The following is a 456,134-nucleotide window of genomic DNA, read 5'->3' on the forward strand; positions in this document are numbered from 1 at the left end:
CCCTGTAGCAGGAAAAGTTACTTCCTGGATAATGTTACCATCACTTTCTCTCTGTCTCACAGGCAAGCCCTGCTCTGCGTGTAAATTCTTGAGCAGCAATCATTTGCTTCGGCATTTGTGGTCCAAAGATAAATCTCACACCTGTCTATTTATTCAGCTCCGCATGGTGGTGATGAAAGGTGCTGGACTGAAAGCCTTGGAGAAGGCCAGCCATCTTGTCACAAAACAAAAATAGCCCAAGGGGAGCAGGTTTTCTCCACTGTGCAGTTTGATTTAGGGATAGTGGAGACTTTGGCCTAAAACAGAGCAATAGACGTATTCTTCCAATAGATCACCATTACATTCAGGGCAGGCCCCACCGTTAGGCAGAGTGAGGCAGCTACCTCAGGTGAAATGTACTTAGGCATGAGGAGCAGACAGAGATGTGTGTGCTATGTAATCTGCCCTGCACCCCCTAAGCTAGCCTGCTGCCCTCATGTGCAGTAAAGAACATTATATCTTTACTACTGTTGAAATAAGGTTCAGCTGCCAATCTGAAATGTTTTTGTACATGGAACGGGGCAGGGGGAGGCACCATCTTGTTTTCTTCAGGCAGGAAATGTCTTGGATCAGCCCTGACTACATTATCTTAAAACTAAAGATTCCAAACAAGAGTATTGTGAAAACCATAACAGTATAATACAGCAAGAATTCTACTATGCTCATAACAGGGCAACAATAATATAGCATTAATAATATAGTCCCATGTAGAAATCCAATTCCATGATCCTCAGAGGAAAAAAAAAAGTAATCCTCCTTCAAGTGGTTTGATTTTTACTAGTCAGAGATGAGGTTTTACAATACTTGAACAATGTTTATTTGATGGCTCACTTTTGAACTCTGTTGTTGTTCAGTCATTAAGTCATGTCCGACTCTTCATGACTCCATGGACCATAGCACGCCAGGCCTTCCTGTCCTCCACTCTCTCAAAAGTGAGCAGTCAAATACACACACACACATACAAAGGTGACTTGCCTATCAGGAGAAACATGCTTTATAGCTGTTGGAGAGTCTGGTGTGACTTACAGCAGAGTTGCCTTATACAAATAAAGCATGGTAACACAACATTTATTATTTGAGGGAATAAATGCAGGCTAGAGCCAGACTAGAAGTTGTTCAAATCATCTTACTATATTAGTGCTTTTATACACATCATTGATGAAGGCTATCTAACACCGTTCAGCTACAAGCTCCCACTAAAGCTTGTTGTGTGAGTGTAAGCAAAGGCATGAGATATAGTTATTTGCTTCCCTCAGGGAGAGAGCACATGTTGCCTGTTGCACAGGCAAAAAGAAAGAGGAAGGGGAGACAGTAGGAGAAAGGAACCGATCAAGTTAGAGGACAACAAGGTGGATGAACAAGACAAGCGGTTCTTCATACAACACGTTGTCTATCACCCCCTAGAGTCTGGAATCATGCAGTTATTCATATTGTCCAACAATTGCCACAAATGGCACAAAGAACAGTCAGAGAAGGATTCCCACCCCCCACTCCACCCCACCCCACATAAGGATAACAAATTTACTTATTAGTTTCAATGCAGCGGTAATCTTTGATGATACTAGATTTATTTTAATCAAAATATCCCACTTTACTTTGATTTTGCAATGTTCTTCCAGTCCTTGATGCAACTCTAAATGCCAGTGTGAGGCACTGAGGGTGTTCAGAGACACTTGTACCTGTACATTAATACATACAACCAAGAGTGTTAGTGTCATGCGTTGTTCATTCTGTGCCCAGTCCAGACACCATCAGTTTGCTGCAGAAATACAGATTTTAGTTCATGAAGAACAATGCTCAGTCTTTGCTACCAGACCCTATTGATCAAAGAAGTGGGTACAGGTCACATTAACTATGTAAGATGCAAGAGGTACGTTCAATTAATTGTGTTATGCAAACAAGGCTGCTGCTGAAAGAAAAGTCAGCGTGACACATGCTTGGAGTCAATCAGAAGAATGCTAATTGCCTTGATAAGCAGAAAGGTACGAATCATTACAATTATTATAGTAAATGCATTTTCCTATACCTAATTTGAAGCCAGGATACTACAAAATATGTAATATTTGAGGCTTTAAGCTTTTTCTCCCATAATTGCCTACTGTATTATTTACCTAGCCAACTATCTGTACAAGTTCTTCTTCTGTATCAACATAATTTCCCCCCTTGCAATACGTTTAGTGCACCTTGATACGTTTACTAAAAGATTCTTCAGCTACAATACTTGGCATTTTAAGTAGTTCACCTTTGCACAAGGTAAGAAAATAATGCCTGAGCACAAGGTCTCATATCGCCTGATTGGCTCATTTTTCCTATAGAGCATTTTGGGAATCTCATTCACAGCCATTATCTTGTTGCCAGGAATATCAATTCCTCAAATTGGTAACAGAAAACAACATGCATTTGAAAGCACACATGTAGGCTACAAAAATAGATATTTGTCCCCTTGAAAGAAGCCTGATAATCCAATCAGAGTACTGTAATGGTTGGATGTAGGAAAGACATGTTCAAATCAGCAATCATTCATAAAGCTCACAGGGTGACATTTGGCAAATTGCCACCTCTCTCATCTTAACCTACCTTGCATGGTTGTTGCAAGGAGAAATGAGATAACTTGGTGTATAGACAATCTGCATATTGTCAATGCTAAAAAAAAACACATGAGACGAAGGAGCTGAATGATGTACACATACAACAGGAGGAGGCAAACAAGGGAAAACGGGGTCAGAGCAAGTTGAGGCAGAAGTCTAAGGTAAACAGCAACAGATAGTAGGTCACAAGTAGAAGAAATAGATTAAGCTTGAATTCAAAAGAAGAGATACTGCAGACACGGGCATCTGCTCATAGCAGGAACAGGATGCAACTCCCCCCTCCCCCATATTCCAGGCATGACACCATTCTGAGAGCAGCAACAGAAGCTGCTTATTATGCTGCATTTGCCCCATCTATCTCTACTTTCAGTTTCCAGCCACAGGGGCAAGCTGAGGACAGGACAGGAGATCAGTGAACTAAACATGAGGTGGGGGGTGGGGGATGCCCTCATGTTTAAGCAGCCCTGCAGAGGAGCACCTCCTCATAAGGCAAAGAGGTAGCAGCAGGCAGCAGCACAGCAAGGCGCCTCCACGCCAAAGTAGTTCCATTCTGAGAGCGGTAACAGCACCTCGTGCTGCACATGCCTGACCCATGGGCTATCAGTAGTCTCCAGTTCCCCGAAATATGGGTAGGTGAGGCCCAGCCAGGAGAGGTCAGTAAATTAAACCTGGGGGTGGGGGTGGGGATTCCATCATGTTCAGTTGAGAGTGGCTGCAATGCAAATGGTGAAATGTGGACCAGGGAGGGACAGTGAGGCTGGCTTTCTGGCAGGCTCACCCAGGCAGCACTGCGACCTGTTAGGCCTTCAGTTTGGGAGCCTGCGGGAGCACCTGCCTCGTAAAGCATCCTTTGCTTACTGTGACTATGAAAATCACTGACATCCCATCCTGTTCCACCTGGCATGGGCCCCTGGCTGAACCAATGAGTTGTTTTCCAGCCCAGAAGTGAGGTGAAGTGTGGAGAGAACAACAGAACATACCTGAGAAGTTGTGGGGGAGGGCCTTGAAAGGACAATCCCTGCCAGTCCCAGAATCACAAGGGAAGATGCACTCCGTATGTACACTGGCTTTTTGTGGTTTAAGCCCCCACTCCAAAGTAAATATGCATAGGATTGGTCTGTTAATGTTGGTATGTAAAAGCACCGTAAAACCTTATACTTTCACCCAAAAAGGCTGGGAAAGTGCTGAAAGCGAACATAAGAGAATGGGAGAGATGTCTAACTGTCCTATTATGAGGATAGCCATTCCAAATTTCATCCATATATCCACAGGAAGGGGGAAGGAAGGGCAATTGACTCCCTGGGGATGAGCATCTCCAGATTCCCAGATTCCCTTTAAAAAAGAAGAAGCAAGTCTTAGCTTTTATAGAACTCAAGATATGAGGCAAAATGTGCAGCTACTATTCTGCCTATTCATTTTATGAGAAACTAGCATGTTCCCACCTTTTAGTGTTTTTAGACAATGAATGAAGTCACAGCAATGGTTAACACACCCAGATAATGGGTGTGTTAAGCTGGGGGGGGGGGTGTCTTCCCTGTTAGGAAGTAATTGCAGCCTCATTAAAAAAGAAAAAGAATTCAAGGAGGTTCCTGTAACTGGATTTGGATAGTAGTGTGTCTACTAAAAAACAAAAGGTAGCAGCAAATACAGGATTTCATGATCTTGCTAACTCACTTCTTGTTAATATTTTTTTCTGAGTTTATAAACATTTAAACATTTACCTTGACAATGGGAGCAAATAACGTTCATCATTATTATATTGCAGGAGGCAGGGCTGTGGCTGAGAAAGTGTGGGTTGCACAAGTCCTACAAAGTAGCCCAATGTCGTTATTCCTATTTTGCAGAGGGTGTGTGTGTTAGAGTAGTGTATGACAACTCTGCAGTGTAGTCCAGTGTCGTTGGTGTTTTAGGGAAATGTAGATGGGACTGTGAAGTTGGTTGTAGCAGCTGTGGAATTTATTAAGGGTTAGAATGGGTTGTTGTAATCTCTCTCTCTCTCTGTCCCATTTTTAGCTCATGCAGGAGTCCAGGAGACCCAAGTGGAATGTCTCCTCTTCTCTCTCGTAGTGTTGGCCTTAGAGCTGAGACAGTGTGCCACACGGCTCCACAGTGTTTTCTCATGTATTGCAGAAATAAACCTCTTGTGAAGACACCTGAATCTATTGTGTGTTGCCTGTAGAGCAGAGGCTAGCAGTGGGCTGCAAGCTGAGCAGGTCACCCGGCCCCCTGCCCCAATATTAACAATGCCCTTCAACCTTGTAATGGCCTTTGGCTCAAAGGGCCATTACAGGGGTGAAAGGAGCTATGGAAATAACTGAGGGTTTCAGCTGTGAGTGGACATTGTCTGGACACCAGGTCTACCCATTGAGAAACAACAGAGGGGCAGACCAGGTATACAAATTTCTCAGAGGCTAGATCAACCTATCTTGATATTGCTGCTCAGTCATCTGCCAGAAATGGTAGACCTGTTCTCTGATGCTATCAGGGCTTTTGTAAAACGTGCAATCATATACAAAATGTACAGTTCAAGGAACATATGCAATTCCAAAAGAACATTGCTATAGTTCAAAATTCAAGCCATGCAAAAGTTGTATTGTTAGCCGATGTAAAAAGTGGCCGACAACAATGTGAAAAGTAAGATGAGTAGTCCAGGCTCCTCTAGAATCCTGATACCTAATCAAGCATACTAATTTCTCCTCCCCCTCCTAAAGACACTCTCCACGGACTCAACTGCTACTCTCTAGAGCTGCCTTCCCCAAGTTGGTGCCCTTCAGATATCTTGGACTTCAACTCTAGTCAGCTGCTGCCAGCATGGCCAATGGTCCAGAATGCTGGGAATCCCCTGGGATGCAGTCCAAAATATCTGGAGGGCACCAGGTTGGGGAAGACTGTTCTAGACAGTGTTCACCAATGTTTCCAAGATGAAGGAAATCATTCTAGGGTAAGTCATGTGAAGTTATCAATGTTATGATAAGGGCAGTGATGTCATAAAATATACAATATGATATTCTTAAGACAGCTCTACTGTGTCTTGGGGGAGGGGGTCTCTTGTTCCTAAGTGTTGTTTTTTTTATCCCTCACTCCAAATAAACTTTTGTTGGAGTTCATTATGATTCTTGAATATAACACTCTTTTGCATTAGTTTTGTTCAATTCCTAGGACCTTCTGCTACTCTATGTAGGCTTCTAAATGTCATAGAATGTGATGCTAAGCAACAAAGAGCACACACAAGGAAAGTGCACAGGTGTGTTGTAGTGGTGCATGCAATGCACGCTAATTAAAAGCACAAACTGCTATGCAGCTTTGTCCCCAGTCTCCCGGGAAAAATTCCAGCTGACACTCATGTCTGCAGAAGAGAAGGAAGAAAACAGGAACAGGCCAGCAAAGAATATGCCACCCCAGAAGGACAATAGTGGAAACCTGAGTACAATTGGTTCCAGAGCAGGTGTGTTCCCATCCATTTGGGCAACTGAATCAAGCATCACCATCATGCTTTTTCCCTCCTCCCTCCCAATCCCTTTCCTTATGTCTGGTGTCTTTTTACACTGTAAGCCTGAGGCAGCGAATGATTAATTATTGATTCTTGGAAGCCGCTGTGGGAGCCTTTTGATGGAAGAGTGGGATAAAAATGCATTGAGTAAATATAAATAAAAGGTTCCAGACTGAAGGGACCTTCATAAACAAGATGTTTTTAATGCCACCATCCAGTCAGGAAGAACAGCCAGTCAGTCATGCCTGAAGGGATGGGAAATGATGGAGAAAGATGTCTGAGGGATCAGCTTGCCCCTAGACCTGGGTCCAATGTACACTACCACTAGGGCTTTTGCTTTGCGGTCTTCCATAATTCGCTGTTCGGAAGAAGAGACATGGTGCCCTTCAGTGGAATACCATTGAAGCTCTAGTGGAAACCTCTAGAGACTATAGTGGTAGTTTTTCCACTTTTTCTTTTTGGACAGTAGCATACTGTGGCTGTGGGCCGCGGTGGCTTAGTGGTTAAGACGCTGAACTGCAGACTGGAAGGTCGGTAGGACACCAGTTTGAGACCCGAGTGCTGCGTGACGGAGTGAGCTCCTGTCTTCAGTCCCAGCTTTGAAAGCAAGAAATTGCAAGTAGATAAATAGGTACCGCCTCAGCGGGAAAGGTAACAGCGTTCCGTGCACCTCAGTGTTCAGTCATGCCGGCCACATGACCATGGAAGCATCTTCGGACAGCGCTGGCTCTTCGGCTTAGAAACGGGGATGAGCGCCGCACCCTAGAGTCAGACACGACTGGTTGGGGACACCTTTACCTTTTTTTTTTTAGACTGTGGCTGAAGCTCAGTGGGTCTCATGGCTGTCACCTGGCTAGATGAGAAGGCAAGGCAAGAGTACCAGGGCCTATGCCCAGTGAGGAGTGAAGTAGCAGAGAGGAGATAGCTGTGCGACATGTAAGATGCTGGAGACATTGTACAGGTCTGGCTGCAGAAAAAGAACAGTGCCACAGAAGGGTGTGGGTATGAGAATGAGATATAAGAGGGGCACATCTGGTAGGTCAGGGAGGGTCAGAGATGGGGGGGGGAAGAGTGTGGAGAGGAAGATAATATAGAGGTTGAGAGGACCAGATCATGGACCCAGGCCGTGGACACATGGAGATAGAGCACAGAGGCTAGTAGGTTCAAGCTAAAGATAGATGCTGGAGAGAGGAGAACCAAGGGTACAGAGAATCCACTTGGATGCAGTTGAGGGAAGGAAAGAGAAGGCAAAACAGTTGTGAGAAACAAGAAGTCACCTTGCACAGAGCCTGAGGGGAAGGAGAAACACAGAAGTGTAAAGTTTAAGGCTCCAGGGGGATAGATAGGATGACACTGACTAACAATGGCATGTTTTGAGTGGTCTAAATAAATAGAAGGAATAATTTATTGTTGGGGTCACCAGCATGGTGCCCATGGGCACCAATGTGCCCACAGACACCTCTCTTGGTGCCCTGCAGGTTCCCTACCCATTCTGATTATTATTTTATTTGTTAAGATTTTTTTAAAAAACTGTTTGTAGCTGGGAGGGTGGCATGCTGCAAAGCAAAGTGCTGTCCCCTCCAGTATCATCTTTGGGTTGAAAACGGTGGTTTTGTATTTTGGAGCTCAGAACCCACCTCTGCCTTGTACTTAGTTTGTAGGGCAAGTTACTTTCAGTCTCACCAGTTTGCCTTCTGAGAAATAAGTGTTTGTCACTGACCCTACCTGCCATTATGGCCATTTTATGAATGGGCAACTGCCCCCCTCCAATTGCAGCCATTTTGTGAGAGCATTCATAGCACTATCAACATTCCAAATGTATCCACCAACCCATAAAGACTGGGGACCCCTGCAACAGCTTGCTTAAGAGCCTGTTCTTTCCATAATTAGAGATGGGAGATACATTACGAAGACTTTTGATTAGAAGCCACTCCTGGCTAGTCCAGAGTTCACAGGTATGTGTTTGATATCTGAAGGGGCTTTCTTGGAAGGTTTGATATCCACAGTACCTCAGGTTCCAGGAACACTCTGTGAGAGCTCTTTTCACAACCTTTCCCCCAGCCACCCTTAGAAAAGCAATCCTGAGGCAGGTATCCTCCTCTTTGGAAAACCACCCCCCAAATTTGCATTTGAATTAAGTTTATAACAAACAGCCTGATTAGGTTTTCATTGGAACACTTCTTGAACTTAAAATATTTCAAGCTTGACGTCACAGCCCAGCCTGCAGCTGTCAGAATTATTGAGGAAACCAGGCCATGGTAAACACAGTAGGGAAGGGAAATAAGGCAGATTAGATAACAAGGAAGTGTTTTATTGTTGCACTTGGAGACACATCACATCTGCATGTTTTCCGGGGACTGCAGGAAAGCTGCTGAGGTACTTTTGAGCTAGATCTTCCATTTTGGATAGAGCCATGGATGCCTAATGTACCTACTTTCTTCCAACTTGTTGTTGTTGTTTAGTCGTTCAGTCGTGTATGACTCTTCGTGACCCCATGGACCATAGCACGCCAGGCCTTCCTGTCCTCCGCTCTCTCCCGGAGTGTGCTCCAGTTCATATTCATTGCATCGGTGATGCTATCTAGCCATCTCATCCTCTGCCGTCCCCTTCTCCTTTTGCCTTCAGTCTTTCCCAGCATCAGGGTCTTTTCCAGAGAGTTTTCTCTTCGCATTAGGTGGCCAAAATATTGGAGCTTCAGCTTCAGTATCTGTCCTTCCAATGAGCACTCAGGGTTGATTTCCTTTAGGATTGACTGATTTGACCTCCTTGCAGTCCAGGGGACTCGTAAGAGTCTTCTCCAGCACCACAGTTCGAAAGCATCAATTCTTCGGCGCTCAGCCTTCCTTATAGTCCAGCTCTCACAGCCATACATTACTACTGGGAAAACCATAGCTTTGATTAGATGGTCCTTTGTCGGCAAGGTGATGTCTCTGCTTCTTACTATGCTGTCTAGGTTTGCCATAGCTTTCCTCCCAAGGAGCAAGCGCCTTTTAATTTCATGGCTACAGTCACTGTCTGCGGTGATCTTGGAGCCCAAGAAAGTAAAATCTGTCACTGCTTCCATTTCTTCCCCTTCTATATGCCAGGAAGTGATAGGGCCAGATGCCATGATCTTAGTTTTTTTAATGTTGAGTTTCAAACCAGCTTTTGCACTCTTCTCTTTCACCCTCAACAAGAGGCTCTTTAGATCCTCTTCGCTTTCTGCCATTAGGGTGGTATCGTCTGCATATCGGAGGTTATTGATAATTCTCCCAGCAATCTTAATTCCGACCTCTGATTCATCCAACCCGGCATTTCTCATGATGTACTCTGCATATAAGTTAAATAAGCAGGGTGACAATATGCAGCCTTGTCGTACTCCTTTCCCAATTTTGAACCACTCGGTTGTTCCATGTCTGGTTCTTACTGTTGCTTCTTGACCCTCGTACAGGTTTCTCAGGAGACAGGTAAGGTGGTCTGGTACGCCCATCACTTTAAGAATTTGCCACAGTTTGTTGTGATCCACACAATCAAAGGTTTTAGCGTAGTCAATGAAGCAGAAATAGACGTTTTTCTGGAATTCTCTTGCTTTCCCCAAGATGCAGCGAATGTTGGCGATTTGATCTCTAGTTCCTCTTCCTCTTCGAAACCCAGCTTGTACTTCCGGTAGTTCTCGGTTCGCATACTGCTGAAGCCTAGCTTGTAGGATTTTGAGCATCACCTTGCTGGCATGCGAAATGAGCGCAATTGTGCGGTAGTTTGAACACTCTTTGGTGTTGCCCTTCTTTGGAATTGGAATGTAAACTGACCTTTTCCAGTCTTGCAGCCATTGTTGAGCGTTCCAAATTTGTTGGCATATTGAATGCAGCACTTTAACAGCATCATCTTTTAGGATTTTAAATAGCTCAGCTGGAATACTGTCATCTCCGCTAGCTTTGTTGTTAGTAATGCTTCCTAAGGCCCACTTGACTTCACTCTCGAGGAAGTCCGGCTCAAGTTCAGTGACCGCACTATCATGGCTATCAGGGACATTCAGATCTTTCCTGTATAGTTCTTCTGTGTATTCTTGCCACCTCTTCTTAATCTCATCTGCATCTGTTAGGTCCCTGCCTTCTTTGTCCTTTATCATGCCCGTCTTTGCACAAAACGTTCCCTTGAGTTCTCCGATTTTCATGAAGAGATCTCTAGTCTTTCCCATTCTGTTGTTTTCCTCGATTTCTTTGCATTGTTCATTTAAGAAGGCCTTCTTGTCTCTCCTTGCTATTCTCTGGAACTCTGCATTCAGTTGGATATATCTTCCCCTTTCTCCCTTGCTTTTCGCTTCCCTTCTTTCGTGAGCTACTTGTAAAGCCTCATCAGACAGCCACTTGGCTTTCTTGCATTTCTTTTTCTTTGGGATGGATTTCGTTGCTGCCTCCTGAACAATGTTACGGACCTCCGTCCATAGTTCCTCAGGCACTCTGTCTATCAGGTCTAATCCCTGAAATCTATTCCTCACCTCCACTGTATATTCATAAGGGATATGATTTAGGTCATACCTGAATGGTTTAGTGGTTTTCCCTACGTTCTTCAATTTCAGCCGAAATTTTGCAACAAGAAGCTCATGATCTGAGCCACAGTCAGCTCCAGGTCTTGTTTTGACTGACGGTATAGAGCTTCTCCATCTTTGGCTACAAAGGACATAATCAATCTGATTTCGATATTGACCATCTGATGATGTCCATGTGTAGAGTCGTCTCTTGTGCTGTTGGAAAAGAGTGTTTGCTATGATCAGCGTGTTCTCTCGGCAAAACTCGATTAGCTTTGGTCCTGCTTCATTTTGTACACCAAGGCCATGCCTGCCTGTTATCCCAGTGATTTCTTGACTTCCTACTTTAGCATTCCAATCCCCTATGATGAAGAGGACATCTTTTTTTGGTGTTAGTTCTAGAAGGTGTTGTAGGTCTTCATAGAACCGATCAACCTCAGCTTCTTCGGCATCAGTGGTTGGGGCATAGACCTGAATTACTGTGATGTTGAATGGTTTGCCTTGGATTCGTACTGAGATCATTCTATCATTTTTAAGATTGTACCCCAGTACTGCTTTTCCCACCCTTTTGTTGACTATGAGTGCTACTCCATTTCTTCTAAGGGATTCTTGCCCACAGTAGTAGATATGATGGTCACCTGAATTAAATTCGCCCATGCCTGTCCATTTTAGTTCACTGATTCCCAAGATGTCGATGTTCAATCTTGCCATCTCATGTTTGACCACCTCCAGCTTACCTTGATTCATTGATCTGACATTCCAGGTTCCTAAACAATATTGTTCTTTACAGCATCGGATTTTCTTTTCACCACCAGACACATCCACAGCTGAGTGTCCTTTCGGCTTTGGCCCAGCTGCTTCACTCTTTCTGGCGCTACTTGGAAATACCCTCTGCTCTTCCCCAGTAGTATCTTGGACACCTTCCGACCTGAGGGGCTCATCTTCCGGCGTCATATCTTTTAGCCTTGTGATACGTTCCATGGGGTTTTCTTGGCAAGAATACTGGAGTGGGTTGCCATTTCCTTCTCCAGTGGACCACATTTTGTCAGAACTCTCCGCCATGACCTGTCCGTCTTGGGTGGCCCTGCAAGGCATAGCTTATGGCTTCACTGAGTTATGCAAGCCCCTTCGCCACAACAAGGCAGTGATCCATGAAGGGGTTTCTTCCAACTAGCAAATACTTTTTGTGAGCTTTTCTCCTCTCTCCTCACCTACAAATAAAAAGCAAGGGTTACAGGCCATTTACAAGAGAATAAGAATAGATATACCACACCTACATTGATCCTTAACCTTTATTTTTTTGCCAATATTATCCCCCTTAAAAAGAAACAGAATTACTGAACTGAGGTATCCATTCAGAAGAAGACATCAATTAGGTTCTCAAATACATTTTTGGTATAGCAAAAAGCGCCACCTTCACCCAGCCACGGGGGATTGGCTGGATGGACCAGGGGAGTGGTGAATTCATCACTGTGTGATGGAGTGGTACGTGCAGCCTTGAAAGAGGTGGTGTTGTGGACACTCCTCAAACAAACCTCCCTGGATCCAGACATTTATACTAAGAAATACCTTGTTTTTGAGCAAGGTACCCAAAAGGGTGGTGGTGATCCAGCTGCAGGTGTTCTTGGATGAAACTGATTACCCTGATTTGTTCCATTCTGGGTTCAGGGTGGAATCAGCCTTGGTCACCCTAATGGATGACCTTCTTAGAGAGTGCGGCAAGAGGAGTGCAACCCTACTACTACTTCTCAATCTTTCAATGGCTTTTGGAACCATTGACCATGGTATCCTCCTGTACAATCTCTGTGAGCTGGGAGTGCCATTTTACGGTGCTTTGGCTTTTACTTATGGTGTCAGTTCCAGAGAATAACATTGAGTGACTGTGCCTCAGCCCCCTGGCAGCTGGACTGTGGGGTGCCACAGGTAACCATTTTGTTCCCAGTGTTGTTCAACATCTATATCAAGCCATTGGGTGCTGTCATTAGGAGATTTGGCTCTATTTCTCTGTAACATCTGAGTCAAGAGAGGCCATGCACGTCTTGAACTGGTGCCTCGATACAGACATGGGCTGAATGTGGGCCAATTAATTGAAACAATCCTGATAAGACAGAGATGCTATGGGTGGGTAGGTCCGGGAATTGGGTTGTTTACCTGTTCTGGAAGGAGCTGCACTTCTTCTGAAAGAATAGTTCCATAGTTTGGGAGTACTCTTGGATCCATCTTTGGCACTGGAGACCCAGTTGATCTCAGTGGTTCAGAACACCCATTACCAACTTTCGCTGGTGTGACAACTATGCCCATTCCTGGATAGGGATAGCTTAGTCACTATGGTTCATGGACTGGTAACCTCACAACTAGATTACTGTAATGCATTCTATGTGGGGCTACCCTTGCAGCTAGGTTGCTCAGTGGGGCACCTAGCAATGTTCACATTATACCTGTGCTAAAAGAACTGCACTGGCTGCCTATTAGCTACCAAACCATGTTCAAAGTTATGCTGTTGACATGCAAAACCCTAAATAACTCAGGACCAGGACACCTAGCAGACCACCTGCCCCTGTATATATACAGCTGACTTTTCAGGTCTTCAGAGAAGGCCTTATTAGTCATTCTGCAACTAACAGAATGTTTCCACGTTACATCCCAGAAGCAGGCCTTCTCAGTAGTAGCGCCCACCCTTGGGAACCCCTTCCCTGAAGAAGTTTGGGAGGCAGAGAATATGGTATGTTTTCAATGCCTCCAGAAAACACACTTGTTTAATTGTAAATAATCCTGATGCTGCTCTGTTTTATCATGGGCTATGTGTGTACATAGCTTTTGTAGTTATTGTAGTTGAAATTATTTTAATAGTGTATTTTAAGTTGTAACTTTAATATTTTATATGTAAAACATAATAGAGATTTTATTATATTAAGTACCGTGTAAGTATTATTTATAAATTAATACATACATACATACCTGCCTGGGTGGAGAGGCTCTTTTTTATGTGAGGTATGTGTGTTTGGGAGGTGGGGGGGACACATGAGAGAAGGCTTTGGAACCACGTACCTGTCCCGCAGCATGTGAAAACCTTCCTGTTTAGACAGGCTTTTGGTTCATTAAGATAATTCACTGGGGTTTTCGTTGGATGCTACACCTAACATATTCTGGTAGATTTATCTGCCTTTGATTTTTTTTAATGATAGTTGTTAGTGATGGTTTTTGTTTTTATTTTTCATAAGTCAATTTTTATTGCGCAGTTTCATATTTTTTGTTAAGTCTTAGGTGCTTAAAAGTAGCAAGATAGGGTACACATTTTGTAAATAGCTTGTTTTCCTTGGGCATCTCTACACCAGCCTAAAATCCTGCATTTAAAACGAGGCTTTCTACTTTCATTTTAAATACAGGATCACAACAACTCCCTTTTTCACATGCTTCCTTTCCCCCCTTTCCCCCTCCGTCTCCCCATGTCTGAGTCTTCCATGATCTTTCATTGATCTTGCTCCTCTTCTTGCCACTTTTCCTCTTTTCATGGAGAAAACTCAAGGGGAACACAACTGGGTAATCTGATAGCTCATTATCTGCAATCTGTTTAAAAACAGAACAAAGGGCGTTTAGTGCTGCCATGTTGCTCATAGCATACAAAGCAATCCTCTTTCTGTACAGACATACAGCTAGGATCCTCCCCAACTTTTCTAGTTTGTAGATAGATCTCCTCTTTCTCTGTCTATGTGGTTCCCTATTTGTCATGCTGACAAGCAAAATGTGCTGCATCTGCCCCAAATTTATTGGGACAGGCTAATGTCTTTTGCTTTAGCTCCTTTTAGCAACTTATGCAGGAGAGCCCTGCTTTGTTTAAACAGTCAAGTGGGCCCAGGCAGCTTTTTGTGCCGTTGCCCATAGTAGATAACATGCATGGGAAATGGAATTGCTGGCAACTGCTACTAACTGGCAATTAAGAAACAAGTGTTGGTTGCTTAACTGGCTGAGCAGTAGAAAGCCTCATCTGGCAAATTGATGGCAAGCACAGTATGATGTGGGAGTCACTGTTTCTAGTAAGCTGTCCTCTGTTAACACCTTAGTGAGATATGCATACCTTGCAGAAGAAAAAAAGGAAGGACCTAAGCCCATGGCAAGCTGGTGATAAAACCTTCCTAGTGCACTAGGTACTGTAGAGCAATGTTCTGGCCAGTGACATGGCATTCGATTCTGCTAATCTCTGAGGCCAGAGAGACCACAATTGGGTTCATGCTTTGCTGCCAATGGATTGATAGAAGTCCCGCAGTTGTCTGCAATTCTCAGGAAGGGAGGAGGCTCCCCAGTGCCAGTGCCAGGCTTTTGAGGGCCCTCTCCCTCAGTGAGTCTCTCTTTTCACAACCATTGCCACTAGCTGCTATTGCTGCTCCTCCTCTTTCTCATTATTGCTTTCTTGACAGAGAGCAACTAGGCAGTGGCATCTACTGCTTCTCACCACCACCACCATTGTTCAAGCCAGAGGAAGAGGCAGGTGAACAAGCAGGTTGCAATGATGAAGAGAAGGAGCAACTACGGTGGGATCTTGTCAATGGGCCCCTCCTGGGGGGTGAGCCCTTGACAGGTGCCTGAGCATGCTGACTCTTGATACCCACCCCGGGGCTCCCTTCTGCCAACATTCAGTCTCCTGAGGTAGCAGATGCTTTCAGAACCAACGTACCGTTGTGTCACCTGTGCTATGGGAAAGCAAAAAGCAACAGGAACTGCTGCTGTTCCACACCTAATTGGAGCTGCTACAGAGGTCTGATACCATTTGAAAGCATGCATTTACTGTCCCTAGCAGCAGCTGATCTCCCCTGATTTGGCAAAAGACCACTGCTGGAGCAAACAAAGAATTGCTGCTTTCAAAATCTGCTGAAGATGATCTGAGTTGGTTTGGGGCAACAGGAGCAACTTTGACTTTTTTGTTCCTCTTCAACAACATAGGCAAGACAATAGTAAACCAGGTCCAAAAGCCTCTCTTGCCCCAGGGAACTGTACTGAATGTTGACAGGAGCTCCCAACTCTGTCTTCTTCAGAATCCCCAACAGCCAGAGGATGGCCCCCATCCACACTTTCAAGGGAAAGTGTGAATCTAACCCTAGAGTTGCCAGTATCCAACCATCTGTTTTCCACCACATTTTAGACCTTTTTTTATTGTTCATGCTTCTAAGTAGGATGATAGGCTATGTCCTTTCTAAAGTCATTGGGGCAGGCAAGTGCTTTGGTTTATCAAATATTAAGGAAGATACCCAGAGCTGAAGTGTGTATGTGCTGACACAACTGCTACATTGAAGACAACTTGAACATAAACATCCTCGTGCTAGGACCAGGCACACATGATCTGGTCCTGTAGATAACCTCTGATGAAATCACAAGGCTCACATATGTGCTTTCCACATCTATTTCACAAACTTATTTTCCCAGAGAAGGTTTATACCGACAGACTACTCCTACAGAATTGGATAGAATGGTGCAGGGACTGTTCATAGACTTTCTTTCCCATTTCATGGGGTGACATTCTTGAGAAGTCAAAAGACATTGAGCACAAATTACTGGAAAAAGTAGTTGCACACCACTTGTGCAATATATAATTGTTTGATACCTTTTGGCAACTATCCAATGCTACAATGGCTGGCTACTTCTTCCCATCCTTCTTTGAGTAGGAAATACCCACTAGGCCTTTCTGTTAATATGAAATATACCACCTTAAGACAAATGTTCCATTTCAGTGTTTATCCAAACATATATCCTACTACATACCCCAGAAAGTTTCTTTCATATTGAAAATATCCAGGCTGTGATGATGATAAACCAATCTGCAAAATGCATCCAACTCCCTCTGGTGGTTTTTTTAAAGATCTGTTGATAGATGAATGCTTGAGTAAGCTCTTAAGCAAAACTGTCTGTAGCTTTGTAAGCTGGCATTTCCACCAGCCACATGCAAAAGTGCAACTCAAGTTACTACCAGATGTCAGCTACATATATTGGTGTGCGCGGGCGCGTGTGTGTGCATGCAACCAGAATGAACATAGACACCGGAAGAGGTGTACTTTCCCCATATTACACAACGTTTAAAAGACATCTGATTAGAGACACACACTGAAATAAATGGGACTTAAATTAGTCATGACTAATTGATTTCAATTGGTCTACTCTAAGCATGACCAAGTCTGGACCCAACCCAATGTTATTTTAGCCAATACAGCTTGAACCTGTCTGCTTTCATTTGTCATGGAGTCAAGTCTTCACAATCTATTGCTGGAGACTAAAACATATCTCACATTTCTCTGTGCACAATTTGCCCCCAAAGGATGACAAACACACACAGTGTTTCAAGACAAGGATAATACATTTCTTGTGGTCAAGTAAAAATAATGCTGGGTTCTGCAGTGATATGAAAATACAATTTTAGAACATAAGAGCCGTGCTTGATCAGACCAATGGCCTATCTAGTCCAGCATCTGGTTGACACAGTGGTCAACCAGATGTTCATGAGAAGCCCACAACCACGACAGTAGTGCAACAGCACCCTCTCACTAGTGTTCCTCACCAGCTGGTTTACGGAAGCTTACAGATACTGGAGGCAATATAAAGTGATCATGACCTAATAGCCATCATGAATTTGTGTAACCCCCTTTTAAAGCTGTCCATGTTGGTGGCCACCACTGCATCCTATGGTAGTGAATTGCATAGTTTTAACTATCTACTGTGTGAAGTACTGCCTTTTATCTGTCCTGAGTCCCCACCATTCAGCCTCATTGGATAATCTTGGGTTCTAGTATTATGGTAGTGGGAGTAAAGCTTCTCCACACTATGCATAATTTTATACACCTCTCTCATGTCTCCCCTTACTCACCTTTTTTCTAAGGTAAACAGCCCCAAACATTGTAACCTTCCCTCACAGAGGACTTGCTCCAGCCTCTGGATCATTCTGGTGGCCCCTTTCTGCACCTTTTCCAGCTCTACAATATCTTTTTTAAGTTGCAGTAACCAGACCTCTACATAGTATTCCAAGTGTGGACACACCACAGATTTATAAGGGCATTGTGATATTGGCAGTTCTATTTTTAATTCTTTTTCTAATTACACCCAACATGAAATGTGCCGTTTTTACTAGGTCGACATTTCAGCCACCACAACCTCAAGATCTTTCTTGGTCAGTCACCGCCAGCTCAGATCTCATTAGCATGTATGCAAAGTTAGGATGTTTTCCCCAACTGTGCATCACTTTACACTTACACTGAACATTTGCCATTTTAATGCCCAATATAAAGCCTCAAACTGTGACTAATTCTTTTCCAGCACAAGGCTGTTTGTATTCTGTGCAAACAATTTGTTTCTCCTCACAGAGGCTTTTTTATCTCACAATTTTACCAGGGCTTCTCCTTCCAGATTCTTTGCGGGATTAAGAGTGGCCCTTTACATGTGCTTCCCTTCCCCCCATTATCTGCGAGTTCTATGATTAATTATACAGCCACTAGATTGCAATGTGGTATAGCTCTTGTTATTGCACAACTTCCTCTTTTCACGGAGAAATTCAATTTGCTGTATTTTAATAGCTCATTACCCTTGACCTTAAAAAAAAACAGGATAAAGGTCAGAAGACATGGGAGAGGCCCTGGAGGCTGGCGACACCATGTAAAGGACCTGCAAACTTCCATGAGTAACTAATTTCAATCACAGGATAAAAGCCTATGGCTCTGTAACTGAGCTGTGTTACAAATGTGCTACTTCATAAACAACCCACTATCATTTCAAGATCTGCAAGGACACTATCCCAAAGTTATTATGAGCCTTTCTGTTTGGTGCAGCAAGACTGATGGGGGTAGACAATGACCTTTGGATAGAACTCCACCACCACATCAGGCACCCTATCATTTACATACCCATGACATTGTGACCCCTTTCTTTCATGCTCATCTGCTTTCACCATCACTCTCCCTTCCCCATCACACACATTTTGCCATGGTGGTGGTCGTAGGATATTTGCTTGATCAGAGATATGGCTGATGTAGAGGCTTGCAAGAAAGCTGGAGAAACAAAACAGTCTTGCTTCCCTCCCTGGCTGTGCCTATGAAAGCACGCAGCAATAGGGGTTCTGTTGGCGAGAAAAACTGGCAATGCTCATGGCTGCAGAGCTCATGCACTCAGGCATTCATAAAGAAAGCAGGAGGGCAATTGGAAGCTGAGCAATTGAGGGGACTTCCACATAGCAGCCTCAAGTGGTTTTCAGTGGCACCAAGATGGTTTGCTCAGGCTGACCTAGCAAATAAACTCTCCGTGGTAAGGTTAACATTAAAAATAAACCGAAAAGGGTGTGGAGCAGACAGGAAGGACATTGCAGAGAGCAACACGATTCAAACTCATTGAGACTGACGACAGAGAGGCACAGAAATGGCTATTTTGAGGTTGCTTGAGTGCAAGACTTTGAACCAGAAGCAAGAATTCTATGACACCAGCACCAGCCTTCCCCAAGTGGCTCCAAATATGTTGGACTACAACTCCCATCATCCCCAGTCACCATGGAAGTGGCAGTTGTGGACTAACACATCTGAAGGGCACCATGTTGGGGAAGACTTGGATAACGAGTACCTGAAGGGCAGATGCATGCTATTGGAATGGTGGGTATCTCTGGGGTGGGTAGATTTCAGATACAAAATACACCATTAGGAAGCATAGGAACTAAAGGTGCTGTAGTGTCCATAAATGAGAAGGACAACATGACATAACATTTCCTGCTGTGTCTCAACCGCTGGGGTGGCTTGACTCTATATAAAATAAAGGGAGACTCGCATTCAGACGATTGTAAATATTTATTGCTGCACGGCCCACAGTACTGACCTAGATGTTATACGTTTGTGTGTGGTGGTGGTGAGGCAAATTATGATAACTTCCAGAGTCAAAAGTGAGTGCTGTAAATAGATATTTATGAATAAGGCAATTGTCTTTCTTTTGGTCACAGTTCACTTGCTCTCTTGGAACGCTCCGTCTTCTGTTGGACTTCATTATAGCATTAATTGTCATAAACTTATGAATGTGATACATTTAGAGCAGCCTTCCCAACCAGGTGCTCTCCAGATGTGTTGGACTACAACTCCCATCATCCCGGACCATTGGCCATGCTGACTGGGGCTGTTGGAAGCTGCAGTTCTAAACATCTGGAGGGTACAAGATTGGGGAAGGATGATTTAGTTTCATACATAACCTTGTTTAACTGGATTTCTTTCAGCAATTGTTTTGTGTTTATTTAATTTCTATACTGTCCAATAGCCGAAGCTCCATTCACTCTTCATTCTTTCAGCTCTTACACGTCATTCATGAAGTGTACATGGATCACGCATGGGCAAAATAAAGCATACATAATTCATAACTCATCATACTTCAGTGTATGATCTCAAATTGGTCACATCCCTTGAAGTTATCATTGGTTTGGATCTGTTTGGTGCCTTCCCTACCAGAAGATCATAGTAGAATAGTAGGGTTGGAAGGGGCCTATAAGACTGCCGAGTCCAACCCCCTGCTCAATGCAGGAATGCAGATAACAAGTACCTCTTTATAGCACTTTGCATACTTAAAGGAAGATTCCCAAACTTCATTTTTCCAGGGGTAATATTAACTTGCAGAAGAATTTTCACCAGGGTCTTGGGTCTCATCAACTGCAAATCTATGTAATTAGGCTTTTGTTGTTTAGGTCTATAGAACTGCTGCATTTGGGAGAAGCAGCCATTTTGCTCATGCTTGTAAACTTACCACAAGGGATATATGCAACCACATCGGGAGCAGATCATCTGTCACATCAGGCCATGTGGTGAGATTTTTTTACACTATGTCCACACCATTCTACATATATATATATACACACACACACACACACACACACACAGTTTATTAGCCTTCCAATATACAGTTACTATAATTTCTTAGTACTTAAAAATTAACAAAATATTTAACATTTAAACAAAGAACCAAAATGAGATAATCTTTCGGTTGCATCCAATCCTTCCAGTTCCATCAGATTTATAAAATGCTAAATCACTTGGTTTCAGTTGATTCCAGAATTGAATAAATAACCATCAATTTCTCTGAAAAGTCTCTATTGAATTATTTCTTCTCAGAGCTTCTTATACGCAGTGATCTTGTTCATCAACATGATATTCCAAATTTTCCTCCTTCATCGACCAATATGGGAATAAGAGGCATTTTCCAAACTTTTGCCATCATTATGTGTGCCACTATTAATATACATGCAACTAATACTGGGTGATCTTTCCTAACATGTCCATCTATACCTGCCAACATTACTTTGGGATTTATTAGTATCTCTTGTCCAATACGTCTCTCATTCCCTGGGTCATGTCCTCCAACCAATATTTTTTTACCTGAGCACATTCCCACCAAATGTGGGTAGGTGTGCATCTTACCCTTCCACATCTCCAGTGCAAGTCTGATGTGTTTGCAAACATTTTGGCTAGTTTTACAGGTGCGTAATACCATTTGTATAATATGTTATAAAAGTTTTCCCTTGCCATAACATCCCCCAAATGATACCTTGGATTGTTACAGATATATTTCCATTCTGCTTCTGTTACTCTTCATTCTGTTACCCAATTTTGCTTTACTGTGTTGTTCACATCAGTTGCCTCTAATATTATTTTATACATTGCTGACAGTAGGTCCTTTATCTTTTGCCATCAATTCTTTCAAAAGCTGTTAATGGTCTATTTATAGTCATTCCTCTCGTGGCACTTTGAATATAGCTTCTAATTTGCAGAAACTGAAAAAACAGACGCTGCATATTTAAATTTCTGAGCAATCTGATCATAAGACAAAATTATACCTTGGGATATAAACATCTTCAAGCATGCAAAACCAGTTCTTATCCAATTACTGCAAACTCCTGCCTCTCCTGCCCTTTAAAATCCCACTCCTTATTACTGGTGCTAGGTGTGAAGTATCGGGGGCTAATATTGATCTATACTTGTCCCAGGCCTTTGTGATTGTCTCTCTGATCTTGTAAAATTGAGCTCCGTTTCATTCCTGAGGACTACCCCATATCCAATCTCTCAAGGGAATGTCTACAGCCAGGGCAGCATATCTTTAAAAGTACAAAACCACTGAACTAATGCCACCAGTATTGTTGCATGATAATAATACGTAATAATCTATACTAGTATGGCACCTCAATATTTGCTGCTGTTTACCACTTGCTTTTGATGAATCCAAGGCTGGAGTTAAAATCACTGGAAGAAACATTAACAAACTCAGATATGTAGACGATACCACTTTGATGGCTGAAAGCGAGGAGGAGCTGAGGAACCTTCTGACAAAGGTGAAAGAAGAAAGTGCAAAAGCTGGGTTGCAGTTAAACCTCATAGAAACCAAGATTATGGCAACCAGCTTGGTTGATAACTGGCAAATAGAGGAAGAAAACGTAGAGGCAGTGACAGACTTTGTATTTCTACGCACAAAGATTACTGCAGACGCTGACTGCAGCCAGGAAATCAGAAGAAGTTTACTTCTTGGGAGGAAAGCAATGACAAATCTTGATAAAACAGTTAAGAGCAGAGACATCACACTGACAACAAAGGTCCGCATAGTGAAAGCAATGGTATTCCCCATAGTAACCTATGGCTGCGAGAGCTGGACCATAAGGAAGGCTGAGCGAAGGAAGATAGATGCGTTTGAATCGTGGTGCTGGAGGAAAATTCTGGGAGTGCCTTGGACTGCAAGAAGATCAAACCAGTCCATACTCCAGGAAATAAAGCCAGACTGCTCACTTGAGGGAATGATATTAAAGGCAAAACTGAAGTACTTTGGCCACATCATGAGAAGACAGGATACCCTGGAGAAGATGCTGATGCTAGGGAAAGTGGAAGGCAAAAGGAAGAGGGGCCAACCAAGGGCAAGATGGATGGATGATATTCTGGAGGTGATGGACTCGACCCTGGGGGAGGCGATGGCCGACAGGAAGCTCTGGCGTGGGCTTGAAGTCACAGAGTCGGAAGCGACTGAACGAATAAACAACAATAAAACCACTTGCTTTAATTCTAGGCATTTTATAATTCCAAATGTATAATGCCTTCTGTGGGATCTTAATTGGAAGAGACAAAAAACATATGGGAAGAGCACTTTCATTTTCACTATAGCCATTCCCCCCAGCCATAAAACTGGTAATTTAATCAATTTGTGCATATCCTTTCTCTAATACGGGCTGAAACTTATCTTCAAATAAATTTGCAATATTATTGAACCTTACTATTCTACATTTGTTAACAATTGCAGATGCATAGTAAAAATCATGTCACTACATGGCCAGATACTGTAGACTGCTCCCCATATAGTTGCCTGCACCCCACAGCTACCAAATGGTAAACAATAATCTGCAGCTACCAATAATTACTCTGCAACATACTCTAGTAGATTATTGTGTGTGCAATTTTTCAGTCTTGCTCTACTAAGTCTTAGCATGAGATAATTCTTTAGTTGTTATAATATCATTTATGGATCTTAGAAACTTCAGTAGACATCAGTGAAATGTATATCCTACTTAAATGTAAAAGCAGTTGTCAAGTTCATTCAGTCTGTCAAATCTCATGTTAATCTTGAGGTATCTAATGTTCATTGGGGGTGTGGGGTGTGGGGGGTAGAGATCCTGATGCAGACACTCTAGAATGGAAATAGCATCCTATCCACAGAATTAGACGTTTTGATTAACTTCTGACAAAATGGATAGAACTAGCTCTCACTTTACTTAGGTTGCAGAAAAAAAAAATTCAGCTGTGTCTGGCTTGTTAGTCTAGGTCAGGAATGGACAGAAGGTAGATCAGAAGTTTTGGTCTTTAACTCCCAGAAGCCCTTGCCAGCATGGCCAATGGTCAGGAATGCTGGGAGTTGAAGTGCAAAACACCTGGAGATGTACTTTCTGCCCACTCCTGGTCTAGGCTAGTGAGCTAGAGAGATCAACAGTCTGACTTAATATAAGGCAGCTATGTTCCTAAATTCTGATTAGCAAGTACTTTGGGAAACGTCTCTCCTGTAGGAGCCATTTGGATGAGCTGACTCATGGATGACCAAGCAAAACTCCTACCTTACACTATTGGGAAAGACTAGTGCCAAAGAATACAGATCCGAAGATGAGCTGAAAAAGGATGAGTAAGTCGGCTGGGCGCACTGGCATCATTATCCTTCCTGTTCCAGAAGTGATATTTAGGTAATCACTACACTACAACACAACATTTGTAGAGAACGGCAGGGGAATTAGGAAAGTGCTGAACACCAACAAAACTGCTAGTGCAGGGTATAAAGCTGGCAAATGTACCTTATTCCATGGAAGAATTAGTGTTGTTTTTTAGATACAGGAGGTCCAGGCTCAAATCCTTGCTTGGCCATGGTTTAGTGAGCAGCTTTGGGCAAGGCACTAAATCTCAGGCTAGCCTATTTCACAGGGCAGAAAAGGCACACATAATAGCAAACTCATTTGCATACTGAAAAGCGCCTTAGAATCATTGCGATGTACTTCTTGTGTGTCAGCCAAAGCGAGGATTGAAATCAGCCATGGAGTGCTGTACTTTTTTGTGGGGGAGGTCTGTCTCGTTTGAGCATTTCAGGCAACATTTTGGACTTATAACTTGCTAATCTTTGCTCTGCTCAGTAGTGTTCCTGACTCTTGTAGAACCCAGAGGGCTTTGGAATCTAGAAAAACATCCTTTAACTACATTAGGGTAGCACTGATGTAGCATCACTTCAAACAGTCCGAAAAAATATACTCCACCCTATTCAATGTCATTTCAAAGGGTGGAGGGTGAGAGAAGAGGATCACATTTGAATGTTCTCTTATATAAAAAGTTCCTTACACATGGAAAGCTAGGGTATCAGGTGGCAAGGTATTAGCCTAGTTTTCTCCCTGACCTGACAAGTTTCCATAGTATTCTTCCATGCGTATAATCATGACGTAGAGGAATAAGTAAATATATATCCCTTGCACCTGTCTTAAGTGGTACAACCCTGAGAACAATGCATTACATGCTCTCTGAACCAGCTCTTATGAATAAGCAACCAAATACTGAGAATGCTAGATTAATTTTTTTAAATTGCTTAAAGTTTTCCTTCCATATGGACCTACAGAAATAGGGAACCTGAACATTAGTAACTGGGAGAGAATTTGGTACTTAGTTCTTAGAGCAGAAAACTCCACTGTTGGCTGGAAAGAGAAACGTAGCTTTAGAAATGCACTTCTTACTGTAACTAACATGTACTGCAAGCCTAGTTTTTGCAGATAAATGCTTTTTTTTTTTTAAAGTCTGATTAAAAGTTGTGACATCCATAATGTCTGCTATGATGGAGCAATGTTCTGGGCTTTGGCACAGGTGCTCCAGGAAGAGAAATACAGCCAAGCTACAAGACATTTCTTCCTGTCCATGGCTGGCATCAATCATTACATTGCTTGAAGCGGAAAACTGAATGGACTGTATTTTAATATTTAAATTCAGTTCTTTGCAAAAGCTCATACATTGTTCTACTCTATAGCTATTTGATTTGGCCTTTGTGTATTGCACCACACCCATGGCACATACCACGTAAAAGTCATGGCACATTGCTCCATTTAAAATGAGTGCATCATAATGATAGCACAATTTATTTGCTTGCTCCAAAGATAGCATTATAATGAAGGTGTGATCTGATTGCCTGGCCTTGATGAGCTCCTGACAGGTTGCAGCCCTAAAGACAAACAACCTTAAAAGCAAACAGCAAGAAAATATGAAGGGAGGAAGAGAAAACAGAAATTGCAAATAATCCAACCATCACCACCACCAATTTAAAGTACAGTTGGGAGCATCATGACTTCTACAGGTGCATTCATTCCTTGACAAGATATGCAGCCAAGAGAAGCTACTGTAGGGTGTCCAGAGACCAGGCTGAATTTCAGGGTCAAACAGTTGTTTTTCACTTATTCCAACATACAAAACCTACCAGCTATTTTTGTATAATTTGAAATTGAATAAGAATAGACAGTTAAGAAACTGGACAGGACTTCCCCTTCACCTCAAGCTAGCCTGCCCCAAATTGTTATGGTTGTTATTAGTTTTGGTCAGGGTCATTTCACATGCTGCTTGTAAAATGTACATACTAAAAATGAATTAAGGGCATTTCAAAATGTTACTTTTTAGAAGCCCTCAGACAGGAATGTACAGGATATACTATTCAAGCCAAAGGATATGAAAATCCACTGCTTTTCTAAAATGTAATTTCTAATCCAGATGTTTGGGGTGAAAGTTTTAATCATAAAATGGCACACTTCATTTACAAGAAGAAAAACAAAAGGCACATTGAAAAACATTAAGGGCCCTAATCTGGAGAAATTAGAGTGCCTTTAAGAGTCTTGGGACAGGAGGATGGTGTAAGTTGGGGCAGGGCACAAGATGCTCTTCTCTCTGGGCAACAGGAATGTTTCAAGATGTTGGAGGACTTTCCTCTGCAAGTTTAAAAGATGTTTCACACATTTCTTTTTGTAAGGACGCGTGCAAGATGTTGTACCCATAAAAGTGTAATGCATGCTGTGCGGCAAACATGTTTCCTTGTGCATATATCTTACAGGTACACATGCCAGGAACCTGGGATTGACTGTAACCCCCTGGATTGTGCATGTGGTGGTAAATACCCATTGCTCTGCAGCCCTCACACTCAACAGTACAGGGACTATCCACTGCCCTGCACCGTGGTTGCCTTGTTAGTAAATAGTCCTTGAGGTTACTATTATTATTAGAAGCAAAAGATGGAGAGGTGGGGCTAATGAGAGAGGATAAAGAACCTACTGGAGTCATGATAAGTAGCAGAAGCTACAGCAGCGGAGAAGGAACTGTACCATGGGGAGGATAGGTGGCACTTGGTCTGTTCGTCTGTATCCATCTCAAAATAAATAACGATGCCTTCTGATTTGTTGCTGCTGCTGTTCAACATGGTGTGATTTATCCTATATCAACTACCCATCTAATGAAAGCTATTGATCTCAAGTGCATTATTGAGACTTGGCTACCTGAACCATTTGGGCGAGTGTGTGGTCCAGGTTGTTCCAACCAGTCAGAGTTGCAAATGACAGCAACTGTACATAACTGAGAGGCTATCAGAAACATCCAGTATATAAACAATCCAATACAGTTTGTACATTCCTGGCAACAGGAATATATTGGGGATTTTACTGGTGTACTGGGCTGTTTTAACAGGTAAATGCTGAAATCAACTCTTCAGGTCAAGCGCAACAAGATTAACATTTTCGATCCAATGTTCTGCACTGTGTTGGAAATAGTAATTCCAATTAGAGGAATATTAAGACAGCACCACTGACCTTATCAACTCACTCCCTTCTAAGAGCTCATATCCCCACTCTTGCAGTGCTTTTTTGAGAGTGATGAAAAAATTATAGTTGTCTCCCCTCACAGATTCATGAAGGCAATAGGATTCCAGAACTATCTCAGGTACAGAACTCCTAACCTTAAAGGCTAATCTGTCAGTGCCCTGGTTGAAGTCTGCAATAGGATGTTGGCTTCTGCCACTGACAAAATGAATTGCTGCTCTATCTGCTTCTGTGGATTCACACGTCTGCCTCAGTAACAAGAACTCAAGGCTGCTAAAATGATTGGGCTATTGAGCATCTGTAGCATGCAACTTATGTTGAAATCAGTTGCAGCATAGACCTTTTTAATACAACTGGTTGATGTTATGCATGTGGAATACTGCGAGACTGAAAAATGCAAGTACTTCACTCTCATTTGGCTTAGGAAACAAGGGAGCATCCAGACAACCAATACAGTTCACTCACCAGCAATGGGCGTAATTATGGGGCACTCAACCAGTCCAAATTCTTCCTTAGTCTAGGAATTTCTGGCTGTGAAGAACAGAGGTGGGGTGGGCAGAGGGAGGGGAAAGGCACATTCCTTCTGGGCAAATGGTTAGGGATTTATCCGTCAATTCCATTTTTTAACCTACAGCTAGGGTTGTAGACACAAACACAAACAAACTAGGCTCCAGGCAATGCATCGGACACATGCAGATACTGAGAAAACCAACTGCTTTGTGATTCAATATCCTTATATCAAGCCCCTAACATTTGATATATTGTTTACACATGTCAAAGATACATAGTCCAAGCTCAATCATCCATTTGCAGCATCTGCAGCTAGAACTGCACACCACGTAAACAAGAAAGCAGGATCATGCAGTCATGCGCCGCATGCCATTTAAAATTACTCCCCCCCCCTACCAATCACTCTCTAAAAAAAAAGTGCATGAGTTCTAGGGCTGCTCTAATAGAATTTATGATGTTCCATAAGGAGTCCTCCTTTTTTCTCAGCCCCATCCCTATTGATCTATGCAAGGAAGGATCTGGGAAAAATCCAGCACAGCAAAGTTGATGGCTAATGTTAGTCCCACTGCAGATGCATATGTGTAGCTCCTACTAGTGCTATAGAGCAGCCTTCCCCAACCTGGTGCCCTCCAGATGAGTTGGACTACCATCCTCCCCAACCAGCGTGGTCAAATATATCTTCTATAATAATTTAGTGAAGTGGAATATTATATGAATGCATTCCAGTTTTAGAGGTAATTTTCTTTGGATCTCTCATATTAAAATACATGGACAAAGAACTTTATGAGGAGGAAGGAATTAAACCAGTTTTTAAAAACAAAACAAAACACTGGCCCGGTTTGGATGATTGGGATTCGTTAACCTTGGGCTGTTCGTGAGCAGTTTGGAGTAAGAGTGCTGGCTCCCAACTGGTCATCCACTTCCACTTTGCTGAACAACACAGGAATGCCCCATTCTTTGGTTGTTCACTGTAACATCCACACCTGGAAATCTGGGCTGCTGAAGGAGAAACAACCGAATGTTTTAACCCAAGAACAAACCATGGGTTAAAAGTCTGGGCTGTTTCTCCCTTAACAACCCAGAGTTCTGGGTTCAGATGTTATGGCAAAGAACCCAGGAATGGGGTGTTCCTGGGTTGTTTAGCAAAGCAGAAGAGGGCAGGAGCTAACATGCTTGCTCACTCCCACACACTCAAACTACCCATGGTTTGTTAATTGTACGAGCTGGGTCAGTGAATTTTCAGCTCTGTTCTGGCTTACATAATACCCTCAACAAATGGGAAAGAAAGTGAAGTGGAAACCATTTAAATTATGAGAACATACTGCAGGATCAACCTTTGCTTATTCAATAAAAACTCAACAAGTATAGGATTGTTTTGTGTTAATTTAATCATACAAATATTCATTTATACATTAAGGAAAAAGCGTCTTTGTTTTCCCCCACAATGTGCTATTACAGGATTCTTCCCAGACTCAATGAAGCAACACACCATCCTGCTCTACACATGCACTCCCCCCAGAGAGAATAAAGACAGGCTGCAGAATCAACCACTCACTCACACAAGAGAAAAAACAATGGAAACCCAGACATGGGACAGCGTGCATTTCTTAGCCTCAGAGAACTTCAGCTACACTTGTACCTAGAGAGATTCAGGATGTGCTCATCTGCAGCTGGGGGAGGGATGAGTACACATTCCCAAATCACTGAGGCTTCAAGGTTACACCCTTTACCTTTCCCTGCTTCAAATAAGCGCAACAACATAGGCTCAACCTGCTAGTGCAGGCTTGAGATCCATCTGCAAACAGAGATAGAGCTTATTTTCAGCCAGAGGGACTCAAAGCCAGCCCAGTTTCATAGTGAGAAGTCTGGGAGCTCTTCCATCCCAGGCTGGAGTCATATTTTCAGATGCAGAAGTTACCAGCATATTGTCAAACCCAACAGCTTGGGCTATGGTTAAGTTAGCATTAAAAAAAGAACCTAGCAAAGAAAGTACTATCAATGAGAAATTAAAACTTCCCTTTGTTAAATTATTTCTTCCCCTCAGGAATCCATCATAATTTTTTCCAGAATGAATCACTAGAGGAACAAGGAGGCAGAGCCAACCACACTTGCTACATAAAGCAGGATGAGTTTTGGGGAGTGAGGATCAGCCACTAAATTTCTAAGATCAGGAACATTTAACTTCCTCCATGACCAAGCAATATTACATTGGTAAAAGGCGCTGAGGGCTATTTTAACAACAGTATTGTTCTACAGATTATGTAGCAGGAGCGTGGTCACTAATGTTTGAAGATGGTGTGAGTGTTTGTTTTGCTGTAATTACAACAGCCTGAGAGCCACCCAGAGCTTTCAAATGCACACAGTAGTGACAATCTAAACACTCATGCCAATTCCAAACTTGACAGCATACACCATTTCTCCCAGCCTATAAAGTGTTTTAATCCCAGGTGCTACTTAATATTGCCACCTTTTCTGACAAAGGCCCTGTGCCTTTAACTATATGAGATGCAGCAATTCTATAGGTTCACTCATCCCCCATTACTGTACATCTATGCTCTGTAAAGCTACATCCATGGAGTTTCTGCTCGCCATGCAGTCTTTAAAGCCATAGGCCATCTGTCTGGGAGGAACAAAGGTAGCACCAGCTTTCCCTGGTGATTACAAGACAGGTATTACGTGCTTCTAAAAACCAAGCCTTTGTGCCTGGGCATAAAGATGTTCTTAACTGTTCAAGTCTGGAAGTGTTGCCCCTATGTAATCAACATGATTTTGTGATCAGCCATTTCTAGGGCTCCAAAATCATCATTAAATGCCTTAAAAACTAATAAGCCTAAATCTGAGTCTTAAGAGGTTCAGTAAATAATAACATAGATCTTATCATCATGGGAAGAATATTTGACAAAAGAAATCAGAGTAGTGAGCAATTTCAACATCCTCCCATTGTCATTACTGCAAGAATCATCACCTTCCTCAGAATACCCACAAACAGGTATGAGCCCTTTATAACTATTTATACAGAGATCATCCCCAAAGAGAAAAGTAATGTTTATCTCCTGAAAGATCTCAGGAACTAGTGACAATTAGAGGACAACTGTTTACTGCAACCCAACTGAGCACTGGCTCTGGCTTTTGCCTTCTTCAGTGGAGTGACTGTTTCATTGAAAAGAGTCACTTGCACTCAAAGAGGAGACAGCTTTTGAGATGACCTGCAATGGGCACCCCTACATGCTGTAAGAGAACAGTAGTTGGCAGTAAATATCAACGTTCTCCCTGCACAGTGGAAAAAAACAATACCTTCACCACAATATCAGCTGAAAGATTAGATAAGTCTGTCAATAACTGATCTAAAGAGAAAACTGAAGCTATTTTGAATTAATTAGGTAGGACTTAGTTTGGTAGTTGCCAGTTGTCACCACTGTAAGACTTCCAATGTTGCTACCAGAGCACATGCACGTGCGCGCACACACACATGCGTCACCCATCTTATCTTTTACTTGCATATCAATAAAGTTGCTTTACCAGAGCGGGGGGGGGGGGGATAAAACAAATTAAAACCAATCATCATGACTAATGCTATACATAATCTGTTTGAATACCCTATTTTGCATTTAGAGAATACATTGGTTAAGGTGATTGATACATTATTTGGAGGTCCATGCTGGGGAAAGGGTCAAGGAGTAAAGGAAGATATATCCTAATGCTTACACTCCCATGATTTACCCTCTCAAGATTATCTCCTTGCAATGTCTCCCAGTGTTCACAGCTACGTTGATATGTGCTTCAATTAGATAGGTGGCAACAAAAATAAGTTATACATGTTCTCCAAAAGAACAAATACCAAATTCAACTGGCTCTAGAAGACTGAATACCTAAGTTCCTGCCTCCTAGGATCCCAGCCAGAACTGTTTAGACTCTGCAGGTGCTATCCATATGTTCTGGTGGGAAGCAAGATTGTGGTCAGCTATAAAGAGCATTTAAAAGGCCCTTTGCGCCAACCAATGAAACAAGGTAGCTTAGAGTATGTTACTTTGGGCCCAACAGTACCTATCAGTACATGTTCACACACCCATTACTCTTTCAAATAGAGTAGGCAGCTTGGTCTTTTGAGTGAGATGAAAGGAAGAGGGCATTGCATATTATTCTATCTTTGGCGGATGGCTGCTTGGCCTAGTTCAAGTTTCTGAAATAGACAGAGCCCCCCCCCCCTTCTTTCAAAGTTCTACACTGATGCAAAACCCAAGAATTTCAAGAGACCATGCTCTGATACTTCTCCCTATGGAATTGGACAGCTTGGCCTCAGTTATATATGGCTATCATTCTTCATGGGCTGCACACAGTTAGACCTGAAACAGCCACACACACACACACACACACACACACACACACACACTTCTAGAAAACTAAAAGTTCAGATAAAACAGAAGAAATTACTGTGAGTGGCACAGTATATGTTCAAAGCAATTTAGACTCTGCCAACAAAGCATATATTTTTATCCCTGAAGAATCAAACTGGTTACCCTAATATAAAAAGGAAGATGTGAAGTTTACACCTAGAAGTGACATGAAAATTTAATAACTGGTGCTCTACCATTCTAGAAATCAAATTTTATCTTGGCACAAAACTGACACATACATGCATAGCTGACTCAAATACAGTTACTGTAAATTAATGAACATGGGAATATTTCAATTCAGGGCAAACTTTGGAAATCTAGTAAGAACATATGCATGTTTCAAAGCACAAGACAAACCTCCTCCATCATTTCAGTCCTCGTCCTTTCCACCTTCTCGCCCCATCCATGAATGGCAAACTGGATATGAGCAACTTTATCAAATAGAAAAGAACTAGCAGATGACTAATGCACATCATACCCAGAAGAATGATGCCAACAGCAGATTAAAAGGCAAATAACTAAAAAAAGATGTTAAAATTCATGGATCTGGATACTGATAAAGCTAGAAATTAATGCCAACTGACATACAAATAGCAGTTGTACTAATCAAGAAAATGCTAAGCAAGCTTCCATTTCATAGCAAGCACATCTCCATAAAAATGCACGCTGTCCCTTTTAAAAAAGTTATGAACAAGAAACAAAAAAATAACATTTGCTCAGACTACAACCGCTCCGTAGGCAAAATAATTTTTCTTTTTAAAAAGAGATGGCTTTTCCATTTTAATCTTTTTAAAAATTTCTTTTAGGCTACCTAATTAACTGTGACAATGACTTCTAAACAAAACATTGGTGTATTTTTCTCTCTCATAGCACTGAACAGCACTCCTGAAATTCAGCATTCATACATGCATACTTTAGGGTTTTTTTTTCTTTCTGGAAACAACTAGTCTTAAGTTATTGTTTGTTTTCTTCTTATCCCAGGATATGGAGACCAAGAAGGGGGTTCATGCTGAATCTTCTATAAGCCACAAGAACTCCCCCTCCCTCCCAAGTGCGTTCTTTGTCAAATTCTCTTCTTGACGATACCCGTTTTTGTTTTTAAGACTGTCCAAAGGGATAAGGACCATGAAAACCCTGGAAGAGAATTAGAGACAAAACATTAATTTCAGCAGGGAGTATAAGCTAAGCAATGTCTGCTCCAATACATTCCCAATTCAAAACCCCAAGTGCTTGAAATCACCTACAGCCTAGGTTCCAAAGTCATTTTGTGTTCTTTGCATAGGTGCGTACATTGTAGTCTACCTCTTTCCCTTCCCCATTTCAATGCTATACTTTAACATTTATAGGCCAAAATAAATACCGTCAGTGCTACAGCCTTACCACCTACAATATTTAGTCAGGTATACTGATCCACAGAGATATCCACAACATAATGACAAAAGCATTTGAACCGTAGTTCCAGTTTGGGATGTTTTGTACATTCAAGGGCTTTGATATACTTGGAATGCTTTAACAATGAAAATACCAAGTCCCTTCCACACCTCTGAAAAGCCTGACAGCCCATGTTCATAAACTCGTAACAGTCCCAGTCCCAAAAGTTTACACACATACACACACACACACACACACACACACACACACACACACACAGCTGCTCATTAGGCTTGAAGAATGGTTCTGTGTCCCACAATCAGGGATCCCACATTGAGCTGCAGACCTCATGCATGTTTTGTGGCAAGCAGGCATTGATACTATTAGCACAGCCAACCTTGTTCAAATTTCAATAGATGCATGCAGTAAACTTCCATAAGCTTTATTTGCAATGAGTCAGCTTCCCCTGACTTAAGTCAAGGTAAGCAGCATAAACACTTTTGCTAGTTTTCTGTTATGGCTACCTGCTAGTTTGCCGCTATGGATAAAACAGCCACAAATGAATATGTTCAGATGCAGTCTAAATATGCCACCATTTCCTGCCCAGGATGTTTCATCAGTCACACTTTACTCTGTTAAATCATCCTCCTAAAACTGTATATTTATCAAATAAATCTCCTCTATGACATAACAGAAACATGTTTGCTTTCTACTCTGACCCACCTAGCATGCTCTGGCACAAAATGAAAATAGAAAACTATTTTTAATTCCTGGGTTCCAGCATCAATTTGGGGGGTGGCTGGCTGGCGGATGGGTACAGTACTAAACAAAGTATTTCAAATCCTAGAACTACCACATTTTAGGCACCCAAATAACCAGGCCCTTCGGAGATGTTCCCCCAGTTGTATAGTAGCAATAGCAACTAATGATTTTTTTACCCCCAAATCCCACATTAATATGAAGGACAGGCTACAGGAACCTTTTAAAAATGAAGGTGGGGGGTCGGGGGTCCAAGACTGATGTATTCTGGCTAAACTTACAACCCTTTCAGAGCCAATATACATAGTTAGCTGTCAGTTATATTATACAGAGTTTTATAATCTGGGAAGCAGTTGTCTTACACTCCGTAAATCATGCATCTTTAACAGACCCAAGAAATTACATTAATAGAGAAAATGGCAATAGAAATATGTTACATTGTATACTATGCAACATCTTTGGTTCTTGTAATTATCATAAACAGCTTCATTTGCTATAGGATGCAACCTTTAGAACACCTGTGTTTTGATAGTAGCAATATCTGAAGTAAACAGTACTCTTGAAAACATTACTCCACATTTTTTACTAGGGTGTGTTTGCCCTGGTAGTGCCAGAGTACTTTCATGCTATTCAAAAAATGCTTTGATTTATAAGAATTCTTCCAGTAGTTTTCTTACCGACTGATGCGCCTCTCCTTTTTGTCTATAATCCAGAGTACAGCAGTGCTGCTTTCTCACACAGGACAGCAGAGCAACTATCCTGCACTTTATGCAATGTACCAAAGGTTTACATTATGTTTGATTTCTGAGCACAGTCATCATTGATTCTGATACAAATATTATTCAAAGCAAATTAATCTACAGTAATACAATAAACATGTTTCATTTAACAAAAAAAGTGATTTAAGAGGTAGGATTTTATCCTTCTAAGCACTAGGCCTTGTGCACATAGATTCAGTAAAGAAGTTAAGGATTTCATAATTCAGACTTTGTTACTGCAACTGTATGTACACTTACATGAGCGTAAGCCCCACTTAACACAATGGGACTCGCTTCTGGGTGAACAAAACAGGATTGGGCTGTGTTGGTCTCCAATCCCAATCAGTAAAAAGGATAAAATGTCCGGTTTAGGCCCTTGGGTAAGGACTGGTTCTTAACGCTACACCTATCACTGTTGTACACTGTTGTACACTGTTGTATCACTGAGAAACACTTTGCGGGAAGCACATATTTGCTCTCCTACCCCACCCTGACACCAATTTCCCTCCCAGTGTACATGTCACCCGAAAACATAGAAAAGTTTTGAGGGGAAAATGAGCATTTCATTTCTGTTTGTCATCTAGTTTGAATATTTTTTTTAAAACGACACTAGCTTTTGATGCACTGCTGCAAAACAAAACAGAAGTCTCCCAGCTTACACAGATGCCAGCCTCAGATAATGCTACTCAATCACTCTCTCTTCTCATCACTTCCTGGGCCGTTCCTGGTCAGTGCTTGTCTAAACTACCTTAAGCTCTTTTGAATCACTTATGTAAACTGAATCCAAACAGAATAGAGCGTTTTGTACTATATTTTGTTCAAATAATGCAGAACCTCAAAGCTCTTTCCCACAATTCATCTGTTCATTCTTCTTAACTGAGACTTGATCTACATGTTCAGAAAAAGAATGTGATACTGCCTTCCCCTGGTATGTACCACTTCAGAATGCGAGGATAGATGGCTGGGTGGGTAAGGAGTCACATTTTTAAATGTCCCCTTCCACAAAAATCTAAACTGTATGTAGACAAACTACCAATGTTGAAACCTTTATTCTCAACATACAGTAACCCAAAGAAGTCTACCAGCTGCCTTCAATAATAATTCTTCAGAAATACAATGTTATGTTAACTTTTAGTTTTCATGCAAATCATATTAACATGAGGACACAGAACAAATATAATACCTGCTCTATTTCCTGTTCTATGGATCAGATTTCAGCTTTTCTATAGAGTTATGCTAAACTTTCTGTAAAATGAAACTTCACTATCTAAGAGTTCTTGCCAAGACATTTGGCACCTGCAGGCACAAAGCCAGCAGGTTAAGCAGCATCATAAATAGTTAAGCCATTCCAGCTTATGCTTCTTGAAAAAAGGGAGAATGCGTGGCAAATGTTTATCATATAAAGGAAATGTTTGGGAGCTGATCAATATTGCACTTATATATACATTTACCTTTTATCTTATACTTATTTTGTGTATGCTTGTTTTGTTTAATAGAGAAAATGATGGTTTTAAAAAAATCACCATATGTAAAATCTTCTTTTACATGAGGCTTCTTTCTAGTGGTTTCCCATCTAGATTGCTGATCAGGTCTATGCCTGATTAGCTTCAGCAATGCTTTATCATCTGCAGGTCTCATTCACCTAGTTCCAGCAGAGAAAATGTTAAACAGTACAGAATAAGAGAGTTCAGATGAATGGACCGTTCTCTCATGCAATCCTCTACCTGAAATAAAAACTCATAGTTTTTAGAATTCAGGAACATGTTTCTGCACTGAAAAGCACAATTTCATTAAGAGAGATTTTTGTTGCTCCTTTTAGTCTCTAAGGAATTCAATATACCAAAATTCCTGGTCCATTTTTCTGCACTGAACAGACTTCATAATGCCTTAAAGTCACTGTGTTCAACATACCTGATCCAACTGAAGACATTTCAAGGCATTTTCAAAGTTATTTAGCATCAGTGTAGCAGGAAGAATACAAGGAGTCTGGAATTTCCCCAGCATACATAGTAAACTAATGGTAATCTATTATTCTCCATGTGAACAAAGGCCTGCCAATTCATTCTGGTGTAGATTATGAGATACTTCATAGGTGTGGCAACCTATCAGTCCCATGTAATAAACAGGGGAGCTAATTTAAGTGTTTTATAACATATTCAAACAAAGCCCTACCAGGAATGTTTTAACTGTCTGGGTCTATTTACTGTGTCCATCCACCTATCCACCCTGCAGCAGTGGCTGGGTGGCATGGCAAGGTATCATTATTGCTGATGCTAACCGAATTCTATGCCTCTGGTTTTCTGACCCTTAATCCAGGTATTTCAATTTGCTGAAACTGTAATTGTACTATTGCTCCATCCAAAAGAGCACTAAAAGAAACAGGCAGGTCAAACTGGGGAAGAAGGGCATTCATGTGTCTTGCTGGTAAGTGGCAAACAATGTAATCCTACGCACATCTACTCAGAAGTAAATCCCACAGAATTCAGTGGCACTTCCTTCCAAGTAAATGTGTACAAGGTTACAGCCTAAATCATTCTGGACATCCCTTAAATAAAAGAGAATGGAATACGAATTATTTCTCTCTAGAATGGGGAACAGACAGACCCTGCAGGCCTTTATCCAATTTCATGCAGGAAGCAAGGAGGGGACAAATGGGGGGAAGGAGTGGCAGAAAAATAGAAAGAACGGGGTTGGTAGAAAGGGGGAAAGTGAGAGACAGAGAGAAAGGGGTGTCTCTGCCTACATTTAGTTTTAACTTCAACCACAAGCTCTGGCACTTGCCAGATTGCCCTTGAGGAAATGTGGCTCTCAAGAGAAATTTTTTTTACCCTGTTCTAGAGAAATGTTCTTTGCCAAGGTTTGCCTGCTGGAATTGGTTGTTACAGAGAATGGTGTGCTGTTGACCCCACTAAGAAATTCCAAACCACACCTATCAAACTCCTTGCCTTATGCAGTTGTGTTGAAGACAGGCATTACTAATACACATATTTAAAAAGAATATAGGGTGAGAAGCACACATGATTTCTACAAATGTAAAACAGGCTCCAAATCTCTCTTCCGGGAGGACATAGTCCTAAAAATGGCTTATAAATCCCTTAAATAAAGGAACACACAAGATTTCCCTCTGCCCAAAAGCAAACTATTTCATTTGGTAGCCAGAAGCACTAGGTAGTCTACAAAGCAACCATTAAAGAAAAATCTGTTAGTAATGAAATAATCCAAGAATAAAGTTAGCTCAAAAGGCCAGAATGGATGAGTCCACCTTAAGCTGTCCAAGGCCAGGGATAGTCAAGAAACTGCTGGCAGTTTGCATGGCATAGTTAGACAAAATTTCAAAGATTTGTTTTGAACTTTAAAAGCTCTCGTGATTGCTGAAACACAATTCATTAAACAATAAAGCATCTGTATTTTGTTTCTGAACTGTGTGATTTCCATCAGCATTTTGTATTAAAGGGCTTGTTTAAACTTTCAAACATCTGAGATTAAATCATATGGTTGCTGCACAGGATTCAGTTGGTGAGAAGGGAGTTCATAATGTTCATGCACATCATGTTAATGTGTAAATGTTTACTTATTTAGACCAGAATATGAAAGCTACTTTTGCGTCTTTTACCTATTATAAGCTTCTACTTAGGCTTGTGCTGATTAAGCTGCCAACTCTTTCAGAGGCCGTAACTAACCTACCTCACAGGGTTGTTGTGAGGATAAAATGGAGAGGAGGATTATATGTATGCCACCTTGGGCTCCTTGGAGGAAAGGTGGGATATAAATGTAACAAATAAATAAATAAAGCACTCTAATCTTAAAGGGATAGACTACATCCTCTGACATAGTTGGGTCCTATGTGATACAATCCAATTATACAATCTATCCTGCATGAATTTGTACCATCACTTTACAAAGCCATCTAAGCTAGTGGTTGTCACATCCTGTGTTAATGAATTTTCAAAAGCTAAGTATCTGCTAAATGAAGTAGTAATTCCTTTTGTCTCCCTTGCTCCTACTGCAGATTGATTTCACTAGATGTACACGTGATGTTTTAGTATTGTAATATACTATTGCCTTAATCTTCCTTCTCCATACCATACAAAATTTTATAAACTACTTTCACGTCCCTTACTCTAAATTCAAAAGGCCCAAATCCTTTAGTTATTTCTCATATGGAATGTGTTCCAATCTCTTGATCATTTGGATTGCCTTTTCTGTAGCTTTTCCTTTCACACAGCTTTTTTGAAATGGTTGACCAGAACTATACACAATAGCTTGGATCCAGACGTTGCCTCCTGTGAATGGAAGAATTTCTTCCATCCATGGAAGGACTTTTGATCCAGCAGAACATTCAGTGGCAGAATGGGGGAGGTGACAATTTTCACCAATTCCTTGCTCTACCCCCCATGCCCCCTGAAAATCTGCTCTGAAGGGTTGGGGTTCTCCCTAGAACAGCATGGGAGGTGGTGCTGGCAAAGATGCGATTGGTGAAAATCACCTCCCCCTTCCTGCTGGTCAGAGTGTTCTGAGCAGATCTCTGCTCAGGGAGCGCTCCTACTAGTAGGAGAAACTCTAGACCCAGCCCAGTATTTAAGTGTGGGTGTGCTGTACGTTTATGCATGATGCAAGTTGCTATTTTATTTTCATCACCTTTCCAAATAATTACTAATGCTGATTTTGCCTTGTTCACAGCTGCAGCACACTAATCCAATGTTTTCAGTGAGCTATAACTCTCTTTCCTGATAACCACAGACAATTTAGATTCTACCAGCTCATATATGATTCAGAATCCTAACTTAATGTTAATCTCTGCGCTCACAACAAATCTCAGCTGCCATTATGTTGGAGAGATCCTTTTGGAGCTCTTCACAGGGTTTGAGATTTCATCTTCTTGAATAATCTACTTCTATTATCACCCACTTCACTGTTCATTTATGAAAAGTTTAAACATCATGTGTCTCAATACAGATGCTTGGGAGATTCCACTGTTTGCTTCTCTCTGTTATGAAAACTGTTGGGTTTAATCTTACCCTTGGCCTCCCATGTTTTGATTTGTTTTCAATCCATGTTAGCCTCTTTCCCCATGTCATGACTTTCAAGCTTCTTTAGGGTTCTTTGCTGAGGAACTTTGTCAAAAGCTTTTTGCAAGTCCACCAGATCACCCTTATTTGTTATATACAAGTTACTGATACTTTCCAAGAATTCTATAGGTAAGGGAGACAAGACCTCCTTTGCCAAAGCTGTACCACTTCTCTCACAGCAGACTTTGTTCTTCTATGTGTTTAATTATTCTAGTTTTAATCTACCCTGGATCCTTTTTTAAAAACTGGTGTTACTTTAATAACCTTCAAATCCTTAAGTAAAAAGGCTGATTTTTTTCGTGAAGAGATGTATATTTCATATAAATAATGTAACTTTTGAGTTCTTCAAGGATTCCTGGATGAATACCTTCTAGCCCCTGTGACCTGTTATTTTTTAAATTTGTCTATTAGTTCAAGATAAACATTCTGTCATCACAGAGTTTTCTAATATATGGTACACATATATGATAGTGGTTTTAACTAATCCCCCAAGCTTTATGAAGAGATTTGATCCTCCTATACCATTCAACGTCCTTTTAATCAATTAAGCAATTTCTCCTTGTGTACTTAAATGCAGCCATAAGGGAGTTTCTGAGCAATTGTCCTTTGAGTGTGATATGCTGTGGTCATCATTTCTAAGCATTTCAACAATAATTACATTTTACACCAAACCCTAGGCATGGTTTCGGATTAAATTATTTCCTCTTGCTGGTTCTATGACCAACTGCTCCAAGGCACAATTATCAGTTGTATCGAGAAATGTTGTCTCTGTCATGAATTGAATTTATAATTACCCAGTCAATTTGAGGGTAGTTGCAGTTACACATCGGCCAGGTTCAGGTGTTCAACAGGGAAAAGAAGCCAACGTGGCTTCTTTTCCCTGCCCGTGCCACTTGCACACCCACCATTTCCCTAATTACCCTCGCTGTGGTGCAAGTTGCTGTGTTGTCCGAACCTGGCCAGGTATGTGGGGGGTGGGGGTGGCTTCCAAATCACCCTACAACCCATGGCTTGTTGTAGGGGTTGTGGGGTAGCTTGGAAGCCACCCCTGCCACGCACCTTGCTGGGACAGGATGACATGGCAATCTGCACCGCCGCAGGGGTAATTAGAGAAATGGCAGGTGCGTAAGCAGCACATGTGCAGTGGGGAGAAGAAACCAAAGTGGCTTCTTTTCCTCCGCTGATCGTCTGAAACCAGTCATGGACTATTACACTATGGGCCCGTTTGCATTATCAAACAGCCTACCATGGCTTATTTAATCCATGGTGGGCTGGAGCATATGCCGGCGACCATTTTGAATATTCAAGCCACAACTGTGGCTTGTTGTGGGATCTGAACCCAACGGGGGTGGGTTGTGTGAGCGTTAAACAACCCTCACAGAACCCACAGCCTGTTTTAGGGATATGCAAGAGTTCGTTAACCCTCACTAGGTTTGGATGACACAACAAGCTGCAGTCACCGCTTGACTTTTCAGGATGGTATTAAATAAGCCACAACGAGCTGTTGCTATCATGCAAACCTGGTCTATCTGTTTCAGTTGCCTTCCTTCTACTTCAGCTGCCTAACACATTTTACTCATCCTGTTTTCAAGCTTACACCAACTGCAATTACTCCACTGCGCAGAATAACATAAAGTAAAGCATGCTGAATGGGTTTAGACTTGGTCTGTCTTTATGGACAACACAAAACAAACTATCTATATCACACTGGATTGTGAAGAGTATGATTGCACAAGTTAGTATATATTTTTATGCATAAGGCAGCAAAATGTTTCACTAAAATCTGGACGCAACAACCAAGAGGAACCAAACAATTTAAAGTAATGATTTAAAATCTAGTAAAAACAAAAGGGAAAGCTAAAGAAGTTAACACATTCTGCTGAACACCTTCTATTCATACATTTTAGCTGCTTAAATCTGAAGCCAAACCCGGCTGACTAAATATATTTCAACAGTTAGCACATCATATGCTTCCAATTTTAAGTGTACTCTTAAAAAAGAGCTTTGTACACTGTTGCCTTCTCAAACGAACATGCAACATCCGAAGAATGAGAGGTTAACAGAATGTTTAAACCATTTGAACATGGTCATGTTTTAGCTTGCTTTTAATTCAGTGAGAGTACCTGGCAAGTTGAACAGTCAAATGCAGGCACTTGTAAATGGATCAGACAGAGGCACGAGGGAGAGCTACACATCTGTACAGATGGACTATTACAATACAGGCCATGGACTCATGACCTCCCCATTCTCCTGTATCCCCAGGGCACCTACCTTACTGTAAGTCACTACTGATAAGTTGTTCGAGTGACTGCTGGGGGAGAGATTTACAGAGTTTTGTGACAGTTCAGTCTGATCTTGTTCAATTTGGTCAGGAGCAGGCCCCCACGTGTTTTTGCTGATTGTGTCTAGCTCGGAACCCCCAGGGTCTTTTAAGTTGTTTTCATCTGGTTGCCTGTTCTTCTGCGGAGAGGCGAACGGGTTAAAGTTTCCTTCTACCTTGCGATGTGGTTGTGTGTTGAACTCTGTTTCAAATGATGACAGCTGCTGCGTTACTCCTAAAAGTCCTCCAACTTCCACACTGAGGATCACCCAGATGATGTCTGCAAAAGAGAAACTTGGGTTAGCACAAGATATAATTTATACTTAAGCCCCATCACCTCTCAGAAGTTGGCATGCTGTTTTTGAGCAAGTGTGTGTAACAAAAGATCAAGTACAGTTCCTTGCAAGAGGCCAAGTACAGCTCCCATATATGGGAGGCATTACAACAGGGTTAATTGCCTGCCAAAAGCCATGCTGAATGATTGGCATTCTGAAACTTTGAAGGTAGCAAAATACTGCCACCTGCTGTTAATCATAGTATTTAAGTCCCTCCCTAGCACAATATATAGATACCAAGAGCCTCCAACTAAGAAAAGTCAATGCTACTCACATATTTCATTTGCTTCATCTTCCTGTTGAAAGGAACAGCCAGGTCTGGGTGTAAAAGTTGCTGACCATGGCAGTCAACAGAAGATAAAAACAGGAAAATGGGCAATCAAATCTCACAAGTGGGACCTGCAACAAAATGTTGCAATATGGAATGTTCTTATCCTGTAATCTTTAAGGATACTTCATCATGCCCTCATCCATGTTTTCTGATTTTTCCCCTTCAACAATCAGCCAATATGCTCCCCCTTAGGGTGTTTTTCCCTCATTTTTGCACACCTTGGGGTTCCCCTAAACCTGCTGATACCTCACTGTGTGTAGATGCTGCCATTTTGGCTACTTATGGATTGGCACTTGGAGAACTGAGCTTGCTATTAGTGTGTGTGTGTGTGTGTGTGTGTGTGTGTGTGTGTGATGATGGGGTGAATCCACTAACTACCAAGAATCAGGAAAAATTCCAGTATGCATCATATAATACTCAACAGTGCAATGGACAGGCACCCTTGGAAGCACAACATAAGCCTGTATTTCTAATGAGGAAATGCTAATATCATGAGCACGATCAATCTGCCAAAAGAAGGCAACGCAGTATTCATTTCTAATTATATTTTAAAGTGAAATTACAAGAGGCAATATTCTCAACCTATATGTACTTTTGCAGAAAAATTATTCCATTCTATCTGAAAAAGCTGGATTAAATACTGACCCAGATATTCTATGCACATTTTCCAGAAACAGCATTAGGAACGCCCACATTTCCAAGGACTGAGTGAACACTCATCTAAGCCACAAATTACCCCATGGTAGGTTATGGAGAGTGTCGGCAGACATTTTGAATATTCAAGCTCTGGCAACCAATTGTCACAGCTTATCGTGACGTGCAAACCCGGGGCTGTTGCAGTGGCTAACAAACCACCCATGGTGGGCTCTGGCAATCAGGCGAACTGGCCCAGAAGCAAGAAACAGTATTATCAAATGCTAAAACAACTGTTCTATAGATTCACCTGTCTTTTAAGAAATGCCTGATATTGAAAAGTATTGATATTTTTCAAGCATCTGAAATGGCTGTGTCTAGGAGTATAATGGTGTATTTTCCAGTTGAAGTCACACAGAAATTTTGTTGGATTCATTTTTTGCAATTCCCTTCCTGACTTAGCAGGGAGTGCAAAGTTTTCTCCAAAAAAAGCAAAAATCCTGTAGAAAAGATATTGCTTTTCACTGCAAATCACAATCTGTTCCCCTAGCTTGGAAAAGCACTTGCCAAGAAAAGGGAATGAATCACCCTGTGAATTACCTCGGTTAAAGTGGCTATAGCAGCTTCTTTAAAGGAAGCAACCTTCAGCAATATGCTGAATTGATCCTTTGTCTCACACTTGCCAAGAGAATGGAAGGACCATGGAACTCACTTTGCTGCAAACAGCCTAGTTTAAAGTGCCAGCTGCCACCCTAAAATGAACATTTTCATCCATTTGTGGGCCTCCCTGAAAGGCAGCCACAATGGGGGCCCTTTTAGTGTGGTATAAAACATTATACACACAAAAAGAGTACTTGTATCAACGCAGTCTTATAATTCTTTTACCAAGCAGATCAGTAATTGTTAGCATTATTATTTTGACACGAACTGATACAGTACACTAGCAGCACTGAAGGCCACTCAAACATTACAAGTAAATGAAAAGGCAGCACTTACCTCCATAATAGAGCCCTGTGGCAGTGCACATGCGCCACTGTCCTTGATACATTCCCGCAGTACTGGGGCTGCACATCTGAACGCTGACATCCGCAATCTCCTGGGGCTCCAACGATCGAACCATCACCATGTTCACATGGCCAAACTGGTCTCCCCCGACATACTTAAGACAAACACCCGGAGGCCATGCTTCTGTCCCTGAGATTTGGCAAAGATGGCATTAAGGTATTTATCAGTGGAGAGGCTACATTCACGCAGGATATAGCAAACACATTCATTAATGGATAATACATTTGTCGTTAAGATGTATGCTGTCTCATTAAGCAGCCAATAAATGTTAGTAAACGCCTGGTAAAAGACCATTTGTCTTGCCCATTTATAGTGATTAGGGTGATTATTGGTTCAGATGCAATTCTTTGGTGGGTACATGCATGCATGAGTGACTCTCAGCCATACCATGAATTGACATGCATATCCATGAAGTTAACACGAGTGATAAATCAGATTGGGCTCCTTTTTGGCAGTGTGTTGTCGGAAGTATGTTCCTGTTATTGACATCATATATTGGCATGTACATTTCAATATGTGGTAGGCCCAGGAATTGTGCACTCATGCATACATAAAAAGCTGCTTTGGTGTAAAAAGTGCATGTTTGAGTTCACCCTTAATTTCAGGAGCACAAGGAGAATTCCATACAAAACCTAACGTAAAATGTCACCCCCTGCCCCCAGGACTCTGTGAAATACTTAAACCAGCATACCCAGAGCAATAATTTAAAAGCATACAAAACCATGGCCCTATTCAGGCATTTGCCTGAATGCACAAGGTCTTAAAATGGGTAGAGGGTTGGGGCTGTGTATGCTGGCTCCACCCTCATGTCTCCAAGTGCACAGGCCCCACCCACCTCAGTTCAGACCTTGCCATACTGAATCGGCAAGGTCTGAAAGGAAGCTCTACTTGCGTTGGCTTGAACATGAGTAGAACTTTTTGCATGATTGGGACTCACGTTCAAGCTCATGTGAGTGGAACTCCCTTTCAAACCTTGCTGATTCAACATGGCAAGGTCTAAACTGAGGACAGCGGCGCCAGTGTGCACGGTCTCAACACTCTACCCACTTTAAGTCTTCATGCATTCAGGCAAATACCGGAACAAGGCTCATGTGGTGCATGTATGCTTCACTCAGGACTCGTTCAACCATAAGGATTACCTCAGATAGACAAAGCTTTATTTTTATTGTTGCCAAAGTCTCCAGGTTGAGATTTTAAAAATAGCGATGGAACAATGGAAAATACCTGCTCTGAAAAGTTAGCAGTATAGCTCAGTTCAGATGTCACATTCTGATCCTGCATACCATGGTTTAGAGGACTGGGAATGTGGCAATGGCTTAATTTGGTGATTAGTATTAACAATAGCATGATTTGAAACCATGGCTTGAAGTGGATTTACAAAATCATGATTTGGAAGCAATTCTGATCAGCGCTAACTGAAGATGTGAAGGCCTGGAAATCCCCCCAGAAAAAACACTTCGGGGGGGGGGGGGGAGGGGTCCAAGGACTGTTTTTTTCTGAAAAATCGAACAGCTTTGGATTAAGAAATAATTTCTTTTAGAATTTAAGACAAACTATTTCCATATTGTTACCCAACCCTTACTCCCCCCCCCAAAATGATTTCTAAAAACTATGTAATAAGAACACTTTTATAGAAAGACTAGAGATGTAAGATGTCTGGAAATAATGAAGGCATGAAGAAAAATATTTTTTAATCCTCTCTGTAAGAGTCCCAGCATAGTTAGTTCTTTCATTCCTTATTAAAATTATTGATCTAAGGAATATTTTACTGATAGACATTTATGCCAACATGTGACCAGATTTACCACTATGCATTCTTGCCAACTTGGGTTTTGTTCTATCGAGTCCTGTGTTTCTGATGCTGTAGCAGTCATTTAATGTAGCTCTAATCTATTCAGACAATAATTACAAATTTACTGAGTTTACTTTTAAACATTTTAAAATCAATGATAATTTTATGAGCAAACAAAGTCATACATAAAATAAATTTAGGAACAGAAAGGCTGCTTTATGTTCTTAAAGCAGCCCACCTCAATCTGGTGCCCTCCGGATGCTTTGGACTATAGTGCTCAGCATTCCTGCCCTTTTGCCATGCTGCCTGAGGCTGATGGGTGCTGGAGTCCAAAATATTCGAAGGGCATCAGGTTGGGGAAAGCTGTCTTAAAGCAACAAAGTGACTTCAGATCTGTAAAGAGCGCTTTAAAAAAATCAGTATTCTTTATTTTTCAGTTTTTTCAAAATTTCCAATTTTTCCAATAACCCCCCTCCCCCCCGCAAGAAAACCCCCGCTTTTTTCCATAGTGTCAAAATTTCTGGACATTTTACATCTCTAGCACTAACAATAAATCTGTTTAGCATTAACAATAATTTGGTAATTTGGATGCCATAGCAAGCTACGGATGGAGGAACCCAGGAAAGGAGGGAACTGAAATGTGCAAGGGAGCTAAAGCATGTTCATCTGAATTAAGCCTATCAAGTAATAGCTCTGCAGCTCTAAAGAAAGTCTTAATTCTGAAGACTCTGTATTGCTCAACTTAGCAATACAGTACTTGGTTTGCCCTTTACTGTTATGTTCTTCAACTTCAACTTTAAAGGACAACTCTACAAGAAAGTAGTGTAGCAACAGAGCAGGAGCTACAAGCTAAATTCACAGTGGCATCCATCGTACACCACCCACCACAATGGAACTGAAAACTAATACTTTAGCTAATCTTGAGAATGATTTTGATAAAGCTATAAAAGGGACCTTAACAACAGATGGAAGGACAGCAGCAGCAAGATATTCCAAAGCCAGCAGTCTTCACCTCACTAATGGTAGTGTGCTATAATTTCAAGTAAATTATGAATTATTTTGATTTTATACCCACCATATTCTCAGGGCATGAATCAAAACAATGCATTTAAAATTCAGTGTGTTTATTCCATAACACAGGGTGGGCTTTTAATGTATTAGTGGCTTTAAAGTGACTGGAAGGATGTGGGTAAGGAAATTACAGCATAATCCTATGCATGTTTACTGAGAAGTAAGTCCTACTAGGTTCAAAGGGGCTTACTCCTGAGTGTGATTAGAACTGCAGCCAAAGAAAATAATTCTGTGTCAGTACACCCATCTTTCCAGGAAGATAACAAACATTTTTCAAACAAAAGAGTGAGAACAGTAGAATGAGCTGGGTATGTTGAGCCTGGAGAAGATTAAGATCAATGGCTACTAGTCCTCATGGCTATGTGCTACCTCCAGTATCAGAGGCAATATGCCTATGCACACCAGTTGCCGGGGAATATGGGTGGGAGCGTGCTGTTGCACTCGTGTCCTGCTTGTGGCTTCTCAGTCAAGAGCTGGCTGGCCACTGTGCGAATAGAATGCGAGACTAGGTGGACCCTTGGTCTGATCCAGTATAGCTCTTCTTATATTCTTAAGCGGAAACATGATAGTGGTCCCCAAATAGAAAGGCTGTCATGCAGAAGATGGAGTGGAGTTGTTCTCTGTTGCTTCAGAGGGCAGGACCAGAACCAGTGGTTGGGAGTTGCAGGCAAACAGATTACAGATAAATATTAGGAGAATCTTCCTAATAGTGAGTGCTGTTCGGCAGTGAAACAGACTGCCTCAGGGGGTGGTGGGTTCTCCTTCGCTGAAGGTATTTAAGCAGAGTTTGGACAGTCATCTGTCAGGGATGCTGTAGCTGCATTCTACCTTGCAGAGCCTGTATTTAGCAGGTGTTGGAACAGATGATCTCCAAAGTCCCTCCCAACTCTATAATTCTAAGAATGGATATTTTCTTCCCCATCTGTTGGCTTTTAGAAAAGAATACTACTATATATATTAGCCGCACTGTAAGATATTCAATTTATGAACAAAAGGAATCTGACCAACTATCTTATTCTGAAATATTTGTTTCCAACATTATGAATGAACTGGCAAGTACACTCTTTAAGCCATCAAGAACCCTCAAAACACCACTTGAATTAATTCATTCAAAACCAGGAATAACTCACTTAATCAAGGATTGCTCAAGTGCCATTAAAATTTATTGCTTCATTTCAGCATTTACCTGGCAGGAAGATATTATCTTGAACACCACTTGAGTCCTCTGATATGCTTAATTAATCCTTACAATGAATTAAGGGTAAGGCTATGACATCAACTGCGGAGACCAAAGACTCCAGACTGAATTATTTTTAGAAGGAAAATTTTCAGATAAAATTGACAGAGGCATTAATGGACATCCGTTCTGCATCATAATCCTTGAACCTCTGGGTTCCTAAGACTGAACAGAAGTACCTGAAAAGGTGTGTGTGTGTGCGCGCGTGCGTGTGTGTGTGTGAGAGAGAGAGAGAGAGAGAGAGAGACAGAGACAGACAGACAGAGATCTGCTATACCAAGTTTAAGCACCACAGTAGCTACCTTAAGGGTAACGCTGCACTTGAAGACAGCATTTTTTTCTAATGTAATTATTTTGCACAGAAGTCATGTGTATAATCAAAACACGGATACATGGATCAGCTATCCAAATTATATCCTGTCACTGCAATCTCTGTTAAGAGTTATTTCCCTTGCATCAGATTTTGTTTCCCTTATAATTACATCCCAGTAGATTAGTGCCAAGCGTTGTTCATCTCATCTCACCTCATTTCATCTCTTCTCAAAGTTTCATCATAGCTTCATCTCCAGAGTTATAAAAAATATTTTAGTATAATGTCTACTCCAATTTAATTTTTTTAAGAACCCTCTTCCCACCACTTTATATGGAAAAAATCTTCAAAGTGTTTTCAAATGGACCAGACAAATAAAAGCCAAGAGTAACTCTATGACCAAGGAGATCTGTCTAACTATAGGCCAGTCTCAAATGTACCATTCTTCACGAAAGTGATTGAGAAGATGGTGGCGTTGCAACTCCAAATGCATCCAGATGACACTGATTATCTATCCCCATTTCAATTGGGCTTTTGGTCAGGATATGTGATTAAAACTGCTTTGGTTACCTTGGTGGATGACCTATACTGGGAACTGGATGGAGGTATGTGTAGGGATGGCGGAGAATTTCTCCCCGAAACTTCGGGGGGCCGAGCGCCAACGTGTTGGGCCCCCCGAAGAAGTTTCGGGGAGAAATTCTCCGCCCCCCCGCCCCCTCCGGGACGGGACTTACCTTTCCCGAATGTCCCTCCCGGCGGCGGGTCCGGCCGGCGGTTCGTCGGGTCTTCGTCAGGGGCGGGAGCGGCAGCCGGTCTTTCAACCGGCTGCCGCCGCCGCCATTCCAATAAAAGAAAAAAAAAAACGCCCCCGTGATAGGCTACGTGACGATTAACGTAGCCTATCACGGCTAGATTTGCAAAGGCAGCCATGATAGGCTACGTAAATCGTCACGTAGCCTATCACGGGTGACTTTAAAAAAAATAAAATAAAGCGCGTACGGCTAATGGCGGCCCCCATAGGGAGCCGCCATTCACGTTCCTTATTTGGTCGCTGTAGTCTACGTAAAGATTACGTAGTCTTTACGTACTACGTAGTCTGACTTTGCAGATCTAGCTGTGATAGGCTACGTTAATCGTCACGTAGCCTATCACGGGGGCGTTTATTTGTTTTGTTTTTTAAACTTTTTATTTCGCGGCCGGGCGAGGCGAGGCACCTCCTCCCCGGCCTGAATTTCGGCCGGGCGAGGCAGGAAGCCTCCCCCCCGGCCTGAATTTCGGCCGGGCGAGGCGGGAAGCCTCCCCCCCCGGCCTGAACTTTGCGGGGAGAGCAGCGAAGCGCCTCCCCCCCACCGCGAAAAGCTGCGAGACCAGGTAAGTGACTTTCGTGCATGCCTAGGTGTGTGACCCTATTAGTTCTCCTGGACTTCTTGGCAGGTTTTGATACCATTGACCATGGTATCCTTCTTGACAGCCTGATGGGGATGGGCCTTGTAGTTGCTGTTTTGCAGTGGTTCTGGTCCTGTCACTCCGTGCCCAGAAAATGGTGCTGGGGGATTACTGTTAAGACTCCATGGCCATTGGCCTATGTTGTCCCACAGGGTTCTATCTTGTCCCCCGTTATTGAATCTTAATATAAAACCGTTGGGAGAGGTCATTTGAGCTTTGTAATAAAGTGCTACCAATATGCTGATGACACCCAGCTCTATTGCTCTTTGTTACCTAACACCAAGGAAGCAGTCAAAACCCTTGAACATTGCCTTGGTTTGACAACGGCCTGGATAACGGTGAACAAGCTGAATCCAGCCCATTAAATCCAGGCAAAATGGAGGTGTTGTTGGTCAACAGAAAGCCTGACTTGGTGACTGGGATTCAACCTATTCTGAAAGGGTTGCATGCCCCCCTAAAGAAATAGATCCATAGCTTAGGAGTGCTCCTTGATCCTATTTCGATACCATCGACCATGGTATCCTTCTGGATAGGTTGTCTGGGTTGGGAGTTGGAGGCACTGCACTACAGTGGTTCCACTCCTCCTTGGATGGCCGATTTCAGAAGGTGGTGCTGGGGGATTATTGCTCTGTGCCATGGCAATTGTGCCATGGGGTTCCACGGGGCTCTATTTTATCCCCTATGCTGTTTAACATCTACATGAAACCTCTGGGGGAGGTTATCCAGAGGTGTGGGCTGAGATGCCATCAATATGCGGATGACACCCAGCTCTACCTCTCTTTCTCATCAAAACCAGGTGAGGCAGTGGCTGTTCTGAATCAGTGCCTGGGCACGGTAATGGACTGGATGAGGGCCAATAAACTGAAACTCAATCAATACAAGACGGAGGTACTATTAGTGGGTGGTTCATCTGCCCGGCTAGTTGATGTTCAACCTGTTCTGGAGGGGGTTGCACTCCCCCTAAAGGATCAGGTTCATAGTTTGGGGGTGCTCTTGGATCCAGAACTGTCACTTGAGGCACAGGTGAACTCAGTGGCACGGAGCACTTTTTATCAGCTTAGGCTGGTATACCAACTACACCCTTATCTGGACAAAGATAGCCTAGCTACAATTATCCATGCTCTGATAACTTCTCATGTGGATTACTGCAGTGCGTTATACGTGGGGCTGCCTTTGAAAACGGTCTGGAAACTTCAGCTGGTCCAAAATAGGGCAGCAAGATTGTTAACAGGGACTGGCCTGCGAGCTCATATTACGCCAGTACTTTTTCAGCTGCACTGGCTGCCAGTCCATTTCCGGGCCCAATTCAAAGTGCTGGTATTAACATTTAAAGCCCTTAACAGCTTGGGGCCAGGTTATCTGAAGGATCGCCTCCTCCCATATGTGCATGCCCAGACCTTAAGATCATCGTCAGCGGCCCTTCTCCATGAGCCCCTGCCAAAGGAAGTGAGGCGGGTGGCTACTAGGAGGAGGGCTTTTTCTGCTGTGGCACCCCGGCTGTGGAATGAACTCCCTAGTGAGGTTCTCCTGGCACCTACATTGTATTCCTTTCGGTGCCAGGTGAAGACCTTTTTATTTTCCCAGGCATTTTAGCTTTCTAAACTTTTAGCTTTGCTGTTTTAAATCTGTATTTTAAACTCCTGCACTGCTGCTAGATTTTATTGTGGTTGTATTGTTATATTGTGGTTTTAATATTCTATATATTTTAAATTGTTTTATTGTGTGCTGTTTAGTTTTAATTTTTGTGAACCGCCCAGAGAGCTTCGGCTATTGGGCGGTATAGAAATGAAATGAATAAATAAATAAATATGCGGTCCTTGGATCTTCAGGTGGTGATAGTGGCAAGGAATGCATTTGCACAATTATGATTGGTGAGCCAGCTGCAACGCTTCCTGAGTCAGTCTGACTTGGCAATGGCTATACATGCCTTGGCTACATCACATTTGGACTACTGCAATGTTCTCTACTTGGGGCTACCCCTGAAAAGTGTCTGGAAGCTCCCGCTGGTGCAAACTGTGGCAAATAGGCTATTAATTGGTACATGATATTGGGACCATATTACACCTGCCTTGAAAGATCTGCACTGGTTGCCAGTTGCTTTCCCGGCTCAATATAAGGTGTTGGTTTTAACACTTAAAGTCCTAAACAGCTTAGGACATGGCTATCTAAGGGGCTGCCTGTCCGTTTATTCATGTGTTTATTCAAAATTCTTATACCCCACTCCTCTTCCAAAAGGAGTACAGAGCAGCTTACAGTATTAATAAAACACATGCCAATAAAACAGCCTGAAAATCATACTTTCAAACAAAAACAATTAAAATAAAACAATATTAATCTGACCTAAAACACCAAAACTAACAAATCAGGAGTATAATCTCTATGTAAATAAAACCGGCCTGGTTTTATGAACCTGCCTGGTTATAAGGTCTGCAGGAGAGGCTCTCTTGAGGGCACCATAACCTGCAGAGGTCAGTTTGTCAGGCATGAGTGAAAAGGCTTTCTCCTGTGTTGCCAAACTATGGGATGTGCTCCTTCAAGAACTACAATTGGCCCCAATTCTCTCGGCTTTTAGAAAGAGTGTGAAGAAACATCTTTTTAATTTAGTCCTTTACATTATGTAACTTTAATCTAGTTTTAATGTTTTTTTAATTGTGTTAAGATTTTTTTTTTTTAATGTTGTACACCACCATGATGGCTTTTTAGAAAATAAGGTGGTATATATACTATATGTTAAAAATAAATTAATAAATAAAATAACCAAATATACTTTTTATTTTCCCCTTTTGATCCTGAAAAATAGGAGAATTAGTTTAAAATTTAAACAAAGCCAAGAACATTCCCTGTGCATTTGCACAGCAGTTCCTGAAATCTGCTTTTATTCCAGGTAAAGATACTGCCAACCATATCAGCTTTTAGTATGCACCTATACTTTAGAACAGTAGTCAAAGGGCCAGCACGCACATCACAGTGGCAAATTGTGGGTTAATTGCCCGGATGTGTACAGCACACAAGCCGCTTCTGCATACAGTAAAAAAAAACTCTGATCACCCCAATGAGAGGTTGTCAGCCTTGTAGGCCCCTTCCAACCCTACTATTCTATGATACTATTCTATTCTATGACATGCAAACCCAGACCAAATGGGTTGTTTAGGGGCTAAACACCCCAGCAGTTAACCCAACAGCAAACTATGAGTTAACCACTGGGGTGTTTAGCCCCTAAACTAGAGATGTGAAGGCCTGGAAAAAAACTGGAAAAATTTGGGGGAAAATGTGTTTTTTCCAAAAATAATTGAGAAAATAGAACAGCTTTGGATTATGAAATATTTTCTTTTATAATTTAAGACAAACTATTTCCATATTGTTACCCAGCCTTTACTCCCCGCAAAATGATTTCTAAAAACTATGTGATAAGAACACTTTTATAGAAAGACTAGAGATGTAAAATGTCTGGAAATAATGAAGCCATGGGGGAAATATTTTTAATCCCCTCTGAAAGATTCCCAGCATAGTTAGTTCTTTCATTCCTTATTAAAATTATTTATCTAAGGTATATTTTACTGATAGACATTTATGCTCAGTTTCCCAACATGTGAGCAGAGTTACCATTGTGCATTCTTGACAGTAAATGTGCATTCTTGCCAGCTTGGGTTTTGTTCTATCGAGTCTTGTGTTTCTGATGCTGTAGCAGTCATTTAATGTAGCTCTAATCTATTCAGACAATAATTACAAATTTACTAACTGAGTTTACTTTTAAACGTTTTAAAATATAATGATAATTTTATGAGCAAACGAAGTCATACATAAAATAAATTTAGGAACAGAAAGGCTGCTTTATGTTCTTAAAGCAGCCATCCTCAACCTGGTGCCCTCTGGATGCTTTGGACTATAGTGCCCAGCATTCCTGCCCTTTTGCTATGCTGCCTGAGGCTGATGGGAGCTGAAGTCCAAAATATTTGAAGGGAATCAGGTTGGGGAAAGCTGTCTTAAAGCAACAAAGTGACTTTAGATCTGTAAAGAGTGCTAAAAAAATCAGTATGCTTATTTTTCAGTTTTTCCAAAATTTCCATTTTTTCCGAAACTCCCAAGGACCCTTTTTTCCCCATGGCCTCAACATTTCCAGAAATTTTACACTATTTTACTCTACCCTAAGCAACGCACCAGTCTGGGTTTGGGCATCATGCTAGTAACATCCAACCACACTGATTGCTTACAGTATGCAAAAATGGCTGCTGGCAGGGGGCATCCCTGCGAATCATAGGTTAAATAACCTACAATTTGCTGCCATTATGTGCAAACGTGGTCAATATCTCTTATGGTGTTTACTTGGTAGAAGTTTAAATAAAATATTTTTATCAGGGTTAGAGCAATCCTAGCCAGATTCACTAGTAGTGGTGGTGGGGACATTAGGATGGGGATGAGGTGCCCCCCTACTGGCACAGAGGAACTCTGTCTGCAGAAATCTACCACTGGCAGTAGAAAATATAAGCTCTAAAACGGGGAATTCAGAGGACGGGGTAGAATCAGCTTTGGATCTGCTGAATTCAAAGCTGCTCCTTTGTCCAAAGAGGAGTCTGGATCAGGCCCCTAAGCTATGCCAAACTGGCATAGCTAATTCTCCTCCACTGTTGACATCAAGCTGAGTTGTCAAGCTGAAAAGCCTGGCAACCCGTGCACATACATACCTTCCACTCTGACCAATGAGAGGAGACAGGGCTTGGGATGTGGTGATAGATCCACAGCTTTACTCCTTCCCAACTCCACTTAAGATCGCATTGTTACAAATTTATAGCTAAATTTACATTAAAGTAAGAGAGATTTCTGAAAGCTTATCACTCTAAAGTTCTATGTTAGTTTTATTACTTTCCCAAATCTGAAGTCTCATTTCAAATGTGCAATAAAAATACTCAGTTTTCAGCATTTGGTACATCAAAAATAAAGGCTTGGGGAAATCATCATACATCTAGGCATATGCTAGAACTGTCAAACTACTTGGATTATCAGAGTAAAAACTATATGTACCCAGGCAATCAAAACACACACAAAAAAACATTAGCATAACTGTATTTAATAATGATGTGCAAGGTTGGGAAAGTGCCCAGACAACAAAAATTTGACTTCAGCCCAGTTCAGATGTACCAACAAAACCATGTTTTGATGTTATACTGGAAGTAGGTCTCATGTGTTTTGCTGTCCTGTTACCTACCAAACAGACTACCTTGGGTAGGACAAAAGAAGGAGAGAAACTGAACTTCTGAAAATCAAGAAGGCAGTGAGGAGGAAGAGGCCAATATGCTGTCTTGAAAAGCCTTCAGAAGAGAGCGCCAGGTTGGGGAAGGACAGTATATTTGATACTAAGTACTCAGGACTGGCAAAGACACTAGGTACAGGAATCCACTAATTTTGGCTGGCCTTGGTAGCCAGCCAAAGTTTGTGTTCATCCTGACCCTGCACCTCCTCTGATTTGTGGGATGGTGAGGCCTGATGTCATGCTGAGCTTTGGAGGAACTTTGAGCACCTCCAAGGTACAGCATGATACCGGGGATGACCTCCAACCCTCCCCAAGCTCCAAGCTTGGAGTATGTCTGAAGTGCAGCACAACTACAAGTATGATTTCCTGCCTCCTCCAAGAAGGGAGCAAGGAGGGGATCATTGTTCTCCTCAGAATGGCAGGACGCTTGCCATGACAAGTTGGTTTGTGGACCCCGTATCAGCATCCATATCAAAGAAGGTATTTTCAACTATGAACAATGAATCCTCTTCCCATCTCAATATTGTCTATTATAAGATATGAAAAATACAATTCTGAAAAATAAAAGTACTTCCCTGTGCCTTTGAAAAAAAAATTCCCTGAATAATCTAAAAGAAAACAATATTCCTGCTAAAAACAAAATAATGTATACTTTTAAGGAAATATTACAAACCAGTACCAAGTCAGAAGCCAAACTATTCACCTGTATTTTGTATCCTCCATGTTTTTGTAAACTGGGTATCAGGAGGGATGGATTCTCCTTCTCCTATGGTCACATCTTCTACAAAGGACATGGAGGGCACATTGATGTTTGGACTCTCAAAATCATAGTAGGCTCCAATGGCTGCCTGCAAGTTCCTAGAAAGAGAATAAAAGGTTTATTCAACCATACATCTGTAAAGAGATAACCCCTTGAGGAGTGATAATTGCTCAGATTTGTAGGAAGTTAAAGACTTTTTCACAGTTTGACTAACACACAGAGAAAAAGGGAGGCAATGCCTACCGGCCCCACCCCTACTGTTGCACACTCTGCCCAACATCCACCTTTGAGCAGGACAAATGCAAAGGGGTATGCATGTGTAGGCACCCCTTAGAAAATATCCTGCTCAATACATGAATGCCAAAGGCTGAGTCAGCCAACACATTGCTGCTCTCCTTCGATATGTATAGTCTACATATGGAGGGCAACCTATGAAAAAGGCTTGTTATTCTTGCTGATCATCGTAGCAGAGTGTACTGGCACAAAATTGATAAAGGGACATTAATGAGCGTCCTGGGCTAAGAACTTGAAGAATTACAAACTAAATCTGAAATATTAAACACAACTTGAACAGGGGAAGTTTTGCTTTTACATTTAGACTCAGGCAGAAAGAAATAAACATTATTATGACCCAATTATTGACTGCAAAGATTATGCTAAAAGGACAATGGACACTGCATATTGACCTGGTTTGGATGATACGGTGTGAAGTCTACAACAGACCGTGGGTTATGCGAGGGTCACTTAACTCTCAAATAACCCCTACACAACACAACCATCCCCAGCTGGGGATTGCATACTCATAACGACAGCTGGCACACCCCACAGCTCTTCATGGGTAAATTACCTCACAGTGGGCTGTCATGTCATGTGAACTGGTCCACTGCCATAACTTGTGGAATGAATGGAGAATATATAACATATTAAAGACAAAAATGGATTAACAGTCATATTAGAAATGGACTTTCTCTGAGACAGGACTGTGCAAGCAGGAGATGCTTAAGTCAGAAATGAAAACTGAAATGGTTGCAAACCATAGGCTTAATCCTGTCTACCAGCAGCAATAGCAAAGCCCTGTTTACCACTCTTTTACAGTGTGGGAATACATGCAGATGCTGCACCAGGGTATTAAAGGGAATGGACAGCCTGTGTGGTCTCCCAGCTTTTGATCAAGGAACCTGAGATAAGCACTTTTGTTACTTGGCCAAGTGGAGGGTTGGCTGAGGATATGGGAAGCACACCCTGGGATTTTTCCACATGGGTGCTACACCCATGGTGGAGCCCAATGTATTTTCTATTTTCTGAGAATTGTTTTAGGAAAGGAAGGATAAAAGGCAAGAGGGACATACTAGTACTATCCTCACAGCCAAAGTGGTGTGATTTGCTTAATTATCATTATGGATCCTGCTTCTTTCAGAAGATACAGTTCCCTAGAATACAAAGTGTTATATCAATTACATCAGTCTTCCCCAACCTGGTGCCCTCCAGAAGTTTTGGACTTCAACTCCCATCAGCCCCAACCAGAATGGAATTCTTGGTGATGTTGTCCAAAACAACTGGAGTGCATTGGGTTGGGGAAGACTGATGTAATTGATATAACACTTTGTATTCTAGGGAACTGTATCTTCTGAAAGAAGCAGGATCCATAATGATAATTAAGCAAATCACACCACTTTGGCTGTGAGGATAGTACTAGTATGTCCCTCTTGCCTTTTATCCTTCCTTTCCTAAAACAATTCTCAGAAAATAGAAAATACATTGGGCTCCTTCCTAGGGGAAGGTATGAAGAAAGCACATATGCATCTCCCTGAATATTATACAATTTTCTAACACACTATATATCAAACCTATATGCAGTTACTGACTTAGTTAATAACTTGCAGCATAAATTTCAACCTAAAAGAAGTTATTCCATCTTTATGTCCTACTTTAACTCTCTACAAGAGAACATGCTGCATCTCATGAAAGCCAAACTGTCTGATTCTAGAACAAAAAAAGAACGCTAATAGTGAGACTGAAAAATATATTTATAAGGGTTGAGATACAAAGAGATAACCAGAGATAAATATGTTGCTAGTGATCCAGGAGAGTTGGACCCAACAATCAGGGTGGTCCTCCTGAAAGTATATAGGATATAGCAATACAAACTGCTATTCAGCACAGAATAGTCTCAGAAAGCAACTGAACTCAATGGAAGTGTGTATCTGAGTCTCTAGTCCCGCCCGCCCCCTTGGTTCTGCTCTGGGCTGGAATTCCATGTGATGTGGCAGTGTGGTTGCCTTGCTATCCACCATACCCATCTGCAAATAGGGGGCTAGTGAACAATTGATCTGCACTGGTGTACATGTGCTGCAGACTGTCCCATTGGGAGGCTGGTCTAACAGCTCATCTGTACAGATCCTTTCAACTCTGAGATAGCATGTCCGTAATGCCTTTATACACATTCCTAGAAAAATTCCAACTTCTAAGCCGCTACATCACACTTTTACGTGCTTGGGCAAGCAGACATCAAGGCTTTGAGCTGCGCGCTACAACTTTTGTGAAGCACCAACTATTTTCTTAACAAGGAAGAGAGGGCTATATTTAAAACTGCCAGCTCAGTCAAACACTATGGGATAGGTACATGTCACGTTAGCCACTAAGTGGAGACAAATGCTTTATGTCACCAGATGCTTGTTGCTTTGTCAGAGAACTCTGGTTACTGGGTGGTCTAAAAGTGTACAGAAATAAACAACAACAAAGAGATCTACATAACTCATGAAGGGATTTGTCAAGAAACTCCTGTTCAAATAAGCCAGTTAATATAATAATCTGTTTGACTGGAATAGATTCTCTTTAATTCTGACCAAAGATTAACTTAACAAGAGGTAGAAAACATCATAGCCATGCAATTACTGCTCAATACCCCCCTCCAGCCAACCCCCTGCCACCTTGCTACAGCCTATTAAAAATGCAGAAGTCTTCAGACATATTATACATGTAAAGCGCATAAATATTATCAAAACTCCATCATCATATAGAGAAGACAGCACACAATACATACTGGGGAATATTTCTCAAAACAATTATCCAAACAAAAAAGAGAAAACCCCACAGCTTGCAATGTTTTTATTTTCCATCCTGCAAATATGCTTCAAAGGGGAAAGGGTATTTGTGCATCAGGGCTCACTGCCAATTTTCTTCCCCTCCATGTGTCATATTTCATCACCCAGCTTTGCCACTTGGAATGATTTCAGTGTCTGTTCCAGTTAAAATCTAACTGAAGGCAACACAAGCTGAAAAGCAGATTTGCTACTTCAGGCTCCTAATGTATTTTAAGCCTGTTTCTATACACTATTGTGCTAGAGACAAAATGAGTACACTAAATTTCAATAATGGACTTTTCAGTAAGAAGTTGATGACAAATTCTACAGAGTTAACAATAACAACAAAAAATGAAGTATAAGACTAGAGCAAGGGGGTGGGGAAGAACACCAGCAGAGTCAGGATGACAAAGCAAATGTCTGACTGAAGTTCAACTGAACAAGTGCTCTTTGCCATAGAGCTGTTCAAGGAGACGCCCACAGAGTCTGTACGGTAGAAACCTGCAGTAATAGTGGATACATCTGAAGACACAGATGATGAAAGAAACAACATATCAGACAGCTGTTTTTCCTTTATCTTTGCTTAAAAGCCAAATGAAGTATGAGTGTAAACACTCATTTCAGAACTGCACCCAGTTTCAGCAGACTGCCTAGATACACATTTGAACCTTTGTCTGTGAAACCCTATGGAGTGGCAAGAGTTTCTCTCACCTCCTACCAGCAGGTTGAGAGACATGTTTACTGTCAAATATGAACTAAGAACAAAAATTCCATAAGAGTGGCTATGACAGTCGACAGTAGAGAAAGTACAATACACACACCCATGTATGCACACACATGCACACACACATAAGTTCTGACACCTTGGAAATGGATTTAGTAAAGAATGAGTTTTTATACCTCGGGGCTCTTCACAGTATCTGAGGATTTTGTTACCTCCCCTCCAATTTAAATTCATGCATGACAGCTTACTGAAAATCTCTGTACACATTCTACTTTACTAAACACATTTGCTTCAAATAAACCCTTTTACTGCATAGCATGCCCAATTACCTAAAGCTCATAATTGTTCCTACTGGCAGTAGCACTGCGACAGAAGAAAATAAAAACAAAACAAACAAGAACAAAAACAAAAACAAAATAAAAACACTGTATGGGATCTAAAGAGGCCCATATGGAGTGCATTAAGTGTTTCTGCAAGAGCATGGGATGGGGGGGAGTGGATGGAGTGCTGATTTTTCCATCTAGCTGTAGCCCCTCACACACATTCCATCAAATACCACTCCAGAGACCCCTTGATAAGCAGATTTTATATGCCTCATCCTCATATAATTTACTTAAATTACAGAATTCAGGTGGTTTTTACAATGATTATTACTGTTCACCACAGGTTTGTAGACCATGTCCCGCTCTACACATATTCCTTTTAGATGATGCCAGGCCTATTTCCTCAGAATGGTGTCAAAGGCCTAATACAATGGCCTGATTCGCATGTAATGACAAACTGTGGGTTGTGGGTTGCTGTTATATGCAAATCAGAACTATGGGTTAACTATGGGTTGTTAACCACAAACAACCCACAAAGAGAACCCATGGTTTGCTGCTGGGCTGTAAACTGTGGGTTGTTTAAATCATGGGTTGTCATTACATGCGAACCCAGAATTGTGGGTTGTTCTTGGGCTGTTTCACCAGGCTACAGAGGTGGCAAGCAAGAGTGGTAAAAAAAAAACCAGTTGTTCTATATGCCAGTACTACAACACCACAAAGGCATTTACAATACAGACAGGGAGCAGGCAAAGGAGGAGGGAAACAAACAACCCAGGGATTGAGAAAACAAATCATGGTTTGTTCTACTGTCTGCCATATAAACCTCAGGTACAGTAACAAACCATTGTTTAACCTTGGGTTAAATAAACCATGGGCTAGCATTTCATGTGAACCAAGTCACTAACTTCACACACATCACAAGTATCTCATTTTTCTAAACAGGAACTCCATTATATAGCCTATAATAAAGTATCAACATTGCTCACTTTCTCTGTGTTACCACCGCTGTAAAGTTCCATCTTCCATGTCTGTCCAATCCTGGTATCAGGGGCCAAATATGTTGAACTTGCTGCAGCCCTTTGTTTCCACCAACTGCAAAAAGCAGTAAGGCGCTAAGTGCACTGCCTCAGAGTCTCTGCGCTTGGAAGGGCTGGAGGCTGCCATGGGGGGATTGCCCATTCACAACATGGCTGTCATGTGGGGTGGGGTGAGTCACAAAACACCCAAGGGCAAATTGGTGAGGCTACAAGTATAAGGTAGAGGTGTAGGCTGAGCTCCAGAACACAAAACCACTCTTCTGAACCCACAGATTTCTACTCCAACATCCAGTTTACAGGAGGCAGCCTCGTGATGCTCAGAGAAGATAACTTAGCCAAGAAACTGAGTACAAGGCACAGGTGGAGTCTGAGTCTCATATGCCAAATAAGTTTCATATGCCAAATCACTTTTGCCACTGCAAAGCACAATGAAATACCAATTTCATAGAAGGCGAACTTTGTGCACGCACACACATACACACAAAGCCAGGCAAAACACACACACCACACCAAAGCAAGTAAAAAAAAACTTGTAAGCAGTAGCATACTTTTTGCCTTGTACCACAGATTTGGGGTCCAGAGATACTGGACAGAGAATTGTTTTCTTCCAGAGAGAAAGTGCATCAGTGTTCTATGCACAGACGTGAGCTCTTACAATGCACTAGCAGCCCCATACCTATGCCTCTGAGATACACATGCATGTAAGAACCACTGTCAGAGAGGCAAACTGATCCCTTCCCACTAATAGGGTAGTTGTAGTAGCAATACATTCACATCCCATACCAACCAGCACCTTCTGCAGCAATTTCCACAATCAATAACACCACCAACTGGGTAGGCGCCTGCAGGGCTACATTTTATGCACCCCATAGTAGATCGACTTTCACTGCAACATTTCCTTCCACCTGTGGCAAAGCAGCTTCCACTGCAAAACTACTCCCCACCCCAGTGCTGCCGCACCAGCAGAGCAGGAGCATCACTTGTCTTGAGACCAGACTCAGGTTGTTGAAGAGATGGCAGGGGGGAATGGTAGAAACGTGACTGGAATACTCTGAAGTACTCTTGTTCGTATAGTTAAAATGTTTTCAAGTAAATATGTTGTTTTAGGTAGTAACAATAAGAAAGCCCATGTAATTTCTCAAGTAGTTACATGAGAGAGCACAGTCCTTGCTCTGGGAAAGCAATCAACGGAATTGTTATTTGTTAAGTCTTGCAGTTCTTGCACCTATAAATGTTTACAAGAAAAATAACTAGTACTTGAATTTAAATGAGCATTGAAAACACTTCTGTACTTGTTTCTCTTTTGTACTACTGATTACAAATAAAGTATTTCATCAAGAACTGAGTAGTCTCGCTGTGAAGTCTGTCATCATGATCCTTCAAGGAAGGAACAACAGAAGCCTGGTGTACCATCCCAAGGTCTCTCTTGGGCTAGCTACAGACACCTGCATTTTGGGAAGGGTTATACTCCCTCTAGTTAAGTCCTGCAGTGCCATTGGCAAGTGGTCAGTGTGGCACCTTCTCAGGCCAACAGGACCAGAGTCTCAGTTTCCCTTGATGGTCACTAACGGAGAATCATTAAACCCACATGAGGAGCAGGATGCATTTGATGGCATGCAGGACGCGAAGGCTCAAAAGAAAACATGCGTGGCTGTGGAGAAATGGGGTGTGTGGGAGGGGTTTGGGTCACATTAGTGGTGCTAGAGGAGTGGTACAGAGTGAAAGTGAGAGATCTCAGTTTTAAATTGGAAGTGCGTGGCAACAGTTTCATGGGGCCGATATATCTTATGCCCTCCGTGGGACCTGTCAATGCAAAGGAGGCAATCTTATTCCAAAACAGAGTTTGTGCTGTGGCACTAGCAAGGGCAAAAATGCAAGTTGGGTGATGTTTTAGGAAATAAAATAAAATCCCTTTTCTAGTTTTTGCCTTCCCTTTGTTCCCTCCTGCTTAAATTCCACAACCAACCTACTCCACAAAGCAGCAAGAATACTATGGAGATGGTGCTATCTGCTAGACTGCCCTTTAAATACTTGCTAGGTGCAGCACGGGGATGGAAGAATAACTATCAAGCTAGAAACAATAGGTTAACAGTTTAGAGAAGAGGTTTAAGGAGGAGAAGGGGGAGAAGGTCCAGTGATCAAAGAAGGAGTCAGATGGACAGTGAAGGAGTAGACAAGGAAGGATGGGGTGCTGGAGCAGAGGTACTGTATTCCTGGGAACAGTGTGCGCTGTTAGAAGGACCCCTCCCAAGAGCAGCATAGTGTAACCTAATCTTGTTTCTACAGTAGACTAATGACAAGCAAACTACTGATGCAGTGAAACCATTCCAGTCCTACAGTGCTGTAAAGGCATTTGGGATACCAGGAGGGAGCAGGCAGAAAAGTTGGTAGAAAAACCAGGAATGGACAAGAAAAAACACAATTTCATTGGTGGCCTGCCAGGCAATTCATGGCTACATCAACAAACTATGGTTAACAGAAATCCTGGAATAGTGATATGTGTGAATGCAGCCAATCTATATGGAATTTCCAAGCGGGAGGGCAACACTTTACCTTTGCTGCTAGACATATGAAGGGCCAGGAAAAAAAAAGCTGGGGTAAAAGCATTTTTCCCCTGGGGACCTTTTTTCCCATTTTTTCCCAGTGGAAAATTGGAACATTTTGAGGGAACTTTGGGGGGAAAAAAACCCTCCTAGGAAATACTATCTCTTGGAATGATGAAATGTTTTTAAGACAAGAGTTTACTGCCTCAAAATGTGTAGTATGAAGATTCTCATGTAATAAAACCTACAGCATGGGTGGGCAACATGCGGCCCATGCCACCTCCTGATGTGACCCCTGCTGAAATTCATGGTGGTTGCAGATAACCTCTACAGAGTGGTAAAGGGTCAAATTTAGCTTGAGGACAATTTGGTGCTGTGATGGTGGCAGGAGCATAGCCCTCAATGGGAAGGGGGTCAAAAATGGCCCCCAGAACCCCAAAATTTCCCATCTCTAATTCCTATGTAGACATATACACAACACAAATCCAAGGTGTATCCCTGCACCTAGAGGGAGCTACCACCCCCATGAGAGGAGCATATAGGGCTATCACTTTCCTGTGAATTACTGCTTGCCTTCTTCTGGTGACCTTTAATCTGGTTTGGAGATATTAGAATCAAGTATCTTGCCTCTGTTATCATTTTCCCTTGGTCCATTCCTTGTGGTCAACCTTTTCACCTCTCCCCTCAAATGACTGTAACTCTTAGGGAGTTTCCAGACAGCACCAATCAAAAGGCATTGTGCAGCTATTGCATCTTTCCCTCCTTAATGCTTTTTTGTGGTAAGAAAAAAAGATTGAAGAAGTAGTGGGAAAATATGGGATATTTTCAAGTGGAAGACAACCCACACCTGAACCACCATCCCACCTCCACCTGTAACATTCTGTGAATGATACAGGGTGATAGCACAATAAAAGCCTTCCCTGAAAGTGCCAAGACACTCTGCTACAGACTAGGAAACTAGCAGCTTATTGCCCTGCCTTGCTGAAGAATAACAAAGTCAGAAGGAGGTGGGATATAAACTGAAAAAAGACTGTTGTGGGTACCAAAGCCCCAGAGAGAAAAACCTGAACGTTTGTGTGAGAACCTAGCTCTAACCAAAACCCATAGAAGGAAATGGGCTACATTTGGCTGGAAGTTCTGAGCAAACATTTCACAAATATGCCAAATTGTACAATTAGGAATTAGACATTCTTTGTTAGAGCAGTAAACTAAATTTAGGTATTGCATATATTTCAATTTTTCAAAAATTTCCACCCCCACCCCAGTTCCCCAGAAAGTAGATCTCTAACTGCTAGAGCAGATCTCTAACTGCTGCTGAAACTCCCAAATCTAGCAAAACCTCAAAGATATTTAGTAAAGCAAATTTGGCACATTGTCAAAAGTTAAATCCCCTTCATGGATCACTGCCTTGTTGTGGCGAAGGGGCTTGCGTAACTCAGTGAAGCCATAAGCTATGCCGTGCAGGGCCACCCAAGACGGACAGGTCATGGCAGAGAGTTCTGACAAAATGTGGTCCACTGGAGAAGGAAATGGCAACCCACTCCAGTATTCTTGCCAAGAAAACCCCATGGAACGTATCACAAGGCTAAAAGATATGACGCCGGAAGATGAGCCCCTCAGGTCGGAAGGTGTCCAATATGCTACTGGGGAAGAGCAGAGGGTATTTCCAAGTAGCGCCAGAAAGAGTGAAGCGGCTGGGCCAAACCCGAAAGGACACTCAGCTGTGGATGTGTCTGGTGGTGAAAAGAAAATCCGATGCTGTAAAGAACAATATTGTTTAGGAACCTGGAATGTCAGATCAATGAATCAAGGTAAGCTGGAGGTGGTCAAACATGAGATGGCAAGATTGAACATCGACATCTTGGGAATCAGTGAACTAAAATGGACAGGCATGGGCGAATTTAATTCAGGTGACCATCATATCTACTATTGTGGGCAAGAATCCCTTAGAAGAAATGGAGTAGCACTCATAGTCAACAAAAGGGTGGGAAAAGCAGTACTGGGGTACAATCTTAAAAATGATAGAATGATCTCAGTACGAATCCAAGGCAAACCATTCAACATCACAGTAATTCAAGTCTATGCCCCAACCACTGAGGCCGAAGAAGCTGAGGTTGATCGGTTCTATGAAGACCTACAACACCTTCTAGAACTAACACCAAAAAAAGATGTCCTCTTCATCATAGGGGATTGGAATGCTAAAGTAGGAAGTCAAGAAATCACCGGGATAACAGGCAGGCATGGCCTTGGTGTACAAATGAAGCAGGACAAAAGCTAATAAGAGTTTTGCCAAGAGAACATGCTGATCATAGCAAACACTCTTTTCCAACAGCACAAGAGGCGACTCTACACATGGACGTCACCAGATGGTCAATATCGAAATCAGATTGATTATGTCCTTTGCAGCCAAAGATGGAGAAGCTCCATCAGTCAGTCAGTAAAAACAAGACCTGGAGCTGACTGTGGCTCAGATCATGAGCTGCTTCTTGCAAAATTTCGTCTTAAATTGAAGAACGTTGGGAAAACCACTAAACCGTTCAGGTATGACCTAAATCATATCCCTTATGAATATACAGTGGAGGTGAGGAATAGATTTCATGGATTAGACCTGATAGACAGAGTGCCTGAGGAACTATGGACGGAGGTCCGTAACATTGCTCAGGAGGCAGCAACGAAATCCATCCCAAAGAAAAAGAAATGCAAGAAAGCCAAGTGGCTGTCTGATGAGGCTTTACAAGTAGCTCACGAAAGAAGGGAAGCGAAAAGCAAGGGAGAAAGGGGAAGATATACCCAACTGAACGCAGAGTTCCAGAGAATAGCAAGGAGAGACAAGAAGGCCTTCTTAAATGAACAATGCAAAGAAATCGAGGAAAACAACAGAATGGGAAAGACTAGAGATATCTTCAAGAAAATTGGAAATCTCAAGGGAACGTTTTGTGCAAAGACGGGCATGATAAAGGACAAAGAAGGCAGGGACCTAACAGAAGCAGATGAGATTAAGAAGAGGTGGCAAGAATACACAGAAGAACTATACAGGAAAGATCTGAATGTCCCTGATAGCCATGATAGTGCGGTCACTGAACTTGAGCCGGACATCCTAGAGAGTGAAGTCAAGTGGGCCTTAGGAAGCATTAGTAACAACAAAGCTAGCGGAGATGACAGTATTCCAGCCGAGCTATTTAAAATCCTAAAAGATGATGCTGTTAAAGTGCTGCATTCAATATGTCAACAAATCTGGAACACTCAACAGTGGCCACAAGACTGGAAAAGGTCAGTTTACATTCCAATCCCAAAGAAGGGCAACGCCAAAGAGTGTTCAAACTACTGTACAATTGCACTCATTTCACATGCCAGCAAGGTGATGCTCAAAATCCTACAAGCTAGGCTTCAGCAGTATGCGAACCGAGAACTACCAGAAGTACAAGCTGGGTTTAGAAGAGGCAGAGGAACTAGAGATCAAATCGCCAACATTCGCTGCATCATGGAGAAAGCAAGAGAATTCCAGAAAAGCGTCTATTTCTGCTTCATTGACTACGCTAAAGCCTTTGATTGTGTGGATCACAACAAACTGTGGCAAATTCTTAAAGTGATGGGAGTACCAGACCACCTTACCTGTCTCCTGAGAAACCTGTACGAGGGTCAAGAAGCAACAGTAAGAACCAGACATGGAACAACTGAGTGGTTCAAAATTGGGAAAGGAGTACGACAAGGCTGCATATTGTCACCCTGCTTATTTAACTTATATGCAGAGTACATCATGAGAAATGCCGGGTTGGATGAATCAGAGGTCGGAATTAAGATTGCTGGGAGAATTATCAACAACCTCCGATATGCAGACGATACCACCCTAATGGCAGAAAGCAAAGAGGATCTAAACAGCCTCTTGTTGAGGGTGAAAGAGGAGAGTGCAAAAGCTGGTTTGAAACTCAACATTAAAAAAACTAAGATCATGGCATCTGGCCCCATCACTTCCTGGCATATAGAAGGGGAAGAAATGGAAGCAGTGACAGATTTTACTTTCTTGGGCTCCAAGATCACCGCAGACCGTGACTGTAGCCATGAAATTAAAAGACGCTTGCTCCTGGGGAGGAAAGCTATGGCCAACCTAGACAGCATAGTAAGAAGCAGAGACATCACCTTGCCGACAAAGGTCCGTCTAATCAAAGCTATGGTTTTCCCAGTAGTAATGTATGGCTGTGAGAGCTGGACTATAAGGAAGGCTGAGCGCCGAAGAATTGATGCTTTCGAACTGTGGTGCTGGAGAAGACTCTTACGAGTCCCCTGGACTGCAAGGAGGTCAAATCAGTCCATCCTAAAGGAAATCAACCCTGAGTGCTCATTGGAAGGACAGATACTGAAGCTGAAGCTCAAATATTTTGGCCACCTAATGCGAAGAGAAAACTCCCTGGAAAAGACCCTGATGCTGGGAAAGACTGAAGGCAAAAGGAGAAGGGGACGGCAGAGGATGAGATGGCTAGATAGCATCACAGATGCAATGAATATGAACTTGAGCACGCTCCGGGAGAGAGCGCAGGACAGGAAGGCCTGGCGTGCTATGGTCCATGGGGTCACAAAGAGTCGGACACGACTGAACAACAACAACAAAAGTTAAATAATGTTTTAATCCGAGTATGTGAATTTTCCCCAAACTGAACATCTGAAGGATAGTCAGTTACTTAACTATTTGAATGAATTATGAATATACCGACTATGAATACTTATGTATATCTTTAGTGTATCTCCCATCTAGCATGCACTTCAACTTCCCAGACCCAACCAGGTTCATATTGACTAGCTGATTCAGTTCAATATTACTTAACAAACACACCTAACAGCCCTGATCTGATTCAGCACAATATATAGTTTAAATAGAAACCATCCTTAGTCTCCATTGTGTGTTTCCATGTTTCACCCTAAATCTAGAGCAAAGGGGAAATGAAGGCACAGCCAACAGCAAGCCTAGCCATTCAGCCTATTATATAGAATAGATGTTGTAAAATAAAGAATTTTTCCCTGCGTTGGTGGCTCTACTTACAATGTTTTCTCTCAAACACAAGCAACAAGATTTTAACTTAAATTTTCATGATTTACATGTCCTGAACATTAGTACAGCCTTGGTCACCCAACACAAAATAAGCTCAATCTTGTACTTTTTGTAAAAAGCAGATACTGGGCAGTATCCAATGGTGTCATTCTGCAAATTCAAATAGTGCTAGTGGACCTCTGCCAAATCTTTCCATTGCACAAGCGGTTGTACAACTATAACTTTAGTTGGATTGTCTTCTTGCACATAGTTCAGAACCTAGTTTCCACTAGTGCAACTTCATTTGCACTAGTGGAATGACACTGTTAGATACTGCTGACTATGTGCTAGACAACTGTTACCATGTTAGCACAACAAATGTATTAAATCTAAGATTTAATAGAGAATTCTTTTCCTCCAGAGAACTTTGTCAAAATTTCCAACCATATGCTCAACAGTAGAAGTAAGATAAAGGACAAAGACAGCCAGAGACAACACAGTAAGATTGTACACAGTCTATTAGAGCACTAAAATACTTATGTTCCATTCTGTTAAAATGCTAACTGATCTGAATTATGTTTTCTTAATGATTGTGAGCATATGTGAACATGCTGAACAGACAACACAAGTGGAATACTGGTTCTAACTCCAAGCGAGTAGCCGTGGCTACTAGAAGAAAGGACTGCAGAGCATGCAAAACTGAAATGAGGAGGATGCATACACAGAGATTAAATGATACCATACCACAGCTCTCCATATACATACACACCCAGGAATCCCTCCAATAGGACAGATCTCAGTAACTGCATCCAGCATAAAAGGGAGAGATTTGGGGCAGAGACTGTTAGAGAACACTGCAGAAAACAATGATTTCCACACAAAAGTTGCTGGGTATTTCTGTAGCGCCTAATATAACATGCGTAAGCTTTGTTAGATAATATTTTGTATTTTGGCTGATGTACATTAAATTATTTTTGTGTGAACGAGATTGAACTTGCTTACCAAAATATAGAAACACGCCACAGGTGGTTTAAATGCTTCCTTTATATTCCATTTTAAAAGATGTGGCTATAACTATTGCAATAGCTATGGCTATGTTCTTGAGGTTGCAATTGCCAATACAAAAATGTGTTTCTTCCTGCATCAATATACATGAATAGCTAATGTTTCATGGGTGTCAAACTTAAGGTAATATTCATTTGAAACTGTCGACATTTTTTGTTAATGACTTGTAATTAATGTAATGTGAATAACATAATATGTGAATATCCAGTGTAGGACACACAAATATATGTCTACAAAGCAAGACCTTCTGCATAAGATAATTTTCTGCACGTGCACATACTGCAGTTCAATATCAAGTTCATGTGGGAATGTGTAACGCCCATGGGAATTCACACTTGGCTGTGGCAATACCCTAATGATTTGTTTCTTTTCAAACCAACATTTATTGCCATTTGCAAGGAAGACAAATGTCTGGGTGGTTCATTCTGTCACAAAGAATATTTTGTTTACATGAATACTGTGTTGTATTACTTGACCAAGAACGTTGTTTCTAGTTTCCTGTTTCCATCTTATGCTCAACAAAAATGAAGTTGTCAAGTGACACCAGAAGTTTGGTGGTTGTTCCTGCTTTTTTCTTTTAGGACAATTACATTCCCCATAGCAGCTTCATCCCCTGTGTTTTGATAACAGCATACCCTAATTGTCCCATATTGACATCATGCAGATTGTATGCCTTTCACTGAATTTAAGTTTCCAAAACACTTGTCAAGATCTTTTTTCTTTTCTTCCAAGTTGTTCTCAGTGACGACCAAACAAATCATTGCCAGAGCTGAAGTTTTTCCAAGTTCAGAAGAAATGTATTTATACTTTGTGTTGTAAAGACTGGCTTCAACCTTTTTCAGGGTCTTTCAGAATGTTCCCTGAGGCAAGAGAAGGGGATGTGGTACAGATTGCAATTGGCTGTCTAGCCAAAAAAGCAGGGCAGGAGAAGCGCGGAGGGGAACGATACCCTCGGTGCTTTTCCTGCCCTGGTTTGGATAGTACGGAGAACGGAGGCGGCCGCCTATCTAGTTAGGATTGCACCCTTACTGTACTAAAGCTAGAAGAAAAGCTTCAGGGAATGCAAATAAACTGGATGCTCCTTCATCAAATATATAATTTTATTACAAATCCTTTAGTAAAGCAAACCATGACTAGAAGCATGACAAAATTTGAAGGTATATTATTGGAACATATGGTTAATACAAAAGGATTGGTTTCAATAATTTATTCACAAATCATTGAAATAGATATGAATATGTCAGATGGACTGAAAATAATATAAGATATTGGGATACCAATAGAGCAAAAGGTGTGGGATAAAGTATTACACGATCAAGGAAAACTGTTTCAATAACTCTCAGGGAGAATATGTAGTAATTGTTACACAGATGGTGTATCGTGCCAGTACGTCTGGCAAGAATAGCCAACATAAAATGTTGGAGAAACTGCAATCAGCAAGGTTTATACATTCATATCTGCTAGACATGTCCTATTGTGTCAGTTTGGGAACATATTTTTAGAAATGGCAAATATTACACATCAGACCATACACATGACACCAGTGTTGGCCGTATTAACAACATGGGAAGAACAAAATGCAAAAGTGACATCTAAGGATTTAATTGAGTTCATGGTGATAGCAGCCCGAAGAGTCATAGCTAAAAGTTGGAAAACTGTAGAACTTTTAATACTGAAATCATAGTACATGGGATTATGGCAAATAGCCATGGCAGAAAAATTGACATATAAACTGAAATTAGCTAAAGGCAAAATATCTGACTTCTATAAAATATGGAAGCATTTTATTCTATATACTGACCAGGGACATACACAGCAGTATTTGTCAAAGCCTTTCCTCAGATTATGGAAAAGAGACTATAAACATGATATATTGAAGAATTATAATGAAAAATTTTATGCAGCCTATGGATTCCACTTATATCTTGATCTGTAAACTAAACAGAAAAATATGAATAGATGTTAAATGTACCACCCTCTGTCAATAATTACATTTAAACTTAATATTTCTTTTTATCTACTTGCTTCCTTTTTTCTTTTCTTTTTTTGATTTGGTTGATTTTGTTTTAGAAAACTAATTAAAATCTTAAAAAAAAATAAAATTTAAAGAAATTATGTGTCATCTTGTATGCCACATTTATGGTTGTTTTACTCACATGTAAGATGTAAGTTTTTTGGAAAAAAACTGTTGCCAGATTATGAATATTAAGATGACATTGAACATGCCAACTATATAAGAAAATGAAAAAATGGGTCTGTCAAAAATAGAAGTGAAGCCATGCTGCAGTTAAGGACAATCCAGACCAAACAAAACATTAACTATTGTAAACAGTCGAGATATAGGTACATATGATGGCATAATAATCTGTCTAATAAAAAGAACAGGAGGAACAGAAAGGGAGGTGGGGTTGCACTGTATGTAAAAAATACATCTCTCTGCACAGAAATACAGGAAGATGAGCTTGGTAGCCCCATCGAGAGCATATGGATCAAAATAAATGGAGCAAAGAATAAAAGGAACCTGGTGGTTGGAGTCCACTACCGGCCACCCAATCAAGGAAAAGACGAGGATGAAACTTTTGAAAAGCAAACTGCCAATGTTTCAGGGAAGCATGATGTAGTAGTAATGGGGGACTTCAATTTCCCTGATATTTGTTGGGAGACAAATTCTGCAAAACATGGCCCCTCCAGGAAATTCCTGACTTGTGTGGCGGATAACTTCCTCCTACAGAAAGTAGAGGAAGGAACTAGAGGATCGGCTATCCTTGACTTGATCCTAACCAACAGAAATGACTTAGTGGATAAAGTAGCAGTTACAGGAACTCTGGGGGAAAGCGACCATATTATACTTGAGTTCTTGGCTTTAGGGGAAGCAAAAGCCGAGTGTAGTCAAATGCGCACCCTGGATTTTAGGAAAGCTGATTTTAATAAACTCAGAACAATGATCAGTAAGGTCCCATAGCAAGCGACTCTAACAAGAAAAGGAGTCCAAGATGGGTGGGAGCTTTTAAAAAAGGAAATTCTCAAGGCACAATCACAAACAATTCCAACAAGAAGAAAAGGTAAAAGACAACAGAAGAAGCCAATGTGGCTTCACAAAAAGCTTAGGGATGACCTGAAAACAAAAAAGGACACATATAGGAAGTGGAAAGAAGGCCAAGCTACAAAGGAAGAGTACAGGCAGGGAGCACAGAATTGCAGGGATGGCTAAAGCGGAGAATGAGCTGAGGTTAGCGAGGGATGCTAAAAACAACAAAAAGGCTTTCTTCAGCTACGTGCATTGTAAAAGACAGCGGAAAGAAATGATTGTTCAGCTGTGAAATAAGGATGGCAAAATGATAACAGATGACAAAGAGAAGGCAGAGGTGCTCAATTCCTACTTTGGCTCAGTCTTCTCCCAAAAGAGGGTCTATGACCCCCCCCCCCCCCGGCAAAGGAGAAGTACAGGCTGAAGGGGGAGGATTGCAGCTTGAGACTGATAGGCATATGGTCAAGGAACACCTAATTACTTTGAATGAGTTCAAATCTCCAGGGCCAGATGAACTGCACCCTAGAGTAATAAAGGAACTGGCAGAAGAACTCTGAACCACTGTCTATTCTCTTTGAGAAATCATGGAGGACGGGGGAAGTGCCAGATGACTGGAGGAGGGCTAATGTTCAAAAAGGGTAAAGAGGAGGAACCTGGGAACTACAGACCAGTCAGTCTGACATCAATCCCTGGGAAAATTCTGGAGCAGATGATAAAGCAATCCACTGCAGTGATTACTCGAAGCCAACATGGTTTTGTCAAGAACAAATCCTGCCAGACGAATCTGATATCACTTTTTGATCAAGTAACCTTTCTTGACTATGGGAATGCTGTAGACATCATATACCTTGACTTCAGCAAAGCTTTCGACAAAGTGCCCCATGATATCCTGATGAGCAAACTAGCTCAAAGTGGGCTAGATGAAACAACGATCAGGTGGATCCACAGTTGGCTACAGAATCGGACTCAAAGAGTGCTTATCAATGGGACCTTCTCAAACTGGGGAGAGGTAACGAGTGGGGTACCGCAGGGCTCAGTCCTGGGCCCAGTGCTCTTCAACATTTTTATTAATGACTTGGAGGAGAAGGTGCAGGGAATGCTGATCAGATTTGCAGATGACACAAAATTGGGAGGGATAGCTAATACCTTGGAAGACAGAAACAAAATTCAAAGTGATCTGGATAGACTGGAGCGCTGGGCAGAAAACAACAGAATGACATTTAATAGGGATAAATGCCAAGTTCTGCACCTAGGAAGAAGAAACCAAAGGCAGAGTTACAAGATGGGGGATACGTGGCTCAACAACACTACAAGCGAGAAGGATCTTGGAATTGTTGTATATCACAAGCTGAATCTGAGCCAACAATGGGATGTGGCTGCAAAAAAAGGCAAATGCTATTTTGGGGGTGAATTAATGGAAGCACAGCTTCCAAATCCTGGGAAGTACTAGTTCCCCTCTACTCAGCACTGGTTAGGCCTCATCTGGAGTACTGTGTCCAGTTCTGGGCACCACACTTTAAGAAGGATGCAATGCAGACAAACTGGAGAGGGTTCAGAGGAGGGCAACAAAGATGATCAGGGGACTGGAAACAAAGCCCTATTGAAGAGAGACTGAAAGAACTGGGCATATTTAGCCTTGAGAAGAGAAGACTGAGGGGAGGTATGATAGCTTTCTTCAAGTACTTGAAATGTTGTCACAGAGTGGAAGGCCACGATCTCTTCTTGATCATCCCAGAATGCAGGACACAGAAGAATGGGCTCAAGTTACAGGAAGCCAGATTCCGGCTGAACATCAGGAAAAACTTCCTGACTGTTAGGGCAATACAACAATGGACCCAATTACCTAGGGAGGTGGTGGGCTCTCCCACACTGGAGGCATTCAAGACGAGGTTGGACAGCCATCTCTCAGGGATGCTCTGACTTGGATTCCTGCACTGAGCAGGGGGTTGGGCTCGATGGTGTTGTAGGCCCCTTCCAACCCTACTATTCTATGATAATATTCAAGCCCAAACAGGACAAACTAAGGCTGTCTTGCTATATTCTAGAGGCATGCAGAATAAAGTCCATGTATGTGCAAAAAGGCTGCAGACATCTAACAGTGCCTACCCAAACTGGAGTACTTTTATATTAACAAAAGGTTTAACTACTTTCCTACATGGCCTATAAGGAAAGGCTGAAACTACTTGAAACAGATATTGTTATACTGATCCCAAAACAAAACAGGCAAGGCAGTATTATTTACAAAACTTTTTTTTAGTTACACAGAGCTTTTCATTAGGCAGAATGAGAAAGTACATCTTGTGTATGTATTAAAGCAAGGTTAATTACATACAAAATTTAAATTATTTTAACTTTTAGTCCCGCTTGTGATGACGCCTTGAATTTTTCCAGCTCTGGTTACAAATGCAAATATTTTTAGTCATTTCAGACTGGGCTTACCTGCTGTGTCAAAAGCTTTGTGAACAGGCATATTATCTGTTATTATTTAATGCTGGCTGTTACATTTAAGTTGTTACATTTAAGTTGGATCTCACTTTGGGGGGACTCCACATACTATTTCCCCCAATGATTTCTTCTTATCTCTCAGCAGAAATCTATATGGAGGCAGACATACTGGAGGAGACTCCAACACGAGCTGGCAACCCTTTTTGGAGTTAAGCAGCGTAGCATTACCCCTTCCCAAAAGTCAATTCCACCCAAGTAGAAAAAAGCAATGATAAAAACCCATCTTCAGAATCATTTATATGAAGTAACACTGGAACCAAAGGAATAGGACAAACAAATTTGTTTCGCTCTTGACTACTCAGTGGCTTAATCGCTCTTGACTAAACCACTAACAGTGACTTTTTAACTTCTTCGATTAGGAAGACTTAATCCAGAGTTACAGAACACCTGTGTACAGAACTTGGCACATTACTGCTGCTGCCCAAGTGTTCAGAAGTACTAACAGTGGAACCACCACTGATAAAGCTCTTTTGGCTATGGTAATTCTTACCAGTAGTATTATCAGCTAAATTATTTCTTCCATAATCATGACTAATATCAAGGATGCGTGTATATAGTAAATCTGCACGAGAGGGGAAAAAACTAAGAATTTGGTACTGAGTGCAGAATGCACCTGAGAATGTACCTGAGAGTCTCAGATTTCATTTTAAGACTACAACAAAGACAAGCTATTTGGTAAAATGTTCAAAGCAAGAAGGGAACTCAGCTGGATTTCCAGAGGTGAGGCTTCAGTGACCTACATAGATTCCTGTCCTTTCCATGGCTAACATAAAAATAAATATAGTATGCAAAGTAAGCAGACGTACACAAAATTTTTTATAGGGGTTGCAAAAATCAAATTACCTCAGTAAAGAATCAGGTTTTTTCACAGTGCAAAGTATACAACTATATCGCTGCTGTTTTACATGGTAGCGCAAAGATTCTTGCCCCACATTAATACCACCATGATATATATAATTACCACTTTAAAAGAATTTGCCATCTGGATCCAAGAGATAATAAATGCCTTGCTACAAGAGGACATGTGCTCCTATCTGCCTTGAAGTAGGCAGTTGTGAGGCCACCCCTAAAGAAACTCTCCTTGGACCCAGAAGATGACTATTACAGGTCACAAGGTACTCAAGCAGGTGATTGCTCTGCAACTCTGAGTGCCCTTGGATGAACCAGATTGTTTAGATCCAATTCAGTCTGGCTTCAGGATTGGTGCTGGCCCACAAACTGTCTTGATTACCCCAAAGGATGATCTATATCAGGAGAGCAACAGAAGTACAACTCTTGCCAATTCTACTAGACCTCTCAGTGGCTTTCAATACCATTGACCGTAGTATCCTTCTGGATAGGCTCTCTGAGTTGGGCAGTCCAGTACTTTGGTGATTCTGCTCCTACTTGGTGGTGGGTGTCATCAATATGAGGATGACACTCCACCATGTATGACATCAGATTCAGGTAAGGCAGAAGTGGAAGTACTGAATAGTAATGTCAGGGCCAGCTTCAGCACTGCAGTTGGCACCTTAGTTTATAGCTAAGATTTGCTTAGAAGTAGTCTGGAAGAGCTTGGGCCTATTCAGCCTCTGGAATGTCAGAATTTATGTGAGCTTATCTCTCTCTATGTTCTCAGAGCAGAGCCATGGGGAGTCACCCGACTCCCTGTCCACCTGTTGGTTTGGCCTTGGCAGGCAGGGAGGCTGGAAGCTGTCCGTGAGAACCAGACAGAGGCGGGGTAGGGTTTGCAGAAGGGTCACCCAGCTTGAAGCATTAATGCTGGAGAGCAGAGCAGCGATGCCCTATTTAAGACAGGGGCTGTACTGAAAGGCCAAAAGCCCTTGTCTGTCAAGGGATCCAGAGAAGGTGTCTTACAGTTATGCTTTCCCCCTTTAAGCAGATGCAAAGACAAAGAGCCTTTGCTAGAAACATCTTGTCTTCATAGCCTGAAACCCTCTCTGTTTGGATCTACCATCATCTGAGCTTCCAGAGGCACTCTGCACATAGACTCTCCCTTAACTGGAACATCACATAGCTAAAGACTTGCCATGAAAAGTACTGTGAGGCTTTTCATAGACTGGACTCATGCAGCGTGGAGTTACTAATTTGAAAGCAGTGGCACGGAACTCTTTGCGTGTGTGGATTTACCCTTCTCTTGGTCTTCATAGGCCTAGACCATGTAGCCTGGCGTTATCAATGAAAGATTCAAAGTTGGACTAACTCGCTGTGGGTGGGGTTTTGTTTTGGCCTTTCAAGAATTCACCCCTTTGATTGCCTGAGGGATCATTCCAGGAATCATTCCCATTCCTTGTCCGGAGTTTGGAACCCCATGTATGGATTGCCTGGGTTGGATTATACCAGGAATTCTGTTCCTTCCCTTGTGTTCACAGCTGTGGAGATGGCAACGGAGAAACCACGTTGATGAGGGTCTCAGTCACAGTTGTAATGTCTGGCATTACTTTGTTCTGATCTTACTTAGAGCCTGTAGTTACTGACCATCCACTACAAGATTTCTACCGAGTGTAACAATTAAGCTTTTGTCGTGGGATTTCTTGCAATAAAGGAGTCTCACTGATTTGGGTGCCCCATGTCAGTCCCACGCCAGAGGGTTTGTGTCCGAGGGACCTGGGTTTCCTGACATGTTGCCTGGAGGCTGTGATGGACTGGATGAGGGGCCCCCCAAAACTGAAGTTCAATCCCAACACAGATATTATGGGTGGCAATTCATCTATCCAGGGAGGTAATATTCTTGTTCTGGAAGGGGCTATACTCCCACTAAGGGATGAGGTTCACTGTCTGGGGGTGTTCATTGATCCAGCTCTGTAACTGACGCCGCCTCACTAGCAAAAAGCACCTTTTACCAGCTAATTTATTTATTTATTTATTTATATTTATTTATTTATTTCATTCCTATACTGCCCAATAGCCAAAGCTCTCTGGGCGGTTCACAAAAATTGGCTGATATACCAGCTGCCTGCAGCCACGTCTGGACAGAGAGAGCTGGGTTATTCCATTATCCAGCTCTGGTAACCTTCAAATTACACTACTGTAATGTGTTGTACCTGGAGCCGCCTTTGAAGACTGTGTGGAAATTGCACTTCATACCTAGTGGCTATGTTTTCAACTAATTGGGACTAGGCATTGGGAACACATCCCATCACTTCCTAAAGAGCTCCACTAGCCTCCAGTCCTTTTCCGAGCACAATTCATAGTATTAAGACATACTTGTAAAGCCCTAAATGGCTTGGGACCTGGATAGCGTGTCGTGCCCCGAAAACGGCAGAGTGGTATAGAAATGTTTTAAATAAAACAAACTGAACAAATTGTGCTAAAATATCCATGAGGAATCATATTATGATAGTTTTTTTAATAGTAAATTCATCTATTTCTCTAGAATAATATTATTTGGCCGAGCTATATGGGGATACTCATTCTCTGTTAGTTCCATCAGTTGTTCCTGGATGTTCCTTCACACAATTCGATTAAGTAAACTTTTCTGTTCTCATGCAAAATACTTTATTTGCTTCATTGAATCTTGCTTTCAATTACTTTCTAATTTTTGTCATCATTTTTGGACAAATATTTCAGATTCCTATCATGCTAGCACCAAATTTGTACACACCTGGAAGGAATTCCACCCCCAAACATCTTCATTCATTCAGTCCTTTGAAATTCAGGAGGTAACAACATTTCTGGGCTTCACTAAGGTGCCTCAAAGAATGAACTAGTTGAATTAAGGAGTAACTTAAGAAGAACACACACATTTAAGCATGCATTTTATGGATAACATAATACTTACTCTGAAATCTTGGTTGCATTAAGAATGGATATTAGGATGGTAGATCAGCCAGTTCTAATTTATAACTGTGGCTAAGGCAGTTTTCCCACCTCTCAAACCTTCCCGTTAGCACGGCAATAAGCAGGTTCTTCCTGGTGTCTTCCTGTACACACCCTCTGGACGAGAGATGGGGAATGTCTTGTCCCACAGATATCGTTAGATTGTTAGATGGGTATGATCCCTCACCATTGGCCATAGAGTTGAAGCCCAACAACATCTGGAAGACCACACATTCCCCACCCCTACTCTGGACACAGAGCTTACCTTGACAAGCTAAACTATGGTTTCATACCAGGTTGGATCCAAAGGTTGCAGAGCAGAAAAACATTCATTCAAGTATCTTTCCCATCCCCTCTCCCCCGCACAGCTCTGCGGCTGTCTGAGGCCACCAAGCCCCTCCCAAGGGTGAGGAGACCCTCTGGAAAATGATGTACTGTGAGAGAGGGGAATTGTGAGAGAGGGGAATTGTGGGAGAGGGGAATTGCTCAAAGTCAGGGTTCATAGAAGGTGCCTTTCCTCTATTTGGGGGGATTCTCTCCTCCCATTACAACTCCTTAGCCCACAGCATATGTTCAGGAGTTTCCCTGACCCCTTGGAAAGGCATCGTGCGGGGGAGGCAAGGAAGAGGGGCCAGAAGGATCCTTATGTAAGCAGCCCTCTGCTCATGCAGCATGTTTGGAAACTTTACAATGTGTAAGGCTAGTAACCTTGGCTAGCACTTACCACAGTTAAGCATGATATCTACATTTGCTAGGTGCAAGTAAGGTTAATGCAGGCCATAGCTTGAGATCCAACTTCAAAGATTCACAACCTGGTTTGTGACCAATTTGTAGCCATGGTTCAGGTATGCCGAGGTCTTAACAAAAACCAAGCAAAACCCGCTAGAATCATAGAATAGTAGGGTTGGGCCTATAAGACAATTGAGTCCAACCCCCTGCTCAATGCAGGAATCCAAGTCAGAGCATCCCTGAGAGATGGCTGTCCAGCCTCATCTTGAATGCCTCCAGTGTGGGAGAGCCCACCACCTCCCTAGGTAATTGGGTCCATTGTTGTATTGCCCTAACAGTCAGGAAGTTTTTCCTGATGTTCAACCTGCTCAATTTTGTGTCATCTGCAAATTTGATCATCATTCCCTGCACCTCCTCCTCCAAGTCATTAATAAAAATGTTGAAGAGCACTGGGCCCAGGACTGAGCCCTGCGGTGCCCTGCTTGTTACCTCTCCCCAGTTTGAGAAGATCCCATTGATAACCACTTTTTGAGTCTTATTCTGTAGCCAAACACTCACGGTGGTTAAGGCTGCAGTCCTATATGCACTTACCCAGGAGTAAGCCCCAGTGAAGTCAATGGGCCTTTACTTTTGAAGTGGCACATTGGATTGTGCTGTAAGTGATTTATCTGCACAGGCCCATGGACAGGTGAGAGATACCTAACCTTAATAATTATGGAATTATTGCACTTTAAAAGCCCCACACAAAATGCAAGCCTTTCCAAAGGGAAACAGGGGAAGTGATTCAACACAAAACGTATATTCATGATGAGTTACACTGAAAAATACTAAATAAAACTGGATTTAAGGAAGCCCTTCTAAATTAAAAGTGTCTCTTTAGAAGCCTGTATGCAGTAACCTAGTGGAAACAGAGACAGCTCCATGCTCCTGTATGTAGGAAAGAAATAAAGTTTTATATACTGAAATGAGGAAGGCTATTCAAATGTACAGAACCCTCTCTTGATACAGAATGAGTTTTCTGATAATGCAACACACACGCATACACATACACGTGCGCACACTTTCAACTACATCTCGCAAATGAAGCAATATGCATGGGACAGGAAAAGTTAGCCTATGCTATTTTTCCATAACTACTGCAGTCCAGTGTCTTTAACCCCCCACCCCACCCCCAAATAAGCTTTACTGTAGGATTGCTCTGTCTCCATAAGATAAAAAATTCATTCACGTACATATATAAATTTAATCTACTTAAATAAATGCAAATCTCAAATTGCCCACTCACTAGCTCCTGAAAATGCACTAAAAACAAAACAGACAAACATTATCCACAAGAAGGCAAACCCCCCAGTTAGGCCAGTTTAAAACCTGACAGGTGGCAATTCCACACTAGTAAAGAACTAGGAACACGCCCAGACATTTTCAAACGTAACATTTAAGGGTCTAAAAAATGCTAAGCAATAAATTGGCCCAAGACAGCTCACTAATCCCACTACATATGTTTAAGGTGCTAGATATATTTTCAAAGTCAGCAGGCTTTCTACATTGCTTAACATCTGGTTGAGAAGAGAATGGAACAGATGCTCAGCACTAGTTAAGCATACTATTTAGTGAATGGCATAACTTTTCAAATAAACTGGCAGTAACATGTCTTTTAACCATACCATCCAAATATCTAAACTCAAGCTAGAATCTTTTTTTTTTTTTTAACTCCCACCTTCATTTAAAAAACCAGATCATTTCCAATGGGCCTGTTTGCATGTAACGGCAGCAAATGAGAGCAAATTGCCGTGTTGCATGCGAGCCGCCACAGCTTGATCAATTGGGACAATCAACATCTTGTAGGAGGATATTGCATGATGTGCAAATCCAGACACTATGGGTTATTTGTGGGTTAAACAACCCAAAGTTAACCAAAGAACTAATTGTAGATTAACTTTGGGTTGTTTAACCACAAATAACCCATAATGTCTGGATTTGCACGTCATGCAACCTCCTGTGATTGGGTCGAGAAGAGGTTGATTATGGAAAGCGGCGGTAGTTCACGTGCGGCACGAAGCAAATTATGGGTTAAGTAATTAACCTACAATTTGCCACCATTACATGCAAACTGAGTCAATATAATCAAGAATAACATTTTTGTCTGGTGGTAACAGATACAGAGCTCCTATGTACAGATATTCTTGACCACAAACTTCCTTACTACAAGGTGCAATTTCATGTGTTTTGAAAACAAGTGGAACAATGTAATTCAAAAAGACAAAGCGCACCATGGTAGTTTTCCAATAAAAATATTATCTGAGCAAAACCCTATTATATTATGGAGGCTGTGAACAGTATAGGATTGCAATGAAGGAAGGCCCTTTGTAGGTACATAATGGCTGAGTTCACACAACATGACAACCCATACTCAAAGTTGCATATGGGTTGGTGTGGGTTGTTGTTGAAATATGGGTTGTTGGGTGTGTGAACCCAGTCAGTCACTATATTGTCCTACTGCAGCAAATGGCAAAGCTAGGTCAGCACAAGAGTGGATCTTTTTCACTATTACCATTCATTGTTGTGTGTATAAGGAGTTCCCATCATGGTTCCTTATCATACTAGACCTCCACTCTGGGAAATGTAGTACCAATGGTGTGAAAAGCAGCTACAGCATGATTCCTCCTAGAGGTGTGAAAGCTCAGAAAAAAACAGAAAAAACTCAGAAAAAAACAGCTTTTCCCATTTTTCCCAAAGGACCGTTTTTGTTTTTTCCAAAAAAACCCCCTGGAAACATTGAAAGGCTTTGGATTATGAAGTATTTTTTACTGATAGACATTTATGCTCAGTTTCCCAGCGTGTGAGTAGAGTCAACATTGTGCATTCTTTACAGTAAATGTGCATTCCTAACAGCTTGGGTTTTGTTCTATTGAGTCCTGTGTTTCTGATGCTGTAGCAGTCATTTAATGTAGTTCTAATCTATTCAGACAATAATTACAAATTTACCAAGTTTACTTTTAAAAGTTTTAAAAGATAATGAAAATTTTATGAGCAAACTAAGTTATACAGAAAATAATTTTAGGAACAGAAAGGCTGCTTTATGTTCCGGTGCCCTTCAGATGTTTTGGACTACAGTGCTCAGCATTCCTGCCCATTGGCCATGCTGCCTGAGGCTAATGGGAGCTGAAGACCAAAATATCTGGAAGGCACCAGGTTGGGCAAGGCTGTCTTAAAGCAACTAAGTAACTTTAGATCTGTAAAGAGCGCTAAAAAATAAGTATTCTTTATTTTTCCATTTCCCCCCAAATTTCAAATTTTTCCAGGAAAAAAGTTTTTTTCCATGCCCTCAAAATTTTTTATCTCTAATTCCTCCCCATGGAACAAATCGACACTGCAGCATCTTCCTATCCAAGGAATGTTTCAGTCCTTTGGAGGAGGGATATTGGTGAGGCAAGGATCTATGGCATGAACTTCTCAAATTACTGAACAGTTGAGGTGGGGTGGCAGGAAGCTGCAGCAACTCCCATGCCACTAAATAAACTGACCCAGTTCACATGTAACAACAACCCACTGGAAAAAGTGTAGAGGCTTAACTGAGATCCCTCAAATGAAGAACTCCAGGAGCAGATCAAGGTGAGAACACAAACTAAAAAGAAGATCCGGCACTTGAGGAATGGAGAAAATAGCATTTGTTCGTTCGTTCGTTCGTTCATTCATTCTCTCTCTCTCTCTCTCTCTCTCTCTCTCACACACACACACACACACACACACCCACCGTTCGTTCGTTCATTCATTCTCTCTCTCTCTCACACACACACACACACACACACACCCTTTGAACACTCATTCAAACGGTACTGCCCATTCCAGCTGCAAACCATTAGGAATAATGCACCTTTCTCTCTCTGTGGAGAGCCAGAGATAGATGTTTTTGTGTGATACTATCACAACATACACTAATATGGCTCAATAAAGGTCCTAAACGATTCATCAGCATCTTTTGCCATATAAATAGTTCTGAATGTAAGACCCCTCTTAAATTCCATCCTTAGAACATTATCTTATATGTGGTTACAGTGAGGAATGTCCCCCTCAACACTGGGTACTTCACTGGTCACTAGGTCCAGAATTCAACATTTCCCCAACCAACCATTCCAGGTAGTCTACTCTGCAGTTGTTGGCATATGTCATGGGGGTGGGGGAAATACTGCCTGTGTACTGCTAAGTAGCCAAAAAGCCAAAGGGGAGAAAAATGGGAACATGGCCAGGGGAGGGGAAAATGGGAAAGTTGTGACAAGGTGGGTGCTGTAAAGGCGCAACTATATAGACACAATCCTAAATCACAGTTTAGCATTATGTACATGAGCTGTGGCAATCCTCAGGCTTATATGCTCCCTACTCCTTATACTCCTTTTTTGCGTGCCAAAGGAGGAGACTGAACGGTTGCACTCTCAACTTTAAACTTATCAAAGTTCCGCCATACATCCAAACTCAGGGAACACTTGTTACTTTAAACTCTGGTTAGTACAAACCAGGCAGGATCAAACCATAGTTTATCATCTTAGTTTGTTCTCTAACCACAGTTTAAACTAACCAGAGTTCCCTGAGTTTGGACATAATGGGGAACTCATTAGTTTAAAATCAGAACTGGAAGGTGAGATCTTTCTTCTCTCTCTTCTCACACAGAAGAGATCAAAAGCTGGGCAACCTTAAAGTGTCTAATATTTCCTGTGTGTCTTGAATAAGAAAACTGGTCAGTTTAACCCACTATCAGCTACACAGAATGGATGTAGCTCTCCAATATCAAAAGCAGGGGCTCTTCCCAAAGACTGCTACCGAGATCCTTTAACTAGAAGTGTAAAGGATTAAAGCCATGAGTTTTGGCATTCCTGTGGTCTACAGCTGAGCCTATCCCGAACTAGGCAATTCTATTAGCAGTCTAAGGACTTGTGCATAGTTTTGAGAAGGCAGAGGTTAAGGAAGGTAACAGTAGGAGGACCTACTGAATACTACTATGGATCCTCCTCCTGCTTGTGACTGGTTATACTGTTGTTCTCTGAAACACTAGGATTGAGTTTTTCAAAACGTTATATTGCAAATGCTTATTTCTTTTACATAGCTGTTCAAACAAGTCGGGGGGGGAGGGATGCAGAAAAGAAGGGTGAACTGGAATTGAAGGATAAAATGGTGGTGGGAAGATCCATCTGTGCTATCCTGGACATCTAAATAAATAAATTACTGTCCAAGGAGCCCAATTCCACCGTCCTGCATACATTACCCCTTCACTTACTTGAAATATTAATGCAGTCAGAATTATTACTAAGAGTTTATATATATTACATTATCCCTATCTAGAGATGTAAAACTTCAGGAGATTTTGAAGCCATGGGAAAAAACTGCTTTTCCTTGAGGCATTTGGAAAAATTGAAAAATAACCAATACTCCTTTTTTAGTGCACTTTACAGATCTAAAGTCACTTTGTTGCTTTAGGGCAACCTGTTGCTTTAGGGCAAGCTTTCCTCAACCTGGTGCCCTCCAGATGTTTTGGACTTCAGCTCACATCAGCCCCAGGCAGCATGACCAAGGGTCAGGAATGCTGGGTGCTGTAATCCAAACCATCTGGAGGGCATCAGATTGGGGAAAGCTGCTTTAGGAACATAAATTTTGTATAACTTGGTTGGCTCATAAAATTATCATTAAAATTCAAAACTCATAAAAGTAATAATATATAAACAACTAAATTTTATTCATCATTCTAAAAGGAAATATTTCATAATCCAAACCTGTTCAATTTTGGGGGGAAAAAACAAAAAAAGGACCTTGGAAAAAACATTTCCCCCCAAATTCTGTCTTTTTTCCTGGGCCTTCACATCTTCATCCTTATCAACTTGAACACCCTGCTAGATATCCTCAGCCATTTCAACCAAAAAGTAGCAGCCATAAGTTAAAAGTGGACATACTACAGGATCCTTGGTCCACAATGGATATACACTGAAACACAGGAACAGTTTCCCATAGAACATTATTTCTCAAAGGCATCATACTGCATAACAAAAAATGTACATTTGCCACCACACGTAGGTACAACAGGGATCCATGGACAATCCCAGATTCATATAATTTATGAATTATATAAGTTTTCAGCCATGTGCAATTCTAAACAGAGCCAATGTTGTATGGCTCTAGGATATCCAGATTCAACTCCCCATTTGGCCCTGAAGTGCACTAGGTGGCTTTGGGCAAATCACCACGGCAGCAGTTATCACAAAAGCAGATTTTGAGATGGTAAACCTCTCCCTGAACTGCACAACTTCTGACTGCAAGTGGGGACTCATGTGACAATACTGCTCTGTGCCAAAATAAATCCCTCCACATAGTGAACTAGGTGTCAGGGTAAAGGTTTCTTGCCTAGGTTTCTCCCTGACATGTTTGCTTTATATGTGCAGGATTATTTTTTGCAATTATGTGAGTCCTCATCTACAGTCAGGTGGTAGATTCCAGACACAATTTTACCTCATTTGTTGTTTGTGAGAATTAGGCTCAAACCATACATTCTTTGTATTGCTGTTGAGGGTAAAGTGGGAGTTTGATTTAAGCCAACCTAAGATCCTTAGGAAAAGGGTGGAAATTTGACCAAAACGAAACCTAAACACAGATTATACACCACTGCATAGCAGAAAATAGTTTTCTATCAGCCCAGTCCTAATCACATTTACCCAGAAGTAAGCCTCGCTAATTTTGACTGAATTTCCAAGTATACTTGAATTGTGGCTAAAGTGTATTAGTGTAAAGTGTTTCACCCTCCCTGATTTAAGTTCTTTGAGCCTCAATTCTCCATGATTGTAATATTTTGCAGATTTATGATTTTTTGTAAAACAATGTTGACGGCCAAAGGGATCTTGGAAGACTATGCATGAAATATAGGCAATAAGGCTACAGAGGCAGAAAAAATAGGACAAGATATAAGGAAGACGAGCCACTAAAACATACCGACACACCACCATCAAATGTTCACATATACTGCAAGCATGGCTTTTTAAAGGTTTTGTTTACAAACCTGTAGATTAGAAACTCTTTAACAGCTGGTAATTAAGGCTGAGATTTTTACAATTCCAAACTTTTGACTGTGCAGCCTGTCCAGATGTAACCAGCTCAACCCATAATCCAAAACTGTACACTAGTAGTTTTATCTTGGATGTTAAGAGTGTGATCCCATTGGCAGAGATCTAGGTTTGGATTTTGGATTCAAGCTCCACTTCTGCTATGGACTCACTGTGCAGTCATCACTATCCATCAGCTTCAAATTCCTATCAGAAAACATGAGAACTGCAAGCTACCTCATAGGGTAATTGTGAAGAGAATCACAAAAGGTGAAAACTAATTTGAAAATCTGAAGTAGAAGAATCAAAATATGATGATTAGTAAGTCTACAACAGGTGACAGCAATTTCAGATCATATCAACTTTTAACTTAAAGCCTGGGGGACGAAACTGGTCACACTTTGGAAACAATACTAAGAAAACAGCATTCCATATCCTCCCCCCACACATACTCTGACTTTTACAACTCCAGTAATCCACATTCCCAGCACATAAGCTAGCAAAAGGGTTATATGTAACAGTCTTCCAGTTAAGATTTAAAAAAAAATTAAGAGAAAATACGTATGCAGAGACCATAACTCGCATTCGGTAAAGGCCCATTCTGGCCTCGAACAGACATATTTGCATTTTAAATTGCAGGAAGACCGGGGGGGGGGGGGGCTGAATGCAAAGACAACAGAAACAAAACCACAACATGATAGAACCTGTCACGAAGCACAGACTTCAGAATATGCAGCAAGACGGTGAATCTGAACCCAAGATGAAGCCTGATCCTATTCTAAGGAGACCTCACACAACGCCTTTACAGATAAGGAAAGGCGACTGTTCCTTGTGTTTTGGCGGCACTTTTATGACTTGTCCTGCGACTGAAGAAGCGTCACACTGAGGTTGTTTACAATGGACGGAGTTGATCCACCTTCGAGAGGAACGCAGCGCTACTCCCCCCACGCCAGTGCGTGCGTGATCAAATCCTTAACCGGACTCCTTCAACCGGATAACTTCCCCCGCAGGCTGGGGGGCTCGGGAGAACAAGTTGGGCCTGGCAAAGTGAGCCTCCCCAGGCCTACGCTTAGCCCTCTCGGAACAGCACAGCCGAGCGAGGACGACCCCCCGCCGCCTCCGGTCGCACTCCGTCTTCCCCTTCCCGTCCTGCTCCCCCACCCCCAACCCCCGCAGGGTAGTACCAGTTCGTCATGTCCAGGAAGAAGGCGCAGCCGGCCGGGCTGAGCTGGAAGCCGAGAAGTCGCTGGAACTCGCCAATGAGCACGTCCTTGTCGGTGGTTCCCAGGCAGCTGAACTTCTGCATCAGCTCGGCGTCCAGGTCCACGTCCATCCCCTCCATGGCGACGGGACCCGCTCTGCTCGCGCCAGCCCGGCCCCTTCCACTAGGCCCTGGGCCGCCGTGAGCCGCCGCTGCCGCCTCCTCAGAGCGACATGGGGGAGGGGGGAGAGCAGCGAGCGAGCAGCACGCACGGCACGCCGACGTCGCCAGCGCCGCCACGTACCGTGACCTCACAGACGTGATGGCGTCATAGCGGAGAAAACCGAAACGCAAACTTCCCGAGGCAGTGTTGAGTAAAGAGAGGCGGGGGAAGTCTCTTCTGAATGCAAATGAGCTGGGGCTGGGTAGAGCGAGAGTATCTTTTATTTCGGCCACGGAGCTTATACAGCCTGATCCTGTGCATGTTTACTCGGATGTAAGTCCCACTGAGTCCAACTTGCTGCCAAGTGAGTATGCATGGAATTGTACACCTGATGTATTAGAAGTGAAATATGCAGTTTGTCTCGCTTTTTATAACATGGAGGAGATTTAACTCTCGGTGATTTATACCAACTCTTTTGTATATTCTCAAAAAAACCTCAGTAAGCCCAATGCTTACTTGCTTGCATGCTTGCTTATTTATTTATTTATTTATTTATAGCAAGATTCCTAACTCCATGGTGTTCACCTTAGGCATGGAAAGCTACAATAAAATATAAAAATATGTAACGTGATAATGGTGATGCAGTTGTGAAATGCAATACTATGCACGTTTACTCAGAAGTAAGTCCCACTGAGTTCAGTGGGGCTCCTCTTTCCCAAGTAAGTGTATAAGATTGCAGCCGTAGTAAAGCTAGACAGCCTAGAAAGTTTTGATCAGAGTCTCTGTAAAGTCACTTATTGCAACAGTTTAGTTATGCCAGAAGGGCAAGCTTACCCAAAGCAACTTATTGTGCAACAATTCTACTCAGAAGTAAGCCCCATTGCGTTCAATAGGATTACTCCCAAGTAAGTCTAGGATTGTAGCCTTAGATTGCTGAACTCAGTGGGACTTACTTCTGAGTAGACATATATAGGATTATGCTGTTAAATTTTTACTTTAAAAAAAGATGTAAATGCAACTCACTGCACGTCATAGTTGTCGATATTTACATAGGCAACGTTTAAAAACACAAAAAGAAAATATGTAAATATACAGAAGAAGATATAAAAATATTTCCAGGATAGCCATGTTACTCTGTTGCAGAAAAAACAACGAAGAGTCTTGTGGCTACTTTAGCAAATTTATTTTTGGCATAAAGCTTTTGTGGACTACAGTCCACTTCATCAGACACATCTGATGAAGTGGACAGCAGTCCACAAAAACCTACGCCATAATAAATTTTGTTAATGTTTAAGGTGCCCCAAGACTGTGTTTCTTATAAAAAATATTAAATACATACAGCATGCTTGCTGTGAAATACATTGTGCATGTAATAGCTTGGCAGATGATAAAAAAAATCTATGCCATGAAATTATAGGAAATTAATTCAGCTAACTCATAGCCATAAATTGTTATATGGCCAACAGTAAAAAGTAGTTACACTGTTAGTAATGAAAGGTAATTCATTCCAATTAAAACTTTTAATATTACAAGTAGGTGCATTATTTTTAATTATGTGCATTCATTGTATTACTATTTGACTAGAACTATACCAAACATACTTATGCACCTCATCTGTTAGGTTCCACTATCGTATATACATGTTTCCTTAACTGCAAGAATGTGAGTGCATATTAACATATATTAGCATATAATATTAGCATATTAACAGTGGCTGGGTCTAGCATTTTTCAGTGTGGGGCGGACTGTCTACACTAGCATTGTAACGTATCAGCTAACAAATCTTGAGTAGCAAATGGTAACAAACATAAATGTTTTCAGGATCAAAAGACTCCATAAGGGAAGAACAAACTCTCAACTTTTTATGCTATCACAGCTGTGTAGAGCCATATGGTTGGCCTGTTGAATACATCTAAAGTTCTCAAGATTGTACTCCGTATGTTTAGAATAATGGTGCCAGTCATATACCATTGCTCTGCAAAAAAAGAGACATTGAAAACCTAGTCAGTTGTAGTAGCCCGTCTCTTTGCAGATTTTTTTTTTCTGTTGTGTGGGAAGGAAATGTGAACCAGGATAAGTACTAATAAATTACCTCTAGCCTTAAAACTTTTCACTACTTGAAGATGCGGAGTGGGGGGAGTGGAGGGCATGATGGTGCCACCATACATCGAGTGTTCCAAGAGGCCAGGCAGAATCTCTATACTTGCTTTGACTTTTGGAGGTGTTTTTCCATCTGCCACTGATGCAAGATTGAGGATTAAAGGTAGCATATTTTGTCCAAAATCATGCTTAAATCCACCATGTCACATGGAGCCTTCAGCTTCCCCCACCATAATCAGGCTGGTCTCAGAACAAGCTAGGTAGGAAACTGGAATATTGCCGTGTTTAATACAAAGATGGTGGGTTTTTAAACATGTGCAATATTGACGCCAGAATGTTTTGACTTAAAATATTTGTATAGTAAATGTTACAACACACATACAGGGAAAAACCAGAGCATTGTTAAAAGGAAGAACAGATCAAATGCTGTACACCAAGCTGGAGAAAGAAGGGATCTCACTGGCATTGAGTATTGGATTGAACATCCTACGAATCTGAATGTTTTTCTGTCTGGCTCATGGCTTGTTTTCTGGTGATCTGCTAGGAATGGTGAATACCCTAGAACAAAGGGTCAGCTTCAGTTGCTCAAGAGGATATACAGCATTCTTTTTTTTTTTTTAAAATGTAGGGGCAATGACACAAGACAACCTCTAATAATGCAACAGTAGAAACAAACAAATATATCTAACCCTCAGGTTAAATATTACAGGAAATATGCTTTTATGTATGTTATAAATAGGTAGGTCATATGATGAGCATTGAGGTCAAGAAGTAATTGCAGTTACCTCAGGTAATCCATAATGCTAGTCATACATATTTTATTTCATAATGAACAGTTATGCTTTTAATATAGTGTTCTGAATTCCATCGTCATACTGTTTGTATTCTATCACATTTTCTTAGTCACACTAATGTAAATTGGTAATGTAAATCTCTAAATATTATTGTCATGATCCAGAAGCTCACCAGAATATTACAAACAAATAGGGTTCCAAGTGTCAGCTATAGAAAGACTATGCTAAATGAATGTGGTTTTTTTTCTTTCCACAGATAACTGGAATCTTGTTGGTCATATTTCCGTATTATGTATTACTTACACCAGGGAATGGATGGAGGGAGTGCAACCCTGTTGGTTCTTCTGGATCTCTCAGCGGCTTTCGATACCATCGACCATGGTATCCTTCTGGATTGTTTATCTGGATTGGGTTTGGGAGGCACAGTTTTAAAGTGGTTCCGGTCCTTTCTGGAGGAGCGGTCTCAGAAGGTGGTGCTGGGGGACTTCGGTTCAACCCCATGGCCATTAGCCTGTGGGGTGCTGAAACGTTCTACCTTGTCCCCCATGCTTTTTAACATCTACATGAAACCACTGGGGGAAGTCATCAGGAGGTTTGGGCTGAAATGTCATCAGTATGCAGATGATACTCATTTACCTCTCGTTTCCATCTGCACATCCCAGGGAGGCTGTGGAACTCCTGAACCAGTGACTGGAGGCTGTTTTGGGATGGATGCGGGTGAACAAGCTGAAACTTAATCCAGACAAGACTGTGGGTTTCCCAACTGTGGGTTGGGAAAACAGCTACTTCAGATGGAGGTCTACAACTGGCCTTAGATGGGGTTGCACTCCCCCTGAAAGACCAAGTGCACAGTTTGGGAGTCCTCCTGGACTCTGAACTAACTGGGAAAGCTCAGGTGGCCGCGGTGTCCAGGAGTGCTTTTTACCAGATTAGGCTGGTACTCCAACTGCGGCCCTATCTGAAAAGGACGGACTTTGCCTCAGTTATCCATGCATTAGTCACATCCAGACTGGACTACTGTAATGTGCTATACATGGGACTGTCTTTGAAGATGGTTTAGAAACTCCACCTTGTGCAGAATGCAGCTGCCCAAATATTGGTGGGGGCAAGGCGATTCGATCATATAACACCTATACTGTGCCAGCTGCACTGGTTACTGTTGTGTTTCTGAGCCCAATTCAAAGTGCTAGTTTTGACCTTTAAAGCCTTAAACAGTTTGGGACCAAGTTACTTGAAGGACTGCCTTCACCCATATCTGCCTGCCCGCACTTTAAGATCAGAAAGAGAGGCACTTCTCATTTGCCCACCCATGAGAGCACTTAGGTGGGTAAACACACTTGAGAGGGCCTTCTCTGCAGTGGCCCCAGACCTTTGGAACAAGCTGCCATCGGAGGTCCGCCAAGCTCTGTCATTGCAGACTTTTAAGAAGGCCTTGAAAACATTTCATTTTACCTTGACCTTCTCTTGATATGACTGCTATTGTTGCTATTGCTGCTATTAACATTGTTGTTTTTATTGTCTTTTATTGTTTTTGTTTTATCACTTTTAATATTTTAATTGTTTTTATATATTTGGGGCAGTATAGAAATAAATAAATATTTTATTGTTCTAAGTTGCCTTGGGAGAGCTTCTACCCTTAAAGGTGGCCAAGGAATATTTTAAATAGATAAATAAATAAAATAATACTAGTGAATAGAACCCAGGATCACATGGTTTGGAATAGGCCTTCGTTTGAAATAGCGAAGCCTTTAAATAAAGTTATGCAGCTGTCAGAGTTGGATACACTGTGTTCAGCCCATCTGAGTGAAGTCATTGCCATGGTGCACCCCTATAGAGGTCTGTCCGCTCCATTCGTATTGGGGGGGGGGCTGCCTCACAGCAGGGGGGAAGGGGTAGCTGTATAACTCCACCCCTCAGAGTACCCCCACCTGGCTTCAAACAGTATTGACTGCCAATAGGGATGTCAGAGAATTTTGCCATGAATCTCGGGGAGGCCGGATGCCAGTGGTCTGCCCCCCCCCCCCCCCCGGGACGGGACTTACCTTGGGTGAATCTTCCTGGCGGTGGCGGCTGGTCTTCCGACCGGCTGCTGCCACCGCCGTTTCCAGTAAAAAAAACAAAAAAACAAAAAATGTGATAGGCTACGTAAAGATTTACGTAGCCTATCACGGCTAGATTTTAAAAAAATACCGTGATAGGCTACATAAATGTTTACGTAGCCTATCATGGCTGATTTAAAAGAAAAAAAAAGCGTGTACACAAATGGCAGCATCCATGGGCGCCACCATTTGTATTCCTTATTTTGACACGTCTTAGTCTACGTAAACATTTACATAGACTAAGACGGCGAAAATAAGGGGAACGCAAATAGCGTAGCCATTTGCGTATGCGCGTGTTTTTTTTTTCTTTTAAATCAGCCGTGATAGGCTACGTAAACATTTACGTAGCCTATCATGGCTGACTGCAGGGACGCAAACGGCAGCAGCTATGGCCACCGCCAATTGCAGACCAGGCGGGCCAGGATTCGGGGGGGGGGAGGGACGGAGCGCCTCCCCCCCCACCGGGAATCAATTTCGTTAAAAGGTAAGTGACTTTGGTACATCCCTAGCTATGTACTGGTTAGGGAATTCTGCCACCTAGTAATTGCAGATGGTACTACAGGCTTCAAACACATGGACACATTTAAATTAAGGGCGCAATTTATTTAGGGTATTTTAGAAAATGTTTTTATTGTAGAATTTTATTGTTTTAAACTGTTTTTATTGTATGTTGTACATCGCCCAGAGTGGCTGGGTGACCAGCCAGATGGGCGATTAATAAATTTAATAATATAATATATAAATAATATAAATCCTATCGGGATAGGCGGCCACCTCCAAACCTGGAGGTGACACCTATCCAATATAGGGCAGGAGAGGCGTGGAGGGGAACATCCCCTCTGCGCTTCAGCCATACTGCATTTGCTGCTAGACAGCTGATTTCAGCTGTCTAGCCATAGGAAGGCAGAGTGGGGAAAGCAGCTGCCGGACAACACTTTGGATGTGTCATACTGGCGTTTCTGCCTTCCCTGCCTAGGAACACCCCATTTGCGCCGCCCCATGCTCCTCTTCCAAGTGCAGAGCCGTTCCGAGCTGTCTGCAAGGCAGCGTGGGACAGGGAGAAGGACGGTTCCGGAAGTTGACGTATCCTATGGCTGTCTAGCCACTGACTAGCAGCCACAGGATTGCTCCTAAGGTGCAATCCTATGGGGATAGTCGGCCGCCCCCAAACTTGGAGGTGGACGACTATCCAATGCAGGGCAGGCGGAGCACGAAGGGGATCTTCTCCACTGCACTTCAGCTGCCCTGTATTTGCAGCTAAACTGCTGATTTTGGCGGTCTAACTGAGGTGCGTCAGAGCAGGGCGAGGCCACACGGCACATAGGAAGCACCGTAACGGCACTTCCATGGTCCCCTTCCCTCCCCCAGGAACACCCCCCTTTTGGCCACTCCTTGCTGCGCCTGCAAGTGCGGAGCCTGTGATGAACCACGTCTCCTATGAGCGGCAGAGGAGGGGAGTCGGATTTCTGGGAACCCAAAAATCCTATGGCCGTCCAGACATTGTCTAGCGGTCATAGGATTGCACCTTTAACGCATTTTAAAAACAAAATAACTCCAAGGTGCACACCCCTAGGGTCCACTTAGTTTGCATGTCAAATTTCAGCTGTCTAGGTTTCACTGTTTTGGAACTATGATGCTGACAGACAGACATCCTCTTTTATTATTATAGATAGATAATTCTACCCATTCTACTTTTTAGTAGTAGCATGAGTCTTATCTTCCCCCAGTGCCCAAACACACACACATTTACCTTCTGATCCTGATATGCCTATTACAAACACAAGGGACTTAGATTTAAAGACTGCTAGTATTACCAGGCACACGTTCAGCACAATCACATGGTAGTACTCTTCCTGGGCTGTACCACTTCAGTCTGCAGATGAAATTTCCTGGATGTACATGCAGTGGGAAATCTTACAAGCAAGAGAATTTTGAAATGTGATTCCCCATCTGTAGTCAGAAATATCACTGTTGAGGAAGGATACTATGTAATATTGCTGAATATATACAGTGGCCACTGAAATAAATAGAACTACTCACATTATGATCTCAGTAATCTGGAATTATGTGCAATTTTTTTTTCTTACCCTCACTAGTATAATTCATCTGACTTTCAGATTAAGATCTGCAATACTTGAATGTTAATACCTTTCTGAGTTAAAATGATACGTTGCTGTGTACATTAGCAAGAGACGACCAGTTTTATTATAACAATATCCAGAAGGCAGGCAGCCTGTACTAGCCTGTTGTAGGCAAAACAACAAAAAGACCTATGGCAACGTAAAGACTAACAAACTTATTCTTGCATAAATAACAGAAAAATGGATTCCTAATTGTTTAAGTTGTTTCGCAATGTATGCATACATAATCAACTATTTGGAAGCTGATTTAAGATCCAAAAACTAAACAAACCAACAAAGAACAGACAAGATAAGGCATGACCCATTTTGACAACTGACACCAATCACAGTAACTGGCTATGGGATATAAGAAGACTGGGAATGCAGATAAATTGTAGGTTCTGTTCTAAAGAACGCGTAGAGATACAAAAAGATTTTGGGCACTACAGAAAGTCTATGTGACAGGTCATCGCAGTAAAAAATAAACAAACCCAACCCCGCCTTTCCCATAAACAACCCTTTCGGCACAGTCTCTTAATCCCCATATCCGTCTGCTGCAGCTAAACCTAAATACCCAGCTGGCAGAAATTCTCCAGAACTGTACATTGTAAGCCCTTCGGAGCAGGAACCTGTCGTTCTGTATTTTGTAAAGTGCCATGCATTGGATAGGATGATAATAATAATCGCTGTCCCGCTTAGCATTTCAGCTCTGAAACTGAAGTAAGATTCTTCTCCAACTTCCACCGCAAAGTATATAGGCCTTTAACAATAGATGTCAACGCCTCAGAGCGTCGCTATCCACCCCGTTCAGAGCGAATCATAGCCAAAGGCGGTTTTTTTCATTTTCGCCGGAAGTTCTACCCTGCGTTTCTTTTGTATCTGTATGGTGGAAAGGGCGGCGAGTCGCAGAGTGATCACGCCATTTCCTGTCGACGTTTGCGCGACCGGGGGTGCATCGCTTGGGCGCAACATGCCGAAGTGAGTACGCCGGCGAGCGTTGAGATGAAAAGTGCGGGGCTGCTGGTGAAGAAAATAGAAAAGGGGCGGGTGGGGTGCGGATTGGGGAGGCAGGAAGAAGCTGCGGAAGGGAGGGAGGGGAACAGGACGTTTGGCGGTTCTGTATCGTTAAAGTGTTTGCTTTGTAGTGCTTCCGGTTTTTTTTTACACATTGTATTTCTCCCACAGGGTTTGCAGATAGCTTCACTAATGAACATTATATCGCTTATTGTCTGGCGAAGTTAATGACAGCACTGGGTTGCAAGTACTTTCGCTTAAGTCAAGTACTCACCTCCCCCACCCCCTGCCTTTTGCATAGAATTTAAAACAGTGATCCTATGATAGAATCATAGAATAGTAGGGCTGGAAGAGGCCTACAAGGCCATCGAGTCCAACCCCCTGCTCAGTGCAGGAATCCAAGTCAGAGCATCCCTGACAAATGGCTGTCCAGCCTCGTCTTGAAGGCCTCCAGTGTGGGAGAGCCCACCACCTCCCTAGGTCATTGGTTCCATTGTCGTATCGCTCTTACAGTCAGGAAGGTTTTCCTGATGTTCAGCCGGAATCTGGCTTCCTGTAACTTGAGCCCATACTTCCGTGTCCTGCACTCTGGGATGATCAAGAAGAGATCCTGGCCTTCTTCTCTGTGACAACCTTTCAAGGACTTGAAGAGTGCTATCATATCTCTCCTCAGTCTTCTCTTCTCAAGGCTAAACATGCCCAGTTCTTTCAGTCTCTCTTCATAGGGCTTTGTTTCCAGTCCCCTGATCATCTTTGTTGCCCTCCTCTGAACCCTCTCCAGTTTGTCTGCATCCTTCTTAAAGTGTGGTGCCCAGAACTGGACACAGTACTCCAGATGAGGCCAAACCAGTGCTGAGTAGAGGGGAACTAGTACTTCCCGGGATTTGGAAGCGATGCTTCTATGAATGCAGCCCAAAATAGCATTTGCCTTTTTTGCAGCCACATCACATTGTTGGCACATATTCAGCTTGTGATCGACAACAATTCCAAGATCCTTCTCGCTTGTAGCGTAGTTGAGCCACGTATGCCCCATCTTGTAACTGTGCATTTGGTTTCTTTTTCCTAGGTGCAGAACTTGGCATTTGTCCCTATTAAATGTCATTCTGTTGTTTTCTGCCCAGCGCTCCGGTCTATCCAGATCACTTTGAATTTTGTTTCTGTCTTCCAAAGTATTAGCTATCCCTCCCAATTTTGTGTCATCTGCAAATTTGATCAGCATTCCCTGCACCTCCTCCTCCAAGTCATTAATAAAAATGTTGAAGAGCACTGGGCCCAGGACTGAGCCCTGCGGTACCCCACTCGTTACCTCTCCCCAGTTTGAGAAGGTCCCATTGATAAGCACTCTTTGAGTCCGATTCTGTAGCCAACTGTGGATCCACTGGATCGTTGTTTCATCTAGCCCACTTTGAGCTAGTTTGCTCATCAGGATATCATGGGGCACTTTGTCGAAAGCTTTGCTGAAGTCGAGGTATATGATGTCTACAGCATTCCCACGGTCTACAAGGGAGGTTACTTGATCAAAAAATGAGATCAGATTTGTCTGGCAGGACTTGTTTTTGACAAATCCATGTTGGCTTCGAGTAATCACGGCATTGTTGTCAAGGTGCTTCCAGATGGATTGCTTTATGATCTGCTCCAGAATTTTCCCAGAGATTGATGTCAGACTGACTAGTCTGTAGTTCCCAGGTTCCTCCTTTTTACCCTTTTTGAAGATAGGGACAACATTAGCCCTCCTCCAGTCATCTGGCGCTTCCCCGTCCTCCATGATTTCTCAAAGGGAATAGACAGCGGTTCTGAGAGTTCTTCTGCCAGTTCCTTTATTACTCTAGGATGCAGTTCATCTGGCCCTGGAGATTTGAACTCATGCATTTTTTCTTGTGAGTAAGACCCTTTCAAGAGCATGGGATTTGACTGCATTAGTTACAGACATCATGACTAGCTCCAAGTTTGAGGGGGATCCTGCCAAATGGCCTCTGGTAAGCCCCATCGCCATTTTAATTTCTCACAGTATGCTGGAATAATGCTATGTCTGGGGCATGGTGGGTAATTAAAATGGTTGGTGTCTCCCAGGCCCACCTGGTGATGTGAGATTCACCCTGACAGAACTGCTGTTGTGGTGTGAGCATAACTGGTGCATTTTATTCCTCAGTAACTTACAAAAGTAAAAACAATGGATTTCCCCCCCAGTCTTAATGCTTAAAGGGATATCTTAAACTGGTATCAGGCTGTGGCTATGGATGGAACCTGTACATGGATATAGGTATATGAATAAAATATATTTGAAGCAAAAAAGAGTAGTATTGCATACCACAAGGTACCTTCTAATGCATGTTTGTCTTCCCTTCTAGGTTTTATTGTGATTACTGTGATACTTACCTTACCCATGACTCTGTAAGTAGTAGGTTTCAAAATGTTACAATGTGAAAGTTACAATAGTTCTTTGAAGTATTATTCCTGGGTACACTTCATAAATTAAACTTAACTTGCATATTTGTTATTTGATATCTAAAAAGAGGCCACTGAGTGTTGAATCTGAATAGTTTAGATGATCATGCTGCAAATATTTATATTTCACTACCATTCGAACAGTGAGATAGATCAAAGTAGAAGTTAAATATGCATGAGTTCAAGCTCAAGGATATGAACTGAAGACTATCAGTGAGAACTCCTTGGAAAAATATTTTGCAGCCAACAGTTGACATGTTGTTGACATATTTAATATTTGTCACAGTTGCTGACATTTTTAATACTTCCCACAGCTACCTTTGAAAAAAAAACACCTTAAAATATTTGTTGACCATGAGCAGTATCCAGCACTGCCACTGCACCTCTGTTCATTATAAAGTAACCCCAGAAACTAGCCAAAAGATTTACTTCTGGAAAGGGGTACATCAGCAGGGGAACTTCTTTGCAGCCACATCACATTGACCCTTCTGCAAGCTCTGCTGACTTGCCCCATTACAGAAACAAGTGGCCTTTTTCCAGTTGTTTTAGGCTGCATTAGCTTCATGTTACACCAGCGGTGGGGCTTACTCCTAGGTAAAAGTATATGGTTGCAGCCTTTTGTGTATATCAGAGGTAAATCCTGGGCTCATAGGTATGATTAGTGGTTGGAGAGCAACAGTTCTTCATCTTGCAGCCATCTGTGCGAAAAACCCATTGCAGTGGCAGGAAACACAAAGAGAATGTGAAAGACTACTATCAAAAATGGATGGAAGAACAAGCACAGAGCCTGATTGATAAAACAAGTAAGTCATATTAGTGCAATTACAGTTTTATGTAGAATCTTTATCAACCTTGATTCTTTTACATGTGGTTAATGAAAGTACACAGTAACCTAAGAAAGCAGTTCAGTCCTTTTTTCATAGCACATCTGCAGATGAAACTATGCTTCTATTAGCTTTTCTGTATTGGAAAGTTGTGGAACTGGTTGACCCTTAAAGTTTACCGGTCAGGTCATGAAGTAATAAATGGTGATTTCCATAGGAAAATTATGGAAGGCCTGGCGTGCTATGGTCCGTGGGGTCACGAAGAGTCGGACACGACTTAATGACTGAACAACAACAACATGTCCCACATTATTGCAAGCAAAGCTTTGACAAACGCAGTAATTTATAAACTATGCAGTAGTCTTTCCACTGAACAGATGCAACCATATTTGGTCTTGTTTGTCTTTAAACATTTGGAAAGCTATTTCTTTAAAGTTGAACTTTGTCCAGACAATTTTTTTTCTAAAATTGCTTTCAGATATTTTCATGTTATACAGAGCACTTAACTATAACTGACAGGGTAATCATATACATGTCTCCTCAGATGTAAGCTTCATTGAGTTCAGTGGGACTTACTCATGTAAGCCAGTATAGGATTGTAGCCTTAGTTTAGAATGTAATGAGTTTTGAAGCTTTTGAAAGTACTTTGGTTACATCTGGCCATTGCTTCAAATGGCCTTATAGCCCAATCCTTTGCATGCTTACTCAGACATAACAGGACTTACTTGCTAGCATATGTGTTTAGAATTGCAGACCTTCATGGAAGTAAGTTCCATTGAACTAAGTGGGCTTGTACTTATGAGTAGACATGCACAGGATAGCACTGTAAATGTTGCAAAGTTCCTTAGAACAATCTTGACTAATAGAAAATGTACTTGTCTGTTAAGTATTGTTTTCTTTTATTCCTGAAAATATGGGCTGCTGAAATAGATGAATTTTGCCTGTTTATGAGATTAGATACATTGATTAGATAGAAGAAATAAATCCAGACAGTTAAAGATCTGAAGAGACTGCATGACTAGAGAATTTGAGACAGTTGTACTTTGAAAGTGTGTATTTGGTTAATGACTAAAAAAAAAATGTATAGAATATTGCAATATCCCTATTGATTAATTATATCTGGCTTTTTGTGTGTGTGTGCATTAATGTAGCGGCTGCATTTCAACAAGGCAAAATCCCACCTACTCCATTCTCTGCTCCACCTCCAGGGGGAGCTATGATACCACCACCGCCTAATCTCCGTAAGTATGAATATTATTGTCCTATCTCTAACTAGTATAGAATTATGACACATGCTTTTATGTATGCTACCGGAAAAGCTTCTTAGAGGGCAACCCCATTGGGTTGACACCTGCTAGACAGAAGCCTCCAATCTTGGAGGCTTCTGAATAGTCTGTGCCCTACTGGGCTGCTGCTAGCAGGGCAGGAGGAGCATTGGAGACAACTTTCACCTCTCCATCTCCTTTTTAAAATGTTTCCTCTAGACAAGCCTCTGAGCTCATCTAGAGGAGGTGCACTGCTGGGGGCAGGGGCAGGGCTAAAGAGACCATCGGACTTTGTGTATCCCAGTGTCTCCCCTTCCTGCCCACCAGAACGCCTCGTTTTTGGCCTCTACGAGGTCATCTGAGGCCACTTTTGCAACCTCAGAAAGCAGGTGCCACGGTTCTTTCCACAGCAGCTATGAGGGAGCAGAAGAAGGGATCAGATTGTGAAGTACCCCTCCTGAAGTCATAGCAGTGTCTATTACTACAGGAGGGAGAATCCCGCCCAAAATCCTGTGGTCCTTGGACTATAAAATTGTGCCCTTGGTGGCTTATTTGGGGTAGGGGCACAACAGATTTGATAGCAGTCATGTATTAATTTGGAAGAACATAACAGCCTTTCCAGTAAGGAGCCCCACTTACAATTGACTTTAATAGTGGTAAATTGGTAAACAGTCCTATGGTGTAGGAACTAATGAATGGTCAAGAGCTAGCAGACTAATGCACACACACAAAAAAGACTCTTGGAAGTTTTTAACAAAACTGAAAAGATTTTCTCTATGTCTTTGAGATCTTGAGTTGATGTGCAAACCTATTTTGAGATATTTGACTATTGTCGCCACACTTCAGCTGGTCCTCCACGGCCTGGTATGATGCCAGCACCTCATATGGGTGGACCTCCAATGATGCCAATGATGGGGCCGCCTCCCCCAGGAATGATGCCAGTTGGACCTGGTAAGTTCTAGAGTACTTAAGTACTTTTACTTCCTTTGTATTTTGAAGCTGTGTGTTTTTGTGCATGTGCACAATACCCATGACTACAGCTTTAGCTCCCATATGTTTTTTCTACCCCAAATATTTATTGTCCAGATGTTCACCCATATCTCCATTGGCTCAGTTAATTCTGTTTTCTCCCTATGTAATAAACCTCCTACCAAATTATCAGTATTGATTTAAATTTGATCCTGCCTATGTCAATAGGATTCTACGAAGCTTCCATCCATAAAATTTCATATCTTTGTGTAGGTATAGATGATATAAAAACCGCACCCACTTCCTCTCTCTTTGATAATGGTGGTAGCTGAGATGTTTGTCTAAATAATTGTTAAGTTTATATCTTACCAGTCACTCATTTTTACTTATACACCACACCCAAGCCCATCATTTTTCCAGGGGTCACTTCACCGATGCAAGCATCTGTATTCCCACCCAGTTGGCCCTGTCCCTTCTGATGTAAGAGGTCTGACACTTCGTATTAGGGCCATTTTCTAGACCCATGCCTGTTCTCTGACAAGAGCCTGTCTATCAAAAACTGGATGGTGACATCTATCAGATTTATATAGGGCCATAGCAAGGGAAACACTTGGGAACTGGTATGGTGTGGGACTGCCAGTGGAATTTCCCAAGATGGGGGGGCCAGCTCCAAAAGGGTGGATCTACAAAGTTTAGGCATTGAAGTAAGGGCCAGAGGGGAAACTCAAGTTTTCTCTTCTAGGATCATTATTTTGCAGGCAGCTTTACTTCGCAAGTATGACCCTAGCTGCTGTGAATTGTCACACTTCGATAGAATTACTGTTTTTTTAGAGGAGGAAGCAAGTATAGACTAAAAACTACATTGTATGTAATTTTGTTGCTCCTGTAATTGTGTCCCATAACCTCTCCAAATGCCTTCAGTATTTTTGACCTTGTTTTGATTTATTATAGTGTTGGATGGGACCCTGAGGGGAACTAGTCAACTGGGACAGGGGGGTGGTTGTTCTAAAGAAGCAGCAATCCTTATTCTTACTCGCCTCAAAGGGCTCTAGATTTGCAGGCATTATCAGGCCTTCTGGAGTAGTGGTGGGAGAGACAAAGCTGGTAAAGCTTTAAAGGAGGTTGCTTGCAATTTAGAGCAACTTGGGCAAAATGCTAACACCCAGGAGAGCACATTGCTTGTGCCAGTGTTGTGGAGCAATAGTCCCGACTGGAATGTGAGATGCTAGAAGGATGTATAACACTGGCCCACTGAGATGTCATGGCCAAATCATAGTTTGGCCATCATGAGCACCCTTCAGGATTGATGTACCACCTCCACTCTCTTGCAGATTCCCTCCTCCTTTTCTGATTTCTTATCCCATAGCCTACTGTAAAGTTCAAATCCAGCAAACTGGTTACTGCCAACCAGGAATTGCCTTCAAACTATGGTTTGAAATAGGTTTGCAAACCATGTTTGGGAGGTTCTCCTGGTAAGCGGAAACCAGCGACCAGGTTTATATGATTAACGCAGCTCACTGTGTTTTTGTCTAGCAAGGTTCACTCCTCCCTCACTGAATATAGAGAAACTTTCCCATAGAAATTGAACATTGAAATGTTGATAGAAATCATAATATATTTGTCTAGAAACTGGTTGTTACATTCCTTATACTTTGCTTACTGTATGTACTTTGCATACTTACTTACTTATGTACTTTGCTTACTGTAGCTCCAGGTATGAGACCGCCCATGGGAGGACATATGCCAATGATGCCAGGGCCACCAATGATGAGACCTCCATCCAGACCCATGATGGTGCCAACCAGACCAGGAATGGCTCGTCCAGACAGATAAAGTGGACCCATCATTCCAACTTCATTTTTATGTATGCCCTTCTATGACGGAGAGCCCCTGGAGCTGCATTGCCCTAGACATTAACCAACCTGTTGCTTTTTCTGTTTGCAAACTTAAAATGTGGGCGGGGGGAGAAGAGGAGGAAAAATTTTTCTTGTGCATTGTTAGAATAAAATATTGATCCTTTTTAGACACAATCTGTATGTTTTTTGTCTCGTGTACAAGGTGCAGTGGGACAGAGCCTAAGCACTGCATCCCAGATTTCTCATATCAACAGTCACAACTTGTGCTGCTTCTTTCCAAACTATTTCTTGTCCCCACTCTGCCGGTGGTGGTGGTAGTAGTGTATGTTGCTCTTCCCTTCCTTCTCAAAAGCTGCACACAGTTGGTCCTGTTGCCCAACTGCAATTGTTTTCCCCCAGCTTCTCCCACCCACTGCTTCTCGGTATTCCTAGCTGTTCTGTCCTATGATTTCTAGTGCTCCCATGAGATAGTGTTCCTACCACCACCAGTCTGACACCACTTCCCTTCTATGAGTTGTACCAATGGTGTCTGGCCACCAGTGGAATAGACACCACTGGGAGAACAGGTTTCTCCTTCCTTCCTGCATCCCCCCCATGTGTTCCCCAAATCTCTGGAGGGTTAGGTGACAGTCTGGAGCAAATTTGGAGGGGTGCATGTGCGGGGTGGTGGAGAAAAGTAAGTCTTATTGTGGAAGTGCACTTGCATGACATAGGATGTAGCCAGTATGGTGTAGTGGCAAGAGTGTTGGACTGGGAGCTGGGAGATCCGGGTTCTAGTCCCCACTCGGCCATGGAAGCTCACTGGGTGACTTTGGGCCAGTCACACACTCTCAGCCCAACCCACCTCACAGGCTTCTTGTTGTGAGGATAAAATGGAGAGGAGGAGGATAATGTCAGCCGCCTTGGGTTCCTTGCAAGAGGAATAAAGGCGGGATATAAATGCAATAATAAATAAATAAATAAGTGTGGGAAAGAAAAAGGAGGCAAGATTAAGGCTACATTCCTATACACACTTACCTGGGGTTAGGCTTTATGTAATTAAACAGGGCTTACTTTTGAGTAGACACGCATAAGATTGCATGGCAAGTCTAGCAACAAAGGTTCTTGTGATAGTGCTGCCAGGGAGCTGTACTTTTGAACAGCTTGATTCATGCAAGTTATCCTTGAGCCTAATCTGACCATTCTTGCTATACAGAGTAGAATAACAGTTGGTGTTTTATATTCTTTATAAACTCACAGTGTAAATATTTCAATTTACTGTTGAATTTCCACAGCTTTCCACAACCGATGCATCCAGAAAAGTTTTATGCTGTAGGAGGAAACATGCATTTTGGAAATGCTTGTGTTTTTTTAAAATTAATCTTTTTGGAAAAGACTGTTAGTAGTTTATGTGGTGAGCTTCAGCACTTGGTAAGCCCATTTGGTTACAATAGAGTGAATGCCATAACATGTGCAAACACTTATATTTATTAAGGGAGCGATCCTACTGGGATAGGCAGCGACCTCCAAACTCGGTGCTTGAGCTGCCCTGCATTTGCGGCTAGACAGCCGATTCTGGCTGTGTAGCTGTGGGAAGGTGGAGTGGGGGAAGCAGCTGCTGGACGACATGTTGGATGTGTTGTACCGGCATTTCCACCTTCCCTGCCCCGGAACGCCCCATTTTTGCTGCTCCACCCTCTTCCAAGCGTGGTGCATGGGGTCGTTCCGAGCTGCCTGCGAGGCAGCAGGGGAGCGGGGGGGAAGGTCGGTTCTCAGGGAACCAACCTCGGAGTGTGGACTCTGAGGTCAGTTCCCGGAAACTGACGTATCCTATGACCATCTAGCCGCTGACTAGCAGCCATAGGATTGTTCCCTAAATGTATATCCTGCCTTTCAGGGAAAAACCCTCACAGGCAACAGATAAGGAAATTATACAGTGAAAACAAACGATAAAATTGAACACAGTTTTAAAATAGAGCTAGAATGTCAAGCCAGGTTTTTTATTTTTTTTACTATCGGCAGTCTGTTTCTGTAACCTCAAGGGGCGTACATTGCTGCAGACTCTTCCTTCTTGTAAATTGTCTGAGCTTCTTGATAAGTTAAAGGCCACTGCAATCTGCAATGGGATTGTGGAAATGTTCTTACCATGTAACAACTCCTGATTGTGCACAGGGTAGATTGCGTTGCCATCACTCGTGCTTGTATGTGGACAAAAGCAGTCACCAAGGCTACTGAGCCAGCAGCTTTGGACACCACAAATGTTCCTTGATTTGAGATATGCATGATTATTTGTATTCAGTGTTGAGTCTTAAGTCATGGATAATGGGCATTCTATAGCTTCACCAAAGTAGCATGTGACCTCTCTTAAAATGAGTCATGTCTGCTTTCTGTAATCATTGGTGTGTGGTCAGAAATGTAACACTCATTGTTTCCTAAAGAATTCCTGCCATGCTTGCTTAATTTGCAATGCATTTGACAGTTACTTGTGCAAGAAAATATTTGGTCAGCAGAATTGTGTATGCAACCTGGTATTGTAGTTTTCTCTCTCACTTAATGGATTAAGGCAGCACAGTTTTATAGGACTGGAGTGTGTGGCTTAAGACACAAGCTAGAGTGCTTAGCCTACTATCAAACATGTATGTGCAAGCAACTGATTGACTTTTCCCCCTCTAGGGTTGCTGTGCTTTTAATCAAAAGGAGAGAGCATCCAGGTGGAAGCTGTAACACTTTTAAAGTTTAAAAGAATCTGTAGCACGTGTGCACTTACCTTGATCATCTCTGTAAAGTATTGTGAATAAACAGCCAGTAACTTAATAATTTATTTATTACATTTATATACCGCCCAATAGCTGAAGCTCTAATATGGTATTGTGGTTACAGAAATAAAAATGGATCAAAAGTAGGGAAGTCTTAAAAACAGTATCTTCAGAGGATTCTAACTAGTGCTCTATTGATAGCCTTATCCTCCGTGAAGATAAGGCTATCAATGGCTACTAGTCATGATGGCTATATAATATATTAGCTCCAGAATCAGAGGCAGCATGCCTTTGAATATCAGTTGCTGGGGTACAACAGCCGGAGGGATAGTACCCTGATGTCCTGCTTGTGGGCCTCCTATAGGGCATCTGGTTGGCCACTGTGTAAAACAGGATGCTGGACTACATAGGCCTTTAGTTTGATCCAGTAGGGTTCGTAATGCTGAGAATAGTCGTTGCTAGGATTGGATGAAAATTCCACTCAGTAATTGGGCCCAGTTACTTAGAGGTGCCCAATCATATTCTGTAACCATACGGATATGAGAAGGCAATCAGTGTCTGCTGCATCTAATGATACCCTGTGTAGTAATGTGCAAATTCATGATGGTTATGAATCAGTTTTCCATTTGGCTATTTGGAGGCTGTGTTTAATCATGTTAAGTTCTTGAGAAGTTTAGATCAGGTGTACCACAAATGAGACTTGCAATGAAATATTGCAGTGTGGAGTACTCCTGTTCAGGGCTCTAGCCAAGCAGCTAGCTATGCCCTCTTCCATCCCACTCCCCACATTTTGTTTCCTGACAATACAGCTCTGTGGCTACTGGATGTACTTCCCACCCCATCCTCCACCCGTGTCTTGGTGTCTTTTTTTCTTAAAGTTTTTTTTTGTACTTCTGCCAGCCTTGTTGTTTGCTGTACCTCCCTCTTGCCCATGGATGGTATCATTTGGATGAATAAGGATCAGCATATGGAGAATGTGTTTGCTACTAGTATGTAGCACAAGTGGGAAACTTCAGGCTTTCAGAGTCTACTCTGTTAACCTCAAGCTCCCCCAATGGTAGTCATATGCAAAATAGTGGCTCATGGCAGACATACACCTAGCAGCATTAAAGAACAGGGTGCCGCTGAGCTCATGGCAGGTTGAGGGGACGGATAGGAGGGGGGAAAGGCTGACACCCCCCAACCTGCTTTTTGTAACATTTTGCCTGATTAAGGGCGCAATCCTATCGGGATAGGCGGCTGCCTCCGAACTTGGACGCCACCACCAATCCAATGCAGGGCAGGAGCAGCGCGGAGCGGATCTTCCCCTCCATGCTTCAGCCACTGTGCATTCGCAGCTAGGCAGCTGATTTTGGCTGTCTAGCCGTGGGAAGTTGGAGCGAGGGGGGGAGAGACGCTGGACGACGCACAGGAAGTGTTTGAAAGCCTTCTGCCCACCCCGCCCCCAGTTTCGCTGCTCCATGCTCCTCTTATGAGCGTGGGGCTGATCCGCGCTGCCTACAAGGCAGTGCTGGAGGGAGTGGAGGTTGGTTCTCAGAGAACTGACCTCGGTGCGCAGGCTCTGAGGTTGGTTCCCAGGAGCCAACCTATCCTATGGCCATTTAGCTGCTGACTAGCAGCCATAGGATCGTGCCCTAAAGGAGCAATCCTATCAGGATAGGTGGACACCTCTGAACTCGGAGGCAACTGACTATCCAATGCAGTCAGGAGTGCGAAGCGGATTCTCTGTGCCCCGGCCACCCTGCATTCACAGCTAGAGGGTGGATTTCGGCTGTCTAGCCATGGGCCTTAGGAGCGGGGGGGAGGCTGGACTGCATGCCCCTGGGAACGCCCCTTTTTGCCCAGCTCTGTGCTGCTCATCTTGAGTGCAGAGCCTGGGGATGGTCCACATCACCTAAAAGGCAGCAGAGCTTGGGAGGCGGTTTTCTTGGAACCAAAAGATCCTATGGCTGTCTAACCACTGTCTAGCGGCCATAGGATTGTGCCCTAAGAGATTTTGAGAGCATGAACATTCTTTGTGACTTCTGAGTTGGCCTAATAAAGTTACTACACTAATATGGACTCATGGCCAACATGGCTACTTTTGTTTTTTATGTGACTTGGAGAATACAGAATTTAGCTATTCAGCAGTGGGACCCTGCACTGGAAGAAGACGGTTTTATACCACCTGAAACTGGTGCTTGATTCTGTGATGGCTCATCCCCTCCAACTACTAGGGTAAAGCCATTATCTCCAGCTTTAAGGAAAGTAGAAACTGTACTGCCTAGTTTCTCTTTCCAGACCCCTCACCACTGTGGTCACCCTCCTCTGTGCGTGCTTCAGTTTGTCAGTGCCCTTCCTAAATCGTGTGGCATCAAGGACAGGAACGGCTGGGCAGTTGCTGAAGGCCCACACCTTAGCAGGGGCCCCCTGCCGTTGCTCCTCCTCCACACCATTGCAAACCGCTTGTTCACTTGCCGCTTGCTCTGGCCCAGACAACAGTGGTGGTGAGGAGGAGGAGCTGGAAATGCCATTGCCGTCAGTCAGTCTGGCAAGCGAGTTCAGTGATGAGAAAGAGGTTGAGGGGCAAGAGCAGCTGGTGACAAGGGCAGTGAGAAGGTGGCCTCACTGAGCGTGTCTTGCCCAAGTGCCCTCAAAAACCTGCAGCCGGCACTGGGGCTGCCCACATTTCTTCTTGACCTGCACTTTAAGTTGCCATCTGGGACAAACAGCCCTTTCAAAATCCAGCCTCCTCGTTAGCCAGCGCCCAGTTTAAAGAGAGCTGCCGACGTGCCGAAATCTAGACGGGGCAGCTATTAGAACGTTGGGCCCGGGTTGCTTCGATAGCAACCGGGACGCGGAGATTGCTGCTCGCCCTATGAGCCAACAGAGGGCGCTGTCACACCGCCGTGCTCGTCCCGCCTCCCTGCTCCGGAGGGCGGGGGCGCGAGGCAGCTCGGCTGGACTTCGCCGCGGTGGTGGCCGGGATTCTGGCGGAGTCTGGGGCCGGCTGGCTGAGCGGGAGGACCGGGCTGGAGATGGCGGCAGGCGCCGCGCGAGCCCGGGCGGACGGGCGAGGCAGGGTATGATGGGGCGTTAGAGGAGCCCCGTCCTGTCCCCGGCCCGGTATGGCTGGGCTCATCAAGAAGCAGATCCTGAAGCATCTGTCCAGGTGAGCGTCGCCCGGGGCCGCCAAGAAGGTGTCCCTCGAGGTGCGAGGAGAGGCGAGGCGGCCGTTGGAGCGAGGCTGCGGGGGCAGGCAGAGGCGAGCCTGGGGTGCGAGGAGGAGGAGGAGGAGGACGGGGGGGGAGCCTGCCTCAGCTTGAAGGGGCCCTGCGGCAGCGAAAGTGACAAGCGGAGGGGGAGAAGGAGGTTCACAAGATCCCCTTCCCTTTCCATAAGACGTTTCTTTTTCTTGTGTGCTTCATGCCTTACTCCCCCCCACTCCATTTGTTGTTTGTTTGTTTGCCCTTGCCTTGTGTGGTATTCCGTCCTTCTGCTATCAGTTTTCTGCCTCCTCCCTTCCTCTTAACCTCGCTGACCTTTCCTTCCATTGGCACCCAGGAGAAATCCTGCTGTTGATGTTACCATTTAATTTTTCAGTTCAGATCATCGTCTACTACTATTACTATTGTTGCTGCTATTATTATTTCCTCATTGTATTATATATATCATGTGGGTGTATGATAATCTCTTCCTTTGGGCTCCCCCTGCTCTAGAGTAGGTTAACATTTGCACGGAGTAAATGAAGGATTAACATTATTTCTTACCTTTCAATCCAAAAAAAGGGTCTGAGGTGCTGCTTACCATCTGTGCTGAAGCTTGCGTCCCCCTGGCTTGTTTGTTTAGTCCTCCCATTAATGCCTGCAGCTTTAAACTATTGGAGGATGTTTAGCGACTTTGGTTTTTCCTGTGAACTTGGAGTTGGTAACATGGGGTAAGGGAAATCTTTGTGAAGGTAATTACTATTTTAGAGTATCAAGAGGGCAAGATCATGGGCAGTTAAAGATACAAAGAGAACAAATTATTGCACCTAACTTATTTATCTGATGCACTGAAAAAGTACTGGGAGCTTGAGGAAATCATATGCTAGGATGACCAGTCAATATATCATATTTATATTGGGGGAAGAACAATAACAAATTTCTCATGAATAAAACTGAGGAGCTCAGGAAATTTGGATTCAAGTCTTGATCCTGCTGCACAAAGTTCACTGTCTGTGTTGTAAGTATGAAGTATTCACACCACTTGTGTTATCAATTGTTAGTAAGCTGCTGATATTTCTGGATGTTGCTAACATGGAACTCTCTTGGTTTGGAAAACATGGGATGAAAGGCATAAATGCAAAATATGGCATGGTGACTTCCTTTGAGAATCAGAAAGCCTCAAAATGGGTAAAATGTTATTTTTGTTTATGATATTGAGATCCAGGGAGGTGAAACAGCACGCTAGAGGCTACTTGCTATGTTAAGTCTTTTCCATGTGATCAGTTGACATGTGCCCCGGTTATATTATTTTCCCTCATTATAATCCCTTAGGTCCTCAATAGCATGATATTCAGTTCACACACTGTGGGGAATGGATATCCTTGCTGCAGATAACAGCCATGCTGCTATTCTTCCTCCATTCTTTTTAACTATCTGGCTTTGCAGGGACAGGAGAAAAAGGATGCACAGCTGCTGGCAGAAGCTGAAGGGAAGGTTTGTTGTGGTTGCTTGCCTCAGACAACTAACTTTGAAGAGCAAGGGATCCACCAGGGTGAAATGAGGCAGCCACAGGATCCCCCCTTATACTACTTTTTAAATAATTATTACATTTTTATCCTACCTGTCCTCTAAGGAGCACAAAGTGTCATACATGGTCGTCTCCCTGCCCCTCCCATTTCTTCACAACAACCCTGTAAGGTAGGTTAGGTTGAGACTGCCCAAGGTCTCCAAATGAGCTTCATGGTTGTGGGGGATTTGAATCTGGGTCTCCCCAGTCCTACTCTGACATTCTAACCATTACCTCATACTGACTTTCTCTCAGTGGCTGCGTTCACACGTCACGCTAACCCATGGTGGGTGGCAAGCTACGCTGAGTAAGTGGCTATACAAACAGCCTACAATGCTCCCATCAGACAATCAGGCAAACAAGCTACACAAAGTAGTTGATTTCATCTCCCCTCGTGCCTCCTCCTCCTCCTCCTTCTCCAGTAGTCCTCCTGCCCAGCCAGGCAGGTATCCCAGCTTCCTTTGGGGTGGGAATAGGGATCACTTGAGAGGAGCAAAGCAGTGGCAGCATTTTTGGCCACTCTTGCAAAGCAGCTTTGTAGGTGATCTCCGTAACCCACACTGGTGCTACAGACAACACACAAACTCACCATAAGTAAAATAACTCTTACTACAGAGAACCATAGGTTCTCAGGGTAGCTTATTTGGGGAAGTAACCCACCATGGCAGGGAGGGAAACACCCCCCAGACAACATGTTAACCCATCATGAGTTGTTCCGTAAAATAAACCATCATGGGTTAGCATGTGTGAACCCAGCCATTATGTATTGTTGGAGGAACGGTTATGTGCTAGTGCTATAAAGCATGGAGGCCCTTATCTGCTAATAATTTAACAAAATTAAATTTGAAAATTAACAGTTATGTGTGAATGGTATAACCCCTAGTTGTCACTGACAGTCACTTCAGTTCACACTTATTTTTTAGTAAATTTCTGTGCTACTTTTTACCTCAAAAGTGGCCATAAATATAGCTTGTATAAAGTTATTTAAAAATACAATAAAAATCCAAACAGTAAAAGAGCTAAGATAGAACATATTATAGGAGGGTGAACTGTACAGCCATATTCCATATGACTAATCACATTTGTTGTGATTGTGCTAGCTGAAAGTTTAATTTCCTTTTCCCAGCTACAAAATATTACTATTCAAGTCCTGGGGAAATGTGATAGCTCTTTAGCGGAAGCATGTGGATCACATAATGATGTCAACAGCACAATTATTGTGTGGAAGTGTTGTTAAGAGACATTTATTATGTAAAAAATATATAGTTTGGTCCTTGGCAAATCTGCTAAATCTGATATTTTCAAGCTTTTTGTATAATTGGGCTAAAGGCAATATAAGTTTGGCATCTTGCAGAAGAACACAGATGGAAGTGTCTTGCCTGCAGCATGCTAGTGAATATATTCAGTGACTCACCACTTGCTCATAGTACTGTTGTTCAAGAAACTGCACACACACAAAAGTGCAGTCCTGTTAACTTAGGCATTTTTCTCTCTCCGTCTGCTCCTGTTTTGGTGGAGAATAGAGGAAGATACATCAAAACTGTCATAATATATTAAAATAGAAGATAGACTTGCAAAACACATGAGGCTTTCTGAGATGTCAGTAAAAGAACATTATGTTTCCTACCATGGGGAAAATAGTATGTACATTTATTTAATATATTTTTGTGACTGCAGTGTGTCAAGTAATGTACAAAAAGGACTGGCAGGGTCAAAAAGCAAGAAAAGGTTTAGCAAGGTATGGGAGCCAGGCAGAAGCAAGACAAGGAGTTCAACCTGAGTTACACAGAGGAGGTGCTTTGTTACACAGGGTAAAGGCAAAACTGTGTGTTATGTGGAAATATGGGTATCTGAGCCTGCCCCCACCTGCTTTCCCCCTCAATGGGCTACCAGATGAGTGTTTGCACTTAGCGTTACCAAGTCGAGGTGGTGGGGTTTGCAGCAGGGGAAGGGCAAAGCACCCTCTATTCCCTGCTTGAGAATCATGCCCTCCCAAAGCTGGTTTTTATTTTTTTTAAAAAAGCAGTTGTTAGTGTGTTGTTTCATGTGTAGTTTGGCCCAAAGTTTGCTGGCAAAGCAGGGATAGGAGTAGGGTGTGGTAGTGAATATTCCCGTTGGAAAGGGGTGGAATAAGATAAAAGATTAGTGAAGCTGTTTGGGGCTCAGAAGACTATCTGTGGTTTTCATAGGAGAAGCAGTGACTCCTGGAAGAAAGTTCTCATTCAGTTTCCAGAAAGTCTCTGCAGATTCTCCACAGCTTGTGGTCCTGAGAATTTCTCATTAAATTGACTGACGGCCAGTTTGCACGTTGCAGATTAATTACAGACATTGTGATATTTGAAAATGCTAGATGCAATGCATGTGAGAGGGAGCTACTGTGGGTTGTGGTACCCTGGCGTGTGCACTGTGAAGCAGATGCATGTTCCAGTATGACAATTTACATTGCATATACACTCTTAATGTGTGAAATGGCCTTCTTGTGAATGTGAGTAAGAGAGAGAGAAAATTGTATTACAGGTATTTGTAAGGCAGAGTTGTAAAATAATTACGAAATATTAGGTCTAACATCTCATCTTCAGGTGCCAGCCCTGCCAAAGGAAGGGTATGTTGCAGTTTTTAGATGTTCTGTGTTTATTTATGACTACAGGATTTTTCTGGCCTCTGCCTCAGTATTGAGAACCTCCTTTGAGAGTTGCTATAGAAACACAAACTGTCACACTGATGTGTTTTTTCTTTTGTTTTAATATTCAGGCTCCTGGGCTGTTTCCTTCTGGATTTCTCTTTTCTTTAAAGGGATTTTGCTGTTGAATCATTCATCTGTCCAGTTTTGTTTTTGTTTTGTTTTTGCAATTTGCATCTGAAGGAACTGCTTTTTCATTTGCTACTTCTCACCATACAATAGCTTATCTGCAGGATTCTTTGAGTAGCAAACAGTACATCAGCTGGTGACAATTGAGATATTGTATTAGATTAAGGAAGAAAAATAGTTTGTTTAGATTAACTTTCAATGTTAGTGTAATGTTTCCATATTTGGGTTTCTTATTATGCTAAGAACTCTTTCTCTCTAAAGATTTTCTCTAAAAATTTACTTCCCCATTCTAGCTTGAAATTTTTTTAAGATGTGATCTCTGGAGTATAGTGAACTATTTTCAAGTTTTGTTTTTATCTTTTTAAAGTCTGAGCAAAAAGTATCAAGACATTTAGGAAGCAATCCTATGGCCGCTGGTCAGCAGCTAGATGGCCATAGGATATCTGGTTTTCCGGGAACCAACCTCAGAGCCTGTGCTCCCAGTTGGTTCCCGGAGAACCAACCTTCCCCCCCTTCCATGCTGCCTTGCAGGCAGCGCGGAACAGCCCCATGCTCCACACTCGCAAGAGGAGCATGGAGCAGCCAAAATGGGGTGTTCCAGAGCGGGGAGGGTGGAAAGGCCAGTACAACGCATCCTACGTGTTGTCTGGCAGCCTCCTCCCCCGCTCCGCCCTCCCATGGCTAGAGAGCCGAAATCTGCTGTCTAGCCGCAAATGCAGGGCAGGAAAAGCATGGAGGGAACGATCCCCTCCATGCTTCTCGTGCTCTGCATTGGGTAGGCAGTTGCCTCGGAGTTCGGAGGCGGCCACCTATCTGCATAGGCTTGTGCCCTTAATTGAAGAATTACAACATTTTTATGGGGATTCTACTGTACTGCAGTTTTCTTGTTAAGTTTCTTGTGGAATGAGGATTAGAAATTTCCTTAAAAACAAGTGGCTGTTGTACCTTCATTCTGATATTTCCATATTACAACGGTTATGTTCTGGGGAAATGTTCTTCAGAAAACTATTTTTTGGGTTAGTTTCAAGGGAATAGTTACATATACTTCTTGATTTTGTCAGTGTCCTGCTACTACTGCTATTTTTAAGCTATTTAAATGCACAGCATTGTTGTGCAAATTTCAATTGAACAAAATTGTGACTGTTTTATAATGGCAAAAATTAATAAAAGATAATAGACTTTTTGTTTTTAAACAAAAAGTGATCATTGCTTCTTTGTCTTCATATACTTCGATATAAGCTTTTGCACTTGGGCACAAACTAAAATAATTAGTTTGCAAACAGCATTCTGAATCACTGTTTTAACACGGTAATGTATTTTAGATGGGATTCCTCTATCAGCAACCAGGGGGTGTCTTCACCAGCAATTTACTCTGAGCTGGCTGCGTGCTGAGGTTGTTAGGGATCGTGGCCATACAGCAGCCACCCAGGAGCTTATCAGGGAAAACCTGGATTTCCTGAGACTGCTTAAAGTCCAATTCTTTTCCTCAAGTCGGGTTCTCACCAGTATAGTTGCTGGGTGCCCTAACCCCCACATTTACCTCGGGTACTCTAGCCCTGCTCAGAGGTGTGCCTTTCACCCTGACCCCAGTCAAGGGGTATTTCCTGTGTGTTTCCCATCCCTGCACAATCCAATTAGTTCCTACTCAGAATTAACTCCCATTGTGCTCAATGTCTCCTGAATGCCCACATGAGAATTTACAGAGATCCCCCTCAATTGAAATGGCACAGTTTAAAGCACATTCCCTAAGTGCTCTAAAGCGCGATCTCGAGGCTCTGATTAGGAAGTAACCACTTTACACCTTCCATATAGAGATCCTCCTGTTAGAAAGGGGGCTAGTTTCCCATCCCTGCCCCTGCCGTCTTTCCCAACACAAGCATATATGTGTCTACTCAGAAGTAACTCTCACTTAGGTCAATGAGGCTTGCTGCTGAAATGCAGGTGCATCTAGACCTTCAAGGGAAAGGAGAAAGGGGTGGGGGAGAGGGGGGAAAGCCTCTTACTGGTTCAGCAGCCCCTGCCAATTCACTCCAACCCCCACCCGAAAGTATGTTCTGTGAAGCGATTTTTACTGGTGTGGAGCACTTCCTTGTGGAGTCCTGCATGGACCAAATTGCAGCAAAGCTGAGTCCTTTTAAAAAATCCGGTACGCCTCCATTTGCTTCTCCTTCCATTGTTGTGAGACGTGGTCCAGGTGAATTACACCTCAAACCAAAAACCAGTTTAGAGAAGTTTATTCAGTGGACCAGAACTGAACCTAAAGTCTGCCTTGAACCTGAGTCTGAACCAAACTCTAAACAAACAAACTGGCATCGTGTTCAAAATAAGTGATTTAATAAGTAGAAACCCAGGAGACTTTTTCAGGTAAGTTAGGAGAAATCCACTGTATTTCTTAAGTAGCCATTGCAGAAGAAGGGACAGAGAGGAGCAGGTTCTGGAATTGATAGTTTTGCTGTTTTCTGCGTTTATTCTGACCCCAAGTGCAAGCTGTCTTTCACAGATAAAGACCCCCACAAAAGTGAATCTAACTACTTTGGGCTAGTTTGAAATTTCCAGAGACTTAAATTTCAAATGACAAATGAAGTGTGGCTGATCTTTTCGATCAGAAATGTTTGGCTAGTTCAGATTATGGCCTTGAACAATTCCTTAGTGTTTTCAAAATTCCAGGAAGCAAGAGATCAACAAAAGGCCTGTAAATGTCATGGTCTCTGCTGTTTTATCGATGAGTCTCATCTTAGTAATAGTGAAAGTAAGAACATAAGAAGTTCCTTGCTAGATAAGAGCCATGTCTTTTGAGTTCAGCTTTCTTTTTCTGTCAACTGTGAGCCAAATGCCTTGGGAAGCTCACAAGCAGGGGACAGTTTTATATCCATCATATGTTATATTTGTCCCCAGCACCTGGTATGCTGCTTCTGACCATAGAGGTTCCATTTAGCCTCTATGGAACATAGAGGTTCCATTTAGCCTCTATGGAACATAGAGGTTCCATTTAGCTTCCTAGCTAACAGCCTTTGTTAGATTGATCATCCATCCATTTCTCTAATCCTTTTTAGAATCCATCTAATATAACTATCACCATATATTCCATAAGTAGATTATGTACTTTGAGAAGAAGTACTTTCTGAGTGTACTGTCAGTCTGGTTCTAGTATTAAGAGAGTGAAAGAGAGAGAAAATCTCCATTTCTGTATTAAACAGCCACTTTTTAAAATGAAACTCTATTGTGCCATCTCTTTTTAGCATGTTCTTCTAAACTGGGCGGTTTTTGTGAACCGCCCAGAGAGCTTCGGCTATTGGGCGGTATAGAAATGAAATAAATAAATAAAATAAATAAATAAAAACTAAGAAGCCTCAGATGCTTTCAGCTTTCCCTATTAGAAGATAATCCAAGCATTTGATCATGTGTAGGCTATAATCCTATGCACAGGTACTTGAAGACAGCCCCATTGAACAAAGTGTGGCTTGCTTTTCAGTAAAAATGTTTAGAACCTAGTTGCAAATTGCTTTTTCGTATCTTTTTGAGATAAACAGAACTGTACATGTTAAAATAAATGTGATTACATCAAAGATTTATATAAAGGCATTTAAACTGCATGGAGGGACAAAAACAGAAATACTTAAAATGAATTAAGTTCTGCTTTCTGTCCTGCTATGCTACTCAATGTCTAAAGAATATTTGGAGACTGACATTCATTTTGTTTCCTCTCACTTGTTACACCTTCCAGACCAGACAGTTATATTTATTATTTAACATTAGTGCATGCAAACTGCATGTTTAAAAATATAAGTTATTCTGAAATATAATGCATTATTTTTATAGGAGTTACACTATATTTGTAGAACTGTTATATTAATGTTTCTGTATAAATGTATCTGAACCAGTTCAAAAATAGTTCCAATCACTGAATTGGTTACTAAAGGTGCGATCCTATGCTTGTTTAACCAAGAAAAAGTCCTTCAACTCCCAGCATTACCCAGCCAGCTGTGTTGGCTTGGGAATGCTGGGAGTTATAGGAATGTTTTCTGTTTAAACTTGCATTGGATTGCGCCCTCTGCTGTTTTTTTTAAGTTAGCATCTGAACTGGAACAAAACCAGAAAGTTAAAACCCCCCACTAATGGATCTAACTGGAACTGAACCTAACTCTTGCTTGAGTCCTTCAGCTCTCTCTATCAGCAACAAGTACCACCCTTTTGGTTTAACACTGAGCCCATGGAAGAGTTCTATGAAACCTGAAAGTTATTTCACTCTTGTAGGATATTTAGTTGATGATATTTAAAGGTATTACGATACTTTTCTATTTGGATATTTTCTAATAGACAGAAACACTGCCTTGAATTTATTTTGCTTAAAATGGAACGTGTAGTCATTAAACTTCCTGGGGCACGAGATCTGGGGGCGAGAAGGGTAGTAGGAAATAATAATTGTGGGTGAAAGAGAAAAAGGAAGTGGTTAGGCAAAACACTTCAATAGGTTAACGGAAACAGAACTGAATGGGAAAGAGAAAAGAGAAGCACAGGTGCAGGCCAGGTTGAAGTTCCAGAAGTGAAAACAAATTTCCGGTATCCCCTGTAAGGAAGACCCCTTCTAGCCAGCCTGCAGATTCCCATAATTATGAGACTAGAATGGGTCTGTCCATGAATCCCATATGTGTATGATGGGATTTTGTAGACAGATCCAAGACATGTGAGGAGCTAAGGGGATGAGGAGGAAATTCCTTATTCAAGCAGTCACACCACCACCCTTAGGATAGAAATAGCACAATATGCATGTAGAAAGATAGTTGCCTCATAGACCTCTTATAATTTTCCATTGTAACTCTTTTCTGTTCTTTACATATATATGGTGTTAATTTACTGATTTAAAGTCCTTGAAATGGTCTACTCATAGCTACCTCATTATCACTTTCTTGAACAGCTCAGGCCTGGTTGAAGCTGGTGTCATGTATTTTTTTATTATATATATATATATATATAAAAATATAAATTTCTTGGCCACCTTTGAGGGCAGGAGCCCTCCCAAAGTGCCATACAACAATGAAACACATAATAAAAACCAGTGCAGTAATAAAAAGTAGTAAAAATAAAACTGTAAAAAACTCAGTAAAAACAGCAACAGGAGCAAACATTCCAAAAAACATCAAACACTAGCATAAAATAAAACTTACAACAGACAACTGCAGTTACAACGCAGTCTGATAATACATAATCAGGGGAAGGCCAGTGTTGAGTAGTATGTTTCAGGGCCTTCTTAAAATCTTGCAATGATGGGGCCTAGCAGACCCCTGATGGCAACTTATTCCAGAAGTTTGGGGCTACTGTGGAAAAGGTCCTCTCTTGTGTGGACACCCGCCGAAGTACTCTCATGGGGAGGCAAATGAGAAGGGCCTCTCTCAGTGATCTTAAAGTGTGGGCAGGCTGATATGGGTGAAGGTGCAAGTAATTTGGTCCCAAACTGTTTAAGGCTTTAAAGGTCAAAACCAGTACTTTATAATGGGCTTAGAAACATACCAGTCACCAGTGCAGTTGGCACAGTATAGGCGTTATATGATTGAATTGCCTCACCCCACACAGTACGTGGATGGCAGCATTCTGCACCAGCTGAAGTTTCTGGACCATCTTCAAAGGCAGCCCCATGTACAGTGCAAACCCTCCCCATATCCCTGAGAGGTTTTAGGGACAGTGCTTACCTGGGCTTGGTTTGTTTTGAACAGAAACATCACCACTGGAAAAGTTTTTGAGTATTTGGATTTATTTACAAACATACAAGTACAGGCAGACAGCATAACACTCCTACAGGTAGCAAATCCACTGGCCCTCATCAGATCCTTAGAGAGGCACCTCAGCATTCCAAGATGCCTTTAGCTTTCCAGAGCTCAGAACTTGCTCTCTGCTTCTTTCTCACTCTGGGTGCTTCCAGATGGAGGGCTCTTAATGACAGAAGGCACTGTACAACTGTTCCATCCTTTTCTTCTTTTTGGATTTTCTCTGTTAAAGAAAAAGACAGAAGAAGCAATAAGAAAACACAGGAGGTCACGAGTAGAAGATGTTATCATCTTGACCCCTGTAAACATCTGTTAATGAGGCAGGGAGATGGTGCCTTAAAAACCTTGTGTGGAAGCACCCATTGTTTCAAACTGCAGGTGGTTTTCTCTCCCACTGTTGCAAAAACTTGTTTCTATTCTTTTTACGGACAGAGTGACTTAAATTTCACTATCCTTATCTGTGATGGGGTAGAAAGGTATGTCACCATCCGATAGCCACTTCTGTCAAGGAAAACATCAATCATACATCTTGAGCAATGAGTCAGCAGACACAGTAACAAAAAGGAGGTATGGCTGGCCATAAGAATATGGTTTCAGTGGCATATATATATGGAGTAGGACATAGAATTTTGGTATCTTCTAGACAAACTAAAGAGGAAAGAATTCAGTCTTACCTCCCTTCTTTCAGTTTCTCCACCTGGGACTCCTGAAATATAATAACATTTTTTTAATCCCTATCTTTCACAAACATCACTTGCTCCCCCACACTACTATTGAAGATAGCACTGAATTCCTAAGAACAGTTTACCTTCGGAGCTGTTCATGTTATAACCTCCTTCAAATACTTGGGGAATTTGTGACACCTTGTTAAAGTACAGACTTCAGTTGCCTAAAATACCTATTGCAGCTGAAGGGAAGTGCTAAAAACCAAAAACCTCCAGACTGTTAAGAATGGATGATGATGATCTTTTAGTTGAATGGAATGTTACCACCATGGAAAGCATAAAGGTGCATCTCTTAAAAGTGCTATGTGTTTGATGCTTCGCCAGCCACTGGTGACCTAAATGTAACCATGTACTTGCTACAAACAAAAGCACTGTGTCCAGAGCTTAAGAGTAAGTCTCAAAAGATAAGGAAGAACCAATCTGAAACCTTGCTTTAGCATCCCTGGCAAAAGAAACTGGAAGACAAGGCATATGTTTATAGTTACTAAATGAAACATATTCTTAGGTTGATCTGCTATTGTAGTAACCCCAGAAGATACCTGGTCTGACTATTTTTCTGTCTAACAAAGAGAGATAATATTTCCTGTCTTCAAGGGCCGTTTGAGAGGCTTAAAAAAGGGTGAGGTTGACTAGCCTTCAATGATACATTTTGCAGTCGTGGAGACAGTTGTATATAAATCTATACTTCTGTTTTTTCAACAGTAAAATGGAGATGGCTTAACTATCTTTGTATTGACAGGATTTAATACTTGTAAATAATGAGGCCACTGTAAACAGAGCTGGTTAAAATTGTAGGGATGGAAATGGTTCAGGCTGTGTTGCTTGATAAGGCAGGAACTCTTGATGGCCTTGTTAATAAATAATCTGTGTGCACTCATTGTTTAAGATGTGCACACTTTTTTTTTGCTCGGTTCTTATGCTTCATTTAAAATATTTAATAATTGCCTTTCTGCCCATCAGCTTTCAAAGCACTGTACAGTAACATTAAAATCATTAAAATCAGGACAGAATAAAAAGCCAAAATAATTTTAAAAAGCCAAAGGTTTGGTGAAACAGTATAGTTTTCAATGGCTGTTGAAAACCCAAAAGGGATGGAACCAACAGGTCTGATCTCCCTAGAGAGAGAGTTCCATAGTCAGGGTGCTGTTATAGATTATTTGTTTGTTATCTTTTTATTAGTTTGGCTAATGGGAGGTGACAAATAGATGTCTAATGTAAGGTACTTTTCTTTATTGCCTAAGCAAAGTTAAGTTGTTGATCGATCACAAGCTGAATATGAGCCAACAATGTGATGTGGCTGCAAAAAAGGCAAATGCTCTTTTGGGCTACATTAATAGAAGCATAGCTTCCAAATCCTGGGAAGTACTAGTTCCCCTCTACTCAGCACTGGTTAGGCCTCATCTGGAGTACTGTGTCCAGTTCTGGGCACCACACTTTAAGAAGGATGCAAACAAACTGGAGAGGGTTCAGAGGAGGGCAACAAAGATGATCAGAGGACTGGAAACAGCCCTATGAAGAGAGACTGAAAGAACTGGGCATGTTTAGCCTTGAGAAGAGAAGACTGTGGGGAGGTATGATAGCACTCTTCAAGTACTTGAAAGGTTGTCACAAAGAGGAAGGCCAGGATCTCTTCTTGATCATCCCAGGGTGCAGGACACAGAAGAATGGGCTCAAGTTACAGGAAGCCAGATTCCGGCTGAACATCAGGAAAAACTTCCTGACTGTTAGAGCAATACGACAATAGAACCAATTACCTAGGGAGGTGGTGGGCTCTCCCACACTGGAGGCATTCAAGACGAGGCTTGAACAGTGAAATATCAGAATGAAACTTGGTATGTAAATTCAGATCATTTATCATCACCATCATTTTAATTTGTATGCCATTCTCCACAAAATGTGCCCCAAATGGCTCACAACACAACAGCAATACAAAAACAAAAATGCATACCAGTACATCAATTGCAATAGTACATCATCACAATAAACAACCCAAACAATTCCATTCACTAATACTAACACCTTAAATTCATTACAAAATGGACAGTAGCAACCATTTCAACACATCAGTTGTTACTACTTACCAGTAAAGTGCAAACCAAAGCCAAATACACCAAGCCTTTCCAATGTATTGAGTCATTAACAAACAACACAACTTGCAACCAGAAAAGTTCACGGTGCAGAAAATAGCAACTAGATTTCTTACAGCCTGCAGCAGCTGATCTTTCCCATGCCCCACTCTCATTCTGATGCAGTTCTTAAAGCTCCAACAGAGACCAGGTGCTGCTGCTTAATCTCTTCCCATGTGCCCCGGCTATTCCTGCTGTTTATGTTACTAAGGTTGCAATCCCATGCATGCTGAGGCAGAAAAAAGTCCAACAACTCTCAGCGTGCCCTAGCCAGCATGGCTAGCTGGGGAATGCTGGGAGTTGTAGGACTTTTTTCTGTCTCAGCATGCATAGGATTGCACTCTTAATAATAAGTCATGTTACTGACGCAAAAAATGAGTGCAGTCCACCAGTCTGAGAGTGTTTGACATTGTAGTCAATCAAGAACTTCTGCATGCAGAAAAAGATAATTGCCTGTGTCTTGCTGTGAATCTTGAACGCTGTCATTTACTAGCACTAATATTTTCATATAATACCAGTGTCATCATACTCATGCTGCTCTGTTCTCAACATTCATAGATGCTGTTTCCCAAGTGAACTGATTCCTTTTCTATTGTGACAAAAGCCTGAGTTGTTAACATGGCTTTCCCTTTAAATTATGCATTGTAATTCCTTTCATGTGTGTATTGGAGTGTCATCGAAGTTGGACTCGATGGTCTTATAGGCCCCTTCCAACCCTACTGTTCTGTGAAGCTGCTGCTTCTTTTCTTGATAAATGTTTGGTATTTGGCTCAGTTCTCTTTTTTCCCCAACAGACCTATTTTTAGTTCTTCATCAGATGCCTGCCCAGGATAATTTTGTTACTGAATCTGAAGTGACTTCTGCTATTTTTCTTAGATATTTGTCAGTGTTTAGAAATAATTGATCGCTTCCTCCACTCCAGTTGATTTTTGAGCCAAACCAAAGGGATTCTTGGCTCCTAACAAGATGGTTTCACTATTAGGAAAGAATCTTAACAGTGTGGTTTATGAAGTTGTGGCATTCATTCCCAGGTTCATATTACACAACTATTTTTGCTTCATTCGTTATATATGGACTTCTGAAGGAGTAGATCTGGAGAGTTGTAACGACCTGTCACACAAATATGTTTTTTGTTATATAAGCATTATTAATAATCACATTTGTACCCCACCCCTTCCATCAAGGAGCTCAGGGTGGCAGATGGGTCCATAGCCAGGAGTGGCTATACCCCCCCCATTTTTTCTCTGCCCCCTAAATTTTTTACAAGCAAATAATTAAAAAACAGTTTACAATTTTGTCTTTAAAAGGCCTACAAACCAGATGAACTGCTTCCCCCTACTTTTTTGCCTCTCCCTGCAGAACTTTTAGGTTGTCTATGGGCCTGGTGGCATAGATGGGGTTCCTCTGTTTTTTTCTTACAACAACTCTATGAGACAGTGGCTTGACATGAATAGAAGTGGAAACATATTCTCTCCACACCTGATCATACTATTCAAAACCAGTTTGCTGGATCCTGGATAAATGGGATAAGGTCACACTGTCATGGATTTGCCACAAAAGGTTGGTGGCACAGTCCTCAGCGTACTCAGAATGATTACTGAAGAAAGTGACTGTTCCCCACATGTGTGCACATGCACACACACGTGCACACACATGCAAAAGCAAATGCTGACTTGTCTTGGAGCTGCAGGCCCCAGGCAATTAAGCATGTTGCATAGAAGATAATTAGGAATTCAGAAAAGTAAATAAATAATAAGGTAACTGGTACCAATAGACAAGATGCAATCAAGTTCACAATGAATTCTGGGTAACTGGCATAAAAAATAATGGTCAAGATGACTTGGATAGTATCCAAAGAGAAAATGCTGACTTGAAGCCATGTCACATGGGCCAGAAGTTTTTTTGAGTAATGAACAGGTGCAAGACTGTATAATTCCATGTCAAAAGTGTACTGATAAGTTTTTACTTATCAATTAAATGAGCAAAAAATATTGTGTAAGTTATACACGTCAAAAACCTTGATACAGAGATGTCTAGAAACATGTATTACTCAGGTTTAATTGGCAAACCTTGGGTAAAGAGTTTCAAAATTGATCTTATCTAGCTGAAAGGTGTATGTGTAAGTCTTTTATATATATTCCAGTGTTTAGAGAATGTTTAATAACAATGAAATAATTAAGACTGTGAGCCCTAATTTATGAGACAGTAGATAATATTAGTTATGAGGTAATTTTTTATACAAAAAGGGTATACATACGTGCTGATTTTAGAATGTGGGAGCTTCTTCTTAGAAGCTAACCAGGCCTGTGCATGTGTCAGCTAGATAGCCTATTCAGCACTGAATAGAGAACTTGGTACTTAGAATGAAATCTCTCATTTTTAAGCTATTAAGATTTAAGGATCTTTAGCAAAGCTGTGTTTAACAGAAGAACTGTTTTTTATGTCATTATATGCAAGTTATATACTTATGTGATGCTGTAAGTACATCTCTAATAAAAATAATAAATGGATCAAAAATATTTTCCTGTACTAATTCTTGTTAGTAGAAAACCTAGATTGTAATCCATGAAGCAATCTCATGGAGATTGCATGAAGTGCATGAAGCACGGCCTGCAGCTGTGCTCTGGGTAGGGCTGTGAAGGCTCAGGCTTAAAACCCTTCAGTTCTAGGTACATTGTGCTGGAACAATGTCTCTGCACACCAGCTGTCAGACTCCTGCCTTGTATTTCCTTGATAATCTCACTCTTCTTTGGAACTCCCTGTGCTTGGACGTTAGATTGCCTACTAACCTTGCCTTTGGCACTGACTGTGACTAAATCCATGGAGCTCTGTCCTTGCACCAGCACCATCCAGACATAGAGGAACAGCTGTAAACATATTTGATTTAGTGTCAGTGTCTCCGACTCTGTTAATGGGAGTTCTGGTACAAATGCTGACCAAGAGATTATTAACTGCTTTGATAAAACCTTTGCTGCTCAATTAATATTGCAGCTCACTGCAAAATATTCTTATATCCCGATGTCAGCCATACCTCAAACATCTGAAATAACTAAATGACTGAGGATATTATAGCCTAGTAATGAGCAAACATTTCTATGGTATCAGTTACATTTCTGTACAAGCCACACATTTTATGGCCACACACGTTTCAGAATTTAAAAATGTAATGCGCGCTACCAAAATTGTCAGACCCAATTCCCAAATAGGTCAGCCCATAGTGTGCCACTGGAAATAGTTACAGAGAGCAGGTGTACTTTAATGTTAGGCTCCAGATGTTCGGAACAAGCAACTGGTGAAGGCATCTGGAATGTCGGACTACTAGGTGGACCATGGCAATTTTTGTGTTCTTACATTTAATACGTGCCATCAACCTGTACACATGAGAAAACAAATCAGAAAACAAGGGGTGAAAATGAATAATAAAAACACATACCTCTTGCAGGTCACCATAAAAAATGAAGTATCTGAAACATGCATGCTATCTGACTATTCGGTTGTGCACAAACTTTCTGCTTGCATGTATATTCTAAATTATTCCAACCCTTCTGGTCTATTTCAGTTAACTCTGGAAATTGTAGCAGTGATAAGAGGCTAAGGGAGCAATTCTGTGGCCCCTAGACATTGTCTGAAGGGCCATAGGATAGTGGAGAGTCTAACTTCTTGGTTAGAGGCAGTGCTCCAACCTCGGAAGGGGCAGTTGGAGGTCCAACCACCACCACCCGGCCTTCTCACAGCCACATGGAAAGTAATGTGCTGGCTGGCTTCCAAGGTCAGAAAATCAACCTGGGAAAGGGGGTGTTCTGGTGGGCAAGGGGGTGTTCTGGTGGGCGAGAGGGGAAGATACCGGAGAGGTCAGGTTACAAGCTATCCTGAGCCTCTTCCAGTTTCCTTCCCTTCCCCTTTGAAGCCCCATCACTAGATGGGCAAAAAAGCCCGTATAGTGAAAAATGCAATGATTGGAGGACTTGGCAGGGCTTTAGATACACAGACGTCTCTGAGTTCTGAGACTTCCATCTCGTGAGGGCACAACCTATAAGGGTTGCGCCCTGAGTAATTTACAGAGAATTCTCAGCACCCTAAAACCTAAATGTTAGACTAGTTAAAAGCCACTGGTATAATGCTTTGTTGGTAATGGACATCTCTCTGTTTTGGTGTAATAATTTTTATTTTTTTTAAAAAAAAGAAAAAACACAACAACAACAACAACATAAACACACAATACACATACACTAAAATATCTCTTAAAATTGCAAGATCTTTGGCTCCTCTTACATAACAAATGCTTATTATTATTCTCTAGTTCTTATCTTACTTGTATATCATACATTGAGTTCACAGACATTATCTCATTTCTCTCCTAATTTTAACAACAACAACAAAAGAGAACCATCCCAAAGTTCAAAATCCACATACATAGATATCATTTTTCTCTATTTCTTGTACAAATTCTATAAAAGGTTTCCAATCTAACATAAATTTAGTTGTTGATCCTTCTTTAATTATAATAGTAAGTTTTGCCATCTCTGCCAGCTCCATCATTTTCATGATCCACTTGCTCACAGTTGGTATTGTTTCATTCTTCCACTTTTGTGCATACAATAACCTTGCAGCCATTGTCATGTAGAGAAAGAGGGTTCCCCTCTTCTCTTTTACATGTTTATCTGTTAGTCCCAATAAAAAGGTTTCTGGCTTTAATTCTATAGTAGTCTTTAATATTCTTTGAGCTAAAGACTGTATTCGTTTGCAAAATGTTTTAGCTTTTTTACAAATCCACCATAAATGATAAAACGTTCCTTCTTGATCTTCACATTTCCAACATTTTCCAGAAACACCTTTATACATTTTAGACAATTTAAACGGTGACATATACCATCTATACATCATCTTATAAAAATTCTCTTTAAGATTCGTACATAAAGTAAATTTTAAATCTTTTCCCCACATACTTTCCCACTTTTCCATTCATATATAATGACCAACATTTTGTGCCCATTTTATCATACAATCTTTTACTTGTTCATCCTCTGTCTCATACCGTAACAGTAATTTATACAGTTTAGCAATAACAGTGCTGTTACAAACTCAGATTCTGTTTGTTCAAATCCACCATTTTTCTCATCTATTTTAAACCTTTCTTTAATTTGCAAACATGAAAACCACTGACATACATGACCTTCTTCCAATAAGTTTTCCCTTGATTTTAACTTATATTCCCCTTGTGACAGTTCCAGTAAATCATTTTATCTTATCCATTTCTGCGTGCTATCAAATTTTCTTCTATGCATTGCTTCTTGTGAAGATATCCAACATGGTATTTTTTGATAGAACCTTAATTTATATTTATTCCAAATTCTTAATACAGCCCTTCTTATATAATGATTATTAAAATCTACATTCACTTTTGTTTTATCATACCACAAATAACCATGCCACCCATAGACATATCTCTCTGTCTTAACCACAGAGCAGCGATGAAAGATTCCCTGCCTCCCTGGATCTTGGGACAACACGGAACTCTTGCCTCTGCACTCTGATGTAGAGTTGGCATGGCCTCCATCTTCTCTGGTGTCCCCTGCTTCTAAGCACTGACATAAGCTCTGCTACATTTAGCTATGGGATATTGAAAAGCAGGTCTTCTTGCAGCTCCATATTTCAAATCTATAAGGGAAGCCTGGATTTTGGCCAGGCTAGATGGAGCAATGTGACTCCCTGCTTACTTTGTTAGGGTTCAGCTTCAGCTTATTCCTCCCCATCCAGCCACTCACCGTCTCCAGACATTTGGACAGGGATTCTACGGCCAACCTTGGTGAAGATTTGAACGAGAGGTAGAGCTGCGTGTCATCCGCATACTGATGACACAGCACCCCAAACCTCCTGATGATAGCCCCCAGCGGCTTCACACAGATGTTAAATAGCATCGGGGAGAGGATGGAACCCTGTGGCACCCCACAAGTGAGTGGCCATGGGTCTGAAACCTCCTCTCCCAGTGCTGCCCTCTGGTACCTGCCAGAGAGGAAGGACCGGAACCACCGCAATACGGTGTCCCCAATGCCCAACCCCTCCAGGCGGTCCAGGAGGATACCGTGGTCAATGGTATCAAAAGCCGCTGAGAGGTCGAGGAGAACAAGGAAGGAGCATTCACCCCTGTTCAGAGCCCTCCTCATATCATCCACCAAGGCAACCAAGGCCATTTCTGTCCCATGCCCAAGCCTGAAGCCCGACTGAAATGGGTCTAGATAATCAGTTTCTTCCAAGTGTGCCTTCAACTGCATCACCACCACCCACTCAATCACCTTGCCCCAAAATGGCAGATTTGAGACTGGGCGAAAGTTGTCCAGAACTTGGGGATCCAAGGAGGGCTTCTTTAAGAGCGGTCTTATCACTGCATCCTTGAAGGCTGATGGCATCACTCGCTCCTCAAGGGAGGCGTTCACCACCACCCTGATCTCCTCACCCAGTCTCTCTCTGCAGCCCATAATGAGCCAAGATGGGCAAGGATCAAGTAAGCAGGTGGCCGGCCTTACAGATGAAAGCACCTTGTCCACTTCATCTGAAGGAAGAAGCTGGAACCGATCCCACAAAACCGGTTTGCCACAGGCTGCCTCTTGCTCACTAACTGTATCCACAGCGCACGGAGTAACACTCCTAATCTGATCAATTTTATCTGCAAAGTGCTTTGCCAAGGCCTCACAGGAGGCCTTAGAATGCTCCAGTGGTTCCGGAGCCACAGGACCGACCAGGCTCCGGACCACTTGGAAGAGCTTCCTGGGACAGCACTCTGCAGACGCGATAGAGGCAGCATAATATTCCTTTTTTGCTGCCTTCACCGCCACGTGATAGGCTGAAGATACAGCTCTAGCCTGTGTCTGATTGTCTTTGGAGCGAGACTTCCGCCACCGGCGCTCTAGCCTTCTCACCTCCTGTTTTAGAGCTCGCAACTGTGGATTGAACCATGGTGCAGTCCGAGCCCTGTTCAGGGGGAGAGGGCGTTTCAGAGCCACCCGATCTAATGCCCCAGTGATTGCGGCATTCCAGCCACCCACCAGGGTCTCGTCCGAGTGGCCGTTGGCGTGCTCCAGAGAATCCCCAAGCGCATTCAGGAATCCATTCGGATCCATAAGACGCCTGGGGCGGACCATTTTAATGGGTCCTCCACCCCTGTGGAGGGGTTGTGGAACCGAGAAGTCTAACGTCACCAGATAGTGAACTGACCATGACAAGGGGGTGGTGGATATCCCCCGACTTCCAGATCACTCCCCGTTTCTCCAGAAACAAACACAAGGTCTAGTGCATGACCAGCCTGGGAAGCTGGCAGGGAGCCAAGTTGTCCCTCCTCAACTTCCCTGCCCCAAGTCTGGAAATAACAACCCTTCTTACATCTCCACTCAGTTGTCAGATTAGCAATTCCATCTGTTGCCTATAGCAGCCTTCCCCAACCTGATGCCCTCCGGAAGTGTTGGACTACACCTCCTGAAATGCTGTGTGAGGGAATTCTGGGAGTTGTAGTCCAACTAAAGGGCACCAGGTTGGGGAAGGCTGTCCTCTAGAATTGCACTGGTGACACGAGCACAGTTAGAATATGGTGCAGCTCCCAGGAAACCATGATCTCCATGAAGTCCCAAGGTGCTCCTGTGAGGATGGCCTCCGAATGTGCATTGAAGTCCCCCAACATCAATAAGTTAGGGGACTGCACACGCACATCAGAGACCACCTCAAGCACCTTGGCCAGGGAGTCAGTTGTGCAACAGGGTGGACAGTACATGAGCGGAATCCCCAGACTGCCCTTCGGGCCCAACCTCCAGTACATGCACTCAGCAACCTTGGTCTCCCGGAGAGGTGGTCTGGTGAAGGACTCTCGGTAGATAACAGCCACTCCCCCTCCCCGATCCCCAGCCCTCGGCTGCTGTGCATACGAAAATCCAGCTGGACACATGGCTGCAAGAGTTGGAGCAGCAGCCTCGGCCAGCCAGGTCTCTGTAATACATGCCAGGTCTGCAAGTTACTTTCCTTACACCACATCTTGTATATAGTATGGTGCTATTTAAAGAATTTTTTTTTAAGCTTGGCTGTCCTTGGCTGTTCGCAGTAGGGTGACCTGTTTGCTGCCATATATTATATGTAAATATGCCAATTTCTTTTTGTGAATTCAAGACAGATTTAGGAATGCTACATTGTTGTTCTTGCTCTGCAATATGTCATGGGAGTCCTGGGTAGATGGCCCTGGAGTCCATGGGAACAACACCATAGGTGTTGTTCACCTATGTCATATTCCACGGTGAGCGTGATCTCAAGACAATTGGAAAGTAAAGGATTGTCCAGATGGCAGCTTCTCCCACAGCTGGTAGCATCGGTCTGGAAACTGGAGAGAAGGTAGTACAAGAAAGAGGAATACACTAGTGCAGGAATGGGCAGACTTCGGGGTTGTGGGATCTACTTAAAAAATTTTTTAATTTAAAATTAGATTACTTTAATTTTTGCTACAACCTTGAGTTCCACTAACCAGAGACAGTTGCAAAGACATACACTTAGAATTACACCTAGGAATGTGTTTTGAGTTCCAGAAAAGGGAGCTCAAAGTCTTTCTGTTACTCCCCACACGTACCTTCTTTCATTTCAGCAGTCTAATTTAGGGTGGGATGGGGGAGTCATTTTGCTGTTCCTGTTGTTAAGCAACTAGGAGCCAGAAACCAATGCTGATCTACTGCAAACTATCCAAAAATGTAGCAGTAGATCCCAGTCTTCCTTCTGCTTACCCCTGTCCTAGTACAGGGGATTTGAGCAACAGTTTTTTGGACTGTGGTTCTTGTGGTGGTCCTGTTCATCCCTGGCCTGGGGTGTGCACTAGCAGAGATCAGTGGGGATTGGTGTGTTGTCTGTATGCAGCTTGCAGGCATCAGATACTCTAAAAAAATGTTTTAACTTTTTTAACCTGTTGTTTTATTCTTTTACCATGTTGTTCACTGCTCCAAAATCTTCTGATGTGGAGCGGTATATAAATATTGTAAATGAATAAATAAATCAGCATGCTTGACATTTAAACAAAAAGCAACCACCTGTAAGCTTTCAAAGGACCAACTCGTATATTATAATTGGCGGCTTGTTTGTGCATTTAGCAGCTCAAACAAGTAGCTTATTTACACAAGCAGTGTAATGTATAAGGTGGCAAGTTGTGCGGTCCTGTGGCAGCAACTTTTGTGGACAGGGAAGTACATTTTTGACAAGGATGGACAAGCTGTGGCCCTCCAGATATTTTGGCCTACAACTCCCATCAGTCCTAGCCACCGTGGCTAATGTTGAGGGATGATGGGAGTTGTAGGCCAAAAACTCTGGAGGGCCACAAGTTTCCCAATGCTGATTTAATAGCTCCCTTATTTAGAGACGTTCCTTCCATATTATTGTGAGAGTACCTGTCTCTGGCATTACACTGTTTACATGATTAGACCGCTTGCATGTGCTATTAAAAGCACACACCGTGGCCAGTGGAATGTATGAATTGGCCCAGAGTTGGTCTTCAGTTTCTCGACTGCCTGTTCAGCAGCTGTTTCTAGCAGCCAAACCTGGAACTGATTCTGCTTGTGACCTATGCCGGATGATAGTCCTTGTTTGCTCTTCTTTCCCTCAGTGAGTTTCTGGCAGAGTTTTGCTGAAGTCTGTCTTTGTGCCTTTCATAAAGGAGTAGCACTTATGCAGGCAAAGGGAAATGCGAGAACCACAGGGCGTGATTAATACAGGAATCTAATCTTATTCTTCCCAACAATGGGGCCTTTTCTTCTCCACCTGCTGGGTTGCTGTGAAGAATTAGAATTAGTATTGAGGAATGTGTGTGAAATGCTGTTTGGTTTTCAGTAATTAGAAAACCATCAGGCAAATAACCTCTACCCTTTCTGGATCCCAGGTCATTTAGATATATTATTTCAGTTCTGTACTGGATTCTTTCTTGTTGAGAGCATATTACTTCAGAGAGGGAGAGTGGGCAGGCGAATACGATCTGTTTTTCTGTCTACAGTCCCTGTGACCACACTGAGAGACCTGGTTACAGCTTTATTACACTAACCCAGCGTGATGCTGAATCATGTTGATATTATGTACTATAAATAGAATTATTTTTTGCAGAGTGATAAAGTAGCCTGCCAGTTGCAGATTAGATAGAATCTAAGGATTAATCTAGGGATGGGAACTTGTGGCCTTTTAAATGTTTTGGACTATAGTTCCTATCAGCCTTAGCCAGCATAGTCTGTGGTGAGGGATGATGGGAGTTGTATGCCAGAACATCTGGAGGGCCACAGGTTGCCCACCCCTGAAGAAATTATTCCTTAAATTGTTCTCTCATGGCCCTCTTCACATCTTTATTGAATACATGTGGTTGTGGGGACCTTCAGGCACTGCTACATTAATGAAGAGGCAATGGAAACTCTTCATCAAAACTCCTCCTACCCACCTCACAAATAATTTACACTGAGTTACTGGCATAGAGTCCTCTCTGCTTCCCTACTTTACTGTCTGATGTATAAACAGCTCAAAGCAGTACAGAGTCTCTGTAGGTGCATTCCAACATTACGCTAAACCGTGATGTAGCATGACATGAATAAGCTTACGTGAGCCTTGGCCTCCTAACCTGCTGACATGGCCACAAGGAGGAGGACAGAAGCTTTTGCCTCCCTATTATACCTTAACCACAGCTTGCTGTGGCGTCTGAATTAACAAACTGTGGTTAGTGTTAACAGTGGAATATTTGAAACAAGCCAACTTGAACTCATGGTCAGTTAGCATTCTCTACTACCGCTGTTGTGAATAGTTACTCAGCTGAATTGTCAGAAGCTGTACTTTTTGCATTTCCTTACCATTTGACTTCAGATGACTGATAATTTAGGGAAAATGTCTGAGCAAACACTTGTGCAATGTAATATTTCTGGAGAGGGAGCAACAGTGATGTAGAGGTACAGCAATTATACTTTGCAGTGGATATCTAGGAGATGGCTGGTAGCCAACACATGTAAATGGTTTGGAAGTTCCAGCGTACAGGAAAACAGGATTGCAGTTGAGCTTGTTCATTTTTACTCATAAGTGGGCATAAGATTTCAGCCTGAGGATTAAAGGGGCTGAATTTCAAGAGAGAAATCCTAAAAATAATTTTAAGACCGATGTAATTCATAGATTCATCACTGACATCTTTGCTTTCCTACTGCTTCTTGTATTCATTCCCCCCATGTATCAAAGTCCATCCCACTTCATTCTGGTACCTGTTGATTTTCTGTCAAAGTCTTTCCACTTTGTCTCCAGTTACAAAATTATTTTTCATAATCATATAGCCTCTGATATTTGAAAACTAGTCAGCAGGTAATTGAACCAAAAGATAACTACGCTTGCTGGGAGGATAATCATAATGACTAGCAATTACTAGAACTTAAGATGCTCAATCACAGTGTTCTCCTGGTACAGTGGTCTTGATAGCAGATTATGTCATTCATATTAATTTGCACAGCATTTTTAATATGAAAAGTGTGTTATATTCTTCATCATCATTGCAACCTTGCAAAGAAGGAAACTGTAAGCAGTACACTTCATGTTGGAGTTCTTATTTTGCAAATGATGAATCAACTGAAACTGAGATGCAGATCTGTTGCAGGCCACCTATTAGGTTCAAAGATTGGATGGGATTTAAGCCCATATCTTTGGGGCCTTAATCCAGTAGTTTATCCACTGATGCATGCATTATTTCAACTATTTCTCCATTTCCTTTTCTTCGCTACAGGTTTACAAAGAACCTCTCCCCTGATAAAATCAACTTGAGCACGCTCAAAGGACAGGGACAGCTGACAAACCTTGAACTGGATGAAGAAGTTCTGCAGAATGTACTGGAATTGCCCACCTGGCTAGCCATTACTCGAGTCTTTTGTAACAAGGCTTCCATCAGGGTGTGTTAAAATCCCATAAGTATCAGCAAAACATTTTGCAATATCGGAGACGTTTTCTGTTCTGATCCTTTCCCAACTTTTTTACTTTGATACTCATTGCAACTCTCATTGCAAGCTGCTCTGGTTTTGTACCCAAATCACTAATCTTCCCATACACATGCTATGAGATCTGCTGCAGTAACTGGCACAAAAGGATCAAGTTCTTAACCCCAGATCATGCAGAAATTACAAGCAGTCGGGTTATATTCAATTTTAAAGCGATTGGTGTTAAACTGTTAGACGTCACATCTGAAATTGTTCTGTTTAAATGCATAACTGCAGAGATTGTATTTAATAGTCACAGCTGCACATTATTAGTTACAGTTGCACATTTACATACAGAGCACAATATTCTCTTCTTGAAAATTTTGCCTCAAGCTTTTTTTGGAGCAGGAAATTGATTTTTTCAGTTAATGCAAGCGTGTAATCATTTAAGCTCCTTTAGGATTAGGCATAATGGCACAGACCTCATGCAGAATGGCTTAGGAGTTTGTTAATAAAAAGTGCAGCTTTGACTTGACCTGTTCCTACAGTAGTGGCCCTGTCAGATCTACTACCTGCTGTATTTAATACTGAGAGCTGTTTCTCATCTTCCTGCTTTCTGCTATGGATATTAATACTTGCAATATTTAGGAAATGTTTGCAAGTTGTAACATCAGAAGTGTCTGTTTCCATCTCAGAACATGAACTGAGAAGCCATTTTGGACATGGAATGACTGATACCCTTTTTGACTCTCTGACATTACAGTTTACATGCTTTTTACATTCTGACATGGGTGTGGATATCCTTGCTGATAAATTAAGATGAGAAGAAGCCTTTGGTAAAGATGTAAAGTAAACACAACAAGGGAATGAACTGTTTGTTATATTCCAAATGGAAGGCTATGTACCTAATGTGAATGGGAATATTTCTCATGTGTAAGAGACATTTTCTCATGTGTAAGAGAATATTTCTCATGTGTACTCAGTATTTGAACTGCATTAGCATTAGTAAGTTTGGTTATGAAAAAAATTAGCAGACCCATCTTTCTGTAAGCAAGTGGAAGGATACATACGCTAACAAACATAAATTACAGAAGCCAGTAGGGTGGAGGTTACCTTTCATTGTCTCTGGAGATGCCCTCTCATAAAAATTCGTAACACTTTATTAATAAGCTCTGAGCTTTTCAGGGCTTGAATAAGGATTATGAGTAGTTCTTGTTAAAATAATTAAATTGGCTTGGATCCAAAGGTCCCACTTCATGGGTAGAAGACACTTACAAAGGGTGGTTACTAATTGGTGCCTTCCCTCCAGTGCTCTGGAGAGTCCTCCAATGCTGTCTTTAGAGCCAAGTTTCACAGGGCATGGGGAGTTTCCGACAGAACGAGAAATTGGTGACCTTCTCACACAAGTGGAAGTGCTTTCAGTTTCTGTTGCAGGATCTCTGGATTCAAGCTATTGGGTGTATATTGTATTTCTGCATCTCATGAAGTAGCCATAAAAGCTCATGGCACAATAAATCAGCTAGTTTAAAGACCAAAGTATTCTTTGTCCTTTAGCAAATCTCTTCACTTGTATGCAGAGAGCATTTGATAAGGAATCATTTGTCCTCAATGAGCTTGTATTCCCATGGAGCTACTTTTACAGTGTCATTCTCCAGACCACGGGTTTGCTTCAACTGATCCTATTAGTGTCACCCTGAATCTACAGTATGTAGCCCTTACAGCAGTTCCTGTTTATTTAACATCAGCCTTCTTGTTACAGATTCAGTGGACAAAGCTGAAGACTCACCCAATCTGTCTGGTAATTGCCTTGCTTATCTCCTCTCTGTTAGTAAGAACTTGTAATTCTCAGTTGTATCTAAAAAGAGGAACATTTATTTTTAATGCTGGAACATAAGAGTGTGTGATCTCTCTGCTGTTGGTCAAATTGGCCTCAGCTTAGGGCTGTTTCCCACATTACAACTGGAATTCACAGGTGTGGTCCTGTGTAATTCCTATTATGAAAATTAGAATCTGGGAAGGAAAAAATGAAACATAACCAACTTGCAAAGTATGCTGATCTTCCCACTAGGTTTTTGGCATTCCTGTGTTTATGAGCCACTTTTGATGTTATAATGTTTCCTCTTGGGAGTGTGTCTTGCTAATTGCTCTTGTGCTGTATACCTAGTATGAAAGGGTTTTTATTTATGTGTTCTGGTAAATCATATTCAGCTGTGCTAAACCACATCTGAGATAGTTAGCTTACCTATGTATAATTTGTGATTGGATACAAATATACAGGGGTTGTTGTTTTTTACAAGAGTGGCTTGTGAAAACATTTGAATGAAAAGCAATTTTAACATGGACATGGTACTTAGTGGATTAATTTAGGGAGCATCAGTGGATAGATGGCCATAGGATATCTTGTTTTCCAGGAACTGACTTCGGAGCCCGTGCTCCTAGGTCAGTTCCTGGAGAACTGACCTCCCCCCCCCCCTTCCGTGCTCCCTCGCAGGCAGCGCGGAGAAGCTCTGTGCTTGCAAGAGGAGCTCGGAGTGGCCAAAACGGGGCATTCCAGGGGGCGTTCCGGAGCGGGGAGGGCAGAAATGCCAGTATGACATATCCAGTGTGTCGTCCGGCAGCTTCCTCCCCTGCTCTGTGGTCCTGCAGCTAGACAGCGGAAAGTGGCTGTCTAGCTGAAAATGCAGGGCACGAGGAGCGTGGAGAGAACGATCCTCTCTGTGCTTCTCCTGCCCTGCATTGGATAGGCTGTCGCCTCCAAGTTCGGAGGCTGCCTATCTGCACAGGATTGCGCCCTTAAGGTCTTTCATTTTCGGATCTAACTGGGAAATCTGTCTTCTGCATTGTGGGCTTGATTGCTGATGGTTTTGAGGATGTGAATCTTACTTTGTGCTCAGCTTCTCATTTGCCCTAAACCTAGCCCTTTTTTTGGATAGTAGCACTGCTGATATTTTTAGGTGCATGTGACAATCAGAAGGTGGGCAGCATGTACATTCCTGCCTAAAAGAGTAATCTAGGAATTTTGTAACATGTGAAGCAGCCTTAAATTTGCCCTGAATCCAGTGATAAAAATAGCTTAAGGTGGAACTACCTGTCATCTCAACAAACATGTTCCTAAACCTGCCCTTTCTGGAATAAAGTAATTGTGCAGGTGGGGAGGACACTTGCAAGAATGAATCACTGGGTGGAAGGACCCCTTTTGTGTTTGGTAATGTTCATCAGCAGATGCCATCAACCCAAAGCTGTTTTTCCCTAGCTGGGTTTACTTTTGGAGCCAGGCTAGGCAGAAGAAAAATGCCCTGAAAAGACAGTTGCAGGGGAGAATCAACAGACAGTCTCCCTCCTGCCCACCATTTCTCTTCTGAAAATACCCCTTGACCCGGTGTTAATGTTAGAAGGGAAACTTGGAGTTGGAAACCTCATGTTTCCCTTGGAATGTGTAGTTCTACCCTTACTGCTTCTACAAATCTGTATGAAATCACCACGTGCTGTGGCTCTCTTGAGTTATTTAACAGAATTAAGATACAGCAGCTCTGAAATATACCCACATCTACAAGTGGCTACATGGACTTGGGAGGAACACTGACCAAAATCATACAAGAGAGAAGAATGGGAGCAGCATCAAAACCAGGAAAGTTTAGTAGATAGTAGAAGTTTAGTAGTATAGTAGAAGTGGTATCAGTATGCAGTAATGATCTGAAACGTACCACGTGGTTCCCTAGCAGCTGCTGTGGCTTCCTCCTTTTTCATTTTTTTCTTCTTCAAAAACATAGCTGACCACCCACTAGAATAAGTGCTGTTGTGAACTTGTATTTGTGGATACAGAGGGGGACAGATTGATAGTACCTTTGCATGCGATACGCAAAAGCATGCATGGCTCCTCTTCTTGCTAGTTTCTGAAATGAGCAGTCACCTCTAGAGTGTGGGATGGTATGGAACATGACATCTTGGGCCTTTGCCAATAGTAATTTAACATGAAAGATCTTCAGAGGTTGAATTCCTTGTGAAGTATCAAGAAACTGACAGGTGTGCTAGGAATTAATCCTGCAGTTTCAGAAGGAACTGAGGTATCTTAAACTACTAGGGAGCACTTCCTTCTTAGGTAATGATAACTTCTCCATGCTTGTCTCCCTTGCTGTGTTCACAGTATTTGGATAAAGTCGAAGTGGAGATGCGAACATGTGAAGAGCCCCGGCCACCCAATGGGCAGTCTCCCATTGCACTTGCTTCAGGACAAAGGCTAATATTTTATTCATATTAATAATATTATTTATCCATTTTTGTCATTGTGTTTGATGTTACTTCGGTTTTCCCAGTTTAAATGATGAGGGGTCTGACTTAGTGATGCAAGTTTTTTGCTTTGGAGTTTTGCTACATGAGATATATCTGAAAGGCTGTCTGGCCTGGACTCTTATGTTGAACCTACTGAATTCTTGTATTCACAGAAAGATGTATTGTATGTTCAGAATCAAAACCATGGTGAGCTCCGCTTGTATGGCTTTGCACCAAATATATGGCTTTGGTGCAGTAGCAGCCATCCTGTTCCCCTGACAGGGTACAAAAGTCAATAGCAGCATCTTAACATTTCCCGCTCTAGTAGTTTTCTTGCTAAAAATTCCCCCAAGCTTCCTTTTTTGCCATGGGAAAAAATTACAGGCGCCTGTATCTTTTTATTATAGGTTGAAAAGCGGATTTGGAGAGGGGGGAATCATTTTTTGCAGAACAGATGCTGGAGGGGGAAGGGTTAATGTTCCCCTCCTCTTCTACCCAGAATAGCAGCCTCCTTGGCTGCATTTTGTAAAAAGAAAAACAGCGAAAAACTACAATTCAATTTCACATGTAGTTTGGTCCTTTAGTTAGTTACCCTGAAGATTCACTGTCTTTGCAAATAGTAACTCCATGTCCATTTTGTCTGCTGTTCTTTCCAGACCCTAACAAGTATACCCCTTCCTCCCTGTATTTTGCCATTAAAAAAAAGAAAGAAAATTACATCTCTCCATCAGGTTAACCCAAATTTTGCTAGAATAATTTCTGGATTCAATTGATTATTTATTTTAGTGTTAAATACATGAGGCTTCTAATGGGTTCTTTCTACCCTTTCTTTGTAAATATTTGCAATGACTGCTTCTAGAAATCTGAGACGGCTCACATCATGACAGAATAAGTAACCAATGAAAGTACTTAGTTTAGCATATGTTGATTGTGTAACTTTCTGGAGATCATTATGGGATAATTAGCCTATACTTCAAAAACACTGGGCATTTTACTCCTGACATTAGGTGCCCTCCAGATGTGATAGTCTATAACTCCAAGCAACCCCAGCCAGCATGGCCATTGACCATGCTGCCTTGGGGATGCTGGAGTGCACCATCTTGGGGAGAACTGCAGTAATTCAAAGACAAACATTTTGGTTGGGATGTTCAGCAAGAGCCTATTTCAGGATGTAACTTGCTTTACAGGAAGAGTTTGGAAAGGCCTCTTCTTGTAACATTAATTAGAAGTAAGGAGACCATTACAAAAGGTCAGGAGGGCTTTGGGGAGCAGTGGGACTTACTGAATAAATAGGGCTGAAAGCATGGCCGTGCTGACTACAAATGATGGGAGTTGCAGTCCAGCATGTCTGCAGGGCACCAGGTTGGGGAAGGCTGAAATAGGTAATAGGTTGTTGCTGGGCTTGGATGTTGGGACATGAATGGAAAAAAGTAGTAGAAAAGAATCATAGAATAGTCAGGTTGGAAGGGGCCTATAAGACCATCGAGTCCAACCCCCTGCTTAATGCAGGAATCCAAGTCAGTACATCCCTGACAGATGGCTGTCCAGCCTCATCTTGAATGCCTCCAGTGTGGGAGAGCCCACTACCTCCCTAGGTAATTGGTTCCATTGTCGTATTGCTGTAACAGTCAAGAAGTTTTTCCTGATGTTCAGGTGGAATCTGGCTTCCTGTAACTTGCCCATGATTCCATGTCCTGCATTCTGGGATGATCGAGAAGAGATCCTGGCCTTCCTCTCTGTGACAACCTTTCAAGTACTTGAAGAGTGCTATCATATCTCCCCTCAGTCTTCTTTTCTCAAGAAGATCCCATGTCCCTTCATGTTATGATATTGAAATATAACATAAAAGATATAATATAATTATACTTAAAGATGTGAAGGTTTTTTGGGGAAAGGGGAAAAATGTTTTCCCCATTTTATTCCAGCTCTTCACATCCCTAATATATTCTCATATAATCTTTGCAGATGCAACAACATTATATATGCTGTAGCTTTTCTGGATTCACTGCTGGACGTGACTTTGAAAATGCTTTTGCAATGTAACAAGATTTGTTTGTTGTGTGGCAAGATGTATACCTCTAATACTCTATTTTTGTTAGTTATAGAATTATAGAATTTAATGGGACTTAAATAATCTAGCCACCTGCACTGAGCAAGATATGGCACACCCAAACCATACCAGCAGTTTAATTAATATACTGGAAAAATGCATTCTAGAATAAAACCAAAATATAATATATTTTAAGCACTGAGTAGGGTGTACCAGGATTCCCTAACATCCAAAGTGCCTGTAGAGCATATAAACTTAATGAGATAAATCTAGAGAACTTGAACCACCAAATCAGGGCACACACTTAAGGGAAGATCATGTATCTTATTCACCAGTAAACTTAACCTAAAGAAAAAATCCATATACAATAGCTAGTAAACTCCTGAATATTCAAAGCAGACTTGCCAATTAAACTATCATAATAATTTACCTTTCCTTGTAGCGTGTGGCTTAGCTCACCTGATGTAGTTTTTTAGAGCCGTTTTATCTTCAGGCACTTTAGGTGTGATTCACATTGTTTGCTTCCAATCTCTGACATGTTTTGTTCTGGATTATGCGAGTCAGTCTTTACATAGCTGAGGTATAGAAGATCCTCCCTTACCACTCTGGTTGAATATTTTGTCCTTCCAGCTCTAGGATTTTACAATACTCTCTATTCAGTACTTTATCTCTGTGTGGGGACATTTTTAATGTTTCAGAGAGAGAGAGAGAGATGAACTGCTCACCTTTATTAGTAGCGAAGCATCAAATCAGCAGTGCTTATAGACATTTCAAGCTCAATTAATATTAATTGGGTTGTATCCAATCCTGATGGTCTGTCAACAAAATGGAAGCTGCTGTTGGAATTATTTCCCCCCTCCCCCCTGCAGCTGCCCTGTGCACCCTCCCCCCCCAAATCTGTTCCAGAGGGTTTGGGGATCCTTTGGAACAGATTTGGCAGGCATGCAGGGTGGGTGGGTGGAGAGCAAGGGTAAATCCCATTGCACGAGTGAACCTCTGCTTTTGTGATGTTGGATTTGAGCCAATATGTTCAAATATGCTGATCCTATATAATTTCATATTATCGATGGGTGGGGAGAAATCTAATATGTACTTGATGCGGAAACAGTGTTGGAGCTATAACCATGGAGTTCACCTCCAGCTTGAGTATCTGCTGGATTTAATGCCTGTTCTATGATGCTTAGTGTAAACCTGCCACATATATAGTTACATGCTATTCTGATCAGGCTGAGCTGAAGCTTTCTGCTCTATTAAAGGCTATTTCCCTCCCTACAGTGAATATGGCTTTGCTGAGAAGGTAGTGGAGGGTATGTTTATTGTTGTCAATTCCATTACGATCAAGATCCACTCCAAGGCCTTCCATGCTTCTTTTGAACTGTGGCAGCTTCAAGGGTACAGTGTCAACCCTAACTGGCAGCAAAGTGATCTGCGCTTTACCCGTATCACTGATTCACATAGGAGAGAGGTAAGACCACAAGCAGATGACCTTTTATTTAGGGTCTCTTCAGTAGACCTGCAAGGATTTGTTGATTTGGTATCTTGACTAAATGCTGAGCACATTCTTGTGGAGTTACAGTGTGGATGCTCAGTGAACCATTTCCTGGTCTCTGCACTGTCTTTTGCTATGACCAAAGTAGCTGTGAGTCGGTGCTCTATTATTAATGTTTGCCACATTTTGAAACTAAGTGTGGTGCTGAGAGTTCTATTGTTTTTTTCCTACTAGAGTCCAAACATTCAATATTTCTTCCTATTTTAGTAAAGTCTGTTTTCTAACCAGTAGTTTGCTACAGTAAATTATCTCCATGTTTGGAAGTTCAGAATCTTTCCTTTTTTTCTCTTTGTGCCTCTCTTTTCCCTCTGGGTAGGTTTTAACCTTTAAAGAACTCACCTGGCAAACTCTTCGGATAGAAGCAGATGCTACAGAAAATGGAGACCAAGAACCTATTACCACTCCCCTAAGACTTATTACCAACCAGGGCAGAATCCAAATATCTCTTAAGAGAAAAGTGAGTATATTATCTGCTGAAAAATGTGGTTGGATGGAAAACCTAGTTCAGATAACACTCTTGTAGTACACTTAGGTCTTCTACTCGTCATTGATCTGAAATTATTTGCTTATGAAATCCAAATTCTAAAACTAGAAAATCCACATTCTGTAATTGGAATAAATTCTTCAAATTACATTTTATGTCCTTAGAATTTAAGGGGGTTTTGAGGTGGTGTTCCATGAGTTTTATCTCAAGCTAGCGTGGGTTGAGGATTCATAGAACATTAGAGTGGGCAATAGGTGTGTTGAAGCAGAGGGTCAGGAGCTAGGAGATGTGCTCAGAGCAGAAATCACACTTGTGATTTCTTGCAGGACCACCTCTGCTTTGTAAGTATTTAGTGGAAACTGTCCTTATGTGGTTGTTTTTTACATTAGATTTGAAACTAAAAGCTCAGTTCATGACGTTTCTGTCATGTTCTCCAGGTTCTGCCTTGCAGGCCCGCTTTTGGACACTAGTGTAGTCCATGGCTGTGCAAATACCAAACATCTTCTAGAAATATTTTATTCTTCGTTCACATGCTTAGGGCACCTTGATCATCTACAAATTGCCACAATGAATGCTAAAAAGTAACACAGTGTTTTCATTTTAAAGCACTATTATGTTTAACAGTGTAGCTTGTTCCTCTTTATTCAGATAAAAGTGATAAATCATAAGCTTAAGCATCGTGAAAAGTATAACTCCCACCAAATTATCTAAGAATTACCCAGTTATCCAAAGGAATTGCCTTCCTCCCAAATTTGTTCACATCTGCTGTCCACAGAAACCCATTTAACCATATTTGTGATACTCCTGACTTTACTCCTAATAGTAGTGGGAGTAAATGCTTTTGGGCCATTTCTTTGTGCTAATATTTTTCTGTTTGTTTATGGGACAGACAAAGGATTGCAACGTGGTGGCATCTAAGCTCATGTTCCTCCTTGACGATTTGCTGTGGGTACTGACTGACTCTCAGCTGAAGGCAATGATGAAGTATGCAGAGTCCTTGAGTGAAGCCATGGAGAAATCAGCCCAGCAGAGGAAAAGTTTGGCTCTTGAACCTGTCCAGGTAAGCAGACCTTATACACATGCCTCTTAAGTTGTATAATGGCAGCTCAGCAAAAACTGTGAAGAAGTGTAGTAGATGTAATATGTTCTGCCTCTGTTGGATTATTATTATTTGGTCTTCATGTAGCGGCCACCACAGAATTGTTGCCACCTTAGGAAGGAATGCAACAGATAGGCTGCTCACTGGACAGTGTTAGCATCTCTTTTCATAATCATGCATCTATCTTAACTTTTGTTCTTCAGTTGCCTTGCAAATGATTTTTCATATGAAGTAGATACTATCCTTCCACTGCTTTAATGCATTGCTCTCCCCCTTTACTTCTTCTGTTTTCTCTGTTTAAATCACTAATTAAATTGCACACAGGGAGCAATCCTATCGCGATAGGCAGCTGCCTCCAAACTTGGAGGCGACTGCCTATCCAATTCAAGGTGGATGGAGCGCTCCAGCATTTGTGGAGGCCCTGCATTTGTGGCTAGACGGCCGATTTCAGCTATCTAGCTGTGGGACCTTGGAGCTGGGTCAGGGGAGGCCAAATGACGCATAGGAAGTGTCATACCAGCACTTCCACACTCCCCGCCCCAGGAAACCCCCTTTTGCCCTGCTCTGCACTGCTCTTATGAGCACGGAGCCTGGGGACATTCCATGCCGCCCACGAGGCAGCGGGGGAGGGGCGGGGAGGCGGTTCTTCGGGAACCAACCTTGCAATGTGGGCTCCGAGGTTGGTTCCTGGAAACCAACCAACCTAGACAGTCTAGCTGCTGTCTAGTGGCCATAGGATTGTGCCTTAAGTATCTTATAAAAATCATATTAACTTGATGCCAAGATAGCATATGTACTCTGCAATTAATATGATACGATTTTATTTTCTGTAGTATCTTTCAAACTGACTTCCTACAGAATTTTGGCTAAGTAATTGTAATGTGATAGAAAATACATGAAGAGAAAATATTGTTTTCACAGGTGGAAAGAGGTTCAGAGGTGGTAGCTTAGTATTCAGACAGATGAAATTCAGAGAAGTGGTTCATAGGGGCTTGCATAATGACAGACACAGTGGGTTGGACGCAGATTACCTGCTCTGTGAATGGAAGGGTTCCTTCCATTCACAGAATTCATCATAACCTAGTGGAGGCTGCTTGCTAGAGGAATTGTGCAAAGAGGCAATTTTTGCTGATTCCTCTTCCGCCTGCAGCCCCCTATATTTTCTTCTCATGCCACTTCCTCAGCCCTCCAGAGTACCCTATCTGGAGGCATAGGTTCTGCAGGGGGAAGGAGGAATCATGAAGATTGCTTCCCTGCCCCTTCCTCCACCATGAGCAGAACTCTGCTAAGAGCTACTCTGGTAGCTACCCAATGAATTGAATTTGGAGGTGCTTTTTTGTATGTGGAAGGTTTCTGCTCGCAGAAAGGATGTGTTGCACTAGAAAAGTGAACATAAATCCAAAGATATTCTTCTGCTTGTGCATCCTATTGCACAAGCAGAACGTAACCTATCATTGCACTACATAAACGTTTGTGCAACCTCTTGCACAAGTGTTCGAGGAACAGCACTAGCAGTTATTTTCCTTTCACTCATGGTTCTTTGGCTTAATCCATTTTGCTTCAACCATAGTCTCAAAACACTTTTTTTCAAAGTGGGTGAGTCACATTAACCATATTTTCCATAATACAAATGAAGATACAGATATGATGATACAGTAGAACTACAACAATACCCCAAGATCCCGAATTTCCAGTCTGACTCTCTGTTGAATCATCTTCACATTGCAGTCTATTCATGCTTCTCAAAGCCTCCCCCCACCCCCCGCCCCAGTATGAACAGCAGCATTTGGGGTATTTTACTGTCATCTCTCATCTCCCACATAAAATATAAATCCAATGTGTCCTTTTGGTTTGATATGGATCTATCTAGGTTTAATTTCTTTCTCTGTGTTATAGATCACACCTCCTGCTCCAAGTGCTCAACAGTCCTGGTCCCAGTCATTTGGGAGCAGCCACAAAGCGATCAGCCAGTACTTTGAGAAACATGACATGAAAGAGTCTTCCTATCACCTTCTAATTTCCCGTCTGGACCTTCACATCTGTGATGACAGCCACACTCGAGAGACAGGTACCCAATCCTAAACTGAGATTGGGAGGCTGGGAAAGAATTGGTTTTGTATGGTAGTGTTTGTTGTTTTTCAGAATTCCAGAATTCCATTTTTCATTCTGTTTCCTTCTCTTTCTCTCCCCGCATCCCCTTACCCTTTTCTCATGAGTTCGTTTGGGGATTTTAATTTTTTAAGTGTTAAGTTTTACAATGATACTTTATGAATATTGTGAGCCCCTTTGGGGAGTCTGGTCAAAAAGCAGGATACAAGTCTAAATAAAAACTAGATGATGAGGGACTTCTTATGGGCATCACCATGCAATTGTACTTGGCTTTTATGACTGAGAAATTAATTATGTGGCTCAGTTTTAATGTGTCACAGCACAGGAGTATGTGTGCTAAATACTAAGGGTAGAACTACACATGAGGAAAACACGAGGTTCACAACCCTGTGTTTTTCTCATAAGGCAAATGTGGAAGTCAGAAGTACTTTCAGAGGAAAATGGTGGGTGGACAGGGTGCTTAACCCTTCCTCTAACCACTGATTCTCCACTGCAGAAGCCCTCCCCCAGATCATTTTTAATCATTTCTCACCCCCCTTAGTTGGGCTTTGAAGCCATAAGTATACCAGGATGGGGGGAAATTAAGCACTTATTCTCCTTTTAAAATGAATGCCCTGCCCTTGTTTCTGTGTTCTTAGGAAATGCAGGTTTGGAAATCTGTATTTGCCAAGGTAATGTATAACTCCACCCTGAGGTTCCTTTTGAGCTGAAGTAACCAGACTGGTTTGGTTTTCTGAGGTCATTGGTGGAAGATGAAAAATGGTTAAGATAAGCAAACAGAACAGATTCTGGGATGGTTTCAGTTGATCTTACTGAAAAGAACTTGGGGCCCTTCTGAATTTCTTTGGTCCCTAATGTCTTTGGAACTCTAAGAAAATCTGGAGTAATTCAGCTAAGTAATTTATCCTGATTAGCCCTTGGAAGAACTTTCACTATGTTTTCTGGTGATACTTTTCTCGTTTTTAAACTCTTGAAGCAATTGGGTTTTTGCCTCCATGGGGGAACCATCTTGTTGATTTTTCCTGCTCATTCTGGATTTTGTTCTTCATAGTTTTAATCTTATTCCTGTGTGATTGCTCATCATCTGTAGTGGTTGCTGTTGTTACTGTGTATCCCTTCTCTCTACATCGTTGACAGCCTCTTTATTATTAGAACAATATATCTAACAGATGTAGTGAGTTCTTTTCCCTGTTGTTTCTTGAGCCTTCTTCCAATTAGTTTTCTTTGTTTTGTTTCTCACAATTAGAGTGTATATTTCCCAGCAGCTTCATTACTTGAAGCTGTGTGCATGTTTGAGAAATTAATATCTCTCTATCCTGTGGCATTAGAGCCTCAGTATATTAACTGCAGTGTGTGTGTGTGTGTGTTTGTGTATGCATGTTGAAGTGTTGTGTTGTCAGGACCAGTGACAACAGATTAGATTTTCATGAGACTAAGAGAGAATTCTTTTATTTCATTTTGTATACTTGTACCATGCCCTTCAAAAAGCTTTCCCAAGATGATTTACAGTAAAATATAGTAATACAACATACAATGGGTTGGATCCAGGATCTGCCTTCTATGAGAGGGAGAGCTGCCAGATTTTGTGGGATTCCTCCCGCACACACACACACCACAGCTCTGTCTGTAGCATTTTCAGGGGGCTGGAGGGACTGCTGTGAGAAAGAGGGTCTGGGGAAGTCCACTTCCACCAGTGCAGTTGATTCAGCATTAATCTGGATCCAACGGGATGATTCTTCCGTCTTCCAGTTCTCTTCCTTACCAAAGGCTTCAAAAAACACTTTACTGTATCGTGTATGTGTAGAGGTTATTCACCCCTTTAGAGAACTGTACTCTGCTCTAACAGAATACTATGTACCAAGCAGTTAAAATGCCCTACTAGCATGTGACTCTGTCCTTCTTTCGGAAAACAGGTGAAGAGATTCTGTTTAAACAGGCATACTTAGATCTATGAATTTCCACTGGAAAGCTGTTGATGTAGCATCCTTATGTTTTATTGTTATTTAAATATATGATTATATTGCATCATTAGCCACTTGGAGTTTCCCATTTTGGATCAAAGAGGAGGGAGGAAGAAATAAATATGTATAAATAAATGAAAATGATATCAATTTACTCATTACAATTGTTCAAGATTGCAAGTGGCAAATATTGCCTGGTATTTTCAGTTTTTTCCCCATGGATAATTAAGAAGCCTAAAAAGGAGGTACTTCCACATTAGGCATTTAGTGTGGAATTGCTGCGTTTCATTCATTTGGTTTGTATGGGACATCCACACAACAGCATCACTCAGTCAATCATTGTCCTTCTGTGTTTTCCCCTCAGTTCTGTAGTGCAATCTCCGCAGATGTAGACAGACAACTGTAGCCCACCTCTTCCATCTTTTTAAAGGGGCGGAGTTAAGAACATAAGAATAGCCGTGCTGGATCAGACCAAAGGTCCATCTAGTCCAGCATTCTGTTCACACCAGGCTGTCGACCAGGAACGTACAAGCAGGGCATGAGTGCAACAGCACCCTCCCACCCATGTTCCCCAGCAACTGGTGTACATAGGCTCACTGCCTCTGGTACTGGGGGTAGCACATAGCCATCAAGACTAGTAGCCACTGATCGCCTTTTCCTCCAGGAATTTGTCTAACCCCCTTTTAAAGTTTTGATGTGTGAGCGAAGTATTGGGCAGGTGAACCTATCACCACTCAGCACTCCTTCACTAGTGTCTTTCCATTTCATATTATTTTATCGTCTTGTTTATTTTTTCTTTAAAAATTACTTTTAATTAGCTCTAAAATCCTTTTCCAGCTATATTTTTAAAAAACAAAATGCAAGAGCATTATAGCACTAATTTTTAAAAAATGATTTAAAAAAATTGCTGACACCATTAATTTTTTATGGGGGAAAAGGAAAGCTTCACCCCTGAAAAGAGCTGGGGAGGGGCAAAGGCCCAGCCCCAGCAAAGTCCCTTGGGGCAATAGGGTCTTTGCTGGGTGGTGGGCCTTTGCTCCTCAACCCCTATTTTCAGGGGTGCAGCTTTTTCCCTATTTGTGCAAGTCAGTGGAGACATTTACCAATGTGTTTTGTCCTAATTTAAACTTTTCCATTCCAAAACACAGATATTAGAACACATTGCTTTTTGACACTACATGACCAGTACTCTTAAATGAATAAGACTTTTGGTTCCAGTTAATTTTTTTTTAAGAATCCCTTGAGAGTTTATATTTTAAAAAAATGACTATTGAGATGAATGCCCATCTACATAGTTCAGTTCTGATTCTCCTCAGTAAGAGCATGTATATAGCAGCCATGTTTTGACCTTCCTTACTCTGTTTTACCATAGGTTCTTCCAAACATGGAATAATGGGAGGTGCAATGCAATTAACATTTAGGAGGATGGCCTTCGACTATTACCCTTTCCACTGGGCAGGTAAGGACATTATGGGGGTGTCCAGATGATTAGCGGGGGAAACAATGTGGCGTTGGCTGCTTCCCCCACCCCTGCACGTGCCAATTGTGTGACCAGGACTACCCTAATCACCCCTGCTGTAACACAGGTTGCTGTGTCATCTGAACCCAGTGCGGCATGGCCGTGGTGACTTTTCACCTACCCTACAACCCCTACTGCAAGTCATGGATTGTAGGGTGGGTGAAAAGTTATGATGGCCGTGCCACATGCCAGGATCAGGCAACACAGCAACCTGCGATGCGGCATGGGTAATTAGGGTAATCCTGGTTGCGTGACAGGGAAACGCAGGGATGGGGCAACAACCAAAGCTGCGTTGTTTTCCCCACTGATCATCCACACCCAGCCTATGAGTCTTATTTATGACTGAAACAGATTTAGTAACATAAGAATGGCTATTTATTTATTTAATGTATTTATATACTGCAGACTTTATTTAAAAATATCTCTGAGCTGTTTACAAGAAAATTAAATACATTAAATTTTAATTACTAAAGATGGTCTACTTTAATGACTAAAGATGGTGTAATATTGTTAGTGTGATACTCCAGTAAGCTCGGATCCTGTACCAACAATATTCTGTCCCCACAAAGTGGACTGGGTAGGGGGAAGAGTGAAGGTGCACAAAGGAGATGTGTGGAAAGGAATAGCCTTTCTGGCTGAGGATATGTATTTTTTTTAAAGTAGGGCTGAACGCATGGCCCAGTGCTGAGGTTGCACTATCTGGAGCACACAGCTATCAAGGATATGTATTTACTTATGTATTTATATAATTATTTAGAGTTAAAATATAAAAGATCTCATAATGTGGGGGGGAGGGTGATGTTGCTTTTTGCTAGTGACAATAACCACTAAGTAACTCTGACAATTGTGCAAAAACATTTCCCATAGCAATCATGATAACAATGGACAGAATGTAGTGCATCCAGAGTTGGACAAACAGACTTTCCCACAACAGGAGGTCACCATCAAGGGAAGACAACAGGATTGAGCTCAACATATTAATAACAAATGTACATAAGATGCAGCGAGGAGCAGAAATGCAGGAATAACTTAGAAAATATTTCTGGTTTGAAACCCAAGTGACAAGATTTGTTCAGCTATGAGATGGGTGGTACCAAAAGGAGAATATCATACATAGGCAAACTCTCCTATCTGAAAACTTAGCTGTGCATTTAACAAGAAAAATAATATTTAGCTTGGCTTGTTTGAGAAAGGTGGTCCAAATTAGAGGAGAGCATTTAAAGAATGGATGACTGAGAAGGAGCTGAGAGAGTGATGTTGCCAGTATAAAGCCACTGTTCTATTCAGGAGACAGCTGCAAACACTGGGTGCGGTACTGTGATGCTATGGAGACCCGGGAGCAGTGGGCAAAACAACTGGTGGATGAATTCCAAAACAAGATGGGAAAACATGGTGAAGAAATTAGCTCCGCCTTCTCCAAAACTGCAGGAAGAGAATCTCCCTTCAAAAAGAGGCCAGGTAATACATATGATGTACATTCCATGCTCACTTAATCAGGAATTCACTAACTTCCAGAGGGCTTTGAGAATTCATGGCAACACTCACCATATGGGTAAACCTCTGTTCGGTAGACTGCTGTAGAAGCCTCCACTTTGCCTTGGGTCAGAATAACTCATGTCAAGTTAAACACTATGAAAGTTAGGGATAGCGAAAACAGGGCACGATAAAACGAAGATACCACTAGAAATAATGCCCACATTGTATTACTATCTTTAATTCTGCATATGCATTTTTGTGCTACACATTTGTACTACAAAGTATCATGGCCTGTGATGCAGTAGGTAGAGTTCCCTTTGTTCCAAACTGTAAATGGAGATGATTCTGGTACTTAAGAGTTTGGGCTCATCAGAGCTAAACCCTGGAATCTCCCATAATGCATATTTGTTGGAACAGTTGACTTTTTGCAACTACATGCTAAATGGAAAGGAGAAAGCCTCTCCTTTACCATTGATTTGAGCTCTACATATTCACTTGCCAGGTCAGTACCATCCCTCCTTCCACCCACTGTGACCATCAAAGAGAACTGTGGGGAGGGGTACATTGCCACATACAGCCACAGCGCTCGACTGGGACTGGGAAGACCCAGGTTCAAGTCCCCACTTGGCCTTGAAGTTCACTGGTTGACTTTGGGCCAATCACTGACAGCCTAATCTGCCTCACAGGGTTGTGAGGATAAAATGGAGAGGAGGAGGAACATGTACACCACCTTGGGTTCCTTGGAGGAAAAGGCAGAATGTAAAAGCAACAATTAATAAAATAAACCTAGGGCCAGCCTAATAAGAGGCAATACAAGTGGGAGCCTGGGATGAAAACTGTCCAGGGCCATACCACTATTGCTTACATCCTACTTCCTTCTGCCCTCCCCACCTCTCCCCCCTTCTTAATTCAAGGCATTTGTTTTAGGTTGCTGGGCCCATGGAGCACATCATATGATCTTGGGAAAAATAGGAGCTTGTACGTTGCAGTTGCACTAGTTCCTGGAAAGTTTGAGTTGCTGCCACCAACACAACTGCCTCCTTTTTCAGTGCTCTAACTGCTGTCCCAGCAAGGCAGCCACCTTGAGCTTTAACTGAGCCCACTTGCTGGCTGTCACGCGCACCAGCCAGAAATCCCACTGCTTGAGGATGTGAGAGAGGCATGTGAGGGGAAGTGGGGCCTGCTGCCTTTGCAAGGTTCACCTCCTTCCCTCTCAACCAAGAGCACTTGGGCAAATGGAAGCAATTTGCAGAGGAAGAGGAGAGGACAATCTGCAGTGAGTGGAAGAAGGCCATTTCAGGAAATCACCTTCCCTTTCTTACGTATACATTGTATAATTAATAAACTTTTGATAAAAAGCAAATATCTGAAATAGCAGTCATGGAAGGGTGGTGGAGGTTTGGGGTTCAGTTCTGTCTCATCAGCCACCTTAAGAAAAGGAAGAATTAGCAGGATATATGTAAAAATAAACATGTTTCATAACCCACAACACTTGCTTTTGTTTAAGGCTTATTAGGGCAGAAAGTGCTTTCCAATCTGACACGCCTTTTTCTGGGACTGGGTGTTGAAGGGGTTCTGAGCAGAGGGTATATTGACACTCATCTCATGCCTGAAAATTATTATTGGGGCATTCTTATGTGAAAAATAGGTGTGGGAGGTGTTGGTGCAATTCATTGTGTGATAATTGGGAGTTACTCCAGACGACCTAATGGAAATTAGGGTTTTCTTGGTACCTGAGGAATCATAGGGGAAGTAGAAAGTAGTGTGAAGAACTCACTTTTTTCCTTCTACAAAGCCCAGTGCAAAGTGAGAACAAAGACCCTGCTGCTCTGAATTTCTAGCATGTGTCAAAGACAGGAGGGGAGGCAGTGCTGACCCAAGATATTTTGCTGCCTGAAGCAGAGACAAGATGTCACCCTCCCCAGCTCATTAGAGCTAACAGTTAAAAAAAATGTGGTGCACCATTCAGACACCAATTCTTGCCTTTGTCTGCTGTATGGCTGGCCCTGAGGGGAGAGACTGGTGACAACCACAAATAATAGCTGTTGGTCCCCTGCCATTGGGGCTGTTTGAACGACATGACAGACCACCGTGGGTTATTTAACCCACAGTGAGGATACAGCACCTTTCAAAATTTGAAATTTGCAACCCCCACTTGGGGGCTGTTCTGTCATGCACACCCAGCAAGCGTGGGTTATTTGAGGGTTAAACAACTCTCACATAACCCATGGTCTGTTTTAGAGTTCACACTCACCGAGCTCACACAACACAACAATCCCAAAGCAGGACTTGGATATGGAACCTGGTGGGTGCTGCGGTTTGTTGTGGGTGACAAGCCATGGTGTGTCATCTGAAAATTGACTTTTCACAAGCAGTGCCCATGTTTCAGGAGTTAGGGGGGCAGGGTTTCCAAGAAATACATTTCTTCCATGCAGAATTATCCACTTTGAATCCAGTGTTCCATATCAATACAGAATTGTACATGTAAAGTTTAATATTCAATGGATGAGGAATATAATTTTATCTGTTCTGATTATTAAAAATTTCTTTAAGATTCTCTTTCTAGTTCTCCAAAAAACTCCCCAGAGAAGGGGATACCCCAGGTGAGCACACCACCTCCTACCTTGTTTGGACTCCAGCGGCCTATGTGGAAGAGACTCCGATCCAGCTGTGTGGTTGTCCGAGTTGATGATTTGGATATTCATCAGGTAAAATTCTATATGTCACAGGCAGAGGTGAGAATCACATGGACAGCTCCCAGTATCTAAATCCCATTTCCATTGCCCTGCTGTGTAAATGCAGTTACATCCAATTATGTTGAGGATGATCTTTTATTATGAGAACAAAAGGCAAAACTCTGGATTTTGTTGTTTACAGGGTACCTGCTGCCACATTGTCACTTGCTTATTCTTCCTGTCTTGTGAGCCAAAACAATAAATACCTGCTCAACGTATTTCTACTTCTTAAAGTACAAATGCCAAAGACATGCTTGTGTCTTTCATTCCTTTTTAAATTTGATCTTAATCTCACCACAAATGTTTTATGACTGAAAGTAGGTCTCTTGGTGAATATTTTAAACATGTGGCTATGTTATTACATATTCTGGCATTTTTTCTATAGAACCAAGTAGATGATTACTAAGTCATAAGATAGCAAGAGTCTCTTAACTGGACAATAGTAGGAATCACTTTTTGTTGTTGAGTGCTTTTCTTCTTCAGAGTTCATTTTTCAGTTCCTAGATTGAGGTAGCTTATCAATGTTTGGATGCCATAAGAACAAACAGAATCACAGTCTTCTACATTTAGACTGCCTTATTACTACATTTAGACTGTTTCTTGTTCTGAGTGAATACCTACAACTCATTGTTTTTCAGGTTTCTACAGCCGGACAGAATAGTAAGAAACCGTCAACACTGCTTTCATGTAGGAGGAAATCGCTGAATCTTCCTGACCAAACCTCAGCTATTCATATAGAGTTCACTGAGTACTACTTCCCAGACAATCCAGATTTTCCAGGTAAACATTCTACATCTCTTCAGGAGTCTATTTCTCTAATCAGCTCTCAACCACTATGGGTGTTTCCAGACAGGGCGTTTATTGTGCAATCACCCTGCCTCATTTCATGAAATTTTAGGGGGACTTCAGATGATGACAACTTCTGTTTGTGACACTGGGGTGGGTGGGTGGGTGGAGGGCCAGAAAGTTTCGATCTAGAACTGCTGCCATCTGGATCTCACTCTTCACCCTCACTTACTGCTTCCGTTCCCGCCCCTCTGCTTCTCCATCCCCATTCCCCACCCTTTTGTGTATCACTGAAGACGTTACAGTGGTTGGAGCGAAGCAGGAGGGCTAGGCATACTTTTCTAACCCTGGACCTGCCCCCTGTTTACCTGCACCAAACATGGCTTTGAGGCCCTGAAAATGAAGTAAGGAATTGTCACCATTCCTTCCAACCCAGAAATTATACTCAGGATGGAGATCAAAAGGATGAAACCATTGCTTCCGCACTGCCTCCATTCCTTCACTCCCCTCTTCAACCTAGCTTCTGTGTGTGAACATCGGAATATATTACCCTGCTTCTCTGCAGCCCTCATCGTGCCTTCAGGAAGGAGAGTAGGGGCGTGGCTTCTTCTATAGGGTTCCTATCTGTGATGGCTAGGTCACTTGGTGTTGGGGTAGTGGACAGGTGTTACTTTTACTGTTGTCCCCAAGTATAATGCTTTACTTTTCACCACAGGAATGAATGGCATCCATTTATATGTGGGAGAAAATAAAGACATGCAGTTAGGGACATAATCTGGGTACAAGTTAAACGTGTTATCTGCTCGCTGCGCCACATGATATCCCGTTTACTTTGTCTTCTAGAACTATATGGGAGCCACTGAGAACTTCAGCACCCCCTGTCTGCATAGCCCTATGCTGGGGGAATCTCCATGGCAATGGGTTTAGTTCGCTCTCCACTTTGCTGTGCTTTTTACTAGAGTCGAATCTGCTCTGTCTGGGGACACACGGGGCTTGAAAATCCGGATTATCCCAAAGCTAGCCTGGGGCTCTCAGCAGGTCACACGGCAGTTTACTGCAAATTGTTTGGGGGGCTACTGGGTGGAGTCTTGTCCATTGTCATCATTTAGAGAGCTTGTTCCCTCCCACTCTCACTTTGTTCTCCCGCTTCTGCTTTCTCTGACCAGTATGTCTGTTGGTGCCCCCACCCTCCCCACCCTATGTCCGACCCTCCCCACCCAATTTTTAAAAATTTATTTTCCCTCTTAAACTGCAATAGCGACAGGACTAAATGCGCAGCAGCGACCCCTCATGTTACCGCAGTAGTGGGGACACTCACTCACTTTAGGTATCCTGCTTTCAATCTATAATATGTCCCCCCTTCTGTGCATGTTTACTCAGAAGTAGGAAATAAATCTCACTGTCCTACAGTGAAAGGGTTAAAGGCTAACTTTAGTAATTCGCCCTAAAGCGCTCTTTTGCTTCTCCAGTGCTCTTTAGATCGTTATAGCGATGTTGTGCTTCTTTATTTATTTATTTATTTATTTATTATTAAATTTATTAATCGCCCATCTGGCTGGTCACCCAGCCACTCTGGGCGATGTACAACATACAATAAAAACAGTTTAAAACAATAAAATTCTGCAATAAAAACCTTTTCTAAAATACCCTAACCCACCCCAAATGCCTGCCTGAACAACAACGTTTTTAATGCATGACGGAAGCTCATTAAAGAGGGGGCATGACGGAGTTCCCTAGGGAGGGAGTTCCACAGAGTGGGGGCCACCACAGAAAAGGCCCTCTCCCTCGTCCCCACCAGTCTAGCTGTCCTGGCTGATGGGACAGAGAGAAGGCCATCCGAGGCTGATCTTGTTAAGCGGCCTGTCTGGTGCTGCTGGAGGCGCTCCTTAAGATAGGCTGGGCCGCAACCATATAGGGTTTTAAAGGTCAAAACCAACACCTTGAATTTGGCCCGGAAAACAACTGGTAACCAGTGCAACTCCTTCAGCACTGGAGTGATCTGATCTCGCCGGCGGCTGCCTTTAATCAGGCGAGCCGCCGCGTTCTGTACCAGCTGCAGTTTCCGAACCGTCTTCAAGGGTAACCCCACGTAGAGCGCATTACAGTAGTCTAGATGAGAGGAGACCAAGGCATGTGCTACCTATGGGAGCAGATGGTCGGGAAGGAAGGGGCGCAGCCGCCATATCAGATGGAGTTGATACAGCGCTGTCCAGCTCACAGCTGACACCTGAGCCTCCATGGACAGCTGGGGGTCCAAAATGACCCCCAGGCTGCAGACCTGGTCTTTCAAGGGTAGCCGTACCCCATTCAACACCAGGTCAACATCCCCCAGCCACCTCTTGTCTCCCACCAAAAGTACCTCGGTCTTGTCAGGGTTCAGCTTCAGCCTATTCCTCCCCATCCAGCCACTCACCGTCTCCAGACATTTGGACAGGGATTCTACGGCCAACCTTGGTGAAGATTTAAATGAGAGGTAGAGCTGCGTGTCATCCGCATATTGATGACACAGCACCCCAAACCTCCTGATGATAGCCCCCAGCGGCTTCACATAGATGTTAAATAGCATCGGGGAGAGGATGGAACCCTGTGGTACCCCACAAGTGAGTGGCCACGGGTCCGAAACCTCCTCTCCCAGTGCTACCCTCTGGTACCTTCTGGAGAGGAAGGACCGGAACCATCGCAATACGGTGTCCCCAATGCCCAACCCCTCCAGGCGGTCCAGGAGGATACCGTGGTCAACGGTATCGAAAGCCGCTGAGAGGTCGAGGAGAACAAGGAAGGAGCATTCACCCCTATCCAGAGCCCTCCTCATATCATCTACCAAGGCGACCAAGGCTGTTTCTGTCCCATGCCCAGGGCTGAAGCCCGACTGAAATGGGTCTAGATAATCAGTTTCTTCCAAGTGTGCCTTTGATGTTCTTTGATGTTCTTTGATGTTGTGTAGTTTCTATGTTATATAAAATTACTTCTGCTTTATCAGTTTCTTGCGGTAACTTCTCATTGCAAGCAGGGGGAAGGAGAAGAGGGGGGGTTGGAACCAATAGGCAAAAGTGCACACATGGGGGAAAATGGGGTGGGAAACAAGCCTCACTTATTGGTCTCCCCACCTTTTTTTACTCTGTCCACCCACCCCATACCTCACTTGTAAATAACTCCACTCCCCGCTAAGTGGCTGTGGTTGGTGAAACTGCAGTGCTTACTTTTGAGTTTGCGATGTAATGGCAATGTGCTATTTCAACTTTGTGCTTTTATGCAGCATTGATTTAAGGGGATATTTTGAAAACGTAGAGACTGCCAAGCAGAGCACACCTATACTTTTGGGGCAACGGCCGCCCGAGGTTAGTGGTAGGCAAGGCAAAGTAAATACCATGAGGTAGCTCAGAACTCCTGAATGGCCAGCTGCAAAATGGAGGAATCATCAGGGAAACACAGGGAGGCGAACACCCCTTGACTGGGGTCAGTGAGGTCATGGCCAGGTGAAAGACATAGCCCGGGGCAGGGCTATCATGCTGAAGTAAATGTGGAGGGTTGGTATACACTGCAACAGAAGTGCAGACAAGCCGATTAAAGGAAAACAATCAGACTAAAAGTAGTCTCAGAAAAACTGGGTTTTCTGCAAAAATCTTTGGGATGGCTGCAGGATGGCCATGATGTTATGTGCCCCTAATGACCTCTAAACACAGCCAACTTGCAGTAAATTTCTCGTGGAGACACCCCCGGGTTCTGTTTTCTATGACGAATTCATAGAAGTTGCAGGGCTGTTTCAGCTCAAGGGAAGAGGATTTTTATTTTTTTTTATAACTGAAGGCCTAAAAAGTATGTTATGAAATGAATGAAGTTTCAAACAAACAGACAGGTACTTCACACAGTACATGATTGACATGTAGTCTATATTGCTGAAAGCCAATAATATAGCTGGCTTCAAGAAAGGAACTAATTACAAGAAGTAGTCAAGATGATTAATATTCTCAGAGATGACAAGAACCTCTCTGATGGATATAAACATGAAAATAGTAACTCTCTTATGAAACTGTCCAAGGTGTTTCAACATTGGTTGCTGTTGGACGCAGAATACTGAGCTAGATGTTAGGTGGTTGTTTCAGAGATGCAGTTCTAAAGCACCGTATTTTACCCCTTTTCCTAATTTGCCCAAATCAATGGAATGCTAACTTGCACTTTTTTCCTCCTTGCCAGTCCCATGTCCAAACTTGTACCTGCAGCTGAATGGATTGATTTGCACTTTGGACACGGTGAGCGTGCTTTGGGTGAATTTGTTCTGCCTTGATCTCTATCGCAGCCTACAGCAATTCAAAGCTATATACAAGCTGGAGAACTCTGGCAAGCAGGATGAGCACATTGATGTCAGACTGGATGGTTTTATGCTGAAGGTATTTTTTGTTTTCTCTTCTGACTTGTACAAGGCAAAATTGGACTTTTGAGATTTGTGGCAGGGGAGAGGGAGCACACAGAACCTCTGCTTTTTCAGAAATTATCATTCTGCTCCTGATCTTTCTTCATGCAACTTGTGGAAGGTTGACAGCTTCCTCCAGTACCATATTGGTGCAAATCAAAAAAGCTCCTAGTTTAAGGGGAAGATATTGAATGGTTCAGTAATCAGAATGTCTAGCATTATTATTATTTCAGTTACAGTATATCAACAACTGGGGGCCTTCTTTGTGTCCCCCCACTGTCAGACGTATGGTGGGTGGGCATGAAAAGAGGGTGCCTTTTTAGATATGGCACCTAGACTGTGGAAAACCCTCTAGAGGGAAGCCTGTTTGGCTTTTAGAGGAGATGCAAACCCATTTTTATTTCAGCAGCTTTTGGTTCTTCATGAGTTGATACTGTTTTAATTGGCTTATTGTTTTAATTACTACTTCTGATTATTGGATATGCCTGGGGGGTGTCTAATTAGGCTTTTAATGCTACTAATAGTAGTAGTAATTCCAGTGCTATCAGTGTAAATTGATTCAAAGCCAGATAAGAGATTTGTAAACAGGATTCTCTGAAGGCCAGTTTCTCCTAAATCATTGCTTAGAGAAAGCTCTTTGAATTATAAAAAGTACTTGGTTTCCAGGTATATCAGTCCAGAGCCTTCTCATCAGCTATAGTAAGATTATACTACCAATCACTAGTATATTTCCTATACTATACTGTAAACTATTGTTGTCTTGTTGGATGGGGTGTTGAACTTAGGGATCCTTGATCAGACTCAGACATGAAATTGTTGTGTGGCCTTAGGTAAATCACAACCTGTTAGTCTTAGTTCCTCATTATTAATATTAATATCCTACTATCACATGGCTGGGAGGGCATGAATTAGCAACGTGCTATAACGTGTTTCTTACATAAAAACTAAAGTACGCAAATAAGTGGTAACTATTTTTATTTCAGGCCAAGGATATAGTGCATTGTTTTGTCTATATAGGTCCTTTTTATGTCCCCCCCCCCCAATTCTCCCTTAATGTTACAGCTAAACATCCCAGTAGAGAAGAAAGTAATTGATCACCGAGACCGTCCCCAGGGTCTGTCGATTTGCACATCAGAAATGACAGCTACCAACACAAGGCATGCTCCTCACTGCAGCTGTTTGGCCCTCCAGAATCTGTTCCGTAGGTTTGCTGCTTCAGAATTCTTCCACTCTAGCTACACCCAGTTTCCCAAATTTCAGGACAACTTCAGTCTCCTTCACACCCTCTTCTTACGTCATGCATACCAGGTAGACACCAAAGCCCAGAAACATTCAGACTTTCACCATCCCACTGGCAGGTCCTCCGCTTTGGAAGACCTTTGGTCTGTTAATTTCACCCAGATCTCCCTGGACTTTGAGGGGACCAAAAGCTCAAAAAGCAAAACCCTGAACTTTATCTACCCGTTCCCGCTTTGTGTGTGGGCTTGCCTCCCAAAGAGATGGGAGGAAGCCCAGACATCAGTGTTGCAGGTCTCATCTGCCTCACCGGTTAAAATTAAGTCTTCCACCAGCTTTAGTAACCATGCCAAACATCAGGACCTTTCTACAGAGGAGCAGTTCTGCCAAAGATCAAAAACTGAGCAGGACTTGAAAAGCATCTACCGCACCCCAGAGGCAAAGGAAGTCTTGGAAGAAGGCAACTATGGTGTTAATGGTGAAGGAAATGATGAAGATGCGGAAGTATCTGCTGATATCCATGTTCTTCTGTATTCAAGCGCACATGTGAAGGTGCGACTCAACCACTACCAGTATTTAATGCTACTTCGGATGAAGGAAGTCATACAGACTTTTCAAGAACAATTAACCCAAGACACTCGGGAAATGATTGGGTCCCCTCTCGATTCCATAACGACTTGTATGGGCATCATGTTCAACAGCACAGAGGTGGCCTTGCTAATGCATCCTACTCCAGTTTCTACATTGGAACCTAGATCTGTGGACTCGGATGCTACAAGTCTAATAGAATCTGAACTCTCCCCTTCAGACAGCAGGGAGGGACTGGCTGCTGAAGGCAGGGAGCTGAAATCAGATTCTAGTTCAGAGAAGGAAGATAGCAGCCCCACAAAAGTACTAGATGATAGTGGAATTGAGAACCCAGATATGTCTGTGACTGCATTACAGGATGGAATGCTGAAATCCCAGAGTGATGGATCCCTGGCAAAAGAAGGGTTTCACAGCCAAACCACTGGGGAAAGAGGCCCTATAGAAGAAGCACACGAAGCCGAAGAAATCCTTGGTGCAGAGAGACACAGTGAGCTTGGCAACCTTTTCCAGACTCCTCAAGTCCTTTCTTCCAGCCCGTCTTCCACTGTAGATCCTTTAGGTGGTATGCAACTCTCAGTTAATGGGCAAGAACAGCTGATCCCTCTGAATAACATGGAGATGGAATTATCTAGTGCATTGCATATAACAAAGGGCGCCACCAAGGAAGCCTTGAATGTGACCATGGACCTCACCAAAGAAGCCATGTCAATGACAAAGGATGCTTTCAGCTTCAGCAGGGAAAAGATGGCTTCCACTATGCAGAAAATGCTGCTCCATCCCCAAACCAAGTGAGTGATTATTTTAACCATCTGTGTAACAGCATCATAACTGGGGATGAAGTTGGCTGTAGTATTCATTTATTGTAATCTCTGCTCTCTAGGCCATAGAAAGTTTGCCTTTACCTCACGTTTTTCACACTGAGTTTTCTTTTCAGTGTTGGAAATTGTTTTATGGAAAGTGGATTAAATGCTAGTTAAACCAATCTTATTTTGCTGTGTGTTGAACTCAAAGGTCCCCATGTCTCTGCCATTTTTTCATTCCAAAGTACACTCGCTCCCAAGGTAGGAAGTCATCAACTGTTGCACATTTGCCTGCAGAACCATGTAGGCCTCAGAATCCTGGGCAGGGATATGCAGACGATTGCAGGTGGCCTATGAGGAAGGGAATGGCTCAGTTCTTAGTGGCTCCCATCGAATTCTGTGAGATAAAATATACATGTAGCCATTTGGGATACAGTTGAGAAGGGACAAAACCTGGCCCTCATCCAAGACACTACGGTCACTGAAGCAAGGGAAAGGTTTAGTCTCTTGGACACTGGTGTCCTGTAGTGCTCCTTGTTCCCATATAAGTGAGCAGTTGTTAATAAATTGCTGCACCTGGGGATAATGTACAAGGTTGCAGTGAGGGGGGAAATGTGACCTGTCACCCGTAAGAAGGAATAGTCTAGCTTTCAGGCAGAGGGAAGCAGGGGTGGTGGTGGGAACTGCAGTGTGTTTCTGTGTGCAGAGTACCCAAAAACTCAGCATATGCATACACTTCCTGCAATACACAGGCCCTCCCACAATATGATGGGCATTTTACAATTATAACTATGATTTTTGACACACAGTCTGCTTTGATCTATGCTTGTTGGTAGGGATCCTGCACCAAAGGCTGAGGAGGGGACACTGACTCCAGTGGGAAGTAGTAGCGGACGAATGCATTTCTTCACCATGAAGAGGACTGCCTCCCAACATTCCTTTGATACCAGCTCACTAGATGGCAGTTGTCCTGAAGACAGACTGTCGGTGGACAGTGATGGTAGCGATGGTTTTGTGATGCTTATGGATTCTGGTAATAAGAACTAGCTTATATTTCCTCTCCCATTATAAATTCATCAAGTAAATTATAATACACCTTGTTGGCATGAGAAAGTGATACAAATGTTGTCAAAGTATAAGAAGCACAAGCAGATCACAATGAATAATAAATTAAAGCTCACCCCAGTGGAACAGTGAAGTGAAAAGTAGCCTTTGACACTCATTGTGAGTCATTCACAATCTGAGAGAGCGAGAAATCTAAAAATGGCTGCCACCTATCTGCAAACCTTCTAGCCATTGGCTCAGCTGCTGTGATGTCATGAAAAGTTTGAACATTCTAATTGCTAGGGGGAAATGTCAGTGATTGCATTGACCCTTAAGACACCTTCTGTGAGAAATTAATGATCATTGTTTGCTGGGCAAAACACAGAGGGTTTAGGGATAGGAGGAGCTGTGTGCTTTTGGCAGATGAGAGAAGGGTGTTTCGTAGGCTGTGAAGCTGAGGGTTAATAAGCAAAACAAGGGAGAGAGGAAGTGAACTAAGAGTGAAGAGGTAGTGAACCTGAAAGGGGATGCTAGGATCCAGTAGATCTAAATAGCAGGGGCTTGAGGGAAAGCGGTGGAAGAGCGAGTGAGCTGGAGAACAGCGGATCAATGAGAAAGAGGGCCAGTGGGAAACATCATGCAGAATCTAGGGCTGTGAACTGTTAGGAAGGAAGTCAAATCAGCTGGGATGAAGGGTGGCTGAATTTCACATCTTAATTGACTGATTACTGTAAATCTTTGATTGCAGATCTTGAGTGATATTTTTCCCCAGAAGTTGGGAGACTATCTATTTTTATAATAAAGACTATTTCCACATGTAAAGGACTGAAGCAAAGCATTCCCTAATGCACAGGTTTTGAAATATTTATGTGTAGCTTTTTGTATCTGTGATATGTTCAACAACCACATTTAAGGCTTCTCTATTGCAGAGGCCTATTTCTGTTACAGGAACCCTCCTCTTCCAGTGCGTGATTATCATGAAATAAGGTATTCATGATGATGGGTGTTCTTTCCAGTTATCTGGATGGTAAAGTTTTTAGGGAGGAATTGAATCCAGCCCCTAGTGCCTTCTCTGCTAAACAGTTAGTTTTGGGCACTATCTTTCAGTTCTGATTTAGGTTACTGGTGGGGAGGTTTCTCTTTCATTTTACATTTTTTCTGTTTTATTGATTTTGATGATCATCTGAGTAGTCCTAGTGACCTTACACAAGAAATATGAAATAGCTGTGATTCTTGTTAACTATAACTAGATTTCCTATGTAAAGTTTGTGTTTTGTTAGTTGAAAAAGTTGCACTAGTTTTATATACTCAGTAATTACATTGAAAACTTGTGATTAAAACTCAATAAAAATAATTATAAAAAAAGCAGTATGAAATAGGAGCGAGATAGCTGAAACACTGACCTGTGGAAAGATAGACATGGTGTTTCTGCTAACCTCTTTTGTTTTCTCTTAACTGTTCTCTCCTCCCATTAGTACAATAGTGGTAATAAATTACAAGCCTGTTTAGTAGGCTGAATTATTTAAATGCATTAATTCAAAGCCCTGCATAGTTTGGCAAAAGTTATCAGGGCAACCATTCATACTCTTTCAGGAGAAATACACACTGGAATTTTTCACTGTTGTTTTGATGCTTGCATTCTGTTCACACAGTGACGAACCAGCTGTTGCCCAGGAACCCACAAGCAGGGCATGAGCACAACAGTACACTCCCACCCATGTTCCCTATCAACTCGTGTACATAGGCTCACTGCCTCTGGTACTGCAGGGAGCACATAGCCATCAAGACCAGTAGCCATTGATAGCCTGTTCCTCCAGGAATTTGTGCAAGCCCCTTTTAAAGCCATCCAAATTGGTGCCCATTACTGCATCCTGTGTTAGGGAATTCCATAGTTTAACTATGCGCTATATGAAGAAGTAGGGCCGTGGTGGCTTAGTGGTTAAGATGCTGAACTGCAGACTGGAAGGTCGACAGGTCAGCAGTTCGAGACCCGAGTGCTGCGTGACAGAGTGAGCTCCCGTCTTCAGTCCTAGCTTCTGCCAACCTAGCAGTTCGAAAGCAAGAAATTGCAAGTAGATAAATAGGTACTGCCTTGGTGGGAAAGGTAACAGCGTTCTGTGCACCTCGGTGTTCAGTCATGCCGGCCACATGACCACGGAAGCGTCTTCGGACAGCGCTGGCTCTTCGGCTTAGAAACGGGGATGAGCACCGCACCCTAGAGTTGGACACGACTGGTTGGGGACACCTTTACCTTTTTATATGAAGAAGTACTTCTTTTTATCTGTCCTGAATCTCCCACCAATCAGCTTCATAGGATGACCCCAGGTTCTAGTATTTTGAGAGAGGGAGAAAAATGTCTCCCTATCCACATTCTCCACACCATGCATAATTTTGTAGACCTCTATCATGTCTCCCCTTACCCTCCTTTTTTCCAAGCTAAACAATCCCAGCTGTTGTAACCTTCTCTCATAGGGGAGGTGCTCCAGCCCCTTGTTCATTTTAGTTGCCCTTTTCTGCATTTTTTCCAGCTCTACAGTATCTTTTTTTTAGGTGTGGTGACCAGAACTGTACACAGTATTCCAAGTGTGGCCGCACCATAAATTTCTATAGGGACGGTATGATGTTGGCAGTTTTATTCTCAATTCCTTTTCTAATTATGCCTGACATGGAGTTTGCCTTTTTTACATTGGCCACACACTAGGTTGATATCTTCATTGAGCTGTCCACCACAACCCCAAGATCTCTTTCCTGGTCAGTCACCACTAGCTCAGATCCCATCAGGCTATACATGAAGCTGTGATTTTTTGCCCCAACGTGCATCACTTTACACTTGCTTACGGTGAACCGCATCTGCCATTTAGAAGCCCATTCTCCCAAGTTTGGAGAGATCCTTTTGGAGCTCTTCACAATCCCTTTTTGTTTTAACCACCCTAAATAATTTGGTGTCATCTATAAACTTGGTCACTTCGTTGCTCACTCCTAATTCCAGATCATTTATGAACAGGTTGAAAAGCACTGGTTGTAATACAGATCCCTGTGGGACCGCACTATTTACTTCTCTCCGTTGGGAGAATTTACCATTTATTCCTGCGCTTTGCTTTCTGTTCTTTAACCAGTTACTGATCCATAAGAGGACCTGTCCTCTTATTCTATGACTTTATTGACATTCTCAAAGAACTCTAAAGGTTAGTGAGACAGGACTTACCTTTGTGGAAGCTGTGTTGATTCTTTTTCAGCAGGGCTTGTCCTTCTATATGCTTACTAATTTTATCTTTAACAATGCCTTCAACCAATTTACCCAGAACAGACGTTAAGCTAACTGGCCTGTAATTTCCCAGATCCCCCCTGGATCCCTTTTTGAAAATTGGTGTTACATTGGCCAGCTTCCAGTCCTCTGGTATAGAGGCTGATCTTAGGGACATACTGCATTATGTTAGAAGATCAGCAGTTTCATATTTGAGTTCTTTGAGAACTCTAGGATGGCTACCATCTGGGTCCTGTGATTTATTTGCTTTCAGTTAATCAATAAGGTTGAGAACTCCATCTTTTGTCACCGCTATTTGCCTCAGTTCCTCAGACTGCCTTCCTGAAAACATTAGTTCAGGCACAGGTATCTGTCCTATAATTTCTGCAGTGAAGGCGGATGAAAAGAATTCATTCACCTTTCTGCAGTCTCCTTGTCCTCCTTCAGTACTCATTTAACTCCATTATCATCCAATGGTTCAACTGCCTCCCTAGCTGGTTTTCTGCTTCTGATATATTTAAGCAATTCTTTAGTGTTGGCCTTGATGTTAGCGATATGCTCTTCAAAATGCTTTTTGCATCTCTTATTGTCTGCTTGTATTGCCTTTGTGCAGGCTTGTGCTCCCTTTTGTTTTCCTCACTTGGGCAAGACTTCCATTTTCTGAAGGAAGCTCTCTTTTCTCTAATACCTCCCTTAACCCTGCTTGTTAACCATGCTGGTGACCTCTTGGACTTGGTGCTACCTTTCCTAATCTGTGGTATACATTTTAGTTGGGCTTCTATTACTGTGGTTTTGAGTAATCTCCAAGCATTTTGAAGGGATTTAAGACTCTTGACTCCCCCTTTTAACTTCCTTTTCACCAGTTCCCTCATTTTACAGTAGTTTCCTCTTTTGAAGTCAAACGTTGTGTTGGATTTCCTGGGCAATTTTCCACTTAAATATATAAATATATATTAAATCTGATAGCACTGTGATCACTGTTTCCAACTGGTTCAACAACATTTATATCACCTACTAGGGCCTGGGCGACACCATTTAGGATTAAATCCAAGGTCACCTCCCCTCTCGTCGGTTCCATGACCAACTGTTCTAAGGCATAATCATTTAGGGCATCGAGAAATTTAACCTCTTTGTTGTGGCTGGAACATGCATTTATCCAAACAGTGTGGGGGTAATTGAAGTCACCCATTATTACAATACTTCCTTGTTTGGAGGCCTCCCTGACTTCATTTTCTATCTCAAGGTCACTCTGAGCATTCTGGTTTGGGGGACGATAGCGTGTTCCTAGCACTAAATTAGTTTTGGAGCCTGGTATTGTCACCCACAGAGCTTCTGTGGAAGTGCCTATCCCTTTTCAGTGTTCTAGTCCTCTCGACACTGTGCCCTCTTTGATGTACAAGGCAACACCTCCCCCAGTACACCCTGCCCTGCCCTTCCTATAGAGCTTATATCCAGAGATGACTGTATCCCACTGGTTCTCTCTGCTCCACCAGGTTTCTGTAATGCGCACTATATCCAGGTTTTCCTTTAAAATCAAGCACTCCAACTCTCCCATTTTGGCTTGGAGGCTTCTAGCACTTGCAGAGAAACACCTATACATGGTGTCCCTCCACAGATGTCTCTGGGGTGTGCATCATTTGCTATGGAACGTTGGCCCCTTTGATTGGCTGTTATGTTCTACCATGTACTCCTGGCCTATTTCCTCCCCTTCTACTTTTGGGCAATCAAAAACATTTTCATCTTCATCCCTTTGGGATGATTTAACCCGAACCAGATGCTTCCCAGCTCTTGTCAGCTTTCCTCCAGGTTTTAGTTTAAAAGCTGCTCTGCCACCCTTTTTATGTCTAGTGCCAGCAGTCTGTTTCCATTTTGGTTCAAATGGAGTCCGTCCCTCTTCTACAGGCCTGGCTTGTCCCAAAATGTTCCCTAGTCTTGATCTCAACCCATGCTCCCTGCACCACTGTCTCATCCACGTATTGAGACTCCTCAGCTTCGCTTATCTTGCTGGCTCTGCGTGTGGAACAGGTAGCATTTCCAAGAAAGCCACGTTGATGGTCCTGGATTTCAACCTCCTACCTAGCAACCTAAATTTGGCTTCCTGGACCTCATGACTACATTTCCCCACATCATAGATAGCAGTATGGACCACAACCACTGACTCCACCCCAGCACTATCTACTAGGCTATCTAGATGGCATGTGATATCTGCAACCTTTGCACCAGGCTGGCAATTCACCATGTGGTCTACACGCCCATCACAAACCCAGCTGTCTGCATGTCTAATGATTGAATCTCCCACTACCACAAGCCCCCCTCCCCCTGGAGGAACATCCTCGGTGTGCGAGGATATTTGTTCATCTTCTGAGGAGTGGGTCCCTCCTAAGGGATCATTTCTCTCTTCCTCAGAAAGATGCCCTCCTTCCCCAAGACCCGCATTCTTCATGACAACAGAGGAGCTGTCACCCTGGGAGTGGGACACAGTTAATGGGTCCCTGAAGGTCTCATCCACCAACCTCTCTGCCTTTCTTAGCTTCTCCAGGTCAGCAGCCTTGGCCTCAAGGGAACGCACTTGTTCCCTGAGAGCCAGGAGCTCATCACACTGAGCCCACACCCACAACTTCCGTGTAGATAGTCGTACATGTGGCACTGAGTACAATACACTGGATAGCCCCCAGCTGGCTTTCTACCTTCATAACTGGTTTTTTATTTGGGTATGTTTTCCCTGGAAAAGTTAGTTTTTTACTGTGAGAAAGTGGGGGAATTATAGTTATTTATTTACAGTTACTGACTGTGAGCTGAGTACGGAATAGGGAGGAAAGAGTTGACTGCCCCGGCTTCCTTGCCCTGGCTTCCTCGTCCTGTTGCTTAACTCACACAGTTGCTTAACTCTCTTGTTTGCTGATGCTTTGTCACTGGGGCTGAGATGCTTCGTCACTGGGGCTTCTTGTACTCAGAGAGCTGGCTCCCTTGCAAGTGTGCCTCCTTATATAGATAGACCCAACTGCTGCTGCAGTGAACCTGATTGGAGGGTCCTGTTTGAAAAGCAAGGGAGGCTGCATGTGAACTCCTGATCAGCAATGGATTTCAGTTGCTGGGAATGTAGGTCAGTTGGCCCCCCCAGGGTATGGTGATTCCTGTTTAGGAAGGAGGACTATTAACAATAGTGAATGGGAGACCTATTGAGGGGAGATCCTCTATTCAATGGGTCCTTGGAGGGGACAGCAGACAAAGAGTAGGTGATCTGGGAAGGCTGTGGCTTGCTAGGTCTGGATCCTTTTTCTGTGTGTTTTTTAAAACTTAAATGATATGCTGAACCCTTAAACTTGCTTTATTTAGTGAACTGCTCTTTAAGGCCTAAAGCCTGAGCCTAAACTGAGCCCAATCTGAAGTTAGCCTGCCTTTTTCCTGCTTTAAGCAGACTCTTCCACTTCTTTACTTCTAGACACTGATTTTCAAGGAGGGTATAGAATGCTTAAAATCTAGGGCACATTTACACAAAACCATGTTCCACTTCTGTTTCCCTTAAATGTATGTATTTAAAACACACTACATGGTAGCAAGGTGTGTGTGTGTGGGGGGGAGTTCTAAGGAATTCATAATAAAAGTGGTACTGAAAAGATGCAGAAGGGTTTGTTTAAAAAAAAAAAGACAAAATTTTGAATAAACTGTTAAGCACAAAACTTCTTATTCAAAAATGCTTCCCTTTGGGGTTACAAATATTTATAATTTTAGGTTTACTTCAGAATTACATTCAGTCCAAGTGTGTAATAACTTTTGATGTTTCAGGATTCTGACAATCCTTTCTGTACCAAAAGGATTGTACAAAAGTAGAGTTCAAAACTTGTTAATGCAAAGGTAGGGCCATTACTTAATGTTTTAATTTTTTTTCCAGAGCCTAGTGTGGATCCTCTTACACCAGGGCACCTGCCACGGGTCCTTGATGATGCCAACATCAGAGCGAGCCCAATGGCAGATGAGGAAAGAGGATCAACGTATATCAACAGCTCAGCATCTCTGAGTGGACAGGACTCCAGCCCTCAGCTGGTCAGATTCCTCCCCCATCCCTATAATTTTTATTTCTCTGAGGAGTGTGTGTGTGTGTGTGTGTGTGACAGAGACAGAGAGAAACTCTGCAGCATCCATTTGTACTATGGCTTTTTTGTTTTAGGTATCCGTCTTTGTGTTGAAAATGAATGACATAAACTGTGTGATAGAAACAAAAGGAGATGATATGACACTCGCCCTTCAAGTAATGGAGCTAACCCCCGAGCACCTGGGAAATATAAGTATGTGGCACTATCTGCAAAGTGACTCCACAGGTATATCACATTCGACCACAGTTCAGCAGCTCTGATGCATGTACTGTGATCTCTTTATGCTACAACTACCCTGATTTTCCTTTGCAGGCGCAACCAGGGGTCTTTATGCATGTGTGGAAAGCTTGCTTCCGTAGAGAAGAGTAGCATTTCTTTTCCTTACAAACTATTAACTGCATGGGATACAGTTAGGACTTGTATACTACATTTTTGTTAGAACTCATGTATAATAAATGAAGGGGGCAAAAAAAAAAGAAGGGAAAACAGGATAATTTTTAAAAAGAGAGATGCCCAGACTGAAGTCATTTGGAAGTCCTGCTCCCCAATTCTGGGTGTGTCCAGCTGGGTTGCTGAGGTGTGGGAATTGCACGCTGTGCACACTGAGAAATGGTACTGGGCAAAGCACTGTTGTAAAAACAAGTCCAACACAGCCCTTCCTCTCCTATGAAAAAGGCAGCCGCCATCACTGTTCCCGCTCCTAGTGTTACAGATAGGAGAAAATGTTTAGAGTACTGGAAGAAACTCAGGGATGAGAAACCTTTTTTTCTGCTGAGGGACACATTCCCTCAGTGGTAATCTGTCAGGGATCACATGCTGACTTCAATTAATTTATCCCCCCATCCCAATTAATCTCCTCCAGCTTCATGTTGCATTTCTGTGCTAGCTGCGGAGGGAGTAGGTTCTCCTCTTCCCCAGACAATATGGAAACACAATGGGGTTCTGGAGAAGGGACAGACTGCTGTGTCCTCCAGTAGCAACCTGTCTCAGCAGGGCTGAGGAGGAAGGGATGGAGGGGTGGACCTGAGGAGAAGGGGCCATGGGTTAGATGAAGAGGCACTGCAGGGTGGATCTGGCCCAGAATGGATCTGGCAGTTCCTGATTTCTGCCCTAATTCCAGGTACACACCAGTGGTCACAGTAAATGTCCCTTTGCCTGTGTGCATGCACATCCCATATTTCACATGCTTGTTTTTTGCAACTTTAGTCCATACCATCCTGATTTACATTATAGGTACCTTATAGCTATCAGACAGCACTACATCTCAGAATATAGCATGTGTGTGCACGACAGCAATGTAAGCTCTGTGGCAATGTGAAGAGCTTACATGGCTGCTGTCCTTGTGCTGCTGTTGAGTCTTCAAGACTCTTGAGATGGATTATTTTAGCAGCAAAAGTTTCCAGCGAATGTATCTTTTTAAGGAGAAGGGTGTGAGTTGTACTTAATGGGAATCCTCTTTCTTGTGTTGTACATCTTTTGGCCATTAGAGGGCACCAGACAAAATAGGATTAAATTGAACTGGTAGTAACCGAAAGGGGGGGTTGTTTGAACAAAAGAGCCCTGTTTACAAAGAACCCAAGTTAGAGAATGGGAAAGCAATATTTGGCATAGATCATTAATGCATGAAAGCTCATATGATAAAAATATATGGGATGGTCAAGCTACAAAAAAAAAGAGATTCTTTAGAGCAAGGGGACAAATTTATTCAATACTTGAGACCAAGGAATAATTACTTGAATATAGGGGAAAAGGTGTTAGTTGTTTAACAACTGAATAATAATTGATTATATAATACAAGTTTGATTGGAAAAAATGAAAACTATTGAATTGAGAAAATACAGTCATTAAGTGGTTGTATCAAGACTTCCCCACTTTTGGAATAGTATTTGATTTTTGTGTGTTGAATGATATTAATAAAATACATTTAATAATAAAAAATAAAAACCAAGGTTTTAAAAGTCAGTTTTACTAAGGGGTAGGGCTAAATATCTACTTGATGAAGATGCATTTTTATTTGATTAAAGAAAGCATAATGATAATCAAATACACAGACACTTCCTTTTGAACTAAGGCAGCTGAAAGCAAGTGAATAAACTGCTTAGGTCATGTTAAATTATTCTGTCTGTCTTTAAAGGCCAACTACTTATGATTTCTATTGGAAATGGCCCAAAGAAAATTGAACTAAATCAATCTTTGTGGAGCCTTTGAACAGTAACTATGCCTTCCACTAGCCAATACAATTAACTGCATTAATTCAACAGCTTTAGGACACAATACTGTGGCCACTAGACAGTGGCTAAATGGCCATAGGGGCCATAGGATTTTTCGTTTTCTGGGAACTGAGCTCGGAGCCAGCGTGCCAATGTCGGTTCCCAGAAAACCATCTTCCCCACAGTTCATCCCTGGCTCCACACTCGTAGGGGGGCGTTCTCGGGGGTGGGAAGGGGACAGCAGAAGTGCTGTTATGACGCTTTCTATGTGCCATCCGGCCTCCCCCCGCCTTCCAAGGTGCTCCTGCTAGACAGCTGAAATTGGCAATCTGGCTGCAATGCAGGGCGGTCGGAGTGCGGAGGAGAAGATCCCCTCTGTGCTTTGCTCACCCTTTGTTGGATAGTTGGTCGCCTCCAACTTTGGAGGTGGACGACTATCCCCATAGGATTGTGCCCTTAGTAAGAAAAAGATAACTCTTACTGTATAATTATCAGTATGGTAAGCTATGCAGTCCTTCCATTACAATCACTTTATGCTTTTAGGAGATCCAAATTCAGAGAGGCCTGCAACCACTGAAACTAACCAGACCCAGCCTGAGGTGTGCTTACGATATGAAAAAGGACCAAGTGCTGCAGTGCACTCACCTCTGGCTGTCCATAATGGATTTTTACATATGCTGGTTCATAGCTATCATGCAGAGCTACTGACGTCCTGCCTTTCTAGCCTTGGACCCTTCCTTGAGGATGAGGTGATCCCTGAAGTTATCCCCATGAAGATTGAACTTGTGGATACAAAGATTACGCTGAAAGTGAGTCTGTGCGCTGTTAGCATTAGAAAGGGGTGGGAGGTAGTGTAGATGTTAACATTTTCAAGGATATAGAAGAATAAATCTTGCTGAAGAAAAGTCAACATGGCTTCTGCAAAGGTAAGCAATACCTCACTCACTTTTTAGAGTTTTTTTGAGAATATCAACAAGCAAGTGGATAGGAGATGATCCAGTAGACACTGAAGACTTGGGACTTTCAAAAAGGTTTTGACAAAGTCCCTCACCAAAGGCTCCTGGTGGGTATTGGAGCTGGCAGTGACTGATCAGGAAAGGGATCTTGGAGTCGTGGTGGATGGTATGATGAGAAGGTTGACCCCATGAGTGGCAGCTGTGAAAAAGGCAAATTCACATAATTGATCCCATTCATTAGGAATGGGGTCAAAAATAAAACTGCCAGTATTGTAATGCCTTTATATGAATTAGTGGTGCAACCACACTTGGAATATAGTGTGAAGTTCTAATTGCTGCATCTAAAAGATGCAGCAATATCAAATATCAAAAAAGATATTGTAGAGCTGGAAAAGATGCAGGAAAGAGCAACCAAAATTATCAGGGGGCTGGAGCAACTCTCCTATGATGAAAGGTTAGAATGTCTGGGCTCTTTAGTTTAGCAAAAAAGGTGTGTAGGAGAGGCATGCTGCCCTTATCTTTCTGCAGGGATTATTGAGTACCCTAACCCATCACAAAGCTTTATACTTGTCTTTTTTATCCTCCTTATCTCTTTTCTTCCCTTGGATGTGCTCACTGGTTATTGCAGAGCAGACTACCTTTCTTGAGATTTAAGAAATATGTAATGAAATGGTAACAGAAAAATTGTGATATGAATTCAGTGTATATTTGGGTTTGGAGTTTGTATCAGCCAAAATGATCTGAAACCAGTTTTCACATCAGAGTTCAATAACCCTGTCTCCCCCCACCTTTTTATGTTTTTTTTGCCTTTAAGTTCTCGGTGCTGAGTTGATTGCCCCAAACCTTGGGCACTTGCCTCTGATAGAAAGGCTCTAGTTTCATACTGAAATTTGCCGGTATGGATATGAACAGCCTGAAGCTGATATGAGCATACAGATGGTCCATAACTGCCTTCAGATGTCAATTTTTGTGGCTAGTCTTTCCCTTGCCTCCATATGTAAAGTTTCACAGATCTGAAATACTTTCAGCTTGTAAAAAGGAATTCTGACACTTGTACCGTATACATGCTAAACATTGTAAAAATATGGGCAGCACAGTAATCTTCACCTTTACTCCTGATGTGTGTAGCCTGGGCTAAAATATTGCCTGTTTGGAATGAAAGAGAAACATAAAAGTCTGGGAAGGCTTCCAGGTGGAGAATTTATATATGTCAAGTGCACCAGATAAACTTGCATGATATCCACAATGCACAGAGATGACATGCTATTTCTCATGCTGATCACTGCTGATCCAGATGGAATAGCATTATCAGCAGAGGTGGCAGAGCAATGGTAATGCCAAACCAACAACAGAAGCACCAAGCCCTTCTGGTAATAGGTACCTTTTCTTTGTGGTCCTTCTGGTGGTTCTTCTTTCACAAAAAAACTGCTTTCATGGTGAGAGGGATGCTGGGGGACAGGGAAAGCATCTCATGGAGGAATAGATAGGGAATATAACAAGGTCCTGAAGCTTTGCCCCATGGTCATTAGTAGAGCTATCCAACCCAGCTCTTCTGTGGTTTCTAAACTTTCAGTAAATTACTGTGAAGTTGTTGATATTTTTCTATAGCCACCATATAGCTAGAAGAATTAGTACTTGCATATTAGGCCCAGACAAGCTTCTTGGGAGAAGTATTTAGTCCTGATGAAAGTTTTGCTGAAGAATACTTGTCTTGTCCCCTTGAGGACCCAGTTGTTGCCTTTTTCATGACCTTGGAATTCTTGCTGAGAGAGAAACTGAGACCATGTAGTAGAGTACCCAAGAATCCGTTTATGTCTCATGTCCTGTGTCATTGGCTATGTATCTCTCAATCACAGAATTGGGGGAATTTCCTGTGTTTAATATACACAATCCTGTCAGCTACAGTCAGATAAAAAGTAAAACTTCTTTATCTTTGGAAACTTTCCCATAAAAAATATTAATGGGAACATCTTGTGATCCATTGTTAATCTCTAAGAATATAATTAATAAACTTAAGTATGGGTTGTCAATATTTCCTTGTCTCTACACAAGACCACCAACCATGGAGTACTGCCTTTCACTCTTCTACATTTCCAACAAGTGTTTGAACCCCTCTTATTTATTTTTGACAAATTAGCTAGAACTTGGTACCATTGCACCATCATCTTGAAACAGTTTTCTTACAAGGAAGAGGCAATAGTATATGAATTCATCTTGGTCCAAAGATAAGGCCATTATTCCATTGTAAGTGCCATTCATAAATGTGCTGCCCACATACTGTTGGCTTTCTTCCCTTTTGTCCAGTAGGCGGTGGTAAATTTGAGATTGTGCCCTCTTTGGATTTAAGATTAAAATATGTTTGAACAGAGTCTTTGCCCGATTTAAATTTGACGGTCCCAACAACAAAAAGACAAACCTGCTAGTATCTCTGCCCCTCGCAAAAAAAAATCTCCCATTTCTTGTGTAATTGCCCATACGGTAGACCATTATGTATCCTATCCTTATACTGAGTACTACCATAAGTAACCCATTCTGGGAAATTGTCAGAGAGCCTTCTAATTTAACATTTAGATTGAACAGTACGGAGGCTACAGGTGAGTGGGGGTGACATGACTTCTCTCATGATTGCCATAAACCATTAACAAAATGCTACTTTTAACAAACTTTATCCCTAACTGGGACTCATAACAAGGCATTTAGAACAATCTGGCTAAAATTGTGTTCAATCTTGATTGCTTCTAGTTTCACAAGTTCCTCAAACCAAGCTATTAACCAGCTAAGGTTGGTAACATGAAAATATAATATTAAATCTGTTTCTTGTTACCACCTTTTATTAGCCATCTTCAGCTTTGGAAAGAAAGGATATTGAAAGTAATTAAATCCTCTTTGCTTTGCTTTCCACACTTATAATTTAGTCTTTAAAATATTCCATCAATCTCTGTAAAGTTCTGCATCAGATTGGGCAACAATATCTGACAGGTTGACAATATCTGAAGCAGAAAGAGGTCTGGTGTATGCCTTACAAGCCACTTCAGACCTATAAAAAATGAAACGATGTAGGCCAGAATCCAAAGGACCATGCATAATCTACTGCACATCGATAGAGGCTTTCAACCCTCCTATTTCAGTGGCAACCCCCCAAAGAGCTAAATCCAGAGGTCAAGGAACCCATGTGTAGTGGCATTCCATAAGTAGGGAGGGGCTGCTGCCACAAGATGTCTGCATCTTCCCCACCCGCAAAAATGGAAATGCATTGTATGTCTGCATAGGAATCCTTGGATTCTAACCATTCAGTCTTCTGTTGTAACAATTCTTTCTTACTTAATGGGATAGTGTGTGGACGTGAAGGCATCGATAATGTTACTGTAAGAATTTGGGACGTAACAGTTTTATAACAAAAGCTCATATTCTTTGTTTAACAGGATGACGGTCCTCGAGTGTACCCTACTTCTCCTGTCCCTATCCCTATAACCTTAGCAGTGGGCCACATTGTTGTTTGTTGTAATGATGATGGAGTGTTCGTTATAACAGGTCAGTATCGTATATTCCAGTAGCATTGGTTGGAAGGGGCTGCAGCTAAAGTAGCTGATCTGCTAGAAACCTCTAACCCATCCTAGCTTCCCTTTGTTGCTACTTAAACACTGAGATAATTCGTATAACAGTTAAGATAGGAGCTATGTAAAATAGTTAAAGGGAGACTAGTTCTTCTCAATGCTATTGGATATTGCTACTCAGCCATTGCCTTTCTTTATCTTCAGTTTCACAACCTAAAAAAAACAGAGTTCTCTAAAAAGACCTCCATGTTATGAATGTCGTCATATATAATTTCTACATCACTTTCCAGCTGCACAAGGGGAAGGATCTTCTGAACAGAAGAGGCTCCAGAAACACCTTAAGAAACAGCGGATCATAGTAGAGAAAATATCTGCAGTTTCAGCAGGAACCAGTGATGAACTACAGGTATGCCATATGTTCTTGAAGCAAACTAACAGCTTGTAATCATAAAAGGAAAGGGTGTAGGGAAATATAAGTCCTTAACATGCATGTTTATTCGTTCTCAGGGTATTTATAGATTCCCAGCCCTTGTGTTCTTCCTTCTGGAAACCTCAGTTTCAGTTTCCTTCCCTCCTTTCATATTTACAGAAACAAGAGCAAGTATGTTCCTTGCTGAGACCTTGAATACAGAAATTTGGCCTTTTCTGCAAAGACTGCTCTCTGAAGTGGGATTTGGAAACAATATGATAGAATATTTATTATTTCTTTTTGTAAAAAACCACAATAATGGATTAGGTGTTAATGCATATATCAAAGTGACTGTGAGTGTAATAGAGAACACTGATAGCAAAAGAATAGAAGATAAAAACATCCTATTGTAACAATCTTGTATACTGACTTCGAACAGTCTTCAGCAACCGAGTTTGTTCATGTTAATGATTAAATAATAAATGCATATTTGGAACCAAATATTGCATTGTTGTGTAGTAACTTGTACTGGAAGGGTTGAGGAAGTAAGCTAGCATACTGAACAATTTCATTCGTAATAAATAAATTCTTGCTGTGATTAATAGCCTTGTTTTCCGTAATGGAAATAACAATTAACTAACTCACATGCTGATTGTGGGAGATGAGCAAGATAAGAAACCTGAATAATGTGTTGCATTAAAAAGTGCTGTAACAGTAGTAATAAAAGATTTATCTTTTAGAGAAGAACATACAGAATAGTACTAGTCTACAAGACATTTTCCTCTAAAAGACTAACATTTTAGTATTATTTTTCATATTACTTCTTAGTGTTTCAGATATCTCAAATTTATTTTTAAATGATGTAAATAATTCAGGAAAAGTGCTACTAGTACTGTAGTTTCCACTATGAGATGTATTGCTACAATACAGAAAAAAGAAAAATGCGATCATTCTCCTCCATTTGTGGCATACATAGATCAACAAAATTTGGCAATTCATTGTGATGTAAAACCTAATAGGTAAGGAGGATCTCCTGGTAGTAAAGTGAACTAGGAACCTGTGTGCATATCTGAGTCCCAAAGAAATTTGTGTCACAGATGTACTCTTGTAAAACTTATCAAGTTATTTTACAGTGTCTACTTCGCACTTTTAAGATTTCAAAAGATTTATGATTTCCAGCCAAATCGGTATTGATGTAACATGTGGTGTTGTGTTTGCATTAATTTCTCTTTTTAAGGTGACATGGCCTTTGGCTTGTGCAGTAATAAACTTGACTGGCTGACTAATACTAGGATTTTTGTTTACTGTGCTATTTTTTTCTTATGCTTTTTGTTATAATTTGGATAGTAACTGAAAATTTAAAACACCAACAACTGGACCGAAAAATCATGGATTTGTTCTACAGATAACCTGTACTCTGAATTTATCTAATGGTTACTGATGTCAATCTACTTTTGCTTTCTTGAGAATTCTTCTCCACTAAATATATGTGTGAGGGGAGAGAGAAAGTCTGAACCGCTTTTTAATCTAATACAAACATTTGGGACCCAAATAATTATCTACTTAGAAGAACTTCTGAAAATTGATTACTGCATAAAATCCCTGTATGCTATTAGCTCTTAGACTTCTTGATCTCTCTGCAAGTACTCCTGCTAGAAAAGTTATATCTTTGAATAATTCAGGTATAATGTCTGAGCTGCATTTTACATCATGGAAAATACACTCACTGTTCTTATTTGGTCTTTTGTAGCTGAAAGAAGTGCCAGCTTTGGAGAGAGAGCTACAGGTCACCAAAAAAGCTCTTGCAGAAGCAAATCTGGACAAAGTACGCCTGCTACAGGAAATTAGGAAATATGATCCCCTTTTCCAGCTTTGATAGCAAAAGCCTGGGCTATGGATGCTCAGGGCAATCAGAGATCACTACCAGCATCAAAAATGCTTGATTGTTGCAAAGCACTTAACTAGGCCATCTTCAGTCCAGAGCTACTGCCTTGAGGAACAGAAACAGAGTGCCATGACAGGAGATGGAAGTGGAGGGGCAACAGGAGAACACATGGGAATAAGATGATCAAGAGTGTTGGATTTTGCAGCCATGTACCTGTGTTTAGATAGCATGAAACTATACTCCAGCTAAAGTATGGCAGCACTGATTTTACAAGCTGCAGAGCCAAACAAGGAAGAAACTACCTTGTCCAAGTTGTCTTAAAGTGGTGCTGACAATCTGCTAATGTTTCTCACTATAATCTGCTTTGTTCCTGCTAGATAGAAGTGGCAGGAATTCTTGGCGGCATGCTTGTTGTACACCAAAGCAATAACATAATTCTGCTTAGCGGGGGCCTTATTAGCCATTGAAAATAAATTTCTTGGAACTTTGGTGCAGCAGCATGAGCCTGAGACATAGAAGGGTAGGGATGGGATGCAGGCCCAGCAAAGGAAAAGAAGTTGCTACTAACAGGAAGTATAAAATCCATCATCTACCCTGGTATGGAAAAGAGAACGTGGGTGGCCACAATTTCCCATTAAAATGTTTTTTCTACTCTCCCAATATCGCTCTGATAATGGAGTGTTGGAGTCACCAGCCTTCCTAATTCCTCTTTGTAAGCTCTGTCCGCCTCCACCACCATTGCCTTGTTGCAGCATCACAACCCTTCCTAGCTGCAAGTTGTTGAGAAGCCGCCTGTTTGACAAATGTCCTGTCCTTGTAAGTTAAGACACGTTGGAAGCATTTTTCTCCTGCCATCACACTACACTGATAACCTTGGACAGGCCCAGAGGAAGCGAGTTCCGCCAATTCCCTCTGGGTCATGCACTGTACTTAGATGTCCGTTTGGTAAATGATGAACCACAAACTGTATCTTGCAACATTCTGTAATCCAGATTAATGCTGGTAGAAATTGTTCTAGTGTGTGATCGTAAAGCTGCTGAATACTCACACCTTTTTTTCTTCCTGGTTTCACTTTTGTGTGCCATTGTGTAATTATTTGAAATGAATGAAACAGTAGTTCAACTCTGGAACATGCAAGGTCAGTGTTAGATTTCTTGGGTGTTTCCATAAACTTGAAGTTGTGTCCAAAATAATTTTAGAGGAGTTTTCTTCACAAAACAGCTTCAACAATTAAGATATGATGAAATCTACATAAAGAGAAAAGTTAAAAAGAATGTGGAAAGAAAAGCTCCATAAAAATAATCTAGGCAATTCATCATTAATGCATCCTGTAAATTAGTGCAAAATTATTCCTCTACAATCAATCAGTGCCAGTTTTATGGCAAGTAAACACAGCCCAACAATCCACCAATGGGCAGAACACCTATCCTCACTCTCATGAACTAGCTACATATTATAGATTATGGAAATTAGATGTTTACCAATCTATATGGAAGCCTTCCCCAGCCTGGTGCCCTTCAGATGGTTTGGGCTTCAACTCCCATCAGCCCCAGCCAGCATGGTTAACAGTTAGGAATCCTTGCAGTTGTCCAAAACATTTGGAGGGCACCATGTTGGAGACGGCCGCTACATGGCAACGCTATATTAAACTGTGCCCAGCTGGAGTTAAAGGTATTTTGTTTATAATGACCCTGTAAATTGAAATCTCAGTCAATTAACAAAACCTGTGAATACCATCTAACAACCTCTTTGTTCTACTTTAGTTTACTTTTGTTGTTCTTATTGTTGATACTTTCATGGCGTTTTTAGTTTTAAAAAGCTAGTTTCAGGAACTCACCAAGAAGGTTCTGGCTTAGAAGATTCTACCCTTAACAGTGGCCTAAAATCACTTAAAATAAATACAAAAACTGTCTATAAAGTAGTTATGCCTCCATGTACCTAAAGAGCATATGAGATCCACAGGAGAAACAAATGTGGAAAAGACTGGTGGTAATTACACTCTCCTTATAAACAAGCTACAGCATCTTACTGTAATAGGAGTCTTCTATGGATTTTAATAAATTTCAGCTTTCTACAGGTTAGTTTTTGTCTGGATGTGTAGTATATTAAGGCACTATATTAATATCCTGTGGTTGCAAATCAAATTGATAAAAGAATGTGATAACACATTCTAGCAACAAGGGGGATAGCAATTCTCCCCAAACCATATATATATGCCTAGGTGCATATTGGAGGGCTGAATTTGTCATTGTGAAAACAATTAAGCTGATGTATACTTGCTTGTCCTGAGTTATAGTACCTTTTTCCACTAAAAAGAAAATGTAGCTATAACTATTGGCCTGATGGTGGTATCACATAATTTTTTAAGCAGTGAATTTTAAAATACTAAAATTTGAGTGATCAGGATCATTCTTAATTAAGGCACACCGATATATATGGCTACTAAAAAGGTGATATGGATCAGAGTCTAGAGGATGAGGGGAATTAGTATGTTTGGGGTATTTTTTGTTTTTAAGTCAAGTACCTTGATTTAACTTCAAGTAGGAAAGTATGTACTACTGTACATTTGATTATTCAGACTGGGCAATGTGTCAAAGGTATTTTAAAAGGTAGTTATGAGCATGGCACCCAAAAAGCAACGTCAGCCATGCTGGCTACAAGAAGAAGAAAAAATATCCATATCAGGGCAATACCCTTATTATGCCAACACAAAAGTCACAAAATAATGTGCAAGGTTTTGAGTTCTCCAGAACTCTCCATCAGAGCAAAAATGGGGAGGGGTGAAGGAAGAAGGCTTGCTGGTATTGAGGCCATGCAGTCTGCATTTAGTCATGGTCTTAAAATGTAATGTGGGAGGAAGTTGCAGACATTCATGGCAGGCTTTCCCCCAAAAAAGGAATAGTGTAAATCGCAACACAACAGAAGTATCACCATAAACACTCTGGATATGCAGTTCTGTAGTGTCCCTTTAAAATTATAGATGGCATTAATATGTGGTTTGTAACAAAATGGACTGTGCTGAGGGTAATAGGCTGTATCTTAATAAGCAGCTATTTTGTTTTCAATTATTCAGGTCTTTTGATTGATAATAAAATGCTAGAATTGCTTAGTATGTTATAGCTAATCCCTGTCTAGTAATTTTTAAACAGTTTGCAGATTAAGGTAATGCCAGCACCTAGCTATAGCTGTAGAATGCATTTTTTCTCTTTCATCTGTTTGTCTGCCTTGGTCTGACTGTCTTGGAGCAGTTGCTGTGTGACTCTCACTATGTGAATCCGAGCAACTTAAAACAATTCTTTTCTGAAGGAGAAGGGGGAAAAAACTGTCTTCAGCTGCCTCAAATAATTTGCTAGCCCTTGAGGCTAGGACAGGCGGTTGAACTCCAGAAAGATTTACAGCTGTGCTGTGGTACTATCACTTTCATTAATTCAGCAGAGGTGATTTCTGCATATCTGATTGCATGTGTTGTAGCTTCTGCTTGTTCATTTTCTGTGCAATGAACTGTTCTTGCTTTTGCCTTTTTCTTAGGGCATCCCTTTTGCAGCATCCTGCTCAAACCCAGGCCATGCTCTGGAGTAAACATGATTCCCTCTCTCCATATTGGAAAATGCCCCAGTGGGGCAGCCCTTCTTTAATTCAGTGGCAGGAAAAACTCTTTATCAAAAGGGTAGTGAGTTTTACGGTTCATACTTACATATAGAACCACTCTTGCCTAAGAAATAGAACTGGAGTTTTGAAGTGTGGAAACGTTACCTTTATGGTAACAGACTGATGGTGCTGTTACTATATGAAAAGTACTAAGATTACACACCAAATATACATCTTATGCACTTTATTTGAACTTGACAGGTAAGGTGCTAGTTGTTAAGAGTATGAAGGTAGAGCTTTTCCTACCTGCAACTGCTGATTAGCTGCCCAAAGATACTGATTCAATACTATTGAACTTTCATTTAAACAATTCTGTATGTACCTACTTTCTCCTTTTTGGGTGGGGCAAGATAGCCTTAGCCACATACATGGTTATATTGGATATAGGCTCCCATTGCTTTGCATTCACTTGAATGCTGAAACCTTCATTTTTCTACTTTTCATTGCAAAATGCAGCATGCTACAGATGTGAAAAGACTGGTTGAGAAGCTGTACACAGTATTTAAACACACTGTGGAGTCTGCATTCTTGTACTGCTGAAAATAATTTTCTGGCCATTTCTAATACTATTTATTGGGCTTAAAATAAGGCAAAATGTAGACAAGATACCCTTCACCTACCAGTGTATGGTGTGGCTTGTTAGGTTTTAATTATAGAGGCCTTGTTTTATCAGCCTGTTGTGGTGTGTACAATCCAGATGCTTCCCCTCTGCTGAGGACTGCTACAGCTGGAATGAGGAAACCCACTGAAGCTGATATGGATATGTTTGACTACTAAACTACATTAGTGTGGTTCTGTTCTTAAAGCCCTCCTCCCACTGCTTTTTAGTACTATACTTACATGTAAAAAGAAGTCAAGAGCAAAAACTCATTGTATAATGCCATAACTGAAGTATCAAAGTTTTATTTATTGTAGAGCTTTCCTAATTTCTTATGGCTCCTTTTAGAACTTCAAACAGGAATGCTATGAGTACAGGAAGAGTACTGGGTACAAGTATGACTTGAATTTAAGTCTTCAACAGTATTGGATTTTTTTGTTGCACTATATTATCTCCACTTATGATTGTACTGGTTCTGTGAACCACTTTTAAAGTTATAAATTAAACTGATTAACCTCTGTTGCAGTGTGGTTATTTCTGAAGTTTAACTTTCTAGCTGCATAGTCAGGATATTGATTTGAATTTCAAGAGCTCATACTTTGATGATTCTTTCTGATGGCACTAAAATGAAAACCATTCTTGGTAAATGGTACATGAACATCTTTACCAATTGAGGACATTCACTTCACATCTATTAAAAAAAATTATCAATGTCAGTGTCACTTGTGAGAATACTTGCAGTGGAGGTTTGTACCACAACAGTGTATTAGCTTTACACTACTAGACCCATTATTTTTGGCAGCTTGGGAGCTCCTATTCTTTCCCTTGCTTTCATAGTGACACACTTTAGGACAGCTTTCTTCAACCTGGTGTGCTCCAGTTATTTGGACTTTGGTTCCTCTCAGATCTAGCCAGCATGGCCAATAGGAATTCTGGGAGTTGTCCAAAACAACTGGAAGGTACCAAGTTGGGGAAGCTACTCTAGGAGTTTTACATTGATTGGGTATACTCTTTTAAAGCAGCTATGTTGAACAGTGGAGAACTGCAGAATCAAATTCTTTTATTAGGGAAGAGTAATTTTCGTTCTTATGGGTCTGTCAGCAATAATACTCTTCTGGTTTAGTTGCGTTTGTTCCCTTTTAAAAGAAAACTCAAATATCGCACAATCCTGGTGAAGCCTTATTACGGCAATATTTCATAAAGCTTGCCTTTGCCTACTAAGAAAATGTTCCCATATTAAGTCCACATAACCTCCAGTTTAGATGCTGTTGTCAGTGACTCAGGATTTCAGAATCAGCTTATTCTTATTGTAGACATCTTCAGTATTGTGCACCATTAGTTGGCTTTAATCATTCTGAAAGCACCATTAGCAAAAGTCCTGTTCATTTAATCCAACCTGCAAAATCCCCATCCCATTTAATAGCTCCTCTTCAGTGATAGATAATTTTTTTATATTTTGAGTTGGGGATTTGTCCTCGTGACTTCAGTCGTCTGACTGCCTCACGCATGTGCTTGGGTTGCAGAGGTGGCGATTCTCCCCACTTCTCACATACATCTAGTGCTGGACAAATAAAACAAAAGTAAGCCCTTTATATCTGTTTGTCAAGTCAGTACATTTGACCATCACAAATAAGACAAATATCCACATTGTTTCTACATACATTTCAGTTTTAAGTTAAAGGCAGTTTACTTGGGCCTACATTCCATGACCTGCTAAGTACTGTCAACCAGTCATAATAGAAATTCCTACTGAAACAGCAACGAAGGTAATTGTGTCTACTTCAGAATATATTTCACTTCTGTACTTGGTTATGTGGACCCCTGTAACTTGCATCCAAGAATAAAAGAGGTAGCATGTAACCTAACTTGTTAGCTGGTCAACAGAAAAAAAAACCTCAAGTAGTACAACATGTATTCCATACCACTTCAGTTACTACAATACCAGAACTATTAAAAAAAAGAACACAGTAGTTTTCTTGAAGATATGAACTCCTTCAGATCCATATTTCTAAAGGAAAATGATAGTGGGGGAAGGCATCAGATTAATCCTATTTATTTGCTCAGGATTTGAGATGGCAAAACAACTAATTTATGATTAGATCTGAGTTGATAAATCTTCCCTATGCTTACCTAGAAAATGAGCAAACACAACAGGGTAAGAAATTATTTTAGATACCTTGCATGGATCTAGATCTTTGTCTATACAAGCAAGCGCTTGTATAACTTATTCATACCATTTGGTTGGCTTGAGTTAATGGCCTTGTTCCTCTTTAATTATATTGAAATGTTATTGATTAAGTATTCATATAAAAATACCAATGAATTCTCATATTTAGTAGTAAAAGATTACACAAACCTGCTTAACTAGGTACGGCATTCCTAATAGCTGAATAAGATGACTACTGCACTAGTTGTTTTTGCAGGTATACAAAATAATTTAGGGTGCAATCCTGTGCATGTTTAGAGAGAAAAGAGTCCTACCACTTCCAGTATTTCCCAGCCACCCATGCCGGCTGGGGAATGCTGGAGGTGGTAGGACTCTTTTCTGTCTAAATGTGCATAGGATTGCGCCCTTAGTCAAGTCACAAATACCTTTAATGTGAAAGTGACATGAACAGATTATACACCCTACACATCAGCCCAATTTCATATTACCATGCCAATAGGTTTTAAGATGACACAGATTCATCCAACTCTGGATTATTCTTCTGATACTTACCCTCTTCTACTACCTCTCCAACAAAGACTTTGGAAATTCCTGACATGGCAATAACGACATTCTGAGAGACAGAAGTTCCAGTAATTGATTGGATCAGCTGAGGAGGGGAGAGAGAAGATTCAAGAGAATTCAATTTTATAGATGTGAGTTTTTAATTTCTAACATTACTGTGTGATAATTACATTAATAGTAGCAGAGTTTTCAGCACACTTTATGGCAGATTGAAGTGAAAACACGACCTGTCCTATTAAAATACTCTATTGTCTCTATAGTCATACAGCATAATCAAGCCACAGCAACATGCAAACCAGTTTTACTTTAAATTTAACTGGAGTGGAATCTTACCCGTTTAATAGCAGCCTTGGGAAAAGCTGACCTGCGATACATTTCATAACGATTTAGCTGTTCTTCAGAAAAAGACGAAACTAGAATTCTAGAGAAAACATTCATAGCAGAGGTTTTAGTAACATTTTAACACTAAAAGCAGTTTAGAACTACAGAAATACATAGCTTTTGAAGTTAGAGGCAGACAATGTTACAGTATTTCTTTTGATAAACAATGGTTTGGATCCAGAGTTTGTTTGCACTAGCAGTAGCATCCCCTGAGTGCAATTCTACTTAGAATGCTCCTGCTGGGGAAAGAGGACTGGGAGGTGATTTTTACCGATTTCTCCCTCTGTGTGCAGCACCATCTCCTTCACTGTTCCAAGGGCTCCCCCAACCTTCCAGGACAGATTTGGGGGTGGGGAGGGGGGACTAGAAAAAATTGCCGCCCCCTCCCCCACTATGGCTGTGGGAGTCCTCCACTGGATCAGAAGCCTTCCACAGACTGAAAGAGTCTTTCCATTTGGGGGAAGCAACATCTAGATCAAACCCAATAAAAATAATCCTGAAGGGGAGAGAATAGTGTAGTGCCACTTAATAATTACCTCCTATTTCAGAATATTACATACTTCTTAGATACAAACATAACTTCTGAAAAAATATGCATAGGCTCAGGTGTAAGTTCTGCTAAGTACTTTCAGGTAAGTGTGCATTGGATTGCAGTCTTAGAACAGCATCTCCTCCCAAATAAGAACAAAAGGTAGGAAAAACAAAAACAGTATGGTTTCTTAAATAAGTAGTGGCAAGTGTCCCAAACAGGTAATTTAGCAACAGCGGAAGCTATGTGCCATGCTGACAGAAGACTACTCACTGCATTTTTTGAATCTCATCTTCATCTACTTTATGTTTTTTCTCTTTCTTCTCCTTTATTTCTATTTTTATTTTCTTGGCTGCACAAGCCTGTGATGTAGACTCCTCTGTTTCTCCTGGAACCAACTCAGAAGCTTCTTTGCCTCTAATCTATTAAGAAAATTATTTTCAGGTTGGCTATGTTTGTATTCCTGTTTTGTTATTATGCATTTTAAACACCCCACCATAATTTTATTTATTGCATTTATATCCCGCCTTTTTTCCTCTTGCAAGGAACCCAAGGCGGCTTAAATTATCCTCCTCCTCTCTGTTTTATCCTCAAGACAACCCTGTGAGGTGGGTTGGGCTGAGAGTCTGTGACTGGCCCAAAGTCACCCAGTGAGCTTCCGTGGCCAAGTGGGGACTAGAACCCGGCTCTCCCAGGTCCCAGTCTGTCACTCTCACCACTACACTACACTAGTGACTGTGTTTATAAATTACACCTGTTACCAAAGATTTTAGTATTAGGGTGCAATCCCATGGGCATAGTCGGCCACCTCCGAACTCGGAGGCGACCAACTATCCAATGCAGGGCAGGTGGAGTGTAAAGGGGATCTTCTTCTCCATGCTCTGGCTGCCCTGCATTTGTGCTAGATGGTTGATTTCAGCTGTCTAGCTGGAGTGCGCTGGGTGGGTGGGGGGAGCATCGCATAGGAAGCACTGTAACAGCACTTCCACTGTCCCCTCCCCAGCCCCATAATGCTTCTTTTCGGCCACTCCACGCTGTCCTTACGAGCGTGGTGCTTGGAACAAACTGTACCACCTATGAGGCAGTAGGCGGGGAATGAGACTTCTGGGAACTGACCTTGGAGCAGTGGCTCCGAGCTCGGTTCCCAGAAAACGAAAAATCCTATGGCTATCTAGATGCTGTCTAGTGGCCACAGGATTGCACCATTAGTCCCACACTCTCGATATTAATAGATACATAGCCTAAATGGAATGTTTTCATTAACCAACATTTATACAGAAAACATTTGACCATTTAACAATTGTTCCTACCCTCTCTGATGTTGATATTTTGTATATTTCCTATTCCAATTTCTGGATACTTCGTCACGTAGTGTGGAAGTGTCAGGGGATTGAACGAGAAACACAGTCATACCCTTTATTTCACATTTGATAATACAGACATTTGTGTACTTATAGACATCTCTATTCATATAGCTAAATCCTGATATAATGAAGGATGGTGCGCAAATGTTCTAAATTAACGAATAAATACCAAGGGTCACTCCCAAGAGCAACCTCCTCTCCTTACACACTGCCAAAGGATCTTCGGTGCACCTTTTATACTATTAATTTATTCTGCATTAGCCTGTTCAGCACTAGCTTTTGGCAATAAAGATGTCCTTTAAAAATGTGTGACCAAATATTTAATATTATAGAATAGCTGCAACTCGAACACAACCAGCAACGTTTAGTATCTGGATACGCAGTTGTGGTGCAAAGGCAAACAATGCACAGATATTTTGTGTGCACGTGCGTGCATTTCCACCTTTTGTGCACAACAGTAATTCAAACAAGGAGATACAACTTCCAGAGGCCAGGGGGGGAGCACACGTGTGTGCACACTTACAAATATTTAAGACATCCCCAGAAAACAAGATTCACCAGGAAAAAAAAGATTGTCCCAGCCAAATGCGGGCAGCTGGAACGCATGGAAAGGGTTGGGGGGCGGTATGCCAGCACCTTCGGTGCAAGACGACAATAGCGGCAGGGCAGACGAAGAGAAAAGGGGCGCCTGCATGGAAGAAGGAAACTGGTGCGTGGCGTCCTTCTTTCCTACCCACCTCTCCAGCCAGTCCCTCCTCCTTCGCCTCTCCTGGGTCTTTCTCCTGCCGTTCGGCTATTTCTGCAGCAATGACAGAGGATTCCTCGGCCGAAGAGGAGGACGAAACGACAAGCGGAAGAACCGCATCTTCCCGACGAGACCCCGCTGGTTCGGCCATAGTATCCAGAAGGAGCAGCAGCTGTCGAGTTCTGATGACATCATCAAGTCGGCCTTGCGCGCCCCGGCTGCTCGTTTCCATGGCAACGCAACACGCCCAAGCATCCGAGTGGCGCCGTGGGAGGGAAGAAGGGAACCAAGCAGAGAACGATGGGGCCGGTGTTACTCTGTTTTACAGCAAAAACAAGAAGGCTTTTGTTTGAATAAAGTGTTGGAGGGCATCACGCATGCAGCATTGCCACTGGCCAAGGACTTTGGGGTATTTGGATTGGTGGTTTGTGTACTTTTTTTAAACGCAGCCTGAATATTAAAATGAAGGAATATGAAAATTGATGGTGGATATTTAAAATTTTGCTTTGAGGCAGCTACTATTATCACCGTACACAAATGCACAGTAACAGTGACTGAAAATCCATGCATGCCTTTGGGCCCGGCTTATATGCCTCCACAGGCATATAGTATATAAGTTATATTAATAACTTATATTAGTATAAGAACTTTGAAGCAATGCAAATAACAGGCCTTATTTTTTAAGTTTTAAAAGAGAAAATGCGTTTTCTCCGCATGCAGATGTATGGGGAATTAGTTTACAACTGACCGTGAAAAAGGGAGGGGGCATTTATTTATTACTAACACTTATATACTGCTGAATATAATGAAATCCCTAAGCCATTTACAAATAACAATATTAAAATCACACCTTAAATACACTATTAACAATTTCAGCTACAATAACAATAAAAGAAATATAAAAACAATAAAGGAGCAGCATAATAATTATGCTTAATTCTAAGACAGAGAAAGCCTGCTTAAACAAGTGTATTTTCAGGAAGCATTTAAAACATACCACATTTTCTGCCTCCTGAACTGCATGGGGGAGGGTGTTTCAGAGGTGGTCACCACTACTGAGAAAGCCTGCTTCTGAGATGTTACATGATGGTATTTTTCTCCCTCTGTCATAATACTACAACCTGGGGTCAACCCATGAAGCTGATTGGTGGGAGATTCAGGACAGATAAAAGGAAGTTCTTCACGCAGTGCATAGTTAAACTATGGAATTCATTACTACAAGATGTGGTGATGGCCAGCAATCTGGATAGTTTCAAAAAGGGGTTAGACCAGTGGTCCCCAAACTTGTTGGGACCAGGGACCAGTCCATGGAAGACAATTTTTCCATGGACTGGGGGAGATGGGACTGGGCCGCAGTAGGGGTGTGGGAACCCCCTTACCTTGGGTCCGCGGGGGGGGCGATCCACCCCTCCCACCCCCCAGAGTCCTCGTTGGCCCTGGACGCGCCGCAGAGCTGCCGGCCAGCTTCGGCCAGGGGAGGACTTCTGGCCACTGGGAAGCAAATGGCGTCTGCATAGCGGACACCATTTGCGTCCCTGTTCTTTGTAGTAATAGGCTATTACTGCAAAGAACAGGCTCCAGCCGGGGGCTGACTTCCTGTAATAGGCTATTATTGCAAAGAACAGGGCCGGAGCAGGCCAGCAGCTCTGCAGACTCACCACGGAGCAGAGCCGGCCAGGGCTGGTGAGGATTCCAGGGTGGGGGGGAGGGACGGATCATCTCCCCCTCCGGGGCAGGGGGAGGGACGGATCGCCTCCCCCCCACAGACCCAAGATAAGGGGGGGTTCCCACACCCCTACTGTGGCCCGGTCCCTAACAGGCCACGGGCCGATACCAGTCCATGGCCCGGGGGTTGGGGACCCCTGGGTTAGACAAATTCCTGGAGAAGGCTATCATTGGCAACTAGTCCTGATGGCTCTATGTTACCTCCAGCATCAGAAGCAGTATGCCTATGTACACCAGTTGCTAGGGAACATGGGCAGGAGGGTGCTGCTGCACTCATGTCTTGCTTGTGGGTCTCCTGATGGCTCTTCTTATGTTCTTACGGATGCGGAACAACCAACAAAGCCTTCTCTGAAGATTTTAAAGGTCAGCTGGGTATACAGAGGGGCAGGTGGTCTTCTAGTATCCTGGTCGCAAGTTGTTTAGGGCTTTGTGTGTCAACAACATAACCCTGAAGATGGCTCAGTAGCTATTACACAGCCAGTGCAGTTCTTTTAGCACAGGTGTGATGTGAACATGGCTGGGTTCCCCACTGAGCAGCCTAGCTGCTACGTTCTTCACTAGTTGCAGCTGCTGAACCAGGCAAAAGGGCCAAAAGAGTTCATTACAGTAACCTACTTCTGAGGTTACCTGTGTGTGAACCACAGTGGCTAGGCTATCCCTATCCATGAATAGGCACAGCTGTTAAACCAGCCAAAGTTGGTAATGGGTGCTCCAAGTGACTTGGGAAACCAGTGACAGTGATGGATTCAGGAGCACACCCAAACTATGGACCTGTTCCTTCAGAGGGAGTGCAACCCCATCCAGAACAGATAAGCAATCCAATTCCCAGATATGGGAATCACCCACCCATAGGGTCTCTGTCTTATGAGGATTCAGTTTCAATTTACTGGCCCTCATTAGTGGGCACATGATTCATATTACATGATTCTGACACCACAACAGATTGAAGCTATGAAAGCATTCTGGACTAACTTGGTGGACCTGTATCCATAGTTTTGTTCTCAGATCCATGTCTTGCTTTTTAAAAAACAAATGCACACAAATGGGATGGACCTCTTTTATAACATTAAACAAGCTTGTGTTTACTTGCTTCAGGGCTCTAGTGAAGATTAATTAGTGCTCACCTCATATCTCCATTAGAAAAATGTCTATTGTGCTGTTCTTTGAAAAACTCTGTGGTGTTCCTTGCACATTCATACAATCCGTACGCAGTACTTGGTAGAAATGTTTGCAGTAGACATTTTATTTATTTCTTACATTTCTATACCACCCAATAGCCGAAGCTCTTTGGGTGGTTCACAACAATTAAAACCATAAAATATAACATGATAAAATACAATATAAAAAATTAAAACTACAGTATAAAATAAAAATAAAATCTAGCAGCAATGCAAAGATTTAAAATACAGTAATAGATTTAAAACAACAGAAACGGAAAGACTAAGACGCCTGGGAACAGAAGGTCTTCACCTGGTGCAGAAAAGAGCACAATGCAGCTGCCAGGTCAGCCTCTCTGAGAAGCTCATTCCACAACTGCAGTGCCACAACAGAAAAGACCCTCTTCTAAGTAGCCACCCACCTCATTTTCTTTGGCGGGGCTCCTGGAGAAAGATTGCTGATGATGATCTTAGGGTCCAGGCAGGTATATATGAGAGGAGACGATCCTTCAGGTAACCTGGCTCCAAGCTCCTTAGGGCTCTGAGTGTTAAAACCAGCACTTAGAATCAGGCCCAGAAATGGACTGGCGGCCAATGCGGATGGAAAAGTACTGGCATAATATGATCACAGTGGCCAGTCCCTGTTAACAATCTCGCTTCCCTGTTTTGGACCAGCCGAAGTTTGTGGACTGTTTTCAAAGGCAGCCCCATGTATAACACATTGCAGTAATCCAAATGAAAAGTTACCAGAGCATGGATAACTGTAACTGAGCTATCTCTGTCCAGATAAGGACATACTTGGTATATCAGACTAAGCTGATAAAAGGTGCGCCATGTTGAGTCCACCTGTGCCTCTAGTGACAACGCTGGATCCAAGAACAACCCCTAAACTACAAACCTGATCCTTTAAGGGGAGTGCAACCCCTTTGAGAACAGGCTGAACATCGCTTCGATAGGCAGACGAACCACCCACTAACAGTATCTCCATCTTGTCTGGACTGATATCAGTTTATTGGCCCTCATCCAGTCCACTACTATGCCCAGGGAATGGTTCAGAACCAACTATTGTCCTAAGGATTTGGAGTCTCCTGCCCCTTTACTCCAGGATTAAATACCCAAGAAAGCTTTAGAGGGTGATGGATGGAATGGTTCGGTCACAGCTTCAGTTTGCGGCCCTCCAGATCTTTTAGCCTACAGTTCCCCTCATCCCTCACCATTGGCCATTCTGGCTAGGACAGATGGGAGTTGTGGGCCGAAACATCTGGAGTCCCACAAGTTGCCCACCCCTGGTGCTTCTTCACATGTTACAAAATTCCTGCACGTAAGGTGGAATTTGCTGGGAAACCACAGGTAGTCCATTACGGACGCGTTACGACCACACACGAGGCTTGGCCTGCAAAGGCGGGGGCTATGTCCTTCCAGCGGCAGCTTCCCAGCACGTCCAGAGGCAGCGAAATCCCTGCCACATGCCAGTCAGGTTTCCCTACGAATTCCTGCTTGAGGGAATTCAGCTTCTTGTTCGAAGCAGCCCTCGAGCGATCTTCACTTGGGGGTTTTCCTCAGCCCCTTTCGTCCTTAATGGGCGAGGTTGAGATCTGCTTTTCTGCGATGTGTCTTTTGGCTCGGAGAAACCTAAATGGAGTCCAGCCTACACGTTTTTCAGGTGAGCCGCAGCGGCAGCGGGAATGCACTGTGCTATTCCAGCGGGCAGCGCAGCGGGCAGCCCGGCAGCCCGCCGCCCGCTTCTTCACCTTGCCTTACCTCATCTTTGCAGGCGACGGCCGCTGACTGCCTGCCAGCGTGCGCGCGCGAAGAGTCCACCCCCCGCCCGCTTGTCTTCCTCAGCGGGTGGGGGGCAGTCGCTGCTCCGCGGGGGGCGTGGCCTTCTTGGCCCCGCCCCGGAAGGACGCGCCGGCCGGGCTGAGGCAGCGGCGGCTGCCGAAGGCGAGGAGTCGAGGCGGGGGGGCTGGTTTCCCGGGCCGGGCCCGGGCCATGGGGAAGGAGCAGGAGCTGCTGGAGGCCGCCCGCACCGGGAACCTGCCCGCCGTGGAGAAGCTGCTGTCGGGCAAGCGCCTCAGCTCGGGCTTCGGCTCCGGCGGCGGCGGCGCGGGCGGCGGCGGCGGCTCCGGGTCCTCGGGGGGCGGCGGCGGCGGCGGCGGCGGCGGCCACCCGCTTTCTAGCCTGCTCAGGTAGGTGCTCGCCAGGGGTGTGGCTCTTCCAGCTCGTGAGGGCGGCCGAGGCTGGCTGTGGGAGCCTGTGCAGGCGGCTGTTTTGCCATGAAGGCGGCTGGGGGTGTGTCTCGGTGGCTGGCGAATGCCTCGAGGCGCGGTTGTCCGTGGGCAGGAATCTCCGCCTCCCCAAGGCGCACGGGCACCGAGCGAGGTAGCGGCTGGCCAGGTATCGGAGTGGGTTTATGTGGCGGCGGGTGAGCTTCCCCGGAGGTGTGTGGCGTGCGTGCGTGCGTTGAGGAAAGTAGGGCGTAAGGTGGCTTCGGGGCTCTGAAGATGGCAGGGCTGTTTCTGGGGCTTCCTAAAGAAAGTGGCTTTCAGTTGGTAAATTGCGGTCCTTGTAATAAGGGGCAGATGCTTTGGCTGGGAGCCTGTCTGTGTGAACTTTGTTTTGGGAGGCTCTGGAGAAAGCATTTGAGACTGGTGCATTTGAGAGGGTGGCTTATTATGGCTGATACAGACAGGTCTGGTGTGTGGGGGTGGGACCCTTCATAAAATGCAGTCTTTGTTAATGAACTGTAGCTGTTTGGCCAAGTCATGTTTCCAGTTCCTGTATTTTTAGTTAGACACTGTAGTACTCTCTCTGGTACGCTTTACAGTAGCGTTCCCCAAGCTGGCGCCCTCCAAATGTTTTGGACTTCCAACTCCCATTAGCCCCTGCCAGCATGACCAATGGCCTGAAATGCTTTGAGGTGTTGTTTAAAACATCTGGAGGGCAACAGCTTAGGAAAGGCTGCTTTGTATTCTTGGTCTTTAGTTGGAAGGTTGTGTCTGGATCAAAGATGTATTTATTTATTTTAGAATGTTTATATACCACTTCCCATTTTAAAAATCCTGAAGTGATTTATAACGAATTATAAAAGCACATCAACATGGAGGGAGCAATCATATCAGCATAGGCAGCTGCCTCCGAACTTGGAGGTGACCGCCTATCCAAAGCAAGGCAGGTGGATGCAGGCACCCTGTATTCGCGGCTAGGCAGCTGATTTTGGCTGTCTAGCTGCGGGACCTCGGAGCGGGGAGGGGAGGCAGGATGGCACACAGGAAGCATTGTACCGGCACTTCCGCACTCCCCACCCCTGGGAACATCCCCTTTTGCCCTACTCTACACTGCTCTTACAAGCCCAGAGCCCAGGGACATTCCGTGCCACCTATGAGGCGGCGGGGAGGCGGTTCTTGGAGCACAGACTCTGATGTCAGTTCCCGGAAACCAACCAATCCTGTGGCCGTCTAGCTACTGTCTAGCAGCCATAGGATTGTGGCTTTAGACAAGGTAATGGTTGGGAACAGCCAGGGTAAGCATGCAAGTTTTTAATAGTCATCAAAAGCCCATGATGGTTGGTGCCTGATGCATCACAAAGGGGAGGTCATTCCAGAGAGAGCGCACTACGACAGAGGAGGTCCATTGCGATTTTCCTGCTAGATGGGACTCTGCAGGATGTGGCATAGACAACAAGGCCTTCACTGAAGATTATAGTAGTCTAATGGATCCATATAGGGGGAGATGATCTTTCAGATAACCTCGTCCTAAGTTGTTTAGGGCTTGGGTTCCATGAGTGGCACTACCACCTTTTTCTCTCTTTTTGTGCATGATTTTTAAAATTTATTTTTTACAGAGGACACTGAGTGTAGGACAGAGAGTGAATGAAAGAAAGTGAGTCTGTATATAAGAAAGGCAGATATAGGTAGTCTGAAGCTAAGTGTGTCTCAGGTAAGGACTGAATGTGGCTTCCAGATCTGAAATGACTGAGGGCCTACATACATGTAAAAGTAAACACATATGTGAACAAAGGTGTTTAACAATTTTGAAGGAAAACAGCACATTGGTGAGGAGAGGCAATCAAACAGTAAATAGCATTTTTCCCTTTCTTCTGCCCTGCAGACTTGAAAAGAGCAAAGGAGGGGGACATACACAAACCTGCCAAGAAGCTCCTGGAACCTCCCTGCTGACTTCTGCCACTTTTAGGGGGGCATAGGGAAGGTTGTAAGGAAGAGGTGGTAGCAGCTTTTCCTACCTCTTTTCTATTGCTCAGCCTCCCCAGGCACAGTATCAGGGGGGATTAGTCCCACAGTGCTGCCTAAAGGCAGAGTATGAGTAGCTGCCTCCCCCCATTTCCTCACCTTCTTTCTCTCACTGTGTTGGTCATCATAGAGGGTTGGTCATAGGAAGAGCAGTCACCTCTCCTTTTGCTCATTCACATATAATTTGCCTCTGAGTGGTGTAGTGGTGTGGATTGGGCCCAACTAACCCAATCCTTCACACCACCCAGTGAGAGAGGGCATGTGAACAGGCTGCCATCTATTTTTGCCCCCTCCCTCTAAATGGCCCTGCTAAGTCAATCCTTCCTGCTGTGTTTCCCAAAGAAGAAGATGAGAGAACAGGTAGAGTGTTGCAGAGCAAGTGGGGAGGTGAGCAATTGGAGGTGGTGGCAGCCCAGTCCTTGCAGTGTTAAGAAAGAGGTTAAGCAATTGTGTAGAGCCAGTGGTTGCTCCTTCAAGGGCAAGTAACTGCTCACCTGTCCTCTTCTTCTAAAATGCTTTACTTGCTTGTGCATCTTATTTCTTTTGGTGATGCAGCAGGAAGAATTGGACTTAGCCATCCAGAGGAAGGAAGCAAGCAAAAGGTGGCTATTGCTTAGAGGCAGAACAGCTACCACCTTTGCCTGCTCTCTCACCCTCTCTTGTTAGCTGGTGTGGAGAGTTGGGCCCACTCCCCACCACCACACCACTCAGAGGCAGAGTACATGTGAGCAAATGAGCAGATGAGGTGACCAGCCCTCTATGCTCAACTGCGCAGAGAGAGATGGTGACCAGCAGAGGTTCAGGCTTTACAGGTAGCACTGTGGCTCCAGTCCTCCCTGGTGTGTTATCCAGAGAGGATGAGCAAGAGAAAGGTGTCAGGAGCAGCTATTGTCTTCTCTTGATTGCACACTTCCCTACCCACCCCCAGAAGTGGCAAAGCTCAGAGGAGGCATTGCTGTGGTGGTGTTGGGGGGGCTGGGGTCTTCCTAGCTGGGGAGTCTCATCCCCCTCTTCTTTTTGCAGCCTCTGCTGAAAGGGCAAGGGAAAAGAAGAGAGATTGCTAGTTACTCTTTATTGTATGCTTCTCACGCAATTGCTTACTTGTCCCGCAGAATTAAAGTGGCACTGTTAAGCATGTTTTTTTCAAATACATGTTGGATGTTGGGTGTAGTTAAGCCCTGAGAGGTACTGCACTGTAGTTGTGTACTCTTTCCAGTTCTGCAGTTTCCGGACTTTGTGGTATTCCTCTGATGCATTTTCCTCTGATACATTCTCCTCCTCCTCCTCTTCCAACTTCAAACAGCTAAATGGCTGTTTGTTTAATTTCTCAAGCTTTAATTTGTTCTGTATCTGTTTCAGAAAGCTGGTGGTGCAACTTGTGTTATCTCTTTCTCACTGTGGTTAGAGCAGAAGAAATGTGTTCAACATTTCCTTAACTCCAGCGTCTCCTTGTTAGTTTCAGACATCTAAGATCCCATTTCTTTGGACTTTAGTCAGTTTTAGCCTGCCTTCCTGACCCTCTTGGGTAGTGTCAGTGTTCCAAAGGCTAATGAATTTGATTGGCTTGTAGGCAGTTAGATGAGTTCATGGAAAGTCAGGAAACATTATGTGGCCCTAGAATGTATATCCTGTGAAAAGATAGGAAAAGAATACCTTTATTAAAACCAAAATAATATATAAGGTTTTGAGCACAATTTCTTCTTCAGCAAATATCAAAATGTTAATTTGAAAGCAAAATAACACTTGAGAGAGCAAGTGGGTGGGGTGGGAGAATGTTGCTAGGCATGATGGAAGCCCCAGTCTCCAGTATGTAACAAACGTAAGGGAATTCTGGAGCCCTTTTGCAGATTAGGTTAGAATAGTTAAATTTGGCCATTTTCTCTTTGAAAGTATAGAAGCTAGCATTTGTGTAAATCTGTTTCTAGCATTAATTTTAATAAGCAGGTCCATTAGAAAAGTTTCTTAGAGGGATAGTGAAACAATATTACTTTGAGATTTTAAAAAATCAATAACAAAACAACAAAATACAACAAAATTTTTCTGAATAAAATAAAGCACACAAAGTAACATAATAAACTAAAACAGTCCATTCAAATAGTAAAATTACAGCCACTCATTAAAAATGCTAATACTAACAGTTCTTAAAGCCTGAGAAAACAGAAATTATTTTGCCTGGTACTTAAATAATAGTGATGAGAGCACCAGGTGGATCTCTCTGGGTAAGGCATTCCAAAGGCAAGGAACCATAATTGAAAAGGCACTCTCTTCAGTCACCACCCACCACACTTCAGACAACAGGGCACCCTGGAAAAAAGTCTCAGATGATGATCTCAGTGGATGGGAGGATTGATGCAAGAGAAGGTAGTCCAACAGGTATTTGGGTCCTAGGCCATGTAGGGCTTTAAAGGTTAAGACAAGCACTTAAGTTTAAGACAAGCACTGGTCCCTGGTAGCATTGTAGCTGCAGTGTTCTGGGCTAGGTGTTTTCTGAACTGTCTTCAAAGGCAGCCCCTCATAAAGTGCACTGCAGTAATCCGGACTAGGAGTAACCAGACCATGAATAATTGTGGCTAGGCTATTACTGTCCAGGCCAGGAGGATTCATAGTTGGTGTGTCAGCCTCAACTGATAGTAGATACTTTGAGCCACTGAGGCTACTTGAGCTTCAAGTGATAAAGATGAATCTGATAGCACCCCCATACTACACACCTGATATTTTAGGAATAGCACAATCCCCTCTAGCTAGGCTGAGCACTACCTCCTTAGGCAGGCAAACTGCCCACCAAAAGCACCTCCATCTCGTCAGAACTGAAATTGAGTTTGACTCTCATCCAATAGGTTACCACTCCCAAACACCAGAACAGCACTTCCTCTGCTTCACCTGACTCAGCTGGAAAAGACAGAACTCGGTGTCTTCACTATATTAATGACACCCAATTCCATATCCTCTGAACTTTTTCGGTGGCTTCATGTAAACAACACAGGGAACAGAATGGATTCCTATGGAACCCCATAATGTAACTGTCATGGGCCTGAAGTAAAGCCCTTGCCAAAATCATTTTCTGGCATTGGCCCTCCAACTAGGAGCAGAACCACAAAAAACAGTGCCTCCAATCCCCAATCCAGAGAGCTATCCAGAAGGATACCATGGTTGATGGAACTGATCGCCACCAAAAGATCCAGTGGAATCAAGTTGTTCGTTACAGTGACCAATTGCCGGTTTGTTTATTTTCAAAGGGAGACTCGCCATTCTCACTCCCAGCATGTCTTGTTGCAATCTGAGATCTTTTTATAGATACAGTTTAATCTAGGAGCACAAAATGACTCCTAAATTCTCTTAAAATTATTACAGAGTGAAGATTGGTGCTTCAGTTATGCCCAACATTTTCTCCCTCTATTTTTGTTTTTGCATGAAATGCAGCGTGAAAGAGTTCTTGCCAACTCAAACTTGCTCATTACGTTGTGTGTATGTGTGTGTTTGGCGGGTCCTCATAAAAAGTGGATCAACATTGTTACTTGTGCTTTTTGTCTAAAATGTGAACACATCTTTTTGCATTGCACTTTCATCTTTTTATAGTTTGTATACACGACTTACTCATTTTCTGATCTGGATTGGAAAGTATGACAATTTCTCTTTGCCTTCCTATGGTAGTAGATCAATGCCTGGCATCTAAATTACAGTGTCAGCTGTAACAATATTTAATTTTTTAATTCTAACTTGCCTACAATGCAGATTATTGTGACTGCACTCATGAAATAGTTGATTCCTATACCAGGTGGAGTACCATTAGTGTTTGTTACTATTATGCACAAATGTATGCAATATACAAGGTTCCAACTGAGTTCCAGACTGCTGTTTGTCCTTCATTGCTCCTTATTAAAGTGGATTTTAAGTGCTTTAATTCCTATTATTTCTGAAATAGCAGTTGTCTGAAAGTCTTAATAGATACTTCTCCACCTATGACTTTCCTAGGTTTCCAATACCCCTAAGCAGGTTTCTGATCATCCTGTGGTGTAAGCTCCAGTCCTGCAAACATTTAATGTGAGTAACTCATTGGACCCATTAGGAGAGCTTGTGTGTGTTTGAACTTCAATGCATGCTTTTTGGAATTAGTTAAAGCTTGTGACTTGGCATGTGGGCACATCCTGTTTGGAAGCATGGTTTGAATATCAGGAAGGTAGGAATTGCTTGAAGTCATTGGGCTGAAAATGTATCTGGTTCAGAGGGAATTAAAGTTTTTAGTGTTTGAGAGTCTGGCATGGTTACTATAGATAGTGAATTAGCTTGCTGAATTTCCTAATGCAGGCTTGGATGATTCTAAATAGAATACTTCTGATACACAAACAGTAGGGCTTTTATAAATGTACACTTGCTGTGAAATGCCAGATTGCTGTTAGGAAAATATTAAGCAGCATCCAACATTTGTAGTGATTTCTAAAAATGAATGGGAATTATTGCTGGAGGAGATTTTTCAATTTGTCAATGTGAGTATAAAAGCCTTTCTTAAGAGAAAAGAAGCTTTAATAAGAGTGATTAGAAAATTGGGGGGGTGTCTTTGTCATCTTTATGATTGTAAAGATTTCATTACTCTCTGTTTGTACAGAAGGGATATGAATCTTGCTCCACTCTATAATTGAGATAGGATGAGAGCTTCCAGACCTCAGTGCTTTGTAGGGAAATGCATGCATGACTGCTGTGCAATTCTGTTTCCTTGCTAAATTCTATCTTCCCTGTAGCATGTGATATTAATGTTGGTCCCTGTTGTTAAAGCCCTATTACTGTAGTAATTGGTCAACTCCTTTGACGTTTTATAGTTCTGGGACATCTCCAGACTCCTCCTGCCTCCATTTCTTTAGGAAGCATAGCGCAACTGGAATTAAAGTGCTATTTAAGTTAACATTATTCTGATATAGACCGTTACCAGTAAAACAAGAAATTGCAATTAAATGAGGTCTGAAGTGAATTGGATTGGGGAAGGGACAGAGTGGTTTAGCTTTAAGTAGTTGGAAAATTGAGTGATGTGAGTTACAACTATTTGTGAGCAGTGAGATGCCTTAAATGCTTTTGTGTAACTCTTATGGGCTTCCTAAGCTTAATGTGTCCAAATGAAAACAAGGGGGCACAGAGGGGACTCATAGGTTAAACCGAAACTTGGCAGAGTGTGGTGTGTGCTCTGAAGAGGAAATACTAGGTCTAAAGAATGCAAGTGGGATTCAAAAGATCAGCATTCTCTCCACCATAAATATTACAGCTTCCTTATTTGTATGGATTTGTATAATCACTACTACTTTTTTAGTTACTAGAAAATTCCCCCCCCCCCCCAATGTACATTGCTGGAAATGGTATAAGACAATGTCAAGCTACATATCATGAAGCTCTACTGTATAACCCACCAAGTGTTTTTAAGATGAAGAAGATTTCTATCCCCTCCACCCTGCATCTTATCCTTACAACAAGCCTGTGAAATAGCTTAGGCTGAAAGATGGTGACTGGCCTGAGAACAACCAGTGAACTTCATGGCTGAGTGAGGATTTGAACTGTAGCTGGACTCATCAAAGTCCAGTGGTAGAAGTGCTGAACTGTATGTATGTATTTATTTAATTTATTACTCACCCATCTGGCTGGTCACCCAGCCACTCTGGGCGATGTACAAGCATATAATAAAACAGTTTAAAACAATAAAATTCTACAATAAAAACATTTTCTAAAATACCCTAACCCACCCCAAATGCCTGCCTGAACAACCACTTTTTAATGCATGGCGGAAGCTCATTAAAGAGGGGGCATGGCGGAGTTCCCTAGGGAGGGAGTTCCACAAAGTGGGGGCTACCACAGAAAAGGCCCTCTCCCTCGTCCCCACCAGTCTAGCTGTCCTGGCTGATGGGACAGAGAGAAGGCAATCCGAGGTTGATCTTGTTAAGCGGCCTGTCTGGTGTTGCAGGAGGCGCTCCTTAAGATAGGCTGGGCCGGAACCATATAGGGTTTTAAAGGTCAAAACCAACACCTTGAATTTGGCCCGGAAAACAACTGGTAACCAGTGCAACTCCTTCAGCACTGGAGTGATGTGATCACGCCGGCAGCTGCCTTTAATCAGGCGAGCCGCCACGTTCTGTACCAGCTGCAGTTTCCGAACCGTCTTCAAGGGTAACCCCACGTAGAGCGCATTACAGTAGTCTAAACGAGAGGAGACAAGGGCATGTACTACCGATGGGAGCAGATGGTCGGGAAGGAAGGGGCGCAGCCGCCGTATCAGATGGAGTTGATACAGCCCTGTCCGGCTCACAGCTGACACCTGAGCCTCCATGGACAGCTGGGAGTCCAAAATGACCCCCATGCTGCGGACCTGGTCTTTCAAGGGTAGCCGTACCCCATTCAACACCAGGTCAACATCCCCCAGCCTCCTCTTGTCTCCCACCAAAAGTACCTCGGTCTTGTCAGGGTTCAGCTTCAGCTTATTCCTCCCCATCCAGCCACTCACCGTCTCCAGACATTTGAACAGGGATTCTACGGCCAACCTTGGTGAAGATTTGTACGAGAGGCAGAGCTGCGTGCCTTCCGCATATTGATGACACCGTACCCCAAACCTCCTAATGATAGCCTGATGGGCTATCCAGTAATGGGCTGGATGAATACCAGTAAGATGGAAATTCTATGACTTGGTGGTTTGTCTGGATGGGGTTGCACCTCCCAAAGGATCAAGTTCATAGTTTGGGGGTGTTCATAGATGCAGGTTTGTTACTAGAGGTCCAAGTGGCTGGAATAGTATAGAGCTTCTCTCACTAGCTGAAGCTTGTATGCCTCCCATGATCCTTCTTGGATGGAGAGAGACATACTCTACTAACTTCTAGGCTAGACTGCTGCAAGTTACTGCATGTGGGGCTCTCTTTGAAGACTATTCAAAAACTACTAGTGCAAAATACAGTTGCTAGGTTGCTGATTGGAGTCACTTCTGCTACTACTCACTACTGCTTTAAATCACTGTTTCAGAGTCAGTTTCTGAGCACAATTCAAAGTGTTAGTGCTTACCTGTTAAGCCCTGCATTGCCTGAGACCAGGTTACCTGCAGGAACATCTTTCTTACCCTTCTGCCCATGTATTCCAATCACCATGATGAGGCCCTCACTGAGTGCTGTAAAAGGGGGTGGCAACAAGTGAAGGTTTTCAGTCCTGGGAACCTTCTGTGGATCTAATTTATCTGGGAGGCTACAAGATCCATAAGACCAAGCCACCATGGCCAATAGTCAAGGGTGGTGAGAGTTGTAGTCCAAAATATCTGGAGGACACCAAGTTGCCTACCCTGATTTAAATGTCATTTCTTGGACACAAGACTGAAAGTGTGTGTCTGTGCTAATAGGCTACTTGACTCATCCTGGTGTAACGAGAGTTTGTTAGTTTTCTTTGTCTGTCCCATTAAGCAGTGAGCATATGAAGCTACCATATACTGAGTTAGATCACTAGTCCATCTAACTCAGTGTTGTCTACACTGGCAGTAGCTATCCAGGATTTCAGACAGGAGTCTTTCCCAGCCCTACCTGGAGATTGAACCTGCCAATAATTGAACCCAGGACCTTCTACTTACAGTCGCACTCTTACCACCAAACTACAGTCTCTCCCTCTTCCTTGCCTCTTATCCAAAATAAGTCTTTGTTTTTTAATGGAATGTGTGTTTTTTCATCCTGGGCCCCAAGGCCTAATTCTAGTTGTGTGTAAGCCTATTTTGAAATGCTAATACTGCTAGAAATGGGTTTTCCTTTTGCAAACTATCGGAAATTTTTCCTTAGATCTATGGAAAAATGGGGGGGGGGATCTAATAAGTAGAATCAGTTACTAATGTTTGAATGTATGGGAATTTATCAAAATCAAAGTGCCCAATAGAAGAATTATGGCTTTTAGGCAATGTATGGAGAAAGGTTCTACATATAGTTTCTGAAGTGGAAGAACTAGCAAGTTTTCCATCCCCTTTAGTGCTAGGAATCCATATGGGGCTCCTACATCGAGAAATTTGAATCATTCAGATAGCATCAGCTATGTCTTCCTGTCCCCCTTTCCGCCACTTGTAACCCCATTTCCACCACTTCTCATGGCAGTGCTTCCAACTCGTATCACATCTGCCTCTTTTTTTAATCTTTAAAGACAGGAGAGGGAGTCCAGATAACCTCATGCTGCTCTTTCCAAGTGGGACATAGTGCATCACTATGCATTGTGTCTGTGGTTACCTGAGTGGAAGGCAGCTTCCACAACTGATATTTCTTTTCGCCTCCTATGTGCCCCATGGTTCCCTTCCAAAACCTCTCTCCAGAGGGTAGTGGAATCCTCTTGAACAATGTATGTTATGGGGCTGCAGTACAGTGGTCAAATCACAAGGAGAGATCTTGTGTCAGTGGGAGTTCCATTGACGCAAGATTTGGCTTTCACTTTCAGGTGATTTCCCACTGCAACAAGATGTTTACTGCAAATTTCTTGTACAGATCAGTGGTACAAGTTGTAGCTAAGCAAAAGGAACTTAGGCTGAAAGCTGACAGAACTGTGTTTGGACAGATGGCTTTGATTGCATAGGGAGGTAATTTGTCTATGAGAGATGCCCTAGACCAATTCTTGGGCACTACCAACATGTGATGCTTCACCTGGAAAAACAATAAAATCAACCTTAGCGTTTGTGCTTGAGATGAAGACGGGGAGTATTGTTTTATACCAGTAATGTTACCTCAATAGGGATGTTCAATCACTGGTCAGTGTCAACATGCTAAATGTAGAACATTGTGGTGCATAATATGCAGAAGAGAGACTGTACTTCAGCCTCCATGAACAGTGTAATCCATAGGTGAAATCTAAAAAAAAAAGGATTTATTTCCTTGTATGATTGACAGATTTTGTACTCTGTCTTCTGCATCTTTTCAGTGATACTTCAGAAAAAGATTCCAATATATTATGAATCTTACTTATCTGCTCTGTTTGAGCCTTCTTGGCCCCTAGCTAGGCCAAAAGTGTTAAACATACAGCCCCAAAATGAGTATTTTGAATCTGGGTATTTTGTTTTACACAATGAAGAGCAATCCTGTGTCCCCTTGACAGTGTCGGGGGGGGGGTCCAAGCTCTCTGCCCCCTCCCCCTCACAGCCAGCATGGAGAGAACTGTGCTGGCTGCCTGTCCGAGCTCACAAAAGCAACCTCAGAGAAGAGGGAAAGGGGGTGGTTCTATGGGCGGGGAGGGCAGGGGATTGGAGAAATGGGGACATGAGCTCTCCCCAGTTCTCCCCAGCCTTCTTCTCTCCCCCTCCACAGAGTCCCAGCTAGACAGGCAAAAATGCCAGACCTTCAAAAATGCAGAGTGGGGAAAGTGGGAGATAACAATCGCCTCTGCATTCCTCCTGCTCTGCATAGGATGCCCGTCAGCTTCTGAGTTCAGAGGCTGATTAGCACCTGGATAGGATTGTAGCCTAAGGTGGTGTTTTCAGTCGCTGATGGCCATCATGGCTAATAATTTTACTAGGGTCACACACTATAAAAAGACTACTTTGTTTAATCGCTCTAGATGGTAATAGCCGCCCCAGTTTTAGACTAACCATGGCCTTGAGTATTGTGTCATGTGAAAAAATGGGAAAAGGCACCACGTGTAGGTTTTCATATTGTAAACACATGCAGAATCTCTTGTTCTCCTCAGCAGGAGCAGTAGAATAAGCCAGACGAGATCACTCTTCCAGATTGGCAAAAGTACTGTAAGAACAGAGGACAACCCTCAGTAGTATTTTTTTCGGCACAAGAAATAATCAGTAGCTGAAGTGGGATCTGTTCAATTCTGCAGTGGCTGTGAAGCCAGCGCAGTAGCTCTATGCCTGATAGATCTCATTCAGTTCAAAAGGTTGGAAGCCCTTTTGGGATCTGAAATGTAGTTTGGACTTCCTATCATAGGTGGTGTGGAAGATTGGGTTTGTGGAAACTCGATGAACCAAGCCCCAGAGTTGCCAAAGGTCTTCTTTTCCAGGGTACAACACTGCAAAGTAGTATGAGGTGTTATACCATAGAAAGTGCTTTGAAAGCTTGTGGTCTTGCAACAGGACCAAAAGCATGTTGGATGACAGATTAAATAGGGACCCTGCAGAACTGCAAATAGACAGCTAGAAATTGGGAGAAAAAATGATTTTGGGTGCTCACATCATTGCTTTTATTTGTAGTACTCCAAGCAGGAACAATGAAGAAGAGAATTGTTCTCAGGGCTTAGCATTCCTGAATAAAAGCTTGAACCCAAGAATTGTATGCATATTCCCAGTCTAACTAATTAGTGGCTTTAGGCCTTGAGGTGGGCGGAGTGTGGCACTTCTGCTTTCGCACTCAAAAGTGTGTGTATATGGCGTTCACAGTTGCAAAACTGTAAAGCTGTAAGTAGGGAAATGATCTTGCATTCTCCTAAAATATCTCCAGTTGAATTCAGCAAAAAAGTAATATATTGGCCAACATCTCTTCTAAAGTATATCTTGGGGCTGATCTACATGTTTAGCAAAAACACATGATAGAATCTTTTGGGGATTCTACCCCTTGAGACTGCAGATTGTGGGTTGCATTTTTTAAAAATGTTTCCCAGCATTAAAACTTGCTGCACATAGAAAATTAGCACACCTGGGGGGAGGGGCTGGGCCAGGCTAGAACCAGCTCCTGGAGTGCTTATTTTCTGAAATACTTCAGTGTGTTTTTACATGGGGGAATAGAGTTAAGAGAGAAAATAGGTAGTTCCTAGTTTACTGATATCATTTGGCTATGAATTTTGGTTAGTGGAACAAAGGGAAGCTGAAGGTATTCTGAGATATGGACTTGTAAACTGATTTTTTAAATTAACATTTGTATTCCACCCAATTAACAATAAAAGTTAAAAACCCATGAACAATCAGAATAAAACCAGCATAGTCCAAAACTATATAAACATTTTAAACCAGGAACAACAAAACATTAATACAGTAAAGCTAGAAGACTGTCTTAAAAACCTGGGAAAATAAAAAGGCCTTCACCTAGTGCTGAAATGACCGTAGTATCAGTGCCTGGTGAGCCTCTCAGGAAGGTCATTCCATAGTTGGGACTGCCGGAAAGGCTCTTTCTGTTATAGCCACCCGTCATATCTCATTTGGGTGGGGCACCCCGAGAAGGACTTTTGTGTAAGATCTTAGGGTCTGAGTAGGTAAATATGGGAGGAGGTAATCTTTCAGCCAACCTGATGCCAAGCCATTAAGAGCTTTAAAGGTTAAAGCCAGCACTTGGGCTCAGAAATGGACTGGTAGCCAGTGCAAATGGAAAAGTACTTGCGTGATATGGTCAGAATGTCAAGTCCCAGTTAGTAATCTTGCAGCCTTAGTTTTGACCAGCAGAGGTTTCCAGGCCATTTTCAAAGGCAACCCCACAGCTCTACCTCTCATTCAAATCTTCACCAAGGTTGGCCGTAGAATCCCTGTTCAAATGTCTGGAGACGGTGAGTGGCTGGATGGGGAGGAATAAGCTGAAGCTGAACCCAGACAAGACCGAGGTACTTTTGGTGGGAGACAAGAGGAGGCTAGGGGATGTTGGTCTGGTGTTGAATGGGGTACGGCTACCCTTGAAAGACCAGGTCCGCAGCCTGGGGGTCATTTTGGACTCCCAGCTGTCCATGGAGGCTCAGGTGTCAGCTGTGAGCCGGACAGGGCTGCATCAACTCCATCTGATACGGCGGCTGTGCCCCTTCCTTCCCGACCATCTGCTCCCATCGGTAGTACATGCCCTTGTCTCCTCTCGTTTAGACTACTGTAATGCGCTCTACGTGGGGTTACCCCTGAAGACGATTCGGAAGCTGCAGCTGGTACAGAACGCGGCGGCTCACCTGATTAAAGGCAGCCACCAGTGAGATCACATCACTCCAGTGCTGAAGGAGTTGCACTGGTTACCAGTTGTTTTCTGGGCCAAATTCAAGGTGTTGGTTTTGACCTTTAAAACCCTATATGGTTGCGGCCCAGCCTATCTTAAGGAGCGCCTCCAGCAGCACCAGACAGGCCGCTTAACAAGATCAGCCTCGGATGGCCTTCTCTCTGTCCCATCAGCCAGGACAGCTAGACTGGTGGGGATGAGGGAGAACTTTTCTGTGGTGGCCCCCACTCTGTGGAACTCCCTCCCTAGGGAACTCCGTCATGCCCCCTCTTTAACGAGCTTCCGTCGTGCATTAAAGACGTGGCTGTTCAGGCAGGCATTTGGGGTGGGTTAGGGTATTTTAGAAAATGTTTTTATTGTAGAATTTTATTGTTTTAAACTGTTTTATTGTATGTTGTACATCGTCCAGAGTGGCTGGGTGACCAGCCAGATGGGCGATTAATAAAGTTAATAATAATAAATAAATAAATAAAACATATACCACTTTGCAGTAATCCAAATGGGAGGTTACCAGAGCATGGATAATTTAGCCAGATTATGTAGTATTTATTCAACTCCAAGGAAGGGCTCTGAGTCCTGCTAGAGCGGTATGGAGATCCAGCCAAATGGAAGCAGTTTCCATGCAGTTTTGATAATACATGAAACAATCTTGCCATTGCCTGTCAAGTTTCTAAGCTTTGAGCAATAATATTGGTGTAGTGTGATTTGTGAAATAATACTGGTTCGATATTCAGGTGAACTTGAAAAAAATTACAAAAATGTTATGTAATTCCATATTCATAATTTTGGCCTGTAAGTTGAGAATTCTTTCCTCCTCATATTCAAATATTCTGTTCTTTACAAGTTGACAGATGGTTCTGCTAATTATAATTTCACATGGGCTCCATACTAACCAATATCTGCCTTGGGAGGCCTCAGCAATGCCATGCTATGTTCCCCTCACTTTTAAACATATGTTGGCTTGAACATCCACATTTTAAATGCTTTCCAAACTCTCTGTTGACTAGGCCGTCTAATCTCCACCATATTGGCCTAGCTTTTTGTTTTATGGAAGGAAACATTCATCTACATACTTCTTTACATTCCTTCTAAAATAAATGGCTGGCTATAGTGTTTAAGAACCTGGGAAGTAGTGGGACCTGGTTGCTGATGAAGAAAATGTTGTATGAACAGGGTAGAAGGTGAGGCAACTGCTTGCAATATATCCTAGTATTTAGTGGCAATACATCCTAGATGCCACTGCACTACTAAACCCCTATTCATCTATCTGATGGTCATACAGAAGCAGATTTAATCTAGATTGCTCTTCCGTACACCTCTATAAGACCATACAGAACATTTATTGCTAATCCAATGAACGTCTGTTTGATGAGGGCTAGTTGTGTTCATTTGTGCAGCAAAAACAAAGGGCAGTATCCAGTACTGCCACTGCACTCCTGCTTGATCTGTTGTACAAAAGGGACATATTGCTTGTGCAACAGAAACCTAATGATTAAAAAAGCAACTCTGGAAACAAGTGGAAACACTTCTTTCTGGATCAGGACATATCAGTGGAGCTTTCTTCTGCAAACTTCATTGATCTGCCCCATTCCAAGCATTTCTGCTGGCTTCAAATTCCTTTTAGAACTGCTAGCTCCCTCTTGTGATAGTGGTGGGTCCTGCTGGCACGAGGGCAGGCTTGAATACTGCCCAAAGGGTTCTGTGGCACCTTAAAGACTAAGAGATGTATTATAGCATAAGCTTTTGTGGACTGAAGTCCACTTCATCAGATGCATTAAATGTTGTATACACATGGTTGCGGTATTGTAAGCAGTGAAGTCAGAGGAAAATGCAATGCAGGAAGTATAGTCAGTGAGAATGACTTTATTAACAATAGCCATTCAGAAATTCCACTTTAAAGTTGCCATTCTTGAACAAAGGAACTTCAAAGGCACCTGTAACTCAGTATAACACTTCATGCATCTGATGCACTCCAGTCCATGAAAGCTTATACCGTAATAATTGTGTTCATCTTTGAGGTTCCAGAAGACTCTTTGTTCTTGCATTCATTTAATAAAACTGGTAAGTTTCAGTGGAGCTACAGAATATGATCTGCCTTAATAACTGAATTGAAATCTCTTGCTGTTATATACACTTCCCACAGTCAGGGGAGGTATTTTAACCGTCCCCTGTTGAACTGTTGTGTATTCTGCATGCTTTTGTTTAGTTATTTTCCTTTGTGGTCAAATAGATTATACTTATTTGATCTTAAGCATTTAGAATATTTGTACTATGCTCTTTCAGGTTTGCTCAGTGTGGTTCACAAAAACACAAGTACATAGAACACAATAAAAATAAAACAGTATAATCAAGAGACAAACAACATCATAGATTCCACTTTCTTCCATATTTTTAAAACATTGCAAATGAAGGGTATTATCTTCAAAATAGAGATGGCATAGCTTAAACATGTTCTCATGTTTTTAATTGTTCTTTTCAAAGAGAACTTCAGTTTTTGAAATTTACAATCAAGTTGACAAGAATTCAGGGAATGTGTTAATAAGTTAGTTGCTATGTTCCCTCAAAATATTCTATGGGGCAGGGATTTTAATGAAATTCTAGACCCTTGTTTAGATAGAAGTACCCCTCCACCAACTAAACCACACACAGGCATGAGAGCAGCTCTATTGGATTATATGCGTGATTTGAAACTAATCGACCCTTGGAGACTTATCCATCCCTCAGACAGGGAATATACCTTCTTTTCAGGAGCACATGATAATTTTTCAAGATTAGATTATATTTTGTCTGACACAATGGCCCTGTTAATAGGGGAGGTAAAAATACAGAGTATCATCTCAGATCATGCACCGGTAATGTTGTCACTGCAATTTAAACGTTCCCCTCCCCACAATCGCTCATGGAGGCTAAATACATTTTTACAGATGAAAGAGAAAACAGAGGAATCTTTTAAGTTAAATCAGGGATCAGTCTCATCCCAACTTACTCTCTGGGATACATGCAGGGCCTATATTAGGGGAGAAATTATTGCCTTCATGTCCTACACTAAAAGGGCTAAAGAACAGCAACTTAAAGAGCTTGAGACTGAGTTGGGAACTCTCACAGATTCTTATAGCACATTGCTCACACCCTCTTCACTACATAAGATGCGGGGAACCCAATTTTAAATTAACAAAGTCTATGCCCCCAAAACAGGGTTTTTAATGCAATGTACTATGCAAGCATTTTGGGAATTGGGAGGCAAGGTAGGAAAGCTCCTAGCCTACAAACTGAAACTAAACACTTCACGGAGGGCAATCCCAAGTATTTTATTATTTAATTATTTATTTAATTTCTGTACTGCCCAACAGCTGAAGCTTCCCAACAGCTGAAGCTGTCTGGGCAGTTCACAAAAAAAGTATCAGGTTACTTGATGGTTCCCATACTATGGATCCAGAAAAAAATCAATGATGAATTCTATGAGTATTATCAAAACCTCTACATGAAAGAAGGGGCAAGTACTACAGCAGATCTAGGCTCCTTCCTGAACTCCCTTAACCTCCCCACCCTGACTCAGGCCGAACGGGAACTTCTGCGGGCACCAATATCTTTAGAGGAAGTTCACCAAGCAATGAGCTTGATACAAACAGGTAAGCACCGGGCCCAGGTGGGCTTCCTGTGAAGTGGTATGCAGCCACGGGAGAAACACTGACCCCCAGCTGTTGGATATATACAGAACCTCCTTTGGTGAGGGCAGACTATCAGACCCTCAGCATGGGGCAGCGATCTCTGTCTTCCCTAAGGGCGGCAGGGACCCAGCGTTGGTCAATAACTATAGGCCTATTTCCCTCTTTAATGTAGACCTAAAAATCCTAATAGCCATATTGGTAGAGAGAGTGCATGGCATCATTAGACGTCTAATGCACATTAATCAAACAGGGTTCATTAGACACAGACAGGGAGCAGATAATGTCAGAACAGTTATAGATCTGATTTCCTCTACCCCACCAGATGCACCACTAAGTGCCCTAATTGCCATAGACGCTGAGAAGGCCTTTGACTGGGTCTCTTGGGACTTCCTTATTAAAACATTAGAAGCCTTTCAACTTATAAATTGAAGTGATAAATTGGATTAATATTCTGTATCGCTCACCCACCTCGAGAGGGTTAACCAGTGGCTTGATTTCTAAACCTTTACCTGTAGAAACAGATGTGCCAGGGCCGCTTACTGTCCCCCTTACTCTTTGATTTGTCATTAGAACCATTGGCCTGTGCACTGAGGGTGGACACAGAAATTACAGGGATTAGACTGGGTGACATTGAACTAAAAATATTATTGTGTACGGATGATGCCCTAGTGTCCCTTTCCAACACTCCAAAGTCCTAATCTAGTTACCACACTAAACCAGTATAGCAAAGCCGCAGGTTACAGTTTCTTAGAAATCAGAGGTTATGCCCCTAGGAGCCCCACATAGCAAGATGGTTTATTTGGAATGGGGATTTAAACTTGGTGAAGATTCTTTCAAGTATTTAGGTCTCTCAATCCCTAAACTATTAAATAACTTAATCCCATATAACTTAGATCCCCTAATGGAGCACATAAAACTGGACACTGAATGATGGAAGGGACTTGGATGATGTTTGTGGGCCAAAGTGAACACCATTAAAATGAATATCCTCCCCAGCCTGATTTACATGCTAAGGGGAATCCCCTTTAAAATATCTAAAACTTATTTTAATCTTGTGGATAAATTATTTAGAATGTTCTTATGGGAAAGGAAAAAGGGCTAGATTCTCCATTGAGACTCTCAGTGCAGAAGGGGGGCTTTGCCCTCCAGACCCAGGCACCTACCACACTGCCCATATTTTAACACAGGCACTGCGCTGGTCTGAACCAAAAGGATCGGAAATCCCTATCTGGGTGGTGGTGGAAGGGCAAGCATTGGAACCCACATCTGCATTACAGGCATTGGGCTCCTTCTATGTGTGCCCTGGTCATTGCCAATTCCACACCATTGCAGAGGCAAGGAAGGTTTGGGCACAACTGGGACTGACACTGAAATTTGACCCACACTCTCATGCAGGCCTCACACTTTGGAACAATCCCAACATAGTTGTAGAGGGTAGACAAATATGTTGGAGGCACTGGCTTACAGCGGGCATTTTTCTTTAAACCAGTTGATAGATGAGCAGCAAAATTTTGTAGATTTTGAGAATCTACTGATGACTGCTCCCCTCTCACCCATAGCTAAGTGGCAGCTACTACAATTGCAGCATGCTCTCAGAGCTAAATGTGGTCCTGCTGCTTTCTCAGCATTGGAATTTCCCGTGACCATGGACAGACCTCCAGTCAGCATCCTCCCCCCCTAAGCAACCACTCGTGGTATTTACCCAGTTAAAAAAAACTCCAGAGGTTTAATCTTTCTCATATTAGGGAAGCGTGGAACACTGAACTTGGCCGATAGTGCCAACTTTCAGAATCAGTTTGGCGGGCCCTAAGAGCACAAATTTAAAAAAGCATCCTAGATCTGAAATTAAGATTAATACAACAAAAAATTATTCTAAGAGCGTATTGGACACCTGAACAACTGTACCAGAAGAATTTAAGTGACTCTCCCCTTTGTTGGAGATGTCAAAAAGGGAAGGGGACTCTAATGCACATGCTCAGGAGTTGTCCAGTGTTGGAACCGTTTGGGGGGCTTGTGATTGAAAGGATCATCTTCACGCTTCAATTAGATTTTGACATACTAGGCCATACAGTGGTGTTATGACTCACACCATCAATATGGAAGAGTGACTCGCCACTAATGGACTGGTGGTTAAAAATAACTCTGGTGGCTAAAAGATTGGTGCTCCAGGCATGGAAGGCGAAACACCCACCCAGGATTGAAGCATGGTGTGAGGCCATGTCATCTTTGGCCTCCCATTAATTAATATTGTTTAAACACCTGATGAAAGAGGACAGAGGCCTCCTGATTTGGCAGCTATATGTGGAACTGTTTGATTACCCACTTTTATTAAGTTATTTTCCCCTTTTGCTTTCCTTTGAATATTATTTGTCTATTTTTTTCCTGAGGTGGGGTCACTCAGGTGGTGGGTGTTATTGGAGGGTGGGAAGAGGGAGGGTTGGTAGGGAAAAAAGGACTGTAAGAAAAAGAAATGGAATTTCATGCAACAATGTCCAGGATTTAAGAATGTTTGTTCATGTTTAATCTGTACACCTACCAGGCACTGCTGATTTCTTGATATATTGGTCTTTTGTGATATGAAACTAAAAACTTATACAGGATTAAGAATAAAGTTGGCAAGAATTCTCTGTGTATAAGTACAGTGTTGCCTCTGTTTGCTAGAAGATGAAGTCTGAAAGGACACAGATTAGGAAAGGGGGACAAAACCTTTGGCCTGCAAAGGTTTCAGAGCTATGCAGTGACTGTTAAAATACCTGATAATTTTTAATCCTTCATTTCTTCCAGGGATCTCAATGTTGAGCCCTCATAACAACCTGAGGTAGGTTAGGCCAATGGAGCATAATTCGCCTGAGGTCTCAGTTGAACATAGAAAACTGTCTTTATACCAGTTCACACTAATTGTCCATCTAGCCCAGTATTCTTGCATTATTATTAGTGGCAATGGCTGTTCAGGCCCTCAAGCAGAGATCTTTCCTATCACTTGTTACCTGATCCTTGTAACTGGAGATGCCGGGGAGTGAACCTGCCATGTTCTGCATGCAAAGCATGTGCGCTGCTGCTGCTGCTATAAATAAATAAATAAACAAACAAACAAACAAATGTAAACTTATAAGAATGATTCAAAGAGGGGAAAAGAACATAAATACAAATATCAACCTCAGTGCATTACAAATATTAGATGACAATATAATTAAATTAGCAGGGAACAGACCCAGTATCTAGTAAATTAATATATAATGCATGAATCAAAATTAAATTAAAAGGAGGGGGAGAAAACAATCTACTATAATGACAAAGTGAACAACTGAATGAAATTAGACGAAGTTGCTTCAAAGTCCTTGCCACTCCATCAGAAAAGAGCCCATGCAACCATCGACAATGACACATCAACTCTCCACTGCTGTAAATCAGGAGTGGATTTGTCCTTTTAATGTTGTATAACAATTCTCTTAGCCACGCCCCATGCTTACAATGTTCATAACAGCTGATATGAGGATAGATTTCATATACTAGGGATATAGCCTAAGAAAACTGTTCGTGTTTAATAAACAGTGGTCATTGCAGAATTCTGTTAACATTCCTGTGAATGTGAGACTAAAATGGAACAATTGTAGGACAAGCCCAGACTGGGTGAGTAAGTTTCCAACTCACTAAATACACCTCCAGCAACTAGGGGTCCATAATCAGCCTTTGTTAAACATTTTGAGACTCTTTATTCTGGTGTGTAACAGAAGCTAAGCTATATGCCCAATGATAAGCTTGGAAATGTGGATGATTAAGTCCACCTTCCCCTATAGGTAATTGCATTATGTGTACTGAAAATTTAGGTGTATGTCCTTGCCAAAGCAAAGTATTAATTAATTTGTAAACTTGTGAAAAATAACCTGAAGGTATAAAAATATAAATATAAAAATATAAATATATTTTAAAATATAGATCACCCTCACTGCTGTATTACTGAACTCTGCTCTCTCCTCTTAACTGCCTTCATAGTTAAACTTAGTTGAACTTGTTCCTCAGCATACATCATATTGGTTCTAGATTTGTAACAAATCTTGTTGGATCTTAGCACAACAGAGTGAAATAACAAGATAACCAGGCCTACTAGGGTGATATTACATAATGCATTGAATAATGTCAGAGATCTCAAAAGGATATAATTGAGCAAAACTGTAAATGAAAAATATGTATTGCTCTTTGTTGAAATAATGCTCCACATTGATTCTGAATTGTTGGTCCAAAAGTATATGAGTTAGGAAAGTTTAGCTTTCAAAGTTAATAATCTATATGTTCTTCGTTTCATGAGGTTCTTGAAAACTCCAGCCACACTTCTGGCTTATCTCTGGTTTTAAGATAAAAGTGTGGTTAAGAAGTCTGGAAAATACTTTAAAGGCTGCTGTCCTGTGCACATTTTGCGGGGAGTAAGTACCATTGGGCAACATCCAACGTTGCATAAATTGACTTCTGTTAGTACAATGGGACCTTCCTCTTCTGCCCCCATTATCCCTGCTCCCAAAATTTGCTCCAGAGGGAACCCCCAACACTCCCAAGCAGATTTGGGGTGTGCAGGCAGGGCAGCTGCAGGAGATTGGGAATCTGTTCCACCAGTGATGTCCATTCCATGGTGGACAGGCATAGATAGATGTAATCCATCCAGTTCAGAGAGAATTCTAAGTAAATATGCATAGAATCACACTCTATGGCCTAACACCAGAAACAAATCTCTAGGTGGCCAGGTGTTTTGCAGGGTTCACTGGTGTGAGTGCTGCAATATTGAGGGTGAAGTTTGGAAACTGGTTTCAAAGTTTAGGTTTTAAAGGCTGATTGTACTAATGTCTTTCTTGTTTCATCAGTAGGATGTTACTCTGCATCAGACTTTCCCAACCTGGTGCCCTCTTGATGCTTTGGTCTACAGCTCCCAGCATTCTTGACCATTGACCATGCTGGTTGGGATTGATGGGAGTTGAAGTCCAAAACATTTGGAGGGCACCAGGTTGGGGAAGGCTGCTCTGCACATTTCATTTTCAGTGTTCCTTCTATTTCTAAGGTGAATGTGGATTCTTATAATAACCAAAATGGCACCATCCACACACTAAAGGGGAGGTATCTGCAGACTTGGAGGAAGCCCAGGTTTGCAAAAGTTCAAAGTACCTTATGGGAGGAAAACTCCAAGGGTTGGGAGGGGAGTACCCAAAACAACCTAGTTAGGACTGAGCATCCTCAGTGACCACAGAATGCTGACTTAAAATCATAGAATAATAGGGTTGGAAGGGGCTTGTAAGATCATCAAGTTCATCCCCCTGTTCAATGCAGGAATCCAAGTCAAAGTATCCCTGACAGATGGCTGTCCAGCGTCCGATCCCCAGAAGGTTGGTGAAGTCAAAAGTCAGGTCATGTACAGTGGTCCCAAACTGTAGATCATATAGAAATTGGGCCATCACAACCACAAAAAGGCAACACAGCTCTGGATAAGAGTTTCTCAAAGGGAAGCGCAAACTCAAGACAAGAATCCTCTTGGCGGTCAGGTTAGAATAGAGTTTTCTGGAGGAGCTCATGGCTGACTAGGACATGAAAAGGAGCACTACACACTGTACCATTTTGTTGCAGGTCCCACTGGTAAGGCTTACAACAGAAATCTGGTTTGCCTTTCACTTTACGTGTACTTGGTGCTACTGTGATTAATGATTACCTCTCACCCAGTTGAACTGTCTGGTATTCCACACCCTGTGTAGCAAACAACTGCTAAGCAGGGCAAGCCTTCCTTGACTGTGAGAAATGCCAAGGGCACTAGGTGTGCACAGACATCTTTTCTTGTGCAGTGCTTACTTAGCATCCCCCCATCCCCTTTGCTTTGGCAACTTTATCTGTGGGCCCCAGACCTGGAAGCCTCCTAAAGAACTTTAGGAAGTAGAGAAAAGGGTAGATTCTCCTTTATAATTCTTAAGAGTTCAGAGACAGCAGCTACTCCTTAAGAAGAGAATAAAAATAAGTTCAAAATTGGTAATTCTTCTACTACGTGAGAGTAGAGCTATTCAGATATGGTATAGACTCTTTGCCAGGTTTTTAAAAAATGGATTTTAGTAGCAGGTACTTGTGCTCAACTAGGCATTTATCAGAAAATCTAAAGGTACTATAGCCAGTTCTGATGATAAACCAAACCATGGTTTGGCCATCATGACCCCCATCATTTGTTTCTTCCTACCCTTTCACAGTTGGTTCTCTCATCCTTTTCCAGTAGTTTGCCATGATGTCTGTATTGGGCAGAATATGACTATCACAAACCAGGAATTGGCTCCCAATCATGGTTTGAAGTATGTTTGCAAAGCAAGAGGAGAGAAGAAAGTGTGGAGAGCTGTGGGGCAATCATGATAGCCAAGCCAAGCCTTGGCTGGTACATCATAACCACACCTGTGGTTATGCATCTCATTTTGTCACCTGTGATTTTCCTGGCATCCTATGGCTACATTCAGTGTGGTTTACAGCAACTATCCTTTCAGGAAGTACAGTAGAATTAAAATGGTTAGTGAGTGTAAAGAATACATGTATGGAGCACCTTCTGAAGATATGCTTTTCATTGTATTTGTATAATTATATAATTGGCAATCATTATTTGTTCCTTGTGGATGTTTGATTGGTTGAGTAATCCCTTATACATGCAACCTGGGAATGAGGGCTTCATGAAGCTAATATTTCAGTCTCTAATTTGAACTGAAGGAAATTTTGAAACATAGAGCTTATTCACTGACGTCTCTCCACAAGAACAGCTTCAGCCCTCAGTACTTGCATTGGCTGAAAATGAAGGGCCAGTTCTACATGCATTTTTTAAAGCAAGCAGCCCCAAACAGCTCATGTAAATGTGCACGCACAAGTGTGCACACTACTACTACTACTTATTATTATTATTATGTGCAAAGCAACTCATGTGCGTTACCTAATTGTAATTCATACAACAACTCTGAAAGGTAAGTCAGTATTACTGTTCTCCATATTGCAGATAGGGGTGGGGAGGAATTGGAGGTGAACTGGCCCTTCATTTCTTCTGTTACAGTTCTTCATACCTCACCGAAAAGACAGGGGCTTCCAAGTTTGTATGTAAACAAAAGAGGAAATGAGTGGAAGTACTCACTTGATTCCTAAAGGGAAAGATTTGCCCTAATTGCTAAAATGAGCTCTTTCCTCTCAAAAGATCCATCTTGTCTTCTCTTCTTTACAACAGAGATGATAGCATCTGAATTGAGGATCATGTGGAAGCCAAGAATAAAAGTGTTCATGAACTCTGGAATTGTATTCTAAAAGAAAGGATGATTGCGCCACAGTTAAATTGGAAGGCTCAGTTGCTGCTCCTAAGATCTTAAAGTGGGTTCCTTTTATAGTTTGGGAGAAATAGATATAATTTGGATATGTTTTTATCTGATGTTAATTAAGATATTGAACTTGGCTATTGTTAAATACTCATTCTGTATAATATTACACACACACACACACACACACACTTTCTGAAACAATGTGGCTTGATTCTATAGAAGCTAAGGTTTGAGAGGCTGGTAAAAACTTCCTGAAAAGTACAATGCAGCTCCATATACTAGGATGTAGGCACACAAATATGCTAGAAAATGGGAGAGAATTATGGTTTCTGTTCATCTGACAGAGATGTGAGCCATTAGGGGTGAGTGAATTAACTGTGTACCCAGGGCCTTCTCTCCCCAGCAGCTGCCACATTCCTCCATATGGACACACTTAAGAGCCTTCTCTCTGGAACAAATGAGAGGGATCTGGCACATGGATTGTGGACCCTATAATAAAGACTGCTTATCTGTTCCAGTTCAGAGTGAAGTAAGGTGGTGCCTGCTGCTTCTTGGTCAGCAATTTCAGGAAAGCAGCATGATCCATCTTCCCACAGTGTGCTCTCACTAGGGTTCTAAATAGCCAGTTGACAGGTCACCTGTGGCAATTAAGAATTGGCTCCCATTGAACAGTCATGGAAGCTTCAAAAGATGTTTAACACAGATATATTTGGGTAGGTATACCAATAAATATTTTTGTTGGCTAGTAACTTTTTTGTGGTCACTTTTGCAAGGCTGCTTTATACCTAGGTGACTCTGGAGACCTAATATGCGGTAGGCAAAGTCTTGCATTACATGCATACTGGCTCCCTTGAGGGGGCTCTTTGTTAACCTGGGCTTTCAAGGTCAGCAGGTTAGTGGAGTAGGCACAGGAGGTTAATGTTTTCAGAAAAAGGCAAAAGTAAAAGAGAAAGAACTTGGTTCTTTCCATTGAGGCGTTGATAGGATGAAGAACAGAGTTACTCAGCTGCTCTTGAGCCCGTTTTGTTGTTTATTCGTTCAGTCGCTTCCGACTCTTTGTGACTTCATGGACCAGCCCACGCCAGAGCTTCCTGTCAGCCATTGCCACCCCCAGCTCCCCCAAGGTTGAGTCTGTCACCTCCAGAATATCATCCATCCATCTTGCCCTTGGTCGGCCCCTCTTCCTTTTGCCCTCTACTTTCCCTAGCATCAGCATCTTCTCCAGGGTATCCTGTCTTCTCGTTATGTGGCCAAAGTACTTCAGTTTTGCCTTTAAGGTCATTCCCTCAAGTGAGCAGTCTGGCTTTATTTCCTGGAGTATGGACTGGTTTGATCTTCTTGCAGTCCAAGGCACTCTCAGAATTTTCCTCCAACACCACAGTTCAAAAACATTTATCTTCCTTCGCTCAGCCTTCCTTATGGTCCAGCTCTCGCAGCCATAGGTTACTACGGGGAACACCATTGCTTTAACTGTGCGGACCTTTGTTGTCGGTGTGATGTCTCTGCTCTTCACTCTTTTATCAAGATTTGTCATTGCTGTCCTCCCAAGAAGTAAACGTCTTCTGATTTCCTGGCTGCAGTCAGCATCTGCAGTAATCTTTGCTCCTAGAAAGACAAAGTCTGTCACTGCCTCCACATTTTCTCCCTCTATTTGCCAGTTATCCATCAAGCTGGTTGCCATAATCTTGGTTTTTTTGAGGTTTAACTGCAACCCAGCTTTTGCACTTCCTTCTTTCACCTTCGTCATAAGGTTCCTCAGCTCCTCCTCGCTTTCAGCCATCAAAGTGGTATCGTCTGCATATCTGAGATTGGTAATGTTTCTTCCAGCGATTTTAACTCCAGCCTTGGATTCGTCAAGCCCAGCACGTCACACGATGTGTTCTGCGTACAGGTTGAATAGGTAGGGTGAGAGTATACAACCCTGCCGTACTCCTTTCCCAACCTTAAACCAGTCCGTTGTTCCGTGGTCTGTTCTTACCGTTGCTACTTGGTCGTTATACAGATTCCTCAGGAGGCAGACAAGATGACTTGGTACCCCATACCACCAAGAACTTGCCACGATTTGTTATGATCCACACAGTCAAAGGCTTTAGAATAGTCAATAAAACAGAAATATATGTTTTTTCTGAAACTCCCTGGCTATCTCTGTTATCCAGCGGATATTGGCAATTTGGTCTCTAGTTCCTCTGCCTTTTCTAAACCCAGCTTGTACCTCTGGCAATTCTCGTTCCATGAATTGCTGGAGTCTACCTTGCAAGATCTTGAGCATTACTTTACTGGCATGTGAAATAAGTGTCACTGTTCGATAGTTTGAACATTCTTTAGTGTTTCCCTGTTTTGGAATGGGGATATAAATTGATTTTTTCCAATCTGTTGGCCATTCTTGTGTTTTCCAAATTTGCTGGCATATGGCGTGCATCACCTTGACAACATTTTGCAAGTTTTTAAACAGTTCAGCTGGGATACTGTTGTCTCCTGCTGCCTAGTTGTTAGCAATGCTTCTTAACGCCCATTCAACCTCACTCTTCAGGATGTCTGGCTCTAACTCACTGACCACACTGTCAAATCTATCCCCGATATTATTATCCTTCCTATACAGATCTTCCGTATATTCTTGCCACCTTTCCTTGATCTCTTCTGCTTCTGTTAGGTCCTTGCCATCTTTGTTTTTGATCATACGCATTTTTGCCTGGAATTTACCTCCGATGTTTCTAATTTTCTGGAAGAGGTCTCTTGTCCTTGCTTATCTTCTTCCGCTTCTGCGCATTGCTTGTTTAAAAACAATTCCTTATCTCTTCTGGCTAAGCTCTGGAATTTTGCATTTAATTGGGCATATCTCCCCCTATCACTGTTGCCTTTTGCTTTCCTTCTTTCTCGGGCTACTTCCAGCATCTCAGCAGACAGCCATCTTGCCTTCTTGGTTTTCTTTTTCTTTGGGACGTTTTTTGTTGCCGCCTCCTGAACAATGTTGCGAACTTCTGTCCATAGTTCTTCCGGGACCCTATCTACTCAATCTAGTCCCTTAAATCTATTCTTCACCTCCATTGCATATTCATTAGAAATATTAGTGAGCTCATATCTAACTGATCTGTGGGTCTACCCTAATCTCTTTAGTCTGATTCTAAATTGTGCAATAAGAAGTTTGTGATCTGAACTACAATCAGCTCCAGGTCTTGTTTTTACCAACTGTAAGGATGTCCGCCACCTTTGGCTACAAAGGATGTAGTCAACCTGATTTCGGTGTCAACCATCTGGTGAAGTCCATGTATAAAGTTGTCTTTTAGGTTGTTGGAAGAAAGTGTTTGTTATGCACAGTGAGTTGCCTTAGCAAAATTCTATCAGCCTATGTCCTGCTTCATTTTGTTCTCCCAGACCATGCTTGCCTGTAATTCCAGGTGTCGTTTGACTACCCACCATAGCATTCCAGTCTCCTGTAATGAAAATAACATCTCTTTTTGGCGCATTATGCAGTAGGTGCTGCAGATCCTCATAGAACTGATCTACTTCTGCTTCTTCAGCATCTGTGCTTGGGGCGTTTATTTGGATCACTGTGACGTTAAATGGCTTACCCTGAATTCGAATTGAGATCATTCTGTCGTTTTTTGGATTGTATCCAAGCACTGCTTTAGTCACTTTATTATTAGTTATGAAGGCTACTCCATTTCTTCTGTGGTCCTCTTGTCCACAGTAGTAGATCTGGTGGTCATCTGATGTGACGTGGCCCATTCCAGTCCATTTCAGTTCACTGACACCCAAAATGACTATATTTAATCTTGACATCTCCCCAGTAACCACATCCAATTTGCCCTGGCTCATAGATCTTACATTCCAGGTTCCTATGGTGTGTTGATCTTTAGAACATCAGATTCGTTCTTCACCGCCAGCACCATCGGCCACTAGCCGTCCTTTCGGCTTTGAGCTAGCTGCGTCATCACATCTGGGGCTAGTTGAACTTATCCTCTGTTCCTCCCCAGTAGCATTTTGACTATCTTCCGACCTGGGAGTCCCATCTTCTGATGGTATACCAACATATCTCTGGTTGTACTGATCCATTAAGTTTTCATGGCAAGAATACTGGGGTGGGTTGCCATTACCTTCCCCAGGGATCGTATTTAGTCTGACCTCTCTGCCATGACCTTCCTGTCTTGGGTGTCCCTTCACGGTTTACCTCATGGCATCATTGAGGTGCTCAAGCTCCAGCACCATGACACGGTAACGATCTCCTAAGTTTTTTCTCCCTCCATTCTCCTAGCCAGGGAGATGAGGGGCATAGGCCCTTGCATGACACCAGTCAGTCATTCTTTCAGTGCCTGAGAAGTCCCTGATTTGCTGGTCTGTAGCAAGTACTGCTTGAAGGAGGAGGGATGCTCCTAGCACTTTCTGGCACACTCTGCTTCTCCTATCTGGATGCTCACAGCCACAGATACCACTTCCACAAAAGCAGAGCCAGCTCATAGTCCAGTGCCCCACACAGCAAATGAGGAGCCTCTGTACTGTGCCTTTCTACACCTGTTTAGTCACTGGAATGGGGGGACAGCATTATGATGTCTGGGATGTCGTTCAGCAAAGATAAAGCTGAGAACCCATGTCTAGGAGATTCTGGCACCACACTACACTCAGCCAGCTATGGTCAACATGGAAAGGACAAGGTCTTCTGCTGCTCCACCACCAGGGGTGCTATCTCTAAGGGAACAGTAGACAACAAATTGGAGTGTGGAGAGGCCTTGCATGCCCAACAAGCTTCTTTCCCTACCCACTGTACCCCACATGTGCAGATAGGCACATACAGTTGAAAGGGGAATCCCTCCACCCAGAGATGATCTGTTGGATGAATAAAATTGTGGGTAATGAGACTGCTGTCACACGCAGACACCGAAACTGTATTGCCTGCTAGTCTCTACACAGCTACACCTTCATCCTCTAAACCAGCATGAGGGGACAAGCAAAAGGGAAAATCTTCCACATGATGCCAACTCTCCAAGGATGAGTAGGAGCTCTGGCACACCTGGTTCCTGACTGACAGGTGGGTGCTCAACCTCATACATCCCAGCTTCTTTCTCAAACTCCAGTTTTCACCGAAGGACTGTTATTTTCCACTATTCCCTACTCATCACACATCCATATCCCATATTGCAGTGAACATTTGGGATGTGTCGCAAAATGAGTCAAATATTTGCTCATTCAGAATAACATAAGGGAACACTACCTACTTACTGATTTGGTCATGCTTACTGTGATGTGCTGTTTGTGATCCCTAATTGGCTGGGACCACCTTCTTAAAACATGCCACTGAAGTTGCTGACAGCCCACTATGCATGAAGAAAATATGCTGGAGGGTTAATGACAGTTTTCACCCCAAATTTCTGTAGTCAAAAACTTGGAGAACTAGATACTGAATGTCATTCAATTCAAAGCTAATCAGTTAAGCAGATACATTAGTAAATGAGTTCTGTTTCCCAGGTTCACATAATCTTAATCCAGTCTCTTGTGGGAACTTTTCCATTCCTGTAAGTGCAATTTTTAACTAGTACACTTCTAGTTGGTTATGTGAAATAAGAATGGCTTCCTGCATTCGGAGGTCAGCCTGGTTGGGTTATGTTGCTTTCCAAGCGCTGTAGAAGGAAATGGTCTGTTTTGTAAATAACACAATAGGCAGCTTCAGTTTAGATGATATTATCTGCTTTAATTCATGCACACTCTTAAACTAATGCTGTTTGAATGGAGCAGTACTCTTAAAGCGTACCTGCGCATACACATAGCACATGCACACATACATGGCTTCTTCCATATATGTGATCTGATTAATTGTGTGCTTAATTGTTTAAAATTCTCTGCGGGTTTTAGCACTTCGCATTTCAAATGTTTGTATACAGCAAGGCAACGAAACTACCACTCCCTTAGAAAGTAGCACCAATAAAATGGGAAAATGTCATCAAAGTAATAGTAGCAGATTCAGGCTGTGAACAATTGGAAACAAATCTGTGGTCTCTTAAAAGTACAGGGGTTGATGGGGACATACTCAGCCCTTTTAAAAGTGCACTTTTTTCTCTCAAATGTCTGTGAGTTAATACTTGATGCAGTACTCATAGTTATTGCTGATGCTTTTTGGTTGACCTTTGGATTACTGTCCTAGCTGTACCAGTCTTACTGGAAAACAACAACCTTGGCTGGAGTTGTAAATACATGTGCTTCCAGACCGACTATTACAGCCAAGCAGAACACTGTTACTTTCTGTCATATTTGCAATTCTTTGGGGGAGTTATTCTTGGCACTTGATGAAGTTAATGAATTTTCCCCAGTCCTATGTAAATCCCCACACACCCCAGTGTCTTCGTAGGAGCTGAGAAATGGAAATAATATAATGCAAGTAATGCATATTTACCTAATTTATTGATTGCTGTATTGGGGGTTCCTTAAAACAAGATACCATCCTAACCAACAGTACTGCATTAATGGCAAATATTTTGTATTGAAAGGTGTTAGTGATCCCTTTAGCACAGGGGGTAAATGAATGTGTTTATTTAAGAATTTAAGACATTGTTTTACCCCTGATGCTAGCTTTTTCTGCATAATCTCCTGGGAGAGGGGTTAACATGTGATTCATTCCGGGGCGGAGAAGCTGGGACAAGGTGAAACTAACCATTGCAAATGTTTACATAGTTGTGGAAAACAAGCAGCAAAGCAAAATTAGAAGAAAAATTAAAGCAGAGCCTTGGTGGACAAAGTTGCCTAGGATTTACTATCTAAATTTAAGACTACAGTGTGTTTGTATGCATAGATTGCATGCATGGAACTTCATTGTAGGTAATACATTTCAGACAATGCAAGAAAATTGCTTTAATACTGGCCTGAAGTGCTAATTTGTTATAGCCCTTATTACCAGCATGGGAATGTCTAGGCCTTGTGTTGCAAAGCTCTAGCAGAGACAGAATAATCTGATCTTTTGACTCATGTAGGATTGTTCCTTATAATGTGTTAATAACTTATCCATTCTGTTAATGATTTCTTAATTTCTTAAATGCAGGCTATACACTAGTTTTAAATAGTAAAGGCTGATTTGTAGCCTGTTTCACTTCCTCAAAAGCCACTTCCCAGTATGTGTACATGCTATAGAATACTGCTAAAAGATTGCACATGTGACCACCTATAAGTTGCATGCTCTTTCCTTCATAAAAGTGCTTTTCCATCAGGAGTTTTGTTACATTTATAGTGACCTTGAATATCATCCAGAACTGATGTAAGATCTCTTTACCTAAGCAAGCATTTTATGTCTGGAGAGAGGCATGAAGGCTTCAAGGACACTTTTATTTCTACTTTCTAAACATTAATCTATCTACCCTGAGACTTCAGCAACTGAACAGGCTAAAGATCCAAATAAAAGGGGCTGGATTATAAAATAGGGGACTTCCTGGTCAGGAGACAAAAGAAATATCTGAGCTCTGATCAAAAAGAATTAATGAATTAACTTGATCAAAATGTTTGGGAACCTCTTGGGAAATAAGCATACATTGACACCAATGTAGGATTCTCTTAAAATGCAAACAGCCACTTTAAAGAGGTGACATTTGTCTGTCCCCAAGGAGAGAGTTGAACTCCCCCTCCCACCCCATGGTCCCGGACAGCTATTACATAACATAATACCGCATGTTCATTGTATTCGCACAATTTATGTCAAGTCAGTTTGGCCCAAAGTAAGAAGTAAGGCTTGTTATTCATAGGATGTTGGAAACAGCAGTCTTGCCATGATTTTAGGGAAGCTAATTGCTGTCAGCTGGAGGAACAGTCTTCTAATTAGGATTACTTAGTGGTTAACAATAACTTGCTACTAGTAGGAAATTGAAATGTTGTTGCATGATTGCTGGTTATAATATTGCTCTTTAAAAATCCAGTTTTGAGATCTTTAGTGCAACATAAACCTGAATCCAGCTGTATATGTGAAGAATCAGGTAATGCAAAGATTAGACCTGTTCTTTTGTGTCAATTGTTGGCAATTTGGGGGCAGCTTTAGCCATTTAAAATAGTTTTTCAGTCATAAAATATATACAGCTTACGATTGTTAATGGGAAATCACTCATTGACTTACTGGTGCATTACATTTAGACATGTCATTTCATTCATCCTTTCTCAGACTGCTGTACACCGTTTTCTTTGGCACAAAAGCATTTGTTGGAATTCAGTCCTCTAATTGCACAGAGAACCAAGACTTAACAGGAAATGTGAAAGAAACAACTTGGTTTTTGCAGCAAAGGGGAATTCCAGATTACACTTCCCAAAGAACTAGGGGCCAAGAATTATTCTACTTGCGTTTATATAGTTTCCAAAGGAAATCTTCTCCACTGCAGGGAAAACAACAAAGAGTCTTGTGGTACGTTAAAGACTTAAAGACCAGGCATCTTCTTTCTGCTACCCAAAATACATAAACCAGGCAACCCTGATGCCCCATTGTTTCAGGCACTGGCGCTATCACAATGGAGGTATCTGGCTATATCAGGGGAGGAAAACTGATGCCCCACTCAGCCAGTCCACCCTGGGCTGGATGACATTATGGGGCTTCATCTTTTGTCACCACTATTTGTCTCAGTTCCTCAGACTCCCTTTCTGAAATCACCTGTCTTCCTACGTCTTCTGAGGTGATGACAGATGAAAAGTATTCATTCACTGCAGTATCCTTATCCTCCATTAGTACTCCTTTAACTTCATTGTCATCCAACAATGTGTACATCTCCATCTTCCTCCAGCATATGTATGTAGATCTGCCAATTTGTGCATTGGATGAAGTGAACACTGACAACAAAAGCTTATGCCAGAATAAATTTGTTAGTCTTTAAAGTGCCGCAGGATGTTCTTGTTTTTTGCATCTATATACTTGCCTTTCTACCAAGGCACCCAGAGTGGTTTACAGTTTTAAAATCATGACTTAGAAAATAAGATACAATAAAAGGAAAAGGGGGAGAGGAGAGAGGAGAGGTTCAGATACCGACTCCTTTATACTACTGCATTGTGAATGACTAGGTGGAATGGTTATTGCAAGAGAGATCTGGGATGGGAAGACCTAAGTGAGTACCAGATGAGCCAGTAGAGGGGGGGCTTGCTGTCTCCCTTCTGCTTAAGATGCATCCACATGGAATTATCTTACCAAGGCTATAAGGCAGGGGTCTCCAAAAATTTTGGGTCAGTGGACACATGTGGAATTGTGAGAGAGTGTCAAGGGCACTCTCACAAAATGGCTGCCATGGTGGGCAAGATTTCTCACAAGACACCTATTTTCCAGAAGGTAAACTGGTGAGACTAAAAGAAAGTAACTTGCCATTTTACAGAAGGCTCTGATGAGGTTCAGACACACACAAAAACTGAGTACAAGGCAGAGGTAATGACCGACCCCCAAATGCCACATAGCATATTTGCTCCCAAAAGCAGAACAAAATAAGTGTTTGCAGAAGACAAAACTAGGGATTCCCAGAGAAAAACACACAGCCCCCCCACACACACACACCCCAAACTAAAAATCATGCAAAATATGCACACAGACAACCACACAAAGGCCAGGCAAAACACATACCCATATGCATACAAAAAAGGCACAAGCAAAGCATTCCTCTTCACCTCTTTTGAGCCGCCTAGGGTGCTCCTTGCTCTCCCAGGTTATGGTTTTCTTTTCTTTTTTTTCTGGGTGACTGGGCCCAGAGAGATTCTTGGAAATGAAGATGGTGCTGGAGGCCGGCACTTCATTTTGTAGCCTGCCAGCCAACCAGTTAAAAAACATTTTTTAAAATTTAAAAAGTTAAAAAAAATAAAGATCAGGAGGGACAGAGAGCATGATGGGTGTTGGGGGGTGGGTGATGAGCCATGTGTGGCTCTGGGGGTAGGGCTATGCAGTTCAGCCCCTTTGTATGTTGATGCAAGTGGGTTTAAGAATGCCTAAATGGCACTTACATGTAGTGAAAATGGTATGACCACTTTAAGAATGGTGTAACTGTAAAAGTGGATGGGTTGAGAAGAATTCCATATTATCCATGATACATTACATTTTATATCCTGCCTTTCTTCCAAGGGGCTGAAGATGGTATTCATGATTCCCCCTCTCCCAATTTTATTCTCACAACAGCCCTGTAAGGAAGGTTAGGCTGAGTGAGAGAGTGACTAGCCTAAGGTCACCCCAGTGAGCTTCATGGCTGAGTGGAGATTTGAATTTGGGTTTCCCCATTTCTAGTTTGACATTAACACTACACCACACTTACATATGTGAGCATGTGAGGCATACCTATCCAAATTTACTGTACTGGATGAAAATGTCTTCATGTTGTGGAAACTATATGTAAAATGAATGCATTTCATAGTATTTCTCAAACAAGCAACTTGTAGCAACTGATGCACTAGTGTATGGGGCCAATGTTTTGCCCTTTTAAGACAAATTGATACCTTGTAATCCCAGTGCTGATATTATGAACTAAGAACTTGTCACTGCCCTTTAAAACAGATTTAATGTAATTTCCTGTTGCTACAACTCCTGAATGTATGCCATGATCTTGCTAATTGCTTAACAGTAAGACAAGTAGCAGATATATATATGTAGGTGTCTAATTATTTGTTGGCTGCTATACTTATTGCTGCCACTATTTTCCTCTGGAACTCAGATATTAGTTGAATTAAATGTCTTTTAAATGTATTGAATGTACCTATTTCTAAGTTTATCATGGGCTAGGCACAGACCACTAATTGTATATTCAAGGTTGTATGAGTATCTTTGGCATCTTCTAGAGATGACCGTCATGCCTCACCTTTCATAGGATTGGCCTCTCCGCATATGTTTTTATTAGTGGAGCAAATGCCTTCCCACTTAGTTTTCTTCTGATTATTACAACAGCAGCCTCAATGAGAACATGTCTTGATTGTGTTTGTGCATTGCATGTTTAAATCATCCAGTAGCTAAAGTTCTCTGGTGATGTACAAATTAAAAACATATAGTAAAATGGCAAAAATAATGATAAAACAAGTCAGATTAAAAATAAAACTAGCTGCAGCATATAATAAAATCAGTGTGAAGTGTCGAAAAAGATCTAAAACCACTAAAACAGTTTCTAAAATGCTTGTGAAAATTACAAGGTCTTCACCTGGTGCTGAAATGAGTATAATGTAGGTGCTAGGTGAGTGTCTTTGGGGAGGGCATTCCACAGATGGGGTCCCATTACAGTTGATTTTATTGTATATAACCATAGTTCCTTACCATTTTTCCAGAAAAGAGGCAAGTCACAAGTAACAAAAAGAAGAAAATTTAATAAACCAATCAAATCAATCCATCTTCACCACTAACAGCAACAGCATTTAGGACCTTTAATCTTTTTAGATTCTGTTGGTAGTAAACTTAAGCCTGCATCTGAATATCTTTGAACAGTCTAATTAAGCTTTCAGCATGACAGAAAAAGGTCAAACACAAGCATTTGATCACAAAACCTATTATTTTGGGATATCCATATAGCATAATTGTTTAGTGAATGCTTGCTAAATGTCATCATTTGAGTGTGTACTATGATTTAGTGCCCTCAGTAATATTAATCTGCTGTGCACATATGTGCACATATCTAGAGTGATAAACTCGTGTCTTTACACTAGATTGAATATTGTATAACAATAGTCCCAAACTTTACATATTAAGCTATCTCACAGAGCTTCATTGCTAGAAATGAGTGAGGAATTAAGCTAATATGTATCAGCGTCTTCTACCTGACTCTGATTTCCAAAAATTGCAGATTTATATGTAACATTAGCACTCAGTATCATGAACACATGCCTGTAATAAAGCTATTATACAGCAGAATTTTAAAAAATAAAAACAGTAGTATTTCTAGGTGCATTTTGATCCCCCATTTGTCCTCAGCAGCTTATATATAATAAATCTCTTATGTGTAATAAAGAACATGCTTTCCAATCCTCTTAACATACTAGGGCAGCTAATTTCCTTCTAGTGGAAATCCAGTAATGATGTTCTGTCCTCATAATACTATTTAATCCAGAAAATATTTTAAAATAAAAATAAATTTTATATAAGACACTTGTTCTATATATGTTGGCCATACGGAATACATCAGTTAGGAACCTTAGTTGAGAAGATCACACACTTCCTACAGCTGATTCATGTAGATGTGCTTGAATGTTTGGGAATCTTAGTTGTACCACTCACATAACAGGGATTTCTTGGCTCCTTCCCTTTGCCACAGCCCCCTGAATCCTTCCAGAAGCTGCTGCTGAGGGTCAGTGGACTCCCTGGAATAGTGTGGAAAGAGGAATTTGGGAGAATTGTTCAAGGCAGCCTAGCAGAAGTGCTTTCCTGCTTGTGCAAGGTGCCTCTGGATCTAAGCCACTGGTATAGATGTTGTGGTTACAGAACAACTTCCATACTTGGCTTAAGAGTTAACAACTTGAACTAAAATCTTACAGTGAGAGGTAACTCTGCATGTTTGTTTAAGGCAAGGGTAGGGAATGTGTGGCCTTTCAGATATTGTTGAACAGCAACTCCCAGTAGCCTTCATCATTGGCTATGCTGGCTGGGGCTGATGGGCATTTATGTCCAACAACATCTGGAGGGCCAAATGTTCCCCAACCCTGGTTTAAGATATGTATTACTGCTGTGTCTGAAAACCCTAATTGCTACTGGAAAAGTAATGCCAGATCATTTGCCTTCTCGCCTGTGAATCCCCTCATCTCTACATGTTCAGTGCAATATCCAACCATCACCATAGTGCAGGGGTGGGCAGACTTTGGGCTTGTAGGATCTACTTTGTGTGTTCTTTACTAGAACCTAAGCTCCTTTAATCAGAGCTATGTGTAAAATAGTGGGGGGTGCAGTGGAGCCATTTACCTACTGCTGTCAGGGTGGAAACTGAGCCCATAGAACCCCAGAGCAGTTCTGATTTTGAGGAGGAACAGCAATCGGTGGGAAAAGAGCCCGCTCATCCCTCACAGGCACAGCAGCTGGCAGAGATTCCTCCTGCCAGCATTCCTGAGATAGATAGTGACCCTGGCAGTGAGAGAGTGCGGGAGGGGGGCTTGCTAGATGCTCGACGCAGACACAGGGAGCGACGAGGGATGGAGGGCGCGGAAAGGAGGCGTAGTGCCCGTTTGACGCGCAAGCAACGGTCATGTCCCGTGGACCCAAGGGAAAGAGGGAGGAACTCTCCCTAGCCCTTCAATTCAGGGTCTGCAAGTGATTCTCCTTCAAACGGGGACCAACTGCCTAACCCGGAGCATAGGCTGATCTGCTGTTCATTGCTTAGTTGCTGGTGATTAGCATCTGAAAGAGTCATTAAATTGTAAAAGAATTAAAGCCTTGAAAATAATCGTTTTGTCTGTGTCTTGAGTTGGCTATTGGAGTAGACTGAAAGAGGCTGCTAGGGCGCTCCTGACAACTGCATCCTCAAATCTACATCTGAGTTAATAAAGACAGGGATTCCAACACAAAACTCTCAAAAGTGGCCAGTAGAGTTCCACAATGACCTGGTCAAAGGCAACCAATTAATACTCATGTTTTACAGGTGAGGAACACTGAGGCTAGGAGATGAACTATTAGCACTAGGCCAGCCATGACAGAGATTTCTGTATTTTTTAACTTCTAGTTTTATTTTCTATTTTTGAATGATTGAGTCACAAACCCTTGCAGATCTGCTGCGAATCACCCAGAGAACTACCAGTAGTTCATAATTTACCTTCTGCTTGCCCCTCCTGTAGTGCACTGGTAGGCAGTCTTTTTGATGTTGAGGGCTGAACTCTCTCAGGAGGAAGTGGTTGCATGCCACTGGCAGGGCCTAGCCAAAACATTAAAGCCGCTACTGCCCTCCAGTGATCCCAATAGGATTACAATCCAAGTGTTCCTTGGAAGTACTGCTTCTAGCCGCTCTTTTCCCATCTGATGTTGACTTACTAGCAGTATTTTATGCTTGCCCTTTAATCAGTTATGTTTCCAGTGAGTTGCTATTAGCTCAGTTTTTCATGTTTTACAAGGATAGTACGTCATATTTTTTCAGCCCTTCTTGAGAAACAGACTGAGTTTGGAGTATGTTCCTTTGATAGACCATTCCTAGGATTGCATTCTGGTTGTTTTCCAGTTGTTTTCCGGGCCAAATTCAAGGTGTTGGTTTTGACCTTTAAAACCCTATATGGTTCCGGCCCAGCCTATCTTAAGGAGCGCCTCCAGCAGCACCAGACAGGCCGCTTAACAAGATCAGCCTCCGATGGCCTTCTCTCTGTCCCATCAGCCAGGACAGCTAGACTGGTGGGGACGAGGGAGAGGGCCTTTTCTGTGGTGGCCCCCACTCTGTGGAACTCCCTCCCTAGGGAACTCTGTCATGCCCCCTCTTTAATGAGCTTCCGCCATGCATTAAAGACGTGGCTGTTCAGGCAGGCATTTGGGGTGGGTTAGGGTATTTTAGAAAATGTTTTTATTGTTTTTATTGTAAGTTGTACATCTCCCAGAGTGGCTGGATGACCAGCCAGATGGGCGATTAATAAATTTAATATTAAATTATAAATATTCATAACATCTGTAGTGATCTGAGTGCTTCCTTGTGTCTCTTGCATTCATGAAGGCAGCATACATCTGAATAGCTGGCTTTACTGGTGCTGACAGTGGATACAGTTTTCCTTTCCTGTAGATATTTTATTCAGACATTTCTCTTATTCCATTGCTGGGAGGAATATGAACTTAACCGCTTGTAAAGGAGCAGATTGCCGAGAGTTGTTATAATTGGATTGGTTTTAGGATAAAAGCACCTATATGCATTTAAACTGTGCTTGATGACTTCTGCAGCATTTTGCTTGGTATTTTCCTTGGAGCTACCTTTGCAGCCCCTTCATGGATCACTGTCTTGTTGTGGCGAAGGGGCTTGCATAACTCAGTGAAGCCATAAGCTATGCCGTGCAGGGCCACCCAAGGCAAACATGTCATGGCGGAGAGTTCTGACAAAATGTGGTCCACTGGAGAAGGAAATGGCAACCCACTCCAGTATTCTTGCCAATAAAACCCCATGGAACGTATCACAAGGCTAAAAGAGACGGCGCTAGAAGATGAGTCCCTCAGGTTGGAAGGTGTCCAATATACTACTGGGGAAGAACAGAGGGAATTTCCAAGTACCGCCAGAAAGAGTGAAGCGGCTGGGCCAAAGCGGAAAGGACACTCAGCTGTGGATGTGTCTGGTGGTGAAAAGAAAATCCGATGCTGTAAAGAACAATATTGCTTAGGAACCTGGAATGTAAGATCAATGAATCAAGGTAAGCTGGAGGTGGTCAAACATGAGATGGCAAGATTGAACATCGACATCTTGGGAATCAGCAAACTAAAATGGACAAGCATGGGCAAATTTAATTCAGGTGACCATTATATCTACTACTGTGGGCAAGAATCCCTTAGAAGAAATGATCATTATTTCAAATTATTACAAATGATTTTATTGATCATAGTCAATAAAAGTGTGGGAAAAGCAGTACTGGGGTACAATCTCAAAAATGATAGAATGATCTCAGTACGAATCCAAGGCAAACCATTCAACATCACAGTAATTCAAGTCTATGCCCCAACCACTGAGGCCAAAGAAGCTGAGGTTGATCGGTTCTCTGAAGACCTACAACACCTTCTAGAACTAACACCAAAAAAAGATGTCCTCTTCATCATAGGGGATTGGAATGCTAAAGTAGGAAGTCAAGAAATCACTGGGATAACAGGCAGGCATGGCCTTGGTGTACAAAATGAAGCAGGACAAAGGCTAATAGAGTTTTGCCAAGAGAACACGCTGATCATAGCAAACACTCTTTTCCAACAGCACAAGAGACGACTCTACACATGGACATTACCAGATGGTCAATATTGAAATCAGATTGATTATGTCCTTTGTAGCCAAAGATGGAGAAGCTCTATACAGTCAGTCAAAACAAGACCTGGAGCTGACTGTGGCTCAGATCATGAGCTTCTTGTTGCAAAATTTCGGCTGAAATTGAAGAATGTAGGGAAAACCACTAAACCATTCAGGTATGACCTAAATCATATCCCTGATGAATATACAGTGGAGGTGACGAATAGATTTCAGGGATTAGACCTGATAGAAAGAGTGCCTGAGGAACTATGGATGGAGGTCCGTAACATTATTCAGGAGGCAGCAACTCAATCCATCCCAAAGAAAAAGAAATGCAAGAAAGCCAAGTGGCTGTCTGATGAGGCTTTACAAGTAGCTGAGGAAAGAAGGGAAGCAAAAAGCAATGGAGAAAGGGGAAGATATATCCAACTGAATGCAGATTTCCAGAGAATAGCAAGGAGAGACAAGAAGGCCTTCTTAAATGAACAATGCAAAGAAATCGAGGAAAAGAATAGAATGGGAAAGACTAGAGATCTCTTCAAGAAAATCGGAGATCTCAAGGGAACGTTTTGTGCAAAGACGGGCATGATAAAGGACAAAGAAGGCAGGGACCTAACAGAAGCAGATGAGATGAAGAAGAGGTGGCAAGAATACACAGAAGAACTATCCAGGAAAGATCTGAATGTCCCTGATAGCCATGATAGTGCGGTCACTGAACTTGAGCCGGACATCCTCAAGAGTGAAATCAAGTGGGCCTTAGGAAGCATTACTAACAACAAAGCTAGCGGAGATGACAGTATTCCAGCTGAGCTGTTTAAAATGCTAAAAGATGATGCTGTTAAAGTGCTGCACTCAATATGCCAACAAATTTGGAACACTCAACAGTGGCCACAAGACTGGAAAAGGTCAGTTTGCATTCCAATCCCAAAGAAGGGCAATGCCAAAGAGTGTTCAAACTACTGTACAATTGTGCTCATTTCACATGCCAGCAAGGTGATGCTCAAGTCCTACAAGCTAGGCTTCAGCAGTATGTGAACCGAGAATTACTGGAAGTACAAGCTGGGTTTCGAAGAGGCAGAGGAACTAGAGATCAAATCGTCAACATTTGCTGGATCATGGAGAAAGCAAGAGAATTCCAGAAAAACGTCTATTTCTGCTTCATTGTCTACACTGAAGCCTTTGATTGTGTGGATCACAACAAACTGTGGCAAATTCTGAAAGAGATGCAAGTACCAGACCACCTTACCTTATCTCCTGAGAAACCTGTACGAGGGTCAAGAAGCAACAGTAAGAACCAGACATGGAACAACCGAGTGGTTCAAAATTGGGAAAGGAGTACGACAAGGCTGCATATTGTCGCTGTGCTTATTTAACTTATATGCAGAGTACATCATGAGAAACGCCGGGTTGGATGAATCACAGGTCGGAATTAAGATTGCTGGGAGAATTATCAACAACCTCAGATACGCAGACGATACCACCCTAATGGCAGAAAGCGAAGAGGATCTAAAGAGCCTCTTGTTGAGGGTGAAAGAGGAGAGTGCAAAAGCTGGTTTGAAACTCCACATTAAAAAAACTAAGATCATGGCATCTGGCCCCATCTCTTCCTGGCATATAGAAGGGGAAGAAATGGCAGCAATGACATTTTATTTTCTTGGGCTCCAAGATCACTGCAGACGGTGACTGTAGCCATGAAATTAAAAGACGCTTGTTCTTTGGGAGGAAAGCTACGGCAAACCTAGACAGCATAGTAAGAAGCAGAGACTTCACCTTGCTGACAAAGGTCCGTCTAATCAAAGCTATGGTTTTCCCAGTAGTAATGTATGGTTGTGAGAGCTGGACTATAAGGAAGGCTGAGCGCAGGAGAATTGATGCTTTCGAACCATGGTGCTGGAGAAGACTCCCGGGACTGCAAGGAGGTCAAATTAGTCCATCCTAAAGGAAATCAACCCTGAGTGCTCATTGGAAGGACAGATACTGAAACTGAAGCTCAAATATTTTGGCCACCTAATGTGAAGAGAAAAGTCCCTGGAAAAGACCCTGATGCTGGGAAAGATTGAAGGCAAAAGGAGAAGGGGACAGCAGAGGATGAGATGGCTAGATAGCATCACCGATGCAATGAATATGAACTGGAGAACACTCCGGGAGAGAGCGCAGGACAGGAAGGCCTGGTGTGCTATGGTCCACGGGGTCCCGAAGAATTGGACACGACTTAACGACTGAACAATAACAAAACTCTTCGCAGGATGACATGCACAAATAACCAGTCCTTTCTTTTACCTTCCACTTACGTTTATGCTTTGGGTCAAATTGCTTATATTTGTCTCTGTGGAGTAAATACATAGTCCTACTGCCTGTGACAAACAATAAAAGGAGTCTAGCTACTTGCATAGTGGTTGTAGATGGTCTATGTAGAACTCAGAGGCTTACAAGCATCCAGTGCAGAGTGGGAGGTGAGGCGGAGGCGATCCTCGCCTCCACTGCACCTCCCACTTAGCATTTCAGCTAGACTGACTTTTTTGCCCATCGAGCTGAGACGTCATGGAGTGGGAGGGAAGGAGGCTGGTGAGGCCTCAGGATATGGCATAAACCAGCCTCTCCAGTACTCTCCCCTTCCCACCCACAGGAATGTCTGCTAACCTCCTCCCTGAGGTTGCTTTTGTGACCTTGGACAGGCAGCCAGCATGGTTGTCTCTGTGCTGGCTGCAAGGGGGAGGGGCAGAGAGCTCAGATTCCTGGGTCCAAGGTTGGAGTACTGTCTCCAACCTCGGATCCAGGAATCCAAAGTATCTGTTCAAGGGTCATTGGATTGCTCCCTCTGCAGTGGACACTTTTTAAGGGCAGGTATTATTCTTGTTTTTATTTATTTGTTTGTTTGTTTAATCAGTTTCTATGCTGCTTACAATGCTGTTTGTTTTGCCCTCATTCAACCCATCATTTGTGTCCAGGCACTGGTTCAGAACATGCATGGCCTCTCTCGATTCATATGTCACAGAGAAATAGAGCATACTGACAACACCTCATCCCAAATTTCCTAACCCCCCCCCCCCCACACACACACACACTCAGCTACATATAGATGTTAAATAGCATTGGAGATAAGATGGTACACTGAATCACCTCACAGTAGAATTGCCAGCGTAGCAAGGCACAGTCACCCAGTGTTACCTTCTGGAAATGTCCCTGTTAAGAAGGAGTGGAACCACTGTAAAACACTGCGCCCAGCTCGTGGAGATGATCCAAAAGAATACTGCGATCAACAGTATCAAAAGCTGCTCAGAGAACAAGCAGGATCAACAGAGTTGCTCTCCCTCTGTCCTTCTCCCAGGGGAGGTAATCCATTAGGATGACCAGAGCTGATTCTGTCCCAAAACCATGCCTGAACCCAGATTGAAATGGGTTTAGATAATTGGTGTTTTCCAAGAATGTCTGCAACTGCACAACCAACTCTCTTTGAAGCACCTTGCCCCCCAAAAGGGTATTTGTGACCAAAAGTTGCTGTATACCTCCAGATCCAGGAAAGGCTTCCTCTGGACTGAAGGCACAATTGCCTCCATCAAGGCGATAGGCACCACCCCATCGCACAAGGATGCATTCACTACTCTCTGGATCCACCTGGCCATTCCCTTCCAGCTAGCTTGAATAAGCCAGGATGGGCTACGGTCAAGAGAGCATGTTATAGGAAAACAGCTACAAGTCATCATGACTAGTAGCCTTTGATAGTCTCATCCTCCATGAATTTGTCTAATCTCCTTTTAAAGTCATCCAAGTTGGCAGCCATCACTACATGTTGTGGTAGCAAATTCCAGTTTAACTGTGTGCTGAGTGAAGTAGTTTTATCTGTCCTGAATTTCCCACTATTTAGCTTTGTTGGCTGATCCTGGGTTCTAGTACTATGATAGAGGGAGAAAACATCTTCCTATCCATTTTCTCCACAGTACACATAGTTTATCATGGTTCCCCTTATACACCCTTTTTTAAGCTAAAAAGCCCCAAATATTGGAATCGTTCCATATAGGGGAGTTGCTGTAGCTCCTTGATCATTTTGGTTGTCCCTTTCTGCACCTTTTTCAGCTCTACAATATCTTTTTTGAGATGCAGTGACCAGAACTGCACACAATATTCAAAGAATGGTCACACCATTGCTAGGTATAAAGGAATTGAGAAATTTTGGGGACTTCCGGTAGGAGCCATGTTGCCCTGGCAAGCGTCCTGCAGAGGTTCCGCAGGTTGCCTCCTCAAACAGCTTTTAAAAGGTTGAAAAACCTTTTCATTTTCCCCTGGAATTAAAAGGGGAAGCTAGAGTACATCTGGATAAGATCTTGGAAGAACAACTCCTTTTGCGGAGCAGCAGAAGAGCTAGACTCTAAGGTCAGTTTTCCAGAGCGTCATCTACTCAAAGCTGTTTTGAAACTCCTATGTAATTAGGAGACTTCAGGGCTAACGAGTTCCAAAAGTATTTATGAATTTAAAATACCAACAATATATGAGGACCTGCAAAATCTGTTGACGTGACTGTTTGTAATTCTACTTACTTGCTTTCTTTACAGAAGAGGAGGATGGCAGCATCAAGGGGAAGGAAAAAAGCTGCGGGACCGTCACCAACTCCCCCAACCCCTCCCTTGGCAAACGTTTCTAGTGATGCCGGAGATGTAGGGGGGTTGCTGGCTCTGATAAAAAACTTTATCTTCTCAATTAGCGGAACAGGCTAAGAGGCTGGATACAATCCAAGATTCTATTGCTAACCTTCAAGGGGCTGTGGATTTAATTAATAGCTCTTTGCAAAAAATGGAATTGAAGGTTAATACTCTCCAAGACCAGGTGCCTGTGCAAGAGACAGCTATGCATGTCTCCCATAATATCCTGTCTGCGAGAATTTCCCAGCTGGAGGCACATACTCATAGAGCGAATCTGCGTATCCTTGGTATCAAAGATCTGCCTTCTGATATAAGTCTGTTTAAATTCTTAGATAAATTTCTGCATGAGCTACTCGCTCTGCCATCTGATTATGTACTCGATATTGAGCATGCATACCATGTTCCAGGTCCAGTTCGTGGCACCAAAGGGACTGCCTATACTGTTATAGTTCAATTTGCAAGAGTTTCTACAAAATATCATATTTTGCGCTTGGCAAGAGAAGTGGGAGAACTTTTTGGGGGGCCAACATGAGACAAAGTTATGTTATTTCCAGATTACACTAACTAAATCGCGGACAGAAGAAGGCAGTTTACCAAGGTGAGAAATCAGGCAAGACAAATGAATCTGCAATATCATATCAAAAATCCTGCTATATTTTGCATTCTTTTTGAAGGCCAGATGAAAAAGTTTTTAAATCATGAAATGGCGGAGGCTTGACTAGCTGGTGTTCAAAGTAAGACATGGGAGACATCTTCCCCAGCCTCATGAGCTGATAACTTTTCAATTATTTTTGTCTTTCGGATTTATTTGGGTTATAAGATCCGGGCAGTATGCCAGTCCAGAGGACTGTTTACATATATCCCCCCCTTTCCACCTGTATTTCCTCTTTTTTTACATTAGACATGTTATACTGTATAATAAAATTCCTGTTTGTGTGTGTATAGATACGTATACATTCATATATAGATTTAGAAATAACACTATCTAAAATATAGATAGCATAAAATTTATTAGTGATTTGTTACTATTATTACTTATCCTTTTTAATTTCTTTCTTTTTTTATTATTACTATCATTATTATGAGACTTTGATTAGTAATATTTTTGGCTGGTTAAATTGTTAAGCTTTACTGTTATATGCTAACTGAAGGGCAATATATGGTTATTGGAAATGAATTGTAGGCTTGCTCCCTTGCTATAAGACTGATATGACAGTGAAATATAAGGTTGATTATCTATGCTGTACTGAATTGTAGTGTCGGCAATGTTATAGGTATAACTTTTCAGTAGAATGATATTTGAAGTTTGTGTGTAATGGAGTTTAAATTTAATCCTTTTAAGTAACTTTTTCATATTTCTTTTTCTTTCTTGCTTTCTTCTTTCTTTTCCTTCTTTTGTTTTTCTTCTTCGTTATTGCTGTGTCCTCCTAAGAATACTGTATTGTTGGAAACTGTAGATAATGACTTGGTTGTTGGTACTGTTTATTTCATTTATAAAGATAAAAAATAGAATAAAAAGTTTTTTTTTTAAAAAAAAGATAGGTATAAAGGAATTGTGATATTGGCAGTTTTGTTTTTGATTGCTTTCCTACTGAAAATGAAATTTGCCTTTTTCACTGCAGCTGCATGTTGGGTTGACATTTCAGTTGAGCTATAACCCCAAGATCCCTATCCTGACCAGTCACTGCCACTTCAGACCCTGTCAGCATGCATGTGAAATCAGGACTTTTTGCCCCAGTGTGCATCACTTCACAGTTCCATACATTGAATCACATTTGCCAGTTTAATGCCCATTCCTCCAGTTTGGAGATATCCCTTTGGAGCTCTTCACAATCTCTTTTTGCTTTTACCATCCTAAATAATTCGGTCTCATCAGCAGACTTGGCCACCTCACTGCTCACCCCTAAATCCAGATCATGTATGAACAAGTTAAAAAGTATTGATCCCAATATAGATCCTTGGGAGACTCCACTGTTTTCCCCATTGCGAGAACTGTTAATTTATTCCTACTTTCTGCTTCCTGTTTTTCAACCAGTTACGAATCTATGACTGCTAAGTTTGCATCAGGAGTCTTTGGTGAGAGACTTTGTCAAAAGCCATTTGGAAATCAAAGTAAACAATGTCTGTCAGATCACCCACATTCACATGCTTGTTGAACTTCTCAAACAACTCTAAAAGCTTAGTGAGGTGGGACTTACTTTTGCAGAAGCCATGTTGATCCTTTCTCAGCAAGACTTGGCCTTCTATACGCTTGATAAGGTTATCTTTAATAATGCTTTCCATCAATTTGCACAGAATAGATATTAAGCTGACTGGGCTATAATTTCCTGATTCCTTAAAAAAAAAATTGGTGTTACATTCACCAGTTTCCAGTCCCCTGATTCAGTGGCTGATCTTGAAGACATGTTACGTGTTTTTGCTAGAAAATCAGCAGTTTCACATTTGAGTTATTCAGAACTCTTGGATGGATACCTATTTGTTTCTTTTCAATTTGTTAATAAGTCTAGAATGTAATCTCTTGTTACCACTATTTGCCTCAGTTCCTCGGACTCCCTGAAATATCAGTTCAGGAGCTGATATTTGCTGTATATCTTCTGCATCGAAGACAGATGCAAAGAATAAATTCAGCTTCTCTATAATCTCCTTATCCTCCTTTAACATTCCTTTAACTCCCTTGTCAGCAATGGTCCAACTGGCTTCCTGCTACTGATGTACTTGGAATCCAATCTGACTTGGATTCCTGGATTGAGCAGGGAGTTGGACTCAAAGGTCTTGTAGGCCCCTTCCAACCCTACTATTCTATGATTCTGTGTTTATTTATTTTTTATTATTGTCTGCCTGCATTTCTTTTGGGCAAATTTGTGTTCCTTTTTGTTAGTAGTACCTTTCCTGACCTTAGTACTCAACCTTGGGGGAGCTGGGGGTGGCGACGGCCGACAGGAAGCTCTGGCGTGGGCTGGTCCATGAAGTCACGAAGAGTCGGAAGCGACTGACTGAATAAACAACAAACCTTTCCTGACTTACTGATCTTCAATTTTGGTGTTTTTGAGTAACTCCCAAGCATTCTGGAGAGATTTCAACTTTCTTTTAAAATCTTTTTATTTGCAGCTAACAACAGCAACAAGAAAAAGGCAAAACAACAAAAACAGGGAGAAATCATTTAATAAAACATTAATATACAGTAATCATTAACATCACTGTTGATATAGGAAAGGGAAAAAAGGAGAAAAAACCCAAAGGGGGGAAAAGGGTTAAATGCTTTCATTTCCAATATATATGTTAATATAAGCAGTCCATATATCTAAATAGGTATCCATCCCTATGACCTTGATGGTTGTAGGAAATATGTTCAAATGTAGCAAGAGCAGTGAGATCTTCAGTCACTCAGTAGACTAAAAATGTCCTAACTTAACTTTCCATTCCCCTTCATGGATCACTGCCTTGTTGTGGCGAAGGGGCTTGCGTAACTCAGTGAAGCCATAAGCTATGCCATGCAGAGCCACCCAAGACGGACAGGTCATGGCGGAGAGTTCTGACAAAATGTGGTCCACTGGAGAAGGAAATGGCAACCCACTCCAGTATTCTTGCCAAGAAAACCCCCTGGAACGTATCACACGGCTAAAAGATATGGCACTGGAAGATGAGCCCCTCAGGTCGGAAGGTGTCCAATATACTACTGGGGAAGAGCAGAGGGAATTTCCAAGTAGCGCCAGAAAGAGTGAAGTGGCTGGGCCAAAGCGGAAAGGACACTCAGCTGTGGATGTGTCTGGTGGTGAAAAGAAAATCCGATGCTGTAAAGAACAATATTGCTTAGAAACCTGGAATGTAAGATAAGTAAATGAACTTAAGCACACTCCGGGAGAGAGCGGAGGACAGGAAGGCCTGGCATGCTATGGTCCATGGGGTCACAAAGGGTCGGACACGACTTAACGACTGAACAACAACAAAACTTTCCATTTCAACTTCATATCTAGCAGTCCCAGAATTTCACCAGAATTAAAACAACAACACCCATCTCTACCCTCCATTTTTTCCAGGGATTTTTGGAAAATTGGGGGGGGAACAATAATCCCCCCCCATGAATTTTTCTGGATTTTTCAACAAAAATTAAGCCTTCACATCTCTAGCATGTCCTCAGTACTAAATTACTTTTTGAGTCAGGTACTGTCACCTCCAGTGATTCTGTGGGGGAGTCTCCCCCTTTTGAGGTTTCTAATTTAATATTATGCCCTCTTTGACATATACTGGTGCCCCCCCCACACACACACACAGAGTTTGCCTTTCCCCGGCCTTCCCATAGATCTTATAAGCAGACCATATATCATTGGTTCTCTTCATTCTACCAGGTTTCTGTTACGTCCATGATACCTTTGGTCTTTAAACCAAGCACTCCAATTCCCCCATCTTGGTTCAGAGCCTTGAATGTATCTGGAGTCCGCATTTTGTGGGCTCCTTGACTAATTATCATGTTCTACTATAGTCATAGCCTATTTCTACCCTGCCTGCATTTGGACAATCAAAAGCATTTTCACCCTCATCCCCTGGAAGCTCTTCAGCTCCTCTCTGCTTTCCCCCAGAGATTAGTTTAAAAGCTGCTCTGCCACCATTTTAATGTTGCGCCAGGAGTCTGGTTCCATTCTGATTCAAGTGGAACCTGTCCCTTTTGTACAAGCCTGGCTTGTCCCAAAATGTTCCACAGTGCCTGACTAATCTAAACCTCTACACTGCATTTTCATCCACACACTGGGACCCCTCAACTTCACCTGTCTAGCTGGTGTTGCACATGGAACACATAGTTTTTCAGAAAAAGCCACCTTGGAGGTCCTGACATCCAAACTCCTACATAGCAATTTAAATTTGGCTTTCAGGACCTCATGACTACATTTCCCCATATGATTGGTGCTGATATATACCATCACTGCTGACTTCATTCCAGCACTCTTTACCACAGGCTATCTAGATGATGCATGATATCCATAACCTTTGCACTAGGCAGGCAAGTCACCATGTGGTCTACATGCCTATCATGAACCCAGCTGTCTATATCTCTAATGATTGAATCACCCATTATCAATAGCCCCCTGCCCCCCAGAGACATACCTTCAGTGTGAGATGGTATATATTCACCTCCCAAGGAATAGGTTCCTTCCAGGGGATCATTTCCCTCTTCCTTGAAAGCCTCATCCACCAGATTCTCTACTTCTTTCAGCTTCTCCAGGTCAGCAATCTTGGCCTCAAGGGAATAAACTTGTTCCCTGAGAGCCAGGAGCTCATTGCACCAAGCACATACTTCTGTCCAGCTAGCAAATAGTCATATATTTGACAGTCTGTGCAATACACTGGAGATCCCCCACACCCCTCTTGTTTTTACCGTCATAGCTGCTTTTTCTGTACTGTTTCTGTTTACTTGGAAAGTTAAGTTATTTACTATAAGAAGGGAAAGAGGGGTTGCCTGTCCTGTCCTCCCTGCTCTGTTGCTAAATTTGCTGTCAGCTGAACTTACTGTCTTGTTGCTTTTTCACTGCCCCCTTGCCTCATGCTCATAAAGCAGGACTGTCTTGCAAACTTGTCTTGCCTCCTGGTCTCCTCCAAACTCCTAAGAAAAACTCTGTATTTGCTGTACTTGTGCACCCGCTATAGATCATGAGTTCCCTAGGACTGGCAGGCTACTTATACAGCTATGTAGCTGCTGCCCCCCACCCCCAAAACTGGTTCAGTGACTCTCCTCATGCAGCAGAAGCCCCACCCACAAGAATCATGTGCCTGAGCACAGAGCAGCAGCTAGGAAAACAACAACAATCACACACACTCTCAGAACATCTTGCCAAAAGCTACAAACTGTCCACCCTTTGGGGTTCTTCCAAGCTAAAATGATTTGTTGTAGTTGGTATGAAATACAAATATGAAAGTGCCTCCCAAATCTTGGGAAACCTTGACTATCTCAACAAGGTAAAGATAAAGCACTTGAGAGAGTTAGGAGAAAAACTGAAATTTGGAATTGTGGTTTTATTCCAGTTTGCTTAAAGTACTCTCCTATGAACGAGGCACATCCATAGGTGCATGTCACAGTCATATTTGGAGCCTTGATGAGAAATACGCATACCGCACTAAAGCACTGTCCAGCGGTTGCTAGGGAATTGTTATTGCTGAAATCTTGACTCCTGGGTACCATTTGAGGATTGCTTTTATGTTTCTGTACCAGCTCTGTTCAAGTGGTGTGAGTTTATGAAAAGTAGAGCACAACTAAGGAGTATCTTATGGCATAGATGATGTATGTTAAATTGATTGCATGCTTCAAGAACTTCTACAGACTATAACCGTCCCCTTGTGTGATTAAATATTTATTTAGTTATTACATTTATGAAATGCCTCATAAAATAAATTATCTAGAGATCTTACAATAATGCTATTACTACAAATAAATTCACAATAAAATCAACAATATAAAGCTAATAAACTAATAATACCTAACTGGGATTTATTATATCTTTTGTTTTGTGCTCCTTTATCCAAGGGGTGCAAAGTATGTTTAATTCTATTTCTACTAGTATGGGGGAGAATCTTTTTGGCAGATCAGTCTCATACTGGGCCTTAGCTAGCAGTTAATTACCTCCTTTGTTTCAAAAAAGCTTGGAGTCAGTGGTATTTTTGAAGTGCTAAATAACTCCTGAGTTATCAAACGCCTCTTTTCTGCTAGAAAAATTGAGAGACTAATATTAGAACATTACACACATCAAATGCTTCCTGTACAAGACTGGAATGTTAAGTGATACTTGAGCAACAGTTTTAAATGTGTGTGGCAGCATAATTGACAGTAAAGCTTTATTAAATGGTCACACAATTTGATGTGGTACATCTGGATTAGCTTTAAATTAGGATCTTAAGGTATTTGACATGTCACTTTGCCTTAAGAGTGTTGACTGTTGGACTACTAGAAAATACATTTTCTTTTCCTAATAGCTCTGGAAGTAAGAAAGACTTGTTTTTTTCTCCCATCGTTTTCAGAAGTGGATCAGCTTAGACCTGGCTCTTTCCTTAATGGAGTTCTGATCATTACTGGATATCACTATAGACTTTTAAGAAAATATCACTGCATTTACCAAAAACACTTTTATAGTCAGGAAATTGGGGGCACACTTGATAGCATCCTAGTTTCTTTAAAGTCCTTGGAGAACAGGATCCTATTTCATATGGGTTTCCTTCCAAATACTGTTGTAATGCATGATGATATTAGGTAAATGTGAAGAGGATCAGGACCTCCTGAAAACAGGATTCATTGAACAAGCCACATCTGAATCAAGATGCTTTACTAATGCGTTCCACAATATGAGACACTGCTGAGAATGCAAGGGAGTTGTCCCAATATCATCTAAATCATATTAAACTGGGTAGGATGTTGGTGCCTGGCCCAAAATGTTGGAGGAAAGCATAGTATGGTTTCCACTTTATTCTTAAACAATATTTCTGTGCTTACTCATGGGTAGAAATCTACTTCATGCAGGCCATATCTCATACGATAAGTTTGCAATTCCAAGTTATTTCAGTGAAACAAAGGGCTAAATCCAGAGTGGACCTCTGCTTGTGCAATGGGAGTTTTCCTTTTCCTTCTCCTTCAGCCTGCTCCAGAGGGTCCAACATCCTTCTGGAGCAGATCTGGGGGTTGCGGGGAGGTGGGATTCAGTCTGTCAGTGGTGTCCATTCCACTGGCAGAAGGACACCACTAGATACAACCCTATAAAATTTGTGGCATTGCAGAATTTCATACATGGATGGCTACAAACCTAAGTGATCAAAATTCTCTAGTTTAGTCTGCTAGGTATATCAGCCTAACTAACCCACTTAGGCTGATTCCCTCCTGGGGAAATAAATGTCCTGTTAAACATTCTAAGGAAGCAGCAGATGAAAGTGCCCTGCCACATTTATTGGACTCATACTGTTTGGCATATACACATTGTGATGGAGTGAACTCAGTGGAAATTAGTGGTTCAAGCTGCTATGGCAGGTATCCTTCAGTTTTGCCAATTGAGGTTAGTGCTGGTGCTCACAGAAACTGCCCTAGAGCATCAGGTGGGTGCAATCCCTAGTTTGCATCTGTGTTTCTAACAAGGCATTCTGCTTTCACACCCATATCTATAGCTCTCCAGTTGTTTTATGCTTTCCTATTGACAATATGCTCTTCAGGTATTTGACTAGGAAACAATTTGAGATGCTGAGGAAGTTCTCTCTATTTCCCCTCATTAGGAAGATTAATTCAAGGGCAAGAAATAAATTCCCAGAGCTTGGTGTCCAGTCATCAGTCTCAGAGGTGTGTACCTTTTCACCCTAATACGGAGATACTTAGAGCAGATGCAGCATTTCCACAGATGGTTAACCTTTCCACTGAGTCTGAGGCCCTTATAATGCCAGGCAGAGAAAGGAAGTATATATAACACAGGAAACAGAAGAGCCAGCACATTCACACATCTGAAATGTCTTAGTTCTGAATTTCTCTGATGAAGGGCCATTCTAAATAAAAGGGTCTGAAATTCATTGGATTAAATAAATATTCTATCTTATCCCATTGTTTTCTACTCTTGGTAACACTTACAAAGGACCTAAACTTTTCTAAGCACTGTACAGACAGTAAAATACAAAACAGACCCTACCTGCAGTTTTGTGATCTAATATACATGATACAAAAGGAAAATATATGAGGAGGGAAGAGGAAAACAAGCACCGGAGCAGCTGCACATTCACAGGCCAATGGGTGGGGACCAGTTTGATCCTCTTCCTTGCCATGATCTTTCTGGGAGACCTCCCAGTGCCCTTGGTATCCTGGCCAGTGACAAGAGACCAAATTGTGCTTCCCTTCAGCTCTGCAGTTCCAGGGAAACTGGCAGCAGGGCCACAGTATTCTTACTGGCAGGGAGGGGAAGAAAGCTTCCTGCAGTGCTCCATCTCTGGCCAGTAGATGGGGCAAAGTTGGTCCCCCCTGTGCGCTGATGTTCTTCCTTGGAAGCAGGGGATGTAGCCTCCCAATGACCCTTGGTCTCCTGGCTGGTGGCAGAAGTGAGCATGTGCCTTCCTTAAGCTCTATAGTCCTTGTGTAATTTTATATCTGTAAAATAAATGGAAGGGTAGATATATCTCTTGTTTAGTTTATGCTTCAGGACTACAGACTGATCTTTTCTGCCTCTTGTTCCCAGGGAGCTATACATAAGCGCGTTGTCAGACTGTTCGTTGTAGGAGAAAAAAGATTCACCCATAAATACTAAATCAACTCATTTCCCACCAGTTTTGCATGAAACTGTACCTTCTGTCAGGCTGACTGTCCCCACTTCCAATTTTAGCTGTAAAGTGGTTATAAAGTATTTAATCTACTAAGCATATCACAACATTACATCAAGTTCTTCTGCAAGTAGACTGTTAATAAGAATGTTCTGTTGAGACAGGTTCTCTCTATCCATCATTCTGATTCAGGTTCCAACTAATTAAGATTCCAAATTGTGACACAGGGTACTGTTATTGGTGCTTCTTTCATGACTTTACAGCCAATTTCATCCTGGTCTATTTATTTGGAATTTTAAAGGTTTAGATTTCATAAGTGGATATTCTGGCTCACTTACACACTTGTGGTACTGCTTTTTAAAGGGTGGGTGTCTCTGGCTTTCTCCTCTTCCCTTTCCTGCAGTCTGTACTTCATGGAAAGAATCTCTCTCTTAATTACTGCTCAAAGAAGCTGTAGTTTCTAAACTGACCCATAGAGAGCACCTGCTGTGTAGGAAATGAAATTACCAGGTTTGATTAATAAAGAACACTATTTGATATTTATTTCAGGATGGGTGATTGGGAAGGGACAAGGGAGTACTAAATACTGCATAATTACAATTAGTAAAGATTTTACAGGAGATTGTACCTATCTAGGTTTCTAGTTAGCTGAGAGAACGTATGGGTGTAAAATGAGAAATATAGTCACTTTTAGATATTTTTCTCTCCTAGAAAGTTTCAATGGTGGTAATTTGCTTCATTCATTGGTTGTAGTTCAAGCACCATAGAACTTTGGAATCTTGCATCTCCTTTACTAATGTTTTTCAACCCATTTCTGGAATAAATACTTGTACATAATAAAAGGGAAGAGAGAATTTCAATGGTCTTTCTGCTGGGATTAGTAATAATGAAAGGCAGTTGTGATTTTAGTTTTTGGAAAGCCACCAAGCCCACTTGTTTCACATGCATCATGGACAGCTGTTCCATGGAAATTTTTCTTTGGTCACTGGTAATGTTGTGGGATTGAATTAGTAATAGAAATGAAAGGTTTATTTAAATAAACTTCTTTAGTGTGGGAACGGAATGAAGAGTAGAAAGAAATTATGATGATTTTCTAAGCCCCTTCCCATTAATTAAAAACTTTTCTAATGGTTTATATTGGTACTCATCGGGTGGCCAATTTAGATATGGTTCTATACTACCAATAATTTTCTGAATCTTCCTGGTATACATTCATAGGATATTCAATAATATGGTAAAGAGGCTCTGGTTGGAAAATAGCTCTTCTCTTTACTGGATCACTTGCTTCCTTTGTCTAAGACTGCTAACAAATTGTTTAGGTTACTACAGATTTGTGACTATCATATGTTCTTTTCAAAGTTGATAAGAGATCCGCAGAAACTTTGCCTTAGTCTGGCTCAACCACTGTTTTCGTTTGACTTAATGTATCTTGTGTCTTACTGTATTGGTGTATTTTTATTTTACAGTATATGGAGAGGACCAAATGTGAACTGTGTTGACAGTACTGGATACACTCCATTGCACCATGCTGCTTTGAATGGTCACAAGTAAGCTTCCTGTATTTGAAATACTTTTTAAACTACCAACCTACCCAGTGGTTAAAACCAAAGGCAATACCTGTAGCATTTCCCTTCTCATCCATGTGAACATCATATCTAGTAGAAAACAGTTCACCAAAATTACACCTGCTTCAAGACAAACAGCATAATATACCAGATTACTGTTAAATGTATTCATTCAGATTTGTTGATGATCTCCACTGAGGCCTGTGTGTGGTTTACAGCAGTTTTAAATATATAAATGAAGGGGGCAAAATTGACACATCAGTCTACTGAACTCCAACAAGGTTAAGTCAAACAATGACCACCTCAGTCTCATTCACTAAAAACCAGCCCACACTCAAACCCCTAAGATGCTCTGGTTAAAATTCTGAATACCCTAAGGGGAGATAATTTCATAACTGTGAGACAGCTCCAAGAACATTTTTATACCTTCCTTACGTAGGGCAAATTTATATGACTGTTGCTCCCTTTCCACCCACCAACTAACAGGCAGGGACAGGGTTAAGCACGCACACACACCCTCACTGCTGTTTTTCTTTTCCAGATCATCACCTACCAAAGTAGGGAGACAGAGCCTGAAACCTGTGGGAAGAGCCTGATTCCTGACATTTTCCTCTAGACCAGGCATGGGTAACACACAGCCCACTGGCCATATGTGCCCCCCAACCTCTAGTATGGCCCCTGCCGCAGACAAAATATTGAATTTTGGCAACAAACTATGACAGAGGCTTAAAAGGGACAAATGTAGCTTGAAAACAAGCTACGTTAGTCCCGTTTAAACTCTGTCATGGTTTGCCAGCGAAATACAGCGGCAAACTGCCAATTTTTTTGCTGCTACCATGGCACCAAATTTCAGTGGCAGCGGCAGGAGTGTGGCCTGCAGGGACAGTATGGGGGATGGAAAGTGGCTTCTGGGCCACCCGAAGTTGCCCATCCCATCCCTGCCCTAGAATTTGCACACTGATAGTAGTGGGGTGAGAAACTGTTCTACAAAGTGCAGCTATTAAATCTAGAGCCTATATGCTTGCTTTATATGTGGAAGTGTTTGTGTGGTGGTTTCAAAAAGTTTGGGCTGTGAAAATTACCTTGTTAAAGATCAGTAAAGGCTCAGTGATGATTTACTATTTTAAGAAAGTCTTGAAGCCTATATTGGTATTTCTAAATATTGTAGTGCTATGCAGATTGTAAAAGATCACCACTATAGGTATATAATTCCAGTGCTAGATGGGATAGTATATATCAAACTTGAAAATCTTGTCCAGTGTTTCTCAAGCTGTCTTCTGAAGTTTGCCATTCTACTTCTCTACCCCTCACAACCATAGAGAATATTTATTGGTTAAATCTATCTGGCTTTTATAGCTCCACTGCACTGTTTCACCTTTCTGCCCAATTCCTGTGCTCACCCCAAACCTAACAACCGTCACACTTTAGCATATTAGCAGTCTAGATCAACAGGATCCACGGTGATCATTTGTAGTCCTTTGTTCTGTAGCAATTGGAACATGATCACCCTTTGGGAAACACTGAGCTCTTCAAACCCTTGTTGCTAATAAGACCTATAAAACTATCCCTTTCCTTTAGCGTCTCTACCCCACCCCACCTCTTTAATTTGAGAAACACTGATCTGGTGAATTATTTGCTGTTAACTTGTTGTTCACTACTGGATTGCTTACAATTGGTTTTACACTCCTAGCGTACATAAGCTCTGCAAAAATAAAACACAAAATTTACTGAAGCAGTGAAACAAACTCCAGTAGTAATCCATATGTTCAACCCATTCTTGAGGCAAGCATGGGCATTCAGCAGTCCAGTTTGTTTGGATTAACTTTAACTCATTATTACAGATTAGTCTGCTCACATGTGATTTGAGTGATTGAAAGGAATTCTTACTGTTTGATCCTAAACACTTACTCAGAAATAAGCTTCACTGACTCCACCAGGCAGCACTTCCTGTAACTATGCTTTGGATTGCAGCCTTATTTTCTCTGAATGGGTGTAAATATAGACTGTTTTCACTTTTGAAGTTCTTAAGCAGCCCTGTAGTTGAATCTACAGATATTTTGAATTGAATATGTTCAGACTGACCTATAAAATGTATTCGCAGGCATTCTGATTCCGTATATTCCGTTTTCTGTTGTTTCTTGAACTCTCCTGCCTAGATTTACCCTAAAAACTCATAGTATGGTTTTTCCCCCTCCCTACAGGGATGTTGTGGAAGTTCTGTTGAGGAATGATGCGTTAACCAATGTGGCTGACTGCAAAGGCTGTTATCCTCTTCATTTGGCAGCTTGGAAGGGAGATGCTGAGATAGTGAAACTGCTAATTCACCAGGGACCATCCCACACTAAAGTGAATGAGCAGGTCTGAATATATTCCTCTTTTTCATGCTCTTGATGACCTAACGATATTAACAGGATTATTCCCAAGGACAAGGTGAATACAACACCTATGAGACTCATTTAGAATGTGTTACTTGAAAAGGAAGTATGTGGTAAATGCCATCTCTATGCAGGGAAAATACATACTTATCTTGAAAGCTGCATTTCTGGCTGGTGGCTTGATTGGAAACTGCAGAAGTGAGCAGTAGGTGAGCTACAACATGTTCAGAATGGGGAAATGTTCTCTCCCCCACCCACCCCATTTGCTGGGTTATTTGAAACTTGGTGTACCAGTCCCCTTCTGTGTTGGAGCCAATCAAAGTAACCTTAGTTTCCTTTAGCCATGTTTTTGTAGCTGCTCTTACTTTGTTCTCATACATGTGCTTAGCAAGCTAATCTTGTGGAGTTCATTACAGCACAGCTTTCACTTATTCATAATTAACTTACTAAAAAACAGTTTTTCTACTCCAGTGAGGTAAAAACCTGTAATTGTCCCTGCTTTTAAAACTGCATGTCATTTAACTTGTATCTTACAATTTTTTTTATCATACAGCTTGTATTTATGTTGGGGGCTAACACATTTACAAAATTCCTATTAAAAAGCCATATGTCTCTTATGCTGCCTATGTGCACACAATGAAAGTGAAATCCATATGTTGGTCAGTTCAGTTTAACTCTGACTACTACAGATTTCCTTCCTGTTTTGTTCTTGAGAAATGCTGTTCTTCTTGGTATTTGCCTCTTTGTTCTAATACTGTCGAATTATAAGTGGTTGATATATTTTCTTCAGAGGTCCTTGTAATCAATATTTCTTCAAACTAAAAAGATACTAGTGTTCAAAGAAACGAGTATTGGGTATACTGGTGTATTTTCTGACCAAGTTTTTATAGGGGTCTGTCCGTAGTCTGTCTGTCCATAACAGGCATAGTGTGTATTTTCTCATTGGGGGTGAGACTTAAATTAGGTGAGGCTATACACATTGTACGTCTCTCCACTTTCAATAGCAAGCATTACACTTGATGTGCCACACAGTGATTACTGTGCGCCAGATCGTAATCAGACTCAAGAAATAGGCTGCAGAACTTTTTTCAGAATTAAAGTTAAAATCCCATCTCATATATTCATAACTATGGGGACTTAACATCTGTGATATAATGTAGTTTAGCAATATTTCCCATAAATAGTCTATTCTAGGAACAAAATTTCTACCTTAAAAGATTCAAAAGTGCTGTTCAACTGCTGATTAGTAACATTCTTCATGTTGAATTAGCTAAATATGCATGTTAAAATAGGTTTTGATTATATTGTTCGCAAGTCCTTTTTGCTGGGTTCTCCTCATTGTGCCCTCAAGTGCAGCTGTGATCAGTCAGTTTGTTCTAGTTAACAACATTTAAGTTTTATAACACTGTTTACCATTATGTAGTGTATTGGAAGGGGCTATATGAAAGTGAATGATCTTGCAATCTATGGCTAGCATGAGGCCAAATATATAAAAAATAGTTATTGAAATCTTAAGTAGTAAACTGTAAATGATTTTCATTTAAAGTTTGCATGTTGTCTTTAAAACGATGTGCATGGTGCAGTTATTGACAGCTGGAATGGCCAGTGTGATTAATTGCTTTTCATTGGAATGAAATATTGTCATGATCTGTCGTTCCTCCCCTTCAGAGTCACTCGCTGCTTTGTTGCTGTATCTTGCCCATTTCATCATCACATTTTCTTTTCCTCTCCTTTTTGTAGAATGCTCTTGAGATCAAAGAACTCAAAAAGTACGGCCCCTTTGACCCCTATATCAATGCCAAGGTGTGTACTTCGCTGCCAGGATTTCACTACATCTTTACTCCAAATTGTATTTTTGTGCTTTCAGGTGCATTATCATCTAGTTGGTTGATGATGCCTATTCGGGGGTGGGAGAGTGGGGACTGTAAAATGCAATCTCTCTACTGTGGAATTTGTATTAAGTCACCTTTTATAAGACTGCTTGGGGGAATTCTACTTGGTATTTGGGTTCCTCCAGTGCTTTGACTCGCTATGTTTGAGATGCTGGTCAGTTCCCAGTTTCATAGCATTTGGAAAGACAAATCCAAATGTTCAGGTATTGTTTCCCATGTTCAATAAGAAAGGGGAAAATACTGAGTGTGTTTATGGTATACAATCTAAAACTACTAAACTAGATTAAACTTCAATTTGCTAATGAGAATGACACTATAGAATATCAAAATACTCCTGATATAAGTTTGGTGAGGACAACAGTATCTCTTTGTTCGTGTCTGTGTATCTTTTCTAGCTTCCTTGGTTGCATTTTGGCATCTAATTATTGCTTTGTCTGAGCTTTGCTTGTATTTTCCTCTTGCTTCTAGCAATTCTTTATAAACAAAGTACAAAACTAATTTACCAAAGCAAAGCTTCTGAGAACTGTTGAAAGTGCTCTAAAGTTACAGCATATGCAATCCAGTAGTATATTTTGAAGCACCCCTTTTAATCGATTCTTTCTTATAATCAAATGCAAAAGAAATGCTATACAGCGTTTATTTTTCCCTATTTATACAGCAGGATGACTTCCAAATACTCTATTGAACCTACCCAAATACTGGTTCTTAAGAACCAACTAAATTCTTACTGTGCTTGAACTGCATGGCTTTAAATACATACACACACGCGCACACACACACACCAAATATAATGGTTGGAAATGAATAGAAAGGCAATTAATTTAAACCTTCTAGTGTCGTATGTTCCTATTACAGGAAATGTGGTTCATAAACTGTGTAGTGCAGCCCTTAATGTAGTATGACCCAATCGTTGATATAGTAAATGACCAGCTGTGCTAAGAATAATAATGCACATGTTCTGGTGAGGATAGTGGCAGCATATTTTTGGACATCAAGGACACTCCAGAAGCCATGCTCTCGCTGTATTTCACACACTATAATTTATGCAGCTACAATTCTTATGGGCCCCATTGAGAAATACTGCAACTAGGGTGGATAGAGATTTAAATCTGTGATATAAATCATGATTTTAAATCTTTTAGAAAAAAAGACCAATTTCAGTAATAGATTTAAACCACCGTTTCAGTTTGGTAATTCATATATTTGGTTACTCCATTAATTAAAATAGGCTTGCAACAAAATAGAGTGCTGATACTATCCAAAGCCTTTGGTCATTGTGCATTTTGCACCACATAATTTATAGCTCCTTGGAACGTGGAGACAATTGTGAAATTGATTTTTGTTTTGTCTCTCTGTACACATGCAAGAATACTAAGCAAGATTGTTTACTTGAAGACTTAAGGCTGGAATCCAAAGAACTATGAAACTAGTTCTATGAGTCTGAGTAAACGTAAAAGTTTTGCTTTTTTCAAATGGCAGCTTTGAACTGAACTGAAATTATAAAAGCAGTTTATGTCATAGGGAGCATAACAAAAAAATAGTCAAAATCTACTGGGCTGTTACTAGCCTCTTGTGTGAGCAAGTACCCACATTTTCCAGAAGCAAAGGCAGGTAGTTACAGAACACAGCATTTCCCTCCGTTAGATGGAAAGTAAATGTCTATGCTGTTAAGGATTATAGATGTTCATAACTTGCCAAGAAAATTTAGTGCGTCACCAATTGTGACATGTAACTTGAGTTCTAACATTACAAACATTTTCTCCCATCGTTTCTTTTACCTAGAAAAGCTAGCTTTCTCCATGGCCCCAATCTCACTAAATTGAATTGTCCTTAAATCCCACTGAAATCAATGCAGTTTGTTGGTTTACCCTTACTGCACTTTCTATTGCACTCACCATTTGAGGCAAGGGGTTTGGTTTAGACACTATCAGCTTGGTTTATTGGCCATGTACAGATATAAGAGCTGTGCTGAAAGGGTCCATCTAGTTCAGCATTTTGTTTCCATCAGCACCAGTCAGAAGCCTCTGGGAAGCTCATTTTTAAGGCATAATAACAACAGCTGTCTCTTGTTTATCCCCATTATCTAGTGACTAGAGGCAAACTGCCTATGAACATGGAACTTCCATTTAGCTATCACATGGCTAATAGCAATTGATAGATAAATTCATGGAGGATAGGTCTAACAACTATTAAAAGGTATCTAAGCTGGTACCTATCATCATACCTTACATGGTGAATCTCGTAATTGTTGATCATACATAAATATGCACATGATGGCTATATATTACCTCCAGTATCAGGGGCAGTATGCCTTTGTATACCACTTGTTGGGGAAACGAGTGGGAAGGTGCTATTGCATTCATGTCTTGCTGTGGACTTCCCATAGGGATCCAGTTGGCCACTGTGCAAATCAGAATTTGGTCTGATCCAGCACTGCTCTTCTTATGTTCTTATACTTCATTTTGGCAGCCCATTGCCAATTAATTTGATCAGGTAACATCGAATGTTGGCATGTTGCAAGGGGGAAATTTTTATTTGTATCCAGTTTCTCCATATGATAACTTTATAAACCTATATCATGCTCCTTGGTAATCTCTTCTCTAAACTGAAAGCTCCCTAATACTATGTTACAGACACTGGGTAGTCTGACGTAGAGAAGGCCCACTGAAATGAATGAGACTTCAGTTAGTCATGACTAACTTCAGTTAGTAAGTTCGGTGGATACTACCAACCTTCTTTACATGTGTATATATACTGGTAACTAGACTTATTTGGTATTTAAATTTTGGTTCTGTAATGGAAATGTGCATATCTTGAAAAAGGACCAAAGTGTTCAAGTATGTAACTTGCTCATAACTTAGTTATAAAGGAAACTCTTGATGTTTGTACGTTCTGCTTTTTAAAAAAATTAGATGCAGTTTCCAGGTGGAGAGGGGCAAATCAATTGAATGTTTCTATATGAGGGCTACTCTCTTAAGTCAAACAACTTTGTATTCTTATGGCTTAGCATACTTTTAAACCAGAAAGCAATAAGGACTTAAAGTGCTATTAAAATCAGGTGACATTTCACACCTAATCTGGTTCTCTTTAACGAGCATAATAAAAATATGAAATTTTAAACAGTCATTTAATTTATCCACCACAGAGTTCTTCTGTTAAGCATTCTGTGGGAGCTGACAAGAAACAAGGCTCTAAAGATTGCAATAAGTCTGCTTGGATAAACAGTGGAAGCATGCTATGTGGGATCTAAAACCCCAGTAGTATGCCCATCATTAGTACTCTCAGTTGTAGGTTGTCAGACAGCTGAGACTTGCTTCTCTAAAATGATTTTTTTCTTCTTGTTCAACACTATCTTCTATAGGGACTTGCAATAAAGAGGTTCATGTGCCAAGGATAAATTTCTTCAAGACATATTTTCTCTATGGAAAAAATACTTTTTTGACTTGTTTTGACCCTGTCCATGTACACAATGTAATGTTTGATCTTGAACCTTATAAACTACAAATATAGGCCCATGACAAATTGAGGGTTATGTTTTTGTTTTCTTTCTTGTTCGTACCTGTTATGTTGCAAACCATTGCCTTTGTAACATGTTAGTACCTGAAAAAAATACTGTGGCAGGGACAAGAAGTAGGGCAAATAATCCCCCCCACCCTCTTTTTAACCTTTCCATCTTGATCCCTCCCCGACACCCTTCCTTGCCCCAGTCCAAGTATAGAGAAACTGTTCTGCATATGTTTTTCTTGTATTATTATTATTAAAGTTCTTAATCACCCATCTGGCCGGTCACCCGGCCACTCTGGGCAATGTACAACAGCACAATTTAAAACAGTAAAATTATACATAAAAACATTGTTTAAAAATACCTTAACCCACCTAAATGCCTGCCTGAACAACCAAGTTTTCAATGCGTAGCGGAAGCTCGTTAAAGAGAGGGCATGGCAGAGTTCCCTAGGAAGGGAGTTCCACAGAGTGGGGCCACCACAGAGAAGGCCCTCTCCCTCATCCTCACCAGCCTAGCTGTCCTGGCTGATGGGAGAGAGAGAAGGCCATCCAAGGCTGATCTTGTTGAGCGGCCTGTCTGGTGTTGCTGGAGGTGCTCCTTGAGATAGGCTGGGCCAAAACCGTATAGGGTTTTAAAGGTCAAAACCAACACCTTGAATTTGGCCCAGAAAACAACTGGTAACCAATGCAACTCCTTCAGCACCAGAGTGATGTGATCATGCCAGCGGTTGCCTTTAATCAGGCGAGCCGCCGCATTCTGCACCAGCTACAGCTTCCGAACTGTCTTCAAGGGTAACCCCACGTAGAGCACATTACACTAGTCTAGATGAGAGGAGGCCAAGGCATGTACTACCGATGGGAGCAGATGGTCGGGAAGGAAGGGGCGCAGCCGCCATATCAGATGGAGTTGGTACAGCGCTGTCCGGCTCACAGCTGACACCTGAGCCTCCATGGACAGCTGGGAGTCCAAAATGACCCCCAGGCTGCGGACCTGGTCTTTCAAGGGTAGCCGTACCCCATTCAACAGCAAGTCAGCATCCCCCAACCTCCTCTTGTCTCCCACCAGAAGTACCTCTGTCTTGTCAGGGTTCAGCTTCAGCTTATTCCTCCCCATCCAGCCACTCACCGTCTCCAGACATTTGGACAGGGATTCCACGGCCAACCCTGGTGAAGATTTGAACGAGAGGTAGAACTGTGTGTCATCCACATATTGATGACACCGCACCCCAAACCTCCTGATGATAGCTCCCAGCAGCTTCACATAGATGTTAAATAGCATCAGGGAGAGGATGGAATCCTGTGGCATCCCACAAGTGAGCAGCCATGGGTCCGACACCTCCTCTCCCAGTGCTTCCCTCTGTTACCTGCTGGAGAGGAAGGACTGGAACCACCATAATATGATATATCCAATGCCCAACCTCTCCAGGCGGTCCAGGAGGATACCGTGGTCAATGGTATCCTCCTGGATTATAAATCCAACAAGCATAAATAGATGCATATCCAAATGTGCACCTGTGGTGTTGATGCTGTCAGTCCATATTGTATTGCTTTCATTGAAATGTGCACTTGGATCCACACCCAGTTTACACTCATAGGGGAGTATCCTATTTGACACTACAGTTAATGTCAGTTACATTGCACTAGTATAAGAGACCACTAGCACAATGCCAGTAGCGTTTGCTGGTGCAGCAGGTCTTTCGGAGAAACCCGCTGTACCAACAAACACTATTGGCATTGTGCTAGAGGTTGTTTAAGTTAGTTCATTAGTTAAATGAAAGGGGTGGGGCCAGGAAAAGAGGGCAGAGGTATCTGGTGAACCCTAGAGGACTAGATTGGGACCTCAGGAGGGCTGGATTTGGACCCTGGGCCTGAGATTCTGCACCCCTGCTTTAAAGGCAGAAAAATTAAATGTGTTAAAGGAACCGCAGATGGAATTTAAATTTTATATTTGCAGGCTTTCCAAGAACTGATGTGGGTCAAGCAGAAAAGACAGTAGGTAGTAGTCACTGGGCATTGAAAATTCTTAATTAGAGACAACTGTAGCAGATGAGGCCTTAATATTCTTCTCAGTCAGGTCTCTGGGTAAATTCCTTTGTAGTGCTGCTTCATAAATTCACAACAGACAAGAGCGGAAAGGTCCTTTGATCTGACTGCCCTGAACAAGTTTATCCTGACCGCTGAAAAGTGTATTTGTGTGTGTTTCAGAATAATCTGACAGTTCATGACAAGAAAAATCCCAGGCACATAGAAGTCTAGACACCCAGAAACGTTATGCTGGTTGGTACATGGGAATTGGAAGTATTTTTTCTAGACATGTAACAGTTATAAAGCTGTGTCAATATTTGATATGATTATATCCTTTCCTTTAGCCATTTCTATATATAGACCTGATTTGTACATAATGATAGTCCACTGTTTAAACAACCCATGAGTTGTTGTGGATGAATAGGTGAGAGCAAGCACGCTGCATCCCATGTAGGTGCTACTTCCACTTTCACTCAACAATCTATGATTGGCCCATTCATAGGTTGTTGAGTGTGATGTGTAAACCTGGAAGGCTGGGTTATTTAGAGGTGAGAGAACCCAGGTTTGCACATCACTCTCAACCTACAAATGGGCTGATCGTAGGTTTTTGATTAGACTCTTTGGGCTCATACTTAAACAGGAGGTATAGCACTTGAAGATTATCAGCAGTTGTGAATATACTTCCAGTCTGAACAACAATTAATTTCTGATACATGATCCTTGCTCTTAGTGCAGTGATCTAAGAGATTTCTAATTTGCCAGTTGCAAATATGGTGCCACATACAATCTGCATTCTACCTGAAAGTGTGGGATCAGTCTTTTTCAGTAGCCTTTATTTATCTGTTAGAATACACTCAAAAGCATTCCTCAATATGCCAGATTAATGGGAGGCAGGTACAGGAACAAAAGCAATAGAGCATCTGTTTGGCTTGCCAGGCTGTTGGAGGTACATTCATAGCCATCATTTTCTTGTCTTGCCTTCTAAAGTCTACAAACGTGTTCTTATATTGTGGGGCTCTGACACATGAGAAGATTCGTACATATGAAAATGTTTTTTTTTTTAAAAAATCACTTCGGCTGTAAGATTTGTGCATTAATCAGTTTAAACCTTTATGATGCATACATGATAGATATAAGGCTGAAAGTTAAGGGCCCTTTAGGTTTTGACACTGTTTTGGTTACAATTTGTGAGGAAATCAGAGATCACTAAGACTTGGCCTCTCGATGAGGAGTAGCTTCATATTTATTACTTATAAAGTTTCTTCAAATTTAGATGCTTTACAGGAGTTGAAAACATAATACAGCCCTTACCTGCAGGCTTAAAATCTAATGGAAGCTTTTGTTCAAATTGTAAATTCTTATGCTTCCTTCCCATCTCAAAAGCAGGAGTTGATGATATGTAAATTTAAATGTAATTGGTTAATTGGTTAAAAAGCACATTAGAGTTTGGTCAGTTGATAGCCTTAAGTATTAACCATATTTATCCCTCTTTCCTAGTGTCCCTCTTCCTATTCAATCAGTATTCATATGTCAACCAAATATAAACTGCGGTCGGATAGACTATAGCCACCTCTGCTAATACTAGAAGCTACAAAGTACGAAGAGTAGGACAAAACCTATATTCGACTTCTTTTCCTGATGATGTTGACTCCTGTATTACATGATATATAATTCTTATATAATGTTCTGTCAAAAGGCATCAAGATTCTTTGGTATCTTATACTGAAGTGCAACATCTTATTTATAAACCCCGAACCATATGTTCTCTTCTTCTATTCGTTTGGAGTTTCAGTGCATGCTCTTAATGTTACATTAGCTCATCTAGGTTCACCTTTGCTGTAAATCTGTTTTTCCTTAGCAACTCCTTGGCTTGGACTGTTACTTTGTCATCACTGAACAGTAAAGTTTTCTCCAGCTTTTCAGATGTTTGTGCATACATGTTGCTGTTTGTAATAATTTCCTTTTTGTTTCCTCCATGCTTAAAAAAACAACAACAACACCCCTGGATGTCAATTCAACTTCTTTCTATCTCAGTCATTTTTGTCCTACTTTTATGTGGCTGCCAGCATGGTTTATGTAGTTGCACACAGGATTAAACCATAGAGTTTTGTAGTGCAAAACACAGGTTTTCTTCTAAAACTGCATAACCTTCGAAGTTATAGAATAGTTGCATTTTTGCCAGTTGGAATTACTCTGATGGAAGCAGGTTCTTGGTTATATACACATCCACAACTAGCCATTACTTACATCCATAGGGGAGTATGCCAGGCTGCTGTTGCGCCTCTGCAACGGACCACTAGTGCAAGAGGAACTAGTGGTTCCTGAAATAAGCATAGAAAGTAGTGGAAATGCTTCCAGAATGGGGAAGATCAGTGGAGCTTCCTTCTGTGAGTTCTGCTCACCTGCTCCATTCTGGAAATGAGCATTGCTACTTGTTTCCAGTTGCTGCAGAAACCACTGGTTCCCGTTACATTAGCGGCCCATTCCACCAGCGCAGGGGCAGTATAGGATACTGCCCAATGTTAAATACTTCAGCTGTCAGAAGTGCTTCAATACTCTTTCAGTAGGACTTGTTCATTCATCTAAATACCAGCTAGGATCAGAAGAGCTGCTTAGGATCATGGCAAGGGACTTGACCTACCCTGGTGGAATTTTTGACATTGACTGCTGACTTTCCCATACCATATCACAAACTGCATTTGAAATTCCCCTCATTTTCAAAAAAGCAATTTGTAGCAAGGGGGCTGCTGCTTGAGAGAAGTCTAAACTCTCCTTGATCTTACAGAACTAGTTTCACAGTTCATTGGATCCCAGCAGCCTTTAAAGAAAAAAAAAGAAGAAATAGTGCAAGCTTAATTAACAAGGGGCAAGTTCTGTAATCTTTCTTATAAACAAAAGCAGAAGCAAAGGAACCCACAGCCATTGTGTTGTGTATTGAAATACTATTCGTGATTGCAGTCATTGGATTAGCACACAAACTTAAGTTGGCACACTTCGATTGTAACATTTTATGGAGTTGATACTAATGCTAGTTGAGTTTATAGTTGGGGAACAATTGACATCAGAACTATGGAAGCACTAGTATTGCTCTAAAATGAAATATTAGGTTGTACAGTTAAGCTGCACTTAACTTTGCTTTGCACTGTTGAATTCAAACTTTCCAGATGCCTGTATATATGTTTATAAGTGTATACGATGATTAGAATAGGATGACATAATCACTCATTACACTTACTTTGATGCTCTGTAGTATGTGGTTCTGCATAAGCATTAGGAAGGAATTTAATAAACAGTTTTATTTCAATTATATTTAAAGCAAGTATTTTGTTTGTTACAACTGCCTGTGATGTCATTATCTTAAAGAGGATGTGACATTCTCACTCAGTCTGAGTCCTGATGGTTTTTGTACTTATGTAATCTCAGAATAACGACAATGAGACAGCACTGCACTGTGCAGCTCAGTATGGCCATACAGAAGTGGTGAAGGTTCTCCTGGAGGAATTGACTGACCCTACTATGCGCAATAACAAGTTTGAGACTCCTCTTGATTTGGCTGCACTCTACGGGAGATTGGAGGTTGTGAAGATGTTGCTCAATGCTCATCCCAATCTATTAAGCTGCAATACTAAGAAACACACACCCTTACATCTAGCAGCTAGGAATGGCCATAAAGCTGTAGTTCATGTTCTCCTGGATGCTGGCATGGATAACAATTACCAGGTTATTCATTTATTTCTAATCTGCCCAATAACTAATATTGTCTATTTTGTTTCAGTTTTTTGGTGAATGTTAATGTTGAAAAATGTTTTAGGTATCAGATATTGGCATTAGGTCATTTGGAAGAGATGCTAGCTAAGTCAGATGAAATTCGATAGAACTCACCTTTGAAGTATCTCAAGGATAGCAGGGTCTGACTTGTCAGCTGAGCCCCAGATTGTTCTAAACATTGTCAGCCTGGGAATTTGTGGTGCTCAAACCCACCATGCAATTTGCCCATTTGTTTGCTTTTCCTTCTGGCCCCAATCTGCAAAGCATTACTGCTCCTTCTTGTTCCTTTCACTGCTTGCTTGGAGAGGGCAGGTGAAGCAAGGTGGAGCTGCAGGCCCAGGAGGCTCCAGGGATTGGCAGTGAGCCCCCTAGTTGAGGCATGGGCCTCTGCAGGTATACAACGATCCCTGACACAAGCCCTGATACTCTTACCATAGCTCACATGAAAAATACTTTTGCATTTCACTCCCATGCAGTGTCCTCCATCTTTTCACAAATCCAAATGTGTATCTTTCAATAAACATTGAATAGGCTGGCAGCAGTATGACGTCTCTGACAAACATGCTTCAGTAACAAATATACAAAGGTGGTTATATTTCCATCCTTGCTCTGTTAGTCCTTTTATCAGAGAGGACACACAAGGTTCCTTGATCAGCTTAGAGGTAAAGCTTTTTCCTAGTTGATGTAGTTCAGAGTGATCACTAGAAGCTGCCTTAAACACTAGGTTCACAGTCATGGTAAAGAAGCTTGGAGAATTTTTGCTAGTTTTGTATGAACTGTAGCAGGTGGCCTCTGTTAGCGAAATGAGGCCTTGTGTATGTGCAGATATTACCTTTGATGTTCTCTGATTGCATTCTCAATTTGGCCTTCTGCTGTGTTTGATTTACAGACAGAGAAAGGCAGTGCTTTGCACGAGGCTGCTTTGTTTGGCAAAACAGATGTGGTACAGATACTGCTAGCTGCAGGTGAGAATATTTCTGAACATTTTAGGCACATTTTTTCCTTTGGTTGAGAACATCCATCTACCTAAATGTTGTTCCTCAGAATGACCAACATAAACATTAATTGGATAGCTGGTTTTAGGCTCCCATCTCTGGAATAAGTCATTGCTTGAGTCCCCCGCCCCCCTGCTGCCATCTCTTCGTTTTTCCTTTTTTTACATCTATTCTATGCCAAAGCTCTGGTGAGGGTTTCATTATAAAAAGGTAACAATGTTAATAAAAGCTAAATAGAACTTACTAGAACCTCATGTTTACTTAATCCTAGTCATTATAAATCAGTCCAAACAGAAAGGTTTTGCTATGCTTCCAAAAGAGGCCTGGGCTTGGATAAATGTCTTAAAGAGGGGTGTTTTATTATTTTGGGCTGGCCATCAAGATCACCGTTTTTCATACCTTTATCTGAGTATGGCACATGAATGGAATAATTATTACGGTGTTTTTAGCAGATCCAGAAATCTTGTGATTGGGGTTTTCCAGAAAATTTTGAATCAGAAAATTTTCTAGTACAAATTAGGTTAGCTTGCATAGCATCATAGAATCATAAAATAGTAGGGTTGGAAGGGGCCTACAAGGCCATCAAGTCCAACCCCCTGCTCAATGCAGGAATCCAAGTCAGAGCATCCCTGACAGATGGCTGTCCAGCCTCGTCTTGAATGCCTCTAGCATGGGAGAGCCCACCACCTCCCTAGGTAATTGGTTCCATTGTCGTATTGCTCTAACAGTCGGGAAGTTTTTCCTGATGTTCAGCTGGAATCTGGCTTCCTGTAACTTGAGCCCATTATTCCGTGTCCTGCACTCTGGAATGATCATTTGCATAGGAAAAATTTCGGTTTGTGTCTAAAACTTCTGATGCCCTAGAGCAGGATTAGCAACTTGTGGCCCTCCAGATGTTTTGGCCTACAACTCCCATCATCCCTCACCATTGGCTGTGCTGGCTAGAGCTGATGGGAGTCATAGGCCAAAACATCTGAAGGGCCACAAGTGCCTTAAGTATCTAATTTAGCATGTTTATTTTACCTGTATTTAGTAAACAAAGTTTAAAACGTATCCCATGTTAATTTTTTGTCCCAATACAGAAGTATTTGACCTGAAATATTTGAGGGGAAGAATTAAAGCACGCTAAATGTGATTAAAATGTTGTATTATGTGGAAGTATTTATTGGAATACTTGTAAAAATTAGAGACAATAACTTGTGCTTCCCTTACATTGTTTACATTTAAGAGGAAAAAAACAAAGGTATGAAAACCGTTGACACACTAATAAATTTTAGCAACCCAAACAACTGTACATGATACACTGACAACCACTCATCTATTTCAACAGAGTTTAACTTTCTTCCACTGAGATTTTTGGGGGCATCTTCATTTTCGTTGTCATTGGTTTTATTTCACACTGAGTCATAAATGTATTATATTGACATATATGTATTCTCTCACATACTTGCTAGGGTTAACTTCCTGAAAAACATTAATAACAACTTTGAAACTGCCAAGCTTGCTTAACATTGTATTCACAAATGGCATCCATTCATTTTTAGTAAGGAACCTATGAAATGAAAAAAAATTCCGCGGAAAAATAAAGCACTAGAAAATTTTCCAAAATGTTTTCCAGGTTTTTAAATGATAGATGCTGTAGAACAGAAAATTTGTATAGAAATTCATCCATAATCTTTTCTGTGTGTCTCTAAGGCATTGATGTGAATATAAAGGACAACAGAGGCCTGACTGCTTTGGAGATTGTGAGGGAACTTCCATCTCAGAAAAGCCAACAAATAGCAGCTTTCATTGAAGGTAAATACTGTGGAAGGTAAAGGGATGGTGGCTTGATTGTCTGAAGTTGAGTAGTAAGAAGCCATTCTAATACTGGGTGGAAACCAAGTTATTACACACATACTAAGGTACGGTGACTTTGTTTCAGTTAGTCAATTTCAAAAAGAGTTCGGTTCCTTAATGGGCTGTAGTGTGGGTGTAAAAAAGAATAGACCAATAGTAAAGGTGTGTGTTGTATGCATTTTACAGATACGGAGCATTGATATAGAAGATTCCTAGTTTGTACCGAACTTGATTATTTATCTCAGTTTTCCTCAATTATCTCAATTTTCCCCAGTTTTTGTTGACTATGACTGTAATGTAACTTTGTTTCTTTGTTTAAGGAATTAATAAACTGCTTTGTAGAGCTATGGCTTCCCAAAGTGACATACTTAAGAAGAGTAAGATACAAGGCAGCACTATGTAGATAGTAGCAGAGCAAGAAAGCTGGTATAGACTGTTGTTCTTTAGCAAACTTTAACTTAGCATTTTGTTTAGTATCTTTAGCATTCTTTAGTTGTTCTTTAGTATCCGAGCAATTTGTAGGTTAGTGAAAAGCAGCCTTAATAATGGTTTTCAAGGTTTGTTTAAAAGATTGAATAGTGGGGGAGAGGCCCAACTCCATTAGAATTGCATTTGAAAACTGAGGAGCCACCACAGAGAAGGGCCTGTCCCATTGACTGTTTTAATACTATTGAAGGAGTGACAGTCATTAGCTAATGTCATCAGTGGGAAAACAAAGATCTTCTAAGCTTTTACATTTAGACATTGTATAGGCTTAGAGCTATTTAACTCTGTCTGACTTATGGAATCCAAGTCTAATGTGCAAATATAATGGCTTTCATCTAACACCACCCCAGAAGAAGGGAGTTTATGGAAGTGGATTTCTCCCCTTCCCCTGGCAGCCCCACGGTCTCCCAAAAATACTGTATAGCGGGTCAGACAACCCTCCTGAATAGGGTGAGCTGTGGCACCATGGGCTGAGGGGGAAGTGGGGGATCACCGAAATTCAGGGGGAGGATACAACCCATAATTTTTTTTCCAGATCTGAATAAATGAAAACTAGGTTGTTTCATTCTTTGGAAAACCTCTACCACTGTGCTTCCTCGTCACTTTCTTTGTCTCTTCTACTGGCTTGCCCCTTTTATTTGTTCAGATTGTACAACAGGGAAGAAGACAGCAAAAGCAGAAGAGAAGACGCCACCAGCATCAACTACTTCCACTGAAGCCTCAGTACGGGTAAACCAAGGTAAGAAATTTGGTGGAAAGGAAAATTTTTAGTTTTGTCAAGTGCTAAAATAATATATGTCTTTGCAGGGTGTTTAACAGGCAGGTCTCAGTCATAATAAATAATGAAGTAATTCTATTGAACTTGTGATAGTTTGTAGACAGATAATCGTTTCCCAAAATCTCAGATAAGGTAATAAGGTAACTTCAGTGTTTGCACATATTTTGGGACCAATATTCATAAATCCAAGAAGGATGGATTTTGCATCATTTTTGCACCTACCAACAATATTGTTTTATCGGTGAAGCAGTTGATATGAAGAAAGTTAATGAAAGAAAATGGATGTTCAGCCTCTTATGCCATAATAAGTGTCATGTATCAAGGCGGGGAGGAAGGCGGTAGTCAAGTTGAGTTTGTGGGGATGGGTATTTGGCTGAATGTGATATTGGCCTCATGTTTACTTGTCCAGCACAATCATTTAGTACATTGTTACTCAGTACCCATATATAATTTTGTTGCTTCCCTCTTTTTTCCACCTTCAAGTGACACTTCATTGAGTCTTGTGTTCTGCTTAATCTTTCTCTCTCTTTTGTTTTCTGGCCCTACATGATTCCCTATGTTCCAGGCATCCTTCAGTTACATGGTAGCATTTCTCTGCACAATGTGAGAATCTCTAAACAAATCGATATATACACCTCAAAAAATGGCCACACAGAGGATAATCCTGATAAACAATTATTTAATTTATTTAGAAGATCTGAATACTGCCCATCATTGGAAAGATCCCTGGGTAGTTTAAAACATATTTAAACATAAAATATAATTAAAAATAGCAAAACAGTAATGTGGAAAATGTAATAATTAAAAAATGCACAGTGGTCATCATCCACCTCACTTCTGCTGGTGGGGGCACCTGAAGGAGAGCATTGGCAGATTACTTTAATATGAGAGCAGGTGTTGCTTTAGGTACCTGGGTCCCAAGCCATATAGGTCCTTATAAGTAAACAGCAGCACCTTGAATTGGGCTTAGAAACAAACTAGCAGCCAGTGCAGTGAAGTTATTTCAAGACAGATGAGATATTCCCAATCGGATGTTCCAGTTAAAATTCTTGCAGATAATTTGTGTAGAAGCTTTAGTTTCCAGACTGACTTCAAAGACCAGGACATGTACAATGTAGAACACATGGCAGTTATCGGACTGGGAATTCGTGAGAGCTTGAATTACTGTGGCTAGACACTCTGCCCAAGAGAGGCTACAGCTGGTGACACAAAGCGCTCCATGCCGTGAGGTCACCTAAGCCTCAACTGACAAAACTGGATTAAGGAATATTTGCAGACTGCAAACTTGATCCATCAGGGAAAGTGCAACCCTGTCCAGAATTGGCTGAACACCATATCCCTGAATTAGAGACTATCCACCCACATAACCTCCATCTTGTTGAGATTGATCTTCAATTTATTGGCTCTCTTGCAGTCCATTATGAAGTCAGGCACTGATTAGGTGCTTACATTGCTTCATCTCAGTTAGTTGATAAGGGAAGATAGAATTTGATGTTGTCAGTGTACTGATGGTAGCTCATCTGAAATATTAGGATAATCTCTTTCAGTAGCTTCACATAGATGTTATAAAACAATGAGGGCAAGATGGAACCCTATGGGATCCCATAGCAAAGACATCAGGGGTTCAAGCAGTAGTTTCCCAGCAATAGCTTCTGAAAATGACCCTGCAGGTTAGGAGCAGAATAACTATATCACCATGCTTCCAACTCCAAACTGGAAGGATACATGCTCAGTGGTATAAAATAAAACAGTCAAGAAATCGAGGAGAATCTATAGGGTCACTTAGCAAATAGTTTGCTGAAGCATAGATTTATGAAATTGAAATATGTTTTACTTACTTTCTGTGAGCTATCTGTCAAAGACATTCCTTAATCTAATGGATGTATAAAGTACAAAAATACATTATACTTGCTTTAGGATTTTTAAAGTTTACAGGGTTTAACAAATAAATGAAATAGAGTTATGAAAATGTGTTGAGGCGTGATATCTGACATACCTTTTAGAGGTGTGGTCTTTGTCACTGTACTTGAGTTGTGGTAGGATGAATTTTTAGAAGTTTCTAAAATACTTTATGGGCAATGTCAAGTGCTTCTCCTAAGCATTCAGGAAAGGAGTGGTGACCCTTTTCACTCCACACATGTGATGCAGAGGCAATCCTGCAGGCTTTCCTGGAAATCACAGGATCGATCTCCTGCATTTAGGGAGAAAAATATAGCCACTGTTCAACAGAGCAGAGTTTGAAAACAGGATAGTTACAAATGCAGATGATTTATAAATGTTTGTTCTCTCTAGGGAATGTGGAGAGAGCAGTGACAGAACTGATCATAGATTTTGATGGGAAGCCTGAGGAATGTCCATATGAAGTCTTGTACAATGCAACATCCTGCCACTCTTTGGACAGCCTGGCCAGTGGAAGATCTTCAGACAGAGACTCAGTGAATAGGGAAGCGGAGATGACCAGTATTAAAGTGACAGGAATGAGACCTGTATGTAGCCTGATGTGTGTTGTCTTTACCTTTTTGTGGAAAGTAGTCTGGGATATATCACCAGGCCTGTGTACTCGCCACACTTGCAGTAAGTTGATAGCCTAGCTGTACAGTTTGGAAATAATAATAAATAATTGCAAAAGGCTTTAGTTGCTGAGCAGTTGGAAGCCACTCTCTGCTGCATGTGCTATGCGTGATGTTCTCCCAGAGCTCTTAAGCATTATAACTTCGTGATGTGATGGCTATCTGAATTTTGGTGAAATTCTACACCTATATATTTAGCTGTAGAATGTGTTCATTGTAATGCCTATCTTCATGTTGCTACTGTGAGCTCAGGTTATTCACTTGGTTACAAGGAAAGAAGCTTGTTTAAGTGTGACCTTCATCTCATCTAGCTTTCTACCATCAAAAAAATAAATTCCTATATTGCAATCATCTTGAATGCCAGGCTTGTCAGCCACAGTGTTAGTTTGTGATTTTAATTTGGAAGCAAATCAGTTCTTCATGGAATTTGTGGATGTAATCCAGCAGGGGGAGCATGGAGGCTTTATAGGATAATTACATAGCCTCAGTAAGAATCCCTGAAAGCAATAAGGTTTGCTTAAAAGTATCTGTGTTTGCTGGGTCTAGTAATTCATGGCCTGTATGAACTGTGGTACAGATAAAATCGCATTTCGAAGGAATGCTATCTTGGCTTCAACACTTCTAGCTGAATAGCTTCATAGATAACTTTAAACATGTACATGGGCAACATTAAAGCAGAGGAAAAGAGGCCAAACCAACAGTTTACTGTCAAGACTGGTGCTGTATTCTAGTGCAGTATGGAATTAAGAATTATGACATATCAGCTATTAAAGCAAGGATTTGATGGTTAACCCTAAGCATACAAAACAATTCAAAATTCCACCATGAGCTAAACCTGAGAGTGTATTTTGTTCTAAATGGACAGACTGCTTTTGTTTCAGACAGACTCTGCTTATATTTGAGGTGAAGGCAAGGGGAAAGAGAGATGGAGGCAAAGTAAGGTGTAGATGAAGATGGGCCTATAACAGGGAACACTACAGCAGACCAGTGAGCTAGCCTGATCTAGAAACCTTTTATACAGGCCAGGGAAGAACCATATTTCCCACTCTTGTGTATTGAAAGGCTTCCTACTAGTTGGCTTGTAGAGTAGTTATGCTTAAAATCGTGCACTTTGGTTAGAAATGTGAAACTTCGCATGCATAGACATTGTCCATAGTAAACATTTTTGAGCTAACTGTTTAAAAACATTTAAAATGCCATTAGAAAATACTGAAGGGAGGGAAGATGCCAGTTCTTCCAGGACATACCCTCTATTTGCTTTGCTGCAGCAAGTCCTTTTGCTGTTCCTATGAAAAAGATTTGGAAGTTTGAAATGAATTTGATGCAAGGCACTGATACTGGTTTTCTGTATTGTAGAGAGAGCGTCCACCTCCTCCTGCCAAGCCTCCCCCTGATGAAGAGGAAGAACACGTAGAGAAGAAGCAGAATACATCTAAGGTAAGTATATTGTTCTATTTTGGGGGTTGTGTTGGAGGGAATGTTCTAAAATGTTTCAGTATCTTTAGAGGAGGCAAATCCCTTCTCTACACCTGTATGTTTATTATGAAAATTAAGCTCTTCCAATTATGTCATCTGCTACCAACTCTACTCTCACTATTATTCAGGGCATCTACTCATTTTATTTGACATTTAGGACTCCGTTAGAGTGGGTACTTGCAATTCATATGCACTTTGGGAGTACAGTACTATTTAGAGTATTTCTTGGTCTCTTCTTTGGCAGAACACTTCCATTTTGAAGAAAAGGCTAGTCTAGGCCCTAAAAATTGAAGCTTAGTTAAGATATAATGGTAAACCATGGTTTTCCACTATGAGAATGAGCTGTCCATGCTCTCCCCGTTCTCTGCTTTCATATCCATGAGGAAGAGATTGAAAGCTTTCTCTTTTAGCTAAACACAGTTCCTTGTGACATCTGAACTCGGGAGCTGTGGTTTGTTTAGACCAGCCTTTTCCAACCTGGCACCAGGTTAGGGAAAGCTGGTTTAAACTATAGTTAGCAATAATAAACCAGGATCACACCATGGTTTCAGACCCTGGTTTCTCAAATCATTGCTCAAAGCATAGTTTAAATGAGCCAACGGTTCCCTGAGTTTGGACTTAACAGGGAACTGTGGCCAATTTAAAAATTAAAAATGGCTCTCCCTTGTGAGTATGAAAGAGGAGAGGGGAGAGCCTGAGGCTCACCCAGGTTCATTCTCATAACAGGAAATGTTGGTTTCCCGTTAAAACTGAACCAAGCCATTGTTTGTGATTGTGCTTTGAAATACAGTGGGTTGGATTTGGATTTATGCTGGATCAACTGTGTTGCCAGAAGTGGACTTCACTGCCCCTGAAAATGCTATACAGGGTCAGGAGACCCTGCTGAGTGGGGCAAGCTGTAATTTTGGTCGGGGAAGGGTTCCCCAAAAATTGGCTGAGGGACCTTCCACGAGAGGAGGAAGGGGTCCTCTTATGGAAGACAGATCCTGGATCCAACCAAGCATATGACATGAAACAAAACAATGGCGTAACTTCCATAGGCACTTAAATCTACCACCATTTAGTGTCCAGCCTTCATGGGCGCAGGAAAAAAAATGCTGGGACTTAGTATGGAAAACCTGTCTTCCAATAGTGATTGCAACAGTGTGAGTTGTTGGGGTAACACAATGGATTAGCTGTTTGTTCAGAAAAGTACTTAGTTCTTTTTGCCATCCTTCATTCTCTGTCCATGTGTGTCTTCATACCAATTCCGTCCCACCCCCAGTCATCACTTTCGACACCCACCCCTCAAGTATAGGTTGTACATTTTTTTTGTTCTTGAGAAGTGTATGAATGTTAAAGCCTGTAATTCTATGGCTAGATTGGCTATGTGCAATATTTACCATTTTCTGCATCCCATCTGTGTCTCTCTTACACGTAATACCATTACTAAAGGATTCTGGAAGCACCACAAAGTGTGCTTCCAGTTGGAGTGTTATATTTGGAATTCATAGAATCATAGAATAGTAGGGTTGGAAGGGGCCTATAAGACCATCGAGTCCAACCTCCTGCTCAATGCAGGAATCCAAGTCAAAGCACCCCAGACAGATGGCTGTCCAGCCTCATCTTGAATGCCTCCAGTGTAGGAGAGCCCACCACCTCCCTCGGTAATTGGGTCCATTGTCATATTGCTCTAACAGTCAGGACGTTTTTCCTGATGTTCAGCCAGAATTTGACTTCCTGTAACTTGAGCCCATTATTCCACGTCCTGCACTCTGGGATGATCAAGAAGAGATCCTGGCCTTCCTCTCTGTGACAACCTTTCAAGTACTTGAAGAGCGCAGTCATATCTCCTCTCAGTCTTCTCTTCTCAAGGCTAAACATGCCCAGTTCTTTCACTCTCTCCTCATAGGGCTTTGTTTCCTTCCTTGCCTTATAAGGGAAGATGGAATGGAAATTTGGTGTGGAGCTTTTGGTATGGGAGAGAAACAGCAGTGAAGGACTCACAGCATCTATTGTGATGGGATAAGTAATAATAGTGGGGCCATAGGGGAGAGCCTTGTCTGTCACAGAAGGAGGCACTGTAGCAGTTCTGACTGTAACATATCTGAGACATTAATATCTTATATTCCATGTTCAACATGAGGAAGTACCCTATGGCAGTGCTAATTGTTAATAAATTATTAGATAACTGCATCTGCTATGTGAACTCATTTTGTGTCTGATCAGGGCTTAGTCACTAAGAGGAAGAGTAGGGGAAGCACTGCTGATGAAGAAGAGGAGCACCCTTACGAGCTGCTGCTAACAGCAGAAACTAAGAAACATGTTGCGGTGGACAAAAAAACAAAAGGTAAGAAAAGTTATTGCAAGCATATGTACCAGCCAGGATGTATTGTGCAGAAGGTGAAAAATTCAAACAATTCTAGCTTTTTAAGATAGTTGGGTGAGCTGACTTATTTTGTGGTGGCTGTCTGATAAGCTGTCTTCTTCAGATTTTGGTTAAAATATACTTGCCTTGATATCTCACTGGTGATACAGTGCCCTGGTTTGCAAGTAAGAAGAAGGTTGTGGATGGCTTATCAGCCACACCAACAATCCACCATCACTGGGTTCACACATAATGAGAAGCTATGGTGCACTCCTGCCATACCCTGAATATTCAAAATGCCGGCCACTGCTGCAACAAGAAACCCTGCGGGGAACTCACCCATGTTGGCTTCTCGTTATGTGTGAACCAGGTCAGTGAGTCTTGATTCTTCTGGTAAAACCACTCAGTGAGCTTCAGCTATGGGGTAGTATAGAAATTAAAATAAATAAATATATAAATAATATAAATAAAAATATAAATATGAGGGCTAATAGTGTATCTTAATGTTTCATTTTTATAAATGTTTTACTTAAGAAAATAAAACTAGGTGAAAATTTCTCATCCTGTTACCAAGCGTCATGGAAATTATAATTGTGCAATTACTAATGAAACAGATACTCCACTTTGATCAAAGCACCTGCCATGTCATTAGGTGGTATTGCCTCCTTAGTCAACATAATGTGCTCTTCTATGTTAAAGCCATCTGGAAAAGTAAATAAATGAAGGAGAAAATCAAACACATACAATTAAATGTCCTATTGGTCCACCTAGTGGAAATCAACCATCTCCTCATATTCAATGCTGAATCCTTTTCACCTGCTGGAGCCCAGTGAATGTGTCTTGGATGTGAATTGATAACCCCAGTGCTCTGCAAATTGTGTTGTGAGCAATTACAAAACTTGTGTTTTTTTCAAGTGAGAGTTGATTTGGTGTTTCATATGTTACATTTTTCATGTGTGCACCCATAATAGCAAAATACATGAATGTCTGCTTCTTCTCTCCCCCACTGCTTCCCAGTTTTACATATGCACAGCTACTCGGCACCTATGCCAGGTATAGTTAGATGTAGGAAGCAGTCATGAGAGGCATTGCAGTTCAAAGAGTAAAGTGTAAGAGCCATGCAGCCTCATCCTATGCATGTTGATTTGAAAGAAGGTTCCGCTGTGTTCATTAGGATGGCTTCTTAGAAAGAGTGCATGGGATTGCAGCTGTAGACATTAACTCCTAAGGCTCTGTCTAGAGAATTCATCTAACCAAAATGCATCGTCCTGTAAATTCATACTCATTGTTACTTGTATTGTACTTGGTGATTCAGATGAACTTTCTTCTGATGTTCTTTTAACTGTCTGTAAACTAGCTATTAATTCTTACTTTAATATTTCTTTCCATAACAATCCTATCCAGTTCCTTTGTAGCTTCTCTAACCTCTACAATTTAGAATTATCTTGAATCCTGATATCTGTAAGTGAACAGACTACTAATTATGGTCTTGCAAGTGATAAGAATTGTGCTGATTTCCTGAATCCTGCATAGAACATGTCTGTTGTTGCCTCATAAAACAGCATAAATCAGTCTTCTGATTTATTCTTATTCATTAAAATGGATGATATGCTAAAAGCAAGCAAATCACTTTGGGAGAGTTAACATGTAACACTTAAACCATGGTTTAGAGTTAAAAGAACAAGCTGCAGCAAGTGCAGACTTGCATGCTCCCTCACATTCTCCTCCTCTGGCTACCATTTTAGATTAACTGAAACTATGCTTTGTTCATACAAGCCAGCTTCATAAACTACAGTTTAAGGTTAAGCTTGTTTCAGCAAACCATAGTTAAGATTAACCACAGTTCACTGGGTCCAAACAACATGACAATCTGCAGTTAAATGGAAGCAAATGCATTTAAATATCTCACAGCTGTGCTGGAGGGGGATGGAGGTGAGCAAGAAGCTTGCAAGTCAGTTTCATCAAAACAGCAACATCTCACATAATTGCAAACAAAAAACAATCATAAAGAGGAGGGGCAATGCTCTTTTTCCAATATGAAGCAATTGAAATTCTACAATCAAGAGATTAATGACCTTTTCTAGATCAGCCATTTCAACAAAATCTTTTAAATAGCTGAGAAGCACCCTAAGAGGATCCATTGATAATTCATATCCTATTATTTGTTTGATATAAGACAAAACCAGATTACAATAAGGTATAATTTTCACAATGCCAAAATGTACATATTCAGCACCTTAAGAACCACATCTGTAATGTCTATAGAGATCTAAACCATAGATCTTCTTAATTTTATGTGGTGTAAAGTACTATTAATGCAGAGTTTTAAAAATGCTTCAAATTCATTGCAGTTACATTCTTTTCAAAATTTTCACCAATCCATTGCCAAATTTCTGAAGATAGCCTTACTCATAAATCCTTCTCTGGTGGTGGGGGGTAAGGTTGGTTCCGCAAACATGTGAATATTAAATAGATCTTACTGATTGATCCTTTCCTAGAAGAGGCCAAATAACGCTTTACAATTGATGAAAGAACCCTAAGAAGACCATGTTTTCTTAAAAGTATATGAATAACATGACGAATCTGAAAGAAATGATACATCTTCATATCTTGCACATTATTTTTTGTTGTTGAAAATGTTGAAAAGTAATAACCCTCCTCCATAAAATCCTTGACGGCAATCAAACGGTGTTTTAACCATTTAGAAATATCACCTGATGTATTCATTTCATTAATTTCTTTATTATAGACAAAAGACATGCGTGGTGATATTCCTGTGAAATCTAGTGCTTTAGTTTGACCAAGCACCAAAAATAGGCTTAACACATGGATTCAACAGCAACATGTCCATATCTGCTTTTTTCCTGACACCAATGCAGATGACAGCTAGCCATTAACTGCAACACTTGCAGTTAGATTAGTGCATACAGTTCTAATCCATTGTCTAAACTTTGGACTGATCTTAAATCGTTCTAGAACACTAAACAATATTGCCATCTAACTCTATCAAAAGCCTTTTTGGCATCCATAAATAATGGAGCCCTTGGTTCTTGAAATGATTTGATTTTATATATCACATTAATTAATTTCCTCACGCTATGAGCCAGCTGTTGCCCTTTTATAAAACCTGATTGATCTTTATATATTTGTCTAAACCTGTATTCAATAAAAATGTCCATTATTTGAAATCTTTTTCAATAAAGAAGTTTGATAGTAAGAAATCATTGGTGAAGGATCTTTGCCCAACTCAGGGAAAACATTTATTTGGCCTGTGTCCATGTTCCTGGCATATCATACCATTATACATTTCATAATTTATGTTAATGATTCTGATATTTCAGTACTAAATAGTTTGTAAAATTCAAGTATAACCCCATCAAAACCTGGGGCTTTATTATTTTTTAAAGATTAAATTACCCTCTTCACTACTTTCTAAGTTCAGGATAACTTTTTGTAAATGACTGATTTATTTAACACTATTTGTGAATCTTTTATATTAAAGAAATTTCTGATGCAGAGCAAAAAAAGTTAGCAAAAATGTAGGTCAAGATAATTTTTTTTCAAGAATCAACTATCTTCTGAAGCAATGGTTTTTCCTATTTTCACAGAGATTAATAATATTTTAGAATTTCATTATGTCCTTTGGTGTAGTAGCGAACCATTTAGTATTTTTAATGGGATGTAGCACACGGCTTTTATTTTCCCTTTTAACCTATTGGCTAATAATCCATTCTATTGGCTATTTCAAAAGTATTTTGTTGCAAATATATGGGTGTTTTTTCTACTTGAATATCATTATCATGACCCATTCCTTTAGGCAATAAGCTGTTGTTCATGTGATGCAGGAAAAATTGAGCTACCTTTCTATGAAGCAGGGAAAAGCATCAGTCATACTGCCTGGAGGTTTGAAAACAGTACTCAAGCGGTCTCACCTTCCAGAGTTTCCCATCCTGCTCTTAACTCTAATTAGCTAGGGACAGAGATGTGTATTGCAAATTTTCAATATTTTGATTTTTAAATTCTCAGATGAATCATCTTCGGGTGCTGCCAGCAGTGTCCAGCCACAGGTAGGACATATTTGCTCTTATTATGTTTTAAGTTAAATAGAATGGATATAAGATCTGGGGAGGGCGATATACGTTTATATACATGCAAAAATAGTTTGCATCTTCATTGTTAAGGAGGGCAGTTTAAAACAATACACAGTTAAAGTTAAAGCACCTGAAGTTATTGAAAATGAGCTTAAGTGGTAAACGGACTATACATACTGGAAGTGTAGTAAAGAAAATGTGGGGTTGCACTATATGTTAAAAATACATATCTCTGCACAGAAATACAGGAGGATGAGCTTGGTAGCCCCATCGAGAGCATGTGGGTTAAAATAAATGGAGCAAAGAATAAAAGGAATATGGTGGTCGGAGTGTACTACCGGCTACCCAATCAAGGAGAAGATGAGGATGAAACTTTTGAAAAGCAAACTGCCAATGTTTCAGGGAAGAATGATGTAGTAGTAATGGGGGACTTCAATTTCCCTGATATTTGTTGGGAGACAAATTCTGCAAAACATGGCCCCTCCAGGAAATTCCTGACTTGTGTGGCAGATAACTTCCTCCTACAGAAAGTAGAGGAAGGAACTAGAGGATCGGCTATCCTTGACTTGATCCTAACCAACAGAGATGACTTAGTGGATCAAGTAGCAGTTACAGGAACTCTGGAGGAAAGCGACCATGTTATACTTGAGTTCATGGTTCTAAAGGAAGCAAAAGCCGAGCATAGCCAAACGCGTAACCTGGATTTTAGGAAAGCCGATTTTAATAAACTCAGAACAATGATAAGTAAGGTCCCATGGCAAGCAACTCTAACAAGAAAAGGAGTCCAAGATGGATGGGAGTTTTTAAAAAAGGAAATTCTCAAGGCACAATTACAAACAATTCCAACAAGAAAAAATGGTGGACAACAACAGAAGAAGCCAATGTGGCTTCACAAAAAGCTTAGAGATGACCTGAAAACAAAAAAGGACACATATACGAAGTGGAAGGAAGGACAAACAACAAAGGAAGAGTACAGGCAGTTAGGACAGAATTGCAGGGATGGTGTCAGGAAGGCTAAAGCTGAGAACGAGCTGAGGTTAGCGAGGGATGCTAAAAGCAACAAAACTTTCTTCAGTTATGTGCATAGTAAAAGAGAAAGGAAAGAAATGGTGGTTCAGCTATAAAATATTGGTTGGCAAAATGATAAGAGATGACACAGAAAAGGCAGAAGTGCTCAATTCCTGCTTTGGCTCAGTCTTCTCCCAAAAGAGGGTCTATGACCCCCCTGGCAAAAGCGAAGTACAGACTGAAGGGGCAGGATTGCAGCTTGAGATCGATAGGCATATGGCCAAGGAACGCCTAATTACTTTGAATAAGTTCAAATCTCCAGGTCCAGATGAACTGCACCCTAGAGTAATAAAGGAACTGGCAGAAGAACTCTCAGAACCGCTGTCTATTATCTTTGAGAAATCATGGAGGACGGGGGAAGTGCCAGATGACTGGAGGAGGGCTAATGTTGTCCCTATCTTCAAAAAGGGTAAAAAGGAGGAACCTGGGAACTACAGACCAGTCAGTCTGACATCAATCCCTGGGAAAATTCTGGAGCAGATGATAAAGCAATCCATCTGGAAGCACCTTGAAAACAATGCCGTGATTATTCGAAGCCAACATGGATTTGTCAAGAACAAATCCTGCCAGACGAATCTGAAGACAGAAACAAAATTCAAAGTGATCTGGATAGACTGGAGCGTTGGGCAGAAAACCACAAAATGAAATTTAATAGGGATAAATGCCAAGTTCTGCACCTCGGAAAAAGAAGCCAAATGCACAGTTACAAGATGGGGGATAAGTGGCTCAACAACACTACAAGCGAAAAGGATCTTGGAATTGTTATAGATCACAAGCTGAATACGAGCCAACAATATGATGTGGCTGCAAAAAAGGCCAATGCTCTTTTGGGCTGCATTAATAGAAGCATAGCTTCCAAATCCCGGGAAGTACTAGTCCCCCTCTACTCAGCACTGGTTAGGCCTTATCTGGAGTACTATGTCCAGTTCTGGGCACCGCACTTTAACAAGGATGCAGACAAGCTGGAGAGGGTTCAGAGGAGGGCAACAAAGATGATCAGGGGACTGGAAACAAAGGCCTATGAAGAGAGACTGAAAGAACTGGGCACGTTTAGCCTTGAGAAGAGAAGACTGAGGGGAGATATGATAGCGCTCTTCAAGTACTTGAAAGGTTGTCACAGCGAGGAAGGCTAGGATCTCTTCTCAATCATCCCAGAATGCAGGACACGTAATAATGGGCTCATGTTACAGGAAGCCAAATTCCGGCTGAACATCAGGAAAAACGTCCTGACTGTTAGAGCAATATGACAATGGTACCAATGACCTAGGGAGGTGGTGGGCTCTCCCACACTGGAGGCATTCAAGTCAAGGCTGGACAGCCATCTGTCAGGGATGCTCTGACTTGGATTCCTGCATTGAGCTGGGGGTTGGACTCAATGGTCTTATAGGCCCCTTCCAACCCTACTATTCTATGATTCTATGAAATGCCTGTGACTTCTATGTGTGCTGTATTTGCCTAGGAGGAAATGAGATAATTTATGATGTGCAGTCTGACTTTAGGTTCTTTGAACTTCAATACATTATTTGGAAAAGAAGACAGTGTGTTAGTTATCAAGGTTCAGATTACTTTTTCCATTTCCATTCCATTTTACAGCAAATATCTAGCATAGAGGTGAAATTATTTTAAATGTCAAATGAGGGCAAATGATAAAGAGAAAGAGTTCTTGCTTAGAAAAAAATTATTGTTTTTTACAAAATTATTATTTTCCATACACTGGAATGAGGGAGAGGAACAAAATATTAACTCTTAATAGCTTGGCAAATGTATATAAGGTTCAAATGATATTGTCTAAAAATTAAATAGAAGTATCAAAGAAGAAAATAGAAGTTTAATACCACTATGCATACTGACAGATTCTAGTGCCCCAGAATCCCTGAGTTGTTCAGCCACTCCTGCTCACAGTGGGAGTGATTGGGCAGCACAGACCAGCATGCTGCCACATTCACAATAAGAAGTTATTACAACTTTTGAACTGGGTCATTGAGTAAGAGATTCCAAGAGTGTGCAGTTCAGAAGATGAAGAGGAGAGAACAGCCTGTTAGCAAGGAAGTTTAGTGTACAGGCCCTTGTACTGATGCACTCATTGCTATTTTTCAAGTTCTCTTGGATTGAAAGAGGCCTGTGAAGCAGCAGCGTACTGTCAGTATTTACTAATATAAAATTTGGAGAGAGCACTTACATAGAGAATTGTTTTGCCATTGGGCAAATACAGTCCACTGTCATGATGCGCTGTGTAAACTAAAGAGGTTACAATCTTCACATAATGTATGCACGTTTTGCAGAATGAATCAACTGCAAAGCCAAGTATGGTCGCTACCTAGTCTAACTTTCTGGTAGAAGGAGTTCATATTTAAAGAGTAGATTGTTTCTTTGTTTAAACTATGGAGAATATCTTTCAATAGGCATCTTGCATTCTGAACCTGCAGGACATAGGCTGCTTGGACTGTTCTTTGTACTTTATGAGAAATGTTCACCAAGCATCTTAACATTTTTTTAATGAAGATTTCTGTAGTACGGGAGTTTAGTTATAGCTTCCAAGAAGGGGAGATGTTACATTTGATTTAGCAAAAAATGGTATCGTCAGGGCTGTGTACAATATGCTGAATCAAATGTATCATCTCTCTTCTTGGTGGCCATGGCCATGACTAACCTTCTTTACCACTGCAATCTTCATAAAAAAATGTTAAGATGCTTGGTGAAAATTGCTCAAAAAGTATGAAGAGCAGTCTGAACAGTCTATGTTCAGAATGCAAGATGGTATCTGGCATCTGGTGTTAGATTTGAGATTCCGAGAATCTTGCTTTCACATTCTAAAAACCATTTTGTATAGTCTTCGTGGTTGCAAAGAAAAGCTTGGAAATATGCAGGCAGCATATGAATGATCAAAACAAGGAGGTAGGCACGGACAGGGGATTGAAGGTTTCCTACAGCTGTTTTATTTACCCCTAACCATGTTCATATTGTAATCCAGTGATTACAAACCTTGTGTCCCCAGACAATGGTGGACTACAACTCCCACCATTCCCAGCCAGCATGACCACTGGTGAGGGATTATGGGAGTCCAACAATATCTAGGGACTCAGGTTTGGCAACTGCTGATCAAATATTTGTCCTCCTGATTCTTCCATTCTCTTCTGCCACTTGTCAAAGCTTCCACTTATACAAAATCACAGTTTGAAAGTCTTGGAAGCAGGATACATAATGTAAGCAGAACATATGCAATTATACTTAAATTGCAAAATGTTTTTTCTGGGTGTGGAATTTCAGCTTTGGCATGTGCTGCTCTAATAATAGCGTTTACATTTGAATAATATACGATCCCTTTGCAGGCTTGGCCACGAAAAGGTCCATCTTCCCAGGATATCCAATGGCCTCTGAATTGCCAAGCTTCTTCTGACTTTTCTTCTAGTCATTCTGAGCAATATCCAAGTCCTGAATCACACTTGATAGAGCTCTCAAAAGGTAGGTGTTCATTCCAAGTCATTCCAACTTCACAGAAATGTTCATTAAAAAAATGGTGTTTGCTCTTTTCTGTATGTAAAAGCATCATCGGGAGTGTTGAACATGGAGCGTGACTAAAATGCTCACAAATGTCTCTCATAAGACTTTGCTCATATGCCAGAAGATATTTTTGTGTTTGCTATTTTGCTTTCAGGAGATGGAAAGCACAGCCACTGTTTCATGCAAACAGTGATCCCATTGTTGGGCTTCATTGCTGGCTTTGGGACAGTCAAATGTTCCAGTGTGCAACACACATTGTCAGCTGCTTTTCCACCCTCTGATAGCAGTGCTGCTAAATGTTAACTCTATATACAGAAGGTACATTAAACAGAGTCTTATAGCTCTTCTGCAAGGGGTAAGGTGGGGAGGTATTCTGCACTTTACCCTTCCCTTTCTTGCCTCTGACCTATGGGAAACTGCTACTGTGAATGCCCATTGTCCCAGCAAGTCTGTCCAAGCAGGTAGGATACCCTGTATTTACTGTGGAATAGTTCACATTTACAGTTGGCTTGGAAAGATTTGGCAGACAATGGGAGGCTTGCAGGGTTGCACCAGGAAAGTCATGGGTTGTGGCAAGATATTAGTAAAAGCTTGTTTGGCATGTAACTTCATTGTATAAACAGCTTTCAGAAATGCACTGAAAATATGGTCTTGTCCTACTGACAAGCAAGGCGTATTAGAGGTGTGAAATGAACACATTGTGCCAGATAAGTATATAAGCTAGGCATGACACTAAAAAATCATTCTGCTAGAAGAGGTGTTTGTATCATATGTGAGCTTGTAGACTCTTGTACATGTAATAAGTAACGTCAAGAGACTGCTGTTAAAATTCTAGACTTATATCTTGGGAATTTTTATTGCAAGAGAATTGCTGCCAATGAGCACAATTTTGTCAGTTAAGCTGCTGTCCTGTTCTTGTAGAGTGGGTCTCATGAGTAGATGCCAGTTGAACATACAAAGCAAATGGGCTCAAACTTGTTAAATTTATATAACATGTAGCTTAAGAGTGGCTGAGTGACCAGCCAGATGTGATTAATAAATTTAATAAATAAATAAATAAATAAAAATCTAAGGGGAAACGCATGGCTGGTCCTTGCCAAAGTTTCTTTAGGTGTGTTATATGTAAAATAAAAGTGTGAATGCTTAGGAATGAGTGTGTGTGTGTGTGTGTGTGAGAGAGAGAGAGAGAGAGAGAGATTTACTGGTTTATTATGATCCCTGCATTCTGGTGACTCTGCAACCAGGAACAGTAAGTCGAATTTAAGCACTTCTTATTTGATTTTGAGGACAGTTAAGCACAGCTGAAATCAATGGAAACATTCTGAGTAGATTTGGTTGGCTTGATCCTGCCAGGACAGAAGCATTTGACTTTACTTATTAATTTGAAATCTGTTTCTATCTCCCTCTTCCCCAACACCCACCATAAGGTTCTAAACCACATCCCTGGATGTCAAGTATAGCCCATAGAAACAAACTTACCTTTCTGTTCCTCAAGTACAATCCCATATTTAGCTATTGAGGAAAATGTTGAGTAACATCCTGTTCCGAGGATGGTGGGAGGACTTGGAATTTCGTTAAGCCAGGGTTTTAAAACTTTTGGCTTTAACCTATAGTAAATATTGGGAAATGTATTGACTGTTGTTCAAAATGGCTCTTTACAATAAGCTTTTGAATAATTCATATCAGGTCAATTATTCATGCTTTAATCAGGTCTTGGTATTTGATACAACATATTAAAACACAAGTCTAGTAACAGTGTCACATTTCAGCAGCAATGACTGCAGCAGTACAGCAGGCCACTTTATGTGGAGGAATTAGTTAACTGGAAACAAGGTTTTGATGAAGTTAGCATTGCTGCTATGCCCTTATTTCTCTTGCATAAGGAGGTGAGCTCAAGCCACTCGGGAAGGGAGCAAGCTGTAGGGAGGAGGGGGGAATGTTTTCAAACTTGCAGGTTGTTTGCAGCTCTTTTTTCCCCCACCCAGTGCTCTGTGCCAAGGGTAGGGAGTGCTGCTCTAAATAACACTTTGGCCTTTATGGAAATATCTCGTGTTCCAGGAGTCTGACTGCCCCTCTCTCTGCAGAGTATAGTTAGCACTTCTCCAAACCTTATATAGCAAGGGCTGATTGTTAGTGTTAACAGGAATAAAACGAACTGGGGCGGGCTGCCAGATTGCATAAATCAGGCCAGTGTTTGGAATTTCATAAATGCTCTGACTTTGGGTACAATCTGAGTGCTCTGAACAATACTGAACTGTTCTTTTTCTTATTTCTTCCTCTCTTGGTGGGGGAAGCTAGAGCCCTACTTCTCTTGATTTTTGTGTGTTTGGGTTTTTGTTTTGTTTATTTATTTTGTTTCTGTCCTTCTGAAGACCAAAGGAGGAGCAGCAGTAGCCACAGCCAAGCAGATGCCCAGGACGTCCAAGGAGTGGATCAATTCTCAGGTCTGCTGCATGGTTCTTCTCCAGTGTGTGAAATAAATGAGGACCCTTTCAGACTTATTTCGGCTGTGGGCAAAGGAAGTACAGAAGGGACTGCTATGCAGCTGGAAGATGTTGAGGCATCTGGATCAGTACAGACTAGCGCTGCAGACCAAAATAAAGTGGTCTATTCAACCATCCATCATACCAGTGACAACAAGTTGGACCCTGAAACTTTAGCACATCCTCACTTGACACAACACCCTGGTGGTGCCGAGGAAGGAGACAAGAGCAGTGTTATGGGCAGAATTCACCCAGGAGGCAAGCCCAGAGCAGAACTAAAACTTAGCCGTAGCTTATCAAAATCAGATTCTGACCTTTTGACCACCTCACCAACAGAGGACGATACTATGGGAAGCAGAAGTGAATCGCTTTCCAATTGTAGTGCTGGGAAAAAAAGGCTGGAAAAATCACCTTCCTTTGCTTCAGAGTGGGATGAGGTAAGACTGACCTTGACTTTATAAATCTGTTTTCAAGTGAAATAAGAATTGCTGCATGAGTTGATTTGATAAGAGCATTTCTGGGGTGGAAAGACTGGAAACAATGTTATTTGTCCTATATCCATTTTACTTTGATAGATAATTGAAACTGACCCCATAAGTCAAACTCAGAGCTTTGAACATAGCTTTTGCAGAAGCGAGGGAGAAGTTTAAAAGATTAAAGTGTTCTTGCTAAAAGTTCAGGTTCAGGGTGTGAATTCCCTCAGCTTGTCTGTGACTTCGTAGCATGAATTTTGTACTGACGCGGGTGTGTGTGTGTGTGTGTGTGTGTAGAAAATGCTAGAGAATCAGTTGTCACGTTGGAATAAGCTTCCACAGCTTATTCTCTCTAGAATAGCTTGCAGAACCGAGTGGGTCACATATCTAGGTCACCGTTCTGTATAAATGAGAAGGCATCAGTAAAGGCAAGGAACACCTAAGTGTTTTTGCACAGGTGGCATATTCAGGCTGTCTTCAGGTAGGTAGCTCAGAGGATTAATAGGAATTCAGCTTAATATGTGAAAGACCTGTAACTGGTTAAATATTTCCTGATCGAAAGTTGCCTTAGTGAGCAGTCAGTTGAGATTAAGTGTCCCTCTTGAAACTGTACCACAGCATAACTGAAGTATTCTTTTCTGATTCTCCTCTGACTTAAAGCAGAGTTACGTGAAAGATGTTAATATAAATGGCTTCTTATGGATTAAAAGGCCAGTTATACCACAGCTGAGAATCAGTTTTTCAGAGCTGCATACCAAGTCCAAAAGGAATGTAAAGGAGAATCCATTATTGAGTACATTATATGGGTTGTGGGTTGAAATAATGGCATCACCATTTAGAGGTCAGTGGCATATATTTTTTAAACTGAAGAATTATATTAAACTTCCTACTAAACTATTATTCTTATATAATAAACACATTTGGGAACAAGTTTTCATAGTTAAAATAGCTGTCCAGTGCCCAGATAGCCAGATGTAGTTTCTAAAAAATATGGTCACCATGGAGTCATTTTGGAACCACTGTTCCCCAAATCTAACATTATATTCTGCATCTTATGCTAATTTTTTAGAACAGAACCCTTGTAATCTGTGATTGAGGTCTAGAAGACAGTGCTCAGAAATGTTGCTCTGCCCCCAGTTTCACAGGTGTTTTTTGATTCAGTATTGAGTATCCACAATCTAGTTCTCTAGTTTTTACATAATGATCAATCCCATTCATATGTGTCAAGTGAAGTAAGTGTCTGCAGTAATAACAGTTAACAAGAACAACAGTCAAAAGAAAGCAGACAAAATAAATAGAACAAGCTTGTTGCAGAAAAATCTAGGAGTCCCATAGCTTCGACTCACTAGTCACCTTCTTATCTAAAAATAAACTGTCTCTGTCCAAATGGTTACTGCCACATCTTCACATGAGAAAGTTAGGCTTCCCTCTTTTTGTTAAAGCAATCATTGTAGCAGAATTGTCCATCCATAAGGGATTGGTTTCAGGACCCTGGATATAAAACAGATTCCCATAATATCATTGAAACAATGAAATAAAAACTAATTGTACTGCTAAGCATCAAAACCAAATTTGTTTAACAAGGTGGGTAGTAACCAGTGGTACTGGTGATGTGTTCTGTTTGCATTACTATGAATTAATACCATGACTGGTAATTAAGCATTGTTTGGAAATACTAGATATGATTCAAGTAAGAGGTCTTGTATATATGAGAATTCTTGGTCTGGAAACTGTCCCATGCATTGCAGAAATCAGTGTTGCCATTAATGTTTGCAATTTTGATCTTGTTACTAACTCCTATCTAAAATTATTACGCCAGGAAAATATAAATGATTATGACTGCTATCAAAAATTGTCTGCAGCGACTTTAAACAGTTCAAGATGTTCTCTTTCCCAACCAGGGTGTTCAAGTGTTTTCACAATACCTCTCCAATGGTTCTGTAATGCCCAGTCTGTTTCTTCCAGAATTATTGCTTACATAATCTTTGAAGACTTGATTAGGGTCAATGATACTAGGACTGTAGCGAACTGCTGGAACTCATCTTGCTGTTCTCTGTGCTAATGGTTTATTTGCCATTCCATCTGTGTTCTGATGGAAGTTTAGTATGTATTCAAAAAATAAGGAAAGAAAGAAAGAGAAAGAGAGAAAGCCTACAGTACTGTATCTGGAAGATATTTAGCAGAATACTGTTAAAACTACTTTCATCGGGCTGACTACAAAAGAGACCGTTCCTTATATAGAATCATAGAATCATAGAATAGTAGGGTTGGAAGGGGCCTACAAGGCCATCGAGTCCAACCCCCTGCTCAATGCAGGAATCCAAGTCAGAGCATCCCTGACAAATGGCTGTCCAGCCTCGTCTTAAAGGCCTCCAGTGTGGGAGAGCCCACCACCTCCCCAGGTAATTGGTTCCATTGCCGTATTGCTCTGACACTCAGGAAGTTTTTCCTGATGTTCAGCCGGAATCTGGCTTCCTGTAACTTGAGCCCATTATTCCGTGTCCTGCACTCTGGGATGATCAAGAAGAGATCCTGGCCTTCTTCTCTGTGACAACCTTTCAAGTACTTGAAGAGTGCTATCATATCTCCCCTCAGTCTTCTCTTCTCAAGGCTAAACATGCCCAGTTCTTTCAGTCTCTCTTCATAGGGCTTTGTTTCCAGTCCCCTGATCATCTTTGTTGCTCTCCTTTGAACCCTCTCCAGCTTGTCTGCATCCTTCTTAAAGTGTGGTGCCCAGAACTGGACACAGTACTCCAGATGAGGCCTAACCAGTGCTGAGTAGAGGGGAACTAGTACTTCCCGGGATTTGGAAGCAATGCTTCTATTAATGCAGCCCAAAATAGCATTTGCCTTTTTTGCAGCCACATCACATTGTTGGCTCATATTCAGCTTGTGATCGACGACAATTCCAAGATCCTTCTCGCTCGTAGTGTGGTTGAGCCACGTATCCCCCATCTTGTAACTGTGCATTTGGTTTCTTTTTCCTAGGTGCAGAACTTGGCATTTGTCCCTATTAAATGCCATTCTGTTGTTTTCTGCCCAGCACTCCAGTCTATCCAGATCACTTTGAATTTTGTTTCTGTCTTCCAAAGTATTAGCTATCCCTCCCAATTTTGTGTCATCTGCAAATTTGATCAGCATTCCCTGCACCTCCTCCTCCAAGTCATTAATAAAAATGTTGAAGAGCACTGGGCCCAGGACTGAGCCCTGCGGTACCCCACTCGTTACCTCTCCCCAGCTTGAGAAGGTCCCATTGATAAGCACTCTTTGAGTCCGATTCTGTAGCCAACTGTGGATCCACATGATCGTTGTTTCATCTAGCCCACTTCGAGCAAGTTTGCTCATCAGGATATCATGGGGCACTTTGTCGAAAGCTTTGCTGAAGTCGAGGTATATGATGTCCACAGCATTCCCACGGTCTACAAGGGAGGTGACTTGATCAAAAAATGAGAAGAGTGTGCGTCCTCCTCTTCACCCATGTAAATTCTCTCTTCCTTTGTCAGTGATAACCGTGATTTTATGGGCTGGATCCAGATTAATTTCAGCACACTTAGTTCCCATTGAAATCAGTGGGATGTTATTTTTTTCAGTGGGACCTAGGGGTGACTAACAGTGCGATTCTATGCATGGCTACTCAGAATTAAATCTTACTGAGTGCAATGGGGCTTATTATCAAGGAGATGTGTCTAGGATTGCAGCCTAACAATCTGAATCCAACCCTGTGTCTGCATGCAACAGTGTGTCTCCTTTGGTGCTAACTATAGTTGTTAAGTAGGGTTAGCTTTTTATTTTTAAAAAACACAAGACACCCAAGGGAAGGAGAGTGCAGGGAAAAGTCATAAGAGGGAAATAATTTTTAATAAAACAACTAAGGAAAAAGGGGATGCTTACAGGTCTTACACCTAAACAAAGGTTATAGTTACATAGACTGCTATTATTATTCTTTATATCTATCAGACTAGTTCACCTTAAAGCAGAATGTGCACTAAGCATTATCAAATCAATTCTGGAAAAATAAAGGGTGCCCCATTAGCTATACAGTTATCCCATCTTCATTGATTTTCCTTTGTTCTTATAGGAGATGTCAATTTGGCCATTGCCACAAAATCCCACATCTTTATTATCCAGTCTTCTATATCTGGAGGTTTGGATAATTCCCAGTATTTGGCATATACTAGCAATTGCTATCATATCAATCAGTTCACCATGTTCTTTATGTATAAGGTCTTCAGTGTAAGTTAAAAGAAAAAGTAGTGGATCAAGTGTTATAATATAAACTAATATTCACCTGGGCATGTCCATCACATATAATGAACGTTACCTTGGTTTTTGAACATTTCCAGCAATGAGGATTATATTTCTTATTAATTTTTATTTACTATCAGAGTAGTAACATCCTATCTTACCATTATTTTAAATTAATTTTCTCCAATGTTCATACACAGAGACAATTTATTTCCTATTCTATGAATGTTAGCTCCTACATCATGTGCCCATCTTACCATATATTTTTTACCCGTTTCGTTTCACAATTAAATTTTAAAAGTTTTTATATATTACAGAATAGCTGTTTTTCCATGTTTATTACTATGTTCTCAAATTCTGTAATTTCCCTAAACTAGCTGATTTTAAGTACATTAGTTAAAAAAAAACCCTGAAGGTTCTCAAATCACAATAGATTTTCAGTTTCCCATTTATTTTCTATTTCTACAGATTAAAAACCCTGTTATCTACTACTAAGCCCTTACATATAGTAGAGAGGAAAAGGATGGATCCAGATTTAGTCAAGCTTGGAGTAGACTCATTTAGATCAGTGGAACAAGTTAGTTATGACTAACTTCCATCCCATAAGTCTGGATCCAACTCAATCATAGAATTTGGAAATATCTTTATTAACTTTGGGATCATCTATAACTGATTGTACAGGTGATCAGGCTGACCTTATATTCTAAGTTTGAATTTATTCCACATCCTGAGGTTTGAAATCAAACTGTTTTCTTTTGCAGCGAATGGTCTTTCATTTATATTTACTTGTGAAATATTATGTAATGACTCAAGTAAGCTTTCTCAGATTTTACTGTTGAGAGCAGCAATGTTTTATCCAGTCAACTAACCAGTTGATACATTTTGCAAAATAGTATACTTTTATGTTTGGTACAGCTAACACTCCCCCCTTTTCATTCTGTATAATTAGCGCTTTTACCCTAGATTTCTTGTTTCCCCTCATAAATGTAGATATCAGCATTTGCCGTTTGATTAATTGTACATTCAATATTCTGATCAGAATAAATTGAAGTAAAAACAGTTTTAGCTAATAGGGTCATCTTTACGCTGAAATTCTGCCCAAGATAGTGAAATTCAATTTGAACCATTGATCTATTAAGCATTACAATTTTTTTTTAATACAGCGGCTCACAGATTAATGCACATAGTGTGTCTGTGTATATATATAAAAGCAGGAAATTAGGATAAAATGGGAGGAAATGGCTGGTTGTAGGTACTGACTTTTGTTTCCAAGCTGAGGCTCTTTGGGCCAAGTCCTGTCCTATCCCGCTACCTTAAGTAATGTAGGTGTAGCTGAGTAATGTAGGTGTAGCTGAGTTGGCCTTAAGTAAAGGTCTTTCTGAGCCAGCATCAGGCTGTTCCTCAGATGCTGTTCAAGTCTATGGGCTTGTTGAATGGAAGAGACTGAAGTATAAATCCTGACAACTGCTTACAAGCAAGGTGTAGGAATATCAAAGCAAGAAGCAACACATAAGATAACCTTGCTTATTGCTCACTTCACTAGGGAATAAATTAGAAGGAATGAACTTATGTATGAGGCAGGCTGTAGTTAGCATAAATATTGGAATGCTTTTAAACTTAGCTCAAGGCTAAAGTGGTAAATTTGTTTTTGTAATTTGCTCATAAATATTCAGCAGCTGTGAAATCAATGTGCAGCAGTCAAAGCACAGTAAATTTTACATAATGTGAATACATTGTTTTTGTTCTTGAAGGTTGAAGTGGGATGTGTCACTGTGTGCCAGGATGTGGAATGTTGGCACTTCAGTTTCAGAGGCATGTTTAACTTGTACATACGCTTTTTGTGTGTTGTAGAACTTTGTACGTTTACTTTGTACATTTATTTGAACTGATTCTTTTAAATAATCCTCAGTCCCGTTGGAGCAAAGCTCTACTTAATACATTTATTTATTTATTTATTTATTTATTAGATTTCTTAGCTGCTCATTTACGCTTACTTACTTAGCAACTAAATAAATTGTATTCAAAGGCAGCATGACATAAATTAGACAGAAGTGATTTCACCCACTTCTGAAAATTATGTCTGTGGTGAATATAAACCTTTTAGGGAACTATAGACAGCAACATGGACACCTGTACCAATGTCATCCAATGCAGGGGGTAGGAGGGGAGGGCAAAGCTACACAACAGTGTGTAATTTTCATTTCTACACATAGCACACTGCACTACAACATACTTCTGATTTTTCTTGTGTGTGCTTTGACGGTTAGTATCACATTCTATGACAACTGGAAGCCTACACAGAGTAGCAGAAAATCCTGGGAAATTGACAACACTAATACAGAAGAGTGTTATATAGCCAGGCTTCCTATAAAAGACATTGACCTAGTTTACACGACATAACAGCAAACGGTGGTTTATCTGCAGGGGCTGTCATATTGTGCCGGGCACACTCAGGCAGTATTTTTATTTGGTGCCTGTCTTGCTATGGCTTGTCATGTTGTGCTAACCCAGGTGGCAGGGGTTGCTTGACAGTTAGATGACCCTGAAATAATCCATGGCTTTTTTTAGGGTTCTTTGAGGGTTGTGTAACCCTCAAACAATCCCTGCTGCCTGGGTTCACACGACATGACAAGCCACAAAAATGGCTCCCGTGGGCACCTGACACAACATAAAGTCCTTGTAGGTAAATTAACTCATGGTGGGCTGTCATGTTGTGTGAGCGAGCTCATTATGAACTCCAACAAAACTTTTATTAAGAGTGAAGGATATAAAAGAATACTAGGAGCAAGAGGGGGGAAAACCCAGATGTCCAAATACAGTTAAGAATGTCATATTGGCCTTATAACACTGGCCTTATAACATTGACAGCTCCACACGACTTGTAGTTGAATAGTTTCCTTCATCTTGGTAACACTGGGGAACATTCTGTAGAGAGAGTAGTAGTGGATCCTGGGGGGAGTGTGTCTGTCAGAGGGAGGAGAAATGGATTGCCTTCATTGGGGTTTAGGGTTCTAGAGGAACCTGGACTTCTCACTTTACTTTTTCACTTTGTTATTAGACACTTTATATCAGCTGACTATAATCTTTTGAATAGCTTGAAGTCTGAACTGCAGCAGTGTTCTTTAAAATTGCACATATTTTTTCCTGGAACTGCACATTTTGTGTATGCTTGCACATAATTTTAAAAAGTCCTGGTAGCACCAGAGAACAGGTCTACAATTTCTGGTAGATCTGGTGACTGAGTAATGACAAGGCTTGGGTACCAAGCCTGCCAAGATAGGCAGAACTGATGTCTGGGAAATTTGTATAGCAGATCTGCCCTTTTATTGTTTCTCAGTGGGTAAACCTAGTATCCAGACAGTGTCTTTCTATCCACAGCTGAAAACCCTCAATACTTTACTGGTCTCCCTTCACCTCTGCAATGGCCCTTCAGCCAAGGGCCGTTACAGGGGTGAAGGGCATGGTAAATAAGATGTGCTTGTGTCACCTGCTCAGCTTGTAGTCCATCCCTACACTCTGCTCTCCAGGCAGCACACAATAGTCTCAGGTACCTTCACAACAGGATTCTTTATTCCTACAATGCATGAGAAAATACCAACTTCTGAGGAGCTACATAGCGCACTGTCTCAGCTCCAGTGCTGTGCTAAGAGAGAAGGGAGGAGAGGCTTCACCCAGGCCTCATGCAAGAACTAAACATGGCAGGTTCTCATAAAATTATACACACACATCACAACAACTCCCTCTGGTCCTTAATAAATTGCACTGCTGCTACAGTCAACTTCACAGCCCCATCTGCATTTCCTTAAAAAAACAACACCCCAACAACCAGGAGACTGGATAACAACACTGCAGGGTTGTCATACACTACTCTACCCCACCCTGCACCCCCCACAAAATGGTAACAACAGTGGGCTACTTTGGAGGGCTGGTGCAACCCACTTTCTCAGCTACAACTTTGCCACCTGCAGTATAGTTATAATAATGATTAATTTTATCTGCATGTATTGTTGGGGTAATAGTTTAAATGTTTACAAACTCAGGAAAAAATATGAACAAAACCTGAGATAGAAGAAAGCATGAACTCCTGTCTTTGCTGCTGCCTTTTGTTTTTGAGTAGATACGCTATTGCCCAATCTTAGCCACACTAAACCCCTGGATCTCTAAATCATTTTGATGAGGCAAGAATTGCTTCTGAACAGGGAACACACACGTGCTGCCCCCAAAAGGCTTTAAAATGAACCTAGACGTCCCTTCTCCAGATTGTGGTCATCTTGACCATTGGTATGACTTCATTCATGGGCTAAAAACACTGAAAGGCAGGTGCAGGCTAGTTTCTCACAAAACAAATAGGCAGAATAGTGGCCGCACATTTTGCCTCCTGTCTTGGGTTCTACAGGGGCTAGTGACTTGAAAAAATATTAAAAAGTTTGGAATCTGGAGGAGGACATCAACTGCCCCCATTTCCCCCTCCCAGATGCCTATGGACAGAACAGCATGAAGTAAAATTAAACAATATCATTTACAAACCATAGAATACCTAAGGGGAAAAAAACAGATTTGTGCAAGATGCAGGGAAGAAAAGCATAGTATTTAGAGTTTGCCTAGCACTGATTACACTGAAAATCTCTCTCCCTGCCACCCCCCCCCCAGGTAATCCTACCTAGGTGTTAACATTTCTATTTACTTTGAGTTGGTCTAGTCCTTTCATTATTGGGAAACAATGACATTGTAATTTGTAAAACAAGTTTAAACTGCTTACATCAGTTTTATGTGGTATCTTGTAAATGTAGTGATTCTTTTAACTGGAAATATTTTACTCTTTTCACAATCTTGCGCATTAGGGAGCTGTGTGGTTTCCAAACACATGTGATCATGCACATTAAATTTCCCTTAAGTATAAAGTATGCTTAAGAACAGCCAGGATTTGGTCTGCAAATCATTTATGTATTTGTGTGCAGCATTTGTAAAGCTAGCCCATTAAATCTGTGTGCTGTGCTGTAGATTGGCTGCACACAGAACTGGAAACATTGCCAACTTGACTGGGCATGTGAAAATGTAATCCTTGTGCCTAGGATTCTCAAATATTTGTCATTTCTGGTTGTGCATCAGCTATATATTACTATTGTACAGCTGAGTTTCAGACTTTGCACTACAGAGAAACATGATTACGGTGCTCTGCCAAATCACCCCATGCCACACCTTTTTCCTTCACCATACCTTACAACTTTTCCTCTTGACTCCTGACATATCACACCTATAGCACCTCCCACTCAAATGCCACTTAAGATATCTCTTCTTCCCTTGTACCGTTCTATACTTCCCAGTTTTTCCCCAGCCTTTCTCTACAGTACATGCTCATTAGCCTTGAAATGACAAGTCACACAAAGCAGTTTTTTTCAACTTAACTGACAAAATTTTTCTGACAAACCTATTTCTGTATTGCAAGTACACAAAGCTGCAGAAGCTCATCACTGTAAATACTTAAACTGCATACACCCAATAACAATCAACAGAGCAGTCAAATGTTTGCATTTTCAAGGAAAGGATGAGGAATTTCTCAGATGAGTAAGTCATGGTATCCAGATGTTTTGCAGCTGGGAGATGTTTATCTTATAACCCCACCAGTTTCATCATGTTGTGCAACAACTATGAGAGGGCAACAGACACACTAGCTAGCTATTTAGTAAAGATTTATTAGATGCACAGCTTGCATTGATTACTCAGTTTGAGCACCCTAAGTCCTAGTTACCTATAAGGCCCAATAAGATCTATTGGCTCTTCGTGTTACCTGAAGCAGCAGTATACTGCCTAGCCATCTGCAGTGCTATAAAGATCAGACCAGCAGTCTCCTCTGCTTGCAAACTGCCCAGGTGGTGCATGGAGCAAGGACCCTAGGCCCTTTGCCAGAATCCCTGATTCAAGAACCCTATGTTCACAACCAGTTTACTTACTTGAAGCCATGTTTGACCACTGACATTCTCAATCCAAAACAAATTATACTTATGCTTAGTCATATTGGGATTTTTTATGAGCTTCAGCATGAGAGTCTGAGTGCTTATGCGTAAGGTTTCTAAGATGTGGTGATTGGAGGAAGGGCTAGCATCTATTGGTTGAACATTTGGCTTATCTGATTGTGCAAACTAGTTTGGCAATTCTGGCTTACATTAGTAACTGAGCTAGTAGAGAGGAAAAGGATGTCATGTTTGCAGCAAAGAGCAAGTGTAGCTAGCTTCCAAAAAGCACATCTGTGTTTGAAACTAGTCATGTGGGAATGATTACAAGGCTTTTTATCTAGCTTCAAGAAAGATGCATACTGCAAGAATCAGGCAATGGACACACCGTAAATATTGTGGTCTCCAGGCTACTAACACATATTAAACCATTCCGGCATTTATTTTCTATTAACGGAATCACTCATGAGAGGACTTAAATGTTTCTAAATTGTAACATGGGAAGCAGTCCTGCCACATTTATACATAATATCTAGCCAAGTCATGCTGTAGTTCTATGTATTTTGTTAAATATGTCTGAAAAGTTTGTTCGCAGCTACTTACTTAGTAAAATGACTTAACTCCCTTTGCTTTTGTTTCAGGCATAGACTTAACAGTACATATAAGGACTGCATGCTCCCTCTTGTCTTATTTGTTTAAGATGTTGCAATACCTTGCCTCACAAATGGGAGCTAGTTAACTGTTATTCTCTTGCCTAAAATTGTAAACAAACATCAATCCCCAAAACTCAGTATGCTGGTAAAATATCCTAAAATTACTCACTCCAGCAGTTTGCAGCCAGCCACAGGATTTAGCATACAGTTAATTCCCTTTCCACTGGAGGGATCGTGTCTTATATTCCATTTTTTTCCCATCCAGTAGGGTATTTATTTTTTGAAGTACGTTATTGTTGATGTTTGCTTTCAGCATCTCATGTAAGGAGCTAACCTATAACTTATACCCCACATCTGAAATTAGATTTAATACTGTCTGGGTAGGTTACTCAAACTACTATCATTGTTTTTATCCAAAGATCATCATACTTGGCCTTTTCAGAAGCCATTATTGAAGCACATTAAAGTCTTAAACCATATCTGAAAAGTGCTGCCCCATTTTTGTTACTACTGTCATGGGTATAAGGAAAAGGAGTTTTAAAACAGAAGGAGTTGAAATAATTTAGATGCCACTGCTGTTAAATTTGCACAGAAATCTACTCAAACAGTTCTGAATTCAAATTCTAGTGCAGGTGGGCAGAAGCAAGAAGCTGAACTAACTGCCTCTGGTGTTTTTTTTAAACATTATTTATAGTTCTATGCCACCTTTGTTCCATCATGGAATTCAATGTAGTGTATGTAGAGTTACCAGGTAAGCTCATGCTCAATATATGAAGCTGCCTTTATACTGACTCAGACCATTGGTCTAAGCCAGAGATAAGCAGTGTCGCGCCCATGGGCACCAGTGTACTCTCAGACACCTTTCTTCATGCCTGCCACGATGCCCTACCCCTCTCACTTGTTTTTAATTAACACGTTTTCTTAGCAGCAGCTGGGATTGCTTCAGAGCAAAGTGAAGGCCTCCTGCTGCTTCCATCTTCATTTCCTATTAATGCCTCTGGGTCACTCATGAGGCCCAAAGACATTCTTAAGAAATCAAGAGGGCAGACAGCTACAGGCCAATGCTTTCCTCTGCAGCATTCCAAGCCACCAAGAAAAAGGAGGGGAAAAGAAAAGGGGACTCCTGTCACTTTTGTCTGGTATACTGGGGCCAGGGTGTGTGTGTGCGTGGCTAGAAAGGGCAGTGCTAAGCTAGTAGCCAAGTCAGGGAAGGCAGCAGAGGCTCAGGAAAGCAGCTAGGAGTGAATGGGGGGGGAGTTTGGGGAGGCTTGTGTGCTCGCTATGTCTGATGGGGGCTGCATGTATGTAAGAAAGAGAGAGGGTGAAAGAAAAGGCTTAGGAGGAATTTCGAGGGGTTCTGAAAAAGAATGACTAGGTTTTTCTTTGCTTGCAGTGAGGAAGAGAAGGAAGGGATGTGTGTGCATGTCTATATGTATGCATGTATGATGCATACATGGGGTGTTTGCATGTAAGTGAATGAGAGAATGGATAGAGGGGAAGGGTGTGTGTGTGTGAGAGAGAGAGAGAGAGAGAGAGAGAGCGCATGTGTCCATGGGTGGTGAGCTGGATAAGTCCAGAGTGGGCTAATTCAAGGGGGAATTAGTTGGCTGTTGTGTATGGTGGTGGGGGAGAGTTGGCCTACTGTGGAATAGGTTTCTGCTGGCAGTAAAAACTGTGGGTTCGACTGAATAGTTTAGTGTGTTGGGGCTCAGCCCCCATCTCTGCCTTGTACTCAGTGTTTTGAGCAGGTTACTTGTCCTTTGACTACCTATGCCTTCCATGGCAGCCATTTTGTGGTGGTGCCCAGGACAGTTTATTAAATTGCTAAATGTTGCCCTGGGCCCAAAAAGGTTGCCTAGCCATAGTCTAAGCTCAGTATGTATGTATGTATGTATTTCTGTACTGCCCAATAGCCAAAACTCTCAGTATTATCTACCTGGACTTGCAGCAGCTCTCCAGAGTTTCAAGTAAGTGAATTTTTCCCAGTGCCTACTACTGGAGATGTCAGGGATTGAACCTGCAATCTTCTGCATAACAAGTATGCTTTACTACTGAGCTATAGACACTTTCACTCAGGCACTGACTACACTCCGATCAGGCTGCTGCATCATGTACCTTTCAGACCATGCCCTGGGAAATAACATTATGGGCTGAAGAATGTAACCCTCCTTAATCCAAAGGGGTATAGAAATTTGCACCAGCTTCTTTGTTGGTTTTCTACATTAATCTTCAGCTCAAGCTCAGCCTGACAGTTGGAAGAAAGGAAGGAGCATGTAGAGTGGGAGCTGGCTACACATTAATGTTACTTGCAGGAGAAGCAGCAAGCTCTTACTGTTTGAAACCCTCAAGGGCTCTCTCCTACAAATGTCCAGATAGGCAAGGAAGGCTAGAGACAACTGAAGCACAGGCTCCCCCCCATGCGTTTCTCTAGAGCCCCAGTTCGTCAAGCTCACAGCATTAGCTCCTTGCCAGAAACCATGCTGTCATCGCTGTGGCTGTGGGAGGTGGGATTATCTTCCATTGTTCATTCATCAGCTATCAATCTTCCCTGTTCTTTCCCCTTCCACTTTCTAGAGACAATTGACAGATTAAGAGTCAACAGTAGAAGATGGATCCTTTCTCTCTGGCAAAGAGGTGCTGTGAGTTTGATGCTGACATGCTGGGTCAGTGCTTCAGTCCTTTTTTAGACTTCCCTGCCTGTGGGGACCATTTTTGGGAGAGAAGCCCTTTGTGTTTCTAAACACAGCCAGCTGCCAGCTGCTTCCCACGTGAGACACTGCAATATGTAGCCCAACTATGAGTCACGCTTTGATTGAAAGAGATGATTCTCTCCCACGTAGTCTGCCTGCGTCTCCCACACAGCCCAGGTTTGGCATCTAGAATCCCAACTGCCCATTGGCAGTCTTGTTAGTTCTACTTCCTCCGTTTCCCCTCTGCAAACACAAACACAGTAGCAGCCTCTTGGGCCAGGAGAAAACAGTCCATCATATGCTCAGTGGATGTGACTGCTCAAGAGGGGCTTGCTTGGCTCCATTCTAAAGAGCAGCCCAAGCAATCACATAGCTCACTCTCACATCCCTTGCTAGTGTTTCATATTTAACTTCATATCAGGGCTTGTCTCAGCCCTGCTGAGTATTTGGAACCTCCTTCCTAGCCCTACATTGCACACTTGAGATGCCAGGACTCCAACGCTCCTGACAAAGGATATTGTAAATTTTCCTAGCAGTGAGTGCTCCTGTGTTACAATTCATTAGTCATTTGTTATTTAAATATGTATCTTGGGGGAAGGAGTTACCAGTTTGTGGGGGGCAGGGGCAAGTAGCGTCTTACCAGGTTACTTAAAACATTTAGAAAATTGGTATATGAACGTGTGGAGTAGGGGGTGGTACAATTTGCACCGTTGTGGACAAGCAGACTGGCTGTGATTTCTCAGTAGTGGAAAGTAAGGCAACTGACATTTTAGCTTGCATTATTTTGTCTTGCTTTCTAGTGGAACTGAGGTGGAGTGTCAGTGCTTCTCTAAAATGAAATGTGTAGGGTTTCAAGCCTATCTGGATGTCATATTGACTCATGCCCTCTGTCACTCCATCCTGGAAGATGTTCTTGGTAATCCCAGTCAGTTGGAGATTAGTTGTGCTTATTCAGTGGAGAGAGGTGCTTTGTCATTAAAAATAGGTTTGTCTAATGCTAAGCTCTGGTGGGCCTTGTTGGAAATAAAGAGCACTTTCATATGATCTAGAGCAGCCTTCCCCAACCTGATGCCCACCAGATGTATTGGGCTTCAACTCCCATCAGCTTCAGCCAGCATGGCCAGTGGTCAGTAATGCTGGGAGTTGTCGTTCACAACTGGAGGGCACCAGATTGGAGAAGGCTGGTCTAGGATCTTCAGATTGTTGACTAAGTTACAATGTTCCCTTCTTATGTAAGGACACACAGGATTCAGATGGCTTTCAGTGATGTCTTTCACACATAACACTAACTTATGGCTTACTTAACCCATGGTTTGTTGCCTTACCCAGGTTTGTCTGGCACACAGTTGAACTAACTGGTTTATTTTGTCAATCCCTGGGTTGTTTGTTTCCCTTTTCCTTTGCCATCTCACTCCCTGTATCCTTTGCAGCACTGCAGTATTAGCATGTAGAGCGGTTGGGTATTACATGGGTACCATATATGCGAGGTAATGTGATGCTCTGCAGAAATGTCTAAACCAATTGGAAGGGGAGTTGCAGTGGTTGGTACCATAAGCCCCTTCATTTGCATTTCAGCTCTGATTTGTAGGATCCTTGACAAACCTTGTTTCTTTATCAACAGTGACCATTACTCAGACTGTTATATTTCTGATTGAAAAATCCTGATAAACATTTTTAGATTTTCACTATAACCTTGAAATATCTGTGAATATATAGTAGAGATCATTGGTTACAAATCAAATATAGTATGGTGATTAGTTCTAATCATTATTATTTTTATAAAGTGAAAATCAGAGCTCATCAGAAGGGAGAAATTCAGAATCCTTGCACAAATCAAGCCTCAAAAGTGTCTAGAACAATAACCCCTTTTGTTGGTATGTATTCTCGGTACTTTACATAATAAAACATTTAAGTTCCAAGCATCGGCAGAGAAGTCAGGTGAATTTCAAACTCTTCTGGTAAACACTCCCATCTTATGGTTAAAGATGAAACTACACCTTCCTTTAAGACAGCAGCAATTTCTTCTATGCTCTGTATTCAAGTAACTCTTCTTCAAAACTTTGCTTTCTTTAAAAAAAAAAAAAGGAAGTGTATATCTCTCAATACAAGTTCTCATTCTTCCTCAGCTAACATTTGCTCTCCTGGTTCAAATTCCTCTTTCCTGCACCCCTTTTTGGAAATCCCAAAATATATAAATATATATATATATGTCGTTCTTGCATAAAAATTCCTGAACCTATAAATCTGAAACTTGACTGACTTGATCTCCTCAGAATCTGCCACTATGCCTGTGATTTTTATCCAGTTCTCCCAGGAAATAAAAAAAAGTTATTGGCCATTCACTTTTTTAAAAAATCAAAATTTAAAGGCATCTAGCACAAAAGCCCCAGCACCTGTTCGTCTGAAATTTGGCTGGTTTCATCCCTTCACAAGGCTACTATGCCTACAAATTTCATGCATTTCTATCAAACAGCAAAAAAAAGTTGATTTCCAATGATAGACAATGGGAGGAACAAAGTTTCAGATTTCCAAATTGATTTGAATCTGGCAGCCTCCAAATTAATCTGAGGCAAATCAGACTGTTTTTCAAATCACCACATTGGGGTCCAAACCAAATCTTGTGATTGGTGCATAATGCTACAAATTAACTACAGCTTCTTGTCTTTCTGATGTTGCTTATTCTCATTTAAGCAAGAGAGTAGATGCAACTTTTTGAGTGGTGCTTAAAGAAGTGCCATAGGTATAAGCACTTCTAAATTAAAACTTAACAAGGAGTTTCAAGAATTAGGTGCTCCAAGTTTATATCCTGTCTTTATTAACATTGTTTCTTAAGTCAAAATGATCTTAAAATTACAGTGGTGCCTTTTTTTTAAGTGGATGAAGTTCTGTTTTGTTTAGGAGCTTCAGATCCCAAGCATGCCATACTTCCTTGTTCCCACCTCATTTTTTCCCTGACTGCCTAAAATCTAGCTGTTGATCGATGTTGCTAACCTTTCGTTGTGATCTGTTCAAGATAAAAGTGAGCTATCTACTTCCTTTGAAAGGAAATGGAAGCAGAGAGCATTTCTGCACTAAAATCACTATGTCTCTGGTCCATTTCCAGAGAATATTCCACAGTAAAGGCACAACCTTCTTAAATTACTTACATAAATGCAAGTGGGTTGTGAGGCATGGAACTTCATTTTATTATTTTTAATTCAGAGTAATACGCAAAGCATTACATTTTCAAACCTTCTATATTAATACTGCCAAGCTCTTAATAGCCAAGTATATGTGAAATGAAATAACAGTGACCCATGGACCTATTATTCTGTGGTATGAGGCTGCTGACAAAATTAGCCAAGCATCACAAACTGTCCTGGCCTTCCTCTATGTTTATACAGCAATTACTACATTGTAGAGTTTGGGTTTGTAGGAAAGATAGTGACTAGCAACTCTTTCTCTTAATGATACATTGGTTTTAGATCACGTAAGGTTCGTGGTCCAAAGTGGTCATGTAGTTTATAAACTTAACCATATGACTTTGGCTGATCTTGCCTATTAAGAAAAATGTGGCTACATATTTTCCTTTTAACAAGCTCCAAGATTGTCCTTAATTGGTAGACTTTTGCATGTGCTGAGTCATACTTGTGGCTTTTATTTCCTAAGGCAATATCAGCATCAGCCTGTTTTCAGCCGATTGGCCCCAAATCTATATCTGCGTGTAAATGGCCATCATTAGTTATTCAGAAGTCCATTTATTTATTACACTTCTGTGCCACCCAGTTGCCAAAGCTGTCTGGACTATTCACAAAAAAAGAGCTAAAATATAAAAGCATAAGACATGGCATTAAAAACGTTTAGAAAACAGCAACAGAACAAAACCAAGGAAAACCAACAGCAGTGCTAAGATCCTAATGCACTGTTTTTAAAAACAGGAGGACTAAAATGTTGTAGTTGTGATATACACTGCTTTGAGATCAGAGATTTGAGAATAGGTTTGGAACTGAACTTTTTGAAGTGTTCGGTAGTACATAGCCATGCTATGCTTGCGACTTACCATTATTCAAAGGATTTTTATCCCACTCTTCAGTCAAAAGGCTTCCAGAGCAGTTTAGACAAAATTCCATATAATCTCATGGGAGATGTAATAGAGAATTACAAGAATTAGAAAACTCTTTTATACAGAGCTAGACCATTGATCCATCTATCTCAGTATTGTTGACACCAGCCTTTCCCAACATGATGCCCTCCAGAAACGCTGGACCACAAGTCCATCATCCCCAGCTAGTGTGCTCATTGGCCATGCTGACTGGTTTGATGGGAGTTGTACTCCTCCTCAGTGGTCTAGTACTAAGTATGTTGTTCAGACGTTAAGTCGTGTCCGACTCTTCGTGACCCCATAGACCATAGCACGCCAGGCCTTCCTGTACTCTGCTCTCTCCCGGAGTGTGCTCAAGTTCATATTCATTGCATCGGTGATGCTGTCTAGCCATCTCATCCTCTGCCGTCCCCTTCTCCTTTTGCCTTCAATCTTTCCCAGCATCAGGGTCTTTTCCAGGGAGTTTTCTCTTCGCATTAGGTGGCCAAAATATTTGAGCTTCAGTATCTGTCCTTCCAATGAGCATTCAGGGGTGATTTCCTTTAGGACTGACTGATTTGACCTCCTTGCAGTCCAGGGGACTCGTAAGAGTCTTCTCCAGCACCACAGTTCGAAAGCAACAATTCTTCGGCACTCAGCCTTCCTTATAGTCCAACTCTCACAGCCATACATTACTACTGCGAAAACCATAGCTTTGATGATACGAACCTTTGTCGGCAAGGTGATGTCTCTGCTTCTTACTATGCTGTCTAGGTTTGCCATAGCTTTCCTCCCAAGGAACAAGCGTCTTTGAATTTCATGGCTACAGTCACCGTCTGCGGTGATCTTGGAGCCCAAGAAAATAAAATCTGTCACTGCTTCCATTTCTTCCCCTTCTATATGCCAGGAAGTGATGGGGCCAGATGCCATGATCTTAGATTTTTAATGTTGAGTTTCAAACCAGCTTTTGCACTCTCCACTTTCACCCTCCACAAGAGGCTCTTTAGATCCTCTTCGCTTTCTGCCATTAGGGTGGTATCGTCTGCGTATCTGAGGTTGTTGATAATTCTCCCGGCAGTCTTAATTCCGACCTGTGATTCATCCAACCCGGCGTTTCTCATGATGTACTCTGCATATAACTTAAATAAGCAGGGTGACAATATGCAGCCTTGTCGTACTCCTTTCCCAATGTTGAACCACTCGGTTGTTCCATGTCCGTTTCTTACTGTTGCTTCTTGACCCTTGTACAGGTTTCTCAGGAGACAGGTAAGGTGGTCTGGTACTCTCATCACTTTAAGAATTTGCCACAGTTTGTTGTGATCCACACAATCAAAGGCTTTAGCGTAGTCAATGAAGCAGAAATAGACGTTTTTCTGGAATTCTCTTGCTGTCTCCATGATCCAGTGAATGTTGGCGATTTGATCTCTAGTTCCTCTGCCTCTTCGAAACCCAGCTTATGCTTCCGGTAGTTCTCGGTTCACATACTCTTGAAGCCTAGCTTGTAGGATTTTGAGCATAACCTTGCTGACATGTGAAATGAGTGCAATTGTACAGTAGTTTGAACACTCTTTGGCATTGCCCTTCTTTGGGATTGGAATGCAAACTGACCTTTTCCAGTCTTGTGGCCACTGTTGAGTGTTCCAAATTTGTTGGCATATTGAGTGCAGCACTTTAACAGCATCATCTTTTAGGATTTTAAGTAGCTCAGCTGGAATACTGTCATCTCCGCTAGCTATGGTCTAGTAAATAAGAGGTATGTCCAAAAGTAAACACACACATATGTAGAAAGACATTGTATATCACACATACAGCACAATTATGTGAGCTTGTTCAGTGGTATTTCAATTGCTTTAAAAGTCCTGCTAAAACAAAGCATGAAGGGATTAAAAATAAGAGAACTAAGAAATAGGAAATTGGTCACTCTACTGAATACCTACAATCAATCTATAGCTTTGCTAATATAATGACTAGCATTTTTCTCTTTAGTTCTGTTTTCTGCCTCTTGAGAGGTTCTGTGTGTTCCGATTAGGGCTCTAGGCAGATCTGAGTAACTCCTAGATATTGTTGTTTTTTATGGGGATTAACCTTTTTTGTTTCTTTGTCCTGTTAACCATCAGCACAACCTGAAAATCTGTTTTGTACCTAGCAGAGGCTAATTACATCTCTAGTCTAATTTCATCTGCACACACCTATTCCTAGCATCCATCTTAAGACTGTTTCAGTCTCCAGGCGTTATGACATGATGTTAAAGCCAGTCTTCTCCCTCTCCTCCCCAGGGAATTTTAGATAGCTGAAAAGCTTGCTCATTACTTTATGACATTTTGGTTCCTCTCAATAAAGGTATTGCCCTAGTGTACATCGTGGATGTTCTATAGACCAACATGGTTTATGTATGGTTTTTGTGTGATCAATATTTGTTTTTCTGGTTTTCTTGCATTTTAGGAAGTAATGAGAAGAAAGAGCAATTATATAGGCAGCAGTATTTAAAGAGGTATACCAAACCTGAGGGATGAGCTTGGGTTGCTAAGAAATAATGTGATTACCAAATGCTTCTTTCCAGGCAGCACCTTTTCCCTTTAGGCCTTATTGAAAAAGTCACTTTTTAGGGACAACTGCAATAGAACATTTCAGGGTGTAGCTGAGGCTGTTAGTACCCAACTTTGCAATCCGTCCTGCACTATAATTTATATTTTACATTATGCTCAGAAAAAAGGCCATGCCATGGACCAAAAGTTTAGGTTTAATAAAGCCCATTTAATCATTGGTCTTTTTTTTTTTACTATGTTTGTGTCTGTTTTTTTTCTCTGAGCATGTGTAGTGGTCGCTCCCTGAAAGTGAAGAACAGAAAATATTGCATTGAAATATTTAAGTTTTTTATATAAGTTAGGTTTAGAAAACACTGGTTGTTGTGTTCCTGGGTGCCCCCTTTGGAGGACTCCTCTTCAGAGGCTGCTTGACATCTTACGATATTTATTTTAACCTATTTAATTAATTTTCAGCCACAGGAAGAGCAAGGACATTCTCAAATTGTGTTCTCTGAAAGTCTCATAATTCAGCTAAAGCAAGAATGAAGGTGCAGTTAACATTTGCTAGACAGTGACTGCATCTTTGCACTTTATGCAACAGCCTGTATACACTAGTAAACTATAATTGCTTCACATGCTTTTGGTATTTATGAGTAAATAAATTTATGGTGCTGGAGCCACAGTTGCAAATAATCCTAACAAGCACGGCTTTCTTTCTGTCCCAACTTTAATGAGATCATTGTAATGTCTCTGCAGAATATCACATTCCTCTTCCATAAAGCCTGAATCTTATGATCCAGTGTACAGTTATCAGTCCACTCAAGTCTCATGTTTTGTGCACAATGGTGGACATCTTTTTTAAAAGCACTTTTGTGTTCTTTTCCTTAGCATTTCCTGGGTAGTCAGTCTTACTACTATTTCAGCCAGATTTCTCCTCCATCATGCACTTCTATAAATTTAGAAACAAGGGGCTGAAAATGAACATTGACACAACCTTTACCCAGAGTTCGATTCAGCTTTTATTTGTAAGTACATTTTACAATATCTACCAAGAAAAAAGAATGCTGCTCGTGACCAATGCACATTTCTATTTTGTGGCGTTTATGAGTTTAGAAGCCTCAAACTTAAATGATTTTAGTGCTTACTTCTCTAAAGTGTACACAGAACAAGAGGTAAGATTGCTTTACATCCTTCTTAGTCCTAACCTAAAACAAGCTTACATAGTTCTTCCACAGTCCCTATCAGTAATCTTGCTGATTACTTTTCCTTTATAGCTATCGCAAATTCTTGATACAAACACAACCTCTTGCTCTTCTTTGTTAAGCCTGATTGCTCTGGTAGAATACATCTCAGTCGACATTGATTTTGCAGGAAATAATAGCAAACATTCCAGTAATGAAGCAGTGTTCCTAGAGTTACATGATAGTTGAAAGATGCACTGAACTGTAGCAGGAACACACAGTACAAGAAGCAAAAGAAGCAACTGAACAAGTTACTTTCACAGCTGCTTCAGATTTTAGGCAATCACCCTAATACAACTAGAAGAAATGGGCTAAATAGAAACATTTAGGGATGCATCAAGCTCCATGTGGCAACAACAAGGTGTTGGCTCCTTTCAGCTGCAGTCCTCTGTACCCAAGAAGCTCCTTCCAATATTAAAGGCAGCTTCAGAAACACCTTCTGATGCAGTGGACGAATTTGTTATGATGGAGAAAAGTGGAATGCACCTGTGATAACTCATCAGTCCTTCACGCCCTGGTATCCAGCCTCTAATAATATAAAATATCTTTTATTCCTTATTTATAGTGCTCAGAAGGTAAGCAAGCAGTTAACATGCACTGAGAAGAGTCAAAATATTGTCCATATGCTCCACTCAAATTTAGAATCCCATACTCAGCTGTCTCTGTCCACAATCATTGTGTCTCAGTTCCAGTAGTCATCTCATCAAATATGGTACATCTCCCAATGGCATTACTGCAACCAAACAGCAGGAATGGAAGATGTAAACTTGAACTAGCTCCAGGACATCTCAAGAGTAGATGTAGCCCTTTAAGAGGTGCTGCTGCTATTCCAAGTGCTCACTGCTTGGGAGCTGTTGTGCAGAATGTTTGAAAGCTGCTGCTGTTCCATGTTGTATGTTTCTGACTTTCTCCATTACCAGCTGTAGCAGTCTGTTGCTGAATATGTTTTATTCTCTTAAGCTCTAGCAAAGGTCTCCAACATTTTGGGGTCTGTGGGCACATTTAGAATTTGGAGAATGTGCTGTGGGTACCACCACAAAATGGCTACTGTAGGGTGTGTGGCCAATAATAAAATTGCAAGAAGGTAAAAGTTGGATCTAGTAAATAAAAAAATGAATGATCATGAATTTGCATGATCTTTATATAAGACCCTCCCGCCAAACCACCATCAAATTATAAAGCTTATGTTTGTGTCTATAGACTGCACAGTAAAAACCACAGACCTAGTGCTTGTCAACCCCACTGTGGCACAAAAACATAGATCCAAGGCATGAAGCCTTATGGATCTTCATGATTTTTACATGGGATACCAGCAAAACCACTATCAAATCAACGAAGACACTTGTGGATATAGAGGTGACCTATGACTTACTGGTAGTTGGGCCAAGTCCTTTGTAAAAATCATGAGGATCCATAAGGGTCTATGCCACTGATCTATGTTTTCGTGCCATGGCAACAGGGTTGGGTGTGCTTTCTGTGTGCATGTTTTGTAGGGGCTGCTTTGTATGTGTTGTTTTTCTGTATATGCCAAACAGAAGTACCTGATACAGTGGCCAAATGCAAAAGAACATACTTAGCCATGTTTAATAGTTGTGTGCACCTTTAATTGTTGTGCAGAAGAGAGAATTTCAGGAGGTATAGCTTATATGATGACAAGCTATACCTGCTGAAATTCTCTCTTCCATTAAAAGTGTAGAAGCTCTGTCCTTTCTTGCATCCGACTGCCACCCCCCAGGTTGCTTTCTCACTCTCCCTACCACCTCCCCTTCCTGCTTTACTACCTTCCTGCCACCCCCCAAGTTGCTCCGCTTTCCACCCCCCCCCCGGATGTTCTCACTCGGGAGCAGCAGCCCTTCTGTATGGGGGCCACGAAGTTACCATCCTCATCAAACGGTGGCCATTTTAGAATCTTTGTACGGAAGTGCTTCTACCTGCTTGGGTGAGGACATGTGGGTTGAGGCAGCAAGAGCCTCGGGGGGGGGCACAGCATGGCCCCACAGGTAGGGGTGTCATTGGAGTGGGCCCACCTGGACACAGGCCCCAGATCTTTTTTGAGCTGTCATAATTGCCATTTTTTTTTTAACATTTTCCCATTGACTTGCATTGGAAAACAGAAACAGCCATAACTTTTAGTTTGTACATTAAATACATGAAATTTGGAGACATGGTAGGCCCCATGGATCTGATTAAACCTGCCCAATTTCAGGCAGTTAGGTCCAGTGGCTTTTGTGCTAGTCACAGGTAAAATTTGCTTTTTTCAAGAAAATCTGTCAAAGTAAAGAGCTATAATTTTTTTGTGCTTCAACATAAGTTCATGGAATTTGGGGAACTGGCAGCCCCTATGGAGCTGAGTGAACCTGCCAAATTTCAGACAGGTCCAGTGGCTTTTGTGCTAGCCATGCATAAAGTTTCCTTTTCTCAAAGACTAAAACAAAAAGTATAAAACTGTCAAGCCACACAGAGGATTAGAGATCCTAATCAGAAGGTGTTTAAGGTGACCATTAGGAAGTCACTATCCCTAATCTCTGGTGTAGGGTTTTTTTGAGGTGCAAAAAACCTCTGTCCCCCTACTTTTCCGCTCTTACATGCCCACTGTTGGGCGCTTGCTTGCAATGAAATTTTGAAGAGGAAGAAGGAAGGGAAGAAAGAGCTCCATGTGGAATACTGGTATTTCACACAGCATCTGATTTTACTGCCCCAAACTAGAACCCTTGGTTTCTTCAGAAGTTTAGTAGCTTCAATACAGCAAAAGATCCAGTCATCCTTCACAAACTTATTTCTTCCCCTCCACTTTAATTTCTCCTAAATAGCTGTAGGACTCAAATTATTCCAAAAGGAGGATTAGGACTATGTGGCTTCATGATCGATGAACCGCTGAGGCTTTTAAATAGGTTCTACAGTTTTTAAAAATCTAGAAAAAGCCCTCACCCACCTCACCTCATAAAGTTAATGTAAGTACGTGCAATCCTTACAAACCCTCCACAAGCCTCCTACATTCCTCTGAAGTACTGCCTTTCTAAAAGGAGCCACTTGGCTTAGGGAATTTTCTCCCCCCCCCCCCCCCCGGCACGCATTTCTAATCACCATTCTTCTTTTATTCTTCCTTCCCCTATCCTGTTCTTTCTCCTCTTTATTCCACCCAGAGCATATCTTGGGGAATTCTTAAAGAGAAGTATATTTGACTCTATACAAACGGACAAAAGGGTTGGTTTTTCTCCTTCTTACTCAAGTCTTTGAGAAAAGTGGGTTCATGTGGTTGCAGAGAAACAAATCTGGGGCTGCTTTGTTTGTCAGTTGCCATTATCCAGCAATAGGAAGGGCTGTAGCTCAGTGGCAGAGCACCTGCTTGTCATGCAGAAAGTCTCAGGATCAATCCCCAGCATCTCCAGGTAGGGCTAGGAAAGAATCTGGCCTGAAACCCTGGAAAGCTGCCAATCAGTGTCAACAGTACTGGGCTAGATGGACCCAGGGTCTGACTCAGTATAAGGCAGCTTCCTATGTTCCTGTGAACAGAAAGCTTTAATAAAAATAGGAGTTTGGGGTTTGTTTTTCAAGTGGAAGGGAGATAAATACTGCTTATTTATACAAGCTGATGTATGCCTTCTCAGAAGCCCCATTATATTTAATGAGGCTTATCCTCAGGAAAGTGTGCATAGGATTCCAGCACAGATTACTTTTGCAGGGAGGTTTGCACCCTGATGTTCTACATGATTACTCAGAAATAAGTCCTGAGATGTGAGCATGGTACTTCAGGCTTAATACAGAGCCTACCAATTCCGTCTAATGAATTGACTACCCTTTCAGCTCAGTCCTATCCATGTTTTGTCGTGTGTGTGTGTGTGTGTGTGTGTGTGTGTGTCGCATGAACTCTAGCTTCAGTGGTGAGGGAAAGGCACTTAGTACATGCACAGAGTTTCTCCATAACTTAACCCTAGTTTTGAAAACAGACTCGTTGGCTGAATCCTGGTGAAGTCTTGGCACAAATGAAGTTATGGGGAGGAAGATACAGTGAGAGCTTGCGCATAACAAGGAGGAGGTAGAGGAGAGTTGCACAAAACAAGACATCTGTTTTTATGAAGAGTTGCTGGAGGATGGTAGGATGAGGAGGGATGGTTGCAAGGAGGGGAATAGAACTGGTACGGGGAGAATGTAAGTGCTCAGTGGTGAAAGAAAAGCATTCTGCACATGCTCAGAGGCACTCTATGTAAGAACATAAGACGAGCCATGCTGCATCGGCCCAAGGTCCATCTAGTCCAGCATTCTGTTCACACAGTAGCCAACCAGATGCCCACGGGAAACCCATAAAGCAGGACATGAGTGCAAAAGCACTTCCCACCCATGTTCCCCTGCTGCTAACATTGGTGAAATATAAATACATTCTAGTAATTCTAAATTTGCATGCATGTATATCCTTCAGGAACTTTGCAGGTTTCTTGCCTGGGGGCACCTGTAATGTCCTGTGTATTTTCATACAAACTTACCCAAAAACTATTGGGGAACGGGAAGGGAGGAAGGGAAGGGAAATCAAATCACTCCTTCCCCCAAATTGGAGAAGTCCCCTTCCACATGAACTGCTGCACCTATCCTTCCGAAACTTTGCTGTTTCTTACTTAGGGACAACTCTAGGCTGTCTGTAATTTTCAGAACAATGGTCCACAAGGAACATAGGGAGATAAGTATGTCCTCTTTGGGAGATCTCAAAATGTCAAGGCCACCTTTGCACAAAAACCCTTGTGGCTATCATTCTGAAATTTGGCAGACATGACTTCTTTTGATGGGGCATTGTATCCTGCCAATTCTTCCAAGGAATAAAAGTGTTATTGGCAGTTCCCTTTAATCCTAAGCTCCTTCATTATATCTCTCCCATCCCACAACAGAAACGTCCACACACCCAGCTGGATTGAACCACATATACGCACGCACGCACACACACGCCCCTTCTTTCTCTTCTTCCCCCAACTGGCTTTTTTCTTTTTCCCTTCCCTCCGCCAGGGTTTGTTTGCTCAGATACATGCCAACCTTGTACCAAAAAGTGTAGCTGACAGAGCAGGTTGCGTTTGGCAATTCTGCTTACTGTAGAAATTACTGTTCCAGAATTAACAGTGCAATCCAATGGATGTTTATTTCGAATTAAATTTACAGAGATCTTGGGAGGGCAGTTAAGGCTGCAGTCCTATGCACACTTACTTGGGAGAAAGCCCAATTGGCAATTGAACATAGTGGGACTGACTTCTGAGTAAACATGCATAGGATTGTGTGATAAACCAGCCACCTGCCCTGTCCCATAAGTAAATAATGGTGGCAGCGCCCCCCCTCCCTGCTGCTGCCGTGGCCAGAAGCAGCAGCCCTGAATGGGTGGCTGGTATTGCAGGAGATGAGGGCAGCGCCGAGTGCGCAGGCACGGACAGGCGGAGAAGCCAAGAGCTGAGGAAGATAATGGGTGGGGGGAGAGGAGGCTGCAGAGCTCCCCCTCTCTAGCTTGCTTCCTTTGTCTGGGCAGCTCTGCATAATAGATGAGAGGCAGCGAAGAGGTAGCCACCTGCATTCCCTCTGCTCCCTCCTCCTTCCCTAGCAGACTGTGACCCAGTGGGGGCTGGCTTCAAAAAAAGTGCTGGAGCGAAGCCCCGGCATGACCTGCCACCACTACATCGTTGGGTATCAGTAAAATTCGGGGGAAACCCCAAAGTTTGCAGAAGTACAAAAAGACCTTAAGGGAGAAAACCCTATGGTGCCCCCCCCCCCGAAACAGCCCAGTGAGGATGGAATGTGTTCACTGGCCATAAAATGCTGACTAACTGTTGAGGACTGTTGGTCATGACTGACTGAATGGAACAGTGAACTCAAGCACTCCATGGTGCAATATTTTGTTGCAGGACCCACTTGTCTGAACAAGATAGATGAGAGATGTTGTATCAAATATTTTAATAATCGCTTGGCTTGCCGAAGAAAGAGTTATATCCAGGAAGTGGTTGAGAAGGAGGAAGCTTTAGCTACGCTTGTAACTGGCTGTTAACATAGCAATAACCCTTCTGTGGATTCATACTTGTTTCTAGCTTTAAATTTAAAAAGCTTTAACTCCCGTCCAAATCTAATTAGTTCATAACCCACAAATCTGAGCTATTCCTTAGTGCTGTTTTCATACCATTTTAGTATGAACAAAAAGGATTTCACGTTGGGGGTTTTAAAGGCTTATCATGGTTGACATGATTCTGCCTTGAGTTTTAGAGAATATTGCCCCTCCTCCCCTGAGATCGGGTGTTTTTTTTTCAAAGGCTAAAAGTACCTATTTATGTGAAAAGTGAACATATGACTGTGCCACTATGGCAGCTTTCCTGCATGTATACTTGGGCAAATATAGGAACATAGAATGACCATTGGTCTATCTAGCCCAGTAATGTTGACATTGATTGGCAGTGGCTGTCCAGGATTTCAGGCAGAATTATTTCCTGGCCCTACCTAGAGATGCCAGGGATTGGGCTTGGAACCTCTTGTATGCAAAGCATATGCTCTACCACTGAGCTGCTGTCTCACCCTCCAAAGGTTCCACAGAACTCTATGGAAATTGCTTCAGAGTAAACCTGCACAGGGGTCAGTTGCATGGCTATGTTAACCTTGCTATATAAGCAAGTGAAGTGAGGGACATAGCTTTAGAAATGGATTAAAATGAACCTTTAGTAACTTTTTTGTTCTTTCAGTGGAGGAAAAAGCACTCCCCAGTGAGGATGGGAGAAGCATGTCAAACCTTTATTCTATGCCAGCTTGAGCACAGGGATGGGCAACTTTACAAATACTTCAAAATGTATTCATGCAATAATGAACTAGAAATCTTAATTTTTTAAAAAGCTGAAGTTCTTACTATGCTTTATAAACTGTGCAAATTCTTGAACCATAGTTTGCCCACATCAGCAGTTCACCTGGCACAGTTTTAGCTGTTTTCTGCCTTGCTGCAGGCCATTAGACCAGGCTGACTTCTGCCAGCATGAAGATTGTCTTTTCATTATGCTACCTGAGATTTGTAATGTTAGTCAATCTACATTTCTATTACATTTCATTGATGGGTGGGGGCCTTTTTTGCGAGCAGTTGCTGGGGCAACTGATTTTATCTCACCCCTTTTCTATGATGCTCAAGAACTCTTTTTAATAAACCACAGAAAAATCTTTTTTTTCGTGGACTAGGCTTTTCCTGTCAGCAGATCGTTACTATACATATCCCATGTAAACCAGAATGGGTGCTGGGCCTTGGGCCTCAGCTACACCTTTCTTATATGAAAGCTGTGTGTCTGTTTATCCTGTGATCTTTCACAAGTGTGGGATTTTATGTTTGGCACAGATTTCAGTGTCCTGAGAGAGTTTGTTTTCATTTAAACGCAAAAGCAAAGTTTCTTGTCCTTATGGTGTGAACATAGACTGAAAGGGATAATTGGAGAAACCTCAGAAGCTGAGCAACAGGCAATTAATAGGATGGCTAATGGTCAGGGCTTCAATTGCTTACATATATCTCAGTGCCTCTGAAATGTTTTAAAAAAGCAATTTCAGGGCTTGGCATGAGAGCTGCTTAAAGCGAAAGGCTGATAAAAATAGCATGCATACACCAGGAAGCAGCTTTCCCTTAAGTAGCTGTCATGCCAAATGCCCAAATGCTTTTTACATTTGGGAGTTGTAGGGGTTCTACACGGGGAAACATTTACATGAGGGGATTTCACAAGAGCTCAGGTAAATGGGTGGGTGCATGTGTGCCTCTGGACCACCACTTTCAGTTTGACTGGAATCGTGGAACCACCAGTGCTGTAGCTGTTCTGCTTATTGCTGTAAAACTAAATTTCCATAAAAAGGACTCCTGCTCTTTTCCTTCATTGAAGTTCACTGAGTCCATTCTTGAGCTTAAAACCACTCCTGAAATAAATTAGCAGAGACTGGGAAAAGTAAGGTGGGCTGCCTTGAAGCATCCCTGAGGGCATTTACCTTTTTATAGAATAATTTTATGTGTAAGTATTTTATGCATGAGGTGGGATTGAAGAGGCAAAATATATTAACAGACATGGCAGTTCTGTTTATTTTCCAGTGAAGAGTATGTCAAGCTGCTTTTTGTTGGTGCACACTGAATAAAGCCTTTTGGCAAGTTTCCAGTTTCCACCAAGGGAGGAGCACAGCTGTTCTAAATGGAGGGACTTTGTTAGGCTTAAATGCTGCAGAGCGTGCATATTGGGTATGCATAATAGGATTTGTTGGCAGAGTGGTAGAAGAGCAGCTACTCCCTGGTACCAAAATGGGCTGTTTACTTGGACTCTTCTAATTTTTTTTAATCTACCACAAATACTTTTCGATAACAAAGCCTTAAGTGTATGTATTCTACGAAGCATCTGCAAACCTATAGCCTTCCAGATTGCAGCTGCTTTTCAAAGAACTGCTGTGAGGTGCCCTTTGGAAATTATGGATGCCATAAGCACAATAATATAGTATAGGGAATTGTTGACAAGTTTACCACAGAGAACAGGTGATAACTGAAGAGACTTGTGAAAACCACAAGCTTATACTCAAGTTAACTCCCACCTCTCAAATGCTACTTAGTTGGTACATAAGAAATCTGAATGTGTTTTCTTTTTTAAAGAACCAGACAAACCTATAACCCAAAAGCTCTCACTTGAGTTCTGTCCAAAGATTTTAACAACCAAGAGATTACTCATCATACCTGTGCAGGAAACCAGTACTTCTATGATTAATTTGTTCAGTAAATAAGACATCATTTATTTTCTAAAAGTTTTGGTATGTGTATATATGTCTGATGAATAATGAGTCCTCTGAATCCAGCTGAACATACATGTTTGATCCAATCCAAAGGTGTCCAACATGAGCAAAAAGCACAAACTTGCAAGGGGGGATCTGCATTTTCTGCCAACTTGCCCACCATTTGCTGCCCTTACAGCATATCTCACAAGTTCAGCTTCTCACAAGGACAAATCCCATTCCATGAGTAGAATACTGCTCACAGGTCTTGGTATCCAAGTTGCAGCATATATGTTCAAGAGAAGCATACTCTCTGACTTCCAGCAAGCTCTCTGCTCTTTTACAAGGGATTTTATCAGGAAACAATAAAGAGCTTCCATCCCTCAATCGATCTAAATCAAAATCCATGTTTGTTTCTATTGGATCATCTTTTGTACTTGAGAAACAACTTTAAAAGTTTTGACTATTTGAAAATATATATATATATATATATATATATATATATACTGAACTCTGTAAACTTGTGGAACAGTTCATGTATCTGTTGTGCTTGCATCCCAATAACTCCTATACTGTGTCGCAAGTCAAGTAAGCACCTTCCAGGACATTGTCATCAAGATGTTTCCTCTTTCCTTGTCTCTTGCTCTACAAAGAAATTTAAGTGGATACTTGTAAGCTACCAAGTTCTCAGGAATATGAGAAACTGGAACAAGTGCAATGTTTAGGACAGGAAGCAGCTTAAAGAGCAATAAAGAAAACATGGTCCTTTATGAAATCCTGGCTAGTTCTTGTGCTGTTCTGGATCAATCACTGCTTGAACCTTGTCCTTTGGTTTATATATTCTCCTAGACTGAATTGTGCTTAACATAATGGATTGGATTGCCCTTGGAAAACATGTTTTGCTCTTTCCCAGCAGTTTCAGCAGCAGATGCCTGATGTCTCCGAAGTTCAGTCTTTATACAATGTAAGAAATCAGAAAAGCTTTGCCTCTGCTGGGAAGCAATCTGTCTGCTGGCATTGCTTAGTCATGCAGTTATTTTCTACTTTCTTCATGTTTGTGCTTTTTCTTTGCTGGTTATGGGAAACGTTTGAGATGGTCCTTGTAAGATTTATAGAGAAGATACATGAAAAAGTTCATGTGCTAGGTGCAACATTGTGTAACTCAAATGATTATTGGACAAAAATTGGGGGGGGGGGTTACCTGCAGGAGGTCCAATCCATTTAGACGTTGTACAGTGTTGTTGGCTCTGTAAAATCAAGCTTAGGAAGATGTGTGATTTATTTCTTTAGCATCAGTGTGCATAGTGCTTTACAAAGTACAAAAGGTCAGCCCCCTGCTCTAGATTGAAAATTCAACAAAGGGGCAGGGGAAACTGAAAATAATTTGTGTTTATTATATGTGCTCAAGGCATTGGAACAAAAGAAACATTAATTCAATCATTTGTCAGGGATGTGCATCTTCAGATTCAAGTACCCCATTCTTAATAAGCTTCTGGATCTTTTATCTTGCTAGCATAAGACTATAAATCTAAGGAAGAAACAAATATCTCTTTTGCTAGTAAACTACATGTTAACCTTGATAACTTAAATGAGATGAGCAGTGACTTGATATGTCAGAGTTCTTGAGCTGAACAGCACAAAGGTAAATCCAGCATGGTTGCTAACTTTGTTCTGTGGAAATCAGACACATTTGCACCTTGTGCTATCCATGCAGTGGCAGGCATAGGACCGTGCCCACTACACAAGACAGTATTGCTACATTTCTGAGCATACAAGCGAACCCATAGTGAGGCCCCTCCTAGGTTTCTTGACAGGATTTCACAAAAAGTGGCTTGACTTCAAGCTCTATAGGTTGAAGATCTGTTTATATGCTGGTATTTAAGACTAGCTGTGGAAGTTCTTTTTAATATCCTTAGGGCGCAATCCTATACATGTTTAAATGGAAAAGGTCCTATAATTCCCAGTATTCTCCAGCCAGCATAGCTGGCTGGGGGATGCTAAGAGTTGTAGGACTTTTCTCTGTGTAGGCATACATAGGGTTGCTCCTTTAGGGCCTTCTTAAAACCCAGAGTGTCATGTCTAAAAGGCATTCACTGCAACTGCTTGGGGAGCTTCTAGATGACCCTGCAGTTTAGTTCAGCCTAGACTGGATGGTTTCTTCTCTTACTGCTGTTGAAGCACTACCCAAAATGTTTCTGCTTTCTGCACATGTTTTACAGCTCATATTAATGCTTTTGCAGGCTTTCAGTAAAAGCAACTTGGGATGTGTGCCTTGAAAGCTCCCCTAGGCTGTAGGTGTGCATTATTTGCTGGTAACATAGGATTTGTCTATTTTAAGGTGAAATTTAGGGTATGGAAGGGCTCTTCCGTTCATGTATGCCACTTTAAGGTTTGCTTATATTTCTTTACAGTGTGGACAAATATCACCATTTTCTTCCTAGTTGTTAGCTTGGTAAGATGCTTCTGTACGGTCCTCTCTGTTATATTGACCATGAATTTATTCTTTTCAGACAATATAAATGCAGCAACTCTTACATTTCTCTATCTGCATGGTTAAGAACCTATCTGGTCAGGCTCAACTTATTTATGAATACAGTCTCACTAATATTTCTTATATTTTTCAGATCGAGAAAATCATGAGCTCTATCGGTGAAGGCATTGACTTTTCTCAGGAGCAGCAGAGGATGTCAGGTACCATATTGAACTGCTGAGAGGTGTGAGTCAGTTCTGCTTTGGGCAGCTGTCTCAACCTACATTTGCATTCAAACTAGCAAAGGAGAGAGGAGTGCAAACGAGTTGGGCCTATGCTTGGACTTGCCGGGGGGGGGGGGGGGGCTTGGATTTCTCAAACCATGATGTAAATCTGTTCTACCCTCTAGTGTTGGGTTAAGCTCAGCAATCCAGATAAAGGATAGCAATCAGCTATTCTGCAATTCCTAATTGGGTGGAGATATACACACAATGCTTAATTTAATGGATTGTTCTTTGGCACAAGCAGTTACCAGCCCTCTTTTCACTGCTGCTCACTCCATATATAATGTTGCCTCACTTCACATAATTATGACTTATTTAGTGTCTGTACTGGAAGAAAGGCAACAGCAGGGCTGAATAAAGATACAGGGAGTGCTGGGTTAGGAGGAGATCTTGCCTTGCTTGTAGTTTTGTCTGCTGGCTTTTGCCTGTTTAGATCTACTGGACTGTTGTTCCCTGTATGTACCTGAATCAGAGTCCCACTTACTCTTGAAAGAGATGCCTTTTATGACTGTTACTTCAGGCCCTTCTCTTAGCACCTGTCCACCCTTGATTGGACTCCTGTTCCTCATTCTAGATTCTGACAGAAGTTGAAGACTAAGTAACTAGTGGCCTTTTTACCTTCAGCAGTAATTGATAGCAAGAGGAAGTCCTGGAGGCAGTAATTTCAGCCGTTAAAAACCCTTGCTTTAGTAATGAACCACATGTTGAGTTAGACCACAGAAACCCTTCTTAAATTATCAATCTGAAATTGGCTGTTCTTGATATTTTATGTGAGGAAAGAGAATGTAATAAATGGAGGAACTGTAAAGAGGACTCTTGTAATAATAGTTAGGGCATCATTTTCACCAGACTGCTGCAAGGAGTTCTGATGATGATGATGATGATGATGATGATGATGTATTACAGATTAAGATATTTTCAGCAATGTTCATCCTCATATAAAGAGCGTAGAAATAGTGATTCTGAAGTTTTCAGCTTTGTTTAAACCTTATGGCTTGTGAAGTATTTTGGCACAACCGTTTTAAAAGTGCAGTCCATAATAGAAGAGCTATGGCAGTCCATCGCAAAACAAGAGGAAAATATCCAAAGTTTCTGTAGGCGACAGACTCCCCACTTTGCAGAAAATGGCCAGAAACGTTTCAAGTTTTTAAAGCTGTCTTTGAAGGGATCTATAATAGAGAAATACAAATTTACACATTTGCTTCTGCACCTGGAATGAAGACATGAGATAAGAATGTGGATTAAAATACATCTACAACCTATGCCGTACTACCTAGTTCTGTGATAATCCCATTGGGCCCCAGAGAGAAGGCTACTGTACCCCTTGCACAGTCTTCTGTTGCAATAGACCATATGGGAAGGCAGAAATTGTGACTGGGGCATAGCCCTTATATTCCAAAACCATCAGGTTTAATAGGCAAATTACACCCACTCAAGAGCAAAGGACACAACTAATCCAGCCCAAGACAAGGGAGGGCTTGGTGAGGTGTGTGTGTGTGGTACTTTAGTTGCCCCTGGATCCTCATATTCCCACTAGCTAACCAACAAACACAGTGTGCAAACAACCATCCCTGCCCAGATCACCTTATCAGTGCTAGGCCTGATCTGGACTTGCTATCACCTGCCAGACATTCTCCAGCTAGGTGGCCCCAATACATGCCACTGCCACAGCAGCCTCTCCTAATGTCTTTTAAGATGCTGCTTCCTTGACAACAGGTTGCAGCATCTGACAGGCTGCTGACATCCAGTCCTTTCCCAAAGGCCAAAGAAAGTCAGCTGTCACAGCTGATGTGCTCTGAAAAAATGCTACCCTAGGAAAGGCATGGTTGCTTTAAATAGGTACAGCAATGCTGCCCCCTCCCCCCTTGGGTGTGCCTTGTGATGCTTGGACCATGGCCCACTCCAACCCTTTGCTGCCAGTCTCGTGCGCCATTCCCTCAAAGGGTGGGAGCCAATGCGCACACAGCCCCACACTTCAAAATATGGAGAAATGGCATAAGATGGACTAGTTACTCCCAGTGTCGTTTTATATCATATGTTCAATGCTATGTACAGAAATAATTCCCTCTAATAGAAACTCAAGTGGTTGAGGGCTGACAAAAATAGAGCCAAAACAGGGCGACTGAGAAATGAGAGGAGTATGTATTGGCATACTTGTGTGAACCCTGAGGTCTGCAGAAGTAATTAAAAAAAACCCCTCAACAATCTAAGGGACATCTGCCCCACCCCGACCCCAAACAATGTAATGAAGGCTGAGCATGTTCAGTAGCCATAGAATGTTGTATGTCCGCTGGAAAAGAAAATAGGTGGGGAGAGAGTGGAATGAGGGAGGGGCTATGAACAGGAGCACTCCTGTTAGGAGGGAGGATATACTGTAATATTTTGTTGCAAGTTCCATTTGTTATACTGAAAAACCATCAGATTCACAACTTATAAAGAGAACAACTCTTAAATATATTTTAGAAATATTTCATTTCTTTTAAGATCAAGGGATTTTTCTAGTTGTGGACTTGAAAATATATATCTTGGATGGTCCAAGCAATAGGAATGTTCAGTTGGACAGAGCTGCACAGATCTTGCATGCTTACAGCAGACAACATGGAAGGAAATAATGCAGCACTGAGTGTGGAAATAGATATAGAGACCTCATCTCTACAGACTTCTTCAGCAGTGGCACAATGACCTAAAACTTAATGGTATAGCCAATATAAAATTCTTTTTGGAGTTCACTACACAACCAATAAACTACATGCCAGGCTTCTAGCAATCTGTGCAGAAAAGACTGCAAGGGGGCGGCGGGATATTGAAGATATCCTGTGAGATTGCTACAAAAAGCTAGAATAGATTCAGAGGCAATAAACAGTTGAATACCAGCTGCTGGGGAATAATAGCAAGAGAGGTTTCTTGCCCTCATGTCCTGCTTGTGGGCTTCCCAGAGACATCTGGTTAGCCACTGTAGGAAACAAGATGGTGGAGTAGATAGACCTTTGGTCTGATCAAGCAGGGCTCTTCTTATGTTCTTAGAATTTACTTGATACCTACTAGTGTGAATTGGGTATCTGAGTGTGTCAGAATCTATTAAATGTTGGTTAATAGTCACCATTCATCTGGTGATAGAGCCTCACAAACCAAGCCTCTTAGAGTTGAAACTTCACGGAAATGGACAAACAGATTCCAAGGGAGGGACCTGCCAGCATAATAATAGTAAGAGTTTATTCTCTCAGTATTAGTGAGAGAATAAATAATGAGAGTTTATTCTCGGGGAAGAATGAGACATTCATATTAGAGACTTACAGGCTTTTATTGTGCTGTGCAGCACATGTCAAAGAGGTATGGCTTCATAGACATTTATTTCTGCTCAGATGATAAATGAATCTAATCCTAGGGGAACAGTGTTCCACGAAGGAACCACCTCTCCCAAAGGTCCCTGTCACAAAGAGTTGTGTATAGAACTCATGATTAACTGAAGTTGGTTCATGGTCATTGTAGCATAGCAATAACTAAAAAGTTTTATCTCTGAAAATACTCGACTGCTTTTTTCCTGCAAGAGCCAGTTATGTTATATTCCATCCTTGTATTTAATGTAGCAATAGGATAATTACATTTTGCACTCCATGAACTATATTGAAGTTAACAACCAAATGTGTTAAAATCCTCTTACTGTTTTTGCTCTAAAATATTCTATTTTGGAAAATTGGGGGGGAAAAAACTCTTGGGTTGCGCTAAGGTTTCTCCACAGAGGTGGACATAACTCCTCCTGTGGAAAGGTTAATAATTATTATTATATATGGAACCCCTTCCTGGTGAAACCAGGATCACCTAAGGCACATCTTTGTTGGCAATTTTCAAAGTTGATATATAGGGATGGAAGACGAATGTTGAAGAGATGGAAGCTCTTCTAGTGTATGTTGTGTGACCTCATAATCCTCTAACGATGCAATCTTATGTATGTTTAGACAGAAAAACATCATACAACTCCCAGCATCCCTCCAGCCAGCCATGTATAATTGTAGCTTAATAGAGGATGGGAAATGAAAATTTAGTAGAGATGTTTTTGAATAATTGGAATCTGTTGAAGCATTGAATATACAACCTTGAAGATTTAAGAAAATAACACTACTTTATTTCAGCATAGGCAATGACAGAAACAGTATATTTATATTTACTGAACTTTCTTGTCTGATAAAATAGTTCTTCCAAGCTTTTGCTATAATTTGGTTGATGCAGAAAAAAGTACTTTCTGATGAATCAGTTGAACTAAAATGGATCAGAGATGGATTTGTATGGATTTGTCTTTAGTGGATATAACATTAGTTATTTCTTTTTTCAGTAAAATAACCTGATTTGACTACATGGCTGCAGAATTAGATTATGAAAGGAATTTGCTGGAGTTGCAGTTGGATCCAGATTTAGTCATATTTAGAGTAGATCCATTTACATCAGTGGAATGTAAATAAGTTGATTTTAATGGGTTTACTCTGAGTATAACTAAATTGAGATCAAACCTGGTACCTACATTGTGGTCTTTTTGATGCCAGGTGAAAACCTCCTTATTTTTCCAGGCATTCTAGTATTTCAGTTTCTGTTGTTTTTAAATCTGTTATTTTATTTTTAAATCTTTACACTGCTGCTGGTTTTTACTTTGATTTTATCCTGTAGTTTTAAACTTTTAAAACCTTTATATTACGATTTATTGTGCTGAATTTTATGGTTTTAATTATTGTGAATTGCCCCGAGAGCTCCAGCTTTTGGGTGGTATAGAAATGTAATAAATAACTAAATAAATACCTGCAGTCTGTAGATCAGCCTTCCGCCACTGATGCCATCCAGGTGTGTTGGACTGCAACTTCCAAAATCCCCCAGCTAGGTTTATAGTTTATAGTTTCATAGGGTTGGAAGGGGCCTAGAAGACCATCAAGTCCAACCCCCTGCTCAGTGCAGGAAGTCTGATTCCCAGGCGGTCTCCCATCCAAGTACTAACCTGGGCTGACCCTGCTTAGCTTCCAAGATCAGACGAGATCAGGCACATCCAGCCCATACTGCTCTGACAGCTGTAGTGCAACACATCCAAAGGTACTAGTATACTGTCTTTTGGATCAGATTTCCCACCCCACCATATTATATCCTTTTCTGAAGAGGTTCAATAATGTGTTCTTCTGTTTACATAAAACAAGGGTGTTGAACATCATTCCTGGATTCTCCAGCCTCGGATATGGCCCCCCAGACTTTGTCTAGGGGCCATAGGATTTCTCCCTTAATGTGATTTAAATGTTATGTATACATTTTTATTTGAGTAAAAATTTAAAGATAATAGCTTGTACTTCCCTTACATTGTTTAAATATAATATAATTGTTTAAATAGAAAGAAACAAAGCTACTGGAAACGGTTGACATGCTAAAATTTAGCCTTCTCCAACATGGTGCACTCCAGATATATTGTACTACAACTCCCAGCATCCTTCAGTCAGCATGAAGGTGCTCTCCAACACATCTGGAGAGCACCAGGTTGGGGAAGTCTGTACTAATTAATTTTAGCAACCCAAAGTAAGTTCTGTGCATGATGACAGCCACTCATCTATTTCAACAGAGTACAACTTTCGTCCACTACAGTTCTTTGGGCACCTTTGGTTTCGCTGTCATTACTTATTAGTTCCATTTCACACTGAGACATAGATGTATTTCAGTGTCATATATGTATTCTCTCATGTGTTTGCTAGGGATAATCATCTGAAAAACATTAATTCCAACGTTGGAACTGGCAAGCTTGCCCAGTGTTGTATTTGCAGTTGGCATCCATTCATTTTTACTAATGAACTTATGAAACAGAACATTTTCTGCAGAAAAATAAAGCACTAGAAAATGTTCTGTCTGGGAAATTTTCTGCCCCGTATCACACTGCCCGAGTCAGGGGTAGTAAACATCCAAGGCACTGTCACATAGCATTCAACCTAGATGAGAGTAGCTCTTCTTAAATAGTAGCATTAACTTTTATCTAGTGGCAGAAACGGATTTCTGTAGTTTGCAGCCTTTGCTAGAATTTGAGTTGTTCCCACTGACATAAACTAAAAGCCAAATGAGGGGGGTTGCTATAAAACTGTAGCAGTTTATATTCTTCACAGTAGTCTGCCTTAAACTGAAGGTAATCAAGAGTGTCCAGTGTTACTCATTGTGTCACTTCTGATCTCACTTGGTTGATTTGAATTTCTGGGTTTCCCACTTATCCCTTGATAACTTCCACCATTTTTAGCAACAATTTGTATTGCCCCAGTCATGCCATCATCTTCATGGTCAGTACTTTCATAGGCCATAATTCCCTTCCTATAGATTAATCCAGACCACTCACCTTCTTCAGTTTTCATCATATATGCTACATATTGTTAAATACTTGGGATATTGCTTTGTTCCTTAATTTCAAAATGGAGGCCATATTTGTCTCAGCCTGGGGCCAGGAGCCACATAGATGTTGGTGGTGGCAAGCAGATTCTTGCTTTCCCCTCCATACATTAGGTATATGTGAGGAAGGGGGCTCTTATGGTTAGTCCTTGTCTCTGTTTCTATACCAGTCTCTGAGGTAACTAAACCTCTTGCCTGTTTTCTGTAAATATTCTGACTGGGACATACTTCCCTTGAGTTTCCTGTTAGTAGTTCCATGCTTCAGAAATACCATATGATTCAAGTAGTATTTGCATAGTCTTCCCATCTAGGGACAGGCCAGGCCCATATAATCTTAGCTTAAGAAAAAAACACTACAGTGTTACACAGGCTAAAGTTAAATTGTATTTTTAACATGCTTATTACTCTGTTCTACATTGAGTTTTTATGGTCAGACTCATCTTTTGAGTCCTTTTTTCTAACGCATCAGTCTAGATGTCTTCCTCAACTTTGCTTATTGCAACTGAGGTTATGAATGATTCTGACATTGGCTGTTAATATTTCTAGGATGCCTTAAAGAGGAAAGACCCTTACAGATGACACCATCATAAGGATGGGGATCCTTTTCATACTTTTCAGCTGCCAGTCCTGGTCTACTGTGTGTATGGCTACTGTGAAATTAAAGCACAATAAAATCAATGTTTGTATACTTGAAATGGACATATAGCTAGGCTGTCTTTTTGTGTAAGGCAGAATGAAGTAGTCCTTGTCATTTCCTTCAGGAAAACCTTCAGGGATTTTCCCCACTTAGAGCTGCTGTTCAGAATAGACATTTTGGAATTGCACCATTTTTCTCTAGGCTTCAAGAGGATCCATTGGCTGTTTTACTTGGATAAATGATCCCCCCCCCCCCCCGGAAGATAAATCAGAGTTGTCGTCTAGCATGCACATGCTGTTGATCACAGCTTACTGTTTTTCTGAAATGTATGTAAAATCCACCACACATTATTCAGGGCCACCTTATATCATTTGTTTTGCAGTACTACTTAAAGATTCATATTACTGTGCAAAATTCTCTATATAAAGTAACATAAGAATGAGCTCATATCAGTTATTTAGTTTTTCTCAAATTGAAAGGACCAGTGGCTAGCTAGACAGGTGCCAATACTAATTGTAAAGGGTTTAACATATATGGGGTATTAACTATTCAGCATGGTCAACTTCTCAACAGATGTGCTGTGGGGTAGACTTATCCTTGTTCACATATATCATGTGAACCACAATGGCTCTTAGTTGTGGATTATAAATTCATTCTTTTGATCCTATCTTTGGGTTGTATTCAATGTTAGACCTACTTAGAGGCCCACTGAAATGAATGGGACTTAGGTTAGTCATTACTTTGACTAAATCATTGTGTGGTATGTTTTGTAACTTTAAGTAGCAACTGCAGGGGTGGTAAGGGGATGGGAGAGATCAGGATTAGGAATACAAGGAGGAGGTTTTAAGATCTTCCCCTTACTGGAGTTCCAACAAAAATTTCTACCCACAGTTACTATTTCATGCCAATGAACCTTTCCTTCCGTGCCAAATAACAGTTTCTGGGGGGTTAAGTTAGTTAATATTAGTCATTTCAGTGGGTCTACTTTAAGTAGGACTAATATTGGATCAATCTGATTATTTTCCCAAAATGCTTTTTCTGAGGAGGGAAGAAATTTAAATTTAAATGGTTTGGAGTCTATTGCAGAAGCTTTGGCAGAGGTTGTGGATCTTGCTTTCCTTTGCATTGTATGGATGCTGCTTCAATAGATTCTAAGGCTTTACAAAGAGTGAACATTCTTTCCAACAGAAATGTGCCCATTGATCCTTGTCCGCATCACTGCTGAAGAAATATGTTAAAGGGCAACACATCTTCAACAACAGCTCTTTCAAAGAGGGCGTGGGGGGGTACAGCTTGAAGACAAAAGGCTTTGTCTTGCTTTAACAGCTTAGCCCCAAGCCTCTGCAGAAAAAAAATGGTTGTGTACTACTCTTCCACTCACTATTTGAAAAAATAAAATGTTGGGAATTGGGCAAAATGGCTTCATGGCAGAAACTGACTTTCCCTCCCTCTGCTTCAGTTTTCTAGCACATGATGGCTCCCCTGGCATGGAGAGTTTGTATTGTGTGTGGTGGTTTTACAGTGATTTCATCCATCAGTTTCTTACCCCAAGCCAGAGAAGAATGAATGGTCTCTGCAACTTCAGTAAGCTTGAATAGTCTTGTTTCATCAGGGAGAATTTATGTGGGATACTACAAGTTAGTTCCGTAGCTAGTTAAACGCCAAACTTTAAAAAGTGCTATATCCTACTAATAAAAGCTCATTGCAGTCTGTACTCAGTCCTTTTAAATTCCAGTAATGCTGACCGTATTTACTGCTGTGAGTTAATAGCTAACTGTCTTTTTGAGGATTGGCAGACTCTTCTCCTTTTGGTGCAGAGTGGGGCTAATTAAGTTCCACATATCTTGGTCTAGCCTGTGGTTGATCGGCTTCCAACTTACCGCTCCTGTTTGCATGCATTGCATTCTCTGTTGAATGAATATCTAGTATCAAGGTGGTTTCTCTTTATTATGCTTTGGCATATGCCAAAGAAGAATGATTGGTTTCTGCAACAGCACAGAGTAGCTCACAATAGTATAGATAGAATAGGATCCTGTGCTTGTCCAGGTCATTCTGCTTTGGGGCTAGTCAGTTGCAACCCCATCATAATAAATTGCTACCAAATCAGAGGGGCCCAGGATTAAATGTATGTAGTGGGCTTTATGGTAGGCAAAATGTTTTGGCACTCTCTGAGTAAGCTGTTTGTAATTTCATACCTTCTCTTAACTACTGTTAGCTGTAGAGCTGCATTGTCCTATATTTGGAATACTTTGCTAGTGTGTTGCAACTTTCTGGACATGATGTTCCTCTCCTGGTAGTGTGACACCAGTGCATTGATATATGTAGGGGCATGCTGAAGTACATCTAACAGTGCACCTAATTAGCAATTTGCCGGCTCATAAGGTTAGATGGTTAGACAATTTGGTTTCAAGCAATGACTGAGCAAAGCTAAAATTACTGCGTAGTACTTCAGTACTTTACCATCTTTGTTTTGTTTCTTCTTCCTTTCCTGTGAGGTAGGCTTGTCTATGTTCGCAAGTATCCTGTGATTATGAATTCATTCAGAGCCTGGCCATGGCTTCTTTGCAGATCATTAACTACACATGAGTGTAGTGCTGCTCAGGGCCTTTGAAGGTATTACAGCTGGTACTCCGTTGCCCTCTGTTTTTATAGGATCCAAGCAAAAGATGTGCAGGTTGTAACACAATGTTGCTCCCACATAATTGTGAGAGGTTTCAGTAAGTTGGCTTCATCCCCAACAATGGTATGTTGTGTTTCACCATAGTTTCACAAAGATTGCCTTCAGTTTCATCATTGCACATATCAGATTTGTTAGAGACAAAGCATCCTAAAAAATTCCTGACACAGCAAATGTTGCATGCAAGTGCATAAACTCAACAGAGAAAGCCAACATAGGTTGTTTCTTTCCCATTGATCTGCCTGCTTTCAACCACACTTACCTTTCAGCATCTGGAAATCTCCTCAGTTCGCTTCTGATAAATTAATCCTAATAAGCTGCATCCATTTTACAGTGTAAAACCAAACCATGTGGCTCAGGGTCATCAAGTAAGGATTGTAATTTTAACTTGAATATTATAAAACTGCTGTCTTATTTCTCCCTCCCTCACCAGCTTCAGTTCTGAAATCTGATCGCAGCTTTTGCTGGGAGGGGTATGAGCAGGAGGGGAGGGGAAGGGAGGGACCAGCCAGTGAGAGAAAGCAAGAGATGCAGCTTGCTGCCTTTAGACAAAGCAGTCTGCTGCAGCTCTCTGAAAGGGACACATGCTTGCTTGCTTCCTTGCCTGCGAAAAAATCATAGTCGTCTTGTCTGCTTATGGAGTGGAAAGGAAATTGTCCTGGACAAGGAAAGAACCTCTGGCCAAGCAAGAGCCTGCTGCTTGAATTCTGGGGATAGATGCCCAGGCTTTGTCAGAGAAGGGAGGAGGAAATCTTTTGTGAGTGCTGCGTCCCTGGTGCTGCAGTATGTACTAAGAAGGCTGGCCAGCTCCCGAGCACTCATTAACACTGACTTGCTTAACAGCGGATCTTTTCTGCAGGCCAGTGCAGCAGGATTTCTAGCCCCCCAGTTGTTCAGTGAATAGCCAGCGCTGCGTTGTGTAGGCATTCCAGGAAGGAAGGGGCGGGGGCTAGTTTACAATGTGCAGAACTTCAGATAACCACAGGGTTCAAAGGCTACAACCCTGGTGTCTTCATCAATATTTTGCAAATGCCCTTCAAAGACGGACATGCTAGAAAGGCTGAGAAAATACTGTGTGACTTGCATAGCAATTCCTCTGAGGACTGCAAGGACGTGAGGTCTGAACTTTCCTTGCGACGTCAACTATCTCCAGTTCTGCACAAGGAAAGTAACAAGTTCCTAGACTCTCCTCTTAGGTGTAGAGGAAAGAAGAGCTGTTCCATGTAGCTTCTACTGGGCCCTGAAGAATTTCTTTCTGATTAACCAGCTGAAAGGAAGTACCAGGATATATCTAACCCTATCTGCTGCAGAGAAAGGGGGAGGGGCGTATTTGTCTTCTTTGCCCCCCTTTTTAAACCAAGGAGCTAAAATGCTTTATTCTGAGATCTGCTTATTGTCTGAGTGAGGAATTTTGAAGATAGTACTTGCCTTTAGTGGAAGAAAATGAAGTACTGGCAAACACAAGTCGACAAAGAAATAGCAGGAGCAGATGTGTTGGGAGGAAAATGAGCTGACCACTTACCTTTTTGATCTGACTGGATGCTTCGATGTAGTTATTCATTCCAGTTTAGATGTTGACGCTGGTTCCCAGCCCGGTTCAGTCAATACAGGCTGTCAGGATGCCATGCATCTGGATAGGTGGTAAAATGAAAGTGGCAGGACTTCTAAGCTCAAGTTTGTTGTCACTCATGCCTCCACTCCTTATAATAAAATAACAAAGAAAAGCCCTTACTATGGTTTGCCTGTTTCGGGACTGTTGGGGGAAAAAAAGTATAAATCTTTATTCTTCTACTGCAGTTTGTGTGTGTTTTTTTATTTGTCTTGCATGTCTTCTTTTGGACAGCTGTTCACTAATCTGGCTGATGCTGCTTTTCTGAACACCCATCGTGTCTGTTTGTCTCTCTCAGCTGCATGAAGATGTATTTTCTCTCTAACTGCTTTGCACCTCCAGTGCTAACAGCCTTCCTTACTGGCCTGTTGTACAAGGTAATGCATCTGAAGTTGCATGGATGCAAGCATCTGCTGGGCTGTATGTATTTGTAAGCTGGCCCTCTCTTGTCTCTCATGCGTGTAGCTCTGTCTTGGAATGATGCCTTGGAAAGTTTGCAGCCCCCTCAGATGAAACAAGGAGCTGACCAAGATTCTTGTGAGGTTTGGGATGCTTGTGCCTGGCAAGGAACACACTTGAACCAGGAAATCAGTGCATGTGATGCCTTGGCCCCAGGAATGGTTCTAAACAGCTTGGATTCAGAGTTTGTTTGAGTATAACTGGGAGACCGATTAACACTCTAGTTGGAACAGGACAGAAGCTTATTGTTCATGGTTTGTGTGCAGAAGAGGAGCTGTCTGTCAGCTAATTGTTGTTCTCTGGCCCTGGTTTGGCTTCTTTATGGTAATGACTATGATGTGGCAATGCCACCTGTCTTCCTCAGAGTGCCGCTGCTACCGCCTTAATGGGTTTTCCTTTTTCAAGCGTCTGCCGATTCCTCTCTCGTCAGGTTCGCGGATGCTGGAGCAGAGTGTTGGGGAGTGGCTGGAGTCCATCGGCTTACAGCAGTACGAGAGTAAACTGCTTCTCAATGGCTTCGATGATGTCCACTTTCTGGTAAGTAGATGTGTGGGAATCTGTTAAAAGGTTTTCTTGGGACTTGTAAATTGATTTTTGGAAAACAAATTCAAACTCGTACAGTACAGTTCATTACAGACTGTCTATCCTGCAGTTACGTTTTTTTTTTTTTTTTTGCATTATTTGACTTTCAGATGCAACAGTTTGTGCAGTACTACAGATCCAATTAAACAAGTGAAAGCCAAGGCTGAAGTCTTCTAATTATTTGAATGAGTAGAGATGCTGCACACAAATTTGGCTTCCTCTTTTTACAGTTCCAGTTCTCCTTTGAATTAAAAAAAAATCCCAAACTAATATAGAGGATGTCAAAAAAGCTCTTCTAGATGAGGGTAGAATTGTAGCTGTGTTGACACCTGGGAAGGAGTGCATTTGATTGACTTGGAGAGCTGAGCTATTAATTTCAAAACAAAATAACTGACATGGAAATTTCCCCACATCCTTGATAATTTTCATATATTCTTGAATATTTTCAACAACCCGCAGACTAGAGATTATGTTGTTGGAATGATCTTATTTGAAGTTATATTTAGCTTGTTAGGAAAATACTTGGAAAGTCTTCAGCTGCAAGAGATTGGTTCTGTGTTAAATGCGGCATAAGCAACCCCAGTGCCTTATTTCCAACACATTTCACATGTTTAGAATGGATCACAACTATGCTTTCTTCTTTAAGAACCATTCCCCGCTGTCCTGCCTAATGGCTAAGAGCAGAATTGTTCAGAAGAGAATAGGCTTTGGCCTTTCTGAGTAATAAACACAATAGGAATAATCTCCTTTCTTTGGTATTCATGTAATTTAGCCTCGTAAAGCACAATATTGTTTGTGCAATCAATGTTGCTGAACACCAGTTGTCCGTGACAGCACTTAGCTAAATTATGCTCAATCATTCATTGGCACTAGGCAAGAATGGATACTTATTGGGGGATCCTTGCTGAGTTTGTCTAATGGCCTTGCCAACTTCCTTTGACAAGTGGGTTGATGGACTACGCAAGGGTTCGGCATGTTAGGATGATGGGTTTAGCACCCTTTGGTGTGTAAAATGCACATTTGCCAATCCTTCAGCACACTTTTGATCAGCCTCAAGACAGATGCAAAGGCTTTTGAATTGCATCAACAATAATAAGCTTGAGAACGTGCATCTCTTCAGTCAGCAGATTTCACAGGGAAGGCCAAAATCTAATCTAAGTACAGTTCTCAGTTTGAAAACTCATCATTTTCCTTCCTAAGATATGTTGTACAAAACAGTAAAACCTGTTCTGAAATGGAAACAACACAAGTCTATCTACCAAAGCAGACCAGGTTTTAATCTTTCACAGGAGAACATTGTTTAAGTGCTGACCAGGATAGCTCTGTACTCAAATGATCACTTCAACAAGTAATAAGGTCTATTTTTCCTAGTGTTTTAGATGGTACCTTAAAGGTGAAGCCTTCCACTTACACAATTATATTTGGGTCAGGGTTTTGGAAATAATAGGTTGCTCTGTGTGTGGTTGAATGACTGGAGTTGATAATGGCCAAATATCATGTGCCAAACTGCTCATATCTCTCCTGTTGCTGTGGTGGGTGGGGAGAAGTATGTGGAAGGCAACTTAGTTTTAATTGCTGCTTCTAAGCCTTTAAAATTCAGTGAGATTAAGCAAGGCTGGTTTAACATTGTCCTCCTCCTATAGTCTTCTTCAGGCCACACATGTCTTTATTGGGACTCCAGTTGTTACTCACCTTGAATTTAAAAAACAACAACACCTGGTTGTTTTTTTTAAATAAGGTATACTTTTTTAAAAGGAGGGAAATGAAATGAAATGAATATGCATACATTTCCTGTGCATTTTCTCTGTAAACAATGGCAGTTACACTACCATACTCAGAAGCTTCAAAAGTATGAGAACCAGTTGAAAGAGAAGCTTGCTACCTTAGTCCAGGCCAGTGCAAATAATGAGGGAACTGTCTCCACCATCAGCCTAGTTTCCTCATCTAAAAGAATGTTGTGATGTTATCTTCACAAGTTAATGAATGCTGGCAGGTATAAATACAAATATGTTAATAAAAAAAACAACCCAAGTTGTACACAACCCAAGAAAACAACCCAAGTTTTTAAGCCAATGATATTTTTAATTTTGTAAGTTAATGTTTTAAGTTTGGGCTACAAATGCAAGGCTTGTATTGGACTATCCTGTTAAGGAGTGCTCCAAAGTGTGTATGCCTCTACATTTTCTTTGTTAAGGATATCTCTGATGCAGGAAATTGTGGACCTAAATTCTTGATACAGTTTCTTATCTGGGCTATGTAGATTGAAGGCAGATTCTCACATTACTGTACATAAGGATACATACTTATGCATAATACTAAGAATAGGTGGTGAAGTGTACATTAGGATCCTGGGATGTACATTAGGAACCATGAAGTTGTGTGGCCATTCTTCTTGTTATACAGTGCTTTTTATTACAGAACAATGCATTTCAGAATATAGAGAAGAGACATGAGAATTTTCCCTCTGCCCTTTCTATTCCAGTGATCACCTGGACAGCTCACATATATTAAGTGGTATATAAGGCATTGTGTAGTGTTTCTGTTACATTTGTTTGTTTGGGGCATTTGGAGCTGCAAACACCTTCCTGTTGACTTTAGTAGAAGATCTATAAAGATTACATCTGCTTTTGTAAGTAACAAGAATAGCATGCTTAACTTCTGCACTTTGTTTAAAGTGATTTATTCTTCATGGATTGAAAGATTTAATATTAATGATAAGTTCCTCTTTGCAAGTTTTCCTTTTGTTAATGTTTCATTGACCAGGTTTGAATGACATGCTGTGGCTCATCATGGGTTCTTTAACCCATGACAAAGCTGCAGTGCCTGTGGGCATGAGGTTGCATATGCAACTGCTGCTTGGGGATTGCCATGTTGTGCAAACCTGGTGAGTGTTGGCTGTGCAAGAGTTAACCCTCAGGCCATGGGTTATGTGAGGGTTGTTTAACCCTCATATAACCCATGCTTGCTTGGTTTGCATAACACAACAACCCCTGAGCAGGGGTTGCATATTCAGAATGGTGGCTGCAAATGCTGCAGCCTCACTCTGTGTTTAATAACCCACGGTGTGCACTCAAGTCATGCGAACAGCCCCACCATGTGAGATGGCCCTAGAAATAGTGCTAGGAAATCACGTTTCTCTTCTCAAAGTTCCGGTTGTGACTTTAGTTCAGTCCCATGGATGTCTGTTTTGATCTGTATATGTAAAGTGAGAATGCACCAATCTGATTCAATTAATTTCTACACCATTTGTTGGACTTCAGATAAAAAATTTCAGTGATTGAATCAGTGCTGCTAAACAATACAGTTCTGTAGGGTTTCTTGTGAGTTGGATTCAAACAGGAACGGTTAGCATTGCTGCAACACCTGTTTAAAGGGCTTGGTGCAATTCATTTTCTCCAACTTTCATAGCAATTCTTTTAAGGATAATTTTGTTCTGAACTGCTTCAGAGAACATCCAGTTGTTCATTTTTCCAGTTTCTCTTTAAAGGTTTGCACACTTCAGTTATTTGTGTTGAAGCCAAATAAGAAAGTAAAGAATAATAAATGCCAACCACTATATTTTGTGCATGAACCTTAGTAATTTCCATATCTGGGCTTTGGTGCTCTTATTTGAATTAAGCTGCAATAAATGCAGTTTAAATGATCACTTTTGAAAGTCAATTTTTTCTTCCTTGCGCAGAATCTGGACATATGACTAAGCTACAAGTTATTTACAGACTTATTGTTAATAGATTTTTCTAAGGGTTGAGACAGATTGCCACCTTAAGCCAGTTTAGGTAAAATGCTCTAGAAAAATCTGTTCCTTCATCTCATATTTTGCCAGTACAATTTTTTCAGGTTTTTGTTAAACCGAATAGTGGGTTTTGTGAGGTTATAGGATTCTGAGCAATTGGCATAGGTCAAAAGTGTTGCATTAAATCTCATTGACATATAGGCTATCAAAGCATGTGGAGTAAAAAATTGCACTTTGCCAGATAGGCTATTAGACTAACTGCTTTAGCAATAATAAAAATTAAGTTGGGATTTTTTGATAGTACTTAGTTCATTCTGTGTTAAAATCTGGATTGCATTATCCAAAATAGCGTTCTTAATGCTCAGAATTCCCCAACTACACGAACAGTTCAGCAGTGGGAAAAGACACCTGGGCAGGGTATATAAGTTTTCAAGTTGTAAACTTACTGGTTGTAAGTTTTCAAGGTAAAGGAAAACAAATGCTCGAAATATAGATACCCTGCCTTATCTATATGCCTTATGCATATGGGTAGATGACACCCCACCTTCCCAATACTGTACAATTATGGTTTTACAGACTTGGAGTCAAATAAGAAATAGCTTTGATTCAGATAAGGTAAAGTCACTCAAACATGGAGATCAATATTGGTGCCAGGAGGACCATGTAAAATGCATTTTGCATAGAGCTGTGCAAATGCTGTTTTTGTTCTGGATACAGTGTACAATAGCTTCTGCTATTTTGCCTTCTGATGAATATATCCAAATCAAGAGAGATGCTTCTGTGGCCATTAATGTGTTCCGAGGAAGCCCATCGCACCAGCATACCCTGTTGGCGTTGTGGTAGAGGTAGCTTACGCTAGTGCTACGTCATTGGTATAAGTGGAGTGGCAGCATTGGATAGTACCCAGTAGCGTGTACTTCCCTTATATTGTTTACATTTACAGAAAAAACCCAAAGGTATGAGAACTGTTGACACGCTAATTAATTTTAGCAACTCAAAGAACCGTGCATGATATGCTGACAACCACTCATCTATTTCAACAGAGTTCAACTCTTTCACTAAGATTGTTGGAGCACTTTCAGTTTCACTGTCACTATTTATTAGTTTTATTTCACTCTGTGATAGATATGTATTTCAATGACATACATGTAGTCTCTCACATACTTGCTAAGGATAATCACCTGAAAAAACAGTAATTACAACTTTGAAACTGCCAAGCTTGCCTAATAGTGTATTTGCAATTGGCATACCTTCATTTTTACTAATGAACTTATGAAGAGGACATTTTTCCCTGGAAAAATAAAGCATTAAATTTTCCAGTTTAAAATCTTTTCCACCCATCACTGATAGTTCTCTTAAAATAGAACTTTGAAAGCATGTAGGATTTCTGTCATATGTACCCTTCTACAGAGGTAAATGCTGATTCTACTTTCACAGTAACCAGTATTAACTACTACTGGAATATCTGCATTCTGCCTTAACTACTGTTTTACCATTGATGTGCACAGTTCATTAGGAAAATATGCTGTGGCTTTCATAAAATTGTAGTTTGCACGTGGAGGAAAAGACAGGAAAGGGCTGAGTTTTGTTTTGTTTTTAATGGGCTGCATCATGTCGGGCCATCTGTAATCTTGTGCAACTAGTTGCCCATCCTGCTTGTGCAACCCATTGTGCAACAGAAGGTTTTGGTGGAACTCCACTAGTGTTGTTTGAGTTTGTGGAATGAAACAGTTGGATAGTCCTCAGAATCTCCTGGGTACCTTGAAAGAACAAATTACTATGAGGATGATACTGTGCTTATTTGAAGGCCCTTAAGGATTGATTTGGATACTGTGTTTTTGTAGACAAGTTCCAGTGTGTTGCATGGAGTCACACAATATGCTCTCAGTTAAACTGGTTTATTGAATCAAACTTGTATGTTACAAAATTACATAGTAACTTATCACTTGATGCAGGCACAGAAGTAGTCTCATATGCCCCCCAATTGAGCACCTACATCTGGCCCTAAAGGTGTTCCAGTAATAAGAGACTCTAGAACTTTACATCAGTGCCAGTCCAACTTTCCAGTTTCCTCAATAAGATGCATTCTACTGTGCAATACTTGTTCTTAGTCTAGGCTCTCAAACTGAATTTGGAGATTTTTTAGAGGAATACATAAAAAGAGGAAATCTGTATTTATCAGATTAGTCTCTGTTGATGCATTTCTTTATTAGAGCAGGTTTGCTACGTTTGTAAATTTTCCTTGATTTAGATGTGGCAGTTCACTTTGCACCATTAACTATTGCTGAGCAGCCTCTTCTACCACGAAGCAGAGTTCGACTGAATACGGTTCAGCTGTCACTACATTTTCAAATGATCAATTGAGATTTGGAGAGATGTACATACACACCTGATTGGTCTACTGACTACATTTAAAATCATGAGTTCCAATGGGATGGGATGTTTAAGGGACATCCTTAGGTTTGCAAGCTCTCCATTGCTTGTCTTCTGTGCTGGTCTGTTGCCATGCAGTCAACTATATTTCTGCAGTCCAGAAAGCACTCTCTGAAAATTAGATTTTAAATGGTGCAAAAGAAAAATAAGTTGCCTCTTGGAGTCTCTGCATTTCAACAAATGGCAAAAGCCTGTTTAGATTACTGCTGTATGTGGGGTTCCTCTTGAAGACTGGAAAGTGCAGCTGGTGCAAAATGCCACCACCAAATTGCTTTCTGCTGTGCATTTTATAGACTATATTATACTGGTCTTACATTAATTGCACTGATTTGCTTCTGAGCCCAGTTCAAGGAGCTGGTGCTTATCTATAAAGCCCCAAACAGCTTGGGGACAGAATATCTGAAAGACTGCCTCCTTCCATATAAACCTGTCTTCTCCAAAGGCCCTATTATAAGTTAGGTTGGTGGAACACAGGATAGGACCTCTTCTGTGGCAGCACCCTGGTGGTGGAATTCCCTCCCAAGGGAGGTTAGATTAGCACCATCTCTGCTTAGTTTCAGGCAGGCAGTAAAGATGTTTTTCTTCTGTCAGCTTTTAATGGTTTTTAATATGGAACTGAAGGTATTGATCCTGCTCTTTTCAGTTTTAAAATAATTATATTCTTAACCTGGTTTGTTTAATTTGGTTTTAGAATCATAGAATGGTAGGATTGGAAGGGGCCCACAAGGCCATCGAGTCCAACCCCCTGCTCAATGCAGGAATCCAAGTCAGAGCATCCCTGACAGATGGCTGTCCAGCCTCGTCTTGAATGCCTCCAGTGTGGGAGAGCCCACTACCTCCCTAGGTAATTGGTTCCATTGTCGTATTGCTGTAACAGTCAGGATGTTTTTCCTGATGTTCAGCCGGAATCTGGCTTCCTGTAACTTGAGCCCATTCTTCCGTGTCCTGCACTCTGGGATGATCAAGAAGAGATCCTGGCCTCCTTCTCTGTGACAACCTTTCAAGTACTTGAAGAGTGCTATCATATCTCCCCTCAGTCTTCTCTTCTCAAGGCTAAACATGTCCAGTTCTTTCAGTCTCTCTTCATAGGACTTTGTTTCCAGTCCTCTGATCATCTTTGTTGCCCTCCTCTGAACCCTCTCCAGTTTGTCTGCATCTTTCTTAAAGTGTGGTGCCCAGAACGGGACACAGTAATCCAGATGAGGCCTAACCAGTGCTGAGTAGAGGGGAACTAGTACTTCCTGGGATTTGGAAGCTATGCTTCTATTAATGCAGCCCAAAAGAGCATTTGCCTTTTTTGCAGCCACATCACATTGTTGGCTCATATTCAGCTTGTGATCGACAACAGTTCCAAGATCTTTCTCGCTTGTAGTGTTGTTGAGCCACGTATCCCCCATGTTGTAACTGTGCATTTGGTTTCTTTTTTCTAGGTGCAGAACTTGGCATTTATCCCTATTAAATGTCATTCTGTTGTTTTCTGCCCAGCACTCCAGTCTATCCAGATCACTTTGAATTTTGTTTCTGTCTTCCAAAGTATTAGCTATCCCGCCCAATTCTGTGTCATCTGCAAATTTGATCAGCATTCCCTGCATCTCCTCCTCCAAGTCATTAATAAAAATGTTGAAGAGCACTGAACCCAGGACTGAGCCCTGCAGTATCCCACTCATTACCTCTCCCCAGTTTGAGAAGGTCCCATTGATAAGCACTCTTTGAGTGCGATTCTGTAGCCAACTGTGGATCCACCGGATCGTTGTTTCATCTAGCCCAGTTTGAGCTAGTTTGCTCATCAGGATATCATGGGGCACTTTGCTGAAAGCTTTGCTGAAGTCGAGGTATATGATGTCTACAGCATTCCCACAGTCTACAAGGGAGGTTACTTGATCAAAAAATGAGATCAGATTTTTCTGGCAGGACTTGTTTTTGACAAATCCGTGTTGGCTTCGAGTAATCACAGCATTGTTTTCAAGGTGCTTCCAGATGGATTGCTTTATGATCTGCTCCAGAATTTTCCCAGGGATTGATGTCAGACTGACTGGTCTGTAGTTCCCAGGATCCTCCTTTCTACCCTTTTTGAAGATAGGGACAACATTAGCCCTCATCTGGCACTTCCCCCATCCTCCATGATTTCTCAAAGAGAATAGACAGTGGCTCTGAGAGTTCTTCTGCCAGTTCCTTTATTCCTCTAGGAAGCAGTTCATCTGGCCCTGGAGATTTGAACTCATTCAAGGTAATTAGGTGTTCCTTGACCATATGCCTGTCAATCTCAAGCTACAATCCTGCCCCTTCAGCCTGCACTTCTCCTTTGCCAGGGGGGGTCATAGACCCTCTTTTGGGAGAAGACTGAGCCAAAGTAGGAATTGAGCACTTCTGCCTTTTCTTTGTCATCTGTTATCGTTTTGCCCTCCTTATTTAATAGCTGAACAACCATTTCTTTCCTCTGCCTTTTACTATGCACGTAGCTGAAGAAAGCCTTTTTGTTGTTTTTAGCATCCCTCGCTAACCTCAGCTCGTTCTCAGCTTTAGCCTTCCTGACGCCATCCCTGCAATTCTGTGCTACCTGCCTGTACTCTTCCTTTGTTACTTGGCCTTCTTTCCACTTCCTATATGTGTCCTTTTTTGTTTTCAGGTCATCCCTAAGCTTTTTGTGAAGCCACATTGGCTTCTTCTGTTGTCTTCCACCTTTTCTTCTTGTTGGAATTGATTGTGATTGTGCCTTGAGAATTTCCTTTTTTAAAAGCTCCCATCCATCTTGGACTCCTTTTCTCGTTAGCATCGCTTGCCATGGGACCTTACTGATCATTGTTCTGAGTTTATTCAAATCAGCTTTCCTAAAATCCAGGGTACGCGTTTGACTACACTCGGCTTTTGCTTCCCTTAGAACCAAGAACTCAAGTGCAACTTGGTTGCTTTCCCCCAGAGTTCCTGTAACTGCTACTTGATCCACTAAGTCATCTCTGTTGGTTAGGATCAAGTCAAGGATAGCCGATCCTCTAGTTCCTTCCTCTACTTTCTGTAGGAGGACGTTATCCGCCACACAAGTCAGGAATTTCCTGGAGGGGCCATGTTTTGCAGAATTTGTCTCCCAACAAATATCGGGGAAATGGAAGTCCCCCATTACTACTACATCATGCTTCCTTAAAACATTGGCTATTGGCTTTTCAAAAGTTTAATCCTCGTCTTCTCCTTGGTTGAGTGGCCAGTAGTAGACTCTGACCACCATGTTCCTTTTATTCTTTGCTCCATTTATTTTGATCCAGATGCTCTCGATGGGGCTATCAAGCTCCTCCTCCTGTATTTCTGTGCAGAGATATGTATTTTTCACATACACTGCAACCCCACCTCCCTTTCTGTTCCTCCTGTTCTTTTTGAACAAGTTATATCCTTCAATTGCTATATTCCAGTCACGAGAGTCATCCCACCAAGCCTCAGTTATATCTATCAAGTCATAATTTCCCTCCTGTATTAAGAGTTCAAGTTCGTTCTGTTTGTTTCCCATACTCTGGGCATTAGTATATAGACATCAAAGACCATGTGCTTCATAGTCTGTGGCTTTCTTCCTACATGTTTCTGGCATGGGACAGAAACGGCCTTGGTCGCCTTGGTAGATGATATGAGGAGGGTTCTGGATAGGGGTGAATGCTCCTTCCTTGTTCTCCTCGACCTCTCAGCGGCTTTCGATACCGTTGACCACGGTATCCTCCTGGACCGCCTGGAGGGGTTGGGCATTGGAGACACCGTATTGCGGTGGTTCTGGTCCTTCCTCTCCGGCAGGTACCAGAGGGCAGCACTGGGAGAGGAGGTTTCGGACCTGTGGCCACTCACTTGTGGGGTGCCACAGGGTTCCATTCTCTCCCCAATGCTATTTAACATCTATGTGAAGCCGCTGGGGGCTATCATCAGGAGGTTTGGGGTGCAGTGTCATCAATATGCAGATGACACACAGCTCTACCTCTCATTCAAATCTTCACCAAGGTTGGCCATAGAATCCCTGTCTAAATGTCTGGAGATGGTGAGTGGCTGGATGGGGAGGAATAGGCTAAAGCTGAACCCTGACAAGACCGAGGTACTTTTGGTGGGAGACAAGAGGAGGCTAGGGGATGTTGACCTGGTGTTGAATGGGGTACAGCTACCCTTGAAAGACCAGGTCCGCAGCCTGGGGGTCATTTTGGACCCCCAGCTGTCCATGGAGGCTCAGGTGTCAGCTGTGAGCCGGACAGCGCTGTATCAACTCCATCTGATACGGCGGCTGCGCCCCTTCCTTCCCGACCATCTGCTCCCATCGGTAGTACATGCCCTGGTCTCCTCTCGTTTAGACTACTGTAATGCGCTCTACGTGGGGTTACCCTTGAAGACGGTTCGGAAGCTGCAGCTGGTACAGAATGCGGCGGCTCGCCTGATTAAAGGCAGCCGCCGGCGAGATCACATCACTCCAGCGCTGAAGGAGTTGTACTGGTTACCAGTTGTTTTCCGGGCCAAATTCAAGGTGTTGGTTTTGACCTTTAAAACCCTATATGGTTCCAGCCCTGCCTATCTTAAGGAGCGCCTCCAGCAGCACCAGACAGGCCGCTTAACAAGATCAGCCTCGGATGGCCTTCTCTCTGTCCCATCAGCCAGGACAGCTAGACTGGTGGGGACGAGGGAGAGGGCCTTTTCTGTAGTGGCCCCCACTCTGTGGAACTCTCTCCCTAGGGAACTCCGTCATGCCCCCTCTTCAATGAGCTTCCGTCGTGCATTAAAAACGTGGCTGTTCAGGCAGGCATTTGGGGTGGGTTAGGGTATTTTAGAAAATGTTTTTATTGTAGAATTTTATTGTATGTTGTACATCGCCCAGAGTGGCTGGGTGACCAGCCATTTGGGCGATTAATAAATTAAATAATAATAATAATAAAAAAATGTTTGTGAAGAGTATTATTGGGCGCTATCAGAGCTGTTCTCTCCGTTGCAGTGCATGCACCTACGTCCATTGTTACCCCCAACATTACATCTCCCTTCCCCGTAGGATTCAGTTTAAAGCCCTCCTGATGAAGTTCTTCATGCTGTGGCCAAACACATTCTTCCCATCCTTTGTGAGGTGCAACCCGTCCCTTGCCAACAGCCCATCTTCCAGGAAGTATAGCCCGTGGTCCCAGAATCCAAATCTCTCCCGTCGGCGCCACCTTTGTAGTCAGTCATTCACCCGGAGTATTTTTCGTTCCCTTTCTATCCCTCTTCTAACTACTGGAAGGATGGATGAGAAAACTATCTGGGCCCCAAAGTTCTTGAGTTTCCTTCCCAAAGCTTCAAAATGTTTTTCTTTGTATACCACCTTGAGGGTCCCTCTTAGGGCTGAAAGCATTTTTTAAATAATCAAATAAATTAATGAAATAAAAATTGTCCCCCAGATGTATTACGAAGAAGCAATCCTGGAGTGAAAAACTGTAGTGTGAACCTTGAATCTTTCTCCTTTCCAATAAAAAGATGAGATAAGACTATTTTAAGAGAAGCAATATTGAAATGTGAGTAAACATTCTCCATCCATGCAAGTGTTTATTTTTCATTGGCTTTAGAATTGCCATACCGTACAGAACTGGTACAAAGCCCCAAATAAACATATTCTCATTGATACATTCCCTGTTTTATCTTTAAGAAGTACACTTATAATGCAATAAAGATGTGGCATTTGCTTCCATAATTAAAATTTTGCTAGTAAATAAAGTAACCTAACACAGAGGCTGTGTTTTATAGTAACAAAGAGCATGCTGCCAGCACAGGTTTGCTGCAGGTTGATGGCTTGACTCTTCATGTTTTCTCATCCAAAATAAATTGCTTTAGATAGTCTGAGTCATTGCCAGGACCACATGAAGATCTGTAAGTTCAGTCAGCAGGCCAGTTGGAAAGATGCACATGCCTGAATTCAGGTCCATTTTTATATTCCGCAGATATGCCATTAATTGTGACATTTGGTAGAGCAAGGTCAGCATTACAAATTGGCATTAGCTCAAATTGGAATGATTTTTAGAAGATGGCAACACCACCAGTGGCTTTATAGTTCAATCATCTCTTCTCCTCACATCCTCCTTATCCACAAGCACAAGAGCTTTTCTAAGGAGTTACCATGAAAACTGAAATCTCACTGTTGCCCACAGAGCTTTGTATGACAGTTAACTTCCCTCGGAAGAAAGAAGAGCTGAAAGTAGCACAATGCAGAAAGCTGCTTTTGTTGTTATTAGTGGATCAAAGTAAATGTTAACAGGCTTTCTCGTGATGGTTTTGAGGAAAACCACTGAAGAAAAAGCAAGCCTGTTCATATCGTTTCTGAAAGGAGAGCCAGTGTGGTGTAGTGGCAAGAGTGTTGGACTAGGAGCTGGGAGATCCGGGTTCTAGTCCCCACTCGGCCATGGAAGCTCACTGGGTGACTTTGGGCCAATCACAAAACTCTCAGCCCAACCCACCTCACAGGCTTGTTGTTGTGAGGATAAAATGGAGAGGAGGAGGATAATGTCAGCTGCCTTGGGTTCCTTGCAAGAGGAAAAAAGGCGGGGTATAAATGGAATAAATAAATAAAATAAACTCAAGATGTTTCATCTCCTTAGAAGACAGATGAAAATTGGAGGGATTCTGGGTACACTAATGAGGCCAGCAAAGGTGTTACCAACACCCATTTTGTATTTACCTGAAAATCTCTGGTTCCTTATTTTGCTTTACTCCAAGATCTTAGTGGTAATAGCTTTCTATGTCCATTGTTGGTACAGTTAACTTAAATACGCAATGTGCATTATTTTGCACTTTCCAACATTCCATTTCATTGCTTTCTTTGCTAGTATTATATACAAGTGGGACCTGCAACAAAATGTTGCAGCGAGGCGTGCTTCTGTTCGAGGTTTTGAACCACTCCATTCTTTCTCCCCCAGTCTTTCCCCCTCTGTCAGTCAGTCCATCAACATTCTATGGCCACTAAGGATGTTCAGTCTTCACTGGGATGTTTTGGGGTCCCCCCGCTTTAGAATTTGTCATTTCTAACGTTTTTGTTTTTTGTTTTACTTCTGCAAACCCTCAAGGCTGCTGATGTGCAGATGGTGTTGTTTTAGGCACATAGGCACAGGCACTCTTGGATGAAGACTGATATTAGTACAGATGATATTATATTCTATATAACACTTCAGGTCTGCATCCAACTATATTAATTTGTTGTTTGAGAGGTGTTGCCATTTCATTTTTCACATCCTTTCGTGGGTTGTCCAATAGTTTAAAAAGCAAAGGATGCAGCATAAATCTTTGGGGCACTTAGTTGTTCGCCCCGTACATTGTACAGCTAGGTAGACCATTTATCCATAGCACATTCTTGTCCATCCTGTCCACATTTATTCATTCCTTTTAACCAACAGCTAAGCCACACAGGTAGATGTTCCCCTTTATGCCACGGCTGTTTTTTAATGAGACTTCAGCAAGGTATTGTGCTAAAGGCTTTTAAAGAATCCAGTTATATCAGATCAATCAGGCCATCTGTCACGTTCACTGACATCCTTTAGAAAGTTTTGTGAAGCAGTAATTTACCTTTACAAAAATAAATATTGATTCTTCTTTAACATACATGATTATCTAATTATATTTTTTTTAATCTGCAGTTTCTGCCAATTTGTCTGGTCTGACTCACTGGCCAGTAGATTCAAAATAAGCTTCTGGCACCTTGAAAAAATATGGATGCAATTACTACCTTCCAGTTCTCTAGAACAGACATGTCTGGTCATGGTGATTTCTCACTATCTAAAAGTTCAGTCAACACTACTTCCCCCTGCCCCACAAGAGAATGAATTATTAGCTAGAATTTAATTAGGAACATACTGAGTATTGTGTATCAGTTCTTTTCATACAGCAAACTGCTAAGGGATGAGAAAAGGTTCAGTGCTATATATCCATTTGCCCCAAGCCAGTAATGCATCCCATGCAGGTCACCCACTGTTGTGGGTGCTGGAGGCTCCAACTGTGGACTACGATTCGCTGTGAAAAATAGGGCAAACCAATGAACATCCTGCGCAGTACTGATCAGCCATCTATCAAGACAGAAATACTGACAACACAGTCCCTAAGAAACAGAGCTAGGGCCACCTCTAAATAAATTAGTGGTAGATCAATTTAAGTGATGGAATCTGATCCAGGAAGAAATCACATCCCGTTTGAGGCACGTGGAAAGTGGAAGTATCAAGCTTAGGCTTTCAGCTTCTTGCCTAATCCTCCTAGGGACAATTTATCAGATAAAAGGACACAAGGGAAGCAACATGCATCTGCACTTCCAATTCCTATGGAAGTCCATTCTTGTTACAGCAGTTTCAAGAGAAGGGTATAATGTAGCCAGAAAAAGGTCCTATCAGTTAATTTACTTAGACTTTGGTCTACTTTATTTTGAGTTTAACTAGCACAATAGGAGCACATGCAACATCAGTGAGATATTAAATGCAAACATCTTGAGTAGTTTCATCATGTTTATTCAGTGTAGTTACTGGTATAAATTTAATTTAGCCCAACCCATTCTGAAAGGCTGAGTGGATAACAAATTAACAAAACCACCAGTAAAACAAATGAAGATGCATCAACAGATTTTTCAGTAATTATAGAACCATGTAGTTACTACATTACATAAACTGCTTCACCATTTTAAAATGTTTTTTCATTTCAGCAACTTTTGGAGAAAGATCTTATTTTACAGTTGGGAAATTGGGTCCAAGTTGCCCAAGGTCATCTAATGACTCTACAGTTGATATGGGATTTGAACCCATGTCTCTACCTCACCATACTATCAAAATGGCTTCCAATCTTCATCTATCTTTCACTTATTCTATATTAAACTCTACATGTGTGGTAGTGTCTCCTGTCAGAGTCAACCATGTATCAGCTGGAGGATGTTGCAGGGGCAGTAATGAGTGCCTAAACAGAACTAGAGACTTAGTCTAATCAGGACTTTAAAAAAACGTTTTGGCAGCTGATGTATGTAGCACTACCTATTCTTTAGCCATTCCTTAGTCAAGCCATCAACCTGCAGCAAACCTGTGCTGGCAGCAAAGCTTTTGGCTGTTAGAAACTGTGTAGCAGTCAAGTTTAACAGAATCAACATTTTAGGAACAGTTCTGAGTCATAGGTTGGAGGATGCCACATCCCTAGGCCAGTATATCCCTTTTGCTGTAGCCAAACACCTGGTTGAATCTACATTAAGCTATTATGAGGAGTGGGTAACTCACGGAATGTGAATATAGTTTTTACTTGTTTGCCTCTTTCCATTTTCACTGCTGGTTTTCCTATAAAAAGTGTGGAATTCTACAATGATTCAGTGAGACTGTCAGAAGCAAATCTGTTCTCATGTAGTGCCCTAGGCTCCTCTGCATTTTTTAATTGAAGGAATGAGCTAAAATTTGGGGGCATTAAAGTACAGGATGTTGAAGTTCTGACATTAATTTGACTAAATGTAATTTAGTGTCAAGTCAGATTTGCCTGTAGTGATCTTCATTACAAGGGCTTGCTTGTTCTTTTTCCCCCTTACATACAACAGTAGAATTTAGAGCCACAGCAACTTTGGATGCATTAGCAAAGTGTACTGAATGGCTGTTTAATGAATTCCTGTCCCATCTTGTCTCAATTAAATATGCAAATTCTGTGTTCAGAGTAATGATTTGAAACTGTTTGCCTTCTACCAAAAGAGAGTAAGGAGCAAGTAAGCAATGATCTGGGTTACAGAGAAAGAGACATCTGGATTAATTTGTTTTTACATTCCTGGCTTATGTGGCATTGTCCTTCCACATAATGTGTGTGTCACTTCTGATGTACAACCCCTTCTTTTGCATCCAAAATTATGGTGAAACCAGATGTTCAGGCTTTTGCCCCCATGCCAGTTTTTGTAGTGAAACTTATGTCCACCCTGAAGCTGCTATTTGCCCCATTAGATAAAGCATGTGTGCACATGTGTTTTTTCATAGTGGAATAAACAGCAGGTGGGGGGGTGTCTTTAAGAAGGGCACCAGGGAAAGGGTTAAATCCTCATGCTCCTTTATGCAAATGTTTAGGGAGTGGAGATGTATTTATGCATCTTCATTGTCATGTCTAGTTTGGCCCAAAGATTAGACATCTTTCTCTTGGCTTTCACAGGTCCCCAGCACATGATGTAAACTAATTTCTGAGCAGCAGCCAAACATTATCATTTATGTTAGCCAGTTTGTCTGCAGCCTAAGACTTTTTCTGCACTGGTAATGGTACTTGTTTCTCAGAAGTAATCTGATTTGCAACCAGCAATTGACTCTACATCTGTATTGAATCACTGTTGATTCTGACCTTGCTACATTTCTTAGGCCAGGTTTACATATGACTGTACCTCACCTACTTTCTTATAATTTGATTCCACGACACTTTGGCAGCTGAATGTAGCCACATAATTTTCATGTGTTCTCATAATCTGATTCACAACCCTTTAGCAGCTTAAAGTAGTGTGTTTGAGATGATCCAGGGTAATATGTATTTCGTCTGTGATGATGACTTACTCACAAGTGCAAATACCACTTAGGTTTTATTACCTCAAACAGCAGCCACAGCCCCATCACATACTACCTTGTAAGCAGCTTTGAATCTCATGTATGTATCAAAAACAATTTGAAATGAGGGTGCATACTTTTTAAAAAATCTAGTGATCATGCTCAAGTCTTTGGGCATACCTAAATAAGTCTTTGGATCACAGCTGATGCAATTTTATTTTATTACTTGAATTCTTTGAGTGAATCAATAATCCTACAGAGGTAATTTACACACAAGAGAATGTTAGGTTTTAGCTGTGGTCTGAAAAAGCAGAATGTTGGTGAAGACATGTCTCTGCATGCTGCTTTTATGTATTCCTTATTCTTTCAGCCTTATTTTTTCACTGTCCCTATTGTAGAAATCGGAAATTGCCACCTCTTCTGAAATGTAATGCACTATGCTGAAACCACAACCATATGTGGTCTTTCACAGAGAAAATGGTGCTTGGTCCACATGCAGCAGATTTCTTCACAAAGGCAGTTCTTAGTATGTAGGATGAAATCCAATTCAGTTTCCCCATTGATGGAACTGCTTCCATCAGCAGAATTAGGGAGGGGGGGGAGTCCACTTCCCCATGCATGCCCCTGTAGCAGATTGGGGGAGCATCAGCGGGGAGGAGGGAGGGAGAGAACCGTATTGCATAAGCAGACTTTTGCTCACACAATGTTGATTTCTGCCCCTAATATTTATTTTTGCTCTTAGTTAAGGTAAATAATTAGGCCCATCAAGAAAATCTAAAATAGTTGTTTCTCTAAGATATTTTCATAATAGCAGTTGATTATTTCCATTAGGTATAAGAAGCATGCCTACGTGCTCATTTCCCTATTGCAAGGTATCACAAGGCCAATAATAAGTGTTTTCTTTCTCCTGTTCTTCCTACTGGTATGTACCTTGAGACTTCTGGACACTGGGAACGAATAATTAATTTTAAAGGATCATCTATTGAACACTAAGTATAATATTTTTTAAATAGTTTGGAGAATGTCTAAAATGCATTATCTAGATGCATTTCAGTCTGGTTTCAGGGTCAGTTTTGGGACAGAATCAGCATGACCTTTTATCATGAGAGATGCAGAAGGAGTGCAACCCTGTTGATTCTCCTTGATCTCTCAGCAGCTTTTGATACCATTACCCATGTTTTCTTCCAGGACAAGTTTTGCGGGTTGGGAGTGGGAGGCACTGTATTGCAGTGGTTCTGCTCCTACTTGCAGTGTGAAGGGATTGCACTGGATGACAGCATGTCAGTCCCCTGGCATTTGCACTGTGAGGTTCCACAGGGTACTATCTTGCACCCAATGCTGTTTAACATGTATATGAAGTCACTGTGAGTGGTTATTAGGAGATTCGGAACATAGTGCCATCAGTATACTGATGACACCCAGCTCTGTTTCTCTGTGACATCTGAGTCAGGTGTGACTGTGCAGGTTCTAGATCAGTGCCTGGAAGCAGTGGTGAATTGGATAACAATAAGGGCCAATAAACTGAGGCTGAATCCTGGCAAGACAGAGATACCGTGAGTGGGCGATTCCTGTGTCAGGAATTAGGTAGGTTACGTGTTCTGGACAGGGTTGCACTCCCTCTGAAGGATCAGCTTCATATTCCTTGAACCATCTTTGTCACTGGAGGCTCAGGTGGACTTGATGTCTAGGAGAGCCTTTTACCAACTTTTGTTGGTACACCCAACTATGACCATTCTGAATAGGGATAGTCTGGCCATGGTGATCCATGCATTGGTAACCTCAAGATTGGATTACTGCAATGCAGTCTATGTGGAGTTTCCCTTGAGACTGGTCCAGAAACTGTAGCTAGTGCAGAATTCAGCAGTTCGATTGCTGATTGGTGCAGCCTACTATGAGCATGTTACATTTTTGCTCAGAGAACTGCACTGGCTGCCAGTATGTTACCAGGTGAGGTTCAAGGTGATGTTATTGACATATAAGACCCTATGTAACTTTGTTGTTGTTGTTCAGTCATTCAGTCGTGTCCGACTCTTCATGACCCCATGGACCATAGCACGCCAGGCCTTCCTGTCCTGCGCTCTCTCCCGGAGCGTGCTGAAGTTCATATTCATTGCATCCATGATGCTATCTAGCCATCTCATCCTCTGCCGTCCCCTCTCCTTTTGCCTTCAGTCTTTCCCAGCATCAGGGTCTTTTACAGGGAGTTTTCTCTTCGCATTAGGTGACCAAAACATTTGAGCTTCAGCTTCAGTATCTGTCCTTCCAATGAGCAGTCAGGGTTGATTTCCTTTAGGATGGACTGATTTGACCTCCTTGCAGTCCAGGGGACTCGTAAGAGTCTTCTCCAGCACCACAGTTCGAAAGCATCAATTCTTCGGCGCTCAGCCTTCCTTATAGTCCAGCTCTCACAGCCATACATTACTACTGGGAAAACCATAGCTTTGATTAGACGGACCTTTGTCGGCAAGGTGATGTCTCTGCTTCTTACTATGCTGTCTAGGTTTGCCATAGCTTTCCTCCCAAGGAGCAAGCGTCTTTGAATTTCATGGCTACAGTCACCGTCTGCGGTGATCTTGGAGCCCAAGAAAGTAAAATCTGTCACTGTAACTTGTAATGTACAATGTAACTTTGGACCAGGCTATTTGAGGGAGTTCCTTCTCCCATTGCCTGCCCATTCACTGAGATCTACAGATCAGGGCCTCCTGGTTGTCCTGTTGCCTGCACAGGTCTATCGGATGGCAACCAGGGGAAGAGTCTTTTCTGTTGTGGTGCCCACCTTTGGAATTCTCCCCACACACACACACAGTGCCATCCTTCATAGTGTTTCAACACCTGTTGAAACACATCTGTTTATCCAGGCATTTGCTTATTTTGATACTTAGCTTATTTTAATTGTTATTTTAATTATTATGTTAATGAATTACATATACTGCTCAGTGATTTGATAATAAAGGGTGGTAAATAAATAAATAACACCTCAATATATCCCAAATCTGCAGTTGTTCCATTTGCTCAAAGTTCTTTGCCTCTACATTGGCAGTGTTACAATGGTGATGAAGTGAATCAGTCATGGTCATCAAACATCAGTGACCTAAATGAAGGATAAAAAAATTAACTACCACTTTACTTGTGTTCTTAGTTCTTGTTGGTCCCAAAGCTGCTGATGAATCAAATGTATATTGTTTTATATTATTTTCAATTGTCATCTTTGATCCAGTTATTCCTCTTCATGCATACAGCTTCTCAAGTTGCTGGTGACTAGCATTCATCTTGGTCAAACAGGGAGTGGGTGGGGAGGGAGGAAATCACACAAGGAATGAAAGGATTGCACCTAGTGGGCAGAGGAAACACCTTGTAGTCAAAGTTTGGTTTTTTAATTGACTCAGTACTGTTCTATGTCCATGAACACATCACTTTGGGAATATAAGAACTGTGGCAGCCATACTTAAGCTACCCGATTTGATAGCTGGGGTTGCTGCATGTCAGAAGGAATAAAGGCACTAGTGGAATGTTTAGTGGTGGCACAGGTAGAATTAAGCTTCGATAGCATCAGTTTCGAGAACAGAACTGGAAAGATTTCAAACCTTACTCCAAAGAAATGGAATGGTAAATGATGTGCCCAGTACTCTGGACAGATTTCCAACATCAGGCCTACAAATCACAATTATTAGTACATGTCAAGTAAGATTTGTACCTCCAGTAATTTTCGATTGTCACCATTTCTTAAGACACTTCTGTAACTGACAGTAATTGGCTTCTTTAATGTTCTTGAGAACAGGCAGATTCAGATTGAAGTATGTCAGATCAAAGTCAGCCAGGTTTAGTTAAGTCAGTTCACACTGGGATAGTCATGGCAGTTTCTGCTGAGCAACTATCAGGACCCAGGATGTCTCCCAATATGCTCCATAGTTGACCTGTATGAAGATGTAAAGGGGCTGGAGCATCTGAAGCATTTCAAAGGCTGGCAGAGCCCCACCTTCAAGTGACTCTGCTCTCCTGGAAGCACTGTCTGCAATCCTTAAAGGCTATGGAACAGAACAGACTATAGGAGAGATCCCTGGAGTCTGAGTATGATGAGAGGACCATATCTTTAGGCTGGAAGACTATAGAATGGGATGCTGAAGGCTTCTCCCCTGAGTAGGATGGCCTGTGATTTCTCCAAGGCAATGCTGGGATCGGGATACAGAAGACATTACATCAAATGCTAAATGCTCCATGAAACCTAAATGCTCTTTTATTCTTAGAGGAGTCCATCATTGTGGAGTGGGGTACTGACTGGACAGTATGGAGGAGGCTTCGCACTCCCAGTGTCTTCTCTGCTTCTGTTGTGGAAAGAAGAAATGTGTGAACTTCTGGATTAAACTTTCACCAGAATAAAAGAATAGGCAGTTCTAGAATAATAGTCAAGGGTCTCATTTAATGTAAAGCAGCAGTTTTTAAACTGTTTTAAAACCTGAGATTCAACAGCAGGTAACATAATTAGAAGGAAAGTAACATTAGACAAGCTTCTCTGAAGGTTCATTTGTCTACTACTACAGATTTCCCCTTCCATTGTGCAATTCAGGGGAGAGTTGGGTATATGCTAGGGTATATTTTCAGGGGCAAACATGAGGCCCAGTAGGTGTGACATATGAAATGGGTATGCACTCTCAATTTTTTTTACAATGCTTAGAGGTTCCTCAACAGAAAAAGCAATATAGAAGAGGTTCCTCAATGGTGGGATACTTGAAAGGCACAGATTTTAAGGCATTGAGGCAAAAAGATGTAGTACTATACTTTGGGGAGTAGCACATAGTACACTAAACAGCTGATATCTCTGGTTACTAGAGCACTAATCCCATAATTAGTACTGTAACTCTTTTGCAAAAATATAGCGCTCCTGCAATAGCAGAAATCTTTTCTGCATCAAATTCATTCTAATCCCCAACTTTCCACATTCTGCATTGCAGCAAGGAAGATGAGTTGCTGCTACTGTAATGAGTACATAATCTTCTTCAAATACACTCACAAGTTCTCATCAATCTAGTGCTGGTCTTTGTATACTGAGCGTGTTGCTATTTTATTACTCCTCTTCCTTTAAAAGAGTGTGCAGTTTGCTAACATCGAAAGTTTTGGTCTTCAACTTAATTGAGCAGTTGCAAACAAAAATGTTTTGGTCAAGCCACAAGCCAAGCCCTTTTTTTAAAGGTACATAGCTAGATATCTTAGGTGCCAGATGTTCTGACAGATTTCTGTGTCAGTTTGATTTCACTAAATCAATGTGCTGTTGATTTGAGAGTAGGTTAGGAAGCTAAACTACTGAATGACAATGAAGTGTTCTCCATCCTCATTCTAAAATTTTACCATTTAAGTAAGTTCACTCTAACGGTCCTCACTCCTTACCTCAGTGGCAGGCAACTTGTGGCCGTGCAGATGTTTTGGCCTACAACTCCTCTATCACCCTAGCCAGAATAACCAACGATGAGGGATGATAGGAATTGTATGCCAAAACATCTGGAGGGCTACAAATTGCCCACCCCTGCCTTACCTGGTACTGCACTGAGGAAGTGAATTGATGAAATCTTCAGTGACCTAGTGAGCACAGTCAAGAGTTGATGTATTTTGGACTATGCACTCTGTCCTGGACTGCCTTTTACTTTAGAAAACATCCCTTCTGCACCACTGTACTAACTCAGTGATGATTGGGGCCACCATGTCAAATATGATAAAAGAGCATTTTTCACATCTTCAGTCTGATAATTCATTCTGATTCTTTCTCATCCCATAGCAAAAGTTCCATTCAGGTGGACTCACTGCTCATCAGTATAATTTACAATGGGAAACTGATATGGGGAGAAAACATAAGGCAGTTACCTTGTTCCTTTATGTAGTGGGTTTTAGATACAGCAGTCACCATGTGTATAGTTTAGCCTGTGATGTGGTTGCATGCATGTATAGCTGTAGACAGAATATGCCAGATGCCCATGATCTTTTCTACCAATTTTTTTTTAGGTGAAAACATTCTGAAAATCAAGTGAATCATGGATACAAATGTATGCACATATGTATGCGTCACTTCTTTTTATTTTGTGTATTTGGTGGTGAGCACAAAGGCAACTGCTAGATTTCCCAATGTGCATGGGGATGGATGGGGTTCATGTGGCCCTCCAGATGTTGTCAGATTGCAGCTCTCGGCATCCCTCACCATTGACTACATTGGGTATGGCTAATAGGAGTTGCAGTCCACCAGTTTGTGGCTGAGGCTCTACTTAGTGAGCCAAATTTCTTCTCAATACTCCAAAGATACATTTGATGTAGTGATGCTTGCAATAAGTCAGTCTGGCTACATTTGGGGAAATGTGCTGTGGGGTGTTGATAGCAAGGGATGGTATCTGGGTTCTGAAGGATTTGTCTGAATGATAGGCTGTGATAGTGTTATAATATTGTCAGGTAGGAGTGTCAAATCTCCTTTGGATTGAGTTACACTGCTGTCTCTTCAAAGGAAAATAATGGCTACCCAATCAGAACAACCCCATAACACTTTGTACCACTTTGGTTCATATGATTGCATTAAGACATTTCCTGCCAGGTTTTGTCTGTCTCCAATCCATCTTGCTTTCAAAAGCTTGTACAGACAGACCACCTGGTGAAGACTTCCCTCTGCTTTAAAATGTGCATCCTCTCTCAGAAGCAATTAAGTAAGAATGCCTCTTCCGTCCCCTATGGATTTCTACCTGTATGCTCCGTTCTCTCTGCTTATCAGTGAAACCAAAATAGTCTTTGCCATTTAGTCCCGCAGAGCCAATTGAGCTCTAGAAAGCAGAAGGGAATTCTTATAGCTAACCTTAGGGGGAGGTATACACTCTGTGCTTAAATAGGAAGCAGGGAGCCCATTTCCATAGAGGAAGGCCAGCATTTTACTGGAGGGTGGGGGGCTCAATTCCACAGGGCCAAACGTATAAGCTTCTAATGACTTGCTGAATATTATGCTATATGGAGACAAGAGTAGCCCTGAAAATCCTCTCCCAGGCTTTCTGATTGTGAAAGTGTTGTTGCGTTCCCACTACTTGCCCCTATGACCTGAGTTCCTGCTACAGCCTCTGCTCCTAAAATACTAGTGAAATGCTAGAATATGGGGCAAAGGCACTGAGGAAAATGGAACAAATGCCTGTTTCAAGTAAGATCCCAAAACTGTTACTGTTAGAGAGATCATTTTATTTTTGTCTAAGGACTTGCTTAAGACAGGTCTGGATGAATTCTTATGCTTAGAAGCACATTCGGTGAAAGGCCTTCTGATCCTGTACATTATATGTTGAAGATTGTGGTGCAGGTATACTGTAGAGCAGGCCGCACACCTGCTGCTGCCACTACACCGTCAGTGACAACATACACACACCAAAAAATTGCATGCAGCCCATCACCAAAATTCAGCAGCATAGTTGGCCGTGGCGAAAAGGCTGCTTGTAGCCCACCCCTACTGTAGAGTAAACTCTCTGTTGAAGTGTCATTATCTAACAACCTTATACTGGCCTCAGTTTAAAAATTACCCGTGATAGATCATAGCAACACATGATAGATAAGGAGTGTTCTCCGTTACTGGACAGATTTAAAATACTGACAGATGTCCTGCATGATCTTGTGTTATATATTAGAATATATTGCAGGGTGTTGTATTGGAGAGGCATCGGAAATATGCTGCTTTGACCATTTCTGTGGGAATGCAGGCAGAGAGCAGTCTGAATCTGTCTCACTGATGAGCAAATGGAAATATTCACAGTATCCAGCAAAGCCCCCAAGACATTGTAGTATATGCTGCTTTCAAAACACCCATCCCATTCTATTACAACAGTTACTCTTCTAGCAGGCACCAAGTCCTGCTAGAAGATTGGCACTATAAGACAGTGATGCAGCAATGTGTTCCAACTTGCTTTGTGTTCTGGAGTCTTGGACAGTCTAGAGTCTCTAAGATGAAAAGCAGTAACGTTCCCTTGTCCATATTTTTCAGAAAGGCAACGATACTGTAACACTGATTACAAGTACAAAAGCTAGCATTTTATAAGGGAAACCCATTTGCTGAAACAAGGATTTTAATGGAAAAATTCCTGCTTTACAAAGGTGTAACATCTGCTCCTTTAAAATAGTCTTAAAAAAAAAAAAGATAGCTAAAACCTTATACTTTCTGGCCCAAATATAGTAGTCTTCTGTTTTTTGTATACCGCCTTAGCCTATATATGGGTGTGCACCAAGACTGGAAGTGGAATAGCTTTGTAGCTTCTCATATGTTAACATAAACTGGAGCTAACATAAACATGAGATTACCTGGATTAACTCTGAAATTGTAGCCCTGCCTTTGCTGGCTGTGTAAACAATAACAAGTCACTAAGAGCTGAAGAACTAAATAAATGAGTTGCCTATGAGATCTACTAAACAAGCGATATGTAGATTTATCATTGGTGACATGTCAAGTTAAAACATGCAGGCGGGTTTTGTGTTTTACAAAATTGCTGTAGCCGTTCTTCCCAGGGTATCATCTAATAAACCAAAAGGGAGCAAACATTTTGCTTCATTTATTTCCACTGAATTGGTTTCCTGATCTTTCTGCTACTTTGGTTCCCAAATGAACCTTTAGTCTTAAGATTACAAAATATATTTCTTTTAAGGGGGGTAGAAAACTCTTCATTTAGCAAGATGGTTTTATGGCAAAATAGATCATCATGGAAATCAGCACACTACGTTTTCAGACAAAATGCCAGCAGTTTCCTGTTTTCATTTTACCAGAAGCTATGATTTTTGTAGATTCAGTAGCCAGTAGATTATAAAAATGCAGAAACAGCACATTGTGTGTGTATTCTTGATACTGCCATGTAAGATTCTTAAACTGTGCCCACTGTGGACAAGTCAAACAACAGAAAGGAATCCTGTGCTATTTGTACTCTATACTCTCATACCAAGTGTGTGATGGCCTACGTCACACAGTGTGCAATTACTGCTGTCATTTCATGTGTAAAGAAAAATGATCTGGTCTCACACCTTCAGCAGATGGCAAATTCATTCTCAAATGGGTCTTAAATATTTTATTACCATGTTTATAGTAAGCAGCCTTCACAGAGGTTGATTTATCCAATGCAATTCCTCCCTAACTGATAGAGCAAAGGAGAGATATAATTGGGGAGAGACTCATCATAGTGATTACTGGAGAATTCCCCTTGCTGTCCCCCTCAGTTGGTATTGGCTAAATGTATTGACAGCTGACACAAGATGGGGATTTTGAATGGCCAGGCCATTGTATGATATTTTATTTATATTTATTTATTTAAAAAATTCTGTATCACTTTTTTGAGCCTCCCAAAAAGGCAGTTCACACCAATAAAAATCGTAATATGATAAAATGTAAAGCCACTTAAAATACAGAATACATTAAATGCATTAAAGTTCTGATGAAATAAAACCATTTTAACTTCCTAAAAATAATCAACAAAGGGGCCAGTCCAGAGCTAGGGCACTGAGACCAAGACGGCCGTATCTTCTGCTCCTACTAGCTATAGCTCTCTTGGTGTTGGGACATGGAGTAATGCCTCCAAACGTTGATGGTAATTGATAGGCAGGTACATGTGAGGGGAGGGATCTTTCGGATATCCTGGTCCCAAGACATTTAGGGAACTTTATCTTAAAAGCATAGCTGAATTAATCTATGGTTAATACAGCAATAATCCACCCTATAGCTTTTATCTATATTTTCCATCATTGCATTTGTAGAAATGATTTTAGCACACAACCTAGGAATGGTCTTTTATGACAACGGTCTTCATTTTGAATCTTACCATTGTGCTTTCAAAGGGGGGGGATTGTACCAGGTGATGATAAATACTAAAACAAAACAGAATAGTTAAACATTAAGTTATCTTGAATATGATAACATTAAGTGATCATGCACTCTGCTCTTTAAGCTCTGAGCTATTTGTATGTATCTACTACTGTCTGAAAAGTCTAGCTCACCTATTCAGCTGACTTTCCAGAATTAAGTTTTAATTCTTTGTTATGACAAATGTATGGAAGAAAGCAGAAGCTCCCACTATAGTGTGGAAAGACCATTCTAATTTGAACCTGGGTCCTGCCTTTGGGCATCTGCATAAGTGCATTGTTTAGCACAATTGGACAGCACTCTGGGGTGGTTAATCTCAAATGACTTAGAGAGGCTATTCTGGGAATGGGTCTGTACTTTCTTTAATAAAACAAAATATGTAGTAAAGCAGCTGTTAAACACTACCTTCCTTAAACACTGTATATTCATTCATTCTTCCACACTTCATATATGGTGATAATGAGCCTAGTAAAGAGTGTGTAGTGATGAAAGTCACTCCTCTGGAGAAGGGTGGTTGCTTCTGTCTCCATGGAGACACATGGTAGATTACAGTGATATTGACCTTCCCTGGATTGTTGCCATGCTCTGAAATAAATTCAATTTTCTCTCTCCAGCCCTCAAGGGAGTTCAAGGAAAGATAAGCTTTCCCTACATGCAGTGCAGTGCTCTAGCACGGCTGACTAAAAGAAAAGGGCAGGCTGCTGAAGCTGCAGCGGGGCTATACTGGATTGTTAAACTATGATCAAAGGGATGACTGATGAAAGCAAGCATGTATGAAATGGGAAGGTCATGTAAATCAGTCCACTAAAATGTATTGGATGGATAGAAATGCAGTGGAGCTAACAGTGAAAGTAGGCTGTGGATAGCCAGAATCAAATAGCTGGGGAGCATGCAGTACACTTGAGAGAATGGCTCCTTCACTGCAGCCACTGATGCACAGAGGTGAAAGTAGGAAGTCTACAGAGAGAGAAGTAGTGTGGATGTATCGAAGCAGCAGAGCAACAGAGGACAGCTACAGTAGGAGCAAGAGAGACCTCTTTGGAGGGGCCACTGGTCCTTGTCTTAGACATCAAGGGCAAGTTCATTGGGAGTGGGAGCAAGTATGATTATTGGTCTCCATGACTGCAGATTTTCCCCCTTACAGACAGTCAGTTTATTGACCTGAATCTAGAAGAGGGAAGAGTCTGCAATCAGGACAACCATTGATAGGTGCACTACACCAGCAGCCAGATCTAAAGACCAGTTTAAGGTTAGAGCCAACTCCAAGTTCATATATTGAAGACTTGGCTCTAGAGCAGCAATCTAAAAGCTAATAAAAGGCAGCAGTCAATAGAGCCTCCATTAGAAGCTTCACAGAAGGAAAGCTGTGTTGAACTTCCATTCTTTCCAGGTCAAATGCTCAAGTAAATTTCAAAAGCTGCCAAGCATATTCTTGTGGTTTTGAATCAAATGGCTTAGCCTATAAATGCTTGCCTCAACTGCAGGTTATCCAGTAGCATTATATTCCCAAGATGACATTCTCGTTCGGGGACGGGGGGAGTAATCTTGCTTAAAGGGAACAGCTGTAATGCAGTTCATAATTCCCCTTCTTTTTCTTCTTTTTAAAAAAACCTCTTAAATGGGTTTGTGCTCCAGCAAAGAAAAGATGGGGAGAATGTACAGTTGGAAAAAGCTGAGCCGTGAAGTGTGAGGGTGCATGTATAGCAAAGCATTTTTTAAAAGTTACTAGAAGTCACTCACTGATGTAGGAGAAGGTAATCTCATCACATCCACCTGGCTGCACCAGAGAAAGAGCTGACATAGCAAAGCCTTCTCCATTGGGTCAGCTAGGACCAATAGTCATTTGGCTCCTTCCCATAAAGAACTGTTTCTTGCAGTGAGAATTTCACCTGGTCATTACGTCACTTCATTATGTAACTGTCTAAAAAAAGCTGGCATCAAAATATGTTTATTTACCTCTCCCCATTCCTTTCTCCTTTTGGCTCATATCTCTTGCATTGGAAGCTATTGTTTAAAACTATAAACAGCTTTGAGTAATTTGGCAGGAAAGCAGGATATAAACATAGTCAATAAATAACACTCCTAGGTGCGAGCCAGTAGATGCCCGAGACATTTGCAGATCCATTTTTGAGATGGCTATTGTGTTAATAATAATAGTAGCAGATAAGGGGGTAAGCCCGTTTTCTGGGAGACAACGTTTCTGCAACATATGACTTAACACTGTGCATTTATTGTAGAAATGATCATCTAGAAAGACCCTGCTATATTTATAGTTCTGAAAGAGATTCTGAAATGGTAATGTAAAATTATGCTGGCTACCAGCCTTGAGTTTTAATTTTAAGGAACCCGTGCTACTCCCCATTATCCAGTCTGGGGCAAGCATGAAGCTGTGATCAAAAGAACAATCCTTTACTAAGGTAACCCAAATTCTGTGCCAAGAAAAGCGGAATTCTAATCTGTATACATTTTATCCAAATGTTTCTATTTGCATAATTCTGTGGCTTCACAGAAAGGCCAGGCAGAGCTTTGAAATCCTCTTTTTTTACCACTAGAAATTACGCTCCCCCATGCCCATCCCAGTTTCTGAGGTCTTGTTGGGTATTTCCCACACATCTTCAAGGCAGTCTTTACAGCCAAGAACTAGAAACTTGCATTAAAATTAAAGTTGAGATTTTCAAGATGCTGAATTCTGAGCTCAGTACCAGATTCTGTGTTTGCATGGTGATCATGCAGAATTGTGGAACATACACAGGTTGGATTGAAATTCAAAGATGGTGTGCTTGCTTCTGCTGTGCCTTCTGTCTATGACTGTCTCTTGTCTTCCTGCAGGGCTGCAATGTCATGGAAGATCAGGACCTTCGGGAGATTGGTATTAGTGACCCTCAGCATCGCCGAAAACTTCTCCAGGCAGCACGCTCCCTTCCTAAGGTTAAAATGATATTATTTTCACATGCAAATAGAGTTAAGATCATGTTAGAATATCTTGAATGCCATCATTATGAATGGGCATATCATTTTACAGGAAGATAAGTAAGTAACGCCATTCTGCCATAATAATAGGAGTTGGAAGGGGAGGAGGCTTAATAGTAAACAGAGGGTACTTTCTTCTTAGTTAAACATTTGAGTTAGAAAGAGGTCCAATTAATGGGTCAGTTGGAATTCTGAAAAATGATAAATGATGTTTCTTGCAACATCTAAGTAAACTATGGGTTAATACAAAAAGCAAAGGTAGCTGTGTTGGCCATTAGAAAAAAGTCAAAAACCCATAGGCCAACCAAAAGACCACCAAAAAATGTGCAAGCCTTCTGGATCTCCAGACCTCTTTAAGCCAGATGTTACAGAGAGCAGCTGTTGCAGAGAGGGGGATAGGGGAGGAAAAAAACTGACTTGTTGGTGAAGTCATGGTGTCTGTATGTTGAGAGCCTCAAGATGAAGTGGGGGAGGAGGAGTCTGCAGGCATTCATATTAGGCTCTAGCAGGTCATGTGATGGTTACAGGTTGGCCCTGGAGCTGCCCCTAGGACTACTGGGAGCAAAAAAGGAAAATATGGATATAGATTTACAGACTCACTAGTGGAGACCACCAAAGCATGCCTAAACTTTGTGAACAAATTTGTATTGGCTGTGTTGTCCCATGATAAAGCTATGATGAAAGCAGTAATTAGACTGGTGATGAGAGGCTAAGGACTTGCTCAGTCAGAAAACAGGGTTTTGCCTTGGTTGTGTAGAGGTTGGAGGGCCTCAGTACTCCAAGGATGCCAATACAGATATGCCTACCTTTTTTAATGTACCAATAAAGTCTTCCCATGTATGGTTCTATTATTGGAAATACAGGGTATTTCCAAATGTTCCAACTGTACTTTATGTATTTTTGTACTGAATGGAGAATTAAGGTTTTATGTAGTGAAATGGCTTCTCCTAGAATAGCAATTTTAGTGTTGTATTTCAAAACAGTCTGTTCTAACAATCCAAGCTGTAAGCCAAGGAAACCAGTTTGCTTGCTTGGTACTGTCTGCTGTTTGAAAAGCAAAGTGCATAGAAGAAAGGTTACCATACTTTGCCATACAGAAAGTTGAATTGTACAGTGCTCTAGCAATCAAAGTACCACAAGGAGCTGAGTTTCCTAGTTAGTGATAGGATTTGTTTGTTTATTTATTTATTTATTTTATTAAATTTATTAATCGCCCATCTGACTGGTCACCCAGCCACTCTGGGCGATGTACAACCCACCATAAAACAATTTAAAACAATAAAATTTTACCATAATTTTTTTTTTTTAAATACCCTAACCCACCCCAAATGCCTGCCTGAACAACCATGTTTTTAATGCACAACGGAAGCTCATTAAAGAGGGGGCATGACGGAGTTCCCTAGGGAGGGAGTTCCACAGAGTGGGGGCCACCACAGAGAAGGCCCTCTCCCTCGTCCCCACCAGTCTAGCTGTCCTGGCTGATGGGACAGAGAAAAGGCCATCTGAGGCTGATCTTGTTAAGCGGCCTGTCTGGTGTTGCTGGAGGCGCTCCTTAAGATAGGCTGGGCCGGAACCATATAGGGTTTTAAAGGTCAAAACCAACACCTTGAATTTGGCCCGGAAAACAACTGGTAACCAGTGCAACTCCTTCAGCACTGGAGTGATGTGATCTCGCCGGCGGCTGCCTTTAATCAGGCGAGCCGCCGCGTTCTGTACCAGCTGCAGCTTCCGAACCGTCTTCAAGGGTAACCCCACGTAGAGCGCATTACAGTAGTCTAAACGAGAGGAGACCAGGGCATGTACTACCGATGGGAGCAGATGGTCGGGAAGGAAGGGGCGCAGCCGCCGTATCAGATGGAATACAGATTTGTCTGTAGATCCATGTGGTCACAATTGGATATTTTCTCTGGTTGAATTTTCACTTGTTGCCTTACGTTATGCGCTGAGTTTGCTCTTATATTTCATATGTGAACCACTAAAAGCCCCAGCTCCTATCTGGAAGACTGCAGAAGAGTGAGTTTCCAAGAGACGAGCTCTGACAAGTTTTACCTGGAGTGAATGGGATTTTCTCTTTGAGTTCCTGATCGTTGGCCATTTTAGAGAACCAATACATTCTTAAACTTGCTAGATTATACAATGCCTTTGGGATTTTTCTACTTCAATCATTATGGTCCCACTGATATTCAGAATTGGGTTCTGTTCACATCTGACAACACTACTGTTTATACCAGGGGTGGGGAATGTTTGTTGTTGTCAAGGGCCACATTCCGTTGGGGATAATATGTCAGGAGCCGCCTGCCAACTGTGGGCAGGACCACCCCTTCTCTCTCTTTCGCTCACCCCATTCATTCTGTCTCTCTTTTGTTCACTCCCTGCCTCCCCACCCAGAAAGCTGCAAGAGGAGGGACAGATTGGTTTTGCCAGAATCTGAATGGATCAGTTGCAGAGGAATTTTGAAATTAGGCTAAAGGACGCATGGTATTAGGCTGAGGGCTCCAGGTTGCCCACCCTTGTTTCATAGGGTCTCAGCTTAGTTTCTTCAAGCCATTAAGAGAATTGCAGGGTTAACAGATAGGGAGGGGCCATAGCTCAGTGGCAGAGCACCTGCTTTGTATGCAGAAGGTCCCAGGTTCAATCCGAGGCATCTCACCGTAGGGCTGGAAAAACTCCTGCCTGAAACTCTAGAGCGCTGCTGCCAGTCAGTGTTAGCAATACTGGGCTAGATGGACCCATGGTCTGACTCAGTATAAGGCAGTTTCCTATTGTTTTTAAGTTTCTAACTAAACATTGCATGTAACTGAATCCCGACAGCCTTTTTTTCAAAGAAAGGTGTGTGTGGAGGGGGTGATTTGGAGAGGAGAAGATGTGGGGGGTGTACACCTAGCACTTTCACGGGATTGCAAGCAGTCTTGGGGTCACCTTGGAACAGAGCAGCAGCAAGTGGGCAAAAAGATAACCCCCTCCTACCGCTTCTGCACTCACAATTTTTTTTTCACACACATCAGCTTTTTCCTGGGGGGTGGTAGGCTGGTGGTGGAAGGGCCACTGGGATTCAGTTACATCCATTGTGTAATTAGCTTCAGTGACTGATTTGTACTTAATGGAAATAACACTTGTACTTCACAGGGAATTAAGGAGTAATTTCTCCCATGTATTTGGTCTTGTTTGGTACAACTGAATACAGTCTTGAATTACATAATCACAATAAAATATTCATAATTTAAAAAAAATTAAAATATCTGCATCTCTTGCAGCTATAATACTTTCTTCTCTTGGTCCCTCTGCAGGTCAGATCGCTGGGCTGTGATGGGACTCAGCCCTCCGTTCCTGCCTGGCTTGACTCTCTGGGACTCCAGGATTACATTCAATCATTTCTAACAAGTGGCTACAGTTCTATAGACTCTGTGAAAAACCTCTGGGAATTAGAACTAGTAAATGTAAGTTGCTCTCCAAGTAAAATAAACACTCGTATTGCAACTCTGTTTTAATACTGAGAAGCCACATTTGAAAACTGTGAAATGTCACTTTTTTGCTAACTTTCTCCTTCCCTACAGGTGCTCAAGGTAAATCTTCTTGGGCATCGTAAGCGAATAATAGCCTCGCTGGCAGACAGACCATATGAGGAGCCTCCACAGAAACCACCACGGTTCTCTCAACTAAGGGTATGTTACCATTTATATTTCAGACTGCTCACTTGATAGTCTTGCAGAGAATGACTTCTTTGGGTCTTGCTGTTCTTTCAACTCTCTTTTCACTGGCTAAGGAAACTAAAATTATGGATTTTAAAAAACGATTGGAACATGTTAACTGAGAGTTAGGGTGCTTTGGAAGAGCTCCAGCTGGGCCTCCAGTCATAACTGGATGTGCAATATTCATACTTCTATCTCTACAAAGTAAGGTATCATTTATTTATAAATTATCTCAGTAGAAATACCAAGTTGCAAAGTTTACTGGTGTATACTAATGGAAGATGAATGGAAAGGTGTTCATACATTTAAGCTGTGGCTTATGTGAATAGTTCCATTCCCTGCACTGCAAGACTCAGGGACCCCCTTCAGCATCAGCCAACAATTAACTCTCAGCTTCTTCTTTTCTATTGCTAGCCCAGTGGGTGTAGCTCAGATGCACTCTGGAGAGTGAAGCAGGCAGAATAAGGAAGTTTTCCCCTAGTGTCTATTATGCTAGAGAAGCATTGGAATAATTCGTGTGCTGATGATGGTCTTTTTTCTCCCTCTCCTCCCTCCACCCCCACCTTGCCCACAAAAACAAAGAACCCTTTCTGCCTCAGAGCAGAAGTCTGAAGTTCAGAAATCCATGTTTTTCTATAGATGGAATAACTGTTCTTGTATTTTTAGAGATTTCAAACCATTTATCTATGCTTTACAGCTTTCTTTTATTTAGAAAATAGTTACCCTGTTTTCACTATATGTTGGACAGTGTTAACTGGAACATTAAGAAGGCTGATTTTTTTTTTTTAATAAGTGTCAGAGAGGTGGGACAAACTACAGGCCAGTTCACACATTTGCTGGCCAAAAATCCTGTATGTACAGTGGAGCAGTGGGCCTATATACACTTCCACCTCCACACTTGTGATGGGCCTGTGCATACTAACATTGAGTGTGCAGGCCCACTGCTCCACAATGATCAAAGCTTTTCTAACTGGTGATTGTGTGAAACCAATCCTAAGATACATGCTGAAAATCTTACATGTTGGAACAGTAAGAATTCCTGGAGTGATCGTTAAAATATAGACAAGTCAAATCAAATGACAGGGATTTCTAAAGGCCAGAGATCTACAGCAGAATGTCAGCGTAATAGCACGAATGACAGGTAGGTATACTTTGAGGCCTAGTTCTCTCAAACAGCAGATGAGGTGATAAAACCTGTTTAAGGACTCCAGTTTGCAGTAGGGGCTCACATGATTGAATGGTTATCCATCCAAAACATTTTATTCACATAGAAATCTAAATGTCAGGGAGACTTGTATCCCAGACCTCTTCCTCTCATGTCAGTTTCTATGCAAAGAGAATATTTTGTAGCAGAACCCAGAACTGACCTTCCTGGCCTCATTGGAAGAAACAACAGCAAAACCATTCAAGGGTGTAACACGCCCCAGGGTGATTCGTTTTGTTTATGTAGCTGGTCCCTCTCAACCTTCAAGGGAAAGAGGGTTGCCTGGAACTCCTGAATTTGAGGTGGTGGTCATGCAGCAAATGGGCTTTCTTACTGTCATGAAGGCTCTTCATCTCAAGGCATAGCACCATCAGTTTGCAGAGTTTATATTTTGAGAGATCCCTAATGCTCCCTTGGCAACCAATCTTCCCCATAATTAGCCTTCTTTGTGGTCTATGTAACTCACACACACAGGTTATGTGCCCATGCCAAACAATCATTTGGAACATTCTAATGTTCAGCAACACTTTAGGCAGAAGCCCTGCTGTCCCTCCTCTGCACATGCTCTAGGTGTGGCTCCCACTTCCCCCTCAGTTTCTTTTCATCCACCGCAGCAAACAACAGCATTTGGAACGTTCTCCATGTTTCACTACCTTCCTTAAAATAATTACAGTCTTGGGACTGCTGAGCAGAGTTTCCTTTCTTGTTTTTCCTTAGCTTTTCCTAATCTTCATCATAGAGTCCTTCATCTTCATCTCTGCCTTTCGGGGTGCATGGCCACTTCAAGAAGTGTACCCGCTGTGGCAGGAAAATTCTATGTGCACTGCCAGGCCTTCACGAAACAGGCTAGATGTAACTGGATGGCTTGTCTTTGTGCTTTGTTGTGGGAGCAAGCGTAAAGGCTGCTGACTCAGTGGCACAAAGCTGGCCTCTTCATACAGCCTCTTCATCCATCTCCACTAAACCAGTGCCAACTATCTCCTTATTACTTGCCCCAGCTCCATTGTCTGTGGAGGGAGCCACAGTGCAATCGTCCTGTCAAGGTTGGATTGGAGCCCAGAGAGCCCCAAAGCAGTTCTGATTCTGAGGAAGAGATAGAAACCATGGGAGAGGAACCCACATGCTGTTCAGAAGCTCAGCCAGGGGGAGAGCCCCTCCTGGTACACATTCCTGAGAGTGATAGTGACCCTGGCAGGGAGAGGGAGGCGCAACAGCAGTTTCTGGATGCTAGGCGCCAGCGCAGCATCAAGCAGGAGATGGTGGGCGCTGAGAGGAGGTGCTCAGCCCACTTGGCGCTATGGCAATAGCAGCGCCCCGATGCCCCACAGGAATGGGGTGGACTCTCCTCCTAGCCCATAAGTTCAGAGGTTCCCGCCTTCCCCTCCAAACGGAGATCAACTGATTCCTAAGGTTAGAACCCCCGAGTAGGCAGCTCTCTTAAGTCTCACTCGTAGGATCAAGCAATTAGCATCTGTAAGCGTCATTAGGTTGAATGGAAATAAAGCCTTGGAAAAGACCCCTATTGTCTGCGTGTTGATTCTGGCTACCTGAGGATTTCAGAAGGCAGCAGGGGCGACCTCCCGACACTGACCCATAGATGACCCTGCAAATAGCACTAGAATCTATTGTGCCTCAGGGACCACCCTTGACTTCAGCATTACAACCCACTCCCAAGGCTTTGGGATCAGGGATCAAGACGGACAGGACCAAACCAATGAAGTCTTGTAACAATCAACGGACAGCAGCACCAGGACCAAAGAACAAAACCCATAGGATTGAATCTGATGACGAAGCTTCACTTTTGCAGGCACTTCTGACATTGGAACTGATTGCTCCATCATCTTGGGTGAGGTTGCCCACCCCCATTTGTAGAACATAAAGCCACCCCCTGATTTTCATTCATCTGATGGGGTTCAGTGCATGGAATAAGTATCAGAGGAAAAGCACAGGGGAAAATATAATCAGACCCCGGTTACCTCTCAGCCTCTCTGCACAGATGACACTATCATTCACCATGGTACTGCATCATCTGCCTCCTTGGGCAGCTTCCTTCACCACTGTCCTGACCTCCCATGCGATGAGTCATTATCGCTCATGCTACTCTCGATCTCCCCAGCCCTGCTAATGTGATGACAGGTTACTGCCACATTGGCAACAACCCTGATGGCGGCCAGACTACAGAGGAAGAGACACCCAAGGTACTGTTCCCATGATCATTAATCCCATTAAGAAAACTCCTCACTATCACCCTCCAAGCCACACAGAATTGATACCATCTGAAGTGGAATCCACCCAGCCTAGACCCACCTTGGTACTCAAGGCACCAATACAGCGCATGACTAGCTTACATCACTACCCCTGAACTTCTTCCAAGATGTAATCCTCCTGAAGGCCCTGACAACCACCTCAGGATCAGTTGTATCTATGCTGACACCAGCAATATCACAACAACTTATAACAGCCACACTATCAGTGACTCACATGCCAGTCGCTCCTAAGCCCCTGCAGATGGTAGTAAAACCTTCCTTGGGAGATCATCATCTGGTCAGGAATGACTGTGGGTCCAACTCACCTTCACCATTGTCTGCAGTGGCCCCCATCTACTCTACAGACACAGCTGTAGGGGACCAAAACCCTGTCTCCCCACAGATGACATTAGGCCTTATGCTGAACAAGTACTTCGAATAGCAAGGTCTCTGGACCTACAGATCAAAGCCCCTCTGCTTCTGGTTATGGACCCAGTCTTTAAATGCATCCAGCTTTACTTAACACCACCGGTAGCCATACCAGTGTTACCAACCCTCCTCCACATAATCAAAGAATTGTGGATAAAACCTTCCACTGTGCCACCAACATCTCAGAAAATTGAGAACTTAGATAGGGTTCATGAAGAAGGATGTTCCTTTCTCTTCAAACACCTACTCCTAACTTGATAATTGTTGAGGCATCACAAGCCAAGAGCCCCATTCAGTGCCAGTGCCTCTGAATTGTGCTCCATGGGCTGTTGAGTTTACTCAACAGGTGCCAAACTGCAAGGCCTGTATGGCAGCGTGCCAGCAATTCCTATGGGAAAAGGTGGCCACCTTCTTTGATTGCCTCCCTGAGGATGCCAAAACCTTGCAGTGATCTTCCAAGCTCACAGGCTGGCAGGCCAACAGATCCATACAGCACACCACATGGCGGACTGTGGCTCCAAGGCAATGGCAGCTACCATATCACTGAGACGTCACGCTTGGCTGAGAACTGGAGGGCTCAATCAAGAAGCCAGGTCCAGAGTGGAAGATCTCCCATTTGATGGGGAAGGGCTTTTCAACACTTCTACAGATGAAACACTGGACTACATCCAAAAGATGAAGACTTCCACCCACAAAATGGGAATGGGGTCCCAATCCTATCCCACCACCACAAATTATCCCCCTTCTTACTGGCACCACCAGGGCATGAATAAGCAGTCTTCTGAATCAGCCTTGAGTACACAGCCTTCCTGCATGAGTGTAACATAATACTTCAGCCATCTCTGACTATATCTGAGTTAAAGGGGATTCCAGCACATTACTGCAAATAATGAAAAATAGAATTGAGTGCTCATTTTCATTCTTGTCCCTTGTAGTGAGTTGCCAGGTCTCCACCCATTCCCTATCATAGGACAATCAGTGAGAATGATTCTTGTGCAGCACAGGATATCCTTTTCTCCTTCCATGAGAAAAGCAGCAGAGCATCCACTGCAGGTGTGATAACTGGAGAGGGGCCGAGTCTAGTTTCTCCTTGACCGCTTAACTCTGGCACTGGCAAATCAGCAGGCAATGGAGATGGGAGAGACCCATCCTGGTTACTTGTTATGCTTTTTTTTAATGGTTATTACTTAGGAGCATGTGACACATTATTTTGAGTGTGAACACAAGTTGTTTGAGCACTCAGCTAAAAATGTAGATTTGCATGTGATTGACACTTGCAAATGTATGTATCATACATTACATTAATCAAGGAACTAGGATTGGCTGTGGCTCCCTGACAAGTGTATGCTCTGTGGCAGAAAAGGGTTTGCCTCTGCATAATGTATGAAATGGCCACTATTATTTGTCACTATTATTTTTTGCATAGGATGGGCTATAGTTCAAAATTAAACAGGTGAATTAGCATTGGCTATGGACTTAGCCATTTTTGTATGCTAGACTGAAAAGCATTACTTCATTGCAGAAAAAACATCTATCTTTGCTTGTCTGCGGAGCTTGTCTTTCCCCTCATTGCAACAGTTTCCAGAGGGTAGCTGATTGTCTGTTGTAGCCAAAACAACAGAGTGTCTTGTGGCACCTTAAAGACTAATACATTTATTATGACATAAGCTTTCATGGACACTGTCCACTTCATCGGATGCCAGAATAAATGTTTTAGTTTTTAAGGTTCTTCAAGACTCTTTGTTGTTTTTGCTGCAACAGACTAACACGGCTACCCCAGTGGAAATTGTTACAATGGAAGGCACTAGATTTAACCATATGGAATAGAAATCAGTCACCTCACAAACAAACTTGCCCATGCATCTGATGAAGTGGACAGCATCCCTGAAAGCTTATGCCAGAATAAATGTGTTTGTCTTTAAGGTGCCACAAGATTCTTTGTTGTTTCCCCACATGATGACCTTTATAGTAGATAGCTAGCTGTGCTTAGATTCAGAGCCTCAGCCAGTAATACTTCATAGCTACCTGTGAGTCTGAACTAGACAGAGCCTAAGAGTGATCCATATTATGCAGTAGAGTTACACTAATATCTCAAATGCATTACTAGATCAGTGTACACTGTGTTGCTGATTCAAATCCCAGACTTGTGCCTGCAACCTTTTCCTAGTACTCTTCACTTCTGCCTGAAAGCAGATTCCTTCAGGATGGATGTTAAGTGAGCAGCATTTCTTTTTTCTGGCTGTGTTGGTCTTAATAGCCATATTACTAAAAACTTGTTTTATACAGTGTCATCTTCATGGCTTGCAAACAAGGTGCTCTGAATATACCCAACAAAAGACAGATTAATGTATTATTAATCTCTTTGATTTCAGTGTCAGGATTTGATATCCCAGACATCTTCACCCCTCAGCCACAGCGACTCCTGCACAGGGAGGTCTGCAGATTTCCTGCTACCTTTGGGAGACATTGGAAGGAAGAGACACGAGAGCAGCCATGATATTGCATCTTACCCCAGAACAGAGAGACTCAAGGCACAGGTCAGAGAAGTCCAACTCTTTGAAATGCCTTTTTTTCTTGTCTTTTATTTATTTATTTATTTATTATTAAATTTATTTATCGCCCATCTGGCTGGTCACCCAGGCACCCTGGGCGATGTACAACATACAATAAAAACAGTTTAAAACAATAAAATTCTACAATAAAAACATTTTCTAAAATACCCTAACCCACCCCAAATGCCTGCCTGAACAGCCACGTTTTTAATGCACGATGGAAGCTCATTAAAGAAGGGGCATGACGGAGTTCCCTAGGGAGGGAGTTCCACAGAGTGGGGGCCACCACAGAAAAGGCCCTCTCCCTCGTCCCCACCAGTCTAGCTGTCCTGGCTGATGGGACAGAGAGAAGGCCATCTGAGGCTGATCTTGTTAAGCGGCCTGTCTGGTGCTGCTAAGATAGGCTGGGCCGGAACCATATAGGGTTTTAAAGGTCAAAACCAACACCTTGAATTTGGCCCGGAAAACAACTGGTAACTAGTGCAACTCCTTCAGCACTGGAGTGATGTGATCTCACCGGCGGCTGCCTTTAATCAGGCGAGCCGCCGCATTCTGTACCAGCTGCAGTTTCCGAACCGTCTTCAAGGGTAACCCCACGTAGAGCGCATTACAGTAGTCTAAACGAGAGAAGACCAGGGCATGTACTACCGATGGGAGCAGATGGTCGGGAAGGAAGGGGCGCAGCCGCCGTATCAGATGGAGTTGATACAGCGCTGTCCGGCTCACAGCTGACACCTGAGCCTCCATGGACAGCTGGGAGTCCAAAATGACCCCCAGGCTGCAGACCTGGTCTTTCAAGGGTAGCCGTACCCCATTCAACACCAGGTCAACATCCCCCAGCCTCCTCTTGTCTCCCACCAAAAGTACCTCGGTCTTGTCAGGGTTCAGCTTCAGCCTATTCCTCCCCATCCAGCCACTCACCGTCTCCAGACATTTGGACAGGGATTCTACGGCCAACCTTGGTGAAGATTTAAATGAGAGGTAGAGCTCTTTTGTTAATTTATCTCTAGAGCGTCCTCTATTTGCCTGGAAGATGCAGCAGGAAGTAACGATGAATCAATGCTACTTCATTATGGTGGGAATCTCATTGCAACCTTTGCTGTTTCCCTGGGTAGGGAAGCACAGCAATGAGCTATAACTGCTGGCTCTGAGGTTTCCACTGTAGAAGTAGCTACAGTGCACTGGTATTACCCAAACCAGAGAAAAGAAGTGACTAGCTCTGAGTGTTCCTGATCTGGACACCATGTTTTGTTTTGCTGAGAAGCAGCAGCCACAGTTTGTCACTGTTTCTCAAGCTTTGCCTGCCCTCTTATATTGTATGTAATGGCAGTGGAACTGTGTCTGCATGGCTGGAGGTGATTTTTACTCACCATGGATGACCAGACAGTGTCTAATCACAAAGATGGTGTTATGCAATGTGTTTAGAGAAGTCTAAAGGTGCAATCCTATGCATGTTTAGACAGAAAAAAAGTCCTACAACTCTTAAGTATTCCCTAGCCAGTATGGCTGGCTGGAGAATGCTGGAAGTTGTAGGACCTTTTTCTGTCTAAACATGCATAGGATTGCACCCTAACTTAGTTTATAAAGAAGTGTGTGTGTTTTCCAGATGGCACTCATTAAAGTTAGCTGTATTCACATTTGTAAAATGGTCCCATTTGAGCCCACTTGCCAGCTGAGGTCCAGTCAATCAGCATTGCTGTCTATTCCTTTTATTTGACAGGTTTGGACAGCAGTGCTAAGGGCCAGGCTTTTGCAGCAATAGTCTCAAAACTTTGGAAACTTCTCTAAGAAGAGTTTAGGAAGGCAACAACATTTAAGCGAGGGTTTAAATTTTCTGTGCCTGCTTTGTTTTATGTGTGCCTTTATTGTGAGAAAGAATGTGTGTGCGGGGGAGGGGGAGTGTATTAGCATAAAGCACTTTGAGTATTTCAATATTCAAAAATATTTAAACAAATGTCCGAGATTGATGCTCTGTGTAACATGCAGCCTTGAAACATTCGTTAAGCAGTTCTCAGTCAGATGACCCAATTCTGCCTTAAACTGTGACTTGTGTTTTCAGGAGGAACGTCGTGAATCCAAACTTACACTCAGACCCCCAAGTCTGGCTGCTCCTTATGCCCCTGTCCAACACTGGCAGCACCAACCAGAGAAACTTATATTTGAGTCATGTGGGTATGAAGCCAATGTAAGTATATTCTAGATTCTTACACAAATTAATTCCCCAGTGCATAATCTTGGCTCTCATTGTAAGGTATGGGTTGCCACCTAGATAACAGTTGCTTTTAGTTACTGCTCTTTGTCCCTAGCCAAGCAGAGACTGGTAAGATTAGGGAACTAGAAAAGCAGGGGCATACCACTTTTCCTGGAAGTGTGACCATGTCTTTTGGGTGAATGTGTACAAATAGTTCTGTTGACAGTTGCTGCATCTTCTCTGTTCTAATCAGTATTTAGGGTCCATGTTAATCAAAGATCTTCGAGGAACAGAATCTACTCAGGATGCCTGTGCAAAGATGAGGGTAGGTGTGAACTTTATAAAAACAAAGCTTCTGATATCAGTCCTGAAAAGTAAACTGCATCGAGCTCCAGATCTGGAGGTTCTGTTCAGGGTATGGGCCATACTGACTACAGCCAAACTGCAAAAGCTTTTCAGTTTCGTAATTGCCCTACAATTATCTGCCACCTTGTGTTGGATAACTTCTTTGGCAGATTTCTTTTCAGGAGATACATAACATGTCAAGTGGTTTATCGACAGATATAGAACATGCCAAGCGGTTTATTGTTTATGGTGAGAAGTCAGATTTCACTACATTTTATAATATACTTTTGCTGAATTGTCCTTATCTAGAAAAGGCAACTTTAAAGCTTTTCTTGATAAAGAAAAAAAGGGGGGGAAGGTGTTATTTCAGAAAAAAAAAAACAAGTGTGTAATACTTTGCAGAACAACTCCCATTTCTGAAGTCACCACTTGCAAAACATGACTTTTTGTGGAAGACTTCTGAAATCTTACCTGCACGTGCCCCCACCCATGAAATTTAATCTTTTATCTTTTAATGAGGTTTTCTTTTCTTTTATAAAGAAATCGACTGAGCATATGAAGAAGGTCCCAACTATAATATTATCTATCACTTACAAAGGAGTGAAGTTCATAGATGCATCTAACAAGGTAAAACAAATATTGAGTTCATAGTTAGCATTTAAAATCTTGACTGACAAGTGATAGTAAATAGTGGAAATAACTGGAGATTCATCTTTTTATACAATGTCTCCCTCCTTATCAGTAGAAAGACAAAATGTTCTGGAAAATCCTGTAAAACGTGCCAGTGTAGATTAAGAAAGACAAGATTGATTTTCTTGTATCAGTTTACCAGGCAGTGCTTGTTTCTGTTCTGATATTGTTATTGCTGGTGATAGAAAAGACAAAATATTCTAAACCAGCTTGCCCTGACCTTATCGTTAGGACATTCACACGCAGCCCACAGCTCTTCCAGTTGCATCACAGAAAAGAGGCTCCCATGTGGCACAGCTGCATATAAAGGGCACCTAGGTAACAGCTCAGAGGTGCCGTAGTAGTTCAGTGGTAGAGTATATGCTTTGCATGCAAACAGTCCCCTGTTCAATCCCTGGTATCTCCAGGTAGGGCAGGGCTGGGAAAGACCCTTGTCTGAAACCCTGGAGAGCCGCTGCCAATCAGCATAGACAGTACTGAGCTAGATGGACCAGTGGTCTGACTCGGTATACGAGGCAGCTTCTTGTGTTAGGCAGGGTTTGCCTATCAGTGTGTTAGAGTTGGTTTTTGAAAACTCCATACATCACTCTATACATAAGAAATGGAAGCTTCTTACTTCTGCTGTTGTGTTTATAGAAAGGAACAGAAGAGATGGCTTCTATATTAAGTAGTTCTATATATTATGCTAAAATCAGAAGTGTGTTCTGTATTGGACACTGAAAATAGAGACGTGATAATTTGCCATGGATAGAGGACATAGAGAAGATAAATTCTCTTCACACCGTTTGCCTTCACTTCCTGTTGCCACCCACCTCACTGCCCCTGCTTCTGATTTAAATCAGTTAGGATTATCGCCTATCTCCATCCATCCATCCTTTGGCTCCAGAAGGTGCATCCAAGGAACAAATATAAACTCCAATGACCAATCCTGGCAGTGGAGGTGAGGCCATAAATATGTACCGGGGCAATTACATATTTATGGGGTGGACTCACTTCCTTAATCATGACTGTTGGTCTCACAGAGCATGACTCTTGAGTTGGGCTATTGCGACATCTGCTTAAAAGATCAGTTAAGGATTGCATGATGGCTGCTAAAATTGGGCAGAATTATTAATAAGAAATCTAGAGATACTTGGATAGCCGTAAATTATTTCTATGAAGTCATACATTAATTAAATGAAACCTTGTTTTTATTGTGAATACTATTTGTGTGGAATAGCCCCTGCACAGTATTGAGCAAAAATAGCTGGCTGTTTATGTTTCGCAGAATGTTATTGCTGAGCATGAAATCCGGAACATCTCTTGCGCTGCCCAGGATCCAGAGGATCTCTGTACATTTGCCTATATCACCAAGGACTTGCACACTAGCCATCACTACTGCCATGTCTTCAGTACCATTGATGTAGTAAGTAAAACGGAATACAGAAGGCTTTATACTTTGCTTTATGGAGAGTTCTGTGTTTCTACTTGCTAAAAATCATCTGCAGGTAGTTAAGCTGGAATATAAAGCTGTGGGATTCGGAGTAAGTCCTATATGTAAGTGATAGGGTGCAAGGATTTAAGCAACATATGCTGGATCTTGATGCAACTATAGAGTTAGTTTGCCTCTGAATGTGGAAGGACCAAGTACATCTTGTTAAGCTACCAATCGTGGTACTATCTCAGATATATAATAAGGTCGAATCTCAACATTAACTTTCAGTATATAAAAAAATTAAAGCAAATTCCCCTGGCTTATAAATACTATGCCAGTTCTACCCAAAAATACTTTTTCTCAATATAGGTTGGGTGTTCAGGTCCTATTAATGGTCTTAGACAGTAGGAAGTTGATGGTTATATTAAAATTTGGACAACAGTAAGGAGTTATTAGTTGACATAATGTTGCATTTTTCCTATGTTAAGAAAGGAAAGGTTCCTCCTGTGCAAGCACCGGGTCATTACTGACCCCTAGAGGGACGCCACTTGCGCTGGCGTTTTTGTGGCAGACTATAGCAGGGTGGTTTGCCATTGCTTTCCCCAGTCGTGACTACCTTTCCCCCAGCAAGCTGGGTACTCATTTTACCGACCTCGGAAGGATGGAAGGCTGAGTCGACCTGAGCCGACTACCCGAGGCCCAGCTTCTGCTGGGATTGAACTGAGGTCATGGGGAGAGTTTTGGTTGCAATATTGCCGCCTACCACTCTGCGCCACACGAGGCTCTCCCCATGTTAAGAACATCCTATAATTTAAAAAAAATCCTCAGTGCTTTTTCTGCGAAATACATACGGTCTAATGTCTAGAAAGACAGTGATAAATACTAGAGCAGTTCAAGTATTTTTATTTGAAACTTATACTTTAAAAAAACACTTTCATGGAAGAGCTACATAAATCACAGAAAATTCCAAAGCGTTTCTCTGTTTTCATTCAAGTTTGAAAATAATAAAAGTAAACCGAACTCGATTTTCAGCTCAGGTCTAGTAAATATCCCCAGTGTGATTCTTTACAGCAAGTCTGTGTATTTCCACCATTTATATCCTGCCCATTTGTCAAGTACACTTACCAGTTCTACATGTGTTTTCTTTCAATTTGAAGTTTCTTTGATCCACTGCCTCTGTGTTCAGTATTTTATGGCACAAATTGTATTGGTAAATAATTTTACTGCATTCTAACCTTTCTGTATGAAAATTACCCCCACATATGAACCATCAAAGTTCCCCAATCAGGGCTTGCCTTGCCATTAGGCAGAGTGAGGCAAGGAGGTGTTGGAGAACAGAGCTGTATGTGACACATGGCTGCTATGTTCCCTTAAGCTAGGTTGCTGCCCTCAGGTGCAGTAGAGGATGTTATCCCATTGCCAGTGTTGCAGTAAAATTCAGCTGCCTTGTTGGATTATATACGTGGAATTTATGTGGCATGTTGTGGGGCGGTGGGGGGCATTTATCTTTTCTGTCTCAGGTAGAAGAAAGTTTGGGGCTGCCCCGCCCACAGTTAACAATTCTGTTTGCAATCAAAGCATTTGTTTGTTTGTTTGTTTGTTTTATTTATTTATTAATCACCCATCTGGCTGGTCACCCAGCCACTCTGTGCGGTGTACAACAATAAAAACGGTTCAAAATAAAATTCAACATTAAAAACATCACATTTCTAAAATTACCCTAACCCACCCCAAATGCCTGCCTGAACAACCACATTTTTAATGCGTGGCGGAAGCTCATTAAAGAGGGGGCATGGCGGAGTTCCTTAGGGAGGGAGTTCCACAGAGTGGGGGCCACCACAGAGAAGGCCCTCTCCCTCATCCTCACCAGCCTAGCTGTCCTGGCTGATGGGACAGAGATAAGGCCATCCGAGGGCTGATCTTGTTGAGCAGCCTGTCTGGTGTTACTGGAGGTGCTCCTTGAGATAGGCTGGGCCGGAACCGTATAGGATTTTAAAGGTCAAAACCAACACCTTGAATTTGGCCTGGAAAACAACTGGTAACCAGTGCAGCTCCTTCAGCACTGGATGTGATCACACCGGCGGCTGCCTTTAATCAGGTGAGCTGCCGCGTTCTGTACCAGCTGCAGCTTCCGAACCATCTTCAAGGGTAACCCCACATAGAGTGCATTACAATAGTCTAAACGAGAGGAGACCAGGGCATGTACTACCGATGGGAGCAGATGGTCGGGAAGGTAGGGGCGCAACCGCCATATCAGATGGAGTTGGTACAGCGCTGTCCGGCTCACAGCTGACACCTGAGCCTCCATAGACAGCTGGGAGTCTAAGATGACCCCCAGGCTGCAGACCTGGTCTTTCAAGGGTAGCCATACCCCATTCAACACCAAGTCAGCATCCCCCAACCTCCTCTTGTCTCCCACCAAAAGTACCTTGGTCTTGTCAGGGTTCAGCTTCAGCTTATTCCTCCCCATCCAGCCACTCACCGTCTCCAGACATTTGGACAGGGATTCTACGGCCAACCTTGGTGAAGATTTGAATGAGAGGTAGAGCTGCGTGTCATCCACATATTGATGACACAGCATCCCAAACCTCCTGATGATAGCCCCCAGCGGCTTCACATAGATGTTAAATAGCATCGGGGAGAGGATGGAACCCTGTGGCACCCCACAAGTGAGCGGCCACGGGTCTGAAACCTCCTCTCCCAGTGTTGCCCTCTGGTACCTGCCAGAGAGGAAGGACTGGAACCACCATAATACGGTGTCTCCAATGCCCAACTCCTCCAGGTGGTCCAGGAGGATACTGTGGTCAATGGTATCAAAAGCCGCTGAGAGGTTGAGGAGAACAAGGAAGGAGCATTCACCCAAATCCAGAGCCCTCCTCATAACATCCACCAAGGCGACCAAGGCCGTTACTGTCCCATGCCCAGGCCTGAAGCCCGACTGAAATGGATCTAGATAATCGGCTTCTTCCAAGTGTGCTTTCAACTGCATCGCCACCACCCGCTCAATCACCTTGCCCCAAAATGGCAGATTTGAGACTGGGCGAAAGTTGTTCAGAACTTGGGGATCCAAGGAGGGCTTCTTTACAAGTGGTCTTATCACTGCCTCCTTGAGGGCTGATGGCATCACTCCCTCCTCAAGGGAGGCGTTCACCACTGCCTTGATCCCCTCACCCAGTCTCTCTCTGCACCTCATAATGAGCCAAGATGGGCAAGGATCAAGTAAGCAGGTGGTCGGCCTTACAGATGAAAGCACCTTGTCCACTTCATCAGAAGGAAGAAGCTGGAACCAATCCCACAAAACCGATTTGCCACAGACCGGAATAACACTCCTAATCCGATCAATTTTATCTGCAAAGTGCCTTGCCAAGGCCTTACAGGAGGCCTTAGAATGCTCCAGCGGTTCTGGAGCAACTGGACCGACCAGGCTCCGGACCACTTGGAACAGCCTCCTGGGACAGCACTCTGCAGACGCGATAGACGCAGCATAATATTCCTTTTTTGCTGCCTTCACCGCCACGTGATAGGTTGAAGATACAGCTCTAGCCCGTGTCTGATCGTCTTTGGAGCGAGCCTTCCTCCACTGGCGCTCTAGCCATCTCACCTCCTGTTTCAGAGCTTGTAACTGCGGATTGAACCATGGTGCAGTCTGAGCCCTGTTCAGGGGGAGAGGGCATTTCAGAGCCACCCAATCTAATGCCCCAGTGATTGCGGCATTCCAGCCACCCACCAGGGTCTCAACCAAGTGGCCGTTGGTGTGCTCCAAATCCCCAAGTGCGTTCAGGAATCCATTCGGATCCATAAGACGCCTGGGGCGGACCATTTTAATGGGTCCTCCACCCCTGCGGAGGGGTTGTAGAACCGAAAAGTCTAACGTCACCAGATAGTGACCTGACCATGACAAGGGGGTGGTGGATATACCCCCGACTTCCAGATCACTCCCCGCTTCTCCAGAAACAAACACAAGGTCTAGCACATGACCAGCTACATGGGTGGGCCCAGTTGGAATATGGTGCAGCTCCCAAGAAGCCATGGTCTCCATGAAGTCCTGAGGTGCTCCTGTGAGGACAGCCTCTGAATGTACATTGAAGTCCCCTAACACCAGTAAGTTAGGGGACTGCACATGCACATCAGAGACCACCTCAAGCACCTCGACCAGGGAGCCAGTCGTGCAGCGGGGTGGACGGTACACGAGCAGAATCCCCAGACTGCCCTTTGGGCCCATCCTCCAGTACATGCACTCAGCAACTTGGTCTCCCAGAGGGGGGGGGTCTGGTGAAGACCAAGGACTCCCGATAGATTACAGCCACTCCCCCTCCCCAATCCCCAGCCCTCGGCTGCTGTGCATACAAAAATCCAGCTGGACCCATGGCTGCAAGGGTTGGAGCAGCAGCCTCGGCCAGCCAGGTCTCCGTAATACATGCCAGGTCTGCACCCTCATCCAGGATCATGTCATGGATGAGAGATGTTTTCTGGGTAACAGACCTGGCATTGCAGAGCAGCAAACAAAGGCTAGAAGATGGAGTCACACTTCCCCCAGCCATCCTTTGGCTCTGGACAGGCCCGGAACAGGGGACAGATATTACACATCTCCCCCTTGTTCCCCTTACCTAGCATGGCCTGCCCCTAGCGCTCCGCCAGCGCCTGCCACCCAGCCTCGGTATGTTCCAGCCCCCAACACTCCCCCCACTGCCTCCATCAGGTGGACACATGCCCCCTTGCTTCTGCCTATCAGGCAGGCTACCCACCCCTAAAAACATTTTAATAAAATGAAAACATTTGCATGACTTTAACATTTTTCATTGCTGAGTAAACTAAGGGGGTTTTCTTCAAGATTCTATGAACAAAACACAATCGCTATCATTTAACACTCTGGCAGAGAAATGCTGTGGTCCTTGGGAGAGCATCCCAGGAACCATAGGCAACCTCCCAAGGCCATAAACACTGCTCTGATCTCAGGAGGAGGAATCTGAAATTGGATCCTTCCCTCTCGCAGCTGGCACAGAAAGTACCACAGTGCCAGCTCTTCCAAGGTTCCAACAGTGACCTTGGAACAGCTTAGGAAGGGAAAAGGGGGCAGGATGGTGGGAGGAGGATTGGCCAGGATCTATAGGATCCCAAAGCCTATGTTGCCCATCCCACCCACAACAAAGTAGATCAGCTAGATGAGCTGAAAGGCTCATCTAGCTGAAAACAGTAAAGAAGGAACTGATGGCATTTTTATCTCCATCCTCCTCCCACCCTGCCTGGCTCCTACTTGGCAGAACATAGGATAGAGTATTCTGATCTTCAAGCCCTTTGTCTGTCTAGCAACAATCCCTTAGGATTGTGCTCTTAGGACGCAATCCTATGCATGGTTAGACAGAAATAAGTCCTACAACTCCCAGCATTCCCCAGCCAGCCAAGATGGCTGTGGAATGCTGGGAGTTGTAGGACTTATTTCTGTCTAACCATGCATAGGATTACACTCTTAATGCACTAAACAGTGTCTAAAGTGCGGCTGATCTTTATTCAGCCATATTCACTGGGAAATACGTGAGACAGTCCATTCCTTAATTGTGAGATTTTTCCAGTGCAAAAAAGGGAAAGTAATTATCACATAGCCCTATTCTGAGGACCAGGCAGGTCCACAGACACAAAGATGTGGCAAGCATTTGATGTTCAGCAGTAAACACAGATGAAGAGAAGACTGAGCAATGCATATACCTCCATGAACTGAAAGGTAGTAGGAGGGTGGTGAGGTGAAGGTGGGAGGGGAGGACAACTGCTGCTTTTTGTTTCTGTAATTTGGGGGATATAGCTTTTTTTACGTGTAAAGATGTGATGTTCTGAATTATTCACCATCTGAAGTAAGCCCTTGCCTATCAACTAAAATCAAACGGTCTTTAAGTTACCCCACAGCACTCTTTCTGCTAAAACAGAGTGACATAGCAATTCTCCTGGAATTTGAAGTGATGTGTATCTTTTGTTTCTTCTCACAAGAATCTAACATATGAAATTATTCTGACGTTGGGGCAAGCATTTGAAGTAGCCTACCAGTTGGCTCTCCAAGCCCAAAAATCAAAACCTACAGGTGCTCCGACAGCTGAAACGATAGAAACAAAATCTTCAAAACCGGTGCCTAAACCTCGAGCCAGCATGAGGAAATCAGCAGTACGTATGTTAAAAGTACTTTGATCCTTCCTTGTAGAGTTATGCTGGTATTTAATGATGTCTGAGCACAGCTGATAGGAAAATATACTCCATGCAAATAATAGTAGTTCTGTTTATCTCCTTGCTAAGCAATTTGAACTCCTGTTATTTTTATTGACTCTGTAGAGCTACTTCGGGTAAGTAGGTAGTTAAGATGCAGTAGTCCACCGAGCAACTATGAGGGAATAGAAGAGATTACAGATTATTGTAGAGACTCAGAATTATACAAGCTTTTTTTTTTTTTTAAAGATAACCAGAAATGTTCAACCATATAAGTTTTGGAGTGTTTGCTCATGATTTTTGTGATTTAACTTGCATTCTTGCTAACAGTGTATACAGTTGCTCCTGGGTCATGGACTCTTATTTCATGTGGCTTCACATGTGTTAACTGTATGTTTTAATTGTATTGACAGTGCTGGTAGTTTGAAATTCCAAAAAGGTATGGGTGGGAAATACTTTCCTCAAAGAAGGATTATGGGCAAAAGCCACTTACTAACAATGGGCAAGCACTCTTCCCCATGTGATCTGATGAGGTGGATTCATGAGTCCGGTTTAAGTGGTAATTAAGGACTAAGTGCATAATGTCCCAGCTTACGTCCTGTTGAATTACAAGGCTCTGCCTGCACTGAGGCATTTGCCAAAGATCCAAGACCACATGAGATCAAAAGATGTTAAGTTAAACATGTTACTGTTTAACAGTTGAATGAGAACTGTGCATGGAACTGAGCTGCAATAAAATGGGAATCCATGAAGACAGTGGACAGTATTTGGTATTATCATTAGGACTACTGTGCTATAGTTGTTTTCTCTCCAGAGTTCCTGTTGTTCAGGCAACCTGTAGGCTATATATTTTCCCTGTTGCTTTTGTTCCAAGAACTATTTTGGCCTTCTGTTTTGGCACCAGTGATAGGAGCCTACCCTGCATAATCTGTAGTGTCTAATGAATTACCTAATCATACTTGGTTAAGAACTACTACCTGCTGGTGCCTTTTGTGTGCGTGCACTCTTGTTCTCTCAAGCTTCCTCTGTAGGAACACATCATCAGTTAGTTTCTGTTCTTCAACAATCCAAGTCCCATTAAGAGTCCTTGTTAATATAACAAGGAAGTAAACCAACGGGAGTGCTGGCCCACATGCTTTCTGTACTTGTTGCTCTCCTTTAATGTTACCTTTTGTTTGTGTTTTGCTTGCTCCCATTCCTCAGGTGCCGCTCCCTCCCGATAGTCGCTGTTGTTATTGTCACACCTGTACAACACACCGTCCCTCCTATCTGCCGCTGCAATCTGTTAGTCAAGGAGCTAAGGTCTTTACCCTTCTTGCAATCACATCTCTGGTTATGAACGCTTTCTGTAATCAAGCCAACTCTCCTTGGAAGTCCTTCATTCTTTCCCCTTCGTTTGCTGCTCTTTCTGTGTTCCTTTCTGTTCTGAGCTTTTTGGTAGCTTAACTCATTCAGTTCCTCCTTACATTACACAGGATGAGCATTGAGGACAAGTGTTAAAATGTTGCTTCAGTGCAAACCATGCTGTTTTTTTAACCCTATTAAAGTCAGTTTAAAAGGGAGAAGAGTTATATTGTCTGAGATAATAGATTAGACCCGAAAAACTTAACTGTAGATAGCCGACTCTATCACTCTCAGATCCTCATTTATCTCCTTTTCCTGAATTTCAGCAAACTGCCACCAGACTATGCCCTGAGTTCACATTGATTTGTGCTTAAACAAAATTAATTTTGTTCTTACCCTGAAATAAGTTGTTTCCATTATCTGAAACCCTGGTCCAAGTCTGTATGGTGGCATTTTAAGTGCTATATCCCTGTGCATGTGCACACCCTCTACTTAAGCCTTTTTTGGCCTAGACAAGTCTCTCCCCAAACCATCTCTGCTGCTTTTAAAAATGTATTCAGTTCTGTCTTCACATTTTCAAAGTGAGCAGCTTGCTGACATGTTCTTTCCTTCCAATATTTTTTTAGCTGGAGCCATCTGAAGTGGACCAAGACTCCCAGTCCCATGCTAGTGTGTCCTGGGTTGTAGAGCCCAAGCAGGATTCCAAGAGGACCCTCAGCACTAAGTATGAGACCACTATCTTCTGAAAACAAATCCTGCATCCATCCAGTCTAACCGTGCCTTTGCAGTCTGATCTGTCTGCTCTTCTAAACCCCTCCTTCCTCCCATTGCTGGCACTAGGTGTGGCATCATCAGAGACAGCAGCACTAGGATACTATAGACTAAACAGCTTTTTGTAACTGATTTCTACTGAACACTGTGAATTCTCCTAATGGAAACAAGGGTAACTCATTGAGCCACCTGTTTTAGATGTCTGAGAGGTGGGAGAAACGAAGCCTATGGGAGTCGAATATGTGGATTTTGGAAACCCTCTGGTGTTTCTTGACTTTCTCTTCATTTTGACACTGTGAATTTGTGGGGTGAGGTAACACTCCATAGGCCTTTTCTATTTAGCATTCTTATTCTAGGACTGTTCTACAACTTTGGTCTCGTATGTACATGCTGTTGCAATCTAGATTTATACCTCCACACTGAGCCATGGCCACAAACTGTTCCAACAAGTAGCACTCTTTTACCTGTCATCTCAGAAGACACTAACCACTGTGATACTGCTTGCAAACCTCTTGCTCACCAGATTTCCTAGCATGGATTCTGCTCATAGTCTTTGCTGTACCTGGATACCTGAATGCATGGTATAATATGAAAGTCTACTAGGTAGTGTGACTGCTCCTAATCAGCACTTTCTTTTTCCTAGGAGTCAGGCTTGATATAGAGAATGCCTAACAGGAATGTTTTCAGCTGTCAGTTAAACAGGATGTCTTTTTTGACATCTGTAGTATTTACCACTAGGCCTTTCTGTTCATGCTAACCACTCTGCTTACAAATAATCATTTTGAATCCCATTTTCTGGACTCTATTAGACTGAACCTTTCAAAGGCACATGTCACTAATTCTAAATTCAGGGCAGAGACTGACAATCTCAGTCAGGCCTCAGATCTAGACAAGTACAAAAAGAAAGGGGGTGGAGTATTTCACTGCATTAGAACAGTTTCCCTTTAAAAGAAAAATGATCCAGGTTTCATGCTGAGCATGTCGCTCTAGAACAGAGCTGGAGAACCTCAGACCCAGGGGCCAAATCTGGACCTTCACACCCTTTCACCTGATTGTTTGGTGGTTTCCTGGCTTTGGTGCAGTTTTTCCCCCTTCTGAAATGGCTTAGCTACTGCCAGTAAGAGCCTTAAGCTACAATATGCTAGTATTTTTCCCCTGCCCCTTTTGCCCTTGGCCCCAGCCACCACTGGAATGCAGCTCTCAAGAGCTTCTCCAAAATGGAATCTGGCCTTCAGGTTGCAGGCGGTTCAACATGCACACTATAGAACCTGCTAAATGTGTCATGCTGGGCACATTGGAGCTATCAAAATATTTGCCATTCACCTGTCTCCAGGCAGGCTAGTATCTATTGTATTTAGCTTCTCACATATTTCAAACACAGAATTTACCTAGCTCCTTAAAAATTATTGCCAAGAAAGGTTGCATTTAGGATTATGATCAGCTTTTGATACTAAGGTTAGGCCCAAACTCTTATCCTCAGAGCAGTTAGCTTTGATATTTGTTACTGAGTTAAAACAAAGTGATTGTACAAAGATACCAAGCAAATTTCATCTCCGTCTATTCTAAGTGAGAGATGGTAAAGTCAATAGTGAGATAGTTGTGGATGGTGAGTGAGGTAGAACCTGACATCTCCCCATTGTCCCTGTAATAAATTCCAGGAGCAGCTTCCTTCACAGTCTAACTCCTCCCAAAATAATTTTTCCAGTGATTTCCCAAATGTTTCGTTTTCCACTGGTTGTAACCTGGGACAACTACTGCAATTTAATGTCTCATTATTTCTAGACTACTGTACATTCCCCCTCATGTTTGGAGTTTGCTCATTTATGATAGAAAACTGATCATGGGTGATGGCCTCTAATCATTGTGATGGCCTCTGAAGCTTTTAGAGCACAATCCTATGTTGATAGTCGGCAGCCTCCGAAGTCAGAGGCTGCCAAGTATGCTAATGCAGGGTGGGTGGAGCAGAGGCAATCCTCGGCTCCATGCTCTGGCCACCCTGCATTTTTGCTAGATAGGCAATTGTGCCTGTCTAGCTGCGGCACTTCAAAATGGGAGGGAAGGAGGCTGGGGCAAGCATAGGAAGCGGCATAAAGCAGTTTCCCTGATTTCCTCCCCTCCACTCAGTTTTCTAAGTGTGGAGAGGTAGCTGTCGTGGTTCTCTCCGCGCCAGTTACGAGGGGGAGGGGAGTACGGATTACTGACTCTGAGATCGGAGCCACTAAATTAAACAATCCTGTCGCTCCCCCAGACACTGTTTGGGGGACATAGGATTGCTCCCTTAGAATGTCTTCCTTAGCTTGAATGCAGAGTTCTGCATTAGATAACATACACTTAATCATACTTCTCTTCTAAACAGAAGTCTCTCTCCTTCAAGACAAGCAACCTTAAATTGGGAGCTATTGCAGTGGTCTAGAACCAAGGGTTGCTAGCATACAAACACAAGATTTTGGAAACCTATACCATGCTAGCAAGTACATGCTTAAGGCAATGCTCTCTCCTTTTCTCCAATTTCTGTAATGAACTAGGGTATTAGTCTTTGTGATTTAAGTAAAAAGGGTTAATAAGAGAACTTTAGCGATATTTCCACAACCATTTGGGAGGTAATCTTGAATATATCTGTGTTGCTTTTGTTCTCATGTTTGACATCCAGATTCTTTAAAGAAATTAAAAAGCAAACAATTACTTTCCTCATTTGAATAGTTTAAATCTCAGCATGTAGGTGGCTGCTAATCAGACATCTTGTAGCTCTTAGTAACATTTGAAGGAATTATTGGTGCTCAGTTCTTCTGAAAACCAGTTAACATAGTACACGTGCCTTTTAATGGTAAACTTTCCAAGAAATATCAGAGCAGTTGGTTATGAATAGTGGGCTTCTACCATAAGGTTATAACACACACAAAGCTTGTGGCCCTGTTAATTTTTCCATCATTTTAATCATAAGTTTCCCTCAGATGTTTTAAATGAATGAAATCACTCATTCCCTATTTTCTTTCCATTAATATTGTCCCCATTCTGTTTACCTTCTGCCAAGCTGAACTGCAGACATCCACATTCCAGCATGGAAATGTAGTAAAGGGGCAGAACACTAAGAAGCAGTGAAACCCTGGCGGTATGAAGATCAGCACCTGGCTCTGGGATGTGTCCTTGGCTGCTCATTAAGGACTTCCAGAGTTGAGTAAAAAGGGATTCCAGCCACAAGCTAACAAAAAGCAGTATGTGTTTCTAGCAAGATAACTGAAATATCTGAGGCTAAGAGACTGATGCCATGTGCTCTGGTTTGAAACAGGTTTTTGTTTTTACATGCAGTGATATTGTGAAACCCACAGTTTCAGCATACCATTGATGCAAGTGGAGAATCTTAACTGCTAAAAGAAACACAGACATGCCTGTCTTACAATATAGGTTGAGAGGATGCCAGACTATTAAAACAATACACACTTCCACTTTGGCTTGGATACGTAGTAGACACATCCTGCAATATTAAACCTACTTTGAAGGTACTAGCACCTAAGTTGATCATCATACATCCTTGATAGCTTCAGTAAGCATTTAAGTGGGAGATAGGGCATCTTAATTAAAATTATCAATATTTAACCCTGGGTGACTATTGCTGAACAGAAGCTTGGTACAAGCCTGTTTTCACCGCAGAGAACTGTATAATTGCAATATTTCTGTTCTGTTCACACACACATACACACACTGTATATACAAGTAACTGGACTTTGGCTCCTTGCATCTCATTCATGTACCATATTTTCTAAAATGTGAGTGTTCCCTGATGGTTTGAGATTTTTAAGAAGTTTATTCACTGATTAGCACTTTTTATACTAGTTCATAATTTAAGTATGCTTAGTATAACAATGTCAAAATATGAAAAAACGTGGAGAGAATTTTTGGGCATTATGCTAAAACAGTTGATTTCTTGTTCTACTCCACTCAAGAATGACTGCTTCAGATGGAAGCTGTGCTCATAATTATGCTTCACGTAAAGTATCACAGTCTTGAACACTGGTTTTGGCTGTGGTTTTGATGGATGCATCTTTCTATACCCTAAGGGAAAGATGAGGAAGTGCAAATAAGTCTGTGGCAGATGATAGCTTGTGGTACCCTGCTACTGTGTTAATGGCTTGTTTCAACTTTCGTTACTGCTGTATCTTTAAGATGTAATTTAGTCTTATTCTTGTTGATGAAAAGGTAGGAGGAGAACCAAATCATCATCCCAAAGGCCTGGATTTGGAAAAAGTGGGTTAATTTTGGAAATGTAACATTCCTTTATATGCATATGTGACTGATATGCTGGTGTTGGTATAAATATTGTTATACTGAGAAATCTTTTCTGAGAGAGTGCAAATTGAACTGTTCTGCTATGGAGGAGGGATAACCTTAGAACATGGTGACAAAGATAGATGGTGAAAGCTTCCAACTTGCTTCTTCCAGTGATCAGGTGCTTCCTTTCTGAGTTTACATGGACATAGCAATATCTATGACTGCATCTCCTGGTTAGGCATTCTTTTTAAGGTGGCAATCGAAGACATTCTCGACTCGACTTTTCTAGGGATTGTAGTTATTCCCAGGCTTCAAACAGTTTGGATATTTTTACAGTATTTGAAGTGCTTGCCTCTTTACAGAGTTTTGCAGGATATTGAGAAAAATACCCTATATTCCTGGCACTTGAATGTGTTTTTAGATCTTCACTGAAAATGCTATTCCTATTTTAGCACCAGCGTCTGCTGAAGTGGCATTGTCTATCTATGCTGCTTTTGCCATCACTCCATATGTTCTCCTTTTCAGAAAAAGTTGTCTTCTGTAGACTTATTTTTACCTTGTATATATCCAGGATGAGAACACTCTATAGATGCTAAGATGGATGAAGGAACTATTGCTTATCTTTTGAATGGGGAATCACTTTATTAAGATCAAACTCCTGTCATCTTTTTATTCTGTACATGTTACATACTATTGTCAGCTCGTAGAAACTGGCCTTTAGACTTTCTTAGCTTGAGAGCAAAATCTTACTTCAATTTGACATACATGACAATTCTGCCCTGCCCCCTCCAAAAAAGAAATTCTAAAGCAGCTTCAGGTGGTGAGCTATGCTGCTCTTCCAGACCAGATATCTGATGGTACCTCACTTTTTTGAATAACTTCTTCACCTCTGAAATTAAAATGGGTTGGGTGATACTTCATTCCTACATCATCTCCTTCTGCATGATCAGTATGAATGTTATCCACAGGATTTTCTGCTAGGCTTGCACCTGAACAGGGCAGGCAGATTCTTGGTAACAGGCAGTTTGGTTTACAATATAAACACTTTTTGCTAATTGTGATGTATGGCAGAGGGACTGATTTGTAATAAAAATGTTATTTAATCTGTCTTTGTATTTTGATACTTGAACTATTTCCTTTTTATTTCCTGTATATAAAAAATGTTAATCTGTCCATTTTTTGTGGTACCAAGCATAACCAATCTGTGCAACAACATAGACTGACCTCACTACAACAAGGCGAAACTGTAAATATTCCTGGGCTTCCAGCAGTCGTTTTGTTGTTTGTTTTTCATAATTGTATGACTTAGAACAGACTAAATTAATAAAATTAGACATCTCTGTATGGGTTGTTGTGGTACGAGTGTTAGTCTGTACTCTGTATTATATCAAGGATACAATTCTAAACATGGTTGTAAATATGTTTCACTGAAATCACTTAGGGCTGCAATCCTATATACACTCACTTAGAAGTAAGTTCACTGAACTCACTGCACAGGACTGCACTACTGAACTACAATTAGGCCGCAGTCTAATAGGTCTAGGATCAGGATAAGAATCTTAGACTTCACTGTTGATAGAACATGCACCAACTGTCTAAAAACACAAGACAATGTTTTGAGCTGCTTAAAGGTTTACTGCGACAAATTTGGCATTGTCAGTTGGTATTTATGTAACTGTACTGTGCAGCTTCAATGGTCCAACTGTATAAGTGCTTTAGATATCTCAGCACAGAGCAAGACAGCTGCTCCATTGATTACACTGGACTTTGAGCCAAAGCACAGCCTGAGCAATTGCCAGTTGTCTTTTCCCCTCTCCCTGGCGTCACATGCTCTGCCTCGTTTGAGATGGTTAATAGGAAACTGTCCCTGTGTCAGACTTTCCCTCTAGAAGCAGCAATTTCTTCAGTATTCCTGAGTAGTAGGGACCAAACACCTGTCTGTTGTGATTAATCAAGCTGCCAAACCTCTGACCAACTTCCAGTAGTTCTTCCTGAATAGCAGCAAGGCCTTGTAGTGGTTTCTTAGAGTTCTGGCCACCAGGAGACAAATAGTGCTTAAGAAAAGTCTGGATCCGCTGCTCTGTAGAAATTAAGAAAGATTTGGAAACATTAATTGCTACAACTGTCCCTCTCACTAGGGGGCCCCAGTTGGCTGAAAATTGCAAAGACAAATAGGATATTCAAGGGTGAAATTATAGGACTGAAACCTTTTCTTAAAACAAGTGGGTGGTATTATCATACAGATGCTGATAAAATAGAATTAAGATTATGCTTTGTAACCACAGTAGTAATCTAACCACAATGGCTCTTTAAAACAAAAACAGGATACTAAGGTTCACTTGTCTTACAGTTCACATATTGTGTTTGTAATTAAGGCTTGTCAGACAATATTCTATATCTTGAGTGGTAATATGGTTAACAACACCAGTCATAATGGAAACATAAAGACTTGCTGGAGGCCTAAAGTACATTTATGTTCTTATAGGTAAGAATACAGACAATGGCTGCTGGACAGCAAAAAAAAAAATCCTTTTTATTCAATTTTTCATGAGGTATATGTTAATGAATCAAAATGTTACTTCAGTTATGCCTGCTTCACAGTTACTTCAGCTATGATTAACAACATTATACAAGTGCATATTTACAGCATTAAATTTGGAAAGGACCAAATTTCTCTGTAGCCCAGCACCCATAAGGGCCCTTTACCCACCAGTCCCCCTCCTCCAAGCAGTCTATATAACTCACACTATACAGTCAATCTGCTTGCAGTGTTAAAGTGCTGCAGTGAACTCATCCAAGCAAGGGAACAACATTTCTAGTAATTATAACATTAAATGCTTCCCTGCACATTGGGATTTTGTATGCAGGATCAGGTTTTGATTCACTGTGGGAACACAGAATACCTGGTACTAAACACTTCAACTAATTCTACTTTTCTGCTCCAGAGAGGGATCCTATATACTAGGATCGTTAATTCTCCAAGCATGAATCCTTATGTCACAAAACAGCACCATTCACACACAAGAAGGTGGCAGCAGGCTCAGCGGGGAACCCAAGGTCTGAATTAAGTATAAAAATAGTTTATGGGTGGTGGCATTGGAATGGGGGTACTGTGGAAAAGGCATGCCTGGCTGGCACACTGAACAGGAGCACTCTACACTGTAACACTTCATTGCAAGACCCATTTGTATTTTTTGCTTGCAAGAAGTTTGCAAGCTGTATTTTAGCACTGTTCCAATTCCAGGGATGACATCTCAAAGGGTTTTATTTTTACAAGAAGCTTTAAAATGTTGTTTTAAAGACCGAATGCTAAAAAGTATTGACTTTTTGACATGGAAAATCAAAAACAGATTCCCCCCCCCCCCGCCTTCACAGCCCTGTGCAGAGCCCCCTTTGTGGTTTGCAGGTGGGTGGTTTGTGATGTTTCAACCATCTTAACTAGGAAGGAACAGTATCAACAGCAGCTATGCTCCCAGTCCTCCCATGCTTGACGTAAGTTTTCTCCTCCCACCTATCAAATGAGGATAAGGCAATACAGAAAGCATTGCCCTCATTCTGTACTGGTGACATTTGCCCTCTGTGGTAATGTCAAAATAGCCAGTCAGAGCCAGCATTATGATAGCACCTTAAACCTTAATTGTCTGGGATCACATGAGGAAGAAGCGGCCCTGGTAGAAGATGACAAAGGCACTGAAACAGCTGCTGAGAGGAGAACAGGTGTGAAAAGCTAAGTTTGGGGAGATTTTACAGGGAACATTTTGGGCACTGCAGAAGCTCCCTTATACACTAAAAATGGCTGTCCCATTTTTGGGCACTGCGGAAGCTCCCTTTTACACTAAAAATGGCTGTCCCATATACATTCTGTCCAACCCTATATTCAGATAGATAATTTTTTATTATGATCACAGATCAGCACAAGCCCTATATTTAAGCAGGTGTGGAAGTGCATGCATAACAATGCAAGAATGGACATATGACTGTAAATATTGTTCATGATTCACAGGTTGGCACTGAAATCCATGCCTGTAAAGCCCATTCTTACACTGCCTTTTCATACCGAAGTATGAAATCACATTAAATTTATGCAATAGTAATGACTTACCAATTAGACTCCTTACTGCATTGTCTTTATTTGCTAGGCTTCTGAGTTGGCCTTTAAGTGAAGCAGCCTTGTCAGTGCTGAGAGCAGGGCACCCCAACTGGAGGAGGACCCTATTCATTTCCTGATGTATTTGATTGCTGATATCCAGTAAAGCATCTTCTAACCTAAGTCATAGATGGGTGCATTGTCACTCTGCTCCTTGAAACTTAACTGAAGAGAGATGATCAACTTGCCACCATATAAAGGTCGAAACTGCCTGTTTCTTGGAGTAGGAGTAGGCAATGACATTATCTCTAAAGTAACTCTTTTCCCTTCAGAGAAGAGCTTTATGTGCAATTGTACTCCCATTTCAGCTCATGCTGCACTCCTGTTCATCTTCTGCCTTTGCTCTCTCCCCATTACATAGTTACAACATATAATCTGTTGCTGCCCTAACTAAAGCTGACAGAAGGAGCAATCCTATGGCCGCTAGACAGAGGCTAGACGGCCAAAGGATATGTTGTTTTCCGGGAACCGTCCTCCCCCGATTTCCACACTGCCTCAGAGGCAGCACGGAACAGCCCCATCCTCCACGCTCACAAGAAGAGCGTGGAGCGGCCGGAAAGGGGTGTGGCTGGGGGCATTCCGGGGCAGGGAAAGCATAGCTGCATGTGTATCGTACAGCAGCCTCCTTCTCCGCTCCATGCTCCCATGGTTAGACAGCCGCAATCAGCTGTCTAGCCAAAAAAGCAGGGAAGGAGAAGCATGGAGGGAATGATCCCCTCCGTGCTTCTCCTGCCCTGCTTTGGATAGGCGGTCGCCTCTGAGTTCGGAGGTGGCCGCCTATCTAGTTAGGATTGCACCCTAAAGTTGACAAGATTTCCGCTCTTAAGATAAAGATGTAACCTGCATTAGGGGACTGATACAGGTTGTCACTAGAAGTGTGAAGGCCCCGGGGGAAAAAACCTGGAAAAAATCAGGAAAAAACCTTTTTTTCCCCCCAAGGGCCATTTTTGTTTTTTTCCCAAAAAACTGAACAGCTTAGGATTATGAAATATTTTCTTTTAGGATTTAAGACAAGGTGTTCATATGTTACCAAACTTTACTCCCCCCAAATGATTTCTAAAAACTATGTAATAAGACTTTTATAGAAAAAGATGTAAAATGTCTGGAAATAATTAAGCCATGAGGAAAAAAGTTTTTTAATCCTCTCTGTAAGATTCTCAGTATTTCTTCCATTTCTTATTAAAATTATTGATCCAGTGTATCTTTTACTGAGAGACATTTTGGGATGCTCCAAGTCATGCCCATTTTCCCAACATGTGAGTAGAGTCACCATATAATATGGAAGAAAATATACATTCTTGATAGTTTGGATTTTCTTCTACAGAGTCCTGTGTTTCTGGACTTGTCTTCCTCTGCCTCCAGTTCTTCCTGCTTCTTCTGGCTTCTGGGATGATCCAGATGTTTCAGGGACTACTTGCTGAAGTTCCCTCTGATCAGACATAAACTAGGAATCTAAAATATGCTATGTATAACTTGGTTTGCTCATAAAATTAATCATGTTTGGTATATTAAAATTTAAAAGTATAGTTTATTCAGACAATAATTACGAATTTATTGAGTTCACCTTTAAAAGTTTTCAAATATAATGAGAATTTTATGAGCAACCCATATTATGCATAATGTAACTTTAGGAACATAAAGGCTGCTTTACATTCATAAAGCAGCCTTCCTCAACCTGGTGCCCTACAGAAGTTTTGGACTGCAGTGGCCAGGATTCCTGACGATTGGCCATCGTGCCTGAGGCTGATAGGTGCTGAAGTCCAAAATATCTCAAGGGTACCCAGTTGGGAAACACTGTCCTGAAGCAGCAAAGTGACTTTAGTTCTATAGAGAGAGCTTAAAAAATAGGTATTGCTTATTATTCAATCCCCCCCATTGATTGATTGATTGATTGATTGTAAAAAAGGGTTTTCTCCATGGCCTCAACATTTCTGGAAATTTTACATCTCTAGTTTTCACTACCTGTTCATAAACAGAATGGAGTGAGGGGGAGTTACATAAACTCTGGTCCTGCCTGCTGTTTGGCTCCCCCTGCCAGACTTCTATATTGCATTAGGACTATAAGTCTTTAGTTCAAGATTACAACTTGCATAAGACTGGGCTGGGCAAAAGTCTTGCCTGCCTTCAGAAAAGCAGTGACTTGTACCTCATGTCAGGAAGCCCTTCCAGAAGGGCTTTTGTTACCCGTTTCATTTCTAGTTTTCACTACCTGTTCATAAAAAGAATGGAGTGAGGGGGAGTTACATGAACTCTGGTCCTGCCTGCTGTTTGCCTCTCCCTGACTGACTTCTATATTGTATTAGGACTATAAGTCTTTAGCTCAGGATTGCAACTTGCATGAGACTGGGCTGGGTGAAAGTCTTGCCTGCCTTCAGAAAAGCAGTGACTTGTACCTCGTGTCAGGAAGTCCTTCCAGAAGGGCTTTTGTTACCCGTTTCAGCCTATCTCCACATCCCAGTGAGCTGAACATGCCACTTCCACATGTAGTACTGCTCACTAGTAGGACTGCAGCAATAATGGCTAGCTGATTCAGTTCTACCTTGAGGGCATGCAAACGGGCTTTGTCCATCAGCAGAGTCTGCAAAGAAAGAACTGTATAAATTACTCCACTCTAATGCTTACAATGCATGTCCTTGAGTTGCCAGAGTAAGAGGAAATATGCTAAAGCTATGCTGGCAAGTTCCTTGTTGCCAAAGGTTGTGAGTGGCAGGAGGCAAGCAGTGGGAAGGGAATAGGTCATTTCATTTTTAGTTCTGCAGAAGGAGTCAAGTCAACAGTTATGGAGACACATTGTTGTGCACTAGTTAGCTGTTGTCATGACCCCTTCTGTTTCTGAAATAGCCATCCTTTCTGGCTCAGGAGAAAGATGCCACTTACCTCAGGATAGTCTTCTTTTCCAGGCTCCCAATGCAGCAAGTCCATGTATGCTTGGTTTAGCACAGCTGTAGGACTATGAATAGATGACACTTCTCTAGCAGCCAGGGGGGAGGGAGGGAGAGGTGATCCATTGGTTTCAGAGGTAGATGAGGGTAGCAAATCAGAAGTTGATACTTCAGCTGCTGCCTTGCGCAGCCACTCAGTTGTGCAAGCTAGGCTGCCTGAAGTGTGAGATCAGAGAAATGGAGGTTTGGAGGGAAAACCAGCAAGTATGTGTATATAAAAGTTCCGCCTGTTTCTTGCCTTTCTTACACTCTTAGCAGTCTGGAGATAACTATTATTAGCCTTACATTTTCTCTATATTTTCACTAATCACAATTACCACCAAACTAGTTTGTCAGTGTGATTCTGACTATAGTTTGAAACTGGCTTTGCCCTGGCTATGGTTAATAAAAATGCCCTCAAAACTGATGAGGGGCATGCCCATCTGAAAGGACAGAGGAGCACACATACCCACAGCATCCTCTCAATTTCCATACCACAGCAGGACTCCATAGCAAACAGCAGCAATTCAGTTATAAATGATTATAACGTCAGTATTTCCTCGTTACATTGTTTTTATTATTTATTTATTAGATTTATTAGCCGCCCATCTAGCCAGCTACCCAACCACTCTAGGCAGCATACAATACAAATAACATGAAATACAACAAATTTACATAATCAACTGAACAAAACAACATTGCTCTAAAAAAAAAAAAACCTAACCCACCCCAAATGCCCACCTGAACAGGCAGGTTTTCAAATCCTGGCGGAAGCGCATCAAATAATTTATATTATATGTGCATGGAGGGCTCACTTGTGGCATGTGTTAATCCTCCTCAACAAAAATCTAGTAAAGCTTTTTTATATGCTCTTCAGTACCCACCTGGTAGTTTGTTCAGGAGCTCCTGGAATTTTTTCCTCTCATATTGGACAGAATGCTCCTGGAGATGGGGTCGAAGGGTTTGTATGGTAAAATTTACCATATCCATTTTCATTAAGTCCAGAACTCGGAAGATCTCTCTACCATAGACAACAAGGATAAGGTTAATTGTCAGTGCAGCTAAACCACTATTTCTAGCAATGAGGATTCATTAGAGTATTAAATAAGCCATATTTTTAAAACATTCAATTTAATTCCCGGCTGCTACAGATTTAATTCAATTTAACTACTGCTTTTTAAAGTCCCACTAAAGAGCTTCTAGGCAAAAAACAACAACATACTCTCTCTACGCTGATGAATAAGCTTATTTAAGACTCTACTATTCATCTTACTCATCATAGAAGTAGTATAACATAAACAGAAGCAGCTCAGTCAACTCAAGGAGAGGAGGTTGCTGCTATACCTAGATATACCAAAGCAATATTAGATAGGATCTATATAATGTAAGAAATTTACTCAACAGGGAAAGAGACATAGTGCTATATCACAGAGTAATTATATATTGAAAGATTATCTTAGAATGCTTTTTTTCAGTAGATGACACCCCAAAACACTCTGGTTTACTCTTGCCCTTCACAGGTCACAGTGATGCATAAATGGAGTGCTTGTTGAACATGAACAAATATCTCCAAGGCATTGTATACTGTAAAGAAAAAGGAAGTGTGTTGTAATGAGATTTATATACTGTATATACATAGTACTTGGTGCTCTACGATGTAGTTTTAACACTGTTTTAACTGTCCTAGGTGTTGAGCAAAAAATGGAAGTGAAGGTACCATCTGCTATACACTTGGGAGTTTTGCTACTGGCCTATTTCCTTTTTCAGCATGACAACCCCTCATTTCCTTTGTTGCTATAGCTACCTTTTCTCCATTTATCTTACCAAATAAAGCCCAAAGCTAAATACTGACATCAGCATAACAAATTATGTCAATTTTGAACCACAAACTTGCTTTAAAAAACAAGCAAGCCCCAATGTATAAAAGAAACCAGCCAGCCATAGGGGCAATTCCATTACTCAGCTCTGTTCTTTAGCCAAAAAGTGAGGGGTTAATGTTTCTTTAATGGTCCTGTCTTATATTAGATGGTTGGAATAGCTGGTCTTTTGGCCTTTTTATTTATTTATTACAATATTACAATACCGCTCCACATCAAAGATTTCAGAGCAGTGACTTCCAGTCGAAGCCAATGTCGCCCTTGCAGCATTCTGCAGAGCCTCCGTGGGACACTATCTCAAATAGCTTTTTAAAAGGTTGAAAAACCTTTTCATCTCTCCCCTGGAATGAAAAGAGGAGGCAGGAGCAGCTCTGGATGAAGTTTTGGAAGAATAGCTCTCTCTGCATAGTAGCAGGGGGGCTAGACTCCGGGGCTAGTCTGCCAGAGCTTAATCATCGCTCAAAGCTGTGTTGAACCTCCTATCTAATTAGGAGAAATTAGGGCTGACGTGCTCCCTTGCAGTTTATGGATTAAGAAACACCAACAATATTTGAGGAATGGATTAAGAAATATCAATAATATTTAAGTACCTGCAAGATCTTTTTGAAGAGAAGGATGACTACACCAAGGCGAAAAAAAGGATCTCTGCCTACCCCCCCCCACACACACTCTCTTGACAAAGGTTCCGAGAAGCGAAAATACAGAGGAGTTACTTGCTCTGATAAAAACTTTGTCCTAAGAGAGGCTAAGAAGTTGGATACAATCCAAAATTCCATCACTGCCCTGCAAGGGGCTGTGGATTTTATCAAAATTTCTTGGCAAAAAAATGGAGGCGGAGGTTAACGAGCTGCAAGATCAGGTGGCACGGAATGAGACTACGTTACAAGCTTTTTTCAACAATTTTTCTGTTCGAATTTCTCAGCTGGAGGCTTTTGTGCGCAGGACAAATGTACGTATCATTGGTATTAAAGATTTACCTGATGTAAATTTGTCTATTTTTGTAGGTAAGTTCCTGCATGAGATACTCCCTGTGCCATCTGATTATTCATTTGATATTGAGCAGGCATTCCATGTGTCAAATGCCAAAGGGACTGGTTATACGATTATAGTCCAATTTCCAAGAATCTCCACAAAAAAATTATATCCTGCATTTGGCAAGAGAGGGTGGAAACCTTTTTTGGATACAAGATAAAGTTATGCTATTTCCAGATTGCACCAAAGAAGTTGCTGATAAAAGAAGGCAATTTACCAAGGCGAAAAATATGGCAAAACAAATGAACTTACAATATCACTTAAAATATCCTGCTACATTTTGCATTTTTTCTGAAGGTCAGATGAAGTTTCTAAATCATGAAATGGCGGAGGTGTGGCTAAATGGAAAATCACATGAGATTACTGTTCCAGCACCATAAACTGGAATCTACAAATATGTTTTGCTAACTGGCTATGTTTAGTCTGGAAGATTCAGGCTAGGCCAAAGATTTTTTTTTCTTCTCTCATTTTTCTCCCTCTTTCTCTTTTCTTTAAATCCTTTCTTTTTAAAATGGATATGATATACTGTACTTAAATTTACTGTCTGAGAGTGTATAGAATTGTGCACACTCATTTATATATCTAGTACAAAATATATTAGTGATTGTTGTGAGGTTGATTTTAAGCTTTATTATTATATAGCATTATAAAATTTATTAGTGATTTGTTATTATTATTTATCCTTTTAAATTTTCTTCCTTTTTATTATTATTACTATTATTATTGGTTAGTAAGATTTTTGGCTGGTTAAATTGTTAAGTTTTACTATTACATGTTAGCTGAAGGGCAATATATGGTTATTGGAAATGAATTGTAGGCCTGCTTCCTTGCTGTAACACTGATGATATGATATTGAAATTTAAGGTTGATTATTTATGCTGTATTGAATTGTAATATTGCCAAATGTTACAGGTATAATTTTTAAGTAGAATGGGATTTGAAGTTTCTGTGTAAAGGAGTTTAAATTTAATCCTTTTAAATAACTTTTTATATTTTTATGGGTTTTTCTTCCTTCCTTCCTTCTCCTTCTTGTTTTCTTTTGTTCTTTTTCTCTTTCGTTATTGCTGTGTCCTCTTAAGAATACTGTATTGTTGGGAAATTGTAGTTATTGATTAGGTTGTTGGTATTGTTTATTTCCCCCTTCATGGATCACTACCTTGTTGTGGCAAAGGGGCTTGCGTAACTCAGTGAAGCCATAAGCTATGCCGTGCAGGGCCACCCAAGACGGACAGGTCATGGCGGAGAGTTCTGACAAAATGTGGTCCACTGGAGAAGGAAATGGCAACCCACTCCAGTATTCTTGCCAAGAAAACCCCATGGGACGTATCACAAAGCTAAAAGATACGACGCCGGAAGATGAGCCTCTCAGGTCGGAAGGTGTCCAATATACTACTGGGGAAGAGCAGAGGGTATTTCCAAGTAGCGCCAGAAAGAGTGAAGCGACTGGGCCAAAGCCGAAAGGACACTCAGCTGTGGATGTGTCTGGTGGTGAAAACAAAGTCCGATGCTGTAAAGAACAATATTGTTTAGGAACCTGGAATGTAAGATCAATGAATCAAGGTAAGCTGGAGGTAGTCAAACGTGAGATGGCAAGATTGAACATCGACATCTTGGGAATCAGCAAACTCAAATGGACAAGCATGGGCGAATTTAATTCAGGTGACCATCATATCTACTACTGTGGGCAAGAATCCCTTAGAGGAAATGGAGTAGCACTCATAGTCAATAAAAGGGTGGGAAAAGCAGTACTGGGGTACAATCTCAAAAACAATAGAATGATCTCAGTACGAATCCAAGGCAAACCATTCAACATCACAGTAATTCAAGTCTATGCCCCAACCACTGAGGCCAAAGAAGCTGAGGTTGATCGGTTCTCTGAAGACCTACAACACCTTCTAGAACTAACACCAAAAAATTATGTCCTCTTCATCATAGGGGATTGGAATGCTAAAGTAGGAAGTCAAGAAATCACCGGGATAACAGGCAAGCATGGCCTTGGTGTACAAAATGAAGCAGGACAAAGGCTAATAGAGTTTTGCCAAGAGAACACGCTGATCATAGCAAACACGCTTTTCCAACAGCACAAGAGGCGACTCTACACATGGACATCACCAGATGGTCAATATCGAAATCAGATTGATTATGTACTTTGCAGCCAAAGATGGAGAAGCTCTATACAGTCAGTAAAAACAAGACCTGGAGCTCACTGTGGCTCAGATCATGAGCTTCTTGTTGCAAAATTTCAGCTTAAATTGAGGAACGTAGGGAAAACCACTAAACCATTCAGGTATGACCTAAATCATATCCCTTATGAATATACAGTGGAGGTGAGGAATAGATTTCAGGGATTAGACCTGATAGACAGAGTGCCTGAGGAACTATGGACAGAGATCCGTAACACTGTTCAGGAGGCAGCAACTCAATCCATCCCAAAGAAAAAGAAATGCAAGAAAGCCAAGTGGCTGTCTGATGAGGCTTTACAAGTAGCTGAGGAAAGAAGGGAAGTGAAAAGCAAGAGAGAAAGGGGAAGATATATCCAACTGAACGCAGAGTTCCAGATAATAGCAAGGAGAGACAAGAAGGCCTTCTTAAATGAACAATGCAAAGAAATCGAGGAAAAGAATAGAATGGGAAAGACTAGAGATCTTTTCAAGAAAATCGGAGATCTCAAGGGAACGTTTTGTGCAAAGACGGGCATGATAAAGGACAAAGAAGGCAGGGACCTAACAGAAGCAGATGAGATCAAGAAGAGGTGGAAAGAATACACAGAAGAACTATACAGGAAAGATCTGAATGTCCCTGATAGCCATGATAGTGCGGTCACTGAACTTGAGCCGGACATCCTCGTGAAGTCAAGTGGGCCTTAGGAAGCATTACTAACAACAAAGCTAGCGGAGATGACAGTATTCCAGCTGAGCTATTTAAGATCCTAAAAGATGACGCTGTTAAAGTGCTGCACTCAATATGCCAACAAATTTGGAACACTCAACAGTGGCCATAAGACTGGAAAAGCTCAGTTTGCATTCCAATCCCAAAGAAGGGCAATGCCAAAGAGTGTTCAAACTACCGTACAATTGCGCTCATTTCACATGCCAGCGAGGTTATGCTCAAAATCCTACAAGCTAGGCTTCAGCAGTATGTGAACCGAGAACTACCAGAAGTACAAGCCGGGTTTCGAAGAGGCAGAGGAACGAGAGATCAAATCACCAACATTCGCTGGATCATGAAGAAAGCAGGAGAATTCCAGAAAAATGTCTATTTCTGCTTCATTGACTATGCTAAAGCCTTTGATTGTGTGGATCACAACAAACTCTGGCAAATTCTTCAAGAGATGGGAGTACCAGACCACCTTACCTGTCTCCTGAGAAACCTGTACGAGGGTCAAGAAGCAACAGTAAGAACCAGACATGAAACAACTGATTGGTTCAAAACTGGGAAAGGAATATGACAAGGCTGCATATTGTTGCCCTGCTTATTTAACTTATATGCAGAGTACATCATGAGAAATGCCGGGTTGGATGAATCACGGGTCGGAATTAAGATTGCCGGGAGAATTATCAACAACCTCAGATTTGCAGACGATACCATCCTAGTGGCAGAAAGCGAAGAGGATCTAAAGAGCCTCTTGTTGAGGGTGAAAACTCAACATTAAAAAAACTAAGATCATGGCATTTGGCCCCATCACTTCCTGGCATATGGAAGGGGAAGAAATGGAAGCAGTGACAGATTTTATTTTCTTGGGCTCCAAGATCACCGCAGACGGTGACTGTAGCCATGAAATTAAAAGACGCTTGCTCCTTGAGGGGAAAGCTATGGCAAACCTAGACAGCATAGTAAGAAGCAGAGACATCACCTTGCTGACAAAGGTTCGTATAATCACAGCTATCGTTTTCCCAGTAGTAATGTATGGCTGTGAGAGCTGGACTATAAGGAAGGCTGAGTGCCGAAGAATAGATGCTTTCGAACTGTGGTGCTGGAGAAGACTCTTACGAGTCCCCTGGACTGCAAGGAGGTCAAATCAGTCCATCCTAAAGGAAATCAACCCTGAGTGCTCATTGGAAGGACAGATACTGAAACTGAAGCTCAAATATTTTGGCCACCTAATGCGAAGAGAAAACTCCCTGGAAAAGACTGGGAAAGATGGAAGGCAAAAGGAGAAGGGGATGGCAGAGGATGAGATGGCTAGATACCATCACCAATGCAACGAATATGAACTTGAGCACACTCTGGGAGAGAGTGGAGGACAGGAAGGCCTGGTGTGCTATAGTCCATGGGGTCACGAAGAGTCGGACACGACTTAACGAATGAACAACAACATTGTTTATTTCATTTATAAAGATAAAAAATAGAATAAAAAGTATTTTTTTAGAAAAGATTTCAGAGCGGTGAACAAGATAAAAGAATAAATATCCATAATTAAAACAATTAAAACATTTTAAAAGAACAGATTCTTAACTTAATAAACTGCAGGTGTTCACTCAGGGAAGGCTCGAAATAACAATGTTTTCAGGAGGTGCCGAAAGCAACTGGCGCCTGCCTGGCCTCCAAAGGCAGGGAATTCCACAGGAAGGGGGCCACCAGGCTGAAGGCTCTTTTCCTGGTGGACTCCAACTGGGCCTTAGGTTCATGTGGAACCACCAGGAACAAGCCCTCCGATGACCTCAGTGACCAGGCAGGTTGGTAAAGAAGAAGGTGCACACTCAGGTATCCCAGTCCCAAGTTGTTTAGGGCTTTGTACACTAGTACTAATACCTTAAAACTGGCCCAGTAGCAAATAGGCAGCCAGTGCAGTTCCCTCAGCAAAGGAGTTACATGCTGAAAAGGGGCAGCTCCTGACAACAGCCGAGCTGCTGCATTCTGCACTAGCTCCAGCTTCAGGACCAGCCTCAAGGGCAGCCCCACATAGAGCGCATTGCAGTAATCCAGTCTTGAGGTTACTAATGCCTGTACCACCATGGCCAAGCTATCTCTGTCCAGGAGAGGCTGTAGCTGGTAAACCAGCCAAAACTGATAAAAGGCACTCTGAGCTGCAGTGGCCACTTGGGCTTCCAGCAACAGTGATGGATCTAGGAGTACCCCCAAACTACGGACCTGCTCTTTCAGAGGGAGTGCAACCCAGAACAGGCAATGATCTTATCTCCCAGACTCAGGAACCACTTACCCACAGGGCTTCCGTCTTGCCAGGATTCAGCTTCAGTTTACTGACCCTCATCCAGCCCATTACTGAGTTCAGGCACTGGTCCAGGACTTGCACATCTCTCCTGATTCAGATGTCACAGGGAGATAGAGCTGTGTGTCATCAGCATACTGACGGCACTTGGCTCCAAATTTGCCAACATTGTCTCCTTTCAGATGTAATGTTAAACCCACAGTTTAGTGCTGTGTGCACTACCAGCAGCGAGCTTTAGGCTTATGCACTCTCCTTCTCCAGCATGGCCAAAAGGGATATTGGAGGGTTTCCCTTCCTGTTTAGAACTAACTAGAATTTCTCATTACACCCAATCTGCAGGGCAATTCTAGTTAGTTTAAACTATGGTTTGTTCAAGCAAGCCACAATCAAACATGTATGATCCTGACTCGTTAGTTTAAACTAACCTAAGTTCCTCTAGTTCAAAAATGACGAGAAACACTGGTTAGTTTAAAACTGGAAGCAGAACATTTTGCATTAACAGCCATGCCAGAGAGGGGAGTGTGTTAGCCCAAGGCTCATTGCTGCTCCTGCACATAACTCTAAGCCAGCATTTAGTGCTATGTCAGAATCAGGTCTATGCCATGTTTTAGTGATAAAGACAATGGACTGAATATCAAGACATATTATACCTTTAGAATCCTTAAGCAAAGCCAAATAATAAATACAACAAACAAATATTTCCACACCTTCCCTTACCCACGCTCAGCTATGAAGTACAACCAAAACGGCAAGGATCATGCACATCCATGATAGCAAGATGATACATTTTGCATTAGCATAATTTTAATAAAGTATATATTACTTTTATAGAATTACCTTTGTCCAAGCCAATGGTGCCCACCTGAGCAGATGAACTGGGTCTGCCACGACTCGTAGTCTCTGTACTTCTTCATCTCTAACAGGTGCACAGAGCATTGCCATTGTACCTAAGATGTACATAGTGAGGTTAGGAATGTCCAAAGCCCCATGCTCAGCCTCTTGCTTTATCAACTCCATGTCCAGAGCGTCTTCAATCTGACTTCGCAAACGAGTCTGCCGGGGCAGAAGCAGGGACAGCAGGGCCTACATAAGAATAAAGTGTTGCCATTGGTACAAGCAAATGTTTAAATTGCTCTGCAGTCTTGAAGTTCCAGAACATACTGGAACTATGCAATAGCTTCAATTACTGCCACAACTTAAAAGGAGCAGGGGGATTTGATTTTCTATCTTCCAAGCTAGCTTGATTTCACACATGGCTGACCAGAGAAAATAACTTTGAATGGCTGACTACCCTTACTATGGACACAGATATGAAAACAAACATCCCACAAAAGTTCAAAAGCTAGATTGCATATGCATTTGTGGCAAATACAAACTTGAGAGGTACATCTGACAAGCTACTTGCTTGGAATTGTTATTTATTATGGGCAATAGCAATCCACAAATCTTTAATTTCCTTTGTTTAAGGTGGGGTGTATGTGTCCTGTATAGAAGGAATCATCTTCCAGTTAAAAAAAAACACAACCCTCCTCAAGCTAATAGTTACTCAGTTTTGGAACTTCCTCATTATTTTACTTCCAGCCCCATGTATGGCCACATAAAGATTAAACTAACAGTTTGCATATTACAAAGGTAAATCTGTACAGCAGCCTGGCACACTCCAGCACGGCCATGTTGGCTGGGAATTATGGGAGTTGCAGTCCATCACATCTGGTGAGCACCAAATTGGGGAAGGTTGCTGTGAGGCATGAGTAATGACTCCCACACACACACCTTATAACTCACCTCTTTGATTTCTTGAAGTAGTTTGATAGCATGGGAATAGTCTGGTGGCATTCTGGAGAGCTGTTCTCTCAGACTGTCCCAAAAAGCTTTGTGCAATGTCTCTTTTACACTACCTTCCAAACTGTAATGAGTCAAAAACAATTACCCTTAACATTTTTTCCACCCACAATTTGAAATAGAATTACTTATAGTGGACCCCCTAGGTATTTCTTCTCTAAGGGCACAATCCTGTGCGTGTTTAGACAGAATAAAGTCCTACAACTCCCAGCATGCTCCAGCTTACCATGCTGGCTGGGGAATGCTGGGAGTTGTAGGACTTCTTTCTGTCTAAACATGCATAGGATTGCACCCCATCATGAAATACATGCTTTAAGTACTAGCTTTTTGAAGCTAGGAGAGGGGGAGAAAATGAGCTGTTTATATAGGCACTTAGTGCTGCACTGGGCCAGCAGCATATGTAGCTTAGGTTTTCTTCTTGTTGTAATAGCGCTTTAACATCAGAGTAGAAAGTAGTCAAGTGGGCCTTAGGAAGCATTACTAACAACAAAGCTAGCGGAGATGACAGTATTCCAGCTGAGCTATTTAAAATCCTAAAAGATGATGCTGTTAAAGTGCTGCACTCAATATGCCAACAAATTTGGAACACTCAACAGTGGCCACAAGACTGGAAAAGCTCAGTTTGCATTCCAATCCCAAAGAAGGGCAAAGCCAAAGAGTGTTCACACTACCGTACAATTGCGCTCATTTCACATGCCAGCAAGGTTATGCTCAAAATTCTACAAGCTAGACTTCAGCAGTACGTGAACCGAGAACTACCAGAAGTACAAGCTGGGTTTCGAAGAGGCAGAGGAACTAGAGATCAAATCGCCAACATTTGCTGGATCATAGAGAAAGCAAGAGAATTCCAGAAAAAGTCTATTTCTGCTTCATTGACTATGCTAAAGCCTTTGACTGTGTGGATCACAACAAACTCTGGCAAATTCTTAAAGAGATGGGAGTACCAGACCACCTTACCTGTCTCCTGAGAAACCTGTACGAGGGTCAAGAAGCAACAGTAAGAACCAGACATGGAACAACCGATTCATTCAGATACCATCCTAGTGGCAGAAAGCGAAGAGGATCTAAAGAGCCTCTTGTTGAGGGTGAAAGTGGAGAGTGCAAAAGCTGGTTTTAAACTCAGCATTAAAAAAACTAAGATCATGGCATCTGGCCCCATCACTTCCTGGCATATAGAAGGGGAAGAAATGCAAGCAGTGACAGATTTTATTTTCTTGGGCTCCAAGATCACTGCAGACGGTGACTATAGCCATGAAATTAAAAGACGCTTGCTCCTTGGGAGGGAAGCTATGGCAAACCTAGACAGCACAGTAAGAAGCAGAGACATCACCTTGCTGACAAATGTCCGTATAATCAAAGCTATGGTTTTCCCAGTAGTAACGTATGGCTGTGAGAGCTGGACTATAAGGAAGGCTGAGCGCCGAAGAATTGATGCTTTTGAACTTTGGTGCTGGAGAAGACTCTTACGAGTCCCCTGGACTGCAAGGAGGTCAAATCAGTCCATCCTAAAGGAAATCAACCCTGACTGCTCATTGGAAGGACAGATGCTAAAGCTGAAGTTCAAATATTTTGGCCACCTAATGCGAAGATAAAACTCCCTGTAAAAGACCCTGATGCTGAGAAAGATTGAAGGCAAAATGAGAAGGGGACGGCAGAGGATGAGATGGCTAGATAGCATCACTGATGCGATGAATATGAACTTGAGCACACTCCGGGAGAGAGCAGAGGACAGGAAGGCCTGGCGTGCTATGGTCCATGGGGTCACGAAGAGTCGGACACGACTTAACGACTGAACAACAACAAAGAAAGTATGTCAGCCAGGTCCCCACTGTTGTACTGTGTTAACACAATATTGCTTTGTGGAGTCTGTATGCATACCTCTCTAAAGCCTTACATGAGGCAGTTGCAGCTTGTCATGCAAATGCTCTTTTGAGGGACTAATTTCTACCCACCCCAGGTTAAGTAGTTAAGTAGCAGATTAGAAGACTGGGTTAGGAACACTTCACACAAGATGTTTGTTCTGAGAAGTATCTTTCTGCGTAAGAAACAAACAGTATGTACGAACACTGCACTCTATCGTACAGACACTGTATTTCACTGCACATCAGGAAAATGTGTGTTTAGTCTGCACCTGTTTCCATCCTTAAAACACTACAATATTGCAGGAGCAGGTTTAAATATTGTTTAGATATTCTATGAAGACACACTCATGGAAAATATTAGCCAATGCTAGCCTTTCAATTAAGGGGAAAGAAAAATGCGCTAATCTATTTAACTCAGTTGGGATGTTTTGAGCAATTATGCATAAGACTTCACTGCACGTGCTCTAGTTAACTGACACATTCAGTTTAAACAAAAATATTTTGGCATTATTTCTATATATAAAAAGCCACAAAGGAGTTAAAGCAATCAAAATTGCTTTTTTTCAATGCTGCAGTTTTACCAAATATACATTTGTACATTTAACTGGAAACTTTGGTGCATGGGGAAAAGTAATAAAACCTACCTGCTCGGTGAGAAATTGACATCTTGCAATTTGAAGTCATGGTTTACTACAATTTCATGTGCTATGGTCATTTTTGAGACTTCATTGGCTGTTTCCATGAGCTCTGACATAGAAAGAATTTGGGGAGGGCTGGCTGCATAAAAAAATATAGAATGGCACTTACTTTACCCACCAAAGGAGATAGGAATATTTATATAAGAAAGGAAAAATGAAGTTATTTATTTTGGACACAATTATTTTAAAAATACATGCACTACTTGTGACCAACCGAACCCACAGCTCACCAGTGACACACATACGACACTGTGGTTTTGCAGTTCTAGGGAAGCTGTAAAAACAAGAGGCTTATCAATCTGCTGCTAGGCTGTTTGACCTGGTAGGTCATAAATTGTGCAGACCTTAATTAAAACCTGCTATTGACTGTGTGTTTTTTAAACAGGAGAATGGGGTATTAATAATAACTTACAAAGAGTCCCAACATCATTATCATAAACCTTACAAAAAGGAATGTGCCCTCCCCTCTGCCTGAATGTTGCTACCACTCAGGAGTAGGTAGTACTGGGCTGGATGGACCAATAGCGTGAAAAGAGTCCAAAGGTAGAGTAAATATTTTGTATTAGTATTTGGTGCCTTGCTTCTGTATGGCAGTTGCTGGACACACAAGCAGGAGGGTGCTATTGCACTCATGTTCTACTTGTGGGCTTACCATGGACATCAAGTGGGCCATTGCGCAAACAGAATGCTGGACTAGGTAGGCCTTTGCTCTGATTCAAATTGGCTGTTCTTATGGTCTGGGTTTTGTTGCTCGGTAATCTGAATTTAAGCTGCTTTTAAACACATACCACTCTATGAAATGCTGTATGAAAAATAAACAAGTCTCTGCCGCAGGGGCCTTACACACCATCATACATGTTAGCCTAAACTCTTTGCTTCACTCCAAATCTTACTTTGTAAGATTTATACTTGAAGCACCTCTGTAGAAGTTTATAACCTACTTCAGATTCCAAATTGATTGTCAAAGTACTTTTAGGTCTTTCCAACACCACTAATCACCTATAGAATCAGTTACAGAGGGTCTTCTCTGTGTGACCCCCTCAGAGAGTAACCTGGGGGATGGCAATTCGGGAATGGGGTTTTTCTATGATAGCCACGTTTTTATGGAACACTCTCATCAAGCCCTCTTGACTCGCGCCATCTGGCAAAGCACCCAGCAAAAACATACTTAATTTTCCAGGCATTTGGACATTAGTTACAGCCCAATTGTTGTGGAGTGCTTTTGTGGGGTTCATTCTAGGCCACAAAGGGGTGGGGGAGACTTTGTATATTGTGGATGAACACTTTTTAAAACTTTTTTCTTGAGGTGTGCTATTTTTCCCTAAGTACAAATGACACCAGATGTTTCCAGCCTTCAATCAGAATTGCACATACAAGGTGGAATGTCAGGTGAGCAGGGATTGGGCATGTCTCCACCATTGCTGTCTTCACGCTCCCTCGTTTTTCTGGGATTAGAGTCTGTGTTCTGAGAGTCATTGCAGTCACTTGAGGTAGTCTCCTTAGAATTAGGCATGATGTTCCTAGTGGAAGACACAGGTTTAAAAAAATGAGATGAACTATCAGAGCAACTTCTGAAGGCATGGAATATCTGTTCTTCTGAAGCCAGATTAGGCAAACAGGTATAGAAAAGGCACTATTTTCTAAGACTAATGGCCATCATCAACTCAGTATATCCTAGCAGCTAATTTTCATGTGCTTTGTGATTGCATGTAGCACAGATAGGTAGTGTAGTTTGCATTTCATCTGACGTCGTGTCCCAGTACTCCCTCCTCTCCTTGATGTGTACCTTATTATTAGACAATTATAACTTCTCTAATCACTGTACATATATTAAAAGATAATAAGACAGTCCCTGCCCACAAGTTCACAATCTAATCAACACAATACAAAAAGAAAAAAGAATGGAGGGAAGAGGAAAGCAAGTATTGGAGCACTTTGAAGAAATGGTTATAAGGGGCTACCCACAACTTCCCTTATGTCCACCTGGAAAAATGGGTACCATTTGATTCCCACCCTTCTATTTTTAGTTTAATTTAAAAAAAAAATCTGAATGTGTACAAATACATACCCACACACACTGAAAAAATATAAACAACAACATGCCATGAATCACAAGTGTCATGGACTTCTTGCATTTGGTAACTTTTTTTAGCCCCATTGTTTAGAGCAGCTATCCCCAACCTGCTGCCCTCCATATGTTTTAGTCTACAACCCCCATCATCCCAGACCATTAGCTATGCTGGCTGAGGCTGATGGGAGTGGTAGGCCAAAACATCTGGAGGAAACCAGGTTGAGGAAGGCTGGCTTGGAGAGTTTTTTCTCTCTAAACTCTGTGTGTGTACACATGCGTACCTGCAACAGCCACCTCAGGATAACACTTCGTGCATCGGTCCTCAAAAACGTCTGTCCCTGAATTCCCTTTTGCGTTACCAGTTGTAAATTAAAAGGTGCGCCATGGCGACCTGAGGTGGCAGCCCCCCCCCCCCCGTGGATTGTTCCAGGCACTCACTGGCCTATGTATATATTTGCATATGCAGAAGAGAGGAGGAGAAAAGCCAGCGCGTGACCAGCGAGACTTCCCCTCCACCTAGCCTTTGTGGGGTGACTGAGGGGGCAGAGAAGCGAACAGGAGCGCCATTAATAAAGGACACGCGGGAAAAGGCGGGAAGAGCCCTCTCACCTTCTCCCGGGGAGAGCGGGGGGCGGTGACAGAGGGAGAGGGGACAGCCCGGCAGATGTTGTCCGGCCGCCTCTAAACAGCCGCCGCTGTTTCTAGGGCGTTCGTTGGTGTGGCCGCCCCCTCCCTTCTCCGGCAGATTCAAACTGGATAGAAGCAACCACCTGCCAGTAGCGGGGGGAGAGACAGAAAAACAAGAGCGGGCGCTAGCGTGAAGTACCCGTTGCGTTCTCGCGAAGAAAATTTCAAACTCCATTGTCCATCTGCAGGTTAGAGCTGAAGTCGATAAGCTTTCTGCTGTCTTTGGATTTCCTAAGAGGACTTGTCTACCTCTATTTCCTGTTATAAATGGGTTGTTCCATGCCTCGTGGGTAACGCGTATCCCTGTAGACCGAAGCAACTGACGCAGAAACGTGGGGAGATACCCTGTTTCAAATTAAGATTCCTTGAAGTGGTCTCTCCCAAGATGAGATATCCACTAGATGTTATTCTTACATGATATCTTCTCTAGTCCTCCCTCATGGTGCTGTTGGAAAGATCTCCTTTTACTGCGGAACAATCCATTTCCCCACTCTTGCCAGCCCTGAGATAGCCCAAAGAGCGGCCTGACTATTGGCATGCCAGAAGGGAAGACAATGGTGCCATCTAATGCTTAAACGGTTTAATTTCCACGTGCCGTAGGTTTGGAATAAATCCTGAGGAAGAGCTAAGATTAGTTAGTTTATTACGTTTACGTATTTCTTCACACAACCTAAAGGAGTCCTGAATCGATTTTCAAAGAAATAATAAACACAAAACAAAACACCAAATTCAGTAACACAGTAGTTGAAAATCATACACATTTTCAAAATTCCCATGTAAAAGATCACCTGAAGTAAAGAACAAATAATTCCCCATCCAGTACAGGAGCAAACAACAAAAATAATCAGCAAAGCAAGGCTATTAAACTATCCAAATGCCTACGAAAAGAGAAATGTCTTCGCCTGGTGCCTAAAAAGAATTACAAAGTTGGCTCCAGGTGAGCTTCCTTAGGGAGAGCATTCCAAAATCAGGGGGCTACCACAGAAAAGGCCACCCTCCAAATATTGGTTATGTTCATTTTAGATCTATATGTTGGAGAATGTTGTGTTAAAGGATTTTAACACAACAGGACTGCCAATTCCCTTTTGCAAGTGGAGCCCACCCCTTGCAGAATGGAGATTTAGCAGTTCCGGAGGCATCCCAAAAGGAGTGGAAATGCTCATTTATGGAATGGGGCAGGCCAGTGGAGCTCACATAAAAGAGCTCTGCCAGTCTGCCCTGTTCCAGGAAAGTTTCAGGGCTTGCCCCCAGAAGTGCTAAATCTCCAATCCACAAGCAGCGAGCGCCACTTGCAGAAGGGAATTGGCAGGGCTGGCCACTCATGGAACAGAAGCAGTGGTGGGCCATGCTCAGAGATGGGCAGCACTGAATACTGCCCAGTGCTTCCCCCAGGCAACTGGCTTGATGGCAGCTAGAATCCTCCTGATACATTTATCAGTACCAACTAAGGAGTTAGAAAATAGCTTGCTTTGTAGACTCTTCTTCAAGCTGAATGTCATGTTAAAAACAGCAAAAGGAAGGTGAGTTGGAGCATGACAGAAAAGCCTCCATGTAGACTATGGTGTAATTTCAGAAATGTAGAAAATGTAGAATTGAAATGGATTTTTTTTTCTTTCATGGCCCATGAGATTATATATATGGGATGGGATCGTGGTTTGTGTATGGGAGGGGGCCTATGTTACAAGTCTGTACTGCCCCCCCCCCCCAAAAAAATATGGTGTTTAGGCTCTGTACTGAGCTCCTGTCTAATAAATCCAGTTCTACAGCAATTTGTACTCTGGTCAATGCAACGTTCATTTGGATAATCCTTAGAACAATTTTTTTTTTTTACCTGCCAGCAGATGGCAGCAACATTTTCTGTATACAATATCATATAGTAATCTTTCTAAAATATAGTGATAATAGTGACTAAAATATAGTCACAGATAAAATCCAAACTGCAGCCTTGGAATTGTTCTCCTAAACAATACTTGGCTTACTTATTTGGTCTCATATAATAGGGTTCTTTAGTAATCTGAGTTTCTCCCACTAAATTTATTCCCACCTCTAGCATTGGTGCATCTTAGTTCCTCCTGCTTATGGCATACTATAATTTGCCTTGATCCTAGACTTAGTTCCTCCTGCTTATGGCATACTATAATTTGCCTTGATCCTAGACTGCATTCTATTATATGGTTAATCTGCCAAGAATGCAGAAAGTGGGGTAGATCCTGCCTCATTTCAGGGGGATGGCCTACAATAGTCCCTAAAATCCTTTATTAGGACTACCCTTTCTTTGATTCTATAATTGGGAAATTTTCTTTCTATACCAGCATGGTGAAAGCAAACCTAAAGGTTTAGCCATACATCTAGTTTTTCTTCTAATCTAATCATCTAATTGGGTTTTGTACAGGCCCCATTACAGTTGCGTGGGAGCATAATGGCATCAAAAGAAATGCTAATCACACAGATGCAAATCTGGTTCCACTCCTTCAATTTCTTCTTGTTTCTCCCTCTTTCTCCTGTATGTGCTATATAATTTTCTTTTGAAAAAGACATAACTCAGCAATCTGCTGACACTCCCAAGTCTCTCTCCTCTGTTCTCTACAATGCATTTCATAGATGGAACTCACAAATCATTTGGAAGCTATTCCTTGGTTGAGCAGAGCTGGAGCTGAACAAAAGGAGGTCACCAGTCTGAGTCCCCTCACCCTCTGTGGAATGGCAGGAATTTCTGCACAGTCTATAGTCTGGGGGAGTAATGGCATAAGTGGATGGCTGATTGTTTTTACATCTAAAGCCTGTGCAAGGCCCCGGCTTAGTGCCTGTCAACTGCAGGGGTATTAACCCTAGATCTCTCAGAGTGAATAGAAATCTTGAATACTAGGAAGACCATGGAGGAGGCAATGGCCCTGCTCTTTCTTTTATTAACAGTTTTCCTTTGAAGTGAAAAGAAATGGAGCATTAATCTTGCTCACCTGTAGGAATGTGTACTGGTAGGTTTTTGAACATCTCTCTGCCTTCATCTAATATTTCTTCCTTGATTTATTTCTTGACCTCTGATTAATATACCAATCTGAGATACCATGGTAAACAAAATAAAATCTGTTCATTAAATGAAGTTGGCTTGTGGTTCTGAAGTAGCAGTAGATGTCAACACATCGACATGGCTATAGGGCAGCCTTACCCAACATGGTGCCCTCCCTGATGTAAGAACATAAGAAGAGCCATGCTGGATCAGACCAAGGGTCCATCTCGTCCAGCATTCTGTTCACACAGTGGCCAACCAGCTGCCCACAGGAAACCCACAAGTAGGACATGAGTGCAACAGCACCCTCCCACCCATGTTCCCCAGCAACTGGCGTACATAGGCATACTGCCTCTGATACTGAAGGTAAGATAGAACCATCAGGACTAGTAGCCATTGATAGCCAATGGCCATGCTGGCTGGCAGTGATGAGAGTTGTAATCCAACATATGTGGAGAGCATCAGGTTGGGGAAGGCTGCTAAAGGACAGTGTGTCTCCCTGTGACAGGAAGGAAGGGGCAAAAGGGGAAAGCTGTAGCAAAACATGTCACCTTTATTTTCCAGATACTTTATTTTATAAACTTCCGTTTGTGCACATGCCGAGATACAGGGCATACCAACTTAGAAGCTTTCCGTGCTCCTTGTTTGATACATTAGCATTATGCCCCAAATGCAGGGGCAGGGCGTGCAGTGTGGCATGAAGGGAAGCTGGGCTTCTTTTTTCCCCTGGACTGTGCCACCAGTGGACAGACTGTAGTTCTGTACCTCTGCCATGTGGACAGGGTGGAATGTGGGCTGGCCACAGGTGCTCTGTCTGGTGCATTAAATGAGTGCAGATGAGACCTGAATAAAATCTCCAGGTGGTGATGCACTCATTCATTTACAATGCCATACATGTGTTTGCAGTTATAGACATGCACTTTACATGTGGTGGAGTGGTTAGAATATTGGACTAAGGCCAGGAAGACCCAGATTCAAATCCTGACTCAGCCATGAAGCTCATTTGCTGACTTTGGACTAGTCACTATCTCTCCCTAACCAACTTCACACGGTTGTGGTGAGGATAAAATGGGGGATGGGGAGATTATGTATGCTGCCTTGAGCTCCTTGGAGAAAGGGTGGAATTGTAAATGTAATAAATAAATATCAATAATATGGTTGTGCTTGACTACATCATGACATTTCTGTAGGACCTTATGGGTATTTTCAAGTGCTTCTGCTCATTCTTGGCAGGGAGATCCCAGAAAGTCATGATGGATAGTTAGTCATCATTTTCCCAGGACCTCCAAGATTGTACAGTGGTATAACATTATGTGCCGTCAGAGTAGTGATGATACATAGATGTACCCCTCATTTTCATCTAAACTAGTCTGGTAAAATCAGTGGCTTCCTAGAATCTGACCACAGTAGGAGACTAGATGTGACTGAGGCTAGTGAGCCAATTAAGGCTGGGAGCAGAGAAATCTAGGATAATTATTATGGCCAGTGGGTGACTCAGGATCAGATAGTAGAGAAACAGGATCATAGTAGTCAGTGCACAGCTTCTCCTGGTTTCTCTGGATCACACTCCTTATAGTGTCCCTGGATTCATTGCATCTGGAAGCTCTTGTTGTGATACTGGATTTGAGGTCAATCTCAGGGTGACTTGTTCTTGTGATTATAGGCAAGACCAGCCATATCACTAGTAAAACCTAAGTGGCTGCTGGGTGGGACAGCATTTTCTAAGTGGCAATAATTTTGCTGTAGTTGCAGATAAGAACTTTCTTTTCCCAATACCATCTTGATTCTTACATAATGCAGAGGCTGATGACGTGAGTCCAGAATGCTGTGAATTAAGAACCAATTACTTTGAGTATTTGGTATGGAAGGTCATACTAGGTATCTGTGGAAAGGTAATTTCCTTGGATTTGCAGTAAAGCCTCAAAGCTGCCCTATAATCTCAGCATTACAAGGTGCTAATCTCCACCCAAACCAAAAGAGGCCTACCTAGAAGTAGGTATTAACAATGACCTCCATATTCTTAATATTTAAGTAAACATATGGCTTTACTTTAAAAGGCTGGTGATATTTTCCTACTTTTCCAATGATAAACTTGGTTTGTAGAACTCCAGTTTCCAAAGTGCAGTGGAATTGACATAAAATGAATTCATTCAACAGCAGCGACACATAATTTGATTATTATTCGCTAAACTTTCCAAAAATATAGTGTGAAATACCTTAGGGATGGAAGTGGAACAGTTTCTGGTATTTCCAAACTAAGAACCTGACACGAACAGGATGTGAGGAGACCCAAGGGAAAATAGCTATAGCTTCAAAATGTTTATGGAACATACATGCCTAGTATGGAATATGCAAGTGTCCTTAACCAGGCACAGTCTTCTTCATTTGCTAAAGATAGCTGGCATGATATGAAGACTGTTGCAGTTTTTTGTAGGCCTAGAAATACTTTGACCATCTGAAAGTCAAAATACTTTGACTTCTTAGTTTGAATTCATTTAACTATTTCACTGTAAATCTGCTCAACTAGAGATACATAAGGTACTTTCAGAGAGAGTGCGCCTAGCACTACCGCTCAAAAGACATTATGGAGCTATTCCATTGTTTCCTCCTTAATTGTTTTCTTTTGAGAAAAAGAAAAACAGACAGAAAAACCAGTGAGAAAATACGGGAGGGTTTCAAGAGGAAGATGATTATCATTTGCACCCCTTGTAAAAAGTCTGTGAATGAGGCTGGTTGACTGCATTAAAAAAGGCTCTTCTGAAAGTACCCTAGTGTTGATGTGAGCAAGGCCATGCACATTTTGATTCTTGCTGTCCAGAATATTGTGGAAGCATAGACAGAATCAGAATGCAAGTTGCTAGTGTCTTTCACCAGATGTCAACTCCAGATGATAAAGAATTCTAGATGTTAGGTCTGGTAGGGACTGTTTAAAAGTTTCTGTAAGATTCTGAACAGCAGCAAATAGAAAAGGAACCTCTTAATGCCTTCTTGAAGTGGTTGAGGAGGTTGTTTCTGAACAGGCCTCTGGAATCCAATTCTTAGCAGAACCCACAAATTTCCAGTCCTATGCTGGACTTGAAGATTTATGACTAGTGGAAGAAACAAATCCAGTCCACCTCCTTTTCTTTCAAAATGAACAATGTTGTGAGGAATGGGTTCGCTATTTTCACATGGCTCAGATAATTGACCTGTGGTTGATTAACAGGATTGCACTGGAGAAAACACCAAACATGCATGTTGTCATCATTTCAAAGAAACATCAACCAGTTGTTTTACAAAAGGACATGATTCCAACAGCTTTTTGCTACATTGATGAATCAGTTGTATGTGTGCATATAAGCCATCTTGTAATCATAATTAAGATGTGTACCCCCACAAATAAAGATTGAATGTATCATATGGGAGCTGGTGGCAGTTATTATTTTAGCTTAAATGGCTCATACTGAATCATTGGTTACTCAGTGTAATGCAGTGTTTAGATTAGCCACAGGACTGGTGGCAGCTCTCTAGGGCAGGGGTCCCCAACCTTTTTGGACCCATGGGTGCATATGGTAATTTGAGATATTGCTGTGGGCACCACCACAAAACGCCTAATCAGTGGGTTGCCTCTTTGGCATCTGCCTTTCTCATCTAGGGATCTTAGACTGCATCTTATTCAGCAAAAAGTTTTGCTTCATGTCTATTGGACACCCCAACATCTCTTTAATAAGGAGTTGTCTAATTCAGCTAATTGCTGGCCGTGCAATACAGCTAATGCTTCTTTTAAACATGTTTTGGCAATGTCCAGTAGTTGCTTCTTTTTGCAGGGAGGTTATTACACAGAAAAATTTTGTACTGAAACAGTCTTTAATATTCACAGATGTGCATGCTCTTTTAAATTATTTACCTGCTTCATGGAAATTAACAAATGGTCAGCGTAAATGGATTCTCTGCAACCATTTTAATAGCTAAATGATTAATATTACAACATTGGAAGAAAAAACACTCACCTCCTATAATGTAATGGACTGAGGACCTTACAACACTTTCAGTATTTGAATGGGAGGCATATAGACACCTTCAAATGGATACTTATTTGGATATTTGGTCCACTTTTGTTGCAGCCCATGTATAATTGTTAGAAAGCTATATGCATTTCATACAAGACCATGTATGTATATTTTAAAAAATGGAAAAAAATATTTTGGGTGCCCACGAGCACCACATTGGGGAACCGTGGGTGCCATGTTGGGGACCCCTACTGTAGACTCTCAAGCAGAGGTCCTTCCAGTTTGTATTTGTATTTATTTAGTTAGATACAGTTATATCCCAATTTTCTTCCATCATGGAACTCAAAGCAGCATACATGCGGTTCCTAAGTGGTTGTACATCCAGGCAGTGACCCAAACCCAAACTGCAAGTTTGCTTTATCTTATACCTTCAGACCCTTTCAGTCAGGGGTGGGTAACTTGGGAGATGGGGGCCACATCTCCGCCTCCTGCAGCCACCCCACCACAAAATGTACTGCCAGAATTTGGCAACATGGCCGCAACAAAAAGGGGACGATCATACTTTAAACCAAGGCACACAGGGAGTGTGTCCATTGTTTTCAAACAAACTTGTGATTCTAGGAACCTTCCAGAAGAACAGTTTTGCTTGAAAACAAGGTGCTCGCTCCCCGTGCACCTCGTTTTAAAGTAAAACTGACCTCTTTTTTGCCACCATTGCCACACCACTGAATTTTGGTGGCAAAGCACCAGGGTTATTTTTGCTGCCACTGCCACAAATTCAGTAGTGGTAGAGGGATGGAAAAAATATTCACATGCAGAAATATCAGGTTCTGCATGTGGCCCACTGGTCATGTGTTGTCCACCCCTGCTTTAAGTGGAGATGCCAAGGTTTGAACTGGGGCCACCTACATGAAAAGCAAGGGCTCTGCTACCTAAGTTATGACCACTCCCCAGCTCATGTACTGGTGGCCACTTTCTATGGGCCTCTTTGGTTCACCAGTCATAGGTAGTAATGAGTGATTTTGGCAAACCAATGCTTGTACTGCTGCAGCTTCAGCCAGTCTGCAGTACTGTAGTGCCTATATTGGAACACTTGGCCTGTAGCATGTTACAATTCAGTGCTTTGTGTTCAAGTGAACCTTTCAAAGAGACAAACCTCTTTCTGGATTGTTTTTGACAGGTGCCCACCTGAATTAACCCAGGCATGTATTGCTCAATTCCAGAGCTCTTTCAGATTTGTGGCATTAATGGGGGGGGGGGGTGTGCTCAGCCCTGTGTGAATATGGGAGGCCAGGTTAATTTTAAAATAAACTGGAGACAAAGCTTTTAATAAATCTTGCTCTGACAGCTTTTCTTTCAGTTTCATGTCTGAGCTCAGGTCCCCTCCGTTCCAGAGCCCAGACCTCTCAGTCTATAAATCTTCCAGGCCCACATCCATTCTCTCCTGTTGTGGCTGGCGACATTAAGAGTCGCAACAGGCCAAGTGTGTGTGTGTGTGTGTGTGTGTGTGTGTGTTTTAATGTGTTTCCTGCAGGTTGCTGAAAAGGAAATCCAGTTCTTCTATAGTCCCCAATGACTTTAAGGTGCAATAAAGGAAGACATCCCAGGAGAGCTGTGAGCCTGAAAGTTTATATACTGTTTTAATGAGCTCAGTCGGTCTTACTGACGAAGTTAATATTATTTCTTCCCCTGACCCCCATCTGGTTCACACAGTTGACTCAAATATTTCATCTTAAGTACTGTGCAGCTTTCAATATGGGGCTAGAATTTACATTAGATATTTCATTTACTATTTTGTAACTAGGCCTCTCATCTGTGCCCTTGCTTGTCTGTTTGGTGAGCTATTATGCATCCAAGGCATTAGAAGAACAAAATTCTCGGCCTTCGCACTGAGTCAGAAGGGAGACTGTGTGTCATTTGATTCTTATTTATTACATTATTTATTACTTAATTCTTCATCCAAGGAACTTTCTTCCTTTTACCCTCCTTTTACCTTTTTTACCCGAGGTAGGCACAACATCAATCTTATCAGTATGACAGCCAATGTGGCATAGTGGGAAGAGTACTAGACTAGGCTGGTGAAATCTGGAATCAAGTCCTTGCTCAGCCATGAAGTTTATTGGGTAACCCTGAGCCCATCATTATATCTCACACTATATCTCCACCTCACAATAGAAGCATCGTCAGAAGCACTAATGCATTACAGGCATAATATCTGATAGATCCTCATCCCTCGCTTCTCAGGGTGCTTCCAAACAAGCCTTTTGTTTCCCATTCACATAATTTTACGGGGTGGGAGGTGTCCAGTAGTCATTGTCTTCCATTTGTAGCCCTCATGTGTTTTCCCACCACTTTTTTGGACTTTATTCAATCAGGAAAAAAGTTAAGGAAAAAAGGATGGAATAACTGCACACGCCTTTTGAATGTTACTAGTAGGAGCCCTCTGTCTTGAAGCACGCTCAGTCTTGCTTATAAGTGACGAACTGGAGAGATGGGTGCAGAAACCAGTAGGGGTTATCTTATATTGAGCTTGTGTGCATTTAAGTGATATTATGCCTTAGCAAGCCAAGTGATTGCTGGCAATTTATTATTATTATTATTATTATTAGTTGCTAGCATTGTTCAACCAATAATGGTTCTTCAGGGGGAAACAGTTAATGTATCAAGTCAAGTTTGCCTTTTAATTCTGTTTCAGGCTTCTGTGCCATAGCTTTGTTGGCTGAATGTTAAGGGTATGTAGTAGCAGTTTGCTTCCTGTCAGCTACCAAACCAGTAAGTTCCTTGTAGCTTTATAGCAGTCTTCCCCAACCTGATGCCCTCTGGATGTTCTTGACTTCAACTCCCATCTGCCCCAGCCAGCATGGCCTATGGTCAGGAATGTTAGGAGTTGTAGTCCAAAACATCTGGAGAATACCAGGCTGCTTTACGAAATAGCTCTAAGTCTATGTAGCTATCAACCCAATTTGTCCCAAAATTCGGCCATCAGAAATAAAAGAATGTATGTCCCATTTGGTTATATTACTTTAAAAATAAAATAAAACCAACCCTTTGCTTTTATTACAAAAGAGAAGAGTTACAAAGAGAAGCGTTAAGGAGAGTTTATTAAAAAGAGAAGAGTTAAAGCACTTTATACATTTGCTCATTAATGAAAAAGCATGGGAAAATGTAAGTTAAGGCCTTTCATGCTATGTGTGACAGCACGTGCTGCAGCCTGCACACATCATGATGCAGAGGGGAAGGGATGAAACCAGCTTAATTTAGCCCCTTCCCTCTTATGGTCCTCACCACTGCTACCAAGTGAACATCTTTATTTTTCCTGGCTACCTCCACTGAAACAGCCCTTTATCCTCTGCGATTTTGTTACTGACCGAGCTAACTCACTATGTTGGCTAATGTGGCAATTAGGCATGGGATGAAAATCAAGGCATCAGACCAAAGTAATATCAACAACAAATTTAAGTTTTACTACAAATTTTGAAAAGCAGCAATTAAACAGTTATTGAAATAATAATCCTAGGAAAAATATTTCAAAACGGTTTTAGCAGTTAACCACAACAGCAATTAGGATATGCAAATAACATGGGGGAAATGTATGTATTAATTTTATTTAATACATTTATTTACCACTTACCATATTTAAAAAAAATCTCTAAGTGGTTTATATTAAAATACATTAAAATAAAACATTTATAAAAACATTAAAACCAAGTACTCACAATGCAGTAATTAACAAGCAAACTGGGAGACACAATCAGGGAAGGCCTGGGTAAAGGGATGGGTCTTTCACTGATGTCTAAGGGAGCAATCCTATGGCTGCTAGACAGCATCTGGGGGGCCATAGGATTTTTCAGATTCCTGGAACCAAAGTTGGAGACACCATTCTAACTTTGGGCCCAGGAGTCCAAGCTCCCCCCCTTCACAGCTGGCACGGAGAAAACCGTGCCAGCTACCTCTCCGAGCTTGCAAATGTGACCTTGGAGAGGAGGAAAAGGGGGTGATTCTGTGGGTGGGGAGAGAACAGGGGAGGCCAGCTTACGTAGAATCCTCTGGCCTCCCCAGCCACCTTCCTTCACACTCCACAGAGTCACAGCTAGATGGGCAAAAAAGCTCAACTAGCAAAAATGCAGAGCAGGAAGAGCACGGAAGCAATGATCACCTCTACACATCTCCCACTCTGCATAGGATGCCCATCAGTTCAGAGGCTGATGGGCATCCTGACAGGATTGCACCCTAAAGCATGCCACAGTTGGCGCCTCCCAAATACAAAGGGAGGGTGCCACCACAGAGGTGGCACCCCACACAAGGTGGGCACCACCACAGATAAGGCCTGCTTCTAGACTGCTGCAATTTGGTAGTCTGCAAGTCACAGTACAACAAGCAAGAACATTTAAGTTTTGACTATTTCCTTACTTTACCCAAGACATACCAATAAGGCAACTTCTTTCACTTGACCCTTTACTGTTCTTGTCAATTAGAGAGATTTTAGACAGACCACTCCCAACATGGTGCCTTCCAAATGTGTTGGTGTATAACTCCCATCATCTCCAGCCAGGCCTAGTTCAGGTTTATATTAATGAAGTTCAAGCTTACCTTTAATTAGTGCATTTTATAGTAAACATTGCAAATAAGCCCATAATGGCACTCAAGAGTTGCTCTGCCAATAACTTAGTATCTCATGACAACAGTCCAAACCAAATATCACACCAAAACGCACTAAATCAAATAGTAAATAAGTAGATTCAAACCACCATTCAATTAATTTACACATTATGAGCAAAATTCTCAAATATGAGGCACATTTCTAATCTGAGTAATTGTACTTCAGTTCTGAACATGCTGCAAACTAGGAATTTGAACAATATTAACATTCATTTTGGCTCAGTTTATTGGGATTATTGCCAATGATATAACTTTATTAATCAATGCCATTGAGGAGTTTTATTTTTTTCCTTCCTTGACTATAGAGATGTGAGAAATACATATTGCTATGGATCATTTCAGTTCTAACTTAGATTATGGAAAGAAAAAATGAGTGAAACAGGATATTCGCTTCCCCATATCCTCTCTTTGATGCCTTTCAAAATTCCTTGGGCAGAAGGTTTAAAAGCACTCGCATCATACAACCACCAGAATTTGGTGTCTCCTTGTTACATTATTCCATGTGGGAAATTGTATGTGAAAAGAGCCCTTACAGGGCTTTTTTGGTTCAGTGGAGTGAAATCTAATCTAAGTGAAGGGTAATCTTAAGTTTTGAAGTACAATTTCAATAGCTAGAGACCACATGTCTGCAAGCCTAAATGCAAAAGACAGGGCACTGCACTTTAGCTATTACCATTGTTTTGGCTTTAAATACAGCCTATGCACACATACAGGCTTGAAAATACCCCTTTTTTTAAACCACTGGTGGGAACGGTGAGATCAGCAGGGATGTTGCAACAAAGGCAGGAAAATGATGAACATGGAACTAGCAGAGGTTCAGTTCAGTGAAGTTTAATGGAGAAGTACTCAGTTATATTTGTATTAAGTGAGACTTGATGTTAACTATAAAGCCTTCCCTACTTCAACTCCCCGAAAGATTAAAGTCTGTGGAATTAGGAAAGAAAGGATAGCTACTTAGTTTTCTAGACTGCAATATTACACACTGTGAATTCAAAAGACTCAGAATTAATTCAGAGTAATTTCCCTTCAATTTAAAGGTGGCTTACTCCCTAGTAAGTATGTATAACACCACAACTTTCAGTATTTAAGAAACTCCAAAAATCTTCATAATAATTAGATATAGAATGATTAGGGGCTAATCTACACAAGCGTTTTATCCAGGTATTCTAATGTCTGATTCATGTACAGAACACATGATGTACACCCCAACCTGTTGTGCTGATGCTATTTCTCCCTCAATATTCCGTTGTTTCCCAAACTACTTTTATGAGTTTATCTGGTGGTTGTGGTTTTCGTGCACAACAGAGACGTGTGTTACAACATAGCAATATTATAACTCTTACCGGTAGGAGTGGCTTTAAAGATGTAGAACCTGTTTTATAACATTTCCCCCCACCTTCTTCCCCCTCTGGTGTCTTTCTCCTCCTCCTGTCATTCTTTGGTCTTTCCTCACACTGATTTTTGTGGGATTTGTGGGCAGGAAAAAACAAATACCAAAAATGGCACCATGAAACCCCCCCCCCCAACACTTTCATGTCTTTCTCCTCTGCTGCCTCCTCCATGGACCTCTTTGGGGGGGCAACTATTTTTTTACTGCACATGTATGGAATTGTGCAGCTGTGAATTACCACACAATTTATTTTTAAATATCCATTGCTGTGCACCGTCAAAGGTTCACGTGTGGTCAGCATTCTCAAAAAAAAGAGAAAAAGGAAACTGAAATAACAGTGTGTCCTCCCATTTCGCTCACAATTGTACTACTATACTGAGGCTTGTGTCATGCACTCACACTAAAAAATAAAATAAAATGGAACACATGACCTTTCAAACTCCTCCCACGATTAGAGCACTATGCATTTGTGTGTGGCATACTGCACTATATTCATTAGCATGTGCCCCCAGAGCAATGATTGCATTTTGAAAAAATACTAGCACAGCAGTACCTGGCACACAAAAGGGTTTGTAGCGTAGATCCTCCCTAGAAGACCCATCAGGCCTATTTGCTTATTCATTTACTTAAAAAAAAAAAAAATTCGACTGCCTTTCTTCCTAACAGATTCCAGGATGGTGTACAATTATAAAAGTACAATGTAATAAAACTAACATATCATCATCCTTCATATAATACAAAATTGAGAGGCAACACAACCATAAAACTGCAGACAGAAGCAATAAAACCAATTAAAAATGCCTGGCAAATAAGTACATTTAGACCTGGCACAAGAAATATTTTAATATTGGCGCCAGTCTAAATTCCTTAGAGAGGGTCTTCCAAAGTCAGGATGCCACTACAAAGAGGCCCTCTCCTTTGTTCAGGCATAACACACTTACCAACTGATGGTATTTGGAGAAGAGACTCATCGGAAGATCTTATGGTATAGTTAGGATTGTATGGGAGGAGGTGTTCCTTGCATATGAATCCTGCCTTTCCACTACCTAGTCTTCAAGGAGGCTTAACAACACTAAAAACAGAAGAATTAAAAAATGCAATAAACATTAAACAAACTAATTTGCAATAAAAACAAATTCAAACATTATAACTAAACAACCATATCAATCAATGTTATCCATGGTTTCAGTTCTTATGTTACCGTAATGGCATAGCTGTTTTTGCCTGTAGCATGAAGTAGGGCAGAATAAGAGAGCAAAAAGTACACCAAGACTGAAAATGGTTTAAAAATGGCAACAACTTTTTATTGGCTATAGCTTACACAGATTTTGGCCTGGCATAAGGCAAAAATCCAAATCTCTGTCAGCCTGACTGCTGACTGAGATAATTACCCAGACTGCATGCTGGAAAAACAGAGCAATCCTATGGCCCCTAGACAGAGTCCAGGGGGACACAGGGTAGTTTGGATTCCTGGATCTGTGGTCGGAGACACCACTCTGACCTTAGACCCAGGAGTCTGAGCTCCCCTGAGCTCTGAGATCCCTGCCCCTGCCCCTCCCCTTTGCAGCTGGCACAGAGAGAACTGTGCTGACTGCTTCTCCGAGGCCACAAAGGAGGGAAGGGAAAGGGGGCATGCTGGTGGGCAGGGAGGAGAGGGGATGGCTTACAATGCCTCAGATAGATGGGCCTCAGCTAGACCAGCAAAAATGGCCAAAGTTAGCGAAATTACAGAGTGGGAGGCGTAGCGGAGGCAAGGAGCACCTCTGCCATGCTTCCCTCTCTGCACTGATTACTTGTAAGCCTCCAGGTTCAGCGGCTTACAAGTATCATGGACAGATCCAATTGGATTGCACCCTCAGACACTGAGGGCAAGTTCAGGTTCATCGCAGTGTGGACAGATTCCAATGGGATATCACTGCCAACCTAAAGTTGGCATGCCAGCCCTGGCCCCCAAGCTGGGCTAGGTCTTGAGATCATACCTCCAACATCCTTTAAAAATTGGATCATACGTCCAACATCCCTTAAACCTCCACAATGGGCACTAATGAACTAAGCAGAGCCCAATGGCCTCCCACACTGATCTGGTAACCTTCAAGAGGAAGCCATCATGTGAGCCAGCCGGCTGTCTGACATGGCTACGTATGTATCAGTTTCACCCCATCCTAGGTGCCAGTGAGGCAGGCATGAGAAGTAACTACATCAGTCAGTCCAACCAGATTCTTTTAAAATATAATCAGAACAGCATAGGAACCAGCCATGGCACAACTGCTTCCATGCCTTTCAGATAACAATTGGGCCATGGTGTGTCATTATCAGAAAGTTGCAGAAAGGTGTCTTAGAAATAACTAACTTTGAATGACTCAAGTAAATTAGTCAAGCTACGGGAGAAGGCAAATAAACAAACTGCCACACCAACAAGTTAATGCAGGAGTGGGAGTGATGAGAGGGATCACATGAAAGGGAAAATAAGGGAGGGGGTCTTATGGTGCATAGCAGTGTTTTTTAGCTCCCATGCTTACTTAAAAGTAAAACTCACTATGTTCAACAGGCTTCACTCACAAGTGTGAGTGCAGAAAATTGCACACTTAACTCTCTTTCTTATAAATGCCCCCTCATCTCCAAAATTGGAAGTATATCCCATGAAAATAGGAGTGGGCGGGGGGGGCATAGGGTTGGGAACCCCACATAACTCTAGTTACATGTAGTTCTGCCCTCAGATGACAAGAACGCATACTGTACCCTCATTCCTCGGGTCAGCTGACACTGGTGTGAGAAGGAATCATGTGAATTGCCTAACCCATGTGCTTCCTCCTTACAGATGTTACTAAATTGGCAGGCAATTCAGCCACAGTGGGCCAGCAGCAACCACACTGTTTCAGTAATGTATGACTTGGCCCTTTGTTACACAAAATGAACAGATATGTGCACCAATATTCCATTTATATAATTTATTTTAATAGTCTCAACACTAAACAAACATTCAAATGCCATGATCTAGGGATGCACAGAATTATGACATTGGTCTTTAAAAAGTTGATAATGCAGAAGTTTTATATGGCTCTTCTGATTCTTGCACCCTGGTTTTACATAAAATATCAGATTTTAAAGTTGCTATTGACAAACATGATAGGTATATATTCTGTATGATAGGATATTCCTTTCATTTGTTTTTCCAAATTGCTTCCAACCTAATGTATATTGATTAGCAGACATTAGAGCAAATCCTTTAATAATAGGGAATGATGGATTTTATTATGAGTTGTAGCAAATCCCCCCTCCCCCACTGTGCTAAGTGCAGCCAAATTCCTCTGGAATGACCATGTGGAAATTGTACCTTACCACAAAAACAGATGCTGTGAAGTTGCATTTTATTTTGAAGCTGGGGAGCAATACCCATCTTCCCATCTATTCCAATACAAATATCAAATGAGCAATTAAGTCTCTTGGCTTTCCCCTTTCCTCCCTCATCACAAGGAATAAACAGTGCAGTGTGTGTGATAATGTTCATTTCAGGTGACTGTAAATATACAAAGCAAAACCTGTTCCAGATATAAACATACAGTCATAGCCTTTTGGAAAATCCCAGCATGGTCTTCCTGACAACTTGTAAGAACAATTGCTTTCCTGTAAGTTAAAAGGCTCCATAAAACGGTGATTATGGTGGTGATGACATCTTTTTCTTAGCGTTGCCAACCAGATTTTGTACTTTGATAGATGTGTGGCAGGCAGAACCCAAGCAGCTTTCCCTTCACCACTTCTCCAGGCTAGGAACTTTACCTGTTGAATTTCAGATAACTGTTAAAGGCATGGGAGCACTGCCAGACTATAGGATATCAACATCAATCTCAGTTGCCAGCAGCTTGGTGATTTATTCAAATACCTCTTTTGAACTGAAGGTGGCTCTCTTTCCCACTATGGAATTGTATGGAAACTTCACACATGGGTAATTATTTTCTCTTTGTTTCCTATACCTCAAAAACCCATGACTAGGGTAAATAAATGCAATAGACTAGAGTAGTATCTTCAACCTTTTCATACCTGGGATCCAATTTTAGTCTAAACATGCATTTGGGAACCCACTACTTTTTTTTTACCATATATTTGTGTAGCAGTAGTTCTGCAGTTGTGACCCAATTTTGGTCAGTCTGTGACTCAGTAATTCAGGAGCTGAAACCTGTGGCCCTTGTTGGACTCCAGTGGTCCAGTCCAGATGTTGGACTCTAGCATGGCCAATTGTCAGGTTTGATGGGAGTTCAAGCCTAACAACTGGAGGAACACAAGTTCCTCACCCCTGCAGTAGTTGGTCTCAACCTACCTGCTGAAGACCAAAGGACTGGAGGACAGGGTCCCTGAACCTTGAATAGTTGTGTAGCGGTAGGGTGGACATTTGTCCTCCTTTACAGGGAATGGCCCTCTGTTTGAAGGCATCCTGTGTTTAAAGAGCTATTGAGTCCAAATCTGGTTTAAAGATTTGAAACACCATGGTAGGGTGGACATTTGTCCTCCTTTACAGGGAATGGCCCTCTGTTTGAAGGCATCCTGTGTTTAAAGAGCTATTGAGTCCAAATCTGGTTTAAAGATTTGAAACACCATGGTAGGGTGGACATTTGTCCTCCTTTACAGGGAATGGCCCTCTGTTTGAAGGCATCCAGTGTTTAAAGAGCTATTGAGTCCAAATCTGGTTTAAAGATTTGAACACCATGAAAAGGGTGACCAGGGGCCTTGAAGTTGTTCATCAACTGTTAGCCCATCAACCTGGACAGCTAACTAAGCAGGCACATAGGTCATCTGATCACAGTCTTTCCTACTAGGGTGAGATATATTGTATTTTCATTTAAGTTAGAGTAATTATTTCTAAATGTGCCTCTCTGCAGCGAACTTGACGCCGTTGTTAGCGCAGTTCCAATCCGCCCAATTTTGTGGGATCAATTGCAGTTGCTCCAACCTGATGATGTGGACAAGGTGCTTGCAGCAATGCAACCAACCATGTGCCCTCTTCAGTCTTGATCCCTGCCCCTCTTGGCTAATAAAAGCTAGCCGAGGGGGTATGGCTGGGTGGGTTCAGGGAGTGATAAACACTTTCCTGCAGGAAGGGGTGGTCCCTGCTCTCCTTAAGGAGGCAATAGTGCAACCACTCCTGAAGAAGCCCACTTTGGACCCAGTGGTAATAGACAACTATCACCCAGTCACAACCCCTTTCCTAGAGAAGGTAGTGGAGAGGGTTGTGGCAGAGCAACTGCAGGATCTCTTGGAGGATACCGTTTAGCTAGACCTATTCCAGTCTGGGTTGCGATCTTGTTATGGGACTGAATCAGCGTCGGTCATTCTGATGGATGACCTTTATCAAGAGAGGGACAGGGGGAGTGCAACTATGCTAATTCTGCTCGACCTCTCATCAGCTTTTGATACCATCAACCATGGTATCCTCCTGAATCGACTCTGTGGGATGGGTATCGGAGGCACTGTGTTACAGTGGTTCCAGTCCTACCTACAGGGCCGATTTCAGAGAGTAACATTGGGTGACTATTCCTCAGCCCCTTGGCAATTGAGCTACAGGGTGCTGCAGGATACCATCTTGTCCCCAATGTTGTTTAACATCTATATGAAGCTGCTGGGAGTGATCATTAGGGGATTTGGAGCTAAATGCTATCAGTATGCTGATGACATGCAGCTCTATCTCCTTGTGGCATCTGAATCGGGAGAGGCTGTACAAGTCCTGGATCAGTGCCTAGACTCAGTAATGGGCTGGATGAGGGCCAGTAAACTGAAGCTGAATCCTGGCAAGATGGAAACCCTGTGGGTGAGTGGTTCCTGGGTCCAGGAAACAGGCTCATTGCCTGTTCTGGATGGGGTTGCGCTCCCTCTGAAAGATCTGGTTCAGGGTACTCCTAGATCCATCATTGTTGCTGGAGGCCCAAGTGGCCGCAGCAGCTCGGAGTGCCTTTTACCAGCTTTGGCTGGTTCACCAACTACAGCCTCTCCTGGACAGGGATAGCTTGGCCATTGTGGTACAGGCATTAGTAACCTCAAGACTGGATTACTGCAATACGCTCTATGTGGGGCTGCCCTTAAGGCTGGTCCGGAAGCTGGAGCTAGTGCAGAAAGCAGCAGCTTAGCTGTTGTCAGGAGCTGCCCCTTTTCTGCATGTAATTCCTTTGCTGAGGGAACTGCACTGGCTGCCTATTCACTACCAGGGCAGGTTTAAGGTAGTAGTGTACAAAGCCCTAAACAACTTGGGACCAGGATACCTGAGAGAGTCTCTTCTTCTTTACCTACCTGCCCAGTCACTGAAGTCATCAGAGGGCATGTCCCTGGTGGTTCCACATGGACCCATGGCCCGGCTGAAGTCCACCGGGAAAAGACCCTTCAGTGTGGTGGCCCCCTTCCTGTGAAACTCCCTGCCTTCAGAGGTCAGGTGGGTGCCAACACTGTGTTTCTTTCAGCACCTCCTGAAGACATTGTTATTCCGAGAGGACTTCCTTGAGTTATTTCAAGAGGCCTTCCTTGAGTGACCAGTTTATTAAATTCAGAATTCATTTCTTTTAAAATGTTTTAATTGTTTTATGTGGTGTTTTATTCTTTTATCTTTGTTGTTCACCACTCCAAAATCTTTTGATGTGGAGCAGTATATAAATATTGTAAATAAATAAATAAATAAATAAATAAAATCTAAAGATATTGATGAGCATTTGCAAATATTATCCATATATGAGTCCTTTTTTTCAGTGAAGCATTTTCTCTCTTTTGGCCACCCTATGTAGAAGAGGGAATTTCTAATTCCTGCAGCACTATGACATGATATGCTGTACCTGCTGAAATGCCATCTCCTGAACAAATATTCAAGGTACAGGAGCCTTGTTATCCTGTGCATCGAGTCATCCTAGTGAGACAGGAAATCAAATCTTGGCATATAGTATAATGTTTCCGATCTAGCCCATTATGGTAAGTATGTTTATGGAGTATGCCTCAATCAACCACCCCCTGCTATAATGCGATTATTTGACAGCACTAAATTGTGGGAAATTAACTTTTCTTTCTACTGTGCTCCTTTAAAATCCCCCCTGCACATGGGTTCAGCAAATGGTGATTGTTCCATTGTTACATGACAGAGGAATGGTGACCATGCTCCTTGCCTGGGGAAAGGATAAGTGCTAGTTACAGGAGTCCTAGGTGTGTGTGTGTGTGTGTGTGCGCGCGTGCTTGCGTGCGTGTGCACCAGCCTTCCCCAACCTGGTGCCCTCCGGATAGTTTGGACTACAACTCTCAGCATTCCTGACCATTGGCCATGCTGGCTAGGGCTGATCGGAGATGAAGTCCAAAACAGCTGGAGGATACCAGGTTGGAAAAGACTGAGTACATTTGTATGGCTGCTTCTGGGTATTTTTGTTGAGCATTGGCAGGACAGTATAGAGTCTCAGAATACGGTAAGGCTCCATTTATCTTTAGGCACACACTTATCTGGGAGCAAGCTCAGATACATTACTGCAATACACCTACAACTTCACAGTCATGCAATACACCTACAACTAAGGAATACCCAGAACGGAAGGAGAAAAGGGCCCTACTGTCCCCAGGGAAAGTAACTAGATTAACTAGCCTGCCTTTCCAACCCATCAAAGTGCTAGAGCACTCACTCTTTCGAGCTTTTCAGAATCGTGCTGTATTTCCTTTTCGCCAGTGGGAGTAACTTGCCTCCATTTCCCAGCCTGACCACATTGAGAGCCGTGATTATGCGGTTCTCTTAAACTTGTGTTACTCCACAGCTTGAAAACTACACATAAAGGGGAGAAGGGGGTGGGAGCTATAACTCTCTGACAGTTTCCTGGAATGGGTCGAAATTGCACAGGTGGGTTGTCCTCAGAGTGCCCCTCCAAATGCTCTAGTGCAGTGGTCTCCAAACTTTTTTGATTGCGCACTCCTATCAGTGAAAAAAAATTGAGCACGCACCCCCAATATATGTAAATTTAATTTATAAATTATATACATCTACTACTGTACTAACATTTTATGTACATTATAAAACATACACAAAAAATAAAAACTAAACAGGATGAGATAAAGATGAAATAAAATACAATATATATATTAAAATATTATTTATTAATGGCACAAACCCCCTTTTTGCTCTCACTTTAAAAGTATTAATAATATTTTTAATGAGCGCAATGTGATTGAATATGCTTCATTATTTTTGAAAATATTGGTTTAATGCTTTCTGATACAGCAATTCGAAGGTCTGGTTCAAAGTTCAGTTCTTTTTAAGCCACCTGTCCATTTTGTGAGGGTTAGTTTAGTTAAAACTAGATAATCTGACCCCTTCATGGATCACTGCCTTGTTTTGGCGAAGGGGCTTACATAACTCAGTGAAGCCATAAGCTATGCCATGCAGGACCACCCAAGACGGACAGGTCATGGCGGAGAGTTCTGACAAAATGTGGTCCACTGGAGAAGGAAATGTCCCATCCTGCCGCCGCCGCCACCCACCTCGTAGGAGCAGCGGGAGGCTGCTGAAAGATCAGGCAGCTCGCGCACCCCCGTGGATCGTGTCATGCACCCCACTTTGGAGACCACTGCTCTAGTGGATAATAGCAGGATTTAACTTCTTCATTGAGAATTGGCCATAAAGGGGGAAAGAGGTTGGGAGCTATAACTTTCTGACTGCTAGAATGGGGCAAAATTGCGCTGGTGGGGTGCTCTTGGGGGGAGCCTTCAGAAGTTGTACTGGATAACTGGTGATTTCAGCTTCTTCATTGAAAAGGGGCGTGGGAGCTGTAACTCCCTGACTGCTTGCTGGAATGGGGTGAAATTCTACTGGTCGGGTGCTGTCAGGGGGAGCCTTCAGATACTGTACTGGATAATTGGGGATTTTAGTTTCTTCAGTGCGAAGTGTAAATATGGGAAGTTACTTTCCCGTTCATAAAAATGTGGGAGGGAGCCTGGATGAGGGCAGGACACAAGCCTCTATCATTGGTTGAGCAGCACCTGCTGGGTTGATGAGAGGAAGATGGATACCCAGAATTATGCTGATTTCAAGCACTGTGTGACCCATGAAAAGTGTGGTTTTAGGTATGGTATACTCCTCGTTTCTTGCTTCTTTTCTTGCTTCATGTGCCACTGATGGACCAAAGCTGATCCTATGAAAATGCAGACAATACCCAGCTTCTTCCATTATCATGTAGATGTTGTTGTTCAGTCGTTCAGTCGTGCCCGACTCTTCGTGACCCCATGGACCATAGCACGCCAGGCCTTCCTGTCCTGCGCTCTCTCCCGGAGCGTGCTCAAGTTCATATTCATTGCATCCGTGATGCTATCTAGCCATCTCATCCTCTGCCGTCCCCTTCTCCTTTTGCCTTCAGTCTTTCCCAGCATCAGGGTCTTTTCCAGGGAGTTTTCTCTTCGCATTAGGTGGCCAAAATATTGGAGCTTCAGCTTCAGTATCTGTCCTTCCAATGAGCACTCAGGGTTGATTTCCTTTAGGATGGACTGATTTGACCTCCTTGCAGTCCAGGGCACTCGTAAGAGTCTTCTCCAGCACCACAGTTCGAAAGCATCAATTCTTCGGCGCTCAGCCTTCCTTATAGTCCAGCTCTCACAGCCATACATTACTACTGGGAAAACCATAGCTTTGATTAGACGGACCTTTGTCGGCAAGGTGATGTCTCTGCTTCTTACTATGCTGTCTAGGTTGGCCATAGCTTTCCTCCCAAGGAGCAAGCGTCTTTTAATTTCATGGCTACAGTCACCGTCTGCGGTGATCTTGGAACCCAAGAAAGTAAAATCTGTCACTGCTTCCATTTCTTCCCCTTCCATATGCCAGGAAGTGATGGGGCCAGATGCCATGATCTTAGTTTTTTTAATGTTGAGTTTCAAACCAGCTTTTGCACTCTCCTCTTTCACCCTCAACAAGAGGCTCTTTAGATCCTCTTCGCTTTCTGCCATTAGGGTGGTATCGTCTGCATATCGGAGGTTGTTGATAATTCTCCCAGCAATCTTAATTCCGACCTCTGATTCAGATACAACTGAAGTATGCCAGGTATCTGCTTTCTTCAGTACCTGTAGCTCTAGTAAGCTTACGTCCTACTTCACAGAGGGCAGTCTTCTATTTGAAGGGATGTCCAGCCCAAGTTTGGTTTAAAGCTTCGGCTATTGGGCGGTATAGAAATTAAATAAATAAATAAAATAAGATATAGGACCATAAGAAAGGCAAGCAGGGACCTTGAAGTTGCCCATCAGGAGTTAGCACCTGGATAGGAGACTGAGCAGGCACACAAGTCTTCCCCACTGTGGCCCATTTGCACGTAATGGTGGCAAATGTGGGTCAATTAACTCCGAGAACTCTCTGTAGATCGTGATTTACCTTCTGCCCCTCCCTGATCTAGAGCTCAATGGGGACAGTGGGATCTTTTGCAGAACCAGAAATAGACTCTCAATCAGTTTACCCTTTGACACTATTACCCTGGAATTCTCTTAGAAGAACTTATTAATAAATGCTCTGGGGCAGGTCAATGCCCCCAGGTAGCATTTTACCCTTTAAAGTGCCGTCTCAGTTGCTTGGTAAGTGTAGTTGAAAGAGTTTTATTGTAACTGTTTTTGTAAGGGTTGTACATACATCATCTTGGAGAAACCATGTTTGGAAATAAAACCCCAACCTCTAATAACGCCATTCTGAATGTTGAATCTAGCGGTGGCATTTGTGAAAGTGACAAAATATTTACGCAGTTGGCTTTAGTCCTGGCTGGGGCTTCTGAAAATAAACAGATGTCTTGTTAAATAGTATAGAGGTGGGGAAGCAAAACGCAAAGGGAAAATGTCTGACATATTACACAACATGTGCAAATAAAATCTCAGGTTTTCTACAGGGTGAGAAAACTCAGGAATTAATAGTTCTCCTTGGGATTTAAAGTCAATCTTGAATGGAATCGCGCTGACCACGTCTTCCAGAATGTCTGAGGACCACTTCCCTTGTTTCTTTTTCCTATACGGTCGTCAATCGCATGTAGGGAATGGCTAGGAAAAGGATAAAGACGCATGACTTTAAAATGCACAGACAGAGACACACTTCTGATACGACTGTGCAGTAATTTTTTTTTCAGACACTTTAAGTGGGGGCGCAGGCAGTTGCACAAGTGGAATTTTAGCTGGATTCTCCCCTTGAGCATAGTCTGGAACTTAGTGCGCCACCCTATGCATGTTCAGACAGAAAAAAAGTCCTACAAATCCCAGCATTCCCCAGCCAGCCATGCTGGCTGGGGGATGGTGGGATATGTAGGACTTTTTTCTGTCTCAACATACATAGATAGGGTGGCGCCCTTAGTTTCTGCTAGCACAACATCATTTGCACTAGCAGAATGACACCACTGGATACAATTGTGGTTGTATTGTTATATTGTGGTTTTAATGTTCTGTATATTTTAAATTGTTTTATTGTGTGTTGTTTGGATTTAATTTTTGTGAACCTCCCAGAGAGCTTCGGCTATTGGGCGGTATAGAAATGAAATAAATAAATAAATACAACCTCATACTTTCATATGAACACGGTATGCTCCCCACCCCTTTCCTCAGCACTTTCAAGACCTTTCTTTAGATAACCATTCCCCATGCTGACTGGGAGTGATGATGGGAGCTGTAATCCAACCTATTCCCCAGGTTGCTGAAGTCTGACAAATTGACCAGACTGAGGCCTGGTGAAGTTCTGTTTATCATGCAACTATTAAAGGCACAGGAGCTCTACCTATAAAAAGCACTCCTGGTCCTAGCATTGTTTCAAGCAGATAACTTGCCTTCTCATGCTAGGGCTGGAATCTTCCAGGGCTGTGTGTGTGTACCCTGTGCTATACCAACCCACCCCAAAACTACCAAAAAGTCCCCATCAGAAAAAGCTACATATTGCAACCTGTGTAAATAATGCAAATAAAGACAAGTGTGTTATCTCTTGCATTTTGCATACTTTATTGGGCTAGTACTAGGGCAAAGTGCTATACAGGATACTGAAGCCCCAATCCCTGATCACTGGAAATCCTATTCAGCTATTGCCCAAACACTCTCAAGCCTATGTTATAGGATGGCCAGGTTTAAAAAAAAAAAAAAAGAGGACAGGGATCCTGTATCTTTAACTGCTGTGCAGAAGAGAGAATTTCAACAGGTGTAGCTTTTACAGAGTTATTTAAAGTGCAGGAACCCTGTTCTTTTTATCATTTGGCCACCCTAGTTCACAAACCATAAGGGCTGGAAACTTGCTTTTCCCCTCAAAGGGCCTCAAGGAAAGCTAAGACACTCATGAAGCTGAATTCCGAACCCAACACTACAATCTGTGCTTTATGCTTTCATGGCATTGCATATTGCAGATCTGAAAAAGGTGCAGAGAATGGCAAGCTAAATGATTAAGGGGCTGAAGGAACTCTCTTTGGGGGTTCTCTTACAATACCTGAGAGTTTTTTGGTTAGAAAAATGGTGAGTAAGGGGGAAAGTGATATAAATATAGGAAATAATGCATCGTGTGGAGAAAGTGGATGGGAGAAGTTGGTCTCCCTCTCATAATACTAGCTCCTGGCATCACCCAATGAAGCTACATGGTGGGAGAAAAAGGACAGATAAAATTAAGTACTTTTTCACATAGCACATACTTAAGCTATGAAATTTGCTACTACAGGATATAGTGATGGCCACCAATTTGAAACAGGGTTAGACAAAGTTCATGGAGGACAAGGCTATCAATGCCTACTAGTCATGGTGGCTATATGATACTCCAGTATCAGAGGCAGTATGCCTCTGTACACCAGTTGGTAGGGAACATGAGTAGCACTCATGTCCTGCTTCTGGGCTTCCCATAGGCATCTGTTTAGCCACTGTGAGAACAGAATGCTAAACTAGATAGGCCTTTGGTTTGATCCAGCACAGCTCTTCTTACGTTATTATATATATATAGTATAAGCCATGATATTGTCACAGCACTGCCCTCATGCCAGATTGTATGCACTTGTGCCGCAGTGTTTACTGAAGAGGCTCACTTAGGGGTGAAATCGTTACTTTAATTTTTGGAAGCTCATTCAGCCACTAATCTTGGTTTATGGAAGCTAACTATGACAAAATGTCATGACTAGCACCCCGAATTATACAGCACAATCCTATCCATGTCTAGTCCCACTTATTTCAATGGGGATTATCCCAAGTACACTTTCAAAGGATTGCACATTTTAGAGGCTAATCCATGACATCTTCTCTAGAGGCTGAAATGAACAGATTCTATAAGGAGACAACTGGCAAAGCATAAATTGTTCATGGTAGTCTTATGCTAAAGGAGGTTTATGTACTGAGTTTATCTTTTCAAAAATAAGCAGATATTTTCCCCCACATACATCAATATTGGGGAAAGCACTGAGTAAAATTATTACAAGTTAGCCGAATTACTACTTTCAAGTTTACTATGCAGAGAAGGTCTCATCTTTCTTAGGTCAGATTAAGGTCAGAAACGAATCTGACGACATTGGCGAGTGTAACTAGAATACATATACTATTAGAGCGAAACTGGGGAACTTGCAAATTAGCGGTAGCCTTGTTACGCCATTTGCTTCTAATGTATTGTCTATTCTAGCTCATTAAATGTAATTTTTGGTTTGTGAAATTACAGGGTTACTAATTCCTATGATTTTATCTTGAGGATTTTAGCTGTTTCTTAGAGACAGTCTCACAAGATCTCAGCTTTCATTAAAAAAGAAAAAGAATGGCCCCAGCCTTAAACACACCCTTGAGTAAATCTCATGGTGTTTATGATCCCACATTTCTAACCTTCCTGCCTGAGCAGAAAAGCTAGAAGTTATGACTGAATAGAAACCCTAAAGTTTCAGAAACTATAAAGCAAATAACCCTCCTTTTAAAGATCTCATACTGATACATCAATCCCTTGGGCCCCATTCATGTTTTCTTGGACACTTGGAGTCAGCAATCCTGCACTCAACACCTAATAACAGTTCTGTCTCCTATGTAAGCAAACAAGCATTCTGTTAGCTGTTTTCAGTCACTGTTTATAATTTCTGACCACAAGTTGTTAGGAACTGTTTGCCTGAGTTGATTTTGAAAAGGATTATCTTCTAGGCAGACAGGAAAAAAAAACTCAGTTGAAGTTTGCATGCTCCCATTCAGGTACGTGGTCAGTTCTCAATTCCACTTGATGCAAGGAGGTATCAAACACATACCTCTTCTATGCTGAGCATTGCTTGAGTATGTGTTTTATTTCAAAGCTCTGACTTGAATTATTAGCACTCCAGGAGCAGGCCCTGGTTCAAACTGCAGTACCACAACCACGTGTGGTGCAGAGGTTTGAGTGACAGTGTACAAACTAAAGTTGCAATCCTATGCACACTTTCTTGGGTCAAAGATGATGGGCGTTATAGTCCAACAACATCTGGAGAGCCGCAGGTTCCCCACCCTTGATGTATAGGGATTGCATTGTAAGTAAGAAAGAAGCGGGGAGAGAAGAGACAAAAAATTATATACGTACTTAGATTTGTATATCCATATCAATGAATACATATGAAATACTTACATATGAAAATACTATTTTCTTGTAATTATACATAAGCTTTAACAAAAGCAAACCAGGTTTCTTTTTATAATTTTTTTTGGCTTAAATTAAAAAAAAAAAGATTGCACTTTAAGTGTAACAGAATGCCTATAATGGGTCCCATTTACACATTCCAGCTGTTTTTCATTCCAGGTGAAACACCTCCATTGTGCAAGATACCCTGCCAAAATTCCCTCTTCAGCACAATGATTAATGGTATTGGAACCCTGTCCTCTTTTTCAGCTGGTCACCTGAACAGTGTTTATTGTTTGCCAAACCACTAAACTCTTTCTGCAGCAGCTGTGGTGTGGCCACCAGGTCTACTCATGGGTTGGTTGAGGGGCAAGTAGAATGGCTACAGTGGTCCTGGTAATGGTTAAAGCAACAGCCTGAGGAAGCGTGGCTTGGTGCTTTAGGCAACAAACCTTTGCTGAATTTGCTAAAAAAAATCTCCTGTCCAAAGGATTTCAGGTAGCGAGACTGGGAAGGTCCTCTACCTCAGACCTTGGATATCTGTTTCCAGCTGGAGAGCAATGATCTGATTCAGCATTAGGTAGCTTCATATGTTCAACAAAATGCCCAGCACATGAAGCAGGGATGCTCCAAGTTGTGAGATGAGTAATCTGAGAACTGGGTGGGGGGGGTCCAAGTAATCCCATTGTCATGGTCAGATCATTTCCTGGTAAGATTTGAACTTACAGCATTACGTTCCTCCTGCAGGGGTCAGGGACCCAAATAAAAATGTCTTCAGCAGGAGCCAAAAATGAAACAATGTTGGTGCTTGCCTAACATCAACAGGCAGGGAGTTCCACAGACAGGGAGCCAATACACTGAAGTCTCTACTTTGAGTGGACTCTAAACAGACTGCATATTCTATACGGAACCACCAGGATTGCCTCATCTCATGACCTCACTGATCATACAGGCTGGAGGGAGAAAGCAGCCTCTCAGGTATCCTGGTCCCAAGTTGTTTAAGGCTTTATATACCAATAACAAAATCTTAAACCTGGCCTGGTAACAAATAGGCAGCCAATGCAGTTCCCTCAGGAGAGGTGCTATATTTCAATAGAGGTGTAATTTCACAAATCAAAAGGGGCCGCTCCCAACAACAGTTCAGCCGCTACGTTCTGCAGCACCTGTAGCTTCCAGACCAACTTTAAGAGCAGCCCCACATAGAATGCATTGCAGTAATCCAGTCTTGAGGTTCCTGGTTCCTGTACCACTGTGGTCAAGCTATCCCAATTCAGGAGAGGTCATAGCTGGCATACCAGCTGAAGCTGGTAGAAGGCACCCTGAGCTGCTGTGGCCACTTTGGGCCTCCAGCAACAAAGATGGATCCAGGATTACCCTGTGAGTACAAACCTGATCTTTCAGAAGCAGTGCAACCCATCCAGAACAGACAATAAGCCTATCTCCCAGACTTGAGAACCAGTCACCTAGAGAACTTCCATCTTGCCAGGATTCAGCCTCAGTTTATTGGCTCTCATCCAGCCCATTACTAAGTCTAGGTACTGACCCAGGACATGCACAGCCTCACCTAATTCAGATGTCATAGGGAGACTGAGTTGTGCCAAATCCCCTAAGGATGCAAATATTTCTGTATATCAGCCTTCCCCAAACTGGTGCTCTCTGGATGTTTTTGAATGCAACTCCCATAATTCCCAGGCAGCATGGCGTTTGGGCATAATGGGACTTGCTGTTGAATACATCTGGAGGGTACCAGGTTGGTGAAGGCTGCTGTGGATGCATCCTTTTGAATTACATCCTTCAATGTCAAGAGTACATTTTTCTCCCCATTAAATGGACCAAAACGCAAAAATGGAAGTAGAGGGAATGAGGGACATTTCTTCAAGAAGCTTCTCGTTTGATTGGAGAGTTGGTGGTACAATTTATGCAACAGATTTTTGCAGGAAGACAATCCTGGGTTTAGTACCTGGTGTTCTGACTGTTGATTGATCATATGACTTCCTTTAATCTGCATATGTTTGCACTGTAGAAGCCATTCACTTGCACATGGCTGGACCAGCAGCTCTCCTCCCTTTCACAAAAGTATAGTTAAAAGTGTCCCTCTCCAAGGAGTGAATGTAGTCTTTTTTCTCTATTGACATCATGTGCCCAGATGAATGCCTTCGTTTCAGGGTTGCATTCCCCCAGCCTTAGTTATTATTTACTGATTTGCTCAACCCTTCTGATTCAGGGGAAATGCATTGCTATAATTTGCATCATCTCCATATTCTTAACAAGCTTTCCAGTCCAAGTCTGCATGGGGAAAAGAGAAGACCGTATGAGGGAAAAACACACACAAACACATTTTCAAGTTGTTGATGGGAAATGAATTGTACTTCGCCCTGAGGGCTTTGTGGTATGAAGACAAGCAAGAAGCAAGCAAGCTCCCAGAGAGAGAGAGAGAGAGCGATCAGAGCGAGCAAACAGTGGGAGCAAACAGGAGTTGGCCAGGGGAGCTGCAGTGGCAGAAGAGGCAAAGGAGACAAAGGCCAAGAGGTAAGTGGGCTGGAGGAAGCCCAGAGGGCTGTCCATTTCCTGCTGAGTGGCTGTGAGCTCATCAGGTGCCCCTGAGAGCTTCAATTAATTGGGAGGGGGGTGGCCTGAGTACTCCCAGCAGCTGAGTGGGCAGGAAGCTTCAGTCTGTTTCCTGCCTCCCAGCTGAGCAGAGCAGAGGAAGCTGCTCTAGCTGTTCTAGGGACTACAGAAGCAAGCAAGGTCCCAGAGAGTGAGTGATCAGAGCGAGCAAACGGGGCAGCAAACAGAAGTTGGCCAAATGAGCTGCAGTGGCTGAAGAGACAAAAGAGACAAAGGCAAAGAGTGAGTAGAGGACCAGGCACAGGCTACTCTAGAACAACCAGGAAGCTAGACACAAAAAGGGAAAAGAGACTATGGAAGGACAAGCCTCTCCAGTGGTGGTGACCTGCAAGGTGTGTGCCATGTTTGTTTTCTTGCCCGAGAACAACATGGCCTACATATGCAACAAGTGCAAGTTGATCACAGTGCTGGAAGAAAAAGTAAGAGGACTGGAGTGGCGATTGTCAACCATCCAGGGAATAAGAGAACATGAAGAGTTCTTGGACAGAATGGTGGAACTACAGTAGCAAAGCGAACAACAGAAGCTAGAAGGGCAACAGCAAGCTGAGGCAGAAGAGGAAACTGCTGAGGTGAGGAAAAATGCAGTAGAGGATACTCCTTGGAAAAGGGTGACAGGAGCAGAAGAACTAGAAGACACTCAGCACCAGTGGAGGCAGTGGAACTAGGAAACCATTTCCAGGTACTGGAGGATGAGAATGGAGGACAGTCTGCAGAGGAAGAATTACAGGGAAACCTGCATGAGAGTGAGCAAGAGGCTGAAGGTCAGTCAAGCAGAGGCGATGAAACCAAGGCCTTGCTGCATGGGATTGAAACCCAAGTATGTCACAAAGACCCGTGGACTCACCAGGTATGCTGTCTTCCGGGAGGACGGATTAGAGACATGACTGAAGGGTTGTCTGCTGACAGGTATCCCTTTCTTCTCTTCCATGTGGGAACAAATGATACCGCCAAGCAGAGCTATGAAGAAATCACGTCAGACTTTGAAGCTTTGGGAAGGAAACTCAAGAACTTTGGGGCCCAGATAGTTTTCTCATCCATCCTTCCAGTAGTTAGAAGAGGGATAGAAAGGGAAAGAAAAATACTCTGGGTGAATGACTGGCTACGAAGGTGGTGCCGACGAGAGAGATTTGGATTCTGGGACCACAGGCTATACTTCCTGGAAGATGGACAGTTGGCAAGGGACGGGTTGCACCTCACGAAGGCTGGGAAGAATGTGTTTGGCCACAGCATGAAGAACTTTATCAGGAGGGCTTTAAACTGAATCCTACAGGGAAGCGAGACGTAAAGTTGGGGGTAACAATGGACAAAGGCTCATGCACCGCAATGGAGAGAACAGCTCTAATAGCGCCCAATAATACTCTTTACAAACATGTAGGAAGAAAGCCAGACCATGAAGCACATGGTCTTCGATGTCTATATACTAATGCCCAGAGTATGGGAAACAAACAGAACATATTGGTACTCTTAATACAGGAGGGAAATTATGACTTGATAGGTATAACTGAGACTTGGTAGGATGACTCTCATGACTGGAATACAGCAATTGAAGGACATAACTTGTTCAAAAAGAACAGGAGGAACAGAAAGGGAAGTGGGTTTGCACTATATGTAAAAAATACTTATCTCAGCACAGAAATACAGGAGGATGAGCTTGGTAGCCCCATCGAGAGCATGTGGGTTAAAATAAATGCAGCAAAGAATTAAAGAAAAATGGTGGTCGGAGTCTACCATCGGCCTCCCAAACAAGAAGACGAGGATGAAATTTTTGAAAAGCAAATAGCCAATGTTTCAAGGAAGCATGATGTAGTAGTAATGGGGGACTTCAATTTCCCCGATATTTGTTGGGAGACAAATTCTGCAAAACATGGCCCCCGAGGAAATTCCTGACTTGTGTGGCGGATAACTTCTTCCTACAGAAAGTTGAGGTAGGAACTAGAGGATCGGCTATCCTTGACTTGATCCTAACCAACAGAGATGCCTTAGTGGATAAAGTAGCAGTTACAGGAACTCTGTGGGAAAGCGACCATGTTATATTTGAGTTCATGTTTCTAAAGGAAGCAAAAGCCGAGTGTAGCCAAACCAATACCCTGGATTTTAGGAAAGCTGATTTTAATAAATTCAGAACAATGATCAGTAAGGTCCCATGGCAAGCAACTCTTAACGAGAAAAGGAGTCCAAGATGGGTGGGAGCTTTTAAAAAAGGAAATTCTCAAGGCACAATCACAAACAATTCCAACAAGAAGAAAATGTGGAAGACAACAGAAGAAGCCAGTGTGGCTTCACAAAAAGCTAAGAGATGACCTGAAAACAAAAAAGTATACATATAGGAAGTGGAAAGAAGGCCAAGCAACAAAGGAAGAGTACAGGCAGGTAGCACAGAATTGCAGGGATGGCGTCAGGAAGGCTAAAGCTGAGAATGAGCTGAGGTTAGCGAGGGATGCTAAAAGCAACAAAAAGGCTTTCTTCAGCTGCGTGCATAGTAAAAAACAGAGGAAAGAAATGGTGGTTCAGCTATTAAATAAGGATGGCTAAATGATAACAGATGACAAAGAAAAGGCAGAGGTGCTCAATTCCTACTTTGGCTCAGTCTTCTCCCAAAAGAGGGTCTATGACCCCCCCAGCAAAGGAGAAGTGCAGGCTGAAGGGCAGGATTGCAGCTTGAGATCGATAGGCATATGATCAAGGAACACCTAATTACTCTGAATGAGTTCAAATCTCCAGGGCCAGATGAACTGCATCCTAGAGTAATAAAGGAAGTGGCAGAAGAACTCTCAGAGCCACTGTCTATTCTCTTTGAGAAATCATGGAGGACAGGGGAAGTGCCAGATGAGGGCTAATGTTGTCCCTATCTTCAAAAAGGGTAAAAAGGAGGAACCTGGAAACTACAGACCAGTCAGACTGACATCAATCCCTGGGAAAATTCTGGAGCAGATGATAAAGCAATTCATCTGGAAGCACCTTGAAAACAATGCAGTGATTACTCGAAGCCAACATGGATTTGTCAAGAACAAATCCTGCCAGACGAATCTGATCTCATTTTTTGATCAAGTAACCTCCCTTGTAGACTATGGAAATGCTGTGGACATAATATACCTCAACTTCAGCAAAGCTTTCAACAAAGTGTCCCATGATCTCCTGATGAGCAAACTAGCTCAAAGTGGGCTAGATGAAACAACGATCAGGTGGATCCACAGTTGGCTACAGAACCGGACTCAAAGAGTGTTTATCAATGGGATCTTCTCAAACTGGGGAGAGGTAATGAGTGGGGTACCACAGGGCTCAGTCCTGGGCCCAGTGCTCTTCAACATTTTTATTAATGACTTGGAGGAGAAGGTGCAGGGAATGCTGATCAGATTTGCAGATGACACAAAATTGGGCGGGATAGCTAATACCTTGGAAGACAGAAACAAAATTCAAAATGATCTTGATAGACTGGAGAGCTGGGCACAAAACAACAGAATGACATTTAATAGGGTAAATGCCAAGTTCTACACCTAGGAAAAAGAAACCAAATGCACAGTTACAAGATGGGGGATACATTGCTCAACAACACTACAAGTGAGAAGGATCTTGGAATTGTTATAGATCACAAGCTGAATACGAGCCAACAATGTGATGGCTGCAAAAAAGGCAGATGATATTTTGGGCTGCATTCATAGAAGCATAGCTTCCAAATCCCAGAAAGTACTAGTCCCCCTCTACTCAGCACTGGTTAGGCCTCATCTGGAGTACTGTGTCCAGTTCTGGGCATCACATTTTAAGAAGGATGAAGACAAGCTGGAGAGGGTTCAGAGGAGGGCAACAAAGATGATCTGGGGACTGGAAACAAAGCCCTATGAAGAGAGACTGAAAGGACTGGGCATGTTTAGCTTTGAGAAGAGAAGACTGATATGATAGCGCTCTTCAAGTACTTGAAAGGTTGTCCCAGAGAGGAAGGCCAGGATCTCTTCTCGATCATCCCAGAGTGCAGGACACGGGAATCATGGGCTCAAGTTACAAGAAGCCAGATTCCATCTGAACATCAAGAAAAGCTTCCTGACTGTTAGAGCAATACGACAATGGAACCAATGACCTAGGGAGGTAGTGGGCTCTCCCACACTGGAGGCATTCAAGTCGAGGCTGGACAGCCATCTGTTGGGGATGCTCTGACTTGGATTCCTGCATTGAGCAGGGTGTCGGACTCGATGGCCTTGTAGGCCTCTTCCAACCCTACTATTCTATGATTCTATATCAAAGGTATTGCCTGTTTTAACTGCAGTCTCTAGTTCTTGGACTAGATTCATAGCATTATGGATCTGATAGATCTTTCAGATGTTGTACCATCTTCTTCCTAAGGTGAAAATCCAATAGCCTTTCCATTCCTTCTTGCATAGAAGGCATTTCATTTCCCAGATAATTTTTGCTGACCACAATTTTTTCTAGTTTTTCTGTCTAGATTTTGACATGGGGTGATCAGATCTGAAGACAGTACCAAAGGGAAGGAATGTGACTTTATCAGAGGACACTGAAGCTGGCTGTGTTTCCACCAGTGATTTACTCCAACCTGGCTGCACGGTGAGGTCTCTGTGTTTCCATGACATCATGGCCATTCAGCACCAGCCCCGCGTTTTATCACAGAAAAACCGCGTCTTCTGACGCTGATTATAGTCCAACTTTTCCAGCTTACTTTGGCTCCATTACTGACCTGTTTCCACAACCACGCTGGGTTCGGTATCATAGTCCTGCCCATGGGGCATGTGGCCCACCCTTTGTGGGTGTGTCACTCATGACCACACTGACCCAACCCTTTCCCTCCCTGTTTTCTGGAAGTTTCATCGCCGTTTTGGAGTAGGATGCCGAGGGACCAACTTTTAAAACATCATTGAAAATAAGTGCTAGAACGCTGGTGTGTATAAGCCTGCTACCGTGGGCAAGCAAGTGGGGAGGATCCATGGCTAACATTCCTTTGTGTCGTTTGGACCAGGGAAATGATGCCACAAGCATCATAGTCTAGTTTTCATATAACACACTATGTTGCTATCTCATTATCACAGTATTGTGCAGGTTTTTGATCAATATGCACACCCTCTATGTCACTCAATCGCAATATAGCATTAACACACATTTGCGCTATCGTGCAATAGTGCTATTTCACAATAACGCATTTTTCCAGACCAAGCCCCCTTGACCTCAACAGGTGTCAGCAGGCACCCCTGGAGTAATACGCTATCACGTGATAGTGCAAATACATGTTAGTGCTATTTCATGATTGAGTGATACAGTGATAGAGTTCTAGCAACATACTGATGTGGAGGGTATGCATATTGATGGAAGACTTGCGCAATAGTGTGATAATGAGATAGCGACTTAGCGTGTGCCTGTTAATGTGGTAGCCTGCTATTTAGAGGGAAAGCGGGGGGGAAAGGGCAGAATTGGGCATACATCTAGGAAGTCTACTCAGAAGTAACTCCTGTTGTGGTCAATTTATTTATTTATTTATTTATTTCTATACTGCCCAATAGCCGAAGCTCTCTGGGTGGTTCACAAAAATTAAAACCAAACAGCACACAATAAAACAATGTACAATATATAGAACATTAAAACCACAATATGACAATACAACCACAATAAAACCTAGCAGCAGTGCAGGAATTTAAAATACAGATTTAAAACAGCAAGGCTAAAAGTCTAGAAAACTAAATTGCTAAAATGCCTAGGAAAATAAAAAGGGGGCTTGTTCCTGAGATTGCCATTAAGGGGAGTAGAGCCTGGAGGGGGAAGCCTCTCTAATTGGTTCAGCAGCCCCTGCCATTCTGATGATGTTCACTTCTAACCCTCCCACCCAATCAGAAGTATGTTTCTGTCAGCGAAGGGGGAGAGGGAGGGGGGACTCAGCAAGAGGAGGAAGCTGGAACAGGGATGAGGTAATCAGACCCAACCCAGATTCCACCAAGACTCCACCCAGCCATTAAGAAAATAATTCAATTAGAGCTCAGTGGAAACAGCACAGAGCCCCAGGCTACAGTGATGATAAGCCAGGACTTCAAGCACTGTGGAAACTGGAGAAGGAGCAGATGCAATTGGGGAAACATGGCAACAAAGTTGCGATGCCAAGTGAAGCTGATAGCATAGAAACACACCCTCTGATGATTACAGTAAATTGTGCAGTTTATGAATGTATGTAGCTCTCAGACTACTGACCCATCTAGTCTAGTCTTGTCTGATCTGACTTCTAGCACTTCTACAATTTGTCAGGCAGAGGTCTTTCCTAACCTGAGATTTGGATTGCCACCTGAAGCTATTCCCATCACTGCACCTAATATTTAAATAATAAATGAATTGATATGCTGGGAATAGGTTCCATTCTTGCTTTTCTCCCTCTCATGCAGGCTCTTAAAGGCACAGGAAACTCTCCATGAAAACGTGACAATCTTACCTGAGATCCTTTTCTCTGGAGGTTCAGGGATTGAACCTGGATCTTTCTGCTTGCAAAGATATGTTCTACCACTGAGCCATGACTCCTCCTCCTAAATATTCACAATTGTAAGCAAAGCCTTCCTACAAAGTGGTAAAAGATGTGCTGGTTCATGTCTGTGCTATTATTCCTTCTGAGAAATATATCCCAAATATAGACACCCAAGATCAGCTGCTGGTATAATTTAGCAAAGTTCCATTGGTTTCAACATACATTAAGGACAATTAACATTGGAGAAAGATGGGCTGAGAATGCCCATCCTATTTAGAATCAATATTTATAATCCTATTGACTTCACCGGGGGTGGGGGGGGGGAGGCAGCTGGCTCTGCCAATCCAGCTATTGATTTTGAATTTGATTTGAATGCATTGCTAATACCCTGTATCCTCCTATTCAGTGTTATGTATGTAGCTGTTTAATATTTTGGCAATTGCTTACATGTAATACTGTGGATATAAGCCTGGTTTATGAGTGTTTACACTAGTGTGTAAATGTGTAATTTATAACTTCAGCATATAAATCAACATAGTTAAAGGTCTTGTCCCTTGTGCCTTGAAGTCTGTTTCCAGATTTAGATGAAGCATTAAAAAAAATACTGTTTAGTTTTCCTCTAGTTGCGGTGCATGGAGGGAGCTATATACTGCTCTGCATTACAGCAGCAACTAACCATCATCAGTTACAGCAAAGTTATGTTCATGTGAAAGAAGAATTTGTATTTTCATCCAAAAGTTTTGGGGTAGCAGCTTGTCAGAAAATTTTATATTTGCACAATGAATGGCTTCCTATCTGGATCTTCCAGTGGTGTTGTCATGGCCCCAGGGACTTATTGAGTTGAGCCAACATGCTTCTCATATTCAAAACCAGCTGTGGGGTGACATTTAACATTTGAGAGAATAAACTAGCTGACGTTCACATTGGTCCTTAGTCCAAAGTAACCTTGCCACTCTAAACAGTCCATAAATGGGACGTTGCGTTTCTCATTTGAAACCCTTGCCACAAGGCCCCCCCTTTAAACAGACATAAGAACATAAGAAGAGCCATGCTGGATCAGACCAAAGGTTCATCTAGTCCAGCATTCTATTCACACAGTGGCCAACCAGCTGCTGATAGGGAACCCACAAGCAAGGCATGAGTGCAACAGCATCCTCCCACCCATGTTCCCCAGCACTGGTGTACATAGGCTCACTGTCTCTGGTTCTGGAGGTAAGCACATAGCCATCAGGACTAGTAGCCACCAATAGCCTCCTCCTCCATGAATGTTTCTAACCCGCTTTTAAAGCCATCCAAATTGGTGTCCATCAGTACATCCTTTGGTAGTGAATTCCATAGTTTAACTATTCGCTGTTTTAACTATGCACATCTCGTAATGTGGGAACAAGATGTGCACAATGTGGGTCCCACATTGCAGGCCATTGCTTGTGCATAATACGACCACATAGGTAAGGCCAACAGTGTGAGTCTGTCCCACCTGACTGGCACCCTCCCTCCTAGAGGGATGTTGATTGCAAGGCAAGAATTCACATGATCAGCCCCATCCACATGGTTATATTCACACATGCCCCCCTGCAGCATAAGTTTGCACCATACAGAAGCAACTCCTTTGCTTCTGGCTGCATGTATGAAGGAGGAAGCACTCTAGCAAGGAGCAAGCCAAACAAATGTGTGGTCCCAGGATATGTTCCCTAGTAGCAAATATCAGCAGGTCACAACAAATCTCTTTAGAAGGAGCCAGTTCACAAATCAAAAACAGAGCATGGAACAAAGGAGAAAGAAATCCACATGGACAAAGTTGCTGTAAGAAAGTGTCGGAATAGAGGTTTCCACTTAAAAAAATGCACTCACAAGAATCATTGCATCATGGTACATGGGCTTGGAGAGACATGGATTAAAATTTCTAATCAATCATGAGCACCCTTGCTGGTCCCGGTCCTGGTCATTTCATTTTATCTTGTTATCTGCTTCCCATTTGTAAAATGGGTTGTTGAAAAGATGAGTAATATGTTCTGTAAACCTCTTCTTACATGAAAGTGTTTAAAATGGTAAAACAAGCAGCAGAAAATATTCAAAGACGTTATCTGGATTTGTATACCTCTTGCTTTTGGTTGTTATTTCCATGGTTCACTCTAAACAATTTAAAAGGAAAGTGCTTTTCAACATCTACATTAAACTGCTGAGTGAGGTCATATAAAGTTTTGGAACTGATCTATCATCAGTATGCTGATGATACCCAGCTTTACCTCCCCTTACATGTGAGGCAGTGTAAGTGCTAGGTCAGTGCTTGGAATCAGTGGATAAAATCCATCATAAGTCCTACTTAGAGAAGACCCATTAAAAGGAATGGGACTTCATTTTAATGGGTCTACTCTATGCATCACATTTATTTATATTAAAATTAAATCAGAATAACAGGCTGGGGCAAAAAAGCTATTTTTCTTTTAAATCCTGGTTAGTCACTGGACTTCATGAAGTCTTTTTGCAATGAAATGTTAATCTATGGATTACCTAAGAGCAACATGGAAAAGCAAAACTATTTCTTGTATTACCCTTAGGATGTTTGCATGTACTTCCATCAACAACTCTAATCTCAAAAGCAGTTTGATAGATCATACTGTGAGATTTCCAATCTATATCTGTCAGTAGCCACATACAAGCATCGATGGCAACAGAGAGAGCACAATTTTGTAGATGATGGAGAAAGGGTCACAGTCATGGAACATGCTGAAATGTCAGGGATCACAGGCTTTTCCAGCTGATGCAGTTATTACTCAGTTGTTGCTGGAATCCAAATATCTTTTTCTCAACAGCCCATCTGTTGTGAGAAATGTCACTTAATTTTTCCCAGCTCTGAAACCGCAGTATGCTGTTGCTGGGAAATATTGCCGGAAGAAATAGATGGGCAAAGTAACAGTTGTGAGCAGAGAGAGATTTTTCTAAGCCAGTGGGGTGGGTTCTTTTGAGGAAGACTCAGGATGTAGAAGTCAGTGGTACTGTATGTTCTGCCTTTGACCTTGTTGGATTACACTGACAACAGATGCTTCCTAGTGACAGCATTAAGGTATGTGGAGACCTGAACCCAGTACTAAGGGTCTATCACCTGAACCAAAGTCAAGCAAACATATGGATTAGATATCTGTACCTTGGTGGCAACATGGAACTTTTCCAGATGACACAGCGAAACAATTTTTTTGCTGTACTAACATATCCCCATCTAGCAGTTGCAGTGCAAATTTTGTCCTGACACAATGACAGGGAGATCACTGCAGGAAATGGGGTAGGCTTTGCTAGTATTCACTACATTGGGTGTTTTTTATTCTTTAAAAGTGGACATGAACACTCCCATGCCATAGTAATACAAAAGGGAGTGATCAGCCTCCAGAAAAAGAAAAACAGTGGCACACTTAGGTAATTTTAGAATCTGGACTTAATGGACTTACAGGTAGGGGAGAGCTCTTCAGATAATATGTATTAATATGTATTATTTATAATAATATGTATTATTTTGCTTAGGGCACAATCCTATACATGTTTAGACAGCAGAGAAAAGCTGGCTGGGGAATGCTGTGAGTTACACGACTTTTTCTGTTTAAACAGGCATAGGATTGCACCCTTACTTCAAAACGCGTTAAACCAGCCCTGCTGGGTTTGGGGGCCCTCCTGCTCCCTCTGCTGAGTAGGGCCCTGGACTTCTGCCCCAAAGTACTGCCCTGAGTGAACAACTGGACAAAATCCTAAAATGATATAGGTATGTGAGGGACTTGTAACTTTATGCATTAAGTGTATTTATACACTACCCTTCATCAAAAATGGATTCCAGGGCTGTTCCCAGTAATACACCTTAAAATACAACCCAAATAGCACCATAAAGCACAAAGTAAAAAGAGCAGATAAAAGCTGGCTGATATTTCATACTTTAAAAGCCTGGGTGAATCAAAGGTTTTTGCCTGGAGCCTAAAAGATAATGCGGCTGGCACCAGGCAACCCTCACTGTGGAGAACATTCTATAGCTGGGGCACCAGGGTTGAAACAGTCCTCATCCTAGTTGATATCCACCTCACCTCCTATGGGGGAGGCACCTGGAGAAGGGCATCAGCATAGACACTATACAACAGAGGCCTTGATATCTATGAAGCCACATGCCATATATAGAACTCCAGATATGTGTAAGGAGGGGTGGGGTGGGGGTCTACTATGAAAATGCAGTCCTTACAACAGTCTCTCCCCACCTCATGCACGTTTGGACTGCTGTGTAGAATGTGACTGCATATGAATATCATAGGAGTCATTTTATCTTTAAAGGGGGGAAAAGCAAGTCTACCTCATCCCCTTCCACTTGGTGAACATTTCATCCTTTGTTTTTAACGTTCTCCCTCTCCAGCAGTACAGCATACATTTACAGACCCCTTTGCCAAAAAAAACGGCAAGCAGATAATGCCTCCCTAGTATGGTTGTCTGTTGTTTCTCCTACCCTGCAGTGTACTTAACTCCATCCATTGTGTTGTGACAGGGTGTTGCACCACTAATGCTAGTTTGGGATATTGTTAGTAAAGCACTAAAATATTTTTCCTTGTCAGCTGGGAAGGTCCTGTGTTTCCACGATCATATAAATATCTCTAATCCATAGGCTTGCTTGATTTTGATTCAGGAGCTATTTGCATGAGCCCCTAATATTGGTGCAAGTCTCTGCATGCATGCCTTAATGCTGGCACTATGAAGTGTCAATGATTGATGCGATCCAACAAGGTCAAAGACAGGACATACAACACTGACTTCTGCAACTTGACTATTTCTGACACAGAATATCTCAAAAAGATATTTTACCTTCTAGGAATAAGCTTGCAAATACTGCTTTGCACACCCAAGTCTTCTTGCAAAGCTGCTATTTCTCCCCCCATCCCACCTTTGGTTTTCACACCTGCCATCAAGCTCTCAGATCCCGTGGGATTCTCGTCCTACTTCTATTGATTCTTATTGCCTTGTTATTGATTCTAAAGAGTTAAAGTTGCCTGAAGTTAAAGACCGTTTCTTAGTGTTGAGGCAATCAGCACATGATCTTCAACTTGCTGAGGTCTGGGTTCCAAGCTGATGCTGTCTGAGTGGCAACAAAATCTATATTATTGATTTTCCTCTAGCTGCTTTGTTAGATGTGTTCCTCCAGCCCATCCTTGTGCCACCTGATTACAAAGCCGATCCTATTTGATTCAGCAGGATGACATCAGTTCTGACAGTTGTAAAACAGAAACTCCAAATTTGAACTAATTAGAAGTCTTACTGTTACACCGTGTAACCCCCTACACCAGCCTTCCCCAGCCTTGTGCCCTCCAAATGTGTTGGATTAAAATTCCTATCATGCCCAGTGGCCATGCTGGCTGGGAATGATGGGAGCTGTAGTCCAACACATTGGAGGGCACCACATTGGAGAAGGCTGCTGTGAACAATGAAATGGAATGATACATTATTGAGAGTTAGAAGTCCTTACATGAGATGTGGGATCTTGGAAAAACTGAATTTACAGTCGTTTGATCTAAACATTCAGGCCCAGTCTACATGGCACCGCTTTCACCCTTCACTCCATTGCAACTGTGCAGCATTTCAGCTTCGAATTAGCTTCTGCTGGTATACACTCACGATTTACTGCGGGCTTCCCTAACAGACTCCGCCATGCCCTTTTTTTGCCATTATACTTTAATGCTGTGCAGTCCTGTGAGCGTGGGGGTGCGACACTTCAGTGGCTATTTTGTATTTTAGGGGTTTTGTTGTGTCTTTCCATCCCTCATTAGGTAAAAAGTGGGTGTTCTGTGCTCCTTCATTTCCACACCATCTGTTTGTCAGTTCCCCAGCCTGAGACTCTCGTGATGGTTTACATTCACAAGGCGTGACCGGTATGTGCTTACCCATCGCTCTGAAATCATGGCTGAAGTTGGTCCTCCCCCAAGACTCCCCCGGCCCTTGGGCACTAAGTCCAAAAGCAACTGTTGCTGCAAGATACGAAGCTGAAAAAATGTGCGAAAGTGTGATTAAATAAATGAAAACGCCTCCCTGGGCCTTTGTAACTGCACAGCTGTGAAGGGACAGTGGGAGTAAAGGGGCATCACAGAGTGACGCAAGCACTACGCATGCCTACAACATGCCCACTGCAAAATGCGAAGTCGGTTTGGGGAAGGGGCAGACTGCTCGCAACCGCGGGGAAACCCACACCAAACCAGAAACATCGCAGCAAAACGCCTCCTTGGAAATCCACATTTTCTGGGAGACAATCATGGATGGCTGCAAAGTGGTGACTATGTCATCTGGGACCTCGACTCGCAGCTGCCCCGGAGTAAAAGACTGGTGTAGATAGGGCCTCGGTTGGGCACATGATACAGTCCTGAAATGGCCCACATTTAGTTAAGGGGCTTACTGTGGCACGCTTACAGAAGGAGAGCAGGAGGTAATGATACTCTTGCTCAGATCCTCCCCCAAAAGTGGAGCTGCTCCTGCATCAGTTCAGATATGCACATGGTGGAATCACAGTTGAATGCTCTCCATAGTTCAAATTGCCCTCTGCTTGCATAGCTATTGCAGTTTCCACTACAAGCATTAATTCTTTTATGGATTTACAGGTGTCTAGATTATGGAACAGAAATATTCTGAAAGGATTTTCTAATATCTGTCTCCTTCCTAGAAAGATGGTTTGAGATATCTGAAGGTGTTGTGGAGCTTGATGAAAGAGAGTAGAGAATCCTGCTGAAGAGTGAGAACTGGTAGAAGGATATGACTGGTTGCCTCTTAAAGAAGTAAGTTCCTGGGGCTAAAGTTTCCCTGTTGACTGCCCTGGAAAACTTGCTGCAGAAGCTTCTCCTCCTGCTCAATGAGCCGGGGAACGCAGCTCCCATAAAAACCCCTTAATTAGTGGCCATTAGACACAGTTTAAAAGCAGCTACTGAAGAACAGGAACTTATTGTGCAAATGCAGGAGGACTTTGCAAGGGTTAATGAGGGATAGTTTAGAATGTGAAGTACAAATCAAGGAAGGCACTAAACTGAGGGGTATTAACATGGGGATCAGATACACTGGTTCTGCACATGTTCCCTCAGTTATATCTTATATGGGGCTTTCATCCAGGTTGGTTGTTGGTTCCTTGTTGGACCACATATTGTACAGGGATCAATGTAGACTGTGAAGTTCACACAGCTGACAAGAGGCCTTGTTCTCATGCTGGTGGTGAACCACTTCAGACTGCAATGGAGGCTCGCATGACATACCAAAACAAACAAACAAACAAACAAAAAATCCCTTACAAAAAGCAAACTAGCTGTCAGAGAGAAGGTTCTAGCCTAGCCTTTACCCTCACATACTAGTTATCTGTGTGCAGAGATGCTATTTTGTTTGGAGGAGCACTCAATCATGTGAGCCTTCATCAGTTTTCTCAAGTTGTACAGCTCAGGTTTACCCGACCTAAGTGAGAACTACAATTCAGTGTCTCAGAAGGAAATGTATTTGTTTTCCCCGATGTCATTTCCTTCAGTCTTGTGTGGTAGGGAGAACAGGAAGCTGACATTGGGATGTACCCTGAGGAACAGTGAAAGTAATTTTTCTGTTAGACAGTGTAGTATGAAAAACATGGCACTGGGCACATACACACAGTATCAGCCCAATAATTTTTGCTGCCTGAGGCAGGGCATGAAATGGTACACACACACACACACACACCAGTCAAGATGCATAATACCCACAGCTGGCCAAATTATTTGGCACCCAAGGCAGAAAATTCTAGAAATAACAATTTGCTGACTTCCCATGACTCCCAAAATCAGTTGCCTGAGGCAGCCACCTCACTCTGTCTGGTGATAGTGCAAGCCCTTACAGGAACCAGAGTCATTCTGCTATTGATCTTCTATGTAGTCCTGTGCACGACACTTCTAAACTCACTTCTAATTCTCTCTTTTTACCATGGGCATTTGCTGGTAATTGCCATAGCAACAAGTTATGGCAAGGGTGTCAAACCCAGATGAGTCAGAGAACAAAATGTCAATTCCACCTGATTCCAGTACTAAATCACCAATCCCACCTCAATTAGACATTAAATAATAATAAAAAGATTCTGAAAAGTTAGCTGTTCTAATATAGAACAATCTAACAAATTGTTTTACAATTTGTTGTGTCCTGGGAACCACAGGAGCAACCATTCCCATGCTAAAATGCTAACTATAGAAATGGGGATGTAAGCACACTTTCACCTCTTCTCAGAAACTAATTTGCCTATTGGGTATTGGCTTCCTAATCCTGAAACTGGTGTAATCATTTTTGTGAACTGTTATAGGGGTGCAGAAGGAGTCATCAGGGATGCCTAAAGGGCATGATATGGTCTGGGCTTTATGTTTCACATCTCCTAATTAGAGTTCCATACATGAAAAAAGGAGCATTTTGCATTTCTTGCATTTTTTTTTATTCAAATGCAAAACCTACATCGGCTAGATATTTTAAAATAATTCTTTCCCATTTTGTGCCCTGCACACACACAAAAACGGCGAGAGGTTCAAAAATGTAGGGTGACTTAAACTCCCCCGCTTCCATTCTGATAGCAGTGATGGGGGCACATCAGAATAAAACATGTGTGGCAGGGATTAATTGATACCAAGAGATGCTGAAGCCTGCCAAGACCGGGCCTCCTCATCAGACTCTTCTGAGAGGTCCAGATCTTCCTCAAACACTCCTTCATAAGCCT

The 456,134-nt window shown here is 41.9% G+C and overlaps 6 protein-coding genes across 25 annotated transcripts; 3 read left to right on the forward strand and 3 right to left on the reverse strand.

Annotated features, from left to right (window-relative positions):
• Positions 1-28,849: 28,849 nt before the first annotated feature.
• ILRUN (inflammation and lipid regulator with UBA-like and NBR1-like domains) lies at positions 28,850-88,767 on the reverse strand. Of its 2 annotated transcripts, XM_084853056.1 has the most exons (5): positions 88,521-88,767; positions 56,322-56,476; positions 44,446-44,643; positions 42,102-42,430; positions 28,850-33,007 (listed from the first exon to the last, which is right to left on the reverse strand). In XM_084853056.1, exons 1-5 carry the CDS (start codon positions 88,676-88,678, stop codon positions 32,972-32,974), a joined length of 876 nt encoding a protein of 291 aa, XP_084709182.1. In that variant the 5' UTR covers positions 88,679-88,767; the 3' UTR covers positions 28,850-32,971. The 2 variants fall into 2 exon arrangements, with proteins under 2 accessions (XP_084709182.1, XP_084709177.1); XM_084853051.1 differs by lacking the exon at positions 28,850-33,007 and having other exon boundaries at positions 40,357-42,430.
• Positions 88,768-96,751: 7,984 nt separating this feature from the next.
• SNRPC (small nuclear ribonucleoprotein polypeptide C) lies at positions 96,752-106,980 on the forward strand. Of its 4 annotated transcripts, none has more exons than XM_084853061.1 (6): positions 96,752-96,791; positions 99,176-99,218; positions 99,967-100,075; positions 101,248-101,337; positions 102,208-102,312; positions 104,039-106,980. In XM_084853061.1, the coding sequence occupies exons 1-6, from the start codon at positions 96,784-96,786 to the stop codon at positions 104,161-104,163; spliced, it is 480 nt and encodes a 159-aa protein (XP_084709187.1). In that variant the 5' UTR covers positions 96,752-96,783; the 3' UTR covers positions 104,164-106,980. The 4 variants fall into 4 exon arrangements, with proteins under 4 accessions (XP_084709187.1, XP_084709186.1, XP_084709184.1 ...); XM_084853060.1 differs by lacking the exon at positions 96,752-96,791 and adding an exon at positions 96,975-97,074 and having other exon boundaries at positions 104,039-106,972; XM_084853058.1 differs by lacking the exon at positions 96,752-96,791 and adding an exon at positions 98,565-98,704 and having other exon boundaries at positions 104,039-106,972.
• A 2,912-nt stretch (positions 106,981-109,892) lies between these two features.
• BLTP3A (bridge-like lipid transfer protein family member 3A) lies at positions 109,893-182,258 on the forward strand. 3 transcript variants are annotated; one of them, XM_084853031.1, is made up of 21 exons: positions 109,893-110,072; positions 134,848-135,010; positions 136,794-136,832; positions 139,179-139,270; positions 142,629-142,818; positions 143,219-143,359; positions 144,276-144,446; positions 146,382-146,553; positions 149,928-150,014; positions 151,362-151,532; positions 154,104-154,258; positions 154,924-155,065; positions 159,266-159,459; positions 160,545-162,094; positions 162,943-163,139; positions 170,287-170,438; positions 170,563-170,713; positions 173,242-173,507; positions 177,077-177,185; positions 177,499-177,614; positions 179,368-182,258. In XM_084853031.1, the coding sequence occupies exons 1-21, from the start codon at positions 110,029-110,031 to the stop codon at positions 179,491-179,493; spliced, it is 4,428 nt and encodes a 1,475-aa protein (XP_084709157.1). In that variant the 5' UTR covers positions 109,893-110,028; the 3' UTR covers positions 179,494-182,258. The 3 variants fall into 3 exon arrangements, with proteins under 3 accessions (XP_084709157.1, XP_084709159.1, XP_084709160.1); XM_084853033.1 differs by lacking the exon at positions 179,368-182,258 and having other exon boundaries at positions 177,413-177,499; XM_084853034.1 differs by lacking the exons at positions 109,893-110,072; positions 134,848-135,010; positions 139,179-139,270.
• Positions 182,259-183,034: 776 nt separating this feature from the next.
• TAF11 (TATA-box binding protein associated factor 11) lies at positions 183,035-189,665 on the reverse strand. The gene is made up of 5 exons (XM_084853057.1): positions 189,491-189,665; positions 187,663-187,811; positions 186,813-186,900; positions 186,468-186,564; positions 183,035-185,309 (listed from the first exon to the last, which is right to left on the reverse strand). The coding sequence occupies exons 1-5, from the start codon at positions 189,647-189,649 to the stop codon at positions 185,179-185,181; spliced, it is 624 nt and encodes a 207-aa protein (XP_084709183.1). The 5' UTR covers positions 189,650-189,665; the 3' UTR covers positions 183,035-185,178.
• Positions 189,666-194,283: 4,618 nt separating this feature from the next.
• ANKS1A (ankyrin repeat and sterile alpha motif domain containing 1A) lies at positions 194,284-389,570 on the forward strand. Of its 8 annotated transcripts, none has more exons than XM_084853040.1 (28): positions 194,286-194,569; positions 250,694-250,774; positions 252,994-253,150; positions 254,908-254,970; positions 264,012-264,308; positions 265,246-265,321; positions 267,047-267,148; positions 268,323-268,415; positions 270,747-270,940; positions 272,381-272,461; positions 274,709-274,829; positions 278,874-278,914; positions 283,336-283,468; positions 285,880-286,427; positions 317,466-317,516; positions 319,177-319,243; positions 331,512-331,618; positions 360,993-361,091; positions 364,421-364,570; positions 364,688-364,795; positions 371,074-371,238; positions 373,313-373,438; positions 373,698-373,769; positions 374,330-374,416; positions 375,747-375,884; positions 381,873-382,043; positions 384,053-384,150; positions 387,229-389,570. In XM_084853040.1, the coding sequence occupies exons 1-28, from the start codon at positions 194,373-194,375 to the stop codon at positions 387,230-387,232; spliced, it is 3,627 nt and encodes a 1,208-aa protein (XP_084709166.1). In that variant the 5' UTR covers positions 194,286-194,372; the 3' UTR covers positions 387,233-389,570. The 8 variants fall into 8 exon arrangements, with proteins under 8 accessions (XP_084709169.1, XP_084709166.1, XP_084709164.1 ...); XM_084853038.1 differs by lacking the exon at positions 317,466-317,516 and adding an exon at positions 383,286-383,384; XM_084853036.1 differs by lacking the exon at positions 387,229-389,570 and adding an exon at positions 383,286-383,384 and having other exon boundaries at positions 384,053-384,272.
• TCP11 (t-complex 11) lies at positions 382,096-411,279 on the reverse strand. Of its 7 annotated transcripts, XM_084853047.1 has the most exons (11): positions 410,693-410,823; positions 409,387-409,532; positions 407,959-408,091; positions 405,396-405,516; positions 404,473-404,693; positions 396,416-396,552; positions 395,488-395,708; positions 395,004-395,188; positions 392,566-392,729; positions 390,429-390,543; positions 382,096-382,257 (listed from the first exon to the last, which is right to left on the reverse strand). In XM_084853047.1, exons 2-11 carry the CDS (start codon positions 409,523-409,525, stop codon positions 382,194-382,196), a joined length of 1,500 nt encoding a protein of 499 aa, XP_084709173.1. In that variant the 5' UTR covers positions 409,526-409,532; positions 410,693-410,823; the 3' UTR covers positions 382,096-382,193. The 7 variants fall into 7 exon arrangements, with proteins under 7 accessions (XP_084709173.1, XP_084709171.1, XP_084709174.1 ...); XM_084853045.1 differs by lacking the exons at positions 382,096-382,257; positions 410,693-410,823 and adding an exon at positions 410,910-411,279 and having other exon boundaries at positions 388,995-390,543; XM_084853048.1 differs by lacking the exon at positions 382,096-382,257 and having other exon boundaries at positions 388,995-390,543; positions 404,448-404,557.
• Between the last annotated feature and the right edge of the window lie 44,855 nt (positions 411,280-456,134).

Source organism: Heloderma suspectum, chromosome 4 (assembly GCF_057233095.1).
Source record: "Heloderma suspectum isolate Gila_16-S chromosome 4, 16-S_ref, whole genome shotgun sequence".
Taxonomy (NCBI): Eukaryota; Metazoa; Chordata; class Lepidosauria; order Squamata; family Helodermatidae; genus Heloderma; species Heloderma suspectum.

Bases quoted from the DNA above. Each gene is read 5' to 3' on its own strand.
- ILRUN (XM_084853051.1), bottom strand. From the start codon at position 88,678: ATGGAGGGGATGGACGTGGACCTGGACGCCGAGCTGATGCAGAAGTTC. The intron at 56,477-88,520 runs GTACTACCCTGC...TTCTCTTTCTAG, and splicing joins TTCCTGGACATGACGAACTG to GAACTTGCAGGCAGCCATTG. The intron at 42,431-44,445 runs GTAAGTGCTGCC...TCTCTTTTGCAG, and splicing joins CACAGGGCTCTATTATGGAG to ACATCATCTGGGTGATCCTC.
- SNRPC (XM_084853058.1), top strand. From the start codon at position 98,658: ATGCAGTTCATCTGGCCCTGGAGATTTGAACTCATGCATTTTTTCTT. The intron at 98,705-99,175 runs GTGAGTAAGACC...CTTCCCTTCTAG, and splicing joins GAACTCATGCATTTTTTCTT to GTTTTATTGTGATTACTGTG. The intron at 101,338-102,207 runs GTAAGTATGAAT...GCCACACTTCAG, and splicing joins ACCACCACCGCCTAATCTCC to CTGGTCCTCCACGGCCTGGT.
- BLTP3A (XM_084853031.1), top strand. From the start codon at position 110,029: ATGGCTGGGCTCATCAAGAAGCAGATCCTGAAGCATCTGTCCAG. The intron at 173,508-177,076 runs GTGAGTCTGTGC...TTTGTTTAACAG, and splicing joins ATACAAAGATTACGCTGAAA to GATGACGGTCCTCGAGTGTA. The intron at 177,186-177,498 runs GTCAGTATCGTA...ATCACTTTCCAG, and splicing joins TGGAGTGTTCGTTATAACAG to CTGCACAAGGGGAAGGATCT.
- TAF11 (XM_084853057.1), bottom strand. From the start codon at position 189,649: ATGGCCGAACCAGCGGGGTCTCGTCGGGAAGATGCGGTTCTTCCGCTT. The intron at 187,812-189,490 runs GTGGGTAGGAAA...TTTTCTTAATAG, and splicing joins AGGAGGGACTGGCTGGAGAG to ATTAGAGGCAAAGAAGCTTC. The intron at 185,310-186,467 runs GTAAGTATCAGA...TTATTTGTCCAG, and splicing joins TGGAGAGGTAGTAGAAGAGG to CACTAGATGTATGTGAGAAG.
- ANKS1A (XM_084853035.1), top strand. From the start codon at position 194,373: ATGGGGAAGGAGCAGGAGCTGCTGGAGGCCGCCCGCACCGGGAACCTG. The intron at 319,244-331,511 runs GTACCATATTGA...CTCTCTCGTCAG, and splicing joins GGAGCAGCAGAGGATGTCAG to GTTCGCGGATGCTGGAGCAG. The intron at 364,796-371,073 runs GTATGTTACCAT...CTTTGATTTCAG, and splicing joins CACGGTTCTCTCAACTAAGG to TGTCAGGATTTGATATCCCA.
- TCP11 (XM_084853045.1), bottom strand. From the start codon at position 409,525: ATGCCTAATTCTAAGGAGACTACCTCAAGTGACTGCAATGACTCTCAG. The intron at 395,189-395,487 runs GTAAGTGGCATC...CTTTCTTTGCAG, and splicing joins GAAAAGAAGACTATCCTGAG to ACTCTGCTGATGGACAAAGC. The intron at 390,544-392,565 runs GTAAGTCATTAC...TAATTTCTACAG, and splicing joins TGCAGTAAGGAGTCTAATTG to AGCAGCGGATCCAGACTTTT.